Source organism: Dunckerocampus dactyliophorus, chromosome 13 (genome assembly GCF_027744805.1).
Source record: "Dunckerocampus dactyliophorus isolate RoL2022-P2 chromosome 13, RoL_Ddac_1.1, whole genome shotgun sequence".
Classification (NCBI taxonomy): domain Eukaryota; kingdom Metazoa; phylum Chordata; class Actinopteri; order Syngnathiformes; family Syngnathidae; genus Dunckerocampus; species Dunckerocampus dactyliophorus.
The window spans coordinates 12,513,871-12,926,918 of NC_072831.1; the positions used below are offsets into that span (position 1 = coordinate 12,513,871).

At 40.9% G+C, this 413,048-nt stretch overlaps 15 protein-coding genes and 1 long non-coding RNA gene across 42 annotated transcripts; 7 read left to right on the forward strand and 9 right to left on the reverse strand.

Moving 5' to 3' along the window:
• Positions 1-396: 396 nt before the first annotated feature.
• On the reverse strand, positions 397-40,421 carry fsip1 (fibrous sheath interacting protein 1). Of its 3 annotated transcripts, XM_054797357.1 has the most exons (10): positions 40,261-40,418; positions 38,879-38,969; positions 38,607-38,776; positions 38,459-38,540; positions 38,280-38,369; positions 37,874-38,001; positions 36,642-36,761; positions 33,384-33,542; positions 12,778-12,930; positions 403-1,270 (listed from the first exon to the last, which is right to left on the reverse strand). In XM_054797357.1, the coding sequence occupies exons 1-10, from the start codon at positions 40,261-40,263 to the stop codon at positions 1,187-1,189; spliced, it is 1,080 nt and encodes a 359-aa protein (XP_054653332.1). In that variant the 5' UTR covers positions 40,264-40,418; the 3' UTR covers positions 403-1,186. The 3 variants fall into 3 exon arrangements, with proteins under 3 accessions (XP_054653335.1, XP_054653333.1, XP_054653332.1); XM_054797358.1 differs by lacking the exon at positions 36,642-36,761 and having other exon boundaries at positions 399-1,270; positions 40,261-40,421; XM_054797360.1 differs by lacking the exons at positions 38,280-38,369; positions 38,459-38,540; positions 38,607-38,776 and having other exon boundaries at positions 397-1,270; positions 40,261-40,420.
• LOC129192913 (sushi domain-containing protein 6-like) lies at positions 40,368-54,053 on the forward strand. Of its 2 annotated transcripts, none has more exons than XM_054797356.1 (9): positions 40,368-40,395; positions 41,207-41,343; positions 43,202-43,396; positions 44,801-44,992; positions 47,198-47,389; positions 48,008-48,202; positions 48,404-48,536; positions 51,859-52,226; positions 53,052-54,053. In XM_054797356.1, the coding sequence occupies exons 2-9, from the start codon at positions 41,229-41,231 to the stop codon at positions 53,096-53,098; spliced, it is 1,437 nt and encodes a 478-aa protein (XP_054653331.1). In that variant the 5' UTR covers positions 40,368-40,395; positions 41,207-41,228; the 3' UTR covers positions 53,099-54,053. The 2 variants fall into 2 exon arrangements, with proteins under 2 accessions (XP_054653331.1, XP_054653330.1); XM_054797355.1 differs by lacking the exon at positions 40,368-40,395 and adding an exon at positions 40,471-40,678 and having other exon boundaries at positions 53,052-54,050.
• Positions 54,054-54,115: 62 nt separating this feature from the next.
• LOC129192915 (hepatic sodium/bile acid cotransporter-like) lies at positions 54,116-62,698 on the reverse strand. 5 transcript variants are annotated; one of them, XM_054797364.1, is made up of 7 exons: positions 62,614-62,698; positions 59,973-60,188; positions 59,420-59,854; positions 57,949-58,153; positions 57,547-57,725; positions 54,972-55,171; positions 54,116-54,851 (listed from the first exon to the last, which is right to left on the reverse strand). In XM_054797364.1, the coding sequence occupies exons 3-7, from the start codon at positions 59,818-59,820 to the stop codon at positions 54,772-54,774; spliced, it is 1,065 nt and encodes a 354-aa protein (XP_054653339.1). In that variant the 5' UTR covers positions 59,821-59,854; positions 59,973-60,188; positions 62,614-62,698; the 3' UTR covers positions 54,116-54,771. The 5 variants fall into 5 exon arrangements, with proteins under 5 accessions (XP_054653339.1, XP_054653338.1, XP_054653340.1 ...); XM_054797361.1 differs by having other exon boundaries at positions 54,117-54,851; positions 60,072-60,188; XM_054797362.1 differs by lacking the exon at positions 62,614-62,698 and adding an exon at positions 61,156-61,268 and having other exon boundaries at positions 54,117-54,851; positions 60,072-60,188.
• Positions 62,699-67,623: 4,925 nt separating this feature from the next.
• Positions 67,624-77,391, forward strand: LOC129192878 (protein max-like). Of its 2 annotated transcripts, none has more exons than XM_054797286.1 (4): positions 67,624-67,791; positions 70,476-70,583; positions 75,856-75,994; positions 76,236-77,391. In XM_054797286.1, the coding sequence occupies exons 1-4, from the start codon at positions 67,756-67,758 to the stop codon at positions 76,418-76,420; spliced, it is 468 nt and encodes a 155-aa protein (XP_054653261.1). In that variant the 5' UTR covers positions 67,624-67,755; the 3' UTR covers positions 76,421-77,391. The 2 variants fall into 2 exon arrangements, with proteins under 2 accessions (XP_054653261.1, XP_054653262.1); XM_054797287.1 differs by having other exon boundaries at positions 75,871-75,994.
• A 533-nt stretch (positions 77,392-77,924) lies between these two features.
• On the forward strand, positions 77,925-86,291 carry LOC129192484 (ras-related protein Rab-15-like). Of its 2 annotated transcripts, none has more exons than XM_054796573.1 (7): positions 77,925-78,127; positions 81,446-81,506; positions 81,590-81,650; positions 84,614-84,691; positions 84,841-84,930; positions 85,502-85,567; positions 85,704-86,291. In XM_054796573.1, the coding sequence occupies exons 1-7, from the start codon at positions 78,004-78,006 to the stop codon at positions 85,821-85,823; spliced, it is 600 nt and encodes a 199-aa protein (XP_054652548.1). In that variant the 5' UTR covers positions 77,925-78,003; the 3' UTR covers positions 85,824-86,291. The 2 variants fall into 2 exon arrangements, with proteins under 2 accessions (XP_054652548.1, XP_054652547.1); XM_054796572.1 differs by having other exon boundaries at positions 85,671-86,279.
• Positions 86,292-86,633: 342 nt separating this feature from the next.
• On the forward strand, positions 86,634-88,166 carry gpx2 (glutathione peroxidase 2). Its single transcript, XM_054796379.1, has 2 exons — positions 86,634-86,855; positions 87,604-88,166. Exons 1-2 carry the CDS (start codon positions 86,634-86,636, stop codon positions 87,955-87,957), a joined length of 576 nt encoding a protein of 191 aa, XP_054652354.1. The 3' UTR covers positions 87,958-88,166.
• Positions 88,167-89,709: 1,543 nt separating this feature from the next.
• Positions 89,710-155,784, forward strand: LOC129192179 (signal-induced proliferation-associated 1-like protein 1). 9 transcript variants are annotated; one of them, XM_054795891.1, is made up of 22 exons: positions 89,710-90,013; positions 126,757-128,449; positions 128,528-128,658; positions 129,672-129,860; positions 129,934-130,108; positions 130,793-130,896; positions 131,010-131,167; positions 136,950-137,529; positions 138,430-138,704; positions 140,840-141,094; positions 141,187-141,330; positions 141,440-141,597; positions 141,717-141,799; positions 142,496-142,531; positions 142,655-143,067; positions 143,771-143,980; positions 145,638-145,800; positions 145,878-146,076; positions 146,150-146,299; positions 147,199-147,316; positions 151,516-151,594; positions 153,482-155,784. In XM_054795891.1, exons 2-22 carry the CDS (start codon positions 126,970-126,972, stop codon positions 153,623-153,625), a joined length of 5,244 nt encoding a protein of 1,747 aa, XP_054651866.1. In that variant the 5' UTR covers positions 89,710-90,013; positions 126,757-126,969; the 3' UTR covers positions 153,626-155,784. The 9 variants fall into 9 exon arrangements, with proteins under 9 accessions (XP_054651866.1, XP_054651869.1, XP_054651868.1 ...); XM_054795894.1 differs by having other exon boundaries at positions 143,774-143,980; XM_054795893.1 differs by having other exon boundaries at positions 142,658-143,067.
• A 6,266-nt stretch (positions 155,785-162,050) lies between these two features.
• On the forward strand, positions 162,051-220,928 carry LOC129192217 (regulator of G-protein signaling 6-like). 5 transcript variants are annotated; one of them, XM_054795990.1, is made up of 18 exons: positions 162,051-162,285; positions 164,598-164,775; positions 167,723-167,812; positions 204,042-204,141; positions 206,252-206,302; positions 206,383-206,489; positions 207,609-207,660; positions 209,149-209,213; positions 210,452-210,528; positions 212,962-213,043; positions 213,185-213,259; positions 213,341-213,442; positions 213,565-213,737; positions 213,825-213,950; positions 215,420-215,606; positions 217,665-217,754; positions 219,552-219,614; positions 219,755-220,925. In XM_054795990.1, the coding sequence occupies exons 3-18, from the start codon at positions 167,735-167,737 to the stop codon at positions 219,803-219,805; spliced, it is 1,479 nt and encodes a 492-aa protein (XP_054651965.1). In that variant the 5' UTR covers positions 162,051-162,285; positions 164,598-164,775; positions 167,723-167,734; the 3' UTR covers positions 219,806-220,925. The 5 variants fall into 5 exon arrangements, with proteins under 5 accessions (XP_054651965.1, XP_054651966.1, XP_054651964.1 ...); XM_054795991.1 differs by lacking the exon at positions 164,598-164,775 and having other exon boundaries at positions 219,558-219,614; positions 219,755-220,927; XM_054795989.1 differs by lacking the exon at positions 164,598-164,775 and having other exon boundaries at positions 219,755-220,924.
• On the reverse strand, positions 183,410-218,922 carry LOC129192218 (uncharacterized). 2 transcript variants are annotated; one of them, XR_008573384.1, is made up of 5 exons: positions 215,074-218,922; positions 213,545-213,945; positions 213,332-213,474; positions 189,320-189,444; positions 183,410-184,695 (listed from the first exon to the last, which is right to left on the reverse strand). It is a non-coding gene; the product is annotated as an uncharacterized LOC129192218 (long non-coding RNA). The 2 variants fall into 2 exon arrangements; XR_008573385.1 differs by lacking the exons at positions 183,410-184,695; positions 189,320-189,444 and adding an exon at positions 209,893-210,247.
• A 2,805-nt stretch (positions 220,929-223,733) lies between the features above and the next one.
• On the reverse strand, positions 223,734-260,447 carry LOC129192635 (zinc finger protein DPF3-like). Of its 2 annotated transcripts, XR_008573464.1 has the most exons (11): positions 260,358-260,447; positions 245,336-245,496; positions 244,139-244,246; positions 239,346-239,470; positions 237,706-237,801; positions 237,248-237,308; positions 235,568-235,609; positions 235,335-235,475; positions 233,605-233,718; positions 229,805-230,529; positions 223,734-227,892 (listed from the first exon to the last, which is right to left on the reverse strand). XR_008573464.1 is itself a non-coding variant. In XM_054796828.1 (10 exons), the coding sequence occupies exons 1-10, from the start codon at positions 260,387-260,389 to the stop codon at positions 230,369-230,371; spliced, it is 1,041 nt and encodes a 346-aa protein (XP_054652803.1). In that variant the 5' UTR covers positions 260,390-260,447; the 3' UTR covers positions 227,909-230,368. The 2 variants fall into 2 exon arrangements, 1 of the variants encoding a protein (XP_054652803.1); XM_054796828.1 differs by lacking the exon at positions 223,734-227,892 and having other exon boundaries at positions 227,909-230,529.
• Positions 260,448-260,685: 238 nt separating this feature from the next.
• On the reverse strand, positions 260,686-274,470 carry LOC129192910 (zinc finger FYVE domain-containing protein 1-like). The gene is made up of 11 exons (XM_054797351.1): positions 273,128-274,470; positions 272,546-273,050; positions 270,314-270,528; positions 270,126-270,232; positions 269,923-270,031; positions 269,330-269,427; positions 267,965-268,082; positions 266,912-267,082; positions 266,507-266,687; positions 266,283-266,405; positions 260,686-262,628 (listed from the first exon to the last, which is right to left on the reverse strand). The coding sequence occupies exons 1-11, from the start codon at positions 273,629-273,631 to the stop codon at positions 262,396-262,398; spliced, it is 2,364 nt and encodes a 787-aa protein (XP_054653326.1). The 5' UTR covers positions 273,632-274,470; the 3' UTR covers positions 260,686-262,395.
• A 1,883-nt stretch (positions 274,471-276,353) lies between these two features.
• Positions 276,354-277,272, reverse strand: LOC129192573 (rho-related GTP-binding protein RhoV-like). The gene is made up of 3 exons (XM_054796741.1): positions 277,012-277,272; positions 276,885-276,943; positions 276,354-276,813 (listed from the first exon to the last, which is right to left on the reverse strand). The coding sequence occupies exons 1-3, from the start codon at positions 277,175-277,177 to the stop codon at positions 276,364-276,366; spliced, it is 675 nt and encodes a 224-aa protein (XP_054652716.1). The 5' UTR covers positions 277,178-277,272; the 3' UTR covers positions 276,354-276,363.
• Positions 277,273-295,364: 18,092 nt separating this feature from the next.
• On the reverse strand, positions 295,365-298,670 carry LOC129192542 (glutathione-specific gamma-glutamylcyclotransferase 1-like). The gene is made up of 3 exons (XM_054796685.1): positions 298,321-298,670; positions 298,185-298,220; positions 295,365-296,006 (listed from the first exon to the last, which is right to left on the reverse strand). Exons 1-3 carry the CDS (start codon positions 298,480-298,482, stop codon positions 295,602-295,604), a joined length of 603 nt encoding a protein of 200 aa, XP_054652660.1. The 5' UTR covers positions 298,483-298,670; the 3' UTR covers positions 295,365-295,601.
• A 2,139-nt stretch (positions 298,671-300,809) lies between these two features.
• LOC129193067 (delta-like protein 4) lies at positions 300,810-309,545 on the reverse strand. The gene is made up of 11 exons (XM_054797674.1): positions 309,165-309,545; positions 308,826-309,077; positions 308,214-308,271; positions 307,543-307,806; positions 306,887-306,947; positions 305,587-305,717; positions 305,282-305,451; positions 304,803-305,022; positions 303,704-304,439; positions 303,520-303,628; positions 300,810-302,329 (listed from the first exon to the last, which is right to left on the reverse strand). The coding sequence occupies exons 1-11, from the start codon at positions 309,216-309,218 to the stop codon at positions 302,324-302,326; spliced, it is 2,061 nt and encodes a 686-aa protein (XP_054653649.1). The 5' UTR covers positions 309,219-309,545; the 3' UTR covers positions 300,810-302,323.
• Positions 309,546-353,808: 44,263 nt separating this feature from the next.
• On the reverse strand, positions 353,809-363,930 carry exd1 (exonuclease 3'-5' domain containing 1). 2 transcript variants are annotated; one of them, XM_054796378.1, is made up of 11 exons: positions 363,699-363,930; positions 363,478-363,546; positions 363,345-363,378; positions 362,733-362,806; positions 362,582-362,646; positions 362,417-362,503; positions 359,616-359,720; positions 359,468-359,548; positions 359,085-359,228; positions 358,822-359,013; positions 353,809-354,567 (listed from the first exon to the last, which is right to left on the reverse strand). In XM_054796378.1, the coding sequence occupies exons 1-11, from the start codon at positions 363,826-363,828 to the stop codon at positions 354,061-354,063; spliced, it is 1,488 nt and encodes a 495-aa protein (XP_054652353.1). In that variant the 5' UTR covers positions 363,829-363,930; the 3' UTR covers positions 353,809-354,060. The 2 variants fall into 2 exon arrangements, with proteins under 2 accessions (XP_054652353.1, XP_054652352.1); XM_054796377.1 differs by having other exon boundaries at positions 363,478-363,552.
• On the forward strand, positions 363,306-400,357 carry LOC129192384 (RAS guanyl-releasing protein 1-like). 3 transcript variants are annotated; one of them, XM_054796375.1, is made up of 18 exons: positions 363,306-363,615; positions 366,529-366,707; positions 367,440-367,615; positions 374,961-375,066; positions 377,718-377,780; positions 377,848-377,979; positions 379,147-379,300; positions 379,446-379,619; positions 381,744-381,860; positions 384,474-384,749; positions 385,002-385,082; positions 386,669-386,773; positions 386,870-386,979; positions 387,267-387,411; positions 387,515-387,551; positions 390,939-391,073; positions 392,442-392,752; positions 392,837-400,356. In XM_054796375.1, the coding sequence occupies exons 2-18, from the start codon at positions 366,571-366,573 to the stop codon at positions 392,969-392,971; spliced, it is 2,394 nt and encodes a 797-aa protein (XP_054652350.1). In that variant the 5' UTR covers positions 363,306-363,615; positions 366,529-366,570; the 3' UTR covers positions 392,972-400,356. The 3 variants fall into 3 exon arrangements, with proteins under 3 accessions (XP_054652350.1, XP_054652351.1, XP_054652349.1); XM_054796376.1 differs by lacking the exon at positions 363,306-363,615 and having other exon boundaries at positions 366,436-366,707; positions 367,467-367,615; positions 392,837-400,357; XM_054796374.1 differs by lacking the exon at positions 363,306-363,615 and having other exon boundaries at positions 366,439-366,707.
• Positions 400,358-413,048: the final 12,691 nt, after the last annotated feature.

The following is a 413,048-nucleotide window of genomic DNA, read 5'->3' on the forward strand; positions in this document are numbered from 1 at the left end:
ACAATGTCGCTGTAGCGTGCTTAATATAAAGGTCAGTCATGTAAATGAAACACTTGGTGTTTTTTTGTTAGGGTGTCAAAATCGGTGCCTCCCATGACGTGCATCGTTAGCTGGCTCATACTAACTCGTTTTCTCTTGTTAGAACGCACAGAAAAGGGAACGAAATATGTGTTCATGTTTCACATAAGGATTGTGAATGATGGGCAAAATTTAAAAAAAAGTGCAGTTTTACTTTAAGTTTAGGAGAAATAAATTCGAGGCTGACTAGTTAGCTTGCTAGCTAGTGGCTGTCTTGAGTCTCTGCTACAGAGTTAGGGTTAGCAATGTGATGTAACAATGTGTTATTTCACGTTAAAAACCATATTTAGAAAGTCATAAACAGGTTTGCTATGCTCTAACTATGATTGTATATAATTTATTAACATTGACTCCTATATTGCGGAAATTCATTTATCGCGATTGAGTGTGGAACCATTTAAAAGCTATTAATGGGGGATGACTGTACGGCCACTCAGCCTCGGCCGAACAGTAAGTCAGACACACATCCACAAAAACACACAAGGAATTGACTCTAAAAAGAGGACTATCAGAATTATAAGACATTTGTCATTTAGACACTGCGCTGTGTTGAATAGAAAACCCCACTAATGGACGCAGACACACTGGCAGACTATAAATGCACCCCAACAACACCACAATTGTGCTGCGATAGGAACATTCTGTGGCTGGAATACCAGGTGATTAGGTTTAATGACGTCAGTGATACTTACAGTATGTTAATACAAGCGGTGGCCCTGTTCTTTCCTCATGCTGAATCATCAACATGAATATAAACAATTCTTTTTCCACAAATTTACTGATTCTGATGGGGAAAGACGTGTACTTGAAGGGTAGAAGGAAAGCAGGATGGAACGCTCGTTGAATGTGTGAGTTTCATGCATGCAGTGAATATATGACACCTTATTTATACGTCTTCACGTACAAAAGCCTCATGGTGCCCAAAAGGCAGTGAATCACTCTGGGTTTTTCTTGACTTACAATTACATATTGTGACAATGAAACATGTGTGCATCCGCTACACTTGTTTCCGACTTAGAAGGCAGAAAGCGTGATCTCAGCGACGGCACGTCATTTGATGGACATCTTGACAGCAGGGCCTCGCATGCAGGAGGTCCATGTGTGCGTCTCAAGGTCCTGGCTCAGACTCTGTCAGCTCACAGGCATCCAGCAGGCTCAGTAACTGCTGCTCACTGAGGGCCTCTGACTCGCTCTGCAAGAAGACAAATACTGTATTTAAGTATATCAGCTCATATGATTCGGACTTTGTGTATATAAAATCCAAGTATGAGTTTTGCATGAGACAGACTTTTACAAGCACTCAGACACATCCAATAAAGCACCAGCATGTTATGTGTCTGTTCTTACTTATAACATCAACAGACAATATTTTCCATCTTCCATAATCCCCCCTAAACGCTTTCACGTTACAAACATTCTTTACTGGGCACACGCTCACATTTTGACTAATCACTGCAAAATGTCGCTTGATGTTGGATGACCTGGGGTAACAGCAGTAGTTTATTTTGAAGTAATATCTGGCACCGAAATAGATGTTCCCTCTTCACAGTCCAAGGAAAATACTTTTAATTGGATAGAAGCATCGTTAGCGCTGTTTTGCTTGTTTTTTGTTTTTACTGAAAATGTAGATTCCACACACGTAGGCCTCTGGCGGGGCATGTGCCGTTCAAGAATGACAGCCATCCTTATATGACACTAACCCCCCAGGAAACTTGTACTTCAGTTACTTGGTGTACTTGCTTAGCTTTCCATAAGTTACTTGCTGTAGTTAGTTAGTTTTTGTATGTTCATTTGTAAGAGTGAGTAACTTTAGTTACTTTGAAAGTTAGCTACTGTCTAATGTAGTTTGTATTTTAGTTTGTGAGTAAGTCAGATGTGAAGACGTTCCCAGCATGGCGTTGTGGAACACGACCACGGCTCAGTGAAGACAGACATGATTTTAACAGCTCGCCAACAACAAGGGAAGTGTCAGGAGCAGAACGTCAGACTGTACACCACCTTCATGGACCTGACGAAAACCTTTGACACTGTCTGCCATGGGAGGCTGTGGAGGACAGTGGCAAAGTTGAAATGCCACGCCAAATTCTTTGTGATGGTCCAGAAGTTTCACGACAGCACAGTCACACAGCCACAGTGCAGGATGATGGAGAGTTCTCCCAGCCGTTCCCTGTAATAAACGGAGTAAAACTGACAGATCCCTTCAATGACTGTGACATTGGTGTGGGATCTGGGAATATCCAATGGTATACAACGACTTCGCCCAAAAGTTCAAGTGTGGACCTCTTCTCCCAAGCCTGCAACGACTTTGGTCTCACTACCCCAACCAAGAAGACTGACATCCTGCACCAGCCTGTCCCAGAAACTCACTGCATAGAGCCCAATATCACTGTCACCAGTCAGAAGCAAGCAGTAGCAGACAAGTTCGTCTGCCTTGGCAGTACTCTGTTGTGCTCCGTCGCTATTGACAAAGATGTTGCATAAAGAATAGCCAGAACCAGCGCAGATGAAGGACAGTGTCTGGAATCGCAGAGGACGGAGCCTTGTCACCAAACTCTAGTTGTACAGAACAGTGGTTCTATCATCCCTGCTGCAAGACATGGACAGTGTACAGCTGTCAGGCCAACAATTCAATGCCTTCCACATGAGATGTCTCAGGGCCCTGTTCCGTGAAAAGTGGCAGGAGTAAGTTCCAGACACCGAGGTGCTCCAGCAAGCCAGGACGGAGAACATCCACACCACCTTGGTGTGCTCCGAGCTCTGCTCGGCTGGCCTCGTGCAAAGCATGGACGAGAGTCGCCTCCCCAAGAGACTCCTCTATGGCAAGCTGTCAACAGGCAAGCACTCACTTGGCTATCCAAAATTGCGCTTCAAGGACACTCTGAAGGCGTGTCCCTCAAGCAATGCAACATACCCGACAATACCTGGGAGGAAAAGGGCCACTGTGAATACTGGTGTGTGCAAGCTGAGCAGCGATGCATCAGTAGCAACGAGCAGAGACGGCAATGTAGAAAAGACAGTTTGAACTCTCAGCACAGATCAGCACTGCACATCCCTTGCCCCCATTACCCAAACACTATTTTCTTCGTGAGGAGGTAGGCTCAGTCGCCCATTCATTCATAAGTGAGGCCCAAGTGTTTGTCTGCTGTTTTTCTAATGACTACAAAACACAAACCTTGTTTAAATGTTATGTATAGTGTAACATCTCATGACACCTGTACAGATGTTATCAGCGCACCCGGGCACCTCCACTGGGCCACAAAATCGCATTCCAGTGTCTCATCTATCCCCACAAGGCGAAGCTAATACTCTTCATCGATCATGTCCCCTGAGCGGACCACCCTGTGAAACATAGCACAGTTTCACTTGTTGACAGACATCTCCACCAGAGGATCCACAATGTAATGACAGCCTTCAGGTCATGGAGGCTTGGCCTGTGTTAGTCATTTATGACCCCCTCAATTACCCAGACACTGTATATCATTTTCTCCGCAGATGGGAGTCCGCAGGCACAGTAGAGACATTCTAGCCTCCATGGGCCCCCTGAGGCCCTCCCATGTTTTTGTCCTTTGACACGCATATAGCAAAGTGGACTTGACCTTCAGCACTCAGTGACAAATGGGTATTCACATTAGGTATCTCTTTATCTTTGTGCATGCATATTGACATTCTTTCCAATACATAGTTTACATTTAATACAAAGTAAAGATAGGAAAATGCACAAATGGCCCGAAACTTTGAGCATTGAAGCACTTTGGTTTCATAATTTATGTTAAAATGGTTAATAGTTGACCCACTTGGAGACAAAAGTGCTTGGACTGGCAACTATAACTCTCACTGGCACAACCATAAGTACAACATATACTGCAACTCGATACATTCGTTTTTAAAAATGCAGTCGTTAATCATTTCAGATGTGTCAGTATTTTTACTGTCTGCGAAAATGGCAATAAAAGTGTCCCACTGGCAAATGTTTCTCAACAGTGCCAGTCGTCTTGGCAATGGAGTGCAACTAAAAGTTTAAACGTGTTGCCATTTAAACGAACAGACATTATGGCACTGTCTTTATCCATTTTGAGTTCAAACCTTTAGCTGGCAACATAAATGAGTACACCTCATAGTGAATATTTTCTACATAGCTTAGTACACCTCATAGTGAACATGTCCAAATTCTGTAGAATGTGAATTAGTGTGAGCATCATTGTTGTCCAGCACTGCCTAAACACTCTTGGGCATGGACTTCACCAGAGCTGCACAGGTTGTTACTGGAATCCTTCCCCACTCCTCCATGAAGACATCACTCATGGGGCTGTTTGACCCTTTGCGCTCCTCCACCTTCCTTCCACTTTTGGATTAATTAGGATCCAGTCTGGAGAAGACATACTTGGCCACTCCATCACTTTCACCTTCAGCAAGGCACTTGCTCCTTATAGTGTTGGAAAACTGCAGCCCAGGTTCCCAAGGGGGGATCATGGGCTACTTCACAATGTCACAGTACATAGTGGAATTCATTTTCCCCTCTATGAACCACAGCTTCCCAGTGCCAGAGGCATTCATGCAGCCCCACACCATGATGCGACCACCACCATGCTCGACAGTAGGTAACAGGTAATTACTATCCTACGCGCTGGTGTTGCCAGCTATTTAGACACAACTATAAATGCAAAGTCCACAGTGTTGACACATTAATTAAACTGGTCACGCACATATAGATTGAATAAGGTGGCATTGCCAGCAACTGGCCTACTTATGTCCTTTTTTTGTAGCTTCACTTGAATGGAACTTGCTTTTTTTTGCCATTTTTACGAGACTGTTGTCATGTAAACGTACACTCACACTCAAGAAGGAATTTTTTCTTTACTGCTGTGACTGGAAAAGTGTTTGACCTCAGTTGCCCCTGATACTGGGAGGCCAAGGGTGTTTGTGGGGGACTGATGTGTTTAGCCAGGCTGTCTTGAGTCTACAGAGCCAGATCTTAAAAAAAAAGCCTTCTCAGCATTTATAAATCCAGGACTTAAGTCTAGGCATTCAATTCAGAAAACAGGAGAGGAAAAAGAGCTGGGATATGATTGAATTTCCAAAGAAAACACACAACATTTCAGTGTTTTGCGGTACTTCCGGGGAGCGCGCGTGTTGCACTCTGTTGCACTATTGCTAAGACATGAACGACTATGCTGACAAGCTCCACAAGGGAACAGATTATAAGAGCAGCCGGCGGTTGCATTTTGGCACAGGTGGCCTTTATGCCTTGTGGTTATAGAGGATAAACTATATTTCTCCAAGCATCCCAATACTGCTTGAGATTTTTTCTTCCACCTGCTATCCAGAACCAGAACCAGGGGGACTATTGTACTGTATCCAGCTAGACACAAACCACATGTACAGAAAATGTGTCTCTGGATGGAGTCAGTTATGGATGGAGTGATTTGTAATTTGTCTGTGATGCTGAGAAACTAGTTCTTTCTGAACTCTGGACTTTACAGGATGACGCTTCTCTTTGGTTTTACTTTGGTGGAGGTGGTTTTACAAAGGCACAGTAGTTGAGCACCCCAGCAAACCACACTATAAAGGAGCAGCACCTGTAAGAGCTCACTGTTTAGCTCCTGTATACACATACAGTGTAGCAGGGTGGGTTTAGCAGCTCAGCTTTCATGGTCATTGACTTGAGTCACATAAGTCAACTTTATGGTCCGAAACACCCACGGGGCAACTTCTCACTGCAAAAATCTATCCACGTGCTCCCTCTGCACATGTGGAATTCCTCACACGGGAGGCCAACAACGCCTTCTTCATTAGCAGACCGATGACATCATCACGGATTTGTCAGTTGTCGAGATGATGTGATATGTCTGGGGTACCTCATTTTGTCGTGATTGCCTTGAAATCACACTCAAAAACACCTTATCCTCACTTCACCTCAGCACTCAAGACATATTTCACTGCTGGAATGATCCTTTCATAAAAGTTGGCTTTCTGCAGGAGTAGTTTTGCTACTGGCTCTGCATGTGCTGCGGTCTTGGCTTCCGTTCCAAATATTCAAACGTAGAATACCTTACAGCCACCATAATCCACTAAGTCACGCGCCAGGACCTTTGCTGTGTCAGCATAATAACTATTGCACTTACTGTGCAATGTCAGTGCAGCACAACTGATCAATAAATCCTTCACATTCGCTTCCAATTCGCTAACCAGGTGGAGTGCAAGCAGAACTAAAACAAATCAATAGAAAAACAGACTGAATTTGCTGTTTTCAGAAGGAATTCGAACACATTTTGTTTGGTGCGCTGGTCAACAATTTGTTGACTATTTGTTCATATTTCAAAACAATGTTTATCATAGGAATCAATTATAAATGAAGTAATCTGTTTCCAGGGTCAAACTGTGGCCATCATAAAATCTTTATTACTTGTAGTCCCTTGGCACATCGCAGTTTGAATTTTGCAGTTACAGTTTTTCAAAAATATATTAACAAATCATGCTGTTTCGGAGTTGAGTACGGCCTATTAGTAAAAAAAAATGAAAAAATGCAGACTTAAATTGTACATATTTTTTGCCGAGATTAAGCATTTTCAAGCATAAAAATGGCTAAATTAAATAAAATGAAAATGTAAGGTATTTAAAAGACATAAAAACGTGATATGTGAAGCAAGTTACCGCGCAGTAAAATAAAAATGATGTCATTAACGAGAGAACAGCAATATGTTTTGTAATAACAAGTGTGCTACAGCTATGTGCTTGGAGCCTGCAACACACTAATCGCCGAGGTGGTGACTCCGGCAGGGACAGGTATGAGGAGAACGATGATGTCACATGGATCGTTCGGTTACTGCTCTTGAACTTTTAGTCTAAATATTAAATGTTGCCTAATTTTATACTGCTGGGTGTGCTGGTATAAAGCTGCACTGCATTGTGCCTCATGCGTTTGTGATTCATTTGCATTTTGGATGCGGAGAGGTGTAGGGCTCCACGATGCTCTCAATGTGCCGTTGTAGCTGACCGCTTGTGACTACTTTGGGGTGGCGCAGACCTCTCAGCAGCACCCGCCGCTGCTTGGTGAGAATAGAAACTGCACAACAATATGTGCTTTCACTTGTAAGTCTCCAAATACCTAGTATTGCAGACGATACTACTGCATGTGTTCTGGAGAAAGTATGCAAGAGCTAATAAATAAAGTCACAGATGAAATGACTATAAAAATGGTTTGATAAAAACAGATTATCCCTGAAACTAAGTAAAACTAAAATAATGGTATTGCTTTTTTTTTTTTTTTACCAGACCAATTCTAGGAATTTAAATTAATTTAAATAATTGTGAAAAATATAAAAAATTTTACACACTCTTCTTTTAAACCACTATTGGTAACATATGCTAGCCGGCTGTGGTGTTTTTATTTTTTGGTTTCAAAAATGTTCATTTGGACTGAGTTGCATATAGTCCCTTTAATAATAAGACATTGAAACAATATGCATATCTATGTGGACACACACGTACATGCTCATCTACTGTACGTACATCCCATTCTTCTTCTTTTACAAATTGTGACCAGATTATTACTGGTATCTTAAAATATACAAAGCTGTTGTCTCTGAAGTGACATAAATTACTGACAGTTACAACCTGTTTTTTTTCCCGGCAATAGGAAACATCAATTTGAAGAAGGGACATGCAGTATATTGTTGACCTGGCCATATTGTACTGAGCGGCCAGGACAGGCTGTGTCACTTTGTGACATTTTCCTGTTCTTTGGTAATCATCCCTTTGCCTATCGCTTATGATGCTTAAGTTAATGCTTTCAAGGCATACTGTATAGCTTCAAGCACAATGATGAGTTTCTGTGCTATTGTTAAGTCATAGTTTTCCTGAAAAATTTGGTTCCAATTTGTACAACCTTTATGGACATTTGAATGTATAAAAATTGCCTGCTAACAAATGTGGAAGAATAGCACCTGATTTTGGCTTTGATACCTGCAAATAATAATGACAGTATGATTGATGATGTTGGACTAATTCGAGCAAGACCCTGTTTTGGAAGCAACCTATCTTACTGTAAATAATGGGATTGTTCTTCCCCTTTTCCACTTGATCTAGGAACACAGCCAAATGAAGTTGCAGGCAAATTTACCTAGCAAGGTCATTTGTTGGAAACACAAGAGTTGCTTGTGTGTTAGATAAAAAATAAGATAAAAAATCGAACTGAGGTGCAGTACAGTTCGCCACTTGGCAGTTTAAATTTCAGGGATTCACTATTTAAAAATATATATTCATAAATCACACTGGTTCATGGTTGAATACTGCCTATTATTAGTCAAAAAGTATTTATATTGAAGAAAAATTCACATATATTTTTTGTCTAAATTAATCATTTTCAAGCATAAAAATAAGGGATGTCCCCATATTGATATCGGATGTCAGGCAAATATCAGCAAAAAAAACAATATCGGATTATATCGGCCTTGAATTCCTCAAGGCTCTGGATGTTGCGGGACTGTCTTGGCTGACACGTCTCCTAAAAATTGCGTGCAAGTCGGGAACAGTACCTCTGGATTGGCAGACTGGGGTGGTGGTCCCCCTTTTCAAGAAGGGTGACCGGAGGGTGTGTTCCAACTATAGGGGGATCACACTCCTCAGCCTCCCTGGGAAAGTCTATTCCAGGGTGCTGGAGAGAAGGGTACAACCGTTAATCGAACCTCGGCTACAGGAGGTGCAATGTGGTTTTCGTCCTGGTCGCAGAACACTGGACCAGCTCTACACCCTTGCAAGGGTCCTGGAGGGTACTTGGGAGTTTGCCCAACCGGTCTACATGTGCTTTGTGGACCTGGAAAAGGCATTCGACCGTGTCCCTCGCGGTGTCCTGTGGGGGGTGCTCCGGGAGTATGGGATTGGTGGCGCGCTACTACGTGCCATTCAGTCCTTGTACAACCGGAGCAGGAGTCTGGTTCACATTGCCAGCAGTAAGTCAAGCCTGTTTCTGGTGAACGTTGGCCTCCGCCAAGGCTGCCCTTTGTCACCGATTCTGTTTATAATTTTCATGGACAGAATTTCTAGGCGCAGCCAAGGTGTCGAGGGAGTCCACTTCGGGGGCACTAGGATCTCATCTCTGCTATTTGCAGACGATGTGGTCCTGATGGCCTCATCGGACTGTGACCTGCAGCGTTTACTGGGACGGTTTGCATCTAGTGTGAAGCTTCTGGGATGAGACTCAGCACCTCCAAATCCGAGGCCATGGTTCTCAGTCGGAAAAGGGTGGATTGCTCCCTCCAGGTTGGGAATGAGGTCCTGCCCCAGGTGGAGGAGTTCAAGTATCTCGGGGTCTTGTTCACGAGTGAGGGAAGGTTGGAGCGTGAGGTCGATAGGCGGATCGGCGCAGCGTCTGCAGTAATGCGGTCATTGTACCGGACCGTCGTGGTGAAGAGAGAGCTGAGCCGGAAGGCAAAGCTCTCAATTTACCGTTTCATCTATGTTCCCACCCTCACCTATGGTCATGAGCTTTGGGTCATGACCGAAAGAACGAGATCGCAGATACAAGTGGCTGAAATGAGTTTTCTTTGTTGGGTAGCAGGACTCACCCTAAGAGACAGCGTGAGGAGCTCGGTTATCCGGGAGGAGCTCAGAGTAGAGCCGTTGCTCCTTCACATCGAGAGGAGCCAGCTGAGGTGGCTCGGGCATCTAGTCCGGATGCCTCCCGGACGCCTCCCTGGTGAGGTGTTTCGGGCATTCCCAGCCGGGAGAAGGCCCCGGGGAACACCTAGGACACGCTGGAGGGATTATGTCTCAAAGCTGGCCTGGGATCGCCTCGGTGTCCTCCCGGTGGAGCTGGAGGAGGTGGTCGGGGACCGGGAAGTCTGGGCTTCCCTACTGAGACTGCTGCCCCCGCGACCCGGACCCGGATAAGCGGAGGAAAATGGAACGGGAATGGAATGGAATCGGCCTCCGATACTGGCACTCCGATACAAGCAATGAATTCCAGACTCCTCCCCAGCACATCTATTCAGCAGTGACTGGATTGAGCCCATGTGATCACAGCAGTGTTTGATGGCGTGCTAACGAAGTAGCTAGGTGCAGGAGTGATGCCAGTCGTGTGGCAGTAAAAAGACATTGCAGCTGAGTGCAAAACTTGTCATGTACAAGTTTCCCGTGTTGGCACAGAACTGGGGAAGTTTAATACATCAAACCTCAATATTGCATATGAAGTGGTATTACACAGGAAACTCCCACAGAACGGCAAAAAGTAATTTGCTATAACAGAAAAGAGGGAGCCCCTATTGGTGGTGAGTAATGTCGGATTTAAACGCTTCAATGGGCACCTTGAACCTCGCTATATTGTGTTTTTCTTTGGAGTGTCTTAAAATAGTCAATACGACGATTCGATTCTGAGGACTATGATTCGACTATCAATCTCGCCGTCGAATCATATGAAAACACAAGTGCAGATTGGCATATATATGGCATCAATACAATTGTCCAAACCTCAGAAACCTATAATGGCACTCATCATCCCCATTGACTAGGAAGTAGCCTGCTAACCAATGAACATATGAACAACCACAAATGTCGTGACCTTGGTAGTGGTCTGTGCTCTACTGAGTGACAGAGGATAAAAAAATCACTGCTGATCACTGCATGGACAAAAGAGACAGCCGCCGCGAGCATAGCAAGCTACCGAGCTAACTAGTTAGCCTCTCAAATTTACTTATTCTAGTGTTTCAAACGGAGTGGGGAAGAAGGACAAAGTAAGACAAATCTTAACACTTCCACGTGAAAAGAACTTTTTTTTCCACTCTTGTCGTGTCGGACATTCCATGGCTGACTCCATGCAGTGTGAAGGTAATGTAATACAATGTCGTGTCTCATCAATGTAACATTACTGATGCCTAGTGACCAGAATACTACATATAACTTCCATAAATCCATCTTCTATGCCGCTTATCCTCACTAGAGTCGCGGGTATGCTGGAGCCTATCCCCGCTGACTTGGGGCGAGAGGTACACCCAGGACTGGTCGCCAGTGAATCGCAGGGCACATATAGACAAACAACCATTCACACTCACATTCATTTAGAGTCGCTAATTCACCTAATATGCATGTTTTTTGGAATGCGGGAGGAAATACCCGGGAAGGAGTACCCGGAGAAAACCCACGCATGCAGGTGTAAACATGTAAACTCCGCACAGAGATGCCCAACGGAGATTTGAACCCAGATCTTCCCGATCTCCTACTGTGTGGCCAACATGCTAAACACTAGGCCACTGTGCGGCCCTACATATAACTTGTCTTTAAAAATGTTTTGACTAGTAAATAGCCAACCACAAAACAGCCATCATTTCTTAATAAACTTTTGAAAAAAACGCAACAGTGAGGGAGCGATGTCCGAACTGTGATGTAGCGAGGGATGACTGGACTACATTTTTCAGCAGATTCAAACCATTCCAACACAAAAAAAGCTTGTTCAAAGTATTCAGGCTATCTGTTTCCAACATTCCAAAAATCCACGGATTTCCTGTAATTCCACATTGTCGGGCCAAAAAATTCAGCATTCGCGTTTATATTCAGTTTTCTATAGTCTATACTATACGAATCTATATTATCAGGAAGTCTGTCTCATTTCTTTGGTAAGTCAAAATGTGGTTCCCTCGCTATAAACCAAAATGGGCCAAGTAAGATTAGTGTGTTTCAATTTATGATCAAATCAATTTCAGCACCCACTTATGGTCAGAAACTCTGGCTGCTGAGATATGATTGTGGATTCACACTTCCTCCGTGATGACCGCTTTTCTTTCCCACCGCAAACTATCGGTGACAAGACAATTGAGGAGCATTGATGCACATTGCATCTGTTATTAAATTAGAAAGGTCAAATAATCTACAGTATGTAATTGGAGGAAATTTTTCCATATGTGCATTGACCAAAATCCACTGGGAAAAGGACCAATTAAATCCAGAGTGGATGGGCTCCTAGTTCACTTGTTTTTCATGACAGCGTAGCTTTGCCTGTTGACGATGTTGTCACATTACAGCACTGTTTGTAAAAAAAAAATGATGGCTCCATTCAGACAGATGGTAAACTGAGATTAGTTCAAGAAGGGCCCGCAAGTTCTCAATGATTGATGATTAATATCCATATTGCTCTGACAACCAATAAAAACTGAAACACTCAGGGTCGCGCTTTAGAACAAGGAAAGAGTAAGAAAAGCAAGAAAACCAAAAAAGGGGGCTCCGTGACCTTTTTGTTTTTAAATGTTTCTTGTGCTTCTGTCTATACTGTAGCTACAGTATTTGGAGAAAGAGTTGTAATTCTATCAAGGTCCTAAAAGCAGACAGAGGTCCAATGGGTTTCCAGGGAACATTGTGGAACTTGAACATAGAGGTGGTAAGAATGCCAAGAAGCCAAGACACACTATGTTGAACAAAAGGACATTCGCAGATCCTTGTCCTGACCAAAGCAAAACTAACTACAGAAGAAATTCTAACAACTCTAAAAAGAAAGAACTGAGAAAAAGGAAAGATTTGGCTTGTAGTGATACAAAGGCTGCACTGTTTGTTATCATCTTCAATGAAAACGACCTTTGTGCTTGTAATAATTTGTCATGTATGTGCATGAGATCAACAAAGAAGGGTGTTTTAATGAAAAACACAGGTGGTGTGTTGATGAAGTGCATTTTTGCGTTATGAGTGTGTGTAAAAACATGGCTGCTGCCAACTCACTGTCATCTCCTGGTCTTGGCCCAGCAGGTCCAGCTGCCGTTGGATCTCCTGGAGCTGCATCTCGTGCGTCCTCCTTTCCTTGATATCCTGCAGAACCTTCTCTCCTGGCTGAGCGTCACAATCACGCTTCGGCCCGATGTCCGAGCCACATTCCTGATAGACAACAGACACACAAGTGATTCTCACGCAGGGCCAACAGCTTGCAGAGCATGAGGATTTACTTGGGTACCGTCCTAGAATCGCACTCTCAGCTGATAGCTCCCACATTTGGGACCACATCCATGTAGCAGTTCATCATCATTAATTTGAGTTGAAATATTCAAATTGCTTCAAGACTTGATATGCTCATTGCTATGGCTCACGGCTGCTTAGCAAAGAATCAAATCAGGTACTCAAATGAGACCCGAGGAAGCCAGAGTACTTTAAGAACAGATTAGACAAATCACACATGCACTCTTGGTTGAATGTCAACTACTTAAAAGTGAAGATACAAGGCAAACTATGGGCATGGCTAATAGGGCACTTATACTAACAGGGCTTTTTGTACAGACCGATTATGATTTACTGAACAGAAAGTTACCAAATCCATTGTGTTTTCTTGTTTTTCAGATTCTTCCATCAGGGACTGCCACAGTGATTCATGTGGTCTGCATGGTTTAGGTTTTACACCAGATGCCATCTTGGCAAATCCCTGTCTTTATGTGGCCTTTGGATCAGCACAGGAGATTTTCGGTGGCTCTGTATTAGAGCAATTGTAGGGAAATGAAGCCAACAACATGTACCACTACACTACCAATACAATAAATAAGTGAATAGCCTTTAATGACAAAAACACAGGGACCCAATTGTAATGCAATGGGCCTCCAAACTGTCCAGAGACATTGCTGATGGGTGCATCTCCCACCTGAACAAATAAACACCTCACCTCAAATAAGAAACCACTAAATGATTCACGGATTTGCTAAAAACATACCAATGGCTACGTTCCCACCGCAGAGTATGATGCTCAATACGAATTTTTTGTTAAATTACGCTATTTTTATATGGTTGTTCACATTACAAAAGAAAACTTGACTTTATTTGTGGGGAATGTGTACATAATGCATCCGGGAAGTGATGTGCATGCGCACAACAAACAATATTAACGTAAATATGGCCCCAATTGGTGGTCTCTGACCTGGTGCATTTGTGGCAATTTTAAGGATTTTGTGTAACCGGAGTCAACATTTCCTTTACCAAATTATTTCGTGCAGGAGATTAAGAAGGAAGAGGTCAAGAATTTTGGCTATAGTAGTTTGTGGGGTCTGAATGCAACGTCTGTTCCGAGGAGCATGTGGGTGAGGAGTCTGAGCAAGGAGTGGTTGTACATTGACGTGAGCTGCTTAATTGACACAGATTTAAAAAATTATTTTCAGATGATACATTAATCAGTTCCAAGACATCATATTTTGCCAATGACTGTTTCCTGCTCCTTCGACCGCAATTTCTCTTCGTGTGTGTCTATTTTCGTGATGAATTCTGACATTTCTCGCCTTTCCATGACGTACAGGTCGCATACACGCGACCCAAACGTTCAGACTGCAGTAGCATCGGATACACAATTGTACTGTTCACAGTGACATTATAAAATTAGATACAGGTCACATATGAGCAAAAAAACGGAAATAGTAAATAGCAAATGATCCGTTGTTCACCATTAAGAAGATAGCGACAAAACAAAAAAGTTATACATAGTGGCCTTCGTACACAGAGTCCATCATCCACTTGAAAAAGTAAATACCTCACCTCAAACGGAGGCCTTGGTTGTCCCCTCAGAAAAAATAGCTATAATTAAGTTTTATATTAACTGGTATTTCCATGTGTGGTGGAAGACGTCATTACCATAACGCACCACACACAGGTCCAACATGACATCTGTAAAGCTGAGGTTTGTGTCAGTTGGGAGCAAAAAGCCGCTATACATTTCAACAATAACCCTAAAAATAAAAATGAGGATTTGAAGAGAAATCTTTTCAAGTTGTACAGACATAACCTATTCGCGTCCAGAAATAAGTAGGCGACTGAGGTTGACCCTTCAAGACGAGAATCGACAATCAGAAAACCATCAGAAGGATGTGTAAAATTGGTAATGTGCATCCTCACTCCGACCCTTATTCAATTACTCATGGGTGAGGTTAGAAAATTGAGACGAGTCAGCAAAAAGACTTGTGGTTGGATGATTGTTTTTACCTCTAAAAATATAAACCCTATAAAAGCAATGACTGGGTCAAAAATGACAGGGTCAAAGAGGGAATGGTCAACCACAGGGTTGTTTTTTAAGTGTCAGTCCAGTTGAACTTGGGTGAATTTTCTTTTCTGGTTTGTTTAGTGTGGCACACATGTTTCATAGAGTTGAAATTTATGGATATTGCAAAAAATGTCAACATCTCAATCAAGACTAAATGCTAAATTGACTGATAGAACCAGTCACACACACTATTTAACTACTGTCTTCAGAGATAAGTTTAGTTCTTCAATTAGGCTGAACATTTAGCAATAAGTGTAGCTAAAGGGTGACAGAAGTAAAAATTAAAAGCACTAAAAGTTAAAACAAGTCTAAAACATGTCTGGCCTTACTTCTCTCTCTTGGTGGAAATAATGGCAGCTTCTATCTCAGACCTCTTTAAAACCATCTTTATTTGACTTCCCCCCCATTTAGCATGTGCTAGTCAGTTTTTTGATATTGCAAAGGAGTGTGGGATACCAGACAAGGTTACCAACACAGGGACAGATAGTGCTCAAAATATGATAGCAGCAGCCAAGAGTCCATACCATACGAGCGCTTCCTGTATGTCGCACACATGCATTGTTTTTTTATATCAAAACAAAATTCACGCCAGTTGTAGTACTTCAGCAGACTTCAGCCTTTGGTAAATGTGTGATTAATCATGATTAATCACATGTGATTAACTTAATTGCTTGCTTTTTTAATCACAAGACAGCAGTAATTAAAATATTTAATTCTATGTGTGGTCAATCTACAGAATAGAAGAGTTTCAAAACATCAAGTTGCTATACGTAATGACTTTTGTAATTTTGGAAATAACAGCCTCTCACTAGGTATCGTCTGCAGTCTGCTTCCAATTAACGCTCTATCCTCTTTGTGGTTTATGTAAAGAAAAACGCCCCAGCTATAATAGTATAGCATTTAAAGTTGATATATCACAGTACAGCTCACAATTCATTCTTCTTTAACAGCGGCGCATGTATGCTGTACATTTTACTTGTAGCATGACATTTATCCAGACTTAGCGTGAGTGAGAGTGAGACAAAGACTTTTTTCTTTTTTTTTTCTTACCAAAAATCTGCAAATTTGCAGGGCTGCAAATGTTTTACGGCAAATGTGTGGGATCCTCTGTATATGCTGGTGAGGATCATGGCAAACCTCGAATAATTGAATAAAAATAAATGAGTATGAAAACATGGCATGCGCAGATGCCTTCATGCAGAACAAAGGGGTCACAGAATGGTCTGTGCATGGACATGATGTCTCTCCAGATTGTGACCTAATTAAATACTTGTGGGAGATTCTGGAGAAAAGTGTTAAAGGCAGTCCTCTGTGCTACCCCATCAAAACGCACTAAATGATGGAATATCTTTGGAAAGAATGCTTTTCATCCCTCCAGCAATGCTCCATGGACTTGTCAAGATGCATTAAGTGCTGCTCACGGTGGTCCACCACCTTACTGACACATGTAGTTGTTTTCCTTATATTTGTCACTCGTTTGTGGATTGACGCCCGCATATATTTTAAGTCTTTATTGTTTGTTGCTGTGCTATGTAATAAAGTAATAACAAACGAGTGACACATGTTTACATTTATTTTCAAGGAACTGGCAAATATAAATAGATTAGCCGTTGCAGTTGTGTCAGATGAAAATGCAGTAATGATTCACTTGTTGGCGCGAATACCATTTCTTGACCTTAACAAATTCCAGAGGCCTTTGAGATACGTCACAACATTTGTGCTTCTTCACAGTGGTCTTGACGTGTGATCGCATCACCATCAACAATATCTGGGTCACAAGACGTTTTGGGTATGAAAAACATGTCAAACACAATTATCTTTTTCAAGAAAAGTATGTCAAGCTATCGAAGAGATGTCAAAATGAATGCCATGGGGTTTGGGCTGTAGAGCCACATAAGTTATTTAAATTGCCCTTATTGGAAGGATCTAAAATGTAGAGACTTCAAATAGTCCTTAACTGCAAAATGGATGTCAGTAAAAATAGAAGGGGATCAATCATGCTCAATGTGACACCTCCTGAGAATTTGTACTCACGTTACCGCAAGGCTCATTTTACTTTCCCACAATATGAAAAGAAACACAGACGGCTTGCCAAGTGCGAGAGAAGAAAACACGGTCAGTGTGCTAGTTGAATCCTTTTCAGAGGATTAAGCAAGCATATTTCACTCTCATGAACAATATTACTATTTCAACATGTTCCACACAGAAGTTGTCACTGTGACAGAGTCAAATAAATGCAGTGGTTGAATGGTAATGTTCCGATATACAAAGTGACAAAACAAAACCATTAATGGTAATTATGTCTTATTCCAAGAACTTTGATTCAAATATATAGTATGTCTGCCAAGTCCGAGGTTTGATTTGCTGAGTACTGTTACACTCCAATCTTATGGATGGGTTTTCCATTTTCCTTGCAAGTTATCCCAATCAGGGTCACTACAGGGGCTGGAGCCTATACCTGACCTGTTGACTTTGGGCAAAAGGTGGACTACATCCTTGACTGGTCACCAAATGTACAGGCAATGTTTTAAGTAACTTTTAAATCACTGTCTTACAAGTGTAAGCATAAGATTCATTCTAGATCACCATTCTTCTAATATTAATGTCTTAAACGTGACAGACCCCGGCATCGGGAGCAGCCGGGTTGCATCTGTGAGGTGTAAATTGCTAAGCAACACTTTTATCGTTAAACATATTATCCACGTAACCAGAAGAATGTCAAACTTAACACAAACAAAGACGATTCATAACACAAGTACAGTCAAACTTGTCTATAGCAGCCACTAGAGGGAGACTTCAAAAGTGGCCGCTATAGACAGGTGGCCTCTATAGACAGGTTGGTGTCCAGTTTGAATGTTGACCAGTAGAGGGCACTGTGGGACTGCGGATAAAAGTTGTACAGCACTACTAGGCTTGTTATTATCCACGACCCACAGAACAAAGCTGTGCTAGTAATGTCTCACGCTTGTTTTTAATATTTTACTTTTTATACGGCAGACAGCTTTAGTTCATCAGGAAGTGATGGGAAGTGACGGTGGGCGTCCCGGGCAGGAGAGCTAGGCTCAGTGCTAGCTGTGAGTTTCGAGAGAGTTGGGAAGTGTGTTTATGTTGGCGTGGATGTAAAGTCCTGCCGTGTTCTCCGCTGTTAATAAAGCCATTAAAGTGCATCGGCGACGTGAGTCTCTTCTTCCCCACAACAAGCGGCATTCCAGTATTGACACACATTGTGCATATTGTCTCACATCAGGAAATAAACGGTGTCACTTGTTACAGGCATTGGCTAGACAGCTATGTAGTGGGGCTTGTTTAACCTTTGGCTTGTGGGCAAGCAGGAAGGAGAGACGATGCTGAGAGATGTGTGTGTGTTCTGAGCTGCTGTCTGGTGGCCGCGTTCAGTAAATAAAGTTGGCAGAAGTAACAGGAGAAGTTTCCTTCTTTGCTTCGGAGCTGAATAACACTGACAAGTTAACAGACTAGTAGCGAACGGAAAAGAAGACGGCTTTTTTGTGTCAAATACTGAAGATGAGGACTTTGGTGGATTTGTGGATGAGGATTGATCAAAAATAACGTGAGTACATTCTAAAATACTTCAATTAAGTACAACCAAACTCAGTTTTGCTCCCCCTGCCGCATGCATGCTAGCGGATGTTTTTTTTTTTATTGTAGCGTCGCTGGGAGCACGTCCTGTTCCCAGCCTAATTTGCGGTAATGTTTTGGTGCAAATGCTCTTCAAGTTACATGTTTGACCAGGAAATAGCAAGCTCAAAAGAAGACAGCTTTTTTATGTGGAACAACTGACAGTTTGTGTGGATCTTGTGAATGATTGTGACTGAGCTAGGACTCAGTAATTAAAGTCTACACACGACGGCTTCATTGATTGAAAGACGAAACTTTTTCGTGCATGAAGCTTCAACTTGAGTTGGTAATTTGGCCGCTATATGCAGTCAGATATTGACCAAGGGAGACAAAATGGGTGGCCGCTGGCCGCGTTAGACAGGTGACTGCTATACACAGGGTCTATAACATGTAAATTTGCTGCGGGGGATTTTTCAGTGGCCGCTATAGGCAGGTGGCCGTTCTATAAAGGTGGCCGCTAAGACAGGTTTGACTACTTAAACGGGCAAATGTTGACCAGTCCGAGACCAGCATATGTTGTGAATAATTTATTTGAAAAAAAAGTAATGCCTGTAGAAAGTTACCTGGAGGAAAGCCACACATGCGCGGGAAGAACATGCATACTCCACAAAGAGATGCCTAAATAGAGATACAAACCCAGATCTTCCAGATTTGCTGACTGTGTGGCCAACATGCTAACTAGGGATGAGCAAGTACACCACTATCTGTATCTGTTCACCCATCTAAATTATCTGTATCCGTATGTGTACTCGGCGTGAGCGGGGCATAAACCGGAAGTGGGTGGGGATTAAATCTGTAGTTTATTTTAAGTCTGAAAATAACATGGATTGATCGGACGGTGCTAAATTTATTATTATTCAGCTATATGTCTACTGTGTATGTGTGTAAGTGATCTGTAGGGCTTTATTATTTAATTATTTTTTTAATGATCTGTGCGAAGTTGGTGATTCATGCAAACATCCATTGATGGCAAAGAGGGAAACTGATGAAATTAAAATGGAGTTATTTGGACATAACAAGGGGCAGTATGCATGGCGGATGCAGAACACCCACAGTAAAATTTGGTGGTCGTTCCATCATGCTGTGGAGCTGTGTGACCAGTGCGTTTACTGGCAATCTTGTTAGTTGAAGGTCGCATGGATTCCAGTCAGTATCAGCAGATTCTTGCGAACAATGTTCAAGAATCAGTGACAAAGTTGAAGTTGCGCCTGGGCTGGATACACAAGACAATGACCCTAAGCACTGCTCAGATTCTACTAAGGCATTGATGCACAGGAACAAGTACAAGGTTCTGGAATGGCCATCTCAGTCCCCAGACCTGAATATTTTTGAAAATCTGTGGTGTGATTTAAAACGAGCTGTCCATGCTCAGAAACCATCAAACCTGACTGAACTGGAGATGTTTTGTAAGAAGAATGGTCAAAAATACCTTCAACCAGACTCCAGTCCTTCATTGGAAGCTATGGGAAACGTTCAGAGGCTATAGAATAAATCCTATAAACTTAATTTCACTTCTCATATATCACTGTGTTATCTGCTATATGATATATTTACCTGAAATTTCTGATCCGAACAAGCAGTGATTTATAAAGGAAAATCTTGGAAATTATCAGGGGTGCCCAAACTTTTTCATACCACTGTCTGTACATGTACAGGAGCCACAAAGGTCATGCATGTAGACATTGATGCACAGAGAAACATTATTTACTTTGCTATGGTACAGGGAGCTTGCTCTACAAAAGCAAGTAACTGCTGGGGTCTTTCATTAAAACTGGCATTAACAGCTATGGCTGTTGGTAGCCTCTTGATGTACTTCTGATCTAGTTTTTATTCATTTCTCAAAATGGTAGTAGCTGCATTTGAAATAAAATGAGTGGTCAGTATCAAGCAAATAAATGACCATGTGGAAGAAATGCTTTTGTTTCCCTTTCTCATGGGAAAAAAAAAGTTGTTGTATGGGTTATATATAGGTTTTCGCCTTGTCTCTGTGCGTTAAGCAGTAGAAACTGAATCTATGCATCGAGTTATCAGTGTAGCCTAGAAAACCAAGCAGTTCTAGGTTTTAACTAATGACCCATCTATTTTCTGTGCCGCTTGTCCTCAATAGGTCGCAGGGGTATGCTGGAGCCTATCCCAGCTGACTTTGGGTGAGAGGCGGGGTACACCCTGGACTGGTCGCCAGTCAGTCGCATATAGACAAACAACCATTCACACTGACATTCGTACCTATTTCGAGTCTCCAATTAATCTAACATGCATGTTTTGGAATGTGGAAACCGGAAACACACATGGGGAAAACATGGAAACTCCACACAGACAGAGATGCCCAAATGAGATTCAAAGCCCTGTTCTCCTCACTGTGTGGCCAACATCCTAACCACTAGGCCACCGTGCGGCCCTTAACTAATGATCCCATCTCTCCATATGGATTATTGTAATTGAAAATCTGGAATGGAACAGGTTGCCTTTGGCTAAACTTTACAAGAGTATTGCTGTCGTGATGAAGAGCAGTCTGGCTGGCTCACCCAGTGATGGCTGGTGTTGTTCAAAACATCTACACTTCTCTACTCTTTCTGGTTGTCTGCAGATCGTGCAGTCAAAGCTCTGCGTGTGCCACGTGGATTCAGGCCACCAGCCAAAGCCTGTCCACATGCCTTGGCTTGCCACAAGCGCTCCCTGTGAGAACTGTTCGGAAGCTATGTCTGAGACTCTGTGCTCTCTTTTTCTTTCCTCACAGAGTCTTTGCAGCCCTGACCTGTATCTGCCAAATTGTGAGGCGCTGGGCCACAGCTGTGTTCTATATAATGTGAATAGAGTAAAAAAAATTAATTCATCAAGATTAAAATCTGCTCAATGCTGTATAATTTGTCTTGGACAAAGACAAGGTTGAACTCATATCAGGATAGCCTGTTTCTCCGCCGCCTCTCAGTTATTTCCATCCAGAACACCTTTCGAAATTGGCCCACATATCTTTATATCCACATTCTCCTACACATGTTGTATTTTTACATCATTATTTTGTAATTACTTGTGATGTGATAGCTGTGCATTCCTGAAGTGTTAGGATATATTCATTTGTGGGTCATTTGGACCTTTTCCAGACGCAATGGTGGTCTGCAGCAATGTGATACTGCAGTAACAAAACATCCTCATTGCTGGTACTTTGCTAAAGGTATACAGCGGATCCCCGTACATCCTCGATTCAGCATGCAATGCCCTGAAAATTGATGAATTTTTGGTCATATTTTTACTTATTTTTTGCTTTTTTTCGCCAAAAATAGACAGTTTTTTTCCGTAGAAAACACATCTCATTCACCTTACGTTGATAATACGGACTATTAAGCGCACCTCAATATACGCCGGACCCACCAAGTTTAAAGAGAAAAAAAATGTGTACATACAGTATATAGGTTTTTCACCATTCACTGGTGGTTCCTGAACGCAACCCCCCTGAGAAAAGTGGGCATCCACTGTACTGCAAAGTGTATTATTCCCTTTTTACATTTCAGGTGGATAAACCTCTAGGCCCCTCATTTTTCTTTGGTTGCAGGAAATTTCTTCCAGTATTTTAGGATTTATGTGTGCAGTAGATGAAGTTGATTGCACATGAAGGAGCTTGTTGGTTCTCCACCAAGACTGTCTTTAGTCTTAGGCCTACAACAATCTGCTGCCAGTCACAGGACAGGGATGCTTGGCTGTACTTTAGGAGACCAAGCCCTGAAATATCCTTAAATATTTAATACTTAAATACTTAAATACTGAAATATGCAGAATGCCTTTAAGACCAAGTAAGACTGATTCTTTTGTTTTCTCTTTGGGAACATGAGTAGTGGTTAACTTCTTTTTACACTTGTATGACAATTATAAATCTTAAAAAGTGAAATGTGTGAAGGTCATTTAAGACACAAATCACCTTTACAGTGTTTTGCAACTTCGGCATTCGTCATTAAATACATTTAAATTACTTAGAACGATGACTGTAATGTTAATTGTTTTTATGATACCATGAGTTTGACCATGAACCAGTTTATTTCCGTTATTTCCTATGGGAGAAATAAATGCTATGTCCATCAGCTACCACAATATACAGAAAGGTCTAAAGATTTTAGTTCACACTTAAATATAACTATGTGAAAAAAAATGATTGACTCACTAATAATGACGTCCGAACGACAGTAAAATTGTGAATAATTTTCATGTACAAATAAAGCAACCTGGTGATCTGGGATCTTTGCATTTTCAATAAGTGAATCCACGATTAAAAAGTAAAAGAAACATTAACCCTGATCTAGACGTCACTGATAAACCTCTGCTAAACCTCTTCCCAATTCCGTCAAGTATCACTTTTCCAACAAATGACAGACACCATAACATTAGAACACATTCTTCAGGACAGCCCATGTTAAATATCAAGCGCATCTGGAGAGAATCTTATGTCCCAGTGCCCTTTTTTGCACTCTTCGTCTTCTAGTGACACGTGCTGTGAACAGGCAAGAACAATATGTGTCCCACATTTTTCTTCAAAACACGGCCCTTTATCACAAAAAGACAAAATGTAGCGCATGTTAGTTGGTAGATACATAGTATCTAGGTTTTCACGTTTTTATACTTGTGCCGTTGTTGTCAGTGGGCTATTTAGCCATTCGTGCAGAGATAAGCCATCATAGCTAGTTGCAAAAGTTTGTAACAGTTTGCTAGACAGTGAGCTTACTGTGTCACTCATGTCGCTAACAGGTATCCAGTCTTTATGCTGATCAGTGTTGCCAGCTGTGAACTTACAATTTATTGTGCCAGAAGCTTAAATATATCGTACATACCCGATTTGACGTTGCTCAGGACTATCTGTTACTGTACAGCCTAGGTTCCCAAAGCGAGGCACGCCGTACACCCAGGGCTACCCCAATTGTCATAGGGGGTACATGAATAAAACTCACAATTCCGAGTGTACGCAAATGCCTCACGGCGCAAGAAGAGCAGAGCAGAAAGGAGACAGAGCATGAATTTGTTAATTGCTCTATGTGCATTATATGAACAAATAAGTTAAGTAATTATTTTGTGTATTAAGAGTGTTTAATCTTCAAGATTTAATTTATATTGGTGTTGTAATCCTTGCACGGCACAGATATTAAAACCTGTCATTGTGCATGGGGTTTCCCCCGAAAATGAGTCCTTTATCGTTGGTTGTATGTATTTTTGTAGTTTGGATACTGCTTTATCATGATTGTTAAACCTTCCTCTTCAATTTGTTATTAAATGAATATACAGACTTGAATCATAGCCATCATGAGTGGACAAAAAAAGTGAGAAACAAATTCAACCCATTCAAATGTAAAAGACTGGAATAAAATATATGTAGGATGATTACTGATCTATTTATCAGTGCTCAAACTTTTTACTATTATAAAATTAATGAGGCCGCATGTTGGCCAATACAGGAACAGCCTGGAGATCGGGAAGACCTGGGTTCGATTCTCCCTTGGGCATTTCTGTGTGGAGTTTGCATGTTCTCCCCGTGCATGTGTGGGTTTTCTCCGGGCACTCCGGCTTCCTCCCACATTCCCAAAAACATGCAGGTGAGGTTAATTGGCGACTCTAAATTGTCCATAGGTATGACTGAGTGTGAATGGTTGTTTGTCTATATGTGCCCTGCGATTGGCTGGCGACCAGTCTAGGGTGTACCCCGCCTGTCGCTCGAAGTCAGCTCGAAGTCCAGCATGCCCCCGCGACCCTAATGAGGATGAAGCGGTATAGAAAATGGATGGATGGATAAAATTAATGAACCAATGAATTATGTTCAATATTTCAAGTTAATTAAGATAAAGAGGTTTATGTTTTTCAAGTGTGCACATGGCTTCATGTCAAATGTCTGGAGGGGTACGCCACTGTAAAAAGTTTGGGAACCACTGTGCTACAGTAAGACAAACCGTGTATATTATTGCTTATAATGCAGTTTTACCTTTAATTGAAGGGGTGAAATTATCATACATTATGGGATTTTTTAAATTATCGTAAATCATACAGGGAGTGAAATTGAAGGGAGTGAAAATGATAATTATAATACGTCTGGCAACGCTGCGTGCTATAATAGATAATACAGTAATCCCTCGTTAACCGTGGTTAATCGGTTCCAGACCTGACCGTGATAAGTGAATTTCCGCAGAGTAGGATTCATTATTTGCAAATCCAATATTTCCGTAGCTAGAGCATAGAAAACCTGTTTACAACCTTCTAAATACAGCTTTTAACATTATTAGAGCCCTCAAGACATTAAATAACATCTTTACACTCGTATTACAAACAACAGAAAAAAATGAATACAAGACATGACATGAACTAAGGTTGGGCATCGTTTGAATTTGAACAATTCCAGTTCCGATTCAGATTCCACTTTGTTGGTGTAAGGTATTTTTTGTGACACCCTTCTTTTGTTAACACAAGTAAGCAGGATATAGCCCAAAGCGCTCTTATTTTCAAGACCGGAAGTGTGTTGTGTGACTTTCCTAGCCATAACCGTAGCTTCCGTCCTTTATTTACACAGAACTTCCACATCAGCTAGCATCCTGAAACCCTCCGTTACATTACATGAGTCTTCCAGGTCCTGAAGTAGCTAAACAGCCCCAGACAATCACACCACCACCACCATATTTTACTGTTGGTATGGTGTTCTTTTTCTGAAATGCGGCTTTACTTTTCCAAATGTAATGGGACACACACCTTCCAAAAAGTTCAACTTTTGTCTCGTCAGACCACAAAAGTATTTTCAATTTTTTCACACAGGGCCATGTATCCATCCATTCTTTTTCTATACCGCTTATCCTAATCAGGGTCGCGGGGGTATGCTGGAGTCAATCCCAGCTGACTTCGGGCGTGAGGCGAGGTACACCCTGGACTGGTCGCCAGCCAGTCACAGACAGGGCCATGTAGGTTTGGATTTTTTTTCTCCTTTAATAATAAAAAGTTTCATTTAAAAAGTGCATTTTGTGTTCAGTTGTGCTGTCACTGACTAATATTTAATTTGATGATCTGAAATATTTAGGTGTGACAAACAAAAATAAGAAATAAGGAAGGGGGCAAACACTTTTTCACACCACTGTATATTTTTGAAAAAAAGCTGCACAAGATCTCCATCACACGAGCATAAAAGGATCAGCTCTAGAGTGAGTTTTACTTTGGCTAATTAATGCGTTTTTTTTAAAGGCCCACAAAGGGGCATTAAGAGAAGAAAGTGATCACTCGTGAGAATCCCCATCAAACTGTTAACTCAGCAAATCGTAAGACAAGTCCAAAAACGACTTTTGGTGCAACATGAATTGGCAGTGTACCTTAAGACTTCCTACAGTATGTAATACGCTTTTCCATGTGTCCTGATCTCTCCAAATGACAGAGAAAACATGGTTCTCTTTCTGAAGCTGGCCCTTCCTTCTTAACCTCCAGCAAGCCTGTAATTACGTTCTGATGGGGTGACTGACTCTACACTGTGCCAACATCTTGGTTAATACTAGACCTAACAAGCTGGGTTCACCCAAGCAAAACCACCAAATGCAAAAACGACAAGTGGTTATGTTTTGATTGCCATAGCTATTTAGCAGGATTGTGCAAAAACTACAGGCTTAAGCCTGGTTTATGCTTTTGCATACTCACTATGCCGTTCCATCAGACGTCGTCTTGATCCTTTTGTTGCTCTTCGTCAGATTTGAGCATATGACAGAGGTGGGAGCAAGTCAGTGTTTTGCAAGTCTCGAGTTTAAGTCCATCGATCCATTCATTTTCTATGCCGCTTCTCCTCATTAGGGTCGCGGGGCATGCTGGAGCCTATCCCAGCTGACTTTGGGCGACAGGCGGGGTACACCCTGGACTGGTCGCCAGCCAATCGCAGAGGACTCAAGTCATTAATCTCAAGTTAAGGTTAAGGTTCAAGGAAAAAAATGCAAGTCCAAGGCAAGTTTCAAGTCAACACAAGACAGGTAGAGCCAAATCTGAAGTCATAGGCTTGAAATTTTCGAGTTCTTACAAGCATCATTTAGTATCTCCCAAATAAAATGTCATTTGAACAATGTAACAATCTATGAAACTTGCTGAATACAATTAATGCATTTTCAATTGTTATTATTTTTTAATAAAATAAGACCAGTGTGGCAAGACTTAGTCACAGAAAACGAGTGCTGGCATTGCATTCAGGATTTACTGCATAGAAATATAGTCCACACATTTTTTGTTTGTCCTGGGTGACACACTTTACTCAACACATTATTTTCAAGTCATCAGACTAAAGTCTGAGTCATGTTTCGAGTCATTGATGTAAAAGTCCAAGTCAAGTTGCACGGCTGTGATGATATTGTCAAGTTGAGTCCAAAGTCTTCCAAATTGTCACTCTAGTCCAGTCCACACTTCTAGCATGTCCAGTCCACACTTCTGGCATGTGATTTGCCAGAATTTTCTGCCAAGACACTGGAACAGTGTTTTATGGAAAGTCAACTTTGTGAGCAACCACTCAAATCTCATTGACGATTGAACTTGCTCTGTGAGCAAACAATAGCAACTGAAGAGAGACTGTTATTGGAGGTGGACCTAATCAGTGTGTTATAACAGTCCCTTTTTATTGCAAATGTTGATCTGAAATCAGAGAAGGCTTTTGTGAAAGTAGGTTGTTACGCCCACAAGTCGTATACACACACGAAATAATGGAAAAAAGCCAACCAATCACAGCCAGTACAGTCCACCTGTGACATGAGTTTACAATTTTTGGGTTTGTTTTTTCAGTTTCCCGCTACACAGGAGTGTTTGGAGTGGGAGGAGTGAAGTGGCACATGTTAGCATCTCGGTGAAGGAGCATAAACCAGGCTAAAGGATTATACAAAAACGGATTTTTAATAAAATTTTGGTCATCTGCATAGTCAATCCCTGCACGCGCCAGTGCTCAAACGAGCAACCTCACATCCCCATCAACGGAGTGTTACCTCAGGCGGCGTTAGCCAGTGAGCCAAAAGCCCCGGGCTGTCAGCTCATTGTCCAGCGCAGCTCTTAAGGCATCAGGGAGTGAGGTTTACACAACGTACAATTGCACAGCCACACTAGCTGGCATCCGTTACATAGCCATCCACCTTCTTCTGCTTATCCAAACTTAGGTCGCAGGGGCAGCATCCTAAGCAGGGAAGCCTCATCTAGCTCCTCTCAATGCAAAGGCGCAGCGGTTCTACTCAGAGTTTCTCCCAAACAACCGTGCTTCTCACCTTATCTCTAAGGGAGAGCGCAGTCACCCTATAGAGAAAACTCATTTTGGCAGCTTATACACGCAATCTTATCTTTTTGGTCACTACCCAAAATTCATGATCATAGGTGAGGGCAGCATTTGCAACCCTCGCTGGAAAAAGTTTGGACATTCCTGATATTGACCGATAGTGAAAATAGCTAGATGGTAGTTTAATGGCCACTTTCTAATGTGTATTGCCGCCACCTTCAGGACTCGAGTGGAAGTGTGTTACCCAAAATTGGATTTTAGGATTGATTGCTCTGCTATTTGACATTCTAGTTGTTTTGTCTTTCGAATGTCAACTTACTTTGAGTTGATATTGCCAAGATTAAGTCACAGGTTTATGTCCTGACCCATCCTTTGAGTTGTCAAAATAGTGGGAGAGCTAGGACTCAATGTTCATTTGCAAGTATGAGGTGATCAATGTGATATTGGCACAAAACAGGCCATGATTAAACATTTTGGCCTCTTTTGTGCAAGAACATAGCCCTGATGACACTCTTCTTTCTTTTGATTTCAAGAGACAAAAGTTCATGTTCACGAACACAAGCAGAGCTGCAGTCCAACTGGTTTCAGTTAGGATCACTGACCAGTGCACGTTTCTGCACAGAAGAAAAGTAACCTTAAAACAAAGCATATTTCTTTTTATGATGGCTTTAAGGATTTACGGCCACCGATGTAGAGGGAATGAGTTACTGTGAAAGAGATTTAGGGGTCAGCAGCAAGCATGTGAGGAATCATCTACTTTTTAGGGTGCATGCATCTTTTCATGGTTTACAGTCAGTTTTACAGGTAGCTACATCTGAAGCCAGAGCATATGAAGTGTGTCATTGTCAGTGTTGAACAGATTACTTTAAAAAAGTAGTTACCTCTAGTTACTAGTTATTTTCCCAAGAAAGTCATTTCATTATATTTGAATTACTAATTACTTTCAAAATGTAATTAGTTGGTCTTCCTATTCTTCTTGCTATTGAGTCTAGCCATTTTGTTCATGAAGTCTTCTATGAACAGCAGATAGTGATACCTTCACCCCTGCCCTCTGTAGGTTGTTGCTGTCACTAACAGTTGTTTTAGCTCTCACAATGTCTCTGTCATCCACTGCTGATGTTTTCCTTGATCTACCTGTACAACATCTGTTACTTAATTCACTAGTGGTTTCTTTCATCTTCAGGACGTTCCAATGTTTGTATTGACTATGACCAATGTTTGAGCAATGGTTCTAGTCCAAAGAGGTTCATTTGCTCTAACATTCATCCATAACAGTTCTTTTTACAGCTTGTCAGCTAAATCAGCTGACAAGCTACGTCACAGGAACATCATGTGACCACTCTGAGGAAGACTGCAACTGAGCAGTCGAAACTGTCAGGTACGAAAAAACTACCTAACTCTGGTCTGTAAAAAGAAATGTTTAGAAAACAACGGTTGTAATTGATTTTCCATCTTCTCTCAGATTCACAATTGCTTGTTTTTCATCAATAGACATCTCTCCGGTTTACATGTTGTTTTTACCTCTAAATGCAGTCTACCCAGGCACGACCTATCCTGCCCAATCTGAAACTGTGCATAGACATTCAGTGTTATTTATTGCTTGAATAAGCAATGTAATGGGAAACAACTGGGCAACAAAACACACCGGTCAGTGACAAGTTAAAAACTTCTGCTCACGTGAAATGGGTGGGTTCAAACAAAATATGCTATCTTCTGAGTTGTGAATCTGATAAATGTTTTCAGTCTACAGAAAAAATGAAGAAATTGACCTGACTGTTCTAATACTTCTGGAGGGCACTGTATGTGTCAGTCGCCCCTCCTCCTCACCAAAGGGACACTCAGGAAAAAAACACCTTTTGCAGCTCCTGTCCTAAGCCTGGCTGGGTGAGCCAGGTTGCATAACAGTTGTTAGATACCAGCGCATAATAATGTGCCGCATTTCAGTGCAACATTAACAGCATTGTAACATTTGAAATAGTAATTACATTACTCGTTACTGGAAAACGAAACGCCGTTAGTGATGCCGTTATTTTTAATGCCTTCATGCCAACACTAGTCATTTTTTGGGTACATTTTTTGAGGAGAATACCTGCAGTGACCATGTCAACATTAATGCAGTGCAGACGACAGATAGATGGAGAAATTGACTCTCCCCAAATCTCTTAAATCATGCAAGATGATTAAAGACAAGGAGAGAAACTAGGTCAATTCAAACTAAAACATCCAGCTGGCCAGCAATATCACATTTTTCTACCACAGGTCCATTCATAATATAATAAAGGAGGGGACTCAAACAAGGGCTGGATTGTTTTAAAACAAACCACTCAAGATGATCTTAATTATGAGCTCTGGTCTTTGCTACAAGATGGATAAGAATTTTTTTTTCTAAAGGTGCTGATGCAGCTGTGGACAGATTCAGCTGTGATTCAGCTGAATCAGCGAGTTGACTTGCTTACCTTGACACTGAAATGATCCTGTCTAAGTGCACTACTTCTTTCCATGTTCACTTAACTCATCTATTTGATCGCATGCAGACAGTTTGGCATCATCAACCACACATCAGGCCTCATCTTAAACATTTTAACCAAATTTTGCACTTGACACCATAGGATTTTGCACTAAATAAATTAGGCTATTAGTGTCATTTTTCTACATATGGGGATGTAGTCCAGCACTTGGCTTCAATTATTGTGATTTTACTATTGTTTAAATTGGTTGTTTCACTATAGCGCACAGTAACATTTTATGGCTATTTTCCATTAAGAGACTGAAAAAGGATGAAGGAAAAAAATATGTCATGTGGCGAAACTATGGCGGGAATACGTCCTGAGATAACTCTCTGAGCTCACGTTTGGGATGATGGCCAACCATAAGATCAGTGCCTGGTCATTTGGCCTGAACCTCTGCACTGTTTGATGTGACAGTGATGTAAAGATCAGACTGGAAACATGCAGTGTTCAAAAGGAGGGCATCTCTTTTGTAAAGCCTTAGATTGTACATAGCTCATTTATACATTTTAAGTCACAGTATATGAAATTAAAAAGAAAAAACGCAGAGGTTCTACTCCAGAGTTTCTCCCGGATGACAGTGCTTCTCAGCTTATCTCTAAGGCAGAGTTTAGCCACCCTACGGAGAAAAGTCATTTTGGCCGCTTGTGCCCACAATCACTACCCAAAGCTCATGACCATAGGTGAATGTAGGAACTTACATACATTGGAAAATTGAGAGCTTTGCCTTTCGGCTCAGCTCCCGCTTCACCACAACGGACCGATGCAGAGTATGCATCACTGCAGACGCCGCACCAATTCGCCTGTCGAGCTCGCTTTCCATCCTTCCCTCACTCGTGAACAAAAACCTGAGGTACTTGACACCGGTCATCCAGAGAATAAACAACCTAAATTAGGTGGTACGGTACCCCATATTCATGGAGTACTCCCGACAGAATTCTTCAAGGAACACAGTCAAATGCCTTCTCCAAGTCCACAAAGCACATGTCGACTTGTTGGGCAAACTCTCATGCACCCTCAAGTACCCTTTTGAGAGTGTAGAGTTGGTCCACGGTTCCACGACCAGGTCGAAAACCCCACTGCTCCTCCTGAATCCGAGATTCAACTATCTGGCGGATCCTCCTCTCCAGAACCGCTGAATATACCTTAACAGGGAGGCTGAGAAGTGTAATTACACGATTGTTGGAACACACCCTCCATTCCCCCCTTCTTAAAAAGTGGGACCACCACTCCGGTCTGCAAATCCAGAGGCACTACCCCCAATGTCTACGGAATGCTGCAGAGTCGTGTTGCCCACAGTATCCAGGGCCTTAAGGAACTCCAGGCAGATCTCATCCACCCCCAGCGTCCTGCCACTGAGGAGCTTTTTGGCAACCTCTGCAACTTCAGCCCCAGAGATAGGTGAGCCCACCGTGGAGTCCAGGAACTGCTTCCTCAGTGGAAGACGTGTCGGTGGGATTGAGAAGGTCAGAACATCTCAAGTTGAGGTCAGCAGTACACCATCCCCACCATACATTGTGTTGATTGTGTACTGCTTGCCCCTCCTGAGGCGCGGATGGTGGTCCAGCATCTCTTAGAAGCCATCCGGAAGTCGTTCTCCATGGCTTCTCTGAACTTCTCCCATGTCTGAGTTTTTGCCTCAGCGACCGCCAGAGCCACACACCACTTGGCCTGCGAGTCAGCTGCCTCTGGAGTCCCATGGGCCAAATAGGCCCAATAGGACAACGGGTTCTGGAATTACCACCACAACAGGCACCAACCACCTTACGGCCACAGCTCTGATCACCAGCCTTGACAGTGGAGGCAAAGAACATGGCCCATTCGGACTTAAATGTCAAAGCTCTCTCGGATGTGGGAGTTGAAACTCTTTCTGACAGGGGACTCTTCCAGGTGTTCCTATCAGACCCTCACAATGCGCTTAGGCCTGCCAGGTCTGATCGGTTGACAGCTCCACCCCTAGCTTCACCCGAGTGTCCAAAACATATGGGCGCAAATACACCATAGTATGACATGCTGCAATCTACTTAGCGTCTTATCGCAAACGACTTAATTGTCTTTCATGGGCCTTGCATTGCGAAATGTACTACAGCTGGTCAGAATTATTTTGTAAGGTCATGTTTGAGTTGTCTGAGGGTTGTTTGCAGAAAAAAGATGCTAAAAGAGTCACGGCAATGCATTAAATGCTGCGCAGTGTCCCTTTTACATACCATAGCATATGCTTACCATCTATAGCCGGTACCTCTTTGATTACATGATCTTACATTCATCTATGTATACAGGTAGTTGCTTATTTGTATAAAATACAAAATTGAAAGTATGACTAAATGATACTGAGTCTGATGACAATTTCTCAGGGGGTGAAATGCAAATGAGGCTCAAACGGAAAACTGAGGAAACCATCTGTTCAAAATCATAACAGGAAAAACTGTTATTTTTCCCATATTCCTATACAGTCGTCCCTCGCTTCATCGCGGTTCGAACATCGCACCATCACTCTATAATGTTTTTTCAAAAATGAATAAAAATGCATAAAAATGGCTAAATGAACAAAAAGTTATATTTTACACTGGTCACTAGGTGTCAGTAACATTACATTGATGAGACAATAGCTACCAGGAAGTACGCTGTCAATGCTAACCTGTGAGTCTTCTTATGACTAAGTTGGCTTAGTTTCTATTATTATGTCTACTATATTGGGTAATACAAGTGTAAAGTTAACTACAGGGGTGTTATTTCATATGTACATTGTTCTAATAATGGCAAAAACAGTATTTAGAAAGCAATAAACAGGTTTTCTATGCTCTAACTACAAAAATTTAACATTTATTAATATTGAAATTCACTTATCGAGGTTGGGTCTGGAGCCAATTAATCGCGATAAACGAGGGACGACTGTATATATTCAATGACTCTACTATTACAATAGAAACATACATACCTCATTTAAGAGTGTATAAGAGGAGCTCTGCGGTGAAGGGAGTTCGACAACCGGTTGGAAAACACGGAGTTCAGCATCAATGGCACTCAGTCGCTCCAGGTCGGTGTTCCCCTGGGTGTAACCCTCGCTTGTCGACACCGGCAAGGCCCACATGTTCTCCTTGAAGACATGCATCAGTTAAGTCATAGAACGCCCGCTTTATATTGTAGCAACAAAAATAGGCAATGCTAAACATTGCATGCTTGTAACTAACAAGGATGAGATAGAGGGTCATGCCTATACTCACAGCATGCCAACTAAATGGCCTAATGCTGAATCTGCTGCCCCTACAGATAGAGGGGTGCGGAATCCCTGGTGGTGAAACCTAGACCTTGTCCACTGGAATAGGGTCAAAGTGACCAACTAGATCTATTAGATGGAGCTAAACCTACAGGGTCATCATTCACATCATGATAGTTCTATCAAACAAGTCAGATAGACATGTTTAGGATTGTTAAGCCGTGTACTCTACTGAGTGATGTTTTAACTGTACTGTATTTTCTAAACTAGGGCTGTCAAATGATTACAATTTTTCAGATCAGATTAATCATGGTTGTCAAATGAATTCATCATGATTAAACACGTCACACTATGTTACCTTATATTATTACCTTATCATTTTCCTATGTATTTTAAACTAGCAAAGGGTACATTTGGAATACAGAACAAATGTACTGTATTGCAATTAATGGGGGGTAGGATTAAATAATCTTTGCTTCTTTCTACTCCTTTTTGGACATGTAGAACTGTGAATTGTACTATGTGATGTATTCCAATGTAACTTGTATGCATGTTCAAAATAAATTAAAAATAAATTATACAATTACCATTACCTTGTCTGAAATATGCCCATTTTTACTGTATTTTATTGAAAGAAAGATAAATTACAGGGTAAGATTATATATATGTATTTGTTAACTTAACTAAATTAACTTAAAATTTAATTAATTTAATTCAAGTTAAAAGACACCACGTGATTTAAGTTGAATCCACATGTTTTGAGTGAATTTTCTGGGATTTCCGAGCACACTTAAATGCAGCAAATTGTACTTCCGCATCAAGTTACAAAGTGAGTGATAAGAATATCCACTTATTGATTTTCATTGCATTTCTGTTTATTTAGACCACCCATATACGCATAATAAAGACGTTGTTGTGATGTTCGGAATGTCAACACAAATTTCGGTCTGTCTCGTGACAAAGAGTTGTTGTAATGAATGGACTAGAAATTTGTATTTGGAGTAGGAGATACATATATGGTGCTGGAATTGTACTGCTGTTGAGGTGTTGAGGTAAGAATAAAGTTATAAAAGAGCGTCAGACACCGTGTGACTCTGCGGGGAGCTACACTGTGCCGCCACTGTGACGACAACTGTCGTCATAACAGAGAGCCGTGGTTTACCATGATGCGTGTGCGTTAATTACGGTAGAAAATGTAACGCATTTAATTAATTATATTAATTACCGCCGGTAACGCGCTATTTTTGACAGCCCTAGAATAAACAAAATGATATATTGTATTAGCAGTGCTGCGTGGGAACTTTTTACATTACACTTTGCACATATACTGAATATAAGCTGAAGATTGTCTGAAGTGCGTCGAACACTTGAACAAATAAACACCACACCTCAATGTACCACCACATCTTTGCCACAAAGCAGAAAATTAGAAAGTTTATTTTTTTTCTTGCATCTTTTTTGGGGGGGGTTGCCACAGGGAGTCATGTTTCTAACCAGCATGATATGTTTGGCTCCGCTTTTACACTTGATGTCCTTGATGATGCAACTCTCATTTATCCATGCTGCTGTGGCACTGGCAGGGAATCAAACACACACTGGCTGCATGAAAGACAGCAATATGTACTACACTACCAGTAACCACTTTAAAGACTGTGAAGACTGTGAAAGTGTATCCAATACTGTACGTATTTTTAAAACATGATAGAAAAATACAAACAAAATGCCAATAAGATGCCTGGTACTCACTGCAATTAAGTAAATAAACACCCCCAGCCATTATGAGGTAATACAGTATGCATACTGCTCTTCACTGACATATTACTTGCAGTACTCTATCTATAAACAAATGGTGACTTGCACATGTATTATCAGATATAAATAACCTTGTGAGCTCCAAAAGGACTAGAGTCAGGAACATCAAGAAAGCATAAAATGTCAAAACAGAGCAGGAACGTTTAGTTGATGTGTCCCATTGGATTATACTCAGAACTGGCCCTTAGACCTGAAAATGCATCGCTGCCAAAGTCCTGGTGACATAAATAATACTCTCGCTCTGTCATATTCATTCGCAATAGCATGCTTTGCAATAACAGGACGTCTTCCTTGAGCCAGCAAAATATGAAAATCTGAGCAACTGCAAAGCCATCAATTTGCTAACTGCCACTACAATTACTGCAGTATTGGTTCTAAAAGTTAAACATCATAAATAAAGCATCAAGGCTGCCAGCCTCACATGGATTCAAAGCTGCTGGGGTCAGGCTAAATGGAAACGTATGTGAAAGGGAAGCAAGTATGCTTCCCAACAGGCGTCATCCCATCTGACTTTTAGCTGGCCTCACAACTGCCAAAATGGCTATTAAGGCCAATTAAAGCCGAAAAACTAAATCATTTTGGAGTAAAGATGGTATATATTGCATAAGCTTGTTGTGAGACGTCTACTGCTCCAGATGGTCCGGGTCTCAGGCTCCCTTTCTGTGCAACTGCAGCTTATAAAAATCCATCTTCATATTCATGAAAGTTTCTGGCTTGGCAGTTTCAAAGAGCATAGGCGCAATCATTGTGAAAATGTGACAATAAAAAGAATCGCTAACGTGGCGTTTCATGTGAACTGCATCTGGTTCATCTATGCAGCTTTGGGGAGTGAGGATGTTCTGCCTGGAGGCCATCTCAGCAGCTCGGCCGACTTTAAATCATTCACAGTGGACCGGAGTTACTTCATGTGCTTAGCTCTACAGGCAGAAGCGATCCTGACCATGATAACGGCCCTGGTCCATGTATGAGAGCCACTGTTGAACACTGGAGACAACGCTAGCCTCATAAAATATAAAAATATCTCTTGAAATTTTAAATGTTGATAGCAGATGCTGTGAAATGGAATCACCACCTGCTAAGCTATGGATCCAAAAATCTCCAGACAGGAGGGAGAAGAGACCTTGCAGAAGTCATATGTTGCCTGTTAGTGTTCTCATGGCAGCCTACCTCGTTGTCTGCGTCACTGGCACTGTCCTTTTCCTCTTCATCTATGTCTCGCAGGAGCTCGGCCAGGCGCTCTTCCTCTGCCTGTGTCAACAGCACTTGGCCCCCTTTGCCACTTACAAGCTAGTGCAGCACACAGCATTTAGAGACACAAAGAGGTTGACAACTCTGCACAAGTTACAACTGGTAAAAACCAAAACAAGTGCCCATATGAACTCCAATAACTTGAACCATACAACATCCAAAATTAAAAGCAAGCCTAAGTTTGCAAACTAAGAACAAAGGGTATATTATATTGATAGGGCCTCTGCTACTTCGGATATCTTCAAATTTCAACACAGTTTGAAAACTGACTAAAATTATGACTATGGTAATAACATTTACTTATTTCACATTTGACCTGTTCTTCCCTGGCCACCTTTAAGACATGTATACGGAGGAACATGCAAAATTTTAGTTCAGCAAAGTGGAACAATTTCAAGTTCAACCAACTTTTGAGCAAAAGTATACCTCAAAAGCCAAAGAAAACTTGTGATGTCACACGTGACAAAAAAAAAAAAACGAAAGTGTGATGACCATAGAACCAAAATGAAACTTCTTATCACGATGCTCATGATGTGTTATTATGCTGCCTGCTAACAGTCACTCATGCTTCTCTGACAATTAGTAATGGTAATATATTTCTTAATCAATGATTTTGCTCTCAAATAATGTCATTCTTTTCATTCGGGCTACAAAGACTGTTTGCATCCCAACCTGAAAGAATTTATTTTATGCCTGCTAACAATGCTTATAAAGAACACCAATTCCAATAACAGTATCACTCTGCAAAAACCTTCCTTTTCCGTCTTCATTACATGTCTCTCAGGCATCTTTACAAGGTGAGTATCCATCCATCCATCCATTTTCTATGCTTGAGATATGCCTAATTTTAGCTTTATTTATTAACTTATGGTTAACTTATCTTTATACTTGTATGACAACTAAAAATGATCACATTTCACTTAAAGAATAGTTAATGAAGGACGTTATTCACAGCAAACAATGTACATCTCTTCAATGACACAAATCTCATTCCCATCCCATTCAGTTTTTCAGTGGTACCCTTGTGGGCCTGAAATGTGTTTTTCCCCTCAACCAGAGTCAGACTTGGAAAACAAAGAGTGAGGAGACTCGCTCTCAGTCATGCCATGACTCTCATAACTGCATTTGGCCTCATGTGAACTTTGACATACCTCAATGTTCCTCTTGACAAAGTTCTTCTCTTTTTTCTTGGCCTTGGCGGCCTCCCCGTGGCTCCCTTCGGTGGTCTCCTCGCACACTGACTCGGACGCTTTGCTCCAGTTGTCTGATCCCTCTTCACCTGTCAAGAAATAACTGCACTTTTGATTGCTGGAGGTGATATTTCTCTTATTATTCAGTTTATCTTCCACTACTTATGTAAAAAATACTACGAAGAAAATGCAGAAGAACTCGTTGGACGCAATTGCATGCCATAGGGAGTTTACTGGGGTTATGGCGCCATCTGGTGCACATTTGGCTGATTTACATGCCAGCGTCATTTTATTTTTGTGAGTCGTGTGAATGCAGTGATAATAATGTACTCCGTTTAGTCCAGGATATATGTACGTACAAACTCACTTTCTAATAAGCGTTGCAGTCTTCTGTCTACTTCACAGTCACTTAACTGAGTTTGAAACACTGACACAAAGTCATCCCTCACTGGAGGCCCTTCAGGAAAGAACATTATACATGTGACATCAAAGAGTGCAGGAACACTAGACATTAACATTTAACATTTTCTTATCCTTCATTCTTACCAATTGGTGCTTCTAAAGCCAAAAACAGCCTTGCGCTCATCGCTTCATGGCTACTTTCAGAGCGGCCTCCTTCAAAACGTTCCTTTAGCAAAATATACATTTTTACAGTGACAGGCATCAAGAAACAAACAAATGTTACTGTTATTACCTTTAGCTCTTGCCAAAGCTGTGCTTGGAGTTCTTTCCTTTGGCGCTTGGCTTTTTTTAATCTACACATGCATGTAGACAGTATTTCATCAAGTCTCCTCATTTCCTCAATGGCCTTCCGCAGCTCAGGGTCTTGCTTTTCTTCATCGGTTGCATTGATATCAAACTGGCCTATCAAAAGGTGCATTTATTCTGATATTGTATTTGGTCTCACATTGTGTTGTGGTGACAAAGGAAATGGTGTTGTGTACTACTCCACTATACGACACTAACCTCTGTGTATGTTCGCAGAAGATTCAGCTGATGCAGGTCTGGAGGTATTCTCCAAATTCCCTGTGGTCATTTCCATGATGGTGCGTTCAGTCTGTGGCAAAAAGTCAGAAAAGGCGGATTATCAACTTGTAATGCCAACGATGGATAACTAATCAGACTTGCCTTGTGGGAAAACGCTTATATATTATAATAGAGCATGAATGATCATTCGTTTGTCTCATTCATCTGTGACTACGTTGTATTTTAATGTGACATTCTACGTACGTATAGTTTGTTTATTTGTACTGGATGAAAGCATGTTTGTCGACATGGATTCTGCGAAAGTGGCTCAACCAACCCAGGCTTTGTGCTCAAGATGTAGTTCAACAAAACCCAAGTTCCCCAAACGGAATTAAACGGTACTGCGGCGGTGGTTCTCAACTAACTTTGTCAAGTCCGGTTTTCGACTTTGTGCTAAGTGCGCGTTCACAGAACAAGGGGTTTGATGTCATGTTATTCTACTTCCGCTCAAACATGTAGCCATCCCGGCTGGTGTATTTTACACAAAAAGAGTAAGTAATTATTATGGAGCGTTATAAGGAGTTCCCAAAAGATTATGACTGCTCAAAGCAACACCTGACACAATAATGCTGAGCATGTAACACGCAAGGTAACACTGATTTATTATACTAACTATACCCTACTAGTCTTTTCATTTATCAACGCTCAACACTGCACATCTTTGACATTTTAACACATATCCATTTAAAAATAAATTGGTGCCAAAACTTATTTTTTTAATCTTTGAAATATGTCTTCTTGTTGTATCTCGTTGTGACTAGATGGCTGTGTTGACGTGAGTACTCAAGCAAGGACTGCTGCGACATACGTCTGCTAACATTGGCCTTAATTAATATTTCATATTGCATTTTATTCCTGGTTCTCGTGTGAGCATATGTAGCGTATCCCCTCGTCTGAAAATCTATCTCGTTTATAGATTGATTACATCTTCAAGGAATGCTCTTTTTTTCCAATTGTTTTTCTCCATGTCTTCTCGGGGGCTACGTAGGTTGTAAATAAATGGTGACGCCATCTCCGAATTAGCTAAACAGTGAAACAGTGGCACTTGCATAGCCAATTTTAAGCTGAAAGCCTGGACATAGCCTGGTCGGGACCAGGTTATGAGTTTAGCCTCAGTTACTATGGTGATAAGCTTCTTTAAAAGAGAGCTACCTTCGCTGAACAGGCAAGTCCGGCTTTCAACTCAACACAGCTCGCTAACATACTAAACTCGCTTCGCAGAATACCCCCTAAAAGTCAAAATGTCATGTTTTCATGTATAATACTGCTGTTTACCTATATACTGTATACACAGAACATTTATACAATTAGATTTAACATACCATCAATGGCGAATTGTTTGGAGGCAGTACGACAAATGTTCGCTCTCTGTATGTGTTTTCTTTTGTTTTGTCACTGACGTATAACTAGCTGTGTTTGATCGTCGTCAATGTCTTCGCTCTTCCGCACTACGTGTGGTAACTATAGACGCCAAATCTCCCGGATGTTGTAACTATGGAAATATGCATTTTGTTACTATGGCGCAAGCTTTGGAGGCGGTGCTGGCTCTAGCCTCTAACTGTCAGTGCATCCATCAGGCTAGCTAGCGTAGGAGGTAGCAGGTTAGCTGTTAGGTAGCTGGTTGGCTAGCCGCATTTAGTCTTAGTTTTTGTTAAATATACAAATAGGTCCAGGATAGTATTATTAAATGCCAGCATTGTGATAAAGCGAGGGTGGAAAATCCGAGGCCTTGTTTCACTGGTGGGTACCAGAAAACAATTTTATCTTATATTCAGCATTTAGTAGCTTCTCTAAGCCAGGTATCTATAAAAACATAATAACATTAGAATTTTATAACGTTTACGGCATGCAGCACACTTGACATTAACATATAGTCACCACTGCAGACTTTTACTTAATTTAAAAAAATATATATCTTTCGACTAATGCCGAATGTTAAAAAAAAACCGTTCTGCAAATGTGTGTTCAGTATCGAACCGTTAACAAACACACCAATTGCATTGTATTTGGAAGAGGTGTTTATAAACTAGGGTGCTTTGTTTGTGTTGGTAGTTATCCGCGGTATTGGAATGTAACCACCTGAATTCATTAGGCCTATGTTTCTAAAAACGCTGGTTACTGCATCTGTCCATTCTGTCCCTGTCCCATTAGAGCGTCCTTTGTCCAGCTTCTGCAGCGTACCTACAATTGGTGGTCCAGGCTACGGATTTATGGAGACAGTCATGTCCATTCATATTGTTAAATCATATGTTTGTATGGACATTTCAGGGTGTGTTGACTGCAGGAGAAGATGTGCAATGGAAAGACAGAGGCAACATCAGAAGTCTGTCGGGGCCACACTAATGTTAAATGGTCAGTCTGCTTGTTGCTGGCACTGACAGTGGTTACTTCTGGGCAAGGTTTAGGTAAGAGGGTTCTGCATGCAGTCATAATGTTACCAAAATTTCGGGCCACGATGTAAAGAAAATAAATACATATTATGAGTCAATATCAAAATTGAATTCCCACCCAAACCTAAAAGCAGCACCTGAGACTAGTGATGGTAACTCGATTACTTTTACTGACTGCTTTAAAAGAGAGCTACCTTCGCTTTTACTTACTTTTACTGGCATGAGCCGCTCACTGAACTGAATCGGGTAATTGATTCACTCATTACAAAGCGCATGCTCAGAAACTCGCCCATGCGCAACAAGTTCATCCCTTGAAAACACTGACAACATACACAGTATGAAACATATACGAACACAGACGAGTACCCGTGAGTCCCGATTCAGTAAAAAACGAAGAGTTTTGAACGATACATTCATGATTTGCACAACTCAACCTGATTCCAGCAGCTGCGGTCTCTTTAGAAAAGTGCTATATATTAATCTACTAATTAGTTGTACTTCTGGTTAAAAGATAGTCTAAGGTGACAACATCTTATAATCCAATTACTTTATTTTGGTAATATCATTACTTTTTCCTTCACTATATTTTCAAAACAAATCTGTACCTTTTTCTTCCTAAATTACTCTTTGTTTTTTCTTGAAAATGTATTTATTAAATGTATTCATTTGATAAATGTTTTAGCTTTATTCTTGCACAATATCTGCTTTATTTGCCTGAAATTATTATTTATTTATTAATAAATTTAGTCTCAAAATTATGAATAGAAATAAATGCCTTTTATTGTCACTATACACACATAAAAGGCGCTGATTTATTTATTACCATTTATTTACCATGTATCGCCTGTAATCAACTTTTTGGAATAAGACTGGATTCTGTTAATGATTACTAAGAACTTTATAATTTAGAAATATTTTATTCATTTTCATTATTCAGTGTTTTGCACAAGACTGAAATCTATCTGTGGGGTTACATTGTGGGGCAGATGACGTAATCGTCTAATTTGCATAAATTTGCATGTTGGATGGGTGCTCTGAGGCCGTGTCTGCACGAATATGAATATTTTCTAAACACTTTTTTTTTTTGGCCTCTCATCCATATGTACACCGAGGTTATTGTTCTTAAAAAGTAAGCTTTTGGAAAACTGCAGCCAAAGTGGAAATTTTCAACTCTGGATCAGTGTTTGTGGTGGACAGGTAAAACTGAGTTTTTGGTGTGTGTCATGTGAAATGTGCGACATTGTCTCATGTTTTTTAACCGTATTCAACAACAGAACATGAAGTTATCGACTTACGGGTTTCCATTTCGTTTCGTGTAGCGGTAGACGGGCAGTTATAAAAACATTCAGGTTGTTTCTTGGGCTCCATTTAAGTCTGCGCTGATTTTAAAAACAACGTACACATTATTGTACATCTAATATCTCACTATATAGATGAACAGATGCATTTCAGTGCGTGACCATGTCAACTGTGGTAGGTTTTTCAGGCTTGTGATTGACCAATGCGTGTGTTAAGCATAGTCACGATGCCATCTACCATACGCCGTTATAATGACAAGCTACACAGACTGTCTTATTAATGTATGAGTTTATGAGCGAGGGTTATCAGCTCACAAATCTGAAAAAAAAACTAGATAGGCGGACCAAGCATCATCACCAGCACAGCGCTGGGACACTGTTCCTCGGAACCACCACAATTTATACGCAGTAATGGTAAAATCAGTTACTATAATCATAACATGACGCACTCAATGTGCACACATGTGACATTAACACAATTCCTTGGAAAAATGCATTACAAGATTCTGTATAAGATGAACTTAATTTGGTCACAGTCAAAGTAGCAGAATTAACTCCATTTTTTTTGTTGACAGTATGCCAGCCTCCACATGCGCCAAAGAACGGAGGCTACAACTGTCAACCCTCCCCATGTCGGAGACTTTCTCATGGCACTGTGATAGAATTCTACTGCGATGAAGGCTACACCCTGAAGGGAGACTACAAATTTCTTACCTGTCAATACGGGGAGTGGGACGGCCCTGTTCAGATCAGCTGTGTCAAAGAGCAAGGTGTTTGACTTTGTATATTTAAAATTTGTGGATAATGTCAACAATAAACTTGCTGAAATACATAATCTCACAAAAGTGAGTATACAATATAGTAAGTATATAAGTATACAATATCTTCTCTAGGGTCAATGCTACAGAAATGAAACTTGGATATATTTCAGAGTAGTCAATGTACAGCTTGTATTGGGGTATATACAGTCCTCTGAAAATGAGTCAACACACAAACATTATTGTCTAAATACCTGGCACCACAATTGAGTACAAATGTTTAAATGGTGTCCAAAATGTGAATATTTAGTGTAAGCACAAACCTTTTCCTAGCAATGCCTTAAAATCTCTTTAGCATGGAATTCACCAGAGCGTCATAGGTTGTTACTGGAATCAGCAGCTGAAGTATGTTAAACACCTTAAGCTTTTAAACCTTATGCTTCAGGATGCCCCAAATTTGCACAACTGGGTTCAGGTCTGGAGACATACCGGTACTTGGCCACTCAGCTTCCTCAACAGGGCACATCATCTTGTAGGTGTGTTTGCGCTCCTTATCATGTTCAAAAACAGCTATGCTGCACAGTTTCTGAAGGGAGGCGATTTGTGTTCTGCTTCAGAATGTCACAGTACATGTTGGAATTCATTCAGTTCCCTCAATGAACTGCAACTCCCCAGTGCCGGCAGTACTCATGCTGCCCCAGACCATGACCCCCCCACCACCATGCTTAACAGTAAACGAGACAAAGTTATCTTTGTACTCACCTCTTTTGCCAACTATTTGGAGAATCATGGCTGTTTGTTGTGTCATTTTCATTGGATAGTAAACCTATATTGCCATACTGTATAAGCTGGACACTGAAGTATATCCAAATTGTATTTTTATAGGACTGCTCTTGGAGAAGAACTAATAAAATTGTTGCTGAAATTTGAGGTGTATGCTCACTTTTGTGAGATAGTGTACTCCTCCTGGTCATTCCGAATATATACAGCTGCCTTTTAAAGGTAAAAGTATTTTGGCACATATACAATGTTCCTTTTATTGTTAACGTTGCTATGAGTGTTGTATCCTAGCTGGTAGTCCAATTAATAGTCCAATTGTGTTTTTTTCCACTTATATAAGAATGCATGACACAATTCAGAAGATGCCAGGTGGGATGCATAATGGAAACATGAACATAGTTATGAGACTGAAATTATGTGACACTCAAGTGTTGTATCACTGTTATATCAATTGTTTCCCAAGGAATTAATTTGACCGTGTTGTTATTGATGGTGTGCCACAGTAAATTACCGTAAACCATGATGAACTGTTACAAATGAAAACAGCAGTGTTCTAGGCTGGAAATGTTTATTGCCTTAATTCAAGTGAAAACAGTGCTTTCCCAGAATTTCTTCTTATTTTGGTCTTCCTCCCAGGATGCGTGAGGCCGTACATGGTTGAAAACAGCTGGGTAAACCACACAGAAACCAACAGGGGCTTGTTCCCTGTAGGCATAGTGCTGCAGTACAGCTGTGACCCAGGTTATTTGCCAGATGGACCCAACATTCTCACCTGCATCTCGCCAGGACGCTGGTCCTCAGAACCTCCTCACTGCACACAGAGTGATGGTAAGACACTCAGTCAGTGACATGTGGTGAGCCACATGGCTGGTGAGGCACTGACTCCTTTGGAGGTTTTTTATGTTAAGACAGGTTGCTCACTAAGAGGATAAACAAAAAAGGAGAATATTCACTTTGGTTAAACATTTTTTTTCAGATTCTTCTTAGACACAATTATTAATTTTTTTAATCAACTGAAAAGGTGTGTTCTTACTAGGGATGTCCAATATTGGCTTTTCTGCCGATAACCGATATGCCGATATTGTCCAACTGTCACTTTCCAATACTGATATCAGTCGATACCGATATGTGTAACTACGCACATCTCCTGTCGTGAAATTAGCACTTATCTGTTGTGAAGCTAATAGATACAGCATCAGCAATTAGCTTCTCAACGTGGCTGTAAAAAACATTGTAAAACATTGAGAAATACATAAGGTTAGGCTTAGACTGTGACATTTGTTTTAAAAGTCAACAGAGTAGCCATTTACATTTTTTTTATCATCAGAAAGTCCAGAGAAGAACAGTGTCATAATTTTCATGTAGGCCTAGCATTCTTAGTGCAGCAGTGGCAGAGACAGACATTTTTCATTGGGGAGTCCAAGATGAGACCATTACTCATGTAGGGGTGGCAATAAGTTGATACCTGAAATGTCTCGATGGCCAGTGGGGTGACAGTGGACACCATGTAGCTCCACCACTGCAGCAGCAGGCAGTATTTGTTTGCACGCCACACTACAAATTGCACTTACACAGTAATCCCTGGAGAAAATTAACAAATTTCGCACCATTTCATCCGCAGATACATATTAAATTTAATTTATATCCTACATACCTTTCATCTTGTCCTGAAGCTCCGATCCATGAGTTTGAAAGGCTTAAACTTGGACTTCACTTTCACAGCACTCATATGAGTCGAGGTGGTCCAACACTCAGTATAAATCCGATACGAAATTGAGGAGGGAAAGTAATCTACCTGGCAAAGATGTATACGAATGAAAATACACCTGATGTCGTATGAAAAAGCAGCATTTTCACTGACGTCCCCGCGGACTCTCTAAATCGAGCGCGCGCACACACGGTGTCAGATTTTACCGTCACTTAATTCCGGGAATTGTAACATTCCTACTAGTGAGGATAGGCGACAGAAAATGGATGGATGGAAGGAACAAGCTAGCTTGCTACTTACTAGCCACCCAAATTTGTTTACACACTTGTGAGGCGGTTTGATGAGGTCATCTTTTGTGCACCGGCAAACACGGAGTTATTATGTTTATTATCAGCTTTCATTACAGGGAAAGTTCCTGATACCGATATTGAGCGATATCACATTTTAATGCTAATATCAGGCCAATAAAATTGGTGGGATGATATTATCGGACATCCCTAGTTCTTACCTTTTATTTATGAAGTACATGCGGCTTTTCCTTTTACAGGAAAGGTTTTGATGACTTGTAAAAATCTGATTACCTCTTGGTGAGTTTGGGTATATAATCCTCCATCTTGGCAGTCAAATTCATTCAGCAGAGTATAAAAATATATTGAATGCATTTGCTAGCTAGTGCTAGCAGAAAGAAAAGAAAAAAAAAACGCTGGCTTTTCCTCTGGAAGGACATGACAAGCACCTTCCAGCTCACGCACGCCCCACCCCTTCAGGATGCAGCGGTACTGCAAGTGCCTCCCTTATGACGTTTTTATTGTCTGATTAGCAAGAATAATAACGTCACACTTACATTAAAGACATTACACAGGCTGCAAAACGTCATGGTGTATAAGAAATGTTTCTGCAACCTTATGTTGTTGCCAACATGTTGATGTTGCCGCCATGAACCAACTCAGTGTGCACTCAGACGGTAGGTGAGGCTTGCGCACTAAGCTCAGAAGCCACATTTCACAGTGGCCTCACTTCAGTTTCTTCCCTGTATTTGATCAGGAAATCTGCAAATTGAGTTATTTTTACTTAAGAAAATGAAAAAATGATTGGAATCATACTGAAAATACATTTATAACATAGTTAAATTGACAAATAATATTTATTATTCGTTTTTGTATTTTTCATCAGAGTCTCACTTGCCTCCCTCGACTGCACGTCACTGCACTCAGTCCACTGCAACGTTAAGCTTAACCTTTTGCTTCTAAACAGCCTAAAATGTAAAGCAACGAATTTACAAGTCATTCAGGAAGGTATTTAAGATTTTCTGTTTTCTCCACCAGCTTGTCTGCCCCTCTCTGAACCAGAGAATGGGGGTTACAACTGCCACCCGTCCCCCTGTCGAATGTTTTCCCATGGCACTGTCGTTGAGTTCTTCTGTCACTCAGGCTTCATTCTCAAGGGGAAATACAACTACCTGACCTGTCAGGACGGACAGTGGGATGGCCCTATGCAGATAAGCTGTGTCAAACAAGGTATGTTACTCTTAAAAACTCCGTCCTTAAATGTCCTTGAACTAGTGCACTTGAGTGTATTTTATTCATATTTAAACATTTTTGTTATTATCCTATTATATCAGTGTCAATACACCCTCCTACACTGTCTACTCAATGTTCAGTGTAGGCTTTTCATGGGTGCTTTAAGGTTCTGGAAAATGCTTTGTAAAATAAAGTGTTTGATTTGCATTTTATTGAAAGTGGAAAAGTGGATTTAGTTTGGGATCTTAGTGAGTTTAATTATTTTTACCATTTTGACACATAAACTGGCTGGATATTTTTTAATATTTATAATAATCTCTAATTTACTGGTGTAGTGGTTCACCTAAAAAAATGTTATGCCAAATCAGCTCCGCCAGCAATGATGTGACGCTGTGGAAATGCTGCTTCTTCTTATTAAATTGATATATTTAAACTTTATTAGATTGGATGCAGCGATCTGACGTAATTTAATTCTCCAAGCATATTTTAGAATGACTTTAAACCTCGACCTTGAAAGTATGCTAGCGGCATCAGTTTACAGCCTAGAACATTGATGGAATATGAATTAACGCTGACATTTTTATAAAGAGGGTTTTTTTTTCTTGTCATTGACAGTATGCCAGCCTCCATATCAGCCAGAGAACGGAGGTTACACCTGCCACCCCTCCCAATGTCGGAGACTTTCTCACGGCACCGTGATTGAGTATTTCTGCAATGAAGGCTACATTCTGAAGGGAGACTATAAATACCTCACTTGTCAGTATGGCAAGTGGGATGGGCTAATGCAGATCAGCTGCGTAATGGAGCAAGGTAACTATTACAACTGCATTAAATAACTTGGCAATGACTTCGCGTTTCAGTCTATTGAGCCCACACGACTTTAGTCACTGAACGTAAATATGCTTGATGTAAACACATCTCTATTGTATGTAACAGGCTTAAACAAACAATAGTTTATACAGTAAACTAGTTAAATTGAGTTTGAATTTAATCTCCACTGTTACACCACAGACCGCGGCGCAACCTTACCATTGGGGATGCCGGCTTTGTCCATAGTGTCCTCCACAGCCAGCTCAGTGGCCCTCATCCTGCTCCTGGTGGTGCTCTTTGTTCTTTTGCAGCCAAAACTAAAGTCTTTCCATCGGTGAGTCAAACAGTCACTCGGTGTCTTTTTTTTAATCATTATAGTTTTTTTCATGGAAAAAACATCAGACATATACCATAAGGCAGTGGTGTCTTATGTGACAAAGAATTATAGAACACCTTCTATATACAGCCCTGTACAGGTTTTGGGGCGGCTGTCCTGTTTCATATGTAGATAAGCCACTGCTCACCCAGATCACTACTGCCAGGTGCTAAAGCAGTCAGACATAATATGTGATCCTTTTAATCGGCAAATGAGGGAGTTGTACAGAGAGGGGTGTAAGCAGCTTGGAACAAGTAGCATATTGAAATAAAAGTTTCACCCAGAAAGTCACAGCCCGAGTCTGTGGATTTTTATTTTTACATCTGACGGAAAGAAGGTGGTTCACCCTGAAGTTAAGACATTACAGACCTCAGCCTTGAAGCAGCAGATGAAATCCACTTTGCTATGATGTCCTCTATAGCTGGGAGATGGTATAGTGATGTACAATGATTTGTGCAGCTTCTTCCAAGTCATGGATGAAACGGCCATACTAAAAAGATGGTTTGATAAAAATAGATTATCCTTGAACTTAAGTAAAACTACAATAATGCTATTTGGTAATAGCAGAAAGGACACATATGACCAAATACAAATAGACGGAGTGGACATTGAAAGAGTAAACAAAAATACATTTCCGGGGATCATAATAGATGAAAAAAAATCTCATATCATAAATATACAACATAAGGTTACGAGAAATACTAATATTGAATAAAGCAAAATTTGTTCTTGATCAAAAATCACTCTATATTCTTTCCTGTTCTCTGGTATTACCATACCTAACTTATTGTGTGGAGATATGGGGTAATAACTATAAAAGCAATCTCCTACAAAAAAAATCTACTACAAAAAAGATCATTGAGGATAATCCATAATGCTGCTTATAGAGAACATACAAATCCCTTATTTCTCAAATCACAAATACTAAAGTTGCTGATTGGATTGATTCCCTTTTGGACATGTGGAACTGTGAATTTAATTTTGTGATGTATTCCATTGTAACTTGTATGCATGTTCAAATAAAATTAAACCATTACCATTACCATGATCATGGGCGGAGAAAGTCCGTGTGAGTGTGATTGTTATGTACATTAGCCTGATGGTTATGTCAAAATAGGCAAAAGAGACTTACAAAAGAATTACTTATTAATGTAATTTCACATTTTATGGGCAGGCACACCAGAGACCCAAATGTGTATAGAGTTGACTGACCTCCACTTTCTCTCGGAAAATTGAATTGGTTTTGAAACCTACTTCTTCATACTGTGGTATAAAACCGGTAACCGGCCCATGCCAAGTATAGAGGCAATTAAAAAGTCAGTCTTCCATCATATGGAAAGTATACTCAACAAAAATATAAACGCAACACTTATTTTTAAAATTATTAGCAGGTTCAAGGCCTGGTGTGTATTTCATTCACTAATAATATCATTCAAAAAATGTGCATTAACTGCTGACTTGAAACAGTTCACATTAGGGGTCAACTGGAAACTGTTCTTGGGATGTAGGAAGAAAGATGGCACTGGTTGTTGGACTTGGGAATATTGACTACTCGCAGAAGATCGAGTTATGTGTGTATTTCTTGTTTCATCAGGCAGGATTTGAGCTATTTCAATGGATGGTTTCATGAAGAAGTATATGTAAAAAGTAGCTTTTCTTGATAATCCATCCACCTCACAGGTATGGCATATCAAGATGCTGATTAGACGGCATGATTATTGCACAGGTTGGCAATTAGGCTGGCCACAATAACAGGCCACTCCAAAATGTGTCTAGTTTTGTCGCAAAGCATAATGTCACATGTGTCGCAAGTGTTGACGGAATATGCAATATTGTATTGTATTGTATTGTATGTACTTTATTTATCCCACAGCGGGGAAATTTACTTGTTACAGCAGCAAGACAAGTAAAGAGAACAGTGTAAAGAAAGCATAGTGTCTACAACATGGTTCAGGTGGTGCAGGTGTTGTAGAGCCTGACAGCGGTCGGTATGAAGGACCTGCGGAACCTCTCCTTCTTACACCGTGGGTGTAACAGTCTGGTGCTGAAGGAGCTGCTCAGGGAAACAACAGTGTCATGTAGCGGGTGAGAGGTGTTGTCCATGATGGATGTCAGCTTAGCCAACATCCTTCTCTCCCCCACTTCCTCCACGGAGTCCAGAGGACCGTCCAGGACAGAGCTAGCTCGCCTGATCAGTCTATTTATCCTGCTCCTGTCCCTGTCCGTGCTGCCCCCTCTCCAGCAGCCCACAGCATAGAAGATGGCTGAGGCCACCACAGAGTCATAAAAGGTCCGTAAAAGAGTCCTGCACACACCAAAGGACCTCAGTCTCCTCAGCAGGTGAAGGCGACTCTGGCCCTTCTTGTAGAGGGCGTGGGTGTTGACGGACCAGTCCAGCTTGTTGTTAAGGTGAACACCCAGGAATTTGTAGCTGTCTACCAACTCTATGTCCGCTCCCTGGATGTTCACCGGTGTAAAGTGAGATGTTTTCCTCTGGAAGTTAATGATCATCTCCTTTGTCTTGCTGGTGTTGAGCTGCAGCTGGTTAAGCTCACTCCAGCTGACAAAGTCCCTGATGACCGTCCTGTATTCCAGATCATTCCCCTCTGAAACACAACCAACGATGGCTGTGTCGTCGGAGAACTTCTGGATGTGACACTGTGTGGAGTTGTGTGTGAAGTCCGAGGTGTAGAGGGCTAGATGTCAATAGGCATATTGACTACAGGAATGTCCACCAGAACTGTGAATTGAACACGTGAATTGAATGTTCATTTCTCTACCATAAGTCGTCTACAAAGGCATTTCAGAATTTGGCAGTATATCCAACCAGCCTCGCAACCGCAGACCACATATACAGTAATCACATCCAGCATCTTCACCTGCAAGATTGTTTGTCTGAGACCAGCCACACAGGCAGCCGCTGCAATTATTGGTTTGTATAACCAAAGAATTTCTGCACAAACTGTGAGAACTGTCTCAGGGACTCTCATCTGCTTGCACGTTGTCCCCATGAGGGTCTCGATCTGACTGCAGTTTGTCGTCCTAACCGATTTGAGTGGGCAAATGCTCACAATTAGTGGCGTCTGTCACACTTATTGTGGCCAGCCTAAGGCATACCGAGTCATGCTGTCTAATCAGCATCTTACGTGCCACACTTGTGGGGTGGATGGATTATGTCGGCAAAGGAGAAGTGCTCAAGAACATAGATTTATACAGATTTCTGAACAGTATTTGAGATAGAGAGGCAGAAGTAATGGCATATGTCTTCTTTACCACTCAGACGGGATCAGGGCGTGTCGGGCCAGCCTGTGTCCATCATGGTGGAAGGAGTCCAGGTGAATTTGCCCTCGTATGAGGAGGCAGTCAGCGGTAACACTGGCTCAGCTGCAGCTCTCAACTCCGAGTCTCGTGTCCAGATTGTGCTGTCTGAAGGGCAGCAAGCTACAACGCCAGAGGCTGGCCCCTCTCGGCCTGCTTCCCTCAAACAGCTGCACTCAGAGATGGCCGCGGTACACCCTTTGCCACTTTCATCGTCCTCATCAGCCTCATCCTCTAGCTGGACTCTAGAGAACGCTGGCGGCGGAGCTCTGTCCTCGGGCGACCATCATAGCCTCACTCTGCTAGATTCAGAGATGGACTGCTCTGACGGTGAGGCACACTCTTCATCATTGATGTACCGTAATTTTCAAACTATTGAGCGCACCAGAATATAAGGTGCACCCACAAAATTTAAAGAGAAAAAGAGATTTGTACAGATATAAGCCGCACCTGTCTATAAGCCGCAGATGTCCATGTTGTAACATGGGATATTTAGTACAGAGAAAGATCTTACACAGAAAGATTTTTTAACTTTAATTAAATAAATGCTTTTTTCCAAACTGTGCCGAACAGTATGTGTAATACGGCTGGTTAAACAGTAGCCTACCAGAAAAATCAATCATCCCTCTTTTCATCTTCCTTTTACGCCACCTAAACCACTAAAGTTGTCTTCTTCAGTTTCGGAATTGAACAGCCTCATAATTCCTTCGTCACACACGTTGTCAGTCTCTCTTTTGTACTGTAGTTGCTCAGTGTCACTTTCGTCTCATGGCAAATTAGGCCTTGAGCTTGTGCTGTCCTCTTCATCACGCAGTAGTAGTCCAGTAGTATTAGTAGTCCAGCCTTTTGAAACTCATTGGTGATAGTGAGATTTTTTTTTTTAATAGATTTTTTGACACTGCTCGATCGATCACCTTCAACTTGAAAGCTGTATCATATGCATTTCTTTGTGTGTTTTCCATGATGAGGGTGTATGCATGACGCGCAAAATGACTGTTCTTAAGTATACGAGATGTTGCGAGATTGACCATAAATTAGCCACATTACTGTATAAACCGCAGGGCTCAAAGCGTGAGAAAAAAAGCAATGGCTTATACACTGGAAATTATGGTAATATACACACTTTGCACTGATGCTTTTTTGTGTGTTGTGCAGAGATGCCACTGCTGAAGGAGGCCGGAAACATGCAAGACATTGGATGATGCAGAAACAACAGTACTGCTGCTGATGGGAAGGACCAATGAATACACAAAGTGATCACTCTGACCTTGCCAAAGCAGAACATAAAGGAGGTCCTTTAAGGGACGAACATATACAGTACATACATGCTTGCATTGTCCATATGCATTCCCACACTCTTTATGTATGCATAATGTGCTTCTAATGTCTACATGAGGGACACGTTTCAATGACACCAGTCAAGCATGATGCTAAGCTCACAGCATCAAGTAATTGTGAACGAAATAATAATGTATGCATCATTAATTATGAGTTGTGACCTTCCACTTCCACACACACACACACTACATGGCTGCTCGTCCCACTTGTTCACCGCTTCACACACTTGTCCCCGATGGCCTTATCTTCCCACTTCTATGCACAGTTATCCGATAAGGACAATAAGGTACAATGCGGAGTTTTCAAACTGAATGTCATGTAAATGCCTCCACTGCTTAATACAACTTGTAGCTTTGTCACACACATCACCTCAACCACAGAAAGTGTACTCTTTAATTTATTTTGTCTTAAAATGTGTGTTTAATTTATTGCGCTGTTGATCAGCCTCTTGGAACTACTTAAATATCGTTTGTTTCATGCTGCGGGCACATTTGATGCGACACTTGGTCTTGAAGGTGCAACACACAAAGAAACACTGTACAGTTTGGTGTAATATCAGTGTTACATTTTGTTTGCTTGTTCATTGAACTGACACGTGTTTTTGTTTGTTTGCTTGTTGCTTTATGTCAATTGTTTTTTCATATAATGTGAAGTTTTAAGGTAGGTTTACTGTGTAACATACCTTTTTGAATTAAATATTATTTAAGATGTGGCAGCTGTTGTCAGTTCTGCTTCTTTTTGTGTTTTGCATTCCAGAGGCATCATTTATGGTTTGCACTTTTACTTCAAATAGTTTGAATGCAGTATACATGTACTTGCCACAACATTAGGTACACCTGCACACGTTAATAGAAGTATAAAAAAACTGCCTTTTCAAATATCATAAAGCTCAGTTTTAGTTGACATTGTCAGAGAAGCATTCATTTAGAATTATTTGTCATTTACATTGAATTAGAATTGCACTACAGTATATAATACTAAGGTAAAATTTTCAAAAACTTCTCCCGGGCCAGAATATTGGGAATGTGTGCATTTTCCACTGCTTTTTATACTACAGACAGCAATGTAAGACGACAATGAAGACAACGCTTTTTTGGGGGAAAAATATTTTTGAAGACAAAATGAATCTTTGTTTTTTTTAATCGTGTTTTCCACATCACTGAAATAACAACTGGTAGGTTGCTTAAAAATGGGTTATATTAGCTGCTCTGCTTCATTGATCACCATTATTTTTGAAACACTTTTTTTCCAGTGGAACTCTGTGTCGTAGCCTCATACTCTCCAGGTCACTGGTGCATGTGAGTCACAGTAAAAAAGCTCTGACTCACTTGGGGAGGAGTTAATTTGAATGGACTTCTACTTTTCATACTTTTTTTCTAAGGAAAAAAATGCTTATATTCAGGGCAATACTGTACCTCTCTGAGAGGGTCAATAAAAAACAACTTGTAATTGGAAGACGAACATCATAAAAAAAAATACAAATAGTTTATAGTTTTACAGTATATTGTAGCATTCATAAGTGCATCAGTCCCAGGTGTCATGTTTGGTTATTTGCCTCCAAACTCGGACACTCGGGTTGTTTCTCCTCGTCTTGCTGAACAAACACATTCTTGTATTCTGTGAAAAACAACATGACAATTTTAGACTTTTTACCTGTTTAGAAAAAATATAAATATCAAACCACAAATCCTCCCTTCCTGTCCGCACACTGCAAAATCACACAGCTGTGACATTTACCCTCAGCTGATGTCTTGATTATTTGGTAAGATCTGAAGCACACGGTCAGCAGGAGAGCCTCAGCACACTGGAACATGTAGTACAGCAACGGGAAGAGAAACATAGGTCCAATCACCTCCGGAGGAAAGGCCACCTTCAGGATGGCCACACACAGGTGAATGTTCTGACAGCCTGTTTCCACTGAGATGGTCCTGCTGCATCTAAATATTAACATGTAAATAACATGTAGATAAAGAGGGAATTTACATCACAGCAGAAAGCTGTGTCCAAAATAATCATGCTTGGTTTTTGAGGTATTAATTCAACAATATATTAGTTTGCAACTGTATTGCATCATACTGAAAGGTCAAATAACTCCAAATTGAACATTATTATCTTTGTAAAGCTAGAGCTCTTGTACAGCATCTCATGTCATTATACTGTGCAAGTATACCCGTGAAGTGGCAGATCTGTGTATATATTGCAACAATTAAATTATATTTTCAAATGATTGAAGGTAAGATATATTCAATGTACTGTAAGACTGTGCAGGCATGAGTTCATACACATAATAATGCATCATTATGGACAGTATAAATACTAATGCAGTATAAAGTGTTCCCTCGCTTTATCACGGCTCACCTTTCGTGTATTTGTGAATTTTTTTAGGGTTTTTTTTTTATTACAGGTGTGAACGCTGTTAGAGGCCGAGCCAGGCCCTTTATTAAGAAGAACTGCATTGTGGGAAGTTGAGTGTCTTTCTCTCTTCCCTCTTTCGTCTTTTGTCTGCACCGGCCATTGTTTTCTGCGTCCTGATTGGCCGTAGACCACCGTCAATCAATCTCCTTCGTACCGCCCTGCTGTGTCTCCTGTGTCATCGCTAGCTTGCTAGCTTGTAAATGGATTTCACAAGGATACAAAAATGTTAGAGTACAGCGGAACGGCGCCAGGGCGAAAAGGCACAATCACAGGAGTGAAATAGTGTGACTTGATCATTTCTTGTGTTCGACCTGTAGGTTGATCATTAAAAATCAAACAAAAGTTTGAACTTTTTTGTGAATGTTTAAACAAGGGAGAAATGTTATACTGTAAAACGTTAATGCCTGTCTGAGAAAAAGTGTATAAAGTGTATGGTGAGGGGTTTTACAGCTTTCAAACATATTGTAAAACAAATTAAGTTGGCTACTTCGCGGATCTCACTTATAGCGGGCTATTTGGGGAGCCTATCCCCCCGCGATAAATGAGGGAACACTGTAATGTGTGTGTCATATGTAATATGTACATTGCATGCATTGTAGTACAGCAATCAATAACCAAATGAATGATTATGTTTTCCATGTAAACTGAGTGTTTCATTTATATAGAAGGTGGTAACATTTCAACACATAATGTGAATTAATCAGTAATCGCTGAGGCATGTAGAAGGAGTGGGATTAAATAAACTTTCTTCCTCCTACTTATTTTGATACATATACAGTAATCCCTCGTTTATCGTGGTTACTTGGTTCCAGACCCGACTGTGATAAGTGCATTTCCGCAAAGTAGAATTCCTTATTTATAAATCTAATATTTTCATAGTTAGAGCATAAAAAACACAAGGTTTAAAACCTTCCAATATGTTTTTTTTTAACATTATCAGACCCCTTTAGACATGAACTAACGCCTCTAGAGTCACCTTTACACTTGTATTACCCAATATAGTAGACATAATAAGAGTAAATAAGCCATTTAAGACATAAATAAGATGTGTGCTCGTATGTGTTGCTGCAAATGTCTTCCGGTGGGGGACAGACAGGACGCGACATCGGAGGTTCAGAGTTGAGTTTCATCTTGGCCTAGGTAACGCCGACAACAGCCCTTGTTTATATTAGGGATTTTATTCATATGATTCATATTATACAGTATTAGGGATTTTTATTAGGGATCATTGTGCCTGTTGTGAGATAATTCAAACCTGCAGTAAAAGCCTGTTGTTCCGTTGACCAAATCTGGTGATTGTGTATCTCACCAAACATTACAGTAGCATTACTGACACCTAGTGACCAGTGTAGAATACGTCTTTGAATGCACCTTTTTAATGCCTTATATTTTCATTTTACTTCATTTAGCCATTGTTTTGCTTGAAAATGCCTAATTTAAACAAAAATACAAAACATTGGCTTAAATATCATTTTTTTGGCCAATAATAGACTTTATTCAACCACAAAACAGCTTGATTATGAAATAATATATTTTTGAAAAACAGTGATAGATAGATAGATTCAAAGTGCAAAGCGGTGAGGGCCGACTGTATTGGTGAAAGGAACTGACCTGTTAATAATCATGAGTATGCACTACTAAACTAGAGTAAATATCTGAAATCAAAGTCAAAAGTGCTTATTTTTGCATCCAAATCTTGTTTGATTGACTTATCTTAGGTAATATATACTGAAATCTGATTTATATTACTTCCAATAAGCAATAACATAAGTCAAATGCGATTATATTTTCAAACTGAGAAAGCACCTTGTAGGAAAAAGGGTCTTTTTTGTCAAAAACTAGCACTTTCTTTTTCAGATACTAAGATACTAATCTTGCATATCATTTTCAAACTTACTTTGGGCTGAGTCTGCATATGGTGGACATGACGTATCCCAGCATGAAGCCTATGAGGGGCATCAGCGCCGCCACAGTCAGAACATCAGGGGTGAGGATCATCCACAGAATGTCTTTGACCGCCAGGCCGGACAAAGAGAACAGGATGATGCTGGAGATGATCATTGTGCCTAAACCAGACTTTTGGCAAAGTCACACAGAACATTTTTGTCATCATATTGCAACACTGGATTCAAGGCAAGGTAGGAGGAAAACTATACACACACACATGGCATTTATTATCTGGGAGCATGTGAAGATCATTTATTTGTGGAGGGCTTCCTGTTGCTCAGTAGATAATCATCCTCAGTGGTGTGCATGTGCAGTGTTTTTGGGAAAGTCTTGATAAACAAAATAAATGTACCTTCAAGACCAGAGGGGTATATTTAGGCCTGTAGCGATTGATAGCAATGCCCATGGCGCAGGGCACCAGAGTGAAGGCGAGAGCCGTGATGATGCCGACGTAGGGCACAGCGTTCTCCAGGCCGCTGAAGCCTTGACAGTAGATTAAGAGCAGCAGGGGCATCAGGCCCAGAGCTGCAATGCAGGAGCATGTGGTCATCACTATGCTTGGAGAGGAAAAAACAAATATTTTATTACGGGATCAGAATATTGGTCCATTCATTTTCTATAGCACTTGTCCTCATCGGGGTCACAGGGAAGCTGGAGCCTATCTCAGCTGACATTGGGTGCACACTGGACTGGTCACCGTCAAAAAACACAAAATGCATCTTTGTCTGTGTAGGCTCTCAGTCGTACAGGGGTTGTCCATCGAGGGAAAGGCTTCTTGAGATGTCATCTGTACTTCTGTGAAGAAGGTGTTGGACGTTTCGCTCCTCATCCGAAGAGCTTCGTCAGCGAACTAATAAGTGCTGGTAGCCTAGGCCTTAAACACAGTAAGAGTGGGCGGAATTGGTGTGCCAACACCCTCCTCCTATTGGTTCTTTACACTAAGCCTGGGCGGAGTTGTGGTCTAATCCTCTCCTGCCATTAGCACCTTCGATAAAAGGGAAGTGTCGCTCCCTGAGTTGGGTATGAACGACTCTGATACTGGCTCGTTAGCAGTTAGCAGTGGCCAGATTTTGGCCAAAGAAAACAGATGGTTTGAAAGAGGAGTAAAGGAAGCTATTTTTGTCAAACAACAGAACCCATCATTGAATCAGAATGGTGGTTTGAGGTTTAATTTGGACCCTGTGTTCAGCAGGTTACTGAGACCAAAACCCACAGCTCTTAGTCATGCAAATGAGGTGGAGCCAGGGCCGAGCCAGAACAATAGATGCTAACCAGCCAGTATCAGAGTCGTTCATACCCAACTACAGGGAGCGACACTTCACTTTTATCGGAGGTGCTAATGTCAGGAGAGGATTAGACCACTACTCCGCCCAGGCTTAGTGTAAGGAACCAATAGGAGGAGGGTGTTGGCACACCAATTCCGCCCACTCTTACTGTATTTAAGGCCTAAGCTACCAGCACTTATTAGTTCGCTGACAAAGCTCTTCGGATGAGGAGCGAAACGTCCGACACCTTCTTCACAGAAGTACAGATGACGTCTCAAGAAGCCTTTCCCTCGACAAAATGCATCTGTTTTTCAACTGATATTTTGCAAAAAAAAGTGTGTGTAAGTGACAGGGAGAAAAGCTGGTCAGCATTTACATGTATCAATCTTTAGATCTTTCTCCATCTTTTTCAGGAAGAATGTTGCCGTTTATTGGGATTAATACGACACATATTAGTAAGGAAAACTGCACCATCTTATTCTCTTGTGGGGCACTGCCCTTGCCCCCCGTGCACCACCTGGCTGTGGTTTTGTAGGGAAAGTTTACGTAAATGCTTACCTGAGGTTCATGTCCCCCTTGAGGGCCAAGGTGAAGATATTGGACAGGTTTCCTCCTGGACAGCAGCCACAGATGAGCACTGTCACAGCCTTGATGGAATCCATCTTCAGTAATTTGGCAAGACAGAACGCAGTCATGGGCATGATGCCAAACTGGGCCACAATGGCGATGGCTACTCCTTTCGGCCGTAGCAAATGGTTCCTGATTTTGGAAATCTCCATCGTGCAGCCGAGAGATGTCATGGTGATGAAGAGGAGAAGGATGGACAGGATGTTGATGGCTTTGTTGAGGGGAGAGGATATGTTCAGCACTCCCATGCTCCCATTGCCGGACATATTTACTCCATTGTAAAGGACGGTGATTCCCTTGTAGACGTCTGTCGCATTCATTGTGGAGCTCATCTCAGAACTGCTTATACTGTGGCGTGGCCTTCACCTGGCACACAAAGAAAACCTAAGTATTTCTTAAGTTCTTTTCAGAATAGGGTTTTTTTTTAGTTACCGGGGATGGCAAAGATAAAAAAGTGTGATGACAACCGTGGAACCAGACTTACTGTGACATAGAAAAGGGTCTTGCTGCTCCGTACAATATATCCAATACACATCGACGGTATTTTATATTTTAATATATGTTTTTGTCTGTTGGCATTTACCATATGCCAGATGCCATTCTGGACACAACCCTCCCATTTATCCAGGCTTAGAACCGGCACTTGATATCTCCAATTGCTGTTTGTTGGGGCCCAAGCTGGGAATCAAACCCACTCCATCTGCACAAAAGGCAGCATCGCGTACCATTACACCACCAGGGCTAGAAAAAAATGTCTGTGAATATTCTCATTCATAAAGGTCATCATATTCTCATGGAACTGAAACAATTGCAACTAGACTGTTGAGGTTCTCATAGAAGACGTTTCACCTCTCATCCAAACAGGCTACATGTCAGACTAGGGATGTCCTATTTGGTCTTTCAGCATGAACTATTTAGGCTAGAAATGTCCTATCTGGTATTTGAGCATCAACTGATGAAGCCTGATGAACTGATGAAGCCTGATTGGATGAGGAAAGACTAGATTGGAAAGCACTAACCTACTAAGCCAAGATTAGAGCTGTTCTATTCAGTCGTTAAGCCTCTCATCCTAGCAGACTTTGAGTTCATGCTCAAAGACTAGATAGGACAGCCCTTGTCTCACAAGACTAGTCTTTAAGCATGAACTCCATCTTTTAGGACACCCTAAGTGACTGACTAGACCAGAGAAGCTGACCCATATGGAATATATACAGTATATATCATTCTTAAGTTTGTATTTCTTTTGCATTTTGGACATTTGGATCTTAATGAGGTTTTAAGTAGAGCTACAATATGCAAAAGCAAGAAGGGGGAGTGACACAAAAAAAATTTGGAGATTGTAATTTAAACAAAAAAACAAACAAAACTGAAATAGGTTCTTTATCACCTGATCAAAAGTTTAAGACCGCAGGCTATAAAAGCCTAAATCTGCTCCAAATTTGTATTTTCTGTCAGGCATTCACACTGTCATGCCCTCCTGATGGCTAAAGCTAAGAAGCTTTCTCTTTTTGAACGTGGTGGGATTGTGGAGCTGCATAAGCAAGGCCTCTCGCAGCGTGCCATTGCTGCTGAGGTTGGGCGCAGTAAGACAGTCCTTCTACATTTTTTGAAAGATCCTGAGCATTATGGAACAAAAAAGTCAAGTGGTAGACCCAAAAAAATCACACCTGCGCTGAGCCGCAGGATCCGATTGGCTGTCCATGAAGACACAAGGCGGTCTTCCACCCACATTAAGGCCCTTATTGGTGCCGACTGCAGCGCAATAACCATCAGACGGAATCTGCGGGAAAAGGGTTTAAAAAACAAAAAAGGAATTCAAAGACCTCATCTCCTTCAACGCCACAAAAGTGCCCGTTTAGACTTTGCCAGGGAGCATCAAACATGGGACATTGAAAGGTGGAAAAAAGTTTTATTCTCTGATGAGAAAAAATGTAACCTTGACGGTGCAGATGGCTTCCAACGTTACTGGCATGACAAGGAGATCCCACCTGAGATGTTTTCTACTTGGCACAGTGGAGGGGGGGGTCCATCATGATCTGGGGTGCTTTTTCATTCAGTGGAACACTGAAGCTTGAGGTGGTGCGGGGTCGTCAAACGGCGGCGTGCAGATGTTGCAGCGGGCATCCCTCATGACTGAGGGCCCTCATCTGTGTGGTAACAGCTGGGTTTTTCAACAGGACAACGCTGCAGTTCACAATGCTTGCTTGATGAAGGACTTCTTCAGGGAGAATAACATCACTCTTTTGGACCATCCTGCATGTTCCCCTCATTTAAATCCCATTGAGAACATTTGGGGATGGATGGCAAGGGAAGTTTATAAAAATGGCCATCAGTTCCAGACAGTTGATGCCCTTCGTGAAGCCATCTTCACCACTTGGAGCAATGTTCCCACTAGCACTCGCACCAAGCATGCCCAAACCCATTTTTGAAGTGATTAACAAGAACAGTGGAGCTACTCATTACTGAGTCCTACTGAGAACATTTTTTGTCCAACCTATTTCAGTTTTTTTTTTGTTTAAATTACAATCTCCAATTTTTTTTTTTGTGTATATATTGCAACAATTAAATTATATTTTCAAATGATTGAAGGTAAGATATATTCAATGTACTGTAAGACTGTGCAGGGATGAGTTTATACACATAATAATGCATCATTATTATCGATGGGAAAACCTGCCAACATGTATGAATTTGTTGTACTCAGCATGCAATTTGACTCTTGAATACGCTTGCATGCTTCTCTGCTCTCCATTTTGTTGCATTTCGCTGGTTTCAGTTTCGAGTTCAGTCTGTACAGTACAGATAAATAAATAGATAGGATCAATTTCTCAATAGTATTTCAAATCGGGATTGGGGGGTGCGAAAACATTTTTGTCCCCTATTAGGGGCATGACACAAAATGATTGAGAACCACTGGTGTACTGTAAGCACCCAAATGTATAAGACTCACTTTTAAAAACACAAGTAAACACAAGAACACTGGTAACCCTTCAACCACGCATACACAATATAGATGCATAAATATATATTTAAGAACAAATGCTACATTGTAAGTCTGACCAATATTTGTATTTCAAATAATATGAATAAATTGCTAGTATTAGATATACAGTAGACTTTCTTACCTTCATTGCAGGCAAACTTGTGCAACTTCAAACTTTTCGTCCTCACTTTCATCCCTCCTTTTCTTTTTGTGGCTGGACCCCAAGCCCTCCCTCCTCCGTCACGTGACACCATGGCAACACGACGGCGCAGTTGCAGACTCCAAAGGAACACTACCTTCCCTAGAACTCTGTGTCATACGCAGCTGGTTTGTTGTTTTTGTAAATAATTCCATGAAGTCAATCTTTTCGAGCTTGTTACAGGAAGTCGTCTTCATCTGCACTGTGTTCTTGCCTCAATTCCCAATTAATGAGAACAATCTGGGGAACAACGGCAGTCGTGGGCATTGTGCAAAGAATGCGATTTGTGCTTGTACACAGAAAAGGGACAATTTATTCATTTTGGGGCTTCTCGAGGTTGCACACAGAGGCCCAGTTGATGTTACGCAACCAGGCAGTTAATTCACTTCAGCTGTTAGTTATAGGACTTGGCAGAAGAGATCCTCTTTTAGTTAACAAACACATTAGTTAGCATTCACATGTGCACGTAAAGAGCTCGAACGTGACGGTTGCCTAATCTCTACAGGCATGGTGGAGATTAGGTCCCCGTTAAAGGGACCACAATGGAGCATGCATTTGAAAACAAGGGAAATGTTCCAGTAATTAAGGAGGCAAGAAAAATTAATCGGGTAATGCTGAGTTTGTGGGAAAAAAATGTGCTGCACCATTGTCCTCGTAGATTGCTGTGGCTATTTTTTGCTGTGGCTGCTGTGACTATTTAAACAGGAAGGCAACGGGAAAGAAGGGCAAGTATGCAGTAGAGAAACCTTTCATACAGTTGTGTTTTGTAGATTATTTCTTTCTCAGTTTTTCCTTGCCTCTGTTGCCATGGATGGGCCATAGTGTAAATGTAGGTATCGATCCGATGCCAGCTACACACAGGGACAGTATTGCTCATACTGATTTTTTTTTTTTTTGTCATTTTTTGGCTTTTCCCTGTCAGGGGCCACCACAGCAAGTCAATCGCATGAATGGTTTTGGCATAGTTTTTACGCCCGATGCCCTTCAATAGTGCAAAATAAGTACATAAACTAAAACTAACTAAAGTAACGAGTGCAAGATTCTGGGATGAGCAGGACAATGAGGGATGAATCCATCTACAAAAGTTGGATTGTCGGGCTGAGTGTGGAAAAGACGGGGGAACACTAAGCTAAATATTACAACACAGTATTTATATAACACAGAGGTATTGTGATGGTGTGGGGTGGCATCTCCATTACTGGAAAAATTGAGGCTTGTTATCCATGAAGGCAAAGAGATATCAAGATGCAATTCTGCAACCAGCAGCAATCCTATATCTCCACATTCTATAATCCAAGATGACAACGCTCCCCCCATAGAGATGTGTTTATCAGAGGTTACTTCTACAATTTGGGAGAAGAAAGCAACTCAAAATGATTCTCTATAGTTTGTGTGGCCCCCACGTGCTTGTACGCATGCCTGACAACGTCGGGGCATGCTCCTAATGAGACGACGGATGGTGTCCTGGGGGATCTCCTCCCAGATCTGGACCAGGGCATCAATGAGCTCCTGGGCAGTCTGAGGAGCAACTTGGCGGCGCCGTATGGACCTAAACATAATGTCCCAGAGGTGTTCTATTGGGTTTAGGTCAGGTGAACGTGGGGGCCAGTCAATGGTTTCAATTCCTTCATCCTCCAGGAACTACCTGCATACACTAGCCACACGAGGTCGGGCATTGTCGTGGACCAGGAGGAACCCAGGTCCCACTACACCAGCGTAGGTTCTGACAATGGATCCAAGGATTTCATCCCGATACCTAATAGCAGTCAGGGTGCCGTTATCTAACCTGTAGAGGTCTGTGCGTCCTTCCAGGGATATGCCTCCCCAGACCATCACTGACCCACCACCAAACCGGTCATGCTGAATGATGTTGCAGGCAGCATAACGTTCTCCACGGCATCTCCAGACCCTTTCACGTCTGTCGCATGTGCTCAGGTTGAACTTGCTCTCATCAGGGAAGAGCACAGGGCACCAGTGGTGTAGGTGCCAATTCTGGTGGTCTATGGCAAATGCCAATCGAGCTCTACGGTGCTGGGCAGTGAGCACAGGGCCCACTACAGGACGTCAGGCCCTCAGGCCACCCTCATGGAGCCTGTTTCTGATTGTTTGGTCAGAAATATTCACACCAGTGGCCTGCTGCAGGTCATTTTGTAGGGCTCTGGCAGTGCTCATCCTGTTCCTCCTTGCACAAAGGACCGATATCAATCCTGCTGATTGAAGGACCTTCTACGACCCTGTCCAGCTCTCCTGGAATCTCCTCCATGCGTCCAGGTACCGCAGTGATGCCCTGGTCCAGATCTGGGAGGAGATCCCCCAGGACACCATCCGTAGTCTCATTAGGAGCATGCCCCGACGTTGTCAGGCATGCGTACAAGCACGTGGGGGCCACACAAACTACTGAGCATCATTTTGAGTTGCTACAATGACATTTTAGCGAAATGGACCAGTCTGCTGCATCATTTTTTCACTTTCATTTTTGGGGTGTCCTCTATAAGGGTGATCATTTTCATTTCTATCAAAGGATGTGGCATCATTTTGTTACTAATACATCACCTACTTATTATCAGGAAAGATATTCAAGATCATTTTTCCCCCAGTTTAGATCTGATGTGTTTTCGAAGTGTTTCTCTAATTTTTTTAGCAGTATATATATATACTGTAGTACCTCGCATAACATAAACCTCCTTTTACGTAAATTCCACTGAATGTAAAGAATTTATGTAAAGTATTTGCATCGTATTACCGAAGAAATTCCATATAACGTAAAGCGTCAAGCCGGTGTAAGTTTTTTTTTTTCAATCAACTTTATTTATGCCTCAAGTCGGTGCAAGTTCAGACTAACACTTGGTGACGCCATCTGACGCTTCACGCTCTCATTTGCTGATTTTTGGGGCACCGCCTCCGCTCTCATCTCATTGGTTGATTATCGTGGCACCGCTGACTTATACAGCACGTTTGTGTGAGAGACAGGCTTCTCCCTTCAACTTTCTTCATCTTTGTAGTCGCCCTTAAACTAACTTAAACAATTAAGTTAAGTTACAAATTAAAATTTTGCACACAGCATTATCGTGTAGTGCGTGTGTGTTTGTCTGTGAGACCAGATGACTCTTAGACTCTGGCCAGTCCTCCTCCTCCTTCCCGCCTCCACTTGTGTGCTCTTGATCAAGACATCTCCTGAACGATAGGATTGTTTTTGTTTTTCAGTTTTACTCATTTACAGTAATCTTATTTATTACCTTATTTTATATTGGATGTTAGTCTACTATCTTTATGCTAATGTTTTCTTATATTTTCCCACCATATTTGGTGGACTTTGAATATTTTGAAGTGTTAAAGGGGTGAGTTTGGGTCTTGGATCTTGGAACGGATTAGGCTATTTACATGTATTTTACGCTTCGTGTAACATAAAAACCCTATAACATAAAGACAATATTCAAGAGAGTTTTATTGTCATGTGCATGGTAAAACAGCAGTTATACCATGCAATGAAAATCTTATTCTGTTCATTCTCCCAAGAAAAGAAAGAAAACACAAGAAAGAATAAGAACATAAGAAACATAAACACATAAACATATATACCAATAAATTAAGCAACAAAAACAGAAGAGACATTAATACAAATAAATAATACAAATAAATAAATAAATAAATAAAGTGCTATGAGTGTGTGCTTGTGTTGCGTGTGGCGTGTGTGAGTGCTTCGTTGAGAAGCCTGATGGCCTGTGGGTAAAAGCTGTTTGCCAGCCTTGTGGTCCTGGACTTCAAACTCCTGTAGCGTCTGCCTGACGGTAGGAGTGTGAATAATGAGTGTTGTGGATGTGTGCTGTCCTTGATGAGGTTGTGTGTTCTGCGTAGGACTCTAGATTTATAAATGTCTTGCAGTGAGGGGAGGGCTGCCCCAACAATGTTCTGTGAGGTCTTGATCACCCGCTGGAGTGCCTTCCGATCTCGCGTTGTACAGTTACCGTACCAAACAGTGATGGAGGCGGTAAGGACACTTTCGATAGCGCATCTGTAGAAGCAACTCAGGATTGTGGTGGACATGCCAAATTTCCTCAGTCTTCTCAGGAAGTACAGTCTCCTTCTTCATAATTTGTTGGGTGTTGTGACACCAGGTGAGGTCCTCGCTGATGTATGTGCCAAGGAACTTGAAGGTTTTCACCCTCTCCACCTCAGTCTCATCAATAAACAGGGGTTTATGCGGCTCCTTTTCCCTTGTTCTTGGGTCAATGATCATCTCTTTAGTCTTATCTGTATTGAGAAGGAGATTGTTATGCGGCATAGAAAACGGATGGATGGATGGATATTCAGATCATATACTATAATGTTGTTGTTGTGTAAATCACTCAATTGAAAAGTGATATTTCTGATATTCAGTGTATGTCCACATTAGCCCAAAAATGACACTTACAGTGTCCTTGTGTTATATACAATTTGTGATTCCTCACATAACCGCTTGTAAACTACAAAAACTTTAGAACCTTTAGTTATAACTAAAATGCATCGTATAAACATTCAGATGATACATTTTTGCGAAGTAGTCATGCATAATGTAAAGGGTGATGCATTTTTCATGACCCTGTGGTGTTACAACACACTAAGACAAATTCTGGGTTGTTTGGTGCAATAAAACTGTTCTTCTCTCAACATATAACCAGGCTCCTCTGTCAATATATTATTGTGAGGACAGATGGTGGTCCTGCTCAATTTGACTGCCCTCCCCCACTCACCGTGCGCGACTCCACAGGACCTTCAAATAACAGTTTTGAGGATACAGTGTATCCATCAAGGGGGTAATGTCAAACCAAATGGGTTGTGGGTAATGTAGTTTCACTGCTTGACACAGTGCGTTACCAATAGTGGCTGTGTGTTCGCGTATTACTCCATTACCCACAACACCGTACTCGGTATGCGCATGCGCGATAAGTGTTTTCCAATCCATGTGTAGGCGAATCACGTGTGAAGAAACCGTTGATCGTCATGTCTCTGCTGTAAGCAGAGCTTCGCGCAAGACTTTATTTGCCTCTGCTCCGCTTTCTTTTGACAGCTGCTTGTTTTCTTTTCCGCATACCCCTTTACCGAAGAATGAGCGAAAACGATGACATCGAAGTCGACAGCGATGTATGTGCCTCAGTTTCCCCTTAGAAAGCAGCTAGCCAGTCTGTTAGCTTAACAGCAACTTTGTAGCTGTAGCCCACTTGCGCTACCCCGAGTTAGCTAGCGAGCTAGCAGGTTAAGACGTAGTATATTTCAACAAGCACAGTAAAAACTCTTTGGTAAAGATTTTTCTTTGAGTGGTAATTTTTGGTGTACTATTAAAAAACAATTACACTGTGATGAAGTGGTGGCGTCGACTTGGTGCTTGAAATCTGCTTTAATTTGGTCGTTCTCGTCGTAGTACATGGCCAACTGTTTAAATATTGTATAGATCCCGTGGATGTATATATTTTACAGATATTAAGCTTAGTCCAGTTTAGAATATTTGTGTACAAAATAAATATTAGAAAACCACATACATTGAACACTTGGTATATGCACAACAACTAAGCTCTTCCAGCAAGGTCAGCCCATATGAGGTAAACGTTCCTAATTAATGTTAAATTATTACAACCTCATTCCAATTTTGTGCTTCAAACTGACTTTACACTGTCTCACCATGCTTAATATTCAATTGGTATATCAATATTTTCATTAAGATGCAATGACCCAGATTGCTGAACTAGCATTAACATTATTCGTGTTGGGGCGTATTTTGGTAATTTGGTGCAGAACCTTGCTTGAATTAATCAACACATGAATGTGGATATGGATCCTGTAAAGCTATGACACCAGACTCTGCTGTTGTGATGTTCTAGTACTATTACTGGTATCATTCCCTGCACCACCCCTTTTACAGAATATACAAGCAATATTTGGTGCAAGCTTGCTAAAATACTTAAATTTGCAGGTATGTTTTTTTGGTCATAATGTATGCATTTAATGTCAATCATGCCACATGCTCGATCTAGTTATTTCTCTGAGCCGTGGATTCCCCTCCCCCCACTTGTTTTAGCTCCTGCTCATAAAGCCACACACTGCTTGCAGGCTTGTCAAGCCTTCATCTGCTAATGTGATTTTCAGGCTTATTTGTGCACACCTTAACAAAATAAATAGATCACGTGCAGCTTTAAGCAGCTCCCAAAGTTAAATAAACAGAACTGCAGAATGTCACCGTGCACAAAGTTGAGGTTTGCATATTGTATTACTATTTAGTTTGATGCACAAATATAATTGCGGTAAATCATTGTTGCTTTTGTGCATTTTGTCCGAATAGGAAACTTCCTGCAAATCAGTAATTTGTACTGAAAAAGAATATGTCACCCCAGAGCTATATGGCGCGTTTAATCAAAACAGATATACGCCAGAACATCATGTTCCCATTGATGTTGTTTGATGTTACACAGCCTTCAGCCGCTATGAGGTAGACTGGGAAGGATTTGTTCTGTTCTGTGATGCTTACCATGGTCTGCATCCTACTTGACTCAAGGTGTGGAATAGGTTGAGTCTAAATTAGAGATGGGTATTGATGTAATGGTCAGTTATTTTCATAATCTTAAATATTTTTAATGTGGTGGGAGAATCACTGAATGCCCTGAACTCCTGCTTCCATGCCAGTGTTGTATTGAGGAAGAGTTGATGTAGGCCTTAGTTTTCGTCCTGTTGCAAGACTACAAACTACACGAGTCGAATAAACAGCACCTCTGCTGGATGCAGCCAAGTAGTGCACTCCATTTTGCTTTTGCATTTTTCTGGAAACAATCAACAATTCCAATTCATAAGTAGATGACATAACGCCTAATGTGCATATTTGGCCAATATGCAAAAATGCAGAACTCAGGCCAGAGTGGAGATTTTCAAAAACACTGATTTTCTGACTCAGCATTTGTGTGTGGATGGATAAAGCTTAGCGTTTTAGTTTGTGTCATAAGAAAAGTGTGACATTATTTCATGGTTCAAACCTTATTTAACAACAGAATGCAAAGTTATGGACTCACGGGTGTTTGTGTATTTTCATTAAGCAGTAGACACGTGTACGTGCACCTCATAACGGGCACAGGCAAATAAACAATAAAAAAGTCCTGTGTAGGTGTGTGCTGATTTTAAAGATAACATAACGTCATTGCACATATAATATCTCACTATATTGATGAACAGTGTTATAATGTGCAATCAGTTATGGTATGTGTGTATGAGGTGCGGTAAGAAGCAGAGTTGCGATGCCATCTACTGTGCGGATTTGTAACTACAAGGGACATAGCCAGTCCCATTATAATGTGGCTGTCCAAAATGATTTGTGGTGGCCTGTCACAAACAATATATGGGAAACGCTGTGTTGGATTGTTATAACAAGAGTTGCTGCCATGATTATTCATTGGGTTAATAAATGAAATTGATTATTAAGAAGGAAGAAACGTTGATGTTACTTCATTCCTGAGGTACAAACGTGCTCGTTGATCTTCCAGTCCGGTCTCAAGAGCACTACACTTCACTACAGCACAGTTGGAAGACGTGGTCCTGGGCTGGCGCTATTGTTCATGCATCAGCACATGCATGGGCCAAACTGGACACACTCTAGTGTTTGCTTGCTCATGCACAAGCACATGCTTGTTTATATTCCATTAAAAACACAATTCACGCAAATAGAGTGAAATTAAAGTGTAGGCCACTACTGGTTTTTGCTAGATGATGCCATGCTCATTCAGATAATACAAGGAATGTGGGAATTTCTTTACACCAGGTGAAGTAACTTTGCCTTGTCGTTACAGGCAGACAAGCGAGCACATCACAATGCGCTGGAGCGTAAACGCAGGGACCACATTAAAGACAGCTTTCACAGTTTACGAGACTCTGTGCCTGCACTGCAAGGAGAGAAAGTAAGGAGGGAAATGTGTATTTTGAAAATACTGTTCATTTGGCCTGTATATTGTCACCCTAACATGCACACATTGGCCTCCAGTAATGAGAAGGGGTAGAAGCGCAGACCCACACCAAGGTCAATAGACAAGTCTGTTATTACATGCAAATCAACAACATAACTTGATGTTTTGTACAGATGAGTGGTATTGGTAAGACAGCCTGCACCTTTGGTGGACCTTGACTTACAGTCTTTAAGTCTATCAGCTTTCCTGGTGGGCTGACGTTTTCCAAAGGCTATTCTCTCAGGAATAAATAGGAAGTGTTTGGTCTAAAACAGGGGTAGGGAACCTATGGCTCGAGAGCCAGATGTGGCTCTTCTGGTGGTTGCATCTGGCTCTCTTCTCTGGCTTTAACACAGTAAAATTTTTTCATTGTAATTTTAGTTGACAAAAATCACAGTGTTAAAAATAACATTCAAAATATAAAACTTCTTTATGCACTTTAATTCATTCATCCATTTTCTACCACAAGCACAGAAGTCACATTAATGGTAAGAAGTATTTTACAGTATTTATTATTGGTTAGTTTCAATATAACAACATTATTAAAAAGAATAAATTCAGAGAGTTATTATACTCAAAAATTGTTGGTCATGCTTAACAATGCACACATTTAGTTGTATTGTCAGTTGTTGTTAGTTGTATATGGCTCTCATGGAAATACATTTTAAAATATGTGGCTTTCTTGGCTCTCTTAGCAAAAAAGGTTCCCGACCCCTGGTCTAAAATGTTTCACATTAAATGACAATCCTATAACTACAAGTTGCATTTCCTTTAGAACGCTGAGGGATTCTGTTGCTGATCCAGAAGGTCAAATAAGGAAAATGAGGATAAAGGTTTTTGTATGTCTCATAGAAGAAAGGCATAGAAAGGAGCATGCTCAGACATACAAACATAAACACCTTTTCCTCCACTTGGCAGCGTGCTTTAAAAAAAACAAATCACCTTAATTTAGACAAAAACATATTTTACTTACCTTTTGAAGACAATATACAGTATATCACTCTGAAACTTCCAGAGGATGACATTACTTCTTTACTGTAAGGTGACTTTGGCGAACCCGGTGCCTTGCACTGCTGAGAAAGGCTGCTCATCTTGTCCGATGAATTCAATTATTTTTTTAGGGTTATTAGCTTAGCCGTCTGACTGTCACACACATGCGGACGCATGTTAGCCACATGGCTGTGTTAGCTGTCGTGACCGTGAGCCTCCAAAACTCACTTTAGTCCATCAAGTGTTGTTCTTCCATTGTGGTATTAAAGCTTTGTAAACGTACTACCCCCGCCAGGTATTTGCATGGCATGTGTTGGCAGTTTGGTTCCACACGGCACACATGATTGCTTTTGGTTTGAAGGAAGTGGGAGGACGACACTACCAAAGACATTAGTTAGGTCAAGACACTACACTGCATGAAAGGGTCGCTGCGGACTGCAGTAGTGCTAGCCACAGGTGATTGGATTTTGTGATCGCCGTTGCCATCGTTTTATTGGCATATGCCGATCACATGATTTTTAAATGGAAATCGGCCGATACTGATCGTTGGCCGATTGATTGGAGCATCCCAGTTATTGTGTGGTTTGCGTTTCCACTGCACCTCAAAGTTCAGAGTAATTTATTCAAATCAGACTGATGACTTATTGTTAATTGGTATAGTTCTACAATGATGCTACTGATGTAAATAAACAGACTGTATTAGGGCAGATTTTTTTTTTTTAAATAAACTGCACATAGGTAAAATACAAAGCTAGTAAGTGATTTAAAAACAAAGTGACATGATTGACAAAAATGTGTGGACAGCCAGAAAGACATCTTCTCAGAAAAGGATGAATGTCAGGCGAGTCCATTTAGCTATAAATAGCAATATATAAAGACTAAACAAACTAAATAGTGAGTATTTGATTTACCTTTGTTCCACTCGGTTACTGTCTCCTCTCGGGGTGTCACAAGATCTCGTGAGGTTAGAATGATTAAGATTTCTCATTCAGAAAAAGAACTGTCTAGTAAGTACTGGGCCTGGGACAATAATAAATAAATTAATCACAATTTGTAAAAAATGAACTCGATAATTTTGCTGGCCTCAATATATTGCCATGTGTATGCGTGTCTGCTTTCTTCATCTCACGCCTCCAAACAGACAGGAAGAGGGTTTGCTCCGTGTATTGGTGTCAGCACCTTGGCGAGTTTGTTCCATAGAACAACAGCATGAACGGAGTGAGCCCTTTTGTCAGTCATACAGTCTCTTTTTCTTGGTGGGCGGAGGCGTAGAAATTAAAACATAGTAGAAATTAAATTAAAAGATTGCAATATATTGTCTTTTTTTTTTTCATTGTACTTTTCTTAAAAAGAATGTTAAATTCTCATCTCGTTCCATAGACCCAATCGTGTGTATCGTATCGTCTCGTGACACCCCTAGTCTCCTCTGTTTCAAGCAATGAAATCGCAGAGACCTATTGCTGCAGTACACCAATCTGGTCAACATGTATTGTAGTACAACAGTACAGCTGTACTTGCCCTTATTATAATTTTGTTCAGCGTGTGTCGTAAATTACATCAAGTGGCTTGTCGGCTATTGGTTGTTCTGTTTTGCCGTATCAAAGTCCCACTGAATATGTTCCTCTGCAAATACGCTTAAAAGAGTTGTCCGTCGACTTCTCGTAGCGTCTTTTCTTCTGCTCCGTTTTTTAAATGATCGATATGAAGCTTGTAAATATGAAATAAACAAGTTTGCAGTCAAACATTTGCTTAAACATGCTGGGTGAGTAGAAACACTACAAGTGTGTTCCACCAATCAGCATTCTTCAGCACAGACTGCCACACAAAAGTGCCCAGGCTTCTGAAAAAGAGCCTACCTGGAGCTTTTCCGGTCTCAGGAGAAAAGTTTTTTGTTTATCAACCGTCCCGTTTTCCTCGGGAATCTCCTGTTTTAATAGTGTCCTGTATTTTAAGCTTCATGAAAAAAACCCTCTCTGGTACTGCTTGAGCAGCACAGCTTCTGATCCGCTCGGTTGCTGGTAAAGTCAGGCCTTCAAAATAAATGTACACTAGTTATTAACACCAGCACCCCATGACTGGTATGGTAATTTTGGTAAAAACACAGTGGGGGTTTCAAAATAAAATAGAAAAGTTCCTGGAAAAGTTTCTGCGGTGGAAAAGGTGCTCTGGTCTATAGGTGATTGAGAATATAAAACCTCTCATATCGGTCATTAATGAAAGATCGAATCTGAAGTACTAACTGGCTCAATACTGGTGGTTAGTGTATATGACAAGTGACCGCTTTTAGTAAACTATCGCATTTTACAGTAGTATGGTGTGGGATGGAGGCCTTTGTGTATCAGGAATATTCAATGATAGCTGCGCACTTGCATTAAACAGGTGGTCCTTGTGTTCTGTTTCTAGACTGTGATGTATCGCGTTGTGGTGTAAGTCAGATCTTATACTTGAATTATACATAAATTAACTTCTAAGTTATTCACTCTGTACACATGAAAGACATGAAATACAGTAATAAAAAGATTAAATACAAGAATTACCGTCGTCAGAGAATGAGCGATCTGGCCGTTGTGTGTACTGTAACGTTAAAGAGTTTTGTGATTTCCGACCGTCTGTGAACGTGGCATGAGTCGGCTGACAGTAGCCTGTTTTGTTTTAGCAATAGAAAGATTGGTGATCGACACCTCCTCATCATTGTAACAACATCCAGGGATAGACGTTACAATACGATCTCTATCCTTAATTAGAGATGTCCCGATCCACATATTTGGCTTACGATCCAATATTTTTTATAGTCTTGCCGATCTGATCCCATCTGATCCGATCCGATCCAGTACCAATTCTTTTTTTTTCCCATTAAGCTTTTCTTACAAACATGAATTTGTGGAATTAAATATGGTTATGAAAATAGCTCTGCAAAGCATTGAAATAATGCAAACAAATTATTGCTGAATTTACTTTTATTGTTAACACAGCCTGATCAACAACATTGTTTGGCTTCTGTAACTAACCTCTGTGAGTCAGGTTCCTAATCCAATAAAAGACAGAAATGGAAAAAATGGGCATGCAAAATACTTTTAGGGTAGGACTAATTTTTTTAACAAACTCTCTTTGGTGCAGGACTAATTTATTGACGGGCTGTAGTGTAAACAAACGGTTAGAGCGGTTAGAGCAGCACTTCCCCTGCGAGCAGTGGCAGAGCCAGACATTTTTCATAGGGATTGCCAAGGTGAGACCATTACTCACATAGGGGTGGCAATAAGTTGATACCTGAAATGTCTAAATGGCCAGTGGGGTGGCCGGAGAATGACCAAGGGTGGTCACGGCCACCACGTAGCTCCGCCACTGCGTGCGAGCTCCCCGCAAAATGGCACAGCAGTCCGCGCACAGTGAGAGGAAACTACCGCTGTAGCTACGGAGCCGAATATGTGACGTCCACCATGAAACTAACTTCTTCACGGTACACCGTGAACCCACCACCTATGGTGGTGTTGCGTTTTCTATTTGTTACGGGTGGCGGGAGTGGAGTGGCAACCAGCTTTGCCACGCATTAACGCAATTACCATGTTGGAGTGTGGCCCACAGTTATGAACGTGATACAGCAACCGGATCGGCCTGATCTCGTGACGGAAGCCGATATTATCCGATCTTCAAAATGCAGTGGATCGGCAGCCAATCCTCATCCTGAAGATCGGATCGGGATATCCCTATGCTTAATGATGGTCGCGAGAGTCAAGCGATTGATGCATTTGTGGCCAATATTGAGCATGTAGTTTATTCTTTGGCGGCGCGCTGAACTGTAACTAGCGCTTGACTGAGTCTTGTGTTTATGGACCAAAATTACGTTTTTAATTCATTTATGGGAGCATGTACGTAACCACGGAACGCTGTAACATGGAACTCAAAAAACCGAGGACCACCTGTACCTGCTTTTCTTTGTCATTAAGACGAAAAAACATCTAGCGAAATACACTTATTGGCTACGTTATTATGACAGTATGGATAAGTTGTTTTGGTAAACTGGAAGAAAAAAAATCCATGCTAATGTGAACCAAACAGTGCTGCTTGATAAAACAATGTGGTCATGATGGAAGACTTTCAGGCCTATGTAGTCATTGTTAGACTATAACAGCTTTGTGACAATGTATACCTAATAAATTGTTTGATGAGTGCTAACTGTTTGTGTTGGTATTGCCACGGTATCACTGCTACATGGATCACTGAAATTGTCTGCTGACAGAACTCTGTTAAACAGGCTTCCCGAGCACAGATTCTTGACAAAGCTACCGAGTACATCCAGTACATGAGACGAAAAAACCACACCCACCAGCAAGACATTGATGACTTAAAGAAGCAGAATGCACTGCTGGAGCAGCAGGGTATGTATAATATTTGAACTGAACCCAGAAAAATGGAACCTCCAAAGTCGAATCCCCGTAAAGTCATACAATTTTGTGTTGGAAACACCAAAGAAGGGCAAAGAGGAAAAGTGTGACGATAGCCATAGAACTGGAGCTTATTATGACATAGGAAAGCGTTGCAGTTGTGGAGCTTCCACTTTAGGGCTTTCTCAAATGTGATACGTTGTGCTGCCTTGCTTGATGATCTTGCTCATTGTAGTTCGTGCTCTGGAGAAGGCAAAGGGGAACAATCAGCTCCAGACCAACTACTCCTCTGACAGCAGCTTGTACACCAACCGCAAAGGGAGTGCGGTGTCGGCCTTCGATGGCGGCTCCGACTCCAGCTCGGAATCAGAGCCTGAGGAGCCGCACAACAGAAAGAGGCTGCGCGTGGAGCCTAGCTAGACTCTCCTACAGACTTTTTTTGCTTTTGTTTTTTGCCCACCAGCCTGAAACTCCTCTACTCCTCTTAGCTGTGTTCACTCAGCCCTGCCTTCTTCTTACGTCAGTCAGGAAGCACGGCGGCGACTGTGTGGGAGAGGTGCTATATTGTGTATAAAATGCTTCTATCTTCCTAAGCATCCTGTCACTCGTCCTTGTGTCCCAGCGTGCACCACCTTCCTCCTCCCACCCAAAGTGAGGCAGCTCTGCAGTTTTGAAGGACTTGGCGCCTTTCAAACCTCAGTGACATTCTTTAATGAATGTGTTTATGAAAAGGTATGAGGCGTTGAGTCAGACAACCTGCAAATTTTGGGAGGAGTTACTTTGACAAAAAACGGCAATTGGAAATAGTTTACCTTTTTAATATTCATACTTTTTCAGATGAATGTGATGTTATACAAAATGCGACTCACCCTGTTATTCAGTGTAGGTGGCTAAAGTTTTGTGCTTTGAAAATGTTTTGTGTAATCAAATAAATCCCTCTTATTTATAGTGAACCACCCACATTTATGTCAGTTATGTTTGGCTTGAGATTTCATCCCCCCAACAAGTTCATCTATTTATTTTTCTTCTATTTTTACTATCTGACAAAATGAGAGTATAAAAAAATCCCCTAATTGATAATGAATGTTACACAACGCAGTTAACTTTATTTTTATGAATGGACTCTTGGTTCAGTGTCTAGTATATAATCTAATCCTAAATGGTGTCAGTTTTGCTAAGAAAAAACTTTCCTGGGGAAAAAAAATATTTGCCTGTGCTGGGAACGTTTCTTTCTCTATTTTTCCTTTTCTCAGAGGTAAACAACTAGTGTGTACGTAATCAATATTTGTTTGGAAATTACAGGTATGTTGTACATACTGCCAACGGGTGTCTTGCAAGTTAAGACATACCTTTATTATGAGACTATAAATAAAACTTTTATCCTTATTGGATGTATTTCTGACTGCCTGGTTTCCTGTCTTCTTGTGGCAACATTTTATGGGTGTTATTTTTGCGAATAGAATGACACTTCAAAGGAAGTAATATTTACAAATACATAAGGAATTTAAACTTGATTTTTACAAAAGCAACAGGAGCTTTGACATACAGCAGGATTAGTTGAAAGTTACAGTATTTAAAGTTGCCTTTGTTACCTGTTTGAGTGTGGCTGTACACAAATTGATCAACTGACTAAAACAGCTAATATTTGGCCAAAGTTGTCCTTCAGGAGGATGCAAGCCTGTTTGCTTTGGAGCCTTCAAAGACCCTCGGAATGTTGAAAAATACAGAAATTAATACAAAAAATGGGAACCGATATAGGACTAAAATAATCTGCTTTATTCTTTATACAGTATGACTAATGTATTAACTTACCTGGTCATAAAATGGTATACACAACCATTAGCATACACCTTGCTGTCACCGGTAGGTGCTTTGAAGCTACCATTTCCGAGTTACAGTAAATCTAGCATGCGTCAACCGCCTAATTAGGCAAGACATCAGGTGAACGATAACATGGAAGAGTCGTTCCCTCTCAGTTAAAAGTTTTTTTTAAACAGTCCGCCATGGCTAAACAGTACGACATTCTGTTCCGAATTCTCTTGCTCGGGGATTCAGGTGTTGGAAAGACGTGTATGCTGCGTCGCTTCACGGACAAAGAGTTCGACTACGGACATATCTCCACCATCGGTAAGGAATGACGAAGCCTTCCGACTACTTTGACGTCACTCCGAAAAAACATCACCTACTGTGTTTGAAGACAACCAAGCATATAAATACCAATTGTTTGTGCACTCAAAAATGTGTGCTGATTAGACGTGTTACTTTGAACTTCACATTTATCGTGTAGAAGTATATTTACTTTGGTTTTGGAGTGGCAAAAGTAGCTCTACTTGTTAACCCGGCATGTTTGGTCATAAGCGCCTGGGGCCACCAAGTCAACAATGTCGACTGATATTTTAACAATATAGCCGAACAATATATATCACGATATGTTCTTTGGCATGTCAATTATAATAGAACCATTGGAGAACAGGTTACATAGGACCATAAGGAAAGACAAACTTCTTTTTTTTTTTTTAAAGAAACGTATGTATTTTTGAGAAACATTTTATTGCGCAAAACTGTAATTATACACCATATTGTTGCAGGTACAATGAAAGAAAATTAAGTATTAGCTGCAGAGATGGGAAAAAAAAAGATTTAAGCTTTCCTTTAGTGTGAAACATTCCAAAAGCCACTACAGTACTACTAGATAGTTTTAGTCCTTGATTCTAAAATGACACCCAAGATAGAGAACAGGAAAAACTGGTGTGAATTTGGTAAATACTGAGTATTATTAGGCATGGCTGCTTTAAATAAAGTTAAATCTTCAGGTTTAGTGTACAGATACTACAAATAAAAACATATTTTACAAAATAACTTGCAACATTTGGTGCTGTACACTAGAGCTGCAACAATGAATTGATGATTAATCGATTTCCAAAATAGTTGTCAATTAATTGGGTAATCGATTAATAGTTTTTTTTAAATTTTAATATGTAAATATCCTATGATTTCAGCCTCTCAAGTGTGATTATTTTTAAATTCCCTTAGCCATACATGAGCGCAGACCTATTATCGTTGTGTTTTAGCCAAAACAAGATATTCACACTTATCAGCTTTGACTTGGAAAACAGTGATGAGCATTTTTGCCTCTTTTCTGACATGTTGCGGACCCAACCACAAACTGTAGGTGTTTGCGTCATATTAATTTGGTCCATCTATGGCCTAACTGATTAGTCTATTGATTGAAACAACAAGCTTCAGATTAATCGACAAAGAAAATTATCATAGTTATATTTTTGTGTACATTTATTGTTTTACTGAAGCAATGTGACAAACATTTAGATTTTTTATTATTTAACATTATTTTAACAGACTATTTAAGCGGCAACCTGGTATTTGTGCACTTATTTGCTCTGTCAGTTCATATCTTCTATTTCTGAATCAAGAGGCGGAAATTAAAATGTCTTAAAAACAATCTGATTAATCGGTTATTAAAATAATCGTTAGTTGCAGCTACTGCTACTGTACACATTTTTAAAAAAAATTATTAAAGCAATTAATTTGAATAAAGAAATTACTTCTAGTAAACAGCAGACATACTTCTACTATAATATTTAAAGTTACAAAGTTTTTATCCAACAGTGCTATGCCATAGACACTAAAAGTGCAAAAAACAGTTTAGCTTATTGTTTTTGCTTAAATGACACAAAATTGCTCTTTTTTTTTTTAAGTGTGCTTTATTTTGAGATGGTCAAACAAAGAAACAATGACACCCTTATTTTATTACCACTATTAGACATTATGTGCGCCACTCTCATTTTGAAGGCCGGAAGTATGATGAAAATGGGTTTTGACTATAGCTAAGTGAGATAGCTATCGAGTGCCTCTTGCAGCCGTGGCTGATGTCCCTATTTCACACACAACTTGCACTTGGCTTCTCAAAACAATATGCGTTCAAAAGAATAATACATTTTCATCACATAAATGCCTCCTTGAAAAAATTAGACAAAAACTTCGAACTATCCCTAATTTTAAGAAACACACCATGGAAAAAATGTGACTGGCCAAACTTTTTTTTATTTAACCGAGTCACAAACCATGCAGGTGCACTTAGAAATGTTTATTGTCCCACAAATTGACGCTAAATGATATTGTCTACATTTTTTGAGACCAAATAAACCACTGTTATGATAATATATAATAATATATCACAATAATGCATTATTTCCTTTTACTATGTCATTGTTCACTTTGTAAAGCTGCGGAATTGGCATTTGTGACATGTATTTTCTCATAGACAATTCGTACTGTCATGTTTTTTTTAAATGATTATTATTATTATTATTATTTTATTTCTGCAATGAGCCACGTTCCACAGAGGGCCCCTGCAGCACACTTCGGACACCATGTATGTTTTGCCATCAAAGCAGGTACTGCCAGGTGAAGGAGGAGTGCGTTCAGTCCAACCTTGGGCTGTCTCTGTCTGGTTGAATTGTGAAGATACTTCACCTTTTGTTGACAACTTGTATTTAATTAGTGAAGAATGCATGACGCAAGGAACACTTCCTGTCTTTCACTTTAATGCACACCACGACTTGCTAAATATAGCAAGCATACCTCTAAATTGTCAGCACGGATTTCCTCTACGCCACAGTACGCCATCATGTCAGACACCCGCACTGGGCAGCCCCGGTGCTGCCCCAAAGGTCAGGAGAACCAGTGTATAGAGCGGAGGGAGCCACCTGCTGCGGCCGCAATGGTGCCCTGTAGTCTGACACCTGCTCCTAGCAGACCCGGTGCTGCCGTTATTAATGTTGATGGTGATAAATGGTAACGGTGATTAAGGTTGGCAGACAATTCTGAACATTGTGTTTTATCTGGTAAATATTAAGTAACTTTGATCAAATGTAGAATTGCTACAGATTTTGCTTGGATATTAACACACGCCAAAGTTTTTCATGGAAAAAACATCCACAAGTCACTCACTGACGCTGGGAACACCAAGGTAAGTTGGATTGTGTAAAACACTTAATGTACAGTTCCAATAATGCCTCGTGCACTGCCACTTCCATAATTACATTTATTATCACTCATATGGGCGATGCCATAATTCAGTCTGATTGGCTTCTGGCTACTCTGTTCTCGCAAGACATCTTTTCTCCAAACAAGAAATCTCGTTATGTTTTAATCTTGCGACATCTCGTGACACCCCTAATCAGCATATCGCTTTTGGTACTTGGTGCTATGTTTTTGTTACATTTGTCATACCCCATTGTGCTATTCCTCAGAAGAAAACACCCCTGTAAGGCCTGGGTCCTTGTGAAGGCTCAATGACCCTATAAAAGTGCTCCTGAACACCCATAAAATGCTCACAAAGCCTCGGTTTCGACAGATATACAGGAGTTACAGTGAGTGTCTTGTCTCTTCATCTGCTTTTTTTGTTTGTTGTGGTTTATTTAGGTGTGGATTTTAAAATGAAGACTCTAGAAATAGACGGAATCAAGGTGCGAGTACAAATATGGTGAGAAAAAATGTCTTTATATTCTCTGCATTATTACATTTTATTCATCATGCAATGTGTGAGATCTTCTCTCTTGGTTTCAGGGACACTGCCGGTCAGGAACGCTATCAGACCATTACCAAACAGTACTATAGGCGTGCACAGGTAACTGTCAGAACAACAATTATTAATATAATACTCTGCAGAGGAAGTTAATTTTCATCACTGTTAGTTAACAATTTTATAGGTGTGTTATTATAGGTGTTTTCAACTAGCAAAATGTAAACACATTTTAAAATAGCTAACTAAAACGATCACATTTTAACAACAAAACACCAACAAAAAACACAAAATGGAAGTGCTGAAGGGAAGGAGGCTTAAGGGAACAAACATCTACATGACAAAGCACATTGACGTTGCCAAGAAAGACAACTTAAGGAAGCAGGGGAAAATTCAAGGCACTTTCAGCACCAATTTGCCAAATCTAAACATTAAATGAAGGACCGGAAGAAGCTGAAGTACTTGCTGTCAAAGACAACAAGGAAGTACACAAATATTGAAGATTACATCATCTCAACCACAAGGAAAATGACACAACACACAATTAATGACACATTCTGATAGAATGCATTCACCTACATTCAACACCAGTAACACTGCACTACAAAGGACTGCTGAACAAGAAGTTTTGGAACTAGGAACACATTCATCCACATTTAACAACATCAACACTACAATCCAAAGGATTGCTGAACAAGAAGATCTGGAATGGGAAACTCTTCAACACACAGATCATGAACAATTGGATTTGGAGAATGACAGATCCGGACACTAATTTCTTTTCCATGACAGTAATCCCTTGTTTATCGCGTTTAATTGGTTCCAGAAGCTACCGTGGTAAGTGAATTTCCACAAAGTAGGATTCATGATTTATAAATGAAATATTTTTGTAGCTAGAGCATAGAAAACCTGTTTATGGCCTTCTTTATATGGTGTTTAGCGTTATTAGAACCATCCAGATGTGAAATAACACTCCTATAGTCACGTTTACACTTGTATTACACAATATAGTAGACATAATAGAAAATAAGACATCTTAGACTAAGACATAGCATAGATGTATGTTGCCACCACAGAGGCCTTCCAGAAGCTAGAGATATAAACAGGGTGGTTGGAGAAGACAGTTGCCATTTATTGTTCAAGTATTTATTAGTAATGCACTGGAAATGAGAGGAAATGTGAATATTTACTTTGCAAGTTGGTTTCTATGTGAGCCCCTAAATTTTTTGCTTGCGCTCCTAAAATTTCAAGTTAGAGGAAATATGACCTTAGGGAAAAGTTTAACTTAAAACGCTTTTACGCACGAAAAACCCTAAAACCCTTGAGCATATCAATATATGGATTGAAATTATGGAACGGATTGAGTAAAGAAGTAAAACAATGCACTAAAATAAATCATTTCAGGCAACAATACAAGCAGTTGTTTAAAAAGTAAAGTAAGGTAGAAGAATCCTGAACCACAGTGTACATACAATACAATGTCTAACCACTTTTGCACTTGCTACTTATTTATCATGTTTCAGGACTACTTGAAGTATTACATTGTCTGTACTCAGTCATCATCGAACTATGTTTTTGTCACCTATTAATTGTTTCATCACTTATTATTGTATATTATTTATTATTAATGTTATGTAATTGATCTATAGTGATTACAAACCTTATCTTCTATTGTACCACATTGTTATACTGCCTTATTTTGTGTTATTTCAGAATTGGTAAAGGGTACATGTGGCATATAGGAAGTGAACAAATGTATTAGTAATTGATATGAACTGGAGAGGGGGTAAGATTAAATAAGATGTGAATTGTAATGTGTGATGTATTCTAATGTAACTTGTATGCATGTTCAAAATAAATTAAACCATTACCAAGTTAGGTGTGCTTCTCGTAAAAAAAAAAAGCTAGCCTGGAGCCCTGCAACTGCTTTTACTACATGGGGGGGGAAATGATTAATTGTCTATTTAAACAGCAGACGCGTGTATGCCAAATTCAACAGCATCAAGCAATACTAGAGCCAATTCAACAAATATGTTACACATAGGAAGTGAACAAACTAATTGCTGTGACATGGGGAAATGGTAGGATTAAATAAGCTTTGCTTTTTTCTATTTCTTTTTGGACATGTTGAATTGTGCAAATGTAACTTGAATGTAACATAAACCAAACCATTACATTGGCATTACCAAAACACATTGCAATAGCTTGTGGGTCTGGACTTTAGACAATAATAATTCATCTCTGTGTCATGCATAGTGTTTTTCATATTATCTTAACATCGTATAGAAATTCTTTTACCAAATGATACTGTTACCAAACGAATGTTAGTTTTCTAGTGTTTTAGTTTTTGTCTGCTTTCTCACAATAACAACTAAACATTGATCGAATTTGCCATTGCTGAAGTTAGCTTTGCAAGCTCTTTATTAACCCCTTTGTTTTTGTGAAGCTGCTAGACCTCCCCTGAAATTCCAAAGCATCTCACTTGCTGATTAAATTTGTGTGTAGATTCTGGATTTAAATTTTTTTGTTTTAGGGCTACCAAATGGTTAACATTTTTTATCAGATTAATTACAGTTTTCAAATTAATTAATCACCATGTCACACCATGCCCATTTTTACTCTATAGTATTGAAAGAAAGATAAATGACAGGGCAGGATTATATATATTTGAATGTATTGACAGCGCCAAATTGACTGAAAATTTAAATCAATTTAATGGCACACATGTCTAAAAATCTATTTACCTAACACTGGTTTCTTTAATAGCAGAATATTAGAATTAGACTATGTGTGGTTTTTTTATGTGAATTTTTTTCATTTATGTTAACATATTTAGTGTGTTTTTCAACTTTATGTATTAATGGCTATATGAATAATGCATGAAATATTCAATGTGATATATTTTGAATGATATTCAAATATTCAATTCAGAAATATGCAGAGGGTGGGTCTCAATCAATGTGTAATGCACAATTAGTATTGTTAGGCCTTGAAGGAGGTCTACTGAGTAACAGTTGCGAAATATTCCTAAAATTGCTAACCTCATATTTGTGCCATTCTTTTTGTAGGGTATCGTCTTTGTTTATGACATCACAAATGAGACCTCCTTTCAGCACATAGTAAAGTGGGCCAGCGACGTGGATGAGGTAAGCCAATAAGAATTGTAAAGTACATTATAAATACAGTATATTGTGCTTTAACAGTTCTTATTGCCTTGCATTGCAAATGCTTTGACTCCTATTTTAGTGACAGGTACTTCTACCTCCTAACTTCTACTACTCTGCTGTTATCATAGTATGCTCCAGACAAGGTGCAGAGGATCTTAGTAGGGAACAAATCGGACGAGGAGCCCAGGAGACGAGTGACGAAGGAAGAAGGAAGCAAGGTAGGTAGATTAATTTTCTTCATGGCCACCCCTTTCTAGCAAATAATTTACAACCACTGTGATATTACTTGTAGTAACAAATGATGACCAGCAAAGGTTAGAATTTTTTTCCACCAAAAAATTGTCAATTGACCACTAATTGGTAAAATATACCACACTGATGCAAATACGACACAGTAGTTTTTTTCCAAAAAAAAAAAAAAGTCTGAACAGGATGTGTATTATTTTCGGGGTCTTGGTATTTATAGAGTACATACAAACGGACAGAAATGAGAAAGAGCTTCACACACGCACGCACGCACGCACACACACACACACCAGTGACCTGGAGTGATGCAGCCATGACACAGAGACCCACTGTAAAAAAAACAAAAACAAAAAAACAATATGGTACACTTCATAGTAGGGAGGATGGCCAATTTGGCCTAAAGTCCATATTGCGATATAAATTGCAGCCTCTTGTGGTAATGATATACATCAAGATGCATTCTTCGGCATATCGATCGTAGTAGAACCATTTCAAACCAGGTTACTTAACACTAAAAATGTGTTCATTTGTAACTACATGTAGCTAGCTGAAAGGTATGGAATGGACTTCTTTGAGACCAGCGCATCCACCAGCAACAATATTGATGAGGTAAAAAAATAAAAATAAAAATTGTGTAAAAAGTGGGCACACATACCACATCTTATTTATCCCCATTGTTTATATATATTTTTTATTTCTATGTCATTTTCAGTCTTTCACTCGTGTGACCGAACTTGTGCTGCAGGCTCACAAGAGAGACGTGGACAACCTTTTGGGATCTCTGGATGATTATTTAAACAAGGCTGGGCTGGAGGAAAGCGGTCAAGATAATATTAACAGCATTCAGAGGGTCTGTGGCTGTTAACAGGAATCTTTTAAATTTGCTATTTCTTGGCTGCTGATTTGATTGGTTTCACTTGGGAGTGTAACTCATTTACCACCATCTACCAATAGAGGGCAGTAGTATTCCACCTACTAGTTGACTGCTGCTATCCCTACTAATCTTATTCATAGACCATTAACTTAGAATGTATTGTTGGGATGGAAAGAGAGTTAGAGGAAGAAGATAAATTATTTAAACCATGAAACTGGAGGTTTCACTCATTTACGAACGTGGTTAATGTGATCCCGCTTGTGTTTATTCTGTTTCTGGCTGCAGCACAGTTGTATGTAACAGGTGACAGTTATTGATACCAGTGAGCTTTTTGCCCAATATGATATTTTATCTTTATAAGTGCTGCAAAAGGAAATTAATGTATTATGTTGACCAAAATAAATGTGACATTAAAAAGTAATGAACCAATGGAGAGTGTGATCAGGTTTCGCGGAGGCCTTTTTGTTTTTTTCAACATGTTAAAATTTTCATGACTGATATGTTGTTGGAGCCAGCTAATTTGTCTTTTCTACAATTTTTAAAATGTGCATCCACGCAACACTTAAACGCAAGACGTAAACATGTTATTCTAATAACCTCAAAACAATCCATTTTGATGGAAAACGAAGTGGTTTTAGAGTTGCATGCATCTATTTGTAGAGCATTGAATGTCATGAGTATATCAGTTTTCCTGCAGAGCCATTTCTAACCACCCCCAAGTAGCAGCTCCTCCTCCACCAGCCAGGTACTGTCTCACCTGAAGGTACGAACTCCCTGCAGTGTCCTTCTCTGCTGCTGAGGATGACGTTTATCGCCAAGACCTTCTACGACCTGAAGGCCACCACGCTGGAAGGCAACCCGGTGGACTTCAACGTGTTCCGAGGGCGAGTGGTACTGATAGAGAATGTGGCCTCGCTCTGAGGCGCCGCCAGCCAGGACTTCAGCCAGCTCAACCATCTCCAGAGCAGGTACCCACATCGGCTGGTGGTCCTGGCCTTCCCCTGTAACCAGTTTGGATATCAGGTCAGTCCAACAGCACGCTTTGTTGTGGCTTGACAAGATTGAATTATATCTTCCCAAGGTCAAATATTACATAAATTAAAATTGGTTATGCTTTAGAGTACTCAGTGTACAGCTTGTATAGTAGTACACTCGTAGATGTACTATCTGCATAAAAAGGGTCAACACAACCATTACTGTCTAAATAACTGGCAACACAAATGAGTACACCTCATAGTGTGAAAAGGTGTCCTTGGTGTCAATATTTGGTATGAGCATCATTGTTATCTAGCACTGCCTTAATTCTCTTGGACATGGAATTCACCAGAGCTGCACAGGCTGGAACTGGAATCTTCTTCCCCTCCACCATGGTGATGTCAACGGTAGAGCTGGTAGATGTTGCGCTCCTCCACCTTCCTTCCCCTTAAGAATGCCCCACAGGTGCTCAGTTTTGGTTGAAGTCCGGAGACATACTTGGCCACTCCATGATTTTCAGCATCCTCAGCAAGGCACTTGCCACCTTGTTCTTATTATGTTGGAAAACTGCCATGCGGCCCAGTTTCACAAGGGAGAGGATCGTAGTTTGTGGTAGATTTAGTTTCCCTCAATGAACCGTAGCTCTTCAGTGCCGACAGCAACTGTCTTCTCAGCCCCAGACCATGACACTACCACCACACTTGACTGCTGACTTGTGTTGCCATATAATAACATGGTTGACACTGCTTTGCAAAAGCCATTAATAACACAATGAATGCTTGTGTGTTTTTTACAGGAAAATTGTACCAATGATGAGATCCTTAATTCACTCCAACACGTGCGTCCGGGCGGAGGATTCCAACCTAACTTCACCATCTTTGAGAAGTGTGACGTGAATGGAGCAAACACTCATCCTGTCTTTGCCTATCTCAAAGACAAACTCCCATATCCAGAAGACGACCCCAACGCTCTCATGGAGGACCCCAAATTTCTGGTTTGGCGTCCCGTCAACAGGACGGACGTCTCTTGGAACTTTGAGAAATTCCTCATAGCACCCGAGGGAGAGCCATTTAAAAGATACAGCAGAAAGTTCTCCACTATTGACGTAGAGCCTGATATTCAAAGATTATTAAAGCTAACCAAAACGTAAGAATGATGGCTTTTTAATTCACACATTTAAGTCTTATTTCATGAGGGTGATATGTTGAAATGCAAGACGGATATCATCTGAAGCTCCATAAGTGCTTAAAGGTCGTGGATGCATCAAGTCAACTCTTCTGTTCTCAATGTAGCTAATTTTAAGTTAATATGTTATGCATTTGTCTGGCCAGAAGATGGGGCCATACACTTGATTAAACATCTCTACAACGTGTAATGCTTCTATTCAATTAACATTCACCTCACACACACTTGCCTGTAGAAATGTTTTACATGTTACAAAAATTAGTTACATGTTACGTGGTTTACAATAAATATTTTTAACTGATTGTGAGACATTTTCTTTCTTTTAAATGTGCCTGTGTTGCAAGCTGTAAATATACTTGATGGTCACAACATTAGCATGACTGCACAGTCTCATGGCATTCATTCATTCAAAATTCTGCCTTTACAAAGTTATTACATGAGGAGTACAATATTAGAAACACTCAGTATGATGTACTGCAGCTCTTCAACCACAACCACAATAATAAACATTGTTCTCAGACAGTTTCAATCAGCATCATTTTCTAAGGCATTTGCACAGTTTGGTTTGGTTTAATTTTATTTGGACATGCATGAAGGTTACAATGGAATACATCTCACAGTTCCACATGTCCAAAAGGAGTAGGAAGAAGCAGAGCTTAAATAATCACAATCACATCTTGTGTAGTACATATTATTCACTTTCTGCATTCCATGGAATATTATTCCATATAATAATCAGTGTAATAATAAACAATAAAAAATAAATAAAAAAACAAGCAATAGAACAATAAATATACAGTAATAATACTGTACAGTACTGTATAGAATATGAGAGTGCAAATATACCTAATGTTATAGGCTGTGTGCTCGACAGTGCATGTTGTCGTTGCACTTGAACTTAAACTCCCAGGATGTTCTGCATCATGCATCATCTACTAGGCAGCCTAGGTCTATGGATACCACAAAATGGAGCTTCAGTCAGTGCTTTACTATGGCAGTGACATGTTGGGTTCTAAGTCATCATTTCATCCAGGGAATGTTGTACCCCAGCATAGAGTACTTTTATCTCCCTTCATGGCCTGTACATCGGCTAATGGTGTTCACGCCATGGGCCACACTGGTTTGGAGTAATGGCCTAATGTCTCCAGGGACATTTGTGGCCATTGTGGGGTGTTCAGTTACTTCAGTTGTAGTGTTTTGCTCCGCAACACGTGTTACATGCACTAATAGAAGAGTTGCATAAAAAACGTTTGATCCTCAGTTTCTATTGACAATGTCACTGACAGTGCTACATCTGTGTCACTCAATAAAGCATCAAAAGCAACAAAAACACTTCGAAAAACATAATCAAGGTTTAAAACCATGTCCATAAACTGAAACAATCGGTACTTTTTAACCAGTTTGTCAATAAACATACATTTTGCTAGGCTCTAGAACTGCCAATCAACGTATGTAGTTAAGTTTTATTCACTTATTATTATTGTTTGGGTTTTTTGCCTTTCAAATTGACCGTTTTAAAGTCTTGCATGTGTCTTTTTTCACATTAGAGGAACAAAGACGAGACGATGTCAAAACGTCCGGGTGGTGTTTTAAACCGTGAGAGTGAGTGCTCTTCATTTCTCCGCCGCTACATACACCACAGGTGAGCCCTGTTGCCACGGGAACGTTTCTCTTTCGCCTCTCAGGCTTTCTCGCGAGACTAACAGGCAGGCAGATGATAGGCAGGCAGAGCGAATGATCTCATCCTTCTAGCAGCTGCATAGCGGGGCCAGGCAAAGCCGTAACTTTCTATCAAACTTCCAAGTTGCGCCGCCGCGAGAGGCTTGGGGCCATCTTGGGTTAAAAAGCCGAGTGGACGCGCCACGTTTGAAGGTAAAAAAAAATCAAGGAGGAGGAGGAGGGCGCCTGCGTTGTTAATGTCACGGACTTGTGAGAGCTCAATTTGAACAAAAGAAAGGGAAAAGGTGCTTCGTGCTGTGTTTGTCCACAAGAAGAAGAAACGGGGGGAAGCAGGAAAGAAGGTGAGTGTGGATTTTGGTGCACTGGTCACACTCACGTACATGTCTGCCGCCGTCACCGTGGAGGACGAAGCAAATAAGGTGCAGCGATGAGTCAGTGTCATGTGGAGCCATGTTTTCTTCATTTTTTAAAACTCTAAAGATAGGTGAGAATGGTTTCGTTGGAAACGAGCCTCCCCTGAACCTCACCGGGGCTGTCAAAAATCCGCATTGTCCAGTAGTGCTCTGGGGGCCCACTCACAGGTGGTGCCGTGAACGTTACACCACAGGAGCTGTATGTTTCCATGCTACTTCAAGAACATCTGAATTGTGAAAGGTTTTTATTTCCCGTCTGTATGCTGTGTGTGAACGCCTGCTACTTTGTAACGTTGTTGACATGCGCCTGTGGTTTTATGTTGTCCCTGTGCTTCCTTACTATGGGTCCAAATGGACATTTGAATAGGTGGTCACATGTTAGGCATGTCTCGTTGTCCCCGCCAGTGCTCTGGGTGCCCTTTCACAGGTGGTACCGTGGACGTAACATTACAGTAGACTTATGTCAAGAACATTTGTATTTTTCAACTGTACAAAATGAGTCAATATCAGATTGTTTACAGTCATGCCTGCCTTGAACAGCTTGACTGTGTGCGAGTGAATGCTAGTTTGTAACACCTTTGACATGCTTGTGCTTTTATGTTGTTCACTAACCGTTTTTGAATACTTCCTTGTTATGTGTGTGAGATCCTTCAGGGTCCAAACGGCCACACAGGGGATGTCTGATGGAGCTGCACAGATGTGTCAATGCAGCACCGCATTTCAAGCAAACATACTGTAGCTTTTTGGTTAGTTAGTCACAACAATTCCACTTTGTGACAGGCCCTCAGTGCTCAAAAGCATTTTATTTTTTTACCTTATGTAACCCAGCAATCTATACTAGTACCCATAGTGCCTGTTACTGTCAAGCAAAAAGGGAGTCTTCGGAGTTTAGCTCTGGATGAGGATCAGAATCGTTGGCATTCTTTTAAGGCTTAGCTGAGCCACAGTGGCATAATTTATCCCAATGCCATCTTCACTTTGTGGCTGTAATCACTTGCATTGTGTTCTTTAATTGCATCTAAATTGTAACCATTATTCACAATGCTTTGTTTCTTGCTATTTGGGGTTCTCGGGAATCGTAAGCAGCTGCTGCGAGGAAAGTATGCACGCTGTATTTTAACATAGTGCCAGCCAAGATTAAGGAAATACAGCATTGTTCAGGCCAAGAAGGGCATGCTGAGACTGGTTTATAGTCATCTCAATGGGACTATGATGAGAAACAGCCAGACAACAATAATCTCAGTGGAGTTGTCAAATGGACCTGCTACCTGTTGGTATTTGTGGAGCCTCCTGTTGGCTACTAGCTTGGTTAGATTGATGCCTTCTACATCACGTTTTGTTGCTATCCTCTCCTTGGTTCTCGGACAATCTTGCTGTGTATCAAATGTGGTGTTGAATGAGTGACAATTCAAACAGAAGTTGACGAAAACGCTGTTTTCAATTTAAGACAGCTTTTTTAGAAGTGTATGAGAAATTTCAAGACATTTGGACTTTGCCAATCAAACTTTTGTTACTTTTTAGCTTAATAAAGTTGCCCCATCTGGTGAAATTCTGTGGTCCAAAGTTGTGTATGAAGATGGCACTGAAGTGGATCACAGTTTCCGCTACATGTAATTGATGGTGGTGCACCGCCACAACAAAAATAAACAACAGAGATAGCTTCCAACACCTTTTTAAAAATGAGTTTCTTTGTTTTTTTTACTTGAAAACAGTATTAAATAATATATTGTATGAATGGATATACTATATATATGCTATATAGATACATATATAGCTGATTATTTACACACATATTGACCACACTTAATTTGTAACAAATATCATAAAAAGGTTTCACCGCGCTTTATTTTGATAAACATGCACTGGAATCGCCTGTTTGCCCTGTTGGCACTTGCGCATGTGTGACGAGATAAAAGTACACGTCTTGTGTTGATGTTCACCTTGTTCATTATTATGGTGAGAATGAAAAATAAAATAAAAAATAGAATATGTAGTCAATTGATGACAGCTCGTCATAGACTAAGCCAGCATTTCATTGCCGCTCTGGCGACAGTTAGCTAACTCGTTTTTGTCCCACGGGCGAACTACAAGTGGCTATCACATACATGCTAACTTACTTTTTTTAAAGTGTCACTTAACAGTCTTGCTCTCTTCTTATCATTATAATACTTATGGCTTGTCACAAGTTGTTGTTTAACATAAACATGTAGTGTGTCCAGGTTTAGACAGTGATGCTATCACAGTGGTCTCCAACAGGTAGCTCGTATGCTAGCAGTAGTTCACCAAATAATATTTGCTTCACCTCTTAATGATTTCTCGCCATGATTTTGTCCGCAGGGGACACAAACAGATTTGCAAAAGATGTTTCAAGTCAATCAGACCTCTAGCGTTAAAGGAGTGTCACTTTTTCAGCAGTGAGTGGATATTCATTGCTTAATTAACAATTACCAGATAAGATGATATCTTTTGACTGAGCAGAAAAGACCGTTAACTCCAATGTTTGTCATCCAAACAAACGCCACAGCTCTGGTTTTTATTCCTGAAGGAGAATGCTGCTATTTTGATGCTTCGCATTCTAATGACACAGCACAACAACAAACACTTTCTTGTGTTTCATATGCACAGTCTTGCCGCCATAGAGAAAAGAGTTGCTAAGTTAAGCTGATGTTTCCATTGTCTCTAGGGCTTTGGCTCAAGGGGAATAGCTCCAGCAAAAGTTGAAAGGCAACAACAAGAAGAGCTTTGTGCCGCGTTACAAGTAGCCACTCTGGAATGTGTGGGATGCAATTATCTTAAGTGGCTGTCCCAAAATGCTTAAATTAACTGTTTACATTATATAATGAATGATGTTGTCGTTATTAGGTGCATGGGTCTTCAGTTACCTTAATAGTCATGCTCAGCTCAGTCGGTAGGCCGGAGACTCTGTGTCAAGGATTCAGTTAAATTTTTAGGACTCGAATCCTGCTGTGGATGTGCTGTCCACCTCTTAAAAACCTCCCCACCTATGAATTTGATACCACAAAGCCTGCCTGCATCATACCGCCTGTCGGTGTCGAGAGACCAAGCGCCAAACCAAACAGACCTTGAGACTTGTCCTCGGATGATCTGGCTGGTGCTCAACAAGGCCAATGTGACTGCAGAGTGCATCGCTTGTTTGAATGAGCTATGTCATTGTCATTTTTGACATGACCGTCAGCAAAACAGAACCTCAAAGATTGAATGAACAATGTTTTTCTTAGGAGAGAACTGAAATTGAAATAACTTAACTGCACATGCTATTTTAAGTAACATTTTAGCATTCTTGACTGTCGTACAATTGTAAAAATAAGTTAACCACTGTTAATAACAATACAGGTGGTCCTCAGATTAAGTACGAGTTTTGTTCCTTCATCGTGGTGTACATCGACTTTTGGTGTGTTGGATCTTCTACCCAAATTATGCTTAAATTTTGGGCTGCAACTAATGATTATTTTCTTAGTCGATTAATCTGAAGCTCAACTGGTTAGACCCTAGATGGACCAAATCAATACGAACCAAACACAAACAGTTAGTGGTTTGGTCCGCAACGTATCAGAAAAGAGACAAAAACTTTGGTCAACGATTACTTGAATACCAAAATAGTTGTCAGTTAATTGGATAATTAATAATTATCCATTAATTCATTGATTAATTGTTGCAGCTCCACCTAAATTAACCCCAATTAAGTCAATCACACTGTACGCAGAAGACGTGAAGGCCATATAAAAGAACAACAACTCCTTACCTTTACTCTATTGCTTATTTGGAGGAGGAAGTAAAAGAGGCAACAGAACAAATAAAAGACAGCGAGACCTCTGCGCTGCTTAGTTATTACTGTCACTTTCATAGGAGCAGATGCTTTAACATGATGAAAGGTATGATCTTTATCCTAAATGATGGCCGTGATAGTCAGACGTTTAATATCAAAAGGGTGTTTCTCCTCTCTTGGAGCTATGACGTTAATTTCCACTTCCATGATGATGGCTTCTTTTTTCCTCAGCTCATTTCCACCAGAAGAGCTTGCCTTACGCTTGAGACATAATGAAGTGCAAAGAGTTAATTAATAAACGATGTTATGCACTCCGTGTAGCACGTATTCATCTGCTGCGCATGCTGAAACTAGTTCTCAAGCGAGTCCAGTGTTTACAAAACTAAATTTATTAACCTTATTTAGTTCATTGATGGCAGCGTGTATGTAACCACAAAATGCCGAAACTTGCCATATTGTGCTGAGCAGCCAGGACAGTGACACATGTACAGTTGTCCCTCGCCACTTCGCGGCATCCCTCTATCACGGTTTTTCAAAAATATATAAATTAATAAATCATAATTGAATTTTTTTTTTGGGCTGGATGATCATGATTGTGACGTTCCATGTCCCAAGAACCAGATTTGGCCGCCGAAGACCAGGTCGCCTAGGTGCCCGCCCTCGACCGCCACCCAAAACGCAATGCACCGGACCCTTATGCTTGCCCCCGCAGGTGGTGGGTCTACGGGGGGGAGATCCCGTGTGGCTTCTTCGGGCTGAGCCCGGCCGGGTCCCACGGGTGAAAGCCCGACCACCAGACGCTCGCCTGCGAGCCCCTCCCCCAGGCCTGGCTCCAGGGTGAGGCCCCGGTATCCCACTTCCGGGCGAGGTGCGGTCTCTCCTCGTGTGTTTATTCATAGGGGTCTTCTGAATCACTCTTGGTCTGGTCCGTCACCCAGGACCTGTTTGCCTTGGGAGACCCTACCAGGGGCATATAGCCCCAGACAACATAGCTCCTAGGATCACTCGGGCACACAAACCCCTCCACCACGGTAAGGTGGTGATTCACGGAGGGGTGAGGAGCTCGGTTATCCGAGAGGAGCTCAGAGTAGAGCCGCTGCTCCTTCACATCGAGAGGAGCCAGCTGAGGTGGCTCGGGCATCTAGTCCGGATGCCTCCCGGACGCCTCCCTGGTGAGGTGTTTCGGGCATGCCCAGCCGGGAGAAGGCCCCGGGGAAGACCTAGGACACGCTGGAGGGATTATGTCTCACAGCTGGCCTGGGAACGCCTCGGTGTCCTCCCGGTGGAGCTGGAGGAGGTGGTCGGGGACCGGGAAGTCTGGGCTTCCCTACTGAGACTGCTGCCCCCGCGACCCGGACCCGGATAAGCGGAGGAAAATGGAATGGAATGGAATGGATCATGATTGTGTTTTTCCTCCACCATTGGCATCACAAAAACGCCAAATAAAAAGCAAACCCTACTTGTATAGTTAGGTCCGCAAGATAGGCTAAAATCTTTTTTTGAAGAGATTTTTGAAGCCTTCAATGCAACTACTATTTTTTTCCTCAAAATTTTGGTCAGTTTCCAAATTATACCACTTTTGGGGCGCTGGAATTTTGAGTACCACCACTGTAGTGAAATCAATTACTTCACTGAGATTAAAAAAAGAGGAAGCTGCGTCAGTTTCTGACATCACCGAGCATCTGACCGGTATGAGTCAACTCTATAGTCAAAATTCAAATGACTCCATCATGACCTCATTTGGCTGCTAGTGCCTTCATGCTGGTGGTGACTGAGAGGCTTGATGGTTTTGACCGTAATGAGGTGTGACTGGGTTTCCTGCTTGCCTCACAGTTGGAATGCTCTGCCTTTTGTCCTGATCCGGACCATCTTTCGTGTACCAGCCAAGAGATGAAAGTGCATGGCTCTGTGGCTCCAATAGTAATGATGTCATCCCTTTCACTGGCCCACAGTAAATGCAGACAAAGAGCGATTTACCCCTCAATTCCACCCAACCTGCTTTGTATTCGGTGTTGACCCAGCAAAAGTGCAATTCAGGCTTGTTGTCTGTTAGCAGGTGTATTGGCTCTTTGGGCTTCTGTTGGTGGTCTCCAACTCCAATCAATCTTGTGTTGACTTGTTCCTGTCATCCTGCTCCCAAACCAGCTGCAACAACTATGCAGAAATCCCACTATAATTCTCCCCTTTTTCTGTTCCCATCGAGCCACGTAGATGTGGGATAGAGATGATGGAGATGGAAAAAGAAGTCAATGCAGTGAGAACCACTTAAAAGAACTTCAAGTGAGAAAAACACACAGAAGAAAAACACGTTTCCAGAGTGAAATCTGCCATTTGGATGATGATGATGATGATGATGAGCCGCCGCGGGCAGCCTTCGCTGCCACACAGCGATGACGTGCTCGTTACTGTCTGGACATGTCTGCCAGTTGCTGCTCTGTCTCTCTATTTTGGCCCTGCACATTCCCCTTTCTGGAACACATTACTTTAGTTCTGAGAGGAATCAAAATATGGAGAAGCAGAGTTGCAGGCCGGCGCCTCATGCCGAGCCCATGTGGGCCCGCCGTGGAAAATAATACAGCCAAAAACAAAACCACAGAGGTTTTTCTGTTGTCCCCGCTGTGGGCCGAAATCCGAGAAGGAGGCAGGAATGCGTGAGGGCTTGGTCATGACAGAGCACGAAGCAGAGCACGATGTATAGACAGGTCGGTTCAGCTTGTCTTCATTCCTGCTCCGACGTTGTTGTTGAGTTCAGGTGTGACATGTGATGTTGTTGTGTAGTATCACAAGAATGCTGGCACATGGTTGCTTGTTTAAACACTACTCTTTTTACGCAGTAAATTACTGCTGGAGGTAGTGTTCCCGCCTCTTTTTGCTCCTGCCCTCTGCTTTTACATCTAAGTTCCTGCGTTGCTTTAAAACTGAAAGGGAAGAATGAGACCACTGTAAACGAAAGGCTTCCTTTCCTGGAGTCTGATTACCATTCAAACAAACAGTCTCAGGTGGACTTGTGCAGGAGAAAGTCCCCCCAATATAAAGGAGTGTATTGGTAGCTAAATCCATAACACCTCTCCAAATGAAGTATTTAGCCATGTTGTTCCAGGTGCACAGGTCAGATAGGGCCTGCTCATAACAAACATGGCTGCTTTCCCACAGTCTTTCCTCTGTGGCTGCCTGTTTCCTGCACATTTCATTGATGTGTTCCTGGATACGCGCTAACACAGGGGGCTCGGAACAGAAAAGTTTAGGGCGTATATTTGTGATGTGTGGCATGCAGTTGAGTATGTGAGACACGGGCCAAGCCGTTCACCCCCTTCGGGGTTTAACGCTTGCAAGTCGTGTGCCTTCTGCACAAGTGGCTCTTTGCTGTCATCGCTGGGGAGGAGGTGAAGTGTTGCCTTGTCGCTGTTGATGTGATACTTGCCCTGAATGTTGATGAGGTGCAGGTTGCCCTCGACTGTTTGCTACTAGAAAGAGACACCTCATGCTTGTGTGTTCTCACCCCCTACTTGACGGAAGCTTTTGATTATTTTGACAAAGAGGAACATTGTCAAGATGATCGTCTTTACTGTTTGTGTAAGACTAGCGCTCACAGCTTTGGATAGTTTACATAATGTTTAAAACTGATGATTAAAGTCAAATGTTGCTAAACTGTGAGGTGCACAAGGTCAAAATAGTGTGGGTCAATTTGATACTAAGGAATGATGCTAATTTGAACGTAAAATGTAACTAAATACATTTTATTTATAAAAAAACAAGTAATTGGTATTTGACTGAATTTCCTCAATCCACTACAGCAGTGGTCAGCAACCCGTGGCTCCGGAGCCGCACGCGGGTCTTCAGCTCCCTTGTTGCAGCTCCCACGTTGAGCTCTGTGATTTTTTTTTTTTTTTTTTTTAACACCGAAGCGGAACAAAAACAGTTTTCAAAAGTGTGAAATATCCTACTCACCACAAGTCCGTGAATGCATCTACACTGCATTCTGACTGCTGATAGGATGAGCAAGGGAAGGGGGAGGAGGGCCAGTGTGATAATGACACACAAAAAAGACGTCTTGAGTGTGGTACCCCCACGGTAAGCTATTCATAACTATGAACTCGTCCCTAAAAAGAAAACTGTCGGACGAAAATAGCGTAATTCTGAATGGCCTTCACTGCCAATGACACTGGCTTTACCCACCCATGTGCTTGGTGTGTGGCGAGAAATTAGTAAACAACAGAAAATGTAACATTGAAAGACATTTTCATAACAAGCACTCAGCTTTGTCTGAAAAGTACCCAACTGCAGATGGGCGTAAAGGACAGATTTCGGAAGGCTGAGCAGAGCAAACATACTTTCAAGAAGTGGATGAAAGCTCCATACACAACTACAGCTGCTAGTGTTGTAGCTGGCTCGCTGCACTGGGGAGCGCAAGGACTGGAGGAGGAAGCTGTTCAGAGATGGAGAATACATGAAAGAGTCGTTCATAAAAATATCACAGCATCTATAACCTTGGAATTTATACTGTTTATACAGGACACATTTGTATTACAAAAATACTTAAATTGTTATTTTCTAATTGTGTTCAAACAGTCCAAATTTTGTACTTTTGTACTCGTCACATAATACTATTGGACTAAACAGGTCTGGTAACAAAAGGAGGCTCCACATTTTAGACTCTCACTGTAAGTGCTGTCAGCAACTCTGCCATTAAATTGTTTTTCCAATGTTCTCGATTCATGTTCTGCTGGTTGCTGAAAAAAGTTAAATAAGTTAATAAATAAATAAGTCGGAAAAATTGTTATTTGTTATAATGAAAAAATTGCTGACGCAGCAGCTGCAGGACACAGCGGCGACAGTCCACCCTCCCATGCAGCCCACCACCACAGCTTCAAAAAAATCCTAGGGGAAACCCTGAACTCTTACTTAAAACGGATACGTTTTTTCCATTAAAAAAAATCATCTAAATCCAATTATTCCGTTCCAGAAAGCCAGAAATGTTAACACAAAACTGTTTTTTTTTTGTTTATATTTTATAGTTTTACATGCAGAAATGACTTTGAAATGCATATAAATGAAGAATGAAAGGGATCCATGAACAATTAACATTACTTTTACCTTGATTGAAGACTTGATTGTTGATAAAGACACAATGTGGCAGCAAGATTTACTCGTGTTTTGCTATGACTTGTTAATTCACTAGTGTTTCTCACCTTATTTTTCAAAATACTGGCACTTGCAACTTTCTTTGGCTCCGTTGTGGGTTATTTTGCAGCTGTAATCAAAAGAACGGCAGAGACTTGTGGCATAACAGTTAGTTAGCAAAGAACTACGGAGTCAACCGCTGATGATATCATAGAGGAGCGACAAAGCTGACTTACATCTCCCGTTTCCATGTATTAGCAATCGAATAGGCTGCTAACAAGGACATTTTGTGATAAAATTACATTAAGACAGCGATTCTCAAATAGTGGGTCAAGCGCCCCTGGTGGGGGCGCGGTGAACTGTCAGGGTGAGAGGCAGGGAGGACTTTCAATATTAGTGCCTGCCAACTGTACTGTTTAACTGTAGTTATTGCACATCTGCAGGTAAGACCGACTCAAACAAAGTTGGAATTGAAACACTTTACCTGTAGTTTTGTCCTTGCCAATCACTACTATTAACAAAATGTAAACAAAACATAAAATGGCTTTGGCTCAGAAGCACAAACCGTGGCTTGAAGTGGTTTACTAGCTGACAAAATCCGGTATCTTCAACGATGGGAAAGGGCTGGTCGTCCAGTATCATCATTTCTATGTTGAAATCACAGATCACTTTAGCCCTTGGATTGTCTCTGGCAAACATTTTTGCACTTTTCAAACACGGTAGCGTTAGGATCAAGCGCGAGGCTTTGTTGCGATGCTTGCATTTCAGGTGGCTGATAAGGTTTGATGTGTTGAAGCTCGATGTTCATTGCGGAATGATTACAGAGAATTTTTTGAGCATTTGGAGAAATGCGTCTGTGTAGGCTCTCAGTCGTCCGACACATTCTTCACAGAAGTACAGATGACGTCTCAAGAAGCCTTTCCCTCCATTTGGAGAAATGTCTTCTTCTGAAACAGTGACAAGTCCCACACGATCGATGCCATGTTTGTTTACAAGTGAGCTCAGGAAGTTACGACAGGCCATTTGTCTGTAGCACGTCACAGAAAAGGAGCACTTGATTTGCTCACACTGAATAATTATTGGTCCGATAGTTATCGTGCACCCCTAATTATTATACCTATTCTTACTATGGATCGTTAAAAGCTGAGAAAAACTTACTTGTGTGTTTTAATCCTTTATGTGCTTGTTCTTCAGGTCTGCTTAAAATTGTTGTTATTTTTTTAAAGTAAAGCTACAAAATACAGTGATTAAAAGCTATGTTTACATTTTTGGGTTAATATGTGTAATACCTATTGTTTCTGATGTTTTCTTTTTATATTTATAAAATCATTCGGTGTTGTGAGAATATGTATCATGACTGAGTGATTGACACCTGTAGTGTTAAGACACAGGACTCTGCTAGTCTTGCGTAATTAATGAAAGCAAACACTGCATCCCTGGATTGCTGCTTTAAATGTCACGCGGCTCGCGTTGTAACTGGCGTGTGACCACAATAAAACACAGTCACCAAGCTTTGGATGGAGAGTGCTGGTGAAGCGCAAAGTGATGCATAGCGCCGCGGGCCAGCAGTGAGCATTGGCCATTGTGACTTCTTTTTTGTCATTTTAGTGGAGCACTGCAGTTGTACACTGATCAAAATTTTAAGACCAGTTGAATGATTGCAAGAATTTACAGTTTGCACTGTTGGATTTTAAGAAGGTTCTAAGTAGAGCTTCAAAATGCAAAAAAGAAGAAATGGGAGTGATACAAAACATTTTTTGAGTCAGCAATTTATTGCAAACAACCATTAAGCTGAAATAGGCTCTTCATTAGCTAATCAAAAGTTTAAGACCACATCCTTTTAAAAGGCAAAATCTTAGCAAACATGTGGATTCAATGTACTCTTCTGTCAGGTATTCACACTGTCATGGCAAAGGCAAAAAGGCTTTCTCTCTTAGAATGTGGTCGGATTGTTGAGCTGCATAAGCAAGGCCTCGCAGCGTGCGGTTTGATGCAAAAAGACAGTCATTTTAAACTTCTTAAAAGACCCTGAGGGTTATGGAACAATAGTCAAGTGGTAGGCCCACTGCCGAGTGCAGTCCAATAACCATCGGACAGCATCTGTGAGAGAAAGGTTTTAAGAACAAAAAATGTCTTTAAAGGCAACATCTCCTTCAACACCACAAAATTGCCCGTTTGGAATTCATACGAGGGCACCCGACATGGGACATTAAAAGGTGGAAGAACGTTTTATTCTCTAAAATGTAACCTTGATCCTCCTGATGGCTTCCAAAGTTACTGGCATGACAAGGAGATCCCACCTGAGGTGTTTTCCACACGGTACAATGGAGGGGGCGCCATCATAATCCGGGGGGGTTTTTCCTTCAACGGAACAATGGAGCTGTAGGTTGTGCAGGGGCGTCAAACGGCAGATGGCTATGTGGAGTTGTTGCACTAGGCATTTTGAAGCTCTACTTAGAGCCCTCCTTAAGGTCAAACACTGCAAAATGTAAATTCTTGCAATTTTTCAACTGGTCGCAACATTTTGATCAGAAGTGTGCAACAACTTCTCACAGTGGGACTGACAGTGTGTGTGAATTGGTGAGCTCTGTGGTCTGTCTAATAGGAGTGGAAGCGCCCGAGCCAGACACGTGGCAAGATTAGTGGCTGCCAATGGTATCAGGTGAAGGCTGGTGTGGATTTTGTGTCCACATCAAGAAGCTAATTAGAAACAATCCCATTTAGAGAGCATATGTGACAGATAACTGATGCATGCTTGTTGGTGTTAGGATGCCCTCCAAAGCGTCAGTCTGGGAGTGAATGTGTAGTTTTTTTTTTGTGTGCTAATGTCTAAGTTCCAAGGCTTTATTACTCTGTCTGTCACCTTGTCATCCTTTGCCACATGGTGAGTGTGAGGGGATATTAATCATAGTTTCACCTTGACTTGCAACTTCCTGCTTGGCTCCTTTTTTCTTTGTATCAGTGCTCACTCAGGAAAAAAGCCCCCCTGCATATCTTTTACAGGGAGTCTTTTACAGTGAAAATGCATTACGGTTCACCCTTAATTCATTTGCATGATCAAATTAGTTTTTTGTGCTTTACCCTCATTACCAAACAGCTCAGCTGTTGATTGATCCACAGATCACTCTGATTGCTGAGAGCGGCCAAGGGTGCACAGTGCATCTTCAGCTAGATTTGATTTCACCATCTTTGTCTGGGGTGTGTTTTGAACAGCTGCTACCGCTTAGGCCTGTCACGATAACAATTTTTTTTGTACAATAACTGTCCTACAAATTATAGCTGATAAACGATATTATTGTCAATATTATTTTGAGACAATTTTTTCATTAATGTAATGATAATATATTTAGTTCTTGTCCAAATATTGACAAAAAACTGAAATAACCTGGAAATACTCTGAAGTTCACATTGTGTGTCAATGCAGACATCAACTCATTTGCATATACACTTCCATGATGCAATGGATCATTGGACAATTTCCCCCAGTAATTCAGAAGTGGATATAGCTTGTCTAACTTTTCTAATGGGATGCCAATGCAAACATTTCTACAAAATCCTCAACAATTTATAATGCCCGTCCTTGTGGTTAAGGAATACGTAGTCACCAATTCAATTGCAATGGTATTTTTTATGACACCCTTAGTTTGTCTGCACCATTAGACAGGATGTGGTGCTCTTATTTTGATTGTGTATTGTATGTGTGTGTGTGTGTGTGTGTGTGTGTGTGTTGAGAATGTCTGTTGACAGTTAAGACAAGCTGGGAGCAAGAATAAACATGCATCTCGCCTTATTTTACTGAAAACTCATCATAAAACGCCGGCTTACATTAACTGACGGTAAAAGGCAACATGGTGTAAACACACTCGTAGAGCCTGAGTCACACACACACAGCCGCATTAGTATGCTCTGCTAAATTAAGTTTAGTGAGATTTTTTCTGCAAACTCTCGTCAGTGTTTCAACATGTTTCGTTCGAGAGGGAGGTTAGGCAGTCCGCCGGGGAAGTACTTCTCCACACAAATGTTCCTCCTCACCACGATGACCTGTTTGGTAGAGCGAGAGAGGAGGAAATCAAACACGCATGCACATGTCAATATATCGAGGCTGGCAAAATGATCGAGTTTGTTTTTATTTATTGTTCGCTGACCTTTGCCATGAAGCCTAATCAAACCACTACAAACTGCTCTGCTTTCGCAACACCGCCATGCCACAACCTGCCCAGACAGACCTGTTGGAGAAAACAATGTTCATGAAGAATGTACCTCCTAAAATAGAGTTTCAGTCGCAACGGCCATTTTTTTTCCCAGTTTTTGAACTATGTTATTTATCCCGTATTTCAGTTGCGGTTCAAAGTAGACAGACTTTTGTTACATGTTTTTAAAATCCTGTCAGAAAATTGGTAACCTGGTAAGTTTTAACCACGGGAAGTGAACAAACTATCAGTAATCGCTGAGACATGGAGAAAGATTAAATATGATCTCCGTCTTCCTAATTCTTTTCAGACATGTTGGACTGTGCACATGTAAATATGGTGTATTGTTCAGAATAAACCATATTTCATGGCTTCTTATTCCATATTTCATACCAACCATATATCTGGACTGTCAAGCACCATTTTTGTAGTTTTCTGGTCGGACCTCCAACCATTATTTGCATTATTTTTATTACCAGTTTGTCCACCGAGTATGGCATTGAGGGTACATATTTATTAAAACTAAAAACAAGCTTGAATCAACACAGGGGTTACTGCTTTGAGCTAATTAATAGAAAAAGTGGACATAAACTGCCATATCATCCAAACTGCCTTCTGGGGATGGAGCTAAACTTCAGAAGTTAAAAGGCAAATTGTAATGTTTGCTGTAGAAAATAGCAGTTGTGTTGCAGTCAGGAAATGTAATTATTTTGTGCAAGGAATTCGATGATTGGCCAATCCTTACGTATGAAATGGATCTTATCTACCTCTGCAAAGGTCTGAAAGTCAAGACAGCCACTAATGCTCCAAAGTGTTTTTAGCATTGATTTGAAACTCGACAGAAGTAGCAGTTCTAAGGTTCAGGGATAGAGGGTTCCAGAGTTTGGGGCCTACACTGCAAATGCTCTGTCTCCTCTGGTTTTCAGCCTAGACCTATGGCACGCTAATAGACGTTGATCGTAGGACCTCAGAGCTATGACCACAGTGTGCAGAAAAGCAGTTCTGATGAATAAAGGGGGGTCAGCCCATGAAGAGATTTAAAAACAAATAAATAAGATCTTAAACTGAATTCTAAAAATAACAGGCTGCCTGTGGAGAGAAGTGAGTACAGAAGGATGTGTTTGTGCCGTTTAGATCCTGTGAGCAGGTGCGCAGCTGCATTTTGGACCAGTTGTATTCGGCGAGTGGAGGACTGTTCAAGGCCAAAATATAAAGAGTCAGTATACGGAGTTACAATAGTCAAGTCAGCCACTGTCTGCTCCCCTGCTGCCAGACTTGAGCTATAGCTAAAGCCAGCCGGCTCAAAGAGCTAGGCAGCAGCCCGCTACAAAATGATGCAGTTCATGCCATTGGACGACCAGCCATTTTTGGTGTCTGTGCACATTATTTTTGGTAAGAGGCTCATGTCAGGTCTGCAGTGTAACCTGCTGTGCAAGTTTTGCTTGTTTTTAAAATGTAGAAAATAAATAAATAAAAAGACTAAAAAGAACTGATATAATGTAGTAGTTTGAACTGCAATTTTCTAAACATTTTGTTTATATTTGAGAGAACTACCTCATGTGCAGTCAAAAGGTGTGTATTTTTTCACGGGTATTGTTCAACGTTTTTCAACAAAATAAGATTGCAACATTGACGGTGTAATAGTAACGGTAATGGTTTAATTCATCTTGGACATGAACACAAATTACACTGACGCACATCACATAACACAATTCACATTTCCGCATGTCTAAAAAGGAGTAGGAAGAAGCAAAGCTTATTTAACCCTACTCCTCATCCGTTTCACATCAGTTGCAATACATTTGTTCAATGTACAACCGACTTAATGATGCCAGTAAATTGATAATAGCTGATGAAATAGTTGACATAGTTTGATAATAAGTGAGTACTGACAATGCACTCACCAGAAATGAAGAGTTAGTTGTCAATGTAAGACGGGTTAGACATAGCATTGTATGTGCACGGTGGTTCAGGTGTCTTCTTCCGTGTACTTTATAAACATCAACTGCTTGTACTGTTTCAGGTGTCATTTTAGTGCATTGTTCGAGTTCCTTACTCAATCCGTTCCACAGCTTGATTCCACGCACAGAAATGCTGATGGTTTTTAGTGTTGTCCGTGCATATAAGTGTTTTAGGTTAAATTTTTCTCTAAGATCATATTTCTCCTCTTTTGCCGAGAAGAATTGTTTTATGTTTTTGGGTAACATGTTATTGTTTGCTTTATGCATAATTTTAGCTATTTGAAAGTTTACCGGAGCAGCAAATTTTAATAATTGTAGTTGTAGCAATAAAGGGTTTGTATGTTCCCTGTAAGCGGCATTATGGGTTATCCTAACTGACCTTTTTTGTAGCATAGTTGGTGAGTGAAGTGTACTTTTATAGTTGTTTCCCCATATCTCCACACAATAAGTTATGGTAAAGAGCGTATGGAGTGATTTTTGGTGTAGAACAAATTTTGCTTTATTCAGTACTGACTTATTTCTTATAACTTTATGTTGTATATTTTTAATTTGAGATTTCCAGTTCATATTATCTATTACGACCCAGAGACATGTATTTCCGTTTACCCTGTCAATGTGTATTTGCGTATGTGTATCCTTTTTGCACTTACCACATAGCATTATTTTAGTTTTACTTAGGTTTAGGGATAGCCTATTATTATTGAATCGTCTTTTAGTACAGTTAATTCCTCTGTGCTTTTTTCATTAGTACCTTTGTGCTATCTCCAGAGCAGAATGCGGTTTGCAAATATCAGTTTCAAGTCCTTCGTGACTTTACAGATGTCGTTTATGTACAGATTGAACAGTTTTGATTATTGACCCCAGGGGTACGCCGCACGATACCTTCAAGCTTGCAGATGTATATTCTCCTAGCTTCACATATTGTCTGTCTGCTAAGTAGCTTTTAACCCAGTTCAAAGCTAATCCTCTGATTCCATATCTTTCTAGTTTTGTAATTAGGATATTGTAGTTAATTGTATCGAAGGCTTTTGTAAAACCCATAAATACTGTAGCTGCGCACTTTCTACAGTCTATAGCATTGGTAATTTCCTCAGTGATTTCGGTTAGTGCCATGGAAGTTGAATTGTTAGTTCTGTATCTGTATTGGCTGTCCACTAGTAATTCATTCTTTATTAATAAATTTGTCCAACCTCTTGTTGAATAGCTTTTCAATGATTTTGGAAAATTGGGGTAGTAAGGAAACTGGTCAATAGTTTGTGATTTGATATTTGTCTCCATTTTTTAAAATTGAAACTACTTCAGCTGTTTTTATTTTGTTAGGGAATTTACAATTCTGGAATGATAAATTACTAATGTACTGTACGTCAGCGGTTCTGCAATCTCGTTAATAACTCTTTTCATAGTTTCCATTTTTTTTCCGTTACAGTTGGTTGATGTTTTTGCTTTACATTCAACAATATCGATGATTTCCTTTTATCGGTGAGGAACATGAAGTTGAGATTCCTGTCTATTCCGGTTTCATTCCTTTCCTCTTCTGACAATAAATTTGGTATATTTTCTTCCAATTTTGGTCCAATATTTACAAAGTAGGTATTGAACCTTTCGACGAGCTCGTTCATATTGTCATATCTAACATTTCCCTCTGTGAAATAGTGAGGGTAATCAGCTTCCCTAGTACCATTCCTGATAATACTGTTAAGAATGCCCCATGTTGCTCTACTATTGATGTTATTGTGTATGCTATCAGTTATTTTTTTTAAATCGGACAAAATCGGTATCGACAGTTCAGGCTTTTTAAAGATCTGTGATCAGTGATCGCCCAGAAAATTGTATTTGGTGCACCCCTAGTTGCCATTAAATCATATGTTGTGGTATGCTTTTGTATCCTTTTGGGTTTTTTTGGGGGGAGGGGCTATTTTTGGATTCCTGTTGAAGGTCCCCTACTGTGCATAATTGTCTTTTTAATGATCTTGTAACAGTAATGTGTGTTCCTAGAACCCGTTTAGGAGCACACAATCTGAAAAAAAATCTATCATCCTCACTTGTTTGCTCCTCTTTTGATAGAATAGGCACAGAGTAAGTATTCATGTGGCAGAAACCTTCCTTCCTCATGGACATGATACCGCCCTTAGCTAGATGACCACACACCATGTATACGCCCACCACTTCACAGAGGACAGATGTGTATTAAAAAAAGGCTTTACTACACATGTTAAAATAATACCTGGCACTCTGTCAACTATCACTTCCTGAGCTACATATGTGCAAGCTGTAAGTTTGATCATTTAGTTTTTTTAGTTAATCTAGCATGATGTTGCTGTTGAAACGTTACAGACTTGCCAACATGCATGCATTTTTCATACGCCATTGTTTTTGGGAGCCATTTTATTTTTAGTCTTAGTCTTGCTTCTTTTTTAGTCACATTTTAGTCATTTCTACATGTGGTAGTTTAGTCCAGATTTAGTCGACAAAAAAAAAAATGTTTAATTGACGAAAACTAAAAACATTTGTCTGTTTTAGTAAACAAATTTTAAAAAAGTTCTCGTTCTCAACGAAAACTCATGCACGACTCGCCACATTTTAGTCAAAAAGAGCCATGTTTTGCTCGTCACAGTCGGCTTGGTCGGCTTCTTTACAATATTTTTTCATGAGCTCTAGAGTTTAGTGCACTTTAGTGCACTCAGTCGGAGACCAGCGTGGACAAACACAGCTCATTAGCTTCATTAAAGCTACAGACACACAAAATGTGTTACCAGTAGTGCTTACTAAAAGCACTTTTAAACTCTCTAAATTCTTGCATCAAAGCTAGATGGCCAACACACTTCCAATACCTCTTAGACTCTTAGGGACCCCTTAGTCTTATTTCAATTGTTGAGAAATACTATAATATGGGACCTTTTTAAATTTGGTAAGTCTGACTAATTGAAATGACTTGTTGCTTTTATTTGTAGTACTTATGTTTCCGAGCTAGTCTAATTCAACAGAGGATGCGAGCATTTGGGGCAGTAAATGTCTTCCAAACATTGCAGGCCTTTGTCATGTTGACACCTCTGCCGTGAGAATCTGTCGACTTACTGTCGACTGACCTTGCCGCTCATAAACAGTTGCACGCTGGAGAGCTAGCTGGCCTTGTTGCATCCGCCATCTTGGTCTCATTCATACCTAAAATCTCATAATTGTAAGTAAGTGTAGCATTAGGTTTAATATAGAAGACAAGTAAAGAATGGACCAGTTAATGCTGCTTGTTCTACTAGATTTCTGCATTGTAATTCAATTCCACCTGTGGGATTGGTACTGATTTGCTCACGTGCAATGTGATCATGTGATTGGATCTGTATGTGTCATGCAGGCTTGTTTGTGACGATTACTTAGGAATATCTTAGACTGCCTCCATTTTCTTTCCACGAGTGCATGGGACTAATATGATGAGTTGGCACTTGTCCTGCTAGGACAGACCACTGCGCTAGTGACCCAAAGCCACTTGTGGGCTCAGCACACGTGCACGCAGCACGGTGCTGCTCGGTGTGTGCGACCACAGCATGCACATTGCTTCTCAGTACATGCTGTGACTGAAAATGTTCGACACCAGTGTTAGCACATTCAGGATTGACATTTTGATTGGTAGCATATGACCTCACTGTTTATCTCTGCTCAAACTTTCCACAGCACTACCCAACCAGTGCCGGTGTGACCAGTGGAGCTTTCAGAATAAATGTGCTTCAGCAAAACTGGTATCTACCTTTTCTGGCTGTCTTCTGGCACTGAATTATAGGTGGCAAATGCAACCGTTCCCCCTAGCCCTGCGCCGTGCATCAACACTGTTAATTATCCTGCTGCTACTCGCACATCTCTCCTATTTTAATCCTCCACTTGCGGCGGAAATGGCTTCATCCTAAAACACACTTGAGTATACAGAGGTGTTTGCCAAGCCCCTCGCTGAGCATGGTGAATTTGTTTGGTAACAAATAAGGAGATATTTGCCTACTATTACCAGCATTGCAGGAAACATTGTCCCTCTGAAGAGCCCACACCACACTGTGAGACAAGCCCACTGCGGGGAAAAGCTTCTGCTGCATTGGGGGTTGGCTTAGTTCATCCAGGAGACACATGGAACAGATGGAAATTAGATGTGGGAAATTGTATATTTACTTTAATAACTGATATGCAATATGCAACAGTATAAATAATGACTCAGGTTCATCAATATACTGAGGGACAAAATTGACAATACTTCACAATATGACCCGGCAAGTATAGCGTAACGATTAGCATCCTGTCTGCTCATTGGTTTATCAGTGAAACTCCTGCTCATTGGTCCTCGTCTGGGAGATGAAAAGTTGAACAATTTTTCAACTTTCTGGGATCGTGTTGCAAGCCAGCGTGTGCACGAACACGCGCGTACACAAACTTTCACACGCACTAATTTTGCGTGTCGCTTGGCTGGACAGTGACACGCGATAAATGGCCTATCGTGCAGGTTCCATTGAAAATGATTGGAGTAGAAGCGATGTTGCCTCCAGTGTGTGGCGGCCATAAGACTCTACCAGAATGGCTGAGTGCCAGAATGGCTGGGCGTGAACTCCGACCCGCACCAGCTGGATTTAAAGCGGGCGTCTGGAAGCACTTGGGCTTTCACGTAGTTGAAGGTAAAAATGAGCTGGACAAGAGCCAGACAACATGCAAGCTTTGTCATATAAGCTTAAAATATTTTGGGAACACGACAAATATGAGAAACCAGATAGCACGTTTCCACCGAAACCAGGAGGAAAAACAGCCATCTGAAGTTGCTGCCAACCAGAGAACCATCGAGCAGGTGACAACAATTTTCCCACCCAATTCGGAAAAGGCAAAGCGAATCACAAAGTCAGTCGCAACCTTTTATTGCGAAGAATTTGTGGCCGTATTCGGTTGTTGAGAATCAGGGCTTTTGTGCTTTGTTGCGCACTTTGGAACCCAACAAATAATTGGAGATCACAATGAAAATTCAAACTCTTCACCATTAAGGGCAATAACATTATTGATCTGATCGTGGTTTATCGATACAACCGAACATGAATTTACTAACTTCTGGGTTTTGACTTCACTTCGTGCAACTGTTGCTTGCGTGTGTGTCTTAAATGTGCAGTCATTTTAAAGCTAATGCACACCTTGTTACACATCTAACCTCTCACTATATTGATGAACAGATGTGTTATAATGCACGACCAAATCAGTTGTGGCATGTGCATATGAGCTGTGTTCAGAAGCGGAGTTACGATGCCGTCTACTGTACGGAATTGTAACAACAAGCTATACAGACAGTCCCATTATAATGTGTTTGGGAATGAGGGTGAACAGATCAAATCTTAAAAAAAAAAAGAAAGAAAGAAAAGTAGCGCCACATCTACCTGTGGTGGTCTAAATTTGAATGGTGAATGTATGAGAAACTCTGCAATATCTACATCAAGGATGTGTGGATTGTCACTAAAGGTTTATAGAACATACCGTACATCAAACACTATACAGTAGACAGAAAGTTGCATACAAACAAACCATGTTCATGATAGGTGCGTTTACTAAGCCTGTGGTATTTTCATCCGTAGCATTCCTCCTGAGTACATCCCAGTGACGAAAAAAATCCCCTATACTGTAAATCCCAGTGCTACTCACCTGATGTAAGTGGTGCAGCAGGTTGCTAGGGGATAGGGAGGTGTTTTGGCATTGTGCCTCGGTAGAAATGGTTGTCAGGGCATGTTTTCTCTGAGGGGCATCACTGAGGGAGGGAACGTTGTATTACATGTTGGTTTTGAATGTCACCTCAGATGTGGTGGTCTCATTAGGGATCCTCAGGGGGGTTGTTTGTTACCAAGGACACAGATTACTTTGGAGTATCATAAAGATGATTAACCCCCACTTGCCTGTAATCTCATCCTCTTCTAACTGCCACTATTTTAAACTTTGGAACCAGAATCAGGCAATGTGTTACTGAAGATTATTATTTGTATAAACTTAAGGTAGTATGAAATGCTATTTAATCTTTGTGTGCAGTCAGTCTTGGGCTTCATCATTAGTTTTTGGCAAAGTGCCACCACTTGTGGTTTTAGTGCTTTTGACTTAATGGTGCTCTATTAGTCTGGTGCCACTTAGAGACATAAATCCTATCGTGTTTGCAACAAATTAACCTGCTTACAACGACCCTGAAGGTAGAAGAAAGCGGATTTCCCACACAGGCACATTAAACACATTACATCCTGTTTGATTTTGACTCCTTCAACAATACAAAAGTATACCTGGAAACGTATATACGAACCAGCATTATGAGTCATGTTTCAAACGGTGGATACTGCAATGAAGGGAGGGACCTAAAGGACTGAGAACAGTGTATGCTTGAAAAATGTGAACCCCTGCTGACTTCCTTCTTGCATACCGAGCCACAAGCTTTACTGCAGAGCTGCAGCAGATTCTCTGCTATGGATGTGTTTGAAAGTTGGAAAATATAGCAACAAGTTTTAGGAGTGTCAAGATACAACTTTTTCACTTCTGATCCGTTACCGATATTGCATCCCTTAATATTGGGCAATACTGATACCATCCGATATCATCAGGAATCATACATACTTTTATTACTTATTTTGCAGTGTGGAATGTTAGAAGAGGCTTAATCAAGTGATATTACTCCAACGGAGAACAATAATCAGCAACATTAGGTATGAGAAAATCTGACCCATTTACTTCTAAGCATCCGGGGTATAGTTTTATCCCCAATGTAGTGGCGGCTAGGCGTAATATAGCAAGGTTTGAGGCGCTCAATTAAGCATTTAAGCCTGACTTTACTCCGACCACCGACAGGGGCTGGACATCTTTTCTGTTATGGCTGATGACTTCTTGTCGTCCGGTGAGATTTTCCAGTGAAATGCTGCTTCAAATGCATGATGTTCTGTGCCACCACGGGGAACTTCTGCATGTACATGTTGCCCTCCGCTGCAATGTATTTTTTCGGACTGTAACGAAAAATACATAGGGCCAACATCACTCCTACTCCATGATTAACACGTTAGAGCCCTCTGTCCCTTGCTGGATAGACGTGCTGGATGTCCTCGCTCTCGCTGGTAAGGGTTGAGTTGGCTCTGCTGCCCTGGTTCTATACCCAACGCCACCGGCAAGGCTCCTTGGCTATCATTCGTCAGCTTGCAGGAGGAGCGATTGCATTAATTAAATGACATTTCTTTTGACTTGTCTTTATTACGTGCATGAGCATACTGTCGAATGAGAGAGCATGCCATGTTTTTGACTTGATCGATTGTCTTTCTATTCGTTTTTATTAAGAAAGTCCCCAGTCATCTTACCGCTTGTCCTCACTAGGGTGGCAGGAGTATGCTGGCGCCTATGTTTGCTGACTTTGGGCAAGAGGCGGGGTACACTCTGAACTGGTCGCCAACCAATCGCAGGGCACACCTAAGGACAGTTTAGAGTCTCCAAATAAACTAACATGCATATTTTTGGAATGTGGGAGGAGTACCTGGAGAAAACCCACGCATGCACGTGGAGAACATGCAAACTCCACACAGAATGCCTAAATAGAGATGCAAAGATTTCTTTAAAATGGCCCTGAATATGCATGCACACACACATACTCGAAAAAAATATTCCCAGAGGATTGCCATCTTAATTCTAAGCAAGAAATTTGTGATACATATACAGTATGTACATACAAGTATTTTCGAATCGTGCAGCCCTGCTATACAGATTCCGAATATATGGAACGTTTCATGTCATTATGCTGCTTTTTTTCTGCTGTTTTCACTGCACTGCACTGGTTCACCTTTACGCTACTTTACTACTAGTTTTCCACAGCAATGTTTCCTTTGCCATTATATTGGAGCGGCACCCCGCCCACCCAGTGGCACCTGCCCATTCCCTCTTGAAGGTCGGATTCATTTTATTTTTTGTATAGCGCCAACAGAAGTCATTTCAGTATACGTTTCCGATAGAATAGGTCTATAACTTGCCCTTGTATTAAAGGGTCCTTGACATGATTCATTAACTTTGCGTAGATATGTTAGATGTTTTTTGTAATTATGTTGTACGTTTGTTCAGTTTTTGAAAGCAAACGGTAAATTAGCAAAAATTTAATTTATAGTTGATGCCGCCACCCATAACAAACTATCTCGCAGCTCAGCCTCATTATATGCAATGCTGTAATAGTTTGATTTATTTTTCACTTCAGTATACATAACATATCACAATTCCACATGTCCAAAAGGAGCAGGAAGAAGCACAGCATATTCAAAACTACCCCCTTTTTGTTTCACATCAAATACATTTGTTCATTTCCCATTCAACCTGTTCCCTTTGCCAGTTCGGAATAACACGAGACATGATAAAGCAATAATACAATATTTCAATGAAGTTGAGGTTTGTAAATCTGTATGGACAAATTGCTACAAATTGCATAAAGTGCAGTAGTCATATGGCTTTCCCTGTTGTATTTCTCTGTGGTTCAGGATTCTTTTTCCCTATACTTTGTACACATCAACTGCTTGTACTGTTTCTTGAAGTGGGTCATTTTAGTGCATTGTTTGAGTTCTTTATTCAGTCCGTTTAATAATTTGATTCCACATATTGATATGCTGAAGGTTTTCAACATTGTTCTATAGGTGTATAGGTGTTTTAAAGACATTTTTTTCCTAAGGTCATATTTCTCCTCTCTTGATGAGAAGAATTATATTGTGTATTTTAGGTAGCTGGTTATTTTTTGGTCTATGCATAATTTTAGCGGTTTGAATGAAAGTTTACCAGGTCAACAAATTTTAGTAATTGTGATTTTAGCAATAGAGGGTTTGTACGTTCTCTGTAAGCGGCATTTCCAGAAGGTACGTCATTGGGGGTGACACCTCTCAGCTAAAACAGAGTAAAAAATGCTTCTCAAGGTAGATCGTTGACTTGGTTCAGTATATTTTTCATCAAAATAGTTGTCATGCCAAAATATTGTGCTGGATGTTTATAGCATTTGAGTGATACTGTTTGTTTTTTTTCCTCAAGAGAGGAAGGTTTAAAACAAGAATGGACGAAGCAAGTGCAGAGAACCGGAGACAGATGGCCGCCCACCTTGAGTTTTGTCTTTTGCAGTGTTCATTTCACTGATGACTGCTTCGAAGGAACACCTTTACAAGAAGCATTTGGCTTGAAAGTACGTTATAAATTCATTTTGAACAAGGATGCTATTCCGCTGGTAAACAGGAAAAAAAACAAGACAACGAAGAACAACCACTACATCAAAGTTGGCACACAAGAGTAAGTCATGTCTTGTTTATATAATGCCTTCGAAACACTGTTTCACGATAGCGACAATGACAAGTGCCTGTGGAAACACATCAATAGAGAGTAGAGCCATGCGGAATAAATACAATTTTTATAAAAGCGGGGGAGGGTACAATAAAGTGAGACCAAGGAGTGAAACCCATGATGTAGCAATCGTGTGTTCTATGACGTCACTTCAAACAACTGAATCAGATTGCGCAAATGTCGTCACTGTACTGCTTGCAGCCTATTGGAGGCAATTTGTATGGTATCTGCAGATAATAGGATGTGATGTATTAAAGTCCTCCATCCATTAGTTTCTTCAGTGTTTCCACATTCAATTTCATTTTGTGGTTATAAATTAAATGTATGAAGTCTTCAACTGGCTGACAATAGTAGAAGAGTAGAGCAGGAACAGTGAAGAACAACGTCCATGCTTTTAATGTGGCAAGCATTCTTTGTCGAGCTATTAAAACATCTACCTTCAGCGGCTGCCTGCATACTTTCATGTGAAACGGGGGCTGCCGTCTCACTAATGCAGTCCTCAGGTTGGAGGCGGACAGAAAGTGAAGGGAGAGGGGAAGTGCAGCCTAGAGCAGACCTCCATTCCCCCCCGCACCCGCACAACCTTGGCTCCCAACTGCTGCAGTTCGGCAGCCGGGTCACCTCATTAGAATTTTCTGCATTCTTCTCCAGGCGTCGGTACACTCCTTTTCCTCCCCGTTGGCCTTCATTATGCGTGACCTCCAAACCCTGGCCAAGCTATAATCTGATCAATAAAAGCAAGTCAGGTAAAACTCAACATCAGACAGGAGGTACTACTCTAACTTGGGCTTGTTTCCAAAAGATTAGTGGATTTATTAGCCATTAACTTGGAGAATTACTGTACATAATGTTGTACATGCACACACTTTAAGTCAATTACACATTATCCCACTATAGTCTGTGGACTTTTTTGTGTGTTTTATATAGGGGTGTCACAAGGTCTCGCGAGATTAAAATGTGACAAGATTCCTTGTTAAGAAAAAAAAAGTCTCATGGGCACTAGGCATGGTACGATAATAAATAAATGAATTCACATCACACAATAAATGAAAATTAACTTGATCATTTTTCCGGCCTTAATACGTTGCCATGTAATGCGTGTTTGTTCCTCGTCTCTCGCCTCCAAACAGGCAGGAACTTTTCCTGCCTGTTCACTCTGTGCATTGCTTTCAGCACCTTGGTGCGTTTTTTTCCATAGAACAACAGCATGAACGGAGGAAGCCCTTTTGTCAGTCATACACTCTCTCGGTGGGTGGAGGCGGGACTGCTAGCATCACACAGAGTGCAGAAGAGTGTAACGTATAAATTAAATCAGTAGATTGCAACATATTGTCATATAAATTTTATATTTTTTCATTGTACTTTTCTTAAAAATAATGTTAAACTCTCGTCTCATTCTTGTAGACCCAATCGTGTGTATCGTCACGTTTAGTCTCGTGACACCCCTAGTGGGGCACCATCAGATGATTCCCCTTTTCCATTGCCCTGAAAACAGGTACTACAAGGCATTAAGAGGTATTATTTGCAGTGCAATCATTGATTAATCAACATCAGTGAATATGTAACCAATATATTAACTTTTTTTGCTCCGTTTTTGTCGCTCCGTTCCTGTGTGTCTCTGTGCTGCACCCTGCGAGGTGCAGCTCTTTCTGTCGCATTCACTAAGCTGCAGCAGACAAGACGGGAAAAACGTTGAAAGAAACTGTATTTTTTTTTTTTTTACACCATGGTAAACTGTGACTTTGTAAAAAAATATAACAATACACTTTAGTGCTCCATGAGAATAACGTCCTTGCGGAAACACACTGTCAAGGCCTGTCAAGGAGAACATTCTAGTTTTGCTCACGCAAGTTTTAGAGTGCGTATGACAGTGTTTTATTGTCGTGTAAGTTTTATCTCTGTGAGAGAAACAATGATACATGCAACTGTTAATCCACATGTCCACCGTTATCTAAGACTATTATACAGCGTTTAAAGTTGTGTAAAATATCTTTATAAAATAAACAAATAGATGCAGCTGTTAAGCCACATGTCCACCATTTTCTAATATAAGATTAAGTGAAATCAAGATATAGGCAACTGTTAGCGCCCACGTCCACCATTAATATAAGACTACTACATAGCGTCCCACTTCACTTCATACTTCCATGCCAAATTTACAGGGGTGCATAAATTCACAAATTAATGTCTGCATTAAAATAATTTTGAAAATGTTCCAAGTAATGTATTTAGTCGTGATTTTATATATTGCATGTTTTGAAAGCAGCTACATTACATAATATACATCAATTACATCCAGCTTGGTGTTGAATCGTATTTTGGGTATTAAGAATTTATGTTCACATACAGTATATATCCTGTGTATAGCATTATTTCATACAGTATATTGGCCGATATATCGTTTTTCAGCCAATATATCGGATATCAGCTTTTTTCAGTCCCCAATATTGGTATAGGCATCTTTTTTCAGCCCCCAATATTGTTATAGGCATCGGCCCAGAACTCCAGTTTACTTTGTAAAATGTCCCAGTGAGTTAGACAAAGACATCTATTGTAAAACCTCCTTGACCACCCAGATGACATAAGAAACGTAGCAAACGGGGCCGCCATTGCTAACTGCTAAGGCTTCATCCTTCTGGCGCCCACACATAGAGAAAAATGTTAAACCCTGTTGATGTATTCTATGGATAAAATGAGTGGAAGGATTGAGGACAGCCATGCTGGAGATAAAAACAATGTCTATGTACTACTGGCGGTACTCCAGAACTGTCTTCTTGTTGGGAGACTGTGAGTGAAATCCACTTTGCCAGCGTTGAGCCCTGGCCATTATTCACCAAGCTGCGCTGCAGTGATAGCGAGGGGCCCGGAGTCAGGGGCTGAGCAGCACATCACATAACAATGGTGGTGATGAATGGCGATATGCTGTCACCAGTTTCTCAAACGCTCCATTTGATGTTTGCATTCATTTGTGGTCAGTTGAACAATTCGTCAGCTCATCTTGTAGTGGCGTGCCGCTTTGTCTGAAGCGGAGACTTCGTCAGTCAACGCGCCCCGTGTAATTGGGCTGCTCGAGTTGAAGTCATGAAGGAGGCAGACACTTGAAAAGTTGGACAGACAGTGTTGCACATTTCTCCAAGAATTTGTCCGAACATGCCCCGTTCTTCTTCCCCTCTTCCACACACAGACACTCATCAGTTCCTCTCGCAAATTGGTTGCATTCCAGAATGTTTGCTGGATGATGCTAGCATTATCGTTTGTCTGCCAGCAGGCCTGTCTGTTTTTCTCGAAAGGTGCCAGGTTCTCAGATTCACTCAATCAGACAGGCAAGTCTGTGCCTGGGTCTGTGCCAGATGTACACACAAGAGGGGAGGCAGGTGTGATATACTGTAGCACTGTTGCAGAAAATTCTTTTTCTCAAGCTGTCTGTCCACCCTTTACAACTTTACTGGCAATCTTTATTATTGTGTAAGAGGTTTAACATAGTGCCTGTAAAGGCTGTCTTTTTTCCACCTTTTTGGCTGTTCTGTATAAATGACATCCTGGAAATGTTGCTCATTTTTAGGTAGTTTCAGAGCCTTAACAGAAGCGGGATGTTGCCTGTGTGTGAAGTTTGACACTTGAGACTCCTGTTGTCACTGGCCTATGAGTACTGTAAGTACAATGCCTCCCTCCACAGAGACAAAGCAACTTTATGACTGACAAGAGTGCTCACTCCGCTCACGGCTGTTGTTCTATGACGCGTATAGGTGCTGAATCAATGCAGAGTGAACTTTACCCTGCCTGTTTGGAAGCGAGAGACGAGGAAAATAGACACACATGCACATGGCAATATATGGAGGCCGGCAAAATTATCGAGCTCATTTTCATTTATCGAAGGATTCATTTATTTATTATTGGGAAAACAGTTTTTTTTTACAGTTTTCTACAGTTTTTTTTTCTGAACGAGAAATCTCGTCACGGTTTAATCTTGTGAGACCCCTACTCACCACCAATAAATTATAATGAAAGACAGATTTCTTTGACATGTAAAGTGCAATTGCATTACACATAAAATGTATTTTTATTTTTTATTACTGTAAAGCTGGTCGATAGAACAGATTGAATTGGAGTGACGGTCTAGCTTTTATCCTGGTCATCAGTCTACCGCTAATACCTCGCTTCTTTCACCTGTGGCGCTGCCTTCATCTCTAGCGGTGGTACGCCGCTATGTTGGTCTGCAGGCCACTTGGTCGTCTTGTCTAGCAGTTTGAGAAGGTGTTCTCCAATGCCCATGTCTACATAATCCACTCTGCTTGCCTGTTGTAATTCAAGTAACAAATTACGATCATATATTAACTTGTGTTCATCTCCCTGCAAGTTTTGAAGCGGGATTGTTGCAAAGTTTCCCTGAAGCTGTTACTTCCTCATTGTGTTGACTGATTGGATTAAATAACCTTCATATGAAACTCTGTCAGACATGCGTGACATCACGTTCCAATCCTCGTTAGATTCTACATTGCTGTCAAGGTAGTATGTTGTATCTGTCTGCGCTTATTCCAAGCAAATCCCTCCTCGATGCTTGTTTCTGCTTCAGCCTCGGCCAAATCTTTAACTCCCTGAGTCCTCTCGCATCTAATTCATCTGGTTTTCCTGGCAGCGCTCATATAAACAACCGTAACGAAGTTTCTGTGCCAGGCGGTTTTCAAAGACTTCACTGTGTTGGAATGAGGCCCCACTCCTGGCCAAGCCAGCACAGAGAGATCTTTGTGCCTTTCACCATCAGGGCCATCAGCAGGGTGAGATTAGGGAACATGGAGAACCAATGGGCTATATCGCTTGGAGCCTTTTTGAAAAGTACTGGTGTCAGCCAAACAACCCTCCAGCCCTATTCATCCAGTAATTACAAGCTTGTAGCACAATCGTTCTCTTCCTTTCTTATTTATTTTTTTGTCACAGCTTTGGAAACACTGCCCAATTCAGATGCGGAAACATCCAGTTTAGTCTGCAAACTCTTGTCCAGAATTTGTCCTTTAGAGAGGGTTACCTCAACTACCCGGATTCTCCCCCTTGTTTGGTAAAAAAGTGTATTTATGACAAGTCGGGTCTTGTTCTTTGCATTTGATTGAGTAACAGTCTGTCTCTTATTCATCACACTACTCATGTTTCCTGCTGATTGCCTTGTGTCTGCCTCCTACCACTGACACCACATGTACAAGTGTTTTGTCACAAGGTCCTCAGAGTTCCTCCTTTTTTGTGAGTCACTTGGACATGCTGGTTTTTCTTATGGCTGTGGTTATTCTTTCAGTTCTCCAGAGGGCAGTCTTCCGTGACCGTACTAGTCCATACATCTAGCCTCTTGATTACTTCTGCTTACTGTACCTCTTCGCTCATCTCTCAGCAGCTACTTTAACCCACCTATTAGGAGGTCAGAGCCTCAATTAAAACAATTTAAAGTCATCTAGTCAGCAGATTTGAGCTGTCAGGGAATGACCTTCAGGCCTGCGAACTGGACGATGGATGGATGGATTGTGGCAGGATGTGTTAAAAATGTAGATGGTCTGTAATTGTTGTGTTCTTTTAAGAAATAGGGCCTGTATACAATGAACACATACACACTTCTAGTCAAATTGTGCCTTTTAATCTGACAGCATCATTTGTCCATCAATATAAATGTCTTTCAGTGGGCAGATAAGGACTGTTTTCAGCCGTGTGTGTATTTGGTTTGTGTCCACATCATCTGTGTAGTATGTGATTTAGTATGCAGTCTTAAGTACTCAGGAAATAGAGAAAAGAGTATTTACAGTCGTCCCTTGCCACGTCGCGGTTCAAATTTTGCGCCTTCACTCCATCACGGTTTTTCAAAAGTATATTAATATATCATGCTTTTTTGTGGTTAAATACGGCCTATTATTAGTAAAAAAAAAAAATATATGCGTATTTAAGCCAGTGTTACGTTTTCTTTGCCTAAATAAAGCATTTTCGACCATAAAAATGGCTAAATGAGCTAAAATACAAATAAGGCATGAAGAAGATGTGTTCAGATTGTAATATGTAGTATTGTACACTTGTCATTAGGTGTAAGTGGGGTCACTAATGCTACTGTAATGTTCGGTGAGGCACACAAAGGTCAGACTTGATCGCCAGAACAACAGGTTTTTATTACAGGTCTGAATGATCTCATGACAGGCACAGTAATAACATAATAATCTTAATAATAAAAATCCTAATAATAACACGAGGTACTGTTGCGGCCTTAATCCACACAGCTCTGAACCCCCGACATAACTTCCTGTCCACCACACATCAGGAACAGGAGTCTTATTTATGTGATAAAGGCCTTATTTTTGCTGATTATGTCTACGATACAGTAATCCCTTCCGCAGTTAATTCAGTGGTCCCAATAAACAAAACTGTTTGTTTCGCAACATGTCAGAAAAGAGGTAAAAATGTCACTGTTTTCCAAAGTCAAAAGCTGATGTGTGTAAATATGTTGTTTTGCCTAAAATGCAAAGATAATAGGTTTGCTTTCATGGATGACAAAGGAAATACATTAAAAAAATCACACTTGAGAGGTTGAAATCACAGGATATTAAAATTTTTCCATAAAAAAATTATTACTCAAATACCAAAATAGTTATTGATTAATTGGTTAATCAGTCAATCATCGATTCATCGATTAATTGTTGCAGCTCTATTGACACGCACCTATTTACTGGGTCAGGAAAAAGTCTGGAAAACGTATTGGAATTTTGAAATGGCAAATCCGTAGGAACCTTGTATCACAGTCAGTTCTGGAACCAATAAATCGTGATAAACGAGGGATTACTATACATATATGATTATTGTGATCAAAATGATCACAATGAATCACAGTCTCCATCAATTTGCTGTCCACCATGTGGAAAAAAAAGAAAATAACTCTGATGTCTGATCTCATCTTTGTTTTCCATATCAAAAGAAAAATGGTCAATAAAAAAATGTACAAAGTGACAAAAAAAACCTGCTTTGTGTTAACATTTTTGGCTTTCTGGAAAGGATTAATTGGATTAACATTTTTTCTTCTAGGAAAAATGGATTCGGTTAGGTTTTGATCTTTTGGAACAAATTAATGACGCTATCTAATGTTCCACTGTATGTAACACAGTAGTCTTTGAAATGGCTGTGTAATATCACTGAAGGTACATCTTTCCACATATTTGCTTCAATATAAACTTTGTGGTTGGTTATTGTTTGGTTACCACATAATAATGAACAGCCGGATGTCCTTGGCATGAAGTTAGCTGTGATGTTGTCATGCAGTGTGAATGTGCTCCTGCTGCTGGAGCCCCGTCACAGTGCATACAGAGTGCTAGTGGCTAATGGGATCACAGCCGCAGTCAGTCAGAGGAACCCTCATTTCCCTCACTGTCTAACTGCCAAATTGGCCCGATTTGTCAGGCAGAGGATCATCTTCTGAGATGACTTTCAAAGGGCCTGTGTTGTTTTTGAATGTGCAGCTTGGGATGTTTGATCCAGAAAAAAAAAAGCTATTCTGCATTACAATTCACTACTGATGGCTGCTAAAGAGGTGGCGACTGGCAAAGGTTAAGAGGTGTGCCACCAGTTTATAGACACATGGAGAAACGTGCAAACACATCAATGTCTTTTGACAAAATCTTCCAAAATGAAAAGCACTTATGGGCTCTCGCATATTTCCATGGCCAAGGTGCCTAAATAATAGGACTTACAGTATATGACTGAAGGTATTATTTTTTTTATTAGTCCAGTGGTTTTTGTGCTCAGACTTGATCACAGCATTGACATTACTAAAACTACTGATGCAATCACAGCCAGCACTGTTTACAGTTTACACATGTACATGTTAGATATTTCTAAAGTAACTGATTGTCATGGAAGAACAAAATACATAATATAGAACTATAATGGCACTGTTACGTAGCTGAAATCTGCACCTTTTATAGATGACCACTTCCACCATAATAAGCCTGCTTGTTGTTAAGATTCAGATGCTATTCTGAGAAATTGAGGAAAATGTTAAAAACATAGTTTATAGACACTAGGGGTGGGCATAACGATGTAATAAATAATGATTCTGTCCATTGCGAGACAAAATGGAGTGCAATGCTTGGGCTACTTTCACACTGCAGGGTAATTAGTTTTGTTAAAACCTGATTTTTTAAAATATTATTATGTATTTCATATTACCAAACAAATGCGACTTGTTAATGTGAACGCAAAACATCCGGAAAGTGACGTGTATGCGCGAAAGCACAATGTCACACACATTTTTGTGTGTTTACAGAAGTAAAGATTGCTGCAATGTGTGTTCGAGTGATGTGCGATTCCACAGATTTCATTTCCGATCTGATACTGGGTAAAATTCAGGCTCGTATCGACGATACTGATCCGATACTTTGTGCAAATACACCTAATGTGTCTGGTAAATTTTTAAAAAGTACTGTACAGTAGTTCAGATTATAGCATAAAGAATCAAGAAACCCTGACGTATATTGAGGTAGCGGGGTGATTTACAATATAGCCAAGCTAATATACAACATCAGAAAAAACAAAGCACAAAATCATATTAGTATGAAGTATCAAAACTATCAATGTTTTGATTTAAGAATAAACTTTCGAGCATGAACAGCTGGTATCAGAAGTATCGATATTTCAGTCTCAATCCGCACATTACTAGCGTGCACTCCTTAATGCGTTTGTGGCAGTTTCAAGGATTTTGTGCAACAGGAGTCAATATTTTCTCAACCAAATGATTTCATGTAGGAGATTAAGAAGAAAGAGAGCAAGAATTTTGGCTATGGCAATTTGTAGACCACTTCCTGCCATGTCTGTTCCAAGGAGCGTGTGGGTGGATGTCGAAGGCAGGCGTGGTGAGACATTGACAAGAGCTGCTCCACTGACACACCTTTTTATAATAATTTTTCAACAAGAACTTTTGCCTACATCGGTGAGTATCTTTATCCAAGTCTTGCATGGTAAACCACGCCTTTCGATGAAGTACAGTATATGTCGGATATGACCTGACCGTTCAGTAGCAACTGATGCGTATCGGATTTATATACATACGAACAAGGCCTGATTCGAATTTGAAAATATCGGAATTGTACTGTTCACACTGACATGAAAAAAACAGATGCAGGTCACATATGAGCAAAAAAATTGTAATTGACCTGCAGTGTGAACATAGCCTTGGAAGCAACCAGTTGATTCAGTTTCGACTAGTTTGCAGTTTAAAGAGAACAACATGCCTTTTATGAACAGAATTTCTAGGTGCAGTCAGGGCATTGAGGAGTTCCGGTTTGGTGGCTGCAGGATTGGGTCTCTGCTTTCTGCAGATGATGTGGTGCTGCTGGCTTCATCGAGCCATGACCTTCAACTCTCACTGGATCGGTTCGCAGCCGAGAGTGAAGCGGCTGGGATGAGAATCAGCACCTCAAAGTCCGAGTCCATGGTTCTCGCTCGGAAAAAGGTGAATTGATATCTCCGGTTCGGGGATGAGATCCTGCCCAAAGTGGAGGAGTTTAAGCACATCAGGGTCTTGTTCACAAGTGAGGGAAGTATGGAACGCAAGGTCGACATGCGGATTGCTGCGGCGTCTGCAGTGATGCGAACACTGCATCTGTCCGTTGTGGTGAAGCGGGAGCTGAGCCTAAAGGCAAAGCTCTCAATTTACCGCCCGATCTGCGTTCCTACCCTTACCTATGGACATGAAGTTTGGGTAGTGACCGAAAGGACAAGATCGTGGGTACAAGCGGCCGAAATTAGTTTTTTTCGTAAGGTGGCTGGGCTCTCCCTTAGAGATAAGGTGAGAAGCACTGTCATCTAGGAGAAACTCATGAGTAGAACCGCTGCTCCTCCGCATTCAGAGGAGCCCAATGAGATGGCTCGGACATCTGGCCAGGATGTGTTCCCGGATGCCTTCCTGGGGAGGTGTTCAGGGTACGTCCGACCGGTCAGAGGCCTCCGGGAAGACCCAGGACACGTTTGCGAGACTATGTCTCTCAACTGGCTTGGGAACGCCTCGGGATCCGCCGGGAGGAGCTGGACGAAGTAGCTGGGGAGAGGAAAGTCTGGGCTTCCCTGCTTTGGCTGCTGCCCCGCCACCCGACCTTGGATAAGCGGAAGAAGATGGATGGAAGACAACAACATGCAGACAACTGTGACAAGTTGAGCTCCACCCATGCAGACCTCCACTGTGGCAACACCTCCAGGCAGTATTATTCTGACCACAGCACACTGGTGTTCAGAACAGTGAGACATTCTGTGATCCCATTAAAAAAAAAAAAAAAAAGTTATACTTAAAGATAGAGATGTTCAGTATCGGCTTTCTTTCCGGTAGCCGATATACAGATATTGTCAATCACCTAATTTCTGATACTGATATCAAACGATACAATATAGGTAGCAGCTCTTCCCTCAAACTAATGTCAGGTCACATCTCATGTAATGAATGAACATATGATGCTTCTTTTCCTGTGATACCATTTAATTGATGCATTTCACAATTAAACAGCAAAATAAGACAAATACTACAATTTGCAATGTAAGTTATAGAAAAAGAAAAGAAAAGGAAAACATTTTGTCTCAACAAAAGTCATTAAAAGCTCATGACCAATAGTCAACTTAAATAACATCATTCTGTCAACAAGTAAGACATGTTTGTCAATTAAATCATGCTGGTAATGATACAATTTAGAAAGATGCACTTTTGTATGTGGCACAAACGTGTATGAGAACAAAGTAAAGTGCAAAATATGAGACACTGGACTATACAATCAGTGCCATTATAAACCGGGCTCATTCAGCATGTCATGTATGCCCACAACATATTAAATTATTGAAGTATTAAAGGAAGACGCCTTACTTCCGCCCCCCATAACCAGCGCTTGCATTGCGCGCCAAAGTAATTCTCGGCAGAAAAATACTGATATGAACCAATACATTTTTAAAATTATCAACATTATCAAACATTCCAGGTACTCAACATCAGCCAGGCAAAGTGTGTAAACAAAGATGCCGGAAAAGTCAAACAGCATTGAAATTGAAAGGTAAGCAATCAAACACGTTGGCAATGAGCATGTGACAAGCTGTCGTCAATTGACTCCACATTTTAAAGACTATTCTCACGATAATAGAGACAAAGTGTGTCCCTCGTCAACTCAATGCAGGACACGTGCTTTTCATCTGGTCGCACATGCGTGAATAGATGAAAAATTTACTTGCAATGTCTCAAATTTTAGTTAAAAAGTGCAACCATTTAGTTGCAGTCTGGAGCCCTGCATCCCTTATTAAAAATACAAATTAATTAATTCATCCCTGTAGTTGATCAAGGAAATTTTGATGCCTAATCTGTACTGTAATCTTTATGTGGAGATGCATCAAAATTTGGTGTCCTCCTTGAACTAATTTTAACTAGTTTTTGCTTAATCCTGCAAATAACAACATGACATCTGTGGTGGATATAAAAATTAAACCAGGGTTAGTTAAAAGATTTTAAAAATCTGTAAAAAATTAAGTCTTTGTTGATTTGCAGAAACAATGGCACGCATGTTCATTCTGCTACTGGAGCCCTCCATGTACTTTAATACTGTTTAACAGCATACTATGTTACAAAATAATTCCTGATCAATGCAAAGTTATAATTGTGCTCTGACCTTCACAAGACTTAAACCGGAGACATTGTCATTTGGAATGTTTGCTTGGCTTTCATGTTTCCCCTCGGACGTTTTTCCTATAATTGCTTTGAAAGCCTGCACACCCTTATCTCAAATTGAACATGTCAGTGACTTTTCACCGCCTCATAAAAACCCATATGCGGAAAAACAGACATGCTGTAATGGTTTATGCAGTCCATGTGTATCACATTCAAGGGAAGCTTTTCAGACATTTTTAATGTAAATGGCTGAGACTAAGGACATTCAAATTGGAAATGTGATATACATGTTTTGTGTGTTGCAATCCTTGATGGATCAGTGTATATCAAATTGATGTTTGGCTGTTTTTCCTTATTCTTCGGCTATTAAAGACAGGGTGTAATATACTGTACAGTACAAAAGTCATAAGTCATCAGCAGTGTGACATTGTACTACCCTTTTTATTTGTCACATACATAGGTTCACTTGTATAGCATGTGGCTTGCAGTGAATTGTATCTTGAATCTGTATTCATGGAACTTACTAATTCATTTGCAAAAGCGTAAAAACCAGAAAGCATAGTGGTTGTCAGACAGAACAGTACTGTCTCTTAAGAAGTGTGAGAAAGTCCTTAAGGTCTTTTTTGGTTTTTTTTCAGGGCTGTGTTTGGAGTAAAAACATGCTAAAAGAAGACTTTGTCGCAGTCGGAGGAAGTACTATGCAGGCTTGAGTGAGGAAGTGGCGGGCTTGCCCCTTCCACTTTTGTTCGTCTGCTGAGAGTCAACCTGCTCATGAAGTCCTGGAGCAGCAATCTATCCCAGAGGCAGTCATGTCTTCCCGCTGAGTGCCTGTAGTCTTCGGCACTCGTGTCATGACCAGCCTGAAGCGCCCACCCATGGAGTGCACCGTCGGAGGCGCTGTCCCTGCCACCGATGAGTTTTACCCTCGCCACATTCGCATGGTCAATGGCGGCGCTGTTCCCATCCGCACAGACAATGTCCACAACTCTGTGAGCACAGGAGTGCCAAAGATGGGTGTACGGGCGCGTGTGGCCGATTGGCCACCGAGGAAGGATTTTTCACGGGCTTTGTGGCACTCCACTACGGAAACTGAAAACATGGCTGTGCCTGTAAAAAATCACATTAAATTGGGCTCAATTATAAGCCCGCAGGACTCGTCAATGCTGCGAAATATCCACAATACTCTAAAAAATCGAACGCAGGCCCAGGCTAACAACTACTGCGCTGACACTCGGTATTTGGCGCCAGGAGACCACAGAGGTCCACCACGCAGAAACCTGCAACAGAGGAGAATCCGTCAGCGCAGCAACAGTGACATGACCATAAGTGAGTTGGAAGCTGGTGGGGATAGCGGAGAGGACTGGGGTCCACCACTCGCGGCCAAATGGTCCCCTCTTCACCGTGAATATGGCAGCACATCTTCAATAGATCAACATGGAGCTGCTGGGGAGAGTTTCTTTGAAATGCTTAAAGGCTACCAAGGGGAATTAGACCAGCGTAGCCCAGCTCCGGATCAACTGGAGGACATGCTGAATGTTCGGCCCAAGCAGGCCACCCTTGACCTCACTGAGACTGTCACGGATAGCCATCCTCAGAAACCTAAGGACAGGGACAAGCCACCAAAGAGACGCACTAAATCGGAGACTGGCGGCGAGTCTATTTTTCGGAAGCTTCGTAACGTGCGGGCTGAGTCTGACTCGCCCAGAGCTGGATCAGATGTGGAGGACAGTCGAATGGAGGAGATGGTGCCGCTGAAGCCATGGTTCTGTCAGAAAGGCTTTGCCCACTATGACGTCCAGAGCGCGTTGTTTGACCTCAACGAAGTCATTCAGTTGCGGCAGACGGCAGGCAAGAGGAAGAACACTACCACGGGCGCCTCAGCTGCTGCCGTTGCCTCGGCTACGTCCACACTCTCATCCACCCACAGCCTGCCATACAGCTCCCCAAGTGGCAGCCAAGAGGATCTCAACTCAAGAGAAAGCCCTGGTCTGGACTCTGGAGATGAACAGAGTAACGAAATGCTTCTCAGTTGCCCCTGCTTCCGAAATGAGATCGGCGCCGACGGCAATGGGAGGCACAGACTCGGAGCAAACGGGGCGGGTTATTATGGGCTTGTGGGTGGTGTAGTGAGTAGCAGTAGCTCAGGAAACTTGAGCGGGGAAGGAAACATGTATGAAACATCTGTAAGCACACACTGCACCAATGCGGGTGTGGCGGTGTTGGAGGGTCCAAAGGAGGGGCCTAGCACACTTAGCGAAAAGGCCAAACAGTACATCGTAGAGCATGTGGACCTTGGTGCTTACTACTATCGGAAGTTCTTCTATTTAAGGGGTAAGCTTTTATTCTTCTCATGCGAGCATATATTTTGCAAGTTTTAATATTGAATGACTTTACTTCTTCTGCCTCCAGAACACTGGAACTACTTTGGAATGGATGAGGTTTTGGGCCCAGTAGCAGTAAGCTTGCGCAGGGAAAAGCTGGAAGAGGACAAGGACCATGGCCAGCAGTATAACTACCGCATCATCTTCAGAACAAGCGAGGTCCGCCGCCTGTGTAATCTTTGCTGTCCACATAATGACCACACAATTCAGATTAGTTCTGTATTTATATGAACAAATTATTTTGGACACACTCCTTAAGGGACTGTTTGTAAGTATCTCCAAATTACATTTATTCAAACCAAAAAATATAGGAACATCACCAGCTAGCATATGTTACCATTAGTGCTTTAAAAGGACAGATTTTAAAAATTAATATTTTTCATCAAAAATAATACAAAATAATGTTGATAAGATGATTGGCGTTCATGGCTGTCACTTACGGCTGTCTTGTACGTACGTGCACGCACACACGTGCTCGTTGCGCGTGCACCCACAAAAAACAGTCTCAGAGAAGCAACCAACAAGAATTGTGCCAGGGAGGGTGTCCGGTGTAACAATGAAAGCCAAAGAAACCATGCTACCCTGGATTGGAGAAGCTGAAAGACAACTACTGCAATTTTACATTGTGAGCAGTTCAGGGAACACGCTTTCTGTTCCAACATGTACACAATAGAAGCTCCACAAGTTAAGGGATATATATGACATACATTCTTAGACAGATTGTAAAGATGGTAAAGCCTGAGGCTTGTTTGTTGAGGACAGGTTCTTGTGATTAACCCCCACACTTGTGGAGTGGGGAGCCCACTACTTGTAGCCTGTCTACCAAGGATGGCAAACACAGGTCCATTGTGAATAAGCATGTCTCAAGCCTGTAAGAGCTGAAGTATTCCAACTGTATATGATAGCAAAGTGATTGAGTTCAGTCCCAAAACCCAGCACAATGTGGACTCTGTGTACTCTGAATAGTTGGACAGGCACTCCCATCTCATCCTTATTTCTACTTTGTCTTGAAATCATGATCGTCTGTTGTTCTAGGCCAATGTTCTGATGTTTGGGGAGGCGTTTTGTTATCAGTTCTTATCTTCCAAGAGGAGAGAAGCACACAAGATTCCTGTGGTGCATTCATTCTGTTCTCACAGCCAACCCTGTCCTCCTTGTCTTTGTCCATTCAGCTTACAACACTCCGAGGTTCAATCCTGGAGGATGCGGTGCTCTCCACCTCCAAGCATGGCACAGCACGAGGCCTGCCTATTAAAGAGGTACTGGAGTACATTCTCCCAGAGCTGGATCTGTCTTGCCTCAGACTGGCCCTCAATACCCCCAAAGTAACGGAGCAGCTGATGAAACTGGATGAACAAGGCGTAAGAGTTCACCAACAACACTATGGAAAGTAGCGATATAGAGATCTTAAGCTAAAACAAATGCACTGTGTAGCTGAGTTTCCAGGTGAAAGTGGGGGTGATGTACTGCCGTGCTGGCCAGAGCACTGAGGAGGAGATGTACAACAATGAGACGGCGGGCCCTGCCTTGGAGGAGTTTCTCCAGCTGCTGGGGGAGAAGGTTCGCCTCAAGGGCTTCACCAAGTACAGAGCCCAGCTGGACACCAAAAGTAAACACCTTCTAAGGCCAATCCCCATTGTACTCATACTGTAGAATGGGAATGTGCACCTTCCTTGGTGCTCTGCACTTCCTTTCTCCTGCACTGTACTCCCTATGCTGTGCAGGCAAACTCTATGCTTTAAAGCTCTCTTTCTTCCATTTTTGCTCAATTTATGCCATTTGTGCCGAACTTCTTAGCCTCTTTCATTCCCCTTTCTGAAACTAACAAAATGTATTCTGCACAAATGAAGGAAAACGATGTCAACAAGCTACTGTACGTTCAAAATTTTCTTTATTACCCATTCTCCTTATGTCTCTGGCAAGTCACGTGTACTGTAAATATGCAAGCAATGGATATGTCGACATGAGTCGGCAAGTCCGAGGGATGTCAACTTAAGCGGGTTCACTGTGATAATAGTAATATCTGGAACATAACTGTATTGAAATAGGGTATTGATAATTTGGACATAGACAAAATAACATAAAAAAAAAAAATCTGACAGGATATATGAGTGACATACTGGTTGAATGGCTGACACTGATCCCTACCTTATTATTGTCTAGATGTTCAGGCTGGGGTGAAATAGCATCCCGTCTAACACAGTAAAACACATACATAAAGAATGGACAGATGGATGACAGTAACGCTACAGTGGGTTTCAAATGAATTGCTTTGCTTTCCTCACCACTGCAGCGGACTCTACAGGCACACACTCGCTGTACACATCCTACAAGGACTACGAGCTCATGTTCCACGTGTCCACTCTGCTGCCTTACACACCTAATAATAAGCAACAGGTACATATGGCGAATCTACACATTGTGTTGTTGTTAGTTCATATATGGTGTATGCTATTTTTGATCTCAGCATACATTTCTAACTAATTACTTGCCTGTCTTTAACTGACCAGTTGCTGAGAAAGCGCCATATTGGGAACGACATCGTGACCATTGTGTTCCAGGAGCCCGGTGCACACCCTTTCACCCCGAAGGCCATTCGCTCTCACTTTCAACATGTTTTCATTGTTGTAAGGGTGCACAACCCTTGCTCAGACAACACATGCTACAGGTAGGTGCTTTTTATTAACTCAAAATATGATTATGATAACATTTAATCAAGTTGGACTGTGCAAATAGTATATGTACAGTATATTGTAGGTGTACCCCAGGGGACAAAATGTATTTTTATCATTTTCTCTTAAGGGTACAGTCGTGATACAAGTGTAATATATTCATATTATTAATGATAATGGAACATGCTTAAAAATGTTACATTGTTACAAAGGAGTAGGAAGAAGCAGATCTTATTTAATCCCACCCATTCTCCATGCGTCACCAATTACGGATACTTAGTTACTTCCTGTGTTTAACGTGTACCAGATTAACACATAATAATAAAGAAAAGGATAAAAATTAGGGATGTCCAATATTGTCTTTTTTGCCGAAAACCGATATGCCGATATTGTCCAACTCTCAATTTCCGATTCTGATATCTACCGATACCAATATGTGTAACATCACATATCTTTTTCTTAAGTAAAATTGTTGTAAAGCACCAATACTCTTAAACCAATATTAGGTTACTTTTTGGTGCGTCACAATAAATACAAAATGTAATATATGCTATATGTGATGTGAAAAGTGTTTTTTAATCAAATTCTTTTGTGAATAACTGCAGGTTATGAACAAACTTTCATTCGACCCGTAGTTGATCTCTGTGAATTTTGAGCATACCACCTTGAGGCTGCAACTGAAAATGATGTTAGATGACCAACAATGAAAATACCCATAATAAGTCCTAGCATTACATGGTTTAAAAAGCCCTGTAAACTCCTGACCACTCAGCAGTGCATTAAGACAAAAGCATAGTCCGGAAGGCATGGGTCACACAGTCAAACTGAGTGCTCTGACTTTCTCCCATTGTACTGCTATGTGTATGTTTATGTCAACTCCATGCATGCACAAGTATGAATTAGTTTGATTATGGCCACGTAGAGGAGCTTGTCACTACAGTGCTTGTTGGTGTGCTCTCTCTTCCACTGCCTGATTCTCGACCTAATCATGTATGCTCACTCTTTTGATTGCCACCCCTCCGAGCAAACACACTCTCTGTGTACACGTACACAATGTTACCACCTCTCCTCTCTTTCGCTCTCCTATTACCTATTTCTCATGGTCACTTGCGCACGGTTACACACCCCTTGCACGCACTTTTCCCTCGCTCACTAATTCCTTCCTTGCAAGGCTCGCTCTGACAATGCAAGCGCCCGCCTTCCCTTTCTCCCTGCCTGCCACTTTGCCTTTGGGCAGCGTGAGCCAGAGTGGTCTGAAGGAGTTAGCGGCGTGCACATGAAGTGTTCACTTCAGCCAGACATGCATGTGATTGGGAGGGATTGTGGAGGGGCAGAATTTCCCAGAGCTCAGCCAGTCTACCTCAGGAGCGGACGGGTCAAGCTTGCCTTCTGTCTTGCAGCCTGCAAACAAACTGGGCTGATTTATCAGCAAAACCTTGGAAAATATTTTATTTGTATGACCTTTGGACTTAATTGAGCCTGCTTTTGCCTCAAGAAGAATGAACTTCTGGTTCTCCTGGTTTTTGCAATGAAATGGAGAGGTGTGGGACAGTGAATCTTTGAGAACAGTGGAGCTACCCCACCCAGAGGTGCTAACACCGCCTTTCTGCACCACTTTGTGAGCTTAATTCCTGATTGGTTGTCAGGAGTCTTCCTATGGATGCCTTTCCTCTATGACGTGGAAACTAATGTCAGTTTGTGGGTTTGCATTTCGGATTTTTGCTACATAAAATATCAAAAGTTAGCGCTGCGCAGTGTGTTAGTCCCTTGCAATAAAGATTCAGAATATTTTGCTGTGGAACCAGTGGGTAAGTATGACTGTTTGTTTGTGTTGATACCATTCAATTCACATAATGTGACCTAATAACATTTGTTGTTCCGTGCAGTGTGTTTGATCGCCATACTACAATTTGTTGAGTCATCAGAATTTGATAATGTCCAGGTCACTTTGGGCCAGAACAGAGCATTAGAAAAGTGGCTCAAGGCCAGCGGGGTGCTAATCCTGCCGCTTTCAACCGCTGCCCCGCAGTCACACTGGGCTGCAAAGACAACATTGCGTAACTCGGGATCTTTTTGTAGGAAATGTAGGCTGTTTGTGTTTGCTAGCTCAAGCCACAGTGGCACTGCTCCAAACCAGAGCAGTGCAGAGAGTGGCAGGTTGTCAACACTGGCTGCTGCCCTGTCAACTGAGATGGGATTTATAGTATTTATATCCTGTGTTTAGTCAGGCATACTTTGCAACATTTCTCCTACAGTCAATGGCAGTGCGAAATAAAGTCGATTCAAACTTGTCCGAACTGTCGTATCAACTTATTCAAGGCTACCTTTGGTTTTCACACATCAACACTTTTATTTTTTGTACTAAAGACTATACATATATAGTGTTTAACTTTATTTAAAGATTCCCACTTGTGCGTGAAAATGCTTACATTTGTGGGAAAAGTAATTTAAAGTGCCCAAAATCACAACAGATTGTAACATCCAGTTTGCATGTTTGATGGAGAAACAACACACGTGGCCACAATAACTGACAAATTGATCCTTTTGTGGTTTCTTGATTCTTTGTGTCATGAAGAAATTAAAGCAAAATGGAGTGCACTACTTGTCTGCAACCAGCAGAGGCACTGTTGATTCAGAGTCAGCTAGTTTGTGGTCGAAAAAGGAGCCCTCAAGCTGGGACCCACATTTTCCCTTGGTTGTTAAGTGACAACCCACTTCTCAAACGCACAATTATATGTGCAATGTGCAATTCAGAGCAAAATACTAAGGATGAAGGAACATGATAAAAACATCCTTAAAAATAATGGATAAAGTCAAATTAAATAGCACAATTACACAAAATAAGATAGTTGTCATTTTGTGCTATTTGTGTATTAATAGTAAAATAACAAGTCATGTCATGTATTGGAAATATAATATGAAATCTTTTAAGGTAATTTTTGTTTAAGTGTTCATGACATCATTACAGCACATTAATAAATGCTTTGCATAGATGCAATATGGGAAGACTTTAAAATGTTTTTTTTTTGTCCATTTTAAACTCGTATTGATACTTGTTTGTATAATTCTTAGGTATAGTTTTTGAGTGTCAAGTTGCTGTGTGATGAGTTTAGCGTTATTTGTAAGATGACACTGTGAGTCAGACTATTATACTGAGTTAATGACCTCCTGCGATTACCAATGGGTTGACAAAATTGTGAGTTCACTGATAGCCCGTGATTGGCTCCTGTCAAAGAAAGAGCGAGCGGCACAGTATTTTAAACGATTAATAGTAGTTCTGAAGTAAAGGAGATCTCACGAGATTAGAACTGAGCTATAATTTAGCCGCACCACGGTATAAGCCGCAGGGTTCAATGTTATGAAAAAAGTAGCGGCTTATACGCTGGAATTTACGGTATATTATTTCATAATTGTATAATACACTAGGTCCCCAACTTACGAACACAATTGGTTCCAGACGACCGTTCTTATGTCTAATTGTTCTTAAGTAGGGGAAAAGGTAATATTACCAATGATATAGGTACTACATGTACATGTATACATATACAGTGTATGTGTATGTACTGTATGTAAATATGAGTTTGGATGGAGTAGTAATATTAAACGAGGATAATTAATGAAAAAAAACAATGATAAAAGTGATATAATAATACGTAATGATAAATGTTATTTACCTTTGAAGAGGAGTGATCGAGCATACGTCGTTGTGGTGGAGTTGGAGGAGGAGATATTGGGAAAAAAAGGACATCGTTGTTAGACTCTTCTAAAAGAGGTAGTGTTCTGTGGGTGGTGTAGAATTAAGCAGGCCTATTAACTCTTCATAAACTTTAATCACACGCTCTGTCCGGGTTGTATAATTTAGCTTTCCATTTAGCTTTTCATTTAGCTTTATCTCCCCAGCTTCTAACTCTTCCTCTGTTGGTCTCATTAGCTCTAAGGCTTCCTCTGTTGGTCCCATTAGCAGTGTCACAGTGCCCTCTACTGGTCAAGCATGTACAGTAGCAGTGTAAATACTGAGTGAGCGACTACAAGGCAAATTAAAATAAAATATAGACCAGTCGGCTTATGTTCGTATCCGCGAATGTTTGCTAGTCGGGTGTTCGTAAGTTGGGGAGCTAGTGTATAGGCATTTGCTGATGTGACCAGACTTTAGGGACACCCAGTATACAGATTTTTAAAATGAATTTGAATATCATATAAATGTGTTTGAATTCAACCATGGATTAAACAGTGTACTAAGCCTAACTTGCCCTTGTACATTCATGAATTGTACAATTAAAACGCTCTTTATTCCCAATGGTTGTGTTACCGTCTAACCTGTGGTGAAGTCTGTTCACTAATTCATTGTAATCCAATCTCAGCACAGCCATAGGTTGGTAATAGGAGAATATGAGCAAAAGGTATTAAAAGAAATAGAAAAAACTTAATTAAAAAAATTAGTCACTATAAAAATTCAGTCACTATGTTTAATATATTGTGTATATCATATAAGACTTATATGATTGGGTTTTTTTATGAGATAATAAAATAAATTTAATAAGAATTATGTGAAAATGATGTATGTGGTATATAAGCAAATCACATGTCAACATACCATACCATACATAAATTATAATTACTATAGTTATAATTGCTATTTTAAAAATTATATTAAGCATGTATGCAACATATGTGGACATGAGTAAATCACCCAGTATAAGCCTTATATGATGCACAATACATGAAACATAAACTAAAGTTGACAGCTTAAAATTTTTTAATAAGTTTTTTCTAATTCTTGTGAAAGTGAAAGAGGTCTAAATAATGCCACTGTGGAAGCCAAGTGTCTTTTTATGGGGCAATTTGCGGTTTGTCCTTGCAACGAACAACAATACACTTCTTGACAGCAAGTCATGTTTCAAAGGACAACACATTTTTTTCACCTGTCCCGTTCAGCAGCTTAGTCATGCGGTACAAGTGCTCTATATGACTGAGTCGAGCATACTCCTCTTGTTGTAGCTTGCCGTTTGTGGTGGAATTCACTTTGGGAGGCTAATAGGCAGTACATTGTTAAAGGGGAGACAGACAGAGAAAAATAAGTCAAGAACGCAATAACAAACGGCAACCACACGAGGCCATTTGGCTTAAGACAGAAGAAAGCAATAACAGGAGACAACAGCAACAATACCAACTAGTACTTTGCTTAAGAGGTGACAGACAGAGAGAAGAGAGCAAAAAATAAATTAATTAATAAACAATTAAGTAAATAAATAGATCAATAAAAATGGATAAATGAATAGATACTGTAAATAAAAAGTTAATGCTTTGTTTAAAAAATGTAAACAGCAAAAATAACAATAAATTGCAACTGCAAGGTTGGACATCACATTTTAGTTATTGGTGCATTGGTGCAAATAAATAGAATTTACAATGAGGATGGAATTATTTTGGTTGCAACTGTACATATGCCACAATTATGTGTTTAGCAAATATTTTTTAAGCTAAAATGTCTTATTTTGAGAATGCAATTCATATTAATTAGCACTGGTTCTTGGATGCACATTGAATTTCCATTGAATTATTAATAATAGTCAACTAGTGTAGTGGTTTACATAGCTGCCTTTGCTCAGTTAGTGTTGAATCAATTCCAACTCAATGCACTGTTGACTGTTGTGTACTTTGTGTATCTTGGCTGTGACAGTCTCCAGCTCCTGTTGTAACCATGAACAGTATAAATTGTACAGAAAATTGCGAAGCTTGTGTTGCAGTAAGCTATATAAAGTATTTGTTTTTCCACAGTGTGGCTGTTAGCCGCTCCCAGGACGTCCCCCCCTTTGGCCCACCAGTCCCCAAAGGCGTGACGTTCCCCAAATCTTCTGTCTTCAGGGACTTCCTGTTGGCTAAAGTGATTAACGCTGAAAACGCAGCCCACAAGTCGGACAAGTTTGGTGCCATGGCGACGCGCACACGTCAGGAGTACTTGCGGGACCTGGCAGAACGTCACGTCACCAACACTCCTGTTGAGCCCACCGGGAAATTCCCCTTTATCTCCCTGGCGCACAAGCGGCGTGAAAAAGTGCGACCGTACAGTGGGGCGGAGCTCCGGAGCCTGGGGGCCGTCACCTGGCAGGTTCACGCTGAAGACCAGGTTGCTGGCGCTGAGCGGGAATGCTTACTGGCAATTTCAAACGACTTTGTAATTTTGCTGGATCAAGAAGCCAAGGCGGTTGTGTTTAACTGTGCTACGCGGGACGTGATTGGTTGGTCGACCGGAAGTCCTGCATCCTTGAAGGTCTTTTACGAGCGAGGCGAAAGCGTGTCACTTCGCTCCATTAATAACAACACAGAAGACTTTGGAGAGGTTGTCAAGAGACTAGAGGTCAGTGGAGCGCTGCTGCTTTCTTTGCACCCCCATCTTATCCCCACATATGTGCCCCCGTTCCACTGCAGGGTACTTACTTGGCTCAGCACGACTGATTGATGGAACACTGTAATATTTGAGGATACAAAGGTAGAAAGGGAAAGGCATGCTAATGTTCGCTTATCCTCTTGCTGTGCCTTACCTGTACTCCACAGTCTGCACTTTGGTGTAGCAGTCCATTTTCTTGCTGCCCTCAGGCTCCTCTTGAGTTAAATTATCCTTAATGTGGCCACCGACCACATTCTGAGTCATTCCCCCTCTATTGTTGTCACGTTCAATGCCACAATATTTTTATAGGTTCTCACTGTACTATTTTGAAATGGAAAACCAACCTCCCCAAAGTGAGTAGAGCTAAGCTTAGCCGGTACTGTGCAGTGGAAAAGTGACAATACTACTGCACCTGCAGCTACACCTCCAGAATTCTACTGACCGCTTGTAATACATTCCCAATGTTGTACTTTTACCATCTAAAACTAAAGTATAGCTATAGAAGTAAAAGGTAAATGAGTGTTAACTGTTATTCCACCGCATACTTCTACTTTCTGTGTGGATTTCTTCTGCAGCCCATTTAAGCAGCAAGTCAACCTGTTGCACCCTATGCTGTCCGTTATGCCACCACTGCTTCAAGATGTAGCAACTCCACAACATACCAATGCCTATATAAACATTTCAAAGTTCAACAGCATGCCACATGATCACCAAATATCAAAATATTTTATTTACAAAATTTGTACATTTATTACAGTCACCCTATGTGTTTTATAATGTGGCTCGTAAATAATGACAAATGCACACCAATGATGCAGTTTAATACTTATTTTGTTGCGTTTGTCCTCTTACTCTCTTCCCGTCTGCTAGCTCCTGACCAAAGGCAGCCAAACTGCAGAGATGACCCTGCGCCGTAATGCCCTTGGCCAGCTGGGCTTTCATGTCAACTTTGAGGGCATTGTGGCAGAAGTGGAGCCCTATGGCTACGCCTGGCAGGCCGGGCTCAGGCAGGGCAGCAGACTGGTGGAGATCTGCAAGGTTGCCGTAGCGTCGCTGTCTCATGAGCAGATGATTGACCTGCTCCGAACCTCCGTCACCGTCAAAGTAGTCATCATTCCTCCACACGAAGACTCTACACCTCGCAGGTAGAGTGGGAAAACTAATTAGTAACACTGTATGACTTTTTTATATATATATATATTTTTTAATTTGGTTTAATTTTTACATTTTAGTCTAGTATTTGGTGTTGTATTTAGATACTCTGCAGAATGTTTTGACTCGATAGTTGTAGTTTAATCTGTAGTATTATTGTAATATTTTGCAGGTTGTTGCTGTCCAATGTAAAGTGTGTTGTTTTTTTTCCAAAAACAAAGCAAAAATCATCTTAATGACTTAGAAGAAACATGTTATTTTTGTTGGAAATTGATGAGTTATTTAGGGGCGTATTTCATTTTGGTTATTTTTCTAATAGTATCATATTTTTAATTCACGTTGTGTTTTGTTTTTTTTTAGCCTGATAAGTCAGTGTACTAGTATGTTTTTTTTTTTCTTCTTTTACATGACTTTTAGAAATTATTTTGTAGAATAGCATAGTAGGTTATTTTGATTCTTTGGCATAGTACCGTATTTTCCGGACTATAAGTCGCACCGGAGTAGAAGTCGCACCAGCCAAAAATGCACAATGAAGAGGAAAAAAATGTAAATAAATCACTCTGGACGGTAAGTTTCATTTTTGGGGGGAAATTTATCAAATCAGAGACCAAGAACAGACATTTAATCTTGAAAGGCAGGTTATAGTAATAACAATGAACTGGAGAACAACAGGCTAAATAGGCGACGTGAATAGGTGGTTTGTTAACATAGCATATAGCTATTCAGATAACTATAGCCTAAACAACCCGCAAAGTCATCACCTTGGCACCTACCTGGCTGTGAAGACGTAACTGCACTGTTGATGAGCCTCTCCCGGCAGCACGTTGTTGAAGCACCCATTTGTGAACTTGTTCCTCTAGCTGTGGCCATGTAGCGGTTAACCCATGATTAGCTTTTTTTGTTTTCTTCATTGCAGTTAGAGTATCCTCCGCTTTTTGCAAATCCCTCTTTATAAGACTTTATTTCTGCTGCTCGATTACCATTTTCGGCTGCATATTTCACTACTTGCAGCTTGTAATCTGGAGAGTATGATTTTCTTTTGGGGGCAATTGTGGCTGTAATGCGCATGGCCAAGTAAGGGGGGGCACTGCAGCCACAGACTGTGCCAATGACGTCATTTCCATAGACGTATGATAACAAACACAGCAATAAATAGTAGAATCTACATGTGGACTGCTGGTGAAGTAGCGTTACTTTTCAGTATGTTATTTCACATTTATCAGCAAAATGTATTGAAATTAAACTGAAAATGAAGAACAGCAGAACAAGGGACATACATTATATAACAGGGAAGTTTTCGATGTGCGGACGAAGCAGCGCAGTCAAACGCAATCACAAGCTTCTTGCCATGCTAACATTTCCACGCCATTCTTCCAAAATAATGACATGTTGACAATCTGCGAGAGTTCCGATCGGGTCTTGTCCCAAATTGCCATCGTTGCCGGGGTGTCGTAGCCGTGTTGCGAGCAAAACAGCAGCAGTATTGCGTCCTCTGAGGCCCACAATGGCGCCTTTGTCAATGTAAAGCGAAAGTAGCCGTATGCTTACTTTTATACACACAAAAAGTCATTTCAGCATGCTTGAAAGCAGCGATGTTATGTTTGCCATTGCACACATTAAATTGTACTTATCTAATATGGAAATAACAACATATAATTATTACATCATCTGTCGGCAACAAAGCAAAAGCTCCGTCTTCGCCATCCACACGAATACGCTAAAGCCGGTGGTTGGAGTTTTCAAACAGCTCCGTTTTTGAGGACAAAAACCTCCGTATGCATGTGGATGAGAGGCTAAAACGCATAGAAAAATATGCGGTTTTAAACAAATACGGATTTGCGTCGACAGGGCCTCATTTGATGTTTACATTGTAAATTTTCAGTGGTACAGGAGTGATAGGAGTAGCAGATACTGGCACACAAACATATATAAATCGCTCCGGAGTACAAGTCGCAGGACCAGCCAAACCATTAAAAAGTGTGTATTTTTGCCGTACAATTATGATTAGTATTTAAAAATAATATTATTATTTAAAATATATTTATATTGTTATTATTACTATTATGTTTGCTTTTATTATTATACATGTTTTATTGTTTTTTATTGAGAAAGTGTCTTATTTGTACAGAGGCTGTTCTGAGATCTATCACATGCCGCTGGTGGATTACAAGAACCACAAGGAGGGGATGCCCTACGAGTTAAAGTTCCCTTTCCGCCCGGTCACCAACAGCAACACCAAGTGGCCGCGAACCTCCTCCAGCCCTCAAACGCGACCTGCTGGCTCAGGTGGTACGCTCATCAAGGCTCCTCCACCAGACTTCAGTAACTCTGCCGCCCTTCCTCGCAGTGTGTCCAGCGATGGCCGACCTATCATTCCCAAAAGGTTGTGCTAAATCTCCTAATCTTGAGTTGGAAATAAACGACACGTTGGGACTATGTCAGACCTCAATGCGGCGTCTTCACATTTCCTTCCAGATATTCACCCGGAAATGAAAACTACGCCCTCGCCTGTTCCATTGTGATGGGTCGCACACTTCACAACACAAATTCCCACGCCAGCCTCCCCTACACTGACAACATGAGCTCCAACCACTGGAGGCAGAAGTCTATGCCTGAGGGGTAAACTCCTATTCTACCACCCCACTGTAGATAACGCAGTGGGATTTGAAAACACTGAAAGTAAATAAGCAATCTTGCAACACAGACCCATAGATCCTCTGTCTTCTAGGTTTAATAACAACAACTGCCAGTCCCCTGTGTCGTCTGTACGACAGTTGCCAGGTGACGGTGCAAGTGCTGTTAAAATGGGCTCGAGCACCACTGCTGCTTGGTCCCGAAATGGGGAGGGTGAGGCAGCATGCAGACAGGGAGATAAAACCACTGCAGGTAAGAACAAGCGAGCCTCTCTGTTCTCCTTATTCTAATTCTAACCTCCTTTGATTGGAACTGTGCTGTTACATACTGTTCAAAAAGCATCATTTCTTGTGTGCTTGTGCTTCCAACAGACACTTTGGTTTCCAAGGTGGTGATTCCTCGACTCCAGCCACCTGAGCAAAGTGGGCACATTTCACCTAACAAGAGTGCTAAGGTGGGCCAGATATGTACACTCATATGTCTGTTAAATGTGCAACACCATGTGACTTAAATGGTTCATTTTTGCTTTTAAGCTGCAAAACTAGACTACTTGGAAAACATGATTTGGGAAAGGGGATTTTCCCTTTCTAGACTATGAAGAAAATGTAAAATATTTTTTAAAATATTTTAGATAGTTTCCATTTCAGTGTTTTGTTGCTCGCAACGCTGACCAGAGGAGTTTCTGTCATGTAAATACAGTTAAACTTCCCACAGTGGACGAAAAGTTGTTCTTCTTTAGACAGCAAACTTGTTGGGACAACAGCGTCTCTGCTGGTTGCAGCCAAGTAGTGCGCTCCATTTTGTCTCAGCTTCTTAAAGATGCCATTCATCAACATTTCTGCAAAATCAAAGGAATTCTTAATAGAAGGGAAAAAGATACCATTGGTCAAAACTATTGGGGCATTTGGCCGTGACACCCATAGGAAGAGAAAATGCCCTCCTTTTGTATTTGTAACAGCTTCTATTCTTCTAGGAAGACATTTTGGAGTGCATCTGTAGGAAATTTTTGTCCATCTCTGAGTTCACTGTTGGACATGAGAGAGGGCTTTATACAGTAATGCATAGTTCATTTCCATAGTGCTGGATGGGGTGGGGGTCAAGGCTTTCAAAGTCTTCAAAATCAAACTCCTCCAATTATACCTTTTTAAAGGTTGGAAGCGCAAGATTTCCCAAAATGTTCAACAAGGTGAGCTAACCTAACTAATTGATTAAAAGACGTGCCCCAATTCTTCTCTCTATGTCTTGTATTTTGGGTGTTGGAGGTACTTCATAACATGACCTCTGACTTTTCTGTCTTATTTTGGAACAGCAGGACGCTCCATATTCCTCCAGCCAGTCGAGCAGCAACACTCTATCAAGCAACGCCTCGAGCTCCGCCCACAGCGACGAGAAGTGGTACGAAGTGGGCTCACGCTCGGGAGTGCATGGTGATCTCGAGCTCAGCGGCTACCTCCAGGGCACGTCCACTGACAGTGGCATCGACGCCACGTCCTTCACCGCCACCCAGAGCAGCACCGCCTCCTCCGGCGGCGTCTTCAGGGCCAAGGATGCCATGCTGTGGCAGGATGAAGCGGCAGGCAGTCAGGGAGGGGTCGAATCTTCATCTCCAACTCCAGACTCTCTCGTTCCTGGTGGAGGAGGTGTGGAGAACCCCTTGAAGAGCCCTTCAGCCTTTCCTGATGGTGGTTCCTACACCCTGAGCGATGGCGCGTCCCACGCCAGGTGTGTAGCAAATGTTTTAATTCATCCTGAGGTATGAATGTATCATGAAGTACACATTGACTGTATTCCAGATACGTCCTGCACCATCCCAGGCGCAAAAGTCAGAAGCTCTGCGGTTTAGCTTTTTAACAAAGGGTGTCTGTGTGTGTGCAGGCATTCTCCATCCCCCAGTATCCATGATAGAAAGGAAATGCTTGAAGTTGCTAAAAAAGCAGACTGTGAGCTCAGCACTGTCTCCCCCGGCCCCCCTCCACTTTTAAATCCCACTTCCTTTGAATCAACCAAAGCTCTCTTCCCTCTCTTCTTCACCCAGCCTAAAATAACTCAACATGTACATTGGAAGCTTTGTTTTATAATATGTGCATGCACGTGCGCTCGTACACGGGCACACAACTTGCGGCATCTTGAAAACTTTAGCTTTCTTGTCAGATGATAGATTGCAAGGACACTGTGTCCTGTTTTTTATCCTAATTTACCTTAAACAGAAAAAACTTTAAAGCAAGAACCGAGGATCTCAAAATGCAGTTTATGCAACTTTAGTAATGATTGTACTTTGCATTTATAGTTTTATGTTTAACATTTTGTATCTTTAGATCCAAATGGCTATTAATGCATGAAAATATCCCATAGTTGTCCAGTGGGATAAATTGTGGTTGTCTACAACTGTGCATTTGTAGTGTTGTCTTTCTGATTGTTCACACAGCAGCACACTGAGTCCCTCAGGGAGTCTAATGGAGGGCCCAAGCCCTGTCTCCCCCCACGAGGAGCCTTCGACTCCTACATCACCCACCTGCCAGAATTCCTCTGGGGCCAAGACCTTCTACCCACGGCAAGGGGCGACATCCAAGTTCCTGATTGGCTGGAAAAAACCCGGTGGGACCGTCAACTCTGTGGACTTTGGCAGCACTCGGAAGTAAGTTTTTTTTTTTTCCTCCAAAAAGCATCAGAATTTTTAAACTGACATTGAACGCAGAGATGGGCTTACTGCTGACTTGCTTGTCGTGCTTTTTGTTTAATGTGGTCAACAGTGACACCTTGTGGTGTTACAAGGTTCTCAAGCTATTCTGACTACATTTGTATTCAGTCCAATTTTTTTGTTGTTTTTATTGTTTACATTTTTTCTTAACATATGAGCCTTTTTCATTTCAAGTGGAGACCGTGCCTTTCTTAATCCCTCATAAGAATGTTTTTTTCTTCATCAACATGAGTAGTTTGTTTTTTGTCTGGCATAGCAATGTGTGTGTTTTTTGTTATTATTCAGATACTGCTGTGAATGCATTACATAATACATTTATAACACCAAGTCGAGGAAGAAACAAAATCTTTATCTGTAAGAAGCTATTTTGTACATACACTCACTATTGTCATTATCGGTCATTATTATTATTATTATTAGTAGTAGTAGTAGTAGTAGTAATAGTAGTAGTAGTAGTAATTAAACTAACTTCCTAGTCTAACTTCAAAAGTCTACAGTTCTAAAGTCGAACTTCCTTGTTTTTGTCTTTCCTGTTTTGTGATAGAGCTTGTCGTGCTAAATAATTGTGACCGGGAAGCTTGCTTGACATCGCGAGTCCATTGTTTTCAGCAGGTTTTTAAAGCCGTTTTTTCCGCTGTTGCAACGGGGACCATATCTTTAGTAATGTGATAGGACACCGCTTTATCATAGCACACCTCTTGGCTTTTACTTTCATGAGGAACGCAACAGGAAAAAGAGCAAGCAATGAGCTCTGTGTTGTGGCAGGAGTTGTCCAGCCAGGGCGCAGATTCACACATTCCTCGTATTGGAGTTTGTGCCAAGCTTTGAGGTGGTGAAAAAGATTTTTTATGCTCTGAATTCGAAGTACCTCTAAATTACTGAGCCACTGCTTTTTTCTTGCTGACTAATTCCTCCACCGCAGATGCTGTCGCTTCGACTCAGCAGCCGGGCTTCTGCTCTGCCCCTCCTCCCTCCTCCCTCCTCCTGCATGCACGGAGGGGGCGGGCCAGGAGCTCACACACAGTGCAGAGTGATGAGGGAGATACGGCACAAATGCAGTCTTTATCGACACGAACGCCATGGTTGTTTTTTGATATCGGGCTTAAAGTAAATATTGATGTATTAATAATGTTGATATATCGCTCAGTCATACTCAACATTATTCAACCTCCATGATAAGTTACATTTATTTAGAAAATGTACGAACTTCCAATAGATTGACAAGGTAAAGAAATAGTGATGGTTTGTCATAATAGATGTGTATAGCTATGTAAATATGATTTTTTTGTTTATTGCAAACTGGAAATTTATATAAACCTTGCAAATGAATAGACAATGAGGGTTAAATAGCTTTTACCGCAATTGTAAGCAGACAATCTTCTGCATGTGAGGTACCCACCCAAAGGAGATTAAAACATGTTATTGCCACCAAAATGTAGATGGGTAAAGGCTGATTAGGCAACAAGCTAAAATATTCAACCAACCAACAACTTTCTCTTTTGTGTCTAACTGCATCCTTCAGAGGCAAATTAGCATTGTGGAGAATATTAGTGGTTTCAAATTCACTCAAGTTAGTTTTTGCTTTTGTGTTCAGACGGCACCAGAGTGACGGCCTCCTGGTCAGTCAGCCACAGCTCAGAGCCAATCTTCGAGGCTCCCAGTCGCCCCAGCGGCACACTGCCAAGTCCAGCCTGGAAGAGGACTTGAAGAAGCTTATCCTACTTGACAGCCCTCCCCCTACGTCCAGTGAAGAGAAGGTTTCCAAATATATGATTCATATTGGGGATGTTGATGTAAAATTCTGAATATTGAGTGTTTTTGTTTTTTGTTAAAGACTTTCCCGCCTCCAACACCCACCCGACGCTCCCTTCAGAGGACATTGTCAGATGAGAGTATCTACAGCAGGCAGAGGGAGTCCATCTCCAGTGACAAACGTGACACACCCATCGACCTTCTGTTCAGCTGCTCCACGGTGCCACGCTCCCCCACTGCTCGCAATATAGCGAGCCGCAGAACGTCACACAAATCCCTGGGTAAAAAAAATAATGCTAAAAAGCATACACAATGATGCAGCGGGTTTACTTTATGCTTTATGCTCCTTCCAAGGAAACCTGTCAGCTCCAGAGAGCACTGAGTCAGTGCAAGAGAGGGCCAGGCAGCAGCTGCAGGATCCTTCCCTCATGCCCCTGCCTGATACAAGGACAGATGGCCCGCTGGACTGGGCTCACTTGGTAGATGCTGCCAAAGCCTTCGAGGGTAGGAACATGTCATTTGGATCAATATCAAATTGTACACCTTCTTGGATGCTTACCTGCTAGAAAAAACAAATAGGGGAAATGAGATTGCAAATCATGTTTGCAATCATTAACATCCAGGGTGCCCAAAGTGCAGGACCAGGGCCATTTGTGGCACACAGCTGATTTTTTTTATTGGCTCATTTTTAAAATGTATTTTTGAGTTTTATTTGGATGTAATATTTTATTTATATATTATTTTTGTTTTTATTGGCACTATATTTTAAGAATGAAATTAAACATGGCATATTGCAAAGAAAGTTGAGGGCCATATTGAACAGAACAAAAAAGGTTACGAGAAAAAAAGTCAGCATAGCATAGTATACAGATATTGACTACAGTATTGAAAGTCATAATTTCAAATTAATATTGATATTTACCAAAGTCATGTTATGCTTCCGTAATGGTTAATCCACTACTGCTGTATGTTGGAACTCGTAAACCCAAACTGTGTTTTAATTGCTAAAATATATTTATTGTTGTTAATTTACTGTTTCACCAAAAAATAACAGAAAAAATAGTAAAATGAGTATTTAGTTGAATTTCATTATATTTTTTGTTTTAAATGAGTTATAACCTATTAATGCTTTTATGACAGGTGGTATAATGGCATTATTAAGCATTGTACATAGGATTTGTTTAAGATGTGGTTAACAAACAAAAGGTGAAGAATAAAGTGGTCCCCGAATCCTTACATTTTTTTTGTGTGTGACACTGAAAAAGTTGGACACCCCTGATTTACCTATTAATGATACACATGCAATAGCTATCACCACCAGAGGAGGTCGCTGCTGCATTATTGCACCACTTTCCCAGATATCAGGTCTAATGGCACTGCTGTGTGTGTTGTTTCTCCTACAGAGCAGAGACTAGTCTATCTGGCTGCCCAGGAGGAAAGCGCCAAGGCTGAGAGCGCAGCAGGTGTCAGCCCCCAACAGGCTGAGCCTCAGGCGGCCCCACTGAGGCAGCCCTCGCCTGGGTAAGAGGCCTCACGTCACGGCTTGGGACCAGCATGTTTACCCACTGATGTCCACCTCTGTGTCTTTAGTGTTCATTACCACCAAACGCCTCATCAGATGGATTACCGTATTTCCTCAAATAGTGGCCTCCACTCTCATAGACGCTGTGTCTCTATAGATCACCTGGTACATCATCCACTTAAAACAAACAAGCACCCCTAATAGATACTTACATTTTTTCCTCTCAGAAAAAACAGACTAATACCACCTTACAGTTACAACCAACAATGTCTTGGTTAATGTGTCGGTGCTATTGTTTATGGATGGGCAGTTTAACCTTGTTGCTATCTAAAGCAGCAGCACCTCGTGACGCTAGAGGTGTCCAAACATTTCCTTTGCATGTAGAAAAATGTAATGGTTGAAATTCTTCACATTTGAACTCATTGCACATGATCAAATCAATCCAATTACCAAAAATTTGAGACTATTGAGGACACTATATATATAAGCTACACCCACCAAATTTAAAGAGAGAAAAAAAATGTTTTACATATATAGGCAGAACTTGTCTATAAGCTGCATGTGCACGTTGTAACATGGGATATTTACACAGAAAGACACACTATAAACCTTGCAATCCAACGTCCACTTGATGTTCCCACCGTCACTCGTTAGGGCCAATGAGTGAGACGTTTTTTCATCAGAGTTCAACAGCTGCCGTAGTCCAAGCAGTGCAAGCAGAAGCTGTAGTAATTCTACACTTGATCAAACTTACTTAAGATTTGTCAGATCAAAACACGGTCGCTGCATCAGACCTCAAAACGGGATAATAGTGTTCACTTCTTGAATCTGTACTCAAAGCATCATGGGAACTGTAGTTCTTTTAACCAAAAATTAGCCGTATCATTGTTTAAGTCGCAGGTTTCAAAGCGTGTGGAAAAAAGGAGCTGCTTATAGTCTAGAATTTATGGCATTACAGTGTTCCCTCGCTATATCACGGTTCACCTTTCACGGATTCACTGTTTCACCGATTTTTGTAAAATGCAATTTTGCTTTTAAAAATAATTTAATTTAATTTAATTTAATTTAATTATTTATTCATTTTTACAGCATATGAACATGCATTGTGCGTCCTTGTGGTGTATTGGAGCGATCTATCGGTGCTCTGTTGTATGTGTCTGTTATTATATTTACTACTGTTATCAGTAGAGTGTGTTGTGTACTAGGGATGTCCCGATCCACATTTTTTGGCCGGATCCTATTTTTTTTAGTCTTGCCGATCCGATATCCGTTCATTTTTTATTTGTTTGTTTTAATAATAATAATAAGCTTTTGTTACAAACATTAATTTGTGGAATTGAATATGGTTATGAAAGTAGCTCTTCAAAGCACTAAAGATAGTGCAAACAGAGTATTGCTGAAGGTACTTTTTTATTATTGTATGTACTTTATTTATCCCACAGCGGGGAAATTTACTTGTTACAGCAGCAAGCAAGCAAGATACGCAAGTAAAGAGAACAGTGTAAAGAATACATATTGACTACAATATGGTTCAGGTGGTGCAGGTGTTGTAGAGCCTGACAGCGGTCGGTATGAAGGACCTGCGGAACCTCTCCTTCTTACACCGTGGGTGTAACAGTCTGCTGCTGAAGGAGCTGCTCAGGGAACCCACAGCATGATCAACAATATTGTTTGGCTTTTGTAACAAACCTCTGAGAGTCAGGTCCCTAATCCAATAAATGATCCAGTAAAATTGGAAAAAATGGGCGTGCAAAATACTTTTAGGGTAATATTTGACATGATTATAGATCAATTTGTGGTGTGATTTAGAATAAGATCTTTTTAACACACACACACGCACACCAGCTTTGAGGCACATTACTGCACCTACCATGTTGGAGTTTGGCTAAGAGTTTCGGCAGGAGCAATATGTTTTAACAAGGATACAAAAACAGGACGAACCACGGAACCAGGAGTGAATACGTGTGAGTCACTTCATAATTTATTGTGTCCAACCTAGTAGACTGATCATTAAAATTCAAACAAAGTGTTTAAATTGTGAGAAAATGTTAATGCTTCTCTGACAGAAGTGTATAAAATGCAATATGATTGGTTTTACAGCCTTAAAACATATATAATAATTGTAAACAAATAAAGTTGACTATTTCACGGATTTCACTTATTGCGGGCTATTTTGAGAACCTACCCCCGCGATAAACGAGGAAACGCCGTATAACGTTGCAACAAAATTGCCTTTTTAAAGGCTTTAACACACTCAAAAAACAACCAACTCTTGTGAGTGTGGTGTATCCTGGCAAAAATAGTACCTGGATTTTGCTATCAACACGCCCAAAATGTTGAGTGCACAGTGATGGACACGTAAATGGCCTTTCACTTGTATAGCGCTTTTCCACCTCCAAGGCACTCAAAGCACTTACCATCCTGAATAGTTGCCATCTTGGCTACGTAGTGGAAGGAGAGGGACTAACTTGAAATAATGACAGTTAATGAAGCAACCCATGACGGTGGAAAGTAGTGAACAGAAGAAGATGACGCATTAATAACTGGGATCGTCATGAACAGTGATCCATTTTGGATCATCTATACACTTATCTGTTGTGAAGCTAATGGATACAGCATCATCAATTAGCTTCTCGACGTGGCCGTAAACAACATTGTACAACTCACGTTCTGGGCGTGGCCGAGGAGTCTAGCCTGCCAGGTCTGCCTATTTCCGCTTTTTTAAAATTACCGCTGCCCACCTCACCATTAACGGTGTTTTGACAACCCATCATGTCCTCGGACCCTGAACACGGTTGAGCAAAGCATCGGCTCAAGTAATGTATGTCCTGCGCGTGGACTGTTATGTCGAGTGGCCTCGCTGCTGCTGCTGCAGCAACTGCACGAACGGGGCTAAACTTTGCATAGAAACACGCCCGCAAATGTTGCTCATATTGAAGTTAGAGATGTCCGCCCTCTCCTTAACTACAATGCAGGGTTGTATGGTTATATCGGCTTTCATTATAGGGAAAAAAAATCTATACTGATATTGAACGACATTACATTTTTATGCCAAAATCGAGACGATATTATCAGACATCCCTAATAATAAGTGTACCTTTTGAAAGGAAATCATTTGAAATCAGTTTTGAATACACCTATTAATATGAGTCTGATATGTTTGCTTTATGCACATTTTTGTTTATTGAACAGCTCAACACAAAACGTCAATGTATAAAAAAACAAAGACAAAGTACAACAGTTAGACATTGGTAAGGTAAACACACACACACACCTTCTATTACACACATTTTATCACACTCGTCTTAGTCTGGCGACTTCAGCAGCGTGGAAGTATAACCCGTCAGGTTTTGCAAAATGCAAATTTTATTCTGTCCTCTTTGACAAACAGAGCAGCTCAAGCACAAACGCCAATAAATCGCTAATAAATAAAAATAACGCTAATAAATTCCCTCGCTAGCCTTTACTGCCATGTCATTGAGTGCTGTGTGCGTGCTCGCTCACATCCACCTTTCTGACGCAAGCCCTCGAAATAGCTGTCTTATGCCTCGACTATGCCTGCCGGCAAGTAGCAGCTCGTAACCCAAATTTTAGCTCACAGCCGAGAGACGCTTGTAAAAAAACAAAAACACTTGTTAGCTGGTACTCTCCCATGCCAAGATACCACTGTATAACTTACACTAATTCAAATATCTGCAGTGCTCCAGCACATTCTCTAGATTCTCCATTTTCTCTATCTTGAGTCCAGCAAGTGGCATTTGAGACGCAACGTGACATTTCAACTCACAGCGACAGTAAGTAAAAATAGCTTTGGTCTTGTCGAGAGAGCCAGGGCCCACCTGCCAGGGCTTTAAAGCTAAACTTACCATCCAAAATACCATTTTGCTCAATATTTACTGCGTTTCCTCAAACTACGGTATGGGCCAAGGGTCAAACAGGACGTGCACACGTTAATAATGCCAAAAAAAATAATGGCGTTAAAGTGAATTCACCTCCTTTATTAATGCGTTCACTTTGACAGCCCTCGTATTTATTTGTGAAAATAATCATTTATTTTAGCCTAGCTAAATAAATTTTAGCTAGGCCACCGGGCCACCGTATGAGGAAATATGGTAGCTAGTTCATCTCTCATGTGAAACAACTCACAGTTTGAAACACTCCTACAAGTGTCAGCGTTGATGTTGTCCACTTTTCACAGCGAGACACCAGCCGGTCTCATGGGGAAAGTTAGCCAGCTGGAGTCCATGGTGAAGGCTCTACAGGAAGACCTGAAAAAGGTAAACTGACTGACTTTTGCTGGACTACGCATTTGTATTTGTGAGGCCATTGCAGCCATTGGAAATTCACACATTTCAAAATAACAGGTTTCTTGCCTTTCTCAGACTTTCAGGAATTTTCAAAGCAAGAATGAAATTTTGGTTAATATGCTTCCCAAAACGGCTAAATAAACATAAAAAATCCAATGGTGGACCCCACAGTGCTGTAGTAGTATTTGTAGTGCATGTAATACATGTACATGTAAGTTACTGTACAGTGGATCCCCGCACATTCGGAACTCAGCATTCACAGACGGGCAAATTTGCAGATTTTTCTGTCAATTTTTTTTTAACCCCGTTGAAAACACAACAGTCAAAGTCTTGCAGTCAGGTGAACACAAGTTAGTATATGGTGATAAGTCTTTAAATTCCAGTAAAGACTGTGATTCATTCACCATTTATCAGTGGTGAGTACATAATGTATACATTTTATACTTAAGATGTGTCTGAGGCGTATTTAGGGCTTCAACCTGGATTGTGTCATGAGTGAACGTTGGCAATTGAAGAGAAAAGGGGAGGGTCCCGGTGCAAAATCAAATCTAATAATTACAACAGTCACTTTTATTGCAAATGTTGATGTAAAATCAGAGGAGAACGTCAAACTTGAAGCTAACAGGAGGGTTTGGCTGGGGTGAGCTGTCAGCATTCGCTGGTGGTCCCGGAACGTAACTCCCATGCACAGCGGGGATCCTCTGTCCATTATCCACAGTCACATTATTTGTGTATGATTTCATAGGTGTTTTTATTTTTTATTTTCATGAATTAGGAAACATTGAATTGATGTTCTTGATGTTGTCATTATAGGACGGAATTCTGAGGGGAAAATAAACAATTTATTACATTTTAGAATAAGGTTGTAAGACAAAATCTTTTTTTCTATTTTTGTCAAACAAAATCCCAGCTGACTTTGGGCGACAGGCGGGTACACCCTGGACTGGTCGCCAGCCAATCACAGGGCACATGTAGACAAACAAGCATTCACACTCACATTCATACCTATGGACAATTTAGAGTCGCCAATTAACCTAACATGCATGTTTTTGGAATGTGGGAGGAAACTGGAGTACCCGGAGAAAACCCACGCATGCACGGGGAGAACATGCAAACTCCACACAGACATGCACAAGCAGAGATTCGAACTCAGATCTTCCCGATCTCTTGACTGTGTGGCCAACGTGCTAACCACTCGGCCACCGTGCAATAAAAAACACATACCACACAAAACAAAAACACCTTCAGATAAAACTGTCCCAAAATAAATCGGAAAAAGTTAAGAAAATACTGTACAAACAGTAACTATCAATCAATAAGATGTAAAAGACAAATCCATAGGAACCAGCAGGATTCAACTGATGTCGGTGTATGGTGCCCCCCCTAGTGACCACAGGGCCCCAAGCAGCTTCTAAGGTTCCATATGGGGAAAAAGGCCATCATCCAAAGTCTGGTTCTGGGGTCTTTTGCGCACCGCAGTTCATTTTGTATCGGCCCAAAGCCTATCCCAAACCATTCAACAGAAGCAAATACAAACTATATGCTTTGTCAGCTACTGTAAGACAAAGCTGAAATGTAGGTTGCTGTTTTCTTGAAATATCTTTAATTGCATAGCATTTTGACAGCTTTAATTTCCATTCACATTTCTGTCTCTACATGGCTATCACCCCCCCACCCACACACACACACATACACACACACAAAAGCTATAGCTTCTATAATGTTACACTCACGTCATCGTAGCTGAACAGAAACAATGAACGGCATCTTTCGGATTTGGTTGAGCATCACAACAACGGTCCAGCGCAGAACGTGCTGACTTGCATATTTATTATTATTATTTTCTTGTATGAGCAGGAGAAGGATGCCAAGGCGTCCCTGCAAATCCAGATCCAGGGCTTACGTGAGGACAACCAGCGCCTCCTGGAGGAGTCCTACAGCGCTTCAGCCAAGCTCAAGAAGTTCACCGAGTGGGTCTTCAACACCATCGACATGAACTGACGAAGCACAGGGAGCACCACTAAAACTCCGTAGCTGTCACGTCATTTTGTCCTTCAAGGAGGATCCACACATGCTCTTAAAAGACTCGTGGACACTTGCTCCTCTGGGTTTACATCATTCCAGTGCCAACATCATCCAGCGCCTTGTGAAGCTGTCAAGGGATAGTGATGGAATGAAGCAAGCATGCGCTCCGCAGCCCTTACAACTTGGCAGCTGACTCGTCCCTGCATGTCGAAGAAGTGAGCCCATGAAAAGAATTGCAAATGTCACAGGGGGGATTCCTCTGAGGTGGTCAAGTGTGTTGAGGGCTCACAACATATGAGCTGACTAGCCCAAAGAGAATATATAATGCTAGTATCATGCTAATATTGTAGCAGCCTGACAAAACAGACAGAACATACTGTAAACAATGTAAGGTCATGTGACTGTCCCCCGTGTAAAAGATTGTACATGTGTATCACTGCAAGCTCCAAGTCTACAGTGTAGGACTACAGCTGCTGCAAACACTATCTTTTGTAAAAAAAAAAAAAAAAAAAAGTCAGATTGTGGCTGCCAAGAAAATACTTTTGACTGCTCAGTGTCATTTATTCCAGATTTTGTAAATATACATTTATTTTTCCTTTGTCCCACCATTCTCCTTAAGAAGATATTTAGAGTATTTATGAATAAGATGAGCGCTGCCATACGCAGGCGGGGATGGATGACACATAATCGGATGCCTAAAAATAATTATATTTAATCTGCAAACTAAAGAAGCCAAAAAGGGAATATATATTTATTATATTACTGAAATATTCAAATTATTTTTGGACTTCAAATCGATTGAGATTAGGGTTACAAAAGGGTGGAAAATTGTAAGAATTTTACTATTTAGTTGGACATGCTGGACTTTTTCTATGGGACCTGGTGAAAAATAATGAGAATTAACTGGAATTGTCATAAGCAGACATGCAAGTAATATATAAAAATATATAATTCATTATATAAGTATAGATATATATTTATAATTTTAGAATATTCATTAAAAGTAATAGTTTTATTTACATTTTTTGTTGTCACTGTGGATTTTTTTTTAAAAGAGCCCTAATATGATGATACAAAATATACAATATAATAGTGAGGATTATAATGCAAATTTTTCTAACTATAAATAGATTTTTATATAAATTCACATACACTCCCGGTCAAAAGTTTTAGAACACTCTAATTTCTCTGGAGGAAAAACCAAAATTGTTAAGTGTTGAGATTGTCTGTCTCTCTTCCATTGTTAATTCCATTTTTGTAGCAACAAATTACTTTCTCCAGTACAATGCTGTTCAACTGATGTTCACGAGCGTTTTGCACCACAGTGTGTTCCGAACACCGTTTTTATGCAGACGGAGGAGGTAGTAAGTACTCCAGCAGTTGGAACGCCTGTAGGAATTAGTTGCACCAACTGCCAAGGCTTGATCAACCTCCATTCCTGCAGAACAGCTGTTGTTGACCCATTTTGTGGTCCCTGTATAATTCTGAAAGACACATTATTTTTCAATTTTGGGCAACCTTACCTTTTTTTTTTTAACCTCTGGCACTTTACCACTTACCTTTGTACCATTTCAAGCTATTCATTGGACGTGAAGGACTTGAACTTCAATAAATAACTGGAACAATTGGGGTGTTCTCCAACTTTTCACCGGTAGTGTAGGTTCCCATTGAAAGCTTCCAAACGGTTTGAAACGTTTACAGCCCGAGTTGAAAGTTCCAGTAAGTGTTGACATGTACAAATGCTACATGGAAAGTGACCACAGCATGCTTGAGAGCCTCCAATGTGATCCATAACGTTTTTTACTTTACATTGGTACTGTTCAATATATATGAACCACATGGTAAAATATTGTGAGAGTTTGAGAGTCCAGCCACAGGTGCTTCTATGTGATATTGACCTGAAAACATCTCTTTAACCCTTTTTCCTTCTTTTTTAATTTGATACTCATCAAACTTTGCACCTTCATTATCAAGTATGAGATGATTTTCTTTATTGTCCAGCTTACAGGAAAAAAAAAACAGCAGGACAACATAAACCTCGAAGACACCACCGCTTGAACCTTCAACAGGTGTGACAGCATGTGACTATCCATTCACTTGTGATGTGTACAAATGTTTATTAAAGATATTTTGTTGAATTATACTTCGGCTCCATTATTTAAGTGTGAGGTTTCTGTTCAGAATGAGGCTGAATTCAACTGACGGACTTAATGAGACGCGATGCAGGAGATGAACCTTTACAAACTGAATCAAGCTCAGTTTTGATTGATATTTGATTCATCAGATTGCATGTTTAATATGGCAGCTGCCTGGTAAAATGAATTAGTCGTCAAATCCATTTCCAGTTCTGTGGTTAGCATCAGAGTTTTTTTTGCCATCACTGTGGCGTCATTAAAAAAAAAAAACTAAAGCAAAACATTTAAAAGATGCATCTGGCATCTTGTGGGATGCCACATGTTTTAAAGGCAGTTTGTCCCAATAGTGTTTGCATGATTGTGCAGGGGTACACAATATTTCTACTTGAAAGTGTGTGTAAAAGCATGAGAGTAATGTCCGCTGCGAGTGCCAGGGCCATCTCAGGCGTCAGAGAGAGTAAATGGTTAGCTGTCAATGATCAGCCAGACGCCGGCCTCTGGCTATTTTATTGTGATTACCTGCTGCTTTCCCACTCCAGCATCATTAATCAAGCACAGATAGATGAGTCTGGATGGGACAGATTGATGGATGAGAGCAACCTAGAAGGTGTCAACCACTGACGTTGAGGGCATTTTGATTCTAGAAATGAAGCTTCTCAATCTTTTAAAGTTTGACTTGAACTTCATCACCAGAATGTTTCAAAGTTTAAAGTTAGTTTCCAACTAAGTCGGATGGATTCGTCATAGAGGACACTGACTTCCTTCAACGTGCCTTTGGACCGTACTTTTTGCCAGCTTACTTCGAGCGAGAGGTGGAGTACACCCTGGACTGGTGGCCAGCCAATCGCAGGTCCAAATCAATCTTTTCTACCAAAAATCCTTTTGACCCTAACATTTTTGCAATGTTATTAGCAGACTTGGGCAAATTACTTTAAAAAAGTAAGAGTAGTCATAGTTACTAGTCATAGTTTTTTAATAGGGATTTAGCTTTGTATTGGCATGTGGCGTTGGAGAGATGTTTCATGAGCTTAAACCTGAGGGCTGAGCTCGTGACTTATAAGTCTCTACCAAAACAATAAGGACAGTATTTTTGAGTGAGCATCCACAACTCTTGTTGACTTGCTATAATGTCCTGTGTAGTCGTAACAAAGGACTGACGCAACATTCTGATTGTTGTTGTCTGACGTCAGTGCATAATAATGCACCACATTTCACTGTCTGTAACGGCAACACGTTTGAAATGGTACCATAAATTCCGGTGTATAAGCCGCACCCACTAAATTTCGAGATAAAAACAGATGTATAAAAATACAAGACGCACCGGTGTATAAGGCGCACATGTCCACGTCATTAAATGGCATATTGTGGCATGCACGAGTCCGTGAGAACGAGGCAGCTCTGTATTTGACGGGAGCCAATCATGAGCTATGAAAAAACTCACAATGAGCTTGTCAACCCATTGGAAATTGCAGGAGGACGTTACTCAATATAACAGTCTGACTCACGGCGTCATCTTACAAACAACACTAAACTCATCACACAGCAACTTAACACTCAAAAGATATACCTAATAAATATACAAACATTTACCAATACGAGTTTAAAATGGATGGATGGTGCTGCAATGCTGCCTCTGTCCACCTGAGGGAGCCAGAGGAGCCCATAGGGAGGCTGACGTCATTGCAGACGCCAACGAATGTGTTGCTCAGACACGATGCATTACGGAAAAACTTTAAAAGAGTTGTGCTTTTTTTCATTTCACATCAATAATGCTAAAATTCTAGAAACGGTACCCTTTATGGACAAAAGTATTAAGGCACACCTTTTCATTGATTTGACTCCGTATTTTAGAAAATGCTATCGCAGCTTTTCAGGATAAATGTAAAAAACATTTAAAGAAATGTACTAAAATGAAACCAAACTTAAACCACAAGCGTACATAACAAGACCGACATTTAAGACAAAATATTGTTAGAATAAGTAATCTAATCATGAAATGATTTCTTAATCAATATTGTGTCAAACACTATTTCGCACCATCAGTATTTATTTTTCTTCCATTTTTAACAGCCACTTAAGTTACCAAATATGTTTTTTTTAATAATATTCAAAATATGAACGTGTTAAATCAGGAAAAAAAACCTTTTGTGAAATAATATATTTTTAAATTATTATCAAATGATAATAATGGGTTTAACCTTATCATATAATTGCATTTATAATATAGAATTGTATTGTATAACTTGCATTTATTAATATTAGCAGTAGTGTAATATTAGTAGGGCTGCACGGTGGACGAGTGGTTAGCATGTTGGCCACACCGTCAGGAGATCGGGAAGACCTGAGTTCGAATCTCCGTTGGGCATCTCTGTGTGGAGTTTGCATGTTCTCCCCGTGCGTGTGTGGGTTTTCTCCGGGTACTCCGGCTTCCTCCCACATTCCAAAATGTTAGGTTACTTGGCGACTCTAAACAGTCCATGAACGTGAGTGTGAATGCTTGTTTGTCTATATGTGCCCTGCGATTGGCTGGAGACCTGTCCAGGGTGAACCCCGCCCTCTTGCTCCAGCATACCCGCGCCCCAAGCGAGGATAAGCGGCATAGAAGATGGATGGATGTTTTTCTAATGTCGCCGAGTGATGCATGTTCCTCCACTTAGGTTCCCAAACGTGGTTCCTCGCATGATAAAGGTTGAAAAGCATCAGTGTTTAGAATGTTGAGCCACAATGTCCGCCTGCTACTTACTGAATGTCATGAGTCCTACATCGTGTTCACTTCACTTACCATTGTTTCTATTTGCAGCTGCTGCAGCTCCGAGGTAACACGCAAGCACGTTCACTGTGTGTGTGTGTGTCGTCATGCATGTGGCGTCGCTGTGCCTGTGAACAGGATGTTTAATAATTTAGCCGTCATGCAGATTATAGCAGTGCTTGGCCCCCTTAAAGCAGATTAAAATATTCCTGCCTGTCACCTTGTTCATGTGGGGCCTGGGCTTCCCGTGGGACACCGAGCAAGTATACGCAGTACTGCATATTACTGCGTATATAGATTACAGACATTTACGGTGTATGGATTGTAATCATGCGAGTACTGTCGTGAGATGACACAGAGTCTCTACGTGCGCTGATGATTGCGTTCTAACAGGACGCATGTGACCTCATGCTCCTTTGGGTGCACCACTCCATTTACTTCTGCCTTCATTTGCTTTGCCTTCAAGGCAAATGGTAACCATTTGTTAGCGTGAATATAGCATCACAATGCGTTGCACCACAGAAAGCAATCACTGTTTTTCTTTCTTCTCTCTGTGTGCTGAGATAACACCACTGCTGAGAGATGCAGCGCTGGTGTGCAGAGGGGCGCTATAGTAAGATGTACCTTTGTGATAATCGCTGCATAGAATGTGCACCACATCTGTTTCCGTGCACGCATTTCTGCAGGGATGTGCGTGGGGATGTCAAGCACCGCTGGGGATAATAACGCAAAATACGGCCATCCGTTGCCATTTAAGCAATGTTTCTCTCCTTTTTCACTCCTGCATTTGTTCTTTTATCTTTCATCTCTCATTTATTTGTAATTATTGTATTCGCTTTTATTTTTTACTCTATTTTATTTATCTGTTTTTTTCAGCTTTCTATTATCACACGTTCTTTATTCTTGTATTTCCCTGAAATGTGAGCAAGTTCAACACAGGAAGTGAATAAACTATCAACAATTGTTGCTTTGCTTCGTCCCACTCCTTTTCAGACATGATGAATTGTACAAATGTTAACATGATGTTCTTTCATGTGATTTGTTAAGCATGTTGTATAATAAAAGTATCATTACCATTCATGCTTAATGTATACATAAATACAGGACATGTAGTGTAGGTAATAACTAATAATAAACTAATAAAATAAGGATAAATGATATCAGACACAGTGGTCATTAAATAACAATCAATGGATGAAATATGAATACATGATATCAGATATCATCTTTTTCTATATACTCTGTAAACACCTTATAAATGTTCCTGAACGAGTACATTGAGTTCCTTCCTCCATAACTGGACTCCTTCTACTGATATGCTAAATGTTTAAAGTATTATATGAGAATAGAGATGTTTACAGTTTAGTTTTTCCCATTAAGTTGTTTTTTTTTTGTTGTTATTTGTACATTAAACATTTTTTGCATCAAATGAGGATGAAAGATACCAGAAACGATGGTATTCATGAAGTAATAATAAAATGAAATTGGGATAAATGATATCAGACACTGAGGTATTCATTCAATAATAATAAACTTATAAAAGCAAAACAAATGATATCAGACACTGTTTGTCTTTGATTGAATACTAATAAATTGATGAAATCGGGCGAAATCATATCAGTTCTCATCCATACACAGTGCTGTGAAAAAGTGTTTGCCCCCTTTCTGATGTCTTATTTATTTGCATGTTTGTCACACGTAAATGTTTCAGATGATCAAACTAATTTAAATATTAGTCAATGACAACACAACTGAACACAAAATGCAGTTTTTAAATGAAACTTTTTATTATTAAGGGAGAAAAAAAATCCAAACCTACATGGTCCTGTGTGAAAAAGTGATTTCCCCCTAAACCTAATAACTGGTTGGGCCACCCTTAGCAGCAACAACTGCAATCAAGAGTTTGTGATAACTTGCAATGAGTCTCTTACAGCGCTGTGGAGGAATTTTGGCCCACTCATCTTTGCAGAATTGTTGTCATTCAGCCACATTGGAGGGTTTTCCAACATGAAGCCTTTTTAATGTCATGCCCCAGCATCACAATAAGATTCAGGTCAGGACTTTGACTAGGCCACTCCAAAGTCTTCATTTTGTTTTTCTTCAGCCATTCAGAGGTGGACTTGCTGCTGTGTTTTGGATCATTGTCCTGCTGCAGAACCCAAGTTGGTTTCACCCTGAGGTCACAAACAGATGGCCGGACATTCTCCTTCAGGATGTTTTGGTGGACATCAGATTTCATGGTTCCATTTATCACAGCAAGTCTTCCATGTCCTGAAGCAGCAAAACAACCCCAGACCATCACACTACCACCACCATATTTTACTGTTGGTATGAGGTTTTTTTTCTGAAATGCGGCATTACTTTTACACCAGATGTAATGGGACATACACCTTCCACAAAGTTCAACCTTTGTCTTGTCAGACAACAGAGTATTTTCCCAAAGGTCTTCGGGATCATCAAGATGTTTTCTGGCAAAATTGAGACGAGCCTTAATGTTCATTTTGGTCAGCAGTGGTTTTCGTCTTGGCACTCTGCCGTGCACGCCATTTTTGCCCAGTGTCTTTCTTAGGGTGGAGTCATAAACACTGACCTTAACTGAGGCAAGTGCGGCCTGCAGTTCTTTGGATGTTGTTGTGGGGTCTTTTGTGACCTCTTGGGTGAGTTGTTGCTGTGCTCTTGGGGTAATTTTGGTTGGCCGGCCACTCCTAGGAAGGTTCACCACTGTTCCATGTTTTTGCCATTTGTGGATAATGGCTCTCACTGTGGTTTGCTGGAGTCCCAAAGCTTTAGAAATTGCTTTATAGCCTTTTCCAGACTTAACAGGGGGGCAATCACTTTTTCACACAGGACCATGTAGGGTTTTTTTTTTTTCTCCTTCATCATAAAAAGTTTCATTTAAAAACTGCATTTTGTGTTCAGTTGTGTTGTCATTGACTCATATTTAAATATGTTGGATGATCTGAAACATTTAAGTGTGACAAACATGCAAAAAAAAAAAGAAATCAGGAAGGGGGCAAACACATTTTCTCAACAGCGTACCTTGCAAACACTATATGCTTACAAACCCTCTTCTACTCTTCAACATTGTTTGCTCCAAAACTCAAGTCCACATGCTGATGTGATAAACGTTTGAAGTGTTGTATGAGCATACAGATGTTCACATTTCACTTTTTTTTCCCCCTCTCTTGTGAAAAAAAGTCGTATACATTTTTGGGAAATTATGAGAGCGCCGCATTTTTCTGGCGTATGGACTTTTTTAGCACGTAATGCGGCGATTTACAGCCATGCACGAGTGCAGTAAAAATAACCTACTTAGAGAACGAGCAGGCTACGCTTGAACTCAGCATTCAGAACTTGTCCCCGTGTTAGCATTTGTCGCTAATGAAATGATGCTTATTTTCAGCGTCAGTGCTGCACACACACACACACACACACACACACACACACACACATTCCCTCTCTAATTCCTTCATCCCTCCCCCTTTAGCAACTCTCTCACACACACTCTCTGGCTCAAGCAGACGGAGGGAGAGGAGAGGAGAAGGAGGATCTTCTCATCTAGGACTAGTGTAGAGTGAAGAAGAAGAAGAAGGAGGAATATACTGCAGCCATCATCCGGCTCCCCTCTCCCCCCCATCCTCCTTTCTCTTCTTCTCCTCTTGCCAATGACACTATCATGAACCTGCCTGCCGCTTGTTGCTAAGAGGGGAGCCAAGCGGGTGGACTGGACTGGCCACTGTTTGCTTTCTAAGGTAAAAGGAGGTGTCACATGTCACTGTGTATGCCACCGCATGCGTTCATTGTCATGTCAGTGTCAGTAATCTTTCACCTCAACGCCGGCTTTCAATTAGCATCTCGCACCGTCCCTCCGTGGTCTTTCATATGCATGCTTGGGCAGCTTTACGTGCGGTGGAAGTTGGAAGTTGCATTTGGAATTGAAGCTTATTGGCACACTGTTGTTTCCCTGAAGGCAGGTGCTACGCCATCCGTACCGCTGCTGTTCTATACGGCCCCAGAGGCGATGGAAAAGATTAGCTGTCTCCTAAAAGAGCACAGACGTGTCAGCCAAGGGTGGGGAGGTGGGGGGTGGGGGGCGTTGCATCCATGCAACACTACTGTTGCCAGTAAGCATGCTGGGAGTGAGCTATTACTTATTCGCTCCGTGCTGTAACAGATTAAGTCCAAAGCCCTAAAGGTGGTCAAATGTGGAAGCCCAAGTACATTTCAGGAGACGTATACCAACCTCAACAGTCACACAAAATAAAAAGGTGAAATTATTATTGTAACCTTCCAAAGTGGTGCCAAAAACTTTGTAACCACAAGACAAAAGACCACCCTGAGAGGCCCACCCCCCAATTCAAGTCATTCAAGTTAGCATGTTAGCTTAGCACGTTTAAAAATACGTAGACCTTTCTTTCCTTTTCTCAAGCTGCTGCACATCCCCGCTTGTAATCCCCTGTTCCAATTTGGAATTCAACCCAATGTTTGAGAAAAGTATGTTTCAAAAGTCACACAAACACTTGAATGTTGAACCGTGATAGATGTCGTTAGTTTTGTCGAGCTGCTGTTTTTTTTGTCAGGTCAAACCACAGTGGCACCTCGACCTTTGAACTTGGTAAAGATTGTACAGTTTAGAAGTTAATGTGATCAAATTGGAAAGTCTTGGAAGTCAAAGCGTCATCCTGCACCTCCAAAGTTGTCACTAAATCTCACAAGACTCCAGCATAGCCCGTCACAGCAGACACGTGTGGGCAACACTACCGCTTTGTTATTGACCCGCTGCCAAGTAAATACACTATCGCCAATACCGATACTTTTCAATATCGTAGATGATTTCGTGTTTTTTTTCCCTCAATTTGTTGATCCTAATTGTAACCAAAATAAAACACAGGTTTTAGCCCAACATTTTTTTATCAACACAGTTTTTATGAACAATTTAACGATGTTGAATACTGTACAATTATTTACTGTACTTCCCTTCGTTACATACAAGTGTTTGAGCAAAATAAAGCCAACAGTGCAAAAGAAGTATTTTATTCAAATACTTTGGAGTTTTGCCTCCAGGGCCATCCTGTGTCCAAGAACTTATTCCCTGAGTTTGTAAACAATATACAGTATATAGAATAAAACTGAATTAGCGGTGAGCAGAAAATAACTAAAATGACGAATGGATGGAAGTTATTGTTCCCATACATCCTGGCAAGATCCAATTCAATAGCGTTTCTCGCTTTCTTTATCAAATTGATGGCACTCGCAACTTTCTTGGGCCCCATGGCTGGTTATTTAGCAATCGCACTCAATAAAAAGTGCCCGAACAGTGAGTCAGAAACACATACTTTGTGTTGTACTTTGTCTGGGCACTTGATTTTGCGGAACAATAAAGTACAGCACAAACTGAGAAGTTTGCTACATGCAATACTGTACATCAGGGGTCACCAACGTGGTGCCCGCGGGCACCAGGTAGCCCCCCACGACCACATGAGGTGCCCGCAAGCCTGCTTTTCATTCAGGTTTTCAGTTAATAATAAAAGAACAGTAGAAAGAAATGCATTCTGAAATACAAAATGTGAGTTGTGGACACCAGCATTTTGTTCATGTTCTGGTAAAACAAGCATATTCGCTTTGTTTGGGTTTAAAATAAGCTCTGAAAATAAATGTTACAAAAATGAGTAGCACTTGGCCATTTTCATTTTGTAAAAGTAGCTCTCACAAGGAAAAACCTTGGTGACCCCTGCAGTACAATAACCGAGACAATGTACGACAACTGAGGCAAAATCGTACTAAAACTGAAGCGTACAAAATCTGAGGTTTGACTGTATACAAATACCGTATTTTCCCAACTATAAGTCGCTCCGGAGTATAAGACACACCAGCCAAAAATGCACAATGAAGGGGAAAAAAACATATATATATGCAACATTTTTTGGGGTAAATTTATTTTATAAAATCAGAGACCAAGAACAGACATTTTACCTCGAAAGGGAAGTTAATGTAATAATAATACAATGGACAGCTTGTAATCTGCAGAATATGATTTTCATTTGTGTTCCGTCTTTCTCTGTAGTCTTTATGAGCGCCGTGTGGCGCTGTGAACAGACACGCAGACGGAACCACGTGACACTCCAAACCATAGAAGAAGAAAGAACATAAGATCGTCGTCTTCCGCTTACGAGAAGTGGAATTACTTCTGCGAGTCACTATGGAGTATAAGACTACAAAATATCAGGAGAACGTGGACTGAGGTGAATATTTCGATATTATGTTGGCTTGTTGTCAAGGCTCACTTCTGGTCACGTGGCGGCGACGAGGCGGCGGTGGGTCAAGGACGTCATCGTTCTCGTATTGTCTGTATACAAGGCAACGACAAGCTGGCGTTTACAGATTTTCCCAGTCTGGAAGCCGTTTCCCAAAAAATACCGTTTCAGTTGACCTGGAGAGGCTGAAACGATAAAATACTTTGCTGTGTTTGACCTGAAAACGTTTCGGTGTCAATAACCCCTCAGTTGTTTTTATCAGTTGATGTTTACACGGTCAATTTTCAGTGGTACCGGAGTGATACGAGTAGCAGATACTGGCACATAAGCCTAGAGTGCCCTCTGGCGCCTGGCAGTGGGACAAAAAAACAGAAGTATATAAGTCGCTCGGGAGTACAAGTCACAGGACCAGCCAAACCATGAAAAAAGTGTGACTTATATTGCGGAAAATATGGTATATACAATATATTTGAGCCAAGAAACAAACAGATATTTGTGAAATAAACATGAAAGAGAACCGAAAAATATAAATCTCATAACGCTAATATTGATCTGATACCCATACTCCCCTGGTATCGATAATACTGTATATTTGGATCGATCTGCCCACCTCTACATGACACTCACCCCCATTTTCCGGAACCAGGAACCTCTAACATACTGCTAGCAAGTCAGTTTAGCACATGATTTTTCTTAAGCTGTGGCGTCCAACGGTTGAAAAAGGTTGTAGGTTGTCAAATCACACCATACGTGCTCGGGAAGGAAGCTGGAAGGAGAAGGAACGTGGGCAGGACATGCGATCCAACCCCCTCACCTCTGTCTACACGGCATGATGAAAGGACTAACAAAGGCTTTAACACACAGCAGCCCTGGGTGGCAAAGTCTATGTGAGAGGCATGGTTATGAAAATCCTTTGTGGAGCACGATTAAATCAACACAGAGTTGCAAAAGGGGAGGGCGTCAGCTGAGAGAAAGTGACGGTGAGGTTGTAAATAAATCCCTAAACAGCAGCTCCCAAAGCAGTTAGGATGAGGGGTGGGGAGATCAGAGGTAACCGTCATATGATTTAACTTAATGCTGTCAACACTTTCCAAGCTTACACATACAAATACTTGCAGTGCATTCGCTAAGTATTCACAGTGTTTCACCTACGCACACCTTTGGCAAGCTTGGCAGTCGTATCTTTGAGTAGCATTGCCCATTCGTCTTTGCAGCGCCTCTCGATTCCTTGGACTTCATGCTTGGTTTGTGGTCTGACATGCACTGTCAGCGGTGGGATCTTAAATACAGCACAAGGACAGGTGTGTGCCGTTCCAACTCATGTCCAATCAGCTCACTCTGTAACAGGAAGGCTCCAACTGAGCTGTAGAAACATTTTAAGGATGATCAGTGGAAACAGGATGCACCTGCGCTCCGTGTTTACCATCATGGCGAAGGGTGTGAATACCTGTGTACATGTGATTTCTTAGGATATTTCATGTTTACTACATTTGCAAACATTTCAAACCATTTTTTGATGTTGTTATCGTGGATTGTTGTGCATAGAATTTTGAGGAGAAAAATGAATTGATTCCATTTTGGAGGTCGTAAGGCAGGTCACTCACACTTTTGTGAAATCAAACTGTCCACTCAGAAAAAACGCAGCTTGACAGTCGATTTCACACGCTGTGGTGCAAAAGGAATAGACAACAGATGGGCAGCAAGACACCCCCGATAAATAAATAATAAATAAATGAAATAATAAATAAATAAAATAATAAATAAATACCTTTTTGTGTGATTTTCTCGTCGGCACATTCAACTATGTAAAAAACTAAGTATTTAATAAGAATAATTCAATCATTCAGATCTAGGATGTGTTATTCTAGTGTTCCCTTCATTTTTTTGAGCAGAATACTTTAATTTAAAAAAATAATACTATTACTAAATAAAAATAAAATTAATATAATATAATCAAAAAATAAATAAATATAATAAAAAATAAAGCTGCATTTTTTTTTAAAAGAAAAAAGGCATAATGGTTAGCATGTTGGCCACACCGATCTGGAAGATCTGGGTTTGTATCTCCATTTGGTAACGAGTGTAACGATCCGTTTTCATAACGATTCCATTCGTATCATGATTGGTGGTTGCCGATACGATACCTGGGTACTGGACAGTGCAGGTGAAGTTTCCTAGATTCCCGTTGTTTTTTGTAACTTAATGTCGGTTTATTGTCGTCATTTATTTTGTCAATATTATTTTATTTTAGTAAAAGTATAATTTTCACACATTATATTGATATTATTTTTATTATTTTCATATTTATTATTATAACTTCATATTTAATATTACAACTTGATTTATTTTGCCCGCAACATTATTCTAGTAATCTATTTTACTCACAATATTACAGTTTTTGTTTTTTTTGCAACATTAAAACTTTATTGGTGTAAAATGACTTTTCTCATAATATTGTGAATTTATTCTCCTATACTGTAGATAAGAAATAGTTTTTACTCACAATATTACAGTTTCATTCTTGTAATATTTTACTTTACTGCAGTAAAATTACTTTTTTCCCCTCATAATATTATGACTTTTTTTCATACATATTTTTTTGCAATATTACAACATTCTTTTTATAAATAAATTGTTTATAAAACCCAATATTTCCGTTTAATTCTTGTAATTTTGTTTTGCTTTTTTTTAAAAAAAAAAACAATATTATAACTTTTATAGAAAAAACATCTTTCGTAATACTACAGCTTTTTTTTTTCAATATCACATCTTTACTCCAGTACAAAAATTTTGCTTTAAACTTTAATCTCATAGAATTTTTAAATAATAATAATGAAATCATTTTTGAGATTGTCTGCACCATGCCAACACAAACACCGCTGATGTTTACTATTCTTTTTAGCTCATGTGGCACATGTTTTTTCCCCTCCAACAGGTTTGGGTGAACATGGCAGAAGGATCCAAAGAGCGGGCCGGTGTCACCGATCCAGACGAGGACTCCCCGAACATGATTGTCTACAGAAAGGCAAGCCTGTGTGCATTTTTTGTTGAAGAACATGGTGGTGAGGCATTCACTGACCCGTACATTGTGACAGCTCAGTGGTCCGTATCAGCCTGGCGCTGCGGTGTCATGTCTTCAAACAAGGATTGCCTCCATCACTCGTCAGTGTTGAAGGTAGAAGGCCTTGTCACTGAGAGGCGTCGTCAAGACTTGCTGTGCCGTTTGATTGAAGAGTGTGAGAAATCGTGAAAGCTAATTGGTGATTGTTTGATGACGGCAATTGTGTCTATTCGTGTCGGCCCTCTCCAAGCAGAATAATTCCTCCTTGCACACGTAAGCAGAAAGCCTGAAGTCCTCCTGCTGTATATGGGTCAACTTTGTCTATTCACTACGTTCCTTTCCACCATGCTTGCAGAAAAGCCACCTCGCTTGCCGTCGTTCCGCAGAGCATCTTCACGGATTATGTGGCTTCATTATGTAACGCAGCTCACACCGAGGGGCGCCGTATTGGAGAGGCGGGTTTTTGCTTGTCAGGATGCAGCCTGCAGGGAATATTCATCATTTTGTGTGTCAGTTACGTGCGTTTGCGTGTGGCGACAGCAAACAGTCAAAGCAGACAGTGACAGGATTTTTCTTTTATTTGCATCACTTTTTCTCGTCAAAAATTATATTTGAAAGGATGGGGATGCCATGTTCCCAGAAGGTGAATATTTGTTTTGTGCTACTATTATTGTATTTTCTAGATGAACATCATGTCATGTCAACGTCATGAACAAGTTCTGAATCAGCACTCGCAATCTCGTTCATTTACTCTCCCCTGCTACCGCTAGCTAAATTAACAAAGGAAATGAGTTAACATGTCATTAAATGTGCAACTGCATTTGTATAAATGCATTAGCCCAGTGGAAAAAGCAACAGATCTGGTCCTTGCTCAAATCAACTCTCCTCTCCCCTTGCTGCCCAAGCCGCATCACGCGTGTGCCCCATCCACTCCAGCGACTGATTGATAAGAGCTCGAGTCAGTAAAAGAAATCCAGTTTCTCGGTGTAGTACAATGCTACAATGTAGCAAAAGTCTTAGGTCATGACTCAGTTTTCCACAGCAGTCATTCTGACATACGGTAGAGTACAGCACTATATAGTAAGACAGTTAGCAAGGAATCATTACATTTTGGTGAGGATCTGTATAAAGGTGCTTTTTAAGCTTTTGAGCTAAAGTGGAACTTTGGTCTTTGTACACCCCGGTGTTCGAAGGCCTCGGTTTTCGAAGGAAATGATTGCCACAAATACCGTGCAGTGGAACCAACGTCCATGTTGGTTAACATTCAAAACTTTTGCTAAAATTTAGCCTTGGCTTGTGTTTGCCTGCTTGGTTAGCGTGCAATTGGGGGGCGTAAACTTGTATCTGTGCTTCGTTTGTTGATGACTGCTCACCGTGCATTTTGGACCCATGGAACGGATTCATTGGATTGACATTATTTCTTACGGGAAAAACTGATTCAGTTTTCGTACGTTTTGGTTTTCCACTGTACTTTGGTGCCAGTGGTCATTGATAATGGTAGCGTCCATTTGTTGGTCAAGTAGCCTGCTGACTAACTAACAGATGGACAAAAACACATGCATAGAATAGAACACATAGAACACATAGAATTAAAATCATCTCTAATGAACCAGGAACTATTTTACTATTCAATGAAATAGTCTTCCAAATAGTATTTTCCCATTTTTAAATAAATAAATAAATAAATAACTAAATAAAACAAATTTATAAGTCAAAGCTTTCACTATTTTGTATGCATTTAATATCCGAAAGACACTCATGTAATGCTATAATGTTTTCCTGATACTTGTACAAATACAAAACCATAGTTTTACTGTGGCACCACAGTAAAAGAATTTGTTCATTACACAAAATTTGCTTGAAGGAAAAGCTGCTGCCTTGTTTATCACGGTTAAATGGTTCGATAACAGAATTTCTGCAAAGTAGGATTCAATATTAATAAATGGAACATTTTCACAGTTAGAGCACAGAAAACCTGTTCACGACTTTGTAAATACAATCTTTACCATTATTAGAGCCCTGTATACATGAAATAACACCCCTGTAGTCACCTTTACACTCCTATTATTCTTTTTTTACACCACATTGCTCAACTGGAATGTGCAGGCTACGGGATTACTGCAGGGACACAGGAGACGGCCATGGCGTTAACCACTACGAAGCTAGCGAGCTCACTCGTTAGCCTCCAATTCATTTACTGTATTCTAAACGTAAGAAAGGGTTTATAATGGAGTGGGCAAAATGGACAAAGTAGCCAAAAACTTACCACTTCCACATGGAATGGGAGGAGAACTTCTTTTCACTCTATCGTGTCAGACATGCCATGGCTTTCAATATTTTTTGACTATTAATACGCCATAGTCAACCATGAAACAGCGATCATTAATTAATTAATTAACTTTTGAAAAACTACGATAGAGCGAGGGAGGACCGTACTGATAGTCGTCCCTCTCCACATCGCGGTTTGAATTTCACACCTTCACCTTCACCTGTATCACGGTTATTCAAAAATATATTCATTAATAAATCATACTGTTCTGTGGTTGAATACGGCCTATTATTAGTCGAAAAAATACGCATTTTTTTGCAAATTGTGCATATTTTTTGCCTAAATTAAGCATTTTCAAGCATAAAAATAGCTAAATGGACTAAAATACAAATAAGACATTGAAAAGATGCATTCGGATGCTGTGAATGATGTGTAGTATTCTACACTGGTCACTAAGAGTCAGTAATGTTACTGTCATGTTCGGTGAGACACACAAGCACCAGACTTGAGCGCCGGCACAACAAGCTTTTATTGCATGTTTGAATGATCTCAGGGACAATAATAATAACAGAATCATCATCATAATCATAACACGGGCTACTGTTCCGGCCGCAATCCACCACACGTTAAAACTCAGCTCTGAACCCCCGACGTCACTTCCTGTCCCCCACACGTCTGGAACACACTTATTGCAACACACAAGCACGGGTCTTACTTACTTATGTCTTAAATGGCTTATCTTCTCTGATGATGTCTGCTGATATTGGGTAGTACAAGTATCAAGTTGTTTCATGTCTAGTGGGCTCTAATAATGTGAAAAGACATACAGTATGTTACAGTACAGTATGTTATTTATAAATAAGGAATCCTAATTTGCGGAGATTCACTTATCACGGTTGGGTCTGGAACCAATTAACCGCAATAAATGACGGATTACGGTATTGGTAATGTAGTGCTGGACAGTATCGGTGTATTGGATATTGGTAAGAAAGCCAGTATCGTTCTACTTTCTATTGTCAGCTGCCTGTTCAAAACATTCCAGTCGTTGTTGTCAAAGCGGATGCAGGAGGTGTCTGAAGCATAAGTGTGTTTATAAGTACAGCCCTACCCTAGTGGCACCAGGTAAAAACATGGATGGTGTTATAAAAGAAGTTTTCATTGTTTGTTCAACGACGATACACTTAACAAAAGAACAGTGAGAAGGCCATGTTTAAAAGTCACTTACTGTGTGGTCATTATATAATTGCTAAAACAACAAATCTAATGGTGGTCACGAGTCTTCCACAGTACTGTATAATTCACCACGGCAATGAAAATTTCACAGAGGTTAATGGGTCTTTGAAGGCAGCACTTGTCTGCTCCATGTGTGCAGGCTGTGATGCTGCATTATCGCTAAGACCTGTCAGGCTACAGAGCAGGATCTCACTGCAAAGATCTCACGGTGCTGTCATCCTCGCAGGCAGATCCAACTACTGGATATGGAATGTATGCATGTTATGGATGATGTGTGTTGCCAAAGTATTAAGGTGGTCGTGTAGGCGTTGAGACAGAGGGAAAAGTGATGTGTTGAGCTATTAGCAAGGCTGAGTGTTCAGCAGCAGCAGTGGTGTTTTTATGTCTGTCCATGTCTGTGCTGCAGTCTTCCTCTCGTCTTTCAACTCCCACGAAAAGAGCAAGTGAAGCAAAACAATTCAATAACTGCAGGACAGCTTATTGCCTCTGGATGGTGCAGACAAAATACGTGCTGTGGCAAAAGTAGGCTGCTTACACATGTTGTTCTTCATCCATCCATCATTTGTTGAGCATCCCTGACCGGGATTCGAACCCCGATCCCCTGCAACATGAACCTGCGGTGCTACCAGTTGAGTTAGCCAGCTGGCCATGGTTGTTCTTACTTTGTGTAATCTTGCACCTCCTTTTTTTTCTGACACTTCTCCTGCTCCGCTCTTCCCCCCTCCAATTAATAACTGTAGAAAATTCAAAATTCAGTGCATCTGGGCCCCTGAGACTCCTGTCCTCGCTTTCATTTATCAGCATATTTTCCCTCATTACGCTGTCTTCATGCTCATACATGAATTATGGGTATTAGTGCCTTCATACATCTAAACTTTCAAGTCAGTTGGCCAGATTACATGTACAGTACATTAAGGTTGTAAACACTTTTATTTCCACAAAAAAAATAGTAGCACTTTTTTAATACATTTCTGTTATATATTTCTCTCATGTAATCTCTAATAATGTGCACTCTAACACGGTGGTCCCCAACCCCTGGGGGTCATTTGCACAGAAAGAAAAAATAATTTCCATTTTTTTAATGTTTTATTTTGAAAAGTGGCCGGATTCTCTCTGTTACAGCCATCTCGCTTGACGCATGTCCATTGTGCGTGTGCTAACTTTATCTCATGCTGCACAGATAGACTACTACTGTATTTTTACCATTTTTCTTTCACCTCATATTTGGTGTCAAATGCTGATACTATGTGAGAATGCATAAAGGTAAGTTTTGATGACTTATTGAGTGCTAATGTGCACATTTGTCTCAAGTTAATTCATGCTAGCACACTGCCTTTTACCACACACGTCAAACAGTGATGTAATCATCTTTCTGGAAAAACTTGGCTGGAACTTGAACTGGTGGATGGTGGGTCGGCATTCATTTTGTGCTTTTAATTTGATGTTATTCATGTCTTAGTTTTACACAATACATAATAAATAAGATACATTAGATCGTTACAATGTATGAACTGCTCAGCAGTAGTTTGATAACTGCTCGCCATTATCTTCAAATTAGCAACATGACTCCTCCTCCTGTTTGTTAATTTGCTAACAACCTTTCAGTCGCTTTTTTTTTTCTCCACTCGGTTTCTGTCGTGGCTCTGCATGGGTCCAGGTCACTGCTGTGTGTGTGAGTGACAGGAAGAAAAGTGTTAACTCACTTTGGAAGAAGTTGTGTGCGTGTATAAATCTCTAGACCTTGAATGCTGTACAAGACAACCCGTCTTTTTCAGACTTTTGTTTCCCAGGAAAATGCTATCACTGATATTGGGCCTTTCTGAAATCAAATTGTTGTTTTACTGCTGCAATATGTAAACAACCTGGTGAGGGATCACAGATTCAAGACTCAAGAGTTTTATTGTCATGTGCATAGTAAAACAGCAGTTATACTATGCAATGAAAATCTTATTCTGTTCATTCTCGCAAGAAAAGAAAGAAAACACAAGAAAGAATAAGAACATAAGAAACATAAATACCAATAAATTAAGCAACAACAACAGAAGAGACATTAATACAGAAAAATAATAAAAAGAAATCAATAAATAAAGTGCTATGAGTGTGTGCGTGTGTTGCGTGCGGCATGTGTGAGTGCTTTGTTGAGAAGCCTGATGGCCTGTGGGTAAAAGCTGTTTGCCAGCCTTGTGGTCCTGGACTTCAAACTCCTGTAGCGTCTGCCTGACGGTAGGAGTGTGAATAATGAGTGTTGTGGATGTGTGCTGTCCTTGATGAGGTTGTGTGTTCTTCGTAGGACTCTAGATTTATAAATGTCTTGTAGTGAGGGGAGGGCTGCCCCAACAATGTTCTGTGAGGTCTTGATCACCCGCTGGAGTGCCTTCCTATCACGTGTTGTACAGTTACCGTACCAAACAGTGATGGAGGCGGTAAGGACACTTTCGATAGTACATCTGTAGAAGCAACTCAGGATTGTGGTGGACATGCCAAATTTCCTCAGTCTTCTCAGGAAGTACAGTCTCCTTTGGGACTTCTTCATAATTTGTTGGGTGTTGTGAGACCAGGTGAGGTCCTCGCTGATGTGTGTGCCAAGGAACTTGAAGGTTTTCACCCTCTCCACCTCAGTCTCATCAATAACCTGGGGTCTATGCGGCTCCTTTTCCCTTGTTCTTGGGTCGATGATCATCTCTTTAGTCTTATCTGTATTGAGGAGGAGATTGTTATCACGACACCAAGCTATGAGGTCCGCCACCTCTCTTCTGTATGACATTTCAACACCACCAGTGATCAGTCCGATGACTGTAGTGTCATCCGCAAATTTAATGATGCTGGTGTTGTTCTGGGAGGCCACGCAATCGTAGGTGAAGAGCGTGTAGAGGAGCGGACTCAGCACACACCCCTGTGGGGTCCCAGTGCTCACAATTCTTGAGCTGGATGTGCGATTGTGGACTCTGACTGACTGGGGCCTGCCTGTGAGAAAGTTAAACACCCAGTTACAGAGGGAGGGAGACAGGCCAAGTGTGAGGAGCTTATTTGTGAGTTTGTGGGGGCAGACTGTATTAAAAGTAGAGCTATAGTCTATAAATAGCATTCTGACATATGTGTCCTGGCCCTGTAGGTGAGAAAGGGCTGTGTGGATGGCAGTGTTGACTGCATCATCCGTGGACCGGTTCTGGCGATATGCAAACTGTAGAGGGTCCACAGTTGCCGCCGGGATGCTCTTTTTGATGTGGGTCATGACTATTCTTTCAAAGCACTTCATAACAATAGGAGTGAGTGCTATAGGGCGATAGTCATTCAAGCAGGTCACGTTGCTCTTCTTGGGTACGGGCACTATGGTGGTGGACTTAAAGCAGGTCGGTACAGATGCTTGTGCAAGCGACAGGTTAAATATGTCAGCAAGCACATCAGCTAGTTCTGATGAGCAAACCCGAAGTGCACGTCCTGAGATGTTGTCTGGGCCTGCTGCTTTTCGTGGGTTTGTTTTGTCACAGACATCCTAGCTATCTTCAACATTTGACTATTATAAAAACATTTTTGGAAGCTGTTTAGCATACACGACAGTGGAGACCCGCAGAATCGTTCAAACACTGGTCACGTCAAGTTTACACTTGTTGCTAGGCAGATTTCACAGGGCTCTGGCATAAGGCAAGTTTATTTATAGAGCACAATTCGTACACAAGGTAATTCAAAGTGCTTTACAGAAAAGAAGGACGAAATCACTTCATAAAATCATTCCATAAAACATAAAATCACTCTAAAAGCGTTACATAAAATTCCATAAAATCATTCCAATCAACAAAAAAAAGTACAAATGAATTAAAATTGAAGAGTGCAGATAACATACTTTCAGTTGTCACATGCACAGTTGAATAGAAGTGTTTTCAGATGGCTTTTGAAGACTGCCAACGTTGAGGATTGTCGCACATCTCCTGGAAGACTGTTCCAGATTCTGGCAGCATCAAACTGAAACGAAGCCCCACTGTGCTTAGTCCTGACTCTTGGCACCCGCAGGAGAACCCTCCCTGAGCTGCTCAGAGCCTGAGATGGTTCATGTGGCTCTAACATGTCTGAGATGTCCTTTGGTGCGAGGCCATGAAAAGGCTGCTACACAAGCAGAGCTGTTTTAAAGTCTATTCTCTGGGCGACAGGAAGCCAGCCACTGCCCCACAACGCCTTAAAGATGAGAACATTTGGCAATTTGAGTGTTTAAAAAGTAGTTTGAATGTGGTTAACTTATTTGTACACTTTACAAAGGTTTTATGGTGATAACAGTTACTCTAGAACAATTCCAATGTACTCATTTATGATGGGAAGTACTTTAGGTTTCCACTGTGGGGTATTTGCCGATTGCTTTAGTGAGAATGGTTTGAAATGAACGCGAGGGACAGGTTTGGGGAACACGATACTTGCCTTGCCTGTGATGCTGGCAGCCCTCCCCACGCCACTGCTTGCAGAGTCCACTTAGGACAAACATTGTAAGCACAGCCAGTGCGTTATCACGTGTGACGCTTTAAACGCCAGCTCGTCTTTGCACCACGGGAGCTTTTATCCCACACAAGCCTCCATGCTCTAAGTGCTAGTGTGTGCTTACTGTCCAGGTCTCTCTCTCGTGTAAATGTCTCTCACTTTCTAGTTTAGCAGAAGGACCAGCAAAATCCTGGAAGTCACTGGAAGCGAATCATAATTGGATGATAATTAAGGGTGTTTTGGCAGGGCGCGAACAGCGTTGACAGGATTATTCACCTAGAGAGCTGCTGCGAGTGAAATAAAAGGCTTTTCTCCAGTGAGGAGAGAGTGTCCTGTGCCAAAAGCTTCCCTGTGTTGGCCAACAATGTGCTCTAACAGGCGTCCATCCACTAGTGGAGCCAGTGTTTGTGTGCTTCATGAGACGGATGTAGAAGTTCTTTATGCATGCTTTGGCTGCTGCTGATAGGACGCTTTGTGCATTTGTGGGTTTTATTTTTCAAGGGAGGGTTCCAGTCATCTTGCAGTGAGTGAGACCACCATGTCCCACTTCCAAAAGCCTTCTGAGCCTCCCACTTATCACATTTGCTGAATAAGGCTGCTTGGATCTGCATAGAGGCTCCTCAGGTACCTCCCACTGTACTCCCAATGACCCTCAGAGTCTTTGTGGAATGCACAGGGAGCTCACTGCTCTTCTTCCACACTGCAAAAACTACATTTCAAGAAAGTAAAAAAGTGCCGTTTTAAGCAACCATTTATTATTTTGTTTCCTAAAAAGAAAAAATATCTTGTCTGGCAATTTTCACTTGAGAAAAATGATCTTATATAAAGAAAGTATAGCTAGCCAACTCTTATGAAGATATTTTTTTTTTGCCAGAAATTAGTTCTTTTTTCCAATAACAAGCTAAAAATAATGTGGATTATTCTTCAGCAACAGATTAATATATATTTCCCTTAAATAAAGAGCAGAAATTGCTGATCTAACTTTCTAAATTTAAGAATGGACTCACACACAGAAAATATATCGAAAAGACTTGCCGATTTCAGAACAACAATGCGATTTTTATTCAACAAAAATAATCTTATATTGAGAAAGTATAGCTAGCCAATTCTTATGAAAATATTTTTGGCCAGTAATTAGTTACATTTTTATTTTATTTTATTTTTACCTTATTTTGGTATTCTTCAACAACATATTAAGAATATTTGTCTTAAATTGAGGATAAAACGTGTTTCTAAACTTTCTAAATTTAAGAATGGACTCACACACAGAAAATAAATGTAAAGATTTGCTGATTTCGGACCAATGTGAAGGCTGCACAGCAAATTTCATAGCACGTACCAAGATTTATTGAGTTAAATCTAGTCATAAAATCTGTGCAAATGTGTAAAATTATTCAACTGAAAAAAATCAGACCTCACAAATCGCTTGGCGTTATTTTTGTCTCCCGCCGTATATCCCTGCGCACTGTCGCCCGCGCATTCTTGTGTATGTGATGAAGACGCTCTTCTTCCGCTGTGGAAAACCCACGTAAACCAGATGTATATACAGGTAAATAAAATAGCAACCTTTTTGTCCTATCACAGTGCAAAAAAAAGCGTTGCAGTGTTGCAGCCACAGGAGCTCCTCATGACGCTAACTCAGCATCTCCTGCTCCTACGGGGTAATGTGAACCTTGACCCTGGGCCACCAGAGGTAGACACAGGTTGCATATGCTCAGCACATTCTACATGTGAAGAAGGATTGAACCTACAAAAATCCATAGAGTAAAAAGCTGCATCAGCAAATGCTGCTGCATATAATGTCACTGGGCAAACCTCATGCAATTGGTTGTCAAGGGTTCCGCCTACTCCATCTGAAGCACAAGTTTCACTTTCACACAATTTTTTTGCTTTTGTGTCAGTGTCAGCTGAAATAGCTAAAGTGTACCACAACATAAACAACACAAAAGGGTTGTTTTACATCAAAATAACAACTTATTTACAAATATAACACCATGAACTATTTACAGTTTTCACATTTAGAACTAAACTGTGTGTGTGCATACAGTGACATCTATTAGTGTGCAGTTGCGTCATCACCTCTTTTTGCCTCGTGTGTAAAAACACGTAAAAGACGTATAAATACGTCTTTGGGATCGGGCGTTCCAGTTTATAAAAACGTATACACTAATTCCCCAAACAACGAACACAATTGATTCCAGACGACCGTTCTTAAGTTGAATTGTTCTTATGTCGAAAAAAAATAATATTACCAATGATATAGGTACTACATGTACGTGTATACATATACAGTATATGTGTATGTATGTAAATATGAGTTTGGATGCAGTAGTAATATTAAACCAGGATAATTAATGAAAAAAACAATCATAAAAATGATATAATAATACGTAATGGTAAATGTTATTTATCATTTTATTTATCATCAAGTAGAAGGTTTAAGACAACAACGAACGAAGCAAGGGCAGAGAACAAGAGACAGCTGGATGCCCACCTCGACTTCTGTTCTTTGCAGTGATCATTTCACTGACGACTGCTTTGAAGGAACACCTTTACAAGAAGCATTTGGCTTGAAAGTACGGTACAAACGCTGGTACACAGGAAAAAAACAAGACAACAAAGAACGACCACGACATCAAATTTGGCACAAGAGAGTAAGTGATGTCTTTCTTACATAATGTCGTAATGTAAACACGATTCCACGATAGTGACAAGGCTTCAAAGCATTATACAGTACATGTTATATAAGCATCTTTTGATAGTGATATGTTCACTGTGTGTGTGTGTGGGGGGTGGGGGGCGGCAGCCGCGATGGCAGCGAACGTACATTCATCCTATCCTTGATGTGTGGCCACATACAGGCTATAAAAATACGCTCATTAAGTGGCTGATAACTGAAGGATAAGCAACCCCAGAGTAATTTACACTTACCATTTTGTGTTTTGAAGGCAACCCATCTTTATCTCCATGTGTTCATGTTCATGTTCTGCAAGTTCTCTATTCATTCTCCAAATGTTTCTTCCTCACTGGAAACTATTGACACATCGCTCAAATCTTTGCTATAATCACTGTAAACATCCTCTGTCTCGTACATCGCCATGTTTGTTTACCTGAGCGATATTACCGTGATTATGTCACGTCCGGAAATGAGGCTGAACTGCGAGAGCTAGCTATAAACTATAAATGTCATTTTTTGAATATACCGTTTGTGTTAAAAAATTGAACAATGTAGAACATAATTACAAGCTATACATAACATATTTAAGCAAAGTTGATGTCATGTCAGGGACCCTTTAAGACATTCTAAATATTGTTTTTTTAGCATTATTGGAGCCCTCTAGACATGAATTAACACTCCTATAGTCACTTTTACGATTGTATTACCCAAAATAGCTGACATGATAGAAAATAAGATGTCTTAGACGCTACATTGAGAGGATACTTTGTGGTTATTGTCTCATCCAACATTCCTGACACCTAGTGGCCAGTGTAGTAGAATACTACTGCAATAGAGCACAGAAAACATATGCACAGGAGCTTCTGTCAGCCACAACTCACACCAGTCACTCGCACGCTCCACAATGCTAACCATGCTAACACTTAACAACTCTACGGTAGCTAGCTGACATCACACACACCACTTCCCCAGTCCCCGCCTCTTAAAAGTGCACACAGCGTCACAGATATCATCTTCTAAACACCTTATATTCGTTAATTTAGCCATTTTTATGATTGAAAATGATTAATTTGGTCCAAGAATACGTTCAATTTGCTTATAAGCATATGTTTTGACTAATAATCAGCTGTATTGAACCACAAAACCGTCATCAGTTATTAATGAATTCATTTTCGAAAAACCGTGAGAGAGTGAGGGCGCGCTGTTCGAACCGAGATGTAGCGAGGTATGACTGTACATTTTTAGCATAGCTAGTTGTCCTGTAAGTGCATACAAACAATAAAACATGCAGCAAACCTTATTTCTCAGCTTTTTCTCGTTAGTTTGTGCCTTTTTTTGCTCAATTTTTCCCTTTTTTTCAGTTTGATTTTTGTTTCGTTTTATTTCTACAGTGTTCCATGGGCCAATAAAAAAAATATGCGCAGCCCAAAAATGGCCCACGGGTTGCACTTTGGACACCCTTGTGATTTAAGTGAAACTGATTGAAGTGATGGCCTGTGCTGTGATTTCAAGTTCCCCCAAAAATGTGAACACGATCCAGTTTAAAACTGAAATCTGTGTTCTGTGCACAAAAAAAATCTGTCCCCGTAATGTCGGCATATGTAAAGATGCATACCACTGTACTTTCAGCCACTTTTCTTTTGTACTATTAAAATAGTCACAGGGGTTTAAGATAGCAAAAAACCTTGTAAACCTTGATTTCCTCCCTTTTTATAGCCACAGCTGCATTGTTAACTGATTAACTTTATGAAGACATGCTCTTTTCGAGCATGTAGACGCATTCAAGGCTGATGAGTTTTGCTCATCAAAGAGGCCCTCTTGAGTATTTGTCGGCTTTAAGTGAACCAGTGAAATCTATGATATGACATTAGTATCACATCGCGCTTCATTTGCGCTGAAATATAACAGCTTGTAAAGGAACATTACGAAGCGATAGTGTTGAAGTCAGAGATGATGACCTCGAGCGTAGATGAACACAGAAAATGAAATTGCATCTCTGGTGGCTTATGTGATGATTCAGAGAAAATTCAGAGATATCAGCATGCTGAGCACTTTTAACAGCACAGAGGCTGCAAAACCTGCAGCGGTGTTATGTAACGTGACCCTGAAAATGCCTTCTCCATTTATTGGGGGGCTGCAACTTTTACTTGAAAGGAAAACATGAACTGGAAATCTCATATTGAAAATAACATAAGATGGCTGAGTACTCATTATTATATGATACCCATTATTCATTCACTCCTCAGACGCACACTGATAACTTGTTTATTTATTTTAAACGAAGTATGTTGCGGTAACGGGGTGATTGACAATATAGCCAAGCTAATGCGGAACCACAGAAAAACAATCATATAAAATATGTGAAAACGGTACTTTAAACAATAAAAAAGAAAATAAGTCAAATCACAATAAATATATTAAAATAAATGATTACTTCTTAAGAACTACAATAAGCGTAATACAGTGAAAATGAGAGGAAATGTGCACTCCTAAATGTTTTGCTTGAGTTCCTAAAATTTTAAGTCAGGGGCCACAGTGCTCCGAGTAAAAAAAGTTAAGTTGTTTGCTTTTGTTCACTTGTCATTTAACTGAGGAGCCTCATGTCAGTTAAAAGGGTATTTTTTTTGCACCGCAATTAGTACAAACATAAACCTTTTATCAACTTAGTGAACCATATTTGGTTCCATAGGCTCTAAAAATGGTTGCTTTCTTCCAACCAAGTATAAAATATAATACACGTTGATTCAGTTAAATAATATGTTAATGCCACATAACACACACTGAAACAGTATACTGGCATCACAGTAATATATGTATCATAAGGGGTTAACTACTTTGAAATAAATGAATCAAATACATGTGACAAAATAATATTTAAAGTCAATAAATGATATAAGATACAATGAATAAGCAATACACAACTAGGTTGTGTATTAATAATCAATAATTAAATTAAATTAATTAATAATGAGGAAAAAAAAACCTTGTATACAGAGATTCTGACATTTAAAAACATCCATGATGACATTTACCACTACATAAGCGGTTAACTGTTTTGAAACAATATTTAAAAATACTGCGGACCAGCGTGCATAAACACATGAATCATTTTGTCTCTTGTATCATATGGTCTATCCAAAGGTTCAGGTGCAGGTGGGAGGAATCCAATTGTTGTATGTGTTTAACTGGAGCTGATATGTAATTGTGTTTTATTGCTACTTCACACCTGCTTCATCTTCTCTATTTATCAAAGTACAATTGCATTGCTGTTTTAAACTCAATTTTGTTGTCACTTGAAATAATTGCCGGTGAATCTAAATTGTGCATGCTGCAAGTGGATTCAATCTTGACGTAAATCTTTTCCAATTGATCAAATATCAATAGTCTCTGCTCCTAATAGGACGTTCTGGATTGTACCGGGTAAAATAATAATGCTGTGTGGAAGAACTGGGACGTGAAAGTGTGGAGAAGGTGCTCACCTTGGCCAAGTCTTTGCTGAATCACAGCAGGCTGCAGCATGTAGGTATGGTACTCTTGTGTGGCGAAACATAGACAAGGATTTCATTTTGACAAATTGGGACAGGATATTAGATCAGGAGTCACGGCGGGTCCATTTCTAGGAAGCAGATTAAATAATTGAAGCAGGTGTGATGGCCAAGTTTCATATTCTGGCTTTTAGGCTTCAATTTTTGCTCCCTTGAGATGGAGGAGGAAAAGATTTACAAGCAAATGCGGTCGCTCTGTAGCAATGCATTAGCCTGCGTTTAGGTTTACGGTGGTTTGTTGACATTATTGATCATCAATTAGCAGTGAACAAGGCCTCTAATGCCGTGTAGCGCTTTACCATCTATTGATTTCATGTTTTCGATGGTTTGTGAAATTGCACAATCTATCCTCGGACCACTTCAGGCCTGGTTCGGTTTCATTAAACAACAATAAAAGCATGGTAATTAGATGGATGGGCTAAGCTGGGGGAGGATGACAGGGTCATGAAGGCCGGCGCCTCTATGGAGAGAGGGGAGTCATCCTTTTAGTGACTGAGGGCACCATGTGCATTAGCGTGTGTGTGTGTGTGTGTGTGTGTGTGTCTATGGTCTCATGGTGCTCCAGGGTGAGATTTTCCCTCCATGTGTCGGCCCGACCACCTGAATTTTATTACCTAAGCCAAGTTGGAAGTAGCAGGACTTTATTGCCAACAGTGGCAATCTGTCACCCTGCGGGAACACGGCTCTGTTTTTTTTTCTTTAGAGTGAAATTAAGATTTAAGAAAAACACTGTCATCAGGTGAACAATGTTTCCACAAAGTGGTTTCCAGTTGGAAGTGATGAACCTTAACATGACTTATGACACAATAAACAAAAGACGACAGCATTTTGTGTACTTTCTTCTTGGCATGTGGCCGTGTTTCCTACGTAATACAGGTGTTTTTGAAAGAGCTTTTATGCCGTTCCCATTGCGTTCTTGTTGTGATGCAAGTGTCTAATGCTGTCGACCAATCAGAAAATTGCAGTGTTTAGCTCCACCCTTCAGGTTGGTTGGTACCTCAACAGAAATATTGCAAAAAGTGGACAGGTAAGAATGTGTTATTTTGGAACCCTTTCCAACTTTTGATAATGAACATGAAAATAAATTCTATTCCAAAACAAACTGAGCTGACTTGTTGTAGTCATGGATGTGTGTGTGCTCCATTGGCCTCCTGATAACCAGTGCTACTATAGTCCTTTTTGAATAGAGCTTACTGGATTATGTTTACATAACTATGGCCAAGTAAAAGTAGGAACATTTTTCTTTTCTGAGTGTTAGAAACTCTTCAAAAATGACTAAAACCACTTCAAGATGGATGCCAGGCCAGTTGTATTGACGGAAAGTGGATACACAACAAGTGCTATTCAAACTATTCAAAACCAGCCCATACAAATTAGTGATGTCCCGATCCCATATTGATATCGGATATCCGGCTTTTATCGGCAAGAAACCAGATTTTATTGGACTGTATCTCAAATCTCCGATATTGCCACTCCGATACAAGCAATCGATTCCAGACTCCGCCCCGGCACGTCTATCCAGCAGCAACCGGATAGAGCCCATGTGATCACAACAACAGTGTTTTCGAGCATGCTAAAAAAATAGCAAGGAGCAGGAGTGATGTCAGCCGTGTGGCAGTAAAAAGATGTTGCAGCTAGGTGCAAAACTTGTCATGCACAAGTTTCCCGTGGTAGCACAGGCGAAGTTTAATACAACCAACCTCATCGCGCATATGAAGCGGCGTCACACAGGATACGCACACGGGACGGCAAAAAGTCATTAGCTATAACACAAAAGAGCGAGTTTGTCGGTAGAGAGTAATGTCGGGTTTAAACGCTTCATTGAGCAGCTTGAACCTTGCTGTCTTATGCCTAGCTGCCACTACATTGTGGATAAAACTATACCCCACATGCATAAAGAAGTAAGTGGGTGAGTTTTTCTCATACCTACCGTTGCTGCCTATTGTTGTTCTAACATTCCACACTCTAAAATAAATCATAAAAGTATGTATGATTGGTGTTGATATCGGATCAATATCGGTATCGGGACACCCTTGATACAAATGTCTATTTTCTAATGTCTGTCTGACAGCAACTATGGTGCGTTCAAGGACCACTGACCAAAGTGCGAAATCTCAACACTCGAGCACGCAACAAACTATCAGTAAAGCATTAAAGCATAAATGTAAAAATGATGGTCTTTTTTAACAGTGGTACGTGTATGCTGTGCATTTTGCCTGTATTATCATGTATTGATAAACAATTACCCACTTAGGGTGAATGAGATGTGTTTTCTGACAAAAAAATATATATTTTTGGAGAGAAAATAATATTTGGATGAAAGCTCAGCCTGGTATTAAACTGAACGGTGTACACTTTATTGGAGGCGCAAACACAAAGTTTACAACTGTTTACGTTTCAACAAACGTTTTGGTTTTTGCATTTTTAGGCCGAGCTGCATTGTCATGTAGACAGTGAAAATGACGGTGTTGTGTAAAATGTGTAAAATGTACAAACAGTTGAACCGCAGTGGGTTGCAACACGTCCTACCCTTACACCGGCACCCATGGCAGGAAATCCATGCATGTTGAAAGGTCAAAAGAACCTGAGGTGATCACCTGTGAGCACAGATGGTGTAAAATGTGGGAAGTCTTCTGTGAGGAGCAGATGGCGTCACGAACTGAGCAAAAGAGAGAAACAATTGATTAAGATCATTAGGATTAGCTGTAAAGTGTCTGCATGCACATGAATGCAACCTAACGGTAACAAGTTGCAAAACCATCTGTGGTGTGTTTTAATGGATTGAGCTGAGTGCAGATGGGCAGCAGAGGATTGGTCCTTGTTTGTTTGCAGCCTCTCAGATATCATACACCATGCTTCAAGTACTGACCATTTGATTGGAGTGACATGACTCCTTTCGGCTCAGTATCACCATCCCTCGCAGCTCAAATGGAATGTGGAGTAAATATTGACAAGGAAAAGGAGGGAGTTCCAAGTGTGTGAGGCCCAAATCTTTCACCGTGGTGCCCATTAGAGAATGGGTGGTCGGGTGTGGGTGGGTTTGGGAACAAAACAGTTTCTAATTAACATCAATAGTAAAATAACAATAAGATAACATAACTAAATATTACAACAGACTGTTGATTCTTGCACTCAGACCTGCCAACATGCATGTATTTTTTTGTACTCTGCACGCTTTGTAACCCTTAATTACCCTTGTACCCTTTGGTGACCTCTAGGTACGCATTTTGTTGAATTTCGTGCTTTCAGTTTTGAGTTGCCATGGCAATTTGTGCATAGGTGAAGTGACAAGCTGTCTGCTAATCACAGCACTTCCTTAATAACTGCCTCCTGCAGCTGCCGCTCCCAGCAAGTGCTACGCAGAGTTCACCTCCATTCAGTAAATACCTTAAGGCAAGAGGGAATGACCAATCACCTCTGCTGCTGCTGTTGGGCTGCATGTGCATCGCTTGTTGCCCGTCAATGCAAGCAGCATTTAAAAGGTAAAAGGAAGACATTGTCTTTACCTGACAGTGTTGTTAGTCGCTCTGCAAAGTCCCAATCATCAAGTTGATGTACATGTTGCAAAGTACTGTAGAATCCTGATAGTCATACGGAGACTTTTATCGCCAACCTTAACGGCAACTGTAGTGCTCAGTTCCATCACAGTATGCAGCTCAGCTCGCACACGTCTCTTCTTCGCTCTCCACACTCACACTTCCTCCTTATCCACAATAACATCCACAGCGAGGTGCGTTCACGATCACCACAATTCAGAACATCAATGTTACAACACCAAGCGCTTGTTACAGAACATAATAGGTTACGCCATGTTTCCCCGAATCATTCGAGAAAAAAGGTATGTGTTAGGTGCGTTACGTGCCATGGTGAAGGATGGCCTTGCCTCGTCATTTCCAGGCTACCTAATCACACGTTCTGCACTGCGTACATTATCTCTAAAATCAGCACTCACTTACATGGCGCCCAGGAACCACTGTGATTTCTTGTGCATGTTATAAGGCACATGCGTGCGCGCCTATTGCTGCACCAAATGAAAACAACACCCTAAAGTTAATAACTTAATTTTTTATTGTTAAATAAGGTTTAAATACATGAGGTAATGTCACACATTTCATATGACATAAACCAAAAAGCTGTATTGCTATAAAAGCAGGGGTGTCACAACTGTGGATCAGTGGCCATTTGACTCCCGGGACTCTTTTTTTTTTCTTGGCCCACTGTACACTGTAGAAATAAAATTATAATGGCAAAAATGGCAAGAGCAGAGCAAAAGGCACAACAAAATTAACAAAAAATATATAAATATACAGAAACCTGTTTACAAACTTCTAAACGCAGTTTTTAACATTATTAGAGCTCTCTAGACAAGAAACAACACCCCTATAGTCACTTTACACAGAAAGTACGACATACTTAACATAAATAAGACATACACTCCTGATTAAAATGTTAAGATCACTTGAAAAATTGCAAAAAATTACTGTACATTTTGCACTGGTGGATCTTAGGAAGGTTCTAAGTAGAGCTTCAAAATTCAAAAGAAGAATGCAAACAAGCATTAAATTGAAATAGGCTGTTGATCAGCTGATCAAAAGTTTAAGACCACAGCCTTTAAAACTTGGATTCAATGTCATTTTCTGTCAGGTATTCACGCTGTCATTATCTCTTGATGGCAAAGGTAAAAAAAAGCTTTCTCTCTTTGAACGCAGTCGGATTGTTGGGCTGCATAAGCATGTCCTCTCGCAGCGCGCCATTGCTGCTGAGGTTGGACGCAGCAGACACAGACAGCTATTTGAAACCTCTTAAAAGAACCTGAGGATTGCAGCGGGCCTCCCTCATGACTGAAGGCCCTCGTCTGTGTGGTAATGACTGGGTCTTTCAACAGGACAACGCTGCAGGTCACAATGCCTGCCTGACAAAGGACTTCTTCCAGAAGAATAACGTCACTCTTTTGGACCATCCTGCGGTGTTCCCCTGATCTAAATCCCATTGAGAACATGGGGGATGGATGGATGGCAAGGGAAGTTTACAAAAATGGACATCAGTTCCAGACAGTGGATGCTCTCAATGAAGCCATCTTCACCACCTGGAGCAACATTCCCACTAGCCTCCTGGAAACACTGGCATCAAGCATGCCCAAAGCATTTTTTGAGGTGATTTTTGAACATTTTATTTGTATTTTAGGGTGGTTTCGGTTTTCGGTTGTTTTTTTTTTATGGTCTTAAAGGGATTGTTTAGATTTTTTGACATGAAGTTGTATGACATCCCCATCAGCATTGTAGTCCAATGACAGCGACTTACCCCCCACTTGGTCTCCTCAGCCCAGTTCTGGTCAGATTTCCGTGATGAAGGACATAGTTCGGCTTTGTTGCCAGGGACAATTAAGTAAAGAGTTTGGCTCTAAAAACAATAAGCGTTCAAAACATTAAAACATTTGCATCAAAAAAATGCCCTCTCAAAAAAATCAGACCTCACAAAATGCTTAGCGTTTTTATTTGTCTCCCGCCGTATCCCTACGCAATGTTGCCTGTGCGTTCATGTGTATGTGATGAAGACGCTCACATCTACTTCGGCCATCAGGTAAATCTAAGAAAACATAGGACTATCATGAAAAAGTTCCATATTTTTTGTCGCTCATTTCAGAACATTGAACATTGAATAACATTGAACACCCATATATTATATAAATAGTGAATATAGTGAAATCTTTCAAGGCTTTATTTATTTCAAGTTTCAGAAAATTAGAATAAAAAGTTTAATACTGGAAAGTCACGGTGTCACACCCTAATCAGCTAATTACCTCAAAACACCTGCAAAGGTATCCTGAGCCTTAAAATGGTCTGTCAGTCTGGCTCAGTAGGCTACACCATCCGAGGAGGGAGGACTGCTGACTTGACAGATCCCCAGAAGACACCCACTGACGCCATCCACAAGGAGGGTAAGCTATCCATCCACCCATTTTCTATGCCGCTTGTCCTCACTAGGGGTATCCTGGAGCCTGTCCCAGCTGACTTTGGCCGAGAGGCGGGGTACACCCTGGACTGGCTGCCAGTCAATTACAGGGCACATATAGACAAACAATCATTCACACTCACATTCATACCTATGGACAATTTAGAGTCTCCAATTAACCTAACATGCATGTTTTTGGAATGTGGGAGGAAACCAAGGTAACTGCTGAAGAAGCTGCTAAAGAGCTTCATCAAATGGGGAGCATTTATATGCTGTTTTCAAGTTGGGTGGTGGTCTTATGAGTGTCAGTTTGAGGTGTGGGGCAGTATTAAATTGTAGGATCACAGTTATGGAAATAAACCTGTGCAGCAGCAAACTGCAACTAAACAGTTTGTCTCCCGTGTCTTCACCACCACTGAAGGTGAGGAAAACGCTCCCCTTCTTCCTTTCTACGTAACCCAATTACCAGCAGGCCTTGCTGGCAGGAAGTGGTGTGACAGGGGGATGAGCATCAAAGACAGACAGATGGTCCAGAGGTTTCACCACCTCAAACCAATCCCCTGCAGATATAATCACACCAGGAGTCTCAAAATGAAGACATATTAGGCGCAAGAAAGTGGAAAGCTTCACGCTGAAGTTAAATTCGGTTGCTCGCTCTCTGTGAGTGCATGGTAGCTCGGATGAACCGTCACGCTCCTAAATAGGCAACGAGATAAAGCGACTTGTGCGGAGTGTGAGGCTCCCATAGGGGCTTTAAACTGTGAGCATCGTTCCTCCCAGCTTCCTTGAAATAGCACAGCTTTATCCACTGACTTGGCCGACACTGTCGCACTCTCGTTGAGTTCTCGTTGAGTCGGAGCAGATTACGCTGACTATGCGTAATGCTGATGCCATGACTGAGACCAGACCAAATGCACAGGAGTTAACTAGTAAATGAAAGGCTAATAAACAACCTGAAGATGATGCTAATGTGTCCTTCATGCACTACTGCTGCCATGGCTTAAGAAATGTGCAGCAAAGTGAATCAGCAGCTTGTTCCTTTTAGTTTGCTGGCTAATTGTCGACTTAAGTATCAATCAGTGGACCTATATGGTCGCTGGTTCGAGCTGAGCGTGTGCAGGGTTGGACTGTGGGGATAACCAGTGTTACACATGTGTAAGCCTACTTTCAAATAAATGACAGCACTTTTTCAGAAAACGTTGAGTGCTTGTTTTGAAAAAGTCTCTCAACGTTTTTTCTTGTTTGCTAATTTCTCTTTTTCTTGAGCTGTAAGTGTAAGTTATGTTCTTGTGAGATGTTTCTATTTTGGGATGTAGTCGTGATTAGCTTACCACAGGGTGAAAAAGACGTTTCTCTGATGTCTCACCGAATGCAGGCAGGCAAACATCGGCGCCCCCTCCCTTTCCTCTGCTCATCCAATCACCAGCCAGAACTCAGCCAGGATGCATTCATGGGCCTACAGACAGTTAGATATTTTTAAATTATTTTCAAAAATGCACATTTTCCCCACTTGAGTGTTAAAATAATAAGGTAAAAAAAAAAAAGAGCCAACCCTAAGGTTATACATTCAGTGATCGTTACCGTCAGTAGCTTTATGCTAGTAAACTTCGCCAAATTGCTATCATTAGCTGACAACAAACATAACTAATACGCGTGTTACATCAGCCCGTGTTGCATACCGTCCCTTTTAACTGGTTCAACTTGATCACAATATTATTATTGCTGCCTCTTATTAAATGAACATGTAACAATCAAGCCTTGACTTTGCGGATTCACGACATGACACATTTTGGCCTTCTGTCTTTGTTCTCAGTCAAACCAAACTTCATATAACTGTCGTCATATTTTCCAAGCTCAAGCTCTAAGTTCATGTCAAAATAGTGTGGATAGTCTTCCCACACTGTAAAATCCAATAGGTCAAAAACTCAGATAAATAAGTAGAACAAACGTATTTTTTTTTAAAAGCCAAAATGTCACTTGAGTGTACCAAGTAAAACGTAAACATCTATTGTGGTCAGCTGTAACTATTAAGCTCCATTTACTTGTTTTTTTTCAAGGCAATCGGTTTGCATGTTTTTTTTTAAGTAAGGTTAACTCATGGATTTACAAAATCTACAAAAAGTGCAACTCAGTTTATTTCATTTTCCTTTCCATTTAGGACTAATGCCCTGGTGTCCCGTCCCCTTTTTTCCTGTGTCCCTAATTACACACTGTTAGCGGTGTGCATGTTGAGCCTCCATGATGTAAAGCTTAAGTGAGTCTCGCAGGTGCTGTAAATGCAGGAGGACAAGGTGTTTGCAGTGATAGCGGCCCTCACTGAATGTGAATTGCTCTTACATGGCTCGTTTGAGTAAACAATCTCCCTGGTGAACTAATGGGGTTCGCTTCCTCAGAAGCAAATGACCTTTTTGCTAGCGGTGATTCATTTTTTGACAGGCCACTGCCTCCCCCACCAACACCACCAACCCGACCCCTTCATACTGCTCAGAGCAAAATCAGGACTGTACTGATACACTTCATTTCAGACAGCCCCTCTTTAATTGTACCCCCCAGCCCCACCTCTCCTGTTCTGTCTGCACAGGGCACTTTGTTTCTGAGTGGGCTATCTGTGCCGACTCCTGTTGTTACACCACTCGAGCCCTTAGCAACACATGGAGTATCTAACAACGGGCAATTACAAGAGAAGAGTGCGTCTTTTTATGGCCTCCTTGAGTCTCATCAGCAGGAAGGTGACCCCGTGCGTCACTGTGGCTATATTTGGGTTTTTTGTTTTTGCATTTGCATTCATTGCAAACTGAAGCTTTTTTATACAGTGAGTCGACAACCAGATAATACAATCCCCCAAACTTTATCGTTAAGTCAAGTTGGCCCGCTGCCCCTGCTGGCACGGTAACTTGACAAACTTTTAATTATTTGGTTCCTCTTATCAGTGCGTTACTATGGAAACATATACATACACAACCATCTGAGATCACTCCCCACTGGGGTATCTCCAACTGGCCCAAACAAGTGAGCAGAGTCCTCATCAACACTCTGTCCCAACATTTTGATTAGATTGGTTCAAAGCAGCTTCCTAGCTGGACACTTCTGGGTCTCAGAGCGTTCTCCCCAGAGGAGCTTCCGGCTCGACAGGCAATCAAGTTTGTGATCATTAAATTAGAATCATCCGCAGGGCGACACCTGATGTGAGGGAAGGACTTCAGAGCGTTTTGGTGTGATCGCAGGAGTTGTAGGAGAATCTCTAAAACGATGCTAAACCTGTAACGTACTGTAACACTGGTTGAAAGAAACACTTGGAAATTCCGTTTTCTACGTTGCATTTTTATTTTTTACTGAAATAACTTCCGCAATTGTGAATCACCACAATACCTTTTTACCTTTTACAGCGGTCCCTAACCTTTCTGAGCCGACGGACAGGCTTGTGTCCCATGACAGAAAGGGCGTGGGGTGGGAGGTGCTGTCAGATGTTATAGTAATTGAATACAGTAATCTAATGCTATTAGCATTTACTGATGTAGAAAGCAAGAAAAGCACATAAAAAAATGTAAAGTACACAATGGCTCATCATAATAGGGTGGTTTGATGTCAGTGGGTGACTTTCGGATTGGACGGGAATGGCAAAAGACGGCACAAGCAACTTTTCCTTGCACACAGCAAACACAAAAGTGGTTTGGCTCATTAGCGTGGAAGCAACAAGCACGAGCAACGTGATGGCTTGTGCCCAACATTGACATTAAATGACTTCAGAGGAAATTTTGATGTCTTGGTATATTATTTTTCAATTTAAATAACACCCTTATTGCCAAAATTGACATGGGTTTACGTAAAATGTGATGCACTTACAAAACTATTTAAAAAAAAAAAATTTTTTTCTTCACCATTGCTTCTGAAAGTTTTCCCGTTTCCGGGCTTCACCCGTGGAGGAGCACCGAGCCACAGCCCAGTGGTTGGGAACCCTTCTCTAACAGATGCCATGCTTCAATTAAGTGCGACGAAAGTCAAGAGGTGCAAAAAAAAAACATGTACGAGCAGATTGTTTCAAAGTAGGCACAGATTCACCATGATTTGTTTTCATAGTCAAAGATCACCGGTGTGCTAGTGTGTATACATGCTCACATCAATCACTTGGCCTCTTTTGTAAATCTAAATTTCATTTAAATGCACACATAAGAAAACTTTGATTGTTTAATCATCATGTAGTGATGGGTAGATGAGGCCTTGCGAGGCCTTGCGGCACATTACCCAAACTCCCGTTTATTTACAACAAACAGTGTTATAAACCTACAATATTTTTATCACAAATACCTGTCTTTGTTTTTATGACAGATCTGGTCTTTTGGACCATCTGTTAGCGAAATGAATGGCTGAGCAGTGTGCCGAGGACATGTTTACAATGCAATGTTTCTGGATTCTGCTCACAATCATGGCGGCCAAATCCGCGCAGGGTTTTGGACTAGTGGAAGTGGATGCGGAGTTGACAGTTCTTTTCCATCCTATAGTGTCCTTGATTTCATTCATGACATTCATTCATTCATTCATTCTACGCCGCTTAATCCTCATTAGGCTAGCAGGTACAATGTCTTTATTGTAAAACAAAGCAGGCTACTGTCAGCTGAATCGCACCACAACATCAACAAACTCAGGTGTCTTCTCTCACACACGGTCGAAAACCACAAAACTCTTTAACACAACTACACAGAAGATTCATTTAGCCGGTTAGCGTCTTCTTCCTCTTCTGTTGTTTATTGGCGGTTAGCAAGCAGCTCACACAGTTAGTTAGTTTGCTAGTGAAGGCACGAAGGAGATTGACTGACAGTGGTTTACAGCCAATCAGGACGCAGAACACAATGGGCGGGTTTTCCCTTAGCCAATAAGGACTGTTGTGGCTCTATATTTAGCCGGCTATTGTCTCCTGTGGGCTCATATGCTCGTACACGTACACACACTGAGATGAGGTGGAGCTGCACACGTCTTCAACATGAGTATACAACACCCTCTACTGGTAGCAGTAGTAAATACAATAACAGACACATACAACAGAGCACCGATAGATTGCTCTAGTACACCACAAGGACGCGGAACACAATGTGCCTTCATATGCTGTTAAAAAAAAAGCTAAATTCCACTTTAAAAAATCAACAATGTAGCGAGGGAACACTGTACCTGTAATAACAATAATTAATAAAAAAAAACATGTTTTCACCAAGTGGTAGAGTTCATTTCGCCATGTAAATATTGTCATTCATCCATCCATTGTATTCTCAGGGCACTGAATAGATTGCAACTGGACTGTGCAGGTTGGCCTAAAAGATGCAATCATTTAGCCTCTAACAAATAAACAAGGCACAGCCACCTTGGTTTCAGGCATGTCCATGACCATGGTTACAACGGAATAGAATGCTAACGAAGGTGATACCACCCAAAGCCATTGTTAGCTGGCGGAGGCCCCACTGCATCCTAACGACCGTCATCTGACAGCACAAAAGAGTGAACCCATTCCTGTCCTGGACATGCCTCCTCCTTTAGAGGATAAATACACTGCATCTTGCTCAGACTACAGCTGTCCTATCTAGTCTGACTAGTGTTTGTCCCACCTAGTCATTGAGCATGAACTGATGAAGCCTGCTTGAACGAGAGGAGGAACGTCTTCTAAGACAATCTGAAAAGTCCAGTTCAGTTCAGTACACTGCACCCGGATATGGTTAGACTTTGATGATGGAAAAATGGATGTTCTCGCAGCTATGCAGCAAGTGTAAACTTGAATAGAGGTAACTTTGCCGAAGCACTGACTGTAATGTGCAGAAAGCTGTGTATATACAGTAATACCTGATTTAAGCAGCCATTGGTGCACCCTTACTGTAAATGGGAAATGATAAGCTCTGGTTCCTAACTATCCATCCATCCATCCATCCATCCATCCATTTTCTATACCGCTTCTCCTCTCCTTAGAGTCGCGGGGGCATGCTGGAGCCTATCCCAGCTGAGTTCGTGCGACAGGCGGGGTACACCCTGGACTGGTCGGTTCCTAACCACGCAACTAAAAATAAACAAACAAAAATAGAAACTGCTATTGTAAGGCAGTTTTTTCTGTTGACTAACATACAAAGGCCTTGATTCAAAAAATGCTTCCTGGCCCTGATAGAATTTTCTTCTTTGGATGAAATCACAGGGTTGTATTGGCTCATAGTGAGGAGTGTGGTGTCTTTTTGTGTTAGCAATTACGGTGTGTTGTCTGACACAGGGCGACAGTGTTGTCATTGTAAAAGCGTCTACAGAAGTCACTCAACAAGCGATAATCTGCTCAACTTTCCAATCACCTTCAAAAAGGCTCTAAAAGCCAACCTGAGTCAAGGGATTATTTTTTTCCTCATCCGTGTTCAATCAATTAACTGTAGTGCTTTTACATTCCATCGTGTCTAATGATTACTATGAAAGCTATTGGCGGCGCTGTTGTGTATGAAGCATTTCAGCATCAGCAGCTGATGGCTTGTTTATTGTATTGTAGAGAAGAAAAAGTGCTTTGGTGGCCGGGTGTTCCCGTGATGATGGCAATTTCGTAAAGGACACGGATGAGTGCGTATGAAGTGTTTGGTAGATGGTGCTTTGCTTGTGGTTATCATGTGCATAAATTTATGTGTGGATGGATTTATTCACATGTTGCCAAAGCATCTCAATTGGTTGGCTGAGCTTGTCCAATCTGCTGTGAGGCTCCTTGCTCTGCTCCGTGTCAGAGAGATGCTCATCGTCGCGACTCGGAACTGCAAAGGTGTGTGTATGTGTGTGGTTTTAGGAGGGGGATTTATTCTCACCTCACCCCCGCAGAGCATCACCCACCAGCTGGAACTCATTCATTATTCACCCAGTGTGTCACAGAGGTCAAAGTGGTACTCGGAAAAAAGGGACAGACTTTTGAAAAGTTCTGCACATCGATGTGTACAGATAGATCAGATTTGGTTGTTATTTGTTATGCTTAAGAGTGAAGTAGAGCTTCAAAATGCAAAAAGAAGAACATTTGAATGGACATTGAAGCCGTCTTCACCACCTGGAGCAACATTCACACTGGCATCAAGCATACCCAAACTACTTTTTGAGGTGATTAACAAGAACGGGACAGCTACTCATTACTGAGTCCTTTTTGAACATTTTATTTCTGTTTCAGGTTCAGGTTTTTTTGAGCTATGGTCTTTTTGACTTTTGATGAGCTGATGAACAGCCTGTTTCCTTTTTTTAATGGTTGTTTGCTTCGTGCTTACTCAAAAATTTGTCTCACTCCCATTTCTTCTTTTTGCATTTTGAAGCTCTACTCGGAACCTCCATAAGATCCAACAGCGTAAAATGTAAATTTGGGCAATTTTTCAACTGGTCTTAAAATTTTAATAGGAGTGTATCAATTTTGCATGTGACAAATGGTTAAGCCTTGGCTTGATTCTCATATGTAACATTTTGGGCATTACTGCAATGAAAGCAATCCTTTCCAAATCTCCAGTTTGCCATCACTACCAGTCCACGGATGCTAGCTGACCGACTCACTAATGGAGTTATCTTATAGTCCCCTTCCTGAAGACTGGCACTGTTTTTTAATAGCTCAATTTCCGGCCAACATTTTGAAAAGGGCACAGTGTATTAATTACGACAACGACCTGTCACCTAATTATCAAACATGTTACAGAAAGTGATGCCGTCTCGTATTCTTTTTGTTAGTTTACAAAGTCCAAAGAATGACTCAATTTATGAACTTTTTCAATGTAAATATTTTTAATAAAGCATTGTCAATCAACAAAAAGCATATCTGACAAACTAAACATACCTTACCCCCAATTTACGATTTATTCCCAAAATCAGAATTTAAAAATCTTTCAACATTTTAATTAAGGTTTATATATGTTTTTTTTAAATTTTTTTTATTTAAACTCTCCCAAAAATGTATTGTTTTGGATTGGAACATTTTGAGATACTTGCTTCAAACTGACTCAAAAAGAAATTCAACTGCAATTTTACATTTTTGTCAACATTTTTGTCAACATTATTTGTAACAAAATGCAGTTGTGGTGAAGTGGTTGGCATAAAAATAATTTTTGTTTATATTCCCATAATTGCCCACATTGTTGTTGAAACCACGTATCTGCAAACATTGTGAGCTTTTTGGAATTCTCCAATATGAAAACGACAATAATTATGATTGACGTGTTTTGGATAAACATAAAAACAGCACATTTTGGAGATGCATGCTGTTTTTTGGTCAGTGGCAGCTATCCCTGTGGACATTGTTCCCTCGCTACATCGCGGTTCACCTTTCGCGGACTTGCTGGGTTTTTTTTGGTGCTTTTTTTTTGTTCACAGCGTATGAACGTGCATTGCATCCTGATTGGCTAAGGAAGAACCCAAGCATTGTGTCTGCATGCTGATTGGCTAAATGAAAGCCCACGCATTGTGTTTTGCGTCCTGATTGGCTAAGGGGCTGTAGACCATTGTCAATCAATCTCCTCGGTGCCTTCCTGTGCAGAATGCGCTTGGCTCGCCAAATTGACATAAATGATGATCGCTAGCAGTGTGACTCTGAAGTGCTACATGTTTACGAGTTTTATCCCAGACAACACCCACACGTTCTGCATCGTCAAAGGCACCTGTGGTCGCACCCAAAAGGCAGAGGAGGATGCTAACCACGGCACAAAAAGTTGGACAAAAAAGTTGACAAAGAGTCACGGTCATATGAGTGAAATACGCGTGAGTCACTTAATAATTTCTTGTGTCCAACCTTGTAGGTTGATAATTAAAAGTCAAGCAAAGGTTTGAACTTTTTGGAGAGTGTTTAAACAGGAGAGAAATGTGAGAACACGTTAATGCCTGTCTGAGAAAAGTGTATAAAGTGTATGGTGAGGGCTTTTACAGCCTTAAAACATATATCAAAATAAAGTTGGTACTTCACGGATTTCACTTATTGCGGGCTATTTTGGAAACCTATCCCCCGCGATAAACGAGGGAACACTGTATTTGCTTGTGTAAGCTAACTCCTCTACTCTTTAATTTGACAAAACATCCACCCCTACTGTGTTGCCTGTGCTATGATTTTTCGGACACATGATGGCGCTGTTATTAAACCCCAAAATTTGCCCGCATAACTCAGAGTGACTTGAAATTTCCCATGCAGCTCAATGCACTTTACAAAACTCCCACTCTAACTTTAGGTTGTTGAGCCAAATCACCATGAAATTTGGATTTGGTAAACAATTTTAGGATACTGATAAGCACACGTCTGTTTATTTGAGCAAAATTTGAGCCAACACACAGGTTTGTGCCTTCAAACTAATTTTCCCACACAAATCCAAATGTACAGTAAGTATTTATATGCTTGTGAGATACACAGGTCCTTCAGATAATGCTTTATAGCGAAGGACAAAGAGCGGTTACCACACACGCAGCCGTGTTATGCTCTAGGAGACCCTCCATAAACACTTAGCTTACATCCAGGAGATAGGACATGCCCTGTCTCTCAACTGGGCCCAGTGTTTCTTGTCTGCTGACGTCCTGACGGCAGATAATGAGTTCTTCTCACAGTGTTGCTCCTCCAGTTTAAGGTCCATTGCTACATACAAACAAAACGACGTCATCCTCTCTCTGTTGTTGTCTCAAGAGAGTTGGATTGAGCATAACTGCTTTTAGTTTGTCTTCAAAGGGGAGCGGTCTTGAGTACTGTGTCAAACTGGTTCTGAAGAAAACAACCAAGCTCTGATCCCAACACATCTGGGTCCATCTCTGTAAGAGATGTAAACACCGCCATTCTGAATAATTCATGTCAGGATGCGCTGTCAAGCTTGATTGGTAATTGTCTTCCTTGCCCTGAACCTGAACACATCAGAAGTGCAATTCCAACACCATATACTGCAGGGGTCACCAAGGTTTTTCCTTGTGAGAGCTACTTTTACAAAATGAAAATGGCCAAGAGCTACTCATTTTTGTAACATTTATTTTCAGAGCTTATTTTAAACCCAAACAAAGCGAATATGCTTGTTTTACCAGAACATTAACAAAATGCTGGTGTCCACAACTCACATTTTGTATTTCACAATGCATTTCTTTCTACTGTTCTTTCATTATTAACTGAAAACCTGAATGAAAAGCAGGCCTGTGTGCACCTCATGTGGTCGTGGGGGGCTACCTGGTGCCCGCGGGCACCACGTTGGTGACCCCTGATATACTGTATGTGTCTCCAGCTCACACACTTTGTCATCTGAACAACACTCATTGTCACTAGACGACAGCGAGGTACATTCACGGACACTCAGAAAAACACAAGGTCTTTACTATGCGTGTATGTGTGGTCTACAGTAAATAAACAGAAAGACAAAAAAAAACAACAACAAGAGGATACAGTATTCTTATCACTCACTAACGTAACTCTTCCTGTGGAAGCACAATTCGCTGCATTTAAGTATGCTCGGAAATCCCAGAAAATACATCTAAACTCAAAACAAATTCTACTTAAATTTCTTTGAAACGCTTTCTTAAAGTTGAGAATAAGTAAACTGCAGAGGCTAACTAGTTAGCTTGGTTGCTTGCTATGCTAGCGGTGGCCGTCTCTTATGTCCCTGCAGTGATCCCTTAGCTGCACAATGATGTCAACAAAGAATAATAGGAGTGTTCAGGTCACTATGGGGCGTTACTTCATGTCTATAGGGCTGTAATAATGTTAAAAACCGTATTTAGAAAGTCATAAACACGTTTTCTATGCTCTAACTATGAAAATCATATCATACTTGGAAAAATATAATTATCGCCGTCGGGTCTGGACCCAATTAGCCGCGATAATCGAGGGACAACTGTAAATACCAAACATAAACACAAATGCTAAGGTTACCTCACGCTCTTTTTGTGCCTTAGCTTTAGACACTGCATTACCTACTTTGGAAATAAAGCATTGTTCACTTTTTAAAAAGGTTTTCCGGTGTTCTCCTTAATGAACGGTAAAGAAAAGGCAGCTCAACAACAACCTTCACAGCAACTCTCTGCTGACAACATGTCTTAGCGGACAAAGTCAGGGTCTTTTGTTGTCCATTGATTTCTGTTGAGACTCCATTAGATGGCTCACATCAGTTGTTGACCTGACTGCTTTTTCTTCATAAACAATCCATTCAAGGACATGACCCAACAAAAACTTGATTTAAAAAAACCCCAAAACATTTAGGGACGTTTTGTACTTCAGTCAATTTATTTTTTTAATTGATGGAGTGTTTTCTTTTCTGTTGTATGATTTAGTGATGTGTGCTGTGCCTAATTTTAGGTGTGGAATGTGTTCGGAGCTCTAGTCGCATTGGAGGTGGGATGTTTATCTGCAACTATGGCTGCCTTTTTTTCCCCTCTTGACCTTTCTGAACTTTTGATACTGCTAAATAAACCACATGCACTGGCCATTACGAGAAAATATAAAGCTTATCCCCCCCTTGCTATAAAGTCTTCTCCAACCATTTTGTGATTTGGGAGTTTTTGTCCATTTGCGAGATCAAAGGTCACTGATATTGGCTCACAATCTCTTGTCCAGTTCATCCCAAAGGTCTGATGGAGTGTTGGGCAGTGAATTCTTCATAAACTAATCCAATCATGCCTGGATCTTGCTTTGTGCAAGGGGGACAGAAAAGAGTGTTCTCTAAACTGGTCCCAGAAAGGTAGAAACATACAATTGTCCAAAAGAAAACTGAAAACATGAACAGGCTGTGTAACACATGGCAAAACAGGTGGCGCTATGACTTTTAACCCACCGGCTCAGAATAGACCTCAACTGCATGGTTGACTAAAGAATTTGAGTGCACGTACTCAGTATCATATCCGGAGGTTGTATTTAAAAAATAGATGCATGAGTGCTGCCAGCATTGCTGCAGAGATTGAAAGGGTGGGGGGTTAGCCGGTCAGTGCTCTCCGCATCAAATTGGCTTGCATGCAGAAGGGAGCCTCTTCTAAGGATGATGCACAAGAAAGCTTGCAAACAGTTTTTTGAAGACAAAGCGAAGCCTCACAATACGTCACTTCCTGTTGTACGGAAAGGACGCTCACGGCAAGAGTTCTGTTTTCTACCACCGGAGTTTTAATCTTTTCGGGACTATTCCTGACCAGCTTGTGATCACAGCTCTAGAAGAGTGTGCTGCCTTAATTCGGACTAGCTAGAGGATTGAACTCACCGAAACAAAGGAAAAATAGGAGCCGACCGTCGTTATAAGGCAAGCTAGCAGGCTAGCCGCGGCTTTGAACGGCGGCTGTTCACGAAGCCGGACTCTTAAAACATCTTGGAGTCTTCTTGAAGAGATATCTCCGGCTGTAACAAGGTCTGGTGAGAGACACAAACTCGCTGTCGCAACGTACGGTATATTAAAAACCGAAGGCAGTTATAAGGCAAGCTAACGGGCTAATCGACACACGGTGATACGGTGTTGCTTAGCAACTGCAATAATGTCAAGGATAAAAGAGAAAATAAGCGGATCTGATGCTGGCTCGTGCAGTTCGGGTCGAAGCACTCCGGATTCCATTACAGACATTCTAGACCTATGATGAAAGGAGTTGCGGCTTTTATACCCGCCCCGCCACTGCCGAGACCTGCCGACAAGCATGCAAGCTATTTGAAGCGCCAACTGACTAGCGTGCTGAATTACAACAACAGAGAATGATGAAGCAGTTGCAAAAGATGGCGAAAAGGCAAGAAAGTACCCTGGAACAAATAGTAGTGAAACTACAGAGGCTGGATCATATATATGAGAAGGTTCAGAGGCTGGATTACGTGGAACAAAACATGGGCTCCGTGATGCAGAAGGTCCAGGACTTGACGGACAAAGTTGAAAGTGAAAGTGGAGAATAAAGAATTACAGGATAGTAATGTAACACTGAGAGCCACTCTCAGAAAAGATAATGAAGAAAAGAGACAAAATCCTTGAGCAACTGAAAATTACCATAGATGACATGGATCAGAACACACGACTGAATGATGTGATCGTGACGGGGATTCGGATCAAACCAGGTCTTATGCCAGGGCAGTTGGGAATAAGGACGAACCAGACAAAATAGATGTCGCTTCAACAGAGCAACAAGTTGTCACTTTTTGCAATCAAAGGAGGTGGACGTAGACATCCAAGCCATCGACACTTGCATCCCACTGTATGGCAGGAACAGCTCTACACCCGTCATCATCGTCAAGTTCACTAACAGGAAGTTCAAGACCGCACTGCTGAAACAACAAAAGAATCTACATGAATCTACATAAAGAGTCTACATGAATGACCACCTGACAAAGCACAATGCTGAAATCGCCAAGAAAGCACGTGATCTGAGGAAGCAAGGAAGGATCCAAGGTACTTGGAGTGCTAATTGCAAAATCTTCATCAAGTTAAATGGAGGACCAGAGGCCAGAGTTCTTGTTGTCAAAGACATGAAGGATCGTGATAAATACTGAGGACCAAACCAACATGGAAAAGGAAACAGCTCTAACAACATCATTAATATGCCACAAGAAGACAGACATTCTCAAACCACATAAGTACAAGGGAATAGATGATTTCATAGATCCAATGTATAGTTTGAGTCTATAGCCTAAAAACACCAGACCAAGCAGAATAACGGACCACTGTGCCGCCCTTATCAAGAATATATTCACCAATGACTGATAATATCACAACGAGTGGTGTGCTTATCAACGACATCAGCGACCATCTTCCACTGTTTACAATTTACAACGAACATAATAATAAAAGACAGATGGAGGCCACAAAGACTTTTCAAAGACTACGTACAGAGGATAGCGTCAACGCTTTCAGGAAAGATCTAGAAGAACAAAGATGGGAGAGTGTCTACAGAGCAAAAGATGTGGATGAAGCATCTTTCTAAACACTTATATGGCGCTTTAAATAAAATGAAACCATCACCGTTACCAAACTGGAACGATATCCTGTGGTCTGATGAGACCAAGATAAACGTATTAGCTTCTCTAAAACGTGTGTGGCTGCAACCAGGTCCGGAGTACAAAGACAAGTGTATCTTGCCTACAAGTCAATCATGGTGGTCAGAGTGTCACGGTAGGAGCTGCTTGAGCGCTCCTGGCACTGGGGAGCTACAGTTCTCTGAGGGAAACATGAATACCAACGTGTATTGTGACATACAGAAGCAGAGCATGTTGCCCTCCCTTTGGAAGCTGAGCCGCAGGGCAGTAGGATGAGACGCCTTCTTTAGGAGACTTCGGGTGTGAGAGTACATTGTTGGAGTTCCAGCTAAGTAAGAGAGCACTTAGCTCGCAAACCCGGTGTCTTCCACCGCTGACAATTCATCTCGTCTGATTAATTCAATTATTTTTCGGGTTATTTGCTTAGCCTTCTGACTGTCACGCACATACGGGCGAGTGTGCACATGGCTGCGTTAGCTGCCGTTTGACTGATGATCACACCGTGAGCCTCGAAAACTCACCATACTCCGCCAAGTGTTATTAAATTAAATTAAAGCTTTTTCACGTGCTAACCGCACAAGATAGTTTTCATGGCATGTGTTGGCAGGTAAGTTCCACACGGCAGACGTGATTGTTCTTGTTTTGGCACGCCTGAGCAGTGTGAAGGAAAGTGGGAAGAGGACGCTACCCAAGATGTTAGTTACGGCAAGACACTACACTGCACGCAGGGATCGCTGTGGCCTGCAATAGTACTGGCCACAAGTGACCGACTTTTGTGATCGGCGTTGAAAGGCATTTATTGCCATATGCCGGTCACGTAATTTTTCACTGAAATGGACCGATGCTGATTGGTGGCCGATGGATCGGCGCATCCCGAGGATCTACACTAAATATTGGCAAAACTTGGACATTTTCATTAGGGGTGTACTCACTTTTTTTGCCAATGGTATCTAAGTAGTTGTGCCAAAGTGCTGTTTATGTAGTGTTGTCCCATGAAAGGATATCATAAAATATTTGCAGAAATGTGAGGAGCGTTCCCTCGTTTATCGTGGGGGATAGATTCCCAAATTAGCCCGCAATAAGTGAAATCCGCAAAGTAGCCAGCATAATTTTTTACAATGATTATATATGTTTTAAAGCAGTAAAACCCCTCTTTACACTTTATACACTTTTCTCAGACAGGCATTAACATGTTCTCACATTTCTCTCTTGTTTAAACACTCTCTAAGTTCAAAACTTAGTTTGAATTTTAATGATCAAACTATGAGGTTGGACACAATACATTTTTATGTGACTCACGCATATTTCACTCCTCTGACCAAGCCTCTTCATCCTGGCGTCAGTCCGCTGAAGCATCTTTGTATCCTTGTTAAAACATATCGTTGCTGTGGGCCTATTTTCCTCGTCCTCCACTATTTATTCCACAGTGGCGCCCTACAGCCGCGTAACTTCTACATTCCTAATGCATGTGCAGGAGTCCAACATTTTGTGCGACGGTTGGCTTCCTCTGCCTTTTGGGTGCAGAATGTTTCGTAGACATTATGGGTTTTGTTGGGGAAAAGCTTGCAAACATAGAAAGACTGCAAGCTGTTTCCTTGCGATGACATAACAGGAGACACGGCAGGGCGGCACGAAGGCAATTGATTGACAATGGTCTACAGGACGCAGAAGACAATGGGCGGTGAAGACAGAAGAGAGGGGGAAGAGAGAGAGAGAGAGAGAGACGCTACCTCGTGCTAATGCGATTCTTCTTAAAGGGCCAGGCTTGGCCTGTAACAGCGTTCATATGCTGTAAAAAAAAACAACACTAAAATAGCATTTTTTTTAAATCCGCGAAACAGCGAGTCCACAAAAGGTGAACTGCGATGGAGCGAGGGAACACTGTACTGTAAATATAATATTAGATTATATATTATATAATATATTTCAGACAACACACTCAAAACTGATTTTTGGAAAAGTTCATATTTCCAAAAATCTAATGTAACTGCAACAATTGTGTGGACAGTAAACTACGATCTTGTTTCCACTTTACTTCCCTTTGATCCTCTTCCTTTAAACATATTATGGCGTATCATAATAATATGGTGTATTATGGTGTATCATATGTAACTAATATGCGTGGACCTCTTGACCAGATTGAGGACATCGTCACAAGAATACAAGATGAGAAAGCCGGAGGAGTCTCCATTCGGACCGTCAAGAGCTTTCTGTCCAAGATCCCCAGTGTGGTATCAGGTCAGTGAAACACGTCCATGTTTGCATATGTTGCCGCTCTGCATCATCGACATCGCCATACGTGTGGTGATAGATGTGGGCTAACGTATGAGTCACAAGGCATAAAGCAAATGTGACCTTTTGGGCTCATTTAAATTGCTGCTGCCACAGTTGGAGGCGCGTGATGTTTTTGCCCATAAGCCCTCTGCCACTGACAAAAGTGCCTCTGGTGGGCCGCTGACCTTGTCTCACAGTCGTAATGCTACTACATTTTTCTATTTGTGTTTACTCACTCTGATGCTTCATGCGTGTTAAATGAATCATCAGTGTGTCTCCTGGCTGTTTGTGACTCACTCCTCAGGCCAACAGCCTTCAAATCTCCCTCTGCAGCTGCTGCCAAGCTCATGCACCAAATGTATGCTGTCCAGGAGCAAACCTGTTACACTTTAGACAATTCTGACCTGCAGCTTTGCCCTCAGACTGACCCAGCAGAGTTGTTTGTGAAAATAAGGGTGGGATACCACATACCAGGGAAACTAGATTAGTCCAGGGCTCCAAAATGCAACTAAATGGTTGCATTTTGCAACTAACATTTGAGACATTGCGAGTAATTTTTTTATCTACTCGCACATGTGCGACCAGATGACAATACTCGTCCTGAATTTAGTTGACAAGGGACGTTTTGTCCCTTATTACTGTGAGAATGTAAAATCCATAGTCTATAAAATGTGGAGCCAGTTGACGACAACTTGTCACAGGCTAAGCTTATCGATGCCAGCATGAGTGGTTGCTCACCTTTCAGTCTCATTGCCGTTCAACTTTTCTGGCATCTTTGTTTACACACTTTGCCTGGCTGTCACTCTGCCTCACTGGTGGCAGGTAGCTAATTTTCCGCCTACCTCTGGTCTTCAGACTACAAATGTGACTTTATTACCACAGTGACATTTTGTCTTTGAAACATACAAGCAATATGGTTAGTTCGGAGGTCATTTTTCATTTTTGTGGGACGCTACAAGTGGCTATCACGTTCATGCATTACTTTACATGATAACTTACTTTTTTAAAGTGTCAGTTAACAACCTTGCTCTCTTGTTGCCATTATAATAAGGATGTCTTGTCTTCAAAACACTGGTTGTGTGTATACGTTATTTAACATAAACACATAGCTTTAGGATAGTGACGCTATCACGGGGGTCTCCAACAGGTAGCTCACAAGCTACACTGAATTTGTACTATTTTATATTGTCCTGTTTAAGCAGGACAGATTTTGTTTTGTTTTTTTAAATCATTGCTTCTGAAAGTTCTCCATGGCCTGGTTCTGCCCAGCCCATGGGCCCATGGGCCCCATAACATGACACGTTATGTTATGTGTGACATAACATGACATGTTATGACTGTTCGAAATCACATGATGTGATTTCATTTTATATGACGCCAACCAAAAAGGCCTTCCAAAAGCTAGGGACAGAAACAGGGTGGTTAGAGAAGAGAGTTGCCAAGTATTAATCAGTAATACAATGAAAATGAGAGGAAATGTGAATATTTACTTTGCAAGTCAATTTTGGTGGTAAATTTGGTAATTTTTTAAATGTTAAAATAGGGGCCAGTGTGCTGCTAATTCAAAAAGTTAGTCTGTAGCTGTTGATTATGTCTAGGCGTGCAGTGTTCATAGGGCTCAACATTCTGGGCCGATAAATGTATGCATGTGTGTACATGTGTGTGTGCATGTGTATAGATTTTTTTTTTTTTTTTACATATGACAGTGGGTTTTGACCCTAAAATAAGCACCGCGCTTGATCCATAATGCGGCTTTGCCAAGTACTTTCCTTGCTCTGCAGGTAAACGCTTGCAATTCTGTCTTCTTTTTGATTTTTTTGTATTTTGGACTATCACCGCTCATAGGTAGGAACTAAGAATCTACCCATTTGGCCTTTTAGTGGAAAATAGCAAAGAAGGGTTTTCTTTATTTTTCCCAAGCTGCTGCACTTCCCCTAAAATGGTGTGCAGCCCTTTTTGAGACAGTTCCACCCTGGAACCAAAGCTAATTTGTCTGTAGAAATTGCAGCCTTTGTGCAAACTATTTCAGTCATGGTGCTGTGACCCGTTGAAAGCAATGTTCTTTTCCAAACAGGGGTGGACATTGTTCAGTGGCTGATGAAAAACCTCTGTATAGAAGATCCAGGTATGTGCAATGAACAGTCATTACGGGCAACTACAATGGGACTCCATATGAAAGCCTCCTTTGTCTCCACGTATCAACAGCTGAGGCCATCCACCTTGGAAGTTTGATTGCAGCCCATGGCTACATCTTCCCCATCTACGACCATGTCCTCATGCTCAAAGATGACGGAACTCTTTACCGCTTTCAGGTACCCAAATCTCTACCAACACTGTGTTTATAGGCCGCTGAAGAGCATAGTGAGGAGATAAAACTTTTATCAGAGGGTTTACTGCGCGGTGCTAATGAGAACAATCCTTGCTAAGCCTATTACTCATCCCACCAAGGTCGATGCTGCACGTCCCCTCTGGACATTGAGTCGGAGCATGAGGTGGGCTGTAGAACAGTGCCTCCACTACAGGCCAGGGGTATTAATGCCTTTCCTTCTTCTGATCCAGCCTGGACTCTGACATTTTGACAGGTCCTGCTGACAGCTGAGGGCTCCGTGATGACTCATTACTGTGACTGGATCATAGGAATGGTAATCTGGTTGTTTATTCCATGCTGGATCCAATATGGGAAGTGCTGAGCTGGCTGCATGCTGGCTCTCCGCTTTTCTTTGTCACATGGCCAACAAATCAACCCCCACCCCCTATAAAGATATGCATTTATCATGGCTGCTGCAGAATATTTAAAGCCATCATGGTGCATGTCACACTTCGGTTAAGCACTCTCCCTCACGCTGTCATGATTCAACAGGCCCACATTCTCAGTACCCCTTAAAAGAGACCATTTGAGTGTAAAAATAGATCGGTACTGGTAGTCGACCCAGATTTGATGATTTTCTTACCATGGCATTATGCATTAATACAAACATTCTACTTGCTGAGTTAAAAGCAGATTTAATGCCAAATGAAAGCATAATCTGTCTATTCATTATCAAAACAAGCGCAATCATCATGCCTTTTTCTCTTAAGTAGCAGCTGAAATGAAAGATACTGTATGTTTGAGTATCGCCAAGTTCTAACTCTGCTTGGTTATCAAGAATGCATGTAAGATAGGAGAAATGCATTATTAATGGACTTGGGAATGAACTTAGAACGTGTAACATCAGTTGCAAGAGACAATTAAATATGGATAGGGGAGAATATACTGTAGCTACCATTTCTTCACAGATATGTCAAGCACCATCAGACAGAGAGTTGTTCAGTTGTGCAGAGGAATCGGGTAATGGCAGACTGCAAGAAATGAGAGCCAACAGTATCTAGCAGATTCATGCAATTGTGTTTATATAAGAAACCAAAACCATATTCCTCTCCGTTGTTGGCAGTCTCCATACTTCTGGCCTTCAAACTGCTGGGAGCCTGAGAACACCGACTATGGTGAGTCACGTACCGCACTGCAATGTGTACCTCATCCCGCATGGCTACCCCTTGTAAAGTACACTACTAGGCAAATGTATTGCAACACTATTACACCTATGGGAAGAACATGGGTAAAATCGGTTGCTACAGTAGAATAAAAGTGAGTATACCCCTCACATTTTCACCTTTATTATAGTATATCTTAAGGGACAATACAAATGGGGCCACTCAAATGAGTGTGTAGTGTACAGCTTGTATATATCCACTGAAAATGACTTAACTCACAGCCATTATTTTCTAAATAGCTGGCAATACATGTGAGTACCAAGATCATTGCGTCTTCCCTCCAGTTAAGCACAGTGGTGGAAGCGCCATGATTCGGAGCTGCATGACTGCTGCCAGTCACTGGGGTGCTGCTGAGGAAAATGCAAATTGCACTGTGACATCCTGATCCCCTCCCTTGGGAAACTGGGCAGCATGGCCATTTTCCAACATGATAACAAGCCCAAACACACCTCCTAGATCACAAGTTCCTTGCTGGGGAAGATGAAGGTGAAGGTGATGGAGTGGCCAAGTATGTCCCCACACCTGAACCTAATTGAGCACCTGTCGGGCATTCTCAAGTGGAAGATGAAGGAGAAGTGGAAGCAGATTCCAGTAAGAACCTGTGCAACTCAGGTCAATTCCATGCCCAAGAGGATTAAGCCAGTGCTAGGTAACAAAGGTGCTCGCACTAATATTGACACTTTGGGCACAATTTGGACATGTTCACTGTGTTATTGAGACAATAATGGCTATGTTGAGTCTGAGGACAGTAAATCTACACTGCTATACATGCTGAACACTGGCAACTCTTAAGTTATACAGTATCTCAGCTTCGACTATACAGTTGTCCCTTGAGAAGATATAATGAAATGGTTGCTGAAATATAACAGCAGTCACTTTTCTGGGGAAACTTTATACATGATTTTGAACTGTCTATGGGAATTTTTGTTTACCTTGGTTTGGTTTACCTTGTGGTTAGCATGTTGGCCTCTCAGTCAGGAGATTTTTGGTTTGTAAAGTCCGTTGGAACAGCTCATGTGCATGTTCTCCCCGTGCGTGCGTGCGTGGGTTCTCTCCGGGTACTGCCGCTTCCTCGCACATTCCAGAAATATGCATGCTAGATTAATTGGAGACTCTAAATTGACTATAGGTGTGAATGTGAGTGCGAATGGTTGTCTGGCTCCGCACTCCAGCATACCCGCGACCCTCGTAAGGACAAACAGTAGAGAAAATGGATGGATGGATGGTGCTGCTGTCACCTACAGGCAATACATTAAAGGAAGAATCACTAATATGAGAGATATTTTATTTTCTCTGCACGCCAATGTTTGTATTTCAGAATTGATGTTCGCCATCTCTTAAGGAAATCTCTCCACTTGATGTTTTATGCTAACAAAGCATACGGGCCAACTGACTAACTCCTGTGCCCTTTTCATGCTCTACTGCGTTGTGGCCCTGCAGCCATCTACCTGTGCAAGCGCACCATGCAGAATAAGGCCAGGCTGGAGCTAGCCGACTATGAGGCTGTAAGTATTCGCTCTCTGTTGCGGGCTCTCTATGTGCCGTGATTTCTGCCAGAAAATGCTATTATTAAATTACAAGCTTTTATATCGTCTAGAAAGATGGTGTGTTTTTTTTTCCTTTTTAGGAGCGACATGTGGTTTGAACTGATGTAGTCGTTTACTGGCAAAAAAACATAAGAATATCTTAAGAGTGTGTGGCTCACTGAGCTCTCATTTTTGCACAATAGCACTCTAGTGTGTTGTAATATTCAAATGACTCTGCAAGTATTGTCCGGCATACTTCCCTTCTCTATGATCCAGGTCATTTTATGGCTCCGGGCCTCATTAAGCTCACTGTTTAACACCCGCTTGTTGGTCCTCCTACTGTTTTCTCTCTTTGCAATGAGGTCATGTGCGCATTCAATGACAGATGTGTGCTCGTAGTGTTATTGATGACATACAAACTAGTGTGTGTGTGCAGTTGTATCATGCAATACCTGACAATGACATACTCCAAAAATACTTGAAGTTTACTCAAAGATGCCTCACAATGTCAATACATTTAAAGTGTGCCTCCTCTGTATGGATACAAAATTGTTAGATTACAAAATGCTACCTATAACCAAAGACACGAGGAATATGTTCAAAAACCTTTGTGAAAATGATGAAAAAAGCCAGAACGACACAGGAACCTGAGGTCAAATGCTTATGTTTTGGAATATAAACAATATTTCCAGGAAAAATGTGACAAAAAAGTCACAAGAATTTAGAAATTAGAATCACCATTGTGCATGATGTCCCCAATTTTACGAGACTTCAGCTTGGCAAGCGTCAGAAGATTAACATGCATATGTTTTGCTTTTTTTTTTTGCTTGGCAACACAAATTCAAAAAGCCACCCGGACACGGAAGCCTCCCAGGGATTACGTCACATGCAGCAGAGTGCCTTAAATGCTGCCCAATTTAATCACCTGTGTTTAATTTTTCTGTACTGCGGAAACAGGACGGTTGGTCACCCTAGGTTCAGTGCTGTGAGGAACCTTTGTTGGTGTACATAATCTGCAAACAAGGAAATACATCAGTAATCAAACCGTCCAGTCAACAGCCCACTGATTACACATAGTAATATTGTGGTAAAATATACACACATCGGTAAACAATTTAAAGGTATGGCTTGCCCACGCTGTGACTAGATAGTGTAGTCATGCAAAAACCTTGGATTCTTTTTCTCTAACGTTGTGTCTGATTGCATCCTACCTACAGGAGAACCTTGCTCGGCTACAGAGGGCTTTTGCCAGGAAGTGGGAATTTATCTTCATGCAAGCTGAGGCTCAAGTCAAGTGAGTTGCATGATGCATGAGGCATCGTTGGGGCTCTGCAGTGGTTGCAACTCTTCAGTGTCATTTGTGAGCATGCATTAAAAAGAACGAATGCTTAACCTCCACGCCACATGTTCCTCATAAATGTATTTTTCAAGACTGCCCTCTAGCGGCTGGTATATGCAGGCGCATACACGTCTTCCTCCTCCGGGCGTATGTATTTATAAATGTTCAAAATTGTCCCGTCTTCTCTAATTTTCTGTAATATTTTGAGGTAATGTAGCAGTAATTCTTTCATCTATTCTGTTTAAGTGTCCTTGGGTGTATTCAAAAGGTGCGTGTACAGTATCGTTAGGATTAAATTATAAAAAAAACACACACACACACAAAAAAAATAAATAAAAAATGACATTATTATTATTAAAATCTTTTATATTTTGTCCCCAAAACTCGGACACACTGTAGTTAAATAACATAATCGCTCAAATCAAAAATGTCAAAAAGAGAGTGAGACTCTCAAAATGCAAGACAGCGTGTTTGGAAGGATTTGGACTACCGACTTGACGTGTGTCGTGTGAGAGGCGGTGCACATACTTAGCATCTTTGAAGCTTTGCGAAAACATTCCAAAAACATGCATGTTAGGTTAATTGGAGACTCTAAATTGTCCATAGGTATGAATGTGAGTGTGAATGGTTGTTTGTCTATATGTGCCCTGCGGTTGGCTGGCGACCAGTCCAGGGTGTACCCCGCCTCTCGCCCAAAATCAGCAGGGATAGGCTCCAGCATACCCCTAAGAACCTAGTGAAGACACGAGGCATAGAAAATGGATGGATGGATGTCTTTATTTTTCAACATGAAGCCTGTTTCATTTTATTTTCCTAGGACGGGAATGTCGAAAGGATGTGTGGGGCTATTTTGTTATTTCACATTTTGCAGAAATGGTAAGATGTCATATAGTTGTCCCCGTGTAACCCGCCCTGTTTCGCAGTGCCCGCACCGGGGCTCGAACACATGACCTTCGATATAGGAGACGAGAGCGCTGACCACACGGCCAAAAGCCCGGCCTGTCGACCGCGTGTTCAGCGCAGCTCTCAAGGCAGAGGGAGTGAGGTTTACCAACGTACACTTGCGCAGCCTCACAGGCTGGCATCCGTTACACCTGGGCCACTTTGCGGCTTCAGTCGATCACGGTTTTTCAGTTATATATTAATTAATAACTCCTGCTGTTTCATGGTTGAATACTGCCCATTATTACAGTATTTAAAAAAAGATGCATATTGAAGCAAACTTTATGTATTTTTTGACCCAAATTAAGCATTTTCAAGTATAAAAATGGTTAAATGAACTAAAATACAAATATAAGGCATTGAGAAGATGCATCAAAAGACGCTGTGAATATGTATTTTTATCCCACAACAAAAACATGGGCTACTGTTGCTGCAGTAACCCATGCCAAGCTAAAACTCAACTCTGAACCCCAGATGCTACTTCCTGTTTGCCTGCCACTCAGCTCCCCTAGGGAACACATTTATATCAACACACAGTCTTAAATGGCTTATTTACTCTTTTTATGTCTACTATATTGTGTAATACAAGTGTAAAGGGGTGTTATTTCACATCTAGAGGGATGTAATAATGTTAAAAACAGAAGTTTCTAAACAGGTTTTCTATGCTCCAGCTACGAAAATATTCCATTTATAAGTAACAAATCTTACTTCACGGAAATTCACTCATCATGGGGGTATGGAATAGTGATGGTAAATTTGATTCCTTTTACTGACTTGAGTTTTTATAAGTCACTCACTAAAGTCAATTGAGTATTCGAGTCGAGTGAATCGAGTCGGGTGTCACAGCGCAAAAAAAAAGCCTCGCAGAGACTCCCGTGGACATACAGTATATACGCACTAAGCAAACACCTCCTTGAGATGCTTGGCCCGTTGCAGCGATACGTTTGGATGTGGCAGATCTGCCCCTTGAACAAATGCAAGAAAATGGACCAAACTTAATAAAGTGCCTTTCTACAAAATCTTTGGAGGCTGGTTTCACCGCGGGAATCCACAGTATTATGCCACAGCGTTATGCCACCAAAGTCAACAAATTCTGTTCGCAAAATGATGTTATAATGGCCAAATACAGTCCAAAGTATTTTTCAGCCTTACCTGTGAAAGGTAATCTTGTGAGATCTTGTTTGGACTGTAAACCGCAGAACATGATTGAAGCGTTATTATAGCATTTCAACTTTTTCTTGTTGCATTACGCCTTTTTGCTCATTTTCCCCCCATTTTTGGTGTAGTTTTTTAGGTTTCTTGCTTAATTCTATTTTTACAGCATGCGACGGGCCAATGAAAAACAAAGTGCTGCCCGCATATGGGGAATGTAGTCAAAGAACACACATTTAATACTTATTCCGTTCCCGCTGGATCTGGTCGCAACTGGTTTTGTTTCATCAACAGAATCGACAGAAAGAAGGACAAGGCAGAAAGGAAGATACTGGATAGCCAAGAGAGGGCATTCTGGGATGTCCATCGACCAGTGGTGAGTCACATCGGTTGGATAAATAAGAAAAAGGATGGAGATGTGCATAATAAAAAATGCACATAATAAAGTCTTACATTGGGAGCAAAATGAATGAGGTGAGAGTCGTTGCAAGTCAAAAACGCTGCCCGTCTCTCACAGCCAGGCTGCGTCAACACCACCGAGATGGACATCCGCAAGTGCCGCAGAGAGAAGAACCCTCACAGGGTCAAAAAGGTGACTGAAGCTGAAACCGCATTCATGACTTTGGAAATAAAGTGTTAATAAAGCAACGATCTCTCCCCTTACCTTCTCCAGTCAGTTTATGGGCTTCCAGATGACAGCCACAGCCAACCCAGTCCCGTCCACATCAGCTCTCAGCCTGCCAGGAAGCCCACCAAAGAGGACGTTCAGAAGGAGGTAATAGATGGTGTCCCATGAGTCATTACCACCTACCATCCATCATAATGACAATTAGGTAGCACAGAGATGACTTATTTCTTTATTTAGCCTCTTCATTACCGAATCTCCTTTTCCATCAGATCACCTTCCTCAACATCCAGCTGGACCGACACTGCATGAAGGTTTCCAAAGTAGCAGACAGCCTGATGAGCTACACGGAGCAGTTCATGGACTATGACCCCTTTATGTCGGCCATTGACCCCTCCAACCCTTGGGTCAGTGACGACTCCTCCTTCTGGGACCTTGAGGCAAGGTGAGGAAGGAGAATGGCACCTGGCGTATCCCTAAAGGTTCTTCATATTCTGACACATCGAACCTTCTTTGGCTCTCGATGGAGCAGTCGGGATCCCAGCCAACAGCGCGTAAAGAAGTGGGGCTTCTCTTTAGAGGAAACTCTGAAAGACCCGGCAGGACAAGACCAGTTCCTGAGATTCTTGGAGTCAGAGTTCAGCTCAGAGAACCTACGGTGAGATGATCATTTAATGTTCTGGTCATGAGGGGCGGCAGTAGAGTGGACACGGTGAAGCGTATTTAACCATATTTAACACGAAACGACCAAAAGTGCCTCATAGGAGTACAATAAATAACCCAAAATAGACAAATACATTATATTTCCTACACCATATAGACCCTGAATGTACAAATCTTTACACCCCGAATGGAAGACAAGCCGTTCTTGTTATATTTCCTATGTTTGGGAGTATGTGGTGATTTCTAAATAATAATGTGAGATTCAAAGACACCCTTTTAACTATTTTCTTAGATGAATGAGCCTGGTGATATCTTTAAAGTGGCAGTATTCCTTTAATAATCTGTATAGGAGGACGCTACAATTGCTTTTATGCAGGCTGTTACTCTTGGCCAGGGGTGCTCATACTTTTTTAGCCTGCGAGCTACTTTTAAAATGACCAAGTCCCAAAGATCTACCTACTACTATAAACATAGAAAGTATATATATTTACTATATTTATTTTTTAAAAATATGAGTACGTATTTATGTATGTTATACATGTATAGCAGGAGTGCACGCACTTTCTCAGCATGCAAGTACAAGTCAAAATGATCACCTTTCTATAAAACATATAAAATATCCAAAATGTAACCAGTAAACTCTGAAATTGTTTTGTAAATATTGTTGATTAGTATTTCACGTTCACATTTTCAAAGTTTACAGGTAATCAAAGTAGTTGCTATCATAATTCACTTCAATATGGAAATAAAGATAATAAACATAACTCCTATATAGTTGTGTACATAACCTGAGTACTGGTAATATGCCAGTCAAATTAGCTATGAAACGTTCATTAGGGCACACAGTTCATCAGTTACATCCAGTTAGCATTTGCTATCAAACATTACCCATATACAAGAATTTAAAATGATTATGCAAAAGACAATGCAGCCCAAGTCAAGGCAACATATTGAAAAGGTTTCACCAATGGGCACCTTTTTAATTTCATCATGAAATAGTTTAAGAAGCGAACGTGTAGAAAACACCGAAGCAAAGCCAGTAAACAATACACTTTTTTCTACGTAGCTAGCCGCTACAAGTGGACAGATAACTTTTGTTATCGATATAGACATCTTACCGCTGAGTTAGTTCATCCATAATCACAATAATAAAGATGAAAGTTACATCTTCGTGTGTAGCTTGAAGCGCTGCGGGGGAGCAAGCGCGAATCAGGAGGGGAGCTTAATGTCAGCTGACTGATGTCATATGACAACTACAAAGTGACATTTACGCGATCTACCGGTAGCTCGCGATCGACGTAGCTAGCACCATCTTCTGTCTTAGCTGGAGCACTGACTCACTTTACTCCTATACAAAATTGAGTATATGTTTTACACCCCAAAACATTAAACGATTAAAATGAATACAAATATTAAAGCTATATTACATACTGACAACGTGAATGTGTAATGTTGCTTTTTTAGGTTTTGGTTAGCAGTGCAGGATCTGAAGCGACGGCCACTGCAGGAGGTTCCCTCCAGGACCCAGGAGATCTGGCAAGAGTTCCTGGCCGAAGGAGCACCCAGCTCCATCAACCTGGACTCTCACAGCTACGAACGCACCAGCCACAACCTGAAGGACCCTGGACGCTACAGCTTTGAGGACGCTCAGGTGAGGGACCCACAGAATGTTGATGTTTGACATGTGCAGTAGCAAGCAAACAAGTACAGCACAACAAAAACTGATCATAAAGAAGATTGCTTTGGTTTGTGTGCCACTTCCTGTCAAAAGTGTTTGCTGTATGTTTCATGAGGGATAAGAACTTCATTTGACAGTCCTAATAAATAATATGAAATAGACATAACACAACATAGTTTGATAATAGGTGAGAAATGACAATGAAGTCGTAAAAAAAGAAGAGTAAGTAATAAGTGTGGTGGTGATTAGACATAGCGTTGACAAATGAAATAGAAAAGAACATAGCTGGATAATGGGTGAGTACTGGCATAGGCCAAATTTCCACATTTAATCCAGATTTCCAGCTCATCTTGTCATCGACCCCCAGAAATGTGTTTTTGTTTACCCTCTCGATGTCCACTCCATCAATTTGTATTTGCATGTATCCTTTCTGCTATTACCATTAGCATAGCATTATCTTAGCTTTACTTAGTTTCAGGGATAATCTGTTTTCATCAAACCTTTTAGCAAAATCTTTTTAGTATAGTCATTTCATTTTCATTAGCTTGTGTGTACTTTCTCCAGAACAGAAGACAGTAGTATCGTCTGCAAATAATACTAGATTTAGGTCTTTCATGGCTTTATATATACAGTAGGTTGAACAGTTTTGGTCCCAGTATTGACCCCTGGGGTATACGATATATTTAAGCAAGCTGAAGTATATTCTCCTAGCTTGACATATTGCTTCCTGTTGGCTACATACTGTAGCTTTGAACCCAATTCAACACTAACCCTCTTATTCCATACCTTTCTAATTTTGTAATTAGGATGTTGTGATTAATTGTATCAAAAGCTTTTGTCAAACCCATAAATACTGCAGCCGTGCACTTTCCGTGGTCTAAAGCGGTGGTAATTTCCTCGGTAATGTCAATCAGTACCACGGAAGTTGAAATGTTAGCTGCGTATCCATATTGGCTGTCCGCAAGTAATTCAATCTTATCAATACATTTGTCCAAACTGTTGTTGAATAACTTTTCAGTGATTTTGGAAAATTGTGGTAATAACGAAACTGGGCCATCATTTGTAAATCGATGTTTGCCTCCATTTTTTGAAAATGGGAACTACTTTAGCTGTTTTAATTTTGTTTGGAAATTGACTGGTCTGAAATGATAAGTTACTGATCTACGTCAGCGGTTCTGCGATCTGGTTGATTCCATTACAATCAGTTGGTGTTTGTGTTTTATCGTTTCCATATTGATTCCATTACAATCAGTTGGTGTTTGTGTTTTACATCAGTGGTCCCCAACCCCGGGCCGTGGGTCATTTGGTACCGGGCCGCACAGAAAGAAAAAATTATTTCCATTTTTAAATTTTTTTTTGTTTTATTTTGAAAAGTGGCCAGATTCTCTTTGTTACATCTGTCTCACTTGACGCATGTCCATTGTGCGTGAGCTAACTTTATCTCATGCTACTCTCATCTCATACTACTGAATTTTTACCATTTTTCTTTCACCTCATATTTGGTGTCAAATGCTGATACTATGTGGGAATGCATAAAGGTAAGTTTTGATGACTTATTGAGTGCTAATGTGCACATTTGTCTCAAGTTAATTCATGCTAGCGCACTGTCTTTACCACACACGTCAAACAGCGATGTAATCATCTTTCTGGAAAAACTTGCCTGGAACTTGAACTGGTGGATGGTGGGTCGGCATTCATTTTGTGCTTTTAATAATACATAATAAATAAGATAATTAGATCGCTATAATGTACGACACACCCCTGCCCCGATCCACTAGATGACTGTTAAACTTTGCATAGTCCTTGCTGTGATGCTTTTGCAAATGTTTGATGCAATCTGGTTTCGGTGGAAGCAGAATGAAGCGGCCACATCATTCATTCAGTGGCTGTGTTGCCGGGGCCTAATGAGGCGACTAAATTCATGAATGGTAGACGGGGCCCGTCCTCCACGGAGGGGTTTGCTTCACAGTACGTTGGTGAAGTGTGACGTCCTTCAGAGCATCCTTCAACTGCATTGTCCTTCTATTTCAGGAGCACATCTTCACGCTGATGAAAAGTGACAGCTATGCACGCTTTTTGCGATCCAACGTCTACCAAGACCTGCTGTTTGCCAGAAAGAAGGTGAGCTGCTGCTTTCACAGACCTTGACATCCACAGTAATTCCTTTCTTACATCAGCTTTGGTTTAGTCACTATCAGGCAGTCACCAGTGAGACAGCGTCAATCAATAACTGCAAGCAGCTCTTCTTTTTAGGATACTAAATGTCTTAAAATATACTTCAACATCCTTATGCTTGTTACTCAACAGGCAACATGAGTTTAGCCGGGACTCATTAGACACTGATGACAACCAGTGCGCCTAAAAAGGGGACGATGCAAACATTGTCTACATTTTTCAAACTTACATTTTGGAATTTGTCATCCAAAAACAAAGACTGGTCGCCTGTATGAGCAAAACCATTTGATTTCTGCCAGCCAATCAGAAGGATATTTGTGTTATAGTGCTATTAGTTAAAAATGTTGAAAAAGTTCTAGAAGTAAAAAGGTTTTCTGATATACCGTCATCCCTCGCCTCATCGTGGGTCGAATTTCGCGGTATCACTATTATGGTTTTTCAGAAATAGATTAATTAATAAATCATGCTGTTTTGTGGTTAATTGTGGCCCATTAGTAAAATAAAACAGTATGTATATTTAAGCAAATTTTACGTATTCTTTTGCCTAAAAGAAGCATTTTCAAGCAAAAAAAAAAATGGCTAAATGAACTAAAAAACATGAGGCATTAAGAAGACGCATTCAATATGCAGTACTCTACACTGGTCACTAGGTGTCACCAGGTGAAACATACCGATCTCTGATTATATGCAGTGTCCCCTGTTTATCCCAAAATAGCCCGCAATGAGTGAAATCCGCGAAGTAGCCAACTAATCATTTTTTACTATTACATACACATACGTACTGTATATATGTTTTAAGGCTTTAAAACCCCCTCACCATACACTTTATACACGTTTCTCAGACAGGCAATACCATTTTCTCGCATATCTCCCGTTTAAACGCTCTCAAAGTTCAAATTTCATTTGAATTTTAATGCTCAATCTACTACGTTGGACCACAAGAAATTATTAAGCGACGCCTGCGTATTTCACTCTTCTGACCGTGCCTCGTCCTGTCGGCGTTTGACTGTAGTGGTTTTTGTATCCTCGTTAAAACATATTGCCCCTGTCGCCGTATTTTCCTCCTCCTCGTCCTTCATTTATTCCATAATGGCATTTCGGTTGCAGTTGGCAGGGCTAGCCGCACTGAAAGCGGTTACAAAAATTTGTCCAAACGTTATTTTTTTTATTTTATTTTAAATTAAAACTACATTTAAAATCGATTTTTGTTTTCAGTTTATTAGATTATTTATTGTAAAGGCCGATTTAGTTGACACATCACTTATTTGATGCCTTGAGAGTGCACCTCTGTACCTAATGAAGTGTCCAATGCGTATTGATAGAACAGTGTGGCATAGATGAACTTTTGTATGCAAACCCCACCAGTGTTATCATAATATAATATCATGATTACATGAAAGACACGGATGTGGTCAGGTTAAACATAAATATAAATCTGCACATACTATAATACATAAATGCTGCTGCATGAAAGGCTGGCACATGAATGGAAATGACAAATGCTGTTTTCTAAGTAATACAAGACATATTTGTAGTGGTGCCTTCCGTCCAATCACATCATTCATCTACTCGCGCTCTGCTGCTGCTGGCTTCTTCCACCTTTTGTGTCTTTGACCCTTCATATTTGCAATGCTCACCCCGATTTCCCCCTGACTAACGACATCACTGATCATCTCATCAACCTCTGTGCCTGACCCAAAATCCACCATGCCCCTCCCTCCCGCACCCTCCTGCCTCCCATAGCAACAGCCTGCTGACCCCGAACAAGGCCGCCGCACCTCCTTGGAGAAGTTCACCCGCAGCGTGGTAAGTTGTTCCAAAGCACAATGGCTGCCTCACTGCTACGACTACTACCATGCTATCATCACCTTACTACACTAATAGTACCGCATCCAACCTCATTCTGTGCTATTTTGCATATCTTTTAATGCTAACGATCTTTCCAGGGCAAGTCACTGACAGGCAAGCGTCTAACGGGCCTGATGCAGTCATCCTGACAGAGTCTGGAGTTCGGAAGGGATGGGGGGCACAGTGAGGCCCCACATAAAATGGGGCTGGCTGCCACTCTATTGACGTCTTTGAGGACTGCCACCATACTGGTCACATAGCACTGAGCTAGCTGGGACGGACGCTAAGACCAGAGCCAGAACCGGGAAATAAGCGCATGACAAGACATGCAACATACGCTACAGCCTCCTTTACACAACCGGTTGTTAAATAAACTGTTTATATTCATATTATTTTCTATATGTGTGTACTGTGTATCCTATTAAAAGCACATTTTTTGAAATGCTACATTTAAAAGCTATTTCACACAAGTGTTTATTTGCCCTGAACGCAGCACAGTTCCATTTGATTTGCCAGCAATAAAGGGAGCGTGAGACCACCTGCTTTTTCGATATTTTTGAATGGGTTTCATACTTTTGTCTGTGTAGTACAGTGTATGATCAACAGTATACATATGCATTATATAGTATGTACTAGTTGGTTACAAATATACATTGAAATGCAATTAAATGAGCAAAAAAAACAGGAAAAGTTCAAAGAAAACTGCACTTTTTAAATTGGAAATCCTTACGTGAGACATGAACACATATGTCTTTCTTTTTTTGGTGTGTTCTAAAGGTATTCAAACAGTTATAAAGAGCTCATTACTGCACACATGGGACTTATTCCTCCTATAAAGTTAAAGTTAAAAGAAAAAGTCTCCAAAATGTGCCAACAACGCTCCATTTACATACTGTATAATGTGATGTGCATATTAACCAAGCTACAGCGACATTGTTATGATCATTATTAACATTGTTACGCCGATGGAACTACATTACTAGCATATTGACACTTAGCCAGAACACACCAGCTAGCTACTAGCCGGCTAGCGACTAGCTTCACCACAGACTCGCTTGTAGCGCGTCGGCGTCGCGCTCACAACGCCTCAGACACTACCAAAAGGTAAGGCTACATTTTTGAGATGCCGGCACTGCTGCTGTGTTTTTATTTCTGAGTTTGGATAAGTTAGCGCCAGGTGGAGGCATTTGTTTCTACGACGTTATGTGAAATCAATGTGCCAAGCAAGGAAGTTCCGGTAATGCTTAGAATGACCGAAATACGCAAAATACTGTAAGTATTGCATGTTATGATGAATGTATCTGTTACTACTTGGTCACAGCATGGATATAAAAGAATAAAACCTTGTTGGAGGTTTTTGTAGATGTTTTAATAGCCGTCTTTGCAGGCGGCATTGGCGTATCCCATTACGTGCACTACTGAGCTGTCGCTTGTTATCTGTTTTTATATCTTTAAAACGCACAGAAACGAGAATGACATACGTGTTCATGTCTCACATAAGGATGGGCAAAATTCCCCAAAAAAGTGCAGTTTTCCTTTAAGATCATAAATATAGACTTTCAAAAATGTGCTGCCATAACAAACACATTTGGTCAAGCTGTTGCACGTTTTTAGTCTAGTAGTCGTAATGATGCATCTTCAGATGCAAAACTAGGGCACATCATCAGTGATGCTATCTGAGGTCATGGGGTGTTTCAGGTCTTCCAAACGTCACACACCCACCTGAGGTTGATCAGGCCTCAGCTTGTGCCCTAGCAGTGCTTGGCCACAGATCTGACCTCTTCAACCAGAGCCAAATAGAGGCTCTCTCTGCTGCTATACAGTATATGGCCCTCCTCTTTTCCCCTGTTATGCCGAGTGCAGAGTAAGCCTTGCAGAGCAACTGTCCTGCAAAGCCACTGGCAAGCACCTTGCCTTCCGGTCTTTTCTGTGGCAGTCGCCGACTAGGCTGTCGTACTTTCCTTTCTTCCGTTCGAACACCTCCTCCATACGTTTTTCCCACGGCACTGTGAGCTCCAGCATAATGTTGTTTTTTTGTTGCTTCTGATACCAGGATGATGTCAGGCCTGAGGGCGCTCTTGAAGACAAGGTTGCCAATATCCACCAACAGTTGCCCGTCCTGTACAGTGGTAAGAAGCCCTCATGTTGCTCTAGCTGGTGTTGGTTTCCCCCCAGCTCTGATGAAGTAGGTTGTTCTTTTCACAGGTTTGGACCTCCGACAGCTCATGACTACACTATATATGCCCTCTGTGATGGTTATGTCGCCAAAGGTGTTGGTCTTCCCCAAGAGCTTTGGGGCAGCAACTCGATATGTGCTCCAGTGTTCCCTCCCTCTGGCAGAGGAGGCATGCTGGTGCAGTGGTGGAGCTACGGAGTGGCTAGGGGTGGCCGTGGCCACCCTTGGTCGCCTATGAAGTGGCGAATTGGGGGTTGTGGAATCCCAGACTTCGACTTTGGACCTCTGCACTCTGGTTCAGCAGATTTCACCAGCATGTTCATCACCAGAGCAAACTGAGATAGTGCAGCCTGTGATGATTCCCACCTCCAGTCTACCGATACTCTCAGGCTGAAATCACTATAATAGTCCTGGATGAGGCCTCTTACTTGGGCTGGTGGTGGCTCTGCAGAGTTTCAAGGACCAGTTTATGGGGTATTGAGCCATAGGCATTGGCCAGATCTAGCCCCAGCACCACTAGATCTCCCTTGTTCTCCGTCGCTTCTCTGAGGGGCTGTGTAACCACACCTGTGTGTCCAAACACCCCAGTGCGCAAGGGATGCTGCCTTTCTGCACTGAAGTATCAATATACCCGTTTTTGAGGAAGAACACTGCCAGTCGCTTAGCTACGATGCTGAAGAAAATCTGCGCAGAATCCTGGGACAGTGCTTGACGGCCTTATAGGGTGTTCCGGTTGGTCCAGGTGCTGACCTAGACCTTGCTTTGCCCACCACCTCCTGAACTTCTTTAAGAAGTGGCTTCCTCAGATCAAATGCATCAGTGGGCTCTGGTGGTGTGATCACAGCCTTGCACTCTTGGTCTTGTAGTGGATCTCTGTCGGTGTCACAAAGGTGTTGGTTGTGTTGGTTCCTCCTTTGTACAGGCCAGCCGTCCGCTGCGCTTCTGTCCGAGGAGCTCCTTCATAACGCCAAAGGGGTTGTTGATGAAGGCAGCCCATTTGCTTGCTCTCTTCTTCCTCGTCTCCTGTGCGGTTATGCTCTGTGCAGAATTAGGAGCATCTTCCTGAGCATGATTCGTAGCTCTTGTAGTGCTGCTCTCTCCTCTTCACTGGCTTCCTTGTGTTGTTCCTTCAGGGCTTTCAGCTCTTTCCTGATGTTGTGGATCTTGGCTGCTCTCTGATTCTTGGTGTAAGGCCGCTTCACTCCCCTCTCCTCCTACATGCCAAACCTCTCTGCGGCCACAGTTTGCAGCCTCCTTTCAACATCTCCTTCGGCTGTTGCTTCAAAAACCTTCTCCACATCCTCGTCAAACTTCCGCCACTCTGCCGTTTTCTGTAAAACCATTCTCAGAGCTAAAACTTCAATTACATTGATTTAACTTTGGTTGTAATAGCATCTATACTTTTTGTGAGCTTACTGTGGTCATTACTTCATGTGCTTTGTCTCCATCTAGTGGTGATGAGAGTATAAAATGACATGACAAACCAGGGAAATATGGCGCGTTTAAGGGATCATGGTGACACGTTACAAGAGTACTTCCTATGCTGTAGTCAGGGCTCCAGAAATGGTCACATTTTTTGACTAAAATATGAAACATTGTGAGTGAATTTTTTTATTTTCTCACACGTGCGACCAGATAAAAGTATGTGTTGGGTATTGAGTTGGCCAGGGACATACCTTATTACAGTGAGAATGAAAAATAGTCTGAAGTGTGTAGTGAACTGACGACAGCTTGTCACAGTCTACGACTGTCGATGCCTGCGTGTTTCATCAATCATGCTTTACTAGCATTGAAGTTGGACTATGCTACCATCTTTGTTTACACATTTTGCCTGGCTCCACTGTCTCTCTGGCGGCAGCGAGCTAACTAGCTATAGTTGTCCGCCTAATCTGTGGTCCACGGACCCCAAATGTGACTTAAAATTTTTTTTTTTATACCACAATGACATTTTGTGTTTAAAACAAACAAGCAATGCGGTTTGTTCGGAGCTCGTTTTTGTCCCACAGGGAAACCGATGGCTGTCACGTTCACGGGGAACGTGCTAACTTACTTTTTTTTTTTTTTTTTTTAAAGTGTCACTTAACAACCTTGCTCTCGTTACCATTATAAGAATGTCTTGTCTCGAAAGAGGGTGCTATTGGAGTTATGTTTATGATGCCACCAATGAGGCCTTCCAGAAGCTAGAAACAGAAACAGGGTGGATAGAGTTGTCATTTATTGTTTTAGTGCTTAGCAGCAATACAGTCAAAATGAGAGGAAATGTGAATAGCGCTTCACCAAATGCCTTTTGTCTCTTAAAAGCCATCGTACTTCCTGTTTGAAAGGTTTTTTGCTTGATAGGCAAACATGGCAACTGTTCTGATTCTCAATTCATCACCAGTTTGAACATAAAACATATCTAAAATATGATTTTAACAAGCTACATGTGCACTAATGACTGAGTTAACGACCAACGGGAGGGCGAAAAAAAGCTAAGTGACACCTAAAGTCAGTGCAGTGCCTTCTGGGAATTGTATCGAGGCGTTTATTACCAACAGGCCAGTTTTCTTAAAAAAGTAGTTCAATAAAAGTGCAGCACTGTCTGCTTCTAAGAATCTGAATGCAATGCTAGAAAATACGACACAATGCTATCACTTTTTTTTTTTATTTTTTCCAGAATAAAAATACTTTAACAAAGAACTTCATTTTCTCGATTTTGACATGTATTTACAGCGGAAGATGAAATAAAGCACACAAGTTCATTTCATCTCCTCTTGGCTCCATTCCCAAACTGATAACGCACACACGCACACACACACGCACACACCTCCATCACCGGCCTTCACAGAGCACCGAGGGGAACTATTGCTGTATTGTTGGTGGAGGTAAAGATGACTTTTGCATTCAGGAGTTGCGTTGAGGACAACAAATTGTAAGCCTCTACACGTACAGCAGGTTGTGCATGATGGCTGTCTGCTTACTGGATGAATGCACACTGAAACAGTGGGAATACTTAACGGATATAAGCTAAGACGTGATACCGAGTTGGAGCAAAGCGGCTGTGAGGAGGGTCCCTGAGGGAAGTGAAGAAAGATGGGTTGAACATGGAAGGAAGAAGACACTATTATCTGTAACGAACATATGAAGGCATTTGGATTAGGAATGGGCATAATACTTCATTTATCATGAATCTGTTCTGTGACAGCAAAGTCATATTACATGAAATAAAGTCATTGTAGAGTGTTTTTCCCTTTTTTTTTAAGAGACTGTATTTGTATTTTTTTGGGCGGGGGAACTTATCTGAATACATATTTAAAAATACATGTATTTTGAAGAATTCCCTAGATTCTATGGAATTAATCTGACTTGAAGCAATTAAGGCAATATTAATTGCACTACTTGGCTGCTACCAGCAGAGGTGCTATTGAGTCCATTTCAGTCAGATGGCAGTCTGAAAACAAAAATAGTGTTCCCTTTGTTATCGCGGGGGATATGTTCCCAAAACAGCCCGCAATAAGTGAAGTCCGCGAAGTAGCAAACGTTATTTGTTTAGTTATTTTATATGTTTTAAGGCTGTAAAACCCCTTACAATACACGTTATACACTTTTCACAGACAGGCTAACATTTTCCTCACAGTTCTCTCATCTAAACACGCTGATAGTTCAAATTTTGTTTGAATTTTAATGATCTACTACGTTGGAAACAAGAAATTAAGTGACTCACGTGTGCTCACTCTGACCATGTCTCGTCCTGGCGCCGTTCGGCTGTAGCGTTTTTGTATCCTTGTTAAAACATATTGCTCCTGCCGTCATCCTCCTCCTTGAGGATTCATTTAGTCGGTTAGCTTCTTCTTCTTCTTCTGTTTACTGGCAGTTAGCTAGTTTGCTAGCTGTTACTGACGACAACAAGAAGCGGCACGAAGAAGGTTGATTGACAATGGTCGACAGCCATTTAAGACGCAAACCACAATAGGCAGGTTCTCCCTTAGCCAACAAGGACTGTTGCTGCTCTACAGTATATTTAGCCGGCTACCGTCTTGAACATGAGTACAACACCCTCTACTGGTAGTAGTAGTAAGGATGCAGAACACAAGGATGCAGAACACAATGCGCGTTCATATGCTGTTAAAAAAAAATATGCAAAATTGCGCTTAAAAGAAAATCCACGAAACAGTGAATCTGCGAAAGGTGAACTGCGATGTAGCAAGGGAACACTGTAGTAACATTTAAAAGAAAGAAAACAACTCAGTTACAGGAATTTTCGCTAAAAACGAAAATATTAAATTTTGAGAAAAAGTTTAATTAGGTAATATTACAAGAAAAAAAGCTGTTTTGAGCCAATTTGTTTTTACACACCAAGTAAAATTTTTTATTTCACGGAAAAGGGATTACAGTTGTTTTTAAAATACTCAATTTAATTAAGAATGTATTTATTATAAGAATGAAGAAGTTTAGAGGATTGGAATCGTTGATTAATCGTGTCCTGAAGTAATTAAGTCAAACTGAAGTGCAATACTGCCACAAACTTGCGTGAAAAAGCTGCAAGGTTTTAAGAAAAACGTTTGGGGGTAAAGTCTTTATATTATGACAAAAAATCTCTCCATGTTACAAAAACTTTAGTTATATAAATTAAGTGATTTTTTTGTTTTGTTTAAGGAAATAAAGAATCCTGGTATTACAAGATTGAAGTTGTACTTAAAAATCATAGAATTTAGAATAAAGTCATATTGTCACCTTATATTAAAAAAAAATATGAGAAAAATGTCTACAGTTATGGGAATAAAGTTGTTGCAATAAGAGGAAAAAAAAGCCCCAATCTAGCCAGAATAGTTGTAATATTACAAGAAAAAAAACACACTTGCAAAAACAGCATTCCATTGGTGTGGAACTGGTTAACTGCACAAAGTGATGCAATGTTCCATTAAAAGATGATTCTACAAAATTGACAGAATTTCATAACAATCAACCCGTGTTGAATTAACGGAGTCAAAATGGAGTGCACTACTCGGCTGCAACCAGAAGCGGTCAACTGGTTCTCTGTCTAAAGACGTCCAGCAGGACATCATTATGAATTTGTCAATATAGTCAATTCAGGAACTTTGTCCAAAAGCCCATCCTTCATTTTGATGCCTTCAACATCAAACGTTAAAAATGATAGCACTAGACACGGTGTCCATGCACACACAAACACATGGAAGCACATCAGGAAAATGATTGCAGTGTTTGAAGCTCCTAGTAATGGTGGGAATGGTAGTAATGTTGGTGCTTCTTCATGGGGCTCGTGTGTGGCGTTATTGTCCATCCTTGCCAGCTCAATACAATCACACCATTCTGGTCTGCATGAACAATCAACAGCAGAGCGTGAAGGAAAGATGCCTGAGTAGGACAGAGGTATCAGTCTGCTTCCAACCACCCCCACTAGTCCCAACTGCTAGAAAAACACCCTACAAATAGTACAAGTAGAGCCAGGAGGTCAAGAGAGCAACAAGCAGAAAGATGCATCCGTATCAGTAGTTGAGGTGTGCATGTACGAGTGGTGGAGCGGCGCACCAACTCTATGGCTGAGGGGGCAGAGTGTGTGTGTGTGTGTGTGCGTGCGTGCGTGTGTGTTGGGAGGGTGTGCTGTCAGAGCTGGTTTGCAGTGCAGAGCGGCAGGCTGGCACAGTGATGAGGGTAATGACGTCTTAGTGTCACATCAGATCATACGGCACGCACGCGCGCACACACACACACACACACCCGCACACACAAACACACACGCGTGCAGAGCAGGGACGGGGTTGGTTGGGGGCGGGGGATACTGGGCTCTCCAGGCCCCAAAATCCAAAGGCCTGCCCGTTAGTGTTCCCATAGTTCTGCCGTGGACGCCATGAACATGGCTCCTATTCCAAATAGGTGAGTTCACATCATCAGGGGAGCTTGGCTGAAGTCACATGACCTATGACAGCGGCGGATGTTGGTCTGTCTGCTCCTTGTCAGTTACATTTAGGACCAAAAACAGGAGGAAGGGTGAAAGGCTCGTTAGTTTGGAGGAGTGAAATCCTCTTGATGACTGGTCTTTATCTCCTCTGCTGGGTGCTCCTACAAAACATACAACAAAAAGGTAATAATTGTACTTTATATTTTCATACCAACATAAATAACATTGCTAGCAAGCAGGACAGCTTGGTACACAATATTTGTGTATGTGTACTGTATGTACGCGCATACCATGAATGAGTGGCAGCCATTAATGCCACGCCCCCTTTCCGGACTTAACGACTAATTTCATTCAAGTTAATAATTCAATATTTGTGAAAAATATTGTCTTTTTTTTATCTGTTGTTTTAAACCACAATTGCCAGCAATTGCCAGTGCTGAAAGGATTATATCCTGCCCTCTTCCTGCTCCAACATTACAAGCCACACCACATGCAAGACACACACACATACATAAACTCACTTACGATGATTACGATTTGGCAAAGTTTAGCTACTATCATCATGTATGTATGTGGTACACCACACCGTATACCATTCTGTGCGACTGCAGGTGTGTATGTGCACGCGCCACGCGTATGCATAAGTAATACAGTGAGTAGCGATGAGTAAAAGCCATGAACGCCAGTTATTTTATGCAGGCCAGGCAAAAATGTTCAGTTTCATTTTTGTGACAAATATAAACACTTATTTGTTCAATCTGTTCTTTTAAACCAGTATTAGTAACATCTGCTAGCTGGCGGTGGTGTTCATATTTTTTTTAAAAGTGTAATTTGGCTTTGGAGAGGGACAAAACCTTTAATGTGACAAAACATTGGCTATTTTCATTAACGTATCCTAAAGTCCAACTGGACAGCTCTCATTTGAACAAAAAGTGTATATCCTTGTAATACAGGGCACCCAAAAGGGCCACTTTGATACATTTTGTGTATTTAAGATGCTAAAACCAATTCAATGTAGTTAATATATAAGCTATCTGAACAAAACAACACTTTAGTTTTGTGTTATCAGTAACAAAGCAAATATTTAATAATGTGTCATTAATATTGAATTCATTTTATTTTTACAATATATCGAGGGACAACAAGAAATAAGCTGCAGCACAAAAAGGGACCCTGGGCCACACTTTAGACACCCCTGTTATGAAACAGCGTTCCCTTGTTTATCACGGGGGATAGGTTCCCAAAAGAGCCCGCAATAAGTGAAATCCGCGAAGTAGACAGCTTTACTTGTTTGCAATTATTCTATATGTTTTAAGGCTGTAAAACCCCTCACCATACACTTTATACACTTCTCAGACAGACATTAACATTTTCTCACATTTCTCTCGTTTAAACGCTCTCAAAGTTCAAATTTCATTTGAATTTCAATGATCAATCTCTTGGACACGAGAAATTTAAGTGACTCACGTATTCACTCCTCTGACGTGCCTCGACCCGGCGCAGTTTGGCTGTAGCGTTTTTGTATATCTTTGTTACAACATATTGCTCCTGTTGTAGTATTTTACTCTTCCTCGTAGTCCTCCATGAACCGAAGATTCAATTACTGTTTTCCATAATGCCACCCTAGCGTTTATACAACTATAACAGCTAGCAAACAGGAAACACGGCAGTGCTGCACGGAGATTGATTGACGATGGTCTACAACCAATCAGAACATAGAACACAATGGGCGGGTTCTCCCTTAGCCAATCAGGACTTTTGTGGCTCTAGAATTAGCCGGCTGACTAGATGGTGGGGCGAGATCTAACTCTCACATGAGTATACAATACCCTCTACTGCTAACAGTCGACGGTTAGTAATTACAACAGAAACACAACAGAGCACCAACAGATTGCTGTAATACAAAATACAGCTGTTTAAAAAAAAAAATATGCAAAATTGCACTTAAAAATCGAAACAGCGAATCCGCGAAAGGTGAACAGCGATGTAGCGAAGGAACACTACTACAACATGACTGTGGAACAGCAAGTTTAAAGACAACGTGTGATAGTTTCCGATCCCTCAGTTACTTACCTTCCATTGAACAACCTTCTCAGGTATTTAAAGAAAATATATAGACGTCTTCATCTCCAGAGTTCCATTGGTAGTCCATTCATTGGTTCCTTCATGTTAGAATACAAGTAGAATCCAGAGTTGGAGCTCAACAACGTCATTGTCACACTGTAGGATGGTTGATTAGAATCCAGTAAAGGGTCTGAAGTGACATTCCAACAGCTTCCACATGTTAAAAGGTTCATTTGTTCAAATGTATGATTGCTCCAGTGTTTCTTTTTTTGTTCACTACATTTATTTTCCTTCGGCTCCAAAAAGGGGAAAAACTTCAAAGTTTTGCAAGTCATTAGTTGACTTCAAAGTTAATTAATAGATATATTTAGATTTTAAAAAGTCCATAAATTAATGTCCAGTAGATAAAACACCACTTGCATTTTTTTTTTTTTTTTACCTGAAGCCATCACTTTGTGCTTTCTGCAAACAAAAAACTTAGGGGAGGAAAGGGGCAGCGGGAAGAAGCAGCAGATTCTTGGTAGAGATGAATCCAGATTAGAAAAAAAAAAACAACCACCAAAGTCTATTTGTCTATCTGTGTCGGCTGGATAATCCATTGCTGTTTGCGGTAGGCTCTTCTATCTCGTCGTCCTCAAAGCCGTGAAAGGTGGAGGCGTCGCTCTCGGAGGTGGTGGCAAACAGCTCCTCTGCGCCGCCCTGATTCCCATCCTCCTTGTCCTCTCCGCCGCCAGCTGGTTCACAAGACAAAGGCACAGAGTGAGTCCAAAAAGAAGCATCATCTCTTGTTGCCCTTCCAACAGGGCAGCAAATGGGTGGAACATTTCTGATAAATTTAAATGGGGAACGTAGTTGGGGAATCTTGGAACTATTCAAAGTTTTCATGTAAATGCATGATAATTAATTACAGTCACTTACCATCATATTACATATCATGATTCCCAACACTGCCGTGTTTGGCATCAATGACGTGAAAGTAAGTAATATGCAGCATGCTTGGTACAAATTCTTAAATCTTAAAGATTATGCTGCAAGATGTTGTTAGACATATTTACAGTTCAAGATATTGTAAATTCCTTTGCCACTGATTCCTATAAATTATCTTTGAATTCTTCCCCCGATAAGTGACAAAGGACAAAGGATCAACTGTTTGTTAGTAGAGATACAGGGTGGGCCAAAAGGAGTTACCCATCGTTTTTTCTGCACTATTCAAAAATGCTTGCAGACAAACATGACACACATTGAACACAGTTTCCATACTTTATTGTCAACCACCAAAAAGATTTACATCTCAATATGGCCACCCTTTGCCTTTATCATAGCCTGGAGACGACCTGGCACTGCCTGGCATGAGCGCCGCACTATCTCTGCATCAAGTTTTGACTATGATGTCATCAAAGCTTTCTTCAAAGCGGTGACACTGCTGTGATATACTCTTGAGACCTCCCTCTCCAGGATAGACCAGATCGCAAAGTCCATTGGGTTGATGTCCGGACTTGATGGAGGCCACATGTTCTTGTCCCAGAAGCCAGGAAAGTGCTCCTTGCACCAGGTTTGTGTGACATTGGATGTGTGAGCGGGTGCACCATCTTGTGTGAAAATATACTGGTTTCCAAACGCATTGGTACACCATGGCAACACGTTTTCTTCAAGCATTTGAATGTAGACCTGGCTGTTCACTTTCACACCCTCCTGAATGAAGACCAAAGGAGATTTTGAGCCATCAGATGCAACAGCAGCCCACACCATGACTCCAGCTGGCTTCTGACGACGGAAATGAGTTCTGCAGCCTTCTGGTAGGTGCTGTGTACTATGTGCATAAACCCTGTCATTCTGGGAATTGACCACTGCCTGAACGGTGAAGATCTTCTCATCAGACCAAACCAGGACTTTGTTTGCGGCACTCTGGATCTCCTGCAGCATCATTTTCCCCCTGTGAAGCCGTTTTTTCTTTGAAGCGGCTGAAATTAGTTGTCTGTGTTGCATTTTTAGTGCTTTCAGTCTAAGATCCTGTTTGACAATTCTTCTCAATGAAGTTCTTGAGATGTTCACTTCCTTTGCTGTTGCCCTCATGCTCCTGCGAGGATTCCTTTGGACTCTCTTCCTCACCATCTCAACAACCCTTTTGGTTCGGACTGAACGTTTTCTTCCAGGGATTGGCTTGCTGGTGGTCTCGCCAGTCTCCTTGTATCGTTTCATGACATTGTAGACAGTCTTACGACAAACATTCACCTTTTTCATGATTTCCTTTGTTGTCAGTCCAGCCTCCTTCAAGGCCACAATCTGGTCACGCTTACCCTTCGATGCCATACTCGACACTCATTAGGAGTAAACAACTGAACTTTGGTACATCAAAAGCTATACCTTTTGAGAGAAACTATCCAAAATTTTAAGCTTCTAGGACAAAACCTAAGCGAACACGATAGAGATATGCGATGGGTAACTCCTTTTGGCCCACCCTGTATAGTGATATAATTTTTTTTTACTGTCATTAACGCATGAGCACCAGGGCAAGCAGCCCTCAGCTCTGTTATGACGGCAGAAAGATGCACAGTGTAGAATCCCCCCAGTGTCACACACACACACAGTCTGATGCTCTTTTATAACTTTATTTTGACCTGAACGCATCAACAGCAGTGCAATCCAAACACCATATACTGCATGTATCTCCAAATCAAACACACGTCTCTACTCCGTTCATCCTCGGAAAAGCACCTCATCATTCTCATTACAAGAATGCGAGATGCACTCAGGGACACTCTGAACATCACAAAAACAGCTTTATAATGTGTGTATGTGTGGTCTCAATAAACAGAAAGACAAAGAAAATCATGCAGTGATATGGTTATTGCTCACTTTGTAACTCTTAATTTAGATGTACAATTTGCTGCATTTAAGTATGCAGGGAAGTCACAGAAAATACACCAAAACATGTAAACTTACCTGAAATTAAGTGAGGTCTTTGAAAGCCACCCTGTCATTGCTTATAATAACACAGTTAAAGTGTGATTCAAATGTTCTACTACTATTAAAAGACTCTAGTGTTAATGCAAATAGAGTTTTTGACATGTCTTCTTTTAGCTTGATTTAAATTTTCAGTTCATTTTTTGCTGTTAATACATACAAAAATATATATAATCCCGTCCTGTGATTTATCTTTCTGTTTATAAAATACAGTATATTTCAGACATACAGTCATGGAAAAAATGATTAGACCACCCTTGTTTCTTCAGTTTCTTGTTCATTTTAATGCCTGATACAACTAAAGGTAGCGTTTGGACAAATAAAACAATCCATTCATCCATGTTCTCTGCCGCGTATCCTCATTAGGGTCGCGGGGTTATGCTGGAGCCTATCCCAGCTGACTTCGCGTGAAAGGCCGGGTCAAATATAACAATGACAACAAAAATAACTCATACAGTGTTCCTTTTTTTTGGCAATACAATGCTATAGCTGTTCATGTAATGGAAGTTACTAGATATCAGCTCTTAAATTAACCTCTTATGAGCGATATTTGTTATCATCATTGTCCAAAAACATACCTTTAGTTGTACCAGGCATTAAAATGGATCAATAAACTGAAGAAACACGGGTGGTCTAATAGTTATAGCACTGTTGATTCGTTCTCAACAGAAGACCACCATGACATCAGCTATGTAAAGCTGAGCCATAGTGCCTCTCTACTCAGTACAACACTGGCATCGAAACAGAAGTTCAGAAGGACCACCTTTTCTCCCATCCCATCCTAAGAAATTCAGTCACAGGTCCATCTCTATTGCCAGAATTTTGCAACCTCAATTCCAACTCACCTGTGCATTGGCAGGTTGTGCAGGGGGACCCGGATGTCATAAGTTTCTTATTGGCGTTATGACATTTCTCACAGTAGCTATTAGGAATCCTGGTCCCGACTGGAGCCTTTGGGCCTGATAGGGGCGTAAAAACACTGAATTTATTTAAGGATTTTTCATCTTTGTAACTGTTTTATTCACAGTACTTGTATAACTTGGTTTAACGCTGCACGACAATGATCACAAATATGACAGACCACTGAGGGCATTAAACTAAAATTAATATAGAACGAGACTTCTCATTTGGAGAAAACCTGTATCGTGAGAAAGGGGCAGCCGGAAGCGAACCAAGACTGTGAATTATAGAATCGCTACTATCAATAATACTGTAATACTCGCGGTTACAAGCGGCCGAAGACTTTTCTCCGTAGGGTGGCTGGGCTCTCCCTTAGAGATAAGGTGAGAAGCACTGTCATCCGGGAGAAGAACTGCTGCTCCTCCGCATTGAGAGGCGCCAGATGGGGTGGCTTGGGCATCTGGCCAGGATGCCTTCCAGGGGAGGTGTTCGGGGCATGTCCAACTGGTATTAGGCCTCGGGGAAGACCCAGGACACGTTGGAAAGACTATGTCTCTCAAATGGCCTGGGAACGCCTTGGGATCCGCCAGGAGGAGCTGGAAGTAATAGCTGGGGAGAGGGAAGTCTGGGCTTCTCTGCTTAGGCTGCTGCCCCCGCGACCCGACCTCGGATAAGCGGAAGAAGACGGAAGGATGGAATATAAGCGATCAAAGGTGAAGAATCCGCCGAGCAGGCGAGCGGTAGTGAGCTACATCTCCGTAATGCCGTGCAGTGCACGTCTGAAAGCTGTAAAAATCCCTCCACAATGCAACCCAGCCCCTGACCAACACAGCCAAGAGTTTGGACACAATCCTCTGTCCCCTTGCTGCACCACGCCTTCCTGGCAAACCATGCATGGGTGTCCAAAGTGTGGCACGGGGGCCATTTGGGGAACGTGGCTCATTCGTTCATAAAATTAAAATTTTTAAAAAAGTGGAAAAATAGAACAAAAAGGCATAATGGAACTAGAAAGAGCTAAAATGTTGATACTAATAAATAATAAAAACACAAAGATGTGTCTTTAAGTGTGTGTGTGTGTGTGTGTGTGTATATATATATATATATATATATATATATATATATATATATATATATATATATATATATATATATGTATGTATGTATGTATGTGTGTGTGTGTGTGTGTGTGTATAATGTTTTATTATAAATTGTGTTTAGCCCTGACATAAATAGACAAAGACAAGTAGATAAGAGAAAAAAGTGAGTATTATTATTATTATTATTGTTATACAGTACATTATAACAGTGGTTTATTTGGTCTCAAAAAATGTTGACAATTTCTGAGTGTCAATTTGTGGGACAAACATTTAAAAACACGCCTGCATTGTTTTTTGCCTCTGTTAAATAAAAAAAGTCTATTGGTTCAGTCAGATTTTTTCCATTGTACTTTTCTTAAAATTCATGTTAAAAATCTTGTTTCGTGGACCCAGTCTCGTGAGTTGGGTGTCTCGTGACAATAGAGACTACTGTTGGAGCTGGTAGGTCAAGAGCAGGGAATGTCAATAATATTGGTCTGGTTGCAACACCAGAGGACATGCAAATGGAATGTCTGTCACCAGGAAGTCATCAACTCCTCATTGGACTGGGAAAGAAATGCAAGCAACAGTCTTCTTACGTTTGTGCCGGTCAGTAGGCTGTACAGTAGGAGACCTGGACGGAACAGAGCTCCTTTCTCCAGCTCTGTCCTCCTCTGCTAGGTGGGTATGAGTATAGTGGTAACTTAAACCCGTACGGCTCCTGTAACGCTTCGCATAGACTGCAACACAGAGACAGCGACATTAACTATTAACATATATTTTTACATTTTTATCTCTATAAATCCAAAAATTCGTTGCAATCATGAAGTACCCGAGGCTGAAGACTTGTTGTTATTCCTTTGTTTGTATCTGTCTGGAAAACAAGAAGGAGAACAACACTCAGTCACAAGTCTAATGTACAACAGCCTTATGCTACATTTTTCACATGCAACTTGCATGTAAAGAATATTTGTGTCGGTCAGGAGTCTTTAAAAGGTGAGTAGTTTGACTTTTTCTTACTTTTATTATACAGTGGCTAATTTATCTTTACACTTGTTTTCCAGTTAAAAATGTTAAAATATTAAAACATTGTCTGTATACTAGTACTGTATTTTCCGGACTATAAGTCGCAGCAGTCAAAAAATGTGTCATGAAGAGGAGTCACACTGGACTATAAGTCGCATTTACCAGTATTTATGATTGAGCTATCATCAGAGCTAGCTTTTTTAGGAGTGTCAAGGCGTCGCTCCTAAAATTAAATTCACAAGAGAAGAAGACAAAGCCAGATGGAGGGGGACCATGTTTACACCAAATTAAAGTTACAGAAGCTGAAATAAGTAATTTTTAAAGTATATGGATATGATAAAAACCTTAACTGCTTGGAATTGGAAGGTATTTTTATATGAAGTAGTTCCTTGTTTATCGTGATTAATTGGTTGAAGACCCGACCGTGTAAAGCAAATTTGCGAAGTAGGATTCCTTTTTAGTAGTAGTCGTAGTATGCTGTCGTAGTTAGAGCATAGTAAACCCGTTTACCACCTTCTAAATACTGTTTTTAACATTATTAGAGCCCTCTAGACATGAAATAATACCCTATAGCCATATTTACAATCGTATTACTATTATTATCAATGCAGTAGACATAAGAGAAAATAAGACAGAAATAAGACAAAATATAGACTCATGCGTGCGCGCGTGCGTGCACACACACACACGTGTTGCGACTTTGGGCTTGTCTTTTTTGTTCGGTTGCTTGGAAATTCCCAAGTTCCCTGTTGTTGAGACCTGGCCACACTGACACACATAGCTCTAACCTACGGTTTGTTTCATTTGATATGTTTACTACATGCTTATATAGTAATAATAATTAATTCTTGTACATTATAATTCGCACGTACGCGCCCGCACACACACACACAACAGTGAAAATCCTACAACTTGTTTGATGATGCTATGTTAAGATACACATACCCAGCCCTTTGTCTTTGCCTTATTTTTGTATTTTAGGTAATTTAGTTATTTTTATGCTTGCCATTTTTAGGCCAAAAACACATAAAATTTGCTTAAATATGCATAGTTTGGACTAATAGGCCGCAGTCAACTGCGAAACAGTGAGGAACCATGATGTTAAATGAATATATTTGGAAAAAACTTAATACAGTGAAACTGCGAAAGTCAAAGCGGCGACTGTACATCTGACTGTACACTGCAGGACCAGCCAAACTATGAAAAAAAAGTGGAACTTGTACTGCGGAAAACTGGGTATTTAATAAAAGGTTTTCTTTTGGCAGCTTTAGCATGGACTGGATTAATTCACAGTTACTGTATGTTGCATAGATGTTGGACATGTTTTAAAATTTGATTAACTTAAAAAGTACTAGTAAAATGTATAGTATTGCACTTGTTACAACATATGGACATTTAAGACATCAATTAGGACAAAACATAATTAGGACAAACATAATAAGACAATAAACTCAGCACGAGGTGATGGCGCTCTCATACTACTTACTGTCACAGACATATGGCTTATCATCATCTAGATCTGCCCTCCTGCGGCCTGAACCCCGACCCTGAGGAGAAATAAATGTCTTAAAAAACTATTTGCCATTCGAATCTCTGTTAGTCATCTGTGTGGAGTTTGCATGCTTTTCCTGTGCGTGCGTGGGTTTTGTCCGGTTACTCCGGCTTCCTCCCACATTCCAAAAATATGCATGTTAGGTTAATTGGTGACTCTAAATTGTCCATAGGTATGAATGTGAGTGTGAAAGGTTGTTTGTCTATATGTGCACTGCAATTGACTGGTGACTAGTCGAGGGTGTACCGGGATAGGCTCCAGCATTCTTGCGACCATAGTGAGGATAAGCGACATAGAAGATGGATGGATGGAACTATTTGCTATTCAGAATCGATAAGAAAGATTCAATTCAAGTCATCTGCATGGCAACTGATGGTCATGTGGTTACTTACTCTTCCTTTGCCCCGGTGTCTTCTTTTAGGAGTGTCCACCTCAAAGTCGTCATCATCGTTGAAAGCATCTTCTGCTGCATCTGCTTCCAGAACCCTCTGACATAGAAATAAGGATGGTAAAAAAGAGACCTTCCTTAAAGTTGTTCCTGTTAATCCGTCTACTTGTATGTGATACTACAAGCCTCCCTGCAAGCAACACGTGCATGTACAGTACTGTGCAAACATCTTTGGGCAACATTAGATGTGTTGATACTCAACTGTTAGAAAAGGTGGGGGGAATAAATTGTGCAGTATCGTATTTGAGTGCATTTGTTAGTTAGGAGGCTACTTCCTGCTTAATAGAAGATAATGAAAAGAGACATTGCCTATTGCCCCATTTCTACTGTAAAGGTACCGACTTGGCTCGAGAAGGCTCTAACTGCAATTGACAATTTTCCGAGCAAGCACTAAAAGAAACTGTTCATTGCTGGAAAAGATTTGTCATTGTAAAATTTGAGAAAACATGGCAAGAAATGACAAAAATAAAACACGTGCTAATGTTAGTTTACCCTGCTGGATACTGTAGTATTATACTTCAGTCTCCACTTGGTCAATGTGTTCAATAGGTCATTGTTTTTGCAGTTTCCCGTGGTACCATTTTGAAGTGGAAAACTACTCTGCATGAGGAGTTTGGTTTTTTTGGACATCCTTGTCATGTTTAACTAATGACTTGTATGAAAAAAGGTCCTTAATCTGGCCCATGACTTTTGCACAGTACTGCATATTGCAGTGGTTCTCAACATTTTTTCCCTGTGTAATACTTTTACCTGTACCCTCTAACCAAATAAAAAAAGAAAAAGCAGTGCTGTAGTATCAGTATTATGATGATTTATTACTGTCCAAAACAGTGCTCATCTGTAATGTTCTTGTTTGAAACATTTAGCTATAAAAAGTCATATAATAACTTCAATTGTAAAGAAAGAAATAATTAACTTAATTACAAGAAAGCACTGTACCAAAAAGTGTCTTGTGGGCACGAGGCCTTGGGCCATAATAGATAAATAAAATAAGTAATCACACAATAAATGAAAATGAACGCGATAATTTTGCCGGCCATGTGCATGCATGTCTGTTTTCCTCGTCTCCCACCTCCAAACAGGCAGGAAGAGGCTTCGCTCTGTGCATTGCTTTCAGCACCTTTGCACGTTTGTTCCATGGAACAACGGCATGAACGGAGTCGGTCATAGAGTCTCTTTGTCTCGGTTGGTGGAGGCGGGTCCGCTAGCATACACACAGAGTGCAGAAGAATTTAGCCTCGTGAGGCGCAATGCAAAGGTAATGTAGTAGAAATTAAATTAGTAGATTGCAATATATTGTCATATATGTTTTATATTTTTTCATTGCACGTTTTTTAAAAGTTAAAATGTCTTAATATTAAATTCTCATCTTGTCCTCGTAGAGTCAATCTCGTGTATTGTCTCATCTCGTTAACTGAGTGTCTCATGACCCCCCCCCATGGGTCCTACAACACCCATTTGAGAACCACTGGTATATTAGAGTGGAAGTGTGATGCTGACAGTTCTGCAATAGTGCTTGCTTGTAGTCATTGACCAAGTTGAGCAATCTCAACCAGCACATGAGAGTATTCTGACTGGACGTACCTGGATCTCCAGTAAACTCTCCTCGTCGTTCCTAGAGTTCCTCTTGTCTAGACCCTCGCCTCGTAGCAGAGCTTCCAGTGTTGTGCCCTGGGTGGGCAACGTGTCTTTGGACATGAGGCCGCTGTCTACACAAACAAAAATAGCAACGGGTGAAAAATAATCAAACTAGGTTATTACAAAGTGGTTGCGTGCACAGAGCCTGACATTTACAGTGTGTCAACTATGGGTGTTGTCATCCTGCACTGGCAAAGACCAGCATCATTGAACTCTGCAAGTACGAGTTCAATCTGCATGTGTCCGATGTTTATCTTCTCTTTTTCCTCGCACTCCACTAAAAAAAGCAAGTAGCAATTTTCTCCAGCATCTGTTTGTTATTGTGCCTCCTGTTTCCTCTGCAACAAAATGTGTCACTGCCACTGTTTTTGCAGAAGCGTGTGACTGAACAAAACACATTTTCATTCAGAGAAGTATAGGCATGGGCCAATAATGCTGCACTGCTTAGGCTGGCTCGGGGACCCCCAGGAACAACGTGAGCACTTCACGCATATATCGCCTCCAACAAAACAAACTGTGTAGGAGGCAGGCAGGTGGAGAATAAATAAAAGTCCTCCACACTAAGATGGGACTTCGCATGTTATTAAATGTCTCTCCACCACAGTGATGATGATACAGTTGCTTTATGGATGTGTAAGAAGAGGACACTTCAGCGCCAGCTTTCTTCTTTTCAAGCCCTTCTCTTCCCCACTCGAGAGGCTTCTGCAGCATAGGTGAGAGACAGACACATAACTCTTCTCCAGCATGGCAACGGCGGCAGCCCCTCACCATTGTGTCTGACTTTCAACTCTCCGCGACGAGACGGTCCCACCTCCCCTCCCCTTCCCCGCTCCCTCGCTGTTCACCCATGGGAGCTGGTGGACTAAAAATAGAGCCGGCAGAAGCCTGCAGCACGGAGCTGATTGTGCATGCAGACCAAGTCACTAGCACACCATCGCTGAGGCAGACAGTCGGCCAGCAAGCAAGCTACAGCAGAACTTTGCTGGATTCCTTGTGCTAAGCACCTCTGGCCAGCTACAGGACGTGCTGAGCATCCACAATGACAAGTTAAATCAATGTGTGCACACGCCGACTCTGCTGGGCTATCCGTGACAGAGCACGCTGTTGTTGGTGGAGAGAAGGGGACAGCATGGGGGGAGGTGATGGGGAGGTGATGGGGTCTCAGTGGAAAACAAAAGGCGACAATGAAATGTGTTTAGGGAAACAAAGGCCTGGTTCAGAAGCTAACTCTCCAGCTTTTTCCAATTTCCAAAATATGTTTTTCCAACATGCAATGAAGAAATCAGATCTGGTCGCAATAATTTGTTAAAGTATTCAAAGATACTAATTGGGGGTGTCACGAGATGAGATATCGCGAGATTAAAATGTTAAATGTTAAAAAAAACTGTCTTGCGATAATTAATTAAATTATAATTAATTAAAATCACACAATAAATGAAAATTAACTTGATAATTTTGCCGACCTCCATATACTACCATGTGCATGCATGTCTGTTTTCCTCATCTCTCGCCTCCAAACAGGCAGGAAAGAGAATTCACTCATTGTGCATTGGTTCAGCATCTAGACGCTCCATTGAACAACAAAGTGAGACCTCTTGTCAGTCATACAGTTGCTTTGTCTATGTGGGGGGATGCAGGGCCGCTAGCGCGCGCACACACACACACACACACACACACACACACACACACACACACACACACACACACACTGCACCAAGGGAGCCTCATGATCAGCAATGCAAGGTAATGTTGTAGAAATTAGGAGGAAAAAATGTGATTGCAAAGCCAAATACCACAGACCCTGGATGGAAATAATGAGCAAGGTGAGCCCATCAACATGAACAAGCCAGTATGACGAATTTGTTCTGAAGTGGTGGTGACATAAAAGGCAACACAACAAACTTGCCCACCATAAACATACCCACCCAACCCAGTTTTCCCATCTGGGAGAAACTACCCATCAAGATGCAGAGCCTTCGTCCCGACAGTCAACACTCACTGAGACGTTTGGTCAACAAAGTAAATACAAGCGGAACAGCGCAAAATGGTGTGCGTTCACAGAAAGTGTAGTTTCCTCCATCGTAAAAGAAATGCCGGTTTCCTCCCACATTCCAAAAACATGCATGTTAGCTTAATTGGAGACTCTAAATTGTCCATAGGTATGAATGTGAGTGTGAATGATTGTTTGTCTATATGTGCCCTGCGATTGGCTGGCGACCAGTCCAGGGTGTACCCCGCCTCTCGCCCAAAGTCAGCTGGGATAGGCTCCAGCATACCCGCGACCCTATTGAGGATAAGCGGCATAGAAGATGGATGAAGTTATATGTAGTATTCTGGCCACTAGGCGTCCGTCTTTCATCCCCACTCCGTTTGAAACCCTTTCTTAAGGTTTTAATGAATAAATTGGAGGCTCACTAGCATGCTATGCAGCCGTGACCGTCTCATGTCCCTGCAGTGATCCCGTAGCTTGCGCATTAGCAATGTGGTGTACACAAAGAATAATAGGAGTGTAAAAGTAGAGATGTTATTTAATGGCTACATGGCTCTAATAATGGTTTAAAAAAATATATATATATATATATTTAGAAAGTGTGTTTTCTATAGTCTAACTACAAAAATATTCCATTTATAAACACTGAATCCTATTTCATGGAAATTCATTTACTGCGGCCGAGTCTGGAACCAATTAACCGCAATAAACAACGGACGATTGTATTGTCTATATTATCATAACATTAGTGGTGTATTTGTTCCAAAAAAAATAATGACAATAATATTGTTTAGCGTCAACATTTCAAAACGCACCTGTATTGTTTTGTGACTCGGTTAAATAAAAAAGTGTGTTTCTCTAGTTATATTTTTTCTTGTACTTTTCTTAAAGTGAATGTTAAAATCACATCTCATCTCATTTTAGTGGACCCAATCTTGTGCATCATCTTGGGTGTCTCGTGACACATCTATTACTTGTATATATTTTATAGGACAACTGTATAAGAATATTACACCCAAATTCTTTCTTAATTTATCCAGTGACACGAGTGTGATGATCCTTGGACTAAAACATTCCTGTATTGTTTCAACTAATGGTTCCTATGGGGACAAATTTAAATAATATTTATTTATTCTAACCAAACAACAATGTGAGGATAATGTGGTGAATTTGCAACCTTTAAGATTTGTTTTGAGATAAATGTCTTTACCTTTACATATTAACCAATGCAATGAAAAAACAACATATGGATAATTTTTTTCCATCCCAACTAATCAGAGATTAATTAGTAAAAAATCCATATGTAAAAACTGTACGGAACAATAAAATAAAAAAAAAAAAAATCTGTATAAACTAGAAATGCATGGTAGTAGACCCGGAGTGTCCAAAAGGGGGGGTGTTTCAACCCGCAGCTTGTTTTTCCATTGGCACGCGGCACATTGTAGACATTAAAATTACAATATATATAATATATAATAACGAATAAAAAAAAATTTTAAAAAGAGGGAAAAAAGCGCAACGTAATGAAATAACGAGACAGCTGAGATGAAAAGCTGGTATTATTGTATTACTATTATTGTATTATTTTTATTATTGCTATTATTATTGTATCGTAGTAGTAGTAGTAGTAGTAGTAGTCTGACATGCAGGCTGTTTTTTCTTTAAAAATATCATTTAGCATTGCAGAATTTCCGTTCTACAGTTTGTTTTTGTTTTTATTGGCCTGCGGCACATTGTAAAAATAAAATTAAACAAGCAAAAAACTAAAGCAAAAATGAAAAAAAGCCATGTCATGTACTGTATAATATAATATGCTTCGTCACCTGTAACACAAAGTTGACAAATGTATTTTTTCTTTTTTTTTACAAAATTAACAACATTAAAATGGTCACCATTTTGCAATATGCGGCCCTCTTTGGAAAAAGATTGGCCATTTCTGTCAGACTCTTTTAGACTTTGTCAACTCTGTTGATCCCATTTAGCATTCCTCAACTAATCTATTAACTGTCCTAAATGTTTATCAACAAAATAATCACATTTCATTAATAAGGCTGCACATATTCTCTAATTCTATTTTTTTAAAATATCGATAAATTAGTGCTTACATATGTTGCGATACAGCCCAAACATTGATACACCAAGTATATTTGTTACATAGCCACTATGAAGGAATGAAAGTGAATTGAAATTCTATGTGAGGGGAGCATCCCGGTGGGTTTTGCAAGCCTTGGACAACACAAACAAGTTACTTGAGCTAAGAAACTGTCTGCAAACCACACACAGAACGCATTGCAATAGTAATTGGATACATGAGGAGATTAAAAAGAAAGGCGTTACCAGAGATAAAACGCATCTAAAGTATATAGTGGGAGCATATCAAGGGTTGTCTCAAGAGGCTTCCAGAGAAGGTCTAACTTTATTCCATAACATTTATTATTAAATGCAGTGGGCTAGCTCTGTGCTCTCAGCAGCAGTCAATCTAATTAGGTGTTCTACTTCTCACTAAACAAGTTCAACAGCCGGGTAACATGGCCACATTTTATCCTGTAGAAATTTGGCTGGCAACGTGTTTGGCTGTGTGCTTTGAAAAAGAGTGATATTGTTTTTAGTGAGATGATTCCAAACCATCACCGGTAATCGTCTGTGCTGAAAGGAAGGTAAGGAAGAGAGAGTCGGCGCGTCTTAGTAGGGGAATGCAAGCACAGATGGCTGCGAAATGAGGCAACGAGGGAATGGGTGGAAAACTTACCAAGCTGGAGACCAAAGATACCCAGGCTGGGATCAGTGGTGGTGTGGAGCCGTCTCTTCTTTCTCCAGCAACGGGCCGGATACGTGTACATCTGCCCGGACGCCACCCCTGTTCAATCATTGTACACAAGCAACAAGACTGGCTCAGAAATACTGTAGTTATACTGCCTTTCCACCGGGTCTCCTGTATTTTCATGTGGCTGTAGAACACATACGTAAACAAAATGGCCGCAGCGCTCCATCGTGGAAGAAGAGTGGCATTACCGTCAGTGTCTTCATCACATACACATGAATGCACAGGGCGACATTGCGCAGGGATACGGCGGAAGACAAATATAACGCTGAGCGTTTTGTGAGGTCCGATTTTTTTTTTTTGTTTTTTTTTTTTTGAGGAGGCAATTTTCTGATGCAAATGTATTACTCTTTTGAATGCACATTGTTTTGAGAAGCCAAACGCTTTACTTAAATGGCCCCAGCAACTAAGCGGAACTGCGTTCCTCGTCATGGATATCTGACCAGAACTGGACTCACGGGACCAATTGGGTGGGTAAGTGTTGGTTTTTCTGAAATGCAGTGTTACTTTTACAGCAGTGTGGGACACACACCTTCCAAAAAGTTAAACTTGTGTCTTGTCAGACCACAAAGTATTTTCCCAAAGGTCTTGTGGCTCATCAAGATGTTTTCTGGCAAAAGTGAAACAAGCTTTGTTCTTTTCACGGGGGGGAATCACTTTTTCACACAGGGCCATGTGTTTTTTTTTCCTCCCTTAATAACATAACGTTTCATTTCAAAACTGCATTTTGTGTTCAGTTGTGCCAATAGAGAACTAATTAAATGTTGGTGAGGACCTGAATTAAGCTGCGAATACCGACTTATTTTTACTTTTACAGTCAACTTGCACTGGGGCCGGGTGGTGCAGTGACAAGCAACATGATCCAGCAGATGGGGCAGCACCAAAAAGGCTGGAATGCAACAGTAATTTGCCTGATCAAATAAGTCAGATGACAGGTTTCGGACCTTAGTGAAGCTCTGCGATCTAGCGGATGCAATTCTAGTTTTATAATATAAAACCAAACATAAAATTCATATGACAAGAAAGATGCTATGATTTCAATAAATTATGTGTCATTATATATACTGTGTATGTATGTATATATGTCAGTAATTATTATATCTTGCAATGTGTGTGTAAGCCCACCTGGGCTGCGGTGATGGCGTTCCATCCAGATGTAGCAGTTGTTCTGGGCCACGCCGGTTTGCGAGTCCAGGAACGGCAAGCGCACACTGCGTTCAGCGCACAGGCGGGCATTGTAGCTGCGGCACTGCTCGATGGCGTCCTTATAGAACTGGTCGCCCAACCTGCCAAGTGGTAGCACCAGAGGTTAGCCATACGATTCTTTTCCGAATACTTATAACATATTTTAAGATGAATTGACAGCATATTGTTTAACAACAGATTGCTCATTGAGTGAGGCATCTTGTGACTAAAATGACCATTTGTGATGCATGCTATTGCTCGTTTGGCTGCTATCAAGTCTCTCTTGTGACAAGTGAGCAGCTAAGACTCTCAGACTTAGTTCCACTTTCTTGAGCACCAGTGAGAGTTTGGCAGTCCCTCAGCGTTTCAGTGTTAATATTCAGAGTGGAACAGGGAAGGATATTTCACAGTCAAACCCTCAATCTCTGCCACGTGTCTGCTATGGTAATTAGCCTACTTAATTAATCTCGGCCAGTGCTGCACACAAGGGCAGGTTCTAATTTAACTATGTTAAAGATGGAGGGGGTAAACGCAGAGGCTCCTGAAAAAGGTATTATGTGTGAGATTTCTAGAGTCTGTTGTCTACCGGGGGAGGCCGACAGGGCAACTCATGGCCACCAGTTGTCCTAGTTTCATCATGGCATCTCTACATCTCCACCGCATAATGAGCTTCCTCCACGTGTTTTCACTTACAACATTAGGAAGACAGACATTTTGAAGGGAAACTAATGAGCTGACGGCTGCGAGTCAAGTCTGGAATCATTAAGTAGACCTGGGGAGAAGGGAGTCCTTTCGTGCTCCACCCCCCCCTCCTCTCTCCACCTTCACCCCTTGCTCCTGATGAGAGAACGTGCAGCAGACGAACAGTCTTGTCAGAAATGCTGGCTGCACCAAGCCTTCTAGGCTATGGTTAAGACAAAGCCACAGTGTGTGTGGCCATGGGGGACAAGATGCTTCGTGACTGACGAGTGTCACAGGTACACTGACAATTGAAGACCTGTAAAAATACCATTTCATTAATTACAGTAAGTCATCCCAATTCATAAACAAACGTGGGGTTTTATTATCTGTTGGTTAAGTCCATCCTCCATGTTCTTCATCTCATATTTAAAAATGTAGGCGTGCATAGGACGTTTCCTTACTGACAAAATGGATGTGCCAACAACCAACCATCTATCCAATTTCCATTTTCTACATGACTGCAACAAGCAGAGGCGCTGATGATCCAATCTAAACTAGTTTGTGGTCCACAGAAGTACCCCACATCAGTTATGGGTGTATAATTCTGCTTAATATGAGGCTGGCATTAAAACAGGAGTTCTCACACACATCTATACAAACAACATACCCATTTTGAATATATAAAACACCTACGAGATAGCACATCACCCTTCGAGCTGTGCCCTTCACTGCCACTGCTCGATATCAGCACAAATCACTGATGGAACTCGGAATGACATATTGCCTTACTTGAACGCAGACCAGCTGTAAACAGTCCCTGAAGTGGTCTCAGCTTAGAAGGCACACTCGAAAAGGGCACGCCACACGGAAGCAGCACTCCTGAGACCACTCAAGTTGAACGTCGGACGCTAATAGGGCTCAGAGAATGTGTTTCGGGAACACGGTAGGGTTGGTTTCGAGAGAATAAATGTGGCTAAAACTCTTTACTTTGGTGGCACACACATCAAGAGCCTCAAACAGAATTAAGGTGGGAGAGACTAGCATACTTCCTTCATCCCTCCATCACTGCAGAGTTTATAAACTTGCAGTAGTTAGCAATAAACCAACCAAAAAAATAGTTGCATCCTGCAACGTTTACCGATTCACTTGAATCCATGACAAAATAAGAACCGCCACACCTTAAAAATGATATTGTTTTCAAGTAAAAAAATATATATATAATATATAAAAAAATTATATATTGTATGAAAGGATATACAGCATATGCTATAAAAATACATATATAGTTTATTATTTACCCACTCATTAACCACAATTAGTTTGAAAACAATTTAAAATATCCTAAAAATGTTTCATTGTGCTTTATTTTGATAAACATGCACCAGAATCGCCTACCTTCCCTGTTGGCACTTCCCCATGTGTGACCAGATAAAAGTATGCGACACGTCATGTGTTGACGTTCATTTTGTTTCTTATAAAATCGAGAGAATGAAAAATGGTACATAAAATGTGTAGTCAATGGACGACAGCTTGTCAGATGTTAAGCCTATCTATGCCAGAGAGTTTGATCGCTCACGTTTCAATCATCATTCGACTTTCTGGCATTTTTGTTTACACATTTTGCCTCTCTGGCGGCAGCTAGCTTTGTTTTTGTCCCATGGGCGAGCTACAAGTGGCTATCACATTCACGGGATATCATCAATCATCCTCACAACTTTTTTTAAGTGTCACTTAATCTTGCTCTCTTATCATTGTAATACTTACGGATAGTCTTCAAAACATTTGTTGCCTGTCCAAGTTGTTCAACATAAACACGTGGTGTGTCCACTTTAAGACATCACAGGGGTCTCCAACAGGTAGCTCGTAAGCTAGCAGTAGATCACCAACTGATGCTGAGTAGTTCACCAAAGAATATTTGCGTCACCTCTTTGTATTTTTTAGAAGTGTTCTATTCAGACATGATGTCTGTATTTATTTAATGACAAATGAGCACAATGAGTGGAGATGTGCTTTGCGAATAAAGTGAAATTTAAATGTTTGCAGTCACATAAAACAAATAGCTCACCTCTTCTTTTTGTCAAAGTAGCTTTAATAGTTCTACAAGTTGAATATACCTGTGCTATCATAACCGTGGACTCTCAATTTATAATGTTTATACAGTACAGACTTATACAACAAAAATATTTAAATTGTTACTTTATTTTGTTAATTGTATTAGTTTGAAGTAAAAAAATATTGAACAATTAATTTCCCATGTATTCGTATTACTCTAAAACAGGCATAGCATAAATTTATGTTTGAGTCAAACTAGTCACATAGTACCATTGGACTAAATAGGTCAAGTAACTCAAGTAACAAAAGGAGGCCCGACATTTTAGCCTCTCAGTTTAAGTGCAACTGTGCCATTTAATTAACAGTTTTGAAATGTTCTCCTGGTTGTTGAAAAAAGTTAAGTTAATAAAAAAAAAAAAGTCTAACTTTGTCATAATAAAAAATAAAATGCAGACGCAGCAGCACGACACAGCAGCCCAACCCGCCAAAGCTTAAAAAAAACCTGCATTGTGTTTTATAATAAACTAAATATTGAAATTATTCGCAGGATGATTAGCAACATTAGCAGCTAAACTATGCCAAATCACTATTATTAGCTGACAACACACACACAACTAATGCACGTGTGTGTGTTTGTGTGTGTGTTTGAGTTACGTACGGCGTGGCTTGCAATGGCAGAGTAATAAGGCGGGTTTAGAACATTTGAAAGTTTGCGCCCCCCATGCAATACCTAACCAAGGCAGACAACAGAAGTCTCACCAAGTGGCATTCAAGGGGAGTCACGTTAAAATAGTCACTTTAAAAGTCAAAACAAAATAGATACATTGCTTTGCTTACTGACAGCTGTAAAGATCCATCCTCGGTTTATAATCCAATTTCCTAGTTCAAAGTTGTCAACAGTGCACATCAGTGTGTCTTCAAAAAGCATCAAAATGCAGAGTGGCTTTTGGAAGGACTTTGTCCCCCAAATGAAGTGGTTTTGTCAGAACCTGATTGCTTTTTGTCACACTCCAAGAGTCCCAGAGTGCCAAAACTAAAATAAGTCATAATTCGGTGTGGTTAAGTGAGCCTTTGAGCTCTGCACGTGGTATGTGCTACACATGCCTTGTACGATACAATTATCGGGTTCATAAGCGATGGAACAAAAGCTAATCTTGTGGCCAGCGTTTTCCACTACCAGCATGTTCCTGTCAACGGTCTGCTGCTGTCACATGGTTGAGCCCGTAATGTGACCATGTGTCAACACTCATTTTGCATGTCACTTTGCATTACTAGTTTGTAGCAGACTCTCCAGTATTTGACTTGTCAAGACACCCACAACACAAGACTTTACTAAGCTTCACAAGTTTGCAAAGTACACTGCTCATTCACAGGAAGCAGCAGCTAACGCAGAGCAGTACAGCTGGAAAGAGAGTAGGAATAAACCACCGCACAATTCACCACAACACAGTTCCAAAGAACAGAAGGCTTGACTCACAGAGTTCAGCCATGTTCCCACCACCACAGTACACCTCGCTTCACTTTGGTACAGTACACATTTTCCCACCACTGCAAAAAGCTAAAAAAAGGGTATGAAAATAGCTAATCTGCACTGCAATACTTTTTAGCATCCTTTTGTTGGCTTACATACCACTGCAGTGAAGATGCAACCACAGGTATGATGCCTAGAGAAAGGAACTAAACACATTGCAGCCAACTGATAACTGAACAAATGCATGGTCATAGATGACCACTATGGAGTTAAAAATCATGCCAAAATGTCACAAACATGCAAAACATGGGGTACTCACACTCAACAATTCACAAACAAACTCAGCTTGCAAACAAAAATCTTAAGTAGAAAAAATATCCTTCAAGTAGAAAAACAAAACAACCTTTAAGTACAAAAAAAATATTTGACAACTACGAACAGTCACATGACTTGGCACAATCTTACCGTTATCACGTGACTTTTGGCACTAGTTTTTTCCGCCTTTCAGAACCAACACAAACGCCTTCATAGTCACACTACAGTAAAGTAGGAAATATATTCACAGATTACAACTTCCGGGACAAACAAGTCCCAAGCAAACATTTGTTACACAGCAAATGATACCTCTTTCCAACAGTGGGAACACAGACAATGTGATACAACCAAATGTTTTTATTTTTATTTTATTTTTTTTTTACCAAAAACAGCAGCCCTCTGTGCAGTATGGTTTACATTGATCTCTATAGCGCAGCCGCAGCAAGACCAAACCGTAGGGACCACCCACAAACGTCTATATCGAGAAACACCAAAAAAGAATATGTATATATGCATGTATGCCCTTACGTGCTCAAGCGATTTGCTCTGCCAGGGAAAAGTGTGATACACTTCCCCTGTTAGACAGAATTTATTTGACTTTGAGGTTTTGTTGTTGTGCAAATTTGGAGCGGCCGGACCGGAGCAAAATGGGATAGAGAAGAAGAGAAAAGAAAAAAAAGAGAGGGGTGTGATAAGAGAGAGAGAGTGAAAAGAGAGTGACAAAGGACAACAGCAGCAACAACAATTGTGACAATAACAAAACAACAGAAACAAACAGGACTACATCAGCAAATGTCTGTGACGGCTATAAAGACCCTGAAGGAAAGGACAAAATATCAACAACCACAATGATAATACTGCATTGAAACAATCACACATAATTGTAGTAATAGTAGTAATGAAATGATTAACTATGATAATGAACAGAATGACAATAACTGTAATGCACACAATTGTAAAAACTATAATCATATTGCCCACATCACTGTCACTGTAATAACAACAACAACATAATAACACCCTGGTTAAATCAGTGAGTAATGTGGTGAAGTACGTGTGTACTGTGAGTGTGTACGGGTATCTCTGTATATGTGCAAGTCTTCATGTATATAAAGGTGCGCGAGTGTGTGAGCGTGAAATTGTCACTGAGAATGCATGAAAGGAGGGGCACTGCCTCCCACCATCCAGCAAACTCCGCCCCACACAGCCAGGCCGAGCCCCCACCATCACAAATCCACCGGGCCCACAGGGGCAGTTAAAAAAAAACGATACCGATGTTGACCGATATCACATTTTTATGCCAATATCAGGCCTATAATTATCTGTGGCCGATATTATCGGACAACCCTACCATTTTATCTTAATTAACTTAAAATATTTAACTTAATTGTTTAATTAATTTTATAGTACTTCTGTGTCAAAAATGTGTATTTTGCATGGTCACGTTATGATAGAGTTTCACATGAGCACTGATAAATAGATGTTGACATCCTTCCCTGGTAACCTAGGCGGTATTGCAGTATTTGCCTTACACAGTGTTTATTTGTGAAATGCATCCAGCGGCATCACAGTAAAAGCAGCATTATATGTTCATTCATGACACAAGTTGTGACCTGACATATGTTTGAGGAAAGAGCTGTTGCCAACATCAGTGTTGGTAAATATCAGTAATGAAGTGCTGGACAATGCTCGGATATTGAATATCGGTAATAATTTTCTGGGATTTCCAAGCATACTTAAATGCTGATAAGAATATCCACTTAGTGTTTTTCTCTGTCTTTGTTTATTTAGACCACATATACTGTACATACATGCATAATAAAGACGATATTGTGATGTTCGAAGTTCGGTGTGTCCATGAATGCACCACGCAGTTGTGGTGAGAATGAGGAGGTGTTGCTCCGAGAAGAATGAAAAGACACGTTTGCGGCAGAATAAAACTGTAAAAGAGCATCAGAGTCTGTGTGCCTCCAAGGGGAAGCTACACTTGCGTCTTTCTGCGGTCATAACAGAGAGGTGCGACTTGCCACGATGTGCATGTGTTAATTACTGTGTCCTTTTGTTGACTTTGTTTCTCGCAGTGCCGGGATGTCACAATACTATCGCAGCAATTGCCATCTTATCTAAACAACCCAAAGTGAAAACACAGGCCAGATCAGGATTTATCATTTCAAACTGTACTGTGGTGAGCTAAACAGAGCTTTATCACTGGGTGCCTGACGTGACAGTCACTGGAGCTGGAAGACGTGTCCAGCCCACGGAAAATGTGTAGAAGAAACTGTATGAGTTACTATTAATTTAATATTCAAGGCTCCAATTTAATAAGATTCCAGAGATTACCGTCCTCCCCTGCTCAACACAGGGATCACATGGGCGTGCACCATCCCACCGCTACCATCTCTCCAGCCCAAATTTAAACCAGCAGTTCCATTTCCCTGAAGTGAATCTTCCTCATACAAAAAAGGTCAAAACTGGTCCACGAGAGCAACAACCAATTAGTCACGTTGGCTAATTATAATCTGAAGCCAGAAACCTAAGACAGAGGTTGATAACAGCAGATTAAAAATGTTCATTACATGCGGTTTATATTAACAAGGTACTGCACGTAAGAAATTATATCTTCAGGAGTACAGCGCCAACTTCATACAAAGTAGCATTAGAGCCCCACTGAACACTAAAAACACTACAAAACAATTTTAGGACAGAGAATCACAACAATTCTAAACAAGTCTAAATAATATGACCAAAAAAACAGTACATTTACATAACTTCAGTTGTAATATTCCAATTGTTTTAATGAGAATAAGGTCATTATTACAAAACTAAAATTGTATTTTACGGAAATAAAGTCATAAGATGAGAAATGTTGTTGTTTTTTTTTTTTAATTATGAGACAGAAAAAATAATGATTTTACGGGAATAAAGTTGTAATATTACATGCAAGGTGATCACTCATGAGCATATCGTCAACCAATAAAACAGTCAATATCATGACAAATTAACAGAATCAAACTGTTGTGTTTATGTGGAAATTTGGGCATTGCCTTGTCAAAACGGAGTTTATGCTCGCTATGTTGTTTTTTTTCCTCTCAAAAAAAACCACTGCCCATTTTCTTAACATTACGAGTATTGTCTCATAATAAATACAACTTTATGCTTGTAATATCACAGGCTTATTTTTTAAAGACATTATGAGGTTTTTGCCACAGGAACTATGACTTCATGCGATAATACAACTTTGCAACTTAACAGACAGTCAGAATTTTACACTTCCAAAGCAGCATGTACTCAACTGTGAAAACCGCAAGTGATGGTGAAAGGGAACTTTTTCGGTTGTTACCATAAAATGAAACACCTTCTCGAAAAAAACATCACCAGTTTATTTCCTGAACATCAAGTTTTCTTCTTGTAAAAATATGACCCCATTTTCATTAGACTGTAGACATGAATATCTTGCAGTCCATCTGTCAGTTTCAGTAAGTAAATACATTTTTTTCTAGATCTATTCTATAAATCTTAGAATAATATTATGGGGTTTCATTCCAGGGCTAACTGGTCTTCTGTCTGTGTCACATACTGACAATCAAAAAAACATATTTGTGGCTATTTTTTGTGTGTTTTACATCAGTTATTGTTGTGTTATTGTTGTTTATATGTCACTTTCTTTACTTTGCTGTGAGTTCATGACTGCATGCGTGTGAATCTGGTTCCCGGAATGTAGTCTGGCAGTGACAACACAACCAAGACGGCGTCGATTCAGAAAACTCGCTGAGGGAGCGCGTCAAAATCGCCACTTCATTTCACTCCTATTTCATAGTTGTTTATCTATGACAGCAGATAAACAGTTAGTGCTTTCATTTTGTTATTTTCAAACTTTTTTGGCGTCATGAGCACTTTAAAAGGGAATTTTGGGGAAGATGTTAAAGCCCTGTCACACCTTGACGATTTAGCCATCTTACGCCAACGTATGAAAAATTTGGCCAATACGCTCGCGTACGTCGAATAAGTTATGGGCAAGTTTTGTATATGTTAACAGCATGCGGAAGCACCCCGGCATGTGTCGTAGTACGTCTAAGTCGTCCAAAAATTTTGTGCATGCACAAAACTTTTTGACGTATGTCAACGTATGATTCATACGTTCCACATCCGCAGGCAATAAGTTATGCCATCGTTGACACCCGTTCACACACGTTATTTGTAAGTTATGCACAAGTCACGTCAACGTACCTTGAGACAAAACTATCTTAGCTTGACCAGTAGAGGGCACTGTGACACTGGGAATGGAACTAACATTTATTTTTTTATTTTTTTGCGCTTTGTCTGAGAGAAACAATGCACATTTTAATCAAGCATTATTGATCACGCCAACATAAAGTGCATAGGAGTATTTACATTCAAAAAGAATGGAGAGATACAACATGTTACTGTCCAAGTTAGCGTGAGGTTTGAGGTCAGTACTGGTCAAGTATGGAATCACAGGAGTGCCAAAATGAAAAGAGAATACGTGTGGAAATACAAAGAGAAGCAATAATAAAAAAAATATACAAATGTAGTCATATTCTTTTTCCATTTTGTCATTGTTTTTTCTGTATTGTCTTTGTTTTTTCCAATTCGCCGTTGTTTTTCCTGTTTTGTATTTGTCTTTTCCACTTGCGTTTTGTCATTGCATTTAGTAATGACAAAGACAAAAGAATGATTTCTGCATCGTCTTATCGTCTTCCATTATTTGTCTTTTCCGCAAGTGGAAAAACAAAGACAATACAGAAAAAACAATGACAAAATGGAAAAAAAATATGACTACATTTGTATATATATTTTTTTATTATTGATTCTCTTTGTATTTCCACATTTGTATACTTTTGTATTATTAATTCTCTTTGTATTTCCAGACGTATTCCCTTTTAATTTTGGCACTCCTGTGATTCCATAGTCAAGCTGCTAACTTATCTGCTAATGCAAACACGACAGTCTCCATCTCCTCTCAGCCAAAGCTTGCCAAGACGACAGTTTGGTCTCAAGGTATGTTGACATATTACGACTTGTGTGTAACTTACAAATAATGTGTGTGAACGGGTGTCAACGATTGCATAACTTATTGCCCACGGATGCTGGACGTATGAATCATACGTTGACATACGTCAAAAAGTTTTGTGCATGCACAAAATTTTTGGACGACTTAGACGTACTACGACGTATGCTGGCGTGCTTCCGCGTGCTGTTAACATATACAAAACTTACCCATAACTTATTCGATGTACGCCAGCATACTGGCCAAATTTTTCATACGTTGGCGTAAGCTGGCTAAATCGTCAAGGCGTGACAGGCGTTGGCCGTTGGGCATAAATTGTGAACACAGGCAACACGCTACGCATTCGTTGATATAAGTTGTCTATAAGTTAGAGAAACGTTCTATAAAAGTTACTAATACGTCATGTTTACGTCAACCTCGTTATGAATACGCTATGTATACGCCCAAAATTGAAAAAAAAAAAAAACTGTCGGCAGTTCAACGTATGTCATCAAAATGATCACGTCAGGCATGCGCTGCCTAAATCATCAAGGTGTGACAGGGCCCTAACATCCGGTGAAGCGCCACTAGATGTTATGTTTTTTTCCCCTCACCACAAATGATTTGTCTGTATGTTAAGAACAATGTACTTCCGTGGCATTACTTTTTTGCTTTGCAAAAATACAACTTTATACGATCACATTACCATTTTTTAAGAAGTTGCCAGAGCAACATCAACAAAAGTGGTGATTTTTTTGTCTTAGTTTTTTTGTCTTAGCAAAAAAAAAAAAAAGGATTTAAACCTGAAATTTTGGGTTTCTTAACATTAAATAAAACACCACTGGAAGTTGCTTCTCAAACAACAAAATTGTTCTCATGCTATAACATAAGGTTTTTTGTAAAAGTACGGTAGCGCCCCGCTTTCCGCAGGAGTTATGTTCCACGCCTACCAGCGAGTTGCAAAAATCCACAAGTAATTGATAAGTCCATAAAAATGTCTATTTTTTAAACACATAGTTCGCTCCTACCTAGGCCTGTCACGATAACAAATTTGGCTGGTCAAATATAGTGTACCTGTTTGAGCCACATTAGTAAGACACAGAAGTTGCCTGTACTGTATGTATTGTAGCGCTCACGAGTTGGTGAGGAAGAGGTAAGTATTTATTTTGCAAAGCGAGTAACAACAGAGCTCACAATGAACTTATCAAGCCCATTGAAATCGTGGGAGGTCACCACTCCACATACCAGTCTTACTCAGTGTCATAAAAGAAAGAGCTAAAACATCACACAGCAATGCAATAGGTACATTATAACAGAAAAGACACTACCAACGAATTCAGAACAATAACCAACAACTATGTGAACTCTAAATGTGTACTTTAGCAGCCGTTTACAACAACAGTTGGTGTGTTTTTAAAAAAGGTATGCCGCAAATTTGCCTCAGTTTCCGTGCGTTCTCTGGTTAGCGTACAATATGGCGCGTCGTCATGTTGTTAATACACTGCGCGAGTCCAACCGTGTTCTTAATGTATTTTTAAATCCCAAAACGTCCTCCCTTGTTAACATCCTATTAGCTAGCTAAACAAAATGGCAACCGGAACTGGAAGTTACATTGCCTGTCTTTGATGTCATCAGCGGTTGACTCTCAAAACACGTTTTTATAGTTTTACCATTATAGTTTTACATGCATAAAAAAATTCGAAATGCATATAAATAATGAATGAGAAGGGATAAATGAACATTTGTTACCTTTACTTTTACTTAAAACGATTGAAGACGTGAGTGTACAAAAATATCGCGATGTTTTACCTTACGATGGATTAGCGATATGCTCTCGCCGTGTATCGATTTTGTTATTAAAACATAGCCGCCATGAAAGACTTTCACCATTCCTCAGTGAGTTGAGTCACCATTTTACATGCCATCCGGGAAGTGTTCCTCGCCAGAGTGGCAGAAAGTTAGAAGGAACATCCGCAACGGAAGTCTCTGAAGAAGAAAACGCAAACAACAGCGCAACAGATGATGCGAGCAGCTAAATTACACAGAAAGATGAGCCAGCATAGTAAAATCAAAAGTGTGGACTCACTTGGCGTTTATAGTATGGATGGGTGAGACAAAGCTCGATAAGGACTCTGCAGTATGTAAGAAGTGTCTCACGAAAATACGACACACGGCCGGCACGACAAACGTGCACATGTGTCAAGGAAGTAAGAACACACCTCCAAACAACAGGAGCTGAGGAAAACGTTGCTTTTAAAACGGTACACACCAGCGACAGCATTCACAGTTCATCTCCAGGAAGTTAAACGCTATCCTCACATCGTATATCACCGAGTGTGCATTGTTATACTGTCTACACACGTAACCACAACCACATTAGCATTAGCATGAGAGCAACAGGCTAAGCTAGGGGTCTACAACCAGTAGCTCGGGAGCCACCGACAGCTCGCTAAAGGGTCAAAGAATATTTGCTTCCACTCAATCATTATTCCTCTATTGAGTGACTACATTGAATGAGAGGAGATCTGCCGTGTAAATAATGTACAATTTAAATGTTGCCAGTCATACAAATAAAAACGCACATTGGTCAAATCTCCTTTCTTTTTGTCAAAGTAGCTCTAACACTGCTGAAAGTTGAGAGAAATCTGCAGTATAAATAAATGCATCCTGAAATACAAGCTGCAGATAAAAACACTTTTTTGGTGACATTTTGTTGATGTTTTTGTACAAAATGTGTGTTGTGGTTATCAACATTGTGTTAATGTTCTGGCAAAACAATCTTTTTAAGTTGGTTGAAATAAGCTGTGACAATAAATGTTACAAAAAGGAGCAACTCTCGGCCGTTCTAGTTTTGTAAAGTAGCTCTCATAAGAAAAAAGGTTGGAGATCATAATTTTTTTCCCTTAGTTTTTATTCACATTTTATAAGAAATGTTGAAGAGAGAAGTATTGATGTTTCTCTTCAAATGTAAAATATTTATTTTTATGTTTCTATTTAATAAATTTGATCCTTATGTTGCACTAAAAAAAAAGTGTCATTATTGTTTTTGCACAATAGCTGTTTGTACTCTGCTTAAATTATGCGGCAAAATATAAACCATGAAATGTTTTAGTTTGGTTTTGCGTCACCCCATCGCTGTATCGAGATATTACCGTTACCGTCAGCCATGTATTGCAAATCATATCATACCATACGGTACCCTGAGCTTCCCAGCCTAGTATGCATTTCAATTTTTTTTTTGCATGTAAAACAATTCGAACAAAACAATAATTGTAAAACTATAAAAACGTGTTTTGTATCAACTAGGGATGTCCGATATTATCGGCCCGATATTGGCATAAAAATGTAATATCGGTCAAAATCGACAGTGTTTTTTTTCCCCCCTATAATGAAAACCGATTTTTAAAAATGCTGTTTATAGGCCTATGGGCTCCCGTATTTTCCAGCGCACAAATTATGACCTCATCAAACCGCGTCTGAAACGTGTAAACAACCGTGGGTAGCTAGTAACAAGCTAGCTCGCGCCTGACTAACGTTATGTCTGTCGTGTCTCCTTCGGATAGTAAACTTGCGATTTGCAGTGACTGCAAAGCACTGGTTATGCGAAGCGGAGCCAAGACTTCTTCCTTCAATACTTCCAATACGCAGGGCGAAAGCCATCAATCGGGAAATCATTGAGTGCATCACACTGGATAACCAGCCCTTTTCTATCGTGCACAACGCCAGATTCACCAAATTTGTGGAGATCCTTGAGCCACGCTCGCAAGTATTTCTCAGATGTTTTGCAACTTTGTACAATGTTGTTTCCAACCACATCCGGAAGCTAATCGCTGACGCTGTATTCATTAGCTTCACAGCATATATCTGGTCTTCAAACGTTAGTCGGAGTAGCATGTTGAGCCTGACTGCTCAATCGCTAAATAAAAAAATAATTCTGTGACCAAAAATTTGCTAATTTGTGGGGTGAATGCTGACTCACGAATGTACTTTCTTTTTTCAGTGTGGTGCAGTGCTTCCAAACAAGCATGATTTCTTGTTTGTGATTTAAGTATTATTGCTCTTAACATCAAGTGCTACTTTGAGCCGTTCAACTGCCAACAAAACAGAGCTGAGTGCACAGCTAGTAATGACTGCTCAGGCCACTAAACAGATTGAGGTGAGATTTTCCACTTGACGAGACCTGCAGGTGAGAGTTGTCATGCATATAATTTTTTTTAAAGCAGAATAAAACCCTACATGCTAAAATACTTACATATGTTACAGGATGAGTTATAGGAGTTGGCATGTTAGGATGTGTGAAGTGGCAAGTAAGAGACGCATCCCATATGTTGTGTGATGTGAACGCATTCAACTCCAATCAATCCAACCTAAGAGAGTGGAAAAGCACTGGGCAAATCTGCAGTGATAACAATAGCATTGGGTAAGGTGTGGTGAGGTCCACTGCGCTCCAGGCTATGGAAGATGGGAAGGAGCAAACAAGGGATACCCCTTTGGAAGGAGCAGATGGTTCTGTTCTCCTGCTTGTGCCCAACACTTCCTCTCTGTTGGAGCATCTCTCTTGACAGATGGGCGCAGGATCCTGGACCAAGCTAATCTCTAGCACTCCTCCACTTAAAGGCACAGAGGAGTGCCTGCTTTGGGAGCAGGATAATGATGATGGACTGAATGCAAAGCATCAGCTAGTTTTAAGAAGTCAACAATCAAAGGAAAACGAGACGCATTTAAGGTTGCAGGTTTGCCAGTGAGACAACACAATGTGAACAAAGGAGAAATGGAGGAAATAAGGCGGAGCGTTGCTTTTTGAGGGGATAACAATGTATGTTGCACACAAATTAAAAGTCTATTTTAGGTTAACGTCGGTTTAGTGTCATTGCTGTCACTTTAGTGCATTTGGCCTACAAGCATGCCAACACAAAATGCCGCCGCCTCCTCCTCCTCCTCCTCCTCCCTCGCCGGCTCCTGACCACGTCTGCGCTCCGAGGAGCCAAAGTTGACATGTCGACAAATCGCAAACTCGAAAGCACTTTGGGGATGTCTCTTGATATTCCACCACATCGCCTGACAAACCACTGACATAAAACTACCTCAAAATTATTCCGAGGAACACTGTCGACAGTTCTTTTTTTCTAAATAAAATTTATGGCCAAGCAAGGCGGACATTCTCCGGCGTTTGAAGGCAACGCCGAGTCGCAGAGAAGCCATGCTAATGTCAGTCAGGCGAACGCGTTTAAGCGCTAAACGTGGAAATCTTGTGAAAATGAAACAACTATAACAGGCTACTTTGCCATGCAAGAAGTACACCAACATGAAATTAGACAGCTCTAGCGGCCGAACACACACAACCGGGGCTCGCATGCACGATAGACTAGTTGTGCCGTGCGAGTTGGCAACAAAGTAATTAATTACAAATGGCTAAAAACGTCTAAATTACTTACGCTTTTAGTGGATTCTGAATGACAGCCGCCATTTTGCCACAATGTAATGCAATATCGGCGTCTTGCAGTTCTGAGGGAAACCTATGGAAACCGACCAATTAGAGCTCGGGAGGAATTCGTCGACCAATAGACGCACGGTATGTGCGGATAGGGCGTGGCTTCAGGGGTAAACTGTCAAAATAATTTTAAAGGGTTTCCTTTCACATTATATTTATACACAACTAACTGAGCAGCACAATCTATAAGGAAAGACCATTCGATTGGATTAATATAATGCATATATTTTTATGGTTTCAAAATCACGCAACTGCAGAGAGTAGTAACAAGGAAGCTGTTTAATTATTTAGCCAAATAATAATTAATTATTTATTGTCATCATCAATAAGCTCTAAGGAAATTATTTTCCTCACTTTATCGGAAGGGAGAAAAGGGTAAGTAGGCTGAAAGGCATAAACACTTTCTTTTCCCCCACATAAGACTGCATTTAGTGGCTTGAAACACAACGCCCAAAAGCACACATCAGAAACACAAAGGCGACTGATTCCCACTTAAGTTTTGCCAGATATTGTCATTTTTGAAATCACTGGCAAACATTTGTGTCCACACAAAGTTTCAATGTACTTTCAAAAACATGTGGTGTAGAGATGTGCAAAATCAGGACATATACGTAGCAGATTGGTGTATAAAACACCACAGAATATACGTGAAGCAACAGATTGCACACCTTGTTTAATGGGAATGGACGCCATGAACGTGACATTTCCTATTCAGCCATGTGTAACAATGTATCAGATGTGTGTGTGTGTGTGTGTGTATGTGATGCAACATTTTGACAAATCTATTTTGAGAGTAAAACACACACATACAAACATTAAGTCTTCCCAAACCACACAACTAAATCGAATAAAACATCTTTGCATCATAAAATGTAGGCTTGACAGATGTTTTTTCCCTAAAAGCCTTTCTGTTAAAGCTAATTGGGTATGACATACATTTGAAACAGGGGCATGACTTCACTCAGTCACTTAATATGGCTCAAACGAAAGTCACTACATAGTATTGAAATGGTTTACAGTAAATAATGTCAAAACAAACACAAGAAGAAACAAAAGCAACATTATGACTGTGTGAGACTTTGTCGGGGCCAGTGAATTGAATACATAAGACTGGATTACAGACAAAATTCAGTCATAAACAATAAGAAAAACAGCATAACACAAATAAAACATGTACCCTGCCTGGCAAAAGAGATGGTAAAGTCATTCAGTGAACAATCACTAAACAAAACAAAAGGCCAAAATGATCATTCACACTGTCATACATACCAGAGTGCTTTTTTCTCTCATCATCAATTGTCAAACATATATACAATTTCCAAACAGTTCTAAATCGTCATACAACCACAATGACATGGTAAAATATAAATATCATACCAGCACAGACACAGTGACCTGAATGATTTGGCACCCCAGATAATCCAAAACCTTATGCTGCTGATAAATATGGACATCTGGTTTTAGGCCATGTTAAGCAACAGCCTATAACAGCTGAAAAAGGCTTAGTGCAAAAACTCAAATGTTGCAGCACAGCATGCAATGTAACCTGCGCTTAATTAAACATCTCCTGGCCGTTACATATACATTAGAGAAACAATATAAGAATGGCGGAAATCTAATAACGCTCTTCACTAGCTAGTATTCTTTAAATGATACGCTTTTTTAAATATTTTCTCATAGTAGAAAAATAGCTCATCAGCCTTATTTAACATACAATTAAGGATTTGTGTGAACAAGATTTTCAGGTTGAATAATAAAGAGTGGAAATGCAGATTACACTCTCAGTCAAGTAACTCACAGATTCTGGCTGTTCTACAAAGGCCACGGGAACTCTCAATTTCCAAATTTGCTAAGTGTCCTCTATGTATGTACAGTATAGCTAACAACTTCCTCTCCACAGATACCAGACAGAACCGTTGAGAGGTACGACAGAGAGCTAGCGGTTCTGTCTTGAGTATTCTGAGGAAGGAAGGTCGTCTCTGTTAAAGTTCTCCTGCTTTTTGGTTACAGGTGGTGCACACGCGCACGGGGTGGTCCCAGCCGCGGGATGGCACCGGTCGACGCTCCGGGGAGCAATCGTCGCACACTCCTTGGCCACAGGCGCGGCAGTGGTGCTTGGACAGCTTGGCAGTGAATTCACGCCGGCAGTTGTGGCAAGAGAGAATGTCCTGGTCGGGCACCCAGTAGGCAGGACGGGCGGCGTCTTTCACCAGGCCTTGAACAAGCACACAACATTGAAACATGAATACAAAGAAATATGACAAGACAACACAAGCTGGTAGCTATGCATCATGAACATGTACGCATGAGAAGTGTTATACGCACAAACACTGTTGACTGTAATGTACTTGCACTTGCCCAGACTGAACACTATTATGCAACAAGGAGTCTAATGATGTTATAAGAGCAATATGCTTCTCTAGAACCTGTTTATGACCATCAAACGTAGGAAAAGTCTAACATCTCTCTCACTTGTGTGCTCCATTTTTGAGAAAAGAGGTGCTCCAACAATTGCTTTTGATTGACGCATGTATGCCCAACACTTTACGGAGGACAGCTTTGTAACATAACACGCTTTGCTAACTATGCATCAGTCAACTACAGATATGGGTGCTGTAAGTTTGATAATTTCCTTTGTCTTTTTCTGTTAAAATATGACTAATGTTAGCATTATAGATCACATACTGTAGCTATGTACTGGTAGTGTTGCTAACCTTTGTAGCATCCTGTTACATTGTTGTATGTGTTAAATTATTTTCACACGCGTGCACACCATGTTCAGAGACACGTGCTCTCATTTTAAAGACATTGCCGTGATTTTATTATTAATGTGGACTTTTTTGGAAAGACAAAATAATAAGAAGGAGAGGTTCCGCAGGTCCTTCATACCGACCGCTGTCAAGCTCTACAACACCTGCACCACCTGAACCATGTTGTAGTCACTATGCATTCTTTACACTGTACTCTTTACTTGCGTATCTTGCTTGCTTGCTGCTGTAACAAGTAAATTTCCCCGCTGTGGGATAAATAAAGTACATACATACATACATAATCCATCCAGTCAAAAAACATGGCAAGCTTGCTCACTCCACAATACATTCATAGACGTAACGCAGACAAGTCAAAAAATAAGTAAATTAATGAATGTGATCGCTTCTCCTGCAATGAGTGATAGCCAGCATGCCAGGGCAGCAGAGCTAAATCTCCCTGGCCGGGGAGGCTCGCTGAGGGATGTGGAAACTGAGGAGAAAGTAATAGTAATGACAGTGCAGCATGAGCCCAACGTTGGTTTGTGATGCAGCTTGTTAAGTTCAATTTGGAAAAAGTCATCATAGACGTTTAGAAATGAGATCACATTCGTGTGAATTGAGATTTTTGTGTAGCCGTACCAATACTATACTATTAAACTATTAAACGATACCATTTTGTCATTTTCAGTTAAAAAGAATCTTGTGTCCATGCTTTCCCTGGTCTATCACAAAATTGTATGGGAATAAGGTCAGGACTTCCATATCAAACTCACAGAAGCATGCCATCATGTACCTTGCTTTGTCAACTAGAAACATAAAGGGGCCTTCCCCAAACTGTTCTCACAAAGTTGAAAGCATAGAACGTTCCAAAATGTCACTTGAATGTTAAAATTCAGGGAGCTAAGAATTCCCGTGGATTCTCTTCCGTTCTTATGAGATGTTGATCATGCACTGTCATCGTCATGCACTGTCATGTATTGAACGCATCCCACTCTCATGATGTGTCTCGCCTTGATCAGGCATGCTCCATCTGGTGAGGGATCTTTCACATATCCTCTGTAGCATCTGTGACAGCTGGCTCACTCCGAAGGGAATAGCGAAACACCAGAAGCTGAAAGTCATACTGAAATGCTTAACTTCATGTTAATTCTTGTCACATTGGAGTTCTTCATTCTACACCTTGTCTTTCCAGACGTGTTGGCTTTGAGGTCTGAACTACAGGCTTGTTGATATAACAATCCAAACCAGTCAGACACTGTAAGGCACATAGTTACAGATAATGTAGCGCTCTCCATGAAGTGGCCTAGGTGGGTCCATAAAACTGACTTCATATTGTTTTCAGCTGAGTCCTCTTCATGCCACGATAAAATTATATTTCACGGTTGCTGTGAAGTCAGTGAGCTTGTAATTTGTCAATCATCATCTGACGACCATTCTGATCACAACGTTTATGCCATTTGCTGGTCTTCTGTCTTCACTTTGATAAAAACATGCAAACCAACAATGAAGAAACATTGTTTACTCATCCTTTCTTCTACGGAGCTACCATGGTAGCTGTAAACACGCCTGCCACTTAGTGAGGTACAACTGCACAATCCAATAAGAGATCTAGTACACTGCATCCCCACACATTTGCAATTCAGCATTCCCCGTAAATTCAAAAGAATTGTCAAAAATTGTTTTTTTAATTAATGTTTTTATTTTCCGAAAATGGGCCATTTTTTCAGAGTACACATTTCATTCACCATAAGTATGTAATCATTTATAAATACATAATACGGGTAAAATGTACAGCATACATGCACCACTGTTAGAAAGCCCACTATTTTTATGAATTTTTTGTCTTTATACTTCACTGATAATGTTTCTTAGTCAAGCGTTGAGATTTCGCACTTTGTTCGCAAGTCCTTGAACACGCCATAGTTGTGTGCTGTGACTGGCTAATAATTCCGTAATTCCGACTCCCTCTGTTATTCGGTCTTCATACATTAAGATTCACTAGTGGTGAGTACCCTATGCGTTTTATATTTTAAATATGTTAAGTGTGTCTATTTTGGGCTTAAGCCTGGATTGTGTTCCGAGTGAACAATGGCAGTTGAAGAGAGAAGGGGTGGGATCTGGAGTTGAATCTAATCTAATAATTCCAACAGGCACTTTTATTACAAATGTTGATCTTAAATTTAAAAAAAAAAAAAAAAAAAAAAAAACGTCAGGCTAACAGTGTCAAAAATAGACATTTCTATGATCATATATCAATTACTCACGGTTTTCCGGCATTCACTGGTGGTCTTGGAAGGTAACCCCCGCAAAAGGTGGGGATCTACTATATAAGAACTTTATCAAAAGTTCTACCTCACAGAATTAATAATGCTTAATTTTAATTGACACACATTAATGATTAATTAATATCGTGATTGAAGTAGTGAAGAACTGCATCACATCATAATGAGAGGTGTTTCTTGCCCCTTCATGGAGCTCACAAAAAAGGCAAACTACCTTGCATTGTATGTCATTATTGCAAGCCTACATAATGAGGTGTCTGCCAAGAGGTCTTCATTTACTGATAAGGTGTGTTTAGTGAATGACGGTCAAGTAGCAATTAAGCAAATAAAGCCACTAATGTAATAGACAACAAGCAATTGTTGCATAAGCAGTTTGAACAACCAGTTCCAATGACATTTAAATATGTACAACAAGAGTGAGTTTGAAATGAGGGCCCTTTAAAGGAAATTATCTGAGCAATTGGACATCTGCTGCATCTCACGACTGCAATAAATGGCGGAGCTGAATGTTAAATAGCAGAGCTCCCGCACAGATGCCATTGAGCCATCATCAAATGTTTAATGTTTTAGCCAGGGTTTGTAGATTAATGACTTGAGTGACATTATATGTGATGAAATTTGACATTTTAAGAATGAGAAAAGTCCAAGTAGTAATAATCTATATTTCTTATCAGGCTGAATGAACACTGGTGTCAAATGGATCCCAGCACTTCAGTAGTGTAAAGATGATACGCCTCTGCCACCAGAGGGCAATGAATTCATAGGCAAATGTTAACTGAGTCACTTACTCCTGTTACACAACAATCCTCTTTAGTTTTTGCTTGGGGCAACACTCACCCAGTGGGATGTCAATAGCGGTCACTACAACCCCTATGGTGTTGGTCACCGCTTCTCCGACCTTTCTGGCAAGAGTTCCACCCTCCTCCTCCTCCTCCTCCTCCTCCTCCTCCTCCTCACGCTCTGCATTAAGAAAAAAAATTCTTATCTCGGTGACTTCTGTAAGCGTCTTAATAAAACAAAGTGAGGAAAAAATGGAGACATGTGAGATCCATGATGTGTACCTGCGTGTGAGGCTCTCTGCTCAAAGCACACATCGCACACTCTGACAGGGGCGAGACCCCAGCCTCGTTCGGGGACAGGGGCAGCTTTAGAAGAGCAGCCATCACAGAAGCCCTCCCCACAGGCACGGCAGTGATGCTTGGTATCGTTCTCCAGGAAGACCGCTTGACACTTATGGCACATCTTTTGTCAGAAAAAAACAAAGCAAAAACAACACGTTACATTGACCAAGATCGATTGGGAAAGGGGGACATAATGTCCACATGCTATCTTGTGTGCAGCACATAAATATTGTGTAACAGGCAAGGAGCACCACAGATTGTAAACATCCCCCAGGCCATGAAGAAGTGTTGACTAAGGCTGTTGGTGTCGTGTGGCAGGGGGCGGGGCTGCTACGTGTCACTTACCAAGATAAGAGAGTTGGGCTTCCAGTAGGCTGGCGCGATCTGATCTGTCAGCCAGGAGGTGACGGCCTTGGCAGGCTTGACACTGAGCTCTGACACAGACTGGGCCACCAAGTTGACGCCATCCAGAAGACGCTGTGCTGCATTGCTATTGTCCTTTAAAAAGCCCTCAGACTGCACAACACAGACATTTCATTATTACGACAAAATGAAGCAAGCTAATGCAAACTAGTATGCAATTAAAGCTTTAACAAATACCATAATTCCTCAAATGGTGTCCAGGGGTGTTTATTTTAAGTAAGGTGTCAATTTTAGAGGATTAGTTTATCTGGACAAATGCTTGACACTCTATTTATTGGTTGACAGAGAATTGTTACTTCCATATTATCAGACACACGTTATAGCGCTTTGTATTATTAGTGTTCTTTATTCTTGGTTCCCATCAACTGTACAATGTACAGTAGCTACAGGGACTAATTGTTCCCTGCTTGGGTTTCTGCAGGTCACGTATGCTGAATGCACCTGCCTGAGCAGCGCACTTGTGATTATTCTGGCGTTACTTCTATTTGAGTTTGTACTGCCTGCATGGTGGTAAACTTTTTGTTTTCCTTTCAATGCAGTTCTCATGGCTTAATTTTTCTAAAGAATAAAGTTTTTTTTAAAAACCAAATTCAAATTAAACAATGCCATGGATTATGACAAATTAAGCGGCAGGTTACAAACTTTCTTCTTTTCACACTATTTACTGAGGTCATGCAGATATCCCATGTCCAGTGTGCACAACCGCAGTAAAACCACTAATTAAATCAAGGCGTCATGCACCAAATCAAACTGTACCGCCTAGCAGTAACTTGGCTGTAGAATAGATAATAACAGCTACCTCGGAACACCGCCTGTATTTTTTTTTTTTTTTTTTTTTTTTAAAAAGGAGGGCCTATTTGCAGTTTATTTTCATTTCAGAGGACAATCCACCTGCCTCTTGATTGCAACAGTCTATTGGAGCAGAGGCTACTATCTGAGGATATATGGAGGATATCAGACTGTAATATCACTTACCCCTGGCCAAACATGCTGGATCTCGGTTCGGACTACTGTATCCACTGGGTCCTGGTTCCCATACCAATACTGACGGCTCCGATAGATCACTCCACAGTTGGGGCATTCGATAACATACCTGAACATACACACAAAAATGTAAGTGTAACATAACATTAACTGGTTAATACGGGTGTAACGATACGCCGTAATCACGGTTCATTTTCTCATTTTGGGTACAGTAAGAGAACAAAAAAATGCAAAACATAAAACTGCTTAGCTTTGTGTGAACGGTTTTAATGATTTTTCAAATGAAACATAAAAACTGCAAACTGCTGGTGGGTAATTCTCCAAATAAAACAAGTCTTAAAATTGAGAATATAAATATAGCCATAGCAGACTTGTCAAACAGACAATGTGATGCTTTTATATATTTGTTTTTAATTTTGTAAAAAGACTAATAAATGTGATAGGTCTATTTATTTAAAGGCAAAGCTTTGTGTTGTTATGGGTTGTTAACATCACCATTTTAGCTAGTGACCCCTCGGCCGCACTTAAGACACCAAAGCTTTGATAGCGCTTGTCAGGGTTGAGCACATGATGTGACGTCAATTCTGTGAGCAACCACAACTCTGGTCGTCTATTTAGGTTGTTGGCTTCCTTTGAATGATGGTAATTAAAGAAGGAAGGGGAGTGTTATTGCAGCTGGGACAATTCGATGAGTTTCAGCATAATTTTCATTGCAAATGTCCATCTGAAATTGGAGGAGACGGCGTCAGTGGGCGAGTGGTATACAGACAGGAAATAGTGTACTCCAAGCCGACCAATCACAGCCTTTACAGCCTGTGTCACTGCAGTGCAAGGATTTTGTGGAAGTGCACGTTACGCTACACACGAACTGAATTTGCAACTTAAACCCGCAAAATGCGTACATGTTGGCAGGTCTGAATATAGCATACATAAAAATTGAAGGATGCAGGGGGCTACTTTGACATTTTGTGTTCCCAATTAAGGGACTTTCAAGCTCAAGGTTCAAACCTTTCAAGCTCTGGCTTCTCCTTGTCACTATTGCTAGCAATGACTCGCGCTATTCAAAGTCTGGGCTGCACTGTGTTTGTTTACCAAGCAGATGCATGATGGCGAGGCAGCATAACTGCCTGTCTCTCACTTTCTCAAATGGCTCAAAATCGGATAATAAATACAGTACTTGTTCGCCGACTGGTTGGCAATGTGGCCTCTGAGCCAAGGGGTCAAGGTGCTCTTGTTGTGTGTTTATGGAAAAATATGCTTTAAGGTCACTGGAACATGAGCAGAAAAATGAAGCAGTGTGAATTTAACATAAACTATGACCCAAGCTTGTTTTGGTCTGACCCTGTCGGTGCTCACCCAGACCAGGCGTATTTGGCAAGGCCCATCCAAGGAGAGTCAGAAGAGGCTGAGGTCTTTGGGATGACAATCACTTCCTTTCCACCTTCATAACAAGCCTGAGATGACACAAAATAAGTCATTTTAAAGTCATCTTTGACTAATGAAAGCTAATGACTACAAAGAAACGGTGACACGCAGTATATGGACAAAAGTCTAGGGACACCTTTGTGCACCAAATCGTATTCATCCTACAAAGACATTTTGGACAATTCTATGTGTCCAAAGTTGTTCTGTTCCAGACTGATTGTGCCCCAGTTCACTAAGCATAATCATAAAGGCATGTTTGGCTCAGTTTAGTGTAGAAGATCCTGGGAGCCATGATCTCAACCCTGTCAAAAGTCATTCACAAAATTTCCACAGACACAGTCCAAAATTATAGAGAAAACCTCCTCAGAGGAAAAGTGTCATTTTTAGCTGCTTAAGGCAGACCAACTCAATATTTTCCATTCCATTTTCCATTTTCAGTTCTTGTTGGTGTAATAGTCAGGTGTGGAAGTGAGGTCAACTGATGGTCACCACTAGACGAAAGAATGACGAGCCAATGTGCTTACCTTGCAGGTGTAAATGCGATTATCATACTGAGCCGAATAGCGACAACGATGCTTTGCCTCATGGCAGACTCCTTCTCCGAGGTGATTCATACTGTTCTTGCAACCAGATCTACGATTACAACAGCACTAGTCAGAATGTTAAACAAGCACTCACAGCAGGAGACTGTAAAAGTGGACGGCTGTGGAATTTAGGAAACACTGACCCACAACTGAGGCACAAGCCAGAGCAAGTGAAGTACTCATCGGGAAAGAAGCAACTGTGAGCTACCAGCTCGTCTCCAATTTCCCCACTAAAGCGCTCACTTAATGCCTATCAAGAAATCAAACACATCATAATACAGTATAAAACTACTCAAAAGGTGTTGGTTTAATTCAAGTGGCTCAGTCCTACCAGCAGGGCTTTGAAGATAACCACAGGGGTGCGTGGAGAACGCGTGGCGTTGTTGTCCAGGAGCTGTTCCAGTTTATTCTGCAGGCCGCAGAAGTCAGTGGGCGGGGTTAGAGTCTGTGTGCCCCAGTACTGTACAGAACTGAAGGCCTCTGGGAACCGGGAAACCTTTTTGAAACGCTCCAACAGCAGCCTGTCTACTGATTCATGCGACTTATCTTAAAGAAAAACACAAAGTGGAAAGGTTTTTGAATTATAGATTATAATTACAGTGTTTGTTTCATTAGGTCATTGTGCATCATCGTTTCAAAAAATGAAGTGAAGTTCAAACACAAATGTTTTAAATGTTGCATAGTTTTAATGTATGTTATCATCACAGTCTGGCTATTAGCAGGATCACACATTTGCTTTTTCCAGAAGCATAGATGGACGGGTCATGGGTCAAGAAAGGCTCCAGGCTTTTTCCACTGTTGTTAACCTTGAAAGACTGGACACTTTCACTATAATTTCTCAGCAATGAATGCAGAAAGACTAATGAGACAAATCAAACATGTGCCAGAAAAGGGTATGTGCGAAGCTGTACAATTTGAGTGGCCATGAGAGCCATTCTAGTATTTTTTGTATTTTGTGAAAGCGTCAATAGAGGTGTGAAATGACCGAACTGCACAAAGCACTGTTATTATTGGAAGGTCACATCTATATGAAAGAAGGCCTTTATTCGTACAAATGCTTGCGTAAGGGTGGAGATTGATGATTATTGCTTCCATGTTTCAATGCGAACAGAATTGTGTTCCCTTTTTGTTTGCTCACAAAAACAGAATGCAGACACAAGAATTAGCTCTCCAAAGTCTCAAAGCAATCCACCAGGTATTTTTGAGGCACTTCTATAAGTATAAGCATTATGTTGATAAATTGTGGCGTCCACTCAAGTTTGCACTTGCTGTACGGCTGTAAGACCATGCAGATTTGTTTGTATGTTTAATTAGGTGCATTAGGCTTGTCTAGCAAACAGAATTGGAAGAAAACAAAGCACTGTTAAAAAAAAAAGCCACCTCACCATTTCCTGAGGGGAAAAAGGGGGCTCTAGGAAATGAAGCACCGTGTTACTAACTGAGGCAGGGCATCACCTTATTTCTTACATCATTTCTATTTTTGAGGCTATAAGGTACAGCAGGGGAGTCCAAAATATAGCCCAGGAGTCATTCTCGCACCTGGTCTGCCAGAGAATAAGAAGATGTAGCAGGAAAGTTCAGTGTCAACTTAGCGACATTCTTGCATTCGAGTTCAGCTTCAGGAAGTAGCCACGTGGACGAGTGATGTGGAAGCTATTATCACGTTTTCTAGTCTTATGCAGCGATCGTGTTTTGATTTAACACACAAACGTTAAGTTTGATCAAGTGTAGAATTAAAGCTTCTGTTTGGACTGCTCAGACCGCCAACCGTCCACTATCACCAATTGGTTTCCAAAGGCTGGATTACTGCATGATGAAGAGGATAGCTCAAGCTCAATGGCTAAATTGCCTTGAGACAAAAGTGACTCCGAGGGTAATAACAAAAGAGAGCGGGAGACTGACAAAGTGTGTGACTAAAGAATTATCAGGCTGTTCATTTGTGACGCTGAAGGAGACGACTTTAGTGGTTTTAGTTTCCAGGAAGAAGAGGGGAATGGGGTACTTTTCTGGTAGGCTACTGAATCACTAGCCATGTTACACGAAAATTTGGAAAAGTTTGGAAAAAAGCATTCATTTAATCAAAAGTGTAAAAAAAACTTTCTGTGTAACAAATTTCTGTATACTAAATATTGCATGTTACGATGTGGTCAAATCTTTTCGTAGGAATGTACAAATCTTTTTTTTCTCTTTAAATGTAGTTGGTGCGGCTAATGTACCGGTGCGCTCTATAGTCTGGAAATTAGGTTTGTTTGTTTGTTTGTTTTTTTGTTTTCAAAAAAGCGACTAGCAACAAATCTAGTGAAGACACTTTTGGAGAAGCTCAGAAAAGGATGAGGTATCTCCTGGCATTTAACTGGTTTAGACTAGCACAGGGATAGGTGTGTGTGTTCAAGTTAAAGAACACAAGAGTTTGTCTTTTGGTGGATTTATTAAGATGTGGCAGCATCTGAGAAAGTTCTGTGTAGGTTTCATAATTGCATCTACGTGCAATGATGGTGATGATGATCATGGAGATGTTAATGAGATAACAGAGGATAACTAGATATGCTGCGATAATTCATACCTGTACCAAGCAGCTTAGTGTGGACAGTTTCATGGAAGATGACCACAGCAGGGCCCAAAGTCGAGAGAGGAACATCCAGACCACAGCGGGCCGTGGTGGCCTTCAGTTCCTTGGTGAAATGCTTCAAGTAGGCATCAGAGGCGTCCCCAAGAAATTTGAAGAGGTCATCATGTAGGCGGTCTGCATGGGTGCGGTAGATGATGAGGTCTGAGATGGCGAGCACCTTGAGCAAGAGACGGGTCCTCTGGCCCTGTTTGGAACTGTTGCCCAACAGCCCCTCTGTATCAATGACCACCACATTATGGAAAGGGTCGAAAGCAGCCCACACGCCAACTGTGCAGGACTCTTGTGTGGGAGACGTCTTGAACACCTCCCTGCCCATGAAGAAGGTGTGGTTGAGGGTGTGAGATTTACCCTCCCCAGTGTTCCCGAAGATGGACACCACCTTCAAGAGCTGGCTGGGCAAGCAGGTTAGCTTCTTCACAAATGCAGTTTCATCTTTTATCTGAGGCAGAAAAATGAAAACCATATTAACCAAGACTTTATTTAACCTCAGTGAGGTGTCGCTTTTGCACAGCTTACCTGCATTTCCTCGTTTTCGTCAACCAGGAGGAAACTGCACACACTTTCCAACAGTTTTGCCCTGCGTGACTTAGCCTCATCAACTTTTTGGACGGCAGGTTGAACAGAAGCTTGTACAAACCTGGCCTCGGCTTGTTTCGTTGACAGAAGATACGGAGTGAGCTGGTGTTTCTTCTTATTTCCTCCGCTGTGTGTGCGTTTTTGACACTCTTGGCACAAGTTGACTTTGCAGTTCTGGCAGCGTACCATGGACCTGTTACGCTTGTCATTGTCACCCCCTTTGCAGTTGTCACAGTAAGGTACGTGACCCGGGCTTATCTCGAGCCGCTCGTGGTTCTTGAGTTGCTCCTGACAGTGAAGCTCGAGGTCACAGCGAACACACTGCAACGTCTTACAATCTTCACATTCAAAGGCAGCTTCTTCGGAGCCACCACAGGCGTAACTCTCTTGACATGTCAGACTTGTGTTGACTCCCTTTTCTGAAGATGAGCCATGCCCACTCATCGTTTCTGTCAATAAGAGCTTATTGGAAATGCTTTGACTGTAGCACCAGCGATTTCCAACTAAGCTTCCAATGCCAAACCTGTGATAATACTGACTAAATGGCTTTACAACTTAAATTAGCTGCATTGTGACAGGGTTGCTGGTTTATGTGTAAACAAGAAACAAATGACTTTAGTCGGCGTGCATTTCAAGCATATAAAACGAATTGTATATTAACATTCAGCAAGTGTAACGATTTGCTGTCAGTGTGACACCAAAGAATACACCTATGTGCCCAACTATTAGCTTGTTCGTACCGAAAAATTAGCAATTAAAAAACGACATTACGCTAAAAAAAATTGAATTATAAATATACAAATATGTGTATGTGGCCACAAGCAACCGACACGACGAAGTCTTTTCTGAATGATGAATGTGCAAATAATGCTAACAACAAGCTAGCTAGAAAACTGGCCCTTAATAATGAAAGCTCGCCAGCTAACACGACAGATAATGTTTGGCATTCAAACAAAGAATGCTTAGTTTCAAGCTGGCGGTTCTCCTCAAACGCGTTGAGCTTTTCCTAAATAATAATTACTGAAAAAACACCTCCCAGGCACCCAAATGAGCAGGTAGCAACATACAGTCAAAAACATCAACAAAGCTGCAGTCCGCGAATGTCAGAAAATAAGCTTGGATAGTCGCGGACACTTACAACCGGGAGGGGAATCCTTGCGACGCCGTTTTAAAAGTCTTTAAAAGCGTACCTTGTTTGTTTAAATCCGTTCGAGCAGTGTCATTGTTTTCGTTCTTGAGTCCCCTCCCTAGCAGATATCGCTAGCTACGTTTTGTTGCCAGGTCAGATCAGCTGATCAGATTATTTTCACTCACAGCGTCTGAGGAGGCTGGGCGCCGTTGCATCATGGGAAACGTAGTTGAACAAGGGAAAAGGATGGCCAACGAGTCAAGGCCCATACAAGGATTTCTAGTCAAATACTGTACATTTTATTTACTGGTCTCACTTCATTTTTGTAACTGTCTCTGTTTACTGTTTATGGTATCCTTATCTGTTCCTCCATTTCTGTAGGTTGAATTATTTTATGTTGACATGTAACTTTCTCATCCTAGAATTTGTCAAATATATTGGATTTAAATTGCTTTTTTTCTGATTGTATATTCAGTTGTTCAATAAAAAATGTAAAAAAATAAATGAAATAATAACAAAATACTGCAGTACATACAGTACTTGGCAATACATCAAATTTGATTATTATTAATATATACTTATTCATTATAATGATTTCTTAATAGAACATGTCATTTATGTAGTATGCAATTACAATTTATAGTGCTAAAAAATATACATATAAAAAAACTGTGGGAAATAATATGCACAAGTGCATATTCCAGCATCACATAGAGTGATGTGTTGACTAGTATTAAGCAGATTGATACATTTTCCATGCATCCATCTTCTATGCCGCTTATCCTCACTGGTGTCATGGGTATGCCTGAGCCTATCCCAGCTGACTTCGGGCGAGATATTTGAAATCATTTACCATTTTTTTGGTCTGGTATCCAAAGTTCAGTAAAATACTACAGATTTTTTTGGGATAAGTAAACCACATTCTCAAGCTAATTATACAGTTTAATCTAAACAAATGAGAATATTGTGCAGAAGTTATTCAGCATTTCATTTCAGACTAAGACCAATTAAAGGCTTGGGAAGTTTTTACAGTTCATTTACTGATTAGAGTTTATTTTTTATTTTATTATTAAGAAATGCATTCTTGCAGTATTTCACTGTGTAGAGCATCTATAGAATATAGAAGTTACACTTTTTGGTTGAGCTACCAAAATTAATGAACCTGTTAATCATAATGTAGTTTTACTAATTTATTGAGCTACGCATGGATTTCTGGTGTTATTTTAATTTTGGCCCATAGAAATAAGTAATATGATAATGACTGACCACCTAATGAGTCATTAACTAAATTAACACCACTAAAGCCCTTTCATGAGCTCTAAATGTGTCCGTTAATTCCAGTGAATGTTTCGAAGTGTAACTAATTGTAGCAATTGTCAAAGCTTCAAAATGTAACAAAATACTCTTCACTGTCAATGATCGTAATAGCCATTGTCGTGTAGTTTGTTCATACAGGGCAAGGGGTGATAACGTTATAGTGGATGCTTTGTTCCACAGAGAGTAGAACAAACTAATGCAAATAATGAAAAAGTTTATTATTGTATATTATTTAATTTTCCTTCAAGGATTGAAATTTGTTCAAAATATTTTTTAACCCTGACATGCAATTGATTAAACATTATGATAAGATTTACTAAATGTACTGAAGCAAAATGCAATACAATAGCCTGTAGAGGGTTAAACGTGATTCGAGGACTTGCCCTGACATAATCTTTCAAGCAGGGGATGGCTTTAAATGGCTTTTGTCTTGTAAACTAGCACTTCAAAGTATCAGCAGGTGACCATTTGTTCAAAATAACACTTGGTGCTGTTTTCCCTCCAATTTCTTCACTGACACTGTCTTCTACCACAGTATTTTCATATAAAATTAAAGCCAGGAAGCACAGTTTGAATGAAACGTGTGCTACTCTGTAGTGCATTTATTATAGACTTTTAAGACGCGCACACACACACACACACACACACACAAATAGCAACAAACAAAAGAAAAGTTTGAAAAAACAAAGAGAAAGTAGGGTTAAAATCTCATGTGGGAAATCCAGTCATCTCACATCAATTTGAACATTTTCCTCCATCCACAATCATAAAATGTCTTAAGGCACCGAACCAAAGTTAGCTTTTTGCTTTTTGCAATATTGTGCTTTTGCTTGATTGCGGCAAAAATGGCGCAGTCAAAGACATCTTTGAGGAGGTGTTGGGTCAGAGCTGAACACTCAATGTAGTCATAAGCTCGGATGCGGCGTGCCAGCCTCTTGGCCTGGCGCGGACCCACCGGTTTGGCACACCGCTGGTCCAGATGAATGAGGACGTCCACATTGTAGCGAAGGTCGGACTGGGTCCCCACCAGAATGATAGGAGAAGTTGTGTTCCGTGCACGGATCTGTGGTATCCATTTGGAAGTGATGTTGTCAAAAGAGACAGGATTGACGAGGCTGAAGCACAGGATGAAGACGTCCACGTGGGCATAGCACAGGGAGCGAAGATGGCCAAACTCCTCCTGTTCACAATGATAAGAAATACATATTAATACAACATAAAGTGCATCTTGAATACATCAGGGAGATTTACCTGTCCAGCTGTATCTATCAATTTGAGCCGTGTTTGGACTCCATTCACATGCACCAATCCTAGTGATCAATAATGCAAATCAGTATGGAGCAGCTTGGAGTATGAATTCCTAAAATGCTTGTTTTACCAGTAAACACGTCAAAAGCAGTCCGCCTGTACTCGCTGTTGTATCCGTTGAAGATGTAGCTGATGATCATGCTGGTCTTCCCCACAGCTCCATCACCAACCAGTAGGCAGCTCAACTCTTCCCTGGTCCAGCTGGGCTTCTCATGCCTCTGAGGAGCCTGTGCCATCTTTCCTTGTTGTCTTATATTCCACACATCACCTTCCCCACTCTACTCAAAGTCCACACAGAAAGGGTCACATTACTGTACTGTAACTTCTCCCTGTGGGGTCTCTTGGTGACAAAAAAGGGAGAGGGACACCTCCATTTGAAAGAACAAAAGCGTCCAATCAGATGAGTGATCCCCAACATTGTCCACTTCCGTCTGATGGTGATTTGCGTAGTCACGCCCATCCTTACTCCAACTGACCATTTGAAGGGTTAATGATAATTTAATTGGCATTGGTATTTCAGTGCATGGAGAAATAATAATAGTTTAAAAGCATTATGAAAAGCAATGAATTTGATTTTAATTACCGTAATTGCAAGGACAGCTCAACAACGCTATACCAGTTTTGGTCCATAGAGGGTAGTATTGCTCCTGTTTACACATTAGGTGATAACGCACTGTATTACTAAAAGATGCACACAAGTCATAACAGTCAGCATACAGTATATTATAGTATAGTTCTATTGTACAACATTGACAATCAATCACACCTCTCCCAGTGAACGTTTTGAAGTTAAAATTGTATGACAAACAACTGTTTCAGACCTGAATGACCCAGGAAGTCCAACCAGGAAGTGGGGAAGATATAAAAGGGGACACACACGCACACACACACACACACACAAATTTAAAAAAAATAAAAAAATTATATATATATATATATATATATATATATATATGTGTATATTTTTTTAAAAACTAAAAGAGGGAAATTCAGTAAGTGAAGTCATAATGATGATTACATAAAATGTAAACACAAACAGTAATATACAGAACAACAATGTTTTAATACATACTGCATATGTTGGGTCACTGTCATTTACATTGTCTCTTCTATTGGACCTGCTTGCAAGCTGTTACCTGTTAGGGTGGAAATCCTTTAACAAACAAGGTAAGTGCTATTCCTACTACTGCTTCCACTACTTTGCACTGCACACACCGGCACAACTTTACTGGAAATGCACTTGTCCTCAACTGAAACATATTCTGCTCGGCGGCCATCTTGTCTCAATCCCTTATCTTTTCTTCCTCGCACAACAACGTGCAGGAACGAGGTACAGTGCTAATTCTAATATTTACCTTTACACCAGTTTTCCATATACCAGTTTGCAGGTATTTTGATGCTTGTGTCGCTTCGTTTGTAAATCAAAGGGTTTACAGTCAAAGGTAAATCAAATATATCCAGGTGTTTCTGTGCAGACTACTGCTGTCGACCCTGCTGAAAAAAACAGCATAGACCAGCATAATTTCCATGCTGGGCTATGCCACTTTGGTGCTGGTTTAGCACCAAACCAGGTGGCTCTTGCTGGTCTATGCTGGCCAGTGCTGGTCTATACCTAGTTTATCTGTTTTATACGTTTCATGGTTGAAAACACGTCGAATGACATGTTGAAACTCTCCCAATGCTAACGTGTGAGTCTATGTTTTATTTTCTGTTATTACGTCTACTTTATGGGGTAATACGAGTGTGGTGAGGGGTGTTATTTCATGTCTAGAGGGCTGTAATAGCGGTCAAAAACTAGAAGATCGTAAATAGATTTTCTATGCTCTAACTACAAAAATATTCCATTTAGAAAGAAGGAATCCTACTTTGCAGAAATTGACTTATCGTGGTCGGGTCTGGAACCAAGAAACCACGAAAAAAACGAGGGATTACTGTATTCGCAAACCCGATGTAAACTTTTAAAACAATTTATTAAAACATTTTTGAATTTCTCATAATGCCAACCCTTATTTGTCACTTGGCCAAACATAAACTACAAGTCAAATTAAAACCATAAAATCATACTAAAAGTAGGCAGGAAAAAAAAATAAACTATGCAAGCTAACCACATGGTCACAGTAGGTACACGTGTTTAACAATAAGTCTTCAATGGTAATAAAAAAAAAAAAGTTTAATGAAATATACTGCAAAATAGGGTTCATAGATGCGTACATATAGTACATTATTGTTTCAACAGCGGTTAGCTTCTTTTTTCACTTGTATGACAGTTAACAATATGACTTAAAGCATTGTACAGTTAATAAAGGTTTTATGGTGGTGACTGTTTGACTCTGTAACTCTGTAAGTCTGTAACTAGTTTAATTGATTATTTTCGGAGAGTTTTTTTTTCTTTAATTAGAAAATCAAATATGCAGTCTTGCAAGTGTAGTGTTAGTGTTTCTTCTTGATGGACAACGAACCCACAGAATAACTTCCACGCCGTAACAGTTATACTGCAGTAGCAGTGTATTGAAGTATTGTAAAATGTGGCTGTGCTGAAAATATGGCTTTAAAACAAAGTGTTGTCCCTTATCTGTCTACTCCTGCAGGAAACTCTGTGTGCATTGTGTTGTTAGGTCTCTGCTTCCTGTTTGCCGTTGTTTCAAACTCACTCCTTCTCTTGCCCCTTTCTCTCCTCGTCTTTCCCACCACCTGTGGTGTTATAAAGTTTAGGTAGGAGGGCAACATCTGGTTCCCTCGACACCCATCATGTTACCAGTTCGGCTCCCAAGGGCCACTCCCTGCCAGCTGTGAGTCACAATGCTGTTCCTTCATTCAAGGTAAATGTCCAACACAGGAAGTAGTCAATAAATATCACCACAGCCATTTTTCCCCTCTTATTATTATTATTATTATATATCTGTGTATATATATATATATGAGCCAGTCAGCTGTTCGTGAATGCTGGGTGTGCACACGTGTTTCGAGGTCTTGGATGTCTTTAGCTTGCAGCAGATGTCAGCAGTGCACTGCTGCAGCCATCTAATTGCACACCTGTTATTGTCAACATGTTGTCTGTCTACATTCTCACGCTCTTGACAGAGTGTGCCTATTAAGTTGCTTTGTATGGGGAGACATGCAGAAATGTATTCTGACATAGATTCAAAGAGGTAATCTGCTTAGTAAAGGTCTGCCGATTTAGGAGAACCTCGAGTATACAAAGCACCCTCCAAAGAATACCAGTGCTCACAGTGACTTAAAGGTAACCTTTGTGGCTGTCTTTAAATCGATACTGCCTATATTTCGTAGCTTGAATTGTGAGAAGCAAAGCACAGTTTCCATCTCATAACAAATCTGACAACAATGGAGAAATCTGCCAGATAGGTGTTAAAAGATTAAGCCCCTCCCTAAGCCAGAGATCAACATGGCACACGGCAGACAGCCCACAAAACAAGTGGCTGACACAGAGATGAAGTGATAAACCGCCCATTTGCATAACATTTCTGCATAATGTCTCTTTAAGTAGACATGCACTAGCCTCTTAAAGGCTGAGGATTAGTGAGGGGTCGGCGCTTCCATCACACGGAGACCTCATATCATGGAAATCATCATCCTCCTGGACCCTAGGTGTGACTTGAGTGTCGTGTCTGAGATACTGCCACTTGCTGGGTACATGTTTAACCTAATCTCATATGGCATTGTTTACAGTCACGGGGTTAAAGGTTTTGACCTGCTTGCTTGAATTCTACATAGAAACCCTGATGGATTAACTGGGGGGCATGTGATCGTTAACTTTAATTGCCCTTTATGCATTGCGTGACATGTGCCCTGTCCCTGGTGATCGGTTCACGGTGTAGTCCACATCAAGCTATAGCTTCACCCATGACCCTGAACAGGATAAGCGCCATGGTAAATGGAAAGATGGATGCATTGCGTGACACTTGCATGACCCACGTTTTGGATAAACCTCAATTTTTATCTTCTGGGGGTTTTGACCTGCTCTACTACAGGAAAAGTCAACCAGAGGCACTAGGCTTCAACCAACCCCCTTTGCAATATCGAACAGGATTTTGTATTATAGATGTTGATATAATAGAGCACCACCCACCAGTCATTCCAACATATAATGCAATCTATTTTATTAATTGCAAAGATCATGGTTTCTGCTTTTCAGGGAAAACATAGTGTACTGTGAGGTCAATAGCAAGAGGATTTTACTGGATTTTTACTACATTACTGTATAATCACCTTTCCATAGTCATTTGTAAAGGTTTATTTACACTAGGGATAGCCATTTGTTAATTGTTATTTTTTTAAGCACGCATTAGTACAAATAACCTAGTGCGAGTGTGCCCTAAATATGATTTACATATTCATTACAGATGACAATAATGGTGAGGAAAGTGTGTTTTTAGATGTTTTTTGTTTCAAGAATAATCAAGTTGTTTCGGCACATTTTGTAATAAAAAAATGAAAGTGAAAGTCATACAAAAATAGTTTGAGGCCTAACTATAAACATCTTTGTGTTAAACAAGCCACATCAAGCAAATGGAAGCACTTACAGCTGACGGTACTGTAGTTATACTATGCAGTGAAATTCTTATTCTGTTCATTCTCCCAAAAAAAAAAGAAAGAAAACACAAGAAAATGAATAAGAACATAAGAAACATTATTACCAGTAAATTCAGGACAGAAGAGATATTAATACCAATAAATCAAGAAATAAAGTGCTATGAATGTGTGCGTGTTTTGCGTGTGGCCTGTGTGAGTGCTTCGTTGAGAAGCCTGATGGCCTGTGGGTAAAAGCTGTTTGCCAGCCTTGCGGTCCTGGACTTCAAACTTTTGTAGCTTCTGCCTGAAGGTAGGAGTTTGAAGAATGGGTGTTGTGGATGTGTGCTGTCCTTGATGAGGTTGTTTGTTCTTCGTAGGACTCGAGATTTATAAATGTCTTGCAGTGAGGGGAGGGCTGCCCCAACAATGTGCCGTGAGGTCTTCCTATCATGTGTTGTACAGTTACCGTACCAAACAATGATAGAGGCAATAAGGACACTTTCGATAGTGCGTCTATAGACGCAACTGAGGTTTCTGTCGAACCTTGAAAGCCGTTGTCTGTGAACTCTGAGAACACACCTCTTTTTGTATTCAGTGGAGGCATGTGTGAGTCCGTCAAAACAGCTAAAATAACATTAGTGGCTCACAATCATTTATGCCGGTCTATAAAAACCTACAGGAAAAACTTTCCTGCTTTGTACTGAACGCTTAAAGGGATAGTTCGGATTTTTTGACATGAAGTTGTATGACATCCCCATCAGTAGTGGACAATATCAACAGTGACTTACCGCCCCATTTGGTCCCGAGAGTCCAGTTCTGGTCAGATTCCCATGACGAGGAACGTAGTTCTGCTTAGTTGCTGGATCATCTAAGTGAAGAGTTTGGCTTCTCAAAATGATATGCACTCAAAAGAGTAATACATTTGCATCATAGAAATGTCTCCTCAAAAAAAATCAGACCTAACAAATCGCTCGGCGTTATATTTGTCTCCCGCTGTGTCCTTGCGCAGTGTCGCCTCTCCATTCATGGGGATGTGATGAAGACCCTCGCATCTTCATCCGCAATACCCACGAATGGAGAGGCGGCAGTGCGCAAGGACACAGCGGGAGACAAATATAACGCCGAGCGATTTGTTAGGTCTGATTTTTTTTGAGGAGACATTTCTATGATGCAAATGTATTACTCTTTTGAGCGCATATCGTTTTGAGAAGCCAATCTCTTGACTTAAATGACACAGCAACTTAGCAGAACTACGCTCCTCGTCACGGAAATCTGACCAGAACTGGACTCGCGGGACCAAATGGGGCGGTAAGTCACTGTTGATATTGTCCACTACTGATGGGGATGTCATACAACTTCATGTCAAAAAATACAAACTATCCCTTTAATGAGTCTTATCGGAATTTATACTGCAGTAGATTTTCTCCCTTTTTGTGTATGTTCTTTCTAGACTGGTACCAAGTGACTACAGGAAAGCAAATGAACCTCATCTGTGACTACAGAACGTAATAGTGTAAATGGGGGGTACCTATATACCGCTGTGCCTTTTTTGTTAGCTCAGTGCATTTGCAGTTAATCGGAATTAATTTCATAACCAGTATTGTATCGTTTGGATGGGAACCAGCTTAGGGTAAACAGACCTGTCCCAATTTCTAAGTAACGCCTAAGTGTTTTAAGGCCTTTGTTGGCCTTCAAGCAAGCATCCCTGTCAATTCAGTCACTCCTGCTCCATTAAACCCTGGCAGGAGTCCAGAGGCGGCAGGACTAATCCTGCTTTACCCTCTAGAGAGCACCGCAGGGGGTCTGTCCTTCATCCTTCGTGGGATATACTGCGGTCCTGCTCCAGAATTGTCATGCGTGCATCCTATGAAATCATGCATGATGACTTGCACCATGTGAATATGCATTTAAGCTACATAAATGGATTGATTAAACATACAAAACTAAAACTATTAGAATTGTCTTGATACTGTGTATTCTCTTGCGCTGCTATTGGCTCTTAAATAAAAGCAGATCTGATTCAGGGCCCTTGAAGATATGTGCCATTAATGAAACTGATTTATGATTTGTAATTACATTTGAGAGTATTTCTTGTCAGACACTGTGAGCTGTCAAATGGTATTATTAAAACAATAAAACAAAAGATTGATTTTTATGGAGATATTGTATATCTCTTTTTTAGCCATTGTCATTGTTAACCAGCAGGGGGGGGGCAACTCAAGTCACATGATCAGACTCAAGTTTCAAATTTGAGGACTTGAGACTGGCTTGACTTAACACTGTAAAAAGACCCGGCGTGCTACAGTCGTTCCTCGCAATATCATGTTTCGATTATCGCGCCCTCGCTGTATGGCGTTGTCAGCGTTGACAATATCTTTGAGCGCCAATTTGTGGGACAATAAACATTTCAAACCGCACCTGCATTGTTTTTTGACTCTGTTACAGTAAATCAAAAACTTTGTTTGTCCAATCATATTTTTTCATTGTACTTAAAATTAATGTTACAAGCATCGTCTCATCTCGTGAGTTGGGTGTCTCGTGACACCCCTAATGTCGTCTCAAAAAAATGTGCAGTAAAAGTGCCTTTAACTTTATCAAATAACTAGAAAAGTAATGGTTGCTAACATGAATGTCAACATATCTTATTAAACTAATAAGTTTAAGATATGCATAAGATTAACATGACGGTATATGACTCAAGGTAAGAGTTTTTGATATGATGAACAGGCGGACAGCATGGCACTACATCCCACGTGTCGATTTTATATTTGCAGACATTGATTCATTGATAATTAAATAAGTTACATTGTTTTCTGATGATCAGATTCATAGTCAAGTTTTTTTATTTTTCGGAAAGTTTCTGAAAGCCATGAAATGTAGGCCTGGTTAAGGGTCACTTAATAGAGTACACACGCACAATAATTATCATGAGCGTTGTAAATGTTTCATTTGAATACGTAATGTAAACGCATCAAGCGATTATTTTATCATGACCTTACATTGTAATGCAGCCTCAAAAACAGCAGTGAAGAATAATTTTTTTTTTTAACAGATTTTTTTTTTTCAGTCAACCTTTATTTAAGCAGATAAGCCTCGTTGAGATTGAAAATCTCTTTTACAAGAGCGACCTGACCAAGACAGCAGCATAACACGAGACATTCTCAACATACAACACAACGGTCACAGTAAACAATCAACACTTGCAACAATTTAGTAAGTTGATCAAAAATCACTCCACACTCTGTACTGTTCCTTAGTATTACCATATCTAACGTATTGTGTGGAGATATGGGGAAATAATTACAAAAGCAATCTTCACTCACTCACTGTACTGCAAAAAAGATCTGTGAGGATAATTCATAATGCCAAGTATAGAGAACATACAAACCCTTTATTTTTAAAATCACAGATATTAAAATTCGCAGATTTAGTACACTTTCAAACCGCTAGAATAATGTATAAAGTTAATAATAACTCGTTACCCAAAAATCTAATCAAGTATTTCTCAATTAGAGAGGAGAAATATGATCTTAGAGGAAAATTAAACCTAAAACATTTATATGCGAGAACAACGCTGAAAACCCACAGCATTTCCGTGTGTGGAATTAAATTATGGAACGGATTGAGTAAAGAACTCAAACAATGTACAGAGATGAGCAAATTCAAAAAACAATACAAGCAGTTGATGTTTGCTAAATACAAGGCAGAAGAGTCCTGATTGTTCTGTCAGGTTTGTTATTTTATTTTATTTTATTTTATTTTATTTTTTTTCTATTTTATTTTATTTTATTTTATTTTATTTTATTTTTTATTTATTTAATTAAATTTTATTTTTTATTTATTTATTTTTATTTATTTATTTATTTATTTATTTATTTATTTATTTTTATAATTTTCTTTGTTGTGCTTAAAAAAAAAAAAAAAAAAAAAAAAGGTCATTATTATTATTATTATTATTAATGTTCTTTCTTTTTTTGGGGGGAGGGCTATCTCACCGTTATCTATTATGTGTTATCCTGACTATCACTGAAAACATGACATGGAATCCAGGAAGTGAACTACATGTACTGTACTAGATGTAGAATGGATGGGGGGTAGGATTAAATAAGCTTTGCTTCTTCCTACTCCTTTTGGACATGTGGAACTGTCAAAGAATGATTCACGAGATGTATTCCATTGTAACCTTCATGTTCAAATAAACTAAACCAAACCAAACCAAACCAAAGTTACACTGGCCAAGTCCATTCATTTCACATTCCTTTAAAATAACCTTACATTCTCCTAAAACAGCAAGTTGAGATAAGTTTAAGTCATTTTGCAGCCATTCCATGCGTACTGGAATGCTGTCTTACCAAACTCTGTCTGGCTTTCACGGAAATGGAGGTGGAAATATTGGAAAAAGTGTCATATTTGGAAGACACAGCAGTGGCATAACAAATAAAAGATTGAGTGACAGCACATCGGCTACCTTCTGTGTGAATGGGGCAGGACCAACCGAGGCAAAATGAAAAATTTAAATAAGAAAGTGGTCCGATACCATGGCACACATTTCCATTTTCAGTGAGCATGTTTCTACATTTTCCCTAATTGATACTACATTTGAGATGAATATAAGCTTAACAAGATCTGTTTAATTTAAAGGTGGACGCAATGACTCCAAACAAGGATGAAGAAGTAATATCAAAACAGAATTGCTGTATTTCCAGACGGATATTTTAAAATTATTTAGCTTAATGATAACATTACGATGACACTATCTGTTACGTGTATTATAATTATTTTATGAGGAACTAATGTGTGTTGTTTCAAAGCACAACAAAAGAAATTATCGCTTGTGAAAAAGGAAAGATAAGTTCATGCACACGGCCCTGACATTAGCGTAGTAGTATTTTTAGCAATTTTCATAGTTAGACACATATATAAACACATTGCACTACCATGCTAGGTGTTAGCATGTTAACATTAGCACGTTAGCATACTAGCATTTTTTTCAATTTTTATGAGTAGACACGTATGTAAACACTTAGCAGTATTATGCTTGGTGTTACCATTTCAACGTTAGCATGTTAGCATTGCTAGCATTGTTTAAGTCTTTCTTGAACCGTTTCTCTGTTCATGTTATATTTCAGCACAATTCCGTATAGACTACAAATTTTTACATTCATTCTACTACCACTTCTTCTGTTTTTCCAATTCTTTCTACACTTCCAGTCATTTGTACCTTCATTCAACAAATTTAGACATTCATGCTCCATTTGAACATTCATACATTTCAACACCATTTTAGTTCTGCTTCTGCTCATCTTCTAAAATATTTGTACACTCATTCTACATTTCAACATTCATACATTTCGACAGCATTTCAGTACAACTTCAGCTCATCTCCCAAAATATTCCTGCAGCCATTCGGCATTTCAAAATTCAACCATTCTACAATATTTCAGTTCTGCATTTCCAATTTTGCATTTCAGGCGTTCTCTAGTTAATTTTAATATTAATCCAACGCATAATATTGTCATGATTACAAAATAAAATGATGAAGTATTCAAGCGCTGTGCTGTTTTTTATTTATCTTTTAGTCCAAATACTATACACTCGTGTGTGTTTTTATTGGTACCATACTTTGCGTGGAAAACGGCGTGCGCAACGTTTCGGCCCCATTGTGTGCGTACGCAAGCTTTATAGATGAGGCCCCTGGTCTGCACTGGCTTCCTGTCACTGAGAAAATAGACTTTAAAACAGCTGTGCTTGTGTACAAGTCTCTCCATGGTCTTGTGTCAAAATACAGAGCCACATAAACCATCACAAGCTCTGAGAAGCTCAGGTAGGGGTCTCCCGCGGGTGCCCAGAGTTACGACGAAACACGGTGAGGCTGCGTTTCAGTTTTATGCTTCCAGTCTTCCAGAACATGTTCGACAATCCTCAACTGTGGCAATGTTCAAATCCAAGATGAAAACCCTTTTATTCAACTGTGCATTTCACAGCTGAAAGTATTTTATCAAAAAAACAAACAAAATGTTTTAAAAGTCTATTTTTCTGTAAAAAAGAGTGAATGAATTTGTGTAGTTAGAGAGTGAAATTCACTCTGTCAGTAACCCACTGCAGCTGCTGCAGAACACTTCAAATACCAAACCTCTGCAAGCGTGTGGGAAACGATCTACTGGCTTTCCGCTCTTTTGAGAGCAAACACTTGAGAGAAAAATGACAGGAAATCTCCAGGGTCTTTTTATTCAAGCTGACAAAGGGAGTCAGATTGCCTGAAAGGTTTTATTGTCACGGCTGTAGGTTCATTTTATTCAACATGTCACCTGTAAAATCAATATGTGACTAGCTAGAATCTCAATAGCTTAAAATGAACTTTGATCCATGGGAACAAAATGTAATAAGATCCTGCAGCAGCACGACCAATTACAACCTCATCTGATAATATTTTGACAGAAATGTAAATAAATGTTCAATTTAAATTACAGACTGTGTCAGATCTAGATCAATCTTGGTGGGACGCAAGCAGATATAGCAGGTTGTATGCCACTTTTTCAGAAAAAATAAGACAAATAATTCCAGGTGGACTGTTTTTATTAATTAATTACAAACTTAAATTAGTGTTCATGTGTCTAATAAATAGTCTGTCCCCCCCGGCCAATTATGTTAATTCAAATCAAAAAGTTTTCCCGCCCCTGTTGTAGATCGTCAAGGACTCACCCGTGTCATACACTGTGGAACTACCTGAAAAAATATAATAGGCCTGGTCTACAGTATTGTCCATATGGCATCATACCGTGGTTGTTTTTTAAAGTTTTTATGCCATCCGAGGGGGCTACAGCCTGAACTTGACGCTACATTACTCCCCCTTATTAGCCCACTAAGTAGAAGTGGAAAAAAGCCACCTTATATGCTCACAGAGTCAGTGAAATGACTGCATTCATTCATTCTAAAAGCCGTGTCATGTAATAGTAAAATACATAATGCCTATTAAAGAAAGGTACGTTATTTTCAAGTGCCCAAATCATTCTCCTGCAAAATAAGCAGTTTAGACACTTTCTTTTGTCATTTACAACTAAAAGATACCCATTCACCAATTCAATTACTTTTGACTCAAAATGTGGCCAGGTTTTGAATACATTGTATGGTGGGGTCGATGAAAACAAATCACTCATTTTACCGAGTATTGTTTTGTGTTCAGTTTGTGATACATCACAGGGGGATGTACAATATGCAGTGGGTTGCTGACTGTTGCACCTGGCAATGCTTGTGTTCATTCATTTGCACTAGTTTGCATCGAACTGAGTTGGAATCAAATGTTTCCTGACAGTCGGGCATAGCAAAACCAGGAAACCATTCACTCCACCCCCCACCCAACCCCCCCGCCCTACACATCTCCCCCTCCCACCATTGTCCACTCATATGCTTATCAGAAAGGCTTGCTCTGTCATATAAACAGTGAAAATGAAACAAAAAGAGGAACAATAATTCCCTTACAATAATTCCAGCTCAGATTCCCAGAATACAGCTGTCACATTTAAAAAGGAAGATGCAATTAATACCATCCACTCCATGTGATAACAATACAACGTCTCAGATGGTGGTTTCTGTTGCCAGAAATCAGGGACTTTCACGGTGTAGCTAACGCAGCACACGTATTTGTGTGCTGTCATGCAGCATATGTTCCTAAAACCCTGGACACAACTACCAGTGAACAAAAGGCGTGTGTATCCTGGGTTCGGATCCGCCTTGGACCTTTGTGTGGAGTTTGCATGTCCTCTCGTGCCTGCATGGGTTTTCTCCAGGCATCCTTCCATGTTAGGTGAATTGGAGACTAAATTGTGTGCCAATGTAATTGGTTACTTGTCTATATGTGCCCTGTGATTGGCTGCCAATCAGTCTGTTTTTTTCCGGGTCGCGGAGGCAGCAGCCTCTGAACGGAAGTCCAGACTTCCCGGTCCGCAGTCACCTCTTCCTTTTCTACCGGGAGGACACCGAGGCGTTCCCAGGCCAACTGTGAGACGTAATCCCTCCCACGTGTCCTCGGCCTACACCAGGGCCTCCCCGACTTGGGTATGCCCGGAACACCTCACCAGGGAGGCGTCCAGGAGGCATCCAGACTAGATGCCCGAGCCACCTCAACTGGCTCCTCTCGATGTGCAGGAGCAGCGGCTCACCTGTGAGCTCCTCCCGGATGACCAAGTTCCCCACCCTATCGCTTAGGGTGGGTCCAGCCCCCCCAAGGTAGGACACCCATTTTGGCCACTTGTATCCACAATGTCGTTCTTTTGGTCACGACCCAAAGCTCATGACCATAGGTGAGAGTAGGAATGTAGATTGACCCCTAAGTCGAGAGCTTTACCCTCCAGCTCAGCTCTCTCTTCACCATGACGGTCTGGTTCAGCGACCGCATTACTGCAGACGGTGCCCCAACTTGAGCTCCTCCACCTGGGGTAAGACTTCACTCCCAACCCAAAGAGTGCTAGCCACCCTTTTCCGACTGAGAGCCATGGCCTCAGATTTGGAGGTGCTGAGTCTCATTCCAGAAGTTTCACACTCAACTGCGAACCACCCCAGTAAATGCGGAATGCCACAGCTTGATGAGGCCATCAGGACCATATTGTCTGCACATAACTGAGACAAGATCCTAAGGCCCCCAAACTGGACCTCCTCAATGCCTTTGCTGCACCTACAAAGGATGTCCATAAAAATTAGGAAGAGAATCAGTGACAAAGGGCAGCCTTGGCGGAGGCCAGCGTTCACCAGGACAAGGCTTGACTTACTGATCGCAACACAAACCAGGCCCCTGCTCCAGTTATACTGAATGGCACGTAACAACGCGCCTCCAATACCGTAAACCCGGAGCAGTGTGCTCTGAGAGCTGAGTGTTTAAAAGGAAATAACAATGGGGAGTACAGTAGGCTCTCACTGGGTGAGAATTGGCTCTTCTGATGCACTACAAAACATTGACTCTTAGAGTCGGCTCTTTTGCAATGTGGTGTTTCAAATGGCCACCCCTCTCCTGTTGCATCACATTTCCAGTGCAGCTGTGTTGGGTCTGACCGTTAAATGAGATTAGGGGAAATGAACTCAAGAGCGGCATGAAGTGGAGATAGACGATAGACGACCTTTCATTTTCTCAAAGCAGGTTCAGTCGCCAGCCCCGGCACAAGCAGATTGAATTAGGAAACCCAGAGTGTGTATGAGTCATGTTGTTTTTTGAATACAAAGCACAAGTGCTGACTGAAGAGAGGATTAAAGAATAATGTCCACAGTGATGGATGAGTGTGAGATGTATGATGTATGATGTATGATCAAGCAGGCCCGATGTAGTCAGAACAGAACACTGTATTAATGGAGCATCGTCCTCTCTGTGCTCAAGAGAGGAACCTCCAGCATTGGCAGGGGTGTCCAGAAAGGGCCTGTATGACCTTCAGTGACCTTGCTGTGTGACCCATTATAGGAAGGGCTACAGCCACTTAGGTGGATAGACTCCATTAGCAGCCCAATCACCTAGTCTTTAACTCCTTAAAGCACTTCCAGGCAAACCTTTGGACTTCCGCTGACCACGCCAAGGTCAAGGGTCGCGGTTTAGGCCTGGTGCACATTAACATACAGGTGGAAAATGATGACATCATCAAGAATAATGTTTTTTTCAGAACTCTGAAGGCCATGTCAGGGTTTCTGTCCTTGTCAACAACCACGTCTTCAATGAATATAAAAGTGATGTTCAATGGTAGATGGATACTTTATTGATCTCCAAGAGAAGAGAAATTCACATGTTCACAAATAACTGTTCATTTATTCCTTTCATTCATCATGTATATGTATTTTCAATTGTTTTCTGCATGTACAACTATAAAAAGGTGAGTTGTGTTAACATTTTTGGTTTTCTGTATGGGATTAATTGGATTTACATTATTTTCTTATGGGAAAAAATGTATTTGGCTTGGTTATGTTGTATTTTCAGTTGGACGTTAACCAAGGTTCCACCGTATACACAAACATGGAAATGATACACAAACGTGGAAATGAAACTGATGACATTTTGACATCCACGTTTTTGTGCAACTTCTAAAGTTGGTTGAAGTCTATATTCTATGAGCTTCAGGGCGTTGACCTGTGGACGTCTCACTGTAAACCCACACTTGTTTCTGCTTCAACTACAAAGTACATTTGGCATGTGAAGGTTTTTTAATATACCATTGATTTTGTTGTTATGACATTTGTCTGCTGTATTTGTTTGTGTAAGCTAACTCATCTACTTCTGAACTGCTGCACTCTAAAGGATGTTTGGCTTGTGCTATTTTTTTTTCTGACAAATAGACCACATAGTCGCGCTGTTAATAAACCCCCCAAGTCGGTCCCCCTAAGGTGGAATGACTTGAATTCTTACGCAGCTCAATGCCTCGTACAAAACACTCACTGTAACTTTTGATTGTTTAACAGAATCACCGTGAAATTTGGCTCACGTCATGTGACAGTGGTAAGATGGTGGCAAAAGTCACATGACAGTTTTTTCTAGTTGTAAACATTTTTTTTGTACTTGAATGATGTTTTGGACTTCAAAGATTTTTGTTTGTACTCGAAGGATATTTTTTGGAATTGAAGAAATATGTCCATTGTATGTGTATGTGCTGTACTTGTGTCCCTGGACAAGACACTTCACCCACCTTGCCTCCAGTGCTGCCCACGCTGGTGTATGAATGTGAATAAATGTTTGGTGGCGAATTGGCAGCCACTTTTCCGTCAGACTACCCTATGGCAGCTGTGTACACAGATGTAGTTACCACCGCCAATGTGTGACTAAGGAGTGAATGAATAATGGGTTCACTTCATTGTGAAGCGCTTTGGGTGCCTTGAAAAGCTCTATATAAAATCGAATCCATTATTATTATCATTTTATTTCTGAAGAAGGATGTATTTGTTTGATAGGTAAAAGAAAAATGCCTTAGTTTGTGAATAATGTTTTGTATTTCCAAACCACACTGAGTTTGTTTGTGAATCGTTAGGCGTGAATCAAACATTGTTTGTGTGTTTGTGAGGTTTTGGCATGATTTTTTTAACTCCATAAAGACAAGTGTGGTGTCACGCGCTGGCGTGGTGAAGCTATCGGACCCCAAGATGCAGAGAGGAACACAACGGCTGGGATAACAAAAAGGGTTTATTACAAAAAGTGACCTCCGAGTAGGAAAAAGGCAAACACAGGTGGCACAAAAAAGGTACAGTCCAGGAACAAAAAGACAGGGCAGAGCCACAGAAAAAGGGTAACAAAAACTGCTGCGAGCTAAATGTGCCGCAGGAAACAACACACATGCGCTAGCGGTGAACTGGAAACGCTGCTGAGAAATAACAGTAGCTGTAACACACTGAGCAGGATAGCTGCTGGAAAATCAACAAAAATGGTTACACGATAACAAAAGCACAAACTGGGAGGCAGGTTGGCAAAGGTTGCAGGAGAAGTCCAAGGGAACAATCTGGCGTTGAGCAGCTGTCTCCCAACAGCTTGGCAGAGCAGCTGTTTTGTTGCGCATGTGAAGTTTTGTTTGGATTAGTGTCTGTGTCTTGAGACATGCCAGTTTCTTATATTTGTTGTGAAGATGTTTAGCGAATGTTTATGTGTAATTATGCAAGCAGAATCACCATTTAATCATCCTCCTGAGGGTAAATTGTAAATGTGTGTTTCTGTGACTTCCTTTTGTTGATGACAACAAAAAAAGAGAATCAAAGGGTGCGGTCTGTCTATGACTATATGTTCTCTGAGTCATCAGGTATTTACTGTATGTCGTGAATTTTTTGTACCCACTCAGGTTGTGTGCACAAGACAAGCAAGAGTTTTTTTGTAATGACAGATTAAAAAGATCTGCACACATCAGGAGACATCATGTTCCTCACTGCATGTGCGCAGTGCACGAAGTGTGCACACCAGCTTCTTGGCCACTCAAAACCTTTTTCCTACTTCCACCCACATTTCTTAGAAAGTAGAAATATGCTTCTTTTTTTTGTTTTTGTCCCCCCCCCCCCCCCCCCCCCCCCCCCCCCCCCCCCCCCCCCCCCCCGTTTCCTTTTCTCTTCTTCTCTGTCCCCTCCTGCTCCGGTCCGGGCGCTCCAAATTTGCTTTATAACAAGCATCAAGGTCGAATAAATTTTGTATGACAGGGGAAGTGTATATCACACTTCTCTCTGGCAGAGTAAATCTGTTGAGCACTTGACGGCATTTAGGTATACAATTCTATCTGCTTTAAAGGCTGGACAGGACAGGGGGAAAAAAAAAAAAAAAAAAAAAAAAAAAAAAAAAAGAAAGTAGAAATATGCTTCTTGTGCCGTGGCCTTGTTTAACTACACATACGACTGCTCGTGTTGTGGCCATGTGATTTAAATCCATACAGGAGAAGGAGACGAAATCCGATCAGTACTCCCACCCCACACTTACTTGGTCGGCTCACACTGTGCGAGTAGAAGTCACCAGCGCTTTTTTCTCTATGGTTTTAACTTCAGCTCACTTAAAAAGGAAATGTACAAAATGTATGCATTTAATCTGGGGTGAATATAAAATGCCATTTGAATGTCGAGCATACAGTACAGGTGGTCTTCATTTTACGCCGTTCCGACTTTCACCCAAATTCATTGCAAATTAAATTTTGGTCTGTAAACACAAGACTCCATCAAAAAGTATTTGCAGGAGAAGAATACACTATGTGCGGCTCACGTGCAGCCACACTACTCTCAACACTGGACTGTCGCGACCATAATTGAGGATAAAGATTGCACCCTAATGTCTACCCAGACGTTGTGAGGATGACGAGGACGTGGTCGATCAACAATCTCTTAATAGCATAAACAAAGCAGGCTGCTGTTGGCCGAACCACACTAAAACATCAGAAAACTCAACGGTCCTCTGTGCGTGGAGCTGATGCTAGCCAAGCCTTTTAATAAGTCACTCATAAAATAACCCTCCAATATATTACGGTTATTGACCACTTATGTTCATACATTCAAAAAATAACAACTACCACAGCACGTGATGTTGCAGAAGCACTGTCATAAAAATTTGCTAAAGGAGGAAGTGAAGTAGGTCTCGCACATGAGCAGAACCGATTTCCGGGATCGGATTGCGTAGTGACGCTGCCTACTATGGAGCATATTAGCTGAAGAAATGTGGATTTACTTACTGGCACCCTGGCACGCTTATCCACTTTTTATTCCAATCTGCTGTGCAGTATCAAAACATTTGTCTGACAATGTTTGCAGATCATGTGATGAGGCGAATGGTGTCGTTTAGAAATGTCGACAAGCTTACTCCGTCTCCTTGAGTGTTCCAGCGAAAGCCTTCAGCACAACAAGCGGGCATAATCTAAATAAATATATAACAAACAACAGAAATTCACCGAGAAGTGGAGCATAATATTGCATTGCCGTGAAGGGGAAGTTCCGGGTGGGACTGTTCGGTTTTGACGTCACTTGCTCCTCCTCCTGTACACCCGGAAGACGTGACGAAAATTGTAAAAAATAATACGTATCCCAACATTCGAGAACACATCTAACACAGGAATTATGCCTTTCAACGGTATTTTTTGAAGCGGAACTAACAAGATTAACATGTGTTTTGGTGTCATGAGCACTTTAATGAGAAGCTGCATAAACTTTGCATTACTACACTGCAGACCTTCAGTCAGCCTTATTTTGTATCCTTCCACTGCCAAGATATACTTGTACTGTAGTGTTAAATATATAGGAGGTCCGCAGTGACAAATGCTCCCTTCAAGCTGTGTTTGCGTGTACAGTGTAGCAGCCCTGAGGTGAATCGTCAGCATTTCCTAGAATGCTGCAGCTGTACATTCCAGACTCACGTGATGTGTGAGCATGACCTATATGAAAGTCCATGCCGGAGTCACCGCACTTCAAGGCGTTTTTATTCAAATATAATTCACATGTACAAAGTATACAGTAGCGTTTGGTAAAGTTAAAGAAAAGTGCATCACATGCTTTTTTTTCTGTGTATAAAATACAATGTGTTCAACAACAGTAAAATCAGCAAGAACCAAATATCACAATGAACCGGTCATAATTGAGGCAAGAATAATCTGCTACATGTGTCACATTCATGTGTGACATATAAACTGCTTGATAATGGAAATACTTTGTCTTTTAGACCGTTCCCACGATGAGGGTGTTTTGTATTGCACAGTTGTGGTAAATGTTCACAACAGCAGCCTCGATGGAGAAGAGATGCTCATCCTTGGCCTCGGGGCAGGAAAGCCTCATGAAGTCAGCCAGTCGGAACAGATACTCCATGTTGTGGCCCGTCTTGCCCCTGCAGACGGCGATCTGGTCCGCGATAGCTTGGTCCGACGCCGGGCCCAAGTAAGAGGGGCTGTCGGAGGTGGCGATGTAGACCAGGGCACGGAGGGGGTCCTCGCCCTTTTCCTGGGGGATGAACTCCACCGTTTTTGTAACATAACCTCCCACCACCACTTCTCTCATGTTGAGGTACTGTAAGGACTCTTTTATCTTAGCGTCTGCCACTTCGTAGGCCACTCCCCACGTGCAAGCCTGCAGGGGACGGAGAATCATTAACTGAAAACAACGATCGGACGCGTTGTGTCACAGTTCAGCCAAGTTATTAAAAACAAATAAAGTGATTGTGGCAAGATAATGGCTTTATAGTCATGCACCAGCTGGTCCTAAATAACATATATAAACATATATACATATATACACACACATTTATTTTATTAAAATATTTTGTCTATTTCCAGTTTTTTTTGTTTTTTTTTTTACCCCTGTCCTGTCCAGTCTATTTCTGTCTATTTCCAGTCTTAATTGTACACTGAATATGCTGTGGCTGCTTTATATAGCCATATCTGCACTAATGCAAGCCTCTCCTGAAGTGTGTATGTTTACATGCACTAAAAAAAAGAATTATGACATGAATTTGGTTAAAACCAGGTTTTTCCTACTTCCTTTCTCCTACTACTACTATTTGACAGTCCATGAATGCACCACTGTTATGGGCTATGAGTACAAACAAGAGCTATATTAGCGCCATATATGAGACGCAAAAGTTTAGTGTAGAACTTTTTTTCTACGCTGACAGCCATGTATTGTTTTCCTTTCTTCTACCACCTCATCCTTGTTCCAAAATGCTGACACTGTGTGTGAATGCATAAATGTGAGGTTTGACGATGTTATGACGTTTGTTTTGAGTGGAAGTGTTTGCTGGCTGCACTTACTAGCAGGTGGAATGAGCCATTGTGCATTTTCGCAAGGTGGGTGTAGGTAGTCTCAGACTTGATAACATAACTTGATGAAAGCAACTTTGTTACTGAACTTGCACAACTATTGTCCAAAGCCTGAACAAAAGTACAAGATGGGGCTTTTTTGGTGTGACCATTCGTGTGTACTCCGATAACAGATGGTATCTGAGGTGCGAAAGTGATATACAAGTTACATTTTTGCCTCTCATAGCAACTCTGGTGTGTTCAAGGACAGCCAAACAAAGTGCAAAAGCTCCACGGTTGACGAAAAAACATGATCAGTGAAGCATAAACACATGAACATGTATCATTTGTCGGCTTTTTTGAAACAGTGGTACATGTATGCTGTATTATCACGTCTTTATGAATGACTACCAACTTAGGCTGGATGAGGTGTCATTTCTGCAAAAAAAGCTGCTTATTTTCTGAGGAGAAAAAATGATTTATATGTGGGGCTGTGAATGCTTCTATGCCCTCACCAGGGTCACGGGTATGCTGGAGCCTATCCCAGCTGACTTCGGGCGAGGTACATCCTGGTACACCCTGGACTGGTCGCTAGCCAATCGCAGGGCATATAGACAAACCATTCACATTATACCTATGGACAATTTAGAGTCTCAAATTATATACATATACATATATATATATACATATATATATATATATATATATATATATATATATACAGTATATATATATATATATATATATATATACATATATATATATATATATATATATATATATATATATATATATATATATATATATATATATATACATATATATATACATACATACATACATCTTCTATGCCGCTTATCCTCACTAGGGTTGCGGGAGCCTATCCCAGCTGACTTCGGGCGAGAGGCGGGGTACGCCCTGGACTGTCGCCAGTCAATCGCAGGACATATATGGACATATTGACAAACAACCATTCACACTCACATTCATACCTATGGACAATTTAGAGTCTCCAATTAACCTAACATGCATGTTTTTGGAATGTGGGAGGGAACGGGAGTACCCAGAGAAAACCCACACACGGGGAGAACATGCAAACTCCACACAGAGATGCCCAACAGAGATTTGAACCCGATCTCCTGACTGTGTGGCCAACATGCTATCCACTAAACCACCGTGCGGCCCCATATATACAGTATGCTGCCTAAAAATCTCTCTCTCTCTCTGTCTCTATACATGTATACAGATATATATCTATATACATATATATCTATATATGCGTATATATAGATATAGATAGATAGATCAACTTGGGACCACACTTTGATGCACACTGCTCCTTTGGAACCAGTGTACAGTGTTTGTTTTCCCCATGCTGCCACTTTGGTAAGCAGGTTGTATGGCTGTTTGACAAGAATGACGATGGTGTCTCAGTAAAATAGGAATGTTGCATGCTATTTATAGTATATACAGTTCAAGTTACATATCTTGTACGTGTATGATGACTTACCTCCTGATCCTCTACCAGTGTCACCACTCTTGCTGTCTGTGGAGATTTAGGACACATCATGATGAGAACATGTTGACTCACATTATCCATCGCCACAGTCAATACAGTACGTATTAAGTGGAAATGTGCTTCTTACATTCTCCTCGTCTCCTCGATAAAAGTTATCTCCTTGCCAGAATCGACGTTTGTAGCCCTTAATGTAGCCTATTTTTCTTCTCTGGTAGACAAAATCAGGTTTCCACACTAAGGAGCCATAACCAAATATCCACTGACTACTCTTAACCTCCTGTGGTTTCATGGCTGCTATCAGCTGCGAGCTTCTTACAACGAAAGAAAGGTTTGTTTTTTTTCTCTCCTCCAGACAAAGTCCCTAAAAATGAAAGTGTCTCTCTGAAGCGGCGTACATGTTGCAGGTGTGATGCACGTGAAGGTCCTTTAAATGCTCCACAGTTTTTTAAGGCGCTCTCCTTATGTTTGGGCGAACACGTGTATTTGTTATTCCGGCGACGTCACAGCCTCACGCTCCCGTCCAATGGTTATACGGTGGGGGCGGGGCTTGGACGCAGATACGCACTGGAGTCACAGCCACCGGGAGAACTGGTGATGCTGCTCAGTCAAAACAAAAGTCTTCATCCGCAAGTGAAAGGAAAAGTTTGGGGGCTCACATTTCCCGCGCACTAAGTATCGTTATTAGAATGTGCCTTCATAATACCGATACTTAGTGACTCGTTTGTGTGTGTTATTGTGTTATAATGATCTTGTGATACAAATGTTACATCCAAGAGTGGTTGCCCCAGCAGGTAATCACATTACCCACAAATAGACCTATTGAGCTGCAGTGTTATAGCACTGCTCTCTTAAGCTCATTAAGTGTCCGTGGTTAGCTCAGCTGCAGCCTCATCATTTATGAACGGCCCCCTACAGTTCATTTGAAATGTCCTCTACCTGTCTTTTTAAAAATGTTTTCACTTTATGAGTTGGGTTATTGGTTAGGGAAGATGATTTGGAACTTGATGTAAAAGTTAGTGCCCTCAAGTGGTGAGGAAAGACATAGCGTGTGAAGCAGAGACTGCATGATGCTTTGATGCTATTGTCAATTGTAGGGTTGTTATGACACACATAAATGCCTCATTTGTTGTGTAAATGCTGAGAATCAATCAGTCAGATTATTCTGTGCTGCTCACTGCCCCACAGTCCCGTTATATGTTTCTTATGTTCTTATTCTTTTTCTTGTTTTTTCTTTCTTTTCTTGGGAGAATGAACAGAATAACAATTTCATTGCATAGTATAACTGCCTGTTTTACTATGCATATGACAATAAAAGTCTTGAATCTTGAATTCACACTGGTATTTTTGTCATCTGGACCAAAGGCTGAAGAACGTATGCATCTAGGAGTTCTTTGGCCAGTTTTCGTGACATACTGCGTGACCAAAAATCTATTTGCTGTGTTGACTATATAAGTTATTCTGCTGTATTTACCAGCTTGGAATTCATGTGAAGCTTCTAAAATGCACTTCTAAAGAGTGCTGTTCTCACACACACAGAGGAAGAGGGCAGAGCAGAGAGGCAGCAATTCCAACGCATTTTCCCTGACACATTTGTCATGTCTGCATGTCTTTTTGCTGTCATTTCAATGGGCTTCACACGCGGGAGGCGACAAACAACTGCGATTAGCGAAACTCATCACCGACACATAGGCCAGCTGTGCTGGTGAGTGATGCACTCACATCCAGAATGAATTACGAGTCTCTCGTGGTTTTATTTGGCTGTCAGATTTGGAGGGAATTTGTGGGTATCAAAAGTAGTCAGAGGAGGAAAAGTGCCAGTGTTGTTCGTGTACTCTTGCTAGTATCAGATCTTGCTAGTATTGAAGAACTAATAAACTCAACTATGCTTACTCTGGCACCAACAAGTTCCCACTTTATATCCCACTTTACCCACTCTTTATATCTATATATTCTTTTTTTAAAAATGTCAAATAGCTCTGAGAAATCTGACACCGCAAGTATTATTAGTTTTCCTCCATGCTTACCTGCAAGAGAGTACTGAATAGCATTCTGTCCACTCATTGGTTAGTCAAGGAAACTAATTGGTCCTCGTCTTGGCGACAGTGATGAACATTTTTCAGTTTTCTGGGATCGTGTCTCCAGCTAGTGAGTGCACGATGACATGCCCGAGCACAAAATTGAACACGCACAAATTTAGATTTTTGCGTCGCTGCACGGTGACTCGTGATAATCGCCCCTGTCGCACAGGTTCCATTGAGAATGAATGGACTAAAGGCTACGTCGCCTCCAGTGTGTGGCGCCCATAACACAGGTCCGTGTAGCATTCACATTTCAGATCAAGTGAACCAAACCGCACCGGAGGTCACTTACAAGCGGACTGAGACCCCATCTCTCAAGAGGTCTGGCCCTGCTTGCTTGGTGCATGTTAGAGTTCAGATGATCGCGTTCGCACTTGACCAAAAGAACCGTGCTCACAAAACAAACGCGCTAGAGTTTGTTTTAACAGAAGTGAACACGACAAGTGTTAACGCACCCTTTATCAATGTTTTAGTCCTTAATTCATTTCTTCCTAGCAACATTGTGTGCAATTTCACTACGTGTCAACACAAACATCTCTTTGAAAGACCACATTGATGATTTATTTCTGCATACAATTTTTAAAAAAATGTATATATCTATATGTATATTTATATTCATAATTGATTAAGTAAATCTTTACATTGCTGCCAATTATTGTGGAGTCCACTGAATGATGATTGCTTGCACACTGATTTCACATCACACTCACATAGATGTCATGAAAACACAGATATGGAACCCATAGAAATGCTACTAAATAGACTCTAGATTAGGAGTTTTCAAAGTGGAGCACAGTGAGCCTCCCATCAGAGAATATAATAAGGCGGGGGCCTCCCTTACTACCCGAAAAAACAGATATTCCGGGGCATATTTTGTGTACACCTGAATGTAGAAAATAAAAATCAATTCATTTTGCTTTTGACATAAGTGAAAAGTTTCTTTTTCGTTATTTTTCTCAAGCCACTGCACCTCCACTGAAGTTTTCCGACTTTGAAAACCCCTGTTCTAGTCTCTATTTCACCAACAGATAAGCAGTGTACCACATATGTATTCAGGGTTTCTTTCCTTATATAGTAACAGCAACAATAATAATAATTAAACACCAACAAAAAAAAAACACTTTAAAATTAATTTACACTTTTGGTGCATCAACTTACCAAACATACTTCTAATTTCAACATATAAATATACACTATGTACAAAATAATCGTGTATATATATATATATATATATATATATATATATATATATATACATATATAACATATATATGACAGATCAGTGCGTCATATTCTTAAATAATTAATGAAATACTAAAATTACATTATTGGTTCAGTAATTTCCATTAAAGGCGTCCTTGGTACAATAGTCACTTACTTGTTCTTAAGTATGATTTTTGCATAAGATTAAAAAGTTAACAAGGCCTTATTCTGAGTTTCCCTGCATATGATGATAGCGTTGCATCGCTTTGCTTGTTTTTCTTCTGTGCAAAGGAATTATGACAGGATAAGGTGGGGGGAGCACAATGTTTTGCTTAAGTATAATCTAAGGCTCTGTGATCTGGACATTCTGTGACAACCAAAAAATGAACCGTTTTCAGCAGGTTTTCCACCGAGTGCTATGCAGTTTTTTGTTTTTGTTTGTTTATTCACGTCACAGGCCATGAAAGAAATGGCAAAAGCTGACTTGTCCTGCAGGCTTGTCACAAGAATGTCGATGTGTTGGTTCCTGCAATAGGCCGAAGGGAAGCCATCAACAACTTTGTCCTTGTTAACATGCGAGCATGAGTATCCAGGCCTGATGTCCTTGGATGAACCCAGATAGTAGGATTGAAGTCACAACAAATATCCGGATGCACGTTGGTCTGTCGCAATGTCTTTACATTCTTCCAAAGATTTAGTTTGCTTTAGTTCTATTGCATCTGAGGAGCGCTCGGGCTCCATCCAGTTATCAAGTTTTCAAGAGCAGCAACTTTGCATTTAAATAAATCCCAGTCTCTCCACGCTTGTAAACAGTCCACAACAAGGAATGATGGTCACGTCTTCCATTTATTACACCTAAGAGGCAAACAAAATAACGTTAGTGACCTAAAGGGCAGGACTGAGACGATATTCCACAAAACTGTAGAAACAAAGCTACCATTTCACCAAGAGTGGCCTCTAATCTAATAGACAAAGTTTCTCAATTAGCTGCCTGGTGCGTCATCCATATGAGCAAATAGACAAAAACTTTTTTTCCCCTTAAGAAAGTGTGTGTCACTCTACACAAAAACGTTTTCTTCAAAAAGACTACTTCCACCAAATAGATGCCTGGTATGCCGGACAGTTGAGTAAATAATGTTTACTTGAGGAAGTATGAAGCTATATACAGTATCTCATAAAACATTTCACATTTCAACAATCCTTTTATTACATCTTCTCAGGGACAACACTATACAAATGAGACTTGGATACACTTGAGAGTCGTCAGTGCACAGCATGTATAGCAAATAGAGATTTACTGTTCACTGAAGATGATTTAACACAGCCATCAATGTCTAAATAGATGGCACAGGGTAACACAAGGGACTACACCTCACAGTCAACATGTCCAAATTGTGTCCAAAGTGTCAATATTTAGTGTGAGCACCATTGTTATCCAGCACTGCCTTTATCCTCTTGGGCACGGAATTCACCAGAGCAGCACAGGAATCCTCTTGCACTCCTCCATGATGACATCACTGGTGGAGGTGGTAGATACCTTACAGTTCTCCACCTTCCTTCCTTCCTTCCTTCCGCTTGAGGATGCCCCACAGGTGCTCAATTGAGTCTGGAGACACACCCGGGAACTCCATTACCTTCTCAGCAATGCATTTGTGTGTTGGGGCTCGTTGTCATGTTTGAGGAATGCGCCCCAGTTTCCCAAGGGATGGGGTCATGCTCTGCTTCAGGTTGTCACAGTACATGTTGGAATTCATGTTTCACTCGATGAGCCGCAGCTCCCCAGGGACCAAGACACTTCCACCACTTTGCTTGATAATGTTTGTGTTGAGTAATTTTGGTGGATAGTACATTTTTTTTCCTGCTGTGCAAGCTGTACACTGACTACTGTAAAGTATATCCAAGTTTCATTTCTATTGTATTGTCCTTTGAGAACATCTACTGTCATAAAAATGGTTGCTGAATTGTGAGGGTGAAATGCCTTCAACAACAAAGAATAAGTCCTTTTGACTTTGGTGACATGTTGTGGATTGATAATGAGACCTTACCTCAGTTGCAATGATGCATTCATGTTTCTCCTCTGCCATCATAAAGACAGACTGGTACATTGACTCTCTGGAAGAACATATCGTTGATATCCTGCATTCTGGCCTTTCACTGCAAAGACATATCGTGGCGGTTATTATTAAACCCATTCAGCTATTCCGAGATCCGTGCAATATAACAACTCACCTGTACATTCTACTCAGATGCTTTTTATCTTCTATCATCTTTTCACAGTTTTCATCTTTGTCCAAGAGGGATTGTTCATCTTTGTACCTCGTGGAGGTTTTATAGTCCACATGGAAATGGTTCATGTATTTGTGGTTCAACTTCTCGCTGGAGCAGTCTACCTCCAAATCCATCATCTTATTGGTGTTCTTCAGCTCCAATGTGGATATAAGGTTCTCTTTCTGGAAGTCTGCCTTGGAGAGGTTGTTCATAGTCTCAGAGGCCTGCTGTTTGCTTCTCTGCTTCTTCACCTGATGCATGACCACAATAAACATGCAGGAGAGTGCCAGAGCCACCATCAAGCCAACGCCCAAGATGATGGCCACCCAGCTGAGCTTCTCGCTGGACTCCCAGCCTGTGTTAGGGCTGTTGGATGAAGGCACGTGCGTGGAGAGGCATTCAGGGCCGCTGTAGTGGGTGAGGCAGACGCAAGAAGGCTGGCCTTTGGCGCTGATGGTGCAGGTGCCACCGTTGTGGCAGATCCAGGAGGTGCAGCGGTCTGTCGGTTTGTCGCAGTGGCGTCCGGTGTACCCCGGCAGACAGGTGCAGGTGTAGTCATTGATGCGGTCTACGCAAGTGGAGCCATTGGCGCAGGGGTTCCTGGCGCACTCATTGATGTTGATCTCGCAGCGTAGGCCTGTGAAACCAGCGCGACAGCTACACACGCGTAGGTTGCTGTGCATCACGCAGTGTCCGCCTATTGAACAAAGAATGTGATTTGTCAGGCTCTTTTACACACACACACCCTTCAAAACAGCTGTGCTTTTTTGACAGAACGCAGCGATATATGGATATTGCGGCACCTGGGTGCACGTTTACACAGTAGCACAGCATCCACAATCAGATAATGACATGCATTTGCAGTGGGACAACACAACAGGGTGGTAGAAGTGAGCGTTGAAGGTGAAACTCCAAACACTAGCCTTGCCTTTCTGGCATTGCTTTTCACACAGGTGATGGTTCTGATGCTACCACCTCATTCAGTGCCATTTACACAGCAACCCGGGAAAAAAGAAGCTTCATACAGAAGTGAATGATACAAGGAATGTGGTGCAATTACCGTTGGTGCACCGCAGGGAGGTGCATTTATCCACTTTCTTCTCACAGTTGAGCCCAGTGTACCCTGCCGGACACTCGCAAACGTAACTATGACCATTTTCCGTCTCTTTGCACTTGCCGCCAAGCAAGCAGGGCGCGTCCGTGCACGTCAGCGTCTTTTGTTCACAGTGTGCCCCGGCAAAACCTCGCTGGCATTCACACCTGTAGCCACTCTCTGTCTCCTGAAGGCACAAAAAGAAATCAAAAAGCTCACCTTCAATTTTTTTCTTTTCATATCCTGTTCACCAATGGTCCCTGAACAAGCCCCGCCTGCTATCCTTAGCTTGCATCCTATTTACAGTACACTGTAAACTGGGAACTGGGTCATCGAGGACTTGACAATCAATGGCATCCTCCTGGACTCGCAGATAGGCAAAGGCAACAACAAAAACAGGAAAGCCTGTGTTGTGGGAAAGGAGAGAGAGGGACTTCCGCACTCACTAAGCAGTTGCCTCCGTTGCGACACGGCCGTCTGTCACACTCTCTGACCTCAGAGTCACAGTTGACCCCGGTGAAGCCCGGCAAGCAGGCGCAGGTGTAGCTGCCCTGGCCCGTGTTCATGCACGTGGCCCCGTTGGCGCACGGCTTGTGATGAGTACAGTAGTTCAGATCTGGAAAATGAAACAAAAAAAGCTCCATATTATACAGTATATACATATGTACTAACATGTGTACTAACATGAGATTTGCTGTCACTATTTTGCTTCCTTTTGAAAGGCTTCATGGAAACGTTCGACGTTGCGTACCTTGGTCACAAAATATGCCTCCCCAGCCTTCTTTACAGGAGCACTGCCACGGCTCTGTGCAGGTACCATGTTTACACGATGGATGAAGTTTACACACATCACAAAAGACACCCTGCCAGCCTTCTCTGCATCTGTTGAAACACCACTATTATTATTATCATTGAACGAACGTCACAACAACAACAAAGACCAGCGAAAGAAACACAGTCAATTATGAACATTATTGTTAACTAAAGGGCAAAAAATCATGTGATGTGTAGCATCAATGAGGGATAAAATAATAAAACAAAAGAATACAACTACAAACAAAACAAACTACAAACAAAAAAAAGAAACATGAAAAGTAAAAAGTATTGTTAAATAATAAATATCGCCAAAACAATTATATTAGGTAAAATGGTATTTCTTAGTAATACATTAATTTGTATTTTTTGTATTGGTATTTTTTTTTATTTGAATTTGAATTTCTTTACATTTTAGATTATTATCAAATGAAAAATTACAATTAAATATATGTTAATATATTGACCACTATTTAAGCAGAACATCCAAAAAGAAATACGTTTGAAATTAAATATCATTTTAAAATAGATCACAATAACATATAACAAAAAATAATGAAACATGAAAAGTATTGTTAAATAATTATGAAATAATATTGACAAAAATTATATTATAATCCTGTTTCTTTAATCATATAAAAAAATAATAATTGGTTAATTTGTATTTTTTGTATTGGTATTTCTTTTTATTTGACTTTTTTTTTTTTTTACATTTGAGATTGTTCTTATTAAATTTAAAATTACTATTAAATATTTGTTAATATATTGACCACTGATAACATGGAACCTCCAAAGCGAAATACACAAAAAATTTAAATAATGTGTATTATTTTCAACTTAATTAATTAAGGTAAGTTTAATAAAAGTTTAATAAAAGTACTATTATTACTCTTCCATTAAAAATGACTTCTTCAGCTATGCCTTCCAAGTTGACAAGCGACGTGAAAAAAAATAAATACATCTCAAAAAGCAAATGATATTAAGAGAGTGCTTTAACATATTGCTATGGAGGTTCACTTATTTTTACACTTGTAAAATCATTAAAAGTGGTGAAATGTTACTTTAAAAATGCCTGTTTTGTTAATAGAGGTTTATGCAGGTCACCGTTTGGACAATGACTTTTGAATGGTTGATTTGAATTGACATTACAAAATGTAAACACATTATTGGAATTGATTGTGATTCCAATGTGTTTACTTGGTTGATAATAATCATAAAAGATCTTACGCAACACTCACTTGCATTCTCCGGGTAATGTGCAGTTCCCATTACTTTCATTGCATCCTTCAAGACAGATTGCTGTGAAAAAATAAAATAAAGATGTTAAAGTTTAACCTCATTCATGTTTTGGGTCTTCGTTGCTTCCTGGTGTTTAAATGGAAAGGCCCAACATGCCCACTGTGTTCTACATGTGACATTGATTTTGCATGCTGTTAAATGGCTGGTTGCTTTGGTGCAGAGCAGATGCTTGTTCTTAAAGAGGCAAGAAAAAAAAAATCGTGACAGCTGCCCCATTGTTGTTGGTGGGCAGTTCGAGCCCCGCATGCAGCTGCTGCTCTATGCCGCCGCAACAATAGAGGCCGCAATTTAGTGGCACGTGGCGGCCTATAATGCCGCGATTAACCCGGCGTGTGCTGCTCATAGAGCACCTCCCTGGATTAAACATGCACGCGTCCACTCAGAGAAAGTGCGCCAATTCTTTATATTGTCTCCTTGACTGACACTTTCAACTCCAAGCCAATTTTGCAGCGCATTTAAAGCAAAAACAAAGTCAAACTGCACACACTACTCTACTACTATAAGACCTAGAAAGCAAACCACTTTGATTTGTGACCTTTTATTACAAACAAAAGGGAAAAAAAAAGTCCATATGGTGTCTTTTACTCTTGCTTACGTTCTTGGCAGTATTGTCCCTTCCATCCTGGCAGACACGCTATTTGCCCGTCAGGCTTGCAGGTGTAGTGGCCAAAAAGGTCGTCTCTCGGAGCGCATATTTTGGAACAAGTGTCCCCGTAGTAATTGTCATTGCAGATGAAGCGGTATGAGTACCTTAGCTCCGTCTGCGTCCTGCTCTGCACATCCTGGGACCACTCATTCCCTATTCCCAACTGTCTTTGGATGGCAAAAGAGCCAATCAACAATTCAGGGTTGGTGGTATCTGCAAGAAGGAAGACAAGTGTCGCTGATATCGCCATATGTTGTAGTCGATAAATGCACATATGTGTGGAAAGACTCAAATTCCTACAAAGACGATGTGATGGTTGGGGATTCTTTTTTTTTTTTTGGCAAAGTCTCCTGTGCTCACTTAACATGGTGCACTTTCCCACGCTGGGCCAAAATAAATCAAAGGAAGTTGCAATTGTGTTGGAGAGCTTTGCGTGTTGTGTGAGTCACAAGACATCCTAGTGGACACAAGCCCAAGGCTCGGACAATGCCAGACGGATTTGTTATCACCTGACACCTCCATTGGTGATTATTGATTTGAGAAATGTGTGATGTAATAGGTCAGTGGGGTCTTCGTGTTGTGGATGTCTCCCTCTAGTGGTGTTTTTTTTAGCCATTTACCTCCAGGCTCCTCTGTCGTCTCTGAATGCCAGGCTTCAATAATGAGAGAGAAAGCACCCTGGGGAGGGACAAATTAGGAAATAAACTTCACCAAAACCTTGATGTTGGACAGTTGCACATTCTAAAGCGGGGAAAAAGTACTTGTAAGACTTAGATGAATACAAATCCTGATCTATAATTATAAATAGACGCAGATACATTGATATACATACGTATAAAATGATATAAACAAAATTCAACTTTAAGGATTCACGCAAAACATTACATTCCAAGTGATTGATATTTTTAATGTAGCCATTAACAATCAAATCATGATTTGTAATGTGAGAAAAGAGATTACATTTAAAGGATATGTTAATGTGACCTCCTTTTATTTATTCATTTATTAATTTTTTATGTTCTTTTATTATTATAACCAATATTAATGTATTTTTTTCTAATTAAGCAAAGCAAGGATGGCTTAAACTGTTTGAAAATACGCCTAATATAATCATTTAGTGAGTTTTCATGACACGGATATTACAGAAATGAGTTATCCTTGTTTATATCCTTTATAAATGTGTTTGTAATGACACTATGTAATGACACAAGCACATTTATACTGATTCTTACCGGCCATGTGAAGTTGAGGGGCAAACGCAGCCTGGTGTCCGGCAGCATGCTGAAGGAGTCGGTGCCCAAAACAGGTGTATGGGCTTTGCCAAACAGACAACCTCCAGGAGACACCACCGTTTGGAAGTTCTTCAAACAAACCGTGAAAAAAGTCCTGCAGCCTGTCATACTGCAGCTCCTTCCATTGGCCAGCAAACCTTTGGAATTGTCAAAGTGATGCAGATCGATCTCGAACACACCTGATCCTACAACCTAGACAGGGAGCGAAAATCAGCACAGCACAGAAAATGCTATTTTTAAACAAACCACCCTCTTTTTTTGTTGCAAGGGTGACAATACCTGAGTAAAACATGGTACAACTATTGCAAGGATAGATGTGAACCAAACGGCCATCCTTTAGAACTTGATGTGCGTATCCTTGGAAGTGTAGGCTTAGTCCAAAATGCGCCGGAGGAAGATCCGCCAAAATAATAAATATAATCCCGAAGTAGAAGATCCAGCTCCAAAAAACAAAAGGTATCCAGTGCAAGTAAAGAGATTAGACCGATATCAAGAACGTCAATATCCACAAGTGAGTCATTCTGCGGTCTTTGTGTTGTCCATCCATCGTGCCGGTCACTTGTGGCAATTTGTTAGTGTTGTTGTGCTGCTTTGGTGACACTTGTGTAGCCTGCAGTGACGCTTGTGCATGCATGTGTACGAGCATCAGTGCATGTTGACACCCACTGTGGGCTCTTTCGCGGCCCCCCTCTGGTTTATATATGCCCCAGCTGCTCGGACGTGACAATAAACCCCGCCTACTCCCATGCACACCCACCACACTCCTTTTTTTATTGACATCATTTTTGTGGTTGTGTGTTCTTGCATTGTTTTTAGTCCTACACCCTCCGTGATCCATGACTGTTATTGTATGTTATTGTACGTGTATGTCATTATAATAAATATGATTTCAAATGTGGAAAACGTCACTAAGTAAAAAGAAATAGCTAAAATATATTTTTTGGGCTATTGATTGATAGATAGATAAAAACAATTGTAAAAAAAAAAACAATCATACAAATAAAAATCTATTTTTAATTATTTATAAATTAATGAAAATAGCTGTAATAATGAGGAACTCCGGGCCGATTTCATCCACCCCAGGGGCCCTGCCACCGAGGAGCTTCTATTTCTTCCACCGATCCACAACATTGCCAGAGCCGCAAACCGCTTGGCCTGCCGGTACCCGTCAGCTGCCTCTGGAGGCCCATGGGACAAAAGGACCCGATAGGACTCCTTCTTCAGTTTGATGGCATCACCTCTGATGTCCACCAACGGGTTCTGGGATTACTGCCACGACAAGCACCGACCACCATACGGCCACAGCTCCGATCAGCTGTCTCGACAATGGAGGCACGGAACATGGCCCACTCAGACTCGATGTCCGCTGCCTCCCTCGGAACACGGTCGAAGCTCTCCGGGAGGTGGCAGTTGAAACACTTTCTGACTGGGGACTGCCGGACATTCCCAACAGACACGCATAATACGTTCGAGCCTGCCAGGTCTGACCAGTGTCCTCCCGCATCATCGGAGCCATCTCACCACCAGGTGGTGATCGACAGCTCCACCCCTCTCTTCACCCAAGTGTCCAAAACATATGGCCGGAAATCCGACGACACAACCACAGAGTCAATCATCGAGCTGGATGTCCTGGTGTCAAGTGCACACGTGGACCCCCAACGCTTGAATACGGCGTTTGTTATGGGCAATCTGCGGTGAGTAGAGAAGTCCAATAACAAAGAACCACTCGGGTTCAGATCAGGGGGGCCGTTTCTCCCAATCACGCCTCTCCAAGTCTCACTGTCGCTGCCAACATGAGCGTTGAAGTCCCCCCCGCAGAACAAGGGAATCCCCCAAGGGAGCACTGTCCAGTACTCCCTCTAGGGACTCCAAAAAGAGTGGGTACTTTGAACTGCTGTTTGGTGCATAAACATAAACAACAGTCAGGACCCGTCCCGCTACCCGAAGGCGGAGGGAAACTACCCTCTCGTTCATAAATTCCAACGTCCAGGCCGTAAGCCGGGGGGCAACAACAATTGCCCCCCCTGCCTGTCGCCTCTCACTGCTGGCAACACCAGAGCGGAATAGAGCCCAGCCACTCTCAAGAGGACCCTTGCTGTGCGTCGAGGTGAGTCCGACTATATCTAGCTGGAACTTCTCCACCTCGAGCACCAGCTCAGGCTTCTTCCCCACCAGAGAGGTGACACTCCACGTACCGAGAACTAGCTTCTGCAGCCGAGGATCGGACCGCCAAGGTCCCCGCTTTCGGCTGCCACCCAGCTCACTCTGCACCCGACCCCTTTGGCCCCTCCTCTGAGTGGTGAGCTCATTTGTCTTACTCATCATCGGGGTCTATTTGAGCTCCGCTTTGTCTGATCCCTCACCTAGGAGCTGTTTGTCATGAGTGGCCCTACCAGGGTCATAAAAGCCCCCGACAACTTCGCTCCTACGATCATGGGGACGTGCAAACTCCTCCACCACAATAAGGCTATAGTTCAAAGAGGAGTGCATCATTCACTCCAGTGTTTATTCTAAGTAGATAACGAGCTTACAGATGTATGATAAACTCATTGTCTCACAAATAAATCAAGTGAAGAAGCCAAGTTTTTAAAAAGTGATGCTTAACCATGCGATAGTCCATCCAATTATGTAATGTAAAGGTTCTAAAGTCATTGCATTTTATGTTATTCATGGTTATAATAAATATTATACTATATATTCTGCAATGTGAGAAAAAGCCATACACGACTATACTGTTTATTATTATTGGGAAAAAGTGCAACAATAGTAAGCACCCAGCTGCTAGTTTACATTATTTTAAATTCCAAGCAATAATGTCACCAATTGAAAGCCCATTTGTATCAATCGAAGACTGTAGTGCCACAGTGTTTATTGAAATAACATCCACTCAAGCCGCTTTAAGAACACTTTCATCCCCTTTCAAGTGTTTGCAATTGTTTCAAAAAGGAGGAAAAGAAAAATGAAGTAAAAAAAAAACAGTATATAAAAGCTTGCTGAGCACATTCAAATGCCATATGCATTTTTTGCAGCTCATGCTGGGCTCAGGCATTGTGTGATTTTTATCACTCCTGCAACAGGCCAACTTGTCCGGTGAGGATTTACAGTGAGGGAACAGGATTTCAGCAGTGTTCCCTGGCCATGAAGGAGCGTGGCTCTAGAGCTCTCCTGCGGAGATGACTTCATTTCTAACCCCCTCCTTTGACTTATTGGTCGGAGACTCCAATTTAGGGACCAGACAATGGACTACTGAGACGGACTTCTGAATGTTTTATACCTCCCTATTTGACGTTCCCACCACTGACTCACCCCTTTAGATCTTGCCTTGAACTGACACTTAATGGATTCATCCAATTTTCGGGTTCTTATATGTGAAAATGACTTTATTTACAGATGCATCTCATGAGTTTAAAAGGTGCCAGAAACCTCCCTATGTGCACAATTAGTTTTTTTTTTGGTCTCACTTTCAGTGTTCGTATACACCACACCACATCCATCCATCCATCCATCCATCCATCCATCCATCCATCCATCCATCCATCCATCCATTCATACACTTTAATGTTTCATGCTCTGTGGCACAGTTTCTCTGTGATAGCTCAGGTTTCAGTTGCTTTTTACATTTTGAAAAATCTTTGAAATTTTTTTTTCGTGTGCTAAACACGCACAAGAAGGAAGAAGACGAAAAAAGTACAGTTAGACACTTAATGACAAAACTCTTCTTTACTTACCTGCACCTGTAGAATAGCTAATGGGCAATATTTAGGCGTGAGTCTACACCAGGGGTCACCAACGTTTTTTTCTTGCGAGAGCTGCTTTTAGAAAATGAAAATGGCCAAGAGCTACTCATTTTTGTAGAAATGATTATCATACCTTATTTCAACCCAAACAAATCAAATATGCTTGTTTTACCAAAACATTCACAAAATGCTGGAGTCCAAAACTCACATTTTATGTTTCAGAATACTTTTCTTTCTAGTGTTCTCACATTATTAACTGAAAACCTGAATGAAAAGCAGGCCTGCGGGCGCCTCATGTGGTCGTGGGGGGCTACCTGGTGCCCGCGGGCACTGTGTTGGTGACTCCTGGTCTACACACTGTACACACAGTATAATGTTGTATAAAAGTTGTATTTACATATTTGTATGTAGAGATTAAAAGACTATTCCATTGCCTGCTGTTGACCGCTAACAGGCAATTTCATGTTTTAACCATTTTGACCCGAATATACGATGAGACTTAGTTCTAGGGCAGGGGTCGGCAACCTTTACTATCAAAAGCGCCATTTTGCCCCCGCTTATACTCAAGAAAAATAGTCTGGAACCGCAAACGTAACACAAGATTCAGTCTTTTAAAATGTAACCTGTTACACGCCGTTGACTACCCCTGTTCTAAGGAAATGTGTGATAGTGCTGCTTAACCCATGAGCATACCTGTCAACATTTGCATTTGAAAAGAAGGGAAACTTTCCAGAAAATAAGGTAAATACCACCCCGCCCCCGACACAAGAAGAATCATCTATCTGTTTATTTACGGGAAACTATTTCAACGGGAGGGCGAAAGGAAAGAAGGGCAAAATACAGGAGTTTCCGGGGAAAACGTGAGCTTTGACAGATACTGTATGCTTATTAACCCTTGATATTTCTGTAGGCTTTGTCGATAATTCTTTAAACATTAATCTAGACCTATTTATCAAACTGTATAAATTAATGTAAACATGGCATGAATGACGGTACATTCAGTGCTACAGTTATTTACCCTCGGCCAGTGTAAACAATTATCTCACTGGGTCCTTTCTGCTGTTCTGCTCTAAAATAAACACCATTTTGGAAACAGACACTGCCCCCTCCACGTTTCCATCTGCAGTCACAATAGGAAATCATTTTTCTCCGTGACAGTGTTTTGTAAAGCTGACTTCTGATTGTTCGATAGCCTTTCAGCTGGCATTCGAACCTTAAACACAGCATGCTGATTAGGGAATGAAAAGGTGCACAAGGGTATTTTGTGTCAGACTGGACTGGATATATTTCTAATTGTTTTAAACTGTCTGATGCGATTTGTTTGGTTCAGCTACAATCTTAAATATTCCCTGAGAGAGATGTTAGGAATAACATTTCCGATGATGTATTTTATACAATATTTTCAAGTTGGAAATATACCGAAATGAGCTGCCACGGAGTTAAGATAGTTGAACAAGGAAATGCTGTTAGTCAAAATTCCAAAGACGGAAATGAACTAGGACTATAAGTTCTCGTAATGCTTAAAAAGACCAAAATACAAGTGTTCCATGTTATCGTGAATGTGCCTGTTACTACATGGTTACAGCATTTATATAAAACGATATATAACGTACATAAAACAGAGGTTTTTGGATAATAGCGGGCTTTCTATTAATTAGCTGCCTCTTTTTAGCTGTTTTTATATCTTTAGAACGCACAGAAAAGAGACAAACATGTGTTCACGTCTCACATAAGGATTGTGGATGATGGGCAAAATTTTAAAAAAGTGTTCTTTTACGTGTGATACTCCACTGTCTCCATTTTGCTGCAGAAGCCCTTTTTCATGCTGCCCTCAGTCTCCTCTTGAGTAAAATTCATCTTCTTCTTTAGTTATAACTGAGCAGTAAATATAGGTGACCCTCTTTTTCCTGCATTGTTATTTGTAAGCGAGTTGTATTCCGACCGATGCGTTCCATGTGGCATGGTGTTTGGAATTTTCTGCAACGACTAAAGCGGTACTTTTTTGGAAGTGGAAGCACCTGCCCCAAACAAAGTTTAGTGAATAGTGTAGGACATCACCAGAGCAATCAGACTGTCTTCGTAAGTGCTGTGATCTTTGGTGAAATGAACATGTGTCTATGTTCATATTATATTATATACAGTATATATATATATATATATATATGAATATATATATATATATTATATATTCATATACATATTCATATACATATTCATTTCAAAATATGTAGTCCGAGTCTTTTTGCTCAGCATTCACACAATGACAGACAGGAAGTGCAAAATGGGCTGCCAGTGACATTGACATACTGTTGACAGTCATACAGTATATTGTCAAAACACATTGGCCGTAAAAAAAAAAAAAATCGAACTTAAATGCCACTATGTATTTACTGTGACTTCATCTTGCCTCTCCTGGACTCCGGTGACCTGATATGGGCCACACTTCCAAATTGTATCAACAGTGCTTTGGCCAAGGCCTGAAAGGAAACGAGCTGCAATACTAACAGATGGTCCACCTGCCCTGTTTAAAGAGCGGCAGTTTAACATGTCCTTACAGCACATTTGATCTCTATGCCCCAATCTGTCCAGACGATCAATGAGGCTTTTGCCAGGCATCTAAGCATGTTGACCCCCTCTTTCTCCCCCATTCAAAAAAAAGAAATCCCCTCCTGTTGTAACTGGAAAGAAAAGACTTATTTAGCCGCCATTACAGCAGCTTGCAGTCCTGTGTTGACATTACACTACCTGCAGCTACAGTATATCAAGTATTCATTATGAGGTATTACTTGTTTTTTGGGTTCTAACCTGTCCTGTCCAGCAGATTAGTCATGCAGTATGAGTGAACAGTATTATTTTTTTTGCCAGAACAGCTTTGCTTTACAACAAGGTGAGACTGGTGTACTCCTATTCCAGTTACACTGCAAATTTATTGTTAAAGCCAGTGGCAGAACATGGTTAGGGGGATGACGGACAAAGAAGAAAGAGAGTAAAGAGAGAAAAGACTCTCGAGAGAAAAGAGTATCGGTGTTGACTGCAGCTGCTGCCAAAAAGACCTCGTTTCCATGACAGTTTGAGCTGCATTTTATTACAGGAAAAAACACAAAGTGCCATTTGGAAAACATACTTCAGATTACATTGGAAGGATTCACTTCCTTTAGCATGTTGGCCAACACAGTAACAGTCTGGAGATCGGGAAGACCTGGGTTCGATTCTCCCTTAGGCATTTCTGTGTGGAGTTTGCATGTTCTCCCCGTGCGTGCGTGGGTTTTCTCCGGGTACTCCGGTTTCCTCCCACATTCCAAAAACATGCATGTTAGGTTAATTGGCGACTCTAAATTGTCCATAGATATGAATGTGAGTGTGAATGGTTGATTGTCTATATGTGCCCTGTGATTGGCTGGCGACCAGTCCAAGGTGTACCCTGCCTGTCGCCCGGAGTCAGCTGGGATAGGCTCCAGCATGCCCCCGCGAGCCTAAAGACGAGAAGCGGTATAGAAAATGGATGAATGGATGGATGGATTCACTTCACTGGGGGTCAGCATGGCTCAGGTGGTTGCTTGTTCAATCCCCAGTCGCCTCATAAGCATATCAAAGTATTCTTGGGGAAAATACGGCAAGAATCCACGGTTGCTCCTAATGCTGTGTCATCAGTAGCTCAATGAAGTAACAGTGTCAAAGCACTTTGGGTACCCTGAAAGTAGAAAAGCCTATGGCAAGTGAAAGCCCCTTTACCATTTTCTGTACTATTTATTGCTGAATTACTTGCCTTCTTGTCAGTATGGCATATTATATGGTTTGGTATATTCCCACTTGCATACAGGTGGTCCTCAGTTTACAAACGAGTTCCGTTCCTACGACTGAGATGTAAGTTGTTTTTCACTACAAGTCAGAACTTATAAAGGCCTGTCCACAAGGTTGAAACGGTAAAGTATTTTATTGTTGCAGCCTTTCAGCCACACGGCCCTGAAACAATATTTTTGGAAAACGGCTTCCAGAGTGGGAAATTTTGACAATGCCGCCTTGTGGTTCCTGTGTGGAGAAGCAAAACACTACTTTCTGAGAACGATGACGTCGCCTCCCCGTTACCGTCACATGACCAGAAGTGGTCATGTGAGCGCTGCTGCCAAAAAGCCAAGATAATATCTGAATATTTCCACTGGCATGACTCCCAGGTGATATTGGCCTGACGTTTTTTTGTCTTATACCCGCAGAAGTAATTCCACCTCGTTGTCAGTCTGGACAAACCGGGCAACAGACCTTGTGCGATTGCGTTCTTGCTTCTTCTGTAGCTTCGATGTGTCATGTGCTTCTGTCTGTGTGTCTGTTTGCAGCCACACATGTAGGGGTGCCGTATGTACTACGGTACATTGTTTTCACCCAGTGATTCATTCTCGTGTGGACATAACTATTTACTGACCGATGCTGCGTGGACGTGATTTTTTTTTTTCAACCCTCAGGTTTTATAATTTTACTTCACTTTTCACTTTCACTTTCCTTTTCTTTTACATGCTATCACCAGAAGAGTCTGCCTCACGTTTTGGAGACATAATGAAGGTTAAAGTTGTCCTATCTCAGGTATTCCTCTGCTGCGTACGCATAACAAGTTCTCATTTTCTTTTTGAATGGTGTCAATAATTCATGGGAGTGCGTTCACAACGACAAAATGTCATAGCAAAGTCTAAGGTTTCCAGCTTTGTAGTAGCTGACATTCTACTTGTCAGTCTAATGTGAGCAGTTGTGGAACTTTCCAGACGCCCTCTTACCAAAGTGTTGCCACAACATAGCAATGTCAGCACTCCTCTATACCCTTACACTGTGACTGACAACACGCTGGTCACTTAAAGGGTGTACATCGGTGTCCCTGTGCGTAGATAAAGCTGTGAGGCTGTGAGCGTCATAACATCAGTTCGGCCTGCGGGTATAATTTACACCCCAACAACACGTAGTTGTACACAACCAGGATTCAAAAGACCGTCATTATGCTGGCCAGAAGGAGCACCCGCTACTTCAATGCTTATATTGATCCAACAGAGCTGCTCCACCTTTGACACATCTGTTACTTTTGCTCAAAGATGATGCCACTTCCTGACACTTTGGCATTATTGTCCTCTTTTCAGCTAATGTATTGCGACAAACAGTGATTCTCTGAGAAGACTGTGTTCACACGTGTCACATTATGTTGGCACAAACTCATGTGCGATCGCTCTGCTAGCGTGGGTCATTGGGTCAAGTGTAAATGCTAGCTTAAAATAGAACTAGAACAGCCTACCACCATACACGATTGCTATCAAAGAACAGTTGAATTTACTGACTTTTTGTATTATTTCAAGCTTTTGTGTTTATTTACACAGTTGAAGGATAACAAATATAACTCATAAGAGTTTAATTTAAGAGCTGATATCTAGCAACTTCCATGCTTTTCTTGATAATAACCAAAATCACTTAAGTTCTTACATGAATAGCTATAGCGTTGTACTGCCAAAAAATGTAACTCTTCAGAGCTATTTTTGTTGTCATTGTTATATTTGTCTAAACAAAGGTACCTTCAGTTGTATCAGGCATTAAAATGAACAAGAAATTGAAGAAACAAGGGTAGTCCAATCATTTCTTTCAATGACTGAAACTTCCAACATCCACGTTTATATTCCCATTTGCACCAAATGTGCCAGGTAACCACAAAGTTTTATGAAAATCAGTGCAGTGTCTTTCACATAATCCTGCAAACCCTGAAATCCCAAAGTGGGGTACGCCAATTGTCATTGGGGTTACGTGACCAAAAATGAAAAACAATTAGCGCCTAACGCTCACAATTGCGAGCGCACCTGAACGCCTCATAGAACAGAGCTCACCGTCATAGCAGAAAGAAGGAAGGAGTCACGACTTCCTTGCTCTGTGTGAGTTATATGAATACGTAAGTAAGTTTGATGATTATGTTGTGTATTTAGATTGTTTAATCTTGAAGGTTTAATTTATAGTGGGGGTTCCAATCCCCGCACTGTGAAAATCTGTCAATGTGTGTGCGTGTCAGGATGAGAGAGTGGAGATTCCCCTAAAATGAGGCTTTATCGCTGCTTGTATGTATTTTTGTACTTTGGATACTGCTTTACCATCTTTTTTCAACTTTCAATTTGGTATCAGATTTAAATGATAGCGATTGTAAGTGGACAAAAGTGAAGCTCAAGTTCAAGCCATTCAAAGGGAAGGTTCCCAACATTTGGCTGAAATAAAAGATATGTAGGACAAATACTTCCATACTTTATTCATCTCCAAGAGAAATTCACATCTTATTTATGTAAAAAGTTTGGGAACCACTGCTGCAAACTAACAGACAAGGGTGAAATCAATACCTCTGGCCTGTGTGCACCAGCTATGTTTGTTTTTAAATTACTTTGGTCCAGACAACAGTACCCGACTATAGGTATAAACACATCCTTAGAAGATGCGACCTTAGCAGCAGAACACAGGAAAGGGTGTAAATGCAGTAGAGGGAAGAGCGTTGTGGTGTGAAAAGGACTGTTAAGAAGACCACGGGGGGAGCGCCAATTGTCACTTGACTGCAATTCACACACTGCTCTCCCTGCTCTGTGAACATCCACCCTTCACTGTCTGTCTTTCAACACAGAGATTTGTGCACAAAAATACTTCCACAGCTTGTGCCATTACATCCCTTGATTTATTCATTAACTGGAGTTATGTCTAGTGACAAATACGGCTGGTATTCCAATCATCATGCGAGTTACGGCCTCAGTGTCCGGTCAAAGGGAAATTGACTGTAATCAGTGAACACTATTAGTGTGATTAGTGTGTGGTCATTTGACCTTTCATGTCACTCATTGTTGGGTGTTGTCTTTTCGGTGTGATCGGGCTCGCTTCAATTATCCAGCAGCTTAATGATGTCTTATCTGTTGTTCTTCCTCCACTTCCTGACCACGGGCACATGACCTCCTCAGCCCAAAGTTACATTCCAATTTTCCCATCATTTAGTTCAAGCTCGGCCACCGGCCGATACTTTTGCCTCCGAGGAATTTGTCATGTTGACCTTATGTTATGTGGGAGTACGTGATGTTTAATGCATGAAGCTCTGGGAGTGTTCAAGTCATTTTCTGCTGCATTCTACCTTTGTGAGACCACTTCAGTTTTCCGTCCACTATCCAGCACAATTCACAGTCACAAAGTTATCTCGTGACATTTTAGAGAGGGTCTAGAACCATGCTCCTTACATTGAAGAAAACCAACTGAGCCCCACATGCACTTTGGCAATGGAGGCAAGGAAACATTCCTTCTAAGGGAGAAACCTTGAACCGAACCCAGACGTTCTGTTTGTCCTTTCCATATAGCATCTACACGAGACATATTTAATTTCATTGGTGTTCATTTTTGAAAACGTTAAGACAATACAGAGGTCAGCATTGTCAGAATGAGCATCCCGGCCTGCAAAAACGACTGAAAACGACGTAATATGCACGCACCAACTGCTTGTCCAAATCCAATAACAATAACAAATCCCAAATCAAGTATGGCGTACTGTATGTGCTGTTTTAAAATGTGGAACTCCAACAATATCTATGCATATCTATGCAACATTTCATGTAGCGGTAAACACGCATGCATGTGCGTTATGATACGCATGAGCAACATCACTAAATTGACATACAGATGCGTCATAATGCACGAGCTGTGGTTGCTTTTTCAGGTTTTTGAAATGAAACAAAAAGTGAATGAAAGCCGATGAACGTGTTTTTATGTGAACACATTATTTTTCAAGCGATTTTTTTAACACCGGGGTGGGCGAAAAGTGCGTTGTGGACATGGCCTTAGAGTTCTACACTTTCATACAATACCAATTACTTTTTGGCACTTTTTTCGATACCGATACAGATGACTTTTTTGGTATTTTTAGCCAATAAATCAAATAACAAGTACTGGCTTTTTAACAACTTTAATATGTATTTATCATAACATATTAGAGTCTTTACAAACTACAATACTTTTATTATTTTTAGTCAATGTAACCTAAATAGTTTAGGCTAGACCGTCGCATTTCACATCGCTCTAGCCAAGCATGGAGGACTCAGCCTACGTCGACCGCACAGGCTGCTCCTCAAAGGATTGGAAACAACACATGACTGAAGACGAGAATGGATTTAAATAGCATTAGCAGCACACTAGCTACTCACTGGGAGAGATTTTCAACACCTCAGCAAAACATACGTACATTACAGCAATCTAATTTATGTGATGTATTATATATTGTGTAAAACTATGACAGGAACAGCATCAAATTAAAATCACTAAATGAATACAGACCCACCATCCACCAGTACGAGCCTGGAGTTTGTTTTTCAGAGATGTGCAGCGCACAAATATGCACTTTAGCACTCAATAAGGTCATCGCATCTTACCTTTATGCATTACCACATAGTATCAGCATTTGGGACCAAATATGAGGTGAAAGAAAAACAGGAAAAATACAGTATAGTAGTCTATCTGTGCAGCGTGGGAGAAAGACCATGGAACAAAGTGGGACAAGTTGCCGCTCGCATTAAACATGCAAAAACTGTGGGATTTCTAACTGTATATTATTTTTTGAATAAAATCATGGGCCATATTTCCAAAATTGATAACCCTTTACAAAAAATTTTATGTAGTTATTTACAATTTCAGTCAGTTTTTTTTTTTTTTTTAAATCATTGCGCCTGAACGTTTCCCTCGGCTCAACTGTTGGAGACCCCTGTCTATGACATTTGCTCTTTTACACATTTTGAAAATACTGTAAGAGTGCCACTTTTATATAATTGGCTTATTTATTTTATAATGTAAGATTAATGTCAACAATAAATGTAACCGTTGAATTGTATCGAATCGAATAGTATCGTTTGTACACTGTACAGAATCGTATCAAATCATTGTTTTTAAAATATATAGCTTTTGAATCATATCGTAAACTATGTATCTTGATGCGTATCGAATCGTTTACCACAAAGAGATTTACATCTCTACTTTATTAGAGAAAAAAACTTCTTTCTATCTGCAATTTAATGAGATTAATCATGAGTGAACTATGGGCAAAATGAGATTAATTGCGATTAAATATTTTAATCGATTGACAGCCCGATTATTAAGTTACCCTAAGGATTTGGAAGTGACACATACTCTTTTTTTTTTATCTATTCATTTGTATGAAAAATACATGAGAAGCAATGACTTTGCTGTGCCATACAGTAGCTCTGGATGCTGCAGTATTGTACTCCACAGTCTCCACTTTGCTGCAGTGATCCGTTTTCTTGCTGCCCTCGGTTTCCTCTTGAAAAAAATGTGTTGCCAACAGCCAGATGCTCAAAATGAAATCCCTAGTTTTTCTTGTTTAGCATGTCTCGTTCCATGCGTTCGATGCTGGCGGTTCTCGATTTTGACTTTAACAAACTGAGACGAACTACAGTTGACCTCATTCGGGCGCACTGACACTCTGTCATCTCCAGTCAGAGGACACATGCTAAAAGTTTGCATGCGTAGTAGTTGTTATCCAAGTCAGCGTGATGTTAGCACACAGATGGAAGATGGAAGACTGTGACTCTAGGAGGCTTAACACCATCTTTGATCAATGAGGCCTGTGTTTATGCTCGCTCAGGTCGCACACATTGTTGTTTGAGTCATCCTCCCGATGGACGCCTGGTGCTGAGGGTTCCGACTGCAGCCTGTTTGTCTAGTGAAGGCTCATTGAGGTTGGATATTCACTGATGACGCTGAGTGGACGGGTCTCACATTGATGGCAATGGAGCGTTTCCCACAAGTCGAGTGAAGCGGCGACGTGCCTGGCCTGGGTTCTGAGACTTGTTGTTCCAACTCGACCTCGAAAATCCCCAGTTGCTCACGTTCTTACTCCTCTGACATGGCTCTCACTGGCAATTTTCTTGTCTCTGTCAAATAGTTGACATCTGCCAAAAACGCTGGCTAAGTGCCGTGTGTCCAATCATGTTCCCTTTTCTCTAACGTTACATTTGTACAGTTGTACTAAACTGTGTGAATGAAATAGAACATTGGATAGTGACTGAAAGGACAAGATCGCGGGTACAAGCGGCCGAAATTATTTTTCTCCGTAGGGTGGCTGGGCTGTCCCTTAGAGATAAGAGGAGAAGCACTGCCATCCGGGAGAAGCTCGGAGTAGAACCGCTGCTCCTCCGCATTGAGAGGAGCCAGATGAGGTGGCTTGGGCATCTGGTCAGGATGCCTCCCGGACGCCTCCCTGGGGAGGTGTTCAGGGCATGTCCAACCGGTAGGAAGACCCAGGACACGTTGGAGTTGTCTCTCAACTGGCCAGGGAACGCCTCGGGATCCGCCGAGAGGAGCTGGAAGAAGTATCCGGGGAGAGGGAAGCCTGGGCTTCCCTGCTTAGGTTGCTGCCCCCACGACCCGACCTCGGATAAGCCGAAGAAGATGGATGGATGGATGGAACCTTGGTTAGCATGATCCCCAGCGTGTTTTTCGGTTATCGTCGAAAATTTGCGGAAAAATTTTACCTCGGTTTGCGTAGATTCTGTGGCTGACCCGCGTCTTGTCATATTGGGAATACACTGCATGAGTCTTCTTAATAAGGGTGTCACCAGATACGCAACGCATGAGATGAGACAAGATTGTAACATTCATTTTAAGAAAAGCACAATGAAAAAATATGACCGGACAAACCACCTTTCTTATTTGGTCACAAAACAATGCGGGTGCTGTTTGATATGATTGTTCCACAAATTGACACCAAATGATACTTTTTGAGACCAAATAAACCACTGGTGTAATAATATGTAATAATGATAATATATCGGAATTATACGACATTTCCTTCAATATGTCATCTTTCAATCTGTACAGTCAAAGGGAACTGGCAAGGAATTGGCGTTTGTGGCATATTTTCTCACAGGCAATCCGTACTGTCTGTCAATCAGTTTGAACTGCACATAAATGACAAATGAAAGGGATACATAAACATTTACGGTTACTTTTACCTTCATTGAAAACACAACTGTTCCCAAACACCCTAAGTGTTTGTCACCTTCTTTATCAAATGCCAGGGCTGTGTCAGGAAGAGTATGCGGGGTACACGTCACCATGCGATTGTCTCGCTGTGGCGACCGCAAACAGGAAAAAGCCAAAAGACATTATTTATTTTATTCAGTTAATTTTGTAATAACTTATTCAACAATTTGGGTGTCATTGTCTTTCTCCAGAACATGCATCTACTGTAAATACATTCAAGTAGGAGTCTAACAGTATCAAAGAGTTTCACACAAATAAAAAAAATAAAAATCACCACGGGTCGGTCGACCCTGCCAGCAAGATGTCCCTTGTTTATTTTTCTGGAAGTTGGTAACCCTAGGCAGACGGAACGCTACTATTTGCATTTTGAGGCAGAAAAACGGTTCCATTGCGACTCACAACTGCAAAAAGAGAAAAATGTATAAAAAAATTAACAAAAAATTGCAAAATGTCTTAATAATGTTTGTCTTTATGTTAGCTAGCAGGCTACTTTCTGGTTTATGGAGAACGCATGGTGCTAGGAATCGATAGACGGGATTCAACCATTTTTATTCTGGGATGAGGATTAACAATTCCAGTGGAACTCAAACAAAAGCGAAAAAATGATTTGTCCTCTAATAGTATGACGTGAAAAGTCATTCCTCTTAAGGTGGAGTGATTGCTCACTGCTGTCTAATGGAGTAATGTAAACGCTTTGTAACACACTTTCAAAAGCTGCATTGAAATTGTGTTTAAAAACTGGCACACTTAAAGGGTATTTAGGCAAATTAAAGTTAAATCCATTATTCTGACCAATCTCTGTAAAAGAATCTAAGCTCTCACAGGCTAGGCAATGATTTATTGCTCTGGATGATGAATGACACTGATAATATAAATGCAGATGTTGCACATTGAAGTCTTAATTTGTTTATCTTACAAACTACGGCTGCAAGAACAGGAAAAAAAATGAGAGTGAAGTCAAGTCAAAGTTATGTTTTGCAAGGAGGGAAAATGTTTCATATTCTTCATCTGCTGGGAAAAGGAGGGGAAGAAGCTGTATATTATTAAAAAAAAAATCTTATTTTAACAAACATATTTTAGGCATATATATAGTAAATTGTGAGGATTTATCAGAATAAGTAGTCCAAATAAATAGAGCGCACCGATTCAGTGTAATATGTCAATGGTGATAAGGCTCTGAGAGAGCAGCCGTGTGTAGCCTCTCACGGTAATTATAAACACGGTGCTATGAGAAGCTTACATAACCTCTGAGGAGCATTTAGCTAACCTGCAACACAATGCCACACACTCTGGGCCTTCTCTTTGTTTGGGAAAAGGCCGGCCCGGTGCTGCATGCTCCGACAGATCAACCAGGCTCTGAGTTTAAAGTTGCGTAGACGTGCAGGATTTTTTTTTTTTTGCAGTTTGACAAGTGAGCCAACGAGAATTTATTAACTTCAGTTGAGACTCCGCTATGCCCACAGTAGGTTTGCGTGAGCAGTGGTAAGTTTTATTTGCTTGTTGTGACATGCCATAATTTTCATTCTGCTTCTCGGCAGCAAGCACATCCTCCCTCCACCTCCCGCCCTCTCACCCTCGTCCCATCCTCGGCCTTTTACACCGAGCCTGGGAGCGGAATTCTGTGAACATTTTTCCATGTGAAATGCCGTGGTCCAGTCGAAGGGTGTGACGCCAGTGCATTGTTCCAGCTGCAAAAAAAGGAACCGCTTGTGATGAAGCCAATTCCTGTCGGTCCCAAAAAAACAGGCACTTTCTCACACCGGTTTCCTTCCTCAATGGACAGCGCAAAACAATCACAGAACAACTAGTAAAGCAGAAAAGAAAAAAAGAGGACAAAAAGGCAATGGAGTGAGATGGGGCAATGGGAAGAACTGTTTCCCTTTTTGTCATCATTCTCTGAAAATATGACTTTATCGACGCACACAGACCCCTGCAAAGCTTTCACACCTCTCGATATAACAAACTGGACTTATCTTTACCACATTTGTATTTTTGTCCTCCCTTTGGTGAATCTCATTGCGTTCTGCTTTGTACTGTCCTCCAATGTTTGCTCACAGGCCAACCAAAAGGAAACATTGAGCCATGAATGGTGCTTTTAGGAAAAGCGCTGCAAGAAGGGCAGCCAGTGCAGGACTCAGGAAGCACCTGCCTGTTTGGAGTATTTATCTCAGCCCGTTCACATCAGGTGACTTCCTTGTTTTTCTTATCAGCCCACGATCGCCTGGCCCCGATTGGCCACCCCGGACCACTCCTTTTTACAATTCATTGATCTTGTTCGGACTCCCTGTTTCGCATGGCTCCTTTTTTCTCACCAGGATCCCCTCCAAAGAGACACTTAACCACACTGGAAATCTCCGGCAAATGGAGAGAACGCTTTAATGAGCGCAAACTCAAAGCCCTTCCTGACATTTCACCTCTGTCCTCACTACACAAACACGACAGCCTTGAAGACGGCCTTCCTTTTCCGCCGCGTGCCTATATCCAGACACAGTGAAAACAAGTAGGCTCATCAATTCGCCTGCCTCATATAGCCTTAACCCTGCTGTCCTCCATGTCACCTGTATTGCTTAACCCTGACCTGCAAGGCCACATTTACACTTTTGTCCAAATAATGTAATAATATACACACTTTCAGTTATTTATTTACTTCTTAGATATTCGTCATAGTTCCTATAGTGGGATTTTACATTTTTAACTCTGGCTTTCAATTGAAGAACAGGTAAGTCCAGTTTGCGGGAGCATGCATGTCAATCAACCGCCTGAACCAGGGAATCCTCCGCAGCCATCCCCCAACAGTATCCATCAGTCAGTCTCAGCAGCATGATGGTAGAGTGGTTAGCACTGCTAACTCATAGCAAGTGTGTCCCCCAGTCCATCCAGGTCAGGTCAGTGCTTCTAGTAGAGTGTAGGCCAGCAGCAACATTGGTGAATTTAACAAGCCAGACAAATATGATCCCTCATGTAGTTACTATTTTACACCAGGAGATGGCGGACATCTGTAACTTCAATCTGAGCAACATCTGTGGGATTGTTTCTATGCAAAGTTGAAACAATCTCGCCATTACAGTCCACAAGTAGCACATTTTGGAGCCGATGCTTTGCTTCATGGATGTGTGGAGCTTTACTGAGCTGACAGTGCACTGACGGCTTGTGATTGCTTTGGGGGCGGGACGGTCGTCTCAGGAGCACCCGCTGCTGATCAGTGGGAACACAAACCGCAGATCAAAAGACCAGGAATGTCTCCAACGACGCAAGAAAACGTTAGTCGTTAGTCGCTTTTGAGAAAATATGTCGCCAGGTGGGTTTGGAATGCCGTGGGATTTAGCGACAAAGTTGCCAAGTTGGCAACACTGCTCCTCGGTGGACGCTTCACCATTGTTGATGGCTTGCATTTAATTACACAACAATTTCATGACGCAAGAAACACTTAAATGCGCACGCTTACTTCGTAAATATAGCGACGTGTCGCTGAATTGTCAACACGGATCACTTCTATGTATGAGGTGTGTTATGAAACGGAACCAGTGCTCGAAAGCTGGCACTTAGTCAATAGAACCGCTGTGTGATTAAGGGTGCAGACAAGTCCGAACATCTACGCGGGTTGGTCTTTAAGTGAAGTTGATCATATGTCGAATTACTACAGCTTCTGCTTGGACATCAACAAGTAGCAAGCAGCTGTTTAACTGTGACGGAAAAAAACGCCACACGTCACGCTCTGATGCTAACACCAAGGTAGGTTTATTACCAGCAGGGGTGGGAATCTCTGGCCACCTCACGATTTGATGTGATTCCGATTCAGAGGCCTGCAAAGTGTTGATAAAACGATTAGCGATGCATCTCGATGCATCTTTTTTTTGTGACCAATAGGTTGTCCATTTTTTTATGCGTACGTTTATCTATATATAATTTATTTTTACTCACAGTGTACTACTAAAACAAAGCATATGTGTGATGATCCACAATTAAAATAAACATGAAACGGGTGAATTTACTTCTGTAATCTGAATAATTGGAAGGTTACATCTACCAACATATTTCCCATTGCACAGAACCAGCAGGAAAAGTAAAGTGCACCAGTAGCAGCATGTATAAAATTAACAAACTTCAGCATATTCTGAGTAATCAACATTAAAAAATCTGCCATTATTCATAAATAAATAACAGACTTCTGAATTCAAACCAAAATTCTGAGCATAGAATATCTGACATTCATGAAGTGCGCTGTTACGGTGACATAACAGCGCCTTTTCCGAGTTGGGTGGAAAATTAGTTATCACCTGCTCGATGGTCCTCTGGTTGGCAGCAACTTCAGCTGGCTGTTTTTCCTCCTGGTTCGGGTGGAAACGTGCTATGTGGTTTCTCATATTTGTCGGGTTTCCAAAATATTTTAAGCTTGTACGACAAAGCTTGCATGTTGTCTGGCTCTTGTCCAGCTCATTTTTACTTTCCCAAGTGCTTCCAGACGCTCGCTTTAAAACCAGCGGGTGCGGGTCGGAGTTTACGCTCCACCATTCTGGTAGTGTCTTGGGTGCACCACCATAAACTGTCCAGGCGGCACTTCCGCTTTCCATCTTTTTGTTCGTTTTTTTTTGTTCTGCCAGCATTGATTATTGACATTTATGAATGGATTAATAATCGTCTATGTCCGCATCGCGATGCATATTAGAATCTATTATTTCCCCCACCTCTAACTGTGAAAGAGTGTTTGTTTGCCCCCTGATTATTATTATTTTTTGCATGTTTGTCATACTGAAATGTTCCAGATCATCAACAAATTGTCAATATTAGTCAATGACAACACAACTGAACACAAAATGCAGTTTTTAAATGAAACCTGTTTGATAATCTGGAGCATTTAAGTGTGACAAACATGCAAAAAAATAAGAAATCAGGAAGAAGGCAATCACTCCTTCACACCACTATATATACAGTATGTGCATACACTTTCCTGCATCAGTTTGCAGATCCTACTGAGTCAGGGGTTTTCTTATTACAAGAGATTCAGATCAGTGAAGTGACTGAGGTGTGGTACAGCTGCTGACATAATTATACCTAAATTACATGCATGTTCATGACTGCAGGAGGACCAGACACAGGAGCGGTCTATAATTGTGGCGCACAGCGGATCCAAAAATGATTATTTAGGCTAAATGCTTATAATCACACACTACAGATGCACACAGACACATCTAATAAGGGTTCGTTCTCAGCAGGAGGCAGGACTGGATGTTGTGTGCATGTACGTGTATGTGTGTGTTTGTTAAATATTAGGCAATTTGCATTATTGATTATTAGTTTTATTATTTAACAATAACTGTGCTCTTGGTCAATCCAAAATGGTAATAAACCTCAAACTTGAATATTTAAGGAAGTGAAAGTGAGCTTTTTGCTATTGTTGAGATTATCTCCGTGTGCACAATTATGAGACAACTATTAGTGTGTGGAATAGTGTGTGGGGGGGGTACACTGTTGATACAGTCCACTGCTGATGTCGTACAACTTCATGCCAAAAAATCCGAACTATCCCTTTAAGCTGTTTTTGCTGTTTTCTTTTACTTTTATTTGTCTAACTGTATTTTTAGAATATGCCTTGGGCCAATAAAAAACAAGCTTTGCGCTGCAAATGAACCCCCCCCCCCCCGGGCTGGACTTTAGACACCCCTGCCCGAACCGGGCCATCATATTGGTGGTCATTTATGTTGGCAGGACTTCAGATGTTATGATGTCATGCACCCAAATAGCTTGCTTTGTGCATAATTTAATATTAGCTGAGTTAACTCCTTATAAGCCCTAATTCCCCCCCACCCCTCCCCCTCCCCCCATGTGCATGGCCTTTCAGTGGCCCTGCCTTCCGTACTATCTTGTTATCTCAGCAAGTGTTTCCTGTGAGCACCTCGCTCTTCTCTGGGACATGTGCTAGAGCTTGTGCCGAGTTACGTCCGCGGGGTATTGTTCTCCCACAGTTTGAGCGTTGTAAATTAGCTGGAAACGATTTGTCAAACACGAGAGCCAGGAAGGGGTGAAAAACAACAACAAAATCAGGGGGCCTGATGCGGCCCCTGCACTGAACCATGCATGGCACAGATACGTTAATGGATGCGCTAATTAAGAGACCAGTATAGTATGTGCAAATTGAAAGCAATTGTTTACCTGAAAAGTCCAACCACAATAATATGTATTGTTAATTGCTTTGACTGAGACATTTTTAAGGCAGAATTGTTTATACCGATATAATTAGGTAATAATAAATGCATATTTGAGAAAAGCTTATCCATAATGACAAGATCAAACTTGTGCTTATTTGAGATTGCAAGGGAGACCACCCAATGTCCATCCCATCCCAAACACCTGATTCCTAATAACCTTCAACATGACAAACTTCAACGAGGGGATTCCTGAGCATTAGAGGATGTCTCGCACGCATCCTGGCTTTTAATCAACTTGTGCTCTCACCTCCCCGCGTCAAGGTCCCGTAGTACTGTAGCAGCCTATTTTAGTGTGCGATGTCACATCCTTCTACTCCACATAAGGATCACTGTGAGCACCGGTATTGTATCATTTAACTCAGAGGAGCGCCCTAAAAGTCGTCCAATTTCAAATTCAATTGACTTTTTCAAACAAATATATGTTAGAATGATAAGCCCGTATTCCACTTGCTCGGCCCTGCTTGCTTTTGACACTTTTCCACTGTCAAATCAGGTTCTAACGACAGGTATGTCCAATTAATGTAAAACCGCTCCCAGACACTTATCGGTTGAGCAGATCTGTCAATGCCACTTCGTTGTAACGTATAACGATACACAAGTCAAATTATGAAAATAAACACGCATGCTAACATTACTTTGTCCAGTTTCTGTGCCAATATGACTGTATACTACATAGTCTTTACTTTGTTGCAGCGCTGAGTATTCTTGCTGCCTTCAATCTCCTCTCGAATAAAATGTGCCTGTTTTCTGTTCTGAGAAGAAACTACGTAAATGGGCTTTTACCAGGGGTGGGTATTGACAAGGACTACACCATATGATACGTGTCTCGATACTGGTGTCATGATACAATTCCCGATATATTGCGGTATTCTACATAGTTCACAGAGCAATGTATAATGTGCTTAAAATACAAGTACAAATACAATATGTACAGTGCATCAGGTGGCAATAATTCATTGGACAAATCAAGCACAAAAACAATGTAATTGAAATGACCAGTTTCCAATTTATTGCACTTGTACAGGAAAGGTGCACTGTCGCACCTCCTCCAGTGCCCTTTGGGTCAGATGCAGGGTCGTCAGCTGGTGCCACCTTTCACTGACGTTTCGCCCCCTAGCCAGTACATCTCCAGGTGGGGGGGCAAGTGGCATCTTGGGATGTCTCCCTACCACTCCCTGCATCTGACCCTTTTGGGGTGTCTGACCCCATCTACTATCTTTCCTCCTTAACCACAACCAGTAGCTTGCTTTTTCTGCCTCTTCTGCTAGCTCCTTGGTTGCTCGCTGTAGTCTTGCCCCTGTTCTTCCTAGAGCGCGGAGAAGCTGGATCGCTGACCTGCCAACGAAGCCCCTGCACCCGACCTCCACTGGTGGATGGATGCTGCCCACCCTGCCTCTTTGCACTCTGCTGCCAGCTCGGTGTACTTGAGCTGCTTGGTCTCGTGTGCAGGTGGTATTCCCTCTTCCCACGGCACGGTTCACTCAACGATGAGGACGCGCTTGGCAGCTGTGGACCGCATCACGATGTCCGGTCTTAGGGTTGATTGCACAATCTCGCTTGGGAAGATGAGCTGCCTGTCCAGGTCGACACGCATCTCCCATGAAGTGGAATAGATTAGGTGTAAGTAGAATATCTTCCCCTATTCCGGAATCTCTGCAATTACTTCAGAGGAAATGAATCTCACCAATGGTAGTTCCAGCATCCATCTGTTTTCTATGCCGCTTATGCTCACTAGGGTCGCGGGGGTATGCTGGAGCCTATCCCAGCTGACTTCAGGCGAGAGGCGCAGGGCACATATAGACAAACAATCATTCACTCTCACATTCATACCTATGGACAATTTAGAGTCGCCAATTAACCTAACATGCATGTTTTTGGAATGTGGGAGAAAAGCCACGCACGCACATTAGGAATTATCATAACTGACTTTTTTCGTAGTACAGCGACCGCATTACTGCAGGTGCTGTGCCGATCCGCCTGTCGATCTCACGCTCCAACCTTCCCTCACTCGTGAACAAGACCTTGAGATACATGAGTTCCTCCACCTGCGGCAGGACCTCATTCCCAACCGAGGGAGCAAGCCACCCTTTTCCGACTGAGAACCATGGCCTCAGATTTGGAGGTGCTGAGTCTCATCCCGGAAGCTTCACACTCAGATGCAAACCGCCCTAGTAAACGATGAAGGTCACAGTCGGATTAGCCCATTAGGACCACATAGTCTGCACATAGCAGAGAAGAGATCCTAAGGCCCCGAACTGGATCCTCTTGACGCCTTGGCTGTGTGTCCATGAAAACTATGAACAGAATCGGTGACAAAGGGCAGGCTTGGCGGAGGCCAACGTTCACCAGAAACAGGCTCGACTTACTGCTGGCAATGCGAACCAGGCTCCTTCTCCGGTTGTACAAGGACCACAGTTGGAACACACCCTCCAGTCTCCCTTCTTGAAAAGGGGGACCACCTCCCTGGTCTGCCAATCCAGAGGTACTGTTCCTGACTTCCACGCAATGTTGAAGAGACGTGTCAACCAAGACAGTCTCTCAACATCCCGAGCCTTGAGGAACTCAGGGCAAAACTCCACCACCCCCGGTGCTTTGCCACTGGGGAGTGTTTTGACTACCCCAGATACGGTACCTCAGCCACGGTGATGGAACTGTCCGCATTCGTGTCCCCAGACTCTGCTTCCTCTATGGAAGGTATGTCAGTGGGATTGGGAAGGCACAATGGTCTGTTATTCTGTTTGGTCTGGTGATTTTAGAATATAGAGTCATGCTGTACTTTGTATCTATGAAGTCATCTATTGTCTTTTGATTATTTGGATTCAGATCAATATTAAAGTCCCCACATGCAAAGATGATTTTTTTTGTGATAGAGCTTGTCGTGCTAAATAATTGTGACTGAGAAGCTCGCTGGACATTGCGAGTCCATTGTTTTCAGCACACCACTTTGCTTTTCCTTTCACGAGGAACGCAACAGGAGCGCGTCAGACACATTCACACATTCCTCATATTGGAGTTTGGGCCGAGTTTTAAGGTGGTGAAAAAGTTGTTTTAATGCTTCGAATTCGAAGTAGCTCCACATTACCGAGCTACCTATTATCGATATAACGGCCAGCCCTAATTTTTTACTTTTTACTTTTCATTTTGTAATTCTGTCATGTTAATCTGTAAAACATTGCATGTCAAGGTAATGGTCAAAGGTCAAAATAGGCATTTTTAATAACAGAAGAGTTACAGGAATAAACCATCAACACCATAGCTGCAAACACATCATGTCAGTTTTCATGTTGAGGTCTAAAGAGAACTGATGCACAGCAAAAATAAATGCACACTCTGTTGAAATGAGGCGTGCAGTATTTGTTCCTGTGCAAAACCCAAAACGCTCCTGTCACAGAGTGTAACATAATTTAAAGCAAACATGAAGCTTTGCATAAACAATCAAAGCTGGAGAACAATCCACTCTCATATAAGGGAGGAACTTCCTTTTGATTCCGTACAAACACACGTACTTGCTGTTATTTTACTGTGCAGGAAGTTGTTTTCATACTAAATCACAGTCATTTTTCATGGCCAGTGATGACTGTCAGGGTCCCTTTTTCTTATCAAGGCAATTTTGTAAAATGTTACTTAATTGGATTTTCCTTTTATCTTTAAAATGTGAGAGGTTCTCAGTGTATCCAGTTTGGCATGACCTGCAGTTAGGGCCTCATGTGTGAGTGGAAAGTGACCACATAGGGATAGTCCGGTCTGTGGAAGATAGGGGGAGTAGGGTGAGGGGGTTCCCATGTCACTGCATGGGCACGCTGCTGTTGTTGGCATACTTGACTGCTTGTTTTTATTTTTGCTCCTCCAACTACCATCTTGACTCCACAGAGACCTTTAATTTGCCATCCTTGTCAATCTCAGCATCCCCTGAGGTCACTTCCAGCCATGGGAACATTGGTTGTGACAGTAGGAGAGTCCCTGAGGGTATAGTGCAGGCAAGAACTTGACAGAAATCAAGCATAGGCCAAATGCTTGCAAAGTACATAAAGACAGACCTCAATGAACACTGTGGGTGACTTTCAATTTTTCCGAAAGTTTGAACTCAAATAATCAGTTCTAGAGTCAAACCTCGTCACGATGAAACCTAATTTGGGACTGGTTTTCCACCTTAGTGGTCATGTAAAAAGTGTAAAAGCTAGCGGTGGGTAAAAAAGTCGCAAAGATCTACAGTACGTGTAATGTCTTAATATCAATTTAAAAAAAACAAGTCATGCCTTGGGCTGATTCAAGCTTCTGCAGCTCCACTCCGCAAGGTGTCAGTGTACCCCTTTGCACACACACCGCTCACCTCTGAAAAATAAGAAGAGCAACCTATAAAATATAAGCACAGTAATCCCTCGTATATACTGTATCTGTCACTTGGTTCCAGACCTGAGCGTGATAAGTGAATTTCCACAACGTATAAATTAATCCATTTTCTATGGCGCTTGTCCTCTAGGGTCGCGTGTATTGAAGCTTATCCCAGCTGTCTTCGGGCAAGAGGTGGGGTACACCCTGGACTGGTCCCCAGTCAATCACAGGGCAATTCCCGCAAAGTAAGTTATGGCATAGAAACCCTGTTTACGATCTATTAAATATGCGTTGGAACATTATTAGAGCCCTCTAGACGTGAAATAACACCTATATAGCCACCTTTTTAATCTGATTATCCAATATTGTACAGTAGATATAATCAGAGAAAATAAGCCATATAAGACATAAATAAAGCAGAATGTGTGGAGGACAGGAAGTGATGCTGGGGGTTCAGAGTTGAGTTTTAGCTTGTCAGCAGTAGCCCGTGTTGTTGTTATTATTATTATTATTATTATATTATTATTGTGCATGTTGTGAGATCATTTAAACCTGCTATAAAAGCCTGTTGTTCCGTCAGTTAAGTCTGGTGCTTGTCTCGTGACCAATGTAGAATGCTACATTCACAATTTGAATGTGTCTTCTTAGTGGCTTATATTTGTATTTTGGTTGATTTTGCCATTTTTATGCTTGAAAATGCTTAATTTAGACAAAAAAAAGTACAATTAGCTTAAATATGCATATTTTTGAGTAATAATAGGCCGTATCGAACAATGAAACAGTATGATTTATTACTTAATAAATGTTTAAAAAAAGGTGAGAGTGAAGTGAAACTTGAACTGCAATGTGGCGAGTCATGTCTGTATGTAAATTACCCGAGATTACGTACATACGTCTGTGTTTGTGGACATCACGTACATTTTCTTTTATTGGAGAATTTTAACTTTCATGTTTCATGTAATGTGATCTTGGGTTTGCTTTTTCTCTGCTCTTCCTGTTCAGAACCACCTGGGAGACAATTTGAAGGACATCAGAGCAAAAAGAAATGGATTTAAAAAAAAACACGCACACACAAATATACAGATTTGCATGATAATTTGGAAGCAAATGTGACGGTCATCTGCTGCTGCGCCCTGTTCTCTCGCTCTCTCGCTCTCTCTTCCACAGCTGAGCGTGCAGCAGGAGTCGGGACAACTGGACACACCTGCAGCTAATTAGTCCTTCCCCCTACTTAACACGGAGTAGGGGCAGCTGTGCGACGCCGGCTTCTTCCATATCAACTCAGACGGTGCACTTGCGGTTCGTCAAACTGCTCAAGCTCTTCCAGAGTCGGCGTCTCCACAGCTGGGGTGTTCCAGTTGTCCTTTGTCCTATCCCTTTTGTTGGTTATAGGGAACATCCCTTTTCCTAAAATCGCAATCATTAAAATGTGTTGACCTGGTAAACTTTCAAACAGCTAAACTTATGCATAAAGCAAAAAAATAACCTTCTACTCAAAAAATGTATTAGAGTTATTTTCATCAAGAGAGGAGAAATATGATCTTCAGAAAAAAATGTACTTAAAACACTTAAACGCATGAACAATGCTAGAAACTTTCACCATATCAGTATGTGGAATCAAATTATGGAACGGATTGGGTAATGAACTCAAACAATGCACTAAAAAGAAGAAAGAAACAATACAAGCAGTTGACATTTACAAAATATAAGGAAGAGAATCCCGAACCGCAGGGAAATACCTGTCCAATGCAAAGTTATTTATAGTAATTTACAAACCTCAACTTCATTTTAACCTGCGATTGGCTGGCGACCAGTCCAGGGTGTACCCCGCCTGTCGCCCGAAGTCAGCTGGGATAGGCTCCAGCATACCCCCGCGACCCTAATGAGGAGAAGCGGCATAGAAAATGGATGGATGGATGGAACTACATTGTAACACATTGTTATATTGCTTTATCATTTTCGTATGTTATTTCAGTACTGGCAAAGGGCACACGTTGAATAGGAAGTGAGCAAATGTATTAGCAATTAGCATGTGAAAATGTGAATTGTAATATGTGATGTACACCAAAGTAAAACGTATGTAGGTATGTCCAAGTAAAAAATAAACCATCACCATTTATGTTTTAATTACGTTTTTTGGTCATCATTTGGTCATCATACGGCAGCATATTAACCAAATACAATGGAACCTCAGTTTTTGTACTACCCGATTTTTGTAGGATTCGTTTTTCAATGAAAATTGCCACAAATATGTCTTGGTTTTTGATGAATGATGAATGTATCTGCTGCTGAACTTCACAATAAAGTTCAAATGAGCAAGTATATGCCGGTAGCTCTAACCCTCTACTCTTTACAGTTAAGTAGTGTAAACTATGTTTGCAAGTTCACAAAGGTGAAAGCCATGTTAGATGCAGAATTGATATGTATTTATATAACTATTATTATTCTCTAGGAAATGTGTTTTGTGTGTCTGGAACAGATTATAATAGATTATTTGCATTTACATAATTTCATATGGAAAAAAAAATATTCTCTTTTGGTTTGACCTTTTGGAACGGATGCATGACGAAACCCGAGGTTCCACTGTAATTAAAGAGCCGTCATCAAGGTGTTTAATATAAGGTATCCGTGAGTGTGCATTGTTGCATATTGATTGTCTTCCCCACAGAGTAGTGTCGATCAGTCACTACCTTGAGAATTTGGAAGTAGAAAGTATGGCATGGCCGGTTCAGGTTGTGCAGATTTGTGCGGGTTTGTGGTAAAGTAACTCAAAACAATCGTGTTGGCTTGCGAAGGCTCCTGGTTGAGGAGTGGAATGTCATCCCACGGCAGTGTGTGATCATCATGAGCAGCAGGTTCCATGCTGTGGCTGTATATGGTTCTATAAGCCACAGAGGCTCCTGACAATTTGTTTAAAGAATAAATGGTAAATTGTAAATTGTTTTTTTCTGGTTACTGATAAACCTTCAATCCACCAAAGAACACCAAACCACCGTCAATAACAACAGTAGGCCTGTCACAGTAATGAATTTTGCTGGACGAAAATTGTGCTACAAATTATTGTTGATAATCGATATTATTGACACTTTTTCAGACCATTTTTTCATTAATTATATGGCATAATAATGAGAGTACATCATATCAAAAGCAATAAACTTTAATTTCTCAATAGTATTTAACGTTGGAATTGGAATGTCAAGAGCTTTTAAATAAATCAAACAACCATAATAAATTAAACAAACAAAAAAAAGAAAAGAAAATGGGCTCTCAGTCTCTTCTAGCAAAAATCACAATCATAACCAAAAACAAAACAAAAAATTAGCCATGTCTCTGTTAAGAAAAAACACTCAAACAAAAACAGCGCACACACATACACACACACACACACACACACACAGTTATGCAGTGTATAGTTAAACTAATGTAGGGGGTCATATTTGAGCTGGACAACATATCTGTGGTGGCAGAGTAAAATGCAATGTTTCTGATGTCCTTCAACACGTCTTCTTTCACTCAGCTACACAGTTCAGGAATTGCTGTTTGTGACATGTACATGTACGTTCTCCCAGGCAATTCGTACTGTCTGTCAAACATTTCTAACATTTCCTGAAATGCTGGCTTTTCAACCGTATTGAAAGGTTGCATTTATTTTGGAATGTAGCAAGCGACACTGTCTGTGAGCGCACACCATTTTGCGCTGTTTGTTTATATTTACTTTGCCAACCAAACGCTTCAGTAAGCGTTGGTCGTATCGCCCTTCTTCCTCGTCACTATTTCAAACAAATGCGACATATAGGTTCGTCGGTGTTCATGCGCTCACCTTGTTCATTCTGTTTACAACCACAATATTGGTTGTAAACTATATTTTGTTCACTCTGAACAGAACGATGCAGAGTGAACCCTCTTGTCATACAGCCTGTACGGTAAAGAGAGATGAATCAAACGCGCATGCATGCACATGTCAATTTATCGAGGCTGGCAAAATTATCGACTTGTTTTTTTCTAAATCGTTCGATTATGGTGACAGGCCTAACCAACAGAATATGCTGTTTGGCATAGACAGTGAAGATTTTGCACATATTACATGGGTGCAATGCACATACTCTGCTCATCCCACAAGTAGCACACACAATTGGTTCATTTTATATTTAGAAAGAGTACAGAGATAGTAACAGGAAATGTATTTGTGTCAAATAAAGCCGGCCAGCTATGAATGCGTATATCTACGGGGTGTCGCAAAAAATATATACACTCTTTAGCAGCCGATAACTCAATTGTTTGTTTTTTCTTTGTGGATTAAACCCATTAAAATGAATAATGGCAGTCAGGCTAAACTTGGAAGAAAGGAAATTCATCCTAAAGCGTGAATGCACTCAAATACCAAGGGAATTGTTTCGTAATGTGTGCAATTCCATTGCTTTGCGTTGTCAGCAGTGTCTGGACAAGAACAAGCGGCGACAATAGAGTAAAATGTTGTTTGTAAATTCTATTACATTTTCAAATCTGAACAAATGATAATAAACACCGAGTTTACAATTATTTAAAGCCCATCCATCTTCTACCATCCTCACTAGAGTATGCTGGAGGCTATCCCAGCTGACTTTGGGCAAGAGGCGGGGTACACCCTGGACTGGCCGCCAGGGCACATATAGACAAACAACCATTCACACTCACATTCATACCTATGGACAATTTAGAGTCTCCAGTTAACCTAACATGCATGTTTTTGGAATGTGGGAGGAAACCCACGCACGCACGGGGAGAACACGCAAACTCCACACAGAGATGCCCAAACGAAGATTCAAACCCAGGTCTTCCCGATCTCATGACTGTGTGTCCAACATGCTACCAACTAGGCCACCGTGCGGCAATTATTTAAAGTGTGTATGCGTTTTTTTTGTAGTAACCTTAACATGAGACAGTTTCTCATCTTACACAAGTCATGAAACCTAAAGGACGCATCACTCGTGTACACAATATACCATATGAAATGCTATTTGACTTGAAAAACAAAACACTATTTCACTTCCCAGGGATGAGACAACAGTCACGGTAGAACAAGATAAGCATCTGGGCCACATTGAGCTCGGTTCCTGTTTACCCTTTGGGAGAAGGACTCTTTATTCTACAATGCAATGACTACTACTGCTGCTAATCCTATCATGGCATGAGAGGGAATGAGAATCTTGTAGACAACATGGCTCCCCGCCTTAGACAATAAAGGTCCGCTACTATACAGCTTTTGTTTGTCTGCTGAGTAAGCTACGATTTAGGTTCACCACTCCATCCATCCATCACTACTAATGTGGGATAACAAGCATCCACAGCACAATGGGACCTCCCAAATGGTGAGTTTGGAGGTTGTGTCATTTCCCTTCCTTAATCTACATCCATTTCCAGACCCTTGTCCCCCCCATATGGGTGTCATCTTTGGGTGTAACTCATAGAACCAAAGTACTTTTTGTCGTCAAGCAGCACAATATGCATTGTTCTACTGGCCTCTGCCTTACATGACAAACATGACAACTGTGCTTCTGACTCAGTTTAAATACACCTAGTGGACAATAATATTGGGACACCTTGCCATTAGACAGGTAGTGAAAATGAAAGAAGATATGAAGTGGATCTCTGGGGGGGGGGGGGGGGGTGTTTGTAGATATGTGATATAAGAAGGATATGTGAAGTGAAATGTCACAGTCTCGATGTCGACTCACAATAATGAGCTCATCCTAAGGTGTTTATGGACCTTACGTTGTGCAGTGTGGTGAAACCAGAAAATAGTCTTCTTCAAGTTGTTCCCATAAATGTCTTGGGAAGAATTAGGTGGAACTTTTGTATGTTTGACGTGCCGTGACACTTAAGTTGAACCTGGAAACCATTTGCTTGACTTTTGTAAGGCGGCGCCTTCCTAATGATAGAAAAGTGCTCCGGACACACGGAGCAAAGACAAGAGTCTACAAAAATGCTTCCTTTTAGGGCGCTTGAAGCAGTTTAACAACCCCATAATAAAAGGTAATCACAAGTTCTCACGTCATTAGGTGGATTTGATCTTTATTCACACACAACATACTGTAAACATTAACTTGAACCCATGGCATCTGCAGCTATGTGAAACACTACACTACCAATGACAGTTTCGGTTAAAGGTCCCAAATTATACTATTTTTCCATAATTTATTTAAAGTATCAGAGGCCCAATTCAAAGTGTATTGCCCAAAATCTGGCCTTGGTGTTGGTATTTAGACAGGTTTATTTCAATAAAGGTTTATTGAGACCATCCATACATCCATTTTCTATGCCGCTTATCCTCTTTAGGGTCGCAGGGGTAATCTGGAGACTATCCCAGCTGACTTTGGGCGAGAGGCGCAGGGCACATATAGACAAACAACCATTCAAACTCACATTCTATGGACAATTTAGAGTCGCTAATTAACCAAACATGCATGTTTTTGGAATGTGGGACGAAACCGAAGAAAACCCCCCACGGACGGGGAGAACATGCAAACTCCACACAGAGATGACCAAGCGGAGATTCAAATCCAGGTCTTTCCCATCTCCTGACTGTGTGGCCAACATGCTAACACTGGCCGTTTTGTGTCTGTAGCTTTAATGCTAATGAGCTTAGTGTTTCCCACCTGACTGCAATCTATTTGTGGTGGTGGGCTGCGGGGGTTGCACTTTGGACACCCCTGGTTTACGTATTTCACTGGAAAGGTGAAGTGTTACCTAACGACAGTAGTGTGTCTCCAATCTCAGTCTTCTTAGCAGTATCGCTAGTCATAACTGCCGCTAGTCAACGGCCGGGCTGGACACTTGTGGAGGTTTTCTGCACACTTCCTGCCGGTTGTAATGTACACTTCCCCCGAGCTTGTGGAGGTGCGCTGCATGTCTGGATGTCAAATCCCACAGGGAATACGCCGCCTTTTTGTGGCCGTAAATGCAAGATGCAAAAAATACTTCCCTTCTCGCTAAATATAGCGACAAAGTCGTTTAATTGCCAACACTGATCCCTGCTGCTAGTAGGTGCATGTAAGGTGTGTTAAGAAACGCAGTTACGATGCATATCACGACAGTCCCATTATACTGTAATGTGTTTATGAGCAGGCGAACAGGTAGCACCAAATCTATTTTGTGGGGGTCCAAATGTATTTGTGGCAGGCCGCCATGAAAAAAATCAATGTCTGGCAAACACTGGAGCTGTGTTTTGTCCACGCCTGCACTTGTCAAACGTAATAGATGCCATATATTGCCATATATCAGATACAGCAATGTAACGCGTTAGCAACAGTAGCTATGTGATCTACAGTGCTAACATGACACTCACATGCTAGGTTGGCCTGTTCACTGAAGAACAAAATGATAACATCAGCTGACTGATGGATTGTTGGTAAAGCTCCAAGCTTTAAGATGTGTAGCAAAGCCTGCTTTTTAACAAAGCTGTCCTCCCAGAAGTGGGGGGCATGCACAAGGGGTGGACTCATCTAACTAGGGGCGAGGTCAGAGGTGGCATCATGTCCACGAGGAAGGAGGTTTTTCAAACAAATGAGGGAGATAGAGGACTTTTGAAAACCAAAAAAACCCGGTTGACCTTTCTCTTTTTTGTGCCTAATGGAGCAATGATAGTAGTGCACCCCTCGATGCAAGGGCAATCTTTACCATACATGTGTGTGACTGCAGGGTGAAGGTACTTGAGGACTTGAAGCATGCTGTTGATTACAGGAGTGCACACTAATTATCCAAGGACAAAACCACAACAACCACCTTTCATCCTCTGACTCAGGCATAGAAAATGTACACTTCAGGAGGTAATGCTTTTGATAGCCACTAAGATGACGTCTCGAATGAGATATTAAGTTGTAGATTCATCTGGCGCTGAAATGTTCCGATGACTGGTTGTTAAAATTAGTCAGCACCAGCAACATCAAAACACTTTGGTCCCATTAGGGAAACGGCCATTGTCCACTAGCGGTAATCGTCCATTTTGCTTTCCCCATTAGAACACAAAGCAAGGGGAGGTAAAACAGTTTGCCCACAAATCTCCCTCTGTGTGCCAACTGGTTTACTCCACTTATTCAGGCTCCAGAGGCAAAGACCATCTGCTCATTTCAACTCCCGCCTCAAAACACTCAATAATGCGCATTCATCGCTTGTATTTGTGGTTTGCCAGCACATTATTTGACCAAACACTCAGTGAAAGTCCCTCCAAAACACATCTAAAGCAAGACTGACCGAGCCATGAATGTGGCCGCTTTGAATGTGCGAGTCCTTGCTTGGTCTCCTCCTGGCGTGAGTTGAATGGCGTCGACCGACCAAAAGGAGATGCTGGACAAAGCCAGAGTTGAAGTAGAAGCCAAAATACAGTCAGGCTAAAATAAAACGATTTGGCCGTATATAAAACGTAGCTTTTTATCGCTCTTTTAATTACGCTGTCCACTTTATGAACTGCTTGGCCAAAAATGTAAAGATATCCAACGTCTTTTGGCAAGTCTCGGCATTAAAGGTGGACAACACTACACATTTTGGTATTGATTCGATGCCAAGTAAATACACGGCCAGTGTTGGCGATACCGACATTTTTTACTTTGATCTTTTTTTAAGATTGATTGTGATTTTTGCCTTAAATTTGTTGGTCATGATTATAATCATAAATATAGTTGAATAAAACAAAGGGCAAGCATTTGTATCAACACACTTATTTATGAACCATTTAACTATGTGTAAATACAGCAATGTAATAATCAATCTGATCAATAACCATCAGTAACAATCAACAAAATGTACATTCAAAGCTGTTTCTTGTATGCCCCAAAGATGTTTACCTAATTACCTATATATTACCTACCTACCTATTGAGAGGAGCCAGATGAGGTGGCTTGGGCATCTGGTTAGGATGCCTCCCGGACGCCTCCTGGGGAGGTGTTCAGGGCACGTCCAACCAGTAGAAGACCTCGGGGAAAACCCAGGACATGTTGGAGAGATTACATCTCTCACCTGGCCTGGGAACGCCTCGGGATCTGCCGGTAGGAGCTGGATGAAGTGGCCTGGGAGAGGGAAGTCTGGGATTCCCTGCTTATGGTGCTGCCCCAGCGACCCGACCTCGGATTCCGTAATCGTGATGACGGAAATTCCTCATTATGTATTCACTCTTCACGCTCTGTGATTGGCCAGTGACACACGGTGAGCGCCCCTCCCTAAACACAAACACAAATGAATAGCAACGTAACATCTCAGCTATCAGCAATACACTAAACACATTGAAATAGCATGCTAACAATGTAATGAATTGGTGGCAATGCTGACGAGGCTAACTTTATTCAGCCGTTAGCGACCGGCAGGCATTCAACACATACGATATCACGGCGCAAACAGCATCTAGCATTGAACGAATGACAAATAACCAGGTTACTCACATTCATAGAAACACACTCTTAGGTGAACATCAAAAACAAGGTACACGTTATGACAACAACTCTTAAAGCGCCACGGCTGCCCTGGTGCATTCATGTGCCCATCTCGCGTCGTAATTGATAGCCACGTTTAATCATATGTTAGCTTAAAGGAACAAAAGAGAATGGGCACTACTAAAACAGCCTTATGTACAATTTTTAAAGTGTTGTATATTGTCATGTCCAGTTCACATGTAAGTTTGATTGAAACAAAAATAGCAACCAAAAAAATGTACATGCAGCTGGCAGGTAAGTGGTACTATTTGACCTATCATTAGAACAGGGTGGGGGGCGACTCATGTGGTCCTTAGTACTCAGTACCCTCGGGCACCTTGTTGGTGACCCGATTTAGACCACACATACACGCATAATAAAGATGTTGATGTGATGTTCGGAATGTCCGTGAATGCATCTCGTGGTCTGTCTAGTGACAACAAGGAAATGCCGTTGCAATGACGGATGGACTAGAGACGTTTATTTAGTTTGTTTGGAGTTGGAAATACATATGTGGTGTTTGAACTCCACTGCTGTTGATGTGTTCAGGTCAGAATAAACCGATAAAAGAGCGTCAGTCTCTGTGGGGAGCTACGCCGTGTCGCTGTCTGCCGTCATAACAGAGCGCAGTGGCTTGCCATGATGCGTATGCGTTAAATACGCGAGGAAAAATGACGCAGTACACATATAGCTGAATAATAAACAATAAAAATAGCAACTTCTGATCAATCAATGTCAATTTATGACTTAAAATAATGTACCAATTTTAAGCCCCACATGTTTCAGTTTAAACCACAGCCACTTCCGGTCTATGCCGCGCCCATTCTGAGTACAGATACGGATACAGATCATTTACATGTGTGAACAGATACAGATACAGATAGTGGTGTACTCGCTCATCCCAACAACGCACCTTTTGCGTTGCTGACTCACTGTCCTTGTGTTTTTCATTGAGTGCAACTGCTAAATTATCCGCAATCAGACCAAAGAAAGTTGCGAGCGGCAGCAACTTCATCAAGGTGAGAAACACTATGGAATTCAGTCTTACACGGGCTAATCACCCGCCGCCCGACCGATGATCATATCGCAAGCTCCAAAAACTCACCACACTCCAATGCCGCACCAAACTAAAGCTTTTTAAGGCGCCACCCGAGCGAGATATTTTTTGCTGCATGTTTTGCAGGGTGCAAAATTTATATCACTCTCACAACTTAAATCCCACACGGCAGACATTCTCATTTTGGCTTTGTGAAGGGAAAGCGGACAGGATAATATGCTGTTACCATGCTTTTTCATGGAAATCAGCCGAAACTGATCGGTGGCCGATCATTGAAGCACCCGCATATTATCTGAGTTTTCAACAAAGGATTTTCAGTCGAATCCGCTTTGTTTGATTTTGTCCATAGTTAACTAAGTCATTCAACTTTGTTCGTTTTTTGTTTTGTTTTTTGTTAGAGCACGGCGAATGGCGATCTCGACAAATAAACAGATTTTGTTTGCGGCTTTTTCCACCTTTAAAGAAAAAGGCTAAAACACTCCGATAAACAAATAAACATGGTAGGTGTGCAACAACAATAATTGAAATTAATTTAGCAACGCAGGAAGCAAGATGAGGGCCGCACGGTGGTCTAGTGGTTAGCATGTTGGCCACACAGTCACAGTCTGGAGATCGGGAAGACCTGGGATTGATTTTCTGTGTGGAGTTTGCATGTTCTCCCCGTGCGTGTGTGGGTTTTCTTCAGGTACTCCGGTTTCCTCCCACATCCCAAAAACATGCATGTTAGGTTAATTGGAGACTCTAAATTGTCCATAGATATGAATGTGAGTGTGAATGGTTGTTTGTCTATACGTGCCCTGCCATTGGCTGGCAACCAGTCCAGGGTGTACCCCGCCTGTCGCCTGAAGTCAGCTGGGATAGGCTCCAGCATACCCCCGCGACCCTAATGAGGAGAAGCGGCATAGAAAATGGATGGATGGAAGAAAGCAAGGTGAACAAAACCGTCACTGTCAGCAAGAGGGCATCACACATCAGAAAAGTACCGCATAAAATAGGAACAACGTGGCTTGAAAAACAACAACTTGTTGAAACATTTCGTTAGCAACCTAATTTCTTGCATTAAAATTCCCTGTCGGGATATAAAATGAAGTTGGTGTAACAGTCTTACCCGTTTTAAATGATGCGCTGCTGGTTGTCATGTGAGAAGCTGCTGACACAGGTTGCATTTCACTGTTTTGGGGTCATGTTAAATGGTCTTTCGCTCGCTTTTCCACGTCCACTGCTAGTGTGCAGGATCAAATCTGCAACCTTTTTTCAGTAGCCATTATGAGCCAATAAGATGTCGACGGTCTTCCTTGAGTTCAAAGCTAGCGCTCACCTCATCTCCTACGGATTGCGCCACTGAAGCGGGTGATTTCATTTGTGTGTGCTAAGTGCAGGTCTTCTGTCAAATTTTTATTCGTACACGTTTTTTGGTTTTTTTTTGTGATCAAAATAGGCTATAACAAAAACAGCTGTGGCTGCCCCCCCATGTACGGTAGTCGGAATGGTACAATGCAATTCAACAGTGAGACTGTCGAATCAGACTCCTCCGAATCGAATTGTTAAATTGTCGACTATTAACAAGACAACCATTTATAAATATATATAATATATATGAATAACACAACAACAAACACATATTTTTGTGAAAATACACAGAAGAGAACTGAAAAACATCAATCTCATCAGGCAAGTATCGATCCAATACCGTTATTTGGTTGGATCTGCCCACCTGGGTATTACATTTTAATAGATCAAAGCGCAGGGCCAAATAAACACTTTAATCTTTGTATGAATATTCACATCCAGCTGTCTGTGGAAGGAGATAGCAGTTGGTGTGCTTGAGACCCACAAATAGACCAAAGTCATGGGTGGACGCCCCCAAAATCCCACCGCCAGCTCAGTCAGCACCTTTGTGTCAGGCCACAGCAAGAGCAAAACGACACACAGCAATATGATATCGTTCAAAACAACAAACCTGAAGTTTGTTCCCTAGATGATGAATAGTCATAATTTTTCCTTTATTCTAATTGGCTGGGAGATCTCCTTAAAGGACCAAATATGGTTTGCTGCAGGAGAAAAGGTCTACAATTCCTGTTGAGTAATTTTGATTTAAAAAAATGTGTTTTCAATTGATTTTAATTGAATGGGAATACAAACAATTCACAAACGGCCACATCTCAAAAGCATATTTTGTCATTATGGTTAAATATAATCAGCTTAAAATGGCATTTCCCTTTTCCAGTGAATGTAATTTGCCCTTTTTAATGAGCAAATTTAATCTCATCCTAATCCAATGGACTTGTATGGCGAGCAGGTTTGAAAACAAAACCTGCTGTTGTGAGAGAGTTTGGTGTGCTTGGCATCGATGCGTCCCCCTTATGGGGTGTTGGCTGGCCCTGACAACACGCCTCCACAGTGCCAGGCTGTCAGGGGGCCAAGGCTGTGTAGCAGCTGCCGGCCCAAACCAGCGGGCACTAATTGAGGCAGCCGGAGGGAGCCCCGTGCTGCCCTGGTCCTCCCACAGCCTCCTCGAGGCTACAACACACGCCTCATCCACCAAACACACACAATGCCCGCTTAATTATGAAAAATTAGCCAAAAGCAAATCTCCCATCTTTCCAATCAAAGATGTGCCGTGGCTGCCAGTAAAATAATAACAAAATATCAATTTTCTGCTCAAATAAACACAGTTCCCTTTGAGGAACACTCTCCTATCTGTCCGAGGGAGCACATGATGGTGTTTTGCACTTGTTTAAATATTCAAGATGACCATAATTTCAATTTAATGCAATGCAGCGGGTGTTTTGGCATTAATTTGCTGACGCCCCATGTATTGTAGTCTACAGATCTCTCTGTGCCTTCACAGTACACACAAAATGTAAAAGTCACCTACACAGACGACAACCATAATGTGATTCACATAATGATTCATACACACAGCGTAAAAGTCTCTCATTCACATGTTAACATACAGTATGTCCTTTCGCATACGTGTATGTTTGTCCATTCACACATTGTCATCACATATGAGCACAACTTCTCAAACAAAGCTTGAGAACGCATGCATGTCAAGATGAAGTGAACCAGATCCCGCAGGTTTCATTGAGCCGTGCTGTGTTGAAAATGTCTGTTGTCTCACGGAGTGGCTCACTATGCAGGTGTCGGCAGTTTGGTTGCATTTCCAGGGGTCTCCTTGAGTGCAGGTAAACCTAGCGTTAATACGGCGGTCTGAAATATTGATGGCGTGTTTTGTTTTCATTTTTGCTGTACTTGAGAGGCCATCTGGACAGGTCGGCCTTTCTCACGTTAAATATTCATTGGCCCGATGAATGTGACCAGGGGAGAGCAAAAGAGGGTCATTTTGTAACGTGAGAGAGGAGAGTCGGGGAGGGGGCTGAGCGGCATTCAACAATAGCGTTCTCTAACAGATGGATGATAGTGTGTGGGGATATAGTTCAGTGTCATAGTCGAACTTGATATCTGATTATGCTGAGCCCAGCCTATAAATACAAAGGGATTACATGTGGTCACATGAATAATGAATTTGAGGTGATTCTGTTGACATGTGTCTAATTTGTTGTGCTTTGCGGAATGCCGTACGGCAGCAGCAGCAGCAGCAGCAGATCGTATTCCTCCAGTGGGCCAATTAAATAGGTTCCTTCTGACCAACTCTTACATGAAGTGAAGCTTTTAATTAGCAGAGAAACGTCCACGTAGCAGGTGCAATCGGGAGAACATATTTCATAAGCTCAAAAACAAAGTGGTTATTAATGGTCCAGTGCTCCAAACTGTTTCCCTTTGCTCAGCAGTAATAAAATGAACCGTGCTCTGAGTGTGCAGTCAGTAAACTCGTCCAACAGTGACGATGACAAGCAAACACACAGACGTGACGATCCTTATCAGGGAGTTTTCTTGTTTTGTTTTTTTTTGAGTAAATCGCCTCTTAATATTTAATGGAACCCTATCAATTATGAACAAATCGGTAGCTGAACACTCGTTAAGACGAGGGGTGGTTGCTTAGGAGCACCGGCATGTTTCTGTCACTTCTGTGGTGTCCGTAACGGGACACCCTGCTGTGTGACAGTAATATGGTGGAAAGTAAATAAGACAGTGGGTGCAGGGACCTTTGTTGTGGGGGCTGCCACAAGCGTGCTACAAATCCAAGTGTTCAATAATGCAGCCTGACACGTGTCTTGGTTGTTTTGTTACCCAGCCGCCCTTACGTGCTGGTGTCCTTGCTTGTGTGCTTTACAGCAGTGGTCCCCAACCTATTTTGACCCATTGTAGCGATCTAATTTATCTTATTTATTAAACTAAGACATGAATAACATCAAATTAAAAGCACAAAATGAATGCCGACCCACCATCCACCAGTTCAAGTTCCAGCCAAGTTTTTCCAGAAAGATGATTACATCACTGTTTGACGTGTGTGGTAAAGACTGTGCACTAGCATGAATTAACTTGAGACAAATGTGCACATTAGCACTCAATAAGTCATCAAAACTTACCTTTATGCATTCCCACATAGTATCAGCATTTGACACCAAATATGAGGTGAAAGAAAAATGGTAAAAATACAGTAGTAGTCTATCTGTGCAGCATGAGATAAAGTTAGCACACGCACAATGGACATGCGTCAAGTGAGACGGATGTAACAGAGAGAATCCGGCCACTTTTCAAAATAAAACAAAAAAATTAAATAATGGAAATGATTTTTTCTTTCTGTGCGGCCTGGTACCAAATGACCCACGGCCCGGTACCACTGCTTTACAGCATCATAAGCAATATACACCTTGGAATGGAACCTTAAAAGTTCAACACAAACTGTGTTCACAAGACGTTACTTGATCTGCAATTTCAGATTTCAAACCTTTTTTTTTAAGGGATTTTTTGACATGACATCCCCATCAGCAGTGTAGTCCATTAACAGCGACTTACCCCCCACGTGGTTTCCTCAGTCCAGTTCTGGTCGGATTTCGGTGATGAAGAACGTAGTTCCGCTTAGTTGCTGGGGACATTTAAGTAAAGAGTTTGGCTTCTCAAAGCAATTTGCGTTCAAAAGAGTAATACAAAAGCATCGCAAAAGTGCCTCGGCGTTGCTGTATATTTGTCAACACACTCGCGGTGATGCCACTCTTCTTCCGCGACGGAGCACTGTGGCCATCTCGTTTACGTACGTATGTGTCCCACAGTGGAAGAAGATGCGAGTGTGTTCATCACATACACACACACACAACTTCACACACGCGTCACACCGCAATGGCAGCCAGGCCCAGACAGTCGAGGAAGACGTACACAGCCTTAGCTATTTTGCAAGCACTCCCCGATGTGGACTCCAGGAGTAACGAAGAAGATTCCTTCGTGAGTTCATCCCATCTGATGAGGACGTGCATACATCTGCAGACACGCAGCCTATGAAGCCTCTCCACACGAAACCTCCATGTAAGCCTGCTGAACGGATAGTAATTGTCGAAGAGGAGTAAAATGGTGACAGGTGTACAGCCGTCCCGATTCAAGAAAGGCGGAAGTAAACCGCGGTGCCAGAAACGCAAGCGCAATGGACAAAAGCGTTCATCTCAGAAGCACAAGCGCGCTGAACTGAAGTCTTTCCATACCCAGAAAAACAAGCACGCTGACCAAAAAACTCCTAAGATTTGGATTGTCCTTTTTAGACTGTTTTAGTTTAGAACTGTCTGTGCTCTTGTCTCTCTGTTTCTGGGTTTATTTACAGGTACATCTCAGAAAATCTAAATATAAAGTCACTCATTTCAGAAAATGAAGGCCATATATTATATGGACTCATTACACACACAGTGAACTATCTCAAGCCTTATATTTCTTGAAATGTTGCTGTATATACCTGTACAGGTATGTTCCTAAATGCAAAACAAATTCCCCCTTTCATCTTATTTAGTCTTATCTTAGGCAGGACCTTGTGAGAAAGCGAAAGACGGCACTGGACTTGAGTACCATTCAGCCTTCACAGGCACCATTCAGTGATACAGGACAAGACGCAAAGTTACTAGTCGCTTGCAAAGCTTCCTCTGTCTGTTTGATATGATGATGACCATGAGAGACAGCACAGTGCACAGAGCCCGTGGAACAAACCCTATGCGGAACACAACTGTCTATGAGCTGATGGCACTTATCGCTGTTTTGTACTTTAGAGGAGCAAGTGGCAGAACCGGTGCCATGCGTGACTGCTGGTCAAAATGCTTTGGCATTGCTGAAAACCTATCCACCATGTCCCGAGACCGTTATATGAAGAGATGATGTGCTATTTGCGATTTGACATCAAAGACACCCGCTTCAAACGCATGCAAAAGGCTGCTATTGCTGCTATTTCACAAATTTGGGGTGGCTTTGTTCGGAACTGTGCAACTGTGTTACAACCCATGGCAACACGTAACAGCTGACGGACAGCTTTTTTCCAACAAAGGTCCGATGGCCTTTTTCGCAATACATTGCATCTAAACATGACAAGTTTGGAATCAGGTTTTGGATTGTAACACTAAGTACATGTGCAGTGCCATGCCTTACTTGGGGAAGACCCCAGCCGTGCCGCAGCAGAACGAGTTGCTGAGAATGCTTATGCTCACAAGGCTTATGGAACCCATTTTGGGCAGGGGTAGGACTGTTACTACTTGTTTCCAAACGTCGTCAGGCTTCTATTGCATATTTTTGGCGTTGTATTTCATGATGAGGATGCAGGTAAGGTTTTCTACTGCAGACTCTTCCCTGAAGGTCTTGTTTGTGCAAGTATCGCCCCACAGTGGAAGGGTGCACCACCACCACTCCTGAGTTTGATAAATCTTCCTGTAGGTGTTTTGAAGTCAAATGTGGGTTTTGATTTACCTTTCTGACCAGGCTACGAGCTGTTCTCTCAGAGAGTTTCCTTGGCATTCCTCCACAGTTCCCCTCACCTGCCATCTCTTAATTATACCTTGCACAAGCTGAAAACACTTTGCTACAGTATCTTCTTGTAGCCCTCCCCGGCATTATAGGCATCAATAACTTTCATTTTTCCTGTCTTACACAGCTTCTTAGAGGAACCCATGGTTCCTGTGTGTTTGCACAAGGTTTGTGGAGTCGCCATGTTGAAGAAAACCTGAAATTGGCACTAGATGGCGCTCCCTAATGACACATGCTTCAGGACTAAGGAGCTGGTAAAGGTCTGAGTTTGTAAAAATAATCTGACACTTTGAAACTCTCAGGGTGCCCCGACTTCTTCACATGCCAAAATGATGTTTTTTCATTTGTAATTTTAAATAAAATGGAAGTCTGCATTAATGTTACCTCATAATATTGTCTTTTTTTTTCCCAATATACCAGCCAGACTATAAATATCAATATAATTTGTTTTCATACATACAGTAAAATATGCTGTAAAATATGGTGGCGGGAGGGGGCTGCAGCAGTCCCTAGACTCCTGACCAATTGCAACAAAGTAGGCGTGGTCGGGGGAGCAGGCTGTGAAATCAAGCGTTTCGGCCAAGAGGAGAAGAATACAGATTTACCACGTGCACAACCTTAAGATTTGTTTTTATTAAAAAAACCTTACTACATTATAGTGCCCCACTGGGTATCCGATATCATTTCAAAGCCCCTGAAATGAGCAGGATATGTCCCCTTTAATTAGCCATGAGCCCCAAGATGTATAGCTGGTAGCAAGTCAGCGACGGTGCACTCTAACACCCCTCACCTTGATGCTGGTCCTTCTTTAGGAATAAATGTCACAAAGCATTACCACAACTATGGGCAGCTTCCAACCTGTACAACCTTTGGGCCGTTGGTACCACCATACGGTACTGCAAAAAGTAGTCAACTGAAAAATTTATATATTTAAATGGTATTTGCAGCGTAAACGTAAGCCTCGCTCAAAATAATTATTGACCTTACACGGCCAATTCTCCATTTTTAGGGAGCAACATCAACACAGCTGGACACCCTTAAAGTTTGTGTGTTTACATCTGTTTGCTACCTTTCCACCTTGAGGCTAAAAATAGCTCGGTTGCATCCGGCTGGGATGTGAACAGTGCAGTCATCTTTCCCTGTGAAGGACACAACAGTGTCTGAAGTTTTGGGAGCAGGGAGAAGGGGGTGGGGGGGTGGCGACAGGGGGAAGGAAGCTGTGACTACCGTGTGACAAGCGCCCTGTTCCTTCCTCCCAGGCCTGGGAAACAGGAAGTGCTACACACAAGGCATTATTGTGATGGTGAGGAAATGCAAGGTCCTCTAAAATAAGAGCCTCAATCTGGTTGTCAATGACAGGAGACTGTCCTCCACAGAGACCCCCCACCACTGCCAACACACCTCCACTAGTGAGGGATTCAGCACTTGTATTATTTTGTGTCCAAGTGCAATGATACAAGTAGGAAAAGTCGTTGTATAGTAGTAGTTGCATCAGTCTTGTTACACACAATGGCCCCAGCTTTATACACCATGAGTAACGACATTTAAAAGGGTTAAAGGGGGAATATCGATGGGGGGGGGGCAGTTTGTGTTTAGCAGACGTTGAGGAGGAGCTGGTTGCTAAGCGAGATGCAAGGCTTTGTAGTGGGCCGCCTCCCAGTTAATCAAAACCCTTCTTTATCTGTTTCATGCTTTCAATTAGACAGCTCTGGAAAGGGCCCAAGGCTCTGCATGTAGATAACCATGGCAGCCCATTGGCAGTGCGGGCTCCAGCCGCGTCCTGCTGTTTGTAGTCCGTGCCTTGTTTCCATTCCAGATACCAGCACCCCCACCATCATCACAGCAAAATTGCAGTGTAGTATCCCTTCTGCCAAAAGCAGCATGGCACCTCTTGTAGCAAATTAGAAGGCTAAGATCTCAATTTTTGTGCTCGTGTGGAACAGGTGCTGACCACCTGTGATGCTGTGCAATATTGCTCAAATCTGAATAGACTCACTGAGATTAGCTGTTTTTGGTTTGCGGTCAGTTTACATCATAATGGGTGTTGGTTCTGTTTTTGCTGAATTAATACAACATCCATCAATGTCTGTGTCTGCTTTTCACCACTAATTAAAAGCAAGACAGATGCCAAGCTGTGCAGGTAATCAATCACACTTTGCAAAAATTTACATTACAGCTTAATATATGACTTGCTTGGAGTGTGAAAATATACTAATCACTCTTCACTCACATCTGAAAATACTTTAATTATAATCATATTTAACATTAAACTTGTCGTCATTAAGAAACTCAAAACAGGCATAATAACAATGAACAAATACAGGAGCACACATGCATGCCTGGAAATAAAGTTCTTCAACTCGCCTTGCACATGTTGAACAAAAAGCCAACATTTACTGCCATCTAATGGTTAAACTGTGGAACAACAAACTCGAGGAACTGCAGTATTGTTTGAGGTCTGAGCAGGAAGTTGCTGCGTCAATCCCAAAGACTATGTTGCCCCCACTTCTCCCTCTCGTGATTTGTGCTGCTGTTCTCATGATGGGGAGGTATTAGCTCACTCGCCGATTGTTCCTTCCCAAAGTGCCTTCCTCGACCCATCACTCCCATCAGTAGTGCTGTGAATCCTCTACCTACACCCCGAGAGGGGGGAGTGCTGAAAGGTATCTGCCTCCTGGGGGCAGACAAGGTGCTTGAGGCTGGATCTTGAGCGGCCTCATTCACAGAAGCAACATCATTGACATCAAAGAGGTGTGTGAATGGATGCTTTTGATCTGCTTCTGGTGCTGGTGATTCCTCAGTTGGTCCAGTGCATTTGTGCTCCTCTTCCACAGGTGTGGTCTGGATTGGGGACCCAGTTTCAGGACTGAAGCGAGTCAACAGGCCTTCATCTGTGACTGGGTAGTGTTTGGCGGCACACTCCCGACGCTCAAGGCGCATCTGCTCCAGCTGCCTGAGCTCTGAGGGTAATTCAAACACACTCTCCTGTGGAAGCAACATTTTACTATACATATGCAGGAACATGATACACGATACAAGATGTCACATTTAACCTTTTGGAGTACAAGGGAGGATTTTCTGCTTTTGAATACTTTTGTGTTTATAATTCACATTAAAAACTGTTTATCTTGCCTCGGTTGGCTTCCTTTTCTTCAGTACAACCTCACATATTACTGTACAGGTATTTTTACATTTTGACAAAGTGTATGAACAAGTTGGGCCTAAAAACACCCCAAAACCTAAAATCAGCATAGGGTAAAATTGTATTTTTAAATTTCTAATTGGAAAAAAAATCTCTGTATAATGCTGAATTCAACAATGTACAGTCAAACTTGTCTATAGCGACCACTAGAGGGAGACTGCAAAAGTGGCCGCTATAGACAGGTGGCCTCTATAGACAGGTTGGTCCAGTTTGAATGTTGACCAGTTGAGGGGAAAAAAAGGGGGAAAAAATTAATAATAATGTTGACCAGTAGAGGGCACTGTGGGACTGCGGATAAAAGTTATTATCCACGACCCACAGAACAAAGCTGTGCTTGTACTGTCTTAAGCTTGTTTTTAATATTTTACTTTTTATACGGCAGAGTGTCATTACAGTTTTAGTTCATCAGGAAGTGACGGGAAGTGACGGTGGGCGTCCCGAGCAGGGGAGCTAGGCTCAGTGCTAGCTGTGAGTTTCGAGAGAGTTGGGAAGTGTGTTTATGTTGGCGTGGATGTAAAGCCCTGCAGTGTTCTCTGCTGTTAATAAAGCCATTAAAGTGCATCGGCGACGTGAGTCTCTCCTTCCCCACAACAAGAGGCATTCCAGTATTGACACACATTGTGCACATTGTCTCACACCAGGAAATAGAGGGTGTCACTTATTACAGGCATTGGCTGGACAGCTATGTAGTGGGGCTTGTTTAACCTTTGCCTTGTGGGCAAGCAGGAAGGAGAGACGATGCTGAGAGATGTGTGTGTGTTCTGAGCTGCTGTCTGGTGGCCGCGTTCAATAAATTAAGTTGGCAGAAGAAACAGGAGGAGTTTCCTTCTTTGCTTCGGAGCTGAATAACACTGACAAGTTAACAGACGAGTAGTGAACGGAAAAGAAGATGGCTTTTTTTGTGTCAAATACAGAAGATGAGGACTTTGATGGATTTTTGGATGAGGATTGATCAAAAATAACGTGAGTACATTCTAAAATACTTCAATTAAGTACAACCGAACTCAGTTTTCCTCCCGCTGCCGCATGCATGCTAGCGTATGTTTTTTTTTTTTTGTAGCGTCGCTAGGAGCACGTCCTGTTCCCAGCCTAATTTGCGGTAATGTTTTGGTGCACATGCTCTTAAAGTTACATGTTTGACCAGGAAATAGCAAGCTCAAAAGAAGACAGCTTTTTTATGTGGAACAACTGACAGTTTGTGTGGATCTTGTGAATGATTGTGACTGAGCTAGGACTCAGTAATTAAAGTCTACACACGACGGCTTCATTGATTGAAAAACGAAACTTTTTCGTGCATGAAGCTTCTACTTTAGTTGGTAATTCGGACGCTATATGCGGTCAGATATTGACCAAGGGAGACAAAATGGGTGGCCGCTGGCCGCGTTGGACAGGTGACTGCTATACACAGGGTCTATAACATGTAAATTTGCTGCGGGGGGATTTTTCAGTGGCCGCTATAGGCAGGCGGCCGTTCTATAAAGGTGGTCGCTAAGACAGGTTTGACTATATACAAATTTAGCAAACAACAAAGTCTGAGTAATAATTTCAGTCACAATGTGAGTCTCAGGGTCAGTGTTGGCAACCGAACTGCTCGCTTTCAAAGCGGGTGCCTTCCCACCAAAAGCACATACGAATGAACAAACATGAAGACACAATGACAAAATCATGGCAATTGGGGTGTAACGATTCATTTCAATAACGATTCGATTCATACCACGATTCGTGGCTATCGATACGATTCAAGGACGATAATGGTTAGTTTACAATGATACGATCCAAAATGATTCACTAACTTTACATCGATCGAACATTTTAGTCAAAAATTCAACCAGTGTGACTGTGAAATAAATACCTGGTTGCTGGACAATGCAGGTGAGGTTTACTAGATTCCTGCTGTTTTTTGTAATGGAATCAGGTATAAATTATTAATAATGCTGACATACTTAAGAATAAGTTATCAGTGAGTACAAAAAAATGCAAACGTCAAGTGACCAGAAGTGAGCTTTGACGACAAGCAAACATAATATCTGAATATTTTGAGTGTCATGACTCACCGCAGTCGACAGTCTCCTGGTATTTTCGTGTCTTATACTCCCAAAATGACGTACATGTAATTCCTCTTTGTCAAACGTTTAGATTAGCATTGGAGAGCGGAGAACGATGCTTATGCATTTGTTCCTCTATGGTTTGGTGTGTCACCTGGTTCCGTCTGCGTGTCTGCTCACAGCGCCACACGTAGGTGTGCCTTGTGTATTACACTGTTTTCACTCAGGGATTTCAGAGCATACTTAAATGCAACAAATTGTATTTCTGCATTAAGCGTTACAAAGTGAGTGATAAGAATATCCACTTTTTGTTTTTCTTTGTATTTCTGTTTATTTAGACCACACATACACGCATTATAAAGATGTTGTTGTGATGTTCGGAGTGTCCATGAATGCATCTCGCAGGCATCTAGGCCAGGGGTGTCAAACTCGTGCCATGGAGGGCCGAGACACTGCAGGTTTTCTTTCCAGCCAGTCACTAAAGCAGGCGATTTTAATGATCAACACCTTCAGTTTGAGCGAAGGAGCCCATCAATTAAATCACCTGCTGAAGAAACTGGTTGAAGAAAAAACATGCAGTGTCTCGGCCCTCCAGGGCACGAGTTTGACACATGTGATCTAGGCTATGTTCACACTGCAGGGTATGATGCCCAATTCGGATTTTTTGTTCAAATCAGATTTTTTTTATGTGCTCGTTCACATTGCCAAAAAAATGTGACGCAAAGCGTCCGATAAGTGACGTGCATGTGTAAAAGTACGACATCACACGCATTTCCATGTGTTTACGGAAGTAAAGATTGCTGCAGTGTGTGCACACTGTACTCTCCTGAACGCATTTGTGGCAGTTTCAAGGATTTTGTGCAACAAGAGTCAATATTTTCTTAACCAAATGATTCCACGAAAAAGATTAAGAAGAAAGAGGGCAAGAATTTTGTCTAAGGTAGTTTGTGGAGGACTTACTGCGATGTCTGTTCCGAGGAGAGTGTGGGTGGATGTCGGAGCCAGGAGTGGTGGGAGATTACGGTGAGCTGCTTCACTGACACTTTAAAAAAATAATTTTCGGATGAGAAGAACCTTTTGCCTGCATCGGTGAGTACCTTTATCCAAGTCTTGCACAGTAAACCATGTCTTTTGATAACGTATATGTTGAATATATGCGAGCTGATTGTTCAGACTGCAGTAGATCGGATACATAATGGATTTATATCTACATACGAACAAGGCCGGAGTCTGTCAATCTTATCCAGTTTAAGTGGAATGGCTGAAAAATCTGAAATGACCTGCAGTGTGAATGTAGAAGGCTTGCGTACGTGTTCATTACGCAAAAAAATGTAACGTAATAAATTACCTAAATTAGTTCCCGCCATTTCAGCTTTTTCCTGTCACATTACGCCTTTTGCTTTATTTTTCTCATTTTTGCTTGGGTTTTTGTGTTTATGTTATTTCTACAATGTGCTGCGGGCCAAGTAAAAATGAGCCACAAGATGCAAATGAGCCCCTGGGTTGAACTTTGGACACCCCCTTTTACAGCTTTTCGTCAGGGTTGTGTGAGTGACGTGACTTCAACTCTGAGAGCAACCACAGCTTTTGTCGACTATTTAGCCAGTTAGCTTCCTGTCGCGAGTGAACTATTGTAATTAAAGAGAGAATGGGAATATTATTGCAGCAGGAGCTAATCGATTGAGTGACAACGGTCAGTACACACAAAATTGGAAGACAAGGCGTTTGCAGATGTGGGCTGCGGTGTCACTGAACGAGTCAGTGAGACCGGGAGGCTGAGCAACGAAATTGAAACCGGCAAAATCCAATCAAATGCGTACCTTTAGAATAGCAAAGCGTACACGCGTATTCAAGGCTCCAAATGCATGAGGTGTATGAAAAATGCGTACATGTTGGCAGGTCTGGAAATGTATAAATAGTTGATATCTGCAAAACATAATCATGTAATGCCAACTTGCTACTGATTGTTGTGTTCAGAAAAAGGGCTCTCACCATATTTATGCTCTCCAAATTATCAAGCGGGTACTGGCTGTTAGTGAGGTAGGTATCCACCAGGGTCATGTAGTCTGTCAAGAGAGTATCTAGCAGTACCAGTCTGAGAGGCTGCAAGTGGATCACTGATAGCGCCAACACCTTCAGCATGGGTGTGGGACACGGACGCTTGTACCACAACTCGGTTTCCTCCTGCGAAAAATACACTGTCATGAAGTTGACATATTCTGTTAAAACAGTGTTCCTCTTCCATTACATAGTACCTTCGTCAGCTGGGACTTGGTCTTTAGTGACAAGAGCTGGGAGGAGGGCACCTTCAAGTGGAGGCCCACCACCTCGTGAAGAGTGCTCACTCTATCTGGAAGGAAGCCTCCCGTCTCAGAGTGGAAGCACATGACATCTGCCACCTTGGACAAACAAGGTCCAAGAGTAACACACATATACATATACATACACACACACACACACTCACATATATATATATACACATAATATTAATATATATATATATATATATATATACACACACACACACACACACACACACACACACCTGTGTGTCAAAGACATACACATATATACACGTACATACACACACACACACACACACACACACACATATATACATACATACATATACACATACCTGTGTGTCAAAGACATTCATCAGCTTTATTCCAAACTGTGTCATCAGACTTCCAGCAATAGCTCTGCAGTCATGGATTACCTGCGGCATGTAACAAAATCAACAAAGGCACAACAAATCTGCAAGACAAAACACAAACTATGCTCACCTTCAGTATGTGCTTATTCTCGAGAATCATGGAAAGACCATTTTTAAAGGCCCGCGCTCCAAGCAACAGGATGTCAAATAGATAGACTTTGTTTTTTGTGGCAATCTAAAGGAAAAACAGCATGGAAAAGTATCACTAATTTACCCTGTACATAACATTGAAATGACTTTTTTTATGTTTACATGTTGGCCACATAGTTACAGTCTGGAGATCGGGAAGACCTTGGTTCGATTCTCCCTTGGGAATTTTCTGTGTGGAGTTTGCATGTTCTCCCCGTGCGTGGGTTTTCTCCGGGTACTCTAGTTTCCTCCCACATTCCAAAAACATGCAAATTGGCGAGTCTAAATTGTCCATTAGGTATGAATGTGAGTGTGAATGGTTGTTTGTTTATATGTGCCCAGCGATTGGCTGGCGACCAGTCCAGGGTGTACCCCGCCTGTCGCCCCAAGTCAGCTGGGATCGGCCCCAGCATATCCCCGCGACCCTAGTGAGGAGAAGCGGCATAGAAAATGGATGGATGGATGCTATAATTCCCCACTGGATTACAATATGGCTTTAAAAGCCCCTGAAATGAGCAGGATATGGCCGCCTTTACGTCATACAATTTGGAGTTCAACGTGCATTTTCTGGAAAAAGATGCCTCAAAAGTCACACAGAAACACAGAAAAGTTAATCATCATCATGCGTGATGATGTGAGACTTCTGCAGAATTAACACAAAACTTTTAGTGATGATACCGTCGTCCCTCGCCTCATTGTGTTTCCAAAATTGCTCCCTCACTCTATCACGGTTTTTCAAAAACGAATTAATGAATGGCCGCTCTTTGGTGATTTAATATGGACTATGATTAGTCAAAATATATGAATATTAAGTCAAGTTTACATACTCTTGGCCTAATTTAAGCATATGAAGAATAAAAATGACTAAATGAATGGCTAAATATATACGATATATATATATATATATATATGCCTACCAAAATATATACAATGTATACAAAATATTTAATTATATATTAAATTATATTTTGGAGACAGTAAAGTAAAAAGTGATAGAAATTTAAAGCTTTGTCTTTAAATACAAAGCTTTGTGTTATTATTCAACATTTCAGCTTTTTCTCGTTGTGCCTTTTGTTGCTCTACTTTTACCATTTATTCTGTTTTTTATATGTTATTTTGTTTCTGCAGTGATGCAATGAAAAATGAGCAACGGATGGCCCCCGAGCCGCACTGTGGTCACACCTACTTTGTGGGTCGGACTTGTGGCGTGGGCTCTACTGTATAAGCAAATTACAACTCTGCTTGTTGACTCAGTGTCATGAGCGAGCGTTGGTGAGGAGAGAGAGACTGGTCAATGTGTTACAATAGTCAGACCTAACGAGCTGTAGTTCGAAGATTTTTTGGAGGCGCACGTCTATGGCGTTATACAGTATATGTGCCTCAATTTTTAGGTAGCAAAGGCAGATTTTGAGTCATATTAAAGTGCAATAACTGCTATTGTGTGCTCAGGCACATCACTGCGCACAGTCACTCCATCTCTCCCTCTCGCACGTTGCTCACTCAACCTTTGCCAAATAATATGAATTATAATGGAAGTCTATGCTGCCATTTTGGTAAATTTTGTACGTTACGTAATACATTTTTCAAACTCCCAGCTGCAATGGTTTAGAAACGTCAGCATGGTGCCATTTGGAACTTCAGCACATTTTACACACTCCCGGGAAATTTTAGCCCCCTAGTGTTTTTTTAGGTTGTGTTTTTTTATGCTTTTGCATTGATTTAAACATAAAATTCACAGAATTTACCAAAATGGTCGACGATACCGTATAAGGGTCTTATTTATGACTTAAATGGTTTATTTTCTGGTTATACTGTATCTACTATAGTGCGTGATATGATTGTAAAAGTGACTATAGGGGTGTTATTCTGTGTCTCATGGCCTCTAATAATATTGAAAACGTATGCAGATGTTCGTAAATAGGTTTTCTATGCTCCAACTACCAAAATAGTAGAATTATAAATAAGGAATCTTACTTTGCAGAAATTCATTTATCGCGGTAGGGTCGGGAACTAATTAACCGTGATAAATGAGGGATTACTGTACCAGAGAAGGGTGCCAGTGGTAACAAGGAAAAATGTGATGACGACCATGGAACCAGTAACTGAATTTAAAGAATTCACTGTAGGAAAATTCAAAGTGACTTCAAAGTGGCACACATGTCTCTGTTCTAGCTGTTGGGTACAATATGGTTGAAGTCTCAAAAAGTCAACATAATTAATAAAACAACCACGAAATGTACACTACACAACTCAGTCATCAAAGTAAGAATGAGTACATAATTTCTTAGATTTTACTGTATAGCACTTAATTACATAAAGTATGATGCTAGTTGCCGTCATCAGTCCCCATGAGTTTGGTGTCAAAGAGTAAGTAACTCGCTTATTTTGGTTTTATTTAGTCTTCTTATACAGTGGGTAACTTATTGTTACCTTTGTATGACAGTTCAGAAAGTTACACTGTTACTTAAACCATTGCTTGCACAGTTAATAAGGTTTATGATGGCTTTTTGTGACAGTTTGATCCTGGGACTGATTTTTTTTTCTTAATTATAACTGACTTCTATGTGAAAAATGTGGAATTGGGATTCATGGAAACATATGTTGGCAATATATAAATGAAATGTAATCCTGCTCCCCACCCGCATCTTTAAATTTTTCTGTATGCGGACCTCATTGGAAAAAGTTTGGACACCCTCGATGTAAATGATTGACTGTTCTTCCTGCTGTATTGGACTTTCTTACCTGAAGCCAACACAATCTCCCGTGATTGTACATCGCGACCCCATCAGCCCCCACGCCAACCACATGCTGCTTCTTGATGTTCATCACCTAAAAGTATGAAAGTAGACATTATTTTAAACATTATGTAAGAGTATGCAAACATGGCTTAACGCTCCTTCAACTTACAGCAGATCCGAATTTGTCATGAAACTCATCAATAACTTCAAAGTTGATGCATTCTTCATCTTCATCTATAAAAAAACATGAATTTAACAACAACTGATTATTTACATTTTGGATGAGAATGAATGAATATGATAATGTACACAGAGCTCACCGTGGTAAACAGACTTTCTGTATGGCTGGAACTTTTTCACCTTCAAGTGCTCTTCCAGGTCTTCAGGAATATTTCTGTGCAACATGTTTTGTTGAGAGACCCTCAAACACTTAACTAGGGTTGGGCAATACTGCAAATTTTGGTATTGATCCATGACCAAGTAAATACAGGGCCAGTGATGCCGATGGATACTCTCTACTTGACGTTTTATAAGAGTATTGAATCATTTTGTGATTTTGCCTTTAATTTGTTGATCATGACTATAATTACAATACAACTCAGGACAAACATTTTAGGCAGAAAAAAAATTTACCCAAAGAATGCTAGTGCAAAATAGTCAATACTGCAAAATAACTAAACATAAGAAAAAACTATTGGTTCCCATTCATATCCTGTGGCTTTTTGCCCACAAAGCCCTCCTAAACAATACATACATGTAAATAAAACGTAAACAATGCAGCAATACGAACAAAACAACAAAAAACACATTTGTGAAACTATTCATGGAATAACTGTATCATCAAGCTAATATCGATACAACACTGATACACCTTTGTGTTGATATGATCGATATTTGTATCGATCCGCCCACCCCGACTGACAGCAACTTACCCATGCTCTGTGTCCTCTTCATCGGTAAACTCAACTGTTGACTCAGACACAAAAAAATGTCATATTTTGGGATTTCTACCCAAATTATAGCGTCAATATTACCAGACTGTTGAGTACATGTGAATGTAATTACCATTAAGAATGTCACGACCAAAGAACAATCTTGAACCGGAAATTTTACAGCAGTTGCCGCCATTTATGACTGAAACTTAAAGCAAATTTAACTGTCACCAGAGTTTTGTTTTGGGTCTCTGGCAATCAGTACAATATGGTAAGCAATCATCGCTAACTTCAAGCAGGGTCAAGTGAAATGTTAAGCTAATAATAATACAAATGTGCGAAGATATGTCTGACCTTCCGTAAGGACCAGTGCCTTGTTAGCATCAATGCGTTGCACGACGCCCAGGTAAGACGACGTCCTGAGGGTCAATTTAATGCGTTTCCCTCTGAAGATATTTATGAAATTGGCGTCGTCGTCGAACATATTACAGTAATATAATTTTCATTTATCGCTAACTTAGTAAATATAGTCGACAATAACGCCACACTCATCTGTGGACAGTACACACAATTAGTAGGTACTAATGATGTTACCTTCAAGGACAAGCTGCGCGCGGCACTGCAGAGTCTAAATAGGAAACTCCGGCATTGTTTGAGCTGTACCGCCCTCCCCCAAAGACGTTTACCATACAACAAAATGACACATGTACATAAACAGAAAACTAGAGCATGGTTTCGGCGTTTTTTTTCCTAATTTTAAATTGCTGACTGGCTTTAGCGCAGTAATTTTGTAATTTCCCAGTGATTCCAAAGAGCCCTTGGGCACAGGCACCATGTGAATTGTTTCTGTCTTTCTGTGTAATTATAACGCAAAATGAAAGTTATAATACAATAACGAGCTTCACACTTTTAAAAGCATAAAATGCACGTTATATTTTTATTCTAGGTGTGTGAGCTGTAATGGGCTGAACAATAATTAAATTAACGCCTGCAAGTAGCCACATGGGGGCAGGCTTAATTCATGCAAACCTGTCATTGCATTGCATCGTCACAAGGATGAACAATTTGTAATTATGTAAGTGAAACTATGTGTATATGCAATTTGATTACATTTGCTTTTAATAGGAAAATTGTACAGTATATATTGTAAGTTATTTATTCAAAGGAGAAGGAACAGTTGCATTCTATATAAACTCAAGTCAATGCATGAGAATATACAGTATCATCACAACTGTATATAACTTGGTTTGACAACACAGCCAAATTCACAATTTGTATCAGCTCTGGGGCCGCACTGCAGCCTAGTGGTTAGCATGTTGGCCACACAGTCAGGAGATCGGGAAGATCTGGGTTTGAATCTCCGTTTAGGCATCTCTGTGTGGAGCTTGCATGTTCTCACATTGCGTGCGTGGGTTTTCTCCGGGTACCGTACTCTGGTTTCCTCCCACATTCCAAAAATATGCATGTTAGGTTAATTGGCTACTCCAAATTCACTGTGAGTGTGAATGCTATATGTGCCCTGCGATTGGCTGGCGACCAGTCTAGGGTGTACCCTGCCTCTCGCCCGAAGTCAGCTGGGATAGGCCCCAGGATACCTGCGACCCTAGTGAGGATAAGCGGCATAGAAGATTGACATGACAATCTTTAACCTGACAGACACATTGCCATTCCACTTAAACTGGATAAGATTGAACAGACACTGGATTTTCCATCTAAATTTAAATTGCTGCCAAATGCACAGGATCAAATATGGAGTAATCTTAGTTCATATTGAGTGAGATTTGATAGACACATATCATCATGGCTCTAGCAGGGTTTTAAATTCTGTATCTAAATTGCTGACAAATACACTTACTGAATCAGATCTGGATTAAGCTTGTTTGACATTAGTTTCTGAACCAGTATACACATTGTAAATGCAATTTGACACGATATGGATATAGTGTATCAGTGTCTGACCATGTTAAATTGTATTTTCTATGTTTGATTTCACTTGCTGGCAAACACACAAACTAGATCAGGTCAGGATTCAACTTGGTTTTAGATGGCCCTGCCTACATACCTGTACATAGTGTACATAAGTGTATGCATACATAGCAATTTTATCCACATTGGATAACATCAGATAGGGATGTAAGAGATTCGTCATGTTAAACAGTTTATATTCTAAATTTATATTACTGATAAATGCAAAACTGCATCAGATCTGGATAAAACTTTGTCGACATGACAGTTACTGACCCTGTTATCGTTAATTAAATGTGATACATATGAAAGATATAGTGTAACGGTGTTCGAACATGTCATTATATTTCCAATGTTTGATTTAAATTGATGCCAAATGCATGAACTGTATCGGATCTGGATTAAACTTGTTTTTAGATGGCCCCATATAGACATAGATAAGCACATACATTGGACAAGATTTGATAGAAATGCAAGAAATTCATCATGTTGAACGTAAATTTTACATTGTAAATTTATATTATCGGTTACTTGGTTTGACAATACATTCTTGAACCTTGCACTGCACTAGAATGGACAGATATTGAATTTTACATGTTAAACAGGATTTTCCGTTTAAAAATTGAAATTACTGAAACATGCACCGACTAAATCAGATCTGGATTAAGTTTGGTTTGACATTATAGCTTTTGACCCTGTATACACATTATTAATTAAACTTGATTTGATATGATCGATATAGTTTACAAGTGTCTGAAAATGTTACATTTTAATTTCCATGTTTTACTTCAATTGCTGCCAAATAGACAATCTGATATGATCTGGATCTTGTCGTTAGAAGGGTCACCCTGCGTTCACAAAATCATTCCTTTCAAACAGGATTCGATTCCACAGAGATGTTTGCGTGTTTTCTATGACATCATCACAGTAAGGGTGGGAAGATCAGCAGTTTATATCACATGTGTTTGTAATAAGTATAAATATTGCATATATTTCATCAACTACCTGTTAAAAATTGAGGCAAGCAAAAGTGACTTTAACAGCAAAGAGTGACGCTCAGAGGAGTTCCTCTGCCCACTATGGAGTGAAGTTAATGACATGCAGGCCACAGTGCAGCCTGCCTCCCGCCCACACACAAGCTGCCACTGAATGTTGCTTGTTGCTTGTGTCACGTCCATTGACGAGTACGTGTGTGCGCGTGTGTGTGTGTGTGTGTAAGCTGCCGAGAGCTGAGCACCAGTGAGGCAAGCACAGTGATCAGATGCTCCCATCGAGGAGGACGCAGATGGACAGCTTAGTGCAGCCTCTCGTCGCCCAGTACCTCGCCATGGGCTGTCAATCAAAAGTCAACAACAAAAGTGAAAGTATACCCACGGACAACAAGGGCAAAGACGATGCGTGAGTTTCTGAATATTCTTATTGTGTTAAATATAGCACTTTTTGCACTTATTTCCATCTGTGGTGCCTTTGCTTAATTTGAAATGATTCAATCTACAATAGTGTATGTCTCATAATAATGTTTTTGTTTTTTGGCCAGAAATGTGATTAGAGTTTGTAGCACAGTTCCAAAAATGTTGTTTCTTTGCCTCTTTAAACAAATGCTTGTTATTATTTGCTGGTCAGCGGTCAGTTTCAGCTGGATGTCTGTAATTAAGCGGTATTTCCCATACTTAAAGGAAGGAAACGAGAACAATGCACATCATCTCATGGGAGTTCCTTTACACAGAAGCCCCCGTTTTAGACTTTGCATTTTGTGAGAAATGTTAAGCTACATTTAGGTACAGAAGTATTTGGACAGCTTAAGATATTTTTTAAAATTGAACTTCAGACTTCAGTCATTCACAGCAAAGGAGTTTGATCCACAAATGAGGGTTATACAGTACGTGAGTACCCTCCCCTCACATTTCAGCAACAATTTTTATTACAGTATATCTTCTCAAGGGACAAAAACCATAGAAGTGAAACGTGGATATACTTTAGAGTAGTCAGTGTACAGCTTGTACAGCACTATAGAGTTACTGTCCTCTGAAAATAGATAGTTGTGTCTTTCCTACTGGGTTTGCATGTCATAAACCATTCTACAGCAAAAGAGACTTCCATTAACACCCCTGTGTTGGTGCTTACTTAAAGGAAAGTGACTCCAGGATGTGGTTCCAGGTCGAGAGTTTCCCCTCCGGGACGTCCTCAAAGGTTCCACAAGCCCAGTCAGGTCCAGACCCCCACAAGTAAACCCATGATGTCCCTAGGTCACCTTACCAAGGGAGCGAGCTGGGAGGAGCTCATCCAGGCTTGTTTGCAGGCCTTTGGTAAGCCTAAACTGACCTTTCACTGACCTCCGAATTTGCCTTTTTTATAGGTGGATTTGTTTCTTTCAGGGAATTGATGTAAATGATGCTGCTACAGAAGCAAAATCTTAAATTCAACATCTTAAATTTGTCGTCAGTGGGTTGTATCATTTTGAGATACCTTCCTCAATATTTTGTCAGTTGCAGGCGGTATTGATGAAATGTGTTGCAGGGCCAGTTGGTTGAGGAGGCTGGAGTTTGGATCAATCAAACGACCATAATTGGCTTCATCAAGTTGTCAGGAGAGCTCTCTGAGTTTTGGTGATTGTATTCAGGAAAGAGAAGCTTTCAAATTGCTGTTGCCTGGTTACGCAAGTGGAGCAATAGGGTAGGTGTTACAATGGACTGCACATAAAAGGACATCCTAGAAGCATTTGCCGTGCAAGAACCACGCATATGTTTATGATATTAGTGCCAAAGTTGGTTCAACACCATTGCTGTTCTGCATCATTTACCCACATCACAGGCTAACCCCTAAGGTCCGCCAGTCCCGGTGGCGGAATTTCAAATGCGACGTAAGAGCTATTTGAAGGATTACCTGATGGCCGCTTCTGGCCCAGCTGAGCCCAAAAGGTCAACTCTCCTAACTGTGCCGTTCACATGGTGACCAGCCTTTGAAAAGCAGGGAGCTGTGAGGCATTGATCAATGGCTGCTGACATCATCACACCCCCCAGCCCCCTCCACCTGAGACCCCGCTTCTTGTTGCTGTACTGCAACCAGTTAAGCTGTTATGTTCAATTCCAATTTGTATTATATCTCTAAAATGTATCTAAACAGTCAAGTCTCACAGTAGGCATAATGATGTTGAGAATTATGTAAGCTTGTTTTGAAACAGTTGAGGCAAAATGGAGTGCACTACAACCAGCAGAGGTGCTGTTGATTCAGTCTCAACTTGTAGGTGGCTGAAACACAACTACATGACGTTAGGTAAGAGACTCCATGCAGAACACCACCATACTGTGAATCTGCTCAATACAACGCTGACGCAAAATAAATACTGAGGTTACCCAGGTTAACCAAGTTAGCATGCAGACAAATGAGGTTAGCATGTGAATATCTCTGCATTACTTCAACTGTGTTTAGGGCCCTATAATTTCCGCGTTAACGAAATTGCAGACGGAAACGCTGAATTGGCCAATAAAAGCGGAATTTACTGTTAAACCCAGAATCCCGCGGAAATGAACATATTGTGAATGAAATGCTGTCATCGTGAGGAGAAGGAACATTTGTCTGGGGAAATATTTCCCCAGCGGACTGCTTATTCATAGCGGCTTGTCCTCACAAACATTAACCAGGCCCTCCTGAATAGAACACTAGCTAATTTTACAAAAACACTTTACTTGCAACCGAGCAATGGCCAGTGTGAGCTGGCTGGGTTAGCTTAGTTTAGCGGAACATGCTAGTGCGGCTGTATGAGTTGTGTTTTAGGTCATGTAACCGAGTAATTTAGGATGCCCACTGATTTCGTGCAAGTTGCGTGTGAAATAAGGACGACAGGCACGGCTGCAAGAGGCACCCAGCTATCTCACTTAGCAGCAGTCAAAATACAATTTCAACACCCACCACACTTCATAGGCCCCTATGTGTTCTATTTTTTGCTTTATGTAGCATGTACCAAATGTGAAATGTGAAGAGACCTCACATAATCTTTGCACTTGATGCTCTGTTTGTTTTTTTTTGTTACAAAGAATTTCATGTTTATTTGCTAAAAAATTGTTTTACAAATGGTATTTTGGCTTGTGAGATTTTTTTGTTCTGTTGGCAGATAATTGCGCTTATTTGAAGTATACACTAGTTCACATTTTTGTACATATTTATGGTGGCCGACAGGGGCAAACACGCCGCTACTTCCAAACAGAAAAATGATCCAAAACCAAAAACACAAAAAACATCATACAAAAAAATTCAAAGGGATGATGCTGCGAATTAAAAATGCTGCAACCACATACAGTAAGTTCTACAAGACCAAAAACAAATGCAAACGAAAAATGCTGCAAATGACAAAACCCCAAACAAAACAACAGCATGAGAGAAAAGCTACAGGAAATGAAGAAGCAGAAGGAAATGAAAGTTTGCCATCCTGTCATTTTATCATATTTTTATATATGACATTTGCTAGATATTTATTCATATTTTTTCTACTAGGGATGCACAATATATGTTTTTCCAAGCTGATACCGATAACTTCCTGCTTCTAACGACCAATACCAATAAACGATAACTTTTTTAAAATCTATTATTTAAAAAATTTAGATTTAACTGTCCTTTGCCCACAACTGAACTTGTAGATTTGTCCTTTTCAAATATCATGGCATCACTACTAAAAACAAAACATTTTTAAAAAAGCGGTGGCACAGAAGTACAAACTGTGGCTCTGAGGGATTTACTTGCCGACAAAAGCTGGTATCTCCAAGAATGATAAAGGGCTGGTCATCCAGCACCATCATTTCCATCATGAAATCACACATTGCTTTAGCCGTAGGGTTGTCCCTGGCAAACGTTTGCACTTTTCAAACGGCACAGTTATAGGAACAAGCCTCGGGTGTCGTAGTGATGCTGGCGTTTCAGGTGGCTGATAAAGTTTGATATGTTGAAGCTGTTTTTTTTCCCCTCATCGCGGAGCCTTTGATGCAACTAGCACGCAAAATGTCTTCCTCTAAAACTATGAACTTCTTTGTTTACAAGTGAGCTCAGGGGAAGTTACGACAGGCTGTTAACGTCACAGGCAGGAGAAAAAAGGAGAGCTTGATTTGCTCACCAGCATAGTACAGGTAATCTCGCCTCATTGGAGCGTTCGGTTATTGGATATTTTTTAATGTTAGCAGATTTATTGGTATGATGTCATAACTCCTCATATCGGCCTGATAATTATCAGTCCAATATTTATCGTGCACCCCTATTTTCTACACTGTCACTCCGATTCCATCTGTTTATGGATCATGTTTCATTATCATTCATTAGTGGTGACTACTTATACATTTTATACTTTAAATGTGTTTAATAAGTGTGTGAATCTTGTTGAAGAGAGAAGGGTTTTGGAGCTGAATCTAATCAATTAATTACAACAGTCACTCTTATTGCAAATGTTGATCCATAATCAGAGGAGAACATCAATGTTAGGCTAGCAGGAGGGTTTGGAGGGGCATTTTTATGCTGTCTTAATTTAATCTCAATTTTTGCCATTCAGTGGTGGTACGTAAACGTAACCACCGTGAAAAAGGAGCTCTACTGTAATTGTTAATATTCCAATTGAATAAAATGTTGTCATTTTGACGATTTGCACATGTCCAAACTTTAGAGACACCCTGTGGAATGCTTGCCTTAAAGTCCACTTCTAAACAATAAGTCCTATTTAGCGGTATAAATTTTCAAAGGGAGAAGCATCATCCATTGCTAAACGCAAAAGGATCCTCCAGTTTGATACCATCAAAACAAGGAAAAACGACACACAGATTTGGAGTGGCAGCTGCTGATGAATGTCTAAGATAACCTTAAAAGCAGGTGCTGAACAGCGTAGACACACGGTGTCGTATACAGTTCCACCTTTGTGGGTATCTTTCCTAATTTTCCAGCCTCCAACAGATAATCCAAAGGGAATTTCCACCTACAGTTTACCCTGGACTGGAAGGTTTAGTCGTTGGAAACGTTGTGAAAACAAGGGTGGGGCAATTGTTTACCTAACAGGGAAGCATTACTTTCTGTTGCCCTTTTATGCCTTTATAGGACTCACTTTTGCAGCAGACATGAGTGAAACATTAAGCAAATATGCATTAGTGGCAATGAAGTATAGTGTGCTGTGTTGACCAGTTAACATACTGTGGTGTGACTGGTGAGGTCACTGGTATTAACTGGCTATAGCAGGTAATGGCTGACTGGCACCAACGGAAACACTGCCCATGCAGGATATGAGGGCTGGCGTACAGCTCCATAGAGAGGCTGGCTGCTTACAGATAACAAAGATTGGAAAATGTGTTGCCATGGTGTCTGAAGTCTATCTGAGGTGATAACGCTTTCAAACTGCATCCAAGCACCTGATGGCCCTGAACCTTGAAGGGGAACAGACTAACCCTGAATGAAATGTTCACTCTTGAAATGTTCATAATGTGAAGCATTTTGTCATATTGTCTGCAATCTAACAAGCTTCCTCTTTACGTAAACACCTCATTGATGGCATTCTGCAGCGTTTTTTCTCAGAAGATAAATGGTCAGGAAAAGGCGTGTGCGCTCTGAAATTTTAGCACAGCACTGGTGTTGTGGGGGTTTGTTTCAATTTAATTAAATTAATTTAATTTAGTCTTTTCTTCTTTCTTTCTTGAGAAAACCAAGATAAGCAAAGGTGGTCGGGTCACAAAGAGAGGAAGTGATTCAGTGTAAAGAGGAGGAAAAGAGGAACAGAAATTGTTGTACAGACATGCAAACGTCAAAAATCCACTCAGTCACAGAGGTCTATTTATACTACGACATCTTTTATTACAACGTGTACACCTGAGGTTTTCCATCTGGTTAAAAAGATCTCACTGGCATCGATGACATTACTCAGCCAGGTTACATTTTATAAGGCAAGGATTCCCAAGTGCCGTGTGTCGGTGCATTTCCACTATCTGTTCAGGTCACAGGTGAGCTGGAGCTGATTCCAGCTGACACCCTGGATTGGTCACTAGTCAGGCACAGGGCACGTACAGATAAACAACCATTCATTTCCACATTCATCCATCCATTCATTTTCTATACTGCTTGTTGTAATTAGCGTCACAGGTGAGCTGGAGCCTAGCCTAGCTGACTTTGGGTGAGAGGCTGGGTACACCCTGGAGTGGTCACCGGCCAATCACAGCACCCTTATTGACAAACAAGCATTCAGACTCACATTCGCCCCTGGATATCATTTCAAGTCTTCTTTAACATGCACGTTCTTAATCCTGCAAACTCCACACAAAGAGTTCAAAGTTGAGATTTGGGTGTGATGCAGACGTGCTAACCGCGTGTTCTACCATTGCGTCCTTATCTTGTGTTGGGTTCGGTTATTCCTTTTTAATCATAAATACTAACATTTGGTTATCTTTAAATGTACCGTACGTCAATTTAGAAATACATTATTTTTGTTTTGAATTATTTAAATTTTGATTAGTTGGCTTTTTTTTTACAATGGCTGAAACAGGTAGGGGAGGAAGGCTGCAAGCTGAGGCTATGAATAATTCACAAATGATTATTATTATTTTTCATAATGACCATTGCTACAGTACCTATATTACTAAACCGTTTAGCTAACGACGTCCAAATATGTGTGTCCCTGTTGTTACCTTATTTTATATCAAAGAGCTCTTAAAATGATTTTTAAATATTTATCCTATTATTTGACCCATAAACAGCTCTCAGTATCGTTGTTTTGCAAGAGAAAATCATACAAAAATCCTAATCATCAAAATTATCATTTTGTTTTATTCAAACATGTTTTGAGGAAAAAAAAAACAATACTTGGGCACAAAAACTCATAATTATAAATGTGTTAACAGTAAGGCATAATATTTTCAATTGTTAATGAAAAAATGGAACTTTCTCTGTTATTTTGAATTAATTTCCGCTTATGAAAAATATGATGATAAACCATTTGGCTCTGTTGGTTATATCGTCATCACTATTTTCCGCTTTGACTTATCATCAGTGAGACTTTGGCAAAACCACATGCAAAAAAGCCGAAGAAAACACAAAGAACACTGTGTTTGTTTTTGTGATTGTGAGGGGAGGCATCGAGTGAGATCAGCTGACTGTAGTCTTGTCTCATCCTGTTCTTGTTGAGGTTCTGGGATCTTGTTCAACGTTTAGATAATTGTCTTAAATTTCCTTGAAACTTTTGTTTGAATGTTGCGTCGTTCGAATTTCAAATAACTCACAAATATGTACTGCATTGTGTCTATGAAAACGTTTCACGTTTCTGTGAAATCCTATGAATTTATGGCATGACACACTCAAGCCAAACTTGTTGCATTTTCAAAGAAATTATATGTAATATTATTCAAGCTTATTATTTCATGCTGTATTTTGAACAGATGGTCCTATAAACAAAACCATGATGTATTGTACAATTGGAAACCAAATGCCTATTTGTGGATGCCAAAATAGTCATGTTTATCGTGATTTGGAACGTTGATAGTATGATTTAACATGGATTATGGACAGCTATTGTGTGCCTCTGCTGCATGCAAATTACTATGCACTTGTGCAGCAGGAATACTCATAACACCTTTTAAACCTAGATGTGATGAATCACTGTTTTTGGCTTGGTGAAATATGGCCAACCATGAGTTGTCACGCTCTGCATAGCAGGTTGGACTCCATTTTTGTTTTTTCTTTGTTCTGTCATTATTTTCTGTTCGGTGCTCTTATTTTGTTATTTCTGTTTCCTGTCTGTCACCTGGACTGGAAGATGGTAGATGGTGCTGGGAGCGTGCACCTGTTTGTCATTTGTAATTAGAGTAGGGATGACGAGATCCCCCAGATGAAAACATGACAAGATTTCTCATTTGGAGAAAAGCTGTAAACTGGGCAGCCAGAAGCCGATCAGACTGTGAACTCACTACATATTTATATACTGTAGCTACAAAACACAGTATTGTGTGCGCCTTGAAAAATCAGTCAAAAATCATCTAAAATGGCCGGTACTGAAGGGGTTGAATTTTGAAAAAAGGCTGGGATTGAATGAGTTAATAACACAATTGCAAATGCAATCAGAGACTTTGTCTTCCATAAGCACGGACATTTTTGAGGATGTTGTTGAGGATTTTGTAGCACTGTGTGCAGAGGCTGACATTCCATTAGAAAAGTTAGCAAAGCTACATCAATTTCTGAAGGGCAAAATTGTCCAATGATGTATTGCATCAATAAATGTAAGGATTTTTGCATTTAATTAACTGACATTTTATTCACTGACACAAAAAGCACACACTGTGCGGTGGTAAAATAAGTGTGAAAGGTAAAAAAAACGCAAAGGTAAAAAAATTAAAAACGGAAATAACTGAATTTACAAAAAATAAAACGTAATGTGGGAAAAAAGTAAACGGATTTCTTAGGACACGATAAGACCCCGCTGAACTAAATCGGACTCTCATTACAAATGACAAACAGGTGCATTCACAGCTCCCTCTAACTAGAGTAAAAGTACTTCATACGATGTCATACAGCAAACACAAATAACAAGATAAAACCACTGAACAGGAAATACTGACTGACGGAGCATAACATTAATCACTTCACTGATGCTGCTTTTATTCTGATTCGTTGTACTGACTCACTTCGTTTTCTTTCCTCCAGATTCAGACGGCTGTGTATGCGAGCGCAGCCACCTGTTGAACATCACCCTGACCATGCATCGTCTCCTCATCTCCTCCAGTGATCTGCTGGATAAACTCACTGCTCTATATCCTTCCATCGATATCACAGTTGTTTCTGACAAATTGCACATTGAGCCATGTGCTACACTTATTTGGTTGTCAAGAGCAACAGGCAATTAATCCCAGTATACTTGGCCACAATGTAGGCTGTTGCTCACTGGTTTGCATAAAATGTGAGCAGCCTGTGTGGGTATGCTTCTGCTTACTGTACTGTGCAAAGGTACTGGGCCAAGGAAGACTCACTACTCGAGTGACAGGCAGGGTACACCTTGGACTGGTTACCAGCCAGTCACAGGGTACATGCAGTATATACAAACATTCACACTGTCATTCACAGTTTTGAGTCTCTAATTAACCTAACATGCATGTTTTTGGAACGTGTGAGGAAGCCAAGTACTGGGAGAAAACACACACACGCAATATGCTAACTAAAGTTAGTTAGCATATTGCCTAACCCGTTCTACTTTACGTGGACATAATTGACCGAAAAATACATGAAAACATGCACGGTGGTAGAAATGGTTCTTAATCTTCATTAAACAAAATCATATTTATATTGAACAATAAACTCCATTCATCCATTTTCTATGCCGCTTCTCCTCATCAGGGTCACGGGGTTATGCTGGAGCCTATCCCAGCTGACTTTGGGCGAGAGGCGGGGTACACCCTGGACTGGTTGCCAGTCAATCGCAGGGCACATATAGACAAACAAGCATTCACACTCGCATTCATACCTATGTACAATTGAGTGTCGCCAATTAACCTAACATGCATGTTTTTGGAATGTGGGAGCAAACCGGAGAACCCGGAGAAAACCCACGCACGCACTGGGAGAACGTGCAAACTCGGAGATTCGAACCCTGTGTGGCCAACATGCTAACCACCAGGCCACCGTGCGGCTGAACAATGAACTATGAAAACAAAATTAATGCTCACTAAACCTTTACTTGTTTATGCATTTATTAATTTAAAAAATAATTACTGAATAAGCTGCAGTGTTTATTTTGACACCACTCAGGCTGGCTGACTGTTTATGGCTGACAGTTGTCGACATAAACGGTTCCAAAACTAGCCACTGCTCGCACTTTTACCTATAACGTTGGTCAGAGACATAACAAAAATGGGAACAATAAAGGTCATGTGACACATGCAAACCCATATTGTACCTTGTTTTGCACATAGCAGTATCAATTGGCATCATACACTTTGCTGATTAATACCACCAGTATTATGGATACTGCAGTATGGAGCCACTCATTGTGCACATTTGTTTGTTTGCCATTGCACATTAATCAGGAAGTAGCTTGACAACACAAATATGGCGCTCACTTTAGTTAACAGATTCGCAAATTGTAAAAGTACAGTACAAATGGTGTGTGTACATACAGTACACTGTACGGTAACACAATATTATGTACTTTATTTTGCTTCATTGTGTCAACATCCCTTCTGGGCCGTGGATCTCACGCGTTCAAAAAGCCTGAGTCTGTTAATCATTGTTTTGTTTGGTCTGGTTGAGACTCTTTTCATTTCCCCATGTGCAAACAACGCACACATCTTGTTACATCGCATCTTGCAACCGGAGTGGTGGGCTTTCAATCTCGGCTTCCATTCAGGAAACAGCAGTGACCTCACAAAGCCTCTCAGAGGAGTGCACTGGTTTAGCGAGCAGCCTCGGGGTTTCAGGTGTTAATTACCTCTGTTGTTTTCACACACACACATACACGAGTCCTCTTCAGCTATATATAAACACATCTATGGCTTAAAGAGGCTCCTGCTTGCACAAACCCACGTCAGAGCGTACAATACCTTGCCCCCTGTGCTATTTTTAAACCCCACTCAGAGCTGAAGACCCAAAAGGATACATTAAATAGATTTTGAGTGATCAGGGAGGAGGTACAGGCCATTAGCCACCTTCATCATCACGTTCTGGCCCTGGGATTGCGTGGGCACGTCTTCTGCTACCATGACGCAATGAGCTTTTTTTATGTGCATCACATTAAGATGTTTCCTGCCAAATGAGAACCCTGGTGTCAGTCTATTTATTTATGAGGGGTGACTCTGACTCTGACTCTGACTTTGGTTTGATCTGCTTTTTGTTTGTACATCATGATGAGCAGCAAAAGGTCAGAATGTGCAAAATGGCTTCAAGATTGATATGCTGTTAGTAACCCAGAAATGGCAAGACAGAAATTAATTTAAGGCAAGATTGCTGGTGAATACATCACACTCCATTGTAACAATTTCAGCATACCATCAAATAGGGCCAGTAAGCAACACTGGGGGATGATATCAGTGGTGCGAGTGCTGGCAATGCTATTGCACACCGTAAAAAAAACAACCCTAGTAAGTATGCTTGATTTGCTTATTTACACCATTTGTTCCTTTTGTTGATATTAATCAGCATTTGTTTAGCAATAAATGAGACTATGTTTGTTTTGTACTTTTTGTTATCTTCTGTATTCTACAGTGATTCACTGTTCACCAGTTTGGTTTCATGCAGTTCATCCTCCTACATTACCAAATGTCATTTTGGTGCGCCTTGTAGTTTCGCTTGTCAGTTGCTTACTATTCATATGCAGTGTGAACAAAAGATATTAAAACACTTTTCAACAAGCATTTTTAACAACCTTCATTGTCATCGTTGAGCATCCTTACTTCCTTAACAAGAGTTTACATTTAAAACTGCCGTGGACAACGAGCAGCCAACAGAGTGCCAAAGGATATGCTACCTCATCAGGTATATTTAAGTCTCCTGATTGCAATTTTGTGTCCGTAACACTACATCATCTCTGACCTTCATACAGGCATTGGATTCAGGAATTCTGGATGATGTTCAGGTTGCACCACAGCTTGTCAGACAGCTTGGACCAGCTCCGGGATCTGATCATGGAGCAGGGACAGGAGCATCTCTGCTCTCTTCTTGAGACTAAATGGATGTAAGTGTTAATGTGGGACCAGCTGTCAACTGATCAACATGACTCCCAGATCAGTCAGGACAAAGCTCAATTCAGTCACGATCACAAAAAACGCTGATAGAATTTGAAGGCACCCGTGTTAAAATAGCAGGCTGCAAGTGTGAAAACCATAAAACTAATTATTTGTTGAAGCCCTATTAGTGTTTTTGTCTTGGAGTCTGTATGGCATATTTGACCACTTCTCCTTGGAGAAGTGCTAATCTGGTCATCGCTTGTGAAAAACCCTCTTCAGGTCACCCCACAGATTTCTGTTTTTTTAAAAATGTAAATTATAATACGGGAAATTTATGGAAAACTATTTAAATGGGAGAGCGACTGGAAAGAAGGGCAAAATACTGGAGTTTCTCAGGGAAATGGGATGGTTGACAGGTATGCTGAAAGGTGAATTTCCTATTCAACTTTCAAGCAAATCTGAGATTTTGGACCAAACTGCCTGTTTTGACAAGACTTCTTCCTGTTAGTTGAAGACGTTTGACCTTTAATTCAAAAGGCTCCTTCAGTTCGGCCAATCACCAGTGACACCTGGTAGCAAAAGAAGCCTTTTGGATTAAAGTTGAAACTTCTTCAACTAACAAGAAGTCCAGTTGCCTTTGTGGGCTACCATGACTTATGTAACAAGTGCCAGCTGGTGCAGCTGGGTGAAAGTACATTGGTAAGCCTCACTCCCTGATACCCTAAGAGTTGCATTGAGCATCGTGTTGTTGGCTGGCTCCCTCGACTCTCATTCTGCAAGCCCGGGTGGAACGTGGGGCTGGCTGGACCAGACCGGTCACATTGGTGCCGTGACTGTGAGGTTTAGTTAACATAGCTTTTGGAATTGTGGCCAAAAATCAACCTTGATTTCCCTTCATCGTAACACATTGTTACACGTGATTTGGGAATTGTGATGATTTTTTTTTGCAACCCTTAGCCAGGTTTGGATAGTTTATTCAGTTTCTATAGCCACTTATACAGTTACTCATGAGTGAATTCTACGATGTCCGATGTCGTAGATCGGACATCGTCCTGTAGATGAGGCCCTCACCCTCACATGTTACTTTGTAGGGTTTCAATCATTGTCCTAGCTATACCACTTGAATCACTCTTGTTCACATAATAGTGATTGTGACCACATTTCATTTGGTCTAGAAACGAACGGGACTGGTCTTGGAAAGCCAGCCAGAAGATCAAAGCTAACAGCAGCAAAAAGAGGAAGGTCTCTCTTCTTTTTGACCACCTGGAGCCCATCGAACTGGCTGAGCATCTCACCTTCCTGGAGTTTAAATCATTCTGCAGAATATCAGTGGGTGCACGCTCGTATCAGCATAAAACACACTTCAATCTATATTTGACATGCTTCTTTGTGAGGCATAAGGTAGTATTTCCTCCCAAAGGAAATGCCTTGCAGGTTGTGTGCATTTCGTTACTGACTCTGTTCTCACGACCAGTTTGTAGACTATCAGAAATACATCCGCAACTGCTGCATGAAGGACATCCCCTTGATGGAACGTTCCATCGCCCTGTGTAACGGTGTCTCCCAGTGGGTTCAGCTGATGGTGCTGAGCAGGCCGACCGCTCAGCTGAGAGCTGAAGTTTTCACCAAGTTCATCCATGTGGCACAGGTGCAGCAGTAATCACTTATCCTATAGTTTAGGAATACCACAAACAAAAAGCTCTGTTTAAATTGCAGGCAAACTGAGACAGACAAACATAAAAATGTTGAATGTATGATAACACAAAACGTGGAACACGTACAAGTTGTTGAAAATGACACCATTATTATTTCTGTCCAAAACTGTCTGAAAACTGAAAAATGCACAATTGCACGTGCATGTTGAATGTCAAACCAAAACAACAATATTGGACCACAGCGTTTATGATACTTTTTTAGCAAAGTATACCGTACTTCAGCAAAGTTTACTGCACCCACCTGTGCACACTGTGGTGCACATGCTTGTGATGTTTCATCAGCAAAGTGGCATTGCCAACTATGTACTGGCATGCATATTGCAGCCTTTTCAGTCAGTTTTTGTAACAATGTCGTATGTACCTTTAAAAAATATGTCCTAATACATTGTTATTTAATAATTGGTTATTAAGGTTGCAAAATTCCCTGAAAATGTAAAAGTTGGAAAGCTTCCATAGCAATCAATTGAATCATATCTATGAATAAATCAATAAATAATACAGGACTTAAGTAAATCCTGGACTGACTGAGAAACCAGTTCAATGTGTTGTCTGCCTTTCGCCCAAAGTTAGCTGGGGTAGGCTCCATTTTCCCATGACCCTGGATAGGTGTAAGAAAATTAACAGATGGATGGAGGAATAAACTGTAATAAACAGTAAAATAAAAGTTGCGACATTGCTATAACAAGGAACTTACATTCAGTTGGAAAAAGCGCTATTGGTTGAACAGCCCTGTCTATCAATATAAAATAGAATAAAATAGGAGTTTTAGTCTCATTCTTGGAGAAACAATGAAAAGCATTTTATCGGTTCTCTGTTTAGCAGCATATTATAAAAGTATAAGCATACCAAACTATAAACACGGACAAAAACTACATACAAAACATATACAGGCACATTTCAATAAATTGCAATATCATGCAAAAGTTATTTCATATTAGGAGTCAGACTAAGAGCTTTTAAAGGCTCAGGAAGTTTTTGCATTTCATTTGCTGATTAGAGCACAAACCAGTAGTTTAATATTGAACTTTTTGGCACTTTTTCACATTTATGAGACATGAATTTGGTGTTTTTATTAGCTGCAAGCTATATCATCAAAACTATTAAGAAATTAAGAAATACATTTCTGAAATGGAAGAGCAAAAGCATTAATGCGATTGAATCTCTGTGGGAGCCGCTCAAACGGAAAAGCTGAAAGTGGAGAAAAAAACCCTTAAAATGTTCATTCTGTGTGTAGTGATTCTATTGAGAATATCAGAGTTTCACTTTTTGAATTGAACTACTGAAATAAATTTACTTTTCAATGATATTCTAATTTATTGAGCTGCACCTGTACATGTAATGTATTTGTACATTAGATTAGATATTTAGATATTATACTGTATATCTATAATATATTTGTCTTCATAATTTATTTAACTATCAAAAATGTATTTTCAATAAATATTAATGTATTCAACATAAATATTTTGCAGAACATTTGCATGCCTGTTATCTTATGACAAAATCCTCATGTTTGTATTTATGAACACAAATTAAAGTTAATTTTAGTTTAGTAAAATTAATTTTGTGTAAAATTCCATATCATCCGTCCCCAGCTAAACACCCCGTAAAATGTTTGCAGCAATGTTTTCATAACTTCTCCACTTCTTTGCAACCCTGAGCCAAAAAGTGTAACATTCCTGATGATTCTGATCAGTTACAACCGGAGTTGTTCTGCAAAGTGATGCACTGGTTCGTACCACTAAATCACCCGTCTGCTGCTGCTGCTGCAACTGCTGCAAGCACAAAGCCCGTGGGGTGTGGAGATGAATTTCACACCATAATTCTCTAGTGACAGCAGGAGTTAGAGAGCTGAGAAGAGACGGAAAAGCAAAAAAAAGTGAGAAAAGCAACAATGGAAGTGATTTATGTAACGGCATACTTTTGTGGATTATATAAACAGGGCTACCTGGACATTGCAAACTCTAACCACAATGATAAGCTATTGTTAAATTAATACCTCTCTATCTGAGCATTATTAGGTTTGTAATGGATCTCATCTTTATTGTGCCCACCAGGGTTTACACCTCATGCACAACTACAACACATTAATGGCAGTGGTGGGAGGGCTTTGTCACAGCTCCATATCCAGACTGAAGGACACCACCTCCCATGTACCCAATGAGGTCATTAAGGTAATATACGTGCACCTTTTAGAAATAGGTATTACTTATGGTAATGGTAATTTGTTTTGGACATGCTTTACAGATTACATTAAGAAACATCACGTTTAAGTTTGTTCAATTCAACATGTTCGAAAGGGAGTAGAAAGAGGCAGAGCTTATTGAATCCTACCCCTTTCTTCATATTAGATGTTTTAATATTTAATCTATTTTTATATCATTATATATGTTTATATTTGTCATTTATATAATTCATTCACATGATGTGTTTAATATTTTTACACTTACAATATTTCATTTGTCATTTCAAATGTGTTCACTTCCTGTACTTAAGTGTCATCATTTTTAAATTGAAGAGAAAAGAATAGAGAATGTGTAGCAATGGATATATAGCTTGTGCAGGAATGAGGAAAGGAAAATGTGTTGGGTAAAATAAAATACTAATAAGCAAATATGAGTACAAAAAAATAACACAAACTGACAGGATATAGCTTGGGAAAGGGATAAAAGAAATGAAGAAATAAATGTTATAATAAAGATAAAGAGCTGGACCTAGATTTCACTCGCCAGGTTGTGGGTCACCAGGGCCCTTCGCTGGAGTTGGGCCTGGAGATGGGGCATGATGGCGAGTGTTTGGTGGCCGAGCCTCCCTCCCATGATGGTGATCTCAAATGGGTTAGATGCAGCTTGAGCTGCTTGGACTTATTAATCGCCCCCCGGCTTGGTGCCTAAGTGTTGGAGTCATCCCCAGAGAACGAGAGGGTTACTTCCCTGCCCTTTCGGGTCAGAGAAAAGGTCATGACTCTCATTTGTAGCAAACAGCAGCTCAGAGCACCCAGCCTTCTTGGGGTCCATCAGGGGGGTGCTGGAGAGCATCCCCGCTCAGTGGCAATGCTCTGGGGGTGGACGAGTTTTGCTCTGAATTCCTTTAAGGCCGTGGATGTTGTGGGACTGTTTTGGTTGACACATTGCCTCAGCATCACATGGAAGTCATGAACATTACCTCTGGATTGGCAAACTGGGGTGGGGGTCCACCTTTTCAGCAAGGGTGACAAGAGGGTGTGTTCCAACTCACACTCCTCAGCCCATCTGCGAAAGTCTATTCCAGGGTTTGACCGTTGAACCTCAGCTACAATGTGTTTTTTGTCCTGTTCGAACACCGGACCAACTCGACACATTGCAAGGGTACCGCCGGGTACATGTGAGTTTGCACGCCGGACCTGTGTGTGCTTTGTGGACTAGGAAATGGGGTGGGTGATGCTCCGGGAGTACAGGGTGCGTGCTACCCTACCATTCGGTCCAACCAGAGTAGGAGCCTGGTTCGCATTCCCAGCAGTAAGTTGAGCCTGTTCATGGTGAATGTTGGGCATCACCAAGGCTGCCCTTTGTCACCGGTTCTGTTCGTAATCTTTATGGACAGAATTTCTTGGAATTGAGGATGTCCGGTTTGGGGGCCTTCAAACCTCATCTCTGCTATTTGCAGATGATGTGGTCCTGATGGCATCATAATGCTGTGATCTTCAGCGTTTACTGATGCGGTCCACAGCTGAGTGTGAAGCTTCTGGGATGAGACTCAGCACCTCAAAATCTGAGGCCAGGGTTCTCAGCCAGAAAAGGGTGGATTGCACACTTCAGGTTGGGAGTGAGGTCTTGCCCCGGGGGGGGGACATCAAATATCTGGGATCTTGTTCATGAGTGAGGGAAGGCTGGCGCATGAGATCTACAGGCAAAACAGCACAGTGTCTGCACTAATGCACGACCCGCATGAGCGGAAGAAAATGGATGGGTGGATGGATGGTAAAAAAAGATTTAATCATAAATAGAAATGAATAAATAATTGTTACATTAAAGACATTAAGATAAAAAAAATTATGTACAGTAATCTCTCATTTATCGTGATAGGTTCCAGACCTGACTGCGCTACGTGAATTTCTGCAAAATAGGATTTAATGTTAATAAACGGAATATTTTTGTAGTTAGACCATAGAAAACCTGTTTATCACCTTCTAAATACAATTTTTACCATTATTAGAGCCCCCTAGACATAGAAATAACACCCCTATAGTCACCTTTACACTCGTATTACCCAATAAAGTACATATAATCAGAGAAAATAAGCCATTTAAGACATAAGTAAGACTTAAGACTCAGCTAGAGTCTGGCCACAGTAGCCCATGTTATTATTATGGTGACTATAATGACTATTATGATTACTATTATTATCATTATGTTATTATTGCACCTGCTGTAAGATAAATAATTATAAAAATAACCGCAAAACAGCAATCATTTAATAATGAATACATTTTTGAAAAAACAGGATAGAGTGAGGAGAGGTGTTCAAACCGCAATGGAGCGAGGGACCACTGTACTGGACTAAAAATTTTGACAGAAACGCATAAGTAAACACTGGATATTGTATTCAGCAATAACTAACAGGTAATGATCAATGAATGCAACATATTGCTTGTTGAATGTTATTGTAGCTTCAAGTCTTAGTGTGTTGTGTCTTTTATATTCCTTGTACTCGAGATAATCTCATCTTCAATATTTGTCCAGTGTCAACCTATGAAGTGTATTAGTGCTTATTAAAGGTAAGTAAAATATCTCCCTTCTTCTTCTTAGGTGTTAAATGAAATGACAGATCTGCTGTCCTCCTGCAGAAACTTTGACAACTACAGACAAGCATTCAACAGGTATACAGGTTTTAAAATCCCAATCCTGGGGGTCCACCTCAAAGACCTAATTTCAGTCAACGAGGCCATGCCAGACTATGTGGAAGACAATAAAGTGAACGTTCAGAAGCTCCAGGCACTCTACAGTCACATTAACGAGCTGATCCAGCTCCAACAGATCCCACCCAAGCTGGACGCCAACAAAGACCTGGTCCATCTGCTGACGGTATAGTGTCCCCCACCCCCGAACGCTCTCTTGTGATTCACCATCTTGTACTTGTTCAACACACATGCAGATGACTGTGTTACAACATGTGGATTGTCTGCACTCATGTGGGTGTGATGAGAGTCTAGGAGTGTGTGTGGGTGACAAAGTGAGTGTGAACGCTGTACTTGTGTGTTATCCATGAATGACTGAATAAAGCAAGTCCTTGAAAATATGCTCTTCTCCCACGTGACCTGATTCCTGTCCATGCAGCTGTCCTTGGACCTTTACTACACCGAGGATGAAATCTATGAACTCTCTTACGCTCGGGAGCCCAGAAACTGTAAAGCCACTGTGAGTAATGGATGCACTTAATGCTTATAAGCCTATGCTGCATGCGTTCATGGTCACAACTTTAGGTACATCTTATCCAAGCAATACAGGAGCGCTATCGAACATTCTGCCTTAAAATATATAATGATGCTGGGAGCTAAATGTGGTTGGAATACTATATTAAAAAATATCTCTAAATTTGCATTCATGTGAAAATCCAATTTGTTGTAGTAGGACCTGGATGAAGAATACTCACAGGCATGCCGTAGTAGGATTTTTGTTACAGCTCTCTCTATTGGATGTCATGAGATTGTATATGGTTACCTAATGGTTGGTGAGTTTGAGTGTATAATGAAAAATGTATTCACATAATCTGAGCTCATGACCAGTTTCCTGTGAAACTACAACCTGTTGCGAGTTAGCTTAATTTAGCATTTAAAAAACACGATCAGCTAATTGTAAACTGTAAAAAAAAAAAAAAAAAAAAACATTTACCAACACCTGAAAGATGTGGCGGTGCCTTTTGTGTGGATTAAACAAAATCTAATCTAAGTCAAGTCAAAAGTCTAAGTAAGTATATTTTGAAAGTTGTTATTATACAGGGTCAGGCAAAATGATCTGACACATTTGTAGGTTAAATAAAAGGCAAATAAAGTAAAGAAACAAGAAAGTGTTTTTATTTTCGAAAAGTAAATATAATGCCATTCTCTTTCATTATGTTTTAAAAAATTAAATCAGTCAAATGGGATCCATTATTGTCCACACACTCAATGCAGATCCAGTAGCTCTGAAGTTGGTAACCCATAACAAGATCATGTTTCGAGCTGGTACAGGATCATGTCTACCAAGATTGAAGTGCAAACGGAACGCTCGTTGTGTTGCAGTTACAGATTCATTTGATTTGATGAACGTTTCCACAATGAAAGCGCGATGCTCACCAGTCCAATTCATGGCAGCAACTGAAAAAGAAACGAAAAACAATGGCATTATAAAGAAACAAAGCAAAATGGCATTATATGAAAAAAATGGCATTACATGTACTTTTCGAAAATAAGAACACTTTTTTGTTTGTTTACTTTATTTGCCTTTTATTTAACCTACAAATGTGTCAGTTGTAGTAGACGTTTGGAGGCAGATGTAATAAAAAATTCTATTTCTGATTATTTGATCAGAATTTTGATGATAATTATGTTTTTCTCATTAGGAATGTAATCATATCGTATGCTAACCCTATTTAGGAAAACAACTTTAGCTGCAAAAGAAGAAATCTGAATTTTTGTATGTAGCTGTTGTGATGACTACTCATGTTAAATTAGATTTTAAAAGATATAAATATATTTATTGTATACTGTATCCTCAAATAGTGGCCTCTGCTCTAATACCTCAGTTATTTGCTGTGTGTGTCTTAAATAACACACACTTGAATAAACATTTGTCCCCAAATAGATGTCTTCTAAAATAGCTGAAAAACATGCATTCTTACACCTCTCAAATCTGTCTCAAATAAACCTTCCACCTTCCACTCCTATTTTAGGAAATACAGTACATTCATAAAATAAGTGTCTGGCCCATTCTTGCCTTTCAACTATTCACGTCTTTCCCATTAGCCATCCACCCCCTCTAGACCTCCAGTTGTTGTGGACTGGGTATCAGGAGTGGCTCCTAAACCTGATCCCCGAACCATCAGCAAGCATGTGCAGAGAATGGTGGATGTAAGTCACATGGATTTGTTAACATGGGGATTTGTTTGACGGATCCTCACGGCAGCATTGTGCTGTTTATACATTTTTATGTTTACCTCTTCACAGTCTGTGTTTAAGAACTACGATCACGACGAGAACGGCTTCATTTCCCAAGAGGACTTTGAGAAAATTGCCGCCAGCTTCCCCTTCTCCTTCTGTGTCATGGACAAAGATAAGTGAGTGCTCGGCGGGTCACACACTCATGTGCAGCTGCAGGGGAGAAGCAAAGTGGTATTTGTAGTGATGAGTGCGGCAACAGGAAATGTGAAGTAGCTGCAAAACTAACCATAACCTCACCACTTTATATTCACTGTCTATTTTTTTGCATGCATACCCACTTACATTACACAGTGCTCGCAGACCACAGAAAAAGCATGCAATCCCATTAACCTGTAAAATAAATACAGTGTTTGCATATAATAATTTGTTTAATCCTATTATTCTCTTTGTGATGTGTTGGCAGAGAGGGTCTTGTCAGTAGAGATGAAATCACAGCGTATTTTATGCGGGCCAGTGTAATCTGCTCCAAACTGGGCCTTGGCTTTGTCCACAACTTTCAGGAGACAACATACATGAAGCCCACATTCTGTGACAACTGCTCAGGATTTGTAAGCAACACCACACACATGTACGCATGAAATACAGAAGTAAAACAAGAACATCTGTGCTTTAATGTCTGTATGTCTGCTTTCCACAATATGTTCTTCACAGCTGTGGGGTGTCATCAAGCAAGGGTACAGATGCAAAGGTGAGTGTTTAAATATTAGTCATGCGTTGGAGGGATTTTGGACAATGTACCAGCAACATTATGAGATTCAATACAAGAGCTGTATAAAATATTCTACCTTGACAGAGATCACCGCACGTTTTCAACGTGCATTGAAAAGGAACGGCTGTGTGGCTGCATCATCATGCTACAGCACCTATTATGCTGCAATGCTTGAGAGTTAAGACCAGTTTTATCTGACACTTCTTTTCCTGAGATAAACTCAAAGATCTAAAATGTTTTCTATGTACACAAAAGGCTCCTTCCTGAGCCACCACCTTATCGTGGTGGAAGAGTTTGCGTGATCCTTGGAGCGAAGTTGTCGTGGGCTTTCATGCCCCTGGTAGGGTCACCCATGACAAACAGGTCATAGGGCAGAGAGTGCCTCAACCAGAGAGAAAAGATTGGCTCAACAGACCCCAATGAGGAGTAAAAATAATGGCCCTAATTTTCCCTCGCCCGGACGCGGTTCACCGAGGCACTGGGAATGCCTGGGAATGCCTTGAGATCCGCCGGGAGGAGCTGGACGAAGTAGCGGAGGAGAGGGAAATCTGGGCTTCCCTGTTTAGGCTGCTAAACCCGCGACCTGACCTGGATAAGTGGAAGAAGATGGATGGATGAATGGATGTACACAAAAGGACTATCTCTCTCAAATATTGTTCATAAATCTGTGTTAGTGAGCACTTCTCTTTTTCCGAGATAATCCATCCACATAAATGTAGAATAGCCAGATTGATTATTGCACAAGTCTAACTTAGGCTGGCCACAACAAAAGGCCAATCAAAAATGTGCAGGGGGGGGGCAGTATCAGGTGTGATCACCATTTGCCTCACGCAGTGTAACACATCTCCTTCACATAGTGTTGATCAGGTTGTTGACTGTGGCCAGTGGAATGTTGGTCCACACCTCCTCAATGGCTCAATGGTTATTGGCAGGAACTGGAACATGCTGTTGTATACGCCGATCCAGAGCATCCCAAATATGTATGCTGACCATGCAAGAACTGGGATGTTTTCAGCTTCCAGGAATTGTGTACAGATCCTTAACAAGGATCAACAACAACAAGGAGCCGAGCATTATCATGCTGCAGCATTAGGTGATGGTTGTGGATGAATGGCACAACAATGGGCCTCACCCACACAACGCTGTCTGCTATATGCCCTCGAATGTGAGCATTTGCCCATTCAAGTCGGTTACGACGAGGAACTGGAGTCAGGTCGAGGCCCCAATGAGAATTAATGAACATACAGATGAGCTTCCCTGAGACAGTTTTTGACAGTCTGCAGAAATTGTTTGGTTATGCAAACCGATTGCTGCAGGAGCGAAGGAGTGAAGATGCTGGTTGTACTGGCAAATTCTCTGAAATGCCTTTGGAGACGGGGAAATGAACATTCAGTTCATGGGCAACAGTTCTGGTGGACATTCCTGCAGTCAGTATGCTTATTGTACGCTCCCTCAAAACTTTTGACATCTGTAGCATTGTGGTGTGTCATATAATTGCACATTTTGGAGTGGCCTTTTATTGTGATCAGCCCTAAGGCACACCTGCGTAATAACCATGTTGTTTAAGCAGTATCTTGATATGCCACACTTGATATGGATTGTCTCAGCAAATGTGAAGTGCTTACTAACACAGATTTGTGAACAGTATTTGAGAGAAATGCACTTTTTGTGTACATGGAAAAATGTTTAGGTCTTTGAATTCAGCTCATGAAAGATGGGATCACCTAATAAGCATTGAAAATAAAAGACAAATAAGAAATAAGAACACACACAAAACAGTGAAAACACATTTGTGGCCATCCAGACATGTTACACAGAATGGTCTCATATTTGATATGTCTTTTAGCCATAGTCTGACATTGGATTTAGATGAGCGGCATCTGTCACAGTCGCTAACAGATCTTGGCAATGCTGTTCCAGGTTTTATTATTAGTGTTTTATTAATTGTACAAGAAATGCTTTATGTGACATCAGATTAAATCCGGTGAAAATTAAAATAAAGTAAAACTACTTACCCTTTGGATTTTTTTTTATAGGTATTGCCTACTACCTACATATTGTATGGTGCTACAACAAACATAATGCATTAGACCACTACCCAATGTAAGGTCTATGCTGCTGTTGTCCTAAATTAACAGCACTGGTAATTATCAAAATCATTTTTTAGTCTTTTGCAATGGTTAAGATACCAGCATGTAGAAGCTTTTTAACTGAAACAATATTTTTAATGCAAAATATGTTTTCTATTATTATCGGTGAATTTTCACATGTCCAAGCGTTAGATTGTTCACCCACTAATAGGGAACATGAGCTGGGGTTAGACCGTCGTGAGACAGGTTAGTTTTACCCTACTTTTGATGTGTTGCTGCAATACCACAAAATCCAACAAAAATTAGTAAAGCACTTTATTATTTCATGATCCATATCAAATTATAGTTATTTACTTGCGTTTCTGAACAGTAAATGTGTTTTGCTAGTGTTAAAAAAAGCTATAGAGAAAGCACCAGATGTTTGAGGATGTTATCTGTTAGATCAGGGGCATATAACAATTTTCAAGAGTTGCATAGAGAAAAATTAGAGGATGCGTGGGCCACTTTGATTAATTTTGTACATTAAAGATGCTAAAATCTATGTCACTATATGCTAAGCTATCTGAACAAAACATCCACATCTTATTTTTGTGCTATGGGTGAAAAAGTAAATAAATGTAATATCTAATAATACATGTCATTAATAATGAATTCAGCCTATTTTTATAATATAATATGCCAAGGGCCAATAAAAAAAAAAAAACTAAAGAAGGACCCCGGGCCGCACTTTGGACACCCCTGATTTAGTTGCTCCCTAAGCTGAAGTCTTCAAGTCTTCAATTTTTTCAGAATTGTTTTTATTGAACTTGATCATAAACAATTGAAAGGTTCCCAGTGGAATATATTGTCATCTATGAGCATGCATTTCTAGTTAACAACAATATTTCTTATTGTGGATGGAGAAGTGCACTGCATCATACTGTCTAGATGTTTCTAATATATTGCACACAACTGCAATAATAGACATATTGTTACATTAGCACCTCTGGCAGTGTCAATCAAAAATGAGCATTATTATATATTTATAAAAGCAAAATTTGGATACAACTCCTGTATTAGATGTTACAGCTGTAGTAGTTAATGTATAATAAGCTTTCTGCACGTTGTGGGTGAAATCTACAGAAAATGAATTAACTAATACTCCTCGTTTGCACTGTCATCCAAAAGCATTTGTTCTTCAAAGTGTGCTTGCAAAGCTCTGAGAGTTGCATGTGCGGAACAAATTCAAAGAAGTTGGTTGTCGAGTTCCTGTTCTGACTTTGCTGTGCATTATCAGATTGCGGGATGAATTGCCACAAGCTGTGCAAGGACCAGGTGGCCTTTGAGTGTAAGAAAAACACCAAAGTGAACAATAACACCACCGACAGTCCCACGCCGAGCTCCACGCCTGTTACCACGGGAACTTCAGAGGGTGGGTCGGTACACTGCACACATCCACACTCACTCAATGTTTATCCAATCGTAATTACATTGCTCACTTACTATAACACGACCGCCATATCTACTGTACATCTCTATAGAAGGGGCCCTGTAGTGGTAGCACATACAGTTAAATAGACATTGCTATTTTTTGCCACAAATAAAGGTAAAATGTGGTTTGCTTGATTTCACTCTATAAGAAAACGAAGTGTCGAGTTCTTGCTTGCAATGGGTGGGTGGTTTTCCCCCTAGCTGCCTTTCATTTTCTGTAACCCTGAGGAGGCTGCCCACCTGCTCAAGAAATCCGCATTACTCAAGGATGCTGGAGAACATCTCCCTGTCATCACTTCATCATTTCAGTCATTTATTTTTAGCATAGGTGATGTTTTCAGTTTGTGTTATATGTAAAAATGACTTAGTACAGGTGTAAGCTTAGGTTTACGTGTTCAACAGTGAGCCTCGTCTCAAGCAATATAAAACGTCTCCCTGCACATTTTAAGGTCACTACAACGCCTTCATAAAATTCCATGAAATATAATCAAAAAATATTATTATATGCAAATATATTCTACAAATAATTATATTTATATTATATTATATTATATTATATTATATTATATTATATTATATTATATTATATTATATTAAATAACAAAATGAAATAATTATAATTATGAAATAATAAAATAATAATAAAAAATATTATTAAGAAACGTTTGATTGAGGGGCGCATATGGAAAAAATCTAAGAAAAAAATAAAATAACTTTGATATTTTTATATATTTTTACTTGGTAAAAAGGCTCAAAATGTTACTGTATATATACTGCATATTTAAAAATAAATAAAGGTGTTCTAATTAGTTATGAGTATCAACATGTAAACTTTTTCTCTTTACATTGTGCCTTTTTGCTCTAGTAGTCTAGTAGTAGTCTTTTTTTTTTTTTTGTATTTCTACAATGTTCCGCAGACCAATAAAAATGATCAAACCCCTCCTATAGCCCTTCATATCATAAGGAACCATATATGGTTTCTGAAACTTAAGTTGAACTGGACCATCATGTACCTGATGATGAGGCAGTTGAACCATGTGATTTCTCCCAGCCAATTAGTGAGGGCAGTCAAGTTCTAATTCAAAATTAAACCACTGTTAGTAATATCAATGTATTGTATTGTATTATTAATTTTATTTAATTTTTATATAGTTTTTTTTATGTCCAAAATGATCCAAACTCTTTTTTTAGGACAAGGCATATCCAATGTTCAAATTGTATAGTCTTTTGCCGCTTTCTTGGACCATTTCCAGTTAGAAGATACGCAATAAACTAATAAGAATTCACTTAATCATGTGACTATGCCCAGGTTCAGACGAATGTCCTTTCCAGTACCCGTCTGATGACAGCAAAGACTGGAGCCCAGACTCCCCAGTCACCTCACATTTGGGGCTAAACAGGGTCCACAGCGCCACCCAGACCGAGGGTCCTCCACTGTCCCCTGAAGCCGCTCGCTCTCATCTGGCCCTGCTTGTCCCTGCTCCTCCAACCTCCCCGACGTGTCCCAGCCCAGTGCTTCAGAGGAAACAGCGACATTGTGCCAAGTGGGAGAACCGAGCTTCTGTTGTGCAGAAACCCAGAGAGCCAGAAGAAGAATCAGTCACGGAAACCCTCCAATCAGTAAGTGTCGCACCTCTCTTGGTACTTGAATGCACCACACATATTGGTGCATTCAAGCACATTAATTTCCTGCATCTTTGGCAGGAGAACCAAAGGCTCCAGAAGGCCAACGAGACACTACACAGGAAGTTGAAGAAGGCCGAACGGGAGGTGGAAATGTTAAAGACGCTGCTGGAGAGGCACGCACTTCATCCTGTGGAGGAGGACGACTCCTCATAGATACATCAAGTATTGTACCTATCATGAGACGGGCATTTACGGTCTGGATCCATTTTACAATCCAGCTAGAATACATAGTGGAACCTCCAAAGTTCGACACCCCAAATTTGGATTTCAAACTACATTTTCCCGAACAAAAAATGCCTCAAACGTTAAACAAAACTATCATTATTTGTGATGTTATGTAAGATACCAGCAAGTTTCTTAGCTATGGAAACTTTTTCTTTGGCTTTGTTGTGATACCACTACAGAAAGGTAACAGTGATGGCAAAGAAGTTACATGTGATGACAACCGTACCAGAGCTACTAGTCGATCTTTGGGAGTTTGCCGGACGATTGCGAGAACATTTGAAAAAAATGTATTATCACATCTGTGCCCTCACCTCCCGGAGAGCGACCAACAGGCACATTTTGTCTACTGAACATACCCATATGCTATCCAGGCAGCAAGGAGCGAGCCCCAGCAAGGAGCCCAGTCCCCAAAACCCAGCCGGAGGTACACTAGTACACCGACTCGCCTCGTACACCGACTCGCCCCACTGCGCTAGCAAAAAGGTTGAGCGAGAGATAGAGAGTGACAGAGCACATGCAGCTATGTGCCTGCGCACACAGCAGTAATTATTGCCCGTTAATAGGGCTCAAAATCTGCCTTTGCTCCTTCAAAGTTAAGGCACAAGTATAACTCCATAGACGTGCACCTCCAAAAAAATCTTTGAGCCACATCGATGCCGCTCGTTAAGGGCTTTGACCAGCCCCTCTCTCCTCAATCTGCATTGCTCGCCCACTGTACTGAGCCAACAAGCCAAATAAGACTTTGTGTTTTGCTCACGAAGCCGATGCCACAAGCCCACCCCCGACCAAGAGCCACAAAAGTAGGGGTGTAGGGCTGCCCAAAGTGCGGCTCAGGGGCCATCTGCAGCCCATGGCTCATTTGTCATTGCATCACTGCAGAAACAAAATAAAATTTAAAAAACTGCCTTATGCTTACACAACAGTTTTTAATTCCAGTACCTATAAAACAAATAGCTGCTCTACAAAATAACTTCCTGTTCCCGCTCTCGTGGCGTCTGCCAGGCACCTTCAAAGGGTTCCAAACTTGGGAGTCAACCAGCGTCTTTGGAGGTTCCACTGTGCTGTATAATGGTCATAATGAAACTAAGACGTTTGATAAACATGGAATAGGACGTGCACGGCCAGTTACCGTATTTGGGAACTAATGAGGGTATTTACCAATCAAATGTGTCATTTTATGTTTGCATGTTGTTTGTCTTGTTAATTACCAACATAATAACGTTACAAACCAGTACAAGAGAAGTGTAAAGAAGCAGGAAAAAATACAACGGCGCCACTGAATCAAGTGCCACTATATAGAGTGAAAAACGACACAGATTGAACATGAAGATATATGAAAGAAGATATAGTATGTGTGTATTCATGTAATGATAACTGTAGTAGAATGGCTCTTGATGAAGTGTTTTTAAGTGCATCCTTTTCATGTTTGATGTGTCAAACACTACACACAGTTCATTACACATTTTTTTGTACATTGGTACTATTAGATATATTTTTGCTTCTGTGTAGCTTATTGATACTTTTCCTGTTTTAATGATCCACAGTCTTAAATGGAAGTGTGTGTGCGCGCGTGTGTGTGAGTAGGTATTGGCGTCCATCTTTTCTGTCAGTATAGTGAGCTTTTGTTTGAAAATAAATGCTGAGCGTTCCTAGTGAAAGCATCGCTTGTGTTATTGCTTGTTATCGCCAGGGGGCAGCAGAGTATTACAGCAGCCCTCACGGGCTACTTTTTTTTAATTCTGGTTGGGTAGAAAGTATAATCATAAAATGTATTTATTTTTTAAAATGATATTATGTTTGAAGCTTTTTTTTTTAGAAGAGTTAAATCATAGCCAATGTTAGTGTTTGTTTTGCCTGCAAGTGACATGTGAAGCATCCTTTATCCTTCTCAGATAAGGAGGCCTTTTTAGACAAACATGCACATTTCTACAGCTGGTATTCACTCTATAAGCAAAAGCTCTTACTAAGAGTCATTGTGTGTTTTCTCTTTGAGCGGTAATGTCTTGTTGAGCAGGGAGGATTGCCTCTGAGGCGTATAGCAGCGCCCCCTCAAGTGTAGCACTGGTGACAGCTCATTTAGTTTGATTTGAATGTCTATCCATCCATTTTCTGTACCACTTGTCCTCACCAGGGTCACGTGTATGGTGAAACTTATCCCAGCTGTCTTCAAGCGAGAGGCAGGGTACACACTGGACTGGTCGTTAGCCAATCGCAGGGCACATACAGACAAACTGTGAAACTTTGAATGTGAAACTGGGGAAATAACTCCCTGAGTCCATACACACTAATGGTGAATAATTTCCAATATGATGGTTGGCTGGCTGGGGGGGGAGGAAGGACAGGGAGATCTTTAAAAACATTTAAAAAGGCCTGTTACACCAAGCTGGAGGTGGGAATTTAGTGGTCCCACTGATGAATCAATCAGGTGAAAATCAATGTACAAGGTAATCCATTGTGGTGAGGTGTAGCCTGAAGGACTGTTATACATGAGCTAAATGATACATTGCATTGTGCAACTTTAGACGCTCAAGAGTATGCCTACAGAAAGAGACTGATGATTTATCATCCAGACATCAGTGTACATGTGGGAATTGGGCTGTTGTAAGATACCCATCAGTTAACTCAGTCTAATGAATGTGCTCTGAAAGTAATTAGGTGAAAATGCATGGAAAAAATGTCCCCCTATACACCAAAGTGACAAAAGTGCCTTGTACACACATTTGAACACAAAATAACAACGCTGCCTGAAGGATGCTACAAAGCGACACAGTCTCGATTATGACACGTGAGTTCATTAGCTTCTTAATGATGGCCGAAGGACCCGTGTGGGTACCGCACAGGGAAAAAAAAGTTAAAAATGAGGATTCTGTGAAGACATCTAAATGTTTTAATTAACCTTGTTGCTGCTGCTTCATAATGAGGCTTGGTCCATGTGTCAGAGTAGAGCCAGAGGAGGGGAAAGTGTGAGTTTGATTGCACAGGGGCGCAAAATTATGACTTCCATGATGGGTTATTAAATGCAAAACATTACATTTTTCATTCTGCACCTTCTGTAAATAAATGTGATTACATCAATAATTACGTTTAACCTTTAAAATGTTCCTTAATATCCTAACCCTGAGATAAAAACGTCAGCTTCCAAAACCGCTGTCAAAATATTATGCTGATATGCATTGAGTCGCCACCGTATGCTGCACCGGTGCGCTGCTCCCCCTCCGAACCCTCATGCTAACTTGACGTTGACATTATCCTCCAATGTAGGATCAACATTTGCAACAAAAGCGTTTGTTGTAATTATTACTGTAGATTAGATTCAGCTTCAGAACCCGGCCTTTTCGCTCTTCAATTGCTGTTTTTCTCACGCGACAAAGGAAGCAAACAAGCTAAATAACTCACGCACAGATTCTAAATTGTAAAACGTATATATAATCACCATTAATGTACGAATGAAGCACTGGTGGAGAGTTATAGAGAAAGCCAAGTGTAAACTGAATAAAAGCTGTAGGATCACATTTGAGTTGATTGACAGAGAAGACTGTTTTGGCTTATGCTTGCCAAGAAGTTGCACAATATGACACTGCCAAGAAACAGGACGTGTTTGCAATCTTAGAGCAAGTAAGACAAAGAGAATGCAGAGAAAATACTGAAAAAATGCAAGAGTGCTTGAGCTGCTGTATGCCAAAGTGCGCTGCAAGTACACACACATCACCAGATGAAGGAAGGTCTCATGCAAAGAAATGTGGTGAAGGAACAGACGCAGTGAGGATAGAAGGAAAAGGGCAGATGGGAGTTTTCTCCCTACTGAGACTTTCTCAAGAAGGCAGAGCAATACTGAATAAAACCAAGTGTGGGTTTCTTTGCCAATATCTGGTGAAGCACAACTCAAACCCCCCCAAACAGCATTATGACCACATTTATAGTAACATGGAGCTGCTGTGGTGGACAAGAGCTTCTGGTTTTTTCCCATTTCAATCAAGAAACTTCATAAAAAACTATGATGTTATTTACTTATTGTTTTATTATCGTTTTTATAGTAATCCATTATGGGGGAAGGCACCATACTATATTTGGTAAGTTAACGTTTGTAAAGAAAGTCAATGAGCATTACCCCTAACTGCTTTGCACTTCGAATTTTGTGGCTTCTCTCAATCACGGTTTTTTCAAAAACATAATAAATAATGCGGCTTGAATACATTGAACACAGCCTACTATTAGTCAGAAAACATGCACATTTAAGCATTTTTTTACCCAAACTACAAATTTACAAGTAAAAAAAAAAAGCTAAATGAACTAAAATAAAAATATAACATTCAGAAGAAGCATTTCAAAAGGCGGTGGCATGATATGTAGTATCCTACACTGGCCTCTAGGGGTGTTGGAAATAATCGATTCTTAGATGCATCGCGATGCGGACATCGACAATTATTAATCCATTCATAAATGTCAATCATTGATGCTGACGGAATAAAAAAAAACGTGACGGAAGTCGGAAGTGCCTCCTGGACAATTTATTGTAGTGCACCTAAGGGTAAGACACAAGCGAGCGTCTGGAAGCACTTTGGATTTGGTAAAAATGAGCTGGACAAGAGCCAGACAACATGCAAGCTTAAAATATTTTGGTAACACAACAAATATGAGAAACCACCTAGCACCCGAACCAGGAGGAAAAACAGCCAGCTGAAGTTGCTGCCAACCAGAGAACCATCGAGCAGGTACTTTTATTGTGAAGGATTTGTGGCCGTATTCGGTTGTTGAGAAGCAGGGCTTTTGTGCTTTGTTGCGCACTTCGGAACCCAGATACAAAGTCTCATCGCAACGTTATTTCACTGACACTGCAATTGTGAATAAGGGCAGCCTAGTTTTTTTGGTTATTCATAATATACTGACGTCTGCAAGCATTATTCTTGTATGAGAGCCGCTGGTACAGAAATCAATTTTTTGTATGAAAGTTGTTTTTGACTTTGCAATACACTCAAAAAAACCCCTAAAAAACACTTTAGCGATGCTATGCTCAGGATTTTAGTTTGAATTCAGAAGTCTTTTATTTATTTGTGAATAATGGCATATTTTTTTATGTTGGTTACTCAGAATATGCTGAAGTTTGTTCATTTTATACATGCTGCTACTGGTGCACTTTACTTTTCCTGCTGGTTCTGTGCAATGGGAAATATGTTGGTAGATGTAACCTTCCAATTATTAAAAGATAATGGAAGTCAATTAATCTGTTTCATAATTGTGGATCATTACAAATAGGTTTTGTTTTGGTAGTACACAGTGAGTAAAATGAAATTGTATATAGAAAAAAATTACGCATGAAAAAATTGACAAACTATTGATCACCAAAAAGATGCATCGATAATCATTTTATCATCGCATTGCAGGCCTCCGAATTGTAATCGCATCGAATCGTGAGGTGGCCAGAGATTCCCACCCTTACTGGCCACAAGGTGTCAGTAATGTTACTGTAATATTCGGTGAGACACACATGTATCAGACTTGATCGCCGGAGCAACAGACTTTTATTGCAAGTTTGAATTGTCTCCCAGCAGGCACAATAATTCTTAACACGAGCTACTATTGCGGTCATAAACCAAGCCAAGCTAAAATCAGGGTGTACCGTTTTCCTGGTAGGCCAATCAAAAATAGGCCAATTGACAGGCGTTTATTTATTTACATATTTATTGCTGCGCCTTGTTTTGGTAACCATGGTAACTTAATCTCCCAGGCTGGTCCGGGAACATGCAGACGCAACATGCAGAAGCAAAAAGCCCAGGGCCAAATTTTTGTCCCAGTCCATCCCTGGCCAAAACACAACTCTGAACCTCTGACGTCACTTCCTGTCCACGCCACCGGAACTCATTTACAGCACCATACACAAGTACAAGTCTTGTGCGGAGCTGTCAAATGCTCGACCTCTGGTATGCAGAGACAGAGGCTACATGCAAATAAAAGCCCTTCATTAGGCACCAGCAGGTGCCACAGGTGTGACAAATAAAACTGACAAGTACAAAAAACAGTAAGCAAAATACAACAGAATGTCTTGGTGACAGCGAGGAGGAGAACCAAACAAAGGCAATAAACCAGCAAAGTCAGATTGACTACTCTGGGCTAAAATAGCCGCCGATTGTTCATTGCCACCAACTGTGACACACTGCCACACCGGTGTCAAGCACCTGCACCTCACACCCAGCAGAAAGTACAACAAAATAAGGGTGCAGGACAGGAAGTAATATTTCTTGTACTGTGGGGCATGACAAAGTGGCTTATTTTCTGTTATTATGTCTACTACATTGGGTTAATGTGTAGTGTAAATGTGACTGTAGGAGTGTTGTTTCATATGTAGAGTGCTCTAATAATGTTAAAAAACTGTATTTAGAAGGTCATAAACAGGTGTTCTGTGCTCTAAATATGAAAATATTTATTCTGGTCTGGAACCACTTAACCGAAATAAACAAGGGGTTACTGTATATCAAAAATAATAATAAATAATTTTTAAAAACTACACATTTCAGAGCACATTATTTAAAAACGAGACCGAATGTGGTAAGTATGTATAAAATGAATTATAGTTAAATATCCAAATTATACACAATAAAAAGAACCACAAATTTATGTAGCAATATTTTTTATTACGCGTGTCACCAGATAAGACAATACACGTGATTGGTTCTACAAGAATGAGATGAGACGACATTTTTCCATTATTTTTAAGAAAAGTACAATGAAAAAATATAAAAAATATATGACAATAGTATATTGTCCATCCATCCATTCTATACCGCTTCTCCTCATTAGGGTCACGGGGGCATGCTGGAGCCAATCCCAGCTGACTTCGGGCGACAGGCGGGTACACCCTGGACTGGTCGCCAGCCAATCGCAGGGCACATATAGACACACAACCATTCACCAAGGGAGAATCGAACAGTCTGGAGAATCCCGATCTCCAGACTGTTAATGTGTTGGCCAACGTGCTAACCACTAGACCACCGTGCGGCCCAATAGTATATTGTATTCAAGTAATTTAGTTTTCTACTAGTTTACTACACTCTTCTGCACTCTGTGCTATGCTACCGGCCCCGCATCCACCTGCTGAGACAAAGAGACTGTATGAGTGATAAAAGGGCTCACCCCCTTCATGCCGTTGTTCTGTGGAACAAATACACCAAGGTGCTGAAAGCAATGCACAGAGTAAACCCTCTCCCTGCCTGTTTGGAGGCAGGAGACAAGGAAACCAGACACACATGCACATGGCAATATATTGAGGCCGGCAAAATGATCGAGTTCATTTTCATTTGTTGTGTGATTGATTAATAAATGAATTCTTTTTCCAGGCCTAGTCCCCACGAGACATTTTTTTTTCTGAACAAAAAATCTTGTCATGTTTTAATCTGGTGAGATCTTGTGATGAAAGATCTTGTGACGCCCCTATTATTTATGGATACAGTACAAGTGCGACCAAAAAAAATAATAAGAATGAAACTGTACAGACATCAGATGCAAGTAAAATCATCTGATTGAAATCGCAGCTTATTTTTGATAGCTGCCCACAACCCACCAGTTGAGAACGACTGCTTTAGAGCATTATTCATGTTGAACTGAGCTCTTCTGCTTGTCAGCCTTGAGACAATAATGCTGTGAAAGTGTGAAGCGTGTACATTTCCTCACTCCATCACCTCTCCATCAGCACCGGCTGTTAAAGCCACGGGACCTAAATGGAGGACATCAAGGCTGTTTAAAGTGTCTGCTGGCTGCTGTTGGCTCGACACCCTCTGCTGCTTTCTGCAATGACCCCAGCCATTCAGAACGTACAATCTGAATAGCTCTCAGGCTGAAGCGCCCGAGGATACAAAGACGAAGGTGCTGGTCCTAAGCATAGATATCACTCTTTGCAAGGTGCTGTTGATACATGCTGTAAAAAGGGCACAAGAGGTCCCATCATCACTCTTGAGGCGTCAGTTCCCTCAGAAAGGTCAGGAAAAAAGTGCACAGGAGACGCTGTACAGTTATAGCATAAAAAAGCAATGTGGAATTCCTTACTTTTCTTTGCAAACTGCAACAGGCAAATAATGAAAAACAAATAGAATTTAAGGGCGAGTTGAACATCATTTCCATATTTAACAAGGATCACCTTGACAAGCTCTGGAGTCGTTAGTGTAATGGGTGAGCGTAGATTTGGGTTAATTGGAGGGAAATTAAGCACATAACACACAAATATCCACCATCTGTAAGCACCTGACCAGATGGGTGAAGAGTTGAATGTGATATGTTATTTAATGACGCCCCTACCCTTCAGGCGTCCTTGGACGGACGCTGTTAACGTCCTCTCCGCCACCTTCATGAGACAGATAAAACGAAAACACATTATCACTGAATGAGACAGTGAAGCCTTTTCTTGAGAAAATTTAGTGGGACTTGACCCAAATTAACCGAGAGGAGCTCTGATGTCAAGCAGCATTCTCATGCATTTTTCAGACAAAATTTCAGATATTTCCATTTTGGGGAATTCAGCGATATTTTTGAGTCAGAAGGTCTTTGTTCTTTGTAACAATAGAGAACAGCAATACAAGATACAAAATAGACATGCATGTCTGCAGACAATGTATTGCATCCTTTGTATTTTCTCATGTATTTCAATGCAAAGTGGATGAAAGTACAAAAGCATTGATTCTCAATTGGTGCGTCGGTCTTTGCCAAAAAAAAAATAATGTAATGGCTCTGCTAAATAGCTAGATGCAGTATCTGCTGGCGGACAGCGGAGGGAACTCCCACTACCAGGTACAGTATGACGGTACTGGGAGGCATTTCATGCCCAATTCAGGCCAGGGATCGGCAACCTTACCATCAAAGGAGCCATTTTGCCTCCTCTTCTAGTAAATGACAATATAGGGAGTTAAAATCATGCCAAAACCTCACAAATACACAAAACACATTTTACTCATGCCCAACGATCAACAAACGTGTATGACCTTTAATAGAGTTAAAATTGTCACGATTACGGGCCATTTCTCAGAAAGTTCACTGGCTTTTGTGTGTAAAACAGAGTGGTTTGTGCGTGGAACTGCAAGGCGAAAGATTAGTGACAAAAGTCACGTGACGGAGGTAAGATTATGACAATAGTCACGTGACAGTTTTTCATAGTTGTACAATTGTTTTTTGTTCTTGAAGTATATTTTTTTTGTATACTTGAAGGATTTTTGAAGGATATTTGAAGAAATATGTTCCTTTGTATGTGTAAAACATGCTGTATTTGTTTCTGAAGCAGGATGTATTTGTGTGTTTGTGAAGTTTTGGCATGATTTTAACTCCATATGTTGTTACTTACTAGAAGAGGAGGCGAGATGGCTCTTTTGATGGTAAGGTTGCCGATCCCTGGCCTGAATTGGGCATGAAACGCCTCCCAGCACTGAGTTCGTCAATTGTTAGGTGTGAGTAAACCATGTTTTGTGTGTTTGTAAGGTTTGGCATGATTTTAACTCCATAAAAATAGTCTGGAGCCGCAATAAATAAGACATTTGAGAAGTCTGTGTTAAAAAATTTCTGTGATTTATGTCACCGCTTGTCATTGACGGGTGATGATACTATAAAATTAATACTAACATTGGTCCATTGAGCTGTATTATAAATGTATTTTCTTTCTTTCTTTCTTTTTTTTAACATTTTGTTAAGTAAAAATCACTGAATTTGCTCAATTCCTTATGAAATACAATCTCTTCTCGGCTTAGTGCGCAAGCCTTGCCTACCATCTGAGTGCACTGAGTTGGATCATGGCGCCTGCCAGTTTCTCTTTGTTAATATCATGTTCCAGAAACATTTATTATACACCATAACTTTAATGTAAGTGTGACATCATTATTATTGCTTATCTTGCTTGCTTAAGACTCATGCCAGCACAGCGTTGAGCCCACCAGGGTCACCAGACGTCTCCAGCTTGCACGGTTTTGGCAGCAAGCGGGGCCTCCTCCACGGAGGAGGTCTTGGTTGACTAGGTTGGGCCAGCTGGTATGTGGTTGCCAACAAGGACTTTTCCAGCCCGCTGTTGGCGGATCAAACACCATACTGTAACGACTCGAGTGGCGGGTGGTCAGTGGGACAGCGGGGGATGTTTCCTAGCCAGTGAACACGGCACCGGGCAATGACACAGAGGAAGGGAAGGGGAAGCTCCTCAATGAAGACGTAGTCGTACCACTACACACCCTCAATGGTTCACGGGTGCGGGACTCGAAGCTATGAATCCTGGAAGCTGAGGTCCTGCAAAGTGGCCGGGTCTCTGCCCCACAAAGGAGCACTGGCAAGATGGCGGCGTTGTAGACCCGGAGCTTGATGTCATGCCGTCTCCATAGTGGTGTCTAGAGACTTTTCATGACTGGCTTCATCCTGAAGCGGCGGGGGCGTGTGTGAGGTAGGAGGTGCATGTCACTGCCCTCCTTCCATAAAGCATTTTTTTTGACAGCAGCAACACCAGCTGATGCAACATATTTGTATGGTCTGCTGAATGAATGCATGAAATTGACAAACTGGAGGATGATATATTCAAGCTCACAAGGAGGTGATCAGACTTTTACAACAAAGTATCTGAACTTTTTCTAGAGAAGGAAAGGCTGCATGTACTTCACATACAGATAAAAGGTAAGAACACATTTTTTTTAGTTAATAAAAATAATTACAAATGGAACAAAGAAGTATTTAAAAACTTGTTTTAAACCAAAGTGAATTATTCTCTTCTTTTTCTTGTTAGCTTCTTAGTGAGCAGTCAGTGTTGACATTAATAAAAGTCCTAGGGGGTCAGTGCCTCACCAGCCATGAACCTCAACGCACCGCACTGGAACCACATGATAAACCTTATGTATCGTGAAGCACGTTTGGTGACTAAAATATTAGCAAATGAACCATATTTAAATATGCATATTGCTTGAATATGCATATTTATTAAATAGGCTGTGTTCAACCACAAAGGAGAATGATTTACTCATAATATATACTTTTCAAAAACCCTGATAGAGTGGAGCCGCAAAATTCAAACCGCGATGTGGCGAGGGTCAACTGTTTTCAGAAAATAAAAAATTAAAAATACTAATGAGTAGAAAAACGGTAAATTCTAAATACCACTTTAAAAAATCCCAAGTTGATTAGGCCTGTCAAAACACTTTATTATTACCAGCAAGTGATATTTTCCCCTTCGCTGCCAAGTTAGGAAACTTGCTCTGTTTTAATTGTGCTGCATTGTCTTAATGGGTTTCCACTACTGAGAATATCTGTTAAGTAGATGGAGTTAATGGAGTGTAAAGAGATGCAGCACTTATTAGTCTTATCAGACGGTCTGGAGGTGTGAAATAGAAATGTGTCGCTTGCCTACACAACTGTGTGATTGCCATTTCCTGTGTCATACCCACTCGCTTCACACAGAACTGTACCATAATTTAAACATGAGTAAACTCTGCTGTGACATGAAGTTCCTTGTTTATAATGTATTAAATGCACTCTTAGTCCATGCCTCTATAGAACATGCATGAGTACAATGAGGACATCTTTAATGCGTTAGCTGCACATACATACACACACATAAAGTAAACCACGGGTTTTCTCTGCAGGCTCTTCTTCTACCTACTTGGTAACCATGGCTACCTTAGGTGTCATTTTGTCAACCTATTTTAAGAAACTATCATCCCTTATACTCATCCACTGTACTACACACACACACAAGTAGTAGGAGGGAGTTGTTCATGCAGACACTTTACACTTAACGTAACATTTAACTTGAACTTTTGCTGCCCTTTTGTGTATATTTTTAGCCACACTGATCGTGGGTTGGCGCACTCAGAGAGCACGCATTGGACACGTTCTCCAAACCTGCCTCCGAACCTACTGAAACTATAACTTGAGTTGAAATGGAAGTTAGAACACAGTAAATATCAGTCAAGGGTCACTAAATAAGCACTGCAGGCATGAGAAAATGAGTCATATCAGCTTCAGTTATGCAGCGGGTTACCGTGGTGATGCTATATGTTTGGTGAGACAAAGCCAGCTGGGAGACAGTGTGGTGTCACATGAAGATAAAAACAGATTTTTGGTCTGTCCTGTTCACCACAATGCCCAAAATTGCGTGAAAGGTGACATTTGTGACAAAATCAAGATGATTCAAACGTGAACATTTCGCTCCACGCTGTATGGGAGGCTCTTCATGAGAAAGGGCACTTCCATCTGAAGACAAACAGGCAATAATGAGATAATGACAGGTTCAAATGGATCCGGTTAAATCTTCTTAGGCACCACCATGCAATATAATGAGCATTTCATTTAAATATTCATGTCACATGTGTATTATCATCTTGAAGCCCCCAGTGTTCCACTCATCCAACTGTGATGTCCAGCATCTATGTGATTACAAAGGACTGTATGTCCAATGCATGAGGCACACCAGCAACAAATATAAAGTCTTTACAATGATAATAATGCTCAGTATTGATTGACACAACAGTACGTCACATTAACAATAAAACAATATGTATGCTTTATTTATTTATTAATACGTGAGATATTTATCTTACGCAGTAGAGTTTCTAATATTTTGACTCACGGAAAACTCTCTGAATGTGTAAATGAGACCGTTTAATTTGCTCGTGTTCATCCAAATAATTGAGTGCGCTGCACAAAACGCACGCACTGGGGGCAATGATGTTATTGTCACGACATCCTGCTGATGGTCTCCATTTTTCTCTTGACAATAACAACAAACAACTCACACAATGAGCTCGGGGGGAAGGGGGAGGGGGACAAATGGGGCCCCTAATACTGTTACTTGGGATGAATTATGCACGGCGTGACATGTATTATTAAGCTTGACAAGAGGCAAAATCGAGCAGAGACGTCATTCAACATCACCCGCAGACCGACATGACTATTTTCTGAGGCGGTATCATTTTTCAGCTGTGTTGTCAATAATTGTATACGCATCTTTCGCTGCCTTTTTGCCCTTTTACATTTGGAGAACATGCACGGCAAATGGGCTAGTGCTATAAAATTACCTTTAGAATCGCTCCTGCATTCACATCAAGGACTTTTAACCTTATGATTTATGGTCCCTGTGCCATCATTGGTCCCCATGGCATGATTGTAGAAACACACACACACACACACACACACACACACATCGTACTGATTCTGACCCAACCCTAGCTAGATAAGCCGTGTGTATATGGCCACCACTTCAGGGAGGACAGCTTTGTAAAAATAAAAATAAAAGAAGGCTTCACTACACATCTTAAAATGAAGCTCTGCCATCAATCTGTCAGTCAGCTAGAGGCGGGAGGTGTAAATTTGATCATTTTACTGTCGTCCCTTGCTACATCTCATTTTGAACATCCCTCACTCTATTGAGTTTTTTCATAAATGAATGAATTACTATACTAATTATTATGTATCGTTAATAAAGGATTGCTGTTTCCTGGTTGACTACAGCCTAGTATAGCCTAGTGAAAAACTATTTACAGTAAAGACAAGTTATATGCAGCATTCTGGTCACTAGGTGTCAGTAATGTTACGTTGATGAGGCATTACTTTAGATTACATTACATTAACACTGCAGGGGGTCAGCAATGGCAGGCCCTCCCATTCCGTGTGGAAGTCGTAAGTCCTTCTTCCCCACTCCTTTTGAAACCCTTTCGTAAGTTCAGAATAAATAAATCGGAGGCTGACTAGTTACCTCTGTAGCATGCTTTGTTTAAAGTGGCGGCCGTCTCTTGTGTCCCTGCAGCGGGTCTCATCAATGTAACATTATTGTCGCCTCGTGACCAGAAAACTACATATAACTTGTCTTTCAATATTTTTTTTACTAATAAAAGGCAATAGTCAACCACAAAACAGATCATAAGCGGTGTATATTTATTTATTATATATTTTTTAAATTCTAAATATCAAAGGACAACTGGACAGCCCTGACGTAAAGTACGAATTGCCTGTAAGAAAGTACATGTCGCAAAATACAACTCTGCCACTTTGCAGAGTGAAAGATGACATATTAAAGGAAAAATTGCATTATTATGATATATTAGTATTTATTATTATCAAATTATTATATATTAGCATATAAGTGGTTTAATTGGTGTCAAAAATGTTGACAATAATATCGTATAGCGTCTATTTGTGGGACAAATAGTTTTGTGACACGGTTAAAGAAAAAAGTTTTTTTGTCCAGTCATGCTTTTCCATGTAGTTTTCATCAAATTAATGTTAAAATCTCATCTCATCCTGTGGACCAAATCTAGTGTCTCGTCTCGAAAGTTGGGTTTCTCGTGACAACTATATTAATTATATATATATTATATATTAATATAATTCAAAATTTTGTTGCCAATATTTTCACTTTTACTGCAGATGAATATCGGCTCATAATAATAATAATAATCTGCCTCCTTGACTACTAAAATTCAGTATCGGTTTCAGCCCTGAAAAAATCCTATCAGTTGCTCTCTAATAAAAACTGTTTCCCCCTTTGCCTTCTCCTCTTCTCCGCTCCACTGGGATAACTCTGCTTCATTTTTCCCCAGACTGTGCTAACATGTTTGTTTTTCTACCAACTTCCTGAATCAACCTGCACATGCACAGTCACATGGAGCTGTCCATTGCAGGAGAAGGCAAGGGGGAGCGGTCTAAACAATCATGACCAATTACGCATTTTGATGTCGTTGTAAGCACTTTAATTAAGACTGAAACAGGAATATGTGCTTTAAATTGAAGAAAAAAAATCAATAATCCGTTTTTATTAGACCTTTGGGAGGCGCTGGTAATCTCGAGGCTCTAGGCAATTGCCCGCGTTTGCCTAATGGTAAGTCCCCTCCTGAATTATATTGAAGGTGAACTTTCTCCAGATTTTTTGATGCCCACTGGAGGCCACGGAGCCCTTAGCATCTGCCTATATTGCCTAATGGCCCAGCAGGTTCTGCACACACCGATGCTCATAAGTGGTTGTCCAGCTCAATGCACACCATGTGATGCTGTCATGCACTGACAAAAAAATGATGTGTCGCAGCATGGCTGACATGCGCCGCTCTGTAATTACGTCCCTGTTGGTACTTCACCGTGGAAACAAGTGTCGCAGTACGGTATAAGGTACATAAGTAAAGTCCTTCCTCATCTTTTCACCACCCCCACAGGAATATCAAGGCCTATATAGTGTTATTTGACAATGTGCACTGAAAATAGCTTCTTCTTTTTTTTTTAACAAGGTTTGGCTGTACCTGAAAGTGCACCTCGGTGGGGAGAATTAAAGAGCAACATAAAGAAAAGTATTGATCCAAATCAGAAGGAGGTACAGGGACAACACATAAAACAAAAGCTGTACAGAAAGGTGTTTTTTTTGCACAGAATATGGCTTTACCTGGCCAAAGATGATGTCGTCCACTGCAAGACAGCAACAATCATGTGTTTCAAGCTGATAGTGAATGGCTGCCCAAGCTCGATTTTCCTCATTGAATACACAACAATCAATCAAAAGCAATTGAACAGAGCTGCAGAGGGAAAGAGAAAATGTTCACAGTCTAGCATCATCCCTGTGTTTTTAAAGCTCTCCAGGGAGCTTGGTTTTATTTTTATGCGCTGCCGGGTGCTGGTCAGACAATTGAAGGTTGTTTTTTTTTTTCTGTCTTTCCACAATGAGAGTGGAAAGTGTAACCTCAAGGTGACTGACAACTGACAGGATGCAAAGAGACAGCAAGGTGAGTCACCACTGCTGAATCTGACTGATTATTATTTATATCTTCAAGTGCAAACCTAGCCAAAACTAAGTTTCACATAATCATTAAACCCAATAAACCTTCCCAGTTTATTGGTTCTAATGGCTAACAAATGCACACAACACAGTCGGACTTGGACACGTTTAATTGTTATTTCTTCTCGGCCGTTTCCTGAATAAAAACATGCTGCAACAAGTTACCAAGCACAGAGACGCGATATTTGGTGGTGGCGTTAACCTATTTGCCATCCACACATCAGCCATATGAAGCCGAAACCGGCACTTACATTGTTTTGTTTTTTTTAAGTGTGGACATTAAAGGAAATCCATCATATTAATGATCTTGAGACCACTTCATTCTTCACAGAGCAGCAAGCAGTCTGTCCAAATAAATGATCATTGGCCATCCATTAAGGCAAGTTATGAAACGTGGACAAGGAGGATGTCATTAGTGTTCACACTGCATCGCTCCCTCTCTCTCTCTCTCGCTCGCTCTTTCTCTTTGGAGTAGAATGTTTGGTTGCAGCCTCACTTGTTTTGATGAGTTTTAGGAAATCCTACACAATGCAAGCGCAGCATCAAATGAGATCTAATACAAAATGTGATTTAAAAATCCTACTTTAATACAGTGTTGTGGTTCACCTTTCGCAGATTTTTTTTTTTTTATTACAGCGTATGAACGCTGTTGCAGGCCGAGCCTTGCCCTTTAAGAACAATTGAATTGTAGGAAGTAGAGTGTTGATCGTCTATCTGTCTGCACCGCCCATTGTTTTCTGCGTCGTCATTGGCTGTAGACCATTGTCAAACAATCTCCTTCGTGCTGGCCTGCCGTGTCTCCTGTGTCACCTCTAGCTTGCTTGTTTGCTAGCTTGTAAATGAATCTTCGGTTCGTCTGCAGCAATATGTTTTTAACAAGGATACAGCGGAACAGGCACAGGAGTGAAATACGCGTGAGTTACAACAAAAATAGCTCATAAATAGTTACATTTTTTGTCAGTGCAATGCTATTATGTAAGAACTTAAGTGATTTTGATTATTATCAAGAAAACCGTGGAAGTTGCTAGACATCAGCTCTTAAATTAAACTTGTATGAGCTATATTTGTTATCATCATTATATTTGTCCAAACAAATGTACCTTTAGTTGTAGCAGGCATTAAAGTGGGTCAATAAACTGAAGAAACAAGGGTGGTCTAATAGTTTTTTCCATGATTGCACTAATTCTCAACTGACCAAAAAGTAGCTCAATAACAATCATTACATTACTTTAAAACAGCTGATGTGTGACTTGGTTTTTTTGTACTTTGAAAAAAAACATTTGATAGTATACACTCACTGCACAGGCTTAATTAATTCTTATTTCCCTGTGCAACTGTGATATTTGATTTGCCTTAATTCAGCATTTTTGTGCATGCAGCTATCATGTTCCTCCTCATTTCCTCAATAATGTTCTCTGAAAGGCACTTTGGCAAATTTATTTGTATTTACCTTTAAATTGATGACAGTGGTGTCCAAAGTGCGGCCCGAGGACAATTTTCGGCTTGCAGCTCGTTTTTTCAGTGCCCCACGGCATGTTAAAAAAGGCTGTGTGCAGCCACAGAGAAGGAGAGCGTTAGTACAAAGCAAAACAGGATCATGACACAATCCACATTTTTCATTTTTGCTTTTCTTGGCTGTGGTCTTAAACTTTTGATCAGCTGATGAACAGCTATTTCACTTTGATGCTTACTCTTTCTTTTTTTTCTCTCTCTCTCTCTCTCTCCCATTTCTTCATTTTGCATTTTGAAGCTTTACCTATAACCTCCTTAAGATCCATCCATCTACTATGCCGCTTATCCTCATTAGGGTCACGGGTGTGCTGGAGCCTATCCCAGCTGACTTTGGGCGAGAGGTGGGGTACAACCTGGACTGGTCGCCAGCCAATCGCAGGGCACATATAGACAAACAACCATTCACACTCACATTCATACCTATGGACAATTTAGAGTCTCCAATTAACCTAACATGCATGTTTTTGAAATGTGGGAGAAAACCCACATGCAAACCCCCCCACCACCACCACCCACACCCGCCACCCCGCAAATTGTGGACACCCCTGACATATAGTAAGCTACTTTTAATAAATGTCTTATAAGTGGGTCGCAGTCGAGAAAATATGGGTTGCCACACTGAGGCCAGTTAAGAAACCTACTTTAGACGCTCACAGACCTAAAGCATCATGCTATATGCTAACATCTCATGTGATGTCATCCCTGGTGATGGTTACACTCCAAATTAGGAGCAATCAGGCATGCTGGACTGCTTCCATGTGTTTGAAGTCATCATCCAGGTATGGAGGTACTGTATAGAATAGCCACCAGAGAGCAAAGCTGCGAAAATCTCCTTATTTCTCCACCTCCGGTGGATCAATTTAAGTGGTCATTTCCGTGCCGATCGGATTAGGCTGATTAATTCCCACAAGTGTTGACATGATTGACGGTAATGGGTGTTAGGAAGATTTGCAGCAAAGCTTATTCAACACAAGAGGTGTAGAAGCATCATAATGTACGCCTGTGAGTTCTCACTGTTAGTTAGCGCGAATTAACATTATTGCAGCAATATAACAATCACGCGAGCCTTAGAACGGGGTCGCGCGATGCATGTGCTGCGGCGACATGACCGCTAAATTTAGAGTGGAAAATGGAGCAGAAGAAAAGAGTGAGGACCATAAATATTCACAGTCCATCTACACACGGGAAGACTCACATGCTTTGGTGAAATACGCCGCACGCTTTATGTGCCATCATCCACAATTCCACGTCAATAAAAGTCGCTGCTGCTGATTTCCTCCTTATGCCGCATGCAAAATCTCGGAATTCATCTCAGGAAGGCTGATGAGAAGATGAAGGAGGAAAAGAAGCTAAATGGGTTTGACCCCCCCACCTCCTCCCCCTGTAGCCCCCCATTCCAATATCCACGTCCCCCCGAGGGAGTGGTATCCATCACGGTGACGGCCTGGCTGTTATGCCACGTCGCCTCATGCATGTGAACACAAGGTGACTCTTGCCCGTGCAAAATGCAGCTCCATGTTTCCGCCGTAAAGTGTCCATCAGTGCCTTAATACTTCTCCCAGTGAAAGTGACAGAAGCTTGCTTTGCACATTATTAACTCCAGACGTTTTTATGAGCCTGTGGAATGGAGAAGAGTGCTCTTCTGCATAAAGTAGGCCTCCACGGTTGAGAGCTGGGAATCACTCTCAGTTTCTGGCATCACATCGCTCTTCCTGACTGTGTTTAATCCAGATTGTGGCCCTTCAAATACTCTGATTATGGTGGAAGCCAAATAAATTAGGCTTAGGGAGGCGACATTAATCTATTTTGCCACACATGCCATTTATACTAACGTTATATAAACTGGGGTTATGGTGATAAACGGTGACATGAAATCATAAGAAGCTTTGCAGAGGACAGGGTAAAGGCACACGCAAATTGGCAGCCTCATGATAAATGCATCGGATTTGTCTAAAATATTCATCAAATATGAATGTGCAATGAATTTATTATTGGTAGTTATATTTCAAGTTTGGCCACTGGAATGTACCTTTTTACCATGTCTCATAAAAAATTTGGGTATGGCAGAAATAGAGTCCATTTCTGTCCTTCAAGCAACAATTTGCCGTAATGCACTCCATTATTGAACTCGTGTATACATTTTTCAGGGCCGCACATGTACAGGTGAAGGTCAAGTGTCAACGCTGTGCCATGAGAGATGTACGAGCCATGAACGAGTTGTTCAAAAAATGCATGAGGTTTTTACTGAATCGGGACACACGGGTACTTGTCTGTATACCCCTTCCAGCTGAATTAAAAAAAAAAAAAATTAACATGTCATTAATTGCAACTGCTACTGTAATTGCATTTGTATACAGTAACCCATTGTTTATCCTTCACTTATCGACCGTGATAAGTGAATTTCCATGAAGTAGGATTCCTTATTTATAAATGGAAAACTTCGTAGTTCGAGCACAGAAAACCTGTTTACAGTTTACAGCCCATCCATCCATTTTCTATACCGCTTCTCCTCTTTAGGGTCGCGGGGGCATGCTGGAGCCTATCCCAGCTGACTTTGGGCGACAGGTGGGTTACACCCTGGACTGGTCGCCAGCCAATTGCAGGGCACATATAGACAAACAACCATTCACACTCACATTCATACCTATGGACAATTTAGAGTCACCAATTAACCTCACCTTCATGTTTTTGGAATGTCGGTGGAAACCGGAGTACCCGGAGAAAACACAC

Excerpts from the sequence above, each read along its gene's own strand:
- LOC129192384 (XM_054796375.1), top strand. The coding sequence starts at position 366,571 with ATGCTCCCATCGAGGAGGACGCAGATGGACAGCTTAGTGCAGCCTCTC. Across the intron at positions 386,980-387,266 it reads TGTGTCATGGACAAAGATAA|AGAGGGTCTTGTCAGTAGAG; the intron begins GTGAGTGCTCGG and ends ATGTGTTGGCAG. Across the intron at positions 387,552-390,938 it reads GCAAGGGTACAGATGCAAAG|ATTGCGGGATGAATTGCCAC; the intron begins GTGAGTGTTTAA and ends GTGCATTATCAG.
- LOC129192179 (XM_054795891.1), top strand. The coding sequence starts at position 126,970 with ATGACCAGCCTGAAGCGCCCACCCATGGAGTGCACCGTCGGAGGCGCT. Across the intron at positions 128,659-129,671 it reads TCATCTTCAGAACAAGCGAG|CTTACAACACTCCGAGGTTC; the intron begins GTCCGCCGCCTG and ends TTGTCCATTCAG. Across the intron at positions 146,077-146,149 it reads AACGTCACACAAATCCCTGG|GAAACCTGTCAGCTCCAGAG; the intron begins GTAAAAAAAATA and ends GCTCCTTCCAAG.
- LOC129192878 (XM_054797286.1), top strand. The coding sequence starts at position 67,756 with ATGAGCGAAAACGATGACATCGAAGTCGACAGCGAT. Across the intron at positions 70,584-75,855 it reads CTGCACTGCAAGGAGAGAAA|AACTCTGTTAAACAGGCTTC; the intron begins GTAAGGAGGGAA and ends GTCTGCTGACAG. Across the intron at positions 75,995-76,235 it reads TGCACTGCTGGAGCAGCAGG|TTCGTGCTCTGGAGAAGGCA; the intron begins GTATGTATAATA and ends TGCTCATTGTAG.
- LOC129192635 (XM_054796828.1), bottom strand. The coding sequence starts at position 260,389 with ATGGCGGCTGTCATTCAGAATCCACTAAAAGC. Across the intron at positions 245,497-260,357 it reads ATTCAGAATCCACTAAAAGC|GTTGGGCGACCAGTTCTATA; the intron begins GTAAGTAATTTA and ends ACCACTTGGCAG. Across the intron at positions 235,610-237,247 it reads TAAGCCATATGTCTGTGACA|ACAGATACAAACAAAGGAAT; the intron begins GTAAGTAGTATG and ends CTTGTTTTCCAG.
- LOC129192913 (XM_054797356.1), top strand. The coding sequence starts at position 41,229 with ATGTGCAATGGAAAGACAGAGGCAACATCAGAAGTCTGTCGGGGCCAC. Across the intron at positions 41,344-43,201 it reads TACTTCTGGGCAAGGTTTAG|TATGCCAGCCTCCACATGCG; the intron begins GTAAGAGGGTTC and ends TTTTGTTGACAG. Across the intron at positions 47,390-48,007 it reads GATAAGCTGTGTCAAACAAG|TATGCCAGCCTCCATATCAG; the intron begins GTATGTTACTCT and ends TGTCATTGACAG.
- LOC129192484 (XM_054796572.1), top strand. The coding sequence starts at position 78,004 with ATGGCTAAACAGTACGACATTCTGTTCCGAATTCTCTTGCTCGGGGAT. Across the intron at positions 81,507-81,589 it reads AAGGTGCGAGTACAAATATG|GGACACTGCCGGTCAGGAAC; the intron begins GTGAGAAAAAAT and ends TCTTGGTTTCAG. Across the intron at positions 84,931-85,501 it reads CGAAGGAAGAAGGAAGCAAG|CTAGCTGAAAGGTATGGAAT; the intron begins GTAGGTAGATTA and ends AACTACATGTAG.
- LOC129192915 (XM_054797364.1), bottom strand. The coding sequence starts at position 59,820 with ATGAGCTCCACAATGAATGCGACAGACGTCTACAAGGGAATCACCGTC. Across the intron at positions 58,154-59,419 it reads AAGGGGGACATGAACCTCAG|CATAGTGATGACCACATGCT; the intron begins GTAAGCATTTAC and ends TTCCTCTCCAAG. Across the intron at positions 55,172-57,546 it reads ATATGCAGACTCAGCCCAAA|ATGCAGCAGGACCATCTCAG; the intron begins GTAAGTTTGAAA and ends GTTAATATTTAG.
- LOC129192542 (XM_054796685.1), bottom strand. The coding sequence starts at position 298,482 with ATGAAACCACAGGAGGTTAAGAGTAGTCAGTGGATATTTGGTTATGGC. Across the intron at positions 298,221-298,320 it reads ATCGAGGAGACGAGGAGAAT|ACAGCAAGAGTGGTGACACT; the intron begins GTAAGAAGCACA and ends AAATCTCCACAG. Across the intron at positions 296,007-298,184 it reads CACTGGTAGAGGATCAGGAG|GCTTGCACGTGGGGAGTGGC; the intron begins GTAAGTCATCAT and ends CGTCCCCTGCAG.
- LOC129192217 (XM_054795990.1), top strand. The coding sequence starts at position 167,735 with ATGGCAGAAGGATCCAAAGAGCGGGCCGGTGTCACCGATCCAGACGAG. Across the intron at positions 209,214-210,451 it reads AGCTAGCCGACTATGAGGCT|GAGAACCTTGCTCGGCTACA; the intron begins GTAAGTATTCGC and ends TCCTACCTACAG. Across the intron at positions 213,443-213,564 it reads AAGAGGACGTTCAGAAGGAG|ATCACCTTCCTCAACATCCA; the intron begins GTAATAGATGGT and ends CTTTTCCATCAG.
- fsip1 (XM_054797357.1), bottom strand. Across the intron at positions 33,543-36,641 it reads CCAGTGACGCAGACAACGAG|GAGAACATGTGGGCCTTGCC; the intron begins GTAGGCTGCCAT and ends CATGTCTTCAAG. Across the intron at positions 1,271-12,777 it reads GCCAAGACCAGGAGATGACA|AGCGAGTCAGAGGCCCTCAG; the intron begins GTGAGTTGGCAG and ends GTCTTCTTGCAG.
- LOC129192910 (XM_054797351.1), bottom strand. The coding sequence starts at position 273,631 with ATGAGTGGGCATGGCTCATCTTCAGAAAAGGGAGTCAACACAAGTCTG. Across the intron at positions 267,083-267,964 it reads TCCAGCATGTTTGGCCAGGG|TCTGAGGGCTTTTTAAAGGA; the intron begins GTAAGTGATATT and ends TGTGTTGTGCAG. Across the intron at positions 266,406-266,506 it reads GCAGAGAGCCTCACACGCAG|AGCGTGAGGAGGAGGAGGAG; the intron begins GTACACATCATG and ends TTCTTAATGCAG.
- exd1 (XM_054796377.1), bottom strand. The coding sequence starts at position 363,828 with ATGTTCGACGACGACGCCAATTTCATAAATATCTTCAGAGGGAAACGC. Across the intron at positions 359,549-359,615 it reads AGAATAAGCACATACTGAAG|GTAATCCATGACTGCAGAGC; the intron begins GTGAGCATAGTT and ends TACATGCCGCAG. Across the intron at positions 359,014-359,084 it reads CCAAGTCCCAGCTGACGAAG|GAGGAAACCGAGTTGTGGTA; the intron begins GTACTATGTAAT and ends TATTTTTCGCAG.
- LOC129193067 (XM_054797674.1), bottom strand. The coding sequence starts at position 309,218 with ATGGCCGTTTGGTTCACATCTATCCTTGCAATAGTTGTACCATGTTTT. Across the intron at positions 308,272-308,825 it reads CCCTCAACTTCACATGGCCG|GGTGCTTTCTCTCTCATTAT; the intron begins GTAAGAATCAGT and ends GTCCCTCCCCAG. Across the intron at positions 303,629-303,703 it reads CATCTGAGTAGAATGTACAG|TGAAAGGCCAGAATGCAGGA; the intron begins GTGAGTTGTTAT and ends ATGTCTTTGCAG.
- LOC129192573 (XM_054796741.1), bottom strand. The coding sequence starts at position 277,177 with ATGGCACAGGCTCCTCAGAGGCATGAGAAGCCCAGCTGGACCAGGGAA. Across the intron at positions 276,944-277,011 it reads TGCTTTTGACGTGTTTACTG|GATTGGTGCATGTGAATGGA; the intron begins GTAAAACAAGCA and ends ATTGATCACTAG. Across the intron at positions 276,814-276,884 it reads TGATAGATACAGCTGGACAG|GAGGAGTTTGGCCATCTTCG; the intron begins GTAAATCTCCCT and ends CATTGTGAACAG.